Below are 576,716 nucleotides of genomic sequence, written 5' to 3'. Positions count from 1 at the left end.
GAATTGATCTCACTAGTGTTTCTTATTTGTACGTCGCTTTGGATAAAAGCGTCTGCTAAATGACTAAAAGTAAAAGTAAAGTAGTGTTCTTTGTAAATTTGACAGGTTTGTGTATCATCTGAGGCCAAAGTTTGAGTCTGACAAAAGAGAACATGTTTTTGACTAAACTATTTGATTTTGACCTGGAAGTTTGCACAAATTGGTGTGTAATTTTGAGGTTGTGTTTATAGTTGTGAGAAAATGGTGAATTGTTTCATGAATTGTGTGCTAGCAATCGAGAAAAACTGTAAATATGCAGTATGAGTTGTCAGTGGTAGGCAATTTTAAATAAATAAAAAAGAAAGAAAGAAAGAAAAAATTGTTTACAGTTATCATTGAAATGATCCCAGCATTTGGCAAGATAATTTGCATTTCTGTTTTCCAAATATTTCTTCAACCTATGATGGCATAATAGTAGTGGCACCATTATGAATGAAGAATAATGTAAAGTAGCTATATAGTGTGTGTGTGTGTGTGTGTGTGTGTATGTGCGGAGAAGGAGGGGTTACACAGAAATTACCTTCATATCCCTTACCAAAAAGTAATATAATTCAAGTATATTTTAAGTATACTTTATGTAGTAAGTATACAAATATCAGTGTACTAGTAGCATACTTGAAAATGTACTATTTCAATGCTCCTTGAGACTAAATTTGCCCACTTTCTAGTATATAAAAGTATACTTTTAAGTATACTTTAAGTATAACAGTAGTAAACTTTGAGTACACAACTAGTTTACATCAATGTTTTTAGCTTGTACTGCAGCTATACTAAAAGTGCACTTATAGGTATACTGACGGTTTACTAATTAAATACTTGTAGTAGCATTTTTAGTACACTTTGAAGTATAGTCTCAGTAAACTACTAGTTTAGTAGTTTTGTACTGCAAGTATACTCGTACATATTCTTTAAGTGAACCTTACATCATACTTTAAGTATACTAATATGCCCTTATTTAGGTAATAATTTGTATATATTTTGTTATATGAATATCTGAACATACAAAACATATGTATTGTTTTTAAATGTGTATGAACTAGTCTTTTTTGGACTTTTTATATAATGTTTTAAATTTTGTCAAATAAAAAAACAAACAAACAAACATCATAAGAAAGAACAGGCTATCTGCTTGTAAACAAAAACATTTTAGTCTAGTTTCTTGCATTCTTTTTTAAACACTTGAATGTGGGTCAGTTTCATAAAGAAATAAACAACATTTTGAACAAAAAGCTGAAAAAAGACTATGAATTGGATTCAGAATGATAATCAAAATGTAGATGGAGTTGATCAACACCCCAAAGCTTGACAGTCATTATTACCTCTTCATTGGTCGACATTTTATTCCATAACGTTACACAGTTTCGATGCTTTTTTATGTCAAATGACCGTGTTAGATTACATGTGGAAGTATCTGTTGTTTCTTTTTCTTCACTTGTGTTTTTTTGGAAATTCTGTACAGAAGATATGTTCTAGCGCCTCCTACCTCCTCCTATATAACAATGAAAGCACGGATTCTAGGAGCACAAGTATGGCTCAAATACATTTAGACTTTTTCCTAAGTATAAGTCAAGTATACTTAAATTTTATTTTAAGTATATTCCTGAGAAGTACATAAAGCCCATTTCTCAGAAGTACATAAAAAGTAAACTAAAAGCATACTTTAATTTTTTTTTTTGTTTAAAAGAAGTATACTAATAGCACACTTGAATACACTTCTTTTTCATAAGGGATTCTTTATAGACGCACACACACACAAACACACACTTTTTCTCTGGAATAAAGTACCTCTGTTGGCCATAAGCAATTCCTGAAATTTAGAGGTTATGGCATGTCACTCCTTCTTTACTTCATAATAGGAAAAGAAACAAACAACAACAACATTAGACTAAATTGTCCATCCAGAGAGAGAGGAAGAAAAAAAAAAAAAACACTGAATGAAACATAAGAGATTGAATGGCGAGGTGATGCATGGCTGAGCAATCACATACACTCCTGGCACCAGTGTGCAATTGGCTCTCTTGTGATTAATTTAAAAGCACTTGCAGCTGCTGTGCCATAACACCGACAAAAGGCATAATTGGCATGTGCAACAAAGCTATGCAGATGCCAGCCAAATACTCATCTGTGTTTATGTATGTGTTGCATACTGTGTTTTGCACATGGTGAAATTCACATCAACCATGCTTGAAAGCCAGTAACAAGTGGCTAAAACAACCTGATATTAAATAATAGAAGTGCATATTAAATATTAGACCCAAATACACTCAAAACACGTGATTTGATTCATTGGAAATTATTACTTTGTATGCATTAACATGGTATTCAATTGAACAGGATTAAGTGAACATGTGTTGCTTTGAGTCCAAAGCGAATTGTCACAAGCTCATTTTCTTACGCCTGAAAGAACTTGTGGGCAATGTTGCATGACATTTGTTTTGCTTCAACCCTAATCAAACACACCTGAACAAGCTAATCAAGGTCTGAAGGGTTACTAGAAAGCTACAGGCAGGAGAGTTTTAATTAGGGTTGGAGCTGCGGCTCTCCAGGACCGGAGTTTGCCACCCCTGGTCTATGTCAAGGGGCATCCCTGTAGCTGGAGAAACATGAAGTGTTTCCATGAAATCTGTGTTATGTTTAGAACAGCATGCCTCATACTTTTACTTCTTCCACAGTATGCACATTTCCTCTTTATCATCTTCATTTTGAAATTTGATCAGATTTCTTTTTCCTTTATTTTTTTAATATCTTTTTTCATTAAACCTGCAAAACCAGACATATGACATAATCATGGAAATTTGTTTATTAAAAAAATCATGTTAAAATGTGAGCATCAAATATGATGCAGATCAGGCTTTTTTATTATTTGTACATCTCACAATCATCATTGTAATGCAATTAAATACAATGATGATTGAGAGATGTACAATAATAAACATTCCTTAAAAGCCTGATAATCACATGTTAACATGATTTTTCTAATAAACAAATGAATGCATAAATAATAATAATATTAAAATAAACATTTTGCGTTAGTCCAGTAAATGTATATTTACATTATAACATTATAAATTATTCTTAGATTTGCTTTAATCAGTAAAAAAATTCACAGCAAAAAGGAAGGAGAACATTTTTAAATATAAAAAACATCTTACTTGTTAAAAAAGTGTGAACTGTCAAACAAAAGAATGGCATGCATGCAGAAGCAGTGCGTACAACAGGTTGTTCAGGTAAAGTTTTAATGATGTTAAAGATGTAATGATGTTTAAGGCCTAAACAAATTGCTATCAAACATGATACAGTAGGCTTTGTTTAAAATCTTTTAAATGTTTTTCTTTGTATTCATTCTTTTCACACACTTTTTTAATGGTAAAAAGCAAAGTATATACCATACAGCAGTGGTCGGCAGCAGATGGCCTGCAGGCCAAAAGTGACCCGCCAGCAATAATATCTGTCCCGCGTACGTAGCCAGATTATTTTGATAGCGACTGGTTCTGAAATAGACCTGTCATGATAGCAACAGTTACTCACAATCAGAGTATGTGAACGGAGTGGAACGGTGTGATTTTGGAGCTGATTTTTTAAAAGTCGGAGCGTGGTTTTCACTCGCTCCAAGAGCGCTCCATCACCGCTCCATCACAATTACAATTCATGCCAACGACCCGTAATATAACTGCATATTTAGCAAGCATTCACATGTTTACATATAAAACCTATTTAGCTAGCTAGATAGAAAAGGATCACTCAAATTGTGAGATAAAAAGTCGCAATAACCTTTTTTTTTTTTTTTATTCAGTGGCTGAAATGGGCACAGAACTGTGATATTTCAAACTTACTGAAATACTTCCCTAGTGAAAAAAAAGTATACTTTATTGTATTTGTAATATATTCCCTGCTTTAATAGTACATTGCAAATATAATAACAAAAAATTTATTATTTTTAAATATACAAAAAGTATATTAGCAGCATACTTTTGACTATTTTCAAAATACAACTTTTAACACACTTTAAAATAATTGTAATTTAGTATATTTTCTAAAAAAACATATTTTACAAAAAATATGCTTGAATTTAAATTTCTGTACATTTTTTATAAGTATATTATTTGCATTTTACTTAAATATATTTTATGAATGTGTGCTGAAAATGATCTTTGTAACAATGCATTGAAAGTGTACTTTCAAAGTACATTATTAAATAACCTGTAGTTGTAGTATGTACATTTTTGAGTAATTTTTAAGCTTACTTCTTCATGCTTGGAATTTACTTAATTACTTGGGCATACATTGCTTTCAGAAAGTAAAGAAAAAAATAAACAAATAAAGTGAATGCATTATAAAGTGTACAGTCAAGTAAACACTGTCTATATTGCAAGGCCAAAAAGTGAAGTTCACGCACTCTGCATTAATATTATATCACTGCATTATTATAACATCATTATAAATTGTATGGAGAAATAAAGCTGAAAAACAACAATTGGCATTGATATCTGTATAAAGCTGCAGAAGTAGTTCCCCAGGAGTTTTTTTGTCTCTTTCAATATTGTTTGGAAGTGGAATGACATACAGTTTGTCCTTAGACCTAATAATTACACATTTCCATTTGAGTGATTGTGGATGGACAGCAAATACATTATGAGACAAATGTTCAGGATATATTTAGCTGAACATCTCTAAAAAGAATCTCTTACACACACACTCTTTAGTGGAAGCAGAAGATGCCCATCCTCACACTTGAAAGCCATCAGGGTCATCATTTCCATCACTTATTAATTAATTTCCATTACTCATCTCTTTTTAAGAGTCATGTTATTACAAGAATGATAAAGAACACTGCTCACTGAAGAAAAGAAGAAAAAAAAATATTTTTGATGCTGTTCACTTTATTTAAACAATTCCTTTTTATTTATCATCATATCTCAGGTTTCCCGTTCAAACATGACTGCATTGAACAGACTTGAAACAACCTTTTTCTTTTACTTACTTATTAAATAATGTTTTTGGAGAAAATATGTTTATAGAGTATAGCGCTGTAGGTTATTATAACTAATTAAAAGCTAAACAAATAAATACATAAACAAGAGTAAATATATTTAATATTTACTCACTGGAGAGAAAAAAAAATATTCATTGAATTTGCTTCATTTGTTTAAAGAAAGTGGTTGCAATCCATCTATTTTAGCTACATTGAAATAAACAAATTTAGTTGACTAACTTTCCACATTTTTATTTAAATGTAGCTAAAATAAATGGATTGCAACCACTTATCTTAAAAAATATATATTTTTTCATTGTACATACATGTTTCATATTACGCCGACATTACGCCTTTTTAATGTAATAACTTTTACTTGGGCTATGGCAAAATATATATTTTTATTGTTTCCTAAAAAGATTCAAAACCCGCGGCCGTGACGTCACCCGTCCAATCACAGCTGAGCTTCATTCAAACTCAAAACTTTGAGTCAGGAAGAAAAGGTAAGCATTTCAAGCTTCTTTATTCATATTTAAAGCACTTTTGAACGTTTATGATTCATTTTCGTATCTTATTATTTTAACCAGCTCAGCAACGCTAATGCAGGGAGGAACTAACACGCCATTGCATCAAAGTTATCAACGGCAAGTGTTAAATGTGTTTTACACCACAGTTTGTTAGTGGGAAAATAAAATATATAACGTTAACGTTATTTGTTTGTGACTTTCTTTCTCAGTCGGACACAGACAAACAAGTCCGGTGATTTTTGTCTTTTAAACCAGGAGGACGGCTGAGAGATCTAACAACACATAAAAGGTAACGTCAAGACACACACATTCACTATATTACAGTAACGTTACTGTTAGTTTTAAACCTTGTGTTCATCGGTATTTATGATCCGCGTCGTCAGTTTCATCGAGCATAACCATAAACCATGTCATGCTAATTAAGTCTACTAATGCAGCTGAAGCCCCGGTAAACAAGCGGCTCGAGGAGCATTTATGATGGCTGATTTAATAACGTTATTTACTATTTCAGACTGATATTAGCTCCTTACGTTTTTTAATTTGAAACTCATACTTGCAAATGTTTTTTAAATCAATATTTTCAGAACAAAGGTGGTGTGGAGTGCTGGGATGTCAAAGTCAACAAGACGGCTGCAATACCACGGGCCTAAAGTGAAGTAAAGAGTTCACATTGATTTAATTGATGGTTTTAGTGTTTGCGAGATGTACTCCATCATTTTCTGAAAGGTGTTTTAAGTATATTGCTTCATTTTTGGATGAATTGCTATTTTTGCAAATGTAGCAGCACAAATGGTTCTTCTGAAGCAGTACAATATTTTAGACTGAGATTTAAATCATTGATCAGCTCATGCAGACACAGCCCAGACAAGCACTGCTTCTTCACATCACATGAAGGACATCATGATATCCAAGGATCAAGGATGTTTGATGTAATGTAGTGTGCCACTATTTCTGATTCAGACTGTATTGGCAGAATGAAAAATATTACATTTCAGTTTGCCTTTGATTCAGAGTCATTATGCTTCACAGGAATAGAGTTGGGTCTTGAAAGTTATAGTTATAGTAGGCTTTCTTAATATCTTAATATGAATTTATAAGGTCTTGTGTGTTATATTTCTACTTGCACTTATCTTAAAGTTGCTTTGGGTTTGTATAAAGGTGTGTTGATTTATTATTTATATTTATTTGGTTGTTTTATTAATGAAAACCCCAGTTCAATTCAAGCTCAAGAACATTCAGCTGATACACCCCTGAAAGTTTTTCCCAATTAAATCCAGTGGACCGACAGCTCTGGAAGACATGTTGTGAAAATTACTACAACTTTCTGAAAAGTACTACAAGGTTTTAAATGGGCACAGGCCCTACTGAATAAACACTACTCTGATCCTTCACACCTTTATTTTCAATTATGAACATTTAAATGTCTTTCCACACAAGTCTTAATTTTATGATTTGTTGTGACATATACTAACACTTTTTTTGATGCATTTAGAAAAAGGAGTCTGACCAGGTGCAGAAGACAGCAGTCCCCATCATTGCTGTTGAGGAGGAAGAGGAACTGTCACGAGGAACCCACTGGATGTTTTGATCGTCTTTGAAGACAAAGAGATGATGTCAACCAAGTCTAGTGTCAGTGCTCTGCTCCTGTTTTTGCACTTTATGCACTTTATAGCACACTAACTTCTCAAAGCAGCTTTACAGAACAGGCATGTGTCTACATTACAATTTAGCCTGATCTGTTCTATAAATACAATACTTTTCAACTTGAATAGTGTTGTATCTCCTGATTTATAGTGATGCTACATGGGTGCACTCACTTCTGTTGTATACTGTATGTTTGACTAATTCACTGGAAGTAATATTGACGAGACATACTGATACAATTCCTCACTGCTAATCATGATGTTCATTCTATTAAGTAGTATGTTTAATACAGGATATTTACAGTCTGATGTAGTAAAAAGAGAAAGTTGTATGAACATGCCCTCTGACCTTACCTCTTTTACTTTAACGAATGCTGTTTTTGTGGAGTATCAGTATATCTGATGTGTGAGCGGCCATCAGGTGCAAATGTAACAGAGCAATTCTTTATACAATTCCAAGATTTGTTTGGACATGTATTTAAAATTGTTTTTGCTTTGTTTTATTGTATTTTTTTACATGTTTGAAAGGTTTTGCTTGTTTTTTTTTATGTTGTTTTTAAAAAAAAACATGGTGCATTTTATGTTTTGCAATGCTAAAACCATTTGAGGTTTAAATAAACACTGTTTGAATTGTTAATAATCTGTCTCTGTCATTGAATTTATGTATTTATTGTTATGACCTTAAAAAGTGGATTCAGCATTGGGGGGAAAATTAATATATTTTTACTCAAAAATAATACACTTCTAGTATATTGCTTGTGTGTTTCAAAGACACTTAATTAATTTGTAATGTACTCGTAATACAAAAGAAATAAACTTTAATATCACTAATCAAGCATGAAAATAGACGTACTTAAAGTGTACTAAGAATACTTGAAATTGTCTCAATTTAGCATCAAAAAGTACACTAAATACACTTTACGTTATACCTTAGTATAATTTAATTACAACTAAAATAAACTTAGTACAAAAAAAAGTTTATCCAAAATAGCACACTTCAAGTTAACTAATCATTAACACACTTGAAGTATACTGACAATTAGTCTGGCTCAAAGTATACTTAGCATACTTTTTTTTCACTAGGGTTTAGACGCAGAGCGGTGTTTCTGATATCAGTAGCCGGGTTTCCATCCAAAGTTGCGAATATAACTTATGCGCAAAATTGGAATATCGCATAAAATATTTGCGAACGAGCACCGTTTCCATCCAACGAGTCAAAGAGAACAAAATCGTCTCTTCCTGGTAAACTGGCACTAAATAGCCTATAGAAAACTAGGATAAGCTACTGAATATAATCATTTTCATATATGAAAAATTAATTGCGCCTCATAGCGATCAGACGAAACACAATAAATGCTGTCATTGCTTTCGGAGGTGAATGCTGCTGTTTGGGAACACAGTCGTGTAAGACAATTATACAGAAATACTTTGATGACAGACTTTACTCAGGTATTTCAGAACGACCATAACAACATTTCAGATGCTGTGGAACGAGATCTGCTGCTAGTCAAGTTATCCCGTCTCATAGCACAAAGTCACATGACTTTTTTGATGCGCTTGGAGGAAGTTTTTCGCAAAATGCGTTTACTTTCCATCTCCCTTTATTCGCATTAATCCTTTTTCGCACAAGTCAAAAACCACCTCAAGTGAGCATAAAAACTTTTTTGCAAATTAAGGGATTTGTATTCGAAATTTGGCGTTTCCATCACGCGTTTCTCATGCAATACTTCAAAATGCGCATTAAAACAGGGTGATGGAAACCCAGCTAGTGAGCTCGGAGTGGAGCAGGAGCGGAGTGATTATTTTATTAAATGCTTGGAGCACGGAGGGGAAATTGTTGATGCTCCACTCCGCTCACATACTCTGTTCGGACACCGCCCGCCACACAAATGTGGCTTTTTGTTAATGACTGTCGCAGGATTTTACACAGAGTAACAGTTCACTACCAGTTACAAAATACACTGTAACAGTCAGTCACAGGCAATTCTGGTTGCATTTTTCATCATATCTTAAATTATCCTTTGACTATGTTCTGGCTCGCCATCTAGTGGTGAAAATCTTTTTTGGCCAAACTTACTTGCCGACCCCTGCCATACAGTATGCTAGTATTTCGTTTGGAATATTAAGTCATGGGTTTAGTTGATTTGATGGCCTTTCTTCCAATAAGAGAGGCAATGGGGGGATGAGATTACGCATATCATGAACCAGGTTCAAACTTTCTTACTGCTGTACCTAGTGTAACTTCACATGCCATATCAGTGCTCATTGACTACAATGTCTCCAGCTGTTTTAAGGCTTTAAGTTGCACTGGTGACATTGCTGGTTAAGCTGGATTGCCTCAACAGGAGACTGCATTATGAACAGTATCCGCTGAAGAGGGCACCCCTGAACTAGAACACAGCTGTGACTCTCTAACGGTCCTGGAGGGCCGGTGTCCTGCAGAGTTTAGCTCCAACTTGCCTCAACACACCTGCATGGAAGCTTCTAGTATGCCTAGTAAGAGCTTGATTAGCTGCTTCAGGTGTGTCTAATTGAGGTTGGAGCTAAACTCTGCAGGACACCAGCCCTCCAGGGCTGTATCCGAAATCGCCCCCTATACCCTCAAATAGTGCACTATTTGAGGGGACGGCCATTTTAAGTGGTGTTCGAAACCTTAGTGGATGTTCTCGAGTGCACTCATTCAATCCCACAATGCACCGCAAAAACGAGTGTACACGCGATGTACACTCAACGGCTAGAGAATCCCCAGAATGCACTGCGAGAGTCGCGCGCCGAGTGAATTCCCGCGTCTCACCAGAAGATGGCGCCCGCAGCTGAATCATCCATTCATTGATTTTAGAAGCGCTCGTCCACGGCGTAATACAGTGGAATACAACAAAGGTACAAAATTAATTGTAAATTGACTATTAGGGTTTATACATAATTTCCGTGACAGAGTTCAAGATAAATCCTTCAATCTTACTATTGGAGCTGCCCGTTTCAAATGATTATTTAACAGGAAGCAAACTATGCAAAAGCGGCAGTCCTTCCGGTGCACTTAGTGTCCGAATTCACTCACTCGTTTTCATTCACTCCTTCAAGTGAACTATATGAGTGGACTAATGTAGGGAATAGTGAATGAGGGTATAGGGGGCGATTTCGGATACAGCCCAGGACTGAGTTTGGACAGCCCTGCTCTAATGTGACAGTGTTGTACAAATGCTGATTAAGCTCTGAGCTGCCCACCTGGGATATCCAGCTAGATTCGGCTGAGGACAGACATTTGAAAATGAACCACTTGGGTACCACTGGGTACCACCAGTAGAAGTACATTCAGCATACATTTTGTGCACAATACTGTATTGTTTCTGAAATATTAATAAAAAAAACTGTTGAATAGCAGTTGCAGGAGGGGGTTGATGGATAACAAGAGCGCTTGACACATTGGACACATCTCTTTCCTCTGAAATGCCCTAAACTGGGGAGAAAACACATTTAGTTGCTTTTCTCCTACTTGCCTTTCTATGTGCATTGTCGAGCTCCGAAACAACATCATTACTATAGCGCTCTACTGCAAACATGATTAATGAAGTGTCAGTCAAGGAAAGTGTCAGTTCGCTAAAAGCATAAAAGCCTTATGTTCCCAAAGTCCCTGGTGGAAAAATCTGCCTTCTGCCTCCTCAGCATGTTAACAGTAACATAACCCTTTATTATATCAACAGTTGTCTAGATAATTGCTGCATCTGCTTTCAATCTTCAAGCATATAAATAGTGTCAGAGGTTTAAAAATCAACATGTTTGACACTTTTTTCTTAACATTTATGATGTGTGATAAATGCCTGCAAAACATTACTAATTAATGGGAAAAAAGTGTTAGAAATTCTGAAAAAATATCTAGCCACCATAAGAGTGTTGTGGGTGGTACACTGCTGTCATCGCTATGGTTTTCTGTTGGGTTTGAATTAGTTGCTGTGTGGTTACTAGGGTGTTTTGGGTGGCTGTCCAGAATTGAAAGGTGGTTGATAGGGTGTTCTGAGGAATTTTTTGATGAATTGTTACAATCTTAAAAATAAGGTGCTTAAAAGGTTCTTCACAGCAATGCCATAGTATAAGAACCACTTTTGGTTCCACAAAGAACCATTCAGTCAAAGGTTCTTTAAAGGGGTCATCAGATGCCCATTTTCCACAAGTTGATTTGATTCTTTAGGGTTCTTTAGGATTCTTTAGGTTTGATTCTTTTTTGAAACAGTGAAACAGTTTGGTTAAAATTTCTCTATGGTAGTGTAAAACAACACCGTTTTTACTCTGTCAAAAATAGCTCTGTCAACAGCAAGTTGTTTTATTGCATGCCGCTTTAAATGCTAATAAGCCCTGCTGACCCAGTGGGGTGATGCGCAGTTCTCTGAGAGATGGTAAACTTTAGCCGCATTGAAACTTGCTAACTTGCACGTTATTAGGAAAGGCAATTTGCAAAGATTCATTAAAAACCCCTTATACTCACTTCTTCTGGAGGTGAAGCTGGATCACGAATGATTTGCGGAAGATAAACGCAATTAGGTTGATCGGGGGCGCATTCCCTTCAAAAACAAACGTAATCCTCTGCGTCTTCAGTGGCTCAGATGTCGGGAGTAAATGATGACTGCTATGTTCATTATTACATCCAAGAACAAAACACCTCAATTTAGGGCTGAAATACTCGAGTCCGGTCTCGAGACGTTTTTCTATTGTCTTGGACTCATTGGTATTTGGACTCGCACTTGTCTTGGACTTGGTAATTGGACTCGCCAAATGTTCTAGTTCAGGGGTGCCCAACCCTGTTCCTGGTGATCGACTGTCCTGCAAAATTTAGCTCCAACTCTAATAAAATTTTGCAGGAGAGTCGATCACCAGGAACAGGGTTGGGCACCCCTGCTCTAATTGGTTCAGGGGGAGGAGACAGGTAGGTTTAGGTATATGTACATCCAACCACACCCCCTGGATCTTGTGTTCTGCATCTCAAACCATCGCTTGTTTGGAAAATGGGTAATGTAATTGATTTAACTCCATCTTAAATGGGTACTGCCATTGGTTGCCTGGTAAATGCACAGCTGCGTCATATGCCTGGCTCAGAGTGTGTGCACTGCACGGAGGCATAAATCATTTTTATTTTGGCCACAGATACAATGTCGGCGAGTTGCACAATACAGTTTGGATTTACAAAGTTCGTTGGAGTTTTCCCTCTCACTTTCCTTCGCTTTTAAATAGCTTATAAATGCCCGTGTGCATTTTACTTTCACTTTCATTTACGGTCAATTGCTTATCTATAACTTACAATAACAAATTTTCTGCAATATACATGGGACTTTTATTAACAAAACGAATAAAAATACACCATTACCATGCTATAAGCCTAATATAAAATAACAAACTTACAAAATGTTTAAATGTAAAAAACCTCTGAAAATCAGCCAACGCTGTGGAACCAAATGAATAAGAAACAGAACGAATAAGAGCAAAACGAATAAAGCCTGGAAGCACAGAATACACCTTGATGTAAAATAAAAAATAAATTGCACAGAAATTGAAATAAAGTAAAAAAATAAGCAAACACTGTGGCTATGGCTGGGCGATTTTTCAGATTTTATCGATTAATTAGAATTTAATGTTTTGCCACAATGAATTTTTTTATAAATCAAGGAATCGTGATTTTACATAGACATATTACCAAACGCTAGAATTAGACACTTTGGCAGTAACAGTAAAGAGAAAAGAACGATCCAAACGCATGGTGCACATGCTTAACCGCTCACGTGTGATGCTCTCTAGGTGCCATTCACACAGAATGTGCTTTTGTGTTGACAAAGATGCGACGCGGGCAGTGGAATAGGAAAAAAATCCAAGAAGACGGGAGTTAAACATCTTTTAACGCCGCGTTTTTAGAATGCCGTTTCATGCATGAGACGCTGCAAGAGACGCAAGCGCAACAGTCAAAGGCGTTCATGTTTACGTAGAAAAAACAATGGAAAAGCAGCGTAATCGAATAAAAAACCCATAAAGAACTACTACATGTCTTATATTTCATGTTTGCATCAGGATGACAGGCTGAAAACTGCTGTTCATTGTTTTAGAGCCTGTATAGTTAATAATAGCACTCTAGGTGTTATACCTTCAGTCATTTTGAATTTGAATTACTTGAAAAAAATGTTAAGCATTTTTCTTGTATTATTTCTGAACATATAATATGCATAAAAAAGTTTGTACAAGATGTAGTTGTAGTTCATGCATCTTTTCTGCAAAGATATTTAGTGATTTGTTTAACATTTACATGATGACAACTTCATGTGTGGTGCACTTAGAATATAATTTTCTTTAACTATACAGGTTTAATAAAGAAGAAGTTGCTTGAATCATGTTGTAGTTACATTTTCAAGTTGACTAGTTAAAATCGTACAAAATCGAGAATTGGTCAAATGTTCTGAGAAAACCAAGATTTTTTTTTTTTTTTTTTTTTTTTTTTTTGCCATATCGCCTAGCAATAGAAACAAATAAAAAAACCTTTCAATTTTTAATTTCTGTAATTTTTCAATCTTTAATTGTCTGTTCTCTAACTGAACTAAATGAACACCTGTAAGACTGTGTATGTCCCCCATGCACGGGGATGTATATATTATATAACACCTATATTATATGGCCTAAGGCAAACAGTAAACAAATGCATGCGTGGCCACACACAGACACGCAGACCCGAGGGTGTTTATGCTACACAGCCTTGCTTGGGAGGGTTATATTGTACTATGGTTTCTTTAGGACAGAGCTGTCAAAACTTGGTCCTGGAGGGCTGGTGTCCTGCAGAGTTCAGCTCCAACCCTTATCAAACACACCTGAAACAGCTAATCTAGCATATTAGAAACTTTCAGGCAGGTGTTTTGAGGCAAGTTGGAGCTAAACTCTGCAGGACTGAGTTTGGACACCCTGCATTAGAACAAGTAACAAGTTCAAGAATGGGAACATGTTGATTTTTTTTTTTTTACACTTATGTTGCTTGTTATTTGTAATATTTTCCATTGGCAGCCTAGAATGGGATTGTTACACTATAATAAAAATGCTGAAAATGTGAAGTTGCACTTCAAATTGCTAAATCTAAAGTAAATAAAATAGCCTAATTTGATCCTACAGTGTTGCTGCACATGCTTTTAGATCATTACAAATAATAATGCAAAATTATTATCTTAGAATAGAAGATATGCTTTCTCTCGTATCACATAAATGATCAATAGTTAAGTATGTGGTTTTGAAGAAGATTCTTTTTTTCTTTCTCTGTTTTGACTGTCTCATTTGGACCTCTTGGACTTGGACTTGACTTGGACTCGAACCTCTTTGGACTCGGTCTTGACTCGGACTCGATAGTCCTGGTCTTGGACTTGACTACAGCCCTACCTCAATCGCTTAGGAGCCATTCTTGCCTACATCTGCTATGGCGGTGAAACAATGGCAGACTGATGACAGGTCACTCAGGGTAGGTCTAACATAAAATTCTAGTGTCAGTCAAACAATTGTGGGAGGGCCTGGGTCTGTGTGACGTCACACAGACAGGCATTTGAGAAAGGGAAAATTATTAAACAAGATTAAAAAAAAAACACTGGGTGGATCTTTATCATTAGAGGGTGGTTGTGCACACACTGCCAACACACATTTCAGTTCAAACTATTTGTAAAAGTGCATGTTGCATCCGATAACCCATTTAAAGAACCATCTCTTGCTTACCTTTTTATAATCTGAAGAACCTTCTTTCGCCACAAACAGTGCTTGAAGTCAGCCGGTATGCACTGGTAGCAGTACCGGCACTATTGTATTTAGTGTACTGGCACTTTTTCGTGCGTACCAGCACTTCTGACATGTTGCCGGTACTCAAAGCGTCAGGTGAAATAGCAGTATATAAATCACACTACCAAGAGGGGTCACTTCTCATCTTGACAAATCGCGTGAATGAATGCAAGCGGAGTAGGTCTGGTTATCGCTTTTCCACTGTCGGACCAGCGCTACTCTAAAAACACAGCTCTCTGAAGCAAACGGCACACAATATCATTTCACCAGCGAGGGGAAAATTAATGAAAACTATTGCAAAATGAACTTGACGTTTCGTCCTTAAAAAGATTTAGCCTAAAAAGTCTGCAGCAATGATTTACGATTAAAGTTACAGTGACAGTAATTTATTAGCCTACTTTGTGCCAGAAGTGCGCATCAGTGATGCTAAATCCTATAATAAATATTAATTAATTAAAAATAATTACTCTTATTTTAGTGCAAGTAGGCTAAAATGCCATGTCCCCAAGTAAGCTTGCATTACTTCAGCCACAAATATAAGTAATAGAAATCAAAATTCCAATTTTTTCAATATTGTTGTATATTCTTATTTATAATATTCCTCAATACATTTTTAATGCTTAAAGTCTTTAAAAGATGTTGTGTCCCTGAATTGAATGTCCCATCTGTTACTCTGATGAAAAGTCCCTTTGAACATGGCCCTTGTTGGTGATTTTAATATCCATGTTGATAATGAAAAAGATTCGTTGGGATCAGCATTTAAAGACATTATAAACTCTCTTGGTGTTAAACAACACGTGTCTGGGCCTACTCATTTTCGAAATCATACTCTAGATTTAATACTGTCACATGGAATTGATGTCAGTGGCGTTGAAATTTTGCAGCAGACCGATGATATCCGAGATCATTATCTAGTTTCGTGTATATTCCATAAAGCTAAAGCTGTAAAGCCAACTCCTTGTTACAAATATGGTAGAACTATCACCTCGACCACAAAAGACTGCTTTATAAATAATAATTCCTGATTTATCTAAGTTCCTCAGCATATCCAATAGCTCAGAACAACTTGATGATGTAACAGAAACTATGGACTCTCTCTTTTCTAGCACTTCAGATACGGTTGCTCCTTTACGCTTAAGGAAGATTAAGGAAAAGAGTCCAACACCGTGGTATAATGAGCACACTCGGGCCCTAAAAAGAGCAGCCCGGAAAATGGAACGCAGCTGGAGATAAACAAAATTAGAGGCATTTCGTATTGCTTGACGTGAAAATACTCTCTCCTACAGGAAAACCTTAAAACTGCTAGATCTGCTTACTTTACGTCTCTTTCAGAAGAAAACAAACACAACCCCAAGTATTTATTCAATACAGTGGCTAAATTAACAAAACATATAACATCAGCAGGTGCAGACATTATCCAGCAGCACAGTAGTAATGACTTTATGAACTACTTTACTTCCAAGATCGAAACTGTAAGAGATAAAATTGTAACCATGCAGCTGTCAGCCACAGTATCGCATCAGATTGTATGCTATAGATCCCCTGAGGAACAATTCCACTCATTCTCTTCTATTGGAAATTAAGAATTGTATAAACTTGTTAAATCATCTAAACCAACAACCTGTATGTAGATCCTGTTCCATCTAAGCCCCTAAAAGAGGTGCTTCCAGAAGTAATAGATCCTTTTCTGAATATTATTAACTCATCATTGTCATTAGGATATGTCCCAAAAACCTTCAAACTGGCTGTTATTAAGCCTCTCATTAAAAAACACAACTTGACCCCAAAGAATTAATTAATTACAGACCGATCACGAATCTCCCTTTTCTGTCAAATATATTAGAAAAGGTAGTATCAACTATGCTCCTTCTTAGAGAAAAATGCTATATGTGAGGATTTCCAGTCAGGTTTTAGATCATATCATAGCGCCGCGTTTGACACTATCGACCACAACATTCTTTTAAATAGACTAGAAAATTATGTTGGCATTAGAGGAAGTGCACTGGCATGGTTCAAATCGTACTAATCTGACCACCATCAGTTTGTGGCAGTAAATGAAGAGGTATTATACCAATCACAAGTGCAGTATGGAGTACCTCAAGGCTCAGTACTAGGCCCCTTACTTTTCAGGCTTTACATGTTACCCTTGGGAGATATCATTAAGAAACACGGTGTTAGCTTCCACTGTTATGCTGATGATAGTCAGCTTTATACAGGTCCTTTTCAAAAAATTTGCATATTGTGATAAAGTTCATTATTTTCTGTAATGTACTGATAAACATTAGACTTTCATATATTTTAGATTCATTACAACACAACTGAAGTAGTTCAAGCCTTTTATTGTTTTAATATTGATGATTTTGGCATACAGCTCATGAAAACCCAAAATTCCTATCTCAAAAAATTAGCATATTTCATCCGACCAATAAAAGAAAAGTGTTTTTAATACAAAAAAAGTCAACCTTCAAATAATTATGTTCAGTTATGCACTCAATACTTGGTCGGGAATCCTTTTGCAGAAATGACTGCTTCAATGCGGCGTGGCATGGAGGCAATCAGCCTGTGGCACTGCTGAGGTGTTATGGAGACCCAGGATGCTTCGATAGCGGCCTTAAGCTCATCCAGAGTGTTGGGTCTTGCGTCTCTCAACTTTCTCTTCACAATATCCCACAGATTCTCTATGGGGTTCAGGTCAGGAGAGTTGGCAGGCCAATTGAGCACAGTAATACCATGGTCAGTAAACCATTTACCAGTGATTTTGGCACTGTGAGCAGGTGCCAGGTCGTGCTGAAAAATGAAATCATCTCCATAAAGCTTTTCAGCAGATGGAAGCATGAAGTGCTCCAAAATCTCCTGATAGCTAGCTGCATTGACCCTGCCCTTGATAAAACACAGTGGACCAACACCAGCAGCTGACATGGCACCCCAGACCATCACTGACTGTGGGTACTTGACACTGGACTTCAGGCATTTTGGCATTTCCCTCTCCCCAGTCTTCCTCCAGACTCTGGCACCTTGATTTCCGAATGACATGCAAAATTTGCTTTCATCCGAAAAAAGTACTTTGGACCACTGAGCAACAGTCCAGTGCTGCTTCCCTGTTCAAAAGTGGCTTGACCTGGGGAATGCGGCACCTGTAGCCCATTTCCTGCACACGCCTGTACACGGTGGCTCTGGATGTTTCTACTCCAGACTCAGTCCACTGCTTCCGCAGGTCCCCCAAGGTCTGGAATCGGTCCTTCTCCACAATCCTTTTCTCATTGTGCTGCGTTTTCTGCCACACTTTTTCCTTCCCACAGACTTCCCACTGAGGTGCCTTGATACAGCACTCTGGGAACAGCCTATTCGTTCAGAAATTTCTTTCTGTGTCTTACCCTCTTGCTTGAGGGTGTCAATGATGGCCTTCTGGACAGCAGTCAGGTCGGCAGTCTTACCCATGATTGCGGTTTTGAGTAATGAACCAGGCTGGGAGTTTTTAAAAGCCTCAGGAATCTTTTGCAGGTGTTTAGAGTTAATTAGTTGATTCAGATGATTAGGTTAATAGCTCGTTTAGAGAACCTTTTCATGATATGCTAATTGTTTGAGATAGGAATTTTGGGTTTTCATGAGCTGTATGCCAAAATCATCAATATTAAAACAATAAAAGGCTTGAACTACTTCAGTTGTGTTGTAATGAATCTAAAATATATAAAAGTCTAATGTTTATCAGTACATTACAGAAAATAATGAACTTTATCACAATATGCAAATTTTTTGAAAAGGACCTGTATTTCTTCGCGACCCAATGAAACATACCAATTTGCAAAACTAACGGAATGTATAGTTGATATCAAAAACTGGATGACTAGCAATTTCTAAATTCTGAAAAAACAGAGGCGTTAATTATTGGACCAAAAACGTTTGCATGTAATAACCTAGATCACTGTCTAATACTTGATGGCTGCTCTGTAAATTCTTCGTTATCAGTTAGGAACCTAAGTGTACTTATTGACAGCAATCTTTCCTTCGAAAAAGCATGTTTCTAACATTTGTAAAACTGCATTTTTCCATCTTAAAAATATATCTAAATTACAACCTATGCTCTCAATGTCAAATGCAGAAACATTAATTCATGCGTTCATGTACATCGAGGCTAGATTATTGTAATGCTTTATTGGGTGGTTGCTCTGTATGTTTAATAAACAAACTCCAGCTGGTTCAAAATGCAGCAGCTAGAGTTCTTACTAGAACCAGGAAGTATAACCACATTAGCCCGGTTCTGTCAACACTGCACTGGCTCCCTATTAAACATTGTATACATTTTAAGATCGTGCTAATGACCTATAAGGCCCTGAATGGTTTGGCACCTCAGTATTTGAGTGAGCTCTTATCGCATTAGAGTCCTTCACGTCCGCTGCGATCTCAAAACTCTGGCCATTTGATGATAACTAGAATATCAAAATCAACTGGGAGATCGTTTTCCTATTTAGCGTCCAAACTCTGGAACAACCTAACACTGTTCGGGAAGCAGACACACTCTGTCACTCTGTTAAATCTAGATTAAAGACCCATCTCTTTAACCTGGCTTCCCTTACCAAAAAGTAGTATAATTCAAGTTTATTTTATTAAGTATACTTAAGTAAAGTTCAAGTATATTTTCATCTTTGAGCCCAAGTACCAATCTTCCTTATGGTGTTTACTGTCCAGCCACAGAGATGTTATCTGTTTAGTTACACCAAGGCAGACACTGTGCTGGTACTCTGGAACGAAGCCTGTGATCATGTTAAAGCTTTCAAGTTCCATCAAAGGTGATGGTCCTTTTACACCCATTACTGGTTGAGCAGGTGTTGCCAGCATAGCATGCCGGAAATGATCTGTCTCTGTCCTTAAAGGTGGTTCAGGTGTTTCCCAAATATATGGGCCACCACCGTAGTGGAGGCAAAAGTCACACCCATATTTTCCATTGAACTGCTTCGTGTTTCTCAGGAGGGGCCGGGCAATTGAATCAGAAGAGCAGAGGAGTGAATGAACCTTGCTTGTATGCTCTACGTTTTCAGAGTCCCTCCATTTGATTCCAATCTGTTGTAGTTCCTTGAGCTGTGACACAAAAGCAGTTAAAAATGTTATCATATTTGGCTTGCTGTTACCAACCCATAAGCATGGTACGCATATGTTCCTTTCACGATCACTTGGTGAAAGCTCAATAATTTGACACTGGATTGGCCATATCTGAACATTATTACTTTTAAAAACAGGAATTCCATCACAATTCCACAAGATTGATATGTCATCAGGCCCCTTTTGTCCACTCTGCTTGATCTTTTGATATTCTTCCCCACACTGAATATCGGAAACAATGCCTGGAATTTATTCCCTTTTATTCAAACAAATCTCTGTTTTTTCCAAGATGTCGGTTATTTGGGCTGATAGACTAAGTACTATAAAGTAAGATCCAGCCCTTAGGTTTTTCTCTGTGTCAAATTTAGCTTTACAAGAAGAACAGTTTTGTGGTGCTGTCTCAGTAGCTCCCAAGTAGCTTTCACAGTTGATACAATAAAAATGTGGCACATACTGGCCAAATTGTCCATATGCTTTATGGAAAAGATATGAAGTTGCTGGCACCAAGCCAGGGAAATGTTCATTGAACATAGTAAGGAGATCCTGAAGAGCTACTTCTGTCAAACTGTGGCGCAGTACATATTACATGAGTAAGAGCAGACTCTGTCCCTTTGTGAGAGGAGCACCAGGGTATACAGGATCATCTTCATGTTGTTTCTGTGAAAAAAGACAAGTCTGATCAAATTAACAACAACAAGAAAATATAAAACACAAGCAGAAATATCACTAACAGTGTTGAACATTTAAGACAGGTGGCTTACACAGTCAACATAAATTAACACCATGTGTATAGATATCAACGCACCTTCCTTTGGTTTGAATGATCATTTCCTTGGCTCCTCTCTTTTCCTGATCTCTGTCCTTGTCTACTTCCATCATTTTCCTCTGTCTCCTCTTGTTCACTTCCATCTTGTTCACTTTCACCATCTATCTCTCTGTCCTCTTGCTCATTTCCCTCTTCTTCCTCATTTCTACTTCCATCACCTTCTGTGTTTACAACCTGATCTCATAGAAATGCGTGAAATGAACACGAACCCTTAACCCCGATATACGTGGTGCTCTTGTCCATCTCCATCTTCCTCACCTTCCTCATTTCCACTTCCATCATCTTCCTCTCTGTCCTCTTGTCCATCTCCATCATCTTCCTCATTTCCATTTCCATTATCTTCCTCTCGGTCCTCTTGTCCATTTTCATCATCTTCCTCTCCTTCCTCAATTGTATTTACATAATCTATCTGTCTCTCCTTTTGTTCCCTTTCTTTTGTGCTTTCAAGTTCGTTCTTCTCTTCAGTAGGATTTGAGAGAGGAATCTGAAACAAATGTACACAAAAGGTAAGTGCAACTTCACAAAACAAATAAAAAAAAAACAGCAGTATTTCAATACAGACTGAATGTAATTAAATCAAAATATCAATAAATAAACAGCCCACTGACACAGTCTGGGACACTGAAGTTGTGCGAGGCCCATCCAAACACAAACGTCTGGTTGAACGTTTTGTTTATCGTAATTTTTTAAAATTATACAAAGCATTGTTTTTCACAATTACGTACCTTTTTGTAAACTTTTCTTCTGTAATTAGTTGTTTGGGAAATTGGAGATGTATGAATAAATCTCTTGTATAACAATTTCGTCTGTTTCTGTGGATACAGTACAAACAAAATTAAATAACTTACAGTAACTGCTATCTAATAGTTCAGTACTTGTGATGTCTCCTGTTTAACATTTCTGAAGTACAGTGAGCTAGAGTAAACATTTTAAATCCATTCATCTTTTGTTTAGGCAAAAGTGTATTTTTGTACACAAGTTAAAAAAAATAAAAAAAATACTATCCTCCTGGGACCCAGGAACAGACTTGTGTCCACTGTAGTAGACATTATATTTTAGTGAATTTCTCTGACATAACACATGTAACAGTTTTACAGGACAAGTGGATGTCCTGTAAAGAGCACATTTGGGTACTTTCAAAGATAATAAATGTTTGAAGTTTTTACCATGACAAAAATTTCTCCTTGGTCTTTAAAAATGACTGAATTAATTTAAAGATTAAATGAAACCCTTTTGCAGAAATACAGGTCCTTCTCAAAAAATTAGCATATTGTGATAAAGTTAATTATTTTCTGTAATGTACTGATTTAATATTGATGATTTTGGCATACAGCTCATGAAAACCCAAAATTCCTATCTAAAAAAATTAGCATATTTCATCCGACCAATAAAAGAATGGCCATTATGCTGCTTCTCTGTAGCCCAGGTCAGGCGCTTCTGCCGCTGTTTCTGGTTCAAAAGTGGCTTGACCTGGGGAATGCGGCACCTGTAGCCCATTTCCTGCACACGCCTGTACACGGTGGCTCTGGATGTTTCTACTCCAGACTCAGTCCACTGCTTCCGCAGGTCCCCCAAGGTCTGGAATCGGTCCTTCTCCACAATCTTCCTCAGGGTCCGGTCACCTCTTCTCGTTGTGCTGCGTTTTCTGCCACACTTTTTCCTTCCCACAGACTTCCCACTGAGGTGCCTTGATACAGCACTCTGGGAACAGCCTATTCGTTCAGAAATTTCTTTCTGTGTCTTACCCTCTTGCTTGAGGGTGTCAATGATGGCCTTCTGGACAGCAGTCAGGTCGGCAGTCTTACCCATGATTGCGGTTTTGAGTAATGAACCAGGCTGGGAGTTTTTAAAAGCCTCAGGAATCTTTTGCAGGTGTTTAGAGTTAATTAGTTGATTCAGATGATTAGGTTAATAGCTCGTTTAGAGAACCTTTTCATGATATGCAAATTTTTTTAGATAGGAATTTTGGGTTTTCATGAGCTGTATGCCAAAATCATCAATATTAAAACAATAAAAGGCTTGAACTACTTCAGTTGTGTGTAATGAATCTAAAATATATGAAAGTCTAATGTATATCAGTACATTACAGAAAATAATGAACTTTATCACAATATGCTAATTTTTTGAGAAGGACCGGTATAACAAATATGACTTTCTGTTACAAAACAGGGCCACTGTAAAGGACATCAGGGGCCAGTTGCATAAACAAAGCCGTTATGTTAAGACAGTGTCTTAAGTGATAGTATGACCAATTAGCGGTTAATCAAAGGGCAATCAGTTTAACCTTATATCAAATTAGACAAATGTCTGGTTTTATGTTACTGACTTAAAATAGTTACTTTGAAAAAAATGTGATAACTAACTTGTAAAACTAGTCTTAGCAGTTTATGCAGGAAGTAAATCATGTTTACCAGACAGTTTGGGAGGACACAATAAGTGAATAGGGAAAGTAATTATATATCAATATACATATGAAATATTACATATTATGAAAACGTTGTAAACGAAGTTGTAAACGCTGTAAACAAAGTGTTTTTTTAATGCAATAAACAATGTAACTGTTACGGGGTCGATGAGACATGAGACGTGCGGATCCATTTGCAAGGCTTTATTAGAAAACATGGTCGTAATACAGGCAGGGTCAATAGGAGCAAACAGGTATGGCATAGGCGAGACACAAGAGCAATCCTAGAGCAAGCGTGGGTGTAGTGTGTGTGATTGGGTGATGGTGATTGTGAGATGGTTCTCAGGTGCAAGCGTGATCAGTGTGAACAGCTGTGTATTGTCAGTGCAATGTATAATGGGAAATGGAGTCCAATGTGCTGTGTAGTGTGAAAGTCCATGTGGTAAGCGGGTGACCTCTGGTGGTGAACAAATGGAAGTTGCACGGACCAGATTCGTGACAGTAACGTTAATGACATGGAAAAAAAAAAAAAAAAAACTGGGTCTCTGGACAATATGAGAATAATTAACAGTGATAATACTGCAAAAGAAAAAAAGTTTTTTGTTTACCTTTTTTTGTTGAAGTTTTCTGTATTTTGAGGATCTTGGTGTATCTGGTTGAGTCCCATCGGAATTCAAAATTGTCTTATACTGTCGTTTTGATACCATGATGATGTCAGTGTATTCTCTACTGGATTCAAAAACTTTGATTTTGAGAAAATCGGCGCCACGGTATTTGACAGTGTCTTAGTGTTGCTTTCAGCCAATACTCACTTCAATTGATGCTCCCGCGCTACGCGACGTTTTGCAGTAGGAGGAGACGTTAAGACACGATGCCGGTCCAGTTTGCAATTTATTACGTCTATGATAAGTCATTAAAAGTGGAGAGTACATCGATCCTTGTAGCTAATATAGACCAGCATAGTCAAGTTACGTCAAAACCAGACCTTGATGAAGACGACAATTTGCTAGAAATAAAGTGGCCTTCACGTAAAGAACCAGAGAAGACGGTGCCTGCAAAAGTCCTGCTGTTTGGAGGTCTGTTTTTTTATTTGATTTCTTGTATAAGTTACACTTTCAAGTGCTTTATAGCGCTATTGTGTCGTTTTTTTTGATAGCAGGTGTATGTTAGGCTAAAATGTTTTTGCGCTTGTTATATCAGATTCGTACGGAGCCCCTAAAGGGACATTGGCAAAAAAATAAAAAATTAAGACGTTCGCGTGCGCACGAGAAACTTTCGCGATTGTTTTCTCGTGAGCACGCGATAGTTTCTCGTGAGCACGCGAAAGTTTCTCGCGCGCACGAGAAAGTCTTCATTTTTTGCCAATGTCCCTTTAGGGGCTCAGTAGATTCGTTCAAAGACCTCGTCATGAAGAAAAACTTACTACTTTTGGGAAAGGACATACGGAACAAGGATGAAAGCAGGGGTGTTCGTGTCAAAAAGAAAATGTTGGACACCAGCAACGAGGTGGAGGCTAAAAATGCCAGGCTGGTGAGTGGATATGGATAAGTCTTTATGTAATATTGACAGTTTCTCTCTATTTGTACTCAAATTTAGGTATTGTACGCATTATGGAGCAATAAACACTATAGTTTCATTCGTAGTCGAAGCTATAGAGACCTCTCTCATGCAGAAAGTCCACAAGTAAGACTTATACAAGTAAAAAAAATCCCAAAACAACAGTATTTTTTCATTGGAAGACAATTTCATAAAAAGCCAAAGAATATGAAGTTATGAGTTTCATAAAAGACATGCAGCATTTTTATTCACACTGTTCTAATCACATAAAGCTTATAAATAAAGTGTGTCATTCTGCCATCTCCAGCAAAGCAGTAATCTCAGATATTACAGTAAATGATCAAATAAATCTTTGGCCAGACAAAGATTCATTGTGACAGCTGCCAAAATATTTTCTAATCAGGAAAACAATCTGCATCAAATTTCAGTATATCAGCATGAATATGACATTGTGAAGATTTTAACAATTTTATTTATTACCCCCTAAATTTTTTTCAGCCAAAGCAAACCAAGATCAAAGAGGCAGCCAGAGACAAGATGTTACAAAAACTGAAGAATTCCCTTTCTCAGAGCAGGGCCGTAGACACACAAGATCAAAACACCAGCTCTGAGGATGAAGTTCCACAATGTCTTCATAATGTATGCATACTGTCTTATTGAGTATTTGGCTACATTAAGGCAAGCTGACTTTCACCAAAGGTTTTTATACATCTTCTGTCACCTGATGGTGTTTGTGCTCCCTTGGTTTAGGTGGTCAGGGACAATTTACATTTAGCAGTATTGTTGATTTGACTGCTCTAACACTATTGGATGAGAAATACTTGAAAATAATTGTGCTGAATAATGGCACTACTGTCTTATTATAACTGAAGTGAACATTTTTCTTAATGAATTAATTTTACACAGTTACTGTTTTTTTGTGTTTTTAAGCCTTGCCAATTTAAACAGTCAAGTGCAAGAAGATGTAAAATAGAACTCAATTACGTAGTTGCATTGTGTGAGATGTTTTATTTGCGCACATATCTGAGGCATGTACATAAAGCCAGGTGTCAGCAAGCCCACAACTCCCAAATTGAGTTCGCTTTCACACATTTTCTTGTTCTTGAATGGACAAATACACACAAATTTATGCTGAAATGCTTGTCTTGGTGACTAGTACACACAATCAATTATGCCTTAAGTAAACAATGGGGCTATGTATTGGCAACAAAGTCACTATACACGATGACACAGGGGCGACACATATTTGGCAGTATGCAGTATGTCAGTATGCACCCCAAATACTGTATGTTGTCTTTTTTCTTTTTTTTTTTTTAAAGATTTATTTATGGCCATTTTATGCCTTTAATTGGACAGGACAGTTTAGAATAGACAGGCAAGCCTTGGGTGAAGAGAGAGGAGAGCGGGATCGGCAAAGAACGATGATCCGGGATGAGTGCAGTGGCTCTGTATGTCGGCGCAGTAACCGTGAGACTATTGGTGCCGACAACTATGTTTTTATTATTATTATTATTCTATGTCTCATACACATACGTTTGTAAATGTCAAAATAATAATAGCCTAACTGAAACTAGAAAATGCAGACTTCAGCAAGTGATTGTCTGTCACTTTAAGAATGCATGGATTCTGTTCACAGCTTAATGTGCTCTTTATTTTTTGTACATTACTTGAATGATTGTTGACTGTATCATGACTTTTAGTGAGCAGTGAAAAAAGACCATTTTAAAGCAAAGAAACGGAATGCAGCACTGTAATTGTTTAACTTAATTTGCAATTTTTCATGATTGCTTGAAGGAAAATTCAGAAGTAATTAAATTACTTGCACAACCCTATCTTTTATGTCATTGTATTTAATTTTAGAAACCTTGCACTTCTTAAGGTTTAGTTCACCAAAAATTCAAACTTCGCTAATTCCTTACCCTCATGTAAACATGCTGCGTAACTAGTGTGTGTTTTGCTGCATGTTTGACTTTCCAGAATATGCTGTTTATGTTCACTGAAAAAAAAAATCAAAGATCTTCATTTCTGTTCCAAACATGAACGAAGGTCTTAGGGGTTTGGGACGATATGAGGGTGAGTAATTAATGACACACGTTTCTATTACTTTTTATTTGTCATTACATTGATTTTGGGTGGGACCAGTGAGTTTTTGGCAGGCCAAGTAAGAATTTGAAGCATTGTTTTGATATATTACATTATGTTAGGCCTATATTATAAACCTAACAAATAATTGACCTTGTTTTTTAGTGGAGTCACTTATGCTCAACAAGGCTGTATTTATTTGATCAAAATACAGAAAGAAAAAAAAAACTGCAATATTGTGAACTCTTAGGCTAATGCAATTTCTAATATTGGTTTTCTAATTTAATATATTTTAAAATATAGTGTATTACTGTAAAGCAAAGCTGTATTTTCAGCATCATTACTCCAGTCTTCAGTGTCACATGATCTTCAGAAATCATTCTAATATGCTGATTTAAATGCACTGACCCCAAACATAGTTTGAATAGTAGTGTATATTGTAACACAACATTTCTATTTTGAATAAACACTGTTCTTTTTAACTTTTTATTTCTCAAATAATCCTGAAATAATGTTTTTCCAACATTAATTATAAATTAGCATATTAGAATGATTTCTGAAGGATCATGTGACACTGAAAATTCAGCTTTGCTTCACAGGAATAAATTATATTTTAAAGTATATTAAGATAGAAAACTTTTATTTTAAATTGCAAAAATATTTCACGATATTATTTTGTGAAATAATATTCAGTATTTATCAAATGTGACCCTGGACCACAAAACAAGTCTTAAGTCGCTGGAGTATATTTGTAGCAATGGCCAAAAAAACATTGTATGTGTCAAAATTATACATTTTTCTTTTATGCCAAAAATCATTAGGATATTAAGTAAAGATCATGTTCAATGAAGATATTTTGTAAATTTCCTACTGTAAATATATCAAAACTTAATTTTTGTTTAGTAATATGCATTGCTAAGAACTTCATTTGGACAACTTTAAAGGAGATTTTCTCAATATTTTTATTTGTTTGCACCCTCAGATTCCAGATGTTCAAATAGTTGTATCTCGGCCAAATATTGTCCTATCCTAACAAACCATACATCAATGGAAAGCTTATTTATTCAGATGATTTATAAATCTCAATTTTGAAAAATTGACACTTATGACTGGTTTTGTCGTCCAGGGTCACAAATAGATACAGCCTTGATAAGCCTAAGAAACTTCTTTAAAAACTTTACTGATCTCAAACTTTTGAACGGCAGTGTATTATACTGTAAAAATGTTTTCTCAGGTAACTTAAAATGTACATAATTTAGTTACATCAAGGGTCAAATCAAATATAAAGAGCACATTAAAGTTAAAAGTTACACACGTTTTTGTGTATGCACTGTACAGGTCTGGTATAAAGAATGCTCATGGCTGAAATGTCCGCCTAATAGAGAAATGCTTCAGACTGGTAGTTATCATGTCAGTCAGTATTTTGGTGCATCCAAAGACATCCATCTATAAATGTCATCCCCGTGCAGACAGCTTTTGTACTTCTTGCAGATGTATTTTCTTTTATTTCTTTGACTTTGGGGACTGTGTTTCCAACAGAATTTCTAACCTCTCTTTTTTTTGACTATTCATAAAATAAAATATTCAAATTATTTTGTAAAGTGTTTTTCACAATACATGCCATTTCAAAGCAGCCTTATAGAAAATGTACATGTCTCTATTACAATTTAGTCTGATCTATAATATAAATATACTTTTCAACTTGAATGACGTTGTATCATTTGATTTATATTGTGATGTTTCTTCTCTTGTATACTCTGTTTGATTAACACACTGGAAGCAATATTGACATGACATACTGATACATTTCCTCACTGCTATTCACGATGTACTTTTATTAAGTATTTTGGGTGTAATACATTATGTTTACTGTCTGATGTAATGGAAAGTAAAAGTTTTATGAACATGCCCTGTTCTTCCCTATTTTACTTTGTTAACAGATGCTGTTCTTGTGGAGTTTCCACACACAACTCCGTCGGAAGTGCGAGCGGCCATCAGGCTCAAGTGCAACAATGAGCAATTGTGAGCAACTCACTTTGAAAGCTGCACAAACACGGCTGTGCACAAGACAGAGCAAACACAGAAAAAGACCCCGGCCTTAAAGGGTTTTGAGCAGTGGTGGACGAAATACACAAATCAAGTACTTGAGTAAAAGCATAGATACCCTTTACTTGAGTCAGAGTAGGCTACATAAGTATTTACATAAGTACTTTTAATGTACTTAAGCATGAAAAGTGAAAAGTACTGATTGATGAATATATATTTTGTTGTTGTAACATACAAACCTTTATATTTAATATTATATATTCCATAATCTTACTGCTCAAAATACCTGGGGGAGGGGGGGGCTCCACAAATCAAAACATTAAATATCAATTTAGGTCACTGATACTTCATGTGTGAAAATAAATAGGGGGAAAACAGAAGCAGATTAATAGCATATAATAGCAATAATTACTATTGTAATGAACTCGTCAGACACAGCAGGTTAGTGAAATAACAAAAGTGTTTAATAGGGAGTCTTTGAATCAGAAGAACTGAGGGGTTCGTTTTCTTGAGGTGAGTAGAAGTCAATGGGATACAGGAGACCCGTGAGCAGGGATAAACTCAGTCTATGTTTTCTTGACAGGGATGTGGATAGCGGGAACCTCCAGCGTGCAGGGGAGTGCTCAGTGTACCGTGATACGTGTCTGGTGATCGGTAACCACAACAGTGTCCGTCGTCGGGCGTCAGGATCTGCGGATGAGGAAGACGAAGAGGAGCAGAACAAGAGGTAAGTTTCAACAGGTAAGTATCGTCAGGTAGTATACTCAGCTTTGAGTCTTGAGAGCGTCGGTCCTTGTAGTTTACAACAAGATCAGACACTGTTGTGATTGAGGAGAGTGCTTTTAACCTTCTTATAACCTTAGTTTCCTGTTCACACTCACTGCATTTGGGGTATATATGACCCCAAAATTTAAAGAATGATTGTGAAAAAAATGTACATTTTTAATAGTACATATAATATATTATTTTTTTTGTTTACTTCTCATCTGTACAGTAATGCTGTGTTTTTGGATATACAAAGTACTTTTGTACCTATTTACCACACAATTCCTCAACTATACCATTAGCTTGCATGTAAAATATTATTTTTTTATGAAAAAAATACTTAAACAATGATCTAAATTAAATATAAGTTGTTTCTGGATATTGATCTAGGTGTTAGCTGTACAATTCTGCCATCTGTTGGTCAAAGACAAACCTTTAGGAATTAAAATTTAAGAAAGAAATTGTATTGTCCATAGATACCCAGAAGAGGGCAATAGAGATCCATTCATTTTACTGGATGTAGCCAACTGCTCATATTATAACTTTTGTGATAGATTTTGTGAATTTATACATGTATAAACATTATTAAAGACATTAAAAATAAATATTCTTTCAAATAGTAGAATTTTGGTCGTTTTTGAAGCGATTTGAAATGTCTGTTTTTACAAAATACCACAGAAATTGCCACATAAGAAACACCTAAAGGACAAGACTTAGAATCAGATTGTAGTTGAATATTATTTATTTTAATGAACCAAATGTCTCAAATGGCTCAGAGTCATCGCCCTCAGTGTCTTCCAGGCATGATTCAGTTTCACTTGAATCAAGCAGGCAATCTAAAGTCTCCAGGAGAGTGTAACGCTTTGCCATACTGACACAGAATGAACTGTGTGACACCAAAGACCCTCTTTTATACCTTTGGTGTGGGAACTATTTCTTTGTTTTCAAAATAAAGTTGCAGCTCTTAGATCTCAGAGTAAACTTTCTCAAAGTTGAACAGGTCAGTTGCCTTTCATCTCTCCCTTGCTCTCTCTGTCTGTCTGTCTGTGTGTGTGTGTGTGTGTGTGTGTGTGTGTGTGTGTGCGCGTGCGCATGTGTGTCTGTGTGTGTGTGTGTGTGTGTGTGTGTGTGTGTGTGTGTGTGTGTGTGTGCGCGTGCGCATGTGTGTGTGCATTAGGTCTCACCCCTTTTATCTTTGTTCTGCATTTGTGGCTGATTTTATTTGGCTGTGGCAGTCATACCTGTCTGTGTGTGTGTGTGTGTGTGTGTGTGTGTGTGTGTGTGTGTGTTGAGTGAGCATGTCTTTTCTACATTGCATTTTTGCTCTAGTACCAGGCCTTCATTTCTGTGTGGAAATTTTCAGATTTATGCTGGAATTATTGATTTTATTTGTCAATTTCTAAAAAAAATGCTTTCAATTGGAGTCACACCTGTGTGTGTGTTTGTGTGCGTGAGCATGTGTGTGTGCAAGTGATCATGTTCGTTCCACATTACATTTGTGCTCTAGTACCAGGACTTCATTGTGGTATGGAAATTTTCAGGTTTATTCTGGATTTACAGATTTTTTTTGACAAATGAAAAATAAAAAACATTTTTTTTTTGATTTTCCCATTCATTTCAATGTGGGGTCATATTGACCCCAAAGGTCATGAGTGTGACTTTTTTTTTTACATACCTTTAGAACAACCAAATCAAGCCCAGTTTTTTTGTGTGTGTATGGATAGATAATTTAGAAAAAGTCACAAGATTTTATTCCACTGAGATAAAGGGAACCATTATTTTTAACTAAAGAAAAGTCGCTTGGGGTCATATTGACCCCAGAGGATAACTTAAGGTTAAGTGTGTGGTGATTGTTCGCTGATGAGGTGCAGGTGAGGGTGATTAGAACTCTGGTGACGTGGATCGTGGCAACTGGTTGGGAGGAGAGCCTGGCCGTTCTCTGACAACTATATAGTAGAACAGCATTTAAAACTGAGTAAAAACAATATGTGTTTTGAAAAATAGACTTTACAAGCATAATACTAATACTTATTAATTTGCGTTATGTTAATGTTATTACCTCGTTGAGACGGTTATATAAAAGTGGACATGTCCACATTTAAGCACAGCTCGCCTTTTTACAGCAGATTTAATTAACAAAAAAAAACTGACAGTCGTGACCTAAATATGATTTTCATTTACAGTTAACTTACTTTTTGCGCCATCAGTCGTGAGATAATTTGAATCAGCGAGTTGTCGACATGAGAACAGCTGCAATCCATTCAGTACAATTTACAAATGAATCGTTCAGTGCAATGTGCGAACAGATTTAATGAAAAGAATCAGCTCATTAAATAACGAGGAACAATATTTTTATAATAAATGTAGTAAAAAGTATGTTATGGTGTGAAATGTAGTGCAGTAAAAGTTTCTCAAAATAAAATACTCAGATAAAGATACTTGTAAAAAATACTTCATTACTGTCCAACACTGGTTTCGAGCAAGTTGCTGTGTGGTTGTTATTGTTCTGGGTGGATTTCCAGAGGTGTTAGTTAGCTGGCAGGGTGTATTGAGGGATTTTGAAGGTTGTTGTCTGGTTAGAGTGTTCTGGGTGGTTGCCAGGGCACTGCTATTGCTGAGTGTTCTAAGATGTTCTGACTCTCTGAGTGGTTGCTAAGGCATTGCTAGGCAGCTGGTTGCATGATCTGGGGGATGTTTTAATGTTAGGTTGCAAGGATGCTCTGGGTATTGCTCGCATCAATTTTATCTCTTAAAAAAGGAATATATTAATAATAAACAAGAGTGTGGTGTATGTTTCAGAGAGTAAAGTGTTGCTTTAGGTGATACGGTTGTGTGACTGCTGTTGTAGGTTAACAATCTAACACAGCTTCCTGTAATGGGGAAACCTTCACATGTGAAAGCAGATGGACAGGGATATTCCAAGATGAACTTGGACAGGGAACAAAGGCTGAATCAAGCAGTGCATTTCACAAATACCATCAGAAAAAAAAAAAATAGATAAACTGCACTTGTGTGGAAAGGATATTAGTCAGTCCTTTTCATTAGTTACAAAAAGACTAATTACAGCTCATTCAAATTTTAATACTTTTTTTATATTAGATGCAGAGCCAAATACTGGTTATTTTGAGCCACTTCACTACTATGAGCAAGTATCTTTTGTTCAAGGAGTCTAACAGTAGATTTATTTATCTTTTGAGCTCATGTGAAGTAGAATCATTGTCATTTCATAAGCGAAACAGCCTTTTTTATGGTGGATTTATGTGACTGCATGTTATTGTTTTTTAGTCTATTATTTGTCATGCTTTCTGGGAAAACAAACAAATAATTATTATAAAATTATACATTAATGAACATCTCTGTCTACATGGTATATAGGCCTTTGATTATAGAGAAAGGATTCCTTTTGAGATGGTTATGTCTGCCAAAGGCTGCATCAAAAGTCATTCTCTAGTAATTGTCGGACACATCTTGTTTACTTTGCATGTAAGTGATTTGTCTAAATTGCAGTGCTAAATGTAAAATGAATCAAATAAAGATTAGGGCCCAGTTCCAAAGTAACTATTTCCATCTGAAAGCCTTTCAAACCCATTTAAACATAATTAAACTTGTGTACTCTTGAGTATAACAAGCAGTGATTGTTAAATCGCTGTGGTATTGTGTCTGACGCACTCTGCACAAATATGAAAACTCAGAAGAGACTCTTGTGATGTGAGGTATATTTTTTTCCAGTTTAGAAAAGTATGTATGCGTTATTTTTTCATTATTCCACTACTGACAGACTGAAGCTGCTGTTTCGTGCTGTTCATGTCATTCCCTGCCATTTTGGTCCATGCTTCAGCCAGCTCCGCCGTGGGCGTCAAAACAACTTTTAATGTAAAAAAATAAATAAAGGGGTTCTGCCTTATATTTACAGAATAAGTTCAACACCTACAGAAATTCCATAGATCACCTCCTTGTATTGAAAATTTGATGGGCACCATATGTCAAGCTGAATCTGGTGTAAAAAAATCTCCCAGAACTGATACAATTTTTATTACGACCCCATACAAGCACAAGTACAAATATATTAATGTTATTTAATCTTTGTCAAAAATCTGGAATATTCCAAATAGAGTATTATGTGTCATAGACAACACAATATGAAACATGAGCATTTCAGTCTGTGAGGCATTGCATCAGTTGACGATGCAATGTTACTAACAAAACAGACCAGCTCAATGCAGAGCAAGTCACTTACAAATTAATTTTTCTTCCTCTAGTAGTTTATTTCACAAGAGTGACTTCAGGCCATGAAGCATTTCGCTCTGCTTGACTACTACATGTATGTTGTTACTGTAAGTAAACTAGCACACAATTGAGTAATAATATCCTGCAGTGAGGATTTAGAAAGTATTCATCACCACATTACGGAAGCAGGTTCACACAGTCAGTGGGCAGGATAAAGTCCTTAGAGAATTGAGGAGACACGTCTGGTTGGTCAAAGTTAAACCCAGGAGAATCAAACCTGACAAGCTGTCTCCATGCCGGCAGAGGTTTCTTGAAATCCTGAAGACATTTCGTGAGCAGTTCTTGATATGATGTTATTTCTGGCAATAAAAATATTAGGCCCAGGCTAACAATACATTGATGCATTCTCCAGATAGAACGATGCAGAATTGCTCAAATTTAGGACATCTTTCTTAAACTGAAATTAAGAGCATCTATATATTAAAAAATTATTATTTTCTAAATATGCTCAGTTACTGCAAACAAACCTTCAAATTAATAATTCATGCAAAAAATGGCTAAAAATGTACTCGCCCTCAGGCCATCCAAGATGTAGCTACAAGTTTGTTTCTACATCAGAACAGATTTTGAGAAATTTTGCATTACATCACTTGCGCAAAAATGTATCCTTTGCAGTAAATGGGTGCCGTCAGAATGAGAGACCAAACAGCTGATAAAAACATCACAAGTAATGTACATGACTCCAGTCCATCAATTAATGTTTTCAGAAGTGAAAGAGCAGCATGTTTGTAAGGAAAAAAAATCCACCAGGATATTTTAACTTCAAACATTGCTTGTGGCTTAAATAGTCCTTTTATCCATGAAAAAGTCATCTTGTCTGAATCAAGAGGGAAATACGCCCGTCAAGCACCGTTTACAAGCGGAAACCATTCTAAACATATATGTTGGTGGATTTTGATGTGAGAGGACAAAAGGGGATGGATTGTTTTTCACAGGAGGAAGCATTATTATGGATTATGGACATTTATTTTGGCCAGATGCAACAGTTTAAAGTAGTTTGAGTACATTCACTGCTGTATAACGAGCAAAAATCACAGTGAGTCTGATACACTCAATAAATATGAAAACATGATATATATTTTTTCCATATTAGGAAAGAGTTTATATATGTTTGTTTAACCAACTTACCTTTGGGCTTGTAATCAACTTTTAATGTAAGAAAACATGTCCCACTTGTACTGTATTGAAAATTTGATGGACACCAAATATCAAGCTGAATCTGGTGATCGATTTTTATTATTTCACCAACAAAAACATATGTTATTTAATATTTGTCAAAATCTGATATATTCCAAAAAGAGTATTATGTTGATGGATTAATGATTGATTTGTTTATTTCTTACATGCAGCGTTTAAATTCACAAACGTTAACTAATATGCTGTGGAGTTGTGTGATACCTGTAGATTATTGTGATGTTTTATCAGCTGTTTGAACTCATTCTGATGACACCCATTTACTGCAGAGGAAGCATTAATGAGCAAGTGACCAAATCCTCCAATTAATAGTTTTGGGTGAAAGCAAATATTTACATAAGTAGTTCTGTAAATGCTTTCTAACAATTATTTTGACTAAACTGTATTTAAAAAACTTGATCACTGCAGTACAGGTGCATCTAAAAAAAAATTAATATCGTGAAACAGTTTTTTGTAGCTTATTTCAAAAAGTCAAAATTTCAAATATTCTAGATTTATTACATGTAAAGTAAAACATTTCAAAAGTTTTTTTTGTTTGTTTGTTTGCTTTAATTTTGATGATTAGAGCTTACAGCTCATGAAAGTCAAAAATATTACTGTTAGAAAGACCACCCGGAACAGAAAATAAGCAACGGTTTCTGACGGACCGACATAGTAGTTGCTACTTCCAGCAGACTGATGCAAGAGCCAGCTCTAGACGTGTGCTCCCCGTTATTGTTCAGTGTTTTGCGTTCATGCGAACAAATGTGAGTAGAATGTTTGAGATGTGTAGCGGATAGACGCTAATCCGTTAGCCGCGTTAGTCTGATCACGTTGCACTAACATGTGCTATTAGTATTACATGCTGCATCATGCCATGTATTAGAGTTTACTTTATTATATAATCTTCACATAGTATGTAACAGTTGAGTATTCGTTTTGATGACTAATTTAATCAGTTATTGATACATTCTGTGGTAATTTGTAGTGAATTTGAACCGCTATATTGTATTCCTTTATTCTAAAAACCACAACAAAATTAATAACTTGTCAAATACTGCCACCTGATGTGTCATGACTCCCAATGATGTTCTTATGGATATCACTGCCTGACAGGTGCTATTAAAGAGAAGTTTGAAGAGGATTTACTTCTCCCTTGCCTGATTCTCTGACCGGAATCAATGGCCATATGTGTCTGCTAGTCAAATTTTAACAAGGTTGACAGAGTTTCAAATTTCAATATTTCCTAAAATCAATAATAATAATAATAAAAAAAAAAAAGGATTTGCAAAACAGAAAGTTCAAGTTCTTTGCACTCAATACTTGGTCAGGGCTCCTTTAGCACAAATGACAGCATCAGTGAGGAATGGCATGGAAGCGAAATCAGCATCTCCATAAAGCTTGTCAGCAGATGGAAGCATAAAGTGCTCCAAAATATCCTAGTAGACGGCTGCATTGACTTTGAACTTGATAAAAACACAATGGACCAACACCAGCAGACATCACGGCACCCCAAATCATCACTGACTTCGGAAACTTCACACTGGACTTCAAGCAGCTTGGATTTTGTGCCTCTCCAGTCGACCTCCAGACTCCAGACCTTAATTTCCAAATTAAATGCAATATTTACTTTTATCTGAAAAGAGGACTTTGGAGCACTGAGCAACAGTCCAGTTCTTTTTCTCCATAGCCCAGGTAGGATGCTTCTGACGTTGTTTCTGTTTCAGAAGTGGCTTGGTAGCCCTTTTCCTGAAGGCGTCTGAGCGTAGTGACTCTTGATGCACTGATTCCAGCTGAAGTCCATTCCTTGTGAAGCTCTCCCATGTCACGGTGCACACAACGGGGAGGAACAAGTAACACGAGACAAGGATAAACTTAAATTAACAGTCTTTAATGGCTCCAAATAAGGCAGGGCAAGACAAGGCAAGGTAGACATAGACAGGAACACTAGGGAGTAACGAGTAGACCTGACAAAATCTAACTGAACAGACAGGACTATAAATACATAGGATAATCATAGACAATTAGACAAACACAGCTGGACAAGAATTAACTGATAATCACACTTAACAAGGACAGGAAACAAACCAAATATGGACACAAGGCAGGAGCACAAGACACACACGACAGAGGACTGACATCCCAAGTGTTTGAATCAGCTTTGCTTGACAGTATTCTCAAGCTTGCTGTCATACCTGTTGCTTGTGCACCTTTACCTACCCAAATTTTGATTCTTCCTTCCAGTCAGCTTTGCATTTCATATGCTTTGATACAGCACTCTGTAAACAGCCACACCTTTCAGTAATGACCCTCTGTGACTTACTCTCTTTGTGGAGGGCGTCAATGTTCATCTTCTGGATTATTGCCAAGTCAGCAGTCTTCTCCATTATTGTGGTTTCAAAGAACAAGAGATACCCGGAATTTATACTGTAGGGATGGTCATTAATTGAAACTCAAATGTAAATATTCTAATACTTTGAGATACCGTGTCCATGTTTTCTTGATCTCAGTCTGGACCTGTGGATCAGAGTTAGATGCTAAAGAACACTGGATGTTGAAATGCACAGTAAGTTTTTATACAATCATTAAGGCAGATTTCAATACGCTGTCACTCATAAAACAATCTAAAAAACAATAACAACAAGTACCATAATACAATGTTTTGATTTGTAAAACAATGTACAGAAGCTATTGAATGTATTTTGAACCAAAGCAATTAGAATATTTTTTTTTGTTTTTGTTTGTTTATTCTCCACACACATCTCTACGAGTAGAAACTTATGGAATTTTAGAACTCTGACTCTCAGACTATGACACAAACATGCTTGGTCTCCATACATTTTGTCGTAACGTCATTATTTTTATTTTTTTCTGTTTGATGCTGTGGTAACATGGTGAATCATTTCCTTTAATAAGAGCATGCCTCTGCTGACAAGGCAATTACTTGGTGTGTTCACACCACTGTTTTTCTATAAACTATGACAAAATAAATTTAATAAAGGCTGAGGTCTATCACTGTTCAGCAAATCACTCTTTTTAGCCTCACATATTTGGCTTACATAATTATTTTAAATTGATTTATGCTTCACGCTTCCTGACTGCACTTTACTTAATAACCTTATAGGTCAAAGAAGAATTACTCACAATGTCTTCCTTGTGTGATGTTTGCTTGCACAAGAGGCTTGACATTTCAAAACTTATCCTACTCTTTTAGTTATCCACATAAACTATTGTACATTTGAGAGCTGTGTAGGTTAGTAATGGATTGTGGATAAATTGATATCCACTGTTGAAGAAACTGACGTTAGAAAGTACAACATTGACTTACTGAACAAAATATACAACATGCATTTTGACCTGAATTATTATTTTGGTTAAATTTAACAGGAAGTTTAAAAGGGAGCAAAACTAACATTTGTTCGTACCATTATTTCAAAAGTTGTACATCAATGCACAGCTTTTTATCTCTTTTAATTGTCTGAAAATCATGGAAGATAGTTCTTTGCTCATTTTGTTTCTTCAATTTTTGAAAGACAGTGGTAGTTCACACATGGATGACAAGAAACAGGATTACACACATATTACAAAATGGCACAAGTACAAAAATTGGGACACACAGATTTCAGTTCTTGATTCAGTTCCATTTTGATGTCAATTCAATACATGTCAATTTGTCATAAGGAAAAAAATAGGATCCCTCTCAACTAAGGGAATCCTGTCAGATGGTCCATTACTATATTATGAAAGGTTAAAGTAAATAACTATTTGTCCAAACCTATTAAATTAAACTGCTATTTATTTTTTTAGATGTAACAGTTAATACTTAAAACGGTGTATAAACATTTAAATTGCATAAGGCAGTTATTGTATGAACTTTTTAATGAATTATATAATTGTTTCAATTCTTTGTTAAAATATAAACATATATTCAGCGGCTTTCATAAAAAAAAAAAGTTTTCACGACAGATTTATTTAAACACATAACACATAACATCATTGACAACAGGTTAAGTGAAGATATAACAAATTTATAATATATTGCATATACTCAGCAACCCTTCTCTCTCTCTTTCTAGTTGACTAAAGAGCTATGGACACTGAATGACTTTCTGCGGTAAATGCACTGATCTACAGTATGATAGTGGGTAAATGTAATCTTACGTGACATATTGTTTAGCTACTAGCTGTTTTATTGACGTATTTCCACGGCTTAAACACAGACTGAGCGATTACACAATACATGATACATTTAAAAGTTGTACTGTTCTTTTGGCATACATTCTGATGTTCATTCATGTTAATTTTGTGTATATCTAGTAGGCTAGTAAAGAGGCACAACATTAAAGAGCGCCAAAATGACGTTTGTTGTTTAGGTTTTGGGACAAAATAGACAGAACTTGAAAGCTGAGACCTTGTTTCATATCAAAAGTAAGAAGTGACAAAGCCTATGGCGAGTAAGGCGCAGGTGCTACAAATGTTTAGTAATGCTTTTTTTGCGCATCAACAGAAAACAGCAAGACTGAAAGATCTATCACATTTCATCAAAATGAAGATTAAAATGAATAAATTTGAGTCAACATAGGGCTACATTTTATTGCTATTTTAAAAATTCCAAAATATAAGTTTATACCAATAATTTCTGTTGAAAATAAAGAAGCAAAGTCATGCAATTTACCGTTGCTTAAGTCTATCCTCGTCTCTTCATGCCAACAACTGATTGGTCTGTTGCTAGTGAACCTGAAATCAATGCAGCTTTGGAGTTTCCGGTCTCAATCTGCCATGATATTATGTCGGTGAAGTGGAAAGTAACCCATTCAAGAACTAAAACAACTCTGGCAGATTTTATATGCATTTGAAATAAATTTTATTAAATTATAATTTTTTACCCTCTGGAATGGAATACTACATGAAGGACGATGGAAACCTCAACATTCAGCAGTCCTTAATACATATCAGTTATCCAGAGCGTTGCTTCCATGGTCCACACAAATGTCTGGAGGTCATGCTTTTGACTAAAATCTTGATGACATCATGGTTCTAAGCAAATGAAACCAGCTTTCAAAAATAAATAGTTGGCATTGCAATTGAGAAAAAAAAAAAAAAAAAAAACTCCAGCATTCACATTGTCCAGCTCACAGTTTAAGAACTGCATGAAACAACCAGATATTTTATCCATCAGCATTTACAGGGATGAGTGGCGATATCTTGCCATGAACATATCAATGTGTCTGCACATGACATTGTGTCAAAAACCAAATATGTGTCACAGCTTGAACAGGAAGTGTCCGTTGTAGGGGTGCTGTTGCCACCCAAAGCAGTGTGCGCTCCAGGTGATGAACTGTCAGTTTTGCTCTTCAACAAATTCCCTGTGTGCTATTACACCCAATTTAGCTGACTATCACCACGCCATTATCTTCAGCAGGGTTCCCAACCCTGTTCCTGGAGATCTACCTTTCTGCAGAGTTCAGTTCCATCCCTGATCAAGCACACCTGTCTGTAATTCTCAAGCACTCCTTCAGATCCTAATTAGTTGGTTCAGGTGTGTTTGATCAGGGTTGGCGCTGAACTCTTCAGGAAGGTAGATCTCCAGGAACAGGGTTGGGCACCCTTGATCTACAGAGTTTCCTCATCGTCCTCCAGGCCGCTGCTGGACCTTGTGGGCAGGGACTCTTTTAGCAGGATGTCATCGACCTGCTTTGCACTGTCCTCTGGCTCCTCGGGTATGGATGGTGGCAAGCTGTCAACGTCCGAATTGAGCACATAGCCTGGCAGTGTGGCATGGGCACTGATAGTTGGCCCTCCGCTGCTGCGGTAGACTCGGCTAGAGAAGAGCGTGGTGGAGCGGGTTCCCGGGCCGCCGGTAGCCAGCTGGGACTGACTGCTGGTGCTGTTGTTAAGGCCGTAGCGGTAGCTCCCGCACACCACTGGGCCCTTCCAATCGAAAGCTAGATTCCACCGTGTCCATGTTTTCTTGATCTCAGTCTGGACCTGTTGATCAGAGTTAGATGCTAAAGAACACTGGATGTTGAAATGCACAGTAAGTTTTTATACAATCATTAAGGCAGATTTCAATACGCTGTCACTCATAAAACAATCTAAAAAACAATAACAACAAGTACCATAATACAATGTTTTGATTTGTAAAACAATGTACTGAAGCTATTGAATGTATTTTGAACCAAAGCACTGAAAAATGCTTTCCAATTCCTGGATTTCAGTTAAATTTGAATTGAGGAAGGCAACAATATGCAGAATTAAAATTCAAACATGTAGGAAGGAGATTTAAAATGAACTGAAAATTCATGCAACAAATTTTATTGAGCTAGAAAAGTAAACTTTACGTTTTGAAAAAAAGTTTTAAAAGAACTTCAAAAGTAACAATTTATATATTTATTTGTATGTTTGTTAAATATATTTACTGTTTAGTTCATATATTATCTTTAATATTAAATACATTTATTTTTGTGGACCAGGGTGAAATAATCTTCATTTCCCAGAATGCATTACCTGTGAATTTCTTTAAATTACTATTCAGTAAATTCTTCTTCCTCAATTCAATTAAACTCAATTCAAACTCACACTTTAAAAAGGAGCTCATTCATCAATTCTTAATTTTGCACAACCTTTATTTTGGCATTCAACAACTAGGCCGAACAAAACAGATTAAAGAAGTACAGTCTACCCCTACAGCTGGGCTGAAAAACACTTAAAACTTCACAGCTTGTTCTGATTGGTTTTGATTTAAAACTAACGTGTTGTAAAGCACTTATGTTTACAGTGTGTAGAAATTAATAATATTATTACATTTGCATAGCATTCAATGTGATTTAGTGGGTGGTGGGATCTCCATTAAGACCACCAGTCTATAGCATCTGCTTGGCTGAAGCAATGGCAGCTGCTGTGTGCCAAAACGCCCACTACACACTGGCTACTGGTGGAGTTGAGAACAATGCTGTAGCCAATTGGTTTAAATAAGCATGAGTAGGAGGCTATGATGGATGGAGACCAAAGAGCAAATTTGGCTAGCATGCCAGGGTTGTACTCCTACTCTTTTTGAGAAGCCCCCTGGGATCGCTAATGGCCTCAGAGAGTAAGGACCAGTTTAATATCTCATCGGAAAGATTGAGTCAGCTGCTGGGTGAGCACTTCCTGCTGGCCTCACTAACACCTGAAAGAAACCTAGCTTTCTCAAGGAGGCCTCCCATCCACATACTAACCAAACACAACCCTGCTTCGCTTCCGTTTTTAGTATGCAGACACCCCCCAGAACGTAGGCAACAGCAGTACCTGCCTTGCCAAACACTTGAAACCCACTGCAGCTGTGTCCCAATTAAGAGGCTACGTCCAAATACAAATGCAGCCTCGAAATGCTCCTTTCATTTCCCTGGCCATAAAGGATACAAGAAATGGATCCTTCACAGCCCAGACTATCCCAAGGCATGATGAGATGAGAAAAAAATGCCAGGTTACAATTTTAAATGTTTTTTGTTACAATTCTTTTTAAAAACCTTTTAAATGTTGACTTGTATCTCGCTAAGGTTTGATTTTATAGACAGTTTATCCTTTTTATTATGTACATAAATGTACCATACAGTGAACAGACAATATGCTTTGCATAACTTCAAAAAAAAAAAAAAAAAGCTAAAGAAACTTTTTCCACTATAAAGAACCTTTTGTGCAATGGAAAGGTTCTATGATCGTTAAAAGTTCTTAATGGAACCATAGAAGCCAATAAAGAACCTTTACATTTAAGAGAGTGGTCTGATTATTTGTTCACTAGTACAACAGAAAACAAGAAGCAAGAAGTCTTTACATATGTGACAGGGCAACAATTTTTAGTCTTGAAGTGTGCGCTTAGCCTGAAAACACTTGATGCTGCAAAAAAAAAAGGAAAAAAAAAGAGACAATGCAGTGGCCAAAGTGTCAAAAAACAATGAGAAAATAGTACAAAATGCTATAGCACATCCTGTGATAGCCCCATTATTATTGTAAAGCAGCTTTGCTGATGCTCACCTCTCCATTACAGTAGCAGTAGATGATAGATACAAAGAAGCCCTAGAGGAGAAACAAAAATAGCTGTTGGCGTGATGTCTCAACACAGTCCAACTGTCTCAAACTACTGACTCCGGTAATAATGACTTTTCATTTTCTTTTGTAAGTTTAGTTGTGAGTCAGTGATTAAGAAAAAATTATTCCTCTCTGGAAAAAGTTCATAATACGTACATTACAGCACAGTTAATTATGCACTGGTCCATATTTTTTTCTTGGTCACAAATTGTTTTCAGTGATTTGGAATCATTCATTTTAAATTAGGTATTTAATTAATTACAGTTGACACTGATCATCAGTTTAGTTTATATATTACATTTAACAGCCTAAAATTAATTAAATGATAATGTTATTAAATTATTTTATTGCATTACCCAGTTCTGTGAATGTGGCTGTGTTTCTGAAGAGACTGCAAGTGTAAAGGGAAGTGATGTATTCTTCTTGTGAAGGACAAGCACTGAATCGTGTCATCAAGCTCCAGATAAAAGACTCTTAACCTAACCAGCACCTGTCATTTAAGACAACCGAACATCTCAAATGGAAATCAATGGTGTGTCACAAGATGTCAAGCCTATTTGAAGTGCTGCGAATTGGATTGACCTGTCAATATATTCTTACACGTCTTACAACCTGAATTCCGGAAATGTTGGGACGCTTTTGAAATTTGAATAAAATGAAAACTAAAAGAATTTCAAATCACATAAGCCAATATGTTATTCACAATAGAACATATATAACATAAATGTTTAAACTGAGAAATTTTATGCACAAAATGAGCTCATTTCAAATTTGATGCCTGCTACAGGTCTCAAAATAGGGCATGTTTACCATGGTGTAGCATCTCCTCTTCTTTCATGGATGCTGAAGACACGCTAGAAGGTCTCCCTCCTCTTTAGCCCGGAGGACATTCAACAACTGTGATTTCCAACAAGAACATCAGATTTGGACTCGTCTGACCATAGAACACTTTTCCACTTTGAAACAGTCCATGTTAATAATTCGTTACATTCATATAGCGCTTTTCTGGGTACTCAAAGCGCTTTACATAGAAGGGGAGAATCTCCTCAACCACCACCAATGTGCAGTGTCCACCTGGATGATGCGACGGCAGCCATATTGTGCCAGAACGCCCACCACACACCAGCTTATTGGTGGAGAGGAGACAAGAGTGATGAAGCCAATCAGTGTATGGGGATGATTAGGAGGCCATGATGGTCAGAGGCCAATGGGGGAATTTGGCCAGGATGCCGGGGTAACAACCCTACTCTTTTTTTTTTTTTAATGACCACAGAGAGTCAGGACCTCAGTTTAACATCTCATCCGAAGGACGGTGCTTTTTACAGTATAGTGTCCCCAGTATTGGGCATCCAACAAAGGTCTTCGGCCTTCTCCCTTCCACACAGAGATTTCTCCAGTTTCTCTGAATCTTTTGATGATGTTATGCACTGTAGATGATGAGATTTGCAAAGCCTTTGCAATTTGACGTTGAGGAACGTTGTTTTTAAAGTATTCCACAATCTTTTTACGCACTCTTTCACAGATTGGAGAGCCTCTGCCCATCTTTACTTCTGAGAGACTCTGCCTCTCTAAGACATCCCTTTTATAGCTAATCATGTTACAGACCTGATGTCAATTCACTTAATTAGTTTCTAGATGTTCTCTCAACTGAATATTTTTAAAATTTCTAGCTTTTTCAGCCCTTTGTTGCCCCTGTGCCAACTTTTTTGAGACCTGCAGCAGGCATCACATTTGAAATGAGCTCATTTAGTGGATAAAAGTGTAACAGTTCTCCTTTTAAACATTTGTTCTCTATGTTCTATTGTGAATAAAATATTGGCTCATGTGATTTGAAAGCCTTTTAGTTTTCATTTTATTGAAATTTTAAAAAATGTCCCAACATTTCCGGAATTCGGGTTGTACATGCGATTTAAACATTTAATTTTTAGCAGTTGTGCAACAAGCATTTACATGTAAGCAAAATTCTCATCAACATCTGTGGGTCGATGTTACTTTTTAATTATATTTACTAGTTGTAAATTATTACCATGCATATTTTGTGCTAAATGCTAAATATCTGAGCTTTTCCCAAAGAAACCACATTTTCCTCTTTTGCTTTGCCACAAGGTTTCTAAGAGAACATTAACATTCATTTCTTTAGCAAAGAAAGTGACTATTTTTTATTTTATTTTTTTACTGAGGTGTTGAAATTATAAACACATTTTTTTATTTTCTTCTTAATTGGTCCTCTGCAATAGTTGAGTATTTTCATAGTACAATAAATAATAATAATAATAATAAAACATTCATTGATAGAGCAGTTTAAAAAAAATTGCAAGTCATCAGTGACTTGTAAATAAAGAGTGTTTTTACTTTTCTTTTTTATAAAATTTCTACCAAATCATTAATAAATCATGTAAAATACATGCACGGCATTTATATAAATGCTAAAATACAAATTTTAATTTATGATTTTTGGATTATCAAAAGAAAAACATATGCATCTTGACTTGCAGAGATCACTGATTGCATTAGCTATTCATGCAATAAAGGCATCGTTTCCAAGTACCTGGAAAGAATTGAAGAACAGCTCACAATACATCCGCACCTCCCAGCCAAGACCTTCGAATGTGTGCGGCATCCCAACAAACACAATGTAGTGCACTCCAAACACAAACACCAACACAAGCGTGGATTTGGCAAGCTTCCTGAACAGAGAGAAATTAAAACGTTCGATGAATTAAAGGGATAGTTCACTCAAAAAAAAAATCTATTTACTCACCCTCATGCCATTCCAAACCTGTATGAATTTGCAGTTACCTTTGTACAACAAATTTCAGAAACCGAAATGCTGTTATGTCATATGGAATCAGCATGATTGGAAATTGCACGGGGACACTTGGTGACTAATTTCCCCAAGCCGATTTCCCATCTGATTTAAGAGTTGAACTCTGAACAAGCAAATTTACTGCAAATTTACCAACATGATATAATATATACCAATATTATCAATTGCTGTTTACCAAGCTGTTTGGTTTGGAAGTGACCTGCTTCACGCATTGCTTTACTACTGACAAAGTGTCACTAATGCAATCACACCTTTAGGCAGAATCTTCAGGATGGTATTTTCAATAATGTAAACCGGAACGGATGTTGAGCTCCAACAAACGTATAACAGCATCATTAAAGATGTCTATATACCTTGTGTGCTATATGGTGCTATATGTCTAAGACTTCAGAAACTAAAGACGTCATTTGCTAAGAATCATCCTCTTCACTACAAAGTTATCACATGGATTCAGTCAACTAGGAATATAGGGCACAATAACCTTGTTTTTTTTTTGTTTTTTTTTAATTTTTTAAAATTGACAGCATTGGTCCCTATTCAATTCCACACAAAAAGAGTAAACATTCTGCCTAACATCTCCTTTTTTGTTCCACAGAAGAAAGAAAGTCATACAGATTTGGAATGACATGAAGATGAGTAAATGATGACATTTTATGAATTTTTATTATTTGTCAGCTTGTCAAAAAAGAAAAAAGGAATGCATTTTCACCCTGTTTATAATAACACAGAATCTTGCCACCTTTGAAATATCCCCAGTCAAGCAACAAGTAACACTTTTTGATATTTGTGTTGTGACGTAGTTGTGATTATTACAAATTCAAGTTTGTCTTTAATCTGTGTTTGATGTATGACATCCCACATGCCTCTGTGTGGCTTTAATCAGAATAAAGACAAGTGCAAGATATGTTTTAACTGCTACGCCTTGCCTGCCAGACAGGTTAAAATGTCGTGCAAATTAGTCATGAAAAGGATCATGCAAAATAATTGGAAAAAAGCAATGCTGGAAGATCATGAGGTACAAATCCTCTTTTAATTGAAGCCTCGGTAAGTTTGATCAACCAAAGTGTTCCAGTAAAAGGAGCGTTGTAGCAAGTGAGAGTCAAAATGATGTGACGTGCAAGCATTCGAGGTCATTTGCATTACAAATTAATTTCTATTGAATTTATGACAAAGTTATCTTTGGCTGAGTAAAATGCACTATTCACTGTGTTTGCAAATATGACTGTCTTTATGTCTCTTCTACCAGCTGTGCAAACTGACACCTGTGACTCTTCATGCTGCTAATTAGCGGGGAGGCAGCAATGATCAAATTGATTACTGTTATTAGTCGCACAAAATGACATATATTGGCATTGTGTTTGCACCAAACTAGATTATTTTAGGGAGCATCCAAAATAATATTTTGACATGCCAAACTCAAATGTGCATTTATAGGGTCTAAAAGCTTCTTTTTTTTCAAAGCCAGACAAAAATGGAGGCTAAAGTTTTTCTTTCAGCATGTAACAAGATCAAATCTATAATATCCAGTGCCATTAAAATACGACACTGATTTCAGTATATGAAGGAATGATGGACACCACAGTCTGAATCAAACTGCAGAATGAGTAGGCGTTGGGGAAGCTTATTATCGCATCTCTTAGCCACAGGCAATTCTGCCTTTAAGTTGTCAGATGAAAGATTTTGCCTAAATTACACAAGGAAATAAATAGTTGCTGTAGGGACAGCTTCCATTCTTTGCAGTCTAATAGCAGCGATGATGCTGCTGTAATGACACAGACAATTTGGGCTGGTATAACACTGAATTCACAATGTGGCACTTGAATGCATAAAAGCAGGCTCAGTGGAAGTGGATGCACAAACCTGTACTGTTTCCGTGTGTCATATCTGCCTGCGTTGGTCTCGCGGATCTTGGTGGCAAGAACCCTCACAATATTCACAAACAGGATGAAGTTCAGCTGAGAAAGAAAGAGCAAAGAGAAATAACTATGTAAAAGGTGAAACTTAATAAAATCCATTCTCCTGCCAAAATATAATTTGAGAAACTGAAAAACTGTAATAGGGACTAAGGATTTCATCCATTATGCATATCTGGACAATAAAGCCTGTCGCAGAAGGGTCACTGGCAGATGACCAGCTAAGTGATGTGTATGGCTGCTTTTTCACAAATGAGCGGGGATGTCATTTAAAAAATGTGCTTAATCATAATGAGTGGGATGTCTGTGCATGAGATTTTAAGCTCAGTCTGGAATCAATAAGACAAAAATGGGAGCAGAAAATATGGTTTTGGGTCATAAGGGTATACTTTAAGATATGGTGTTTGCGATTCAGCATTTCACATACAAAAAGGACTTAGATATAGATGCATTATTTGGTGTGTAACTTTATTCTGAGATTAATTTCTTTCGTTTTCTATTATGTATATTTACTAAAAAGTGTTTTGTAAGCAAATAACGCTATTTAGATTGCTTGCTGTGCATGAACAATTAATGAAGAAGCATACATAGCTCTCCTATAAACCCTGGTGTTGTTGAACAACATGAATTATGATACGAAGTAGTGCACACATGATAAATGAACACCTTAAAAGACTAAAGTATACAAAAATGTTTTAAAGCTATATTAAGATACACTTCCTATGTGTCCAAACATTCGTCCAGTAACCACAAAAGTCAGTCTTGCTAGTTAATGTTTTGTTTAAAAAAATCTTAATGATAACTGATGTTTGGTGCAGGGGTGGCAAAAGGCAAGACAAACACATGGCGCTTTGAAAATGACCTTTAGAAATTAACATAAATAGGTTGACTGAACAGCAATGCTTGCATACACACATTTCTATTCCCCAAAAAGAACAAGAGAACATAAAAATTTTGAAAAGACAAAAAAATGACTGGCATTATCTCTAAACAATAACCCACCACATTTCATCCATTAAGAACCTGCGGTGCTCTTTGCCATGCAACAGGAAATCTATGATGACATTCTCAATCATGGCAATCACACATTTAAATGACCCCTTCTACAGAATATTGCCCCCATATCCACCATCTGTTCAGTGGGAGTATGGGAAAAATGCAAATGTGCTTTTACAGTTTGCAACATATGAACCATCATTGGTCAGTTTTTACTCTCATTATACATCTTTCCTACTAATTGTTATCCGTCTATCCACAACAGCTACAATGTGTTTGAATAACAGCATTAGTATATATCACAGTATTGTACAGTATTTTTAAACTGTACATCAGCAATGAGGAGAAAAGGCACAACTGGAAATTTCTTTCACTGTCTTATAATTATATAGTACTTGTGAGGCAGAAGGAAAGGTTGGACATATTAATTCATTGCCTGCTCAATCGTTATCCCACATTTTACAACCATATACAGTAGTTACAAAACAAGTATCAAAGTATGTGAGACGGCTAAAAAATAAATCATTCAAAAAAATAATAATTCAATGCTTAATCTTTCAGTGTTTGCAAATGTGTGAACCTACAGTGTGAAATATCATCATTTCAGTGTCTGAGTAGATCAGCCTGAAATGGAACTAAGGAACATTCAGTGATTTTCAGTCTTTTTTTTTTTCAACCACACACACACCAATCACATCAACTTCAATAGCCTTGTGCATGTAACTCGTAAGGAGAAGTCCAGCTGTGCTGCCTGACACAAGTTAAACAAGGCTGTGGATAAAAGCAGTCATGCCGAGGCAGCTTCATCATCCCAACAGAATACTACATTTGCTTAATGTACACAAAAGATATTTGAACAGTTGGATGTACACAGTTTAATCTCTCACCAGTGAGGCTATTACTAAAACCTTCAACAAATGCAAGCGAGTCTATTTATTTATGCACACAAGATCCACACAAACACGTTCCTCAAATGCTTGATATGATGCCATGAAAACAGCATGTATAATCCCTATATAACAATTAATATAAAAGATCTATTTAATGAGTGTAAATTACACTTACAAATAATGAAAAGTTTCAAATAATATAGCAAAATGTAAAAAAAAAAGCAACAAAGCCAACCTGAGACCTACATCCACTGTAAATGAATAAAAATTGAAATTAATATAAAGCATTTCCAGTTTTTTTTGTGGGTCTTTAAATGGTTATTGTGATACACAGTTACCTGCCAGGTAGCCTGTCCTAGTGTTGCAATTACCACAAAGTAATTGCTGGTCCTGGTCCACTCATGCCTGTCAAAAATCCTCCAATTGGAAAGAAAAATCAAAAGTGAGATCTCTTTAACATCTCAAATATTTCTCTAAGACAGAAATGAGGTTACTTTAAGATCGAATGGCGATTTTTGCTTGAGTCCCATGCTTCTCAAAATTGTCTTGTGAGACAAAAACTCTAACAATGGTCTTCTTTAAAGCTTTAAAAGAGATCTCAACAACATCACACACTGTGCTCAGATATTTTTCTTAGTCTAAAGACTCAAAAGGTTTCATATTTGTCTCCTTTAAAGGGGTGTTTTTTTCTAGGCTTGATTGTGTTTATGGGGTGCATTTAAAAAAATGCATTATTTTTCACATAATTTACCTTTATTCCACACCACACTGTCCCTTCTCCTGTGACCGTGCTGATCATTTCCTGTTTTATGAAGCCCCTCCCTCAGAATACATGATGGGCTCAGATTGGTTAGCTGGTCCTTTGTGTTGTGATTGGCTAAACCCCATCTAGTGCGTGTCTAAACGTCCCGCCCCGCAGCTCAGCGGCATGTGCTCCGGTTGAATTGTAAACAATGTCTATTTGAGCCCGATTGAGACCCAGAGAATATTAGTGAAGAGGATCGCGCAGAACCTGTGCAATCGCACAGCTCTTAAAGGGGTCATATGATGCTATTTCAAGTTTTCCTTTCTCTTTGGGGTGTTATCCCTGAAGTTGCAAAGACTAAAGTCTCAAAACCAAAGAGATATTCTTTATCAAAGTTAAGACTCTGCCACGTCCCCCTAAAACGGCTCATTCAAACACGCCCCCGCATATCTACGTCACGATGTGGAAATATTTGCATAATGCCGCCCAAATGTTCATGCAAAGAAAGAAGGCGTGGTTTCAGTAACCGCTGTAATGTTGATGCAGCCATGTCAGGGAGAAGCTGTGTGTTTCTATTTGAAATCAAAAGCACTTTATTTGGCCTTCTGAAAGTAGATGCATTTAGGAATCATTAAGATTGCTTACAACAGAATAGCAATGCATTTTATGGACGACAGTTTCGTGAACCTAGGAGAGGAGCTAAATCTGACTTTGCTATGACACTCTGGCGCTTCTGAATCAGTGACTGTAAGTATGTTTTGTTATTAGTTTAAGTATTTGCTATTGACTGTTCAAATGCAGAGTTTGGCGCATTGTGTGTGTGTGTGTGAGAGAGAGAGAGAGAGACAGGGTCACATCACAGTGGAGTCAGCTTTCTTAACCGCGGCTTGTCACGCGACTGTTCCCCTTTAGGGCTTGAAATGATGATAAAACTCACACTAGGTTCTTGTTAAAAAGTCTTTATATTTACTTTGAAAGCTGAAGCTTGCGATTATGTAAAGGGGCGCTACATTTCCGATGAGTGCTTGCGGTGTTCGGCCAGTCATAATGCACTGTGCCAGTTGACCAATCAGAGCAGACTGTGCTTGTCGGAAGGAGGGGCTTTGTAGAAAACGACGTGTTTGAGAAAGGCGGGGCATAGAGGACCTACAATAATGTACAGTATTTGAAAAATAATGTGTTTTTTGAACATTAAGGGCGAACATTAAACATTGAACATTGAACATTAAGGGCATGCCAACATATTCTGTTACACCAAATATACAAAATAATGATCTTTAAAAAAGCATCATATGACCCCTTTAATGGTATGCTTTTTGTTTGTTGTTGTCGCATACTTTTAGATACGCTGTATTTTATTTCACGTCTTCTGGACTGTTGACAAAAAGCACCCAATTGAAAGGCTTGGAGGGGCCAGGACATAATTTTAATATAATGCTGATTGGATTCGTCTGAAAGAAGAAAGACATATACACCTAGGATGCTTTGAGGGTAAGTAAAACACAGGGTAATTTTCATTTTTGGGTGAACTAACCCTTTAAGAAAAAGCTGACATCTCAATGAGACATATAAGAGAATTACCCCTTAGTATCCTGAGTATATAATAACCTCTGTCAGAGCCATAGGCTTGTGGGTAGCACATTGACGTGAAGGCACAACTGCACCTCAGATTCAGGTTGAATCCCAGCTAAAGGTACTTTCCTGCTCCTGTTCAGTTCTCATCTGTCCATTCGTTTCCTGTCTCTACTCCTACTGTCCTGACCATTAAAGGTGAAAACCACCATTGCAATAAAAAAAGCAACCTCTGAACAGTAAAACATTTTTATAAGTCTTGCAAGAGATTACAGCAAGACCATAAAGAGATCTCCCATGTTTCTCACACGTTTTTCTCCCATTGTCATTTTGGATTCCTTTCTTTCAGAACTCATGTCTCAGTTGTGTCTACTTTTATTTCTCCTTTTTTTTTGAGACATTGTTCAGACTAAAATGAGAATTACATGAGAATCACAACTAAGTCTCCTGAGGTTAGAAAGAGCAACCACTGAGAAATAAAATATTCCTATACACTGTAAAAAAAAAAAGTTGAGCCAACTTAAAATTTTAAGGCATCCAGCTTCAGCAGATTTTTGAGTTTTCTCAACTTGTTGTTTTAAGTTTATACAACAAAACGTCTCCTACAAAAGAATCTCCTACAAAAATAAGTTGAGAGAACTCAAAAATCTGCTGAAGCTGGTTGCCTTAAAATTTTAAGTTGGCTCAACTTTTTTTTTTTTTTTACAGTGTAAAGAAGTCTTGATAGAGATTGCAGCAAGACAGCAAAGAGATATTCTATGTTTCTTCCACCACATTCTCAGTTTTGACTTTTTTTTCCCCCAAGAAAAAAAAAACTTTGATAGTCTGGTCATACAGAGAACCGTCAGAACACTTTCACTCCTGCTCACAGAGTGTCATGATGGCATCATCTAGGTGACTGGATGTGGCCAAAACATCACTGAAGGTTGCAGGCACCTCATGTTGACTCAAGGAAAGTGTCCAGTACTGTACAGGTACACATGGTAACAAGGGTGTAGGTTTGCTTTTGACATTGGTGGGGACACTGCACACTCTTATATCAGGGTTGTTTTTTATTTTGTGGATATTTCAGCTAATAGTTTGATTTGTACATTGTTGAAAATCATTCATTTAAAGTTAGACTGTCCGCAGTGACTCAGGACTCATGTTCCAAATCCTGCTGCACCACAGAGTGACACTTCCATATTTTACCAAAAAAAGAAAGAATTCACATTATATTTGTCCCGAATTATTGTTGATATTCATGACTTTATCCTAGGCTGAAAGATTGTGTATCTTTACGCACAACATTTGTCTTTCTGTCTGTATGCTTTATATAGGGAGCTAATTGTTTGCTCGGTTTTGTCAAACAAACACCATACTTCAAACTCATCGATACAACTTTGTTCATTCCTGAAATGGGCTTTTATATGAACTGTTTTGGACTGCTTTCTTGAATTGGGTGCAAAACCTGTGAGTTGCTCTAAATGCTGCTGCGCTTCTCGTCCGGTGTGTGACTACATTCTGCACATGGATTAAATGCACGTCCTTGAAAGCGTGCAGTTTTCTAACACATTTACTTTAACTTGTTAGGTAATATCAATGATATGACATTTCAGATGCATCTGAAATTACAAAAACCTATAAATATATTTCATTGTTTGATCAAAATTATTGCTAGGGACAGTTTGGTAGTGGCTGGGTATTGGTAGGGACACGTCCCTAGCGTCCCCCCCCCTAATTCTACGCCCCTGCATATGGCAATATGAAGGCTTTTTCTCTTTCATTGTAATATACTTTAGTAAGAGCTGGACTTAAAGGGATAATGCACTCAAGAATGAAAATGCATTCCCTCATGTCTAGGGTTGGGTATCGTTTGAATTTTATCGATTCCGATCTTTTCGATTCCCAGTTTCGATTCCAGTGTGATAAAATACTGATATCAAACATTTATCCTGTGTCTCTTTTTTGCAAACCATATTATTGGAGCTGAATACCATGGACAAAAATCAACAGGCTACATAAAAACTGGACTCTGTTTGTGTGCAAAATAGAACTGCATGATTCTGGATAAATTTAGTTTTTTTGTTTTTTTTTCCCCAATGGAAGTTGTGGTTCTCATGATTCTGCAGAAAAAAATATTAGACAACTAAACAAAATCACATGCAATTTAAGACTGACTCACTCAGGATGTACTTGTTTCATTAATGGATGAATCAGCTTCCTTGAATGAATCTCTTGTATGTTTCAAAGACAAATACATTTTAACAGACCCTTTTCGCCAACTACTGGTGTAACAATGCAATCGATAAATCTTCATTTGAAGTGTCAAATTACTTTCAAAAGGAGAGGCTACCGTACATATCAGAGTTTAGGCTATATCTGAACTATAAATTTTATAACGGTGCTTCTGTGATTTGAATGTTTGTAACACAGAAATAATGATACTGTGTGGTTGAAAAGACTGTGAAGCGATTTCATTCATATACATGACAGCTGCTCTCTTTAGGTCAGCAGCAGCACGAATGCAGATTTAAATGTTCAAATTCGCTGCATGGACGAACCAACTGTGATCACAACATTGTGATCGCAGGCGTCAAATGTTGAGGAATGAAACAGATGAATCATTGTAATTTAGGAATAGAATCACGTGTTTGAATGTTTGCAATCTTTAACGATCTATTAAATTAATGTCATGTTGGTGGTGACACCTCTCTTGCAACATGTTTAGCTATCACAGATATTATACTTAGCTTTTTTGGCTTCTGATCGCAAATGTAGCGAAACTTTGGAGCGTTTAGATTAGTGAGCAAGGTCCTGGCAGATCTCTAGGTCACCGGACCTCACAGATGAAGAAAAAAAAGCGCATAGGAATCGATAGGCGGAATCGACATTTTTATTTGACAACAAGTATCCAATTCCTAACCTTAAGTATCCGATTCTGGAATCGGAATCGAATTTCGATTCCCAGCCCTACCCATGTCATTCCAAACATCTTTGACTGACTCCTACTGACTGACTCATCCTCACTTTTGGCCTATTGGCCTTTATTGGCCTTTCTGTAAAATATTGCAGTATTCATTTGCTGAAAAGAAGAAAATATTTTGCTATTTATACATAAATACATCTATACTACAATAAAAAATAAACGCTTAAAATAAATAAATAAATAACTGCAATCACATTATTAATGCTACTATGTATAAAAAATCCCAATGGGGACATACATTACTGCAATTCCACTGTGGCATAACGTTGCCATATGGCAACATGCCTATTTTCCCATAGTGGTACAGCGTTGCCATATGAAAACATTGATATTTTCTCAATTTACAGTAAAACTACATTACATAAAGTTAATTTGTGAATTAATACATCTAATTTACTTCAAGATGCTGCAAAAAAAAAAAAAAAAAAAAAAAATTCCTTGAGAACAGAGTTTATGATGAGGAAATGGGGTTAATAGAGCTACTTCTGGAACACTTCAACAGCTGTCTTCCCTGTGAGAGTGACAGTGGGAAAAAGTGTTTTGGATGGACATTCAAATGTCAAATGTCAAATAAAAAAACTGTCAGGGAACAGGCTGGACTCAGATGCGGATACAACAGAGGCTTTATTGAACAGAAAATAATCAGAACAGGCGATGAGCGCTTCCGCAGACAGCTTATGTGGACTTGGAAACTCCTACCACACAGATGGGTGGATAGCAGCTGCTGGAACAAGCCACGGCAGCGGCAGTGGAGATGAAGCTGACAGGGCAACTCGTTAATTCGAGTGAGAGGCTGAGCAATCCACTAAGGAGTCCACAGAGACCCTGGGACGGCGGATGCCGAAGGGAGGCCACAGGAATCTGAACGCACAGAGAGGTGCAGGAAAATACACTTGCAGCTACAAGCACTGGAGCCTGGACGAGACAGGTAAGCGATACAAACTATGACAGTCAGAGCAATGGGAATTAACCACAACATTCTGACAAAAGACAGAGAAACACGGGGAGCTATAAAGGGGAAGCTAATGAGATAACAAGAACCTGGTGTGAAACAAGATGAGCTAACGAGCAGAGGAACAAGGAGGGTGGGGAAACAATCACGTTGACATTGTGCACGAGGCGAGCTGTCAAACAAAGCCACGCACACAACAATAACACAGCACCCAAACACAAAGACAGCAAAGAACAGGTGATCAGACCCGAGACCTGACAAAAAACAGCACATCATTGTCTACGTTAAGGCCTGCCCTTTTAATTACCATGCAATATATTGGATTTTTAAGAATAACAAGGAAATGAATAGAAATTAATTCTTGCCATATGGCCACTCTGTACCATAGAGGGAGAACCAAAGAGCACCATTACATTTAGTTAGACGCTTTGACTTGCATCACTCTGTGGAAACTACAGAGTTCTTTCTCACAATTCTCTCGCCTGGCCGGCCAGTTCAACCACTTTAGCATCTGTGAATCCATCACTCTCTGTTCATGACAGGGCACTCAGAAATACATCAGCAGTGACCCTCTCTGCCACCTGGATGTCAGTAGATTACCCAGAAAGCAGCCAGCAGCAGGCAATCAACAGCAGCTGTGAGCAAAAGGCTGTACAGAAACGATGCTATCATGTGAGCAAGCATCAAACTGCTGGACCACACATACTGGTGATAGCCATGTTTTGCTGAGGAAAAACTGAATCCGGGGTAATAAAGGATGAGTACATTCAATTTCATAGCTTGCTACAAGTGTAGCTTTTAGAATAGAAAAGAGGCATTAACTAAATTTCAAGGGCCTTGACTGAGAAGCAGCTGTCATTTTGAGAAGCAAAATAAATCGTGGTTGACTACATAATCTGCATAATATTGACTCACTATATACTGTATATCACTGTGTAATGTTGACTCTCTATATATATCACTGCATAATATTGACTCGTTATATATCACTGCATAATATTGACTCACTATATATATATATATATATATATATATATATATATATATATATATATATATATATATATATGTGGTAACACTTTATTTTAGGGTCTCTTAACTAGTTGCTTATTGGCATACATATTACTAGAATATTAGCCATTTATTAGTACTGATAAAGCTCATATTAATGCCTTATTCTACATGATCTTATTCTACATCCCTAATCCTACCCAATACCTAAACTTAACAACTACCTTACTAGGTTAAGATATTTTAATTCAGTGCGATGTAAAAACAATAGGCTAAGTATGTCTTGCATCCTTTAATGTTAGCAAACATTGCAAATAAATTGGTTGCAAAACGGTATCCACTCATTTTTAACTTTTTGTCTTCTTGTTACGGTCAGAATAAAAAAACTGACTCACATTACTAGATGATATAGCCTAGCCAATGATAACTAGATTTTATACAGATGTTACTATAATGATTCTGTAAATGGTGATGCACCCTATATAATGTGGAAGTTACTGCCTTCTGCCTTGGCGTGACATCTCACTTTTTGCAGACAGTGCAAAAACAGAGTACAATATCAATATAGCGGTAAAAATCAAGTTTGAGATCATTTTCATTAAAACATCTAATTGCCAGATTTCCAGTGTCCTACCTATAATTATTTTTTCTGTACAAATACAACTCTCCTTAGTTTCACACTCTAGCGCAGGGGTCTTCAACCTTATTTCATTTGGGAGCTACTTTTTAAAAATGAAAGCGGCAGCTACCAATGTTATACAGTATTAAATCTCTTAAATAATATATCAATCCAAACTGTTTATCACGGTGTTGTTAAAATGTGCTGGAAATATTAAAAAAGTACTGATAGACACTGAAATAATTTTACCAAGTTTTATGACAAAAGCCAACAAATAAAATTAGCAGCACTATGCACTGTTTATTTGCATAAACAGTGAAATAAAACTTTTTTAAAAATCATGGCCAGATTTTAAACCAAAAATATTCCTAACATGTTATCTACTGACATGTACTACATGTTCAAATAAAGTTTTGACCATTTTTTAAATATAATTGCAACATATCAGCCTTTATATTTTTTTAATAAAAGGATGAGTCAGAATGATAAATTAAATTTTATCTGCTCCATAAACAGTTCTACATAAGCTAATGTGCATTCTTAAAATCTCAATACTTCTGATAACAAGGTAGGCTATTTTCCATTGACCGGTTAAGATTTACAACACAAATTTGGTCTGATTTTCGCATTAGTCTGAACAAAAATACGGCAGATAGACTGAATGAATTTGTAAATCCACAGTTTGACAGCAGGTGGCGCTTATGAACTGCAGAACAGATTACACATTACATGGAGGGAAGATGGAAAGCAAATGCCATCGAAACGTTTCTGAAGACAAGTGACGTGTTGGAGACACGCTCTAGCGAGTTTCACACTCTGGAGCAGTGCGGCGAGATCGTCCTCACTGCAGAACAGTCTAGATCCAACTCCTCCCACCTTACATATACCTGAACCTACCTGACTCCACCCCCTGATCCCTAAACCCACCCATCCCCACCCCTAAACCTACCAATCTCCACTCCATAGATGTGGATCCAACCCCGCCCCCTGGATCTTTGTTCTGCAGTGAGGGGCTACTGCAGAGCGGCAATCCACCTGTCACTCAAGTGGCCACACCCTTAATTACGCAGAACTTTAAGGCTAAATATACTTTAAACTGATGAGTTTAAATAATAAAATTATAAAAAAATTATTTTTTCCCCTCTCACAGTTGTCACAAAGGGCAAAATTAGCTATATAGACCAAAACCACTTTTTGTACCAGGCTGTAAACATTTTTTTTTTCTGCTGTAAAGTTGGGCATTTTAACATGTGGAGTCTATGGAAATGACTCCCTTTTGGAGCCAGCCTCTAGCGGCCAGTCGATGAATAGCAGTTTTAGTCATCCGTGTTGGTTTCACGAGAGGGAACAGGAGATTGCCGTTTGGCATTCTGTGTTTGGAGTATCTGATGCCCATATGTACATAAACACCACTGATCCTCACAATCTTCTCCAAAACACACAAGCATCTGTAACAAGACACTCGCTGTATACAACTATGTGAATATACTGAACTGTTTTCAAGCAGAAATATGTTATAGTGATCTTATATGTACAGTGGTGTGAAAAAGTGTTGGCCCCCTTCCTTATTTTTTATTTTTTTGCATGTTTGTCACACTTTAATGTTTCAGATCATCAAACAAATTTAAATATTAATCAAAGATAACACAAGTCAACACAACATGCAGTTTTTGAATTACTTTTTTTATTATGAAAGGAAAACAAAATCCAAACCCATATGGCCCTGTGTGAAAAAGTGCTTGCCCCCTAAACCTAATAACTGGTTGGGCCACCCTTAGCAGCAACAACTGCAATCAAGCGTTTCCGATAACTTGCAATGAGTCTGTTACAGCGCTGTGGAGGAAACATTGGAGGGTTTTTTTTCAACAAAGGAGCATGAACCACCTTTTTAAGGTCATGCCACAGCATCTCAATAGGATTCAGTTCAGGACTTTGACTAGGCCACTCCAAAGTCTTCATTTTGTTTTTCTTCAGCCATTCAGAGGTGGATTTGTTGGTGTGTTTTGGATCATTGTCCTGCTGCAGAACCCAAGTTCGCTTCAGCTTGAGGTCATGAACAGATGGCCGGACATTGTCCTTCAGGATTTTTTGGTAGACAGCTGAATTCATGTTTCCATTTATCACAGCAAGTCTTCCAGGTCCTGAAGCAGCAAAACAGCCCCAGACCATCACACTACCACCACCATATTTTTCTGTTGGTATGATGTTCTTTTTCTGAACAGCTGTGTTACTTTTACGCCAGATGTAATGGGACACACGCCTTCCAAAAAGTTAAACTTTTGTCTCGTCAGTCCACAGAGTATTTTCCCAAAAGTCTTGGGGATCATCAAGATGTTTTCTGGCAAAACTGAGACGAGCCTTTATGTTCTCTGCCATGCAGGCCATTTTTGCCCAGTCTCTTTCTTATGGTGGAGTCATGAACACTGACCTTAACTGAGGCAAGTGAGGCCTGCAGTTCTTTAGATGTTGTTGTGGGGTCTTTTGTTGGATGAGTCGTCGCTGTGCTCTTGGGGTAATTTTGGTTGGCCGGCCACTCCTGGGAAGGTTCACCACTGTTCCATGTTTTCGCCATTTGTGGATAATGGCTCTCACTGTGGTTTGCTGGAGTCCCAAAACTTTAGAAATGGCTTTATAACCTTTTCCAGACTGATAGATCTCAATTACTTTCTTTTTCATTTGTTCCTGAATTTCTTTGGATCTCAACATGATGTGTAGCTTTTGAGGATCTTTTGGTCTACTTCACTTTGTCACGCAGGTCCTATTTAAGTGATTTCTTGATTGCGAAAAGGTGTGGCAGGAATCAGGCCTGGGTGTGGCTAGAGAAACTGAAGGTGTGATAAACCACAGTTATGTTTTAACGGGGTGGGGGGGCAAACAGGGCCATGTGGGTTTGGATTTTGTTTTCCCTTCATAAAAAAAACCCTTAATTTAAAAACTGCTTGTTGTGTTTACTTGTGTTATCTTTGATTAATATTTAAATTTGTTTGATGATCTGATACATTAAAGTGTGACAAAACATGCAAAAAAAAAAAAAAAAAATCAGGAAGGGGGCCAACACTTTTTCACACTACTGTATGTTAATATGTTATAGTGATATGCCGAGTGCGCACATACACTGTTAATTTGCGTCAATAATAACGGATACACGCGCACCTAATTTATGACTGTACGAACCCCGTTTTCAAAGTGCTTGTTCAAGAAGGGTTCTAGTAACATAAACAGATACACGAGCCAAAAAGGCAGATTAATCGTTTGATTAGGCAGATAACTTTTACTGCACAACACACAAGGCCGGCCCGTGGGGCGACATAGTCAGTTGCCTAGGGCACAAAATGACTGGGGGGCGCCAGCACAAAAGGCTTCTTTTTTTTTTTTTTGTGGTCGGAAGTGCACCCTCGTAACCATCGTGCGCTCCTACACCCAAAATAATTTCTGACAGTTAACATAATTTTAGTACTGAGCTATCATCGAACTGATTAAAATAATGTTCGAATAAAATAAAATTGACATCAATGAAAAATCACTAAATTTGACAACATGTCATGTTCGAAAAATGTAAACAATTTCTGTGTCATGACGTAATTATAATACATCATCATAACACATGAATTATGCATGGGCGCACCAGTTAAAATAGTTTTGCCATTTATGTGCTCTTAAAGGAGTAGTTCACTTCTAGAACATAAATTTACAGATAATGTACTCACCGCCTTGTCATTCAAGATGTTCATGTCTTTCTTTCTTCAGTCATAAAGAAATAGTTTTTTGAGGAAAACATTTCGGGATTTCTCTCCATATAATGGACTTCTATGGTGCACCCGAGTTTGAACTTCAAAAATGCAGTTTAAATGCAGCTTCAAAGGGCTCTAAATGATCCCAGCCGAGGAAGAAGGGTCTTATCTAGCATAACGATTGGTTATTTTCTAAAAACAATTACAATTTATATACTTTTTAACCTCAAATGCTCCTCTTGTCTAGCTCTGCGTGAACTCTGTTTTTTCCAGTTCATGACAGGGTATATTGAAAAACTCCCATCTCATTTTCTCCTCCAACTTCAAAATCGTCCTACATCGCTGCAGAAGTACTGATGTAGAATTAGTAATTAGACTATCTAGCTAGCTATCTGCTAACATCTACAAATAAATTACAAAATGTGGCCTTTATTTTGTTGCCTTTGTTGTCTGTTATATTATTTTAGGCATTTCATATTTCTCATGTTTTTCTTGCATTTCTCTGTTTGGGAGTAGGCTATTACTCATGTCTGGTCTCTTCAATGTTTTAACAGATACACTCATAAAATTCCTACAAGGCGCATTTATTTATTATCACAATTTATTTACTACTTATTTATGCTAATACTTATCAGTATTTATGTTATATTATATTATAGTAAAGTTTAGAAAAATCTGAATTTTCTTAATTTTTTAGTGGGGGGGCGGAAATCTAAAATCTCGCCTAGGGCACCAACAGAGTCTGGGCCGGCCCTGACAACACGTAATCATAGTCAACAACAAACAGCACACAATAAGAAACAAATAAACTCCTGTATGCCACTAATCATCTTTACCTTGATTACAATTGTCATCCATCAAAACTTTACTAACGTGACCCTGGCTTGATTTATTCAGCCGGGAGCTTTGCTTATTATGCTCATACAGCAGTTTTGAGCCGCCGTTCTGTATTTCACACATGATGAGAAACAGCTTGAGCTGCTCCGAAACACAGAATATCACAGAATAGGCGATGCTGTTATTTATTTATTTATATTTTTTTAATTATTTAACATATAAATCATAAAACTAGTGAATTTATTATATTTTAGTTTAAAGCATAAATGATATGTGATCTACCAGCACTACCTGTGCGATCGACCTATTGAGCACCCCTGCTTTAGAGGGTCTGTTAAAACTCAATGGGCTCAGGGGAGGCGAGAGAGATGTGGATTCCGTCTGTAACTTCACCTGCTGGTGTTGCTGTTGGACAACGTTTCTTTAGAAAAATGAGTGATTTATACACTTCTTAATGATATATTTTATATTATTGCCGTTGTTTTTATTTTTGTACTACAAATTTTATTCTCATCCAATATTTTAAGGAGGCACTGACTCTCTTGCCCCTGTTATAGATATATGTAGATATATATAAAGAGTCGGGTCATGCTCAAGAAAGCTGCATTTATTAGATCAAACATACAGGAAAAAAAAAAACAGTTATACTGCGAAATAATAAAGTTTAAAATCACTGTTTTTAATTTTAGATTTTTTTTATGGCAAAGCTGAATTTTCAGTAGGCATTACTCCAGTTTTCAATGTCACATGATCCTTCAGAAATCATTTTAATATTTTTATTTGGTGCTCAAGAAAGTTTTCTTATTATTGTCATTGTTGAAATTGTTGTCATTGTGTTGCTTAATATTTTTGTGGAAGTATTGATACTATTTTTATCTGGGATTTGTTTATGCTAATTTAAAAGAACAGCATTTATTTATTTGTAACAATATATAAATATAACAATATAAAAAAAACAATATTTTTTTGTAACAATATAAATGTCTAAGCAAAAGTATTATTCTCTAAAAAAAAACGTTTAAACAGTATAGTGTGTAATAAATGTATTGTTTAAAAACTAATTGTCAAACTGAGTACAGTATGTTCACAGTTAATGTGATGAACTATACGGTTACTCTGACAATTTGAGGAGAACTAAAAACAATTTTTCAGAGCAAAAACACCAAGAAAGCTATTTCTGAGAAAAGCTCTAGAGTCATATTTTATTTATTTTATTTTTATAAATCTAATGTGATGCCATTAATTTTCAAGTGTTTAAATATTTTTGGTGCCACTGTACTCAAGTTACTCAAGGCTCATCACTTACCTGAATGCATGGCTAATGTTACCTTGGCAGTCGAGTGTCTGAACAGTTCAAGCAGCAGTTGTAAACCATCACTTAAATTTGAAAGTGATAAATAAATCCCATTTTTAAATTCAATATTTCTAAATGAACATAATGAACTAGAAAGGCAAAATGAGGTTAAGATGCAGGCACCCCGGGGAGTCAGGTGATGTGCTCATAAACCTAGTCGCACTCGAGTAGAGCTCCATACGTTTGGCCTCTTTTAAGTTTTATTCGTTTTGTTTTATTATTTTTATTATGGTGCTTTACCTGATGGCATGCAGTCGTAAACAGCAGGAGTTGTCTCCATCGGCTTCTCCGATTAAGAAGAAATCCAAGTCACCGACCGCGAGCGATATGATGGACAAGATGGCGAACACTGTTACACACTTTGAGGACATTCTAAGAACCGAGTTGACAGCGATGCGGAATGAGCTACGCGCTCGAGCAACAGGTTGTGGACTTACAGGATCGCAATAGGTGCAGCAATCTGCGTCTGGTCAGATTGCCTGAAGATTCTGAAAAGGACAACCCTATGGGATTTTTGAAAAGATTGCTACCGACGTGGCTCCCGTCTCTGGCGGGCAAAGAGATTGAAGTGGAGCGAGCGCATCGCGTGTACACAAGGCTCTCCTCAGATCGCGCTAAACCACGGGTTTTCATCTTTAAACTGCTGCGGTACATGGACAGGATTCATTAAATCTCGCTCAGCTTCGGATAACTTACACAGGTTATATGTGACCTTGGACCACAAAACCAGTCTTAAGTGTAAATTTTTCGAAATTGAGATTTGGAAAGCTGAACAAATAAGCTTTCCTTTGATGTATGGTTTGTTAGGATTGGACAATATTTGGCCGAGAGACAACTATTTGAATATCTGGAATCTGAGGGTGCAAAAATATCAAAACATTGATAAAATTGCCTTTAAAGTTGTCCAAATGAAGTTCTTAGTAATGCATATTACTAATCAAAAATGAAGTGTTGATATATTTATGGTAAGAAATTTACAAAATATCTTCATGGAACATGATCTTTACTTAATATCCTAATGATTTTTGGCATAAAAGAAAAATCTATAATTTTGACCCATACAATGTTTTTTTGCCTATTGCTACAAATATACCTCAGCAACTTAAGACTGGTTTTGTGGTCCAGGGTCACATATCATATTATTAATTCAAAGAATAGTTTGTCCTCTCCTTGTGCAGTATTATCTCTAGATGCTTTGAAAGCTTTCGATCAGCTAGAATGGAGCTATTTGGGAGAGGTTCTACAGCATCTGGGTCTAGGATCGAGTTTCATAAATATGATAAAAGTTCTGTATGCCAATCCAGCAGCCACTGTTCTCACAGGTGCTGTTCACTCTAACCCATTCTTTATACATCGAGGTACTCGACAGGGTTGCCCGCTGTCTCCTCTGTTATTTGCCCTATCCTTGGAACCCTTAGCTCAAGCGGTCAGACAATCTGAAACTATTTCTCCCATAAATATACAGAATACTCATCATATTTCTTTGTTTGCTGATGATATCTTATTGTTTTTGGAGAAGCCGTCACATTCTATTCGTCATGTGCTGAATTTATTTGACCATTTTGGATCTCTCTCAGGGTTTAAAATGAATTGGAGTAAGTATTGTTTACTTCCCCTCAATTCTAAAATTGATTCCATGTCCCTTTCTATATCTATTCCATTGGTTCAAAACTTTAAGTACTTGGGGATAGATGTTTTTCCTTCCCTGCAGGAAATCGTCTCAAAAAACTATAATGGTATTCTAGCCAAAGTATCCTCAGATTTGGAAAATTGGTCTCGTCTTCCTACTTCTTTTCAGGCCTGTATATCGGTGAATAAAATGAATGGTCTCCCACGTATCAATTTCTTTTCTTCCATGATTCCTCTAGCTCCACTGGTTGGCTACTGGAACAAACTAGATGCATGTGTTTCACGGTATATGTGGGATGGGAAACGTCCTCGTATTAAACTGACTACCTTACAACGATGTAGATTACATGGAGTTCTTTCTTTCCCTAATTTTAGACTGTATGCTCGAGCCTTTTCCCTCCACCCTTTAGCAGTTTGGTTTGATCCTGACGCTTCTGTGTCTTGGAGAGCAATTGAGGAATCTATTGTTTATCCGTATAAATTGATGCATGTTGTTTTTTCAGGAGTTCCGTTTAGGCAGTGTAAATCTCGGTTTGGTCCCATTGTAACCCACCTCCTCTCCACATGGAGGGATGTTGAAAGACGTTCACAACTAGCTACAAAATGGCATAGGCATTCACCTATTTTCCACAATAATAACCTTTTGTCAGGCAGTACTCCATTTCATTGTCTGCAATGGACTCATAGTAAAGTAAACACTCTGGGAGATATCTATGATCAGGGCCGGCCCAAGCCTTTATGGGGCCCTAAGCAGAATTTTATTTGGGGGCCCCTTGGTGCTGCCAATATGACTGGTTATTGTCAAAGCTTGATTATTCACACACTATAAATCTAACACACCCATTATCAGTGTTTGTTGTAGCTGTGTTGCTTAGGGGGCAGTTGTGGCCTAATGGATAGAGAGTTGGCCTTATAACCTGAAGGTCGTGGGTTTGAGTCTCGGGTCCAGCAGGGATTGTAGGGGGTGAGAGTGAATACTCAACACTCTCTCCACCTTCAATACCACAACTGAGGTGAGACCCTTGAGCAAGGCACCGGACCCCCAACTGCTCCCCAGGCGCCGCAGCATTGGCTGCCCACTGCTCCAGGTGTATGTTCACTACTGTGTGTACACTAAATGCAAAGCACAAATTCCGAGTACTTGGCCACAGACCACTTCCCTTTCCTTTTACATCATACTGCATGTTTTTACCCTTCTGTGATTTATAATTGTAATAGTTGCAAACTTACAACAGTGGTCAAGTGTTAATTTTCACTTTAACATTCAGTCTTAGGTCAAAGTTTCACAGACAGACTAAACCAGGATTAAGCCAGGATTAAACCATAGTTCAATTAGGACATTTAAGTGAATTTTATAAACATGCCTTAGAAAAAAAAATCATTACTGGTGTTCATCATAAGACAAAACAAAAGCACTGACATGTTTTAAGATCAGTCAGTGCAAGTTTCTTTCAGTTGAAATAGCTCATATTTACATTTTAGTCTAGGACTAGGTTTAAGCCTTGTCTGTGAAACAAGAAACCGGGGGTTAAAGTATTAAGTGGCATACTTAATGTGCTGAAAAGTAGCTAAATAAACCAGCAGACAATGCATTTACAGAACAGAATGTTATTCTAACAACATAAATATTAATCAAAGTTGTACTTTTATTACAAGTCATACTTTTTATAATAAATATTAAACACAACAGAGAGCATCTGTAAATATAAAACAACAACTCTTAATTTATATCTAGCTAATTGAGGCATAATGATATTGGAATATAATAGCAAAGACGCAAAATGTAGGCTGAGGTAAATAATGTTAAGCTGTTATCAGTTTATGAAACAGAAGCTTATTGTTATTACAAAAATATATACCCAGGAAAGTTATGGCAATTTTTACTGATCTGACCAGGTGTGCATTTCCCAAAAGCAACTATGGTCGCAAGTTCTGTCGTTACAAATAGAGTTCAGTGGAAATAACGACCACAGTTAGCTAACAATGGTTTTGAGAAACGCACCTCTGATTTGTGCCACAAATTTGTGCCATGTTGAATCCCCCCCAAACGCGATCGCTTTGGCTGGCGCTGAGCCTGAGAAAGACGAGCTCAGAAAAAAAATAAAAAGAAAGACGCGCTCTGTGCTTTTCATATTTCATAAGTGTTCAGTGTTTTAAACCAAATACAGTTTATTTTAGGTTTCAGACATTTAAATACACTTCAGTTAAGTGAAAAAAAAAACCATTTAATTTGTTAAATAGGCTACGCGCTGATTTCTGTGGAAAGCGGCAATAATAATGCTTTCAATTAATGGACGACATGTTTTATTCCTATCAAATAGTCTACACATTGTGTAGGTTACCATAATGTTTACTCTGTTTTTCTCCCAGCTAACTGACCACTTACTTTCATGTATTTCGGGAGAAATAGGTGCATTTACGTGATGTTAATCCGACGGATCCACACGGCAGCGTCCGGCGCATAGGTTATTATCAACATGCTAATTATTGTGCCTGCATGACACATCGCTATGGAAATAATACAAATTATATGTATAGAATATGTAATTATTTAATATTTCACTTTTGTATAATTACCACTGTCCATTCACATATATCACGAATATAAGATAAAATAAAATAAACGGTCATTTCATCTAGACTACTCTTGGGGGCCCTCTAGTGCCCACGGGGCCCTAAGCAGCCGCTTAGTTCGCTTATGCCTTGGGCCGGCTCTGTCTATGATGATAGTGGTTTAAAATCCTTACAGAATCTTAAAACTCAATATAATCTGCCAGGCACCTCCTTTTTTATGCATTTGCGTAGTAGATCGGCCCTACGGGCATATGGGGTGCCTTGTAACTCTCAACTGCCTGTTCACCCTTTGCACAAACTAATCCTTCCTTCTGAGGAATCTCTCTCCTCTGCTTCAGTCATCTTTCTCTTTCTTCTTGAGCATTCATACAAACCTTTATCTATTACTAATGTTTGGGCTAAGGATCTTAATGAGGATGTGCATGTTTTATTTTCCGATCAGGTATGGGGTATGTTTAAATTGTCTTTTAAAAACCCTAATCACCAAATTATTAATTGGAAATTGCTGCATAGGCTTTACTTGACTCCAGTGAAATGTTTTTATATGAATCTTTCGTCTTCTCTTAAGTTTTAGGCACATTTTTGCATTTTGTTTTTGGGGAATGCCACTCTCTCTCACCTTTTTGGACTCAGCTCTCACTGGACCTATCATATTTATTGGGTACTGAGATATGTTTGACTCCAGGCCATTTTTTCATGAATGACTTTTGGGACTTCACCTTGTCCGTCCAACAGAGATCTTTACTGTTAGCTGCTCTCACAGCAGCAAAAAAATTGCTGGTCAACCGTTGGAATCCTCCTCACACCTGGACTGTGTATTTGTTGGACATTATCTCGATGGAACTCTCTACTTCTCGTATACATGGATCTAACGTGAAAACGTTTAAATGTATGCAACAAACATGCTCCTGTTAAAAGAATCAGGGTAAGAGGCAGAAATAATCCCTGGTTCAATGAGTTAATCTCTTCTTGTATTAAAGAGTGAGATGCTGCATGGGCCACAGCAAAGAAAACAAATAACTATCTGGATTGCACGTTATAGAACACTAAGAAATAATTGTACAAAATTAGTAAAGAACTCTAAATGTGATTATTATTTAAACACAATAAATGAAAATCTGAATGATCCAAATAAATTTTGGAAATTGACAAAATGTAAATGTTAATGCTTTCAATAGTCATTTTATTACTGCTGGTTTAACTTCTGATGTTAGTAATTTAGCAGAACATAATATAAAAGGGAGTGATGATTTATGCCATCCTACTCAGCTTTTTACTTTTACTCCTATTTTAGTCGCACAAGTTCACAAAGCTCTAATAAATTTAGATTGTAAAAAATCAGCAGGGCCGGATAATATAGAGCCATATATTTTTTAATTGTGGCAGATTGCATAGCAGAATCAATTTCTGTTATGTTTAATTTAAGTCTAACTTCAAATGAAATTCCACATGCATGGAAATCAGCTATGGTTCTCCCTTTGTTAAAAGGGGGTGACCCTTTTGAATTAGATAATCACAGACCTATTTCAAGGTTATCAGTTATTGCGAAAGTATTTGAATCTCTTGTAAATGACTAGGTAAAACAGTTTTTAAATGGAAAATAATATTTTAAATTAATTTCAATCAGGTTTCCGGTCAGGTCATAGTACAGGTGCATCTGAATAAATTAGAATGTCGTGGAAAAGTTCATTTATTTCAGTAATTCAACTTAAATTGTGAAACTCGTGTATTAAATTGAATGCACACAGACTGAAGTAGTTTAAGTATTTGGTTCTTTTAATGGTGATGATTTAGGCTCACATTTAACAAAAACCCACCAATCTCAACATCTCAACAAATTAGAATGCTTCATAAGACCAATAAAACATTTTTTTTAGTGAATTGGTGGCCTTCTGGAAAGTATGTTCATTTACTGTATATGTACTCAATACTTGGTACGGACTCCTTTTGCTTTAATTACTGCCTCAATTCGGCGTGGCATGGAGATGATCAGTTTGTGGCACTGCTGAGGTGATATGGAAGCCCAGGTTGCTTTGATAGCGGCCTTCAGGTCATCTGCATTGTTGGATCTGGTGTCTCTCATCTTCCTCTTGACAATACCACATAGATTCTCTATGGGGTTCAGGTCAGGCGAGTTTGCTGGCCAATCAAGCACAGTAACACCATGGTCATTGAACCAGCTTTTGGTGCCTTTAGCAGTGTGGACAGGTGCCAAGTCCTGCTGGAAAATGAAATCAGCATCTCCATAAATGTCAGCAGAAGGAAGCATGAAGTGCTCTAAAATTTTCTGGTAGATGGCTGCGTTGACTGTGGACTTCAGAAAACACAGTGGACCAACACCAGCAGATGACATGGCAGCCCAAATCATCACTGACTGTGGAAACTTCACACTGGACTTGAAGCAACATGGATTCTGTGCCTCTCCACTCTTCCTCTAGACTCTGGGACCTTGATTTCCAAATGAAATGCAAAATTTACTTTCATCTGAAAAGAGGACTTTGGACCACTAAGCAACAGTCCAGTTCTTTTTCTCCACAGCCCAGGTAAGATGCATCTGACGTTGTCTCTGGTTCAGAAGTGGCTTGGTAGCCCTTTTCCTGAAGACGTCTGAGCGTGGTGACTCTTGATGCACTGACTCCAGCTTCAGTCCACTCCTTGTGAAGCTCTCCCAAGTGTTTGAATCAGCTTTGCTTGACTATTCTCAAGATTGCAGTCATCCCTGTTGCTTGTGCACCTTTTCCTACCCAAATTCTTCCTTCCAGTCAACTTTGCATTTAATACGCTTTGATACAGCACTCTGTGAATAACCACTCCTTTCAGTAATGACCCTCTGTGACTTACCCTCTTTGTGGAGGGCGTCAATGTTCGTCTTCTGGATCATTGCCAAGTCAACACTCTTCTCCATTATTGTGGTTACAAAGAACAAGAGATACCTGGAATTTATACTGTAGGGATGGTCATTAATTGAAACTCAAATGTAAATATTGTAATATTTTGAGATACTGATTTTTGACTTTCATGAGCTGTAAGCTCTAATCATCAAAATTAAAACGAAAAACTTTTGAAATGTTTTACTTTACATGCAATGAATCTAAAATATATGAAAATTTCACTTTTTGAAATAACTTACAAGAAAAAATTAACTTTTTCACGACATTCTAATTTATTGAGATGCACCTGTACTATTTTGGCTGCTATGTTGACTAAAATGATATTATTACATGCCTAGATAATAGTACTGTGCTGCTCTATTTGTTGATCTCTCTAAAGCATTTGATTCTGTAGATCCCCAAAAAACATATTGCAGAGACTCAGTTGCTTGGAAAATGAGTAAAATTAGTCTAAATTGGTTCAATAATTATCTGACAGAAAGAATGCAGTGTGTCTCATTTGAAAATTTCACTTTTCACTTGATGAACGGTTGTGTTTTAATATTCATACTGAAAATCTTTTAAAAAAGCTCAGACCTAAATTAGGTTCCCTTCCAGGAACTCGAGCTGCGTCGACGACGCTATGGGAACGTCTTCAGCGTGATCGCGCTCTGAGTCGGCTCTGCGGTTTCTTCCCCCCAGGGACGCGGCTCGACGCTTCTCCTCTCTTCCTCCGAGGAGGTTGAGATGGAGAGCGTCGATGAGGTTTCGCACCCTTAGTCGCCCCAGTATGAGGAGCTAGTGGAGGTGATAACTCGTGCGGCAGCCAAATTAAATATCAGCTGGCCCGCCGAGATCTCGGTCGAACCGCAGAGAAGTAAATTAGATGAGAGATTTCTGCGTGTCAGGCCGTCACCTCCACTTCGGAGCCTGCCGTTTTTTCCCGATCTCCACACCGAGGTCGTGGTATAATCCACTCTCGGCACATCTCTTCATCCCCGCCTCTGGTAATTATGGTAATGTGGCGGGGTTGAGTGAGCACGACTATAGAGCGATGCCCCGAGTGGAACAGACGCTCGTGAGCCATCTGTCCCCTCGCGCGGCATCGTCTCTAAAGGCTCCGTCCTTGCCTACTAAGCCACTGCGTACAACTTCAGCGCTGGTGGGCAAGGGGTACGCGGCTGCGGGTCAGGCTGGTGCGTGTCTGCACACTATGGCGGTGCTACAGGCGTACAAAGCTGACCTGCTCAAAGAGCTAGATGAGGGAGAGGAGCTCAGGCCTGAAGATATCACTGAGCTCCGTAAAACCGCTGATCTGTCTCTCCGTGCCACCAAAGAGACCGCCCGTGCCATCGGCAGGTCTATGGCAGCACTGGTGGCGGCGGAGAGACATTTATGGTTGACTCTGTCCGACTTACAGGATAAGGACAGGGTCCTCCTTATGGACGCCCTGCTTGCGCCTTCTGGCCTGTTCAGCGACACTGTAAATTCTGTCGTCGAGAGCTACCAGGAGGCCCGTAAACAAGCGGCTGCGTTTCAGCGGTTTCTCCCTCGCCGGTCTCTAGCTCGGAGGGCTGCTGGGCGGGAGCAGCCCTCGTCGCGTGCCAGCTCCTCGTACATGGAGGCACTGAAACAGAGCGTGGCTACCCGCGCCCCACCGAGGCGGGGTCGGGGTGGCAAACGCTCTGGGTCGGGGACCTCTAAGGCTAAGCCGGATCTGCGGACCGTACTTAAGTCGAGGAGGTCCTCGGCCAAGAAGCCCTGACGAGTGTGGCTCCGGGCTTACGAGGGCAGACCCCACGGGGGCAGAGCGGGTGTCCATCTCCCCCCAGTGCCCAGGGTTTCAGGGCGCAGCTGGCTCCAGCGAGCAGTGTTCTCAGTTTCTTCCGCCCCGAAGTGTAGCGGAGCTGAGAAGCTCGCCTCCCCTGCGGGGGTCTCGAGAGCTCCTCATGTCAGCAGCTCTGAGTACATCAGAGGCCAGTCTCGAGAGACTGGTTCCCTTAGTAGACCATCTGGCAGTGTGGAAACTACTGCCAGATGTATCTCAGTGGGTCCTGCGCACTATAGAGAAAGGCTATCGTATTCAGTTCGGCACTCAAACGCCGCCTTTCAACGAGGTGGTTGCCACGTGCGTGGGCCCCGAGCAGGTCCCTCCTCATGAAAGAGAGTCCGGGTTTCTTCCAAAGAAGGATGCAGGGCTCCGTCCCATTTTAGATCTGCGTCAGTTGAACCGCTCAGTCAGGTGACTGAAGTTCAGGATGCTTACACTCAAACAGGTCGTGTCTCAGATCAAGTCCGAGGACTGGTTTGTCACGATAGATCTAAAAGACACATACTTCCACGTCTCCATCCTTCCCACTCACAGGAAGTTCCTGAGGTTTGCTTTTGGGGGCAAAGCTTACCAATATCGGGTCCTTCCTTTCGGCCTGGCACTCTCACCCCGCACTTTCACAAAGTGTGTGGATGCTGCTCTGGCTCCTTTGCGACTCCAGGGCATCTGCATACTCAATTATATAGACGATTGGCTGATCCTAGCTCAATCGGAGCAACTCGCGGTTCGGCAACGAGATAACGTTCTCGCGCACATGAAAGTGCTGGGGTTGAGGCTGAACGCCAAGAAAGGTGGGCTTTCTCCAGTTCAGAGAACCTCTTATCTAGGCGTGGTGTGGGATTCGACCACGATGCAGGCAGGTATGTCTCCTGCTCGGATCGAGTCGATCATCACCTCAGTCAAGAGAGTGAAAGAGGGCCAGTCACTCACTGTGAAACAGTTTCAGAGACTGCTGGGGCTCATGGCAGCTGCGTCCAACGTGATACCTTTTGGCCTGCTGTACATGAGACCCCTACAGTGGTGGCTCAAGACCAAGGGGTTCTCCCTGAGGGGAAACCCGCTTCACATGATCAAGGTCACACGGCGATGCCTACGTGCCTTAGACATGTGGAGCCAAGCTTGGTTCTTGTCTCAGGGCCCGGTGTTGGGAGCTCCTTGTCGCCGCATAATGCTAGCGACGGACGCATCCCTCACCGGTTGGGGATCGGTCATGAGTGGCCACCCTGCCCACGGTCTGTGGAGCGGTCGCCATCTAACGTGGCATATCAACTGTTTGGAAATGTTGGCCGTGTTTTGTGCACTCAAGCACTTTCTCCCAGACCTGAGAGATCACCATGTGTTGGTGCGCACCGACAGCACAGCGGTGGTCTCTTACATGAACCATCAGGGAGGTCTGCGTTCGCGCCCCTTATACAAGCTGGCGCACCAGATCCTTGTGTGGTCCCAGGGCAAATTTTGCTCGCTGACAGCCATCTATATCCCTGGGTATCTCAATGTGGGAGCAGACATCCTGTCGAGGGAGGGGCCGAGGCCCGGGGAATTGATGCTTCACCCCGAGGTGGTGAAGGAGATATGGAGAGTGTTTGGCCAGGCTCAGGTGGACCTTTTTGCGACTCAGGATACAGAGCAATATCCCCTCTGGTTCTCTCTAGTTCCTCCAGCTCCTCTGGGACTGGACGCTATGGTACAGGCTTGGCCGAGGCTTCGTCTGTACGCTTTTCCCCCGATTGCTCTGCTCCCGGGAGTTCTGGCGAGAGTGCACCCCTGCCCGGGGGGCACTATCTTTCACCCCCGCCCGGAGTTGGGGAAGCTGTGGGTGTGGCCTCTGAGGGGGCGCAGCTCATAGCTTCCGGTCTCTCAACCGAGGTTGCTGAGACCATCCTCCAGTCCAGAGCTCCCTCTACGAGGAAACTGTATGCCTCGAAGTGGAAATGTTTCACTTCCTGGTGCGGAGACCGCCACTTTGACCCAGTTAACTGCCCGATTGGTACAGTGCTGGAGTTCCTGCAGGCCCGTTTCTCCGCAGGGGTAACCCACTCCACCTTGAAGGTTTACGTGGCAGCTTTTTCGGCCTACCACGCCCCTCTCAGGGGGCAAGACAGTGGGTAAGCACCCCTTGGTTACACGTTTCCTCCACGGTGCGCTGAGGCTGAGGCCTCCAGTACGACCCCGTGTCCCTACCTGGGACCTGGCTGTGGTTTTAGAAGCTATCTGTAAGCCTCCATTTGAGCCCATTGAAGAGATCTCTGATCGCCTTCTCACCTTAAAGACTACCTTTCTCTTGGCGTTTTCTTCTCTTAAGAGAGTTGGGGATTTACAGGCCCTTTCAGTGGCCCCGTCATTTCTCGACTTTGCGCCCGGTCTGGCCAAAGTGTTCCTCTACCCTCGGGCGGGTTATGTCCCTAAAGTCCCTTCTTCTATACCACGGCCTGTTGTGCTACAGGCATTCAGTCCTCCTCCCTTCCGGGAGCCCGACCAGCGGAAGCGGAATTGTATGTGTCCAGTTCGAGTACTGGACGCTTACGTCCACAGTCCTGACCTGTGGAGAAAAACGGACCAATTGCTGGTATGCTTCGGTCCTCCTAAGCGGGGTCTGCCTGCTTCTAAGCAGACCCTTAGCAGGTGGATTGTGGATGCTAATTATCTTGCTTATGAGTCCTCCGGTCTCCCCTCGCCCATGGGGGTTAAGGCTCACTCCACCCGGGGTATGCGGGCCTCTAAGGCCTTTCTGGCAGGTATTCCTGTGCAGGACATCTGCAACGCTGCGGGGTGGTCCACGCCCCTTACTTTTGTCCGCTTCTATGGCCTTGATCTGCAGGCCACTCCAGGCTCTTCTGTTCTTTCGCCCTTTTAGTGCTCCTGAGGGATACACACAGGGCAGGGACTTGGAAGTCTGGTGAAATTAGTATATATTATGCTGCAATACGATTTGTGACAAATATATCCTCACGTTCCCATCAATCTACTTTGTACAAAATCGTTGGTTGGTCCTCGTACCAAAGGAGAAAAATGCACATGCTACTATTTACTGCCAAGGCATTACTAGGTAAACTGCCAACTTATATTTGTAATCTTTTATCATATTATACTTGTAATTATAGCACTAGAAATTCTTATAAATTACATTTGACTGTTCCTAGAGTATGTTCGGAGTTTGGCAAAACTGCCTTTTCTTCCTATGGTCCTAGGCTATGGAATGAAATGTTGAGTGTTATGATGTTATAAACAATTCCATCTTTAAATATTTTTTTGAAAACTTTTGGAGCTCTATCTGGAAGAAACGTGAATGTTTTATGTAATTTTTTTATTTCTTATGATGTTGGATGATATTTTTTATTCTTTACTATTTTTCTTGTTCTAATCTGTATGTGAAACTGTCTGTGCTGCCATTTTGGCCAGGACTCCCTGGTAGAAGAGTATGGTATTTCCTGGTAAAATAAAGGTAAAATAAATAATTAAAATAAAAACTTTTAAAAAAATAAAAATATATATTTTATTGTTATTTGTTTATCTATTCATATTAATTAATATATTTTAATTATTATGATTTAATTTTTAGTTTTTTAAGTCTACCAGGGGGTGAGATGGGTTGGGGTGGGTTCTAAATTTGTACAGCTGCTTTTTGTGTTGTACTACTGTTCCACAGAATAAAACAGTTAAAAACAGTTGTTAACAAAAAAAATTAATAAATTTAGGCACTCCCACTCACACGCTTCGGTCTCTCCTGACTGTGCCCATGTCTGAAAAATATTATTGTCTCCATCCAGTAATTGGCAGAACTGGCAGAAACACACACATGCACGTTGTAATTATGGTAATGTTCTTGCCAGTTCTTTTGACATTTACCTTCTTTGCCAAAGTGCTTTTCATCTTGTAGTGGTGAATAACAGAAAAGAGAAAAGTTTAGGTTTAAGTTAGACGATTTCTCCCTCCTCAGGGAAAATTGCCTCAGTCTTTGAACTGTTTCCCAGGCTGTCGCTTGGTTCTCACGCCGTGTTTATTAAGAGCCTGGCAGTTTTTCACGTCGCTTTTACTCACCCCAATGGCTGTCAGAATGGGGACCTGGTAGATCCATTTGATGTTCCCTGCACTCAGCTCCCAGCATCTGCACAGATAAAGACAGATCGAATGATAAATTAACCGGCACACATGGATTATGATTCTGGGGATATTTAAAAGGCACAGAGCGAGACAGTGGCAGAGAGGCAGATAAGTTTCCAGTCCCAGAGGCAGTTCTAACACAGTAATGATATACTGTACTTCACAGTGCATACGGTATAGATAAAAAGGACTTAGTTTAGTCTCTCTCTCTCTCCTTGAAGTCACTGACCCACTCCTTTGCTTTATAAAACAGTGCTTAATAAAAGTAATTTCCATTTGTTTACCATCAATTTGTTTCGCCATTCATAATCCCATTACAAATATTTACTATGATGTGCAGTTGAATGGATAATCTGCCGTGCAGATGATATAGTCCATAAATAGGATATACTGTACGTATTCAGAGAGAAGCTGAATGCATGCAGTCTGGAGAAAAACTAAAGAGTCATAATGAACATTCATTATTAATTACCTCAGAATCATGAATTAAATTTTATTTATCCTTTTTAAGAAACTTTAGTACCACAGATGATTAAGTGTACTGCAGGCAATTGGGCAGTGTATCATGTGATAGTCCACTCTACTTTCACATGAAGGAACAAAGGAAGGAGTGCTGTTGTTTCTTTCACATAAAATCTGACAAGGACACATTAAAATTAGACTAAGTCACTAGTTTTTACATAACAATAGTAAATAAAACAAGCTTCACAGCAGAAAGACATCAATAGGGACACAATGGAGAACCATATTTGTGTACAAAACACACAAATGAGCAGTGCCACCTAAAACCAAAAATAACGGGGAAAAATCTGAATATTCTGACCAGATGGGTATAAATCTGAAACAAAAACAACAACATATGAATATGCTGAGGCAATATGCCACAATAGATAGTATGTTACAGTGATTTACTGTGGATAGGTTGCACTTTGACACAATGTAAAACTTTGTGCTTTCATAAAATGTTAGAAAGATTTTTTATTTTTGTATTATTATATGAAGTATTTTAGTTAATATATCTCATAACATATATCTCATAACATGTTGCTGTTTACAGTTGCCAAGCAACATGGCTACATGCCACATTAATATGGAATTCAAACAGCAGCCAAAGTCAGATTGTAGATCAGTTTAGTGGCTTTGAATGTGACTCCTCCAATCAGATTTCTGATTTGATTCCAGGTCTTCGCAGAATATTAAATATTTGCAATTAGTTTTATCTTATTTGTTGACTATACTGCAAAGTTAACAAATACTGTGAACATCTCAATTTAACACATTTTTAATTGAATATTAAGTTTCCCAAAGATTGCATTAATAGACCTGCTTCACTTGCATCATGATTTTTTTAACAATAGAGTGCAAACACTGAGATGTTTAAAAAAAATCTAGACGTTTAATTCATTTCTGAGAATCAGTTCTTACTGTTTCAGTGCACTATTTTAAAACATACATTTTCTACAGTCTCTGTAGAGATCTTTTATTTTAAAATATGTATGGTAATATTTCAGAACAAATGCTGCACACACAGATTGAGATGAATGTGGAATATCAAACACCCAGACAACATTTATATTTACTCATTTGGCAGCCAGTGTGAGTTATGATGTATTCATAGGTTGTATCATTGTGTGTATTTCCTGGGAATCAATCTCATGACCTCAGCACTGATAGTGCTACCAGAATGCAAATCAGAACCGCTTGATACATTTAATCTTCTTCACATTTACTTTTCAGAGTGTTATATCTCATGGTCTTGCAGAAAGCCATTAACCCACCATCACTCACAACTCACAAATGTCAGGAGACTGACAGCTCACTTTTTGCCTTCTCTAAATGAACGTTTAATTTGCTTTTACTCAAGTGGAGTAAAAGATCAACTAAACAGAATCACACTAAACAGAAAATATAAAATATATAATAAATAGAATACAGCGTGTCAATTTACTCTAAGTGCAAACAACCTGCCTTGATGGCAGAGGCTATTTACACTAACTCCACCCACCAACATGAAGATCTAGTGGCTAGTGAACATTACAAAAAACGATTGCTAAACAACAGCTCCAGTGGTGTAGATGGTCAAGTGCATGCTGTAGTCTATTTGATGTGATCGATCCAAATTTGCATCCGCCTTTTGCCAAACTTTTTTTGACTTTTTAAATGCCAATATCAGGAAAGGCATTTATTTACAATAAAAAAAAATGAAGGAAATACTCAAAAAATTGAAAATAAAGTATTGGGTAGGGTTAGGATAGGTGTAGGAAGGGCTTTTTTGTCCCAATAAGGTGGCATCTATTTAATAATTTGAATTAAAATTATAATTGGCACTCAATACGTTATTTTTGCATACTGTTTTATAATTTACTACAATACTGAGGAGCAGATAATTGCAACTATTTGCAATAAGTAGTATAAATAGCAGACGATCCTATATATATTTTATAGGGCTGTCAACGTTAACGCGTTAATGCATGCGATTAATGAAAAATATTTAATGCGCTAATATTTTTTTTAGCGCAAATTAATCGTTTGATAAGATTTGACCCCGACCCCGTCATCGCAGCGCGGAAGGTTATCAGCAAGTGTTGCCAGGGTGTGGTTTTCTATTGTCTATTTTTAAAAATGCAGTCGCAGGAAAAATTACAGAGCCTTGGGTTGCGTTTTTTTAGGCTACTTTTATAATGTACCGCGGCCGGTCAAAGTGTATATAGACAAATAAAAAATGAAAATAGATCATTTTACTAATGCGTATTATACTTGGAATGTATACCTGGCAACTTAAAGGGGTCATATGACGTTGCTAAAAAGAACATTATTTTGAGTATTTTGTGTAATGCAATGTGTTTATGTGGTTTAAGGTTAAAAAAACACATTATTTTCCACATACTGTACATTATTGTTGCTCCTCTATGACCCGCCTCTCTCAAACACGTCGTTTTCTACAAAGCCCCTCCTTCTGACAAGCACAGTCTGCTCTGATTGGCCAGCTGACCCAGTGCATTGTGATTGGCCGAACACCACAAGCACGCATCGGAAATGTAACGCCCCTTACAATAAACGCGAGCTTCAGCTTTCAAAGTAAATATAAAGACAGTTAATAATTTCCTTAGTTTTTCCATCAGTTCAAGCTCGAAAGAAGACCTTTCTGAAACGCGTTAGTTTTTACAAAGCTCATCGTTCTGAGAAGTGGGGCGTGCTCTGATTGGCCAGCTATCCAGAGCGTTGTGATTGGCCGAATATCTCAAAAACAATAAAACCCATTATAAACGAGGCATTTGTTGCATCCAGTAGGGACATAATTACTGATTATAATGACTTATACTGTCTTTTTACACGTCATCGCGCCGTGTAAACATTACCATGTCTGCATTTTGATAACACAGTACACAACAAAAAGGTTAGATGTTACTCAAATAACAAGCCATGGGTTATCCCTGAGTTAAAGGCGTTATTTAACGAAAAAAAAGAGGGCCTTCTTAGTGGGTGATAGAGAGGAGCTGAAGCGGGTACAGAAATTATTAAAAGTTAAAATTAAGGAGGGGGTAGGAGTGTTATAAATTAAAAATGGAACAATGGAGGGCATATACATACACACACACACATACATACATTTAAAAAACGCTAAAAAATAGACATATTTCAGCTTTATCGCCAACATATGTATTTTTATCCATAATATATTTCACAAATGCTACAATACAAGCCCCTATATTCATTTCTACAAAGATGATTAGGACATGAGGTCAAGTCTGTGAGGATGAACACATGAAATCACCTTGCATCTGCCAGCGTTGCCCTGACAACTGCCCAAGCTGCAACAAACACAGCGGGAACACCTGTAATGAAACAAAGAAGGTAAAAGGTATATTTCAATGAACTGTATTTCACTGAACTGTAAGTGAAAATTATGGTAAAGCTAGTGGTAATTTTATCAATCTATTATCAACACAATCAATATCAAATATACATGTAAATAGACTAAACTGAATTTGTAAAGTAATTGGAGAAATAAAACTTCAATGACATCACATCCATTAATATTATGTGGATTATCCAAACAAGAATGCAATGCTATTTTAGTTTACTAATTTAGTATGCGTTCAGTAAACCACAATAAATGGCATGAATAAAAGCTAACATCATGTAAATGGATGTTAAAAGATCTGAGGAGATTTTAAGGAGGCACTGAAGCATGATTGAACCTTCAACGTCTCCCCAGGGGTTCAAGAGCACCTGTGGAGATTTGCACTCATAGATGGATATCCTGTGGAGTAATCTCAATAAAAATACTTTTTGTTTACTTATTGCCAATGGAGTGTTTTTCATTCCAAACACTGGACAGTAAGAGCATCTGTTCTGTCTGGTACATCGGAACTTGATTGAATATTTCAGTTCTGGCAGAATGTCAAAATTATTATTATTATTTTTATTATTACATTTTAATTTATGCATTTATTTTACCTTTAATAGTTGTCTTCAATTCACAATCAGCCTTTGAAATTGAAAGAGCTAAAAACTCATTTTTGATTCTGATCATGGTTTTCGTATGCCCTTCATTATACAGCCCAGTAAACAAAATCAAGTTCAAATCTTTTGCTGACAGGAATACTGTAGTCAGGAATTCAGGAATAATGTATCATGTATGTAATATATCGTTTTGAAAAACAAAATATTAATTAAAAAATAAATTAAAATATTAATTCAAAATAATATATAGCATAATAATAAAGAGTAAATAAATAAAAAAAATAGTATATAGAAATTTTATCTTAAATAGGTTAATTTTTTTCTGCACAATAACTAATCAATTCACTTAAAATTGATAGACTAAGACTAGACAGAATATCAGTTATTTATCTCAACATGACTGAATCATGATGTTCTAAACTAAAGTTAAGACCAAAAGAGTAACCTTATTACCATCGACATTGGGATGCTGAAATGCAAACCATAATAATACTAAAATTTGACTTTTAAGTACAACCCGAATACCGGAAATGTTGGGACGTTTTTTTAAAATTTGAATAAAATGAAAACTAAAAGACTTTCAAATCACATGAGCCAATATTTTATTTACAATAGAACATAGATAATATAACAAATGTTTAAACTGACGTATTTTTCGTTTAAAGGGGTCATATGATGCAATTTCAAGTTTTCCTTTCTCTTTGGAGTATTAAAAGCTGTTTGTGCATAGATAAGATCCCTAAAGTTGCAAAGACTGAAGTCTCAAAACCAAAGAGATATTCTTTATCAAAGTTAAGACTCTGCCACGCCCCCCTAAAACAGCTCATTCAAACACATCTACGTCACAATGTGGAAATATTTGTGCAATGCTGCCCAAATGTACAGTAACCGCTGTAGTGTTGATGCAGCCATGACAGTTAGACGCTGTGTGTTTCTATGCAAAAGCAAAAGCTTTATTTGGCCTTCCAAAAGTAGATGAATTTAGGAATCATTAAGATTACTTACAACAGAACAGCACAACCCAGATATTCGAATTTGTGTAACGCATTTTATGGACGACTAATTCTGACTGTATGACAATCTGGCACTTCTGAATCAGCGACTAAGTATGTTTTGTTATTAGTTTAAGTATTTGCTGTTGACCGTTCAAATGCGGAGTTTTGCGCGTCGCGTTTGTGTGTGTGCGCGTGCATGTGTATGTGAGAGAGAGAGAGAGACAGGGTCACATCACAGTGGAGTCAGCTTTCTTAATTGCGGCTTGTGTACTGCAAATATATACGAGCATCATCACTGGGTCTGACATGCGACTCTGTTCCTCTTTCGAGCTTGAACTGATGAAAAAACTAAGGAAATTATTAACTGTCTTTATATTTACTTTGAAAGCAGAAGCTCACGTTTATAGTAAGGGGCGTTACATTTCCGATGCGTGCTTGTGGTGTTCGGCCAATCACAATGCACTGGGTCAGCAGGCCAATCAGAGCAGACTGTGCTTGTCGGAAGGAGGGGCTTTGTAAAAAATTATGTGTTTGAGAGAGGCGGGTCATAGAGGAACTACAATAATGTACAGTATTTGAAAAATAATGTGTTTTTTGAACATTAAAGCATGTCACCATATTCTATTACACCAAATACACAAAATAATGATCTTTAAAATAGCATCATATGACCCCTTTAATGATGCGCCAAATGTTCTCTATAGGTGAAAGATCTGGACTGCAGGCAGGCCAATTCAGCACCCAGACTCTTCTACTACGAAGCCATGCTGTTGTAATAGCTCCAGTATGTGGTTTTGCTTTGTCCTGCTGAAATACACAAGGCCTTCCCTGAAATAGATGTCATCTGGAGGGGAGGGGGATGTTGCTCTAAAACCTTTATCTACCTTTCAGCATTCATAGTGCCTTCCAAAACATGCAAGCTGCCCATACCGTATGCACTTATGCACCCCCATACCATCAGAGATGCTGGCTTTTGAACCGAATGCTGATGACATGCTGGAAGGTCTCCCTCCTCTTTAGCCTGGCGGACACGGCGTCCGTGATTTCCAACAAGAATGTCAAATTTGGACTCGTCTGACCATTGAACACTTTGAAACAGTCCATTATAAATGAGCCTTGGCCCACAGATGTTCACATATGGCTTCCTTTTTGCATGATAGAGCTTTAGTTGGCATCTGCAGATGGCACGGCAGATTGTGTTTACCGACAGTGGTTTCTGGAAGTATTCCTGGGCCCATTTAGTAATGTCAATGACAAAATCATGCCAATGAGTGATGCAGTGTCATCTGAGGGCCCGAAGACCACAGGCATCCAACAAAGGTCTTTGGCCTTGTCCCTTCCACACAGAGATTTCTCCAGTTTCTCTGAACCTTTTGATGATGTTATGCACTGTAGATGATGAAATTTGTGAAGCCTTTGCAATTTGACGTTGAGGAACGTTGTTTTAAAGTATTCCACAATCTTTTTACGCACTCTTTCAGAGATTGGAGAGCCTCTGCCCATCTTTACTTCTGCGAGACTCTGCCTCTCGAAGACATCCCTTTTATAGCTAATCATGTTACAGACCTGATGTCAATTAACTTAATTAGTTGCTATATGTTCTCCCAGCTGAATCTTTTCAAAATTTCTTGCTTTTTCAGCCCATTGTTTCCCCCGTGCCAACTTTTTTGAGACCTGTTGCAGGCATCAAATTTAAAAAATGTCCCAACATTTCCGGAATTCGGGTTGTATTTCTCTGCTTTTGGACAACCCATTATGATGCTATTATTCAACAAATTTTAAATATTAATTCACTTTTAACATTATTAATTTAATCTTGAGTGGCTCAGCCACTAAATGAAAAATGCTGCTTCCTGTTGATGAGATGCATGGTATAACCTCAGAAAAACCAAGAACACATCATGCATATCAAGAAGCAAATCTGCCTGGATCTGAGGGTGAGTGTGTCAATCGAGGTGCCCTCCTCTCAGACAGCAGTTCCCATGGCAATGATGGGGTAACTGTGGGATGTAAATGTGTGCCCTGCCTCATACAACATTCTCTTCATGATACCACTGAAGGAATGAAGCGCATTTCATGTCCTTCAACAGGAACACATGCTGTTTTGGATCTGCTATCATGAAAATCTACTTGTCATTAAGACATTTTCCAGTAATTCGGGAAATAGGTGATAATCTGTCTGGAATTTGTACTTTCATCTATTGAATCAATTCTTAAATGTACAGTCCACTGAAAATGAAAATTTAATTATCTTTTTTTTTTTTACTCCTGTTATTTCAATGATTTTCTTTCCCCAGTGGAACACAAAATAAAATATTTTGAATAATATTTCTGCAGTTCTTCAAAAAAAAATAATAATAATAACAGAGGGTTATTCAGAGGGTCTCACGCTCTAAAAAGGCAAATAAAAGCAACATAAAAGTACTTCATACAACTTATACAATATACACCAAGTGTTCTGAAGACATGTTGATTTTACTGTTAGAATTGTAAAGATGCATCAATATTACATATATTCAGCAGCATACAATATATTTTTAATATGAATTTGATCAATAATAAAAATGTACATTTTTAAATCAAAATAAATGGACATTTCTTATTCCAAATTCAATCGTGATATTGCAGTTGTAAACATATTTTGTCTATTTTTGTCAGCATTCAACTATAGTGCAAAAAAAGCCATGCTAATAAATTTATGTTATTAGCATATTTTGGGAAAAAAGACAATAATCTAAATTGTTTAAATAAATAATCCAAATGAACTGAATCTGATCAAATTATAACCAAACTTCAAATTTAGGATGCATTGTACACCATTTATTTTTTTTGTAAATAAAATAAATATTATTAGAGTATATTTTAAAGGGAATAATTTCTCAGATTTTTCTTAGCTTTAAAAAAAAACGTTTAATTCAATGTGTTACTTGCCATTTCTTTGTAATTATTTTTTTAAATTTACAACTTCTGAGTGAAAGTTGTTTTACAACTTTTTTTCAGAGTATGTAAACCTCAGACTCAAATTCCTTTTACATTTACAATAAATAAATACATCATACAGGTTTGGAAACATAAGACAGAAATGTCCTCATTTTGCTGAACTCTTTAAATAATTCTGAGACCAAAATTTTCCTTTGCCACAATGATTACTGCATCACACAGCATGGCTTAGTTTCCTTCTCTTAGCAATAGCTCTATCAAATAAATATGAACCCTTTATGTAATGCACCCTCATTGTGCCCTTATTATAGGCACTGAAAAGTAATGTTAAGGAAATCAAATTCACAACATGAATCACTCATCCTCTGAACATGAATGATTTAGCCTCATTATAACTATATTAACCCAATCAACGTGACATTATTGTGTACTACTTACACAGACTTAACCCCTTGGTCATTAATAAGCCATGCCAAACACATTCACGAGAATGTAGTGAGCAGCCGCTCCTAGAACAGGGAATCTGTATATCAAAGGTGCTTATATCTCTGCCCTTCCAGTAGGAACACATCAAACAGGAATGACAAATAAATAAAGCACACTTAAGCTTGAAACCACTTGAAAAGGAAGCAACCTCTCAAAACAAACTGCAGTGAGCTTTCGTTGTGCTGTTTCTCCGTGTGGGAGCGGAGAGAAGGGTATGAATACCACTCTCTATAAATAATAGCTGATTGGTTTCCATGTAGACATTTCTCAAAGGACTACATAAGATATAGATTCAAAGGGCAGCCATCTCTGAGGTGGGACCTGTATGTTCAGCAAAAGAAATATAGCACTGCATCCCTAAATAAACAATCCCTTAACAGCTGCAGAATATACATGGGCTGGCCACCAATATCCCGCTGAATTAACTTAACTGCTGCTTTGACCAACATAATGAACTCCATGCAGAGAACGGTTCTGCTGCCAGCAGTTGAGACAGTTGTTCTGTCTTTGTAATAGGATTAGACACTGTTCCGACAAGAAAAGTGATGAGAAATGGAATGAGACCTTGTTAATATTTAGTTCACAAACATCCTTGTAAATATTGCATCACTGTCAAGGTTTTGCTGGCTGAAAAATTGGATATTCAATATTCAGAGCTCATTTAACCTCTGTCAATTTAGTCAATTGTGATTTTGGTGTGGTGTGTATTATTGTGTTTTACAAAGTGATTCCATTTGACAAGATGCTATTGATAAGAGTACACATGGAGGGAAATATATTTAATATAAATTCTGTTCTGTAAGAATATAAAGATTGGGATCAAAAAGATTTTTATAATGAAAAAGAAATGAACAGTAATTATATTGCATCAATGTCAATGTTTATCTGGCTAAAATATGGGATATTCCAGCCTGATCTCAAGGCAATTTTTACATATTTTACAAGGTGACTAATTCGTACGAATTCGAGCAAACCCACTCGTACAAATGCAGGCGATTTTTGCTAAATCGGATGTATTTTACGAGTTGCACAAGTCATATGAATTTGTACGAATGACCTACACCTAACCCCCGCCCCTAAACCTACCCGTCACTGAGGTGTAGACAAATTGTACAAAATCGTACGAATTGGCCACTTCGTAAAGTAAAAATTGGTCATGAGAAATTGGATATTCAGGGCTCATTAAACCTCTAATTAAAAAAAACTCTCAATTGATCATTTGCTTAATGTTTTATCTTTTTCATCAAAGGAATGTGTAATGAGCAACATAATTTATAACAATTAGCAGACTTACAGTAAATCTATCATCTAAATGTATAAGGATATTTGAGGCTAAACAATTCAATATAAATATTTTTAAAAAGATAAAAGTACGACAAATAATTGTAATAAAATCTAAAAAAAAGATGCTGGGACTAGTAAAATTTTTGCCCCTTTTAATCTACTTTTTGCATTCACTAGTTTATTAGGAATGCTCGTGCAGTATGACATGAATTTTCAATAGCACTCAAGGAAATACAAGATCATGAAAACTGCATGTGCAATAATTACAATACAATTTAATTTTTACTTTGAGCTTAGCATGTCACACTGCAGAACTTACAATTGTCACAAATCCGGTTCGTGGTCTTCCGTCCACTCGCCATCAAAGGTCGCTCTTCCATCATATTGACTCTCACACCACACAGACTGTTACATATTAACAGTTTTGAACGATCACCCCACACCCGCCCAGAACACCCCTCCACACAACCATTCACACCTCCAGCAACCCCTCTCTCCCCCAAACCTACAATTCAAATCAGCGAAGACGATGTGTGCCAGGTCTTCAGGAAGAACAAAAGAAGGAAAGCACCTGGTCCAGATGGTGTGTCACCAGCCTGCCTAAAAATCTGTGCTGAGCAGCTGGCCCCCATCTTCACACAGATCTTCAATAGATCACTGGAGCTGTGTGAAGTCCCCTCATGCTTCAAACGCTCCACCATCATCCCCGTCCCAAAGAAACACAAAATTACTGGACTTAATGACTACAGACCTGTGGCACTAACGTCTGTAGCCATGAAATCATTCGAAAGACTGGTTCTGGCTCATCTGAAGGACATCACTGGACCCCCTGCAGTTTGCCTACAGAGCAAACAGGTCTGTGGATGATGCAGTCAACATGGGACTGCACTTCATCCTGCAGCATCTGGACAGACCAGGGACTTATGTGAGGATCCTGTTTGTGGACTTCAGCTCTGCTTTTAACACCATTATCCCGGAAAACCCTTCAAAATAAACTAACTCAGCTCTCCGTCCCCACCTCCGTCTGCCAGTGGATCAACAGCTTCCTGACAGACAGACAGCAGTTAGTAAAGCTTGGCAAATTCACATCCAGCACTCGAACCATCAGCACTGGAGCTCCTCAGGGCTGCGTACTCTCCCCACTGCTCTTCTCCCTCTACACCAACGACTGCACATCTAAAGATCCCTCTGTCAAGCTCCTGAAGTTCGCAGACGACACCACACTGATCGGCCTCATCCAGGACGGTGACGAGTCTGCTTACAGACAGGAGGTTAAGGAGCTGGCTGTCTGGTGCAGTCTCAACAACCTGGAGCTTAACACGCTCAAAACGGTGGAGATGATCGTGGACTTCAGGAGAAACCCCCCTGCTCTCCCCCCACTCACCATCATGAACAGCACCGTGACTGCAGTGGAGTCATTCAGATTCCTGGGCACCACCATCTCTCAGGACCTGAAGTGGGATATTCACATTGACTCCATTGTCAGGAAGGCCCAGCAGCGGTTGTACTTTCTTCGCCAGCTGAGGAAGTTCAACCTGCCACAGGACTTACTGAAACAGTTCTACTCTGCCATCATTGAATCCATCCTCTGCACCTCAATAACTGTCTGGTTCAGCTCAGCTACCAAATCTGACCTCAGAAGACTACGGAGGGTAGTCCGGACTGCTGAACGAATCATTGGTACAACCCTCCCCACTCTCCAAGAACTGTACTTATCCAGAGTGAGCAAAAAGGCTGGTAAAATCACTCTGGACCCCTCACATCCAGCACACAACCTCTTTGAACTTTTACCATCTGGTCGACGCTACAGAGCTCTGAGCACCAGAACGACCAGACACAGGAACAGTTTCTTCCCTCAGTCAATACATCTCATGAACACTCAATAAATAAACGTAGAACACACAACTAATACATTATCCATTCACCACACTCACTTATTTTATTTTCTCATTTCTAATTTGCACATACATGCATATAATATAGGCGACTATGCACATACATTATATATTATATAATGTGTATTTTTTATTTTTTTTTGCTGCTTTGTACATTGGTCATTGGCTATTTCCTGTTATTTTGTTTCATTACCTGTGTCCTGTCCTGTTACTGTCCTTCTGTTGCACTGTGGAGCTTCTGTCACTACAACAAATTCCTTGTATGTGTAAACATACTTGGCCAATAAAGCTCATTCTGATTCTGATTCTGATATTACCCTGGACTGCATTTCCCATCATTCATTGCACTAAGTACACACAGCCATTTCACTAATCACCCGCTCACACCTGAGAACTATCACACAATCATACACACTTTATAAGCCTTAGGCTGCGTCCACACGAAGACGGGTTTCTCCGTATCCGATCTTTTTTTTTGCCTCAAATTCCGTAAACACGGAGTCGTCTCAGGAAATATCTGCGTCCACACGGAATCACTGAAACCGACTGAAAACGATGTAGTACACATGCCAGACCAATATGTGGCGCTGTAATTCTGCCACAGAGATACACACAAAAAGAGAGAAGAAGACTTGGACCATGTGCGTAAACCTTGCACGCTGAATATAAACTAACACACAAAGCAGAAGATTTTGCTTTAATAAAACTAATGAGCTCAGTAGGTTCTGCAGCACGAACACAGGCACGTAGTCTGACATTGTTGTTGTTGTTGTCGCTGTTATGTGACGTAGCGGTGTCTGATTAGGGGCGAGACGTGGGCTGATGACGTCATCGTTTCAGAAAATATACGGATTCACCGTCCACACGAAAACATGAAACCGGCGTTTTCAAATTTATCCACCCTGGGACCTGGTTTCAAAAATGATCGGTTTCACTCTTCGAAAACGCCGGTTTCGTGTGGACGAAATGCCTATACGGTAAAAAATTTATGCGAATACAGAGAAGCCCGTCTTCGTGTGGACGGGGCCTTAGACTTCCTCTTCCAGATCGCTGAGTATTGTATAGCACTTGTATAGCACTCCCCTAGTGTTAGCGGCCTTACCGAGCCATTCTGTGTTTAGTCTCATGTACTGTTCTGCGTTTATCACTCACCTAGTGATAGCTGCTTTACTGAGTCTAGTGTCCAGTTCTAGTTCGTTTTGTCATTCTGTGTTGTCTTGTTTCCTGTTTCCTTATTCCTGCCTGTGTATCTTGAATTAACCCTTGTCTCGCCGTTGTCACGGGACGCTGTGAAAAGCACCGTGGAAAGACGGAGTCAGGGTCCAAGTGCAGGGAAGGTGTTCTTTAATTAGAAAACAAAAGGCCAACACGGCACAAAAAAACAAAACAGTAACGGGATACACCAAAGGCAACTATAACAACACAATGCCTGTATCCCTTGAGTCGAATCCACACTAACACAATAACACTTATCAAATACCAAATGTCAAATAACAAATACATGAAATAACAATACGCAACCAGGCAGAGTGGTGGGAGAGGGGAGACTAAATAGTCTGTGGCAATGGGGAACAGCTGCGGGTGTCATGAGTGTAACAGGTGTGTGTAATGTGACAGGTGTACGTGATGTGGCAGGTGTACGTGATGTGGCAGGTGTACGTGATTGCGTGAGGTGAGTCCGGGTGGAAGGGAGATGGTGACCTCTGGTGGCGACAGGGAGAAGCGCAGGGCCCGGACTCGTGACAGCCGTTCGGACTCAATATAGTTTCCAACAGTAAAACTCCTTTATACTGCATTATCCACACAGATAACTTAAAGTAGAGCTTTAAGTTACTATTTTATTATTAACACATCTTTTTTATATTATGTGGAGGCATCAGAATGCAGAACAGACAGAACAGACTCTTTATGTTGCCAAACAGATCATTTATAAAGAAGTACTAAGTTTTTTGTCAGATAACACTTTTATAATTTATCACCAGCCAATACTCACATTAATACTACTAGTATTCGCTACACTGATTACAAATTTAGCTATTATAAACACACTGCTGAAAAACTGTAAAAGCTTGTTTATCAAAGTCCCAAAAAGGAAGATCGTTTGATCCTACATATTCATAAAGCCTCTCATTTCTTTTTAAGCTTCACATAATACAATGTTTTCTTAAGCCACAGGTTAAAGACAAGGGCAGTGTGAACATTGCATGGCACGCATTTGGCTCAATATCTCTGCAGGCTTCTTTTGCTTGGAGTTACTTTTTCCTAGCAGCAGGGAGGGAAGAACTCCACCACTTAATCCAGTAATTGAGGATATAGCAAAAGGAACACTATGTAATACAAAAAAACAACAACAACAAAAAAAACAAGGCAATACTGGACTGAACTGAACTCTCGGTCCAGTATTTGTCAAGTACAAATCATAATTCATATGGTCAATTATAGTGACTCTTGTTTTTGTAGCTATTCTATGTACTTCCTCCCTGCAGTTTCCTTCCTCTCTATTCATCACTTCTCAGTATACACCTCTCTTTGTTCCACCAGGGTCCTCATTGTTGGCTTGCTATGGGTTTTCACAGTCAATTCAATAAATTGTGTTTCTTGTGTGGTGTGTATTACAATGTGATTCCATTTGTCAACATGCTATAGATAAGATGTGGAGGGAAATACTGTATATTTAATATGAAAACTATTTTTATAATACGCCATAAATACAATTTATCATTCTAAAATTTAGGTTCAGAATTTTTTTATTCGAAAGAAATTAGCAAGGGCACACTGAACTCTATATATTTATATGAAAGATTTCATACAAATACATAGTTCAGTCATGAAACTCTAGATGACGCAGGCTGACGGGTTGTTAACGTAACTGATGATATTCAGAGAGTTAAATGACTTGGCACAATCTGATTCGTTCATGCTGCATTTGCAGCCAATGAGCTTACTGCCTTGTATTTATATGGCTGGCTAGCATTCACTTGAGATTCTTGTAGCACGTTTTCAGAGTTTCTCTGAAACCCTCTACCTTGCCCAGGCCCAACTGTGTAGATCTGCTACGGGTTATTTTATAAGCTATTTGTGCAGCAGCAGTTAATATTCACGGCACCATATCGCCATATGCATTGGCAGTAGCAAGCTCCTGTACTTGCTTGCAGCAGCAGCAATAATCTACAACTCAGCAATAACCAACAGCAGCAGCGTAGCAGAAGTATTCCACCAAGACCAAATACATTAACATTGTCATATCCATCACCATGCTAAAATCTCCAGAGAGTTGTCATGATTGAAATGCTGTTCTTGAAATTTGTATCCACAAAGGAATCCAGAAAAAAAGCATTCCAACTGTTTTCAACATGTGCTAGTGTATATTTATTACAGTACCTCTCTCAGTCACATGCACAGAATAGTCACTATAATTGCAGCCAGCTATAGGGAGTCAAATATGAAAATATGAATGGAAAAATTATTGGCCTTGTTCTTTGAGGAGAGTACAATTACATGTCATGCAGCTATCCATGAACAAAACCAGATACCTGGCAGAAAAAGAAGAAGAAGAAAAAAAACACTAGCAGCAGCATTTCATTTCTCAAGAAATGTTACAAACCCAACAGAAGCGGGAATATTCACAAATTGCCTCTTCCAGGAAAATCACTACCATGATATACTCACCCCACCCGATCAAAGTGAAGCCCCACAGGTACTTAGAGTCAGACAAGAAGGCCATGAAGATGAGACTGTGCAGGTACAAGCCCTCCACCAGGATCCAGTAGTAGTTTGTAGCCAGGAAATAGATGAACAGCAAGACGGTCACTTTACAACCCATCTAAAAATGAACAGTGGAGCAGAAAAAGTCAACACTCATATCACAACATGGCAGTTTTGATTAAACAGTTAAACACATAGTGGCTGGGAAGCAATGCTTTAGCTGTGACAAACATATTTCCTACTCTCAGTTGGAGCCTACCAAGATAAACAATCTTTTCTTGAGATGCTTCAGTTCAGACTGACATAAGACAGAATAGAAAAACAAACCAATATACTTTTGTTTGGTTTGCTTTGGTACAGTCAGTAAAATCACATAGAGTTCTTTAGATCTAACCAAAGACTCTCTAATGTACTCTTATTTGTTTAAACACACTGCATCAGTACATGATCACGCAGATTCAGAGACAAAAATGTTTTATTTAAATAAAGGGATATCTTACCCAAACAATGAAAATTCAGTTTACTCACCCTTTAAATTATTCTAAACCTGTATGACCTTCTGTGGAACATAAAAGAAGATATTATAAAGAATATTTCACCTTTTGAAATTCAAAATAGAATTGGACCCCACTGACTTTCACGGTATGGACCAAAAAAAATCTTCTTTTGTTATCCACATATGAAAGAAAAGGTGATCTGTCACGCACTGTCACTGCTCTGTTATATTCTACAAAATTGCCCACCTCATAAATACTTTTTTAGAATAATTAGCTCACTATCTTCTTTTAAAATGACAGTGTAAAATGACAGAAGCAGTCTTTAGGACAGTAGAAGTGTGACTAAATGACAACCTTTTACTACAGTCAGCTGAGTGGCTTAATGCTATAGTAGGAGAGCTGCACTTTAATGAAGCTATTAGCTCACTACCATGACAGATGTGTGTGGTTAATGGCCATAAAGCATTTCCAAACCAATGAACTGATTTAAAAGGGATTTCACATCCCACATCAAAACATTATCAAAGCTTACTTATGATGGCTATTTCTCTCTTTAATATCAGGCACATTTATCAGGTTGTTTTACGCGGATAATAGCTTGGAATCAAAGCACAAAGGGATGTATACAGTACATCCCCCACACACTCTTGGTATTCTCTCAGGCAAACTCATGTCATGAAGCCTGGGATCTTTTTCAAGGAGTATTGAAAGACTTCCTATGTATGCCGGGTATCTGAATTAGGTGGATGATGTGTTAATGATACATCTGGGGTGCTTTTTGATGAAAATCAAAAGAACACATTTGATTTCTTTGTATACATGTATATATCCTATATGAATTAACTGATCATATGAAGATTTGGCTAGATAATCAAATTGTTCTGAAAATTCAACGTCTTTCGATTTTGCTAAAGGATGTAATGTGTTTCTAAAGTGCCAAATGGAAACTCTTGGCATGTAATAAATAGTTTTTGTTTGTAAGTTAGGCATAAAGTGAAGTATTTAAATGTCTTATTTTGGCAAGAAAGTAATGTAAAAAAAAAAACTGACCACACTGAACTAAAAAAAGCAAATTTAGATTTTACTTTATAGAGAATTCAAATAGTTACCAAACATTTGTGGACTAAAGGTATTAAAAGAACAACAGCCAGCCATAACAGATCAAAGCTACACAAAATATTCTTGTTGCTATATTATCTTTAAAAAAAATACATTTTAGTATGGAAACTTTTGGCCTGAAATAAATTATTGTTGTTTGTGAGTTTGATATGAAGAATTTGAGTGTTCTGTTATACCAAAAAAAGTCATGTAAAAAAAACACTGCGCTAAACTAAAAAAGTACATTTTTATTCACTGTAAAAAAAAAAAGTTGAATTTTAAGGCAACCAGCTTCAGCAGATTTTTGAGTTCTCAACTTCTTGTTTTAAGTTTATACAAGAAAAAGTTAAGAAATTTCCTAAAAAATAAGTTGAGCAAACTCAAAACTGTGCTGAAGCTGTTAGGGGTGTCTGGTGTGTAAAAACAAAGAGCACAACGAAGGAATACAAAAGGAGTTATTTTAATTAATCACTGACTGAGAAGGGTACAACCAAACGTAAATCCAAAATAATAGCAGACAAAGGAACATGGGAGAACACAGGCTTTAAATACTAAACGTAATAATGGGGAAACAGAAACAGGTGAGGAGCTAATTAACTAATCAGGGCAACTAAGGAAAACTAGGTCAACAGAAGACATGGCAAAACACAACTAAAACAGAACAACATGTAACATATCGCCCCCTCCCGGAACAGTGCGTCCTCGCACCCACAAAGGTCCAACAGAGGAGGGAGGGTGGGGGTTCAGGAGGCGGGCGTGGAGCAGACGAAGGGCAGGCAACAGAAAAGGGGCAGAAAAAGTCCAAGAAATAGAGCAGGAGGAGCCAGGTGGAAATCCAGAGGCCAGCCAGGATGAGGCCCCAAGGCGGAGTCGAGGGAGGGAGGAGCCAGGGTGGAGAAGGCTTTGACAACACCCTGGGGATGACTGACGGAGACTGAGCCGATGGACGAGGAGCCCAGGATGGAGCCGAGCAGACGGAGACCCAGGGTGACATCGAGGGTCCGGAGGGCCTAGGCGGAGCCAGCGGCTCAGGCGACTGAGGTGGAGGCGGGTATCCGGAATGCCGCGGCGGAGCCGGAGTGATGGAGGACGAAGGTGGAGCTGAAGTGAAGGAGGAGCCTGACAGAGCCGGAGGGACAGAGTGACGAGGCGTAGCCAGAGGAGTGGAGTCCCAAGACGGCGGATGGTCGACGACTGACCAAGGCGGAGCCGGAGGGACGAGGGAGCCCGGTGGAAACGAGGGAGCTATGAGCCAAGGTGGAGCCGATGGTTCAGAGGACCAAGATGGAGTCCAGGGCTTGGAGGCTGGAGGTGGAGACAGGGGATCCTCACACCTTGGCAGAGCTGGAGGCTGGAAGTCCCGAGGCGATGGATCAAAGCACCCCTGTGACGTATGATGGCACTTACTAACCCACGCCCCTGCACAAGCTCACCATGTCCCCTCTGTCTCCGCTGGGCTGTGCCCACTTTTCCAGCATTTTTCAAATATTGCCAGTGGGTGGAGTTAGGGGGTTTAGTTACCCTTTAAGTTGGCTCAACTTTTTTTTTTTTTTTTTTACAGTGTTGTACCGTATTAAGAATTCAATCAATAGAATCAATATACGTCTAATGTGAGCATCACTGAAGATACAAAGTGGACCAGTCAGCAGTCCCAGACACAATCAGAGTAAAATACCACTGTTAATCAAATGAATAAATTCACAGTTAATAAATGTTGAACTGTTGCACTCACAGTTGAACAGACAGATAACAGTGAAGGGAGTGAAGAAGGGGAAAGTACAGTAGCTATAGCACAGGAAGCTGCTTGGAAAATGTTACTTGTGGCACAGTTCAATCTTCACCTGAACAAGATTAGGGATTGGAGTAGGATTCTTGGACACTTCAGAAGCCGACAGTAGAAGATCAGTCAAGTTAAAGACTAGGCCAGTTGGTTTGTCTAGTGTCGCATCTCTAAAACCACTTTAACCTCTGCGACGTGCCTGGATCTGCCAAAAAGTATGTGTCTGTGTCTGTAGGACTGTTTTGCCCCTATGAAAAAAAATCAGAATCTGCAGGGACAATGAACCAGGTTTAGTTTGAGTTGGCTTTATATACAATATCATTCAAAAGTTTGGGGTCAGTTAGTTTTTTTGTTTTTTTTAAGAAATAAATGCTTCTATTCAGTGAGGATGCATCAAATTGATGAAAAGTCACAGTATAGAAATTTCTAATGTTAAAAAGACTTCTATTTCAAATAAATACTATTCCTTTGAACTTTCTATTTATTAGAATCCTGAAAAAAATGTGGCCAACTACTGTCAGGCTTGGTCCTTTCCCACCCTCCACTGTTGTTAACCCCACCTGGCAAAACATATTCACTGGAAGTGGAGCCAAGGAGAAAACAAAAGTGTTTGATTCATCTTTAATTCTGTGCCAAATTATGTGTGTACTAAATCTTTTTGAGTGTGTTCATCTAATTTCAACTGTCTGTTAGATAACATTTCAGTTAGTCTGGTAACTAGAAATTGCATAATGTTAAATTGTGGGTTTGCAAAAAAAAAAAAAAACTATTGAAATTCTGAAAATGTGAAGGGCTGGGATCTATGCACACATATAGCTTTTCACAATATATGGATTAAAGACATGAGAACCACCAGGTGCTTTAGAAACCAATAGAACCCATTAAAGGGGTCACAAACTGCCTTTGTTTTATATTTTGTACTGTTCTCTGAGGTCTACTTATAATGTTATCAAGATTTTTACATTAAAACAAAACATAATTCAGAAGTAATAAGCTATTTACTGTCCAGATGGTAGATTGTAGACTCAGAAGTAAACACCCAATGCTATGACTGGCTAATAGTTGTGTAAGTTTGACAGTGTGCATTCATCGTAGATGGACGCTGCTGTGATTTAAGTCAAAAATGCAAAAATAAACTCAATACATATCAAACGATCTGTAAAAGAGACAAAGCAATAGTGAGCACGTAATGAAAACAGTTACTCACACTTGTGTTGTCGGCACAGCATCGTCTTTTAGTTTCAATCTTTTTGAAAATCCTGCATCGAATTGTGACTTGTTTGTAAACGAATCCGCAGTAAAATGAAATGAAAAAAGGTCCAAGTTCTTACTGGCACTGTCTGGATCTTCATTAAAAATAGTTCATTCATTCTTTCCTAATGTTGGGATCAGAAAGAACTCAATGCAAACACTGTTTTTCCACAACTTGGCACAGCACAGTGAATCTCATTTACGAAAAAAACGCACAACAGAAAAATGGGCGTACAGACGTTTCAACTCAAAACTTGGAATTCCCTTCCAGGAACTTCGAGCTGCGTCGAAACGCATATGGGAACGCCTTCAGCGTGACCAGGCTCTGAATATGATGTGTAATCAGTCAAACAAGGCGTCACGGGCGGGGTGACGTCACGACCAGGAAGCATATAAGCACGTGCGGCGGAGCCGGCTTCAGCTTTTTGTCATTCAGCGAAGCGCTCTGTGTGTGTCAGTCTTATTTACTGTTGTTTGTCCTAGTTTTAAGTGGAAAGCATTCAGTATCATGCCAAAGCCAAGGGCAAGCTCAGGGGTGAAGCTTTCAGACCACGTTTTGAGTCGTGTGTGCATCCTTGCCCTCGCTATATCACGAGCGAGGACACACGCGATTTGTGCGTGGTCTGCCTGGGTGCGGAGCACGCAGAATCGGTCTCCGCACCCGGAGGGCTCTCTTCGAGAAGGGAGCCTTCGCGAGCTCCCCACGCGGTGCCGGTCCGCTGCTGCCGAGGCAGAGCAGCGGCTGCACTCGTGGGGCTCGCAGGCTGATCTGGCTGGCGAGTGTGAGACGGGCATGTTCTTATCTCCTCCCGTATCCGCCAGATCTGGCGCCCCGTCTCTCGGTGTGGAAACTGTCTCTTCCCCCGAGACGAGGGCTCAATGCTTCGTCTCTCTTCCTCCGAGGAGGTTGATGTGACGAGCGTTGACGAGGTTTCGCCGCCTCTCTCGCCCCAGAGAGCTACTTCTACACAGGAGCCTTCCGTTTTCCCCCGATCTCCTCACCGAGGTGTCGAGATCGCGGGTGAAATCTTTTCGTCCCGGCCATTCGTTCCCGCGGGAACTGAATGAGCGTGGGTATGCGGCGATGCCGCGGGTTGAACAGACGCTTGCGAGCTATCTGTCTCCCTCTACGGCATCGCCTTTGAAGGCTCCTGCTCTGCTTACAACATCTTTGGTGGGCAGAGGGTATGCGCGCTCTCTAAACTCAGGTGGCTGCTGGGCGGGTGCAGCCTCCTCCGCATACCAGCTCCTCGCGCAAAAGGTCCTGACGGGCGAGCCCCAGGACCGCGGAGGGCGACCCCTACTGGGGTGGAGTGGCTTGCACCGCGGCACTCGGTGACCACTTCACCTCGGTGCCCTCCAGGGACTTGTCTGCTGACCCTGCCGCTGTTCCAGGACACAGCCGGTCCCAGCGAGTATATTTCTCAGGTTTGTCCGCCCAGCAGCGCGGAGCCGAGAAACTCGCCTCAGCCGCCAGATTACGCGTCTCATTCCGGTGCGCCGCATCAAGACAGCGGTCTGGCCGCTTCTCTGAACCCAGAGGTCAGTCTCGAGAGACTGATTCCCTTAGAAGATCATTGGGCAGCGAGCTGCCGAATGTGTCTCTTTGGGTCCTGCCTTGCAGGGTCTGGTTCGTTCAGAGGTCCTGACGGGTGAGCCCCAGGACTACGGAGGACGACCCCTACTGGGGTGGAGCGGCTTACACCGCGGCACACGGTGACCGTCTCCCCTCGGTGCCCTCCGGGGATTTGTCTGTCAACCCCGCAGTTCCAGGGCACAGCAGGTCCCAGCGAGTATTACTCTCAGGTTCTTCCGCCTGTGATTTCAGCGGGCCTGAGAAACTCGCCTCGGCCGCCAGATTACGCGTCTCCTGCCGGTGCGCCGCAGCGAGGCAGCGGTCTGGCCGCTTCTCTAACACTAGAGGTCAGTCTCGAGAGACTGATTCCCTTAGTAGATCGTTTGGCAGCCTGGCAGCGACTGCCAAATGTGTCTCTTTGGGTCCTGCGGACGGTAGAGGCTGGCTATTCCATCCAGTTCGATGGGCCACCTCCGCTGTTCAAAGGGGTCTGTGTGACTACGGTCCGCCCCGAGCAGGCTCTGGTCTTGGAACAGGAAGTCGATACTTTGCTGAGGAAGGAAGCCATCGAGTTGGTTCCTCCTCACGAAGTCCACGCCAGCTGCTACAGCCTGTACTTCATTGTTCCAAAGAAGGATGGGGGGCTGAGGCCCATACTGGATTTGAGTCTTCTGAACCGCTCAGCCAGAAAGCTGAAGTTCAAGATGCTCACTGTCAGGCAGATCGTGTCTCAAATCAGGTCCGAGGACTGATTTGTCACGACAGACCTCAAAGATGTCTGTTTCCATGTACCCATCCTTCCCTCTCACAGGGAGTTCCTGAGGTTCGCTTTCGGGGGCAAAGCGTATCAGTATCGGGTTCTTCCCCTCGGCCTAGCACTCTCACCCCGCACTTTCACCAAGTGTGTGGATGCGGCACTGGTCCCGTTACGACTGCAGGGCATCCGCATACTCAATTATATCGACGATTGGTCGATCCTCGCTCAATTAGAGCGGGTGGCGATTCGGCATCGAGGTGTCATTCTCGAGGGGTGAAGCAGATGTGGAAGGTTTTGGCCAGGCACAGGTGGACCTCTTCGCCACTCGAGAGTCAGCGCAATGTCCCCTCTGGTTCCTCCAGGGACTTGTCAGTCTGGCGGCGTTGGTATCTCGTTCCCATATGCGTTTCGACGCAGCTCGAAGTTCCTGGAAGGGAACGTCTCAGGTTACGTATGTAACCATGGTTCCCTGAAGGGAACGAGACGCTGCGTCGCGTTGCCACACTTCCGGCATCCCTGCCAGCGCTTGCTTCATGACTTGAAGCTGAAGCCGGCTCCGCCGCACGTGCTTATATGCTTCCTGGTCGTGACGTCACCCTGCCCGTGACGCCTCGCCCTTGTTTGACTGATTACACATCATATTCAGAGCCTGGTCACGCTGAAGGCGTTCCCATATGCGTTTCGACGCAGCGTCTCGTTCCCTTCAGGGAACCATGGTTACATACGTAACCTAAGACGTTTTTCAATGTGGACGTAAGTTTCTGAGTTACCTGAACTTGCACGCAGAATAGTAAATCTGGTGGAGAATTGTAGAATGTCAGCATTTTGTTCATTTAGGTTATTTTCCTGACCGTCAAACGAAGCTCATTAGTCGATCGTTAACCAGTAAGATTAGAATGTATTTTTTTATTTTTATACAGAGCTTTAGCTTTGTATGCATGAATAGCAGTGTAAACAACAGACCATAAGGATTCAATCATCGCATCATGCACCTGCAGCACTTCTGTGAATGGAAATGGAACAGAACGGAATGGAAATTAAACGCTTCTGTAAACAGAAATTAAGTCTATAAAAGGAATCAAATAAATAGGGCCACAGAAAATAAATAATATGCTATAATATAATTAACAGATTAACAAAAGGAAAAAAAAAACTACTTTGCAACAAGTATAGGCTACGCTCGTTTTTGTGACACTCTTAATACATTTAATTTATTTTCTTTATATCTTTATATGATTTAATCCATCTAATCGCACAGGCGCCTCACACACAAACAACTTTAGCTGTTGCATTGCCTAACATTTCAGCCATGCATCATCAAACTAAAATGCAGTCAACCAAACATAAAAGTTGCACTGTTTATTTTAAAAGGTCCACTGTAAAATCAGCATGCAGCGCCCAAACAAACGCACATGTGAAGGATTTTACACAGATATTAGAACATGAGTGAAGTATAAAGTCTTGTTTAAGCAACATAATGTATAATAGTTAAGCAACCAATTGTTACAAATATGGCAAAATTGGAAACATTTGGATTCTTGTGGTATGAGACAGGCTTGTGAGCCAAATGCCATTTCAGTTTTGCTTGACATTTGTATGCTGTTTATAATGAATGCCACTATAGCCTAATTTGTGTTTTATTTTATAGTTTAATAAAAACATTTTTTAATAATTTGGAGTAATATCAATTTCTCTTTCATGAGATTACTTTTTTTTTTGGCCGGGTTTCATTTCTCCGTATCGTAAACTCTAGGGGCAAGGCTTCTAAATCGTTTTTAGGGGCGTGATATTCAAGTGACGATTGTTTTCTGCCGCCACATTTATCAACATACGATCATTCGTACGATTAGATTGGCGGCATACAAATGTATCATGAATCACACGTGAACTCTGTCATAAATTAATCTGTGCGCGCAGATCTGCGCTCGATTCTACATTAGATTGATAAATGAGGCCCAGTGTCTTGCTGTCTTTAGAGCCATCTTAATTGTTTGGTTTCTGCGTAGACCTCCGCGGTCACCTCTCTCGTAAACACTACATGTGCAAATTGGTGGGCGGGGCTAAACCAGCAGTGATGGCGAAGCAGGCGTTTATCTTCTTCTGCAGAGGTGGTGCTTATCCACACTATTACATCATAAGAGTAGATAAACTGTCGTTTTGGCAGACTGGCTTCAGTATAAGTTGTTTTTAGACTAATGACAAAGATTTGAGTTCTGAAATTTACAGGATGTTTTCATAGTACAATGACCTCTTGTATGTCAAACGATCAAGGGAGTTTTGGTTTCTCAGTTCATGACTCCTTTATAATCAGCCATTCTGTCTACACTGGATGCTTCAACATCAATGAATGAGTCAATGAAAATAACTGCTGCCCTGTTCTATTATTGACACAAAGGACAAATGCATTTGCAACAGTCACTTCTGTTGCAACAATGGACGTGCCTGTTATAAACAAGTATTACTCTATAACAAGCAACCAATAGTTATAGTTCAACTATCATATTAACATTTATTAAAACCAAATTACATCAAAGTCTAATCAAGTAATATTACATGTATACATTGCTTCAAATATAATACAGCAACAAAAGTATTTCATGCAGCTCTCATCTATTACGACTGTTGTTCCACTATTAGTCCACAAATGTTTGGTAAACACAGAAGTGTCATGAAGGACACAGACAGAGAGGTGCAGCTTTAATTTAACAGAGCTGAGTGGTCACTCAAACCAACTCGCTCCCTGATAATCTGTTAATTTCGATTCGAACGTGACCGAAAGTGATGACGTACAAGTGGGTGAGTTGTTTACTTAGTAATTAGTCCATCCATTACCAAGCCTGACCCATTCAGGCTGATTTGTGGAACAGCCATAGACATGACAGGTGAGTGTTAGTGGGTAGACAGCGTAATCAGTCAATCACAGAAGCACTGCCTCCTCTCGTGACTTTTTGCCAATTTTGTGCTTAGAAATCTGCACAACACAAAATCACTCAAGCAATTGATCAATAAAATAACAGATCCAACCTTGGACATGGACATGAGTAAACTTCACTGGATTTCGAGTTTTTAACCTCCCTGCCTTCTCAACCACTATATCTCAAAATATCTGTCCATTCAAAAGTTATTGTATGTATGTATGTATGTATGATGGCTGTGTACTGGTCCAAAAGTGTCAAAAGAACACACCGCTATGACACTCCAATCCCTACATATGGATTGGTCCCTTCATTGTAAGTCTATGGGATTTCCAAACTTGTTTTGTCACCTAGCAGGTGATAATCGTAAGTCTGATCACATAGAAAGTTAATAGCACACCTCTCCTCAACAAGCTGCAGTATTCGAGGTATAAATTAGCACAATTTTTGCAGGATGAGTTACCCACTATAGTTTAATGCCTAGAATTAGGAGTTTCTTGAAATCCCTAATACCAAGTATGATCAATAATAGTGATGTCTGCTACAGCAACGACTGATCGAACCTTAAGACATGTCTTTTTAGCTCAGCTTTCACTCCACACTTTAACTGTGGATACAGGAATATAAATATGATTGTTGTATAAGAATGGCCAGTAAGTTGTACGGAAGTTGTAAGCTGTAAGAAATGAGTACAGAAAAAAGCTATTTTAAATTGAAATAGTTCCCAAAATTACTGTTTTACTGTATTTTTGACCAAATATATGCAGCATCGCAGTGCTTTATAAACCTTATAAACTCCAAACCTTTGAAAGGTAATGTATATCCAAATATGAAAGGCATATATTATATGAGAGGTAAAAGTAATAAGTAATAACATTTTATTGCTCAGATGTTTCTCTTTGATAGCTCCTATTTACATTCAGTTTCAGATGGTTCCCGTAATATTCCTAAGGAAAAATACAAATAGACAAATTCTGTTGACAAACAAGAGTATCAAACTATAAAATGATGTACACTAGCTCACATAACTTTGACTTTAATGGTATTTGCTTGAGTTAGGTTTAAATTTTGAGGAAAAGTATATATTGAAACTGCCAACTTTTCATAGCAGACTGATATCTTTCCTCAAAAACTCTAAAGGATATGTGTGATTACTGGAGTATTTTGTCAGGAGAAAAAGTCTCCATTTAATCTCATCGTTTCTCCTTTCTGATTTACACACTGTATAATACACTGTTTCCTGATTCTGTTCTTTTTCTTTTCCACACAACTGTATTCATAACACCAAAATGTTAGTCTGATTCTGTGTAGAAGGCCATCAATGGTTTTTAATGTCAGAGTTTCAATTTACCACAAATAACTAAGAATGTAGTGTGAATAACTATGAATGATGTAGCATCATTTCTTGACTCATCAGAATATTATCTGTCACAAGTGATTTGAATAAACTGTAATTAGTGCCTATAATATGCAAAAGCAACTATAATTACAGTGTCTTTGCCAACATGAGCTCCATATTCAGCCGAGAGGTAAACATTGCAGTTTATGAGTGAGAATGTGATGGTGGTGGTTTTGTTCTGTTACGTTTTTTTTGTTAGGAACATCTCTAGTCGTCTTTTATTCATTGTTCCAAACGTGTATGACTATCTTTCAAAGAACACAAAAGGATGTTTTTTCAGAATGTGATAACTTTGTATGAGGAACAAAACTTCGCTTTAATTCATACTGCATGTGATGTGGTAAGTTTAAATATGTTTATGCTTAAATAAGATTAGAGAGCTATGGTGGAAAGGAAGACTTACATTTCCATCAAAGCGTGTATGGCTTTGAAGACATGGAATGCAGTATGTGAGTCATATACTATTTTTATGTGTATTTACAACTTGACATCCCTTGTGTAAAAGAGCAGCATGAACGTCTTGCTAAACATCTCCTTTTATTTTCCACAGAAGCAAGGTTTGCAATGACATGAGGTTAATTAATGATCACAGACTTTTTTGTTCTAAAACACTTTCTGTTCTCTTCTGTTCTTACTTTTTCCCCAAAAGGAGTGCATTTGGGACTTAGTAGTGCAACAACCCTGTGAAAGGGCTGCTATTCTGAGCATGGACGATAACAGACGCATCAACTCCAGACACATGAAAGTGCCAGAAACTAGGGGTAACCGTGAGAGCTTCAGAGCTTCTGACAGATGATCAAAGAGGCACCGGAGAAAAGCAAGGTGCAGATTATGTTATCAATACACCTGGAGGATCTGGACGGCTCACCTGAACACCTAAAACTTTTCTGTCTGTCTTTTCCCTGCCTCTCTCCTGACAATGTACTCTAGGAGATCTGTGCCCTCTTTTCACAGTACTGATTGAAAACATAATGCCTACTGCAGACCACCACAGTGAAGCAGTAGGGAGGTTTCTATAGAAGTAAAAATGTTATAGAAATCAAATGAAATCATTGGTTAGCAAGGTACTTCTGGAAAAACTGGACCTAAAAGTCAACAAAAATAGTAACTGAAACAGCACTAGTTACTCAAACCTAATAAATAGAAAGATCCATTTAAATCATCATCTTTAAATAGCCAAAAACTGCACAATTTGAATGAATAGACAATTTCCTATTCTTGCTGCTCAATGCAGATCCCAGTTTTTATAAATAATGAAAAATACTGAATGCTACAAGTGGAAAAAAGGGCAGTCTTCCCTTCTATTCACACAATAACGAGGGAAGCATAATGGGTTGAAAATAATGTAATTTCTAGTATCATAATTTCTGTCATAGCAGCCTTGGTCATACAATGTTAATAATTTAAGACCAAAAATAACATTAAATTATAATGCAAACTCACTGAGTCATTCTAAATCCACCCACAATGTAGTATCACAATTTTATACCAAGCATAGACATTAGCTTACTGGGACAGTCTTTAGGAAACATGTTGTCCAAATGAAAAGCACACTATTCACAATATTGGTTACTTTAATTGTATTGGTTATTCTGTCATAATATAATACTAATATTGAACTTTTTTTTTCCTTCGATACTTAACCCAAAAAAACTCTTCTTTACTAAAAACCTCTTGTACACAAAATAACATGGACTATATCATGGGAATATAATGTATGAACTAATTTGTCAGTATTGTCAGTAGTAGTAGTAGTAATAATAATAATAACAATAATAAAAGTTATAATAAGTATATGCTGCTTGGCTTTAAAAAGAAGAAAAAAGAAATGACTGCCTGGTGTCTATACCGAAAAGTCTTTGCAAAGATTCCTTATTTGATGCAGAAAGCATATATAAAGCAAATATTTCCCACTAAGTTGGTTCTGCTGTCATATTGTTCCACTGAAGAAAATGAAAGGCTTGAAAATTTCCTTCATGTTTCTTGAAATGCGAAATTTGAGAGTAATAGCAACCCATTGATGTAAACATGTTGGCTGACATACCTATAGAACACGCAACACAGTTGCTTCTACTACAGATAAACAAATGGATCAAAGCACAGCAGTGCCTTTGATCTCTGAAGACACATTGTTTGCACCTAACATAGGCGTTGCAGCTATGGATGCTAAACAACTGGTTGCAAAATCCTCCCTCGCATGTTGGCTTCATAGCACTTATCTCCTGCAATGCAGCTGTTTGAAGAAAAAGCTGAGGGCACAGTCAATGAGTCTCAGCATTGCCCGGAATGGGCACGATACAGTTTGAGCCTATGCGTAGGTGGGAATGGATAATCATTTCCCACCTATAAAAAAAAGAGAAAATGGGACAATGAGCTTTTTTAACCTCTATGCATTGATTGTTGAGGCTGGCCATGTGGTAGGCGTGCAATATAATAAAACACTCAGATCTCAATTCAGTTAAGTTAATCTCAATTAAAAGAAATGATTTAATTAAAGGCAATATAATGAAACAATTTAGATTATTTAAAAAGGGTTCTATTTAAAAAAAAAAACTGAAAAGAAAAACAAAGTTCTAAATACTCATTGATTATACGTAATATATCATTTTAAACTATGCCACCCAGTCCTAATATAAATATTGATGTCATAATCTGAAATGTAGCCACATGAGATAATTATAAATAAATATTTGATGAAATACATCTAAGATGAGATAGTGCTTGACTCACATACTGTGAAGTGTCCACTGGTGCCACATCCACAGCATTAGTGAAGTTATTCATAAGCACAGCATCAAATTCCTGCAGCCCAGCACTAGTGTGCACAACGTGATCCTTCACAAAGATGCTGACGGCACGCAGCATAAAGGAAACAAACAGGTGCATGTGAATGTAGTTCCTGGTGCAGTGGAGACGCCTGAAGACACACAGAAATACATCAGGCTTGTTAGGCAGAGAATTAAAAAGATGGTAGACCTCAAAAATAATATGCATTTAAGGAAATGAGGAAAAGGAAGGTTTAAACTGAATAATGTGCTTACATTGTTTCTATATAATGTTAATATGCTGCTACACTGAAGACAAGATTTATCCATTGTAGCTTTCAATCAGTGATTAACTGTATGTCACTTAATGTTATGGTGTACTGTATTTATATTTAATGTACCCATTCAACTTAAATCTGGTCTCTATTGTGTATAATTTTCACAGGGGATGCAGAGAGAATTAATGCAATATTAATACACTCAGCGACCATCTGTTCACAAAAATCCCCAAAGTCTGACGCATGCTTTCTACATTTAGTACACTTTAAACATTACATTAGGAAATGAGGAATTCTAAGCGAGAATGCATGGACCATCACAATGTTGATATAATCTTATAATATAACATAATATAATATAATAAGGAGAAATAATCCATTTTTTAATTATATTAAGTAAGGAATAATGGACGACGGGCCATTGAATTCTTAGAAAATAATGGGCGTTACACCTAGGGTGTGCATTATTGTCTAAGAATTCAACGGACCGAAGTCAATTATTCCACTTAAACTACAGTTACCACACCTCAAGACATCGATCAGATGACATATTTCAAGGCATTTGTCCGGTTTTTGTACTTAAAACACTATTGTGAGCAGGATTAAAGGTATGTTCATGCCATTTCGTAATAACTGTAATTACGAGATACGAACTTGTAAAAAGCGTTCACGTCCTCGTAAAACTCGTAAATTACAACTTGTGAACTGGGAGTTTTCTGAGAGCTACGGCTTGTACCACGTGACAACAACACCTCACATGGAACCAACGAAAAATGGCGGCGCTTAACAAAGTTATTATTGCTCATTAATAATAACAAACAAACAAACAGTTTGTAATTATTTTTACCTGACACGGTTCTGCAATATTTAGCAGTAGAGCATACAAATGTAATGTTATGTGTTTTACAGCTGCCAGTAACATTCTTTCACGCGGTCGTGGGTTAATTTTATTGACTGTCACTATAGAAACGGATAATTCCCAGTTCGAGGACTTGAACAGTAACGAGTTGAACATCACGTGTTGTCATCTCGGAATTACGGTAATTACGACATGGCGTGAACGCAGCATAATTCCGCATCTCATCCAAACACCTCCGTCGCTTATTCCAAACTGTCATTTTAGACCTAGTAAAAGAGGTTTGAGCCTAATAATTTGCATATTAATTTGTTTTGGGGGGAACATGTAATGAAAAAAGAAGAGTAATAATGGGAGTAATAATTGACAAGATTTTCATAATAATATAGAATATATTTCCCTATTCATTTGTTATGTCTCCCAAAATGCGTAATTGTCACGAATCTGGTCCGTGCAATTCCATTCATTCACCACCAGAGGTCACCCGCTCACCACATGGACTTTCACACTACACAGCACATTGAACTCCATTTCCCATCATACATTGCACTTACGACACACAGCTGGCACCAATCTCTCATTACCCTGATTTCACTCACAGCTGTGAACTATCACCCATCACACACACACTTTATAAGCCTTGGACTTTCTCTGTTTCACCGCCGAGTATTGTCTAGCCTAGCTACATTACAAAGCGTTTCCCTGTTTTCCTAGTTAGTTTTCCTGTGTTTTGATTCCTGCCCGTGTTCCTGGATTATTCTCTCTGCCTTGCCCTGTCTGGATATTGTACGCCGATCGTCGACCCACGCTTGCTCTAGGATTGCTCTTGTGATTGACCCTGCCTGTCTTGACCATGATTTACAATAAAGCTTTGCACATGGATCCGCACGTCTCACGTCTCGTCAGCCCCGTAACAGAATACTCGGCCAGACAAGGATCCAGCAGCTTCTCAAATGGACATTGGCCAGGTATGGACACAACTAAAATATTATTTGCCCTTAAACAAGGTCCACGATCTCTGGAGAATCATATTCAAGAGTTTTTAGCCATTGCTCAGTATTCAGAGTTACCGGACATTGTTTTGATGGACATTTTCTGCGATGGCATAAACCCACCTCTCAAATCTAATCTTAGACGCGAGGGTCCGCGTTCATCCCTCTGTCACTTTATGGACTATGCTTTGTTGTGTGTTGGCTCACCATTCACTGTGGGTGTCGCAGAGGAGGAGCGTGACACCGCGTTTTTGACTGAAATGGTGACGGCACCTGACTGCGCTCACAAAATGGCAGCAACAGCAGAACCTGATCGCAAAATGGCGGACACAACAACACCCCGTCATGTCATTGCTGCCAGTCATGAGTCTCGCCACGCCTCCGTTGACCTTCCAGAGTCTGCTCACGTCACGCCGGTCGAGCCAGAGTCTGCTCACGTCACGCCGGTCGAGCCAGAGTCTGCTCACGCCTCAGTGCTCCAGCCAGAGTCACACCACGCCTCAGTGCTCCAGCCAGAGTCACACCACGCCTCAGTGCTCCAGCCAGAGTCTCTTCACACCTCCGCCGAACTGCCAGAGGCTGTTACCACAGATTCAAGGTCAGTCCTTCGAGTTCTGATATCCAGTGTGATGGACCCACCACTGATGTCGGTGCGAGTAGCTGGCATTCCCAGGGCCTCTACCCTGGCTGTTACAGAGACTGTTCCCCTGACCTCAGTGCTTCCCGTTATGGCGGTCGCCATTTTGAGTGTGTGGGCTGCACACTGTGCTCCTGAGGCCTCTCCTGTCCACGAGTCTGTTCCTGAGGTCTCTCCAGTCCACGAGTCTGCTCCTGAGGCCTCTTCTGTTCACGAGTCTGCTCCAGTGCCTCCAGAGGAAGCGGCTTCCACTGCAGAACCTCCCGAAGTGGTGGCGCCCATTCCTGAACTCACTGTCTGCCCTGTCACGGCCACAGAGGCCACTCCAGAACTTCCTGTAGCTCAAGTCACGGCCAGGAGTGCTGATCCCATATCCCGAGAATCCAGTTCTCAAGTCACGGCCAGGAGTGCCGATCCTGAACCCCGAGAATCCAGTTCTCAAGTCACGGCCAGGAGTGCCGATCCCGTATTACGAGAATCCAGTTCTCAAGTCACGGCCAGGAGTGCCGATCCCGAATCCCGAGAATCCAGTTCTGAAGTCACGGCCAGGAGTGCCGTTCCAGACCCTCAAGTGCCCGCTCCTCCAGTCCTCCTGTCACGGCTATGGACGCCGTCTGTGAAGCTTCGTCCTGTCCTGCCACGGCCATAGAGACCGTCCGTGAACTCTCGACCTGCCCGGTCACGGCCCCTGTGACCATGGGGACTCTCTCTGTGGTGTCTGTCTCTGTTCTCCCCAGATCCCTGATCCTGCCATGGCTTCCTGAACAGCCTGCTCCACCGTGGAGATCCGCCCTGGTGGGCCTCTGCTCTGTCGGTCCTGACCTGGCCTCTGGCTCCGCCCTGGTTTTCTGCTCTGCCGGTTCTGCCTCAGTCCCCGGTCTTCCCACTTCCTCACGGACCTAGCCCTCTGTTCCCTCCCCCTGTTCCGCCTCCGCTCCACCGCCCTCCTGGATTGTATTGGAGTGTCTGGAAGCCACTCCTTGGGGGGGGGGGGCTATGTCACGAATCTGGTCCGTGCAATTCCATTCATTCACCACCAGAGGTCACCTGCTCACCACATGGACTTTCACACTACACAGCACATTGAACTCCATTTCCCATCATACATTGCACTTACGACACACAGCTGGCACCAATCTCTCATTACCCTGATTTCACTCACAGCTGTGAACTATCACCCATCACACACACACTTTATAAGCCTTGGACTTTCTCTGTTTCACCGCTGAGTATTGTCTAGCCTAGCTACATTACAAAGCGTTTTCCTGTGTTTTGATTCCTGCCCGTGTTCCTGGATTATTCTCTCTGCCTTGCCCTGTCTGGATATTGTATGCCGATCGTCGACCCACGCTTGCTCTAGGATTGCTCTTGTGTCTTGCCCTTGCCATACCTGTCTGCTGTTGATTGACCCTGCCTGTCTTGACCATGATTTACAATAAAGCTTTGCACATGGATCCGCACGTCTCACGTCTCGTCAGCCCCGTAACAGTAATAAACATGCTTTATGTCCCGGTGTCCTGTGTGACATGTATGAAATCAACGTTCTGTTTCGTAACAGAAAGTCCCCATAAACCCATAACATTTTCCTGAGATGTTGATGTATGACAGACAATTAAAAAATTAGACAGATTTAAATGATAATTACAAAATATTATCATATTTCTATTAGAGTGTCACTAAATTAATTTCAGACATTTTTGAAGACCAAAAAGAGGGAATGGTCAAATTGAAACATCCAATTATTTGGTATCTTTGAAAAGCCCTGAATGTGCTCTGTACAAGACATCATGAGCCGTAGTTCACTGTCAAGCTACGCAATATCGTGTTCATACTTGAAGGCGATTCATCTGCGATTATGAACGCAATATTTTGTAGCTTGCCAGTGATATGGCTCTGTGTATTAAATGCCGCTCCATCTGAAAGCATGTGATGGATATTTACGACTAATCACGGAACCGGCTTTACTGACGAGATGCGCATGATCATCGTGTTCGATATATCGCACAGCCCTACCATATACCCACTTAAAAAAGTGCACGGATACGTAACAACATCGTTTTGTGACAGACCTTTCACACGTTCATTTATAAATGCACCCTGTCTGTGTTACAAAGCACCAACTTCTTGATAATCACGCCGTTTTCTGTTGACAACTGTTACTATTGTGCAACTAACTGAAATTAACTGATATGAATCACTAAAGGAGATTTGAAACGAACAACACCCTTTCAGTGTTTTTGTAAGCCTGCCCCTGAAGCTGCTGCTGTTATATTATGTAAATAATACTTATATAGTTCATAAAGATCATTTACACTGTTTTTTTCTATTGCACTCTATATATTTCTCACCCATTTTGTGTGTAGTTTGTGAATCATTTGCATTGCTTGTATTTTTGTTGCACAAAAAACTTTTTTTCACAACTTGCTGCACTGTTTGTGTTTGTTGTTCATACTATATACATAATAATATATATTTTTTCTGGAAAAAAAAGTCCGGTTTCCATATTCTTTACTCCCTAAATGTTTTTTTTGGATACATCTATATTGTTAGTAAAGTAAATAGACCTGTTTTTCACTTAAAAGCGCCTATAACAATATTGTACTAAATGGCTATAACTTGCTTGGGGAATGTTATATGTAGACAATTTTATTTGGAAGTGTAAAACACATAGATACAACTTTTTAAAGAAAAAAAATCCAAACTTCAGGAGGTTCTGTTTGAGTATACAGTAAAAAAAAAACACCCAATTATTGCTTGCATTTTTCTTAAAATTCTGGAAATTCGTTAATTCTTAGAGATAACAAAAGGAAAATAGGGACTTTAAATTAGCTAGACTGAAACTTCAAGTTCCCCTTCAGAAACTCGAGACGTGTCGAAACACTTTGGTAACGCCTTCAGCGTGACCACGCTCTGAATCACGTGTGTAATCAGACCAAAGGATGGGCGAGACGTCACGGGCGGGGTGACGTAGAGACCAGGAAGCATAAAAGCACATGCGGTGGAACCGGCATCAGCTTTCTGTCATTCAGCAAGCGCTCTGCGTGTGTCAGTCTTATTTCGTGTTGTCTGTTCATTATCACTCTTTATTTGACCAATACGAGTGAAGACAAACATAGGCGAGAGCAGGCAGCATCTCAGGCTGTGTGTTCTTCCCTGCCCGCGCCACATTACGGGTGGGGATACACACAGTTTGCTTGGGAGCAAAACACGCAGAGTCAGTTCTCGAGGGAGCTGACTGCCCGCATTACGAGTTGTCACTGCGTTGCTTTGCTCTCGGAGGGCTCTCTTTGAGGAGGGAGCCTTCACCAGCGTTCCTCGCGGTGCCAGCCCCGCTTTCGCCGAGGCGGAGCGGAGCGGCGACTGCGCTTGCGGGAATAGCAGACAGATTTGGTGGAGGGAATGGAAAAGGGCGATCCCCTATCTTCTTCCTTTCCCACCAGATCCAGCAGGATTTGTTTGCACAAAGCATATTATTATGAGCAGGGGGTGATTGCGAGGGGGTGTAAGGATTACAGAACCTCAGACACTTTGAACTCCTGAGATGGACAACACACACACAGTGCATTAACATACAGACATCTGTCTCCACATCCCACTGAGAGAAAATGCGGGAAAACGCCTCTCTGAAATATGCATAAACTCCTTTTCATTCCTTCCCATCACCCATCTCTCCCTTCACTCAGCTCACTCAGAATGGTCAATAGAAGAATGTAATATTCTACATTAATGCAAGTGTTATTTACAGTCATGTTTGGTATCATTTGAATTGTCTCAGGGCGACTGGTACAATGGTCTCATTCTTATAAGAAGTAAACTAAAAGGTAATACAAATCCTAAGAGTTCAGAGATATTTTGCATACTGTAGAGGGCGGATCAGCACCTAGTGGTTTTCATGCAAATTACCTTCTGTCCCAAAAGGTGCCAACTTGGCTTGATCAAAGCAAATTCAAATTGTTAGTCCCTGTCTCCAGTTTGGGGGATGTTTATTCTGGTCTGAAGTACTTAAGGAAATTTGGCAAAAGGATCAGGGCGATTCTGTAACCAGAAAGCCCGTAGTGTGGGTCTCAATGCTCACACTATGTATTTCTATAAAGTCAGGTATGCATCCTTTACTCGTAGAATTATCTTTGAGAATTCGATGTTTTGTATTGATATGATTTGATCTCTTTGAATTGCTGTGGAATTGACATAATACATACAATATTTACCTGACTGATAATAAATTGTTACATTTGACCTTATTCTGTTTTACTCTGTAATTATTGACTCTAGTAGATTACGTTGCATCCTTGTTAAAGACATGAGCAACCGAATGAACGAGTAAATATAAAGTCAAGAGTTAACTAGAATAATCAAATATCAGAATGATAAATTAGAAATGGCCAAGCAATCAATTTGTATTTCAAGTTAAATACGAGGTCAAGCTAAAATGGAGTCAGATTAAATGATAAAATGGAGTCAGATTAGAGATTTAATTTAAATTGAAGAACTTTGCACACTGGAAAGACCGAACACACAGGAAACCTTCATCCACCATTTGGATACCTTCCTTGGGCTGGATGGGTGGAGCCTTACAGGGGGGTGATTGCGCTTCTCCCCGCTGCAAATGCTCCGCTCCCGCCGGACACACTCCGAGGAGTGTGTCCGTGCCTGCATGCTCGCAGTTCCGATCCCGGAAAATGTTTATGGCTTAGGACTTCGGGGGGCAGGCCCCTCTGGGGAAGAGCGGTGTACACCTCATTATACGGTGCCCGTCTCTCCTCAGTGCCCTCAGGAGATCAGTCTGCCAACCCTGCCGGTGTTTCAGGGTGCAGCGGTCTCCCGCAAGCGCTTCTCTCAGTTACCGCCCGGAAACATAGCCTCCACGGTGCGCTGAGGCTGAGGCCTCCGGCCAGAGTATCTTATGCTAAGTGGTGGATTAGCCACTCCTGGCTCCCTGTTCTCTCACCCTAGCTGTGCTCTTCCACAGTAGACAGTGATTTGAAAGTCTGGTGGCGTGGGCATCTCGTTCCCAAAGCGTTTCGACGCAGCTTGAGTTCCTGAAGGGGAACATCTCAAGGTTACGTATGTAACCCTAGTTCCCCGAGGGAACGAGATGCTGTGTCTCGGGGTCACACTTCTGGCATCCATGCGAGCATTTGCTTCATTCCTAGAAGCTGACGCCGGTTCCACCGCACGTGCTTTTATGCTTCCTGGTCTCTACGTCACCCCGCCCGTGACGACTCCCCCATCCATTGGTCTGATTACACACGTGATTCAGAGCGTGGTCAAGCTGAAGGCGTTCCAAAAGCGTTTTGACGCAGCATCTCGTTCCCTCTGGGAACTAGGGTTACATAAGTAACCTTGAGACGTTCTCCTGTTTATAATGATACATGGCATTTGATGCTGACTGCTAGAATAGGTCTGAAAAAAAACCCAGAAAAGTACAGGCGTCAAGCGCCCCAAAAATGTTCTAGGTCTTTAAGGGTTAACGCTGGATTCAAGAATTAGCCTGCAATAGGCTATAATGGAATATTAATATTGTTAAATGCATTTTAAGGATTCAAAAATGTAATTTGTTTTTGTCCGTTATTTATTAATAAATAATTTATTTATTCCAATTGCCCTAACCCCAGCAAAACATTTATGGTGGACTGTGTGGGCCAGATGGGCTGAATTTTAGCACCAGTTCAGCCCTGATGATTGTCCTCTTCTATGGCCAGAAAGAAGACCTTCTAATAATAAAACTATTTAAAGTAAACTCCTTAAGAGGGCTGTATATGCTCAAAAGTTGTTGCTGCTTCTGGAAACCTGTTTGCTTTGACTTCATATACCTGGTGATAATGTATTTATTCTTTTAATGTGTTTAGCCTGTAAAATTTAGTGTGCATACTCATTGTATCTCTGTGTGTTGGAGATTTTATTAAAAAAAAATATATATATATATTCCTGTGGTAACCATGTAACCATGGTTCCCCGAGAGGGAATGAGACGCTGCACCCCCTAGGGGGCACTATGGGGAATGCAGCCTGCATGACCAGTGTCTGAAGCACGTGTGAAACAACGCCAGTCTATTGGCCCACATGGCCCATGACGTCATAGGTGGGGTGCCCGGAAGTATAAAAGGGCACCTGCTGAATACGTCATCCACTTAGCTGTCTGAAGGAGACGTAAACAGGCAGGCCAAAGGCATGGCAAGGGGGCACAGCGTCTCGTTCCCTCTAGGGGGCACTATGGGGAACGAAATCCAACCACGCCATGCCGAGGCGCATGCCTGTCCACCTGGTGGGAGAGCACCAAGGAAGCGACATACATACACCTAAGCCTACCATTAGAAAAGGGGCCATGCCACTGAGGCCACGGGCCGCTCACGCAGCTTGGCAGAAAGGGGGAACATCCCACTATGCTATGCTATGTGAGCAGAACTAGCCTGGATACACAACTGAAGACCACTGAAGTGGCTAACGAGAAAGCCTCTAGAGGAGCTCAAGAGGTAACGAGAGTAACTGCTGAGCTAGAACACAGCTATCCTCAGATAGCTATGTCCCTAAGGTCTTATGAAGGCTTGTGGATCAGAATAACATTGCTGATGTAGCCTTCCTATAGAGCTGCCCAGACCACAGAGAGTGGGCAATCTACTTACAACCCTAGCTGGGGAGATAGCATTGTCTAGGCAAAGGCTCAAGGAGACCGCTACTTAAAGACCCTTAGAAGGGGTCACTGAGCTAGCACAAAGATATCCTCAGATAGCTATGTACCTAGGAAGGGCTACCGGAAGGGGGACTGACTGAAACTACCCAGACCACAAAGAGTGGGCTGTCTACTTACGACCCAAGAGGTGAGACAGCACTATATAGGTAAGGGCTCAAGAGACCGCTACTTAAAACCCTATGCAGGGAAACGATCACTGAGCAAGCACATAGCTATCCTCAGATAGCTAGGCTCTAGGAAAGGGGACCACTCCATAAGAGGGCTCACCGCAACTGCAGTAGAAGACAGCTAGCCTCAGGTAGCTGTATTCAAGTAAGCCCGACCTGCCATAACAATGGCTGGAATATAACCACCCTCAAATGGTTATACTGAGGAGGTCCCCAATCCATGTCAGTCCCACTGTAGGCTAGCACTGTAGGCTAGCACGAAGCACCGTGTTATTGACCAGGAACTCACATGAGGGAGATCCGGACCCTCAGTATATGATTCGCTAAAGAGCGAACACATAAACATCATAGTCAGCGATCAAAGCCTGATGTAAGATGAGGTCATAACATTAGAGGGCTAGACACAGCTATCCTCAAATAGCAGTTCACTCAGATAAGGCTAAAGATAGCCCAGACCATGGAAGTGGGCCATCTACGTAAAACCCCGAAGGGGAGACAGCACAGTCCATGCAAGGGGCTCACAGAGACCTCTATTTGTAGCAGTCTTCACATTGAAAGTGTGCCTATGATGGCTTAATATGCTCTCTAGATAGGTAGCTCATCAGGTTTTCTAAAAACGCCATAGTGTACTGAAGGAGAGTGTGTCTTCATCTTCTGTGTGTATTTCTGATTAGCGTTAGAAAAAAGCACTACATGTTGAGAGCAGGCTTGACTCCTGTACTTCAACACCACTTCGGTTGCCACTTTCAAAAATTCGCCTCAGGAGCAAATGTGTTGACAGGTGTATTTCGTCAGCAATTGCTGCGGTCAATCCACTGCATCAGACACTTCAAAGTGCATAAGAACACTCACATATTCTACTGTATACAGCACCTTGGATGTGATTTCTTTGTCATAATTTATTTAGCTCAAATGTCTTTTGATTTGCTACATCTCTCATATCAAAAGTTTAAACAACATTCTTACCTCATCTACAGTTTTTACATAACATTTCACAGCAACATTTCATAGTTGCTGTTTTGAAAGTTACATCCAAAAAGATATTTATCTGATGACAATAAAGAAAAGCCTTTATTTAATTACTACTACTACTACTACTAATAATAATAATAAAAATAATTTCTAAAAAAAATTGTATTATAAAATCTTTAAGAAAATAAACAAATATTGGGGCAGAATGCATAAAATTATTTGTGACAATATCAATGAGTACAAATAAGTACAATAGGGCCAAAACAATTATTTCATGTTTTTGTTAAATTTAGACATTAAATATGCCATCTAATTGTGGCATTACCCCATACTGAGTGACAACTTTCTTATCTTATGGCCCAACCAATAACAGTAGAGGAGTTGAATATGTGTATTCAATACATATTTATATATTATAATATATATTTCAATATGTATAGCAATTGGGATAAATATACTGTACAGTATATACCGATGCAATTATGTGAAAGTTGCACATTGGGAGATTACAATCTCCCAATCATCATTACAATGCTGGCCTTAAATCTTGAACAATTTATTTTAAAATTGAATGAATGCACAGTTGATGGAAACAGATAAAGGATGTATAGTGGATTATAATGGATGTAATTGATAATAACATACAGTATGTATAAAAAACATGTCAGCATAAAGTGAAGTGACATACGGCCAAGTATGGTGACCCATACTCGGAATTCGTGCTCTGCATTTAACCCATCCAACGTGCACACACACAGCACTGAACACACACACTGTGAACACACACCCGGAGCAGTGGGCAGCCATTTATGCTGTGGCGCCCGGGTAGCAGTTGGGGGTTTGGTGCCTTGCTCAAGGGCACCTCAGTCGTGGTATTGAGGGTGGAGAGAGCATATTCACTCCCCCCACCTACAATCCCTGCCAGCCCGAGACTCCAACCCGCAACCTTTGGATTACAAGTCCGACTCTCTAACCATTAGCCACGACTTCCCCTTGAAAGGGAAAAAACTTTATTTGCAAGATTGCACTTGTCTTTCTTTTCAAATTGCTTTGAATGAAGCTGTAAGCAATAATTCTGAAATGTTAGGTTGCTCTCCGTTTGCCTGCGGTGCTATTATTATTGAAATTTTGTACTATTAGTTAAATGCACACATTTTGAAAACCGAGCCACTCTTTATTTATCTCAAGCCATGGGTATATTTTTGATCAATTTAATTCAGTTTTTTCAGTGGTCTATCTTCAACAGAAAATTAGAAAATGTGAGAAGGCACTGTGTGAATAGTATTGGCATGTGACATCTAATGGCACGTTCTCACTGAACTCAAGACACGTCCGATGCTAATGGAGCATGAAGTACAGAGACAGAAACAGACACAGCAGCGCTGATTCTCATTTGTAAAATTACAGTATGATAGAAATAGAAATAGAATATTAGACTTGAGGGTGTAAGAAAACTATTTAAAGGATCAAGAAAACTCTTTTTCTCGCAGTTTATGAGAAGAAGTACATCAAACACACGTTCAAATTTAGTCAGTTACTCACCTGAAGTATCCAATAATAAAGATAGCCACTAGAAGAGAGCTGAAGGAAACTGCATAGCCCACTGTGTACATGATGTGCAGCCTTTCAAAAAAGACCTGCTGTTGGGACAAAGACATAGCACATCAAATCACGAGCGATCTCTGTCCATTAAAGACAAATGACTGTAATGTAGCTTACTCTCTTTTTGTTGGGTTCTGGGGATTTGATGCATTCAGTGTAGTTGACCCAGGTCTTGTTTGAGCTTTCTGCAAGCACCCAAGAACCATTAGAGTCACACCTCCTGTAAGCATGTCCTGAAAGATTGATAAAAACTTTGCTGAACATGACCTTTGCCAGTTTGGAATTCTAGCATACTGCACAGTATGCTGCCTGTTAACTGTAAGAAATAGTATGCGAAACAACACACATTATCCAACAATAAAAGTTTGAAACTGTAGTACCGTATTGACCCCAAATATAAGACGACCCCGTTTTTCCAGATGTACCTTTTGGAAAAAATGCTTTTTGAAAACCAAATCTTGTTTTTTTGTTTTTTCTCTGTAAAAAAAAAACTTTTTCTTAAATTATTTTCATATTGCGTATTTTTCCTATTTTAATTTTTGTTTTGAAAGTATGGTAAATACTGGTAAAATGTACCAACTAGTGTTGTCACGATACTGGAATTTCTAACTTCGATACGATACCTTGAAAAATATCGATATTCGATACCATTTTCGATACCACGGAGAAAAAAACTGCCACAATATTAAGGGGGTAATTTTTTTAATTTAAAAATAAATGTAACAAGTCGAGGACATGCGGTATATTTTACATGAACAAAAAAATGTCTTGAGGTACTGCATTTATTTATTAATCATGTGGGAAGTCGTGGCCTAATGGTTAGAGAGTCGGACTCGTAATCGAAAGGTTGCGAGTTCGAGCCCCCGGCCGGCAGGAATTGTAGGTGGGGGGAGGGAATGTCCAGCGCTCTCTCCACCCTCAATACCACGACTGAGGTGCCCTTGAGCAAGGCACCGAACCCCCAATTGCTCCCCGGGCGCTGCAGCATGGCTGCCCACTGCTCCGGGTGTGTGTTCACGGTGTGTGTGTGTGTGTGTGTGTGTGTGTGTGCATTTGTTCACTACTCACTGCTGTGTGTGTGCACTTGGATGGGTTAAACGCAGAGCACCAATTTCGAGTATGGGTCACCATACTTGACAATACGTCACGACTTTACGACTTTTTTTACTTTAATCTTTTATTAATCTTAGTTAAATGTCAATTGAAACTAACGTTTACTAATACATGTACTAATTAAAATCCAAAGTTCTATTTGTTGATATTCTCATTTGCTTCATAACCAAAATATTTCCAGATATAGGGCCCTATGAAATCCGTTTTATTTTTCCCCAAATTCAGTTTTATTTTTTTCTACATTCAATTTTTTCCATTTTAATTTTTCTGGATTCCGTTTTTTTTTTTTCGTTTGAATTTTTCTGGACTTTTTTTTTTTAATGGTCAAATTAAATGCTATTAATCTAAAAGCATGTCTAATTCATTAAAATCATGAAAATTATACAATTTAACATTTAATTTATTAAAAGTGTAACAAAAATGACACGTTTAGGGCCGTATGAAATGTTTTATTTTTTTCTCACCTTATGTTTTATTGTTAACAAATTCTGTGTTTTAGCATGTCTATTATTTGAATGCATACAAACTATTTTTTATTTGTTCTTACAGTAGCCTTATGAAATGTGTTTTCCCCCTCAGAAATTCTGTGTTGTGTATTTAAATTTTACTGGATATCAGATGAAGGCATAAAACTATTTTAATTAATTTATATTTGAATTAATGAAAATTCAACATTTACATTTTTGGCAAATGAAGGGGATTTCCTATTAAAATTAAAATATTTTGTGATTATTTCTTTAAAAAAATTAACAGTAGTAGTATTATGTACATTCTAGGGGTGTGCTCAAAATATCGATTCTTAGATACATACAGATATAATAAAAAAAGATACAGTATCGATATTCTAGCCCTTAGTATCGATACTCCGCCCAGCCATTAGGGGGCGCAGCGGCGCCCGCGAGTTTCAAAAAACTCATGGAAAATGTTAAAGCAAGATGTAGCATTTAAGTGATTTCATAGTGAAATGTGTTATGGCAGTATATGGTGTCACAAAAAAGAATTATAAGAAGATTCAATAAGAAGTTAAGAATAATAAGAAGAAGATTTTGTGCTTGTGTGAGCTCAGACTGTACCCTTGGAAAGTTAAATGTTGACTTGTGGTAATTTCCAGATTAATACAATTTGTGTACAATTAATCAGATCACTTAAAGTTGCAAATATTTAAGCAAAATGCACTTTGTTATAATGCACTTTTGTCTTCAATAAATTGAAGAAAAATGCAGAGTTCTGTTTGTTGAGTAAATGTGTTCAGCATTAACTAATTGGCTCTGGCCCATGTATTTTTATTGAATCGTATCGAATCGTGTCACATTGTATCAAATCGTATCGAGACAGCTCTGTATCGAGGTACGTATCGAATCGTGACCTGTGTATCGAGGTATGTATCGTATCGCCAGGTTCTCCAAGGTATACAGCCCTAGTACATTCTACTAAATAATAGTAATATAGCCTATTTCTGGCACACGGTCTTTAATAGGCTAAGTTAAACCAAACTTTTATTTTGACGGGTTGCCGTGAATACTTTTAAAGTTCTGTGTGTGTATGATATGATGCTAGTTTTACTCAAATTAAATGGTAAAATGCTCGTAAAGTGCCTTTCAGATCAGTTCTGGAGATATTGTTGATGTATTTATGTCCTCATTGAGACGGCAGACGTTGAAATCACCGCGAGCGCCACATTAGTAAACACAACCGCAGGTGCAGCACATTCACACAGAGACGCGCAGAACATGCAGGATTCATATTTAAATCCACTTTTGCAGCTTAATATTTACAGATACTAGTCCATATCACGATTTGATTTAAGTGTAATGACCTACTTTTGATTAATTCATCCAAACTTTGACAAATTCTGTGACATTCCGCATTAAACTGTAAATTCCGTTTTTATGACTGGATTCCGTGGCGTTCTCTGCATCGCGGAGATCATAGATCCTTACAGATAGCGCTCCTGCTGTGTTCTTTAACAACCAGAGCAGTCATCTTTCTATTCACTTCACTTTTGCTATTTAACCAGAGCGAAGGAGACGAGTGCGGTCACGTGTGGTGCTTGTCCACGCGCCTTTGGAGAGAAGTGAAAGTGACAGCTCGGCTAGTATCGGTGTATCGATACTTCGGGAAATTAATATTGGTACCGTTCAGATATTTCAGTATCGATATTTATCGAAATATCGATATTTTTGACAACACTAGTACCAACAATGACATTTAAAAATATACATTTTTGATATACCATAAAAAATAATAGGAAGCCCATCTGAATTATATAACATTTAGGCTATCCATCTCATAGTAACCTACCAAAATTTTATTAACAATAGAAGTGAAATCTTATTGTAGTCTTCAAATCTGGTACTGTCTTCTGTTTTGAAATCACTTACAGAGTAATTTTCGTCCCATCAGGCTAACATGACAGTCACGACTCATGCCGCTGTAAGCTTTTGTTTTCACTCGCGATCTTTACAACACACATTACATTACATATTTCATGGCACACTTGTTTTATGCGTGTTTGGCGCCACCTATTGTAGTGGGTGTATTATTGACATGTCAAAGTCTAGACCCTGAATATAAGACGACCGCATTTTTTCAGATGTATTTCCAAGAAAAAAACACTGTCTTATATTTGGGTCAATACGGTAAATGTTAGTTCAATTTACATTTTTGATGTTTTTCCCCAAAAATAAAAGTAAAATCAATAAAGTTGCATTGTCGGTATTCCATGCATTCAGAAAATGTGCATATGTACATAAAGTAGTATACATACTACACGCTATGAGTTGTATGGGTAGTGTTGTAGTATGTGCTTTCAAACATAAGATTCACTAATAATATGCACTAATAATACATAATTTGTCAACCAGTAGAGATTTTGGACTATAGTCTCTATCGCAGTTACACGATCATGTGACATTGCTATGCTACATGGTCGCAGAAACTTATAATTTGCATGCATTTTTAAGCATTGTAGTTTAAGAGCAAGTGATTTTAAGCCATTGAAACACAATCAGCAGTGAATGAAAAATGTGCACATGAGGACGGTGCTCATAGAGTGCAGAGTATTGAAGTGAGTTATTTTTTAGTTATTTTTGAATGGTTAAATACACATTTGTATGTATCAAAATGCCCGTCTTTTCAAGTATCCACGTAAACAGTCATTTAGGTCTTAAATTAAAGCAAACAGCCGAGAAAGAAAACACATGTGTGACAGTATTTTGGATTGGATCAGTGCAGCTCTTAAAGTGACAGCAGTCTAATATTCCTGCTGTCTGTCATTCATGTTAATCAAACAACAAACTTTAAGGCGAGACACTACAGGTGAATAGGGTAAAATTTTTAACTAGCAGATATCACCATGAAACTTTCCCAGTTGATTACCTACATTAAGCTGAGAAAAAAATGTATTACAAAGTTTCTGTAATTTTATGTTTAAATATGCACATTAGGCATTATCTAATTAAATATGCGCTAATTTGCATATATTTTAAAAAACGAAATCTCAGAATTGGATAAAGCCAGGTTCAAAATTATTTTTTCATTGTGTTCACATATTAGATGGGAAAAAAATTACAGAGGGATTTATGGATATCTACTTTTGTTATCCTGTAAATCAGAATATACTGTCAATAGCCTTACAAAATGTATTTTCGCCATGTTTTTTGGAATAAAATGTTATATAAATCAGGTTAGGAATAATATATTTACAAATCCCTCTGTAATTGTCTTCATAATATAACTAGGTACAAGACTGGAACGTTTGGTGTATATAGGTGCTACTGAAGTGGAGATTTCGGACTTGGAGTATGAGAGAAAAGTCATTTTGAGAAAACGGCTTTAAAGATTTATATTGTAAAAATCCACACATTTTTATATGAAAACATTGCTAACAAGCAAAACAACTGGCCAAGTAATTGTTTATAACAATGTAGACCATGAACAATGACAACTGAATAAAACAACATTGCCAAATAAGACCTTCAACTAACCACAGAGAAGCACAAATACAGACACAAACTTATCATCAGAACTGCAACTCTAGTCATCTATGTCCATCGGAACACAAAGTTCACCCATGAGGGTTGAAAGCCTAGCTCTCCATGCCTGCACCATATGTAGGCCCCTCACCCCTCTCTTGCTGATGCCTTTTCAGCTTTTTAGCTGTGCTCAGAGTCTTTCTGCAACGTTTTACACTCTCAGACTGGATGGATTCGGCTTTTGTGATCCTCAGCATGTCGGTTTCCCTGATGGTGGTGACGGTAACGACAGTGCTTTCCAGCCAAAGCTTATCCATAATGGCAAGCATGGCAGAGGCCCCCTCATTAAAAGTGTGATGATCCCAATGCCATAGTGTGATGTGAACCCTCTTTTCTGCCAAGTGCCATCAAAAGACACTGATATTTATCACCGCATCTGCATCCTCTCTCAGCAACTCTGCCACATCTGCATCAATATCTGCATAGGCCTGCCTGACCTGCTCCCTGGTCCTGTGAAGTGACTCAAGACCTCTCTCAATTTATGCCACTAAAATGAAATGTGTATTGTATCAATAACTGTTCATTTGTTTTGTTTTTATAGATACAGCACACAGAAATCTGTACTGTAAAAGTAAAACTGACCACCGCAACACAACATAATGAATGAGATGGCACTTTATTCTATTCTTATAAATCTTATAAATAAATAAATATTTCATCCATACAAAACAAATATTGTTACAGTAATGTTATAATATGTTACAAGGTGGTAACAGCCACACGTATTGGGCTATTTCTGACATTAGAAATTCTAAACCTCCCATCGACAGCGTTCAGATGCGCTTCCCGAGGCGGGCATTTCACTGGGTAATCCATCACTAATTTTCCTTTTCCCCCTTGCAAGTGACAACTGCTGTACTCTTTTCGATGATTGACGCGAAGTCATTTTCATTCATTCACTCAAAAGATCCCGCGGAAAGCTTAACCAAACAAGGAAGCGTCAAAGCATACCATGTGATGATTCTGAACGAATCACGTTGTCAGAAATTGTCTTCAGCCAATGAGATTGCGCATTTAGAGTTAAATCCCCTCTTTTACTTTCACGATTGGTTGCTGATAAAAAGGAAATGACCATATTTGGATCCGACAGCATTGTACAGAAGAGAGAGAGCTTTCCAGCAGTATACGTGATGACTTGGTACAGGCAGAGATCGCGGAGCAGCATGTTGATTTAGAACGCCAACTTTTGTTGAATTTATGAGAAATCTACAGACGCAAACAGACAAAGTGCAGTAAAATAAAGACCTAAATGTGTATTTCGGACTTTTTTTCACCACAAGTCTAAAAGAAGACATGTTATTGAAGACAAATATCCAAAAATCTCAAAATTGACCAATAAAAAAAAAACGATGTTTTTGCCTGCCGTGTCTCGCCTTAATAAGAAGAAATATATGTTTAATTTACACAGTGAGGAATATGCAGTGTTTTTATACATTTGATTACTTTATACAACATATGTAGCATTTTCCTATTTAGGCCTATTTGTTCTACTGTATTTTTTTGTCTTATTGCTTCTAATTAGTTTCTTATTTAACCACTGACTTGTCTTCAGTAAGCTTGAGTTTTTTTTGTTTTGTTTTTTAATTTAGGCTAGTATTACTTTTTTTTGTGATATTGACGCTGGTGACAAGAATTATGAAATTTCAATGGTATCAAAAATGTTGATATCTTTAAGACCTTATTTACATTTACATTACCTTTACATTAAGTTATTTAGCAGACGCTTTTATGCAAAGCGACTTACAAATGAGGACAAAAAAAGCAATCAAAACCAACAAAAGAGCAACAACGTGCAAGTGCTATGACAAGTCTCGGTTAGCCTAACGCAGTACACGTAGCAAGGTTCAGCAAGGTTTTTTTGTTTGTTTTTGGTTTTATTTTTTTAAAGAAAATGACTAGACAGAATATAGAAAAAAGAAAGCTAGTGTTAGTTTTTCAAGAAAAGCTAGCAATTAGAGAATAAATATGCAATTGAAAGAGGATCAAGTGTGTGTGTTTGTTTGTTTGTTTATTTTAAATAAAAGAATACAGATAGATAAAATAGAATTAGAATAGAGTGTGCTACAGTTAGAGGGTCAAATAAAGATGGAAGAGATGTGTTTTTAGACGTTTCTTGAAGATGGCTAAGGATTCAGCTGCTCGGATTGAGTTGGGCAGGTCATTCCACCAGATGGGAACAGTTAATGAATAAGTCAGTGAAAGTGATTTTGTGTGTCTTTGGGATGGCACAATAATGTGTCGTTCACTTGCAGATGTCACGGTGGGGTATCCCGGGAAGGCAGGAAGACAATGGCGATCCAAAAGTCAATCGAGTTTAATAACATAAAGGAAATCAATCATACAGATATAAGATAACCCACATAAACACACTGTGAACGTAACTTTAAGATGAGGCAAAGACAATGGCTAAACTGAAGGCTTATAAAAGGAACTAGCAAAAAGGAGCTAACTAGATAATTGATTACACACAGGTGGAAAGACTAAACGATGATTAACTAATGACTGAGATAAGAACCGGAAATACCAAATGAGGGAAAACAAGAACTGAACAGAAACGGACACGTAACAGCTGAATGCAAGCTTCTAGAAGGCACATAGGTCTGAAGTACTGAATTTAGGTAAAGGGGTGCAGAGCCGGAGGTGGATTTGTAGGCAAACATTAATGCCTTGAATTTTATGCGAGCAGCTATTGGTAGCCAGTGCAAATTGATGAACAGAGGTATGACGTGCGTTCTTTTCGGCTCATTAAAGATTAATCTTGCAGCTGTATTTTGGATTAATTGTAGAGGTTTGATGGAATTGGCTGGAAGACCTGAGCAAAAATATTTAAAGCAAAAATAGCTCCATCATGATATATTACTGTAAAATAAAAGTGAAATGAAAATAAGGCTTTGAGGGATAGATTTACAGTCTTTGCATTGTATAAAGTCCTAGATCATGTAATATTCACAACTTTCAAAACTGTTTTATGGAGTTTTTGTATACTGAGGTTTTCTTTTTTTGGAAAGACGTTTCATCAGCTGAACATTTGCGATGCTGTTAAACAATAGTACAATCCATTACGTGCACTGTACTTATATCCCTCACAGCCTTGCTTACTTTCCCGTCAAAAATAAAATATTGTGCTACCCTGCCTAAGGCACGGAAGCCCTAAGAGGCCATATATTAGTGTTATTGTTCTTTCTGGTTTTCTCGTGATGCAAGACTTATTTTATGATGTCTGACCCATCTGACAGCAGCACTATAAAGTAACCAAAATACACAAATATCATTAAGTACTTCTGAATAAATAAAGCAGTAATGATGTCATCAAATCAAGAGTCTGTTTTGATCAAAAGCTGTCCTACATGTAATGATCAAATGGCCTATCGTATATGACTAATAAAAATCACAAGCAAATTATGTAGTTTGTTTTGCTTTGTAAATAAAGTGAAGGCATTCTGCCTGCACTTGCATTGTTGAATGCTCTGTTGTTAGACTGTCTCTGAAAAAAATCAATAATTTTTTAGACTATATGTATTTTTTTTTACATTATTATTAAGTGAATCATTCTTTTAGCTGAAATATCCACAACATAAACAACAAATAAGAGCACAGTTTATCTATCGATCAGATGTGCGGGAACTGTAGCAACAGCAGACTCTGGTGCATTTTGTTTCAGAATTAAACAATAATTGTAAAATAAAAGCAACTTTTGATTTGTTGGGATCACAAGAAAATTACATTGTGGTAACGAGAAAACATGGAAGAAAAATATCCATAATAATTCACATTCGCTTAGGGCTTAAGTACAAAAGTCTATTGAATGGATTTTCTTATTATTATTATTACCTACATCCTCAAAACCAGTTCAAACACCTAACCCATATTATAGACTTCTTATTTGTGTATGAGTGTTGTCAGTTGTTCCTACATTTAAAGCTCAAATTAAGAAATATTACAGCTAATAATCATGCATGTTAACAACTGGCAGAAAAAACTAAGGATGATGAGAAATGTTTCAAACCTGCATGGTTGAAGTCATAGATGTATCTGGGGCAGGGGGTCTTGGTCAGCGTTCCAGGGAAGCTTTGTGGCCAACATATCAGACCATCCCACTCTGGGACACACACACCAACTGAGAGCAGAACAGTTACAAAGCAGAGATGTCAATTCACCAAAGGGCAAGTTCAGATATGACAGGTAAAATCATAGAATCTTGCAATATAACGTGACACCTAGCACATTTTCATTCCTTCCTGCTCTTTAGAGTAGATTCTATAGCAAGATAAACATGAAATGAGCTATAGTAAAAGCCCAGTCTGAAACCGTCATACATCCTTTCCATCTCCAAATGAATCATGCTTTCCATTTGGATAAAAGCTGCTAAATTAAAAAAAATATTATTCGTAGTATCATCTGAAGTTACACCTATGGGGGATGTCGGGCATGGATATTAGATTATATCCAACTGGCATGGCCTAACACGAGCACCCGCTAGGTGGCCCATACTGTCACATCATGCAGAAGCAACAAGTGTGATTGTTTAATTATATTATGATTACTGAACCGGATCAATGCACTTATCATTTTGTGCTAAAACAATCAAAAATTTATAACTATAACAATGACTGTAATGATTTCTGTTGAAATAAAAAGATGCTGAAGAAAAATGATGCAATTAATATCAGATAGTTGAAGACATTGAATAAATCAGCAGAGGTTTCAACAGAGTCAGTCCAGCATCCGCAGATTTCTGCCAGCATCAGACAACATAAGCAATGAAGCGTTTGTTATCCATTCATGTAACATTTCCAAGTGAAACATGAAACAAGAAGACAATGTAAGATGGGACTTGAGTTCATCCATCAGGAAAAATGATGCAAAATCATGAAAACTCCTGAAACGCAGCTTGAGAACATCTTGACATGTCAGCATGCCAGGTTCAGTAATAACACAACCTCCTGGTCGAAGGAACATACAATGTAACTACAACCTTCTGTTATTTCAAATTTGTGCGTTTACAAACTTTTTGGGTCATTACAGTTTATAAGTGTGATCACATTATTGAGATTTCAGATACATTTTATGGGCAAAAAAGGTCCATTGTCTTTTGTCAATAGTGTAGCAATGTATGAAACACCGCTCACAGAAAAGTCACTTTCAAACCAAGCAGGTTTCTGTTGGCCAATGTGTTAAACTCACATGACCAGCCCGTAGCGAAATCTGAAATCGTTTGCCCTCACACAAGATGGCATGGATTCCTATAGAAATGACAACGGTAAATGTGACAGCACATTAAGCTAATATAATTTAAAAGCAGGTTAAAACATTATTATAAACTACACAAAGGATCTTAAAGGTCTTCATTTTATTAAATTAATTAATAAAAAAATCCTAGTTTAATGTTTAATTGAAAAATGATGTTTAGCACATCCACTAAAACATAAAAATATCAGATTGTTCTTTTGTTATCTCGTACCCTAGGTGATGTCACCCGCTGACCTCATACGATATGCTGATATGTATTAATAAAGTAGGGTAAATTTGAATTTACATTAACTTATGTTGAAAGAAGTAAGCTTAGAAACCTTGCACACTTGCACATTATACAATTTGTCATAATTATACTAAACATTTCTCCTAGTGCAAATTAGCTCTAATCAATCCAGACTTGATTGAAAACTAAATGTGTTTTGTACTGTAGATAGCAGTTATTGCACCCACGTCCTCTGCACATAATTTCCTTGTACAGAACATAATTATTTTTATCTCCTTGAATTACACATAACCCTATAACCCATGACGTTAAGATTAAAGGGAGATGGGAGTAAGCCAAATTAATATTTTTGAGTCGCCAGGTCACTACTGATAAAACGGCCAGGAAGGACATTTTATAATGAGTCTTCTCCAACAGAGCTTTTTTCCCTGTTCTGTCTTATGACTTGTGACAAGTTTATAATGAAGCTAAATGAATTAACAAACTGTGCAGTGCCTAACCAAGAGTTGCCCCTAAGAAAAGTCTTGAAGGAGTCTCATTAGCTGTGTGCCTTCATTTACGACTACAAACCTCATGTGACTGAGCTGACTCATTCAAGCTTTATGCAAAACATGTTTTGGCAGAGATGCTGATGGTCATACTTCTGGTGAATATGTTACTATTTCTAGATGAACTTTGGTGCACAACAACAGTAGCTGAAGCAGAGAATTGAAAAGGACACTTAATTAAAAACTGTATGAAAGAAACGTAGAGTGGAAACGGTATCTACCTGCAGGGTCGTCTGTGGAGACCTTCTGTAGACACTGCAGCTTTGCATCCAGCAGCATCTGCACCTGTTCTTCAGCTGTAATCTCATCTTCACCTGCCTGTCCAAAACAAAAGGCTAGTTTTTATTCCTTCATTGTGTACTGAATCTTCAAAAGCCATCAGATTGCTTCATCTGAGGATGTTATTTGCAAACGTCATTTTATTTTCCAATCTCGGCCTATCAAGGCATATTTGAGATCAATTAGGAAACTCCGTTGATTCACAAACCAGATTTAAAGTCTCTTTCTCACTCAAAATGATCATATTGCGCTTTTTGTCATTTCATTCTATGGAAAACAACAGATCTGAAATTCACTGCTAAAAAAAAAAAATTAATTTAAAAATTTAAAAATTTTGTTTCTTTGAAAAAAGAAAGTCATACACTTTGGACTGATCCAAGGGTGAGAAAATAATGACACATTTTTCAAAAACGGTCCATAACAAAATCGTCTCATTCCCTTCAGTTATCAAAAGAAGAGTGCATTATGTAAAACTTAGTGTGTGTTGGTGTGGTTATCAAAGGGTTAGTGGTGACTTTCTCTCTCCGTCTCATTTCGGGTTGCTTAAATGAGTCTGCAAGGCAGTGAGAAGAGTTGAACTTCTAAATACCCTGAGGAGATGAAAGAAATTAAAAGATTCACTCTTTGTAATGATGAAAGAAAGGTTTTCAATTAATGTAAAAGTGTATCAGAAGGGTATTGGAGCCCTCATTTCTGCATCAATTAAAGTCCTTTTTTCAGCCATGCAAAGCAAAGATACAGTTGTGAGCATTGTAAATTTAGCATTGTGCAGGAGGATAATGAAAGCTGCTGGATCAAAAAATATTTTTTTTTTATGAAATATAACATGAATTAAAGCTGAATGGAAATGCATCCATTAATCTAAGTAAGTAAGTAAAGTTTATTTATATAGCACATTTATCTCAGCAGAGCTGACCAAAGTGCTGAACAAAGTCAAAGATAAACATAAAATAAAACAGATGATACAGTAAAACAATACAACATAGATAAATCAAATTAAAATGCCTGGGAATAAAGATATGTTTTCAACTTCGTTTTAAAAGTTGTAATAGAAGGTGCAAGGCGAATGTCCAGTGGCAGTTGATTCCAAAGACGAGGGGCAGCAATCGAAAAAGCTCTATCACCCTTTGTTTTTAAACGTGAACGCGGGACAACTAAAAGAGCCCTGACAGAAGATCTTAGAGATCTGGAGGATGAATGTAGAGTAAGATGATCTGTGAGATAAGATGGGGCTTGACCATTAAGTGCTTTAAAAACAAACAATAAAATTTTAAACTGAATTCTAAAATGAACAGGAAGCCAGTGAAGAGAGGCTAAAATTGGTGTAACGTGATCAGTTTTCTTAGTTCTAGTCAACAGCCTTGCAGCAGCATTCTGTACCATCTGTAAACGTGCGATAGATGACTGAGGAAGACCCAAATATAATGAATTACAATAATCGAGATGGGAGGTAATAAAAGCATGAATGACTTTCTCCAGGTCATTAAAAGACAGAAATGATTTCAATCTTGAAATAATCCTTAACTGATAAAAACTGTTCTTGACAACTGTATTAATTTGCTTAGTTAAGCAAAGCTCAGAGTCCAGAATGACACCAAGATTCCTGACCTGGGAAGAGACTGAGGATAAATGCTTGCCAAGCTCCTGTATTAAACCACTTCTTAACTTAGGGGGGCCAAAGATGATTACTTCTGTTTTGTCTTCATTAAGTCGAAGAAAATTATTAGACAACCATTTCTTAATGTCCCCAAGACAGGCCAATAAAGGTTCAATAGTATCGCCAGCTTTCAGTGGTATGTACAACTGGGTATCATCAGCATATAAATGAAATGAAACATTATGTCTCCTAATAACATCTCCCAATGGTCGCATATATAAATTAAAAAGATGTGGCCCCAAAATGGATCCTTGAGGGACCCCACAGACAATAGGAGCAACAGATGAAGAGAACTTACCTAACTCAACAGAAAAAGACCTGTCTCTAATATACGAATTAAACCACTGCAAAGCAATACCCCCAATACCAAACAAACGCTCTAACCGGCAAAGGAGAATATTATGATCAACTGTATCGAAGGCAGCTGTAAGATCGAGAAGCAGCAGTACTGTATTTTTACCACTATCAACTGCAAGTAAGATGTCATTGAACACTTTAAGCACAGCTGAATCAGTACTATGCTGTGCAGAGAAACCAGATTGAAGAGGTTCTGTTAATTTAGCTTCATTCAAAAAGGAAATCAATTGTGAATATACAACTTTTTCTAAAAGTTTTGATAAAAATGAAAGCTTAGAGACAGGCCGATAATTGTCAAGGCAACCTTCCTCCAAGCCCTGTTTCTTAAGCAAAGGTTGAACTACAGCATGCTTAAAACATTTCGGGACTACCCCAGCAGTTAGAGATGAGTTAATCAATAACTGAATGGAATTACCGATTTCAGAAAAAGAGGCCTTAATAATCTCAGAAGGAATTACATCAAGTGAAGAAGCAGTTGTCCTCATCTTATTGACCAAAACACCAAGTTCCCCCAAAGAAACACTTTGAAAACAAGAAAAGGAAGCCGGACTAGCCAGCGAAAACAGCGACAGATCTGGTAACTGCTAGGTAAAAGAGGAGTGAATAGCTAACACTTTTTCAGAAAAAAACTTCAAAAAGTTTTCACAGAGCTCAGTTGAGGGTTCCACATGAAACTGACAACCTGGATTAATTAATGAATTTATTGTGGAAAACAAAATCCTAGGTCTATGAGAGTGTGTAGCAATCAAATCAGAAAAATACTTTAACCTAGCTGATTTCGCAGCATTCTGAAAGTTAATCAAACACTCTTTAAAACACTCAAAAGACACAGTTAAAGAATCATGTTTCCATTTCCTCTCAGCCCGACGACAAGCCTGCCTAAGAGAGCGAGCATGATCGTCCAGCCAATAATACGATTTCTGCCTGGGTAATTTCAATTTCAAAGGTGCAATAACATCTAAAATATTAGAGCAAGATGCATAGAAAAAAGATGTCAATTCATCAGGCCCAGTGGAAGACTCAGCAGCATTCAAAATGGATTCATCAACAGCATTAGTACGATAAATTTCACTAAACTGAGAAGGAGTAGAAGAATTTATGCAATGAGAGCGATGGCCCAGATACTTCACCACTACAGAGTTCTCGACATGGGCATTAAAAACAATTGGACTATGATCAGAGAAGGAGACGTCTTCTACGTTTACATTTTCAACAGTAACACCATTTGACAGAATAAGGTCCAGAGTGTGACCATGAATATGAGTTGCTCCATTTATATGTTGCGTAAAATCAAAAGATTCCAACATGTTACAAAATTCACTGACCAAGAGTCGACCTGGGCAGCACACATGTACATTGAAATCTCCCAATAATAACAGGTGATCATATGATGGCATAATGAGAGTTACAAATTCACAAAACTCTCGTATAAAAGCACTGTCAAAATTAGGTGGCCTATAAATAAGCGCACAGAACACTGCAGTGGAATCAGACTCTCTCAAGAATCTCTTACCTTTTGTATTTTTTACATTTAATAAAAGTGGAATGGACCTTGCCATATTTAAGATGCCATATTTTATTTGACATGCATGAAAGCCTGGCTGTGAGAGATGGAAGTGCAGCATGATCACTTAGGTTTAAAGTCATTAGCCCAAAGTAGGTCACATCAAATCTCACAATCCAAAATTTTTTGTCACTATATATACTGTATATAGTCAGAGGTGGGTAGAGTACCCAAAAACTGTACTCAAGTAAAAGTAAAAGTACTTGTAGAAATATTTACTCAAGTAAAAGTAAAAGTAATAGTCTGAATAGTTACTTGAGTAAGAGTAAAAAAGTATCGGATAAAAATTACTCGCTACTTTGGATCATATACTGAATATAGTCTATTTTTATTTAGATGTATAGATATTTAGATAAAATTTATATACACACACACACACAACTGCCATTCAAAATATGTTTTTTTTTTTAATGTAATTTATTTCAGTGATGCAAATGAATTTTTATCAGCCTTTAAGCCAGTCTTTAGTGTGACATAATCCTTCAGAAATCATTCCAATATCTTGATTTATTATCAATGCTGTTCTTTTCAGCTTTCTATTCATAAAAGAATTGTGAACAAAATGTCACAGGTTCCAAAAAAGCAGCAAAACCCTGTTGAAAAAACCAGCATATGCTGGTATAGGTATGTTTTGAAGCATGGGATGCTGGTTTGGGCTGGTTTAAGCTGGTCCTAAAATGGTCTGACCAGCTTAAGACCAGCACATGACCAGCATAAACCAGCATCCCAGCTTCAAAACATACCAAACTAGCATATGCTGTTTTTTTCAACAACACTGATAATAAATCAATATATTAGAATGATTGCTGAAGGATCATATGACTCTGAAAACTGAAGTAACAGCTGATTCAGATTTGCATCACTGAATTAAATTATATTTTAAAGTATATTAATTAATTATTAATTATGTATTTTGTATATAACCTCTGACATGGAGAAGAGAGAAATCTCCTCACAAGACCGCTACAGAACATCTGAACATAACGAAATAAATGCATATGATGGATCTTCTTCCGTCTGTTCCGCAAAATGTAAACAAATGTAGCTTTTATTTCTGCAAGCGTAAATATTGTGAAAATATCAACATTAATTGTGTCTAAGCAAAGGCATTCCTCCTGGAACTAACGCGGGTTTGGCGGGTGTTCATTTCATACTCTGTGACAGCTTATTTAATGAATAAATTCTGGATTGTATTTAATGTATAAGGTACATTTATAACTAACTGGTAATGTCATAGTGGTTCGTGTACTGTAAACGAATCTATACCTGTGGAACCGACAGCACACGTGGTGTTCATCTAATGAAGATCTTCATAGCTAGCAAACCATAGCCTTTGCAGATTTGCTTTCAACTGACTGTAGATCCAAAGCCACGTCTTCAACGCTCTTGATGTTCTTAAACTTTCTGTTATCTGAGTGAGAACCGCTTCAGTGTGCGGCAGGGAACTGAACGAATCACTCAAATTGATTCGTGAACCGATTCACTGGTTTGCCAACAGGTTTGATCGAGCCTTCGAACAGAATTGACTCAAAAGAATGAATCATTCGCGAACGGACATCGCTCGTTGACCAGAGAAAGGTAGACGGCGCGTTTGGAATAAACTGAAGAATTTTTAACTTTATTATTACGTATTGCATTAAGATAAAGTAACGAGAGGAGCGTCGCCCACAGTAACTAAGTAAAAGTTTTTTCACTAAAAATGTACTTGAGTAAAAGTACCCAATTTTAAATATACTCTAAAAGCATTAGTTACTCAAAAAATTTACTCAAGTAAATGTAACGAAGTAAATGTAACTCGTTACTACCCACCTCTGTATATAGTTAACATAAACTGCCAATGAAAAAATCTTCTAAACATTCATCTTAGGTAATTCCAATATTTAATACAAAAATAAAGTTGCAACTTTGTTATTTAATGAGCTAACATGAACTAAGAGTTGTATTTTCTAACAAAGATTAATAACTTCTGTAGCAAATTGCTCATTGTGAAGTTTTACTAATTAAATCTTATTGTAAAGTGATACCTATTGGTCTTTATAATTCTTTTGCACTTTAATCTATATAATTGTTTTTTTAGTTTATGCATGTTTTGTGTATTGCTTTATTGTAGGCTATTTAAATGTTCAGTTATTTTTGTTATAATTTATTAAACCTGTTATATTGAATTATGACAACACTTTTTTGCAACTAAATTTCAATATCGTAATAATATACCATGATGAAAGCAATAACAAATAATCGCAACATGAAAATTAAAAAAATATCCCTATTAGAGACCTACATATTCAACTTTTATGAAGCAGCTCTCTGCATACAGTAGACTTAGAAAATTGGAAAAATTAGTAGGGAATTGATGCAGCTTTGTTTCATAGAAACTGAGAAAACCTGAACTGTATTTACACACATTACAATTGTATGCCCTTTTTACCCCAAGTAGTAAACACAAACAATGCCAAACATAACAGAGTAGCTAGAGACATCAACAACATGGCACAAGCAATATGTAGGCCTTTTCTTCAGGAAAGCCCATAAGATTTCAGACGTCAAACTATTTAATAAGAATAATTGAAAAAAATCCATATTATCACACATAATAGAAAGCCATTTCTAAAGTATCTCGTCCTTCACTTCCTTTATATCATCCACTGCTGCACTGATAATATGAGTCAAATTAGCATAAAACTGCTGGGCTCATTGGGACTCATTGTGTGGGGAATTACTATACATCTATCATAAACTTTTCAGGTGGACTGTCTGGTGGCTATCCAGCAGTATACAATTGAATAATAGCCATGCAGCTTCCTTGACGTTCATCAAGCAACACTGTGAGACTGCTGACAGTGTTCCAATCAGATGGGCAAACCTGCTTGTGCATTTCAAATACCTAAAGTGATTCAAAACGTATCTAAACAATCAATAAGTGATTAAAGCTTAGAATGGAAACTATTCTGAGATTGATCGGTTACAATTATGTCCTCCAATTTGGCACAGGAACCCTGTCTGTATTGCACATACATGTGACAAAAATACACCATACAGCTATCATTCAAATGAAAATTTGAGAAATAAGCTTCCTACATCTTGTTGCTATGACATTACTTGTTTTTTTTTTATCTTAGTGCCATTTCAACTGAATGTTCATCTCAAAAGCAATGTATCATACATTTTCACTACAGCTGATATTTATATCAAAGCAGGAACTGAGAGAAAAGTATGGTTACTGTAAAAAGTGTAACACTTCTACCGAATTGACCCTTAAGATGGGTTTAGTGAAACCTGTTGAACTCAGGATGATTCAGTCAGTGATTTATGAGGCATTTCTATGATAAATAAATAGTAAATAAAAAATGGCTTGAATACACCCACTTAGAATCAGTGGTTCTCAACCAGGGATCCACACTTTCAGGAGGGCCACAGGATAACTTATTTAAATTATTATTTTAACGTGTTAAAAATCATTTAAATCAAACTCTAATCAAAGTTAAAATACAAAAAAAAAAAAAAAAATGCAATGTAAACAAGCAGATTCACAATGTAAACAGCAGAATTACCTGAAAATGTGTAATCTTTGCTGAGAATATAAAATTAGGGAATATCTTGTATGTTGCATTACTGTGAAAAGTTTAGCTTTATAAAGACAGTAAGTGGTCACTATACATTTTCTTTTAACTAGTGTTGATTTTAAATAGCAGGTATATATTTTGTTAGAATAGCTGTTCTATCATCATACTGTATCTTCTTCATGGGGGGAAAATAGGGCTGGGCAAATTTTGATGATAATAAACACCATGAAAAGACATGATCTGGATAGAAAAGATATAATTACAAAGCACAAACCAGCTGTTTACTGCAAAATCAACACTGGGGGTGGGTGGATGGATGGAGGGCCTTTGAGACAAAAGATTGTGAATCACTAATCAATAAGTAACACATTCAGATGTAGCTTTTTAATTTACTGTAGGTATGCAACATGTAGAACATTTTTTTAGATGATTCTCACAGGACGAACACATTTATGCATGCATTAATGACTTGCTAATTTATTACTGTAACTTGCTGGTAATGTAGTGGGAATAAGTTTCAGTTGTTAAAGGTAATAATTAACAGGCACAAGACATGCAATATAACCAAGCTGACCCTCGTGAAAAATAAATCTTATAAAGCATTTCTAGTTTAACTGTGCTGTGCTGATAACTGCACAGTTGTGAGATGAACAAGAATAATTTTTTGGTGTTGCAAAGAACATACAGTAGCATATATTCCGGCTGATTAAAAAGGGTGCAGTAAACAGAAATCATTCTGCAAAACAAAACAAAATTTATTTAGTTCATTAATACATGAACAAATGCACATGCCACTGAAGTGTGTTTTTATGTGTCATTTCACCCACTGCACAGTGTGATGTTCTCGTTTGAGTATTTGACAAGAAAACAGACGTGTGCATTCAGTATACTTTACTGTGATATCTTGACAGTTATTACACAGACAGCCGTCGTCCCTCGCGGGCTTAATGCTAGTGCTCTGTTGTTCTTACACAGTGTAATACGGCAGGCGTACCCCCGTGCGTCATAACGTCAAACGTCACTGTCGTAAACCTCATACTGCATATCCTAAACACTACATCACTCTTTTTTTTTTTTTTTTTAACCACTAGATCCACTACTTTGGACATATGTGACTTATTTACTTGTCGTCTGTAACAACAACATAACTTTTCATATGTAGCTCGGCAGTACAAATGTAAACATAAAATTCAGAACTTTGCTGGAACAAACACATTCAGGTAACTTATCAAGTGTGCTTAGAATGAACAGTATCAAAGTGCAACAGTACTTCATAGTCACTGAAGTACACTTATGCATTGTGCAAATGGTTTTGAAAAGAGAAAGAACAGTCATTCAGAAATCTTTAGACTAATCTATTGGTGGATTGGGTGTAAGTATTCTTCACTCAAGCTCGTAGTCTTTGAGGTATGATGGACGCTGGCGGTTACCTCGAAAGGGATACCTTGGTTTCACAGCAACAGTGTCTTCATTATCAACAATTCTCTCATTCTCCTCATCCAGAGCTGTGGGCTCATCTTTTGTCTTGGAGATTATTTTTTTTGAAGAAAGACGAATTCCTTGTTATGGAATGTCCATCTCTGGTTGCTGTGACCATGGAGCCATTAACCTCTGCCACAGCGTATGGTTTGGTGTTGTATGGGGTAGTGAGTTTGTTATGCTTGGGTTGTTGGTAGAGTACCTTGTCACCAGGGGTGAATGTGATTGGCTTAGCACGACGGCGCGCGTCTGAGTTGGATTTCATCTTTGCTTTTGCATTAGTGTCCCGCTCCCTGATGATGTGATCATTGTTATATTCGCAGGTGGTGGTGATTAACGGGATCTTGGTGTGCATTTTGCGCTTAAACAACAATTCAGCAGGTGACGCTTCTGTGGTGCTGTGTGGTGTGGCGCGATACTCACGGAGAAACGTGTTGAGTCTCTGTTTCCACGGGGTAATCTGTGTCTCTGCCACACGGATTGCTTTTCCAAGCGTGCGCATGAAACGTTCTGCTGTTGCATTTGCTTGAGGCCAGAGAGGTGTTATTTTCCGATGATGGAAGCCTAGATGGCCTGCAAACTTAGAAAACTGGTCACTGTTAAAAGGGGGCCCGTTGTCTTTTTTTAGAACTCTGGGAATTCCAAACATCGAGAACACTTTGTCGATGATTGGGATGACTGTGTTGGCTGAGACAGATCTTACAATTTCAACAACTGGGTAGCGAGAATATTCGTCTATGACAACTAGTAGATATTCTCCAGTTGGAAGTGGCCCGTAGAAATCTGCACTGATGTTAGACCAGGGGGCTTCTGGCAACTCAGACATTCTCAGTGGCTCGGACTGTGTTATAGGCGTGTTGGCTTGACATGCTAAACAGTTCTTGACCGTCAGTTCTGCTTTCTGGTCTATATTAGGAAACCAGACCTTTGACCTGAGCAGTGTCTTAGTCTTTACAATGCCCTGGTGTCCTTCATGGGCTAGCTGTAACACTCTGTGCTCGAGGGATGCAGGGATGACAATTCTCGTACCTCGCAGGATGATGTCGTCGGTGTGGGACACCGTGAGCTCCCCACTAATCTGTCTGTACTTTTTCAGTGTTCCAGCATGTTATGTGTCGCCTGTAATTTTGTGCCATGTGTTGTCTCTGATGTGGGCACTAAACTTTTGCAGGATTGGGTCTTTTAGTGTTTCATCTTTTATCTCCTGGAGAGTCATGGCTTTTGGTGTGGCATGCTCCGCTACAAAGTTGACATACTCCTCTGCCACTTTCACTGCTCTTGTGCTTTCGCTCGTCTGTATCGGGATGGGGTGACGGGAGATGTAATCAGCAGGGTTGTCTGCACCTTTTCTGTATTCTACCCTGAAGTTGTAGGGCTGTAGTCTCAGTCCCCATCTCTCGATCCTTGCAGGTGGTTTTGAACGAGGGTTGTTCCATATGACCTCTAGAGCTTTGTGGTCAGTGACAAGGATAAACGGGTTGCCATACAGGTACAAGTGAAAGTGTTCACAGCTCCACACAATGGCCAGTGCCTCCTTCTCCGTTTGTGAGTAACGTCTTTCTACGTCGCTGAGAGCACGGCTGGCGTATGCAATGGTATGCCTCTCTCCCTTTCCATCCTTTTGGTAGAGAACAGCGCCTAGACCAACTGGACTAGCATCTACCACAAGCTCTGTGTCTTTGGCTGGATCAAAGTATGACATTACCATGTTGCTGGTCAGGCTGTCTTTGATCGTCTGTAGTGCTCTGGCATGCTCAGGGGTCCAGTGCCATGGTGTGTCTTTTCTGGTCAGCTCACGGAGTGGTGCAGAGATGGAAGCAAAGTCTTTGATAAAACGAGCACTGTAGTTCGCCATTCCTAGCAGACTCCTGACTTCAGTCTGGTCTTGTGGATCACTCACCTGCTGAATGGCAGCAATTTTTTTTGGGTCTGCTGAGATTCCACCAGCTGAAAAAATGAATCCGAAGAATTCAAGTTTACTTTTGTTAAACTCGCATTTCTTTTTGTTGAGTGTGAGCCCTCTGTCTTTCAGTCTCTGGAACACAGCTCTGAGGCTGTCGTCATGGTCTTTCTGTGTTTTACCATACACAATGATGTCATCACTCAGATTCTTTACTCCTGTGATGCCCTGCAGCGTCTGGCAGATCGCATTCTGTAACACCTCTGCTGCTGAAGATATCCCAAAATTCAGGCGCTTGTATCGTCTCAACCCGAGATGTGTGGTAAAGGTCGTGATGTACCTGCTGTCGGGGTGGAGTTCTAGCTGATGGTAACCAGCAGTCAGGTCAAGCTTGGAGAAGACTGTAGCTCCATTCAACTCGTGAATTACGTCATCCATGGTGGGAGTGATGTGGCGTTCGCGTTGTATGGCGGTGTTGGCCTGTCTCATGTCGACACAGACTCTAACCTTGTCGGGATCCTTTGGCTTGGGTGGTGTCACGATGGGGGAGACCCATGGCGTAGGGCCTGTGACTGTCTCGATGACGTCGTCATCCTCAAGCCGTTTCAGCTCCTCTTCGACCTTCTGTCGGATGTGAAAAGGCACTCGCCTATGTGGCTGACAGGTTGGGTGAATGTCAGTGTTGATGTGAAGCTTTACCTGAAAGTCTTTCAGCATGCCAATGCCCTCGAACAGCTCTGGGTGTTTTTGTACCAACTCGTCAGCTACTGTTTGACCGGTTGTAGCAGACACAGTGTTGATGATCTTGATGAGGCCTAGCTCTTTAGCTGTGTTGTAGCCCAGCAGAGAGCAGCTATCACCCTTCATTACGTAAAACTCGGCTGTGGTTTTCTTATTATCTGTCTCTGTGCTACATGTGAATGCACCGGTTATGGGCAGTGGTTCAGTGTTGCCATATGGGAATATCTTTATATCAGCTGGGCTGAGCTGTGGGCATGGTCTCAGGGTACGGAGGACTGATTCACTAATAATGTTCACTGCAGCTCCGGAATCAATCATTGCTGCAATTTTTACACCATTAAGCCAAATGTGTGTGCGTGGTTGAGTGATATTCTTGTTGTCACTGGCAGCAAATACATAAGCTTCATCACTACTGGACGAGTCATGTGTGGTACTCTGTGTTGTGCTGGTGATGTTATACACTTTCTTGTGCGTTTTGTGTTGCTTACTGTTGTCCCTGTGTTTCATTTCAAAGTCTCTTCCAGGTGTTTTTTGTTTTGTCCTGCACTGCTTGGCGAAGTGATTTAGTTTCCCGCATGCTTTACAGTCTTTTCCTTTTGCTGGGCAGTTTCCGTCATGTGGATAATTTCCACCGCAATTCCTGCACTGGACGTTGGGCTTTGCTCTCCCGGCGCGTCGGCTGGCAGCTGTTCGCCTATCCTGCAGCACTGCATTCACTGATGCAGCTACACTCTGCTCCATGCCGGTTGCTTGTTGCTCGGACAGTTCTAAAGTTCTCCCGTATTCGAGAAGGTCATCCAGGCTGTTTTCGGGTTCTCTGAGCGCTCTTCTACGTAGCCTGGTTGAACTGCAGCTTTGGATCAGCTGTGCTTTTATTTCATGGCTTACGTCGACAAATTCACAATTCTTTGCTAGCATACGTAGTCTGGTACAGTATGTGTCTAGGTTCTCGTCCGGCTGCTGTACTGCCTTTCGGAATATATATACTTGATACTGGACGTTCTTTTTAGGCGTAAAATACGTGCTTAACTTCTGCTTAACATCAGCAAACTTATCTTCCTCTGCTGCTAACGTGTCGTAGATGTCATGCACGCGCTCTCCAGCCAAGTGTAGTAATAATGCCTTCTGCCTTGCATCTCCGGTAATGTTCACTGCTGTAATATAGTTTTCAAACCTTTGCATCCATTTTGTCCAGCGTGGTCCTACTGAGCTCGGATCCGTTTCGGTATCGAAGGCTTGCAGAGCGACGGTGTTTCCCAGTGACATCTTTTTTTTTTTTTTATCCTCGTCGCCAATGTGATGTTCTCGTTTGAGTATTTGACAAGAAAACAGACGTGTGCATTCAGTATACTTTACTGTGATATCTTGACAGTTATTACACAGACAGCCGTCGTCCCTCGCGGGCTTAATGCTAGTGCTCTGTTGTTCTTACACAGTGTAATACGGCAGGCGTACCCCCGTGCGTCATAACGTCAAACGTCACTGTCGTAAACCTCATACTGCATATCCTAAACACTACACACAGGTCTATATGTGCTCACTTAAGTGACTGCATGTACTGGTCTAGAATGACAGAACAAGTGAACAATGCTTCAACAACATATAATGGCAAGGTAAAAAAAAAAATGCATGCATATTATATAGATTCCAATTTTTTTATTATTGTTTAAATGTGCAGTTACCTTAAGGGTCTATTTCCACTCAATACGGACAGGTCGATTCAGTCATATTAACTAATATTATAGAACAAAATTCACATGAGGCAGATTTTAGGTCACCTGACAACACATTTTTTATAGTGCAGGCAGTAGCGACTCTCTATAAAGTATAATCAGGATTATTAGTTTAGGAGAGACGATAATGGCTGTAAAACACAGCAAGCTTTTATCAAAACCTCCACTGTTCCATTCCATTTCTCAGAGGCTGATATTAGGGATGAGGATTACAGCTTTCATGCTAAAAACATGGAGTTGGCTGTGCACTTATATCTGAATCATAGTCAATGTCTAGTTCATATGATCAATTGTTAAACATTTCACTAAATGTTTAGTTCATGATTCAGTCAATATCTGACTGCATTTTTTAAATGTTTTGTCTGCATGAAAAACATGCTTCATGTGGGAATATCTATACCGAATCAACTGGCATTATTCAGCAAAAGAGAGTTTAAGGATCAGTGCCTTTTTTCCCTTAAGTATGGCACTTAAGGCGTTATTTCCCCTTACCTAAGGGAATGAGTTAAGGGTGTTGCATATAATCCCTTGAAACATTCCCTTAGTTAAGAGAAACCGGTAAGTATTTCACGACAGTGACCCAGGTTTTGCCGTTAAAAAAATCTACTGTTCCCATGGACACGTTATTTGTTAATGCAGATAGCGGTGTAAGTTTTCACAGAAACATAACATTTGCAGGGACTAATGTGAATAAATCTATATTTAAATGCAAAGAGACAAGATAGTCATTTTATTCGTATCCAAAACGTGGCGATGTGAACATTATGAAGCGCTAAACACTCCTATGCAGTGTATGTTTCATTCATACTCGAACCCGGAGGGCGCTGTCGCGCTCAAAGTCCAATCCGGACTCTTAAGGCCAATTCACACCGCACAGACAAACGCCAACAAACTAGTCTGTTGGAGTTTGTTGGATCAGTGTGTTACCCCTTTTGGCGTTGGTTGGTGTTTGTTTTCACCCGACTGAACAAGCTTATGGATATCATCCATTTTCTCCCCAGTCAGTGAGAGTTGGTCGGTGTCTGTTGGTGCAGTGTGAACATGACAGTTATTTTTCATCAGATTCTAAATCCAACTTGTTTGTTGGAGTTTGTTGGCGTTTGTCTGTGCGGTGTGAATTGGCCTATAGAAGTATCTTATGATGGAATACAGCAGCGATCGTTGCAGCTAAGCTGAATAAAAAGCAGAAATGTAAACACAATAAACACACGTTTGCGAAAATATATTTTTTTATGTGTGTTTTTCAAGTCATTACCCAGGTAATATGTAGGAAATTACAGGAATAAAATATTATAGAATATAAATGTGTTCTCGTATGACGCACTCGCATTTGAGCTATTAGCTGTATGTAATTTGATTAATGTGAATAAATGCCTAACTTAAAATCTGTTATAAAGCAGCCGATTATGTCTTGTAGAAGACTTTAGGATTGAATATGCTCGCTGTGTAACACTTAAGGTGACATTTTTCATACCTTATGTTATACTTAGGAAAATGACAGTTAAGGGGCTTTATGCAACACTTAATGGGCTTTAAGGGATACTTAAGAGAAATTGTAAGGGTTTATGACGCTTCACCTAAAGAAACCCAAAACCAGTCTTAAGTGTAAATTTTTCGAAATTGAGATTTATACATCATCTGAAAGCTGAATAAATATTGATGTATGGTTTGTTAGGATAGGACAATATTTGGCCGAGATACAACTATTTGAAAATCTCTAATCTGAGGGTGCAAAAAAAATCAAAATACTGAGAAAATCACCTTTAAAGTTGTCCAAATGAATTTCTTAGCAATGCATATTATTAATCACAAATTAGGTTTTGATATATTTATAGTAAGAAATTTACGAAATATCTTTAAGGAACATGATCTTTACTTAATATGCTAATGATTTTTGGCATAAAAGAAAAATCGATAATTTTGACCCATGCAATGTATTACTACAAATAAACCCCAGCTACTTAAGACTGGTTTTGCGGTCCAGGGTCACATATTTTATGCAACGCCCTTAATTGTAAGGGAAATTTAAGGGCGATCTTAAGGGGAAATTACACTTAAAGCGCTTTATGCAACAGACACAGATTAAAGCCTCATTTGCACCTTATTGAGTTGTACCATGTAGTTTCAACAAAATATAGCAGAAGGACCATTCCCATTTAAACTTGGATTTTGAATGAAATGTAAAACATAAAAAAAGAAAGAAAAAAAAAAGCATAGGCTATAATAATAATGACAGATCTGGAATCAAAATGAATAGACTGATACCCATACATGATTACATACATACATATACATAATGTGCTTAAAGTGTTTAGATAAAGTGTATGGTAAAATGCTGAGGTTGAAATCAAACATTGACAGGTCTACAATTGTTCAGTCAAATCGAGTCCCACCATAAAAACTTCAAAATGAATTCGCATAAAATAACACAAAACACGTCTTAAACAAGTATATGCAGTATGCACTATTAAGCTGTTTCAGTGTTTAACATTTTTAACGGTTAAAGAAAAAAAAATGGCCATGACACACCTGTATAGACCAAGTGTCTTACCTGAGCATCAGCTAATGTCCAGAACAGAATCACTTTGGCGAAGTTCCACAGGAGGCAATACCTCATGTTTCTGAGGTGAAGCTTTAGTCGAGATAAAAAGCAGTCTTCTTCCCTTAAGACTTTGTGTATCTCCTCACACCCCCCAGCGACCATGATCTGCTCATGTCATCAGTGAAAAACATCGTTAATTCTCCCCGAAATCTTTTCTTCAGTTTCGAGTAAAAAGCACAGAATCACAAGACGTCGTAGTTCTGCGAAGTTCAAATACGTGCACATCTCCTTCACAGAAAAATAAAGGCGTAACTTAAAAGCAAAGCATTTGAAAGTTTGCAAGTGTACTCCACGAAGAAATCCCTTCGGTCAGTTCTGCAGACGGACTCGCTGAGAGGAAAGACGCTCCTCCAGTCACAAAGCGATCGTCTCACTAACGACAGGCGGATCCATCTCTAAATATCTAGCCTATTGAGTTTATCGCGATGATTGGTCCTTCTCACATCAATAATATCTACACTGAGTGTTTTAACTACTGCGTTCTTTCTTCCTTCATTTTTTTCTCGAAAATGAATGTGTATCAAGAGCGCAAAAGTGAAAACATGAGTCATATGATCAAACAGTTGTATAGGTCAGGAACTATTTGTCCTTCCGCTCATCTCTCAACAGAAATACGGACGCAGTAATAAGCAGCGCTTACTCATCATGTCTTCAAAGAGACAGAAATAACGTCTTTAACTTTCTGTAAGCTGTTAAAGGATTCTTCGTGTTCTGTAATTGATGTCAATGAAATACTAATGATGGCTTCCAAATCATATTGTTAATTACCTAGTTTATCCTGCAACAGGTAATTACAATGGAGAGTTTTGTCAAAAACGAAAAATCAGACATTCCAAACCTGTGATTGTCTTTCCTCTGTGGAACAAAAGCAAATGGTAGGCAGAAAGTTTGATATTCACTTTTGCATCCACACAATGAAAGTGAACGAGGCTCTTCTTTTCTAGGGAGCACAAAAGCTCAGCATGGTGATCAACAAGCTTGTGTTATGATTTACAATAAGTGAACATACTTCAGACATTTGAGTATATATTAGTCAATAAACTAAATTAATAGTAACCCTATCCATAACTAATTTATGCATAATTTATAAGGAAACCCCCTCATGAGGAAAAAGTACTCCCAGCATGCACGATGACAATATAAGGTTAGGTTGACGTTGGGCATGACATCAGACGGACGTTGTATTTTAGTTGAGAATGAAAATCGGGTTGATGTGACACTAATTTGACATTGACTTAACGTTGGATTTTGGTTACACAACCTAAAAACAACAAATATCTACATCAGCTGACGTCAGTATTGGACAATTAACATTGATATGAAACATTGAATTGACATTGAATTTTGGTCACCTGGCATCGCAACCAAAATTTAACCAAATATCAATGTCTTATGACATTGTGTGCCTGCTGGGCTGTAACTCAGTAATAGTACCAGATGGTAATGTGAAAAAGGTATGGTCCTGTAAGGTTCTTTCAAAAAAGCAGGGTCCATCTCTGCATCCACCTTAAGGCTCTTACAAAACTTCTTTGGAACTGCTGGCTTTATACATGAGATGTGTGGTATATTCTGCTTTGGTATCTGATTGTTCAAACCACAGGGAGGTTCAGCAAAATGAGTGATTCATAAGTAAAATCACCAAATTAGTGTTCAGGAAGCTGCAAATAAGGGTAAGTTGTGGACCTGTCCATGGTGCTGAAACACCAACTAGCAATCCAATTCTCAATTGACTGCTTATTTAGCCACATCTTTTATTCATTTCACTACAACAATTGTACATTTCAATAAAATATAGGTGAAATAGCCTATGATAAGATTAATTTAATAATGCAGTCTAGAAATCCTGTGGAGCCAACACATTTTCTCACACAGCACACTAGATACTCAGAGCAGCCCTGAGGATTCAGCATAACTCTTATCGGTTGGATTCAATCTCTTTGAAGAGGAAGCGACAGGCCACCGCTTAACCGTTTTAGAAACTGAGCTCACATTCGGTTTTCTCTTTTTGACTTGATCCAAAAGTGGCTGAAAATATTTAATGAAAGACAGTTTATTGTGAGATGTTATGTGAATAAAGCCACATTATGGATGATGACAGGGAACAAATCAGCTTCAGGTCACGTTTAAGAGGAAGTTCAATATAACAATCTCAGATCCAATTACTCAGGATCTCAGGTGGAGATTGTAACTTTTATATCAATCACAAAAGACACATTTGATACACCTGGTAGTTATTAATATGTCCATATTCATATTAATCACATCACCATTAATCATCACCACTGATATGTAAGCAAGAAATGCACAGAGTAGTCCACTACTATGAAAAATTAAGCATCTTTCTGACCAAGCTCTGTCCATTTTTATTGTATTTATTTTTTTGTAAATAAAAGCTGTTCAAAGAACAATATTTACATATTTATTGCTCTTTTGTTTACATGATGTATTTGCTTTTGCTGAATATATTCTTTTTTGCATTTATATACAAGTAATCTAAGAAGAATATATCAAGGCCTGAATTTTCTACCTTGAAAAATTCACACTCTGCTTTTCATTTTCTTTGTGCCACTGTTGTGATTTCACCTTCATTCATTTAGCCTAAACCTAAAGGATTTACATGCAAATTAGCACAGAGAAATATCTTCAATTCAAATTCCACAGCAATCTCATAACCATCTTCTGCTTCTAATTTCCAATCATTCAATCAATCATTTCCTTTCCATGCAAGTAATGAGCTTCAAAACAAGCACCGCCTAGAAAGGAGTTGTTAGAGTGCAGTGCATTGTTTGAAATTCATAAAAGGCAGCTCATCTGATGCAATTACTACAAGAGACTGATCATCCTATCAAAACCTTTCTACTGCAGACAGTGACTTTCAGATGGTATATTTGTCTTTTTTTGTTGGTGTCACTTGTACAAACATTTGAAAACAGTGGGCTAAAAGTCTAAGTCAATGCTGAAACTCTGGGATTTAAAATGTATAATAATGTTTTTAGATTTAAACTGAAGAAACCTTTTGATAAACTAGATTACTTTTAAATATATTCTAAACAAGCAAAATGTGTGAATTTCTAAATGATGCCAATTAAAATTCTCAAATGAGTATTCTCAATACTCAAATTGTTTTGATAAAAGATCATTTGTAAAGAAAAGAAATGATTAAATAGGAAAAAGGCCAACTGGAAACATTTTCAAAAGTGGACTCAGACTTTGGGCTCCCACTGTTTTAAGTGCAAATAGTTCTAATACAAGCCTGTACTGGCAGCATTGCAGCATTTAAATGGCACATTGCTACTTTTTATTCAAGAGTCTTAGAAGTTGAAGATTGTGTGTTTGGCTGGTAAAGGCAGCAGCATTGAGAGAGATTTGTGTCTAAAAAAAATCTTAAGAAGGAGATATATCATGTCTGTCTCTAGCCAACCAAATCAGCTTTTACCAAAATCCCCTAATTTATAGGTGGTCCACTTAGGCCAGATTCAAAATGGCTCAGAGTTATCTGAACTGCTTGACAATGTCACATATTGTGAAATGAGTTCAACATTAAGATCATTTCCTTCAATTGTTTTTCCTAATGCTGTAATGTTTTCCTATCACTTCCTAGTTGAAGCACACATGCACTGCACCAGGCTAGACCTCATTAGTGCATGTCTTCGCAGCAACCGTGCAGCTTATTTTCACAATCTTTTGACACTGTCTTTTTTATTGAAGATGTTCATATCCATATTTTTTAAAAGGAGAAATCTCCATATTTTAATCTGCATACACACACACACACACTGGAAACTGCTAAGTAAGGCCACTGTTAAGTTAAAAACAACAAGATATCTACTGGTAATGTTAAAAAAAAATATATAAAATAAAATAATAAAACTTGCATGTAGCATTCTAAGACCAAAACAAGGACAATCTGCCAATTTATGGTGTAAACAAGCAAAAACGAAATATTATAATTATTAATTAACATGACATATATTAAGAACCATAATTATTAAAATACAAACATTTATCATAAACAATTATAATAACAAGTTTGACTGTTTAGAGGCATTTTAAACATTGATTAGATGTTATATATACATATAAACATTCATACACGACTGATGCTTTTACTTCTCTTATTATGGAATGGTGATACAATACACTTTACCTGCAGCCCCATCAAATGCCCAGCTTTTATTGGCATCAATACACAATAGCAATGATGGAGCCAATGCCAGACAATGTCTCTGTTTTGAAAATAAATGTACCTCTCTTAAAGGTACAGTTCACCCTAGAATGAAAATTGTGTCATCATTTACTCACCCTTATGCCTTTCCAAACCTGCATGATTTTCTATCTACTGTGGAACACAAAAATAAAAGAAAAAATCAGGAATGTTAAGGAATTATTGTTGTAATGAAAGTCAACGGCAGAGCAACACTTGATCCTACTGAATTTCATTGTAAAGACCAAAAAATAATGAGATATTTTTCCGATATACATATTTTTTGTGTGTGTACCACAAAAGTAAAATGTAATGTAAAGGTTTTGAAAGACATGAGGTGAATAAATAACAGAACATTATTTTTTAGGGAACTATCCCTTTAATTTAATTTCAGTACAGTGCTGCTTGATGCTATATTTACATAAAAAGTGATTTGATTTAAAAGTCATATCCTCAAGCAAAACTCTAAAATTAAATGTAAACATAACAGTCATGCTCAAGTCGATGTTGAATGCTGATTGTTATGTGTGTTTCAATCTGTTAGAACTCAATTAAGAACTTGTATGATGTGAATATATAAAAATTCTGGAACTCACTTCTATTGAATCTCTGCATCAACTAAAATTTCTAATTGTGTGCAAAGCTGCTAGATACGTCCAAATCTGCAATCCCTGCTGCTAAACTGCAGGGGAGTGTTTCCATGTCATTCTCAATGTATCAGATTGATCAGATTTCATCGCCAGATGTGATTGCTGTTACTCTCAGCCATGGCAGAAACACGCTTGTAATTTACCCCTAACCTTCGATGATGAGGGCCAGTTTTCTGTCTTTGTTGGAATTGGTTCTCTTTTCCTCTGATCTCCTGTGGTTAAGAGAGAAATTACATTTCAACCCAAGGCTCCAGACAAACACCTATAAAAGTTTTATTTAATTAATGCAAACAAATGTCAGATTAAACTTTCTCTGTAAAACTATGTTTCAAGATCTGAATACAGAAAGAGTCATTGCATGCATTGTCATTTCCTTTTTAAACATTTACCTGTCTATGATTTATATTTATTTATTGTTCATATTTATTTTTTTGCCCCTTGAAGCAAACTATGAAAAGTTTCCAAACGATTCAGGAATTTTTATAAAAGCACACCAAGTTGTTTTTTGGTTTGCTGAAAATGCTGAAATCTAAAATAAGCTTAAATGAGAATAATAATAAAAAAAGAATAAAGAAATACAAGTGAACAAGATAATAAAGGATGCCTTAGGAATCACTCATCTAAATATGCATTGGACTTAAATGTGCAGCAAACTTTTTTCAGATAGTTAATTCAGTTTATTTTCCCCCACAGTTCTGTTCCACAGAATTGTGAAAAATAATGAACCCTGCTGATAACCATCTGGATTTGAGGCCAAATACACATGAATCCTGGTGAAACCTGAAATGACCAGAGTGCAGCGTGCTGCTGTGCTTCAGTAGAAACGTTTTTTGAGACATTTGCTTGATCTCATTTATTATTTACTTACGTAGAAACTCTCATGTGCTGCTTACTATTAGTTACACCCAAACAACAAGACTTTTGCTTCAAAAAAGCTTCAGTCCAGCTGTAGTAGTAGAACAGAAGTGCTGAAAATTCAACCTATGTTCACTCACAAGACGTCAAATACTGAAGCACAAGCATATTCAGCCTGACTATGAGTGATGCCTTGCTGTTCCTTTACCAGGAGGCAAATAGTCACTCTTCAAATCCTTCACCTTCTCTGTCTTCTTTGGTGGAATGAGCTGCCAACCTCCACCCAAAATGCTGAGTCCGTCACATCTTTCAAAACGCAACTGGAGACACACACTAAACCATTCTCCACTCTTGAATCCTCTTCTCTAGATTTCTTCTAATCTAGCTGTCTAATAAACCTGGCATTGTGTATTACGAATACTGAAAATTTGTTTTTTTCCCTCCTCTTTTGTAAGTTGCTTTGGATGAAAGCATCTCCTAAATGCATAAATGTAAATGTAATTAAGACGCAAAAGGCCTCAAGGTGTCACTATATAGACAAACTAGGGAAACCTTTGGTGTAAATTCACACGAAAAAGCATGGGACATTTATTGTCATAAAATTATATGGTGAGGTATAATTTTGTCATTTTGACATATGTTCAATTTAAACAGCCACAATAATTGTATTTACATTACATTATTTAGACACTTCTGAGCACCTAAACCTAACCTTAACTACAGTTATAATTAATTAAATTATTCTGAGACCGAACAATTGCTTTGTGTGAGGAACAAACTCAAAAGCAATCACTGTCTCTATTCACAGGAACACTCAAATCCTGCATACATTCAGAAATTGCTGCCTAAAGGATTGTTACATCAGTTTTGATTGTAAAATGCCCTTGACTCTTGTGTGTGTTTTGTGACTGATTTCGTCATGATATAGTTCAGATTCATCTTTTGAATAAGATGTTGCTGCATGAATGGAGCGGGGTCATTTTCAGCAATGGAGGATTTCACTCTTTTTCCTTACATAAAGATATCATATGTCTTCAGAAGACTTGGAATGCACCACAATTCATTTTTAATTGTATACTTTTACAAATGCAAGCGATATAGCGCCACCTTTAGCGTATTAATAGTGATATTAAAGTTGTTTAATCATGCTTCAGTTTTTGACTGAAGACTCCTTGGCAGTTAGAATGGGTTGGAAAATTTGTGGTGGCTTACAATTTGCTAAAACTAAGATGGGGAAAGGGAGTTGTTATTATTTAGTGTCATCATTCTTGGCCTAAACCAATTAAAATTCTTTCTGCAGCCTAGGGCACTGTATGATTTGTCTATGGTGAAAAACTAATATAGCTTCTGTGGTTACACACTGTCATGTTTGTGAATATGTTCTCATGACAGATGCTTAGATACTGTAAGATAACATCTGTTCCGTGATAGTTTTCCTGCTCTCTGCTTATTTGTTAAATGTTTTCAACAGTATATGATGTATTTGCATTTGATTTCTCATTCCAGAACAGATCAGAACAGTGTGTATAACCATTTTTGTGTCGTTTTTGCACCTTAGACATATAGACCATTTCAATTCTGTTCACATAATATAATTTTTCATGTTTTTCATAGCAAAACCATACTCAAAATTCAGATTCAAGTCCATGTTCTTGCACTTTTAACCAAGATTATTTTTTTCTATTTTAACACTCTGCAAAGTATTTTTTTAAGAGTTATTTTAATCATAAATAGCCTGTGCTCTTCATTATCCTGCACTACTTCTGCAACCTATGTAGGATTTGTTTTTTTTCACACAGTCTTTTAGAAGGCATTGTTGTTTACTTGTCCCATGAAACTCTTCTTTTTGCCGCCAGCTAAGAAAATTATTCTTGGATGAAAAAAATAATAACATAAAGAAGGCATAATTGGCTGAATTAAGCAAAGCAAATACGAGAAGAAAGTCTGCAAAGTTTCAAAAAGAAAGAAAACTAAGTTCCTAATCTTGCAGAGTAAAAAATCCAGCACTTCTCTTAGAGTTAGAACACTCAGCTCTTATTACGCTTATGGACTACAGACAGAGCAACACTAGATGTTGTGATGTTTAAGACTATATGTATAGAATGCAAGCAACAAATACAATTTTGAGGTCAGAAAGATTTTAATTAATACTTTTATTCAGCAGCACAGCAGGCGCCATCTCCCGGACTCATCTCCCGTAACCACATACACCTGTCACATTACTCAGACCTGTCACACTCATTACACCCGCAGCTGTTCCTCATTGCCACGGATTATATAGTCTCCCCTCTCCCACCACTCTGCCTGGTTGCATTATTTGTTATTTGTAATTGTAGTTGTGATTGTATTTCTAGTGTTTGCTCTGGTCTGGGATACATGCACTGTGTTGCCGTCTTGTATCCCAGTCCGTTACTGTTTTGTTTTTTGTGCCGTGTTGGCCTTTTTGTTTCTATTAAAAGAGCACCTTACCTGCATTTGGACCCAGACTCCGTCTTTTCACGGCATTTCCCTCGCCGTTCCGTGACAAAATTGATCAGAAGTAACAGTAAAGGGATTTGTATGTTACAAAAAATTACTGTTTCAAATAAATTATTTTCTTTTGTATGACGGTTTCCTCATATACTATGCAGCACAACTGTTTTCAACACTGATAATAATATAAATGTTTATTGTGCACTAAATCAGCCAATCAGAATTATTTTTGAATGTGACACTCATGTGACACTGAAGACAGTGAAATTCAGCTTTGCCATAAGAGGAATTAAATTTCTAAATATATTCAAACAAAACAGGTCATTTTAATAATTTTTATAATGATACATTTTTTATAAGTTCAATTCTTTATAAGGTGACATTTAGATATTTGTAACACTATTGTAAAACTGAATTATTAATTATATATGCCCTCTAAATATATATTACGCACTCAGATTGCTTCCTCCTTGATTTCTTAACAGTATTTTAGGAAAATTCCTGCTCAATAATTGGTGAGCCTCAAGTGCTGCTTCACTCAAATGTCAGTGCTGTTCTACTTTCTCCAAACAGCTTTGTGGCTTCTATTTAACCAAGCAGTTCTTGTAAACACTCAAGTTCCTATCGCATTAGACCCTATTGTATAATTTGTGCTGACATTTATGCTCAATTGTATTCAAAAGAAAAAGAATGCAACTTCAAAATAACTCAAAGCTTATCTGAGTGGAAGCATTAGCATTTGATTAAGACTTGTGTATGTAAAGGACAGGTTTATGTTTCTTCTGCTCTGATAGATAATACTGTCTGTCTTTTTATTTAACAACGCCACAACAATAATGGAGCAGGTACATGAGGAAGGTTGATGCAAATAGTAATTTTGAAAAAAATAAATAAAATAGACTTCAATAGACAATTTACTATATACTTTTAGTAGCAAGTTGATGTGATAATTGTAAGTTTATGCCAATCTATTATTGTGATGTCAACATTTGTCATTTACCTGTCAGTAAAATGCACATACAAACAAAATAACTTGACAGACAGAAACTTTCTGTCTAAAGTGATGTTCAGCAATTTGTAATGACAAAGCAACCAGAAGTCATTCAGTTTCAAGAAGAGTTGGCAAATTGGCAAATGAGCAACAATGACCAATGGGAAGAGCAGACTAGGAGAGAAACAGGACTTAGTGTTACTGTGAGCCATTTTATTGTTCTATATGATTTGGCTCGGCCCACAGACAAAGATATAATAAAAATGCTTGAAGAGCGTAAAAAATTGTAAGCATTCTGAGCGAGTTCATGATTCATGCATTGATAATCATTCATTTTACTATTATTTATTTATTTATTTATTGTGTATATGTTGTAATTAATATGGAATCAAATACACTGAACAAAATTATAAACACAACACTTTTGTTTTTGCCCCCATTTTTCATGAGCTGAACTCAAAGATCTAAGACTTTTTCTATGTACACAAAAGGCCTATTTCTCTCAAATATTGTTCACAAATCTGTCTAAATCTGTGTTAGTGAGCACTGCTCCTTTACAGAGATAATCCATCCACCTCACAGGTGTGGCATATCAAGATGCGGATTAGACAGCATGATTATTGCACAGGTGTGCCTTAGGCTGGCCACAATAAAAGGCCACTCTAAAATGTGCAATTTTACTGTATTGGGGGGTCCGGGGGGGGTCCGAAAACCAGTCAGTATCTGGTGTGACCACCATTTGCCTCACGCAGTGCAACACATCTCCTTCGCATAGAGTTGATCAGGTTGTTGATTGTGGCCTGTGGAATGTTGGTCCACTCCTCTTCAATGACTGTGCGAAGTTGCTGGATATTGGCAGGAACTGGAACAAGCCGATCCAGAGCATCCCAAACATGCTCAATGGGTGACATGTCCGGTGAGTATGCTGGCCATGCAAGAACTGGGATGTTTTCAGCTTCCAGGAATTGTGTACAGATCCTTGCAACATGGGGCCGTGCATCATCATGCTGCAACATGAGGTGATTGTCATGGATGAATGGCACAACAACGGGCCTCAGGATCTCGTCACGGTATCTCTGTGCATTCAAAATGCCATCAATAAAATGCACCTGTGTTCGTTGTCCATAACATACGCCTGCCCATACCATAACCCCACCGCCACCATGGGCCACTCGATCCACAACGTTGACATCAGCAAACCACTCACCCACATGACGCGGTACACGCTGTCTGCCATCTGCCCTGTACAGAGAAAACCAGGATTCATCCATGAAGAGAACACCTCTCCAAAGTGCCAGACGCCATCGAATGTGAGCATTTGCCCAAACAAGTCGGTTACGATGACGAACTGCAGTCAGGTCGAGACCCCAATGAGGACGACGAGCATGCAGATGAGCTTCCCTGAGACGGTTTCTGACAGTGCAGAAATTCTTTGGTTATGCAAACCGATTGTTGCAGCAGCTGTCCAGGTGGCTGGTCTCAGGCGATCTTGGAGGTGAAGATGCTGGATGTGGAGGTCCTGGGCTGGTGTGGTTACACGTGATCTGCGGTTGTGAGGCCGGTTGGATGTACTGCCAAATTCTCTGAAACGCCTTTGGAGACGGCTTATGGTAGAGAAATGAACATTCAATTCACGGGAAACAGCTCTGGTGGACATTCCTGCAGTCAGCATGCCAATTGCAACCTCCCTCAAAACCTGCGACATCTGTGGCAATGTGCTGTGTGATAAAACTGCACATTTTAGAGTGGCCTTTTATTGTGGCCAGCCTAAGGCACACCTGTGCAATAATCATGCAGTCTACCTCTTATGATCAGTGGGACCCCAGTGGAGAGGGTGAGCAGCTTCAAGTACCTCGGTGTAAACATCTCCGAGAACCTGACTTGGACTACACACATCCAAACTCAGGTAAAGAAAGCCAGGCAAAGACTGTACCATCTGCGACAGCTGAGGAAATTCAGGGTCTCACCAGCAATCCTGAAAACTTTCTATTCAGGGACCATAGAAAGTGTATTGACTCAGTGCATCTCAGTGTGGTATGGAAACAGCTCCAATCAGGACTGCAAAGCACTACAGAGAGTTGTGCGCTTAGCTGAGCGCATCTCAGGGTCTGCTCTCCCCTCTCTGCAGGACATCTACCTCAAACGCTGCAAAAATAGAGCTGTCAAAATAATCAAGGACTCAAATCACCCTGGTAACCAGCTATTCACTTTGCTTCCATCTGGTAAGCGCTTCCGTAGCCTGATGGCAAAAACTGAGAGACTTAGGAGGAGCTTCTTCCCCCAGGCCATCAGGCTCCTAAACTCTAACTCTGTGTCATAACATCACTTGACTCCATGTAAATATCACCATATCAATAAGCTACTCATAATTTTTCTCTACCTCATATTGCTGCTATTATATACCCTGTACAACTTTTTTGCACATTATTTTGCACATTCCTCTTAGTACTATTTAAGTCAACAACATACTGACCTGCACATTTATACTTTTTATCTATCTTTTTATTTTATTCTTTTTATTTTATTTTATTTTTTTCTACTTTTCTTCTCTTAATATTTGTATACTTTATAATTGCACTGTCCTTGGAGCGGACCTGACCTACATTTCACTGCTGGTTATACTCTGTATAATTGTGTATGTGACGAATAAAACTCTTGAATCTTGAATCTTGAATCTTGAATCTAATTAGCATCTTGATATGCTGCACCTGTGAGGTGGATGGATTATCTCTGTAAAGGAGCAGTGCTCACTAACACAGATTTAGACAGATTTGTGAACAATATTTGAGAGAAATAGGCCTTTTGTGTACATAGAAAAAGTCTTAGATCTTTGAGTTCAGCTCATGAAAAATGGGGGCAAAAACAAAAGTGTTACGTTTATAATTTTGTTCAGTGTATATGACAAATTTGATAAAGTTACAAACCTGAACCGGCCAATTTATAATCAGATTTCAAAAGCTATTGCCAATTAGGCAACCTACCAATAATTTAAGGACTTCTGTAAGGAGTTGGAATGCCTACTAGCAACTAACAGTGCAATGACCGGGTAATCTTCAATGATCAAATCACTGTCCATGTTGAGGTTTTAGGACAGAATCAGTTGAAATCTAGACCAGACTTAATTGGGTTATGCAAGACAACATCTGACCCAAACTTACACATACAATCAAATGTTACAATTCATCTGGATTGCAGTGGTCATTGATGGAGATGTTTATTATTTCTTGTTTATTGTTCCATGCTGTGCAAAAATAAAACTTTGCCTCTCTCATGCAGTCAGTGTTTTCACCAGTGAGAGTCTACTTTCAGATCAGCCAAGCAAGTAAGTGTCAATCAAAGCAGCTATGATGAAAGAAATCTTCCTTTTATCTGACTGAGCTCAACTTTTCAAAGACTTCAATATTCTTTTCCCATCCCCGACACACCTACTGAAAAAGAAGCCTGATCATAGCATACATCCATATTTTCGTAGCTAGCCAGGAAAGGACAAAAAGATGTGAAAAGCAGGAGAGGGGAACGAGGAAATTGTCCTGTAGATATGACTTTGGCAAAGGAAGCAAGCTATGAGGGTCTGACTTTTGAAGAGATCATAAACTGCCTACAGTACTTTCATCTGTGCTGTGATCAACTGTGAATGTCTCTCTCAGGGTACTTCAATACTTTTCGTGGTAACTCATGAAGATATATTGAACAAAAACAAATCTTGCTACGTTAAAACTAAAATATTTATCCCTATGGTTGGACATTGGACAGAAATGCATAAAAAACAAAACAATTTGCTTCATTGCACTCTACAAATGATGGTGGTTTGTTGCTCCAATAAAGTTGTTGTAGCTTTCCTTTAGTTATTCAACCATTTTAAATTATATGGGTCAAGCATGAGTTGCTTTATGCCAAGCAGGGTTGTGCACTATTCAGAAATTTCCAATTTAACTACTGAATTTGATTTGAGGTACCAACAACAAATGTAACTGTCAGACCTGTGTCCCTATGTCTTGTGTTTCCCTCCCTCTTGTGCCCATATTTGGTTAGTTCCTTTTCCTGTCCCCATTTAGGTTATGAGTTTATTGGTTCCAAGCCGTGTCATTTATTATCCTATTACTACTCTGTATTTAAGCCCTGTGTTTCCATGTCTCTAGCGTCGTCTGTAAACGCCATTCTGTGTCTGTATCCCTTCGGCAGGGGTGCCGCTACGGATTCTGGGCCCCCTGGACAGATTCACTCGGGGCTGCCCGAGAAGCTCAGGCCCTAGCCCGGCCCGTGTCCGAGAGCTTAACATAATTACCAGCCCAAGTCCGTCCCGATGCCATCTTTTTCACCTTCAGCTATTAAAATAGTTCAGTTTTGTATGTAATGGAAAAGTGATTATACTTTGTTTCGTTTATTTTATTAAGTTAATTTGGAAAAACGTTTGGAGCATTTTTTTGTTTGTTAAATACGTTTTTTTCTTTCTTAAAGTAACGACCAAGTGGCCAGCGGCAGACATCATAGCCATGTTTGATCAATTTAGCCTTCTCCAATCATCACGACTTGCCTAAAATAAAATCTATAGAAACATTTCAAGCATATAACAATGTTTAAACGTTAAATGCGTGCTGCATCAGTAGTTTGTGGGAGAGGAAGCTAAAGCGCAGGACATGGAGGCACCAGCGCAATCAATTGCATTTTTTTTTCAATTAAAACAATTTACGCCGCAATTTTTGCTCATAAAAGTAAGAGTAACACATCATTCGGAACTGTAAAGGGTCTACTTTTATTTGTGTGCACTCACAATATCAGCAAAACTTTTTATAAAATATATAAAATAATTTTATAAAATAAAGAAAACGATTCGCCGTCTCTTCTTGAACAGGAGCGCTCCACAAAAATGAAATGAAAGTCAGCGAATACATGCCTCACAGACATGATAAATATAGAAAGCTTTAAATTACTACTTAACGAAATAAATCAAAACGAAAACAAAAACTCTTTCATTATAATCCGTGAAGATGCAATTTTCTAAAAAGGCGCTTCTAATGAGGAGATGGCGAATCAGGGTCATCATCTTCATCTTTACGACACTGACACAGAAAACTCTAGTTTATTAGTAAATAAATCAAATATCTCCTTACTATCCCCCCCCCCCACACACACACACACACACACACACATGGTAATTACTTTTGCTGGGGCTTTGCAGCAAGCTTCAGCCTATTGCCTGTATTTGAACGCAGAACTCTTCAGCTGCGCTGACGGCACTCGCTGCTGCTGCTGGAAACTAAACACCATCGAGTCGCTCTTGACAGTCACGGCACGGTCTAGTGTTGTTTTCACCAGCGTGGCAATTTTTTTCATCACTAATTGATGGATGTCTAAAATATAAAAATAAGGAGACGCCTAAAACAGGCACGAGGCCCGCCCCGCATCTGAACTATGACGTGAAAATTGGCCCGAAGCCCGGCCCTAGAGGTGTAAAAAAGTCGGGCCCGGGCTGAAATGCAGGGCTCTAGTGTTCCCCTCGGTAGAAATCACGCTTCCCCCTCGGGTTACTGTAATAAAACCATGGTCAATTTTTTTTAACAGGCTGCCAGAATGCTGTACTCCTAAAGATGAAACTTTAGCATATTTTTTTTCTGACAGATGTATTAACAGCAATTACAGAACATAACAAAATCCATTTGAACTTTTAACAACAGTTTAAATTTACTTACACAAACTAGCCTATTTAAAGAAATATTATATGTACACAAAAGTTTGGGGTTAGTAAGATTTTGTAATATTTTTTAAATAAGTCTCATGCTCACCAAGGCTGCACTTATTTGAACAAAAATACAGTAAAAACAGCAATATTGTGAAATATAACCATTAAAATAACTATTTTCTATTTTAATGTAGGCCTATTTTAAAAATGTAATTTAAAATGCATCTGTGATTAAAGCTGAATTTTCAGCAACATTATTCCAATCTTCAGTGACACATAATCCTTCAGAAATAAATCTAATGTAATTTGCTGCTCAGGAAATGATTATTATTGCTGCTTCATATTTGTGTAGAAATCGAGATTCATTTTTTAGGATTAATTTTATATATACAGTTGGGCAAAAAATATTTAGTCAGCCACCAATTGTGCAAGTTCTCCCACTTAAAAAGATGAGAGAGGCCTGTAATTTTCATCATGCGTATACTTCAACTATGAGAGACAGAATGGGGGGAAAGAATCCAGGAAATCACATTGTAGGATTTTTAATGAATTAATTGGTAAATTCCTCAGTAAAATATTTGTTACCTACAAACAAGCAAGATTTCTGGCTCTCACAGACCTGTAACTTCTTCTTTAAGGCCCCATCCACACGAAGACGGGTTTCTCTGTATACGCATACATTTTTTACCGTATAGGCGTTTCGCCCACACGAAACCGGCGTTTTCGAAGAGTGAAACCGATCATTTTTGAAACCGGGTCCCAGGGTGGATAAATTTGAAAACGCCGTTTTCATGTTTTCGTGTGGACGGCGGATCCGTATATTTTCTGAAACGATGACGTCATCAGCCCACGTCTCGCCCCTAATCAGACATCGCTACGTCACATAACAAAGACAACAACAACAACAACAACGTCAGACTACGTGCCTGTGTTCGTGCTGCATAACCTACTGAGCTCATTAGTTTTATTAAAGCAAAATCTTCTGCTTTGTGTGTTAGTTTATATTCAGGGTGCAAGGTTTACGCACATGGTCCAAGTCTTCTTCTCTGTTTTTTTGTGTATCTCTGTGGAAGAATTACAGCGCCACATATTGGTCTGGCATGTGTACTACATCGTTTTCAGTCGGTTTCAGTGATTCCGTGTGGACGCATTTATTTCCTGAGACGACTCCATGTTTACGGAATTTGAGGCAAAAAAAAAGATTGGATACGGAGAAACCCGTCTTCGTGTGGACGTAGCCTAAGAGGCTTCTCTGTCCTCCACTCGTTACCTGTATTAATGGCACCTGTTTGAACTCGTTATCAGTATAAAAGACACCTGTCCACAACCTCAAACAGTCACACTCCAAACTCCACTATGGCCAAGACCAAAGAGCTGTCAAAGGACACCAGAAACAAAATTGTAGACCTGCACCAGGCTGGGAAGACTGAATCTGCATTAGGCAAGCAGCTTGGTGTGAAGAAATTAACTGTGGGAGCAATTGTTAGAAAATGGAAGACAAACAAGACCACTGATAATCTCCCTCGATCTGGGGCTCCACGCAAGATCTCACCCCGTGGGGTCAAAATAATCACAAGAACGGTGAGCAAAAATACCAGAACCACACGGGGGGACCTAGTGAATGACCTGCAGAGAGCTGGGACCAAAGTAACAAAGGCTACCATCAGTAACACACTACGCCGCCAGGGACTCAAATCCTGCAGTGCCAGACGTGTCCCCCTGCTTAAGCCAGTACATGCCCGGGCCCGTCTGATGTTTGCTAGAGAGCATTTGGATGATCCAGAAGAGGATTGGGAGAATGTCATATGGTCAGATGAAACCAAAATAGAACTTTTTGGTAAAAACTCAACTCGTCGTGTTTGGAGGAGAAAGAATGCTGAGTTGCATCCAAAGAACACCATACCTACTGTGAAGCATGGGGGTGGAAACATCATGCTTTGGGGCTGTTTTTCTGCAAAGGGACCAGTGTCACGGTACGCCTCGGGAAAGGCGTGAAAAGACGAAGTCAGGGTCCAAGTGCAGGTGAGGTGCTTTAATTTAAGAAAACAAAAAGCCAACACGGCAAAAAACTAAACAGAAAAGGTCTGGGATACCAGACGGCAGCACAGTGCATGTATCCCAGACCACAGCAGACACTAGAAATAATCTGTAACACATTTACACACGCCAAATACAATTACAGATAAACAACGAACCAGCCCAGGACTACAGACACCAGGAGAATAAATAGGGAGACAAACGAGGAGGACACAGGTGAAGTCACTGAAACAATAACGAGATAACAAGGAGGGCGGGGTCAGACAATAGACAGGAGAGCACATGGCACAAACCACAAACAACAAGCCATGTGCTCAAACAAACACACAGTGACATCTGGTGGCCAATCAGGGCACACCAGCAGGACGTGACAACCAGGGCGACTGATCCGTGTAAAGGAAAGAATGAATGGGGCCATGTATCGTGAGATTTTGAGTGAAAACCGCCTTCCATCAGCAAGGGCATTGAAGATGAAATGTGGCTGGGTCTTTCAGCATGACAATGATCCTAAACACACCGCCCGGGCAACGAAGGTGTGGCTTCGTAAGAAGCATTTCAAGGTCCTGGAGTGGCCTAGCCAGTTTCCAGATCTCAAACCCATAGAAAATCTTTGGAGGGAGTTGAAAGTCCGTGTTTCCCAGCGACAGCCCCAAAACATCACTGCTCTAGAGGAGATCTGCATGGAGGAATGGGTCAAAATACCAGCAACAGTGTGTGAAAACCTTGTGAAGACTAACAAAGGGTATATAACAAAGTATTGAGATGAACTTTTGTTATTGACCAAATACTTATTTTCCACCATAATTTGCAAATAAATTCTTTAAAAATCAGACAATGTGATTTCCCCCCATTCTGTCTCTCATAGTTGAAGTGTACCTATGATGAAAATTACATCTTTTTAAGTGGGAGAACTTGTACAATTGGTGGCTGACTAAATACTTTTTTGCCTAACTGTAGTAATAATGATATGTAATGTAATGTAATTATGTGGCTATGGTTTCTTATGCTTCTGATGCTTTTGGGAAACGCAGCTCTATTTGAACAAAGGTTTTGACTGAGCCATGCGTCAGCAGCGAACACTGTCTGTGATTCTGTCTTTCAGCATTTGCGTGTGAGTAAGTGAAGTGACATACTCGGAATTCGTGCTCTGCATTTAACCCATCCAACGTGCACACACACAGCAGTGAACACACACACACTGTGAACACCCACTCAGAGCAGTGGGCAGTGGGCAGCCACTGTGGCGCCCGGGAGCAGTTGGAGGTTCGGTGCCTTGCTCAAGGGCACCTCAGTCATTGTATTGAGGGTGGAGAGACTCAATCCCGCAACCTTTGGATTACAAGTCCGACTCTCTAACCATTAGGCATTAAATATAAATTGGTGTGTTCCAATGAGCAGGAGAAATAGCTCTATCCAACACAATTGTTCGCTTATGTAGTCTATTTCTCCATTTAGAAGCTTATTTTATGCACCGAGTTTCTTAATAAATAAAATTAGTGGTTAAAAAAAATGCACTTTAGAATCGATATTTTTATGTGAGGATCGATCCTTTCGATACAACATCAGTATCGAAAGTATCGATACTTTAGGATCAATCCACCCATCCCTAGCAAAAGCATGCAATCTGTGATTGCGTGCAGTTGCTGACACTAGCTAAAGTGTGCAATCGCTTTCTTATGTGCGCTGTTTTATCGGTACTTTCGCTTTCGAAATCGATCGCGTTCAGCGAGGAGGGGAGAGGATGGAAAGTGGGGGGGCACAGTAACTCGTTTGGGGGGACACGGCCCGCGAATGCCCCCCCTTGGCGCCAGCCCTGTACCCAAATAAGACATAATCTTTCTTTATGATATCAGTAGTTAAGGATAAAAGACTCAAGTTGTTTTTAAAATATTCACGGGTCTTTTATGTCGAGTCGAGTCAAGTCTGAAGTAATTTCAGGTCGAGTCTGAAGTCGTGTCTGAAGTCCATAAAAATGCGACTCGAGTCAAAGTCACTAACTCGGGTGCCCATCTCTGGTGCCTCATACACAACATTTTGCATAAAGGTCCACAAATGCACAAACAAATGCAAAAATATATATATATACATATATATACATATATATATATATATATATAGCCTATGGTCATTTATAAAATCTCCTTTTCTGCTGAAACTATGAACCTGAACTTGATTTTTTGATATTCAAGATCTGATTTGTGATCGTTAACAGCTTGAGTTTGAGGTTGATTACCAGAACTACAGTTAAACACAATTTGGTAACACTTTTTATGAAAGCCATATTTATAATACATTATTAGGGTATTCTTAAAGGGGTCATCGAATGCCCATTTTCCACAAATTGATATGATTCTTTAGGTTCTTAATGAAAAGTCTATAACATGCTTTGGTTCAAATTTCTCAAAGGTAGTGTAAAAAACATCCCTATCAAATTTCCCTATCAAAATCAGCTCTGTTTTCAGCAGGCCTTTTTTTAGTCCATGTTGCTTTAAATGCTCATGACTCTGCTGATCCCGCCCCTCTCTTCCATGGAGTGACAAGCAGTACTGTTTACTTTAGCCGCGAAACTGGCTAACTAGTACATTATTAGGAAAGGCGATTTGCAAAGATTCATAAAAAAACATTATACTCACTTCTTCTGTAGATGAAGCTGGATCACAAATGATTCACGCGAATATAGGCGCATTTAGGCAGATCGGGGATCGGCGCATTCACTTCAAAATGAAAGCTACGCTAATCCTCTGCGTCTTCAGTGGCTCAGATGTCGGGAGTAAATGACGACTGCTTTATTCATTATTACATCCAACAACAAAACGCCTCAATCGCTTAATCCGAGACATCTTGTCTTCCCCTGCACCGGAGGCGGATCAGCTCTCGGCTCACTCAGGGCAGGTCTAAGGTAAGACGGCCTAGTCAATCAACTATCGTGGGGGTACACACACTTCCAACACACATTTTTGTTCAAACAACTTGAAAAGTGAATTTTGCATCCGATGACCCCTTTAAGGCATTCTAATGAATGCATAATGCATTAAAAAAAAAACTTATAATATGTTGTATCATCTCATAAATAATCATAACAACATTAAAATACATACTTACGTATTTGTGGTTATAACTTATGAGTATGTTTATTTATAACACGCAATGAACACCCTATTAAATCTATTTAGTTTATGATGGACTATACTAAATCTTGACATTGTTTATTTAAGATCAGCACAGTATCTTACTACATCTTGTGAGTGGTTAGGTGCTGAGTGTTACATTTTATTTTGATGGTCCTCTTAGTTTATTAATCAACTTTGCAACTACATGTCAACTAATTAATAGACTACTCTAATGACTGCTAGTTGTCATGTAGTTGCAGAGTTACTTTTCAACAGCTGTCTAAAGGGTACCAAAGGGTATCAAAATAATGAAACTGATATTAAAATAAAATGTTCAAAGCAAATATGTCATATTACACATTCATCTGATCTAATATCTGATGGCTGTTTTAGAAAAAGAATAATACAATACATTAAAACTCAACATATTATACAACATATTATAAGTTTTTTTTGTTGTTGTTTTTATTTTTTGATAATGCATTCATTACCTTAAGAATACCATTATAATGTATTATAAATATGGGCTTCATAGAAAGTGTTACCTACAGTTTCAGAAATATACCACCTTGCTCTGTTAGTTAGTAATTGTACAATTAAAGTGAATTCTGTTGATTAAATATAATTTATTCTCAGCCAGTACCGTTGCATCATTGAGTCTTATTCAGGCTGTTGAGTTCAGTGAAAAGTGTCAATTTTATTTATTTTTATTTTTTGCTTGTTCCACTAGTTAAAATTCATTATAAACATAGTTTCATTAGTTTGAAGAATATCTAAACCTGAAGCTCAGTCTATATTTTTCAGATGGGTGCAACAATGAAATCAACACCATGGACCAATTAGAACTTTTACTATGTTTATAATGCAGAACTTGGCCTAACAAACATGTTGTGTTCTTGACAGCTAGTCTCTGAAATTATATGCTGTGCATTTAGACTGACAATGACAGTATAATAAGGAAAATAAGTTAAGGAACAGTTACATAAGCTCCTGTGTATGTGCATGTGTCCTGTTGAAAACGGTACCATGACCTGTACAAAATTGTATGTGGTTGGCTTATCATCCTATCTAATTAATATTATAATTGAGACACATTACCAGACTCTAAAGTTTTTACTCTTTCCTTAGTATTTTTCTTCCTATTGAATTTTATTTCGATGCATGATGTTAATTTGCTGAACTGAATAAGAGCACCTATTCCATTTTTCACAGCATAAAAGAAAGCACATTACATACATATTAAGATATTAGTTTTTTCAGCACATATATCATTTAGATACATTCACTGTAAAAAATGTTTTGACAGTTTACATAAAATCATACAGCAATGTATGCAATGCAATGATTTTTTTTTTTTCATAGAACACACTTTAAATTTAATATTTTCTATATTTGCTGATCTTAAACTTGTAAGATTTTAAATATTTATTCTGAAAATCAATGTACTAACAGAAAAATCTGTCAACTCTGTTATGGACAAATTGGGTCAAATATACAGTATACAGGTAACAAATGTACCACAATTTAAAACCCTGTCCTCCATAGGAGAAAATCTGTCTCTTAATCCATTAATTCAACTTTAAACCTAATAATATATACTTTTTGTTTTAGAGTAAAAATATCAACACGTTTAACTAAAAAGTTGCCAACATGGTGTGCATTTTCTCGAAACAGCTTTACAAATTAATGAAATTCTTTAAAATTTCATGTAGTAGTAGTACTATTTAGGCTAATTCGCTTCTGATCAATTTGTTAATAAAACACATATCATTATAATTTTTAAAGCAAAACTTTAAACAAACAGATTTGACATTGATGGTAACAGAGTTGACATCAGAAAACCATCAGTTGACCACCTTAAAAGACCAAAAACAGCGACATTTTCTGCCAGATTCTGAAACTGAAACCATTTTAAATGTAACAACTATTTAATTTAATCAAATACATGTGAATTTCAGATCTTTCATGTAATTGAAAATAAACTGCATGTGTCTCATGCATCACAGATCTGGAAAATAAAATGACATAACTGCTTCCTCACCCTGGGCATGCAAATCAGTTATTGGCAATTTCTGGCCATATGTCTTTATTTAGTATTTAAATGCGCACTATGCAAGTTTTTTATAGACATAATAAAAGACAGAGCTCTTGATTCAAGGAATAGCAGTTTACACGATTTACTTTGAAGCCATATGCTTAAATTAGTATTTATAAATATTAGAGCAAAACAAACTTGTATTTTGAGTAGTGGTGCTTTTTTCCTTTTGTGCCGTCTATCTCTGTCTATTTTCTGCCTTCCTTACAGGGTCAGCATGTCGCTGTGCCCTCTGTTGCTCTTGTCTTTCTGCTGCCGAGAGTTTAATTTACCTGTAATTCAATTTCTTTAGCCTGTAATGATATAAAACAATTGTATCATTTACAGTAAAATGACCAAGTCCAAAATAAACATAATAATAATGCAAAATTCTTAAAGGAGACATATTATGCCCCTTTTTACAATATGTAATATAAGTCTGTGGTGTCCCCAGAATGTGTCTGTGAAGATTCAGCTCAAAATACCACACAGATCATTTATTATATAATTTTTAAAATGCCTATTTTGAGTGGAAGCCTGATTCTTTAAATCCAAATGAGCTGCTGCTCCCACCCCTTTGCAGAATAGAGCTGCACCATTTCAGCTTGTGCCTGCTAAAAACATCTGTTTTGGTTCTGATTTTCATGTTTATAGCGCTGAAATCATGCATTTTAAACCACATTAGTTTAAACTTCTGATATACGTTTTTTTTTTTGAGTGCACACATCCAAAGCGCACGGACAGAAAGCGGCTGTCACAGCATATGAGTAAACTAAGTTCTCATACACACACAAGTTTACGTTAAAAACACACACAAGTTACAAAAACAGTCAGTTATGTCTGTGAAGGTAAACAGCTAGGAAATAAATCGCATGATTATTTTAGATCTGTGTGGCAGCAGCATACAGTAAATAAATCAATAAATCCACTGCTCTGTTGTCTCTAAATAGTGTTCTGTGCTCGTCTGTGCAGAAAAAGGCAGAACAGTTATCATGTTTTGCTCAAACTTTCACCATGGCATTAGAGCTGGTACACCGTTGTCGCTTGCAAAATCAAAATGACGGCGCAGCGAGTGGAAATTTACAGATTAAGGGGCGGTAATATTATAATGAGATCCCTTTGCCACGTCACCAAGGGAGCTAAATCAGATGCGTTTGTTTTTCAGAAGCTTGCAGAAAAATGCTTACTAAAATAAAGTTACTGGGTTAATCTTTTTCACATTTCCTTGGTTGGTAGATGCACTGGGGACCTGATTATAGCATTTAAAACCTGGAAAAGTCAGATTTTCATGATATGTCACCTTTAAATGTGATTGGGAACATTTGACTCTGTTACTCTGTCAACTCTGTTATCATTAAACTTTTTAAACCACTAACAGAGTTGACAATAACAGAGTTGACATTTTCCACCATTTTGTGCTTTAGCTCAAGATGCTAACCCTCAAACCAGATACCACATGGCATGTCTAAAACAGAATTTTATGGATTTCCATCATATTATTGTTTTTAAAAAGTAAATGGGTGATTCACTGCAAAATCACAGTAACAGATTTGACAAATAATTAATATACTATTGGTGTATCCTAAACATTTTGAACAAATTAATGAGAATAAAGAATAAGGACGCTTATTTGTTTTTGAAAAATAACAGAAGGTTTACCTAGGAGATGCAAAATGTACCCCCAATTCTAGAATTACCCATATGTGTAGGTATGTATATATATACACACACACACACACACACACACACACACACACACACACACATACACACACACGCATATATTTACACACACACACACACACACACACACACACACACACACACACATATATATATATATACACACACACATACATATATATATATATAAACTTTCTGTCCATTCACCCATATCAACTTTTTAACAGCTGACAGAGTTAGAAGAGACTAATAGTCACTTACTCTTTTATCCTATTTCGGTACCTTACCTTTTTTCCAAGCCACTGAACAGAGGCAAGCTTCTTCTTTTTTTCATGTTAAAAAATGCATTTGACAATTTATACCGTAGATCTGTATGACATGATAATCGCCTTTATAACAATTACCTCAGGGGAATGTTAAGCTCACACAGCAATTACTGTCAGTGTCACCAACGGACAGCTCATGCACTGTGCAGAAGCTTTGACTGTACTGTAATTTAACACGTATCAACTCCACGTGTTTATACATTGACTGAGGAAAAAAAAGCTGTAATATAATATTAATAGAACAGCACACTTCCAATATACTGACACGAGAGCAGAAGCCCTTAGAATGGTAAACATACTGAGAACAAAGAAACGGACAGAAGCGTCACAAAAGAACTTCCTACAGGCAATTTAAAACTTCTAAACCTCATTATGCATTAGCTTTCTAAGCAATAACACAAGTCCCGTCCTTTAAACACCTAGTTTGCTATGAACTTTCCTCCAGACTGCTAGCAACGCTCCGTTGCCTCAGTTGCTGTAGCAACACTCCATTAATCACATATGCAAGAAGTTGTTTGTTGGTGGAGGAGCTGCCATATCTCTCTCTCCTCTCTTTTGTGCTTGTTGTTTTGCATTGGTGTTGTATTTCTGCAATTAGCTTAGAGCCGTGATGATGATAATCATCTGTGGTCCTCAGATCTAGAACAAGGGTGTGGAGATGTTCTTTTATAGGCCCTGCATCCAGTCCTCATCATTATGCTCTTTAAGCTAATGGGGCCAAAAAAATGCTTTTCGCCCTTGAACCTTCCTGTCTTAATAAAAAGAATGAAAAATGTAGTCCAGTCACTGAGAGTTTTCATATGTGGCCGTTTAAACGCTCTATGTTGAGTAGCTACTAATGAAAATGTGTTTTTTCTGTTGGAAGGAAAGCTTTTAGGATGCCAAAAATTAAGGTCAGTACCATTCCGCCAAACACATTTACAACATATATGCTAACTTTTAAATCACTTACTTTGAATTTTCCCAAAGGAAATGCTATTTGACATGGCTCATTTATTTTATCTTAAAAGTGAGACTAAAAATTTAACTTATGAAACTTATAACACCCAAAAGGCTTTAAAGCACTAAAAAGCTCTTCGGTATCTGGAGCAAAGCTCAGGCCATTTTAAATGTCTTGAGGTAAGACATGTTCTAATCACATGAGAGATCTTTCAATTATCTATGGAATCGAGGAGCATAATAGGTTTATAGGTTTGAAGACCCTATGAAAATATAAGCACAAGAACACAAACATTTAACCATCCTTGCCAAGCACCTTGTTAGATGGACAGCCAGCTTTCTCCTAGCCTGACTATTTTAAAGTAGCCCAAAATCAGCCCTCAGACCACCATAGCCAGATTTAAGATTCATTTAAGACCAGTAAACCATCTTAGGCTGGTTTGAGATGTTTTTAAGCATTGTTGCAAGGGCATCAATTAAGTATGTATGGCGTCATAAAACATGAGGGGAAAAGACTCTGTGTTGACATCACAGCTCAGAACTGATTTGCGATGTTTCTTTCTAATATATAAATTTTTTTAGCCTATCCACCTTATTTTTCAACATGAAAGTAAGCCATGTTCTGTAAATATGTGAGACTGCCGGTTCATTAGCCACTGTAGGGAAAAAACAGCTGCGTCTGAAAGCTCTAAAATGCTGCCTTCGTTCGCAGGTAGCATTCCGAGGCAGGAAGGCATCAAGGCACGTCCGAATCCAAATTCTGCTTTACTTCCTGTCTCCGGCGGTATCTTCTTCCGATCGAATTTTGAAGGCAGCATATATCCTCTGTGTTCCATTCCGTGACGGTTGAGCTAAAAAATAAAGATGGCATCTGAAATTTGCATCTGGTGGTCAGTTTGTGTAAATGTATATTTCTGACAAACTTTTTGCACTTTTGGTGTTATTTCTAGTGAGAAATCAGTATTATAGTAATGAAATATTAATTTAATTATCACCAAAACTCGTTCTATTTTGTTGTAGATCATTAAACTGTTATGCTGCCTCAGAAGCCTGAGGTGCCTTTGTGCAAAAACGCTGCCTGCAAAGTCATTGCCTGATAAGGCAACAAACAAGACAGCAAGTCTGCATGCTAGGTTTTCGGATGGTGTAAGCATAGCCTATTCCATCATTCATCATTTAAATTAATTTTAAACCACAATTAAATTGTAGATTTAGGGGGCAGTGGTTCTGCTGTAACCTTACTGTGTAAAGAATGCAACTTTCGGTGCAAATCCATTTTTGACACATAGCCTAAAAAAACTGTACGTTCCTAAATGAGTGCGAATTTCTAGTATTTAATTTAATTTCTCAGGTAGCCTAATATCTGAGTTGATAGTGAATGAGTGCTTATTGTAACAGCCCGGTTGAAGAATAAAGGATTTAACTCATGCACTGATGTTGTACTGTCTTCCTTACTGTGTGTATTGTCTTTATAGACTTCACAACACCGTAAGAGCTAGAACAGATGAATAAACAATATTGGAAATTGTAATGAATTCACATTCATTAAATAAAACAAACAATCTTATAGCATCAAAATTACGAAATTAATACAAACATTCACTCTAAACAACATAAAATTACTTGTAAATAAAACAAACACATGAAACAGGTGTAGAGACATGATACACTATATATATATATATATATATACACGTGTATATATAGTGCGTAAATGTTCTTGACTACCTTGTTCTCCTTTCCAACCAGGTGCCAAACAACAAAGTAAAAAAAAAAATACTGCAAAATAAAACAACAAACAGTGACTAAATGCACTTGAAAGTGTCCTTAATCCTTAATCTAACTCCGTGATCCTTCCTTCTTCGACTTCCGCGTGCTCTATCTGTATTCGCGATTTCTCTGGCTGTGTCCAAATTCAGGGTCTGCATCCTCCTTAGGATCCTTCCTACCCGGTTGAAGGAGGAGGGATCCTCCGACGTCCGCAAAACCCGGAAGTCGGTGTTTGTGAATTTGGACAGCCTACCCTTCTTTCAGTTCCCTCCCTTACCCGTTGCTCATATCCTGTCGCCTAGCAACCGTGACAGCGCCAAGCAAGAAGCGGGAAAATGGACAAACAAAGAGTTATTCTCCTCATTTTAATTCTTTTGGAAGAAATAAAGCAATTAAATAAATTAAATACTTTCTTTGCTCGTTGTCGGAGTTTTTTTTATATCAGACTACAAGACAGTCACATCCAGGTAAGCCATTATAGCCTATTTTTATTTGTTTTTAAGTATTCTACTAATTTCTCCTACAAATTCATTGAGCCGAAGCATAAACTTTAGCTTGTTTTGTCAGAGAAACTCCTCTCCCACTCCGCTACCGCTCGCTTCGTCCGCCATTACGCTCTGCCGAAAAGAATTATGGGATAGGTAGGACGGGAAAGGATCCACCACACCCATCCTTCCAATTCGGGGAAAAGGAGGACGTATTTGTGGGCCGCATTTGAAGGATCCTACGAATTTGGACAGCCTTCGTCGCGGCGCTGTGACGTAACATCCTTCAAATGAGTACTCCGAAGGATGCAGACCCTGAATTTGGACACAGCCTCTGTGTAGTGAGCGGGCTCTGAGCACTTCCATCAAGCCGCCTTTCAAAATAAAGGTTTCTATAGGTTAAATAACTTAAAGAGTGCAAAGTAACATCCCAAAATATAATAAACACATAACTAATATTAAGAAAGGACATAAATACATAATGTAAGAATAGTATATAAATCCTGGAAACTAATTTAATAACTGAGGATTATTTACACTTATCTATAGTGTGTAGTGCGTCATTTGGGATGCAAATTTTTGCATTTGTCCTCAAGTCATATCAAGTAGCCTACTCCTAAAGCAATAAGCCCCAAGACGCTGTGGTTTAAAGAGAATTTATAACAGCTAAGGGGCGTTGTTAGGCACAACGTGGACCCCCTTAGCTGTTATAAATTCACTGTAAACCATGGCTTCAAATGGAGTATTGCTTTTATAACACGGATATTCCACATACGTAGCAAGGTTTCACAAAATAAAACAAAGCAAATAAAATATAATGATGTTAATAAAAACATTATTCTTCAGTCAAACAATGTAGTTCTTCAGAAACAGTTATGATTGCAACAACAAAGTGGTTGCCGAGCAACATGCAGAAACAACGAAGTGTACAGCATCATGATACACTCAATTAGCTGTGACTTTTAGACATTAAAGTTTTAGAAGAACAAAATCATTAAACTTTAAAACTATTGGCTTTACATCAAGTCAGCTGTCACTTTATTTTGGCACGAGGCCGTTAAGATGGTTCTGCCAAGAAATTAAGCTGCACAACATCTGAAATGTACCTGAATAATACACCTGTACAATATTTTCATCTGTTTTCCTCCAAGAGAAAGACTGTACATTTTAAATGCGTGCATCTGCTAAAATGAAAAATTGTTAATTACCAGCTAAATATGTCATAATTAATGGAAGATCATTCTGGTACTTCAACATTCGGGTATTCTAATATGTCTGTCCGTTACATTTTTGTAAAATTATTTATTTGCTTAACCATTTGTTGTGTCCAAATGGCCTTAAAATGCATGACCATGCCATTAGCAGTGCTGCAGGTTGGACAGTTCAGGTGATGCTGTGCTCTAAAACATTATCTCCGAGCCAGGCTCACGATAGGCTCTCAGATGCTAATGATGCACATGTGGGTTACTGGAAAATTTAATGTGAATAGCGTGAGCTTCCATGTACCATGTTCACAGGGATCACATAGGTGAAGAGAAGGTGCAAATGTTCAATGTAACACATATATTCCCAAAGTCCTACATCACAAATGCACATGCAGGAGAGAAATATGAAAAATTAATAGCAAACAAAAAATAAAATGCCTTGACATTCAGTTTTCATAAAAGTAAATGTCGAAGCAATAAACACCAGCTTAGTTTTTGCCAAGAGTTTACTCAGGATGTACTGTAATAACAAGCATAGCAAAAGCTTAAAAAATAACCACTGGGAATTTCAATATAAGGATAGATAAATTAAGCATAAACAATAAAAATTGTGATAATTTGTAGGTTGAAATCAACGTTGTTCAAAAGAAAAAGATAATAATTAGCTTCTACTTAGTGCATCCTTAATTTACATTCTAGTCTTGGTCAAGACCCAGTGTGTCTCAGTGCTCTGATACGAATCTCACATGAGCACCACACTTCACCTTTTTCAGATAATTTGCTCACGAATTGCAGTTTTCGCCTGGAGAGAGCGGACACAGAGTTGCTCAACAGAAAAACACACTAATCTGTCATCATGTCAACCACACAGAAACTCCTGCTAATGAAGTGTCTGTCCTTTCAGATAGACCGACACCAGTCCAGTCGATTTAGCCATCGAAAATGAAGTAAATCCTTCGCTATAAGATTTTCCTGCAAGATAGAAACCAGTCTTGTAATGCCACAGATCAAAGTGAATGATCTCTTTTCTTAGTGTGTTCTGTAATAAAACACCATTGGCTGAAATTAAATGGCTCTTTCTTTCATTTTATGGTGCATGACTTCTATAAGAAAGAAAAATCACAAATGGCATCCTTTTAATGTTTAAATTGATTCTCCAACAGCAATGAGATTAAACAAAGCACAAAGAGCAAACAAAGAAAACTTTTTCTAAAATGTCACATTTGTCTTCTGAGAAAATGACTCGTATGCGTCTTCTCCAGAGATTCACTCAATATTATCTCAAACTGCAACTGAATTGTCTGTGATCAAACGTCCGAAAGAAATTCAGAGTGCAGTCAGAGTTTTTGTCATGGGTTTGATTCCTAGGGAAGGCAAGACTGATAAAATGTGAACTTTAAATGCAATATAAGTCTAAAGTGACTTATCCAAGAGCACCCAAACACATAAATGTAAAAATTTAAATGTATTGTTTTAAAATGAAGGTAGTACAGTATTATATATATTCTAAAACCGTTGTGCTGCCAAATGAAGTGTGGAGACTGATGGCCAACAGTACTTATACACTGTTGAACACATCAACACTCAACACCCTCTAATCATTTCCTGTAATCAACCAGTGGAACATAATATTGCTCATTATTATATTTTATTAAGGGGAAATATATTTGCTGGTAACTATTTTAATTGTAACAGATATACAGTTGTTTTCCCCTTTGTTTTTGTTTTTTTACTGTTTTGCTTATAGTTTATTTATTACTATTTATTTACTTTACTATTTTCCTTATAGTTTGCGTATAGTTATAATAATGGATGCTCTGGCATTTTTTTTTTCTTCTTTTTAAAGTCAACTTTTTCTCCAGGTATTGGGAACAATTTGTCTAACTACTCAGATCAGGTAGTTCTAGATGATTGATCATGTGATGGGAATAACAGTTGTCTGGAAGTTGGGTTCAGTATGTTCTCAGTAATCAGATTTTAGATTGCTGGAGTTATTTCACTGGTTCTTTCAGAACTTATAAAATGACATTTGATGGGGAAACGGCAACCACAAGGATATATATGAATATTTTCCCCTCTTTATTTTATTGTGAGTATGGGGTTTTGAAAATACTGGTAGGGTATTTTTTAAAACTTAATATTGCTCGCCATCTAGTGGTAAAACATGATTAGTGACTGGTGCACAGCAAATATTACTGCAAATGTATTGTTTGTCGGTCTGTGGTTTTTGACCAATGCATGTTTAGTATTTTCATCTAATGGAAAGATCAACAGAACATGAGACCTTATTCAGGTTACATTGCTCGTACAGAAGTTTACCTTTACTTGGTATTAGAGTGATTTCTGAGGTTCATGTGAAACTCAAGACTGGAGTAGGCCTATAGCTGCTGAAAATTCAGCTTTTTGCTATCAGGAATTAATTACATTTTAAAATACATTCCAATAGAATATTTCACAATACTACTAATCTTACTGTATTTTTGACCATTTCACAATTTATTTTTGAAATGCAGCCTTAGTGAGCATTGAAGACTTCTTTAAAGGGTCATCGGATGACATACGTATAACTATGTCAGAATGACATAGTTCTGTACAGGCCCCTCCCATGATAGTTGATTTACAAGACTGCCTTACCTTAGACCCGCCCTGAGAGTGCTGAGGGCTGTCGCTTTAAAGGGAATGCGCCAATCCCTGATCTGCCTAAATGCGCCTATGTTCGTGTGAATCATGCGTGATCCAGCTTTATCTACAGAAGAAGTGAATATAAGGGTTTTTATGAATCTTTGCAAATCGCCTTTCCTAATGATGTGCTACTTAGCCAGTTTCGCGGCTGAAGTTTAGCATGATCCATAGATATATATATATACCTAGATGCTTCATTATGGACTGTTTTTATGGGCCGCGATACGTAAGCCATCCGCCATTTTTGGAACGGTCTGCGAATCTTTGAGCGCATTGACTGTGTGCGTCTACAACAGCAAGTTATGCGCTTTTATATCTTTGAATATTCATTGATTATTATGGTGAATGCGAGATGGCTGCCGCGTCAATGTATCTGGAGCGGTCGAATAGGGAATCTACACATATCTATGGTCTGCTCGTCACTCCACGGAAGAGAGAGGCTCACTAGGATTTAAAGCAACATGAACTAGAACAGCGTGCTAAAAACAGAGCTGATTTTGACAGGGGAAAAAAAGGTGTTTCTTACACTGCCATTGAGAAATTTTTACCAAAGTATGTTATAGACTTTTCATTAAGACCCTAAAGAATCATATATATATATATATATATATATATAAACATTTTCAAAAACTTACAAACTCCAGACTTTTAAACAATGGTGAATGACAATTTGCACTTATGCTGAGCACTCAAACAAAAGCACTAATTTTACAAGAGACTCTCCAGGAGAATCTTTGCCTGGATGAGCACACTGATTTCACACAATAAACAGTAAAGTTTAAGACATTCTGGCTATTTATTGACCTCCTATTTCCTCATTCCTTAGGGTGTGTTTAAGAACTTCCCGGTTTAATCTATGAAACATAAATAAATGGGTGCTTTAACAGTGCATGTGCTCATGTGTACCTGATTTTTTTATAAACAAACATACTGTTAGCTGCAGACTGAAACTGTAAGCTGCAGAGTCATCTCTGATCTGAACTGGTGACATTTGATTCAGATTTAATATTTTTTCCACACAAGCATTGCACATATTTGTCACAGGAAGTGACTTGCATGAAGGTGGGTCTACATGAAACAATTTTGAGAACTGCATCTTTATGATTGTCAAATGAATAAACACATAGGGCTTCCACTCCCAGTGTAAGCCTACTGTGTGTACTGTGTGGGCTATAAATATGTCTAATTTCTTGTTAAGTGTTTGAGGAAATGTGAGTGTATTAGGAAGTTACAGGAAATGTTAAATAGTAACTCAAGGCATAAAGCTCACTTCTGTGATGAAGAAGCTGACTCACTCCACATACATATGTTTCTAGGGAGTGAAGGCAGACAATACAAAAATACAGATGACACTTGATAAGACAACCACATGTCTCTGAATGTCTGGTGATGACTGTGTGGATCCACAATACTGCATCCATACAAACTTAAATACTGAAAACTATCCTGAGGGGAAAGTAAGCGATCAACAACAGGTGAGTTAAAATGAATGTAAAATATCTTATGTTGAAACCTATTGAAATGTGTATGTTAATAACAACATAGGCTATACCATTGATTTATTTGTACATGGTACCATAATATCATGGTTAAATATGGCTCTATATTTATTTGGGTGTTTACTATGGTATCATTGAAAAAAATCATGATTATTATTTTTGTTTTTTACAATACAGCCACAGTTTATTGATAGCACATCAGCTTGCCTTTCTGTTCTGCACTAATTTCTGCTAATAGCCTATTTCAACCAAGTAAATATTGTAAGAGACAGAATCGCTATCACTTATACAGTACTGCTTCAAATTTTTTATTAGTGTAATATTTTTCACTGACGTGAATTTTTGTGTGTGTGTGTGTGTGTGTATTTACGAAATTCATATTCCAATAAAGGCCACTTGTGGCCATTAAGCTGCATTTTTAGCCGGCACTCATTCACTTGTACTAATCATACTTTTAATTTATTATTTCATTTATAAGTTAGACTTTTTGAAGTGTGTGATTCATGTCTTCGTGAATTAAAATTGCACATTTTGAGCACTGAACAATATGTCATTCCTGTTGTTGGTTCAGTTCGTCATATCAATTGCGTAAATGATTTAATGACTCATTCATAACACACAAAAGGCACCTCATTGCCATTAACAGAGCCAATCCTCCCTATACCCAAAATATGCAAGCTGCGTAGGGCCCCCGAAACACCAGGGGGCCCCCTTGCACTCAAAGATGATTTAATTTTAGTTTAGTTTTTTAATTTGGCCAGCGGTTATGAAAACATGAATGATAATTTATTTTAATACGGTGCGCTGTCACCTTTTCTATGTAAAAATAAGTCAAATCATGTAACGTCAATGTCATACAGTCTTGCTCGAGACTAAAAAAAAAACTAGTTGAAAGCGTACCGAGCCGCAGAAGAGACACTGTTTCTCAAGTGCTTTCCGCGAGCGTGATTTGAGACGGAGTGAAACACACACAAATGCGTTTCATTCATTCGTTCATAACACTCATACCCCACTAAACACAGTTATGCATAGGGCCCCCAGAAGTCTAGGATCGGCACTGGCCATTAACATGCAGAAAGTGCCACTGAACAAATCAGTGAATGAATCTGAACAAATGTTGAACAAAAAAATATATATATTTTTTTTAAAGTGCTGTGTGAATAATAATTATCCGAAACTTTATATATCAAACTATATTACTATCGAATACCGTCAATGCATCAATGTACCATGATAACTGCACAGTGTGTTTTTAAGTTTATATTTTATGTTCTGTATTTTTTAATTATATACTTATATATGCTGTGATATAAGGCTACCTTTACTCATTAAATAAACAAGATAAATTTACATTTTCAGTGTAAAAAAATTGTCACTTCTCTGTATTAGTTCACAAGAAGCAAGAGAAAGCAATGGCAGGTCTGGAAACAAATTCAACCGACTGTCTTCCAATTGATGACTACATAAAGACTTATTACCTGCCAGTGATGTACAGCATCATTTCTGTAGTTGGACTTGTGGGAAACTTCCTGGTGATCATCATTTACCTGGCAAAACTCAGGCCTTGGAAGAGCAGCAGCATTATTATGGTGAACCTGGCAGTAGCTGATCTGCTGTATGCGTTGAGTTTACCTGTGCTGGTCCAGTTTTACGTTACCAGAAACTGGACCCTGGGAGAGTTCATGTGCCGTTTCATTCGTTTCTGCTTCTACTACAACCTCTACGGCAGTATCCTCTTCCTAACCTGCCTCAGCATCTTCCGTTACATCGCAGTGGTGCACCCGCTGAAGGCTGCTGAGATCCGGAGGAAACGATGGGCCATCTTGGCTTGTCTGGCAGTCTGGGCCATTTCCTTGGTGGAGATCGGCCCGATGCTGGGGATGATTACTGTACAGCAGAAGGACAACATGATAAAATGCCTTGACTTTGCCAGTAATGATCCACAGGTGGTGTGGTGGTACGGTTGGATACTCACTGTGTTTGGATATATGTTGCCATTGCTGGTGGTGTGCTGGAGCTACACTCACATTACAGGCTCTCTGGGCAGCAGCATATCCAGAAACAGGCCGAGTTGTTCCCGAGTCCGCATGCTGTCCATTCTGATTCTGGTCGTGTTTGTGCTGTGCTTCTTCCCATACCATATCATGCGTTTACTGAGGGTGGATAGCCTGCGCAGACCTGGCGTGTCATGCATGCAGAGGAGAGGCATCCATGCAGCATACATATTGTCACGACCCCTGGCTGGCCTCAACACTTTCTTCAACCTAGCACTGTATACACTGGCAGGAGACAAGTTTCAGCAGGCTTTCTGGAGCTTTGTGCACAGGAAGGAGCGCACAGGCAGCACTATATTTGTAATCCACTCTCCAAACAACATGTCAAAGAAAGACCTCATGAGAATCTGATATAAAGTGTGTATATATTGCATACAGTATGTACTGTTTATAGACACTATAAAGAAGTTTGGGGTTAGTAAGATTTTTTTGAATGGATTTTGAATGAAGCCTCTCATGCTCACCAAGGCTGCATTTATTTGATAAAAAATATAGGGGGGGGGGGGGGGGGTATTGTGCAATTTATTTTAATATATTTTAAAATGTAATTTATTCCCGTCATGGCAAAGCTGAATTCCAGTCATAGGATGTTTTAATAATACATTTAATATGCTGATTTGGAAACATTTATTCGAATTACCAGTGGTGAAGACACATGTTCTGCTTTGTATTTGTGTGAAAACAATGATAGATTTTTTTCAAGATTACATGATGAATAGAAAGTCCAAAAGAACAACATTTATTTTAAAACTAAATGTTATAACGATAATGATTTAATGATGTTTGCAACATTATAAATGTCTTTACTGTCACTTTTAATCAATTTAATGCATCCCTGCTGGGGGGAAAAAGGCTTAATTTTTTTTTTAAGAAAAATCTTACTGACCCCAAACTTTGAACAGTTGTGTATATATATGTATATTAATACTGGTATAATTTTACCGACTTGTACAACATGTAAAATAGTGGGTAATAGCATTTTAACTACTGTATTCTGTATTACTGCTGCTTTGTTCTGTACTGTGAACATTATAAAAAAAAAGGTTTATATGAATTAGTGTCAAACAATTATTAAGGTAATGAAACACTTAAATTGTAAATATTATTAATTATATCTAAATTATATAAAAAACCATATATATATAAATTATATATAAATTATATTAGACCATATATATATATATATATATATATATATACACACTCACATGCTGATTCAAGTCAGAGATCAAAAGAGATCACTTGCACTTCCATTTCATTGCATTCTTTGAAGAGATTCATATGGATGATAAATAGTAGCATACTGTTTACATTTATGACAAAAATAAAAATCTCAAACAGGAAGTTTGAAACTGTGATTTAAATGTAAGTTGCTAACAAGATAACAGTCAAGCACATACCCATTTCCTTGGTGTAGTTTGGATTTGGCAACTTGTTAGCAATAATGTACTTTTAAAGCACACAATAGTTTCAAAATTCCTATATGTTATGTTGTAAAATGAAATGTAGACTTTAACACTGACTTTAACCATAAAAACGCCATAGCAATATTCCTTAAGGCTTAAGCAATGGCAAACAACCTTGTTCCTGTGCTTTTGGTGATAGTTAAAGTAAATCTAACCTGCACAGAAGTAACAATGGCAAAGTTAATCTGTACTGCAGGTTAATTATTGACACTGTTGTTGGCATAACAAACAATAAAATCATTTTTATTTCCTGTTATCACACAGTAACCAAAAACAGATATGTGTGTGTGTGTGTGTAATCTATATATACAGTGGGTACGGAAAGTATTCAGACCCCCTTAAAGTTTTCACTCTTTGTTATATTGCAGCCATTTGCTAAAATCATTTGTTCATTTTTTTCCTCATTAATGTATACACAGCACCCCATATTGACAGAAAAACACAGAATTGTTGACATTTTTGCAAATTTATTAAAAAAGAAAAACTGAAATATCACATGGTCCTAAGTATTCAGACCCTTTGCTCAGTATTTAGTAAAAGCACCCTTTTGATCTAATACAGCCATGAGTCTTTTTGGGAAAGATGCAACAAGTTTTTCACACCTGGATTTGGGGATCCTCTGCCATTCCTCCTTGCAGATCCTCTCCAGTTCTGTCAAGTTGGATGGGAAACGTTGGTGGACAGCCATTTTTAGGTCTCTCCAGAGATGCTCGATTGGGTTTAAGTCAGGGCTCTGGCTGGGCCATTCAAGAACAGTCACGGAGTTGTTGTGAAGCCACTCCTTCGTTATTTTAGCTGTGTGCTTGGGGTCATTGTCTTGTTGGAAGGTAAACCTTCGGCCCAGTCTGAGGTCCTGAGCACAAGGTTTTCGTCCAGGATATCCCTGTACTTGGCCGCATTCACCTTTCCTTTGATTGCAACCAGTCGTCCTGTCCCTGCAGCTGAAAAACACCCCCACAGCATGATGCTGCCACCACCATGCTTCACTGTTGGGACTGTATTGGACAGGTGATGAGTATAGTGCCTGGTTTTCTCCACACATACCGCTTAGAATTAAGGCCAAAAAGTTCTGTCTTGGTCTCATCAGACCAGAGAATCTTATTTCTCACCATCTTGTGGTCCTTCAGGTGTTTTTTTTGTGTCTTGCACTGAGGAGAGGCTTCCGTCGGGCCACTCTGCCATAAAGCCCCGACTGGTGGAGGGCTGCAGTGATGGTTGACTTTCTACAACTTTCTCCCATCTCCCGACTGCATCTCTGGAGCTCAGCCACAGTGATCTTTGGGTTCTTCTTTACCTCTCTCACCAAGGCTCTTCTCCCCCGATAGCTCAGTTTGGCCGGACGGCCAGCTCTAAGAAGGGTTCTGGTCGTCCCAAACGTCTTCCATTTAAGGATTATGGATGCTACTGTGCTCTTAGGAATCTTAAGTACAGCAGAATTTTTTTTGTAACCTTGGCCAGATCTGTGCCTTGCCACAATTCTGTCTCTGAGCTCTTCAGGCAGTTCCTTTGACCTCATCATTCTCATTTGCTCTGACATGCACTGTGAGCTGTAAGGTCTTATATAGACAGGTGTGTGGCTTTCCTAATCAAGTCCAGTCAGTATAATCAAACACAGCTGGACTCAAATGAAGGTGTAGAACCATCTCAAGGATGATCAGAAGAAATGGACAGCACCTGAGTTAAATATATGAGTGTCACAGCAAAGGGTCTGAATACTTAGGACCATGTGATATTTCAGTTTTTCTTTTTTCATAAATCTTCAAAAATGTCAACAATTCTGTGTTTTTCTGTCAATATGGGGTGCTGTGTGTACATTAATGAGGAAAAAAATGAACTTAAAGGATTTTAGCAAATGGCTGCAATATAACAAAGTGAAAAATTTAAGGGGGTCTGAATACGTTCCGTACCCACTGTATATATATATATATATATATATATATATATATATATATATATATATATATATATATGCACCAAAATGATACTCTGGCACTAATGCAGGTGTTTTTTTACTCTACATTCTCTCTCTCTCTCTCTCTAAGACTTGAGTAACAAAGACATAACAATCTTTCAGTGAAAAAGCTATTTCAAGTGTTCTGAAAATTATATTTCTAACAACTGGACAATGTCTGTCACTAAGGACATAATCAAGATATGTCATTGCAGACCATGAGATGGAAAATGGGTTTCAGGTAACCGGTGGATGAATCAGTCATTGTCTTATAACATGACGTCTTTTCATTCTGCTAAATTATCAGAAATGCGTCATTGTGGAATGTAATTTTGTAGTGCAGGTTGATTCCTGATGACCTGTTTCTTATAAAGGTGTGCTAAATAATGGTTTTCAGTTATGAGTTTTTCAGTTACTAGCTCCATTTTAGACATACCCAAAAATCACATGTGTATCACACTCCATGATTAAGATATTCTACAACCAATAGTACTGTGGTAAAGTGAGCATTCAGCTGGTCAGTAGTGGGGACCACCATTGTATAGAATAAAACTACTTTTTTTAGGAGTCATCATCTGTAAGTGGACATTATTTAAAATAATGGGGAATGGGGGGGTGGATTTCTTAGTTGAATAACTTTTTAAAAAGGTAAATACTTCAATGGAATGTAAAATTATTTAAATAAAATTGGTCAATTAGTCAAAAATCTGAACCGTGCAGTTGTTTGTGTTAAGATCAAAACACATTTTATGAGCAATCAATGCAATTTCCAAGGGGTTCACACACTTACAGTATTTTTAACCCTGTATTAAGAATGGGAAACAGTAAAACATTGGTGGAGTTTCTCTGCCCTCTAGTGGTTGAATCACAAACAAATGAGAGTATGGAATCTGAGATTTTTTCCACATTTGGACACTCAAGCCACACTTTCTGTAAAAATACAATTACATTAGATCCAAAATATCACACCAACTGGCACCTGCAAACAAGTGATGCCAGACCTCTGAGCAGAACTAAAAATTCTTTGAAACGTGAAATATGCAGCATAAACAATGCTTAAAGCTTCAGCCTGTGGTCAGTATCATTTAGAATTTTACATATTTGAGCATCACTTTTTTCATTAATATGTCCTTGTGGTATTTGTTACTTTACTTTTTATGTAAGAATGAATAAAATTAACAATTATAAGGCTAAATTAAAAGTAAAATTTATCAAACAAGCCAAAACAGCAAAATGTACAGACTTAAGATTTGTATTTCCCATAAGGGGTTATTTTTAATATCATATTGCACTTAAGTGAACACAGCAATTAAAACACATTGCAACACTTATATTCATTTCGGAACACACACACACACAGAGAGAGATACACACAAACTTGAATTGGTATATAACCTCAGACCTTCTGGCCTTACACAAAAAAGGCTCAAGTTAAAAAAAACAAAACAAAAACATAGCAGCACAGATTCAAGTTAAAACATTTGAAACAACATATACAAAGAAAACAAAACCGTAAACTTCTATAGTCTTTTTGGTCTGCAATCATACATTTCTAGTACTGCATTCCAAAACTTTGATCTTTAAATGTAGCATTCCCATGTTCTCCATAACCACAAACAGTAATAAATAGTTTATTTGCTTTTAGGGATAGAAAAATCACCCATTATTTTCCGGATGTGATTTGCATCAGCAGGGTTCATATCTTTTATTCATTTGCACACAGCATCTGTGGATCTAGTTTTTTAAAAGGTGTCACAAAGCACGGACCAGAAAAAGGTTTTCTTTTAAATCGCCAATGATTCAAGGATGTAAATACCACAAGCGTTTCATTCCCTGTGACTTAGAAGTTCTGGCTTCAGAAAGTTTTAGTGTGGACAGACTACAGAAATGTGTGAAACAGCTCTGGGGAAGAAACAAAATACTCACCCATTCATTCAATCTTCCTGAAAAAAACACATACTTCTCTTGCTGCTTAATGCATTTTGTATTGGATTCATCCTGTGTACAAGTATTCCTAAAGTCTTTATACAGCTCCATTGCAGGTCAAATGTGAACTATAGACACAAGCAACTGAACTTTGAACAACTGTATGCAATCTTTTGTTTCTCAATTTCTCCCTTTTTTTTGTGTGTGAATTTTCTTTCACCTTTAGTGAGCGTACAAACATGAAGTGTTTCCACATTCCAACTGTGCTATTTTTTATTTTATTTTATTTTTTGCATTCATTATATACATAATCTCTCAAGTCATACGCATTGTGTTTTAACTTACTAAATGATGGCTTAGTGAGCTTTATGGGTTTTGTTTGTCTGTTTTGTTTAAACTTTTATTTTCATCGCATTTTATTTCATTTTTTAAGTGTTCATCTTGGGCAACTCATACTCCAATAAATAAAACTTGACAAAAACAATGAAGAAAATACATTTTAAATATCATATAGAGTTTACAGTAGCAACTGTAATATTTATCTGCTATTGTGTCACAGATGAGGCTCTTGTTGTGAAGTAATCTGCTAACCCTGAATTGTACAATGTATCATTGAGAAACTATACTAGAGACTAGAGATTCTCAGTACAAACTGTATCCATGCTGCAAGCTTGCTTCTTTAAAAAAAAATTAAAAAAAGAAAGAGAGATCTCAGAGAGCGTGTCTACTGACAATCTTTACTGGCAACAGCCCTGAGCATTAAATACTTGTCAGCATTTTACTCCATTCACTGCCTAGCTGATTTTGAATGCAGGAACACATCTTGAGTGTACACCCTTCACATTTCCAGGGCTGTAGCTTTATCGTGTAGGGTTTGTTGATCCTTCACAAAGAAGTTGGAGGTTGCTTGGCGAATGAGCACATCGCAGCCTTTATTTCATCACAAAGGAATCAGCAGAAATCTTGAATAAACCACACTGCAAAAATTATTTTCTTAATCAGTGTTTTTGCCATGTTTTACAGTAAAAATATTGAAAAACTAAATCTGAGTGCTAAATGAGTAATTGTAATGTAAAAATGTTAATTACTGAAAAGCTGGATCTGTACTTGCACTGTGCACAATGGCAAAGCTGAATCTAATCTAATAAATTTTGTGCAAAGCAAAATAATAACACTTCTCAGAGAATATTCACCACTGTTCAAATGTTTGGGGTCAGCAAGTTAAGAAATTAATACTTTTATTCAGCAATGACCCAATAAATGAAGCAAATGTGACAAGACATTTATAATGTTACAAAAATGTATATTTCAAATAAATGCTGTTATTTTGAACTTTATATAAATCAAAGAATTCTGAAAAAAAATCAAAGTTTACACAAAAATATTAAGCAGCACAATTGTTTTCAACATTGATAATAATAGGAAATATTTCTTAAGCACCAAATCAGCCTATTAGAATGGAGTAATGGCTGTTGAAATTCAGCTTTATTAAATAGAAAACAGTTATTTTAAATTGCAATGTTATTTCACAAAATTACCGCTTTTACTGTAGTTTGAAAAAATTGATTGATGACAGCCTTTAAAAAACTTTTTTTTTTTTCTAAAGTACCAACCCAAAACTTTGAACAGTCTATTTTTCTCACCTTCGAGTTTACATCTCAAGTTTAATTGTGTGTGTGTGTGTGTTGATTTAAGCAGCAAAACTATTTTTTAATGTTTAAAACTAAAAAATAAGGGTAAGAAAAATACATGTAATTCAAAATATAGTTTTGTAAAATAAGTCTAAATGAATTAAAAATTTGCTACTTATGTAATTTAATTTATGTTTTTCCTGGAAAATACGTTTTAAAAAAAAGCTGTTCAAGGCAATGATTTTTTTTTTTTTTGCAGTGCAACAGGCTTCATGACAAAAAAAAAAAAAACTCAAGAGTGCTAAACTGAAAGACAGAGCCCAAAATGTGACCTACTCTTCCTCAAGTGAGCCATTACGTTATCTGTGTCCCAGTACATGTTTCCAAAAGGTATCACCAATGGACCACTTGGCTGGCATAGTCCTCAGTTGTGGTAACCTGAGGTTGGTTTTCCACACTGGGCTGTTTGTTCTGGTTGACTCTGCGCTCCCTGAGCCAGCGTCTCTCTTCTCGCCTCTTCAATCTCTCCTCCTGCCGCTCACGCTGGCGGATGAACTGATATCTCTGCAGGAAAAGTTCCTTGGCGAACTCGTACAACTGCATATCCAGGAAATTCAGTTGTTCAATGCGTCTGCGCATGTCGTCACGCAACTCCACATTGGCAGCACGCGTGCTGTTGATCTGCATGAAGGCGGAAATGAACCGCAGACGGAAAGTGCGCTCGAACAGGTACTGCGTCTTGCGCTGGAACTCTGTCAGGCCGTAGAAGGCCATGTTCTTCAGGTTACTCTTGGCGCTGGCCAAGAGAATGGGGTTACGCTCGCTCTCGTTCATGGTGGAGAGGTTGTAGCAGCCCACCAGACTGAGATCAGCCAGCATGCGCACCTGCCGGTTGTTGGCCAGGTTTGAAGGGCAGTCCATGAACTCGTGCAGCGTGACCCCCGACCAGTCGTCTCCGTTATAGCAGGTGGGCAGCTCGTCCTGTGTGGGCGACCGGCCGTCACACATGTGAAGGGAAGTCTTCCAGGTGGCACCACGCTGCACATGCTTCCATTCGCTCAGGTAACGTGACACAGGGTCTCGCAGCATGGTGATGTAGTAGAAGTTCCTGAAATAAAAATCACAAAGTTACTTGAAAAAAATCAATTTTAGCAATTTAGTTTGTTTACGTCATGTTGTAAAACAAAACATGAAAGGTCTAAGCTTACTCATAAAACCATTTTATGAGTAAAGATTGTGAGCGAAAATCTGCCGAATATCTAAAGGTAAACATTGTAAACGCAGTAAAAACAAAATTAAATAAACACTTTCCTAATACATTGCTAAAGTACAATTTGTCAAGCATGTAAACTCACATCTTTGCAGTGTTTGAAGCCCTTAGCAACCTGTTATCATTTTAATTTTATTTAGTAATTTACATTATTGAACAAAATGTGAAAGCCTTTTTCGTAGAGTTGTATAGTTGACAAGATGGTGCCACTGATGGCAGCTATTGTGCATTGCTCTTCAGTGTTTGTACTCTTTTTGTTTGTTTTTTGGTTTTCTTTTTGCCATGGTGGCTATATGATGCTAACTGCAGAATGGATTTCAAGGACTGCGCGCACAGATCTATGGCCAATGTTGAATCCAACGTTTATATTTTTCTACGAATCTTTGAGATTCGTAGATTTGTATAGTTGACAAGATGGCGCCGCTGATGGCAGCTATTGTGCATTGCTCTCCAGTGTTTGTACTGTTTTTGTTTGTTTTTCCTGTTTTTTGTTTTTCAAATACGATCAGTTTTACTAGGGATGACCTGCTGAACATTCGGCAGAACACACCACAAAATCTTTTACCGGATTTTGATTTTTCGGACGTTTTGCTGGACATTGTAGTTGGCGGAGCAGTAGCTCTGGTCAAACGCTACAGGAGGCGTAGGCGGGGGAAGCGAGCCGGCACGCTTGTGATGCTTCGTCAGCGCGGATTTCAAACGGCGTTGCCTAGCATCCATCTGGCGAATCTCTGCTCTCTACCCAACAAAATGGATGAACTCCTTCTGCTCTCCCGGACAAATAAGGATTTTTCTAACTCTGCTGCTCTGTGTTTCACGGAAACCTGGCTAAATGGCGACATACCGGACAGCATACTACATCTGCCTAATTGCCAGCTGATCAGAGCAGATCGCGACGCGGAATCAACGGAGAAATGGCGCGGCGGCGGGACGTGCTTTTACATCAATGAAAGGTGGTGTACAGATGTAACAGTGTTAAAGAAGATGTGCTGTTCAGATCTAGAAACGCTCTTCATTAACTGCAAGCCATTCTATTCGCCGCGGGAGTTCTGCTCGTTCATTCTCGTGAGAGTCTACATTCGACCGCAAGCGCACGTGAGCACAGCTTTACAGAAACTCGCTGATCTGATCACAGAGAGTGAGCAACAACACCCGGACTCTGTTTTAATCATTCTCAGGGACTTTAATAAAGCAAATCTCTCCCGCGAACTGCCAAAATACAGACAGCACATCACATGTTCCATCAGAGACAGCAATATATTGGATCACTGTTACACAACAATAAAGGATGCATATCACTCGGTTCCACGAGCAGCTTTAGGACTCTCTGATCACTGTTTGGTTCATCTTATTCCATACTACAGGCAGAAACTGCAAAGCATGTATTAAGAACTGTTAAAAGATGGACTAATGAAACAGAGCGGGATCTACAAGCCTGTTTCTCTCTCACTGATTGGACTGTTTTTGAAGCCGCTGTCATCGATCTGGACGAGCTCACAGAGACTGTAACATCTTATATCAGTTTCTGTGAGGATATGTGCATTCCTAACAGGACTCATCTAATCTACAACAATGACAAACCAGCACTCTGGAGAATCAACACCTGGCAGACGACTTGAACGAGTTTTATTGTCGTTTTGAAAAATCACCCCACACCCGCCCTGAACACCTTTCCACACAACCATTAACACCTCCAGCAACCCTCCTCTCCCCCACACCTACAATTCAAATCAGCGAAGAAGATGTGTGCCAGGTCTTCAGGAAGAACAAAAGAAGGAAAGTACCAGGCCCAGACGGTGTGTCACCAGCCTGCCTAAAAATCTGTAATGTCCAGCTGGCCCCCATCTTCACACAGATCTTCAACAGTTCACTGGAGCTGTGCGAAGTCCCCTCATGCTTCAAATGCTCCACCATAATCCCCGTCCCAAAGAAACCCACAATTACTGGACTTAATGACTACAGATCTGTGGCCCTAACGTCTGTAGCCATGAAATAATTTGAAAGACTGGTTTTGGCTTATCTGAAGGACATCACCGGACCCTTACTGGACCCCCTGCAGTTTGCCTACAGAGCAAACAGGTCTGTGGATGATGCAGTCAACATGGGATCATTAGCTTTTAACACCATCATCACGGAAACCCTTCAGAATAAACTAACCCAGCTCTCCGTCCCCACCTCCGTTTGTCAGTGGATCACCAGCTTCCTGACAGACAGACAGCAGTTAGTAAAGCTTGGTAAATTCACATCCACCACCATCGTACCATCAGCACTGGAGCTCCTCAGGGCTGCGTACTCTCCCCACTGCTCTTCTCCAATGACTGCACCTCTAAAGACCCCTCTGTCAAGCTCCCGAAGTTTGCAGACGACACCACACTGATCGGCCTCATCCAGGACGGTGACGAGTCTGCTTACAGACAGGAGGTTAAGGAGCTGGCTGTCTGGTGCAGTCTTAACAACCTGGAGCTTAACATGCTCAAAACTGTGGAGATGATTGTCGACTTCAGGAGAAACCCCCCTGCACTCCCCTCACTCCCCATCATGAACAGCACTGTGACTGCAGTGGAGTCATTCAGATTCCTGGGCATCACCATCTCCCAGGAACTGAAGTGGGATATTCACATAGACTCCATTGTCAGAAAGGCCCAGCAGAGGTTGTACTTTCTTCGCCAGCTGAGGAAGTTCAACCTGCCACAGGAGCTGCTGAAACAATTCTACTCCGCCATCATTGAATCCATCCTCTGCACTTCAATAACTGTCTGGTCCAGCTCAGCTACCAAATCTGACCTCAGAAGACTACGGAGAGTAGTCCGGACTGCTGAGCGAATCATTGGTACAACCCTCCCCACTCTCCAAGAGCTGTACTTATCCAGAGTGAGCAAAAGGGCTGGTAAAATCACTCTGGACCCCTCACTTCCAGCACACTCCCTCTTTGAACTGCTGCCGTCTGGTCGACGCTACAGAGCACCAGGACGACCAGACACAGGAACAGTTTCTTCCCTCAGGCAATCCATCTCATGAACACTCAACAATAAACGTGGAACACACAACTATAATACATTATCCATACACCACACTCACTTATTTTATTTTTATTTCTCATTTCTAATTTGCACATACTTGACCTGTACATACATAGTTGTCTATATTATATATTGTGTTTTTGCTGCTTTGTACATTGCCTATTTGGATATTTGTATATTATTCTTTTATTATCTGTGTCCTGTCCTGTTGCTGTCTTTCTGTTGCACTGTGGAGCTTCTGTCACTACAGCAAATTCCTTGTATGTGTAAACATACCTGGCCAATAAAGCTCATTCTGATTCTGAGATAACGTACTAAATATGAGTGGAATGAATTTGCACCGCAGCGCCCCCACACCTTGATGCCTATGACAAGAATAGCATGTATAGTTATCTTTATTGAAGTGAATTAGGTTTAAATCGCCATCATGCATGAATGAATGATATTTTTGCAATTTTAAACATAATTATCCACAATGATCACATTACACAAAACTGAAGAATATTAAATTCCTAACCGATACCAAAACATATACAGAGCTTCCCCCTTGTATATTGACAGACTCTACTAAAATTACAGATAAAAAGCAAATGCTTAATAGTTCTAACAGTCACTTTATTGCATCAGGGTCTTTATTTCCAATAAGTAATTGTAATGGAACTGTCGGACACAAAAGTAAGTGATTCAAGTGAAAGGGTTTATTCACAGAGTTGAGGAACACACAGCAAAGGTGGACGACGTGGAAATAGGGGAGTAGTGATTCTTCGTGAATAGATAGTCAGGTTTCCAACAGTCTCTCTTTTCTTTGCAGATCCGTGGATAACTGGAGTCCCAGAGAACTTGGGGAAAGACGGTGTTCACCCAGGAGCTGGATTTTGTGAGCGAAGAGGATGACGAGGAACAGGGCAGAAGGTAAGTATAACAGGTAGGGAATTTCAGGTAGTATACTTAGCCAGTAGCTTCATACGATGTCGGTCCTTGTAGTCACAACAGCTTGCAGCATGTTACTTCAAGATTGGACCAAGAGTGACTGGAGGTGCGTGCATTTCTAGTGTGCGGGATGATGATGGTGACGATGATCAGGTGCGCATGATTAGATGAGGTGCAGGTGGAAGTGATCAGTGAAGGTGGAGACGTGCTATTCTGTGACATTACCTCCCCCTCCCGGAGACTCAGGAGGTCATGGCGGATCCGGAGACTCGGGAGGCCATGGCGGATCAGGAGACTCGGGAGGCCATGGCGGATCAGGAGACTCGGGAGGCCATGGCGGAGCAGGAGACTCGGGACGCCATGGCGGATCAGGAGCCTTGGGAGGCCATGGTGGATCAGGGAGCTTTGTGGCCTTGGCCTTTGGCCTGGCCACACAGACTGAGGCTATATGCCCCCCCCCCCCCCCCCCAAAATTTCTTTGGGAACGTTCCCCTTTGGCGGCCATACTGAAGGAGCAGGTTCATGGGAACGCTCAGGAGGAGAGGGCTCTTGGGGGCGCTCTGGAGGAGCGGGCACTTGAGGGCGCTCTTGCTGCGCGGATTCCCGGGGATCGGGAACGGCACTCCTGGCCGTGGTCAGCGAACTGGATTCTCGGGGATCGGGATCGGGATCGCCACTCCTGGCCGTGGTCTGAGAACTGGATTCTCGGGGTTCGGGATCGGCACTCCTGGCCGTGGTCAGAGAACTGGATTCTCGGGATTCGGGATCGGCACTCCTGGCCGTGGCTTGAGAACTGGATTCGGGATCGGCACTCCTGGCCGTGGCTTGAGAACTGGATTTGGGATCGGCTCTCCTGGCCGTGACTTGAGAACTGGATTCTCGGGGATCGGGATCGGCACTCCTGGCCGTGGTCTGAGAACTGGATTCTCGGGGTTCGGGATCGGCACTCCTGGCCGTTGCTTGAGAACTGGATTCTCGGGGGTGCTCTTGCAGCGCAGAGCTGGACGGAACCAGCGGAGACGAAGGAGAGCTGGGCGGAACCAGCGGAGACGAAGGAGAGCTGGGCGGAACCAGCGGGGACGAAGGAGAGCTGGGCGGAACCAGCGGGGACGAAGGAGGGTACTTGCGAGGAGCAGGCACAGGAGGGCACTTGCGAGGAGCAGGCACTGGAGGGCACGTGCGAGGAGCAGACATTTGAGGGAACTCAGGTGGGCTGGACGGGACCAGAGGGAACTCAGGTGGGCTGGACGGGACCAGCGGAGACGAAGGAGGGCTGGGCGGAACCAGCGGAGACGAAGGAGGGCTGGACGGGATCCTCTTGCGAGGTGCAGGAATTGGAGGGCACTGGCGAGGAGTAGGCACTGGGTGACACTGGTGAGGAGCAGGCACTGGAGGGAATGACATGCCCTCAAACTCAATTAAAATTCCCACCGGCACCTGTCTTTCCTTCCTCGGTGGTTCGGGGTGAACCAAAATTGACGGCGGAACCCTGTTCATCGCGGACGGCGCAACGTTCATCGCCCCTTGCGGTGGAATCCTCCTCGCCGCGGGCGGAACATTCGTCGCCGTGTACGGCGGGATCCTTTTCTTCGTGGCAGTAGGAAACCTAAGGCTCGCAGCGTGTGGAGGAAGCGAGCTGAGGATCTCCGGAGCTTCCCTCCGGGGAACCAAAACTAAATGCCTCCTCATCATGTAGTCTTCGGTGAGGGTCCAATCTTCTGTAATGGAACTGTCGGACACAAAGGTAAGTGATTCAAGTGAAAGGGTTTATTCACAGAGTTGAGGAACACACAGCAAAGGTGGACGACGTGGAAATAGGGGAGTAGTGATTCTTCGTGAATTTGGGAATAGATAGTCAGGTTTCCAACAGTCTCTCTTTTCTTTGCAGATCCGTGGATAACTGGAGTCCCAGAGAACTTGGGGAAAGATGGTGTTCACCCAGGAGCTGGATTCTGTGAGCGAAGAGAATGACGAGGAACAGGGCAGAAGGTAAGTATAACAGGTAGGGAATTTCAGGTAGTATACTCAGCCAGTAGCTTCGTACGATGTCGGTCCTTGTAGTCACAACAGCTTGCAGCATGTTACTTCAAGATTGGACCAAGAGTGACTGGAGGTGCGTGCGTGCACACTGCTTTAAAAGAATTAAACGTGAATAAATCGCCAGGTCCTGATCATATTGCCCCTCTGTTTTTAAAACTAGCGGCTGATTTTATTTCTCTTCCGTTGACATAATTTAATCTCTCATTAACTAATGCACTTCCTAAGATTTGGAAATCAGCATTTGTTGTTCCTCTGTCAAAAAGGGGTGATCTTTCTTCAGTGGATAATTACAGACCTATATCGAAGCTCTGTACTCTTTCAAAACTGTATTCTCTCAAAATCTATTTAGTAAGCAGTTGACACAGTATTTAAATGATTATAACATCTTGTCTAGTAATCAGTCTGGTTTCCGTAAAGGACACAGTACTACTACAGCCACCTTAAAAGTTTTAAATGAACATGTTATTTTATGGTTCACTGCTTACTTCAAGGGTAGAACCCAATGTGTCCAGGTGGAAGGTGTTCAGTCAGATCTTTTGGAGGTTGTCAAGGGAGTTCCACAAGGATCTGTGTTGGGACCATTATTATTCAGTATATATAGAAATTGCCTTGATTTTTAATATTGATAAAGCAAGGTTCCATTTCTACACAGATGATACTATTGTATACTGTTCAGCTCCCTCTAAGAACAACCTGTAAGCAACAATCAGTGACTGCATTACAGTCTGTTTTTGATATTATCCAAAACAGGTTTTGTGCTTTGAAGTTGGTTTTAAATGTTGAAAAAACTAAATGTATGCTATTTTCAAATTCTAGAACTTCTTTAGAGAATTCAGTTGTCCTTCAGACTTCTCAGGGGAGCCAAGTTACCTCAGTGTCAGAGTACAAATATCCGGGTATTATCATTGATAACAAATTACGTTATATTAAGTATCTGAGTAAAAAATTAAAGAAGTTAAGGTTTTACTTCAGAAATAAGTCATGTTTCCCATTTAAGGTGAGGAAAAAATTAGTGTCTGCTACATTTCTACCGATTCTCGATTATGGGGATGTGGTTTACCAGCATGCCCCCTCTTATCTTCTTTCTTCCTTGGATTCTTTCTAACATGGCGGCGCGCACAGACGCAGCGGCTTCTCTCTCTCCCGACAGAACGGTGTTTTCGTGTTTTTTGTCTTGTAAGTCGCAATGTTTTTGTACATCTTCGTCACGTCTACCTGTCTTTAAGCGCGCATACAGTCATGAGTTTCTGCTCAATGTCGGCAGAATCACATTTGTAGTGTTAAACTCAGCACACGCCGAAGAGCTGCGGGCAGGGCCTGAAGTTAACTTTTTTGACCACCAGCCACTGTGGCAGGTGGATTTAAAAATCCACCTGCCACAGTAACTTTTTACCAGCCAGTTTTTTTTGTTTGTTTTTTTTGCCTCATAAAGGTGAAAAATAGAAATCACACAAACATTATTCTTTAACTTGTAAGAATACACATTTAAGTGCTGTCAAGTTATTAACGAAATCATTATAAGTAATAATAACTCTTAGACTATATATTTTTTAATCTTTTTATTAATTGATTTGCTGTGTCACAGACATAGTCATATGTCATAGTCACACCGGGATAGAAAAACAGGTATACACACACACACACCGTGCTAACTCAACAGATATAAGTTAGACCTAAGTTAGCGCAGCTCGTATGTAAACACATCACACACGGACACGGCTGTGTTGATGGCTGATTTAGTCTAGACAGTTCCTGGCAACTGTTAATTACAGCCTTCAGGAACCGTTAAGCAGAACTAAATGAATATTACTGGTATAGTTACTGGGTACCGGACATTTTCTCACTGGTTCCCAACTCCCAACATACACACGCACACACATCTGTGACACACAAACGTAGTCAGAGAAGGGCATCATCTTCTTGCCGATCGCATGATCGTTCCGAAACAGAAGTCGCATCTTCTCAAACTGCGCTGCTTTCATGGACGTCAGTGCCTTGACCGCAGCGGTCTCCTCCGGAAGCGCAGTCTTTGATATTTTGCAACTTATTGTGTGTAGGTGGCTTTTTGATGACTCGTGGTCCTTAATTGCTTCTAATTTTAAGTTTTTAGTCCCGATTACAAAAGGATTTGACTTCGCTTTCTCTGAGCCATACATACGGCAGTCACTGCAGTACATTTAATCTGTACTGCGGTCATAAATCAGCCACTCACGAACCTTGCCGTTGTCACCACTTTGTATTAAAACGTCGTCTTTTACTTTTCTTTGACTCATCCTCATCTTTTTGTTGGTTGTTCGTTTCAGCCGTTCCTTTGTACCTTGAGCTAAAATCCAACGAAAAGGCAGACTTTAAAAAAAACAGACGCAAAAAAACAACAACTCAATTCTCATTGGCTACCCGCCAATGTGGCAGGTAGATTGACGGTTTTACCCGCCAATTGCAAAATTCACCCGCATTTGGCGCGTGGTCGGGTGTTAATTTCAGGCCCTGGCTGCGGGACCTCGGTCTGCTCCGAAAGCCTACTCCATCACCGACCCCCACTACTGCATCTCGCCCACAGCGGAGGCGCTACAAGCGGCGTGAGAGGAAGCAGAAGAGGGGTAAGCGTGGAGGTATCCGAACTAGGCTAGTGGCCAACTCACACAAGCCAGCTATCCCCACCATCGTACTGGCGAACGTACGCTCTTTGGACAATAAACTGGACTACATCTGACTACTTCACTCTACTCAGAGGACTGTAAGAGACTGTTGTGTTTTTGTGTTTACGGAAACATGGCTTAACAACAGCGTACCGGACTGCGCCATTCTGACAGAGCTCTCGTCGAGGGAGGTAAAATCCGCGGCGGTGGCCTTTGTGTTCTGTGATGCATGGTGCCGCGACGCTGTTGTGGTCTGCAAACACTGCTCACCCTTGGTGGCGTTTATGATTATTAAGTGCCGGCCGTTCTATCTACCGAGGGAATATACAACCATACTGCTCGTTGCTGTATACATCCCTCCCAGCTCCAACAACAACAACAGGAGTGAGGCACTAAATGATCTGTACCAGCACACCAGTGAGCAGCAGACAGCCCACCCAGATGCTTTTCTCATCTTGGCTGGGGATGTCAACCATGCAGACTTAAAGAGTGTGTTCCCAAAAATACATCAACACATAGAATTTCCAACAAGGGGAAAAATACTCTGGACTTTGTTTGCACCACCCAGAGAGGAGCTTACAAGGCCCTCCCCCACCTCGGAGCCTCAGACCACATCACTGTCATGCTAATGCCTGCATACAGACCGCTCATTAAAGTCATCAAACCAATACACAAACAGATACAAGTGTGGCCGGAAGGGTCGTCAGAGGCACTTCAAGACTGTTTTGACACCACTGATTGGAATATGTTTAAACAGGCTGCCACATACAACAACACTACAGACCTCCAAGAGTACTCAGAGACTGTCACTGCCTACATCACCAAGTGCATTGATGATGTAACGGTCACAAAGTCCTTCACTGTCAGGGCCAAACAGAAACCATGGATGACAGGGGAGGTCTACAGACTTCTGAAGGCTCGGAACGCTGCCTTTAGAGCTGGAGATGAGGAGGGCCTGAAGACAGCTAGGGCCAACCTTTCCCGCGGCATCAGAGAGGCCACGAGACAGTACTTCAGGAGAATAGCCCATTGTTTCAGCGACAGCAGAGACACTCGGAGCCTGTGGCAGAGGATACAGACCATTACGGACTACAAGCCCCCACCACAGACCTGTGACAGCACCATCCCCCTGCTGAATGAGCTGAATGCCTTCTTTGCTCGCTTTGAGGCACAAAACAGCACCACTGCACAGAAGACTACACCTCCTCCCGGCGACCAGGTGATGACGCTGTCCCTGGACAGTGTGAGGAGATCCCTCAGCAGGATCAATGCACGCAAAGCTCCAGGTCCTGACAATATTCCTCGGCGTGTACTGAGAGACTGTGCAGTGGAACTCACTGATGTCTTCACAGACATCTTCAACATCTCGTTAAATCAGGCCGTTGTCCCCACATGCTTCAAAGCTACCACCATCATTCCAGTCCCGAAGAAGTCATCTCCATCCTGCTTCAATGACTACTGTCCAATAGCACTCACTCCTATTCTCATGAAGTGCTTTGAACGGCTAGTCATGCACCACATCAAGTATGTCCTCCCCCCCTCCCTGGACCCCTTCCAGTTTGCATATAGGTCCAACCGCTCGATCGATGATGCCATCGCCACTGCCCTCCACCCAGCCCTAACACATCTGGAAAAAAAGACTCATATGTCAGGATGCTGTTCATAGAATTCAGTTCAGCATTCAACGCAATCATCCCTCAACAGCTCACTCACAAACTGGTTCAGCTGGGGCTCAACACCTCTCTGTGCAACTGGCTGTTGGACTTCCTGACCGGGAGACCTCAGGCAGTACGGATCGGCATTATCACATCCAGCACCATCACACTGAACACTGGGGCCCCCCAAGGATGTGTGCTGAGCCCCCTCCTCTTCACTCTACTGACCCACGACTGCACACCGTCACACAACTCCAGCCTTTTCATTAAGTTTGCGGATGACACGACTGTGGTGGGTCTCATTAGCAACAGAGATGAGACAAACTACAGGAGCGAGGTGAGCCGCCTGGCCGGGTGGTGCAGTGACAACAATCTCTATCTGAATGTGGAGAAGACGAAGAAGATTGTTGTTGATTTCAGGAGAGTACACACTCAGCATGCCCCTCTGACCATCAACGGTGCGACTGTGGAGAGAGTGAGCAGCACCAAGTTCCTGGGTGTGCACATCACAGAGGACCTCTCCTGGACTAACAACACTGTAGCACTGGCCAAGAAAGCACAGCAGCGTCTCTACTTCCTCCGCAAACTTAGAAGAGCCAGAGCCCCAGCCCCCATCATGTGCACCTTCTACAGAGGCACCATCGAGAGCATCCTGACTAGCTGCATCACTGTGTGGTATGGCGCTTGCAACGCATCCTGCCGCAAGTCACTTCAACGCATAGTGAGAGCAGCTGAGAAGATCGTTGGTGTCTCTCTCCCCTCCCTCCAGGACATCTACAGCACCCGTCTCACCCGCAAAGCCCTCCGCATTGCAGGTGATCCCACCCACCCGACACACAGCTTCTTCAGTCTGCTGCCATCAGGGAGGAGAGTGCGGAGTCTCCAGGTGAGGACCAGCAGACTGAAGGACAGCTTCATACATCAGGCTGTCAGGAAGCTGAACTCCCTGCCGTCCTTGCCCCCCCTCCCCTCTCTTACCCCATGCAACACTGAACACTGATACTACGACCCCCCCCCCCCCCCCCCCCCCCCCCAGCTCCCCGCATCCCCAGGATTATAATCTCTGTGTGCCCTTTGTCAGAACTGAGTTTGGTAAAACCTCTTTTAAATATGCTGCCGCCTCAGATTGAAACCTCCAAAAGGAGATGAAGTTACAACACTTGGTGTCTTATAATTATTTTAAGTCCTTACTATGTAATCTAGAGAGCAATTTAACGGTGTGTAATTGTTTTTAACTGGTTATATGTTGGTTTGTAATGTTTGTTGTAACTATGCTGTTTATTTGTATATGCAAACTGCCTATCTTGGCCAGGACACACCTGGAAAAGAGATTTTAATCTCAGTGAGTCTTTTCCTGGTTAAATAAAGGTATATATGGAGAATTAGCCTTTCTAGTGAGCGAATTAGCATAATGACTGAATAGCTCTATATTCTGCAGAGCTTTATGTGTTATTCTTTCTCAAAAAAAAATAAATAAATAAATAAATCTGTTATAACAGTGATGAATTTATCAACCTGTCATCTAGCTACAACATTTCAGTTATACAATGAAATACTGTACACCAGCACTTTCAGCACAGAGCGGCTGCAAAACAGAACATATTCTTTTACACACACCACTGCACCTCTTACAGAGAAAGACCATTTTCTCAATCCTTGTAAACTGGAGGACAGAGACAGAAGGGTGAAAAACTGATACATGTTTCCATTCATCCGTCCTCAGCAGCGCACCATGGAGGACATTTGTAGGTTAAATAGTGACATGCTGAATAAATGACTAAAAATTAAAGAACGAAAACCATGCGTTTGTGTCTTTTTAGTGTGTAACTTAAGCCAAAATTTTATGGAAGTTAAAGATTGTTCATTTTTGTTTTTCTAATAGACTTACATAGCATAGCACTTAATGGCTGACCAATCTTTTTATTTGCTAAAACAGAATTGATTGTGACCTACCCATTTTTACAGAGACTTGCACTTGACATGCGAGAATTTATTTGATACATTAATTTGTTCCCTTGTTTTAGGTAAATATTATCTATGTTGTTCCAAATAGTTTCTTTTTTTGAATTTATTTATATTACAGCCACAGTGTAACTAAAATAAGGGAACTATTTAGTACAACGTGGCCATTGTTTACATAAAACGAGGGAACAAATTGAAAAGGCCACAATTTAACTAAAACAAGGGAACAAATTAATACAATATGGACACAAATAAGAAGTCATGGAAACACATTTTTAACTTGTGGCCACAATATAATTTTTTCCCCGTTTGTCATGTGCAGGGCTTGACATATTCTAGTGTAACAGTGTATTTCAGGTGAAACAGAATAAAATACATTTTGGGAATCATGTTACAGTACACACCAGAAGGGAGCCAGTGAAAATCAAAATTTAAGAAAATGATGCTGAAATAGCTACAGTATTTGGCTATCAGTTGATATAATCCAATAGCCCATATGGATTCATATTAAAGTTTATAAAGATAAACAATTTCTTTGTTTGGAATGAATCACTGATTGACAGGAAAGTGCATTAAGAAAACAAAAGGGTCCATTTTGTTCACTTTGTCTAACTGTAACAGTATCTATTAACAGAAGTTACAGCTGTATGATGCTGTAAAGAACAGTCGAAGATACAGCCATATCTAAATTCGCAGTCAATTAGATTGTCAGTCATTGTACATTAATCACAACTGTTATCGTTTGCGCTTTCGTCTGAAAACACGTGAGGGAACAGATGCCACCACAGTCTTATTAGCAGCAGGCTGATGTGTTAATGAAGAGAGAGGAACCAGGCACAGTCATGGTCTGATGGAGAACGGGACTGAGGCAGGTGGTGACCGCCTCTGTGCTGAAAGAATAGTGAATGAGGCAGTTCTGATGTTTCCCCTGAGAGGACAAACACCCGGGATAGAGAATACAGCCTCTCTCTCACCTTCTCCGACTCCTGAAGCTTAAACTTTTACTGCAGAGGTAGCCTACAACATTTCTCTCCACCGTAGGCTATGTTTCAACATATATAGCATATATTGTGACACAATATATTGTTATAACCCTGCATTGTTTTGAATGTTGAACAATTGTATCAGTATATATGTTTATTCTATATCCTGCGATCCAACAGAAGATAAGAGGTACAGAGAATGGATCAGTTTTTATAGGGAAAGACTGCCTAGTTAAATGTTTAGCCATGTCACTCCTGATTTTTTAACTAATCAATCATGTTAACAACTTTACAGCACTTGTTGTGAATTTCACTGACACTGTAGTAGGGTCGCTTTGTGACAACATCTAAATGGTTAATTATAGAGATAGTAAGACAGAAACTCACCTGTTCCCTACTCATATTGGTCTGAAAAGGTAAAGAGGTGTTTCGGGTCTCGGGAGACTAGCGTAAATTGACCGACATCGCCATCTGCTGTTTTTGGGAAAGAAAGTTGCTCAATTGCATTTGTGAGAAAATCAAGCCAAGTTTCCTCATAAAAAGGCAAATGAGTCTCACAGTTGTAACACAATACATATATTTGTCCATACCTCTGCATTCTCAATGCAACTGGGGGTAAAAAAAAATGCTGTTTTATAAGTGAAGTCAGTGCAATTTTGTGATCGGTCGGATTCATTTACAGCACTTCTCATTCATTTCTACAATATCTGCAAACAGCGATTTGGCTGTCACACAACTCAATGACGTCAAGGCTGTAATGTGATTACTAGGGCACACGTGATCCAAGCTGGCTGTTATGCTTTTTCAAATGGTAGAGCTGCAGACCTTGCTATCTACTATACCAATATTAAGTCTATCTCTGATCTTTTTCTGTTTACGGATATGATATGATTTGACATGACCTACATTGGTAAATTAACAGTTTCTTGCAAAAATGCATGTCGACCACCCTAAAAGAGAAATAATTTAATACAGTTACCAGAGTGTATCTGGTTAGAGTAAAGATGTGGTTTGGAAGATGTACTGTTTTTGCTCTTTCTGTCAGCAGATAGACACGGGGCACAGAGGTAAGTGCAAAACAAACAACAGGTTTATTGAAAAGCAGCAGAGGGGAATGAGATGAGCAGTAAGGCCAGGTAAGCAGGCGGGGAATGGGAAAGTCTCTTGGGGCTTATCTGAGTGTAAATGTCCATGTATCCTAATCCAGGGGATCCAGAGGGAACAGCGGAACGTGGAGACAGTGGAGCACAGGAGTGGTAGGTAACTGGTAGGTAGACAAAAGGTAAGTAGGTCAGGTAGTCAACATAGAGTGTTTGAGACCAGGCATTGAGTGAACGGGAGGAGTGCAGGCATATAGTGCTGCTGATTAGTGCTGACAGGTGGCGGTGATCAGAAATCAGGGGATTGGGATCTGGTGAGTGTTGTTGGTGGAGACTGCGGTGACTATGGTGACTCTCTGACAGTCTCTCTTTAATAACATCTAGTTATTTATTAATTTTTAAAAATGTAGCTTTAATACCATACATAATTTGTATCGGAGTTATAGTTTGAAAGTTTAGCATTATTTTAGTATTCATTTTGTTATTTTATAGTATCTATTAATTGGTATTATTTTAATGAACTATTATTGCTATATTTTTAGTTTCCAGTTAAGACATTTCATTTTTATATTTATATTTTATTATATTTTATATATATAAAAATAAAAATAAATAAAAGCTTTTTAATAGTTTTAGTTAACAGTAACAACACTGATTTAGCCCATTTGAAGAGTAAGTCTGTGTGGTTGTGACCAACTTCATCAGGTTGTGAATGACCGGGGAAGCAAATATTCAGATTTTTACATAAAACACACACATATATATATATATATATATATATATATATATATATATTTATTTATTTATTTATTTATTTATTTATTTTTATTATTTATTTTTTTTGTAGATTAACTTGCACAGATTAAGTGTTCACCATGAGACAAGTAAGGTGCGCTACTGATGAAATCAATTTAAAAAAAATCTTACTATACAGTGCTGCTTGAAAGTTTGTGAACTCCTTGCAGAATCTGTGAAAATGTGAGTAATTTTAACAAAATCAGTGAGTCAAATCAGTACAAAATGCTTGTTATTTTTTATTTAGTACTGTCCTGAGTAAGATATTTTACATAAAAGATGTTTACATTTAGTCCACAAGACAAAAAAAATTGCTGAAATTAATAAAATAACCCCATTCAAAAGTTTGGGAACCCTTGGTTCTTAATACTGTGTGTGGTTACCTGGATGATCCACGGCAGTTTTTTTGTCGGGGGGTGAAAAATTTGAACAGGATGAAGATGTCCAATTTTTTCTTATTTCAGAATCAGAATCAGAATTAGCTTAATTGCTAGGTATGTTTGCACATACGAGGAATTTGTTTTAGTGACAGTAGCTCCACAGTGTGACAGAATGACAGCGACAGGACAGCACACAGATAGTAAAAAAAAAAAATAATAATTAAAAAAAAATAATAATGTACAAATATACAAAAATGGAAAATGTGCCAAATAGCACAACCACAATATGCAAAATAGACAATTCAGTATGTACAGGTATGTTACACACAGTATGTGTGTAAAATAAAAATAAAAAGTATAATAGTGTTGTGTGTTTCATAAGTGTTCATCAGATGGATTGCCTGAGGGAAGAAACTGTTCCTATGTCTACTACCCTCTGGTAGTTCTGGTGCTCAGAGCTCTGTAGCGTCGCCAGACGACAACAGTTCAAAGAGGGAGTGTGCTGGATGTGAAGGGTCCAGAGTGTTTTTACCAGCCCTTTTGCTCACTCTGGATAAGTGCAGTTCTTGGAGAGTGGGGAGGGTTGTACCAATGATTCGCTCAGCAGTCCGGACTACCCTCTGTAGTCTTCTGAGGTCAGATTTGGTAGCTGAGTTGAACCAGACAGTTATTGAAGTGCAGAGGATGGATTACGTCACCGTCCTGAATGAGGCCGATCAGTGTGGTGTCATCTGCAAACTTCAGGAGCTTGACAGAGGGGTCTTTAGATATGCAGTCGTTGGTGTAGAGGGAGAAGAGCAGTGGGGAGAGAACGCAGCCCTGAGGAGCTCCAGTCCTGATGGTACGGGTGATGGATGAGAATTTTCCCAGCCTCACTAGCTGCTGCCTGTCTGTCAGGAAGCTGTTGATCCACTGACAGACGGAGGTGGAGATGGAGAACTGAGTTAGTTTGGGCAGGAGGAGGTCTGGAATGATAGTGATGAGTCAAACAAAACCGTGCACACAGTCACATGGACTCGAGTGTTTCTCTGTCTCATTATAAATGTTGTTGTTGTTGTGTAAATGTTGCTTTAGTGTCCAATAGCACAGCACTGCACTATTCATTAATTCTCTCCATTCAAAGCATCTCTATTCACAGCAGAATAGAGAGAGGTTGTGATATTGGTCACTGATACGCATGCGCTGATTTGTGACTGCGTGTTTTGAGTTTGAGCTCCATCAAGTTGATTCTTTATCGTCTATTTTCTATCTTAAAAACAATTTTATACACTATCATTTTCGTTTCTATAACGTGTGAATATATCCCCTATAGCATTCTAAAACAAAACCAATCAGATCGCCTTGTTATCACTAGTTTTATTTTGATTTCTTCAGTCTGCTATTAGTTTATAGCCTGTTATCATCGCCAGCACGGCTGCTGCTAATCTCACATACATTGCTAATACTCTATTCACACACTTTACCATTGTTTCACCGTTACTTGCTTAAATGGTGGATTTGTGTCTACCTTTGAGTGCAGGTGAGGACACATTCGAGCTGCATTCGGTGCAGCTGGAGCTGGAGGCCGTGGAACCTGGTGGAGAAGCAGGCCCAGCTGAGAGAGCGGAGAGCCGTGCTGGAAACATCCCGGGCTGACGCTCACAAGTCCGGGGTAAGTATACAGCATGCTGCTAACACTCCCACCACCTCTACTCCGTGTGTTTCTCTGCACAGACCCTGTGCACCCAGGACGCAATCTTCCCAGATGTCCTTCACTCCGGCGCCGGGACACCACGGACCCTGGGTGCACCAGCAGCAGAAGACACGAGCCAGACCCCGGGCGACGACCTCTCCCCCTCCACTGCCTCTGGTCTTCGAGATCTCCACCCGGAACCGCTTCGCTCCCCTCCACGAGACGGAACGCGACGCAGTGATCATCGGAGACTCCATCGTCCGGCACGTCCGTGCTACGTTAGCTGAAGGTGTTTCACTGTGACTCACTGTTTCCCCGGTGCTCGTGTTCTCAATGTTTCTGCGCAGATACGTGCTGCACGCAGGGGTTAACGACACCAAGCTGCGGCAGATGGAGACACTGAAGAGGGACTTCAGGAGCCTGATCGAGACGGTATGCAGCACATCACTCGCGACGACGATCATCATGTCAGGACCACTTCCCACGTATCGACGAGGACACGAAAGGTTCAGTAGACTTTTTGCTTTAAACGAATGGTTATTGTCATGGTGTAAAGAACAGAAACTGCTCTTTGTTAATAATTGGAATCTTTTCTGGGTGCGTCCTAGGCTTTTCTGTGCTGATGGCCTGCACCCCAGCAGAGTCGGAGCGGAAGTCCTGTCGGACAACATCTCCAGGACGCTACGCTCCATCTGACTAGTAAGCCAATTCTCAAATAACTGCTATGATGACTTTTGTTCTGCCCACTTAAATGATAGATGTACTTGCGTTGTCCAATCTATACAGATAGTGTCTGTTCCCCGAATAGTGAGGTCAAAATATAAATTTAAAGCAGGATCTAGAAAAAAATCTGATCGTGATTAAACCAGAAAAACGCAAAATAAATGAACAAAAACTATTTTTAAAGCTTGGGCTCCTAAACATTAGATCCTAAACCTGGCTTAAACCAAATGAATATATTGGTCTAAATGAGTCTACTCCACCAAGCTACTGTTATAAACATGAGCCCCGTCAGACTGGTCGTGGTGGCGGTGTTGCAACAATATATAGTGACCGCCAGGGCCATATATAGATTTCCTAAAAGAATTAGCAGATTTCCTCTCAGATCTATTAGTTAATGTTGTTAAAGTGCTAATTGTCAGTGATTTTAACATTCACGTTGATAATACAAATGATGCGTTAGCGTTTACTGACCTAATAAACTCTTTTGGAGTCAAGCAAAACGTTACCAGGCCCACTCATCGTTTTAATCATACGCTAGATTTAATTATATCGCATGGAACTGATCTTACCGATATGTTACTGATCATGTTGCGTATTACTGATATTAATTATATGGCTCCGCGTAATCATCCAGGCAGAACTATTGTTCCAGCCACCAAAGAAAGATTCACAAATAACCTGCCTGATTTATCAGAACTGCTCTGTGTACCCATAAATACACATGAACTAGACGAAATGACATGAAGCAACATGGGCACTATCTTCTCTAATACATTAGAAGCCGTTGCCCCCCTCAAATTGAAAAAGGTTAGAGAAAAACGTACTGCGCCATAGTACAACAGTTATACCCATTCTCTCAAGAAAGAAACTAGTAATCTTGAGCGCAAATGGAGAAAAACTAACTTGGAAGTTTTTAGAATTGCGTGGAAAAACAGTATGTCCAGCTATAGACAGGCTCTAAAAGCTGCCAGGGCAGAGCATATCCGCAAACTCATAGATAATAACCAAAACAATCCAAGGTTTTTATTTAGCCCAGTGGCTAGATTAACAAATAAACAGACGCCACCCGATCTAAATATTCCCTCACAGTTTAATAGTAATGACTTTATGAATTGCTTCACTGATAAAATAGATAACATCAGAAATACAATAACAAATGTAGATTCTACTGCATCTAGTATTTCAGCTTCATTCATCGCACCCAAAGAAAAACTGCAGTGCTTTCCAACTATAGGACAGGAAGAGCTAAATAAACTTATCAGTGCATCTAAACCAAAAACATGTTTATTAGAACCGGTACCCACTAAACTACTGAAAGAGTTGTTACCTGTAGCAGAAGAACCGCTTCTCAATATTATTAACTCATCGTTATATTTAGGTCATGTCCCAAAACCATTCAAGTTGGCGGTTATTAAGCCTCTTATTAAGAAACCACAACTAGATTCTAATGAACTGGCAAATTACAGACCCATTTCAAATCTTCTGTTTATGTCTAAAATTTTAGAAAAAGTTGTGTCTGCTCAATTGTGCTCCTTCTTGCAAAAATATTAACAGGTTTCAGGCCTCACCATAGTACAGAAACTGCACTTGTTAAAATTACTAATGACTTGCTTCTTGCGTCAGACCAAGGCTGCATCTCATTGCTAGTATTACTTGATCTTAGTGCTGCGTTCGACACTATAGATACTCATAGATCGATTACAAAACTATAATGGTATTCAAGGGCAAGCTTTAAGATGGTTTAGATCGTACCTGTCCAATTGCTACCACTTTGTTCATTTAAATGGGGAGTCATCTCATTTATCAACAGTAAAGTATGGAGTACCACAAGGATCTGTCCTAGGTCCTCTGCTATTTTCAATATACATGTTGCCCCTTGGTAATATTATTAGAAAATACGGGATTAGTTTTCATTGTTATGCTGATGATACTCAACTATATATCTCAATAAGACCAGATGAAACTTCTAAACTATCTAAGCTAATAGATTGTGTAAAAAATGTAAAAGATTGGATGACCAATAATTTCCTCCTATTAAATTCAGATAAGACAGAGATATTACTTATTGGACCAAAAAACAGTACACAGAATATCTTGGATTACAATTTGCAACTAGACGGATGTACTGTTACATCCTCTAAAGTCAAAAATCTGGGTGTTATATTAGACAGCAACTTGTCCTTTGAAAATCATATTTCCCATGTTACAAAAACAGCATTCTTCCATCTTAGAAACATTGCCAAGCTTCGAAACATGCTACCTGTTTCTGATGCAGAAAAGCTAGTTCATACATTCATGCCCTCTAGACTGGACTATTGTAATACACTGCTAGGTGGTTGTCCTGCATCTTCAATAAACAAGCTATAGATAGTCCAAAATGCAGCGGCTAGAGTTCTTACCAGGTCAAGAAAATGTGATCATATTACCCCAATTTTACAGTCTCTGCACTGGCTACCTATTAAGTTCCGTATCATTTACAAAATATTATTACTTGCCTATAAGGCCCTAAATGGTTTAGCTCCAGCATACCTAACTTGTCTTCTACCACACTACAATCCAACCCACTCCCTAAGGTTGCAAAACACTGGACTTTTGGTAGTACCTAGGATAGCAAAGTCCACTAAAGGAGGTAGAGCTTTTTCACAGGCTCCCAAACTCTGGAATAGCCTTGCTGATAACGTTCGGGGTTCAGACACACTCGCTCTGTTTAAATCTAGATTAAAGACACATCTCTTTAGCCAAGCATTCACATAATGCATCTTATAATCTTGTACTGCAGTTATATCTGATCATATGTACATTATTATTCTTTAGCTTGGGTTGAACAAGTAATTTTTGCTTAGATGGAACAGCAGCTACGCTAATTATGTTTCTATTTGTTTCTCTGTTTTTGCCACGGGATTAACATCCCATGGTAACTAGGAATTACAGAAGCTTCAGTCTGTATCCAACCCTTAAATGATCTGAGATGACCGAACACCTGAGAAAAGATGACAACCCCTCAGAGAACCTCAGAGGATGCCAACGCTCAGCCAACATACAGAATTACCAAATTTTGCCATAAATTAAATATATTAAGTTTCTGCAATATATAAATATATTGTGGAAACTTAATTTCCTGTAGAGCTGCTTTGTACAACGATTTGTATCGTAAAAAGCACTATACAAATAAACTTGAACTTGATAGTGTTAAAGGCCGAGCTGAAGTCCACAAACAGGATCCTCACATACGTCCATGGTCTGTCTAGGTGTTGCAGTGTGTAATGCAGTCCCATGTTGTCTGCTTCATCCACAGACCTGTTTGCTCTGTAGGCAAACTGCAGGGGGTCCAGTAAGGGTCCAGTGTTGTCCTTCAGATAAGCAAAAACCAGTTTTTCAAATGACTTCATGACCACAGATGTTAGAACCACAGGTATGTAGTCGTTAAATCCTGTAATCTCAGGTTTCTTTGGGATGGGGATTATGGTGGAGCGTTTGAAGCATGACGGGACTTCACACAGCTCCAGTGATCTGTTGAAGATCTGTGTGAAGATGAGGACCAGCTGGTCAGCACAGGATTTCAGACAGGCTGGTGTCACACTGTCTGGGCCTGATGCCTTCCTTCTCTTGTTCTTTCTGAAGACCTGGCGCACGTCATCTTCTCTTATCTGCAGTTCAGGTGTGGGGGAGATGGGGGTTGCAGGAGATGTGAATGGTGTTTTTTCAAACCTGCAATAAAACTCATTAAGATCGTCTACCAGTTGTTGATTCTCCACAGTGCTGGGGGATGGTGTCTTGTAATTGGAGATGTCTTTCAGACCTTTCCACACTGAAGCTGTGTCACTGGAAGAGAATTGGATCCTTAACGTATCGGAATAATTCCTCTTTGCCACTCTGATCTCCTTTTCCAGTGTGTATTTGGCCTGTTTATACAAGACTATGTCCCCTTTCCTGTAAGCATCTTCTTTTGCCTGACGGAGCTGTCTGAGTTTTGCAGTGAACCACGGTTTGTCATTGTTATAAGTTAGATGAGTCCTGGTAGGAATGCACATATCCTCACAGAAACTGATAAATGATGTTACAGTCTCTGTGAGCTCGTCCAGATCATCAGCAGCTTCAAAAACAGTCCAATCAGTAAGGTCGAGACAGGCTTGTAAAACCCGCTCTGTCTCATTAGTCCATCTCTTTACAGTCCTTAATACAGGTTTAACAGATTTAAGTTTCTGCTTGTAGGTTGGAATAAGATGAACCAAACAGTGATCAGAGAGTCCTAAAGCTGCCTGTGGAACAGAGTGATATGCGTCCTTTATTTCTGTGTAACAGTGGTCCAATATATTATTATTAAAATAAAAAAAAAAACGTCCCAACATTTCCGGAATTCGGGTTGTAAACAGTGATCAGAGAGCCCCAAAGCTGCTCTTAGGATGGAGTGATATGCATTCTTTATTGTGGTGTAACAATGGTCCAATATATTACTGTCTCTGGTGGGACATGTAACATGCTGTCTGTATTTTGGCAGTTCACGGGAAAGATTTGCTTTATTAAAGTCCCCTAGAATGATTAAAACAGAGTCCGGGTGTTGTTGTTCTGTGTCTGTGATCTGATCAGCGAGTTTCTTTAAAGCTGAGCTCACGTGCGCTTGCAGTGGAATGTAGACACTCACGAGAATGAACGAGCAGAACTCCCGCGGCAAATAGAAAGGTTTACAGTTGATGAAAAGTGTTTCTAGATCTGAACAGCACATCTTCTTTAACACTGTTACATCTGTACACCACCTCTCATTGATGTAGAAGCGACTTCCCCGTTGATTCCGTGTCGCGATCTGCTCTGATCAGCGTGAAATAAGGCAGATGTAATAACGCGCTGTCTGGAATGGTGTCGTTCAGCCAGGTTTCCGTGAAACACAGAGCAGCAGAGTTTGAAAAGTCCTTGTTAAACCGGGAAAGCAGAAGGAGTTTGTCCGTTTTGTTGGGTAGAGAACGGAGATTAGCCAAATGGATGCTTGGCAACGGCATTCGAAATCCACGCTGTCTGAGCTTCGCCGGCTGGCTTCCCTCGTCTGTGCGTCTTGAAGCGTCTAAACAGCGCTGCAGCTCCGCCGACTACTATGTTCAGCAAAACATCCGAATAATCGAAAACCGGTTGGAGATTTTGTGGAGTGTTTTGCCGAATGTTCAGCAGTTCTTCTTTGGTGAAACTGATCATGTTAAACCAAAAAAAAAATAGGAAAAACTAACAAAAACACTAAAACAACTGGAGAGCCAAGCACAATGGCTGCCATGCGCGGCGCCATCTTAATTTTGTCGAAATATAATTTTTTTCCATTTAGTATTGCCCTTCGGAAGCAACAGAAGATACTTGCATGTTTCCCAGAAGACAAATTAAGTACAATTTACCTTGATCTTCAAATTCAAAAAGCATTGTGTTTCCTTCTGAAGTAACAGTGAATGTTTGAACCTTTTTTTAATAGTTGTTTTTGAGTCCCTCAATTGTCCTCAGTGTGAAAAGCTGGATCTCAAAATCATACAGTCACTGCTGGAAAGGGTTCAGTTATGCAAAATATGCTGGAAAACTGAAGAATCTGCAGGACATGGAGGATTTTTCTGAAGAACAGTGGTCAGTTTAACTGTTCAGAACAAAAAAGTGACTCATGAACAACCATCATAAAACAAAAGACTGTTGTGGATCATCCAGGTAACAACACACAGTATTAAGAACCAAGGGTTCCTAAACTTTTCAATGGGATATTTTAATTCAATTTTAATAATTTCAGCAATTGTTTTATTTTTTTTGTTGTGGACAAAATGTAAACATCTTTCATGTAAAATTTCTTATTCAGGATAATACTATATAAAAAAATAACATGCATTTTGTATGATCTCTCTTATTTAATTTTTTTTATCACTCACATTTTCACAGATTTTGCAAGGGGTTGTGGGATTACAAATTTAAGAATCTGTTTTAGATCTACTGATCCTATGTCCTTACATACAATCACCTGAAAAACTAAAGTGAAATACATAGTATTTAGCATTTATGGTAAAGATGATGACATCAGATGAACGATTCTGTTAAACAAAGTTTGTAGCAAGAGGTTCCTGCCAGTTCCTGTTCTCTTATTGTAAGTCAAATGAGCCAGATAACAGAGACTCTCGCCTTTTGTTTGTAATGGCTCTTGGTGCCCCTGCCCCAGTCTTTGGGGAGTTATGCTGATTGGATTAGGAGTAGTATATATATACACACACACACACATACACACACACATTACATTTAAATTGGGAATAAATGAAACTACAAAGACTCCGGTGAGGAAGTATAAATAGAAAAGAGACGCTCATATTTGTAAATCTGTCAGTGGAAAATCAGTAGCTAGCGTTACACAATGATGATGTTGTGTGGGAGGGGAGACGTGTCAGGGTTTAGCGCACACACACATAGAGAGGGGTGTCAGGTTTTAGGGTGTGATTAGAACCCTGCCGGCAGCAGCTGTATCCAGCTCGTCTTTCAGAGTGGGTGGAGTGCAGACACTCTCTCATTAGCCTGTCCCAGGGACACAAACACATGCAGGAAGTGGTGTCAGAACAAGCCGACTGCAAAAAGGTCATGGTGAGCACCATCAGTGTCACAGTATATTAGCCTCAAACGGCTCCAGCTTGGCCCTTTAGCTCAGCCAAGAACAACCCAGGTGCAATTGTGGTGAACTGTGCTCGTTTCTTTCTGCTCAATGATATGTATGTGAGTCATAGCCTACAACTGTTCCACGAAGCACCCATTTCTGCCCACAAAATGTTACTGAATAACTGGGAAATGCCTTCAAATATACTGCCTGTCTCTCTTGGCTTATAGTAACAGGAAGAAATTAATTCAGGGATTTTCAAACTTTTAGGAGTTCCAATTTTGACTGTCTTTCTAAATCAGAAAGAGAGATATTTAGAGTGCAGAAAAAGCAGAAAAGCTGCTTACACTTTGACTCTTATGTTGTCATTATATTAAAGTCAAATAATTTGATTATAGAAATATTGTATGAAATATCTTATTAATGTATACATTTTTGATGCATATGGACACTAAATCATTTACACTACTATTAAAAAGTTTGTGTTTGGAAAGGATTTGGAGTTTTAAAAAATGTCTCTTATGTTCACCAAGGCTGCATTTATTATTACCAAATTATCATATATTACTATTATATATTACTATATATTATTGCCAAAAAAAAAAAACATTATTTTATTTGTATTTTTTTTTTTATACTGCCAAGTATGGTGAACCATACTCGGAATTCGTGCTCTGCATTTAACCCATCAAACGTGCACACACACAGCGGTGAACACACACACAGCAGTGAACACACACACACCGTGAACACACACCCGGAGCAGTTTTTTATTACACACCCGGAGTTTTTTATTATTGCAATAAAAAAAATCAGCAACCATTACTCAAGTCCTCAGTGTCATGTGATCTTTCAGAAATTCTATTATAATATACTGATTTAGTGCTCAAATAAAATTTGTATCATTATCAGAGAAAAAGAAAATGGTTGGGCATTTTTGTTTGATAAACTTTTTTCAGGATTCTTTGATACATATAGGCTATACCTCCATAAACATACATCATTCTTACTTGTGTACCTATACAAAAACACATACAAACATCTCTACATATTATACACATAAGAGGGAAATAAAATCTTAAATTATTTCAATACCAATAAATACCCAATTATGGAAAAATAAAATGGTTACACACTGCTATATTTGATCAAATTAACCACACCACTTAAAGAAGAAGGTTCAATTCAGTTATCATTAGTCACATTCCAAGTATTCAAAGAAGGACTTCCAAATCTGTACAAAGAGGTTGTTCAGTTTTGACTGAACTATTTCTTTAAGGAAAGTTTGCTGCAAACAAGCAAAAATAGCCCAGCAATTCATCTAAAGTAGATCGAGGCAAATGTGTTTAGAGATTACTTGAGGTTTACCAAACGTCTGAAATCGGAAGCCCAGTAAAGCTCTTCAAACCCAGAGAGAGCGATCGTGGAGTGGAGCAATGTGTCTCAATAACACTCAGCTGTCAACGACTAGAGGCGATACGCCAAACACAGCTCAGCACGGCAGATTTCACAGAGTGCAGTAACTACAGGAAGCGTGAAAACAGGTGAGACCGAAGAAATGAAATGTCACAGCGCATTAATGAGTGATTCTTATACTCCTCTAAGGATCTGCTTATACTAAACACATTATGTTCAAACTGTAGTGGACCCTTGTGTAATGTGGAAAAATCTTTCATATATTTTCTCATACAGTATGGAGATTAAAGGAATAGTTTACCCAAAAATGGAAATTTGCTGAAACTTTACTCACCCTCAGGCCATCCGAGATTAGGAATATGGCGGTTTCAAATTTTCATGTTGCAATTAATTGCTAATGCTTTTATCACGATATAGCCTATGGTAGTATCATGATATTGAAATTTAGTTGGAAAAAAGTGTTGTCATAACACAGTATAGCTGTTACAGAGGAGGTTCCTGTACCGCCTCCCTCGCACCACCAGAGGGAGCAATCGCCTGAGTATTAGTTTTTCCATGAACTCCATTTCCCATAAGGCCTCATACCTGGGACTGATTGCACTTACACCTGCACCTCATTTACACACACGCTTATAAGCTGCTCACACACACAGACTCTTCGCAAAGTCTTGATTTGCCCCGGCTGTCATTTCTGAGCGTTATTTCCCGTGTTTGTTTTCTGTGAGTTTTGACCTTGGACTGTTTACCGTTATTGATTGTTTGCTGCCTGCCCTGACCTGGATTGTAATTCGGATTCTGATTCTTGCTGCCTGCCCCGATCTTCTGCCTGTATTCACAACTCTGTCTCTGCCTCGCCTACATTGCTCAGTTTGCTGTTGATTGACCCTGCTTGTTTGACTATCCCGAATAAAGAGCTGCAAATGGATCTAACTCCGTCTGGTCCCCCGCAACAGAAGACTTCGCCGGACAGTGATCCAGCGGCCCTTGTGCAACTCTCCAACGAATTATCTGCTCAAGCATCTCAGCTGGCTTCACAACAATACCAGCTGAATCGATTGACGACGACCCTGACAGAGGAGCTAGTTCAAGCATTGCAAAGCTTCCGTCCGTCGACAACCAGCACCATGGCAGCCCAGCCATCAGCACACAGCAACCCCACACCGTCACTACCTTCTCCGGTCAGCCCGCGCCTCGCCTTCCCGGAGCGGTTTGACGGTACACCGACTAAGTGTAAGGGCTTCCTGTTACAGTGCTCTCTGTTTGTCAATCAACAACCGCTATTATATCCCACTGAATCTAGCCGCATAGCTTTTGTTTGTTTGCTATTAACCGGGAGAGCGTTAGAGTGGGCAACAGCAGTTTGGCGAACGGATGGTTCCACTTCCCACATTCGAGGCTTTCCTTCAACAGTTTCGGGAGGTCTTCGAACATTTCACGGAGAGAGGAGATGCTGGTGAGCAATTGTTAACCTTAACTCAAGGAAGGAACTCGGCGGCTGAATACGCCCTCTCATTCCGCACACTCGCAGCTCAAACCACCTGGGTCGAAGACACACTGAAACTGCTATTCAGAAGAGGATTAAGGACCGAATTACAGTCTGAACTGGCCTGTCGTGACGTGGGTAAGAACTTGAACGAATTCATTGATCTCACCATACGAATAGATAATTTGCTCCGCTCACGACGCTCTACACGAGCCCCAGTCCGTGTCTCTCACGAGACGGTCATGGATCAGCAACCAATGCAGCTCGGAACTACCCACATCACGCCTGAGGAACGTGAACGCCGAATGCAGAATCACCTCTGTCTTTACTGTGGTCAACCGGGACATACGAGGAACTCTTGCCCCGTGCGCCCCTCATCAAGATCTCAACCGGTGAGTCAACCATCCAAAAACACCCACTCCTCATCTTGCTTTAATTTACCAGCTCAGTTAATCACTCAGAACAAAGTATTTAAGACATCTGCCCTCGTAGATTCTGGGGCAGCAGGAAATTTTATTTCGAGTGAGTTTGCTACTCAGTGCCAACTGAAACTAACCCCCTGTAACTCCCCCTTGGCAGTGGAGGCGCTAGACGGACGACCAATCGGCAAGGGGAGGATCCTTCAGATCACTGAGGAGGCTACACTTCTCATTGGAACTTTGCATACAGAAACCATCCGCTTCTATGTCATCAATTCATCCACACACTCCATCATCCTAGGACTACCCTGGCTGCGCACCCATAACCCTCACATCTCCTGGAGAGAGAATCAGATCATTCAGTGGGACCCCTCTTGTCAAGATCGCTGCTTATCCAAAGTCTCAAGAATCCAAAGTAAGATTTCTGACTCATCTGCTCCAGATATTGATAAACTAAACTTGCCAACCGAGTACTCTGATCTAACCGAGGCCTTTAGCAAAAGAAAAGCCTCTCAATTGCCCGAACACCGCTCTGTAGACTGTGCGATTGACCTTATGCCTGGTACCACACCCCCAAAGGGAAGAATTTTTCCCCTGTCACAACCCGAGTCTGAAGCAATGAAACGCTACATTGAGGAAGAATTAGCCAAGGGCTTCATCAGGCCTTCATCTTCACCAGCTTCAGCGGGATTCTTCTTCGTGAAAAAGAAGGATGGGGGATTGCGACCCTGTATTGACTATCGTGGCCTGAATGAGATCACTGTGAAATTCCGTTACCCGCTACCACTGGTACCAGCTGCATTAGAACAGCTCAACCGAGCCAAATTTTATACAAAGCTAGATCTCCGCAATGCCTATAATCTCATCCGCATTCGTGAGGGGGATGAATGGAAAACTGCCTTCTCGACCACTAGTGGGCACTATGAATACCTCGTTATGCCCTTCGGCCTAGCCAACAGTCCATCTGTCTTCCAGTCCTTCGTAAATGATGTTTTCCGGGACATGCTTAACAAGTGGGTGATAGTATACATCGATGATATTCTAATCTACTCAAACACCCTGGAAGAACATGTTCGTCATGTCCGGTCAGTGCTAAGTCGTCTGATCCAGTATCAACTATATGCCAAAGCTGAGAAATGTGAATTTCACCAGACCAGTACATCATTCCTGGGCTACGTGATCAGTCAGCAGGGAGTAGCCATGGAAGACAAAAAGGTTAGTGCTGTTCTGGATTGGCCTCTACCTCAAACTGTGAAAGAGCTCCAACGCTTCTTAGGATTCGCCAATTTCTACCGCCGATTCATCAGGAACTTCAGTACCATCGCCTCACCTTTAACCACCATGACAAAACGCCACACAACCCGTCTGAGTTGGACCACAGAATCACGTCAGGCCTTCGACGAACTTAAAGCCAGATTTACTTCAGCACCCATCTTGCGACACCCAGATCCTGAACGGCAGTTTATCGTCGAGGTCGACGCTTCTAGCACAGGGGTAGGGGCAGTCTTGTCGCAACGTCATGGAGAACCGGCCAAGATGTATCCGTGCGCCTTCTTCTCTCGAAAATTGTCTGAGGCCGAACGCAATTATGATGTGGGCAATCGTGAGCTCCTGGCAATGAAATTGGCTCTTGAAGAGTGGCGACATTGGTTAGAGGGATCCACACATCCCTTCATTGTACTCACCGATCACAAAAACCTAGAATACCTCCGTTCAGCCAAACGTTTGAACCCACGTCAGGCCAGATGGGCGCTGTTCTTCACTCGATTTAACTTCTCTGTAACCTACCGTCCAGGATCTAAGAACACGAAAGCCGACGCACTATCCCGCCAAACGGAAGAATCGATTCCTACCACCCTTACTGAGAACATCATCCCCGAGAGCCTGCTCGTAGCCCCCGTTCAATGGGACATCATGACAGAAATCAACCAGCTGAACAGTCAAGAGACGCCTCCAACCGAATGTCCAGCCAACCTCACCTATGTTCCCGAGACCCTCCGCAAACAACTCCTCACCCAGGTACACACAACACCCAGCTCAGGTCACCCCGGAATCACGGCCACAACACAACTCCTACGAAACCGCTTCTGGTGGCCCACCCAGTTAAAGGACACTGTCACATTCGTTCGCAACTGCACCAACTGCAACACATCCAAAACTCCCAGACAATTACCAGCCGGCCTTCTGACTCCATTACCCACACCACAACGACCTTGGTCACACATTGCTATCGACTTCATCACGGACCTGCCCAACTCACAAGGTAACACAACCATACTCACCATCATAGACCGTTTCTCCAAAGCCTGCCGCCTTATTGCCCTGCCCAAACTGCCCACATCCTTAGAGACCGCCGAACTTCTTTGCAATCAAGTATTCAGATTCTACGGCCTCCCTGAAGATATTGTGTCTGATCGAGGACCACAATTTACCTCCCGAGTCTGGACAGCCTTCTTCAAGCATCTCAACGTCAATGTCAGCCTCACATCCGGATATCACCCAGAATCCAACGGACAAACTGAACGACTTAATCAAGAAGTTATCCGATTTCTGAGATCATACTGTCAACAGAACCAAACTGATTGGAGCAGATATTTGTTCTGGGCGGAGTATGCCCAGAACTCCCTCACCAAACCTGCCACAGGAATGACTCCATTTAAATGCATCCTGGGTTACCAACCACCGCTATTCCCCTGGTCAGGGGAACCCACCGACCTGCCTTCAGTAACGGAGTGGCTACAGAATAGCGAGGCTGTCTGGGATCGGGCTCACACCCATCTGCTCCATGCAGTCAGACGACAAGAACATCAAGCCAACCGTCATCGACGCCCTGCTCCGGCATACACCCCTGGTCAGTGGGTCTGGCTATCCACCAGAGACCTCCGCCTCAGATTACACTGCAGGAAACTCAGTCCCAGGTATGTCGGTCCATTCAAAATTATTAGACAAATTACCCCAGTATCATTCCGTTTGGATCTGCCTGCTAATTATCGTGTTTCTCCTACTTTCCATGTTTCCCTGCTTAAACCCGCTGGTGGTCCGAGCGGAGCGCCGGAGGAAGGAACCGTATCCCAGACCCCCCCGCCTATCCTGATTGACGGCGAGGAGGCGTACCATTTGCACGAGTTGCTCAATTCCAGACGCCGGGGGGGTACACTACAGTACTTGGTCGACTGGGAGGGATTCGGCCCGGAGGAGCGTTCATGGGTCAATGCTGATGACATTCTCGACCCCACTCTCACTGAGGAGTTTCACCGCATGCACCCGGAGAAGCTGGCCCCCCGACCTCGAGGAAGACCCCGGCGTCGGCTGCCTCCTCGCTTCAGGAGCCGCTCGCAGGGCGAGGGCTCTGTTACAGAGGAGGTTCCTGTACCGCCTCCCTCGCACCACCAGAGGGAGCAATCGCCTGAGTATTAGTTTTTCCATGAACTCCATTTCCCATAAGGCCTCATACCTGGGACTGATTGCACTTACACCTGCACCTCATTTACACACACGCTTATAAGCTGCTCACACACACAGACTCTTCGCGAAGTCTTGATTTGCCCCGGCTGTCATTTCTGAGCGTTATTTCCCGTGTTTGTTTTCTGTGAGTTTTGACCTTGGACTGTTTACCGTTATTGATTGTTTGCTGCCTGCCCTGACCTGGATTGTAATTCGGATTCTGATTCTTGCTGCCTGCCCCGATCTTCTGCCTGTATTCACAACTCTGTCTCTGCCTCGCCTACATTGCTTAGTTTGCTGTTGATTGACCCTGCTTGTTTGACTATCCCGAATAAAGAGCTGCAAATGGATCTAACTCCGTCTGGTCCCCCGCAACAATAGCAGGTCTAATTACTTTTCTCTTATAACAAAAACAACTGAACAATACCATAAAGCAATAGGCCTACACAAAAACAAATGTGTAAAGTTAAAAACTTTACACATGCAGATTAAAGTGCAAAAGAATTATAAAGGCCGATAGATATCACTTTACAATAATATCTCATTAGTTAATGCATAAACATTAACAATGAGCAATAGCTACATTTGTTACAGATGTTATTAATCTTTGTTAAAAAACAAAACTCTTAGTTCATGTTAGCTCATTAAATAACACTGTTGCAACTTTTGATTTTAAAAACGTGTTATTAAATATTGGAATTACCTAAGATTAACGAATGTTTAGAAGAATTTTTCTTTGGCACTTTATGTTAACTAAAGAATTAACTAATGTTAACTAATGAAGCCCTAATGTAAAGTGTGACTGAAAAATAAAGAATCAAAACATATTCAAACAGTATCTAGGGCATGTTGTAGTCCAGATTAAAAATGCAAAGAAGTTTGAAAATAAATAGCCTATTAAGTCTAAATATTTATATATATATATATAATATTTGGAGCTGTGATGAGCAGCATCATGAATACACAATCTGAGAGTTCGGCAAGATGGCGGACCGGGCAAGCAGCACACTCTAAGCTCTCATTAATTTGACCCTAAATTTACTTGAAAATGTAATGTTTTAATTGATCATGATTACCCACAATAAAGTGAACATTTTAAGAAGGGACTGAAGTATTTTATAGTAGAAATCTAAAGTCTAATCAAGTGCGAACATGCCGAGTGGAAAGACCGAACCAAGAGCCGCTGCCTCAGGTAAAGCGACTACTCACAGATGGATACAACAAGTGGTGGGACGAAGAGAAAAAGTTCCCCTTTCACTCCAACGAAAAGTACAGTGCCACCTTCGAAGGTTAAAACCTCACAGGATTCCTCAGAAGTTTTAAATGCATCTCTTGTTGAAGCTATTGAAAAGCTAACCTCCAAAATTGACAGCTTCGGTGACCAGCTGAGAGAAAATTCAGTCATTGTGGCTAACATCACCAAACTAGTGGAGCTGAATGCCACTGAGTTTAAAGAGTGCAAAGTCAAGATACAAGCCATAGAAAAAGAAATGCCCCATCTAGTAAAAGAAAACAGTGAGCTGAAAGAAAAGGTCACGGACTTAGAGCGCTACAAGAGACACTGAAACCTTAAAATACATGGTTTGAAAGAAAAAGTAGACGAAAACACCCGAGATGTTGTGTATCCTGTCCAAATTAGCGCCGCAGTGGAACACTTCGATGGAGTCGGTAGTGGATAGCGCTCACCGCATTGGAAGGAAAGAAGAGGGGAGAGACCGCCAGATTATCATCCAATTCACTATGCGATTTCACCGGGACTCCATCTGGAAACTGTCCAAAAATTCTAAGATCTGTAAAGACTTGGGGATTCACTTCAAGCAAGATTTCTGCAAAGCTGACAGAGAGGCTCGCGCAGCTGCATGGCCGAAGATGGCGCAAGCCATGGCTGCAGGACAGAACGTGTACTACAGAGGACATGTCGGCTACATCAACGGTAACAGGGTTACTCTGGATTTGAAAGAATTTTGGACCAAAGCATGTCGTTACTCTTGGAGCACAGGTTTGAGTTGTATACCTCCACGACTTTATGTTAGATTCTTGTCTAACCGTAACAACCCTCTGACTTGTTTACGCTTGTGTAATTAAAAGGGAATGTTGTTAATTTAGTTGGTTCTCAGCAGATAATCATACTGGCAAAAAGGTGTTCTGGAATGTTCTGGAAATACTGTTACATTTATAAAAAGTGTAACTAAGTTACTAAAGTATGTTCAGTTTTGATTTTTAATTTAATGAAAAGTGTTCATTTTGCAGTTGGTATTTAATAATGTTTGATAGGGTCTTGCAGGAGTGTTTAATTCCAAAAAAACTAATTTACTCATTTTATTTCTTCATTTGCTTATTATTTATCTCTTTAGTGTATATATATTTTATAACCAGATGTTTTCTTTTGTTTCACTCAATACTAGGGGTCTTAGAGATTCTGTTAAAAGGAAATCTATTTTTCTTTTTTGTAAAAATGAAAAAGTGCAATGTTTTCTTCTCCAAGAAACTCTTTCTGTTGACTTGGATGAAAAATTCTGGTCAAACCAATGGGGAGATAAAATACTTTTTTCTCATGGTTCTAACAGGTTAGCAGGTGTTGCCGTACTTTTAAATAATTTTCCTGGAAACATTTTAAATACTGTTAGGGATACTTGTGGTCACTGGATCATTTGTGTTTTTGAAATAAGTGAAAATGTTTTGATTTTAGGAAATATATATGGGTATAATAATCATAACCAAAACAAAATTTTAATTACTGAGGTTACAACAGTTGTTAAGAATCTATGCCAAAGGTATCCTACTGAAGATTTTATTTTTGGAGTGGATTTTAATATGGTGAGAGACGAATGGCGTTATAGATCTCCTTCAAAATACCTGAGACACCATTACAATTCCATATTACTTGACTTTTGTAGTGTGTTTAAATTGATAGAGGTATGGTGCACTAAAAAACCTGGTATTCAGGTTTTCACGTGGTTTAAACCTGATGGTTCAGCTAAATCCAGGTTAGCTTTCTGGTTAGTCTCTGAATTGAAATCTGGTCTGGAGTCAGATTCTATAGTTTCTGCTGCACCATTAACTGACCATTGCATGGTTAAGCTTATTCTTAAACCTGCAAATGTCTATCAAAGGAGAAAAGGTTATTGGAAATTCAATTCAAACCTTCTACATAGTGAATCCTTTTGTCATGAAATTATTGCTGCAATTAATAATATAGATGGAGATTTGAATTGTAAAATTTATAGAGAGAAATGGGAATATTTAAAGTATAAAGTACGTCAGATCTCCATATCTTACGGTAAATTATTAAGCAGGAATAGTAAAAAAAAAAGAATTGGAAATTAAGAAATAAATGGTATTTGTATTAAATCCTTTTTAAGTGAAAATGACAAACAAAAACTACTTCTTCAATCCTCATTAGACAACATTTATGTGGAAAAAGCCAAAGGAGCATATATAAGATCGAGAGCAAAGTGGATAGAGGAGGGGGAAAGGAGTTCAGCATATTTTTGTAGACTGGAAAAAAAGAGACAAGAACGTAACGGTATTAAAGTTTTACTAATTAATGATAAAGAACATACAGATCCTATATTGTCCTAAATATTGTCACGCAACGGCGAAGGAAGCGCCGCGAATAGACGAGGTCAGGGTCCAAATGCAGGTAAGGTACTTTTAATGAGAAACAAAAAGGCCAACACGGCACAAAAAACAGAACAGAAAAGGACTGGGATACTAACAGCAACGCAGTGCATGTATCCCAGACCAGAGCAGACACTAGAAACCAAAACACATCAAATAACAAATAATGCAACCAGGCAGAGTGGTGGGAGAGGAGAGACTATATAGTCCGTGGCAATGGGGAACAGCTGCGGGTGTAATGGGTGTGACAGGTGTGTGAAATGTGCCAGGTGTATGTGGTTACAGGAGATGAGTCCGGGAGGAAGGGAGATGGTGACCTCTGGTGGTGACAGGGAGAAGTGCAGGGCCTGGACTCATGACATGACCCCTCCTTTAAGGAACGGCTTCCAGACATTCCACCAAAACCCCCAAAAGTCCAGAGGGAGGTGGAACAGGGGGAGGGATGGCGGGCCAGGCCCGTGTAGCGGAAGGGAACCTGGGGCCTGAGGCAGCGCCGGCGGGATGGAGACCCAGGGCAGAACCAGCGGCCACCACAGCGGTGTGTGTGGACTGTGGAGCTGCCACCCTGGAGCGGGCAATGGTGGGCTCCACCGCTTCAGGGGGCACATCAGCGGACACCGGCGCCTCGAGGGAACTGTGAGCGGAAGCAGCCGCTTTGGGAGGCTTGTGAGCGGGCACCGCCGCTTCGGGAAAGCCTGAAGCGAGTTCCGTTGCCCCGTAGGGATCGTGAGCGGGCACCGCCATCTCGGGAGCTTCGTGAGCGAACACCGCTCTCTCGGGAGGAACGTGGGCGGGCACCGCCGCCGCCTCGGAAGCCTTGTGAGCGGGCACCGCCGCCTCGGAAGCCTTGTGAGCGAACAAGGCTTTATCATTCTCTCTCGGGAGGAACGTGAGCGGTCACCATCGCCTCGGGAGGATCGTGAGCAGGCACCGCTGTTTTGGGAGCTCCGTGAGCGAACACCGCTCTCTCGGGAGGAATGTGAGCGGTCACCATCGCCTCGGGAGCTTCGTGAGCGGGCACCGCTGTCTCGGGAGGATCGTGAGCGGGCACCGCTGCTTCGGAAGCCTTGTGAGCGGGCACCGCCGCCTCGGAAGCCTTGTGAGCGGGCACCGCCGCCCTGGAAAAACCACAAGCAGATCACGCTGCTCGCACCGACATCAGTGGGGGATCCTGCACGCTGTGCATCAGCCCAGGATGCTCCAGAAGCGGGCGCAAGGCACTGGGCATCATCAAAGCTATCCCACAATCTATAATTCATATGTCTTGTAATTTATCTCAAAATAATGTAACACTTTGTCTTCCTCAGCTTTTGGTGAATGAAGTTTCTATTACTAACATAAATTTATCCAATACTGTAATTTGGAATGTTTTTGTTAATGAACTATATCCATTTTCTTTAAATAAAAATTTAGTATTCCAATATTTCTCTCAGGGTGAAGTTAAAATTTTAAGAACAAAATATTTGAAATTTCCAGTTGCACCAAAGGCAAAGGAAAAATTCTTAGAGAATTTTTGAGATGTCGATTTTACCTTGATGTTAACAACTGTTCCTTTTGTGATGATCAAATTGAAACTACGGAACATCATTTTTATGATTGTAAATTTGCCTGTGCTTTTTGGGAAGATTTGCATTACTGGTTATTTCCTAAATTTGAAGATTTACATGTTAAAGAATACACAAATCTGAATGGCTGTGTTTACAGGGTTTCCAGGGTAATGGCTGCATTTCTGCTGTTCAGCGCTATCTGCTGTCAGAGAGTGAATGTGTGCTTTCATCCAGAAGGACTCTCACACATTCCGCCATGCGCTTCTCATCCTTGCTTGTTTACATCAGATAAATGCATTGACGCAATATACAGCGGTGTTGTGCATTGTGACCAGTTGATGGGAAAAGTATTCTTAAAATGCATTCAAAATTCGGAATAATTTGGAATAAATAATTATTCTCAATATTTTGAAGTGCCCACGATAACATGTTCATTACCGTGATATAGGCTATATTGCATTATTGAATACCGGCACATGCCTATCTATCTGAGATGTAGAGGTTTTTTTTAGATTTTGAGAAATATGATACATGATACTTTGCACACCAATGCAGTGTCCAAACAGCTGATAAATACATAAGTTAAAAAAATATCTTGATGAATTAGTTTCTTACAAACACACAGCTTTTCACTTCACAAGATATTAATTGGTGGGCTGGAGTTGTGTGGAATACTTGAGGATTATTGTGATGTGATTCATTGCAGAGGATCCATTAGTGAGCAAGTGATGCAAACTTCAGATGGCTGGAAAATAAATACTTTTGTTTTTTGGAAAATTTTAATTTTAGGGTGAATTATTGCTTTCAACACAGAGCAAATTGAGCATTGAATTAGCATCTTCTGATTCTCAGATTGTTCATATATTGTAATTAAATAACAAAGAACTTGATTAAAACTCCTCAGTTATTAAAGAACAACCACGGAGCAACCCTAATTTGTCTATACTGCTGGTCAACTATGTGCAATCAACTGAATATGGCACAGCACCAAACAGGAACAAAAAGATACTTTCTAATAGCATTATGCTAACTGAAACAGTCCAGACAGAGCTCTATGTTCTCTAGCTTTGTCAATTTCAGACCTGTGGGATGTAATAGCCTGTAATTAGCCTCAATGGCACAATCCCGCTCTGCAATTGTCTATGCAATTACATTTTGCCAATGAGCCAAATATATGCAGCCAAACTATATGCTTGCTACTAACAGAATGTTTAACTTTCTCTTTTGACCTGGCAAATGCTTACTGATGAGAAAAGCTCTTGAAAAAGCCCAGAGTCTTTTGTTTGTTGCTTAAAGTGTTGTGACTGGTTAAGTGGCCTAAGGGATATCAGCTGAGAAAAAATATTTGCTTTTGACTATTTGCTTTAGTACTCCTTGTAAGAGGCATTATGTAGCTTCTTTTTCTAAGTGATACAGTGGTTTGATTCAACTGCCGAACATCTGTTTTTCTGCAGTAAACTCAGATGACTCACATCTTTTCATATCTGATCTCGCTGTATCAGATGCTGTAAAGTTCACATATGTCACACACTTATGAACACAAGCAGAACACAAAATACACACACACACACACAAATCCCTGTAGGGCCTATATACTAGGATGAGGCTTCAAAAAGCCAGACACCATAAAAATGGCCATTTTCAATTTTCTCACCATTGTCTTGTTCAAAATGAGTACACACACAAGGTGGTAATATGGTCTGTCCTAAATTATTCTTTATTTATGTTTTGACAATAACTGATATGTTGGCTGACATCGTAAATTTACTGTATGTGGTTTTGTCTCTCAGAGTTTTAGGTCACACTTTATTTTAATGTCCAATTCTCACTATTAAAAAACCATTAACTATGACCTTTTCCTCAATACACTCATAATTGGCTGCTTGTTAATAATTAGTAAGGTAGTTGATCAGAATCACAACCAGAATGAGCTTTATTCCCAGGTATGTTTACACATACAAGGAATTAGTTTTAGTGACAGAAGCTCCACAGTGCGACAGAATGACAGTGACAAGACAAGACACAGATAATAAAAAGAATAATATACAAATATACAAAATAGGCAATGTGCAAAATAGCAAAAATAAAATATACAAAATAGACAATTTAGTATGTACAGGTATGTTAGGTGCAAATTTGAAACGTAAATAAGTATGTGTGTTAAATAAATAAATGTATACTAGTGTTGTGTGTTCCACGTTTATTGTCAAGTGTTCATGAGATGGATTGCCTGAGGGAAGAAACTGTTCCTGTGCTTGGCTGTTCTGGTGCTCAGTGCTCTGTAGCGTCAACCAGACAGCAACAGTTCAAAGAGGGAGTGTGCTGTGTGTGAGGGGTCCAGAGTGATATTGCTAGCCCTTTTGCTCACTCTGGATAAGTACAGTTCTTGGAGAGTGGGGAGGGTTGTACCAATGATTCGCTCAGCAGTCCGGACTACCCGACGTAGTCTTCTGAGGTCAGATTTGGAAGCTGAGCTGAACCAGACAGTTATTCAAGTGCAAAGGACAGATTCAATGAGGGCAGAGTAGAACTGTTTCAGCAGCTCCTGTGGCAGGTTGAACTTTCTCAGTTGGCGAAGGAAATACAACCTCTGCTGGGCCTTTTTCATTATGGAGTCTATGTGAATGTTCCACTTCACGTCCTGAGAGATGGTGTTGCCCAGGAACCTGAATGACTCCACTGTTGTTACAGTGCTGTCCATGATGGTGAGTGGGGGAGAGCAGGGGGTTTCTCCTGAAGTCCATTATCATCTCCACTGTTTTGAGCGTGTTGAGCTCCAGGTTGTTAAGACTGCACCAGACAGCTTGCTCTTTAACCTCCTGTCTGTAAGCAGACTCGTCACCATCCTGAATGAGGGCGATAAGTGTGGTGTCGTCTGCAAACTTTAGGAGCTTGACAGAGGGGGTCTTTAGATATGCAGTCGTTCGTGTAGAGGGATAAGAGCAGTGGGGAGAGAATGCAGCCCTGAGGAGCCCACTCATCGACATGATTCTGTCATTTACATTACTAAATGGGCCCAGGAATACTTCCAGAAACCACTGATGGTAAGCACAATCTGCCGAGCCATCTGCAGATGCAAAAATGAAGCCATATGTGAACATGGTCCCGAAGCGTCGTCGTGTCCTGTGGGCCAAGGCTCATTTAAAATGGACTGTTTCAAAGTGGAAAAGTGTTCTATGGTCAGATGATGTTACATGTTGATCTGTTTTAGTTGTGTTTTGCCAAGTCTTCCGTTGACCTAGTTTTCCTTAGTTGCCCTGATTAGTTAATTAGCTCCTCACCTGTTTCTGTTTCCCCATTATTACATTCAGTACTTAAAGCCTGTGTTCTCACCAAGTCCTTTGTCTGCTATTAGTTTGATTCATGTGTTTGCTACCCCTCGCTCCTGGACTTTCTCTGTTTTGACTTTTCATTAAAAGACTTAATTTTTTATTATCTTTCGTTGTGTGTTTCTTTAGCAAGCACTAACGAAACCAACAAGTCCAAATTTGACATTCTTGTTGGAAATCACGGACACCTTGTCCACCGAGCTAAAGAGGAGGGAGACATTCCAGCGTGTTATCAGCGTTCAGTTCAAAAGCCAGCATCTCTGATGGTGTGGGGGTGCATAAGTGCATACAGTATGGGCAGCTTGCATGTTTTGGAAGGCACTATGAATGCTGAAAGGTATATAAAGGTTTTAGAGCAACATATGCTCCCCTCCAGACGTCGTCTATTTCAGGGAAGGCCTTGAGTATTTCAGCAGGACAATACAAAACCTACTGCAACAATTACAACAGCATGGCTTCGTAGTAGAAGAGCCCTGGTGCTGAATTGGCCTGCCTGCAGTCCAGATATTTCACCTATAGAGAACATTTGGCGCATCATTAAACAAAAAATACGTCAAAGACGAGCACAAACTCTTCATCAGCTGGAAACCTATATCAGGCAAGAATGGGACCAAATTCCAACACCAAAACTCCAGAAACTCATAAGCTTGATGCACAGACATCTTCAAACTCTTTTGAAAAGAAGAGGAGATGATACACCATGGTAAATATGCCCCCATCCCAACTATTTTGAGACCTGTAGCAGGCATCAAATTTGAAATGAGCTCATTTTGTGCATAAAATTTAAAAATTTCTAAGTTTAAACTTTTGTTATGTTATCTATGTTCTATTGTGACTAAAATAGTGGCTCATGTGATTTGAAATTCTTTTAGCTTTCATTTTATTAAAATAAAAAAAAAAACATCCCAACATTTCTGTTACATGTTGGGTTTTTTTGTGACTGTTCCATGTCGGGTTTTCTGTTTTCCCCTGTGTCCTAGTTCAGTTTAATTAGTCATTGTGTGCACCTGTCCATCCTCGTTATCTGTCCCTTTATAAGTTCCTGTGTTAGTATGTCTGATTGTCGGTTATTGTTTCTGTTATGATGTGTGTGCACTCCTGTGTCTGTATCTGCTCCTGGATCTCTGATTAAAAGAGAAGTTAATTGTTTATCCTCGTCGTGCGCTCCTTACTCCGCACAGCACCGTAACATAATAACCGACCAAAACAGCAAGTTCGCGGCGTTTTCCCCCCGTTTTATTTTCCCGGTTTTTGACAAGTTTTTTATTTTTTATTATGGATCCCGCTGCCCTCGTCATCCTGCTGGAGCAGGGGGACCGCTCTCTCGAGGACCACACCGAGGATTTTTTGTTCCTGGCCAATTTAACACACTTCCCGGACTACTGCCTCTGCTCGTTCTACAAAGCTGGACTGAACAACACCACACGTGGGCAGTTGTCCGGGGACGGTCCTCGAGAGAGCCTCGCCGCCTTTATCGAGTGGGTGCTGGTGTCTTGCAAATCGCAACTCACCGTGGACCTCGCAGAGAATGACACCAGCCCCACTCGGGACCCAGCGCCCAGTCCACTACCACCCCGCAGCGCGGAGCTGCCCGAGCCCACCGCAGACGGAGAGCCAGAGCCTGCCGCGGTCGTTGAGCCATCGCCATCAGGAGCGACAGAGCTGCCGATCGTCCCGGAGCCCGAGCCCCAAACGTCTGACCAGGTGCGAGAGCCGGCAGTGCATCCGACGGTGGAGAAAGTTGTGGAGATCGCGGGGGCTATGGAGCGCCCCGCCCACGGCGCCACCGCTGAGGGTGAGCATGAACTGGACCTGGGTAACCTCATTGACTTCCACTCTGACACGATCATCCTTAAGCCAGCTCCTGTATTGAACTTCTGGGAAATTATCCCACCCGACCTCCCTCTCCCACCGCCTCTCATTGATCTAGTTCCTACTCCAACACCCTCATCACTGGAGTTCGTCAGCCCCTCTGCTCACCCTCAGCACACCATCTGTGGCGTGGGCTCGCCGCGGGTCTGCCGACCTCCAGCTCTGTTGGCGTTGAGTCTGGAGGATCCCTCGTCTCCGCCCTCAGCCTCCGAGACCCAGACTCCGCCTCAGTCCGGCGACCCTGCGGCTCCACCATGCCTTCAAGCTCCCTCGGCTCCACCGGATCCCGTCTGTCCACCAGCTCCACCGGGCTCCCTCGTCCTTCCGGCTCCGCATTGGTCAGTCGTCCCCCTACCTGCACCTCAGGACTACTCTCCTTGGGCTGCGCCCCGTCCCTTCGTCCCTCCGGCTCCGTTGGGCTCCTCCTTCCCTCCTGCTCCACCTATGTCCTCTGTCGCTCCGGCTCCGCCGCGGCCTTCCGGATCTCCGCCTGCGCCGAGGTCGCCGAAGACATCTGCTCCGCCTTGGACCTCCGGATCTTCGGCGTCACCCTGGCTCTTCGGCTCTCCGTCTCCACCTCGGGCTCCACCTCCACCTGCTCCGCCGCCGTGGGTCGGTCCCATGGAGTCGGCGGTCACTCCTCCACCATGGCTCCTCCCTCCGTCGGCTCCCCCGTGGACCACCATCCTGACTGTGGCCTGGGTCGTCATCTGGCTCCTCCTGTTCCTGGCTCCCCCTTGGCTCCTCCCACCCTCCACTCCCCCATGGACTTATTGTTTGGACTCCATGTCTTGTCTCCGTCACCCTCCTGTTCCACATCCTCCTCCAGAACCCCCACCCGCCCTCCTCAGTTGTTACGGTACGTCGTGAGGCCACGCCTTGCGGGGAGGGGGCGATATGTTACATGTTGGGTTTTTTTGTGACTGTTCCATGTCGGGTTTTCTGTTTTCCCCTGTGTCCTAGTTCAGTTTAATTAGTCATTGTGTGCACCTGTCCATCCTCGTTATCTGTCCCTTTATAAGTTCCTGTGTTAGTATGTCTGATTGTCGGTTATTGTTTCTGTTATGATGTGTGTGCACTCCTGTGTCTGTATCTGCTCCTGGATCTCTGATTAAAAGAGAAGTTAATTGTTTATCCTCGTCGTGCGCTCCTTACTCCGCACAGCACCGTAACAATTTCCAGAAAAATTCACGTTACGTGATTTGGCTGATTTTTACGTAGAGAGCGTGACAGCGCACCGCATTAAAAGAAATGATCGTTCATGTTTTCATAACCGCTGGCCAAAATAAAAAAAACTAAACTAAAATTAAAACATCTTTGAGAGCAAGGGGGCCCTCTGGTGTTTAGTGGGCCCTACGCAGCTTGCGTATTCTGCGTATAGGGAGGATCGGCTCTGTTCCATTTCTACTTTAATACAAACATGTATTTTAAAATTTTATAGAAATATGACAACAATAACATATCTCACACAGAGATCGCACTGTCAAAGTGTTACATAATCGCATGAAATCAGATAAAAAAAATAAAACATTTTAGAAGAGAACACAGCATCACGATTGTCTCGGTTTTGCACAGATCTTGCTCATCTCAAACAAGCCTATTGTTTTTGGTGGTGTCCTCTGCCCTACATTTGACACTTTGGCGTTGTAGCGTTGCCAGCGGCACTGAGCACAGATTTGATGCTGTAGTGGAAATGCACCATAAGCTGCAAAAAAAAAAAAAAAAAGATGGCGTTTAGATGACGTTTAGGTAGATAAGTTTAGGTATTAATTGATATAGGATATGGTCATGAAGAATATGTGCTTTATACAGTAAGTTTTAATAAACAGTCAATATGTTAATAATAAGCATGCTAATTAGCAACTATTTAGTTAGTGAGAATTGGTTCCTATACTAAAGTGTTACTGAGTTTTACGTGCTACAATCAGACATTAATGTACAATAAATGGATAACTGTTTATTACCTTTGGAAACCTTTAGAAATTTTAAAATTGCCCTGATAATATACTGCAAAATAATAAAAAAATAAATAAATATAGAAAAAAACTAAAATTTTATGTATAACTGTGCAAAATATAGGGGGAAAAAATACATTTTAGTAGGAATTGGTGTCATTGTCAATTACACTTTACATCTACTAATTTGTCAGAAAGCAACTTCCCTGCTAATCACTCTTGACCTTTGTAAGGCTAAATTTATTGCATCAGAAGTGCATTTTGATTTTGTAAAATATTCTAAATAAAAAATATTTTTCAGCTTTGGAAATATGTATTTACAACAAATATTTATTTTTCACATTCACAAAATTCAGTCAAAACCAATAGGGTCCAAAGATGTTTCAGTCCATTTTCTGTGGACAAAGGCATCTGACGCATCCGTTGCAATTATTATTTCGGTAAAGATTCTTGGTTAGGGTGATGTGTCTCTTCGGTCACCCAGGGAAGCTGATGTATTTACAGTTCACAGTGACAGCATTATGATTGAGGCAGAGAATGCACTCAGCACCTCTATTGACTTCTGCCCTTTCCTCAATCTGTTTTCTTCCTGTGTCTCACAGCCATCAGTTCTCCCACGGGACCTCAGACCTTTCCTCTAAAGGTTGCTAGATTAATCACGAGTCTGATTCAGTTGTATTTCACACAAATCTGTAACCCCCATCCCCCCCCCCCCCCCCCCCCCCCTCTCGCCCTTCTATCTCTTTCCCTCCACTCGGCAGCCGTCTATCACATATTCCGTCACTGTCCCCGTCTCCTGTTCTTTCGTCTTAATTATTGGTATCAGCTATGACATTTTGTCTCATTACAGGGATATTTTATGTGAAACATAAAACATTGGACCAAAGTCACACTGGGAGATAAACCTGCGGATAAGGATGATCTTTCAGTGCTGTCTGAGGAGAAGAACAGAGGCTAATAACAAAAATTGAACTAAAAGTGATTTTGCAATTAAAGTGTTGCACATGAAGACACAGTAGCTAAAAAAGATGTTTTGTTGTTATGAGCCATAACATGTGTCTCTCCATTTTGTCACCCATTCAGTTTGAAAGGCCCTGATCTACTTTAAAAACCTGGAAAAGTCACACACTTTTTAAAAACTTTCCATAGTACTCATTCATTTTCTGTAGTATACAGTATTCATTGTGTTGTACTTGAATCAGAGACTGAACAATGTATTAATTTTGCAGGTCAGTATGGAAACTCAACCTGCAAAAAGAAAGGGACAGTTGACCCAAAAATGACCATTTACTCACTTTCATGTTATTCCAAACAGTTGCTGGTAGGCATTGACTTACATAGTATGGGGGAAAATAATACTATGGAAGTCTATGCCTTCTTCAAAACCTCTACTTTTGTGTATAACAGAATAAATAATTCAATTTATTTTTAGTGCTGTCAAGCGATTAATTATGATTAATCGAATCCAAAATAAAAGTTTTGTTTAAATAATATGTGTGTGTACAGTGTACATTTATTTTGTATATATATAATACACACACATATCATATCCACCTTATTCTTCAATGCGGAAATAAGCCGTTTTCTGTAAATGTGTGAGATTTCTGGTTCATTAGCTGCCGTAGGGAAATAACGAGAAGTATACCAAAGTGCAGTAAACGGTAAAACTGTTTGCACTACAAGCCAGTGTGTTCATAATAAGACAATACATTAAAATAATTAAACATTAAAATAATAGGACACACCAATTTGCAATATCAAGCAGCAAAATGGGCTGTTTTGCACAGCTAAAAATAGCTGGACGCAGATGAGACCGGAAGCCAGACACATAAAATTTACAAATGGCTGATTTACAAATGGTTAAAAATTTACATTCCGCTCTTACGGAAAAATAAAGGTGGATATATTTTGAAAATTTTTACATGTATTTTTATATTTATATTCGTATTTTTTAAATTATACATAAATTTATTTAATGTATAAACATTTTTTTTTAAATGCATACATGCATGTGTTTGCATTTATATATACTGTACAAAATAAATATACACAGTACACACACATATATTATGTAAACAAAAACGTTTATTTTGTATACGATTAATCGTTTGACCACTGATTATTTTATATTTGAATATGTTCTTTATTGGTTTGTTTTCAGCTTAAATTTACAGCTAGTAAATTTCATAAATAATTACAAAGAATCAGCAAGTAATACATTAAAATAACTTTGTTTTATTTACAACTTTGAAAAAATACCCTCAGAATTCACACTTTTTTCCCTATCAAATAAAAAAGGGAAAAAAACAGGCACACAAAAAAATTGTTTCCAGTTATCTTACCAATTTCATTACCGATAAAATAAGCCAAAAACATAAACTGAATAGGGAAATGGGAAAACTCGTTTCTCTGTAAATTATATTGCATATAAATCTCTTCAAAATGGTTTCATTTAAAAATCTAATTAAAGCCCTGGTATCTTCACACCAGCAAAGCTACAGACATCTGACTGAAGAATTTCCCAGAAAACCAAACAGATTTCACAACTCCGACATCCAGTCCAGTTTGTCTGTAACAAATCTTTGAGTTTTGTCTTGGTCAAATGGTTTAGGGCTGTCAGGATTTCATTGTTCTTCTAAATGTTGTGTTAAGCAGTCAAAAGGTTTTTATTCTGTAAATCTGAGTTTGCCTCAAGCAGATCCTCAGGCCAAATGGCAGCTGTAATCCCCATACAGTTTCCTAGCACTCCACCCCTCAGGCCAGAAACTGCATTACCAACTATACTCAATACTGAAGTTCAAATACTGAAGAAAACACAGCATGAGGCAAGTGAGAGCAGACAGTCGACATGATATGGCAATTTCAACCCATTTGAATTTCATAAAGTGACATATTTCCAAGTGAAACAAGATATACAATAACAACAAAAACTGCGTCATGAAAAGTTATGTAACAGATGATTAAAGGGGATTGATGACATCAGCCGAAAAGGAACATCTTTTAAAGGGCACCTATTATGCAAAAATCACTTTTATAAGCTGTTTGAACACAGTTGTATGGCTACAGTGTGTGAAAACAACCGGCCTATAATGTTAAAAATCCACCAACTAATTTTTTTTATAAAACCAATAAATCATGAACAGTCTCTCCAAAAGAGCCGTTTCAGATTCTCCCTCTGTTCATGTCACCGAGGGGAAAAAGTCCCGCCCATTTGTGACGCTCTCTGTCCTATTAGCGTAAACACAGCCCTGAGTGAGAAGCTGCGGTCCGCAATTACTGGAGATATACAATGTCAGCACCAAAGATGCTTTACAAGTGTTGTGTTTTGGGATGCACTAATGAACATAGGCATCGCCATAATCTCCCCTCATCTGAGCCGACACTGTGGTTAAATTTAATTTTCGAAGGAAATTTATATACTTCTGGTATATTTATTTATTTTTCTCTCAATACCTTGACAGTTGAATGTGAATATCCACCTTGTTTATATTAATCAAAGTGTAATAACTCTTTCATAATTGCTGTGGAATACCACCTGTAAATATCTCTCGTTCTACCACAGAGGTGTTTACCCCCACCTCATCCTATACCCTTCTTATCCCTTATTTGCACTACTATTTATTGTTATCCATAGTTATTTACTGAACTTACTTATTGTTTTTTGTACTGGAAATATATTTTTACATGTTTGCACTGAGTAGGGAGATGCTCTTAAAAAATCTCACCGTCCATGTATATAAATGCATATTGTATGTGTGTGCAGTGACAATAAAAGGCATTCATTCATTCAAATATCCCTGAAAAAAATCTGTAACGTTCCCTATATGTTTAGGAATCAATACCAACGCTTCGTGCGTGAATGTCAGCTCCAGACAAAGTAAGTATCATGCGTTTGTTTTCAAAATTGCTTTTTGAAAGAGCTTCTTGGCACTCAGTAAGGCTAATTGCTAAAGCTGCCATTGCCTTTGTCTGTTTTTACTGATACTGCCTTCAAAGCAGAATGATCGTGAATGTGGTAGTTAAAAGTTGCATATGAAAGCAATGTGAGTCAATAGCTTGAAGTTGTCGAGTTCATAATCAGAAGTGGGACTTAAAGTTTGTGATAGCATGAGATCAGCTATGTTGTTATTTTTATCCCACCGTGCTTCACGTCTGTGTAATTCATAAACGTGAATTTATTATGCACAGTACAATCAGATGACTGAATTTGAAACAGAGTATGTTTTCTGTAAAGATAACAGTCTTGTATTAATAGTGGAATGTTTATTTACAAAGGCTAGCACTGCTAATGTGGAGCTTGAGCTCTTGAAGCTCCGTCCTCTTCTCCGGGAGCAACAGCTCATTCGCATTTAAAGCAACATACTCAAAATCAGCGCATTTGGGCTTATACCCTAAAAGTGGCAATTTAACAAGCTATGAAAATTTATTTCTGAGCTAAAATTTCACATATACACTCTGGGGACAGAGACTTATTTTACATCTTGTAAAAAGGGCATAATAGGTCCCCTTTAAGAGACAGAGTAGGATATACTGTATTTTAATAAATATTTTTATGAAAGATAACAAAAGACATTTTTATTATAACTTGCACCACAATCATGTAAAATGTAGACTCAAAATTTATTTTTAGACTTTTAAGGATGATGGATACAAGGCAAAAGGCACAAGTCATGCATATTAAATAAGTCATTGCACTTAAGTTGTCCCATTCTGCACTGACATTATAATAGACATGCTGCCCTAACAGCAGAAATGACATTCACGATCCTCAATATCATTAGTGGTCTTTTTGAAACACAAATACAAAGGGAACCATATAAAAAAACAAAAAAACTGACAGCGTTTTTTTCCCCTACACATTAAAGTTTGTATATATTGTTATGTCACCTAAAAGCTCCAATTAACAGTTTCAGAAGACCGTTGATCAGAAATCTTGACAAAACAGTTCATTTTTAGTGCATTTGAATTAGCATACCGTTATGGTTAGCGCTGAGAGCATCTGTCAAGTTTGATCAATTTTTAGACCACAGTTTCTTTTTGAAAGAAAATAATGTTTTCATTTGGCAAAGAATGATCAAAAGTGACAGTAAAGATGTTATAAAATGTTATAAAACTTATCCTCTTTATAGCAGTTTAAAATGGCATACCGAATCAAATGAGCCATCTGGCAAATTACAAAAACCATGAGAAAATATGGAAACTGTGCCCATCTATGTGACCCTGGACAATAAAACCAGTCTTACGTTGCAAGAATTAAGCGTAGCGTTAGTTCTGGCCGGTCACGTGAGTCAAGCTTGCATCATCTGACTCTCAGCTGATCACATCTACCTATAGGGATACGACACCTATCGCGGCATTCCTATATAAGCACTATTCAGTATTATTCAGCAATTTGCTTGCTCGGGAGCAAATTACACATCGCTGGGCGTTAATCAACATTGCTTCAGAACATCCGAAATCAACATCTAAGATAAGTGAATGCTCTTTTAATCCATATCGCTGTGTATATTGCAAGAACAGCAATTTAATTAACTATGTTCAAGATTCAAGATTCAAGATTTTTATTTGTCACATACACAATTATACAGAGTATAACCAGCAGTGAAATGTAGGTAAACCATATAACCAGCAGTGAAATATTAGCAGTTGCATGGTTTGATGGAGCAAAATTTTCAGCATATTTGCAGTAGCTTTTACGCATCTGTGTTTATACAGCTGGAGCAAACGCAGTCTAGAGTATGTAATCGCTCTGAGGCACGCCGATAGTAACGGACAGGAGAACGGGTTAAATGAAATAAGCATTCTCGTGTATGCGTTCAACCGTGGTTCGCCGTATTCAGCGGCTTAATTTTGATGTTTGATGGTTGGATGTTTTCTTTATTTGTGAGTGTGCGGTTGTTCAGCTACATGCAGCGTCAGAAGCATGTGTTTATCGTTTTAATGGCTTCTATACATATAAGAATAATATTCATATCAATGACAGTCATTCGAAGTATTTCAGCAGGGCGCATGCTTCCCCTGCTGGATGGTCACTCAATACGTATTTCAAATTTATAATTTCTGAGCCGCTTGTATATGTGCTCACGCATGAGTATGTGCGAAAACACGTTGATGGGTGTAATATGGAGATTCAGGTCATTACGATCCGTGTTTTAAGGAGCGTTCCCTATCACTTTTTATTGACCACTGCTAATGGGGAAACTCCTGTTTACTCTCTTACTGAAGCCTGAATTGTTAACGTTTGTGTAGCTACACAAACCAATGGCGCTCAAGCCCAACAGAAGGGGAGGAGCCGACTGCTACAGGAGTCGGCCCAGTGTGCCATTTCATCAGAATCTTCTCCTTCAGCGATGAGACCATCTCTTCGCTGACTCTGCAATTAAGAAGCCGAAGCAGAAGTACAGCCTGCAGCTCGCGCCGTAGAAAAAGCCCCCGGCAGCGAAAGAAGCGAGAAGCCTTCCCCTGCGGCTATCCGGCTGGTAAGAGCAATTCCTGTTCAATTCTCTGCTGAGTTTTTGCAAATGTCACGAGTGTGGCTCGTGCAGGGAATTCTGCACGATGCAGAAGGGCAGTGAGTGCGTCACCTGTCTGGACAGCCCCCATGCTCTCACAGAGGGCATGAGTCTCGCTCTTCTCCGCTTGCGAATCACATAAAAAAAAACAAAAAAAAAAACAGCCCCTCTCTCCCGTTTCTCCTCTCTCAGCGAGCTTGGAGAAAGGAGCGGTGCAGTCACGGAGCTGAACAACCGGGTTTGAATGATCCCACGCCGGCAAGAGCCCGCGTGCTTATTCTCCCCCCAAACCTTTATCCGCCAGTGTGTGTTTTACAAGTGAGATTAGTGCCCCTCTTCGAGTGGCTCAATCTCTCTAGACGGATCAGAGTAATGGTGCGTTCACACCGGACGCGACTTGCGCGAATAAATCGCGCTATTCGCGCGTAGTTGGACGCGTTAACAATTTGGGTTTACTCGCTTCATTCGCGCGTGAAATTTGCTTCATTCGCGCGTTAAATTCACTGCACAACAGACGCGAATTCGCGTCATGGGCGGGGCTTCTGCCAGGGGGCACAATGACTGCCACAGAGAGCATATGTATAGAATTTGGCAAATAAAATCAGCCCTTTATGTGCTATGGAAACACTGGACGCGTGTATTTCAGCCGAGAATGTAGTTGTTTAAAACTATTATTTATAAAAACAGCTCCTATTTGAAAATGTGCTTCGCCGATTTCGGAGCCGTGAGCTCCAGGCGATCACCGGGCGCTCGTGCTCATGTATCCCGAAGAGAGGAGCATAACCTCGGCTAGTCCTTCTGACATTTGCCGCTGGCTCTGATGTCTCTGTAGTGGATAAACATAAGATATAATTTGTTTTGGGTAAATCTAACAGGTAATCTTTGGTCTATAGTACAGCTCCGGATACAGCTACGATGATTTAGTCCTCTATTGTTGTTTTGATTTCTGCCTCGCTCGTAATCACGTCACTACTAGAGCAAGCTCCTGATTGGTTAGCGCGGCGCGAATATCCGCCAAAGTTCAGATTTTTGAACTTGCGCGATTCGCGGGAATCGCGCGTTCCCTCAATTCGCGCGAAACGCGTCATTCACGCCGCCTCATTCGCGTGAATCGCGCCGCAGGATGTCTATTCGCGTCTTTGCATTGACTTAACATGTAAATCACTCGCGCTTAACGCTTCATTCGCGTCTGGTGTGAACGCACCATAAGAATGCTGTCACCAATATCCGATCGCTGACAGCTTCGCATTTGTGTGTGAGTCGTTGAGGCTGCGCTCACTGAGACAGGCCGCTTTCACAGAAAAAACGCAAGTTTGTCCCTGCATCACTCACGGATCTCCTTCTTCAATGAAGATGGCCCCGCAACTCTCGCGCGTCTCCTCTACCTCGGAGAAAAAAAATGGCAAACTTGTGAGTTTTTAGCAATCAGGCATGAGTGATTTATGTCGGCACAGTTCCCGCGAGTTTCACTCTTAACACAGCACTTTGATCTGCCAGTGTTTATACGTGAGGATCAGCGCCCCTGGCTTCATCGAGCAGCTCTGTCCTTCCAGGTGGATCGGAGTAAGGGCTGTCACTAGTGATTTCACATCGCTGACATCCTTGAATTTGAGTGCGCCACTCGCCTGGGTAACCCACACGCTGAGGCTGCACTCACTGAGACAGATTGTGAGAGTGTGCGTCTCGCGCCGGCACAGCTCCCGCGCGACCCACTCTCCCACTTTGATCCGCCAGTGTGTTTTACACGTGAGGATTAACCCCTTGTTGCATGAGTGGTTTTATCCTTATAGGCGGATGCACACAGCACTTTGATCTGCCGGTGTGTTTACACATGAGGATCATCAGCAGCCCTCATTTTGGAGCGGTTTGATCTTTTGGATTAAAAGAGAATACTGACGGCTTCAGATTAGACACATCTGGACCACGCCCACTCTGACGCTGCGCACACGGGGGCTGGCTGCTCACACTGAGAGAGTCTAGCGAAGCAAACTTTTGAGAGGAAAGGAAAGGATAAATTCTCGTTGAGGCCGGAACTAAATCGAAGTAAGTTCACACTCACTCTCCATCATTCCGTTCAACACTGAGTGGATGGAAATTCTATTCAAGCTGGGCAAGTCCTTCTCATTCAGCGCGCGCCCAAGCAAACTACCACTGTGATAGTGGACCCGCTAGAGCAATTCTCCTCTCCTCACACTGTGAATGCCACTTCCCTGCCCCGTGCTGTGAACTGCCATTAGTAGGAAAGTAACCGCTTGCCGCCTGGCTTTTGGCTTGTAAAGCCATCCCCGGCGTGTCAAGCTGGATTCTAAAAAATCCATGGAACGAGGTTACTCGCTCCAGTTCGCTCGCAGGTCACCTCGCTTCAGAGGTGTTATTCACACTTCGGTACCGGACAACGCATGTTCTTCAACGTATGTCCGGAGTACATACACTGCTTGCAAAGGTGCCGTGGAAACGGTCCCCTTAGTGAACAGTGAGTCGATACTTCCTTGTTCCCAAGAAAGACGACGGCAGACCAATTCTCGATCTCAGACATCTGAATCGGGCTCTCATGTGACGGCCATTCAGAATGTTAACTTTGAAACAGATCCTAGCGCAAATTCAGCCCGAGGACTGTTTTCTGTCTGTGGATCTGAAAGACGCTTACTTTCATATCCGAATAATGCCCCGTCACAGACCGTTTTTGAGATTCGCTTTCGAGGGAGTGCCCTATCAATACATGGTCCTTCCATTGGACTGTCTCTGGCCCACGCACTTTTACGAAGTGCGTAGACGCGGCTCTTTCCCCTCTGAGACAGATGGGAATCCGCATACTGAACTACCTCGACGACTGGCTAATGCTAGCCAACTCAGAACGGTAATTGATTGCTCACAGGTCGTTGTTGCTCAACCCCCTAATGCGTTTGGGGTTGAAATGCGAGCTTGGATAACACCGGAACGCTCCCTGACTATCCAACGAGCGGCGGCGTCTTTCAAGCTGGGGGCTTTGTGTCCCCTCAAAGCATTTCAGAGGATGCTTGGCCCCATGGTTGCCTCCAGCTCAGGCTGGGGCGCTCTGTACGAGGGCGACCTGGCGTATGGCTCCTGGCCGACCCACGAGCAATGCTTGCATATCAACTGCCTCGAAATCATGGCTGCAGCCTCCTCGGTTATTCCCCTGGGCCTGATACATAGACAGCCCCTTCAATATTGGCAAAAATCCCACGTTTCATCCCATGCATGATGCCTGGGTCGTGCTTATGTCAAGGTAATCCATCGCTGCCTTAAAGCTGTGGCCCCTTGGACAACTCCTCGCCTGTTTCAATCAGTTGGGGTCAACCTCCAGAAGGAAGGTGATCACGACAGATGCCTCCAGCTCAGGCTGGAGTGCTCTGTACGAGGGCAACCCGGCGTACAGCTCCTGGTCGACCCACAACCGACGCCTGCATATCAACTGCCTCGAAATGATGGCTGTTTTTTTCTGGCCCTAAAGACCTTCCTGACAGCAGGTCATGTCCCCTTCACAGGATGACTCGACGTCTCCTGCTTTGGGCACAGAAAGAACTCATCTCACTACGAGCGGTTCATGTGCCAGGCAGACTGAACCAAGGAGCGGATATGTTGTCAAAGAACAATGTAGCTCCATGGGAATGGAATCTACATCCCCAGATGGTTCGGATGATTTGGTCAGTTTTCGGCATGGCAGAGGTCAACCTCTTCGCTGTCACTGCCCATCTTATTTTTCAAAGCAGCGGGATGCTCTGGCCCACGATTGGTCCAATACCCCGCTGCATGCCTTCCCTTCGATCGCCCTGCCACCCCAGGTTATCAGGCGAATCAGGGAAACAAAAAGCTCTCTCCTCCTCGTGGCCCCCCTCTGGAGGAACCAAGCCTGGTTTCCAGAGATGTTCCAGCTGCTATCTGCAGCATCGTGATCAAGGCCACTGAAGAGAGATCTTCTGAACTGTGGAGCCTTCACGTCTGGCCGCTCGACGGGAGTCTAGTCAACTTCCAGCGAGAGTCGCTAACACCATTTAAGAGGCTAGAGCTCCATCTACACGACGCCTCTACGCCCTCAAGTGGTCAGTCTTCGGTGACTGGTGTTCAGCACGTAACCAGGATCCGGTTTCATGTGACGTGTCCCACGTGCTAACCCTTCTGCTAGAGTTAGTGGATAAGGAGCACACCCCTTCCACGCTCAAGGTCTATGTGGCAGCCATCGCGGCGAATCATTCCCTCGAGGCTCGCCGGACTATTGGCAGAATTGACTTGGTCATTAAGTTCCTTAGAGGCGCTCACGGTTGAATCCTCCTCGCCCTAAGGCTATGCCAACTTGGGACTTGTCCATAGTCCTGGGGGTCCTCAAGCGCCCTCCCTTTGAGCCGCTTCAACAGCCGGCTTAAGGGTCATGACTCTCAAAACCGCTCTGCTTTTGGCCCTAGCGTCCGTCAATTAAGTAGGTGACTTGCAAGCCCTGTCTATCAGTGCTTCCTGTCTTGAGTTTGGATCCAATGACTGTAAGTCGTTCTTTGGCCGTGCAGCGGCTATGTACTGAAGGTGCTCTCAACTCCGTTTAGAGCCCCGGTTATCTCCCTTCTAGCCCTCCCCGTTGCGGATGGTGAACAGGGACCTAACTTGTTGTGCCCAGTCCGGGCATTACGAGTGTACTTTGAGCGTTCTACGTCTTTTAGACAAACAGAGCAGATCCTTGTGTGCTTTGGAGGCCGCTCTAAATGGCTGCCGGTCACAAAGTAAGGGGTTATGGTATGGGCAGGCGTATGTGGACAACAAACACAGGTGCATTTTATTTATGGCATTTTGAATGCACAGATATACCGTGACGAGATCCTGAGGCCCATTGTTGTGCCATTCATCCACGACCATCACCTCATGTTGCAGCATGATAATGGACGGCCTCATGTTGCAAGGATCTGTACACAATTCCTGGAAGCTGAAAACATCCCAGTTCTTGCATGGCCAGCATACTCACTGGACATGTCACCCACTGAGCATGTTTGGGATGCTCTGGATCGGCATATAACAGCATGTTCCAGTTCCGGCCAATATCCAGCAACTTCGCACAGCCATTGAAGAGGAGTGGACCAACATTCCACAAGCCACAATCAACAACCTGATCAACTCTATGCGAAGGAGATGTGTTGCACTGCGTGAGGCAAATGGTAGTCACACCACGCAATCAAATACAGCTGACATACCTCCACTCATTCGATGGTCTATCAGCATTCGGTCTGCACCTTTTGCCATCACATCACAGACTCAACTTTTCCTGTCCAAACAAAGAGACCTATGCTGGGGATCTTTTCGGATCCTCAGGCCAATCTGCCGGCCCCAGGATCAGTCTTTCTCTCCGCCAGACACAGCCGCCGAGCTCCAGGCTTCGTAGCGGCCGCTGCTCTCTGCTCATCCAGCCACACGCTCTCCTCCACCGGCATCACTTTCATCCATCATTCGGATGCCCGTTCTTATCCGTGCAAACAATTTCTCTGATCGGGAAGTAGATCGTATTTAAAGGCAAACGCTGATTAATTCCGACGCACCGTCTTCGCGGAGGGTAAACAAAGCGGATTTGCACAATGCTTCGTCACCCCGCAAACCAGCCAACCTCACTCCTAAATCCATTCCAGCAGCTAATAGATCGAGAAAGCCCTTCAATGAGCCTGGGCCATGCCCCAGTTCTCAACGTAGCAAAGCCCCACTCGCTTCCCGCTTCTGCTCAGACTTCACCGCGGCTCTCCCGGCTGCAGCGTCGTATGCAGCCAGGCCTCTAGCTTCTGTTTCTAGATGCAAGCGTGAGGCGGCCTCCGCTAGCGGCGCAACCATCATTGTTGCCAAATAATTCTCAGGTAAAATCGCTAAAGGCAGGTAATTGTTGATAAGCTGTTAAAGGACGTTGCGACATCATCGGATGTTAATGCTACTATGTAATCACGACACAGTGCCTAGAATACACACTGGAATTACTTAAACTTTCCGTATTTTTCACCAGCATTTCTTAAATGGATAGATAAAATGAATAAGATTAAAAAAAAATTAAATAAAATAAAAAAAAATAAGAGCACGTCATTTGTTGCTAGTTGCTGAAGTTGCTATGCTAGTGTAAGAATGGCTAATCTAGCTACAAATGGCTAAATCGGCAACACTGTAGGCTACCTGGTCATTCCAGCATGCCCTGTTAAATGTCACAAACCATTTTTCCGTGGCCTACAGCTACAGCAGCAGGAGCAAGAACGAGACTGCCTCCGCTTGCAACTCAGGCCCACACATCTCAGTCTTTTTCCTTCCACTACGAATAACCCTCTTTTTCCTTTACAGTGGCCTCCAGCTCCCGTAGCAGACACTAGCATGAGGCTACCTCCGTTCGCAGAGAAGGCAATGATAGCTCTTCAGGACTCCCTTCCTGTGGCCTACAGCTACAACAGGCGAAACAAGAGCGACGCTGCCTCCGGTCACAACACAGACCAACACATCTTTCTTTTACTGCTTTTTCTCTTACGCTTCTATCAGTTTCCCACCTCAAGCCCCAGGGGCCATTGTTCATTGTGAGGCTGCCTCTGCTAGAAATTGCGGCCCCTTGTCCTCTCCCTCACTGCTCTCTACTTCCTTTAACGTCACAATATCCTCTTTTACAGCAAAATCACTGATCGTCCCACCAAATGCTGTTGCCTCGGTGCCACCACTAGTGGCTTACAACATCCGAGCACGGATCCTGGCAGGTGCAGACAGACCACTTACCCAAGGCCGTCAACGAACAATTGGGTAACAGATGCATTGAAGGCCACATAGGCCATAATAATCGTTTTGAATAAAGTATCAAAAGTAAGCAACACATGGTTCTGTTGAAACTTAACAATGTATTATACAATATCATGTACATACGCATTACATCAAAGCCTACAGAGGGCTCCAATGGCTCGACAATCGTCTGTAACAGTGGTTCTCGGGCCTGTCCCGGGGGCGCTTGGCCGCCACGCGTTTTGTATGTCTCTCTCATGGGCCGCACCTGTTTCAGGTCTTGCAGACTCTACCAATGAGCTGATGAGTTGGATCGGGTGTGTTAAATGGGGGAGGCATGTGGAGTGTGCTGTGGTTGGGGGTCCCCGGGATGGGTTTGGGAACTGCTGGTCTATATGCCGCCGTGCGATCTAATCCTTGTTTGGCTAAACATCTAATTCAAATGTCCACTTAATCTCTAACATTTGGCCATTTCTTTACGACAGAAACGCTGCAACAATCGTAAATTATTAAATAATGGACATCAAAAGTTGCCATTTTTCCAAATTCTTCATTACGTTCAACCATTCCACTGAAACATTCTGTTCAGCTTTCCCCTATAGGCGGCGCAAATTTAACGAGGGTTCATGATCAGATCTTTCGTTGACAACCGTCTCAGCATTAGTCCATTGGAGTGGCTGCTGGGAAATTCTGGGGTAAGAAACACCTTCTAATCGACTTGTCAGCTTCGCATAACTACCCATTTCAAGCATAAACACCTCGATTCCCCTCGACAAATTCTCTAATCCGCTATTGAGTTTGTCTTGCAATCACGCAAGCAATCCCCATAGCATCTACCCTATTAGACGACTATTATTCTGAGTATTGAACTCCCTGTCAGATGCTGCAAGAGCGATCCCGGTGGAGCAAATACGTTTCCCTGTCGACTACCGACGAGGCTCACCCATCTGACGCTGCGGGTAGTGAACTCACGTCGGATGCGTGAGAGCTTCCCGGTCAAGAAAACCTTGCGTTTCCGTCTGACTATTGGCAAAACTTACACGTCTGATGCCGCAAGTGCGGAACCCCCGTCAGATGCTGCACGAGCCTTCCCGGTTGAGTGAATATGTTTCCTTTCAACCACCGGCAAGGCTTACCCGTCTGATGCCGTGAGTATCGAACTCCCGTCAGACGCCGGGAGTTCCAGCCCAGCAATCTTACCTTTTTTGTCCTACGGTCTTCCCATCCCTTAACTTTTCCATCCTACGTTTGGTGAGGTTTGCCCGTCATTTTCAAACGCACCAGCCAGAGCCTCCCAGCCAGACAACTTACCTTTTCCACCCTGTGGCCGGAGAGTCTTACCCATCCAGGCTGCGATCTTCCATCTCCAGTCGGACGCCGGCGAGAGCCTCCCTGCCAGACAACCTTACATTTTCAAGCCACACGCTTGGCGATGCTTACCCATCCGACACAGTGAGTATTGTGCTCCCGTCGGGTGTCATCGAAAGCCTCCCAGCCAGACAACTCACCTTTTCCATCCCATGGCCGGCGAGACTTACCCATCCAGACTGCGAGTTTCATCTCCAGTCGGATGCTAGACAAGAGCCTCACGACCACACAATTTAATCTTTTCCGTCTTTACCTGTCCGTCACAGCGGACAGTTACTTTGCCAAGTTACTGTTTCGATCATCTCCGCTGGTACTTCTCAGGTAGTTTTTCCACGCGCTTTAAGCAAGAAAAGTTGCGCTCACACGATGATGAGGTGACAGGAAGTGTAACGGATATACAAAGAAGTCTGTACAAATCGATGAAGGCGTCCTTGTATGGCCTGAGTAAGGAAAGAAATTCCAGTGTGGTGGAACCACAGTATAAAGGGGCGCCGGGAAAATACGTCATTCACTTCTTCGCCTGAAGCTTGTGTCCGAAGCATGGCACCAAACCTAGAGGACGCAGTGTCTCGTTCCATACTCTCAGGGAACCATGGTTACATACCTAACCTGAGACGTTCCCTTTCGAGGGAACTTCGAACTGCATCCTCTAGGGGTCGCTATGGGGAACGGAATACCCACACCACCATGCTGAGGGGAGTGCAAGCCAAGCACAAAAGCCAAGCACTAAGTACCAACTCTACCCGGCTAAGGGAGTTGCCCCTGGGACGGTACGACGGCTGTCAGTGACATTATCCCCTTCGGCCAAAGGCCTGAGCTGCATACCCCAGAACTTACCTGTTAAGGGCCGGACCTCCTGGACCCAGGGTAGAGCTCAAAGGCTTGGAATCAGAAGAAGAGATTCCTTTAAGGGGATACGACCAAGCGCTTAGGATAGTAACTAAGTCTTGGCCTGTCACCGAGGGGCTACTGCTTGCTCTGCAAGAGCTCGCTGAAGGAACTGTCTCAACAGATCATTGATAGCAACACCCTGTTCAAGTAGTATCACTGGGGATACATAGGTAGAGTGGGGCCCATGGTGAAACCAGGACCTGGCCGACTCAAAGAATGGGCATGAAGCCGCAGCGTGTAACCCATACCGTACAGGATTTTAGAAAGACTGCAAAATACTTGGTGTGCGATCTTACCACAACGTGGCTTTCAGAAAGTGCACAGAGACATGCGTGCGCACTTACCATATCATGGATTTGAAATATTCTCGGGAGCGAGCAGCATGTTCATAGGTGACCTTTTATGGTGAGGGGAGAAAAGCTAGCTCTGCCAACAAGGAGAGCAACCTAACAGGGAGGCAAAGAGGGGCCTAACAAAATGAGGCCGCTAAATCACAGAGCTCCGGGGAGCGAAGAACCTAACTCTCAGTATGAGAGGGAACTCATACGCTCAGAAGGGAGTGGCATGCTCATAGGTAACCCTCTATGGTGAGGGGAGCAATGCTGGCTCGACCAAAAAACAGCCTACCAGGGAGGCAGAAGGTGGCCCAACAACCTGGCATGACTGCTAACCGGAGCTCTAGAGAGCGGAGGTTTAACTCTCAAAATAGGAGAGGGACTCAAACGCTCAGTTTTGGTGTGTGTGGCGTGGAGTGGCGTGCTCATAGGTGACCCTCTAGGGTGTGGAGAGCACTGCTGAGCTCAACCAACAAGGACAGCAACCTGACAGGGAGGCAGAGAGGAGCCTAACAACCTGAAGTTGCTGCTCAACGGAGCTCCAGGGGGAACAGGACCCAGTGAGAGGAGTCCTCAGACCTCAGACTAGGTGAGGAGAGCATTGCCAGGCCTGACCAACATGGTAACTCAACAGGGAGGCAGCAAGCGACCAACTTCTTGGTGTCACTGCCACAGAGCTCATAAAGAACCTCCAGCAGTGAGGTTTTGGAGCACTGCCATGTTCAGAGCGGCGCTCTCAGCCCGGTCCTTACGACACAAACTGGGAACAGGAGGTGCATAGCTAGCTCTCGCAATGAGGGGAGCACACCCTAGCTTGACCAGAAGGCAGTGCCAGAATAAAAGGACAGTCCAGCAGCACCCAAAGGGAGACTGTCATCTGTTACTAGGTGAACGTAGTCCTACGCTCTCCATCTTGATAGAGAGCATAGACCAACGGGTTAGCCAAAAACCATACATATCTGAAGATATCAGATATCTCATATTTGAGTGCTAAAGCACTGAGGAGTTTCCGCAGAAACACCTCTCACTCGTACCTCCGGGAAAGCAGTGTACTCAAGCCCACTCCATGGCGGGGCGATTCACTGGTTGACCGTAAGGACAGTGTGACTCAAATCTCAGGAAGCCTCTCGATGTGAGACACGAGTAGCACATCCTGGCTGGGGCAGCTACTTGAAAGAAACACCCAGCCAGGAGCTCAGGGAGCACATCACGAAGCAATAATCTCCGAAAACGGCTCAGCCTGAATGGAGGACCCGCAAGTCTTGGTCGCTATACTGGGACCTGAAGGCCAAGGAGGCTCCCGCAGAAGCCTAGCGACTTGGCTGCATGATCCAGCAATCTCTGATTGGAGTGGCCAATCAGAGGCATGAATTTTTAGCGGGAGAAACTTTCTTTGTCTCCATTTGCATTTTTATTGCCAGTCTGGAGATATACACGAGTTAGTGTCAATAAGGCCACTATTGATGGTCGTACCACACGGTTTGCTGCACCCAGCAGCTGCTAGATGTTCCTCCTGTGTGACGACAGATAGCAGTTCTTCCTCTCCATCCTGAACTTCAGACTGAGACTGTTGACTTGTGTTATTGTTCTCATCTGAGATATTCTGCAAAGTATGTGAAATTCGCAGTCTTTTACTTGATATTAAATAGCGCTCCATCGTGATAGCTGTTGATAATAAACTTAAAATGAACACTAATATGCACTAAGCGCGCCTAATTGACCCCTCCCCCACAATGTCAATTGTTTATTGGCTATATAGGAACTTTTTTTTTTTTTGGTTTTTAATGTTTATTTTTCAATGTCAATAAAAGTGACACTGGGAGTTAAAAAACAGGAAAATCATTGGGGGGGCTGTGCCGGGGCTAAGCAAGTTTCTGATGGGGCTATAGCCCAGTCAAGCCCCACCCAAGCGCCGCCACTGATTCTAAGCAAGTGCAAGCAGCACTTGGGAAGGTTTTACGTAACTGCAGTCATTTCCTCTGGTGATTTGTATTAAAGGTCATGTAGTTCCACAAGCTCTATTCTAAACTATGCAATATACAATATGCTTGTCGTCTTAAACTTTGCTTAAGAAGCTCAAAGCAACTGTTGGGCTTGCAAAATCACTAGCCCGACGTCCCGGGGCTATTGTGTTTTCCAGTCGGGCTACCAAATGTATCACCACTCTGCTCGACAGGCTATCAAGGTCCTTAAAAACTCTTTAATTTAGTTGTATCAAACTTAATGCCATAAAAAGTTTTAAATGCGTAAAACATATAAGAAATGTCTTAATTATCATTTAAAAATGTCTTACAGTTGGGGACGGAAGACAAGAATCGCAATACGGCTGGATTAAACTTCAAAAGGCAATGATGTCATTGAATAAATATGAGCGCTGCACATTCAAGTCAAAATGTGATGCGGATGACTTTATGTGAATGTATCTGAAGGGCTGTTCTCAGAAGCGTGTCATTGGCATTTTTATTTCATCTTACCTATAATGCTCATAAAACAGCGTTATGAGCGCGGACGTTGCTGCTTTGTGTTCAGTCGCTAAAGGGGAAACCAATATATTTAGCCGCTCCTAAAGCAGAGAAAGAATTTGCATTTCCAATAAGCCTTCTTGCGGTTTATGGTCAGATCAATGCAAATATCGACCCATATTTTTAAGCAGCAAACACATAAAGTTGTAAATAAGAAAGAAGTTAATGTGCTTTCTAAAAATCTAAACAATTAGACAGTAATATTTATTTGTTTTAATTTAATATAATAATTTATATGCTTGATTTATCCCTTTTTCATAAAAATGGTCTAAAGGCTGAACTGTAAATCATGTCATTTTATGGCTTATTACTGTTACCATACATTGTCCAACCCCGCTCAAACTGTTCATTTTAAAAAAATAAAAAATAAATAAATTCTGCAGATAACTTGTAAATGGTGAAATAAAATTCCTTCCTTCATATTGTATATTTGTGTATTGAAAATATTTTTGAATGACAATTAGACTCTTTTCTGGTTTTCTATAAAAATATTATTTGGGCTAGTTAAATTTATTTTCGGGCTACCAAATCTGAAGAGTACCTGCCCGAAGGGCAACCAGGGATTTTGAAATTTTGCAAGCCCTGTTACATGTTTGCTGCGCATCCTCGTTGCTCAGATAGGGTTGCCCCTTCCCCACCCAAAAACATGGTATATATACATATACTATTAACATGTTGTTTTAAACTTGCTGCTAGGGGTGTATGCTTCCCCCTTTACGATCAGATAATTTGCTATAAACAGCTTAAAGCAACACGCTTGCTGCGCATCTTCCTTAATCAGACCGAGGTGCGCTTCCCCAAAAAAATATGGTACATGTATACATATATATATGCTTCCCCCTTTACGATCACCTAATTTTCTTAAGCAGCTCAAAGCAACACGCTTGCTGCACGTCCTCGTTGCCCAGCTTGGGGCAAAGCTTTCTCCTTAATGCGATTAATAGCATGTTAGATACTTTATTTAAATAATATACAACATGCTATTGAATAAGACTGATACTGTTAGGGGGTGCATGCTTCCCCCTTTCATGACCACAGTTGCTAAGCAGCTCAAGCAACACGCTTGTTGCATGACCTCGCTGGCTGAGCTTGGGGTGATGCTTCCCCCATAAATATGATTATAGAGCAACATATCCTGTTCAGTACATGTGTTTGCTAGGCACGCTGTTTGCTTTAGTTTTATTGGTTGTATCTTGACATGCTGGTAATATTAACGTTAACCAGGTAATCTTACCACAGCTGAGGCTTGGTTTTAAATCGATTGTTTTAGGCTGTCTGACATGAAACGGGTTTGCTGCCTAAGGCTCATCTAGTATTGGGAACGCTGTTCATTAAACTTATCCATCTATTTTCCACAAGCTGTGTTTAAGTCAGCGATATGCTGTTGCTTAAGTTATAGTGCATTGGTAACGTGCTCGATACTCAACATGCAGTATGTAGATTTTGCTACTACATGTTGTTATATAAGCTAACGATTATCTGCATCTTTAATCTTTTTCAGGTACTGCATTAAAGGGGCTTGCTGCTCTTCTTAAGCTGCTTATAAAGAAGAGCATCCATTCGCCGCTACCCTTCTGGGCTGCTGCTCCAGTCTTTGTTATTCCAGAAGGACATGCTGCTTTCAGATTGCCATCAGTTGTGGTTTGGGGGGTCCTGGCATATCGTTTGTGTTGGGGGGTTATTATTATTGCTGCTCTCCCTGCTCATTCATGACAGGCTGCATGGATGGGCAAGTAGTTTTTGCCCAGAACAGAACCATACCGCCAAACCAAACTGTATGCTAAGTGTCTATCATTGACGATAGTGGTCCTGATAGAAGTATATTTGTAGCAGTAGCCAACAACACATTGTCACAACACACACTCTGGAGCAGGGAAACGCGGAGACGTAGGAACTTCTTTCTAACATCGACTTTTAATAACAAACTTAGGAATCGCTGGAGATGCAGATACACATAAAATGACGATCACAGACGATAAGACCGGACACAGACACAGGGAAACGCAGGGCTATTAAAGGGCAGACTAAACGAGATAATGAACAACACAGGGCTGGGAACTAATTAACTAATGAGAAACACAGGGAGCACATGGAAACACAAAACACAGGGAAACAAAGTCTGGTCAGGGGACTCGGGAGGCCATGGCGGATCCGGGAGTTTGGGCGGCCATGGCGGAGCAGGGAGCTTGGGCGGCCATGGCGGGTCCGCCTCTAAGACCGCTGCCCAGCCCCCACCTTGGCCTCTGATGGAGGTACCCTGGCGCCGGCTCTGGGTGGATCTACTCGATCTTTAAAGTTTCACTGTTTACATAAACAAGCACATTGTTTAATGTGATTATAAATTAATACCTTAAACACATCTGTCTCATTTAAGCTTACAAAATATTTCATCAGGGTATTTTTAAGTAGAATCCCACATCTATAGATTTCTGGATCTGCTTCGATCTTGACACAAGCCACATGAAACTAAGCTGACACATGCAGATCGACTGAATTGTGGGTACAAATGTACCCAACATAGGCTCATCGCTTTCTTTTCTGTGGTCTTACACTAAAACAGTAATGTGCTCGCCTCTGCTGCTCTGCAATCTGCAATCTTCTGCCATTGTCGCCCTTGACAGAATGGAGCGAGAGCCTGGAAACATGCATTATTTGTAACGGATATCATTCCCTAATGGTGCCTGTACTCCCTCTGGCAGACCATAATGGACCGTTTTCCAGACTCTCTGAATCTGCTTCTGTGTCTTTGATAGTGACGGAATGGGGACGGCATGTCACCTGGGAAGAAACAAGAAGAACGAGCGGCCCTTCATTTACTTGTCAGGAAGCTGGCATTAGGGGTAGTTGACATAGTGCGCATACTGAAAATGGCACATGCTGGCAGTTACAATGCAGCAAGAAAAGCCTACCCTTTCACCCAGGTGCACCACGACAACTGCATCACGGTTCAGAGCACAGAAAGTTGAATCGGGTGCTCTTTACCGGCTGAAAAAACACCAAAATCAATCTAAGCTTGCTATTCTTAGCTGGTCTGTTCTGGTTCAGCTGAACTTCAGACCAGGCTGGGAGCCCAGTTAGAGCTTCAGAGTGGTCTGGTTTAAGCTTTTTTGCATTCTTTTTTTCAGCAGGGCTGAATGTCTATGTTCTTTGACTCATTCAGCATTAAGTAATTCCTAAAGGAATAGTTCAACCAAAAACACAATTTTGTCAATGCTTACTCTCATGTCATCCTAAACATTTCTTCTGTGAAACACAAAAGTAGATATTATGAAATAATGTTTTTCTTGTCTATACCCCACTTATGTTCTTTGTATGGACAAAAACAGTTGAAACATTTTGATGGGATGACATGAGTATGGGTAAATAACAGAATTTTTATTTTGGGTGAACTGTCCCTTTAAATGCCTTTTAAAGCAGCTGCATGTTTGTCAATAGGTAAAGATAATAATAGTATATTCCAAATTTGAGGAGAACAGATGCATGTTATATACATACAGTATTGTGCTCCCTTTGAGAGAAAATGACAAGTCTGCTTTTGTGTGAAACACAGAAAATCACTCAGTACATGATGATGACATACTGTTGGTTCTGCAGGCTCTCAACTCCTGCACACCACCAATCTGTTTTTAGAGACTCAAATCATCTCAAAATTTTCAAAGGAACTGGAAATGAATCATTTTTATATTATAGGCCAACAAATCCAAACCCTTCTATCTGCCATGAATGTAAAACCTGGCATTTTTGACAATATGTTGTAAAAAAAAAAAAAAAATGTTAAACATATTTATCCAAAATGTCAGATTTCATGATACATTATTATTTCATGATTGTCCGCCAAATAATTGATATTCTTGATGCTGCTCTGCTACACTCCATTACGCTCTGCTGTCTGTGCTATTAGGATGACAGCAAGTTTAAAGTGTTACATTTTTAGGCTGGTCTGCCTCAGAGGTCTAACAGCGCTCATCAACGTCAAGATGATTGAGATGGCCAATCAAATCAAAGGAGGCGGGTTTTACTGTTCACAGAATCTGAACAGTGTGATGCGTTGGTTTTATTAATGAAACAGTGCAAGGTAATAAGTAGCTAAATATTTAATATCTGACAACCTTTTAATGATAGAAAAATTAAACAACAGTGATATCCATTTTGAATTGATTCATCTTCATCATTTTCCTAATTCATATGAGAAACATTAAAAGTGCCATTTTAGGCATTTTACACAATATTAATTGCAAATAGTTGAAATGCATTATTACGCATTCTTTACTATTTGACTTTTTCCTTCGTTCCATTATAATACTTTAATTCCTGAATCCCATCATCCCCAAATTAAAAATATTTTTGTCTTACCCAATGTTCAAGACATGTTTACTGGCTTAAATCTCAGCTAAAATTTTCACATTTTACCAGAAAAGAGGACATTTTAAATGTGTTTACCTAAAAAATAATAATTTACAATTTTACATTTACTAATTAGAGAGTAAACATTCATATAGACGGCCTCAAAGCTAACAGACATGGACTAACAGCCATGGAACTCCAATTTTAATTTCACTGGGTCTTTTAATGATGTCTCAAAGCCATAATTTGTTGTGCGGAAACGTGAATGTAATTACCTCACTGGTCATTTATGCCCATTGAGGTCAAGGCAGGAAAATGAATGTGGCACATTTCACAGAGCAGCGGGCACTTCCTCCGATTGAGTTTAGCTTCATGCAGCATCACCACAAAGCCAAGTATTTGCATGCACTGTATTAGAAGCACTCCGTCAGCACGAGAATCAATATCTTTGCTTACAGCCTATTTTGTGTTATCAAACCAGCACTCCAGACTGGTACACACAGAGAAAGAATAGAAGGATAAAAGAGGTTTAATCTGAGATCTGCGGCTCAGCCTCGTGTCTCTGTTTCCTGGCAAATCTGTGGAACAGCAGAGCATTTGGAAGAGGTTAATCTCCACCCCACCAATTGGAAGAGGTGTGTTTGTGTGTGCGGCTTTACTTATAGCTACAGTTTGGGATAACTCAGAAGTGGGAGAAATCTGACAAAACCTCTATCTGGGGACATCTTTAAATTGAAAAGAAAAAGTAAATGTATGTGAATGTGAATGCACATGTGTCCATGAAACATTTATTTAATTGGGAGAAAATATACAAACCAACCTCAACCTAAAATGTAAAAATGTTTCCAAATTGAGGACAAATTTGTACGATTTGATTCTTATGAAAATACAGTTCCCTTCCAGGAACGTCGAGCTGCGTCAGAAGACGCTATGGGAACGCCATCAGCGTAACCGACGCTCTGAATATCGTCTACACCTAGTCCGATAGAAGGGCGAGGCGTCACGGGCGGGGTGACGTCACGACCAGGAGGCATATAGGCACATGAGGCAGAGCCCGCGTCAGCTTTTTGTCATTCAGCAAGCGCTCTGTGTGTTGTCAGTCCATATCTGTTTTGTGAGTCTTATTTAGTGTTGTATGTCCTGAGAAAAGAAAGTAGACATCCCTAAAGCTAAGACCAAAACAGGGGGCGATCCTAGATCGCGTTTCAGATTATGTGTTAGTCCACTGCCTGCGTTACATTACGAGTGGGGACACACATGATCTGTGCGTGGTCTACCTGAGTGCGGAGCGCGAGGCAGTGGCTCTCGAGGGAGCTGACTGCCCGCATTGTGAGCGGCTCTCGCTGCGCACACTCCGCACTCAGAGGGCTCTCTTCGAGAAGGGAGCCTTTGTGAGCTCCCCGCGTGGTGCTGGCCCCGCTTTTGACTAGGCAGAGCGGCGGCTGCGCTCGTGGGACTCACAGGCTGATTTGGCGGACGAGAGTGAGACGGGAATGTCCCTATCTCCTCCCGTATCCGTCAGATCTGGCGCCCCGTCTCGCGGTTCGGAAGCGGTCTCTTCCCCCCCGAGACGAGGGCTCAACGCTTCATCTGTCTTCCTCCGAGGAGGTTGACGTGACGAGCGTTGATGAGGTTTCGCCACCTCTGTCGCCCCAATATATATAGAAGGAAAGCGAGCTCTCCACGCGCTGTCGGCCCCACTTTGTGCAAAAGAAAGATAGAGCGGCGGCTGCGCTCACACGGCTCGCAAATGGATCATCAAAACAGATCCAGCACCCGCTCTCTGTGCTCGGAAGCGGTTCTCTTCCCCCAGAGAGAGGGCTCGACGCCCCGCTTGTCTTCCTACCGAGGAGGTGGATGAGAAAGACAGTGATGAGCGTTGTAAACTCCAGTGTTACACAAGCACAGATAAAGCCAGCCCCACTCTGCCGAGGCAGAGCGGCGGCTGCGCTCGTTGGGCACGTAGAAAAAAAAAAGGCTGATCTGGCTGGCGGGCATATAGAAGAGAAGAGAAAAGAAACTATCTTCTCCCGTATCCACCAGATCTGGCGCCCCGTCTCGCGGTTCGGAAGCGGTACTCTTCCCCCCGAGACGAGGGCTTGACGCTGCGTCCTCCGAGGAGGTTGATGTGACGAGCGTTGACGAGGTTTCGCCGCCTCTCTCGCCCCAGTGTGAGGAGCCACAAGAGCCTTCAGTTTCCCCCGATCTCCACCGAGGTGTTGAGATCGCGGGTGGAATCTTTGAGGGCAGATGGTATGCGCGCTCTCGAAATTCAGGTGGCTGCTGGGCGGGCGCAGCCTCCTCCGCATACCAACTCCTCGCGCAGCAGGTCCTGATGGGCGAGCCCCAGGACCGCGGAGAGCGACCCCTACTGGGGTGGAGCGGCTTGCACCGCGGCACACGGTGACCGTCTCCCCTCGGTGCTCTCCGGGGATTTGTCTGTCAACCCTGCAGTTCCAGGGCACGGCAGGTCCCAGCGAGTGTTTTTTCTCAGAATTCGCCGCCGGTAGTGACTGCGGGCCTGAAAAACTCGCCTCAGTTGCCAGAGACCGCGACTCCCTCCGAAGCTCCGCAGCGAGACAGCGGTCTGGCCATTTCTCTGACACCAGAGGTCAGTTTCGAGAGCCTGATTCCCTTAGTAGATCATTGGGCAGTGAGCTGCCGAATGCGTCTCTTTGGGCCCTGTCTGGCAGGGTCTGGTTCGTTCAGAGGTCCTGACGGGCGAGCCCCAGGACTGCGGAGGACGACCCCTACTGGGGTGGAGCGGCTTACACCGCGGCACACGGTGACCGTCTCCCCTCGGTGTCCTCCGGGGATCTGTCTGTCAACCCTGCAGTTCCAGAACACAGTAGGTCCCAGCGAGTGCTGTTCTCAGAGTCCCCCGCCGGTTGTGACTGCGGGTCTGAGAAACTTGCCTCAAGTGCCAGAGACCGCGTCTTCCTCCGGAGAGCCGCAGCAAGACAGTGGTCTGGCCATATCTCTGACACCAGAGGTCAGTCTCGAGAGACTGATTCCCTTAGTAGATCATCTAGCGGCTTGGCAGCGGCTGCCAGATGTGTCTCTTTGGGTCCTGCGGACGGTAGAGCATGGTTATTCCATCCAGTTCGATGGGCCACCTCCGCCGTTCAACGGGGTTTGCGTGACTACGGTCCGCCCCGAGCAGGCTCTGGTTCTGGAACAAGAAGTCGAGAATTTAGTAAGGAAGGAAGCCATCGAGTTGGTTCCTCCTCACGAGACTCGCGCCGGCTTCTACAGCCGATACTTCATTGTTCCGAAGAAGGATGGGGGGCTGAGGCCCATATTGGATCGGCGAGCTCTGAACCGCTCAGTCAGAAAACTGAAGATCAAGATGCTTACAATCAGGCAGATTGTATCTCAGATCAGGTCCGAGGACTGGTTTGTCTCGATAGATCTCAATGATGCCTATTTCCATATATCCATCCTTCCCTCTCACAGGAAGTTCCTGAGGTTCGCTTTCGGGGGCAAAGCGTATTTCCTTTCTTCCTTTCGGCCTAGCACTCTCACCCCGCACTTTCACCAAGTGTGTGGATGCGGCACTGGTCCCGTTGCGACTACAGGGCATCCGCATACTCAATTACATCGTTGGCGGTTCGGCATCGAGATGTCGTTCTCGCCCACATGAGTGAGTTGGGGTTGAGACTCAACGCCAAGAAAAGTGTGCTTTCTCCAGTTCAGAGAACCACTTATCTAGGCGTGGTGTGGGATTTGACCACGATGCAGGCGTGTTTGACCCCTGCTCGGATCGAGTCGATTCTCACGGCAGTCAAGAGAGTGCGTCAAGGCTAGCCATTCACTGTCAAGCAGTTTCAGAGGCTGCTAGGGCTTATGGCAGCAGCGTCCAGTGTGATTCCTTCTGGCCTGCTGTACATGAGGACCCTACAGTGGTGGCTCAAGAACAGGGGGGTCTCCTTGAGGGGAGACTCGCTCCGCGCTGTCAAAGTGTCACGCCGTGGTTTCCGTGCCTTAGACATGTGGAGGGACCCTCAGTTCTTGGTTCAGGGCCCGGTGCTGGGAGCTCCGTGTCGCCGCGTCTCGCTAGCGACGGACGCATCCCTCACCGGTTGGGGTGCGGTCATGAGTGGCCACCCTGCCCGCGGTCTGTGGAGTCGACGCCACCAATCGTGGCATATCAACCAGCTAGAAATCCTTGCTGTGTTCCGTGCGCTCAAGCACTTCCTCCCGGACCTGAGAGATCACCACGTGCTGTTCCGCACCGACAGCAAGGCAGTGGTCTCTTACATCGACCACCAAGGAGGTCTGCGGTCGCGCCCCTTGTAGAAGCTGGTACACCAGACCCTTGTGTGGTCCCAGGGCCAGCTCCGATCACTGAGAGCTGTGCACATTCCTGGGCATCTCAATGTGGGAGCAGACGTTCTGTCGAGACAGGGGCTGAGGCCCGGGGAATGGACGCTTCACCCAGGTGTGGTGAAGCAGATTTGGAAGGTTTTTGGCCAGGCACAGGTGGACCTCTTCGCCACTCGAGAGTCAGCGCAATGTCCCCTCTGGTTTTCTCTAGCTCCTCCAGCTCCTCTGGGACTGGACGCTATGGTACAGACGTGGAGACCGCTCCGTCCGTACACCTTCCCCCCGATCGCTCTGCTCCCGGGAGTTCTGGCGAGAGTGCGCCGGGACGAGGTCAGTCTACCGTTGGTAGCGCCGTTCTGGCCGGGCCGAGTATGGTTCTCGGACCTGATTTCTCTCCTCGACGGCACCCCGTGGCAGGTACCGATCAGGAGAGATCTCCTCTCACAGGCCGGGGGCACTATCGTGCACCCCCGCCCGGAGCTATGGAAGCTGTGGGTATGGCCTCTGAAGGGGCGCAACTCATAGCTTCCGGTCTGTCAACCGAGGTTGTCGAGACCCTCCTTCAATCCAGAGCTCCCTCTACGAGGAAACTGTACGCCTTGAAGTGGAAACTCTTTCACTTCCTGATGCGGGGACCACCAGCTCGACCCAGTCAACTGCCCGATTCGCGCAGTTCTGGAGTTCCTGCAGGCCCGTTTCTCCGCAGGGTTAACCCACTCCACTGTTAAGGTCTACGTGGCAGCTATCTCTTCGTACCACGCCCTTATCGGTGGCCAGCCAGTGGGCAGACACCCCCTATTTACACGTTTCCTCCAGTGCGCTGAGGCTGAGGCCTCCTGTACGATCACGTCCCCACGTGGGACCTGGCTGCGGTTCTGAGGTTCGGTGCAGAGCACCTTGAGCCTATCGAGGAGATAACCGATGGACTCCTCACCATCAAGATCGTCTTCTTGATGGCCATCACTTCTCTGAGGAGGGTGTGTGGCCTTCAGGCCCTGTCTGCGGCCCCTTCGATGCTGATTGTGCGCCCGGTTTGGCGAAAGTCCTCTCTACCCCTGTGCGGGGTACGTTCCGGTCGTACTCCAGGCCTCTGTCCTCCTCCCTTCGGGGAGCCCGGCCAGGAGAGGCACAACTGTATGTGTCCAGTGTGAGCACTGGGCACGTACATCCACAGAGCTGCCCTGTGGTAGGTGGATGATGGATGCTGTCAATCTTGCCTACGAGGCCTCTGGGCTTGCCCATCCGTTGGGAGACAGAGAGCACTCAACCAGAGGTATGGCGGCCTTCAAGGCCTTTTTGGACAGATGTACCGATCAGGGCATCTGCAACGCTGCTGGGTAGTCCACGCCCCTGACTTCGCCAGGTTACGACCTCGACATCCGAGCCACTACAGGCTCTTCTGTACTCTTGGCCTGACATCAGGCAGGGACTTGTCAGTCTGGCAGCGTTGGTATAGCGTTCCCATAGCGTCTTCCGACGCAGCTCGACGTTCCTGGAAGGGAACGACCCAGGTTACGTATGTAACCCAGGTTCCCTGAAGGGAACGAGAGCTGCGTCTCGCAGCCATACTGCCGGCATCCCTGCCAGCGCTTGCTTCATGACATGAAGCTGACGCGGGCTCTGCCTCACGTGCTTATATGCCTCCTGGTCGTGACGTCACCCCGCCCGTGACGCCTCGCCCTTCTATCGGACTAGGTGTAGACGATATTCAGAGCGTCGGTTACGCTGATGGCGTTCCCATAGCGTCTTCCGACGCAGCTCTCGTTCCCTTCAGGGAACCTGGGTTACATACGTAACCTGGGTCGTTTTTAGGAAAAAAGCAAGAATGCAGGTCTACCGAGCCCCAACCTTAAACCTAACCGACAGTGGAGTATATGCAGACTGTAAGAAAACATACATAAAAGATTATTAAAAATTCATACAAATTCATCACCAATTCACCCAAAAAGAAAATATTTACAAATTGTCATGAGAATTTGTTGAAATATATGTAATACAGTATATTGTATTTATTGTATATCCGGGTAGTCTAAAAACATATTATAAAATAGTAAAATAGTCCTAATAATAAATATAGTCTTACAATAAATAAATCTTATTGAACAAAAAAATTAATTAAACAATCATACTGATGTAAAATCAAAAACAACATTTCATTTAATCAGCATTTCATAGATATTTATCAAATATGTGCAGCAATTATATGCTTTTTGTCCAATTTCCCTCAAAATAATCTATTTTACTTTCTGTATTTCGGGATGTCTTGCTTGAATGGTTTACCCCACATCATGCCACTGAGTTTCAATAAGACTGAGGGGTCAGGACTTTAACATGGCCATTCTTTTAGCCACCATGTTTTTGATTGATTCTGTTATTCTGGAACAATATCATGATCTACTTTTTACTAGAGTTTCAGGTCACAGAAAACCCACTCAGCCATTATTTTGGAATTACAAGCATGCTAGTAGCAAGCAAGCATGCTATCAAATTTTCCTAATGCTCTGCAGCAATCCACAACCAGCACAATTTGCTCTATGTATTTAGTGGTCTTGAGACATGATAAACACAGCAATATATTTTCATAGTGTTGCATGGTAACATCTAATGAACTCAATTCAGTGTTCTTATGTTGCCTGCAGAGATTTGGCTGTCACAATTGGGTTCCCTTCCAGGAACTCGAGCTGCGTCGAAGCGCTAGGGGAACGCCCACAGTGTGACCGCGCTCTGAACCAGAGTGTAACGTGTCCAATGGAAGGGCGAGACGTCATAGGCGGGTGACGTCACTGACCGGAAAGCATATAAGCACGTGCGGTGGAGCCGGCGTTTGCTTTTCGTCATTCAGCAACCGCTTCTCTGTCTGTGTGTATTGTCTTTGCATGTTGTGAGTCTTATTTAGTGTTGTTTGTCCTGCACAATCACTTGAATAGGCTCCAGCAATATGTGCAAGCACTGGGGCGATAGCAGATCGCATTCGGCTGTGTGTTCCTCCCTGCACACATTATATCACTGCTTGGGATACACGCAGTCTGTGTGTGGTCTGCTTGAGAGCAGAGCGCGCAGTTTCAGCTCTCGAGGGAGCTGACTGCTCGTTTGTGAGCTTTTTCTTTTCTTACGCCGCATTCGGCTGTGTGTTCCTCCCTGCACACATTATATCACTGCTTGGGATACACGCAGTCTGTGTGTGGTCTGCTTGAGAGCAGAGCGCGCAGTTTCAGCTCTCGAGGGAGCTGACTGCTCGTTTGTGAGCTTTTTCTTTTCTTACGCCTGCTCTCTGAAGGCTCTCTTTGAAAAAGAGAGGAGTGAGTTTCACTAGCCTTGAATGAAGACGGGCGAGCCCGTGTCTTCTTCCTCCTAGACCTGTCTTCCTCCGAGGAGGTGTACGCGTCAATGAAACAGTGTTTGCACAAGCATATTATGAATGAGAACGGCGCGCAGTCAGCTCAAAAAAAAGGAGAAAGGGGGCTGATTGTGTTTCTCTCCGCTGTACATCTCGCATTCCCGCCGCTGCTGAGGCACGGCGGAGAGTGTGAGTGCGGGGATCGCAGCGCGCGTTGCCGAGGCGACGCGTGCGTTACGTATTCTCATTCATATCAGAGCGATGCCCCGGGTGGAACAGACGCTCGCGAGCTATCTGTCCACTTGCGTGGCGTTGTCTCTGAAGGCTCGCGGCTGCAGGTCAGGCTGGTGCGTGTCTGCACACCGAAAAAAAAAAAAAAGAAAGAAAGAGAGTGTTGCAGGCGCACCAAGCTGACGTACCTGCTTAGAGAGCTGGATGAGGGATTGGGGCTCAACTTGATTGAAATATAAGTTGATCTCTGAGCTCCCTAGAAACGCTGTCTGTGGTCGACCCTATCTGACATGAAGGAGAAGATAGGGTTTTCCTCATGGACGCCCCGCTTGCGCCTTCTGGCCTGTTCGGCGACGCCGTCAATTACGTCGTCAACCGGTACCAGGAGGCTCGTAGACAAGCGGCGGCGTTTCAGCGGTTTCTCCCTCACCTGTCTCTAGCTCAGGGGGCTGCTGGGCGGGAGCAGCCCTCGCCGCGTGCCAGCCCCTCTTTAGAGAGGTGCAAAACAGAGCGTGGCTACTCGCACCCCACCGAGGTGGGGCCGTGGCGGCTAACGCTCTGGGTCGGGGACCTCTAAGGCTAAGCCGGATCTGCGGACCGTTCTTAAGTCTAAGGGGGTTCTTGGCCAAGAAGCCTACGGGCATGGGAGATCAGTCTGCCAACCCTGCCAGAGTTCCAGGGCGCAGCTGGCTCCAGTGAGCGATGTTCTCAGTTTCTTCCGCCCCGAAGTGTAGCGGAGCTGAGAAACTCGCCACCCCTGCGGGGGTCTCTAGAGCTTCTGGTTCGGCCGTCTCCTGCCGGTCCTCCGCTTCAGGGCACCGAGCCAGCAGCTCTAGGCACGCCAGAGGCCAGTCTCGAGAGACTGGTTCCCTTAGGAGACCATCGGGCAGCGTGGGAACTACTGCCGATGTGTCTCTTTGGGTCCTGCCTTGCAGGGTCTGGTTCTTCAGCTTGGTCTTCCTAGGAATGACGCGGGTCTGAGGACCGTCGTTCATTAGGAGGCTGAGGCTGAGGCAGTCCTGGTGCTGTGCCCAGGACTTACGAGGGCAGACCCCTCTGGGGTAGATCGGGTGTCCGTCTCCCCCAGCGCCCTCGGGAGAACAGTCTGCCAACCCTGCCAGAGTTCCAGGGCGCAGCTGGCTCCAGCGAGCAGTGTTCTCAGTTTCTTCCGCCCCGAAGTGTAGCGGAGCTGAGAAGCTCGCCACCCCTGCGGGGGTCCCTAGAGCTCCTGGTTCGGCCGTCTCCTGCCGGTCCTCCGCTTCAGGGCACCGTGCCAGCAGCTCTGGGTACATCAGAGGCCAGTCTCGAGAGACTGGTTCCCTTAGTAGACCATTTAGGCAGCGTGGAAACTACTGCCAAATGGATCTCATTGGGTCCTGCGTACTGTAGAGAAAGGCCTTTTGTATTCAGTTCGGCGCTCCGCCACCGCCTTTCAACGGGGTGATTCCCACGTGCGTGGGCCCCCAACAGGCTCTGATCATGGAACAGGAAGTAGACACTCTCTTGGGAAAGGAGGCCATCGAGGTGGTCCCTCCTCACGGAAGAGAGTCCGGGTTCTACAGCCGGTACTTCATTGTTCCAAGGAAGGATGGTAGATCTGCGTCAGTTGAACCGCTCAGTCATGTGACTGAAGTTCAGGGTGCTTACACTCATCAGTCGTGTCTCAGACCAAGTCCGAGGACTGGTTTGTCACGATGGATCTAAGGACGCAGATTTCACGTCTCCATCCTTCCCTCTCAAGGGAAGTCCCTCAGGTTTGCTTTTAGGGGCAAAGCTTACCAATATCGGGTTCTTCCCGTTGGCCCTGCACTCGTACCCCGCATTTTTACATTAACGATTGGTTGATTCTAGCTCGATCAGAGCAGGTGGCGACTCGGCATCGAGATGTCGTTCTCACGCACATGAAGGGGTTGAGACTGAACACCAAGAAAGTGTGATTTCTCCAGTATAGAGAACCACTTATCTAGGCGTGGTGACCACGATGCAGGCACGTATGTCTCCCGCTCGGAGCGAGTCGATCCTCACCTCAGTCAAGAGAGTGAAAGAGGGCCAGTCACTCACTGTCAGGCAGTTCCGGAAACTGCTGGGGCTCATGGCAGCTGCGTCCAACGTGATTACTTTTGGCCTCCTGTACATGAGACCCCTACAGTGGTGGCTCAAGACCAAGGGGTTCTCCCCGAGGGGAAACCCGCTTCGCATGATCAAGGTCACGCGGCGATGCCTACGTGCCTTAGACATGTGGAGCCAAGCTTGGTTCTTGTCTCAGGGCCCGGTGCTGGGAGCCTCTTGTCGCCGCGTAATGCTAGCGACGGACGCATCCCTCACCGGTTGGGGAGCGGTCATGAGTGGCCACCCTGCCCGCGGTCTGTGGAGTGGTCGCCATCTAACGTGGCATATCAATTGTTTGGAAATTTTGGCCGTGTTTCGTGCACTCAAGCACTTTCTCCCGGACCTAAGAGATCACCATGTGTTGGTGGTGAAGCAGATATGGAGGTTTTTGGCTGTGCAACTCGAGAGTCAGCGCTATGCCCCTCTAGTTCCTCCAGCTCCTTTGGACTGGACGCTTGGTACAGACCTGGCCGAGGCTTCGTCTGTATGGTTTTTCCCTGATCGCTCTGCTCCCGGGAGTTCTGGATGGCAACAGGGATCTGGTGAACAGGTTGGAGACGGGTTCGCCCTATCTCCTCCTGCATTCCCCAGATCTAGCACTCTCGCTCGTGGAAGCCCGCGTGTGCGGTTCTTCCCCCTCTGAGTGAGTGCTCGCTGTTGCAGCGCACGTTGCCGAGGCGACGCGCGCATTACGTGTGGAAGTTCTGGCCTCTGAGGGGGCGCAGCTCATAGCTTCCGGTCTCTCAACCGAGGTTGCTGAGACCATCTTCCAATCCAGAGCTCCCTCTACGAGGAAACTGTATGCCCTGAAGTGAAAATATTTCACTTCTTGGTGCGGAGACCGCCACCTTGACCCAGTTAACTGCCCGTTTGGTACAGTGCTGGAGGTCCTGCAGGCCCGTTTCTCCGCAGGGGTAACTCACTCCACCCTGAAGGTTTACGTGGCGGCTTTATCGGCCTACCACGCCCTTCTCGGTGGCCTTACAGTGGGTCGACACCCCCTGGTTACATGTTTCCTCCACGGTGCGCTGAGGCTGAGGCCTCCTGTACGACGTGTCCCTACGGGGACCTGGCTGTGGTCTCTTAAGAGAGTGGGGATTTGTAGGCCCTTCATGGCCCCTTCTTATCTCGTCTTTGCCCCTAGTCTGGCCAAAGCGTTTTTCTACCCTCGAGCGGGTTATTTCCTAGATCCCCTCTTCTATACCACGGCCTGTCGTGCTGCAGGCCCTCAGTCCTCCTCCCTTTCGGGAGCCTGACCAGCGAAAGCATAACTGTGTGTGTCCAGTGCGAGCACTGGATGCATACGTCCACAGAGCTGCCCTGTGGAGAAGGACGGACCAATTGCTGGTTTGCTTCGGTCCTCCTAAGCGGGGTCTGCCTGCTTCCAAGCAGACCCTTAGCAGGTGGATTGTGGATACTATTTCCTTGGCCTATGAATCTCCAGGCATCCCTTCGCCTCTGGGGCTTAAGGCCCATTCAACTAGGAGTATGGCGGCCTCCAAGGCCTTTCTGGCAGGGGTTTCGATGCAGGATATCTGCAATGCTGCGGGTTGGTCCACGCCCCTCACCTTTGTTCGGTTCTATCACCTTGATCTTACGGCCACTCCCGGCTCTCCTCTTTCTCGCCCTCGCTGTGCTCCCAGTGATACACACAGGGCAGGTATTTTGGAAGTCTGGAGGCGTGGGCATCTCGTTCCCCTAGCGCTTCGACGCAGCTCGAGTTCCTAGAAGGGAACGTCTCGGTTACGTATGTAACCCCGGTTCCCTGAAGGGAACGAGACGCTGCGTCTCGAAGCCATACTTCCTGTATCCCTGCGGGCGGTTGCTTCATTCCTGGAAGCAAACGCCGGCTCCACCGCACGTGCTTATATGCTTTCCGGTCAGTGACGTCACCCGCCTATGACGTCTCGCCCTTCCATTGGACACGTTACACTCTGGTTCAGAGCGCGGTCACGCTGTGGGCGTTCCCCTAGCGCTTCGACGCAGCGTCTCGTTCCCTTCAGGGAACCGGGGTTACATACGTAACCGAGACGTTTTTGGCACTTGCACAAGAATTATACGACATTTGTGCATGAGATAAATCACAGGGCTAGGATAGCGCTCTCTAAGGGTTCAGAAGGACCCAGCGTCACAAAAACAGTCACCCACCTTCAGAGTAAAGCCACTAAAAAACTTGAACAAATCTTTAAGCCTCTGATCCGATAGCATTTATTCTCAATGTTAAACATGGACTGCTTTTTAAATGAAACATAAAATAAAATATAATTTGGTGAATGATTCATTCATCGTTCATCCCGAGTTGTCCTCTCTCTCAGTACTAAAAGTTTATTTGGACTTCCTGATTTGAATCCCTGTCCTATGTTTTCAACATATTCATGTAAATTAAGATATTTTGTTGTATTTAGTATAAGTTTGCCTGTTTACGTTTTATTCTGTCACTTTGATTTACTTTACATTCTTAGACTTAACATTCTCAGTAAGTCAACTGATCAATGATTACTTTTATTAAGAATGTCCAGATATAAATCCACTCACTATTACATACAAATATTTACTGTTACATCATTCTAGTGAAATACATGTGGCTGTATTCTCATGAGCAAATAGATTGATTCCTGAATCTAGTTTCATTTTAATACACTTAATTTTTTTGCATACAGCCTTTAGTGCTAGTGGTGATACTATTGATTACTCTTTACATCTGAAATATGATAACCACATATTTATAATCCATAAGTGTCCCTTCTCTGACACGCAAACTTTCAGCAAACATCTCTAAGATGATAAGAAGCTCATATTCTCCAACAAACTCACTTATGTAGTCCAAAAAAGTTTAATTGTGAGCCCTTCCCAGAAGGAACCCTCAAGCAAAGGTGATTTATTCCAACTTTCTCCATTCATAATTTTAGACTATCATACTCTCTGACCCTTAGAATTAAACAGGCTGTTACTTGCATTACTAAAATGTGCTGCACAAACGGTTGAGCTCAGAGTGATGTGACCAGCAAAACTGAAGGTAATTATATTACAAAAACAAATGCACCTGACACAAAACATTAACATCAGCAGAGCCTCTCTCAATGGACACTAATTAGCAGAACATAACTTCAGGGCTATAAAAAGAGATGTTTACAAGTGGTTGTCCAAATTATGCTCTTGCAGACGACCTGAGAAAACTGATGTTCCAGTACACATTAGGGCTGCACAATATTCAAGATGAACGCTATAACTTAATAATATTTGATGTGCGATACGATAATCATAAATAAAATCAATTCAGCTATGTCAAACTGACCTAGTACAGATGCTCCAAGAAGGACTTTTACAGCCAAAACAAATTCAGATTCAGTAAATGTTTCATTATATCCATGTGAGGATACATCTGACAACAACAAGATAAATGGATTTGGAAATTTTTAAGAAAATATTTTGGTGATTCAACTACAAACAACTGAACTAATGTTTTGGATACGCCAAAAGATTAAACTTTTTGACAACAAAGCCTCCGTCCCTGCATGAGTAAATTGCAAAACACCTCAAACAACTGAAACGTTCTCTCACAGATAAAGAATCTAGACTGCGGCCCACAACACGAGTCATTGATAATGAGAGCACAGGCGGTGTTAAACACTGCTGTTATTGATGTTGCGCGGAGCTGTTGGGAATCAGGGATAAGCGATTTGTCCCTGCGAGCTTGTCGCCCTAACTGCACAGAATACAAAAAGCATGAGAGGGGCCAAGAATCTGATTGTGACAAATGAAGGCGGTTTCAAGGTGTTCGCTGACATTCCCTTTGGTGCACTCCGATGTGCCCGGCCTGGCCCTTGTTGTATGCTCTCTGAATGAAGATCTGCATCTTAATGGTTGAATTCAAATGAGGAAACAACTTTTTAAATGACTGAGCACTTCCATGGCCACCCTGCTGATCTGTTGTCACAACTTACAGCCAGTGTATAGCAATTATTTACTAAAATGTAATTTGTGTGGAAATATACAAGGTCTGTAAACGGCCATTAACAAAGGCCAAGTCAAGTCAATAGGACAATAGGATAAAAATGACAAATTATTTACACAAAGTTGTTTTCTGTACGGAAAGCACATACCCTGTTTCTCTCACTCTCTTTCCTATACAAACACACTCACACACGGAAACATACACACACACAAAAACATGTTGTCAGTGCTGCTTTCATGATTTTATTGGTAAAATAGCTCAATATCTTCAAAGTTTCATAATTTCGCACAAGTGCTTTGCATCATGGTCTCATCACCACCTCGGGTGTGCTTTATATTTTAATCATTTAATGGCCCATCGTCAGTTATTTCTTACTAATTTAACATTTAAAGTCAGATCATTTTGTTTTTGCTTCAAATTTAGAAATTATACGATCAAATTTACTTTTAAAATAAAGAAAGAGTATTGCAATAAAAACTAGTATTTTTACTTAACCTCTTAGGCCACGTTCACACAGCAGCAGAACACAACGTTTTCATTGACAATAATAATAAGGAATGTTTTTTAATCAAATAAATCTTAAATCTCACATAAACGTGTACAAAACATGTACAGTTCAGGCATAAGGAATTTTAAACATTTATTTAAAAAAAGATTAAGAATTAATGTTCTGTTATTTAAAAAAACATTGTGTAGAATGATTCCAGAATGATATCCTACATGTTTTAAGTGTTCACCACATGGGCTAGTCATTTCTACAATTACAGCTTTTGTCATTTTCAGTGATTTTTTTTTGTTGTTGCCCCCAGCCTCCCTTTCTAACTCTGTTGCAAAGCCAGGCACATGCCATCACAAAGCCCCTAAAATAAACACGTGTCTTATCGCTGTCCTCTCCTCAGTGAGCAGAACTTTTAGTGGCAGCATGCAGGAGGAAATGATGTCTGTGCTGCTCGACTGTGTCCTTGAGCTAGACTGGATCTGACTCCTCCGAGCCTAATTACCTCAGAGCATCCATGCTGCAGAGCACTTCTTTAACTGCCCTCTTCCTCCACCCCCTCTCTCCTCTGTCTTTCTCCTATACTGCACTCTGAGTGCTGTTTGCCTGTTTTGCTTTTGTATTAATTTCTTGTCTTGACTAAGCTATTGTAATCTGTTCCTATAGGAGAGCTAAACGTTGTTTGTTACCACTGCACAAATCCACTGTCTCACAAGAAGGTCACACTACCAAATGAGCAACACAAATTAATGTTTTGTGAAAGGAACTCAAAAGTTTTCTTATTAATTGCTTCCACTTTTACACAGGATCTTTTGTTTTTAGCCAGTGTGATTTTACCGCCTAATACCACACACTTTAATAAACTTCATAAATATCATCCCAACAGTTTTGGTTGCTAAAATATTTATAATTATATTATTTTATTTATACATTACAATGAATACTGTATGATACTATGCACTTAACTTGATAATTTCCAGTGTGAACAATAAACTGAAGTTAATATCTACCATTATCTTTTTTCAGGACTCATTAAAACATCTGAAAAATCTACAATAACCATTTTTTTTATTTCTGAGATGATAACTGGGGGCCACTCATAGAATTAAACTAAGCAAACACTATTCTAAGATTTCTCAAAAGTGCTTTTTTTATGTATAAAAAAAATTAATGAGAAAAACATTTCTGAGTGCACCTTTATTTAGGAAATTATTTTGTTAAATGTAGGCTCTGGAGACAAATCTTGGGATTCAGTAAACAAAATATCCTAGCAGGAACAATGTATATACCCAATTCAGCTGTTAACTATAATTAAAAACTTTATTAATAGAGGGATTACTGCAGAGCTTCAGCAGACCTAATTACAATTCTTGTAACCCCAAATGAGTTTATTGTTGCTGACACTATTTCAGTACACCGTCAACAGCTCATTCAGGGAGCCAGTCATTAAATCCCTAATGCAGAAACAAACTGTAAAATGTCTTCGCAGTGATGTAAAATCAACTGAACAGAGTTTAACTTTATACAAATTAGCAGAATTTTCTTTAAAATTCTTTTGCTCTCCTAAGCTGTATTTATTTGATCAAAAATATAGTAAAACATTAATATTGAGAAATGAAAGCGTGAGCGTATGTTTTTCAGGAAGACTCCAATGCCACGTCATTCATTCAAACTAACAAGCTGGAGTATATAAGCACTGAACTCTGCATTTCATTTTTCACAGTTGATGACGCTGAGGTTCCCCTCCATCCTCCCCACCACCACCACCACCAGGTTGGCCCTGTCTCAGGATTCGGATAAAGGATGGGGTCTACTGCAAAATTTGTATACAACTAAACATTAATTATTGTGACTCACTAATGACATGAAGACACAGCAGTCGTGGCCTAATGGTTAGAGAGTCTGGCTTGTAACCCAAAGGTGGCGGGTTCGAGTCTCAGGTCCGGCAGGAATTGTAGATGGGGGGAGTGAATGTACAGCGCCCTCTCCACCCTCAATACCACGACTGAGGTCCCCGGGCACCGCAACATAAATGGCTGCCCACTGCTCCGGGTTCACTGCTGTGTGTGTGCTTTGGATGGGATAAATGCAGAGCACAAATTCCGAGTATGGATTACCATACTTGGCCACATTTCACTTTAAACGCTTACACTTAGTCTTTCTGATAGAAATATAACTGTTTTCTATTTTAATACAATTTAAAGTATAATTTATTCCTGTGACTGTTACGCTGAATTTTCAGCAGTCAGTACTCCAGTATTCAGTGTCACGTGATTCTTCAGAAATCACTCTAATATGCCGGTTTTGTGCTCAAGAAACATTTCTTATTATCAGTATCAAAAACAGTTTTCCTGCTTAATATTTTTGTGATAGTTTTTTCAGGATTCTTTGAGAAATATACAGTTCAAAGAACAGTATTTATTTGAAATCAAAATCTTTCATAACACTGTAAATGTTACTTTTGATCACATTTAATTTATTACTAAATGAAAATAAATCAAATTACTAACCCAAACTTTTGAAAGTTATGTATTTTATACATAAAGCTCAAAGCAAAGTGATATGAAAACCTCAGGTAAACCCTACCTGAGCCACAGACACCAGCTTCAGCCCATGCTGCACTCTGCCACGTATTAAGAATTAATACGGCTCATCTGTCTATTGATTTGCTGGCCATGAATTACTGGTCCAGCTTTGATGTCATTCTAATGCCACTGTATGAAAGATTCCAGATAAAATTATGGAAGCTTTGGTGCATAAGCTTGTTATTTCAGAGGATTACCGGGACTGAAGCTGAACGATCGTTTTCATTCTCTGTCGCAAAAACTGGATTACTTCTCTACAATTCTCCCCCTTCCCCAGCAAAATCTAGAACTCATATTTGATTTCCTATTGCGGCCGTGAACTCGCTCCAGTCTGCAAAAAGAAATACCTAAAGTGTACATAAAAGAATAGGATTTTCCAACTAGCAAATAACACTTCCCAAAACATTTCCACTTCCTAATTAGGATCGTGTTAGAATATTCAGCATCATTTCACAGATATGTACATAATAAGTGACATTGTTTTCTTATGAATAAGGAAACACCTTCCTCATCTGGCCTTACTGATTTAGGAGCTGTGGATTTTACAAGTGTGTCATGAAATATTTTCTGTTATGGAAAAGATACTGACATGCCCTATTCCACACAAACTATTTCAGCTTCCAGATTTATTTAGGTTAAAATCAGTCCTCTGATTGTTGAACTACTGTAGAGATTTATAGTACATTTCTACAAATGCTAGAACTTCAGACACCATTTTCAGTCCTCTTCCTATTTCAAAGATCAGCTTTAATGGTTGTCAAAGTATGAATCCTTAACTCTAGCCACCTCACATTTTAATTACTCTGTTCCATTTAATGATGAATCTCACAAGGGAAATGTTGCTGTAGTGCCATTTAACCGCACACCCATCAAAATGAAACTCTTGTATTTGCATGTATTGGATAAAATGATTGAATGTAACATTTTAGCTAACACGTGTGATTAAAGGATTAGTTCACCCAAAAATGAAAATGTAAATGAGTTTGTTTCTTCATCTGAACAGATTTGGAGAAATTAAGCATAACATCACTTGCTCACAAATAGACCATCTGCAGTGAATGGGTACCATCTGAATGAGAGCTCAAACAGCTGATAAAAACATCACAATAATCCACAAGTAATCCACACAACTCCAGTCCATCAATTAACATTTTGTGAAGCAAAAAGCTGCGTGTTAGTACAAAACATCGATATGTTTTAGCTTTAAATGAGCCCTCTATAGCTATTGCTTTCTCCCGTGAAAAAAGTCATCTCATCTGAATCAGGAAAGAAATATGCACAGATCAAATGCCGTTAAAACTGAAAACAGTTTTTTTTTTGTCAGTTGATTTTGAACAGGGGATGGACTGCAGGAAGCGTTATTATGAATTATGGACTTGTACAGTATTTTGGCCAAGCAACATTGTAAAGGTCATACGCCTTGATGGATTTGTTTCTTACTAACACACAGTTTTTCATGTCACAAGATGTTAATTGATGGACTGGAGTGTGGATTATTGTGATGTTTTTATCAGCTATTTGGATTCTCATTCTGACGGCACCCATTCACTGCAGAGGATCCATTGGTGAGCAAGTGATAATGTGAAATTTATCCAATTCTGATGAAACAAACTTATCTTGAATGGCCTGAGAGTGAGTAAATTCTCAGCAAATTTTCATTTTTGGGTGCACTATTTGTTTAATTAAATTTCAAATATAATATTAAATGTAACAATGTTTATTTAATTCATTAATATAATAATTTCATGATTATATAAATGTATTAAAAATCATACTCCGTGTCAGATCATGCACATAAATTCTGATTCTCATCATCACTCATTTAGCTTCTTAGAACATTCACTCTTTAGTTTTTATTTAACAGATCAGTTTTGCCGCTCAACCGATCTGTTTAAATGCAAAAGTGTGAACGCAGTATGCATAAATATACATAATTTGCAGCTCATCTCTGTATTAGTGTACAATGATGACAGAGGATGGTGTGCTGTGTGCTAGTAAGGTTTGATGGCCTTGGGCAGTGCAGAGCGCTGTGACTCCGATCCCCTCTCCTGCGAGCAGGAGATAATCCTGATGCATGCTGGAGACCTGGATGATTCCACAGCCCTGCAGAGCTGGACCGCAGCCCAAACACAAACTCGCACACAAATACACCATCATCAAGAATGTCAAAAATACACAGATAAACTATGTATATGTGTATACTATAAAACGTGTTTCACGTGCACGCTCACACAAATCAAATCAAATATGAACACACAAACAAAAATTTCCACATGCACACAATTCTTCACAGATCACGACGTCAGGGTAAAATACTTGCCATCTGAATGGGAAAATAACACTGCTGTCTGTGCATCTGCTATTGCAGCCACATGAGGTGCCACAGCGTGATTGTCATGAGAGATTTGTGTGTGTGGGAAGCCGAGAGACAACAGTGATGGTTCCTCCTTACCTCATTACACAAAAAACATCTCAGCTAACAGTAAACAGGACAACAATACCACCGCTTATATAGTCTCCTATTTTCAGCTCTCTGGGTCCTTCATATATTTATTTATTTTCATTTTATAGCTTCAATGACATTTACTCTCCAGCTCATGCCTGGTATGATTGTGATTTGTGTATAATTACAGAAAATATGTGGCCCGAAATTGGTCTTTTCCACAAACATAACCTTAACCGGGCAATCTCTCTCTGATATTAATAGTTTAATCTGATTACTTCCCTCAAATGTTCCGGTAATTGATTTGAAACGTAATATCTCGCATGGAATTGATCCATGTTCAGTCCCTCTGATGATGCCCTCCAGAAATTGTGTGTCAGTGCTGCCCTCAAAAACCATAATCGATACCAGAGAGGAATTGAATCCAACGATCTATAAAACATCTTGAGCAGGACTGGAAACTATAGTCCTCCAGTTGCATTAGAGGTTATACCTGCTAAAATGAAAGCAGGCGAACATGGACCAGAACAATCAACTGCTTCAATCAGCCAGTTTGTTAATCAATCAATACACCTAATTACATTACCAAGGCGCATGAAATGAAATTGCAATAACTGCAACACTGGTCAAACGATTCGCCAGTGGTCCTGATCATGATTATGAAAAACCTTTATGTTCTCCTCAGGACAAACATGACTGGATGGATGCAATAAGAAACTGTAACCATAGAAACTGAAGAAATGCTCTGCAAAATGCTAATTACTAACTGGCACCTGCGGTTGGCTGATTTTTTATTTATTTAAATCAACATAGTTCAGAAGTCAAAAACCCTGAGGAAGTGTCTCACTAAGTATCTTGAACATCTTGAACAATGAACATCTTGGATCACATGGGAGTGAGTAAATTATCAGCAATTTTTTACTCTGGAAGTGAACTTATCCTTTAAATTCATCATTATATTCCAAGGAAGTCATGATAATTTCAGCCAAAGACAAATTATGATGACCGATTAATGATTAATTCACCACTCAACTGCATCTCAACTGTCCAGTTGTTTTTTTGCAGGAAGCAGTTCACCTCTCAAATCGCTACTCCAGTACAAAAAAAATTATTACAGTTGACCTCTCTAGTCCGGAAGGTTGTTTTGCTGAACACAAACTTACCTTCCAGACCTAAAATATTGTAGTCACAGTAAAATATCACAGCCACCCTTATAACACGTTTCCTAATCAACTAATCATTTAATTAGTTCACCCTCATTTCAATCACGAAAGAAAGGATTTTGTGCATGTGTGTTCACAAAAACAATGAATGAATCACTCTCTGACACAATCCGTCACTCCAAAGTGAGTCATATCAAAAAATTGTTCAAAATGAGCTAATTGTTTATGAGTGACCCATTACTATTACTACTCAATCAGGTAAGTGCAAACACACCCACAAATGTATTGGGAAGAGTTTTACGAATGAGGCGCATTCCATGATAAGCTTATGATACATATCATATGACAGTTACTTCATTTAAAAAAGACATATCATGAAAATCTGACTTTTTCCGTGTTTAAGTCCTATAATCGGATCCCCGGTGAGAAGGGTCTGGCTGCAGACTTGCACTTGCACTCTCAGTACTTGCACTCTCAGACACTTGCGCTTTGCAGTCTTTTTTATTTTTTATTTTGTTCTATTTATTGATTATTTTTTGTTTGAATCTCTCAACATTTTACAACAGTAGCCAGGTGGTGAAGACAAGAAAAAAGAAACTAAATTACAATGTCACTTGCAATCGGCGCTTTGCACTTTGCTACCTGCGACGTCATTTGCATTAGACACGAATCGTGTGCGTTGCCAAAGGAGACAAGACGCTGTGGTGGTTAAATTATTAAAACTAATTTAGTACAATAACAAACAGGGTCCTGCAAGTCATCTGTAGGAGAAAAAGACAAGACCTGCAAATCCATGGCTACAGAACAGCAGAATATGAACGCAATGCACAAAGTTTCTCGTTAAGTGTTTTCCTCCCGCAGAAAACCATAAACACTTAATATGGCTTAATGTATTAAGATAGTGCTATTAAAATATCAAATTCAATATACAGTTTATTAATATAATGAATATGTATATAGTATTTTCCTCCCATACCGCAAAACGTGGGATAATGTGCATTGTGGCATAATGGACTAAGATGATAAAGAGCAAACTCAATATGCTCTTCATCATTATTAAAATGTACAGGCAGGTGAGCCCAGAATAAACGCAACATGCAAAGTTTCACATTAAGCATTTTTCCAAATAGAATAAATGGTCTACAGCGCTCTTATATCATTGTCTTTGTCCATTAAGCTATATTACGTGTTTTATTTCAAATGATTTTCTGCAGGAGGAAAATGCTTAACGAGAAACTTTGCACATTGCATTCATATTCTGCTGTTCTGTAGCCACAGATTTGCAGGTCTTGTCTTTTTCTCCTACAGATGACTTGCAGGACCCTGTTCGTTATTGTACTAAATTAGTTTTAATTGCATCCTTTTAATATCACTTAATGCATTTTATAATGCACGTTCATATCTGCTGGTCTGTATCTTTGTGTCAACAAGCCTTACAGGCTAATGAATTGTCTTTATCATCTTAGTCAAAGACTACATAATATCCTTAAGTCCCTTATTATTATTATTATTATTATTATTATTATTATTATTATTATTATTATATTAAATTTAGTTGATTAGGCCACAATAAGCATTTTGCTGTATGGGAGGACAAGTTCAGAGGAAAGTGTAGAGGAAAGTACAAGCGGCAATTGCAAGGGATATTGTAATTTAATTTATTTTTTCTTGTCTTCACCACCTGGCTACTGTTGTAAACTGTTGAGAGATTCAAACAAAAAATGTATCAATAAATAGAACAAAATAAAAAATAAAAAAGGCTGCAAATTACATCACTCGCGGAAGCGCAAGTGTCTGAGAGTGCAAGTCTGAGAGTGCAAGTGCAAGTCTGCAGCCAGACCCTATTGGTGCACATACCAATCTAGAAAACGTGAAAAAGAACCCAGTAATTTTATTTTGGTAAGCACTTCCCTGCAATCATGTGAAAAACGAGCCGTTCAGATTTCGACAATCTTATTATAATATTACCACCCCCTAAAGGGTTACTCCACCCCAAAATTAAAATATTGTCATCCGTGCCACACGTCTGTTTATGCTTTGATTTGAATGAAAACAGCGTATCCGTGTGGCGCGGCTGACACGGAAGAGCGTACGCGGATATTCTCCAGCGGATATTCTCCAAAATGGCGCTACGCTGACTAAGAGGAGACGAATTGTTGAATAATGTAGTTTTTGGGTTTTTTGCATACAAAAAGTATTCTCGTAGCTTCATAACGTTATGGTTGAACCAGTGATGGCAGATGGACTATTCTGAGGATGATTTTTAAACTTTTCTGGGCCTTGACCGTGTTAATTGGGCAGTCGTGGCCTAATGGATAGAGAGTTGGACTTGTAACCTGAAGGTCATGGGTTCGAGTCTCAGGTCCGGCAGGGATTGTAGGTGGGGGAGTGAATAACCAACACTCTCTCCACCCTCAATACCACGACTGAGGTGAGACCCTTGAGCAAGGCACTGAACCCCCAACTGCTCCATGGGTGCCGCAGCATTGGCTGCCCACTGCTCCGGGTGTATGTTCACTACTGAGTGTACACTTGGATGGGTTAAATGCAGAGCACAAATTCCGAGTATGGGTCACCATACTTGGCCACACACCCCTTTCCTTAATTGTTTGGCAGTCAATGGGACAGTGACAAGCCTCCCGGTTTTCTTCCAAAATATCTTAAATTGTGTTCCGAAGACGAACAAAGATTTTACGGGTTTGGAACGACATGGGGGAAAGTGATTTTGGGGTGGAGTAACCCTTTAATCTGCACGTTTCCGAGTGTCAACGGTGCACCAGTTGTAACACCATGGCAAAAGTTTGAGCAAAGCATGCTAACTGTTCTGTCTTTGGCTGCACTGATGAGCACAGAAAACTATTTAGAGTCTCAGCCTCGAAGGAGACAAGAGATCAGTGGATTTATTGATTTATTAACTATAGCCTATATTATGCTGCTGCCACACAGATCTAATATAAACGTAATTTCTTACTCAGCTGTTTATCTTAACAGTAACTTGTATGTTTTAAACAAACTTGTGTGTATTTGAATGTTTAAGCACAATAAGACATGAACTTAGTGCTCACATGCCGTGTTATCAAGGTTATTATATTTTTGCATGTTTTATTTTAATATTGTTTTCAAATTTGCTATATAATTCAGTTTAGTTTTTATTAGTTTCATTAATAATTTTATTAGTTTTAGTTTAGTTTTTATTTTGATAACACATTTCTATTTAGTTTTTATATAGTTTAGATCTCAGTTTTAGCTTTAGTTTCTGTAATTAAAGTTCAGCAGAATGAACCGATCACTTCCGAAGTACAGACCAGAGAAAGACTTAATGTAACCTTGAATGGAAGATGTAGGCAAAGGTTTTGTATTGCTTACAGAAAGGATGTGTGTTCTCGTCTTTTTTTAATTACCATGTTGCACTGTGCACCTATTTTTCTTCAAAGTATCCTGCAGAGTGTCCCGAGGTACCAGCTGTAAAGGCACAGCCCTATTCTGGAAAATGGGAATTTTCAAAATGATAGAATAAATGATCTGTGGGGTGTTTTGGGCTGAAACTTTACAGACACATTCTGGGGACACTTGAGACTTATATTACATATTGTAAAAGGGGCATAATAGGGCTCGTTTAAAGGGGTCACTGGATGCAAAATTAACTTTACAAGTTGTTTGAACATAAATGAGTGTTGGAAGTGTGTGTACACATCCATCCTATAATGATAAAAATCCACCTAGTGGTTTTTTTTAAATCCCTATTTTAAAATCCCCTTTCTCAAATCTGGCTGTTCTGAGATTCCTGTCGGAATGACATAGTTCTGTACAGGCCGCTTCCATGATAGTTGATTGACAAGGCCGTCTTACCTTAGGCCCACCCTGAGAGAGCTGTCCGCCATTGTGTCGGCTCAGGTGCAGTGGAAGACAAGAATGTCTCTGATTAAGTGATTAAGGCGTTCTTTTGTTGGATATAATAATGAATAGTCATCATTTACTGCCGACATCTGAGCCGCTGAAGACGCAGTGGATTACATTTGTTTTTGAAGGGAATGATCTTGATCAGGGGAATGATCCCCTGATCTACCTAAATGCATCCATGTTCAACTTGTGGAAAATGGGCAACCAATGACCCCTTTAAATACGCCACAGCATGGTTACAACTGGACTGCAGTTGTTCAGTGAGCAAGTGTTTTTATGATAAAATATATGCACACAAATGTAGCCTTAAAATTTACAAAACAGTTTTAGCAACACATATTCGACCATTGTGATCAACAGATGGTAAGCATTTGGAACATAATCTGATTACTGTAAAAATACAACAAGTGCTCTATAAACCTAATATAGATACAAGCTAGTTAAGCTGTTAACTGCCGGTTCCACTTTTTGAGTATAGGCCTGAAAATGACATTTCAAACTTAAATTGTTGTACATTTTGAATGCTTTGGAGCAGAGACTTAAGGTTGGTCTCTTTTTAAAGAAGACACTTGGCAGATTATTGCAGAGGTGTTATAAAAGTTATAAAAAGTATATTACAAAAAAAGTTATGGAAGTTTAAGTTTATGAAAATAAAATGTAAAAATTTAAATATTTATATTTTTTTATAAAACATTTATTTTACAAAACATGTTTTACTCTAAAACTGCTAGAAAATCAAAAATCTGAAGAAGTTGTGTTCCAAATTTGAGGTTGATATCTCAAAAAATGAGCATTCAGTGAAATTTTGTTTGGGCGTAGTACCAAGCTTTTCCACTAGATGACCATCAAACCCCATTGGTAACCATATAAGGGCGGCTCCATTTCCATTTATGGTTTGAGTGATCTGAAACATGTTTTTCCTTACTTTTCTCAATATTTATGAGGTAGCCATCACATTCAGAAGTATTAAGGGTAGCATGGCAGTATTTGATTTCAGTTCAAATACTCCCGTGACAATTAACAGGTTAAATAAATAAAAATATAGTTTTGCATAAGGCAAGTTCTTGTGCCTCCACAAGTTGAGTTTTAGCTTTGTGTGTTCTTAATCATTAAATTTTTAATTTTTTTTCTGAGCCAAATTAACCTGCCAAGTGTAAACCATCACACCAGATGGACACAGACGGATCCTGCAGCGTTTGGTGCATCTGCTCAATTGAGCTTCAGACGAAACGTCACACTAAGGTCGTTCATTACTCACACTCGTCACTCATGTATCCAGAACCCAGATTTAGACCGCTTGTTTGGCCTGAGATGACAGATCTGACGTACATAGGCAGATGACGGGCCATAAAATTGGAGAAACTGGACAACCCTCCACATGCCTGTTCCTAAGACTTAACAACGGGCTTCGTGTTCTTTTTCTCAAGCTGTCAGAAGAGCAGACGGGAGCAACAGCACCTCTCTCACAGTAAAATGTAAAAGTGAACTTATCTACGAGTCCCTGCTTGTCTAGCTGTGCTACACCTATCAGATGTGAAAACTTAAGTATCCGAAGAGCAGAACAAACTGCTTAAGCAGAGCATCACGCCAGGCATCACTCTTGTAGAAACTGATGAGCAAGTGCTGGTTAATATCCTTTGCTGTAGCGTTTAATAATCAGGATATGATATCATACACTCAGGAGTTCATAAGGGGAGAGAATGAATCATCGCTCCTTATCTATTCCTCATCAAACCAGATTTCATATATTGTAGGTAAGACATGACAAAAGCTTTCTGTTCTATGCTAAGTTTTTTGGTCCTAACCATCCACCATACTGATGAGTGACACTACATTTTGTTAATATATATATATATATATATATATATATATATATCAAAATTTAGCATCACTCATCACGTACATAGAGCACCTGAGGAACTGTCCTTAAGATACTTACGGTTTACAGGCAGTAGGCAATTAAGGTTACAGTTATAATAACTTAGGACAGAGAGCTGACTGAAAAACACCAGAGGAAATATTCTGAATTCATGTTAATACAAATATTTACACATTTAATGTGAGAGGATGTTTCTTTTTGTGCTGGGTTATATGTTTAAACACACATAACTGCCTGCAATTAAGTATCAAAAGTGGTATATTATATATGGATATATACAGGCCCTTCCAGGCTTAATTGCAGGATAAATGCGCTCAGAGGAACTGTCATAATTATTATTCTCATTGATCACAAGTTGTGAAGAGAAGCTTCAGTATGACATTCTACAGATGAGTTAATTATATCTAATGCTTTAACATGGCCATATCATACTTTTTAAGACCCCTATAAAAACAAAAGATAAAAGTGTGTATAAATAGTTTCCACAAAAATATTAAGCAGAAAAACAATATTTTAACATTTACAATGAAAATTAGTTTCTTGAGCACCAAATCAGCATATTATAATGATTTCTCAAAGATCATGTGTGACACTGAAGACTGAAGTAATGACAATTCAGCTTTGCCATCACATAAATTACATTTTTAAATATATTTTAATACTTAAATACCTCTATAGTGTGTATAAAACTAAAATGATTCTAATCATTGCCCTGACATAATATCAGCTTTCATTCACCCTTTTTAGGTAACATGAACTAAGTCATGCAATAACTATTCCTTTTAAAGTTCAAGTGCATGATTTGGTTCAAAGAGGTGTCCCTGGAAATGTAAAGTTCATTACTGCTCTGAGGTCAAGTTGATCAAGTTCCTAACTAGAGTGGACTTAAATTTACCCAAATGAGAGTCCACTCCTAATATTCACTGCAATTTATCTTGTGGTGCTATTACCTCTGGCCCAATCAGACACTGCATATTTCTAGTGCATGTTAACAATTTAGTAAATGTGAGCTCTGTAAGTTTATAATTTTTCATATTAGCCAAGCAGGGCTGGGTGTTAATCAAATTTTAATTTTGAATATTTTCTTGATATATTACATTAAAGCAAACTTAACAAGTGCAGTTCTAAAAGCTGCTCTATGCACCTGAGAGAATTCTACAAACGTTTGAATGGAAACAAGCAGCAGAGGGATAAAAACTATTACCAACTAAGAAAGAAACCACTGAAGTTGGTTTTAAGTGCAAGCCAGATTTGTCTGATGGCCTGGTAGTCTGTTTTTGGCCAACAAATTTTTTTTTTAAAATGTCAAGAGAAAGCTCATCCAGCCATGAAATTGATTCTGTAATAACAAACAAGGGGGATCTGTTTCTCTCTACTGTTAATCAAATCATTTCAGAGAAGATGAAAGTAAAATCATTAGCTTCCAGCACTACATTACATTCGGTACCAACCTGTTGTCCCATTACCCCTGAAAACTGCTCAATAGCTAATTAAGGCAATTACTCTGAGCATGACACGACACTTAATCAAGAGTGACGGAATCATCCATATTGGTGGCTTCATTATCGGCGGCAGCTCTTGGTTGGAGCTGTAATACCAAGACTGTGATAAAACGAAGGAGTACAAATGAATCCTGCTTAGCTTTAGGCCAAACAAGCGGGAGATGAAATTTTGGAACGGATCTGAATATGCATCCAATAAGATGTAACCTAATTTTCTAGTTGCCAGTGTATAATCTGTACATAATTACTTTAAATTCCTCTACTGGTACATCAAGAGCTGTATTTGCAGAAAATGCATCTAAATCAAGTTCAAACATCCCTGTCTGTGGTCCTGAAGACTCTAGCGCTGTCTTTGTATCTTCTAGTGCTATCTCTGCCTGCTGTGGTCTGACACCTCTTGGTCAGCACTTCCTCTGAGAGCACAGTGTGACAGACACCACTCAGGGAGGCCCTGTTACAAACCATCCACACTGAAGAGTATTGATTTTTTTTTCCCTCTGTCTCATCAAGTCGCTCTCGCCAGGACTTGAACTCAGCGTTGCCCTTCATACAACAACTCAGTGCACAACAACTACAAATGTGTGCTGCAACAACAGTGCTGCAATTTTTCACATATCAGTCCTAACCAAAAGGTACCACTGTTTTTGGACAGAGAACCATTTTAGGGATGCGTACCATGGTAAATTTGATCAATTTGATCATGAAATTAAAACAATAAATGTAATTTTGGCTCTCTTCAGTGTGACATGTCAAGGCTCGCAAAATTTCTAAATCCCTGGTAGCCCTTCGGGCAGGTACTCTTCAGATGTTGGTAGCCCGAAAATTACTTTAACTAGCCCAAATAAAATAAAGATCATAAATGTCAATCAAAAACATTTTCAATACACAAATATCAACGAATAAAGGAAAGAGTTTTATTTTACTATTTACAAGGTATCTGCAGAATTCTTAAAAATCTATTTAAGGCAATTTGAAAAATTATTTCTTATACCATTTAACGTATTTAAAAACCTTAAAAACTCTTCAATTTATTTGTATCAAATTTAAGGACCCGTGGGAGCAATGTTCCCTCGAATTTTATTTCTTGCTGAGCAAAACTTTTCTCTTTTGGGCAGACATTTCAGTCACCTGAGCAAAAGCATTCTTTATACCAGACCTGTACAGCATGCACACAAAAAAGTGTGTAACTTTTAACTTTAATGTGCTATTTATATTTGATTTGACCCTTGATGTAACTAAATGATGTATATTTTAGGCTACCTGAGAAAACATTTTTACTGTACAATACACTGCAGTTCAAAAGTTTGGATCAATAAAGTTTTTTAAAGAGGTTTCTTATGCTCATCAAGACTGTATCTATTTGATAAAAAAATACTGAATATTATTTCACAAAATAATATTGTGAAATATTATTGCAATTTAAAATAAATGTTTTCTATTTTAATATACTTTAAAATTTAATTAATTCCTGTGAAGCAAAGCAGAATTTTCAGAGTCGCATGATCCTTTAGAAGTCATTCTAATATGTTGAATTTTAATCAATGTTGGAAACAGTTGTACTGCTTCTTTTTTTCTTTTTTTTTTCTTTTTTTTATATACAGTATTTTTTGGGACCTGTGATATCTTTAAAAAATAACTTCTATAATCTTTAAATAATAAAACATGGGACTGCATTACATACTGCAGCACCTGGATAGACCAGGGACTTATGTGAAGATCCTGTGTGTGGACTTCAGCTCGGCCTTTAACACTATCATTCCAGACCTCCTCCTGCCCAAACTAACTCAGCTCTCTGTCCCCACATCTGTCTGTCAGTGGATCAACAGCTTCCTGACAGACAGGCAGCAGCTAGTGAGGCTGGGAAAATACACATCCAGCACCCGTACGATCAGCACTGGAGCTCCTCAGGGCTGCGTTCTCTCCCCACTGCTCTTCTCTCTGTACACTAATGACTGCACATCTAAAGACCCCTCTGTCAAGCTCCTGAAGTTTGCAGACGACACCACACTGATTGGCCTCATTCAGGATGGTGACGAGTCTGCTTACAGACAGGAGGTTAAGGAGCTGGCTGTCTGGTGCAGTCTTAACAACCTGGAGCTCAACACGCTCAAAACTGTGGAGATGATTGTGGACTTCAGGAGAAACCCCCCTGCACTCCCCCCAAACACCATCATGAACAGCACCGTGACTGCAGTGGAGTCGTTCAGATTCCTGGGCAGCACAATTTCTCAGGACCTGAAGTGGGACATTCACACTGACTCTATTGTGAAAAAGGCCCAGCAGAGGCTGTACTTTCTTCGCCAGCTGAGGAAGTTCAACCTGCCACAGGAGCTGCTGAAGCAGTTCTACTCTGCCATCATTGAATCCATCCTCTACACTTCAATAACTGTCTGGTTCAGCTCAGCTACCAAATCTGACCTCAGAAGACTACAGAGGGTAGTCCGGACTGCTGAGCGAATCATTGGTACAACCCTCCCCACTCTCCAAGAACTGTACTTATCCAGAGTGAGCAAAAGGGCTGGTAAAATCACTCTGGACCCCTCACTTCCAGCACACTCCCTCTTTGAACGGTTACTGTCTGGTCGACGCTACAGAGCTCTGAGCACCAGGACGACAAGACACAGAAAACAGTTTCTTCCCTCAGGCAATCCATCTCATGAACACTTGAACTCTTAACAATAAACATGAAACACACAACACTATCATACTTTTTATTTTTATTTTACACACATACTTGTTACATTTCAAATTTGCACCTAACATACCTATACCAAATTATCTATTTTGTATATTGTGTTTGTGCTATTTGGCACATTGTCCATTTTTGTATATTTGTACATTATTTATTTTACTTTTATTTTTATTTATTTTTTATTATCTGTGTCCTGTCCTGTCGCTGTCATTCTGTCGCACTGTGGAGCTACTGTCACTAAAACAAATTCCTCGTATGTGCAAACATACCTGGCAATAAAGCTCATTCTGATTCTGATATCCAAATTAATCAAATCAAATCATGAAATATTTCTCAATACCCGGTGTCCTGACATTTTACCCTACCCATTTTATCCTAAATTTCATTTACCCGATTGTCCTACCAGGGCTTACTGCACATGTGCACCTCAATATTATGTAATTATTCTCAGGCTGAACAATGATAATTACTGTATTTGCATTACTGTAAGGCAGAGGTGGAAAGAGTACGAAAATAGTTTACTCAAGTAAAAGTACCATTACCTTAATGAAATTTTACTTAAGTACAAGTAAAAGTACCAGTCTAAAAATTTACTCAGAGTAAAAATTACTTTTTAACAGTGGGAGGGACGCAAAAATGGGATAGGCCAAGGGTGTCAAACTCAGTTCCTGAATACAGTATAGATATGATCCTAATTAAACACATCTGATCCAGCTAACCTAATCATTTAGGCTTATTTAAAAACTACATGGTATGTGTGTCGGAGCAGGGTTGGAGCTAAACTCTGCAGGGCTGCAGCTCTCCAGGAACTGAGTTTGATATATAAGACATAAAATGTTGAAAACTCATTTGAAATTATGTTTAAAAAAAAGAAAAGAAAAAAAATATATACACTTTAAATGCGAAATTAAAACCGCCAGTAGGTGTCACCAAGTCACTGTTAATAAGTGAGTCATTGCAATTGAACCGAATCATTTAAACAGTTGATTCATTGTGTTTTGTTTGGTTTTTGGCTAAATACTGATAATGTCAAATCGCACATCGTTAAAGCAACAATTACGATATTGTCGCAGACGATATCACACACCCTGCAACACTGTCTTTTTAGCTAATTTGTGCAAAACATTTAGCTAAACTGCCAAAGCTTCATTTTAACCACCAATGCAATGATGCAAGTATTTACCTTAACTCTACATGCTTGCGAAGGGTTATGTCGAGATTTTATAAGCTGCTAGTTTGGTCTCCTGAGGCAAACACAGCTTACATTGCATAATAGACCATAAATATGGCCAGGGGTTCACTTCATTTCCTTGGTTTTCAGCTGGGTCTGCACCACTAATGCCTGTCTGTACATCTGCATCTTTCTTGTGATTTTAGCGCCAGTTTGTTCTCCTGCCCATTATATACTGCAGTAGTTTACAGGGAGCGGTTTTTTGTTTTGTTTGTTTTTTACTCAGTAATTAATGTGTTTTAAAATGTAGCGAAGTACAATACTTCAAACAAAATATACTTAAGTAAAAGTACAGATTTGAAAAATTACTTTAAAAAGTAGAAATACACAAAAAAGCTACTCAATTACAGTAACGCGAGTAAATGTCATTCGTTACTTTCCACCTCTGCTGTAAGGGGTAGGTTTAGGGTTGGGGTAGGTGTAGAGGTAAACAAAACACAATCTAATAGGCAGAGAAATTAATTTATTGCTGGTTTTCAGCCATAGCTGTATCCCTTCTAGTCACAACCCTGAACAACACATAATTACTGTATTTTCATTACTGTAAAGATAGGTTTAGGGTTGGGGTAGGTGTAGACGTTAATATACCATAATTTGACAGGTAGCATTTTTCGTTGTCGAATTGTATTACCTATTGTTTTAATAGGAAGTAGCAAAATCTGACAGGGTACACTCTAAAACAAAATGGTGCTATATATATAGCACTAAAAGTGGTTCTTGGTTCGGAATTATAGGGGAACCACTTTTAATGCTATATAGTGTATAGCACCATATCCTGAAAGGTGCTATACAGCACCTTTGTCAAATGGTGCTTTGTAGAACCATAAGAGGTGCCATATTGCATTGTATTTCTTCAACAAAAATGGTGCTAAACAGCACCAACAGTGGTTCTTTCAGAGCCGGTGCCAGGTCAGCTCCATCGGGGGGGGGCATTTAAATTTCTAGGGGGGACACAAATCACGCAGTCACGATGTCTCTCCCCGGGGGGTGTCGGCACTATCTTATGTGCGCTGTTTTATCAGTACTTTCGCTTTCAAAATCGATCGCGTTCAACCAGGAGGAGGGAGGATGGAAAGTGGTGGGGCACAGTAACTCGTTTGGGGGGGGGGCACAGTAACTCGTTTGGGGGGGGACACAGTAACTTGTTTGGGGGGGCACAGCAACTCTTTTGGGGGAGCACTCGCGCTGTGCCCCCCCAAACGAGTTACTGTGCCCCACCACTTGGCGCCGGCCCTGGGTTCTTTGGCTCGTAAAGAACCTTTAAAGGGGCTTAACAGGTTCTTTGTATGGCAGTGGTGCTATATAGCACCTTAAATCACCCCAAAGAACCACTGAAGAACCATACAGGAGCTTAACAGCTTCTGTATATGGTAGTGGTGCTATCATGCCAAAGAACCGTTGAAGAACCGCTGAAGAACCACTGAAGCACCAAGATTTGGTGCTATACAGCACCAAAAGTGGTTCCCCTATGATTACGAGCCAAAGAACCACTTTTAGTGCTATATAGCACCATTTTTTTTTTAGAGTGTAGCACAAATAAACAGAACACCAGCCCTTCTATACTCTTAAAGGGATAGTCCACCCAAAAATGAAAATTCTGTCATTAATTATTCACCCTCATGTCGTTCCAAACCCATAAGACCTTCGTTCATCATCGGAACACAAATTAAGATATTTTTTGATGAATTCCGAGAGCTCTCTTTTGGGTGAACCTCCTAGTACCATAGACTACTATCTATATAATTCAGTGATGGTAATACTGTACCATAGTATTACCATCACAGTACATTTTATACCACATGATGAGCTGTTTACAGCCCTGCCATAGACCAACATTCAGGAATTAAATATAATTTTACCTTGATACACAAAAATTATGAACATGTGGGGAGCTGACATCATGTAACCACTAAAAATGATCTTGAGACAGATCTGTCATCATTTCATAAATAAAAATTACATTTAAAATATATAAAATTAGTATATTTGCATTTATCACCCAGCTTTAACCTGCTAAATGTGACTATAATACATAAAATATTATGAACATTAACACCATGGTTTTCTGTAAAGCTGCTTTGAAACAATGTGTATTCGTGAAAAGCGGTATACAAACAAATGACTTGACAATGAAAAATGTCCATCCGTTATTTGAGAAAGCCTCAGTACAGCTAAGGTGAGTGACAATGGACACACAATAAATATTTCTGAAGACTCCCAGATGAGTTGCATTAGCAGAGGAGTGAAAGCATTGCTGGACAGCTTTAACTTTGATCTGCCTTCATTAAACAGGAGCGCTGGACAGGTTTATTGCTGTGATTGCAAGTGCCGTACAGTAATTAAACACAGCAGTAGTGTTACCGTCCTCTGCATGTTGTTTGTCTTCTTTATGTGGAGCGAGAAACCATTTATCAAAGTCATGTATAAACAAGCATCTGTCTATGTTCATTTCGAATTTCAAAACCCACAGGAACCATGTTGCAATGCCAGTGTTGATGAAAACATTATGGTCAATGTAGGCAGAAGAACAGAAAACAGAACAAAAACAAATTCCTTTATTTTAAAGGTATTGTATGTTTAAAGTAAAATTCATAAAGAAACTGTCTGCCAGCAAGAATATCTTAAATTTGAATATCCATCTAACAATGTATGATTCACACACACGAAAAAAAACATGTAATAAGATGTCAAGCGTTTCTTTTAGACAACAATGAGATTAAGGGAGATTTTTCGCAATAATGACTCGGTGTTAAATGCAAGAAAATACTAAATAAAAGTCAAAGATAACAATACAAACTCAAACATTTCTCAGTAACTTCATTTAAGCTCAATTTATAGATCTACACTACAAGTTTACAAGTTTGTCATTAACTCAGAATATGATTTTTGTCAATTTTTTTTATTAAAATACAGTAAGTGTTGTGAAAAAAAATATATATATTATCATTTAAAATAGCTGTTTTATATCTTAATATATTTTAAAATGTCATTTCTACCTGTGATTCTAAGTTAAATTTTTAGCAGCCATTACTCCAGTCTTCAGCGTCACATGATTCTTCAGAAATCATTGTAATATGCCGATTTGCTGCTCAAGACACATTTCTTCTCATAATCTATGTTTTGAAGAAAAAAAAATTAGGCAGCTGTGCTGCCTAATATTTTTGAGAAAACATGATCTGATATATAGATTATTATGATTATGATAACTGTTTGCAGGGCTTATTTATCTTCATGTTACTTATAAATAAAGCAGCTTGGTTTTGAAACTCCTAGTCATCAATGTGGGAAACCTCAGGTGGCCATCTAGTGCGGTCTTTAATGAATACATGTAAAGACTAAGTACCTGTATTTGAGTCCGACAACAAATCCATGCACGTCTGCTGAGCTAAAGAATGAATTCATCACACAATTAAAAACTTAACACATTTTGCATGCCTGACCACGCTGCTGGCTGTTTCTTATTGGGCTTAAAGTCTGTACACCAGACTACACTTTCCTTTGTGTTTACTACATAAAAGTGCACAACACTGCACATTCCATAGTAATGCAGAAAGCTGAATTCCTCGTCTAAAATGTTAAATACAGTTATGGTACATACTTTTCTCTGCATATGATAGGTTTAATTTGTCATATACTCAAGTCATTACAGAAGTAACTACAATAAATGTGTATCATTTATATATATGTTCACTAGTGTCAACATATTTTAATACAGTTACCTGATGAACATCACCATGTCAGTTTACTGTTCATTAGTCAAGTCACATTTATTTCTATAGCACTTTATAAAACACAGATTATTTCGAAGCAGCTTCACAGTAACAAACAGAAAAATAATTAATCAACCATGAAACTGTAAGGCAGCTCTACTGAAGACAACAGTGTCATTATTCAGTTCAGTTTAGTTCAACGGTATCAATGTTGCAAAGAGACGTGTTGATCATATTCACACAGCTACTGGTATTTGCAAGCACATCTTTAATGTTACAGACATCTAATATATCACAAAAACAGTCGCACACGTAATGTTGAAAAACATTCCAGCTTTGTTTTTTCACATAATTTTCCACATACTCTATAAAACATCACTCTGAGAGTCAAATGTCAGTATCCCAGCCAGGTTTCAGTCTTTACCCCAGCAAATTAGACTGTGCCAACCAACGAAGGCATCGTCAACCAAGCAGAACACCCTAGCAACTGTAAATCAACATGCTAAAAACCACTTAGAGCACCTTAACAACCACCCACAGACCACTCACATTTTCTTCAGAAAAAAACTTATATCACTTGTGGGAGGCAGGTCTTACTCTATTGATGGTATACAGTCAGCAAAATCTCAAATACTGTAATTGTATCATTATTAAATATTATTAAAGTCTCATAGTGTAATCAAACTAAGCATTTCAAGCAAGCCTTTGAAGCTCCCAAATGAGGGCATACAGTATGTAGCCTTGATAAAAGGAGGGGAAAAAAAGAAACAGACTTAATTCCAAAAATAAAAATGATCAAAAAGCTAATTTTATTTTTAAAATAAAACATTCCCGCTAATTTATTATTATGCAGAGATAAAAGTAAACAGATCCCATGATACCATGAGCAGGAATTTAGCTACTGATAGTGCCAGGCTCTTATTTATTCTCTCTATTGTGGAGTGTGCCATGTGGAGCTATTAGCATTATGTTTCAACATCATCTTATCTCAACACTTCTCAGTCTCCTTCATTATTATGCAAACATTTTATTTTAACCACTGCCCAACCATTTTGAGCTTAATGTTGTAGTATGGATGCATTTCTGGACACACTATCCACCACCCTTTTTAGCATTATCCTTTGACCCAGATTCATACTATATCATAAGGAAGCATTTATATTCAGACACAAAGGCTGATTCTGAATATGCATATTTCTCTATGTACTTCAGTAGTTGAAAAACAGTATGTAAAAAAAAGTACTGTGTGCAAATTCACAAAATTGATAAAACAGACAAAAAGTCCCCAGGTAACCTACTACTTCTGGCAAGATTCTCAAGTGCACATCCAATGAACACTTGAGGCCATGGGAGAGGAGTTTTAAAGCTATGGTCTACGATTTCAAAGATTGTTCATTATTAATAACCTCGTTTAGATGCTGGTTATGGTTCTACAGTACAATCCTAATAATATGAAGAGAAAAAAGAATGAAAAAAATCCATTCACTCTATTGGGTGTACACCCGCAGAGAAATTGACCAATGTAAGCTGTCCGGCCGGACAGCTTACATTGGTTAACTGCTCTCATCCAATCCCCTGCTCCACTCGCGTCTCCACCCACCGCACCCCACCCCGCCCCCTCCTGCGACATGAAATTTTGCGCGAAAGTAGGCAGCATCAACTCAGCAATGGAGAAAAACCAACAAACAGACAGCAGCAAGCGGCCCCTGCTCGCCCCAACAGTCAAGGTTGGAAGAAAGAGAAAGTCAATTGAGGAAAGAGCAGAGATTAAAAAAAAATGTGAAGAACGCCGGACTCAAAGCCGAATCAATATAGGGTCCACCATTGCCCGTTGGAGGAAGCTTCAGAGAAACCTTGGACTTAAAACCGACGCTGACATGGCTGACTTTTTGTTGAGCAGGTAAGCATTTATTTATACTTTTATGGTGTGGTGTATTACATAAATAGCTTTTTATCAGTCTGACAACATGATCATGCTACCGGTCGGCATTGGAATGTTAGCCGTTCAGCATCGCCTATCACGGGTCAAAGTAATTATATTTCTTGAAATCCGACATCGCACATGGTACATCTCTGTTCCATGTTTACTCCTGCTTGACTGAGTGACGTTGTTCAGGTCGTTTCCCGGTGGGAGGGATCAGGTAGCACAGAGGGGAGGGGTGTGCGTGTGGAGGGGCGGGATGAGTTTTTTAAAAATTCAGGCTTTCTCGACTGATTTTCAACATCGTAGACAACAGCTTTAAATGGCAGCGACACTACTGGTAGGTCACATGACAATGATAACATGATGAACGTGTCCATATAATTTACAATACACACATTCATACTATATAGAACATATTTTTTGTAACAGTCGCAAAGTAAGTGTAACAAAGACTCTTAATGAAAAGGAATTAATGTTAAGAGCCACATGCGGATTTATTAGCAGAACAAAGTCAATCAGGTGTGTGTTGTTAACTAGAAAGCAATACAAACAACCAGGAGCAGACCAGAAATCACAGTGCACAGGTTCGAGGCAGGCAGCAAACAGTTAAGATCTAAGTCAGGGCAATACAGAGCAGGGATTTCTAGGCAGGCAGCAAGGAATCATAAACAAGGTATCAATCGGGAGGTCAAAATACATAGGCAAAGGTAACACAAAGAACACTCAGAAACGTCAGCCAATGGAAAACAAGATATCACACTGAGCCACGTATGCTCAGTACATAAGGGGATAGTTCACCCAAAAATGAAAATTCTGTCATTAATTACTCACCCTCATGTCGTTCCAAACCTGTAAGATTTTTGTTCATCTTTGGAACACAAATTTAGATATTTTTGAAGAAATCCAAGCGCTTTCTGACCCTCCATAGACAGCAATGTAACTACCACAGTCAAGAAAGATAGTAAAGACATTGTTAAAATAGTCCATGTTACATCAGTGGTTCAACCTTAATTTCATGAAGCTACAAGAATACTTTTTGTGTGCAAACAAAACAAAAAAATTCTAAAGTAATGACAATTTTTGGGTGAAATATCCCTTTAAATAGTCTAAGGAACTGATAGCAGGTGAGGATGTAATCAGTCCATGTATGGGGTTATTGGAAATGTAGTTCAGAGTGTAACCTCAGGCCTATGGTGGCGAGGCAGGAGAACTCTCAAAAGCAGCATTCATTACGGTTGCTACATATTCAAAAGAAGTACTCAGAGAGCATGCAATTTCAAATGCAGCCATAGTTTGTTTATATTCTGCTGGCTTAAATTCATCCCAGTCATTTTATACTTTATACTGACACCTACTGGCCTGGATGAATTCAGTTTGCCTATTAACTGCTTCAACTTCACTACAAGGCTGCTTGTTTATCTTTTGCTTTATCATATATGTTAAGTCTCTGCACGTAATAAAATGGATATCGCATTGACCGTCCTTTGTTTGTGCTGTGTATTTTTGTGTTTTGTCCTTGGTAATCGCAGACGCAGTTCATTTTATTACTCCAGCAGCGATTGCTTAACTGGACTTCTATTTTTCCGCTCAAACTCATTCTTTCGGGACCACTGGATAGCATACATGATCTATTCTATCAAAATCTGGAATTCATGGCTTCACAGGATCATGTTCTTTAGATCTACATTTATGTTTATGTTTTGATAAAAAGGCTTGCTGACTGGCTGAAGCCATATCTAAAGTGAATATTGAATTAATTATTATTAGTACTATTATTAATAACTTATAATAAAACCGGCCATGTGATGTCAACATCCATGAGGGGGGCAACCCACACAATGTATAAAACAGTTTTTTTTTAATACATCACATGATTGCAGATGTATCAAATGGTGCTGTTAACTTCTTTATATTTAAAATGTTTTAATTAGCAAAATTGCAACACAATACATAATCAAAATTACCTTTCCTAAAACGATCAGTTTCTCAAGTAAGGAAACTGCAGGTTGCACATGAAAGTTTGTGTATTTCTTTGATCACACTATCAAACAACTGACACAAACTCAAAGATACAAATCAGATACATTTTAAGAAGTGCTGTGTTTAGTTCAGGTAAACATATCAAATGGTCATGCAAATGTAAGCTGTGTCACATAGAGTCGCCTATTTATAAACATGCAAATTAAAGACGCAATCTGGACGGCAATCTGCTCACTGAGATCATACCCTGTTCTCAAGACATCATCTCTCAGCATTCAAAACCACTCAAGGCACATCATGAAAATATCCAAACACACCAAAGAAATTTTAGAACAACACTGATGGTCCCATATTTAAGTTCCAGAGTTGCCATATTTGATAAAGAGGAAGAAAGAGACCACATCTGAAATAAAAAAAGAGATCTCTTTATTTTTCATCTATTTCTCCTAGACACTTATGAGAATACAAGGAAATACAGATGGGGAGTTTCAACAAAGCTTTTGCTTCTCATATTTTTATATAAAAATGATCAAATGTTCCTACCATACAAATATCACAGAAATAGGTGGCTTGAGAAATCACGCCTGTGTCTGTGACAGGAAAACTAATGTTTAGCCAATCAGACAAGTTTGAGATACTTTCTTATTTTGGATGTTTGGCTTTTTTGACATATTTTACTAGTTCATATCTTTTGGGGCTGCAGTATTTTCTGCCTTAGCCTGTAAGGCACAGTAAAATTGTCTGAGGAGCTGAACAGTACAGATCGGTCAGATTTAGGTCTGCTGATCAGATTACAACTCTATTTTGGCCCCTTCCCTGTTGTCGACCGCCCCCTCTTCTCATCATTTAACTGTCAGCATGGCCACGCCAAATAAGGAAATATGAAATTGTACCATGTGGCGGTGATGAATCACGCTTGTAGTGATTTACTTTGTACAGATACCTTTGGTCAGGCCTGACTGATCACGGTTGAAAAATAACACGCAGAAAGCCTCTGAGCTGGCATTCTCCCTGTCACAGTTTGATCTGTCAATCTGTCAAATAAATAGGGCTTCAGGAAAGTAGTGAAAGGGGAGTAAATCCCTGTTTGCAGTAACACTGACATCTGCAACACTAAATTTGCACTGCACTGGCTTCATTCCAAACTAAAAGATGATAAAAATAAGACTCATTGGTATAGACTTGTGTGACGGGCTTGAATGAAAGATGTTTCCTCTAGCATATTATCATAATCATCACTGAACAAGTACTGGTTCTTTTCCATGTCAGCTCTATTACTAGAAAGATATCTCACGATCTTGTTTCAAATGCTTGGGCCTCTTGTAAGCAATTCTGGTAGATCCCAGGAATAGACTCGGAATCTAATAACTAGACAGCTCTGAGAAATCTTCTGGCTTCAAAATACGCTTTTTAACACAGGAAATAATTTGAACCCACAAGGATTCCTAAAAAGGGACTGTTTACACAGAGAAAAAAATCCAACCACAAGAATTATGCTGGTAACACAAAACCAGAAATTTTTCTGCCTAGAATAGCAGTCCCATCATCACTAAAAACATTAAACAACTTTATAGCTTACATATCAAGATTGTAGAGGAATTAATATTAGCGCTTTAAATAAAAATAAAAATGCAAGATGTACATTTCTTCTTTTGAACAATGCTAAATTTCTTGCCCCATAGATTTTCATTGTAAGTGCATAACTGTAAACACAGTTTACATAAAAAAACACGCACAAGGAACATGTCAAAAATAATTGTTAGTAGCAGAAACGGCAAAAGTTGTTTTGAATCTGGAAGATTTTTACCGAGCTGTATACGTATGACCGACCTGGGAAGTGCAGCTCAGTAATTACTTGAGGAGTACAGGAGGTCTTCTAACAAATAGCAGTAATTGCAGCTCACAGTATAGAGGCAGTCTGTTCTCCGCAGTACAAATATTCATATATAGACTATTCCAAAGGGTTCAGAAGTAAACAGTGTGATTCCCAGCAGGCCTCACCTCTATGTGTGACTCTGTTATCAAATTAATATCTATGTTTAACATCATTAAATTTCATCTGTAATGAAACTCCAACTTCTGCTATGGTAATTATGAGAACAGTTAAACATTTACTTTCATGAAGCCAATCATGGCTCAATCTAACAAATATGACCCAATCTAAGCTGTCAAACAAATAAATTATGGAACTTGCCACTTGTGCTACCACATTTACAGAGCCACTCATTTTAGTTTAGGATTTTTCCCTTTTGAAATGAAGATACAGGAAGAAAAGATGATACAGAATAAATTATCGCTGACCATAAAACTGCTTGAATTGGTTCACAATTCACTCTGAATCTATCAGAGAGTTTGGTTACGTTTCGTTTGTTCGGAGTGGTTTTTCAGTCAGGATATTTTATAACACACAGAACAAAAAGGGCACTAAGTGAAGTGGATATTTACCCTCAATCCATTAAAACTAAATCGCCTGTCACCCTCATGTTTGTCTTTGCCAGAAAGGAATAAGGCCTAGATGTGTTCAACACCTGCGTACTCTTGTAATGAAAACATTTGCAGATAAAGACTGCATTCACCTATGTCTCATAATTAAAGTACATTCATTTTACAACATATTCAGTAAACACCATTTAATATTTCTTTATTTTCTATATTCTCTTCAGACATATAAGATCAGGCCAAAGCTACAACTGCATCAAATAAGAGAACTGGTTTAGACTATTGAAGAGTCATATATGCTATAGCAGCATTTTTTGACAGCAGTGTCAAAAGAGCTGAGCGGCTGCTCTGGCAAGACCTGTCTCATTACACTGAGTAGCTTTCACAGGGTACGCCTTAACCTCTTAAGATTTATACAGATTTTCATCAACATGAGGAGATGCAGCTACTCTGTTGTCAGCTCTGACTTGAATGGTAGTAAAATGTTAGTTTGTTAACCAATTTTGGGGAAGAAATGAGGCTCTTTGTATAACAGAAAGCACTGAACAAATGAACCCGTTTGAGTCAATTAACTGAGGTATGAAATTACAGGTATGACTTACAGAATACTGTATAAGACAAGTATTCAGTACAGTGAAATGTAGTGCACTGCATGCTAGAGCTGCATGATATTGGAAAAAAAACTCACATTGTGATATTTTATTTTTCTGCCTTGAATAGCTTGAATAGCTCTATTGGGGGGGGGGGGGGGGGGGGTCAATGATTGGGGTGATTTTGTAGGTGATTTAATCAACATAGAAAATAAAATTACAAGCATAGATAGATATAATAGAACAAAGATACAAATGGAATAAACAGTGATTTATATTTTTCAGGTAAGTCTAAAGATCATTGCACACTGAGGCTACGTCCACACGAAGCCAGATCTCTCCCTATCCGATCTTTTTTTTTGCCTGAAATTCCGTAAACACGGAGTCGTCTCAGGAAATATCTGCGTCCACACGGAATCACTGAAACCGACTGAAAACGATGTAGTACACATGCTAGACCAATATGTGGCGCTGTAATTCTGCCACAGAGATACACAAAAAAACAGAGAAGAAGACTTGGACCATGTGCGTAAACCTTGCGCACTGAATACAAACCAACACACAAAGCAGAAGATTTTGCTTTAATAAAGCTAATGAGCTCAGTAGGTTCTGCAGCACGAACACAGGCACGTAGTCTGACATTGTTGTTGTTGTCGCTGTTATGTGACGTAGAGTCTGATTAGGGGCGAGGCGAGGGCTGATGACGTCATCGTTTCAGAAAATATACGGATTCGCCATCCACACGAAAACATGAAAACGGCGTTTTCAAATTTATCCACCCTGGGACCCGGTTTCAAAAATGATCGGTTTCACTCTTCGAAAACGCCGGATTCGTGTGGACGAAACGCCTATACGGTAAAAAATGTATGCGTATACAGCGAAACGCGTCTTCGTGTGGACGGGGCCTGAGTCAATTTTTTTTTTTTTTCGTATTCCCCATCCTTTCCTATCAAAATGCATGCTACGGATCCGAAAACGCAGAAAATCATACCTGATCCAAATTTGTTTTGACAGACGAAAGTATTTTTATTTTTTTTTTATTTCAGACGAGCATTTCTCGGACTCAGTGTGCAATGACCTTAACAGTATTCAGGTACAGAAATATAACATAGATATAGAATAATCAAATGTAAAATAACACTGCATAGTCTTCACTGTATAAATGTGTTACAGCTACAAAAGTGATTTTACTCTGTGTCTTGGTGTTTGATTAACATTCATGACACAGAAAGCAACAGGAACATCCATTTTCTTTCTCAATTGTTTACCTTCACCTAAGCCATAAACAACTGTGTTTACAAGGATACTTGCGGAGACAAGCATTTTGACATAGTTTCGCACATATGTGTTATTTCAGGAACAAATAGACACACGGTTGTGGCTAGAAGGGATACAGCTACGGCTGGAAAATAACAATAAAGTAAATTTGCTACCTATCACATTCTGTTTTATTAACGTCTACACCTTCACCTACCCCTTACAATAATCCAAACTGTACAGTAATTATTGTTGCTCAGCGTGACAAAAATGAGGCAATATTGAAGTGTGCATGCCCAGTAAGCCCTGGTGACCGTAGCTGTATCCCTTCTAGCCTAAACCTGTCTACACTGGACACGAGCGGTGAGGTGCGATGCGACAAAATACTACAGAACCCATTATAATCAGTGATGCTGTCTGACTACACTGGCTGAGGTGCGGTGCGGCATGACGCAACACGACAAATCCCCAAAAGTAAACTTTTGCCTCATTCTATTTATGATGCACTGACACAATGTTCAAATGATTTGCAGCAGTCGGTTTGTCACGTCCATTGAAGAAAGACTTTAGCTGTTGCTGTGCAGGGTGGTACCTATACTCAGAGAGTATGTGATTTCAGACGCAGCTAGATTCATTCAGTAAAGAATCAAGTGTCTCTTAATAAGCAAGTCATTTAATCAGTTTGTTCAAACAACAATTTATTCAACTGTGTGTTGTCTGGAGATTTGTTTTGCGCTTTGGTTTTGTTTGGTTATTTTTCACTGGCAGAACAAACTTGTGTCCAAAATGTGTACTCTATATTAACCTCTTTGTTATTGTACTTGAAAGCTGTATCACAATCCGAGTCATGCTGTTGGTCTGAATTTTAGCATGGATTTTTGACTTTGTTTAAATATGGCATAGTCTAATCTGTTTGTTCTCAAATGTAGAAAAAGCATTGTAACAAAATGCTTCAATCATCATTTTGTTTTTCAAAGGCCTTTTTTGCTCATATCATAGACTATAGCTCAAACAGAAGCAGTAGACTCAAAGGATGCACCAACTTTCCCTTTCCTGTTAGCACATAATTATCACAGCAACTGGATTACAGTTTTTGCTCCAGAGAATATGGTGACCTGGATTAATGACACGTGAAGCAATCTCCAGACCCCGCTGCGTCTAACCCACAAGGGCATGCTCAGCCCTGCACCTAATAAACATCCCATACCAATGAGGATGCACAGGTCTCGAGCAGGTCCCTCCAGGCTGTAAATCCAACAAATTTAGTTCCCGCTGCCCCATGCATGCTTACCTGCTAGGGCAGACAGATCTAGCAGAAAGGATCTGAACATGACAACAGCAGCCATCTAACAAGGGATGTGTGGAACATACAAGGAGGAACAGGAAGAAGAATTTAAAAGGTGACAAGAAAAAGCGCTTTGCTTCCTTGCGTAAGGTGGGTGATGCAGTCTCAGTATTGATTTGTGCCCATGCAGATGCTGACAGTAATTGTGTGTCTCTGTGTTGACTATAATGGATAAAATATCATGCAAAGAGTGTTATTGTGCCAAGAGGATGTCATCACTTTCTCTGTGTGAGTAATAATGGCCCATTAGTGCAGCTGCAGGTTACTCATTACTGTGATTGTCTGGGAAATGAGGAGCTTGTGAATCTATTTGTTCTCTAATTGTTGAGGGGGAACTGAGGACCTGGGCTGTTCGGAGCACTGAATGTTTGGCCTTCCATAAGAACAATGGGAGATTTTTCTAGGTCTCATTACATTAATGTGAAAACCCTAACCACAGAAGCCATGAAAACTTAACACACTATCAGGCACACGCGCGGATAGACTGTTTTAATATTGATGAGTTGATGTGTTAATACATAATGTGACTTTGTTCCACCATATGCAGAGGACAAATTTAGTAAAAACAAACAAAAAGTTTTTTTTTTCTAGATGCGTACAATTAAAGCACCAAACCCCATGTTTATACTTCAGTTTGTAACTCTTGCAACAGACAGGGGTAGAGTGCCTCTCAAAACCTGAATTGAGAATGCTATTTAAATTCCAGTTCAATTTCTAATTTTAAATTGAGGTGGCAACTGTGAGGCAAAATTGCAATTCAATTTGAACATAAAATATATTTACAATTATTTGAAATGTAAAGAAATTCATACAGTTCAACAAATTATACTAAAAAAAGATGTTTATAAAGATTTACAAACATTGAATGCCATAGAAATGTATTTTGTTTATTATGTTTCATCATATTTAATTAATTTAATGAAGACGTATTTCCAAAAAAGGAAAGCCAATTCAATTCAAACTCATTAATTCAAACAAATACATTTTTTCTCAATTCTGCTACAGACACTAATGACAGGCTATTATTTTTTGAATCAATCGAAATTATGGTTTTGTCTGCTGAGGGAGGGGCTCAAGTCATATCTAAGGTTCTTACATAAGGAATCATAAAATGCCAAAATGGACTCTCTCTCTCAATAATATGCGCTGAAACTTTATAAAATGCATTTTGACCTTTATTCCAGTAAGCAACAAAACTATGAAATCAGTGTTGGGCAGAAGAACAGAACATGGTTTTAATGCTTTTGTGTTCCTAATTATGGACTAGCTGTCTTAGTGTTTTTTGTTTTTAACTGCAAACTAAGAGACTGTTTCTGTAAACATGTGCAGATCGTTTGCTGTGCCTTTAATCTCAGAACCTGTGTGCAGTTGGCTTAGTTAATTGCATCTCATTTCAGCAGATTGCACATTCGTGACTGCCCAGAAACTCCATTTGGTTATAATGCCAGGGGACTTAGCAAATTTAATTAGTGCTAAAATAAAAAGAGGCAGAGAGAGGTCCTGAAGAGAGGCAGAGCTATGAAAGAATGAGAAAGGAAGGTGAAAAGAACGAGTCAGGGTTTTTTCCAAATCAGGGGGTTTTATCATCTGAACAACATAATTTAAATTGATGTGACGCCTATGGGTATAAAATACATGAGGACTGCATGCTTTACACAACCCATTTTACTTACGTAATAGGTCGTATTTCTGCGTGAAATAGAATATTTCATGTGGAGAAAATTGGATGGGACTTGATCAGACGAGGCCTTGGCACACATCCTCAGTGAAGACCTCGCTGACTGGACAAGCCCTTACTGAGCCTGGTTTCTTCCAAGGTTTCTGTCACCTGATGGAGTTCGGGTTTCTTGCCACTGTCACCTTTGACTTGCTTATTTGGGCTCTAAAAAAACACTTAATATGTATTATTATTATTGACTTGATGGCAAAAATAAAAGTGGTCAATGTTGTTTTAAACCTGCTCAGTTAGATTCTCTAACTGTTGCTTTGTTTTGACAGTTTTGACCTGCAAGAGAAATGCATGACCGTAGAAGAAGACAAACCACCCAGAATAAGAGACACAAGAAGAGAAGCCTCCCTGAAGAGATCACTTCAACTCTCTCTTTTCATCGACAGGCAGTGTCTGTTGATCTGCTCTGACATGCTCTGACGGCTCCTTTCCAGGTCCTAATGTGTCCGCACTCTTCGTGCCAGGCTAAAAAGGCCACACCATGCCTGAGAAACCTCGCTGCTACATTACCAGCCCACCATCGGCAAGAACTACTTCTGCATGCTCACAATAAGAAACAAAAAAACGCACAATTCTTTTGCGCTACTGCACTAATCTGGATTATTAGATTATGGAATAATGTGAGTGCTGTAAATTTTAAGTGGCCTTTAAACACAGGAAAAAATGAGGATCGTATGTCCGTGAAAAGCCTCCTCCACACACAGAGTGATCCATCTTAACCGAAATGAACAGAGTTGGGTATCAGAATGAAATTTTCATACAGTCACCACTTAGCACATGCGGTTCAGAGAGCAAAAGCGCCTGTTGTCAGAAGAGATTTATTTGCGTCTCCTGGTGTATCTTTAGAGAAGCAATGCGAAGCAGCATTTTGAAAGCACAGAGAGAGCAAGAGATGGAATTATGTTTCAGTTGGGCTTCGGTTCTCTGCCACATACAGAGAGATCGAACGAGTTGGCTGATTCTGCAGAGATTAATCATATAACTGGTCTTGCAGTTTTGGGGTACGAGTGTGAATTTCTCCTCACCCAATAAATGTCTCCTCTCTGAAACTTCCTTCAAGGCAACATTTTTTTAAAAAGGCATTTTTTACAGCTGTTCCTCAAAGTCAGTATTATTAAGTATTAATATTTTCTTTCATTACAATACATGTAGGCCGAGCAACTAATTAACTTGATATTTGCTTGGCAACTGTTAAAATGAGCGATTGCCAAAACTAAGTTTTTCATGATAACAGAGCAGAACAGATATGGACACAGCCAGTTGTGTAAAACAGAATTCATGGACTAGCATTAGATCAGCAAGTAGCTGAGGATGACGACAAAGTTATTTTATATACTATTTACGAGAACAGCATTTGCAGGCACTAAAAACACATATGTCTTTTATTCGCAGGCACTTATAAAAGTGAAAGTCTGCATATTTTCGCCATATTAAGCCATCATTATACTTAGTAAACAACTAAAATAACTTTTTAATAGCTTGCTTGTCCAGACTGGCACTGTCAGATTTATAGATGGAAATGCTCGACGGCTCGGCTCGGCTTTATGATACCTCATTTAAAGTTCATTACAGCGCAGGCTCTCAGTCATTTAAACGGGAATGCAGAATCTGAGTAAGAGAGCTATGGTCACAGAGACTGTAGAAAATAGCATTATAGGCTTGACATTTAGTCATTTTGACTGGCTATCTCTTTGTTGTGCATTTTAATGTGTTTGCCATAAACCATGTTGGGTGATAAGTTAATAATATCACTGCCACATTAATAATATCACTGAGTGACACAGAGAGGCCACAGGCAAAGAAAACCTCCAATTATACTGTCTTTTCTGACAGGGTAAATATAACTATTTAAAATCATGTGATTCATCAAGTAGATTCATCTTTACAGGTAGAGAAGACTAATGATGGACTAAAATGCCTTCTAAATAGTGAAAAAAGCATTACAGATAGGAGTAAGTGCATATACTGGATGACTCAGAGTCTGGAACATTTGGAACCTACATTTCACTGCTGGTTATACCCTGTATAATTGTGTATGTGACAAATAAAAATCTTGAACTTGAAAACATAAAGGGACAACTAAATTCATAATGCACATCTCTTTTGGAGAAACTGCATTCTACATCACAAAATGGAGTGATTGATTAGCTTCTGTGTTTAAAATCATTTCTCATTCAACTGGTCCAAACTTAGCAGGATCAGTTCAATTTGCCAGAGGAAATATATTACCTTTAAGTAATTAATTTCAGGGGTGCAAAAGTGGTTGGCACAGATTTTGGCTTAGTTTGCATGTGAACGCTTCAAATGAACTCAGACCCCATTAAATTAAACTGGATGGAGATCTCTGAAGAGGGTCTGAGTGCATTGTGAACACAAAACTTTATTATTTCACACTAATAGTCACTAACAATAATTTTAGAAGTAAAATAATACCTCTTAACAAAATGGACAAAAATAAGGCCTGATTCTACTTTTTAAGTACACTGTGAGTTTAAACAGAACTGGTTTCACTTTTTAGTTAAGGAGGTCTGAGTGCACTCAAAATATCCTCACTACATTGCTTAAGGGCTTAAAGTTGAGGTAAAAGTGAAGAAATTACAACTTGACTATGGTAGCCCCTACACTGTAAAAAAAAAAAAAAAGAGATTTTCTAAGTTGTAAATTAAGATTTTTTGGAGTACATTTTACAAAAAATTGAAGTCTTTCTTCAAAATGTCACGTTTAATTGAATGAAATGAAATTTTAATTTAAAATGTAATAGCAATTTCTAAGTAAAAATTTTTATAGCCTATACATCAAATTTTTCAGTGTATTTTTTTTAAATAATAATTATAGTTGTTGTAGTAGCAGGATTAGTATTCTTATTAATGAGATCTAAGACCACTTTTCTAAGAGTGTGAATGCAATTTTGGCCGACTCAAAGTGGTCTGAGTGGACTCGTGTGAAAACACCCTCAGCCTACATTTTACACTTCATCATTACCTTCATTAGAGGCAACAGAGCGGCAAATGAATTCTCCGAATTAGTTTATGAGAGAGAGGGAGGCGCCTTACCTCTTGCGCTTTGGAGACTGCCTTTTGTCCATTATCACAGGCACGCAGTTGGTCAGTTCCGTCCAGTCCGCGTGCAAACCGCAACTCCAGCCCGTGGAGAACCTCGAGAAGAGCCAGGACTCCTGCTTACCGGGTCGGTGGCAAGTGCATTTCTTCTGTCCCGCTTTGCAGTCGCACGGCTGCTCCAAGCGAATATTCCTGACCAGGTGCCTGCCAAAGGTGGTCCCGCCTGTCTTCTGAATGTGCAGAAACACAATCACATCATCTCCCTTGATGTTAAAATCGACGTCGCGTGTCAGATCGCGCTCCGTGAAGTTGAATTTGGACGCACATTTAGGTGGGCTGTCTTCCTCTGGGTCATCGGTGGTCGGGTCTGGAGTGGACGGGGGACCGATCCTAACGAGTTTGTCTCCTGTCCTAAAATGGCAAGCCTGACCGCCTGCCGGACAAATATACTGGTACCCAATCATGACAAAAAGAATGGCTAAAATTGGGATGAAAATCCATTTGTTGGGTTTATCATTCATTTTAACACAAGGAAATTCTTCATGCAGTTAGTGTGAATCATGATCTCCTCTCCAGGTCTTCTTCCAGGACGCTCGTGTGGGATCCAGCCCAAAAAACCCATGCCACATGTTGATATGGTAAAAAAAGAAGTGCAAAAGTGTGACATCCAAGTCTTCACATCAAACTTGTTCTCTCACAAAGTTGTAAAGAAAGTGTAAGTCACCAAACAAAATGCATAACCATATGCTGTGTAAGAACCGAACATCGTGGTAAAATAAAGTGTAAGTCTTCAAAATACAAACGTCTGCTAGTTGTGTTCAGATGAAACGGTTTGAAGTGCCTCGTTGGTCTGTTTTATTCTGCGGAATGTCTGCGCACTCGCGATGAGACTGTCCTCTCCATCCATCCCGCGACGCGCATCAGCCTGATGATGCGAATGATGTCAAAGAGACGCGAGCGCTGTCGCACCGGTATAGCACGAACTCTTTCGTAGCAGCACGCAAACAATTTCATCTGCACCTGGTCCCAGTCCAGTGCTCTGCTATATTCAGCAATAAAGTCTTGCCACTACTGAGAGAATTCACTGTGTGCATGTTATTATTTTCTTCACAGATCTTTGCACTGTGCAATCTTTGTGCAGTATCACTTTGTGGAAAATCTTATAAAGGAATGCTAAGGGAAGATTAACATGATTTGGAGCCAATTCTAATTGGTTGAGAAGCCTGATGGCTTATTGGAAATTCGTTTAGGGTTTTTTTGTTTGTTTGTTTGTTTTTTTATGCCGCTCATTTTATGTATGTTCTACCTCATATACTTATTCTTTGTTTTTATTATACCAGGCAATAAACTCTGCATGTGCATCTCAGCTGTCAAATTAGATATTAGTTCTATATCTTTGAAGACTAATGTCATAGTTCAGACTGAGACTAGTTTTATCAGAATCAGAATCAGAATGCGCTTTATTGGCCAGGTATGTTTGCACATACAAGGAATTTGTTGTAGTGACAGAAGCTCCACAGTGCAACAGAAAGACAGCAACACAGGACACAGATCATAAAAGAATAACAACAATTAACCAAAAGGCAATGTACAAAGCTGCAAAAACACAATATATAATATAGACAACTATGTATGTACAGGTCAAGTATGTGCAAATTAGAAATGAGAAAATAAAAATAAAATTAATGAGTGTGGTGAATGGATAGTGTATTATAATTGTGTGTTCCACGTTTATTGTTGAGTGTTCATGAGATGGATTGCCTGAGTGAAGAAACTGTTTCTGTGTCTGGTCGTTCTGGTGCACAGAGCTCTGTAGCGTCGACCAGACAGTAACCGTTCAAAGAGGGAGTGTGCTGGGTGTGAGGGGTCCAGGGTGATTTTGCCAGCCCTTTTGCTCACACTGGATAAGTACAGTTCTTGGAGAGTGGGGAGGGTTGTACCAATGATTCGCTCAGCAGTCCGGACTACCTTCTGTAGTCTTCTGAGGTCAGATTTGGTAGCTGAGCTGAACCAGACAGTTATAGAAGTGCAGAGGATGGATTCAATGATGGCAGAGTAGAACTGTTTCAGTAAGTCCTGTGGCAGATTGAACTTCCTCAGCTAGCGAAGAAAGTACAACCTCTGCTGGGCCTTCCTGACAATGGAGTCTATGTGAATATCCCACTTCAGGTCCTGAGAGATGGTGCTGCCCAGGAATCTGAACGACTCCACTGCAGTCACGGTGCTGTTCATGATGGTGAGTGGGGGGAGAGCAGGGGGGTTTCTCCTGAAGTCCACTATCATCTCCAAAATTTTGAGCGTGTTGAGCTCCAGGTTGTTAAGACTGCACCAGACAGCCAGCTCCTTAACCTCCTGTCTGTAAGCAGACTCGTCACCGTCCTGGATGAGGCCGATCAGTGTGGTGTCGTCTGCGAACTTCAGGAGCTTGACAGAGGGGTCTTTAGATGTGCAGTCATTAGTGTACAGAGAGAAGAGCAGTGGGGAGAGAACGCAGCCCTGAGGAGCTCCAGTGCTGATGATGCAGGTGCTGGATGTGAATTTACCAAGCTTTACTAGCTGCTGTAAATTCACTTAATATTGAATATTATACTTATTATCACTTTTATCACTTATTAATATTATCACTTAATAAGAATATTATACTTAATATTCTTGCTTTTTGTTTTTAACTTTTTGTAATGCCAATAATCAGCCGAGCTAGCCTATTAACTGGACATTGATTCTTTATACATCATCCTAGAAATGTCTCTCTTTTTTCAGTTATAGACCTAAATCAAAATCTAATTATTTTTCTTTCACGCAGCATGTAAATAAACTGTCAATTTTATTTAACCTGGCTACATACAAAAACAAACATATGCATTTTCTCAAATTCACTATGCGGTGCTTTGTAGTCGAAAAACATCTCTTTTTACTTGTAAATGATTAATGCAATAGGCGGTTTGTATTTTTACATACGGGTTTAACCATTTGCTTCAGCTTTTGACAGATATGTATTTGTCATACTCTGTCAATATTCACTTTTCTCTTATGCAGTAAATTCTCTGGATATTTTAACCTATTTCTATGAAGTAATTATTTTCCAGGAATGTATCATATCTTAAATAAGTAACCTATTATTAATATAAATTTCTAATGCATATCCAATGGAGTAAATCATTTAACATAAAGTCACGATTTCTGAAGAGCATAGCAACATAAAATATAGTTATATTTATTATGTTAATCTAAAATATCAGTCACAATCTCTTTAATATATGAATGTTAACAATATTAAATAAACTCTTTAATTCAATTAGGCCTATGTACACAATAGCCTACATGTAAATATGTCTATTTCACCTTTAGGTCAGCAATCCCAAATTGTATAGGCCTATAGTAAAAAACAAGCAAAATTAATTAAAAAAATTACAAATTTTGCCCTCTAAAAATAACTTGATTCCCCCTCTCCATAATTATAGGCTACAAAACAACTCATATATCTGAAAATAGTAGCCAAATGTGTGATTTGTTTAAACAGAAATGAATGGGAAGTAATTTGTAGCTACAATATTTTGATTTCGTATCAATATTTTAGATTTTATAGATGAATCAAACTGGGAAACCCCGCCGTGTGTTCATGCAGGAGCCCTACTGCATCAATTACATTAGTTGTCCATGAAAATGCCTGAACAACGTCCTCCTGCGTACAACTCACAAAATATGTTAATGCTGAAAGATATTTCGCTGCCATTACTAAGCTGAACTTTATCTAAAATACTCGGCTTACAAGCCACTAAAATGCTGACGCTTTTTGCTAAAGTGGAAACAATGTATCGCTTTCCCATGTGTGGAACAGGGAATTAAGGATGCAGGACCCTTCAATGGCGGCGTCCTGTGAAACCGGGTAACACAGAGGCTCAGCGTCCGATGATTTAGGTGTTTTTAAAACATATTCATAGTCTATATCACAGAGTCAGGTCACGGTTTATTGCTGTTGAATATTATATATTATTGTTGTTGCTCCGGAAAGAAATGCTGATAGCGGTTGAACAGTTTGTGCTGGATGTCTTTTATCCCTTTTCCCATCTTATTGCTTCTTCATTCATAAGAATGACCAATCACAATCATAGTCTGTTTCATATGATTTGCATAAAGTTTATGTAGCGTGACAGAAATTGATACAAAAAAAATTAGCAATTATGTAGCAGCTAATCGACACATAACGTTACATTGTAGCTACGTGGCGTTTTACTGGACAGTTTTGTCTTACCTTTCCTTGTTTCACCGATACAGTAACTTTATTGAAAAAATTATTCACATTTCCAAGTTTTTGCTCGGGAGAATATGGAAGTTATTTTCTGTTGAGTCATTTTATTGTCACGTTATTGTCCTAGAATAAGATACATTTCATTTAACAATCATTGAGCCTATAGTGTATCGTCTCAATGGAATAAGTCGTTTCAGTGGGAACCTGCTGTTTATTGACAATGATTTGAAAATAATATTTTGTGTGATATAGAAAATACTATGACAAGAAAAAAGGCCTATCTGTATGTAAAATTTGGGCTATACTTTTAATATGATTGCAATTCTGAAGCACAAAACAATTAATAGGAGCTTTTTAATGACATGTCCATGTGTTATCTGATGTATGAAAACATCAATTAAAAACAAATATATATATTTTCTTTTTTTTTTGGCAATTTTTAGCCATTTTATAAATGCATGCATTGCAAATGAGCAGCAACATTTCTTAATTATTACAATTACAATAGTGTTATCTTGTATGTTCTTTTAGCAGTGTCGGATCATGAGGGTGGTCTTTGTTGTGCTGGTCTTGCTGAGGGTCCAGTATGTGCACACAGCATCTAAAGGAGTCGTTGCCAGTCTTCAGGCTAAATGGTCCATGACCCCTCTCCTGCTGGAAACAAGGTGGGCTGGAGTATTTATTATTCTCCTGTAGTTCATTATTTCAATTGGCTACCCTTCATATTTAAATAACCGACTTGCGTGCATAAAAATGATTGTTTATTTGTACATATTAAACTTTTTTAAATATCAAGTATTTAGGTTAAAATGTATATAATGCATATTGAATGTTTTAGCTGCTTCAACTAGTTACCATTTCTTTAGTTGTTCACAATTTAGACAGAGTTTCATGCTGTCCTACAGTGTGATACAGTGCAGATATCTCATGTGGACTCCAATGTGAAATTATAGAAAATGTAGACGTTATTATAATTATTCAAAAATTAATTTGATTTCAAAAAAGTTGAAATATTGCCTTTCATATGTCTTCTGGCAGCAGATTTAAATTTGCTGCCTTAATAGCCTTGAATTTGTTAACACATAAACTTTTCTTTTACCGTGATCTCTTTAGAGCGAAACTTTGAGTTATTTTTATTTATTTTTTTTACTGTTTGTATGCAGTACTGAGTTTCATGTTTGTCTTATGTATCTGTTGTTTTGTAAACCTATTTTTTCTGCAGTGAGTTCATCAGCGAGGATGGTGAAGAGAAGTTTTGGCAGTTTGTCGATACTGTGAAGGAGTTAACTGTTTACAAAAACGGAGGTAATTACTGACATTTCATCGTTTCTGCTTTGATTCCTAATTCATTAAGTGGTATGTAAGATTGTGTTTGGTGAAACTACACATTAATTGGAAAATATACAGAGACCGATATTTACTTCCCTGTCTTTAGAGTCTGTCAGGTCATATTATAACCTGGTCGTCAAGAAGGCTGGACAGTTTTTGACAGATCTTCAGGTCAACCTGCTGAAGCTGTCTCTGTCTCTCAGGGCTTACTCACCGGCTGTCCATGCTTTCCAACAAGTGATTCCTTTTCTGTTTATCATGATAATGATTCCATACAAAACCAAAAGCTTGACACTTCTGGTTTAGTAAAGTATACTATCAATAACATATGTACATAAGTCTTTTTTATATAAATGTGAAGCTTTTTAAAATATTTGTCTATTTGAAATGACTGCTACAATGTGGTTTACCCCATAGATGTATTGTTAACCGTTTCTTCTCAATCTATAGATAGCAAGTGATGAACCTCCTCCTGATGGCTGCGCTGCTTTCGTGGTTGTTCACGGTCAAAATGCCTGCAGCACCAAGGATATGAAGAAGCTCTTGAAGACTGCAGCAGGCAGGTAATACTAACCAACAATATACTGTATTCCAAAATATTTGGGGAAAATTTTTGTCTATACATGGTTTTATGTCAAAATCAAGTGGTTTCTCATAAGCTTTCTAATATGTGTCCTATGCAGGCCAAGACCTTACCTATACAAGTCTGATCACCAGTACCCCGGAGTCAATGGGACAGACCTGCCTGTAGCTGTTCTTTATGCTGAAATCGGCACAAAGGAGTTCAATACTTTTCATAAGGTTCTGTCAGAGCGGGCACAGGAGGGCAAACTCGTCTATGTGCTACGACACTTTGTGTCTGTGAGTATTAGAAGTGTAAGGTAATATGTAATGTAAAGGGAAACAGGTCAATTTAGCTCCAAGGGAATCATTTATGATTTTATAGGGAATTTGAACAGAATCACTGTTTTACGGCTGATCACTGAGTCGGCCAGCGATTCACTGAACGAGCCGTATAACATCAACTCTGCACTGGATATTAAAGTCCAAAATATAGTGAAAACACTATTAACTAGCACAGTAACAAGATCAGCGGTTTAAGACATTAACTTGTAAGCACAAAACACAAGATACTTCTCTTTTCAATATAAATAAGACTTTATTGATATAAACCTAAGACATAAACTAATCTAACACGTGAACACACGCATTCACACATTCACACATTGTAGAAAGAGAGAGAGTGAGGAAAGGATGAGTCCCAAGAAATCCCAAGTTTATAGCAATTTGTGCAATTGCATAGACCTGAACAACCATCAATCACTTATTTAACCCTCGCATTGAGTTTTTCAATGACGCTAAAATTTATATTAAATGCACCAGCTTAGTTAGAATCTGGAGGTTACTTGCGTTGCCTTTTTGTTAAGGGATTCCCTTTTGGGTTGTCTTTGCAGAAAAGGGGTTTCCCAAGGTTGCTGATTGGTTGGAAGTTCAGTAGTTGTTGAAGTGATGTCTTGGGAAGCCAATGGTTGGACGTTGGCTGAAGATGTGGTGTTGGTCTGGTTGAAGTTTGAGGCGGGTGCAGTCGGAGCTGGGCTTCGCGGCAAAATTAACTTAACAAAACTCTCAACGGAAAGAAAATAAACTAAAGTAAAAGAATAAAATGATGTAACGAGACTAGGTGGTTTTTCTTTTCATCGTTTTCTTTTCATCATGGATCTTTTCAATTAGATCCTATCCTGGCTCAGGGTGTTGCTTTGTTTCTCCACCCAACCAATAAATCAACATGTCGTGGTCAGTCACATTGTCCGAATTTTACACGCTCTTGTAGAATATAATTTTGGACATGATTTCTATAACCAGAATATGATACATTTGACAGAATTGATTGGAAGAAACGTTTAAAGCATGATTTTTCAAACTCATACATACCAAACACGAATATAAATTTTTAATGTCATTCAGTAGTTATTAATAAGACATACATAATATGTGATTAAAACATGATAGTCTAATGTCTGGGTTACATGCATAATATGGAGTTATGCATAGAAATCATTAGTTGCTCATAAGTCCTTTTAGGATGATTTTTGGTGCATATGGAAAAAAACTGTCTCTGTGAAGTTCTGTGTAAGATAGGGACATGTTCTGTGAACAAAGGAATTTCAGTCTGGTCTGTATCTTCTATGTGGGGGAAAAGTCAATCTAAGGAAGCTCATGATTTCTATCGTGGAACACATGTGATGGCCTTCTCTTTGACCATCAGTCTTGATTACTTGCCCCAAATTTGACAGGCTCCTCCTTGAGTTGGAATTATCAATAAGTGTTCCTTTTGTTTTAATCCGATTTATGACGTCCTGTTGCCCTGGGGCCTCTCTGTGGAATTTGCTCTTTTGGTGGTTCTAAAACCAATCTGATCGATTCTTCGATTCTTAAATGGTCTGATTCGCTCTGATATCCTACAGAAGTGTAATTTCATCATGATTTAATGTTTTATATAGTTTATGAAATGATTAGAGTCTATGTTATATAGTAAATACCTGTTGCCCCACATACTGATTTCTCACCACAGGAGCCAAAAAATGAAAAGATGCTGCTGTCTGGATATGGTGTTGAACTGGCAATTAAAAGCACTGAGTACAAAGCTGTTGACGACACACAAGTTAAAGGTATCATACAATGTCAATTTGCCGTTTGTGTAACAAAAGAGTTAAAGTAATAAATGACAGAACTCGATAACAGTTTTATTATAATAATCAGTTTTAGCTTGACAAACTGCACTACTCTTCAAATGTTTGAGGTCAGTAAGACGTTTTGGAAGAAATTAATATACTTTTATTCAGCAAGGCACATTAAATTAATCAGAAGTGACAGTAAAGTATTTTGCATTGTTACAAAATATTTGTATTTCATATACAGTAAAAGCTATTCTTTTGAACTTTCTATTCATCAAAGAATCCTGAAAAATCTATCACAGTTTCCACAAAAGTTTAAGCAGCGCAATTGTTAAGTGATAATTCACAAAATGTTTGAGTACCAGATATTAGTATATTAGAATAATTTCTGATTTGATGAAATAACTAGAACCTTGATGAATATAAAAGACATCTTTTAAAAAAGTAAAAAAAAAAAAAAAAAAAGTAAAATTATACCAACCCCAAATTTTGAACTGTAGTGTAGTTTCAAAGTAGATAAACTACAGTCCAAAATTAGTAGTAGAGAAACTACTTATTGGTTCCATATAAACAGAAGTAGGTAATGATATTGAAACAAATCATTTGAAAAAGACATGACCTGAATTTGTTTACAGAATCCAAATCAGTCACCACTGAAAATGAGGATGAAAATGATGAAGTCCAAGGATTTCTTTTTGGCAAATTAAAGTGAGCTCTCTGAATTTTTTCTCTTTCTTATACAGTTTATATCTATGCATAGAGTAGATAAAAATGAATGTCTTCTGCACATTACAGTATGTGAAACAGTGTCTCAATATGTCCTTTTCACCTCAAGAAAGTCTCACCCAGAGCTTCAGGAGGAACTTAGAGAGCTGAGGAAACATCTACTGGAGAGCACCAATGACATGACTCCTCTCAAAGTGTGGGAGCTCCAAGGTGGGCAGGCTGCTGTTATTGATGGTCCTCTCTTACGGTGTTCTGGTCTCGGTGCTGCGTCACCCACATGGTTCCTGGAGAGAACTGTCCACTTGATGAATTGGGAAGCAGTGGAAAGGTTGCAGTTTGTACCATTTGCTTGCTGCAGCGATCTGTCCTATTCCTGTTCAGACTTCTGAACAGATGCTCATGTTCACAACCAAGTTCAATTTTTCACTGTGAGACCTGGAGCAAAGTGGCTAAATAGTCAGTCATTGTTTTCCAAACCATAATGTATCCTATTATAATTATTATAATAATGAATCTATTATAATAGATATATTATAATAACAAATCAAGAATTGCTGTATTTAAGATGAATGCATTAAGGAGTGCTAGGGCATATGTCCACATTTGCTCTATATATTTACTTAAATTTCTTATATACTTATGTATACTAAAATATATGACTTAAATTTCAAAATGTTCATCACAAAAACTGTTTTATGAAATACTTTTATGATATTTTTTATGATACCCTTTCATCATGAAACTAGAAAGCTCTTGTCCCTGTTCAGTGTAATTGCATAGACGTGAATAGATTCTTCAAAATGATCTTGTTTGTGTACAAGTAAATCATGACAAAGTTGAATCCAACTGTTCGTTTAATTACAAAATTTTAGATTTATATTTTAAGTATGTATAGTTTTAACTAACTCTTGCATTGCAGGCATTCTTCAAGGAATATTGGCTCTTTTAAAAAAGATTTTGAAATGCCTTTTTCTGTCTTTCCAATAGACCTCAGTTTCCAGGCGGCATCTTGGATCATGACTGTGCCAAAGTTTGATTCTCTCAAATTGATGCAAGACCTCAGCCAAAACTTCCCAAGCAGAGCCAGGTAAAAAGTCTGAAATTCAGTCTTGGTTTCTCTAATCCTAGACAGAAATAATTACCTTTGTTACAACTCTCTTCAGAACTCAAAAAGAAAAAAGGAAAGATTTAAACAAATGTTGCCTTTTAAAAGGTTCATCCTAATAAAATCCTTATTAAGTCCAATAATCAAAATAAAATCATTTAAATTTTAAAAATGTTGAGAACAGGAATATTTGTAACAGTTATTGTTGTAGAATATTCCACTATGCATTTTTGCATGTATTAACGGCACAGAATGCATGCATATGCATTATGTGTAGGTCATTTTTAATATGTGACTGTGACTTTTCTCCACTGCTGCTCAAGACAGCTTTATGTGCAGTGTTCAGAATTTGCTGAGTCAGAGTTGCTGTGGTTTACAGTTTGTCAGCATAGCCGATATGGCGTCTAAGAGGGAACAGGTTTTCTGAGATTAAAATGAGTTTTTATGACTGTTCTGGGATGTTGGCAAGAGCTGGTACTGACTGTACATGTTTTACTGTCCCCACAGATCACTGACAAGAGTGGCCGTAAACCAAGACATGAGGAAAGAAATAGAAGACAATCAAAAGGTAAGGTTTTATAAACAACTTTTCTGATGAGCACTGTAATAAAAAAAAAGTTTCAAGTGCAGCCATGTGGGCCAGGATTTTTCTGATTCTTTATTTTTAGAAAATTAAACACGTCCTCTCTAAATTTGATGAGTATTCTGGAGTGTCTTGAGAGTCTCAGATGATGAACCCAATACAAAACGATCATGTTTCAGCAAATCATGTCCATACTGAATGATGTGAAGTCCATAAAGTGATGGTGTACTGTAGCTGACGGTTCCTTAAATTTCAGAGGTTGAGTGAGTCGATTGGGATCCAACCTGGAGATGCCAGTCTGTTTATTAATGGAATACACATTGACCTGGACATTCATAACCCTTTCAGGTATAATCCCAGCACAAGATCCTCTTACCAGCTGGTAATTGGCACCACTAACGTTCCTCAACATGTTTTAGGTACGGTATGTTAAACTCATTCTGTACATTTGCTCATTCTCAACTGCTCTGTAGCATCCTGGACATTCTCAGAACCGAGGCTAAGATTCTCGAAGGTCTTCATAACCTTGGCATAAGAGGAAGCAGCTTTAGTAAGTTCCTACATTTACCATCATCAACCACTGTAGAGGACAGCTACGCTCTGGACATCCGCCACTCATCCATTATGGTAAGACGCTAATTATTTGAGTGTGGTTATAGAGCTCAAAAATTTACTTCTGGAAGTAAAATACCATATTTTAAGTCTACATAGAGAAATTAGTTTTGAGTACTAACTGATTGTATAAAATAACCCTTTAAGACTGACCTGCCATGAGCGTCTTGGATGCTAAGTATAAGAAAACAAAAGTTTTCTTAATGCATGGCTTTTCCTTCTGGAGCATCAGTGAGCGTTTGAACCTTCTGTAATAGTTGCATATGAGTCCCTCAGTTGTCCTCAGAGTGGAAAGATGAATCTCAAAATCATACAGTCATTGTTGGAAAGGGTTCAAATACACAAAAATGCTGGAAAACCAAAAGAATTTGTGGGACCTGAAGGATTTTTCTGAAGAACAGCAGGCACTTTAACTGTTCAGGACAAACAAGGGACTCATGAACAACTATCACTAAACAAAAAAAACACAGCTTTGGATCGTTCAGGTAACAACACAGTATTAAGAATCAAGTGTATGTAAACTTTTGAACGGGGTCATTTTTATAAATTCAACTATTTTCTCTTGTGGGCTATATGTAAACATCTTTTATGTGAAATATCTTATTCAGGTTAGTACTAAATAAACAATAACATGCATTTTGTATGATCCCTCTAATTTTGATAAAATAATGAACATTTTGCAGATTCTGAAAGGTGTATGTAAATTTGACTTCAACTGTATCAACTTTGAATCAAATGTCATGATTTTTTTTTTTTTTTGCTAATGCTAAAGTTAAATGGATAAAATACTTATGGAACCCAAGCTGCAGATAAAATGGGTGTTCACTGCTTACATAAAGGCTTTCACAATGTAACAAATGTGTCGTTTTCTAGTGGGCAAATGATATTGAGAAGGACTCCATGTATCGTCACTGGCCCTCAAGTGTCCAGGAGCTTCTCCGAGCAACATTTCCTGGAGTTATTCGACAAATACGCCGTAACTTCTATAACCTGGTGAGTCAACTTACCTGTTAGTTGATTATAGTCTAAGCTGAAATCTAGCTGTGTGCGCAGGTTCATGCAGGGATGTTTATTCCTTGATGCCCCCCTTTTTTAGCACTGCTGAAGACCCAATGTGTGTGAATTTGTTCATTCAAATTCTAATTTGTGAAAGAATGAAAAATGGTTGTATTTGTTGTTTGCAGGTTCTGTTTCTTGACCCAATACAAGAAGAGAGCATTGAGCTGGTGAAATTAGCAGAACTATTTTACAAACATAACATTCCTCTCAGGTATGTGCACTCCACAGTAGCATTTAATACAGTTTACTTGAGCCGTAACATTTTTTCAGTTATATGACTTGTACTGAAATATGTGATTCTGATTGTTAACTTTTGAATAATGACTGCTAAACTGTATAATGGACCATTGTCACAGAAAATTCCTTACATAGTTCTGCTGTTTTCATATCACTTAATGGTTTCTTATGTATAATTTCAACTCAAATCAATATTTCTTGTCCATTTTTATGTTTTATAATGTAATAAGCAGCTGACATTATGCCTTACTTAACATTCAATAAACAAACCTCATTTTACTATCATCCCTTCGTTACTGTTCAGTTTTATTTGTTGATAATTTTATTGTTGGTGAGATTTTATGCCAGATTTGATATGCGTTATGTTTCCATGTCTCTTAGGATTGGGTTTGTGCTGGTTGTCAGTGCAGATGATGAAGCGGATGGTTATTTGGATGCAGGTGTTGCTCTCTTTAGGCTGTTAAACTACATCTCGGAGGAGTATGACGAAGCACAGGCTTTTACGTCCATGGTGTCAGTAAGTATCTTTGTGGTTGCTCTGACTCCCTTTTAAATCAGAATGAGTTTAATGTTACTTTAGGCTTCGCCTTCACATTAAGTGTGATATTTGAAGACCTGGTTTATACTATGTGTTATAGCAGATATTTTCAGTTATAATGTACACATTGTTTTGTTCAAGCCATTCATTTTATGGACAAGGAAGGAGGGATATCCAAAGACGACTTCTGTGAACGTAAATGTACTAATTTGAACATTAAATTCTAGTGGGTTTTTTTTTTTTTTTGTGACACACAGATATATAACAGGGTGGAAGTTGGAGAGATTCTCTCTGTGGATACAATAACTGCATATTTGAAAAAGAAATTTCCAAAAGCAAATGCTGCCAGAATTCTTGGAGTGGACTCAAGCTATGATGACAACAGAAAGGTAATGCTATTACACAGTTGTTATGTGCTCTATGTACGTTTCCTGTTAAAATTCCCAAGTGTAATGTGCAGAGAATTGCATACAAAATATTTTCAGGGCACTTCGCATTTTTATAATTGAAATACAACCTAAAAAATGGCAAGATTTTCATAGCATTGGTAAATATAAACCACTGTTTGTTGAACATTTTTTGAAAAGATTTAATTTGGAAATAGATGTCAGTGCCTTTATGAATGTTTAGTATTTGTTTTGGGGGTATTTTTCAGGCTGGAGGAGGGTTTTACAGAAAGAGTGGTTTAGGTGCTTTACCAGTGGGTCTGTTCAATGGTATTCCACTCAGTAGTGAGGAGATGGACCCAGAAGAACTAGAGACGGGTCTTCTGCAGAAAATCATGGAAACTACCAACTTCTTCCAGAGAGCTGTCTTTATGGTAGGGTACCTTTTTTTGGCTTTATATCTCTTACTGTGTTTCTTCAAATTCATTGGTTTGACCATTTATTTTTGTCAAGCATACATCTATGTGATGTGATTTGTTGACTGTAATCTTTTAAATGTGGTTGGTTAGCAAGTTCTAAGGCATTTGCTGTCATATCCAGGGTCAGATCACTGAGAGTGTTGATGTGGTTGACTTCCTAATGGAGCAGGCCAATGTAGTTCCCCGTATCAACCCTCTCATTCTGAGCTCTGAGAGGCGATATCTGGATTACACTTCCTCACCAGGTAGCCCTTTAATGATCACCTGACTCAAACCAATGCCAATATTGATCTGTCATCTCACCATATCATTGTCACTGTCACGGTCACACTCTGCAATCTCCTTCACAATAATTTTGTCACATCACAATCATCAACATATCATTACCCATACCTTTACAGTGTTATTAACTGCCTTAATAATGTCTGTTATAATTGTACAAATAGTTGCTGATGACTGGGATGACACAACTATGTTCTCACACTTGGACTCCAAAGACAAAACAGCAGTTGTCTCTAAGAGAATGAAGTATTTCATCAGAGATGGTGAGTCGTGACTTTTTAATTTATATTTTGTGAAGGGTTTTATATTTTAGAATGTTTTTAGTAGCTGCCGTCAATTAAGTGTTTGACAGTGCACTGCCAATACTGCTAGTATAACATCATAACTAACATTACATTGTTGGTTTAATGTTACTTTCAATATTTTAACACACAATACATGTAGACTTTTTAGCTAAAAACCTAACTAAACTGTGTTTTTCTAAAAAGCATTATTCTTGAGTAACATTTTTTACTACTGTAGAAGAGGAGGTGTTATACGGAGTGACCATGTGGATTGTAGCAGATATTGAACAGCCCTCTGGGAGGCAGCTGCTCCGGAACGCCTTGAAACATATGGTAAACTACTGCAGTTTTTATTTCCAATTAGTTGTAACCACAGGCATCTTCAGAGAGCAGAGGCACATGTGCATTTTAGTAATTAATCTGAGAGCAATTCATCTTTGAAAGCATTCTTCTGGTGTTGGTTAATGAAAAAAATCCAGAGTTAATTATCCAATTGATGATAGATAGATAGATAGATAGATAGATAGATAGATAGATAGATAGATAGATAGATAGATAGATAGATAGATAGATAGATAGATAGATAGATAGATAGATAGATAGATAGATAGATAAAAGATTAAAGAACAAAAGGTATGAGTATAATGTTTCTAACATAACACTAAGCCAAACACCAAAAAAAACAACAACAGCTATATATATGCGTATGTACAACCAGACACATACATACATACATACATATATATATATCATTTCCATTTAGTTTGTTGAAGTATTAAAATAACTCAAATTAAATAAAACTAAAACTTAATAAAAGACCTAAACAGACATAATAAATTCAGACATTATTTAACTAAAATTAAAATAGATAACAAATACAAATCATGACAGTATAGTTTATCAGTAATCCTAAGAAATAACACTGCCAAACACACATGCTAAAAACAACAACTTACTTACACATAGTAAGAAATGGTTATAAAAACTGAAACAGAAGTGAAACAAGTAGTAGAAAAGAGGAGAAATCAAAAGCGATACTTATATCCTTTGCTGGTGTCTGAGCACGGTGGGGTCACACGGTGGAGTCGATGGTCTTTACACTCTTTGGTCTTCACACGAGGAGGCCTTCACACGACAACTGCCGCATACAACTGTACATATACATATACATATACATATACATACAAACACACAAAGTACAATGCAGAGTAATCCACGTTTTGAATATCGCTGTATTGTTGTAAAAAAAAAAGAAAGAAAAAAATATATTTATCCAGTTAGTTCCCAAATGTGTCATTGAATCAAATCTCATCGGGGGTTTTTTTACATGTAACTTTACTGATATCACGATTCTTCCTCCCAAAATCTTTCATTTTGTTGAGTAAACTTACCCAAATTATTTAAGACATTCATAATTGTATAGTTCATGTTACTGGTTTGCTGTGGTCTCCTTTTTGAGAGAGTCTTTAATCCACAGTGCTTGTTTGCAGAAATCCAGCAGCTCTAACTGTCGTGTCGGGGTGATCAATAACCCCAATGGAAAGCCCACAGAGGACAACAGTGCTCTGTACATAGCCATCTGGGCTTCTCTCCTCACCCAAAGCAGCAAGAACACGCTCGACTTCACCCTAAAACTCCTCAAAGAAGAAAATGTGGAGCTCCTCAAACAAGGCACCAAGATTAAGCACTTACTTAAACAGGTCAGTGGAGTATGAAATACTGTCTCTAGGTAATGTGGAATTATGTGTAGAGCATTTTGACTTGGATTTATTTTAACACACCTGTTCTTTTCTAGCCTGTCTGTCTTTTTTTTTGTCTTTTTCCATTTTAATTTGTCACTTGAGTTAAGTTGCTGGAAATGTGCTGTCGTTGTCATTCTCCTGTCTGATTTGAAAGACCAGAAAGTATATTACAGAAATACAGATTGTTAATTCCATGTTGGCTGTTTATAGCTGCAAGATAATTATGGAATTATAATGATGCAAATGAATGACCTCAAGATACAACCAGATTTTGGAGCAACATTTTATACAACTATAAAGACCCTCAACTTTTAGGTGTGCACCGATATTACATTTGTGGTCAAAGTGAATTTAGACATCACAACCTTATGTACAGTATGAAAGATGGATATTAATTTTTAAAAGATTACGTTTAACAGTGTTATCAAATTATTAGTGTTTTTAAACTGTAACTTTGTCCATATGGACTGTGTGTCTGTGTGTGTTTGTATACACATACATGCAATATCCATTCTATTATATACTGATAAAAGTAAAACATTTAATCTTAAATATTGTGCAGTAACCAATATAATAAAGATACATGGTGCACCATTAACTGTAATATAAATTGACGTTTTACACAGTTTCAACACTTTAATTATATTAAAATCATTGTAATGCACTGCAATAATGATGTATTGCTTTAATTTAATGTGTTTTCTTAAAACATAGTAGCTTTTGTGCTCCCACTTGCAGTCTAGAAGGTTTGTCTTCCAAAGCACACAACTTTTATAGTTTCCTCCTGTCATCACTATGAAATGACACAAGCAGGGCCTCTCTTCTTTCCATGGTGTGCCTTCACCCCATCACCACATCCAATGAAAACCACTCAACCACATGTAATTTTCTCAGACTTACACACAAATTACATTTCTGGGAATGGCTGCCCTGTACCTCCTACAACCGCAATTGGAATCTAGGGTCTTATTGACAGAGTATGGCTACTCTCAGGAAATCTGATTGGTCTGTAAGATACATGTAGAGCTTTCTTTTGGTTCTTTCTGTCCTCTTGTTATTTTGTCGTCCTGCTCCTTCTATTTATTTCTGTTGTAACACATATGATAAGAGAAAGTGTTCCATCCGACCTGGCATTCCTGAGTTTTATTAGTTGAAAATGGTTGGAGAGAGATTCTTGTTCCCTGAGAGCTCGCATCTGGGACCTGTAATGGCTCTATTATTGGATGGCAGGGAGAGGTGTTGTGCTGATATTAGCATTTTGTTCCTTTTCATAAGGGCCAAATGCTGGAATCACTAATAATCTGACTCTGCACAGCTCATACACACGAGATTTGTTATCGACACAAGCCGTTTTTTCATTAAAGTCTGATAAATGAAAATGTTTAATGATTGATTAGCGCTACACGGTCTCCAATGGCAACACATTTTTCATAGGTCTAGACAATTTAATACTCCTCTCAAAATACTCTAATGACTGCACTTGCACAAATGTGCCCCCTTTAGTTGTCAATAACTCATTGATTGACTGTTTCCTCATTGCAGTGTAATCAAAAAACAAACTAATGAGCTGATCGATTTGTTCTTTCCACATTTTTACTACACTTACGGCTCGTTTCCACCGAGCGGTACGGTTCAGTACAGTACGGTACGCAATTATGTCCATTTCCATTGTCAAAGGTTGTGAATGGTACCAAAATAGCGAACTGTACCACTTTTTTGGTACCCTTCCATTGGGGTACCCAGCACAGCTCGTTCCGCTCTGCTGTCCATGAGTGTTGGGCTTATTTACATCATCAGAGTGTGTAAACACAAAAAAAATAACAGTGTATTTTATAATTTTATACATTCACACAGATAATAGCCGTCTCCCAATATGCGTTCTTGTGGACTTGTGAAACATCATTGCCCAAAAACCCTCATAATTTTCAAACTTTTACTGTTATTGTGTCATGAAATATAGTTTTAAGAGTTTTTCAGGCGAGAATGTAGTTGTTTAAAACTAAAAAAAATGTGTTTGATCTCCTTTAGGGTATGGACCATGATGCCTTTGAGAAGAAGTTCAACACGATGGAGGTGGCCTTCCTGCACAGCCAGCAGAAGTACTGTAAGGAAGTTCTGAAGCTGAAAGCCGGACAGAGAGCTGTAGTCAGCAACGGCAGGGTGAGAGTCACAAACAACCCTTCATCCGGGCAATTAAAGAGAATTTCCATGGGAGTTATGAAATAATTTATAACCTAATGACCTATGGTACGGACCACTGATCTGGATGATAAATAGTCTGAACTCTAAGGTCTCACCAGTTGGTCCCTCAGATGGGACCGCTCATTTTGTTGACTCAGTTTTAAGCGGGTTGCTTGGCCTGTCCTAACCTGTGAGGAGAGAGATGACGCCTGGCATTAATTCACCAGCGTCCACTCAACATCCTCTGCTGCAGGGTTCACGGGTCACATGGAACTGCCATACTGTCATAACGCTGTGCTTTTTCAGCAGAGTCTGTTGATAGACAAGCACAAAATGGCTGCAGCCTGAAACATCAGTGACATTCCATCATTCTCAAACACACCAAAGTGATTCCCAGAATTTTTCTTCATCCCAAAAAAAGCTATGGTTTCATAACTTATGCTGTTTTCTTTGGGTTAATTAGATAATTAAAGGTGCACTAAGTGATTTTTTTTCCAAACGATGTTGATATTTGAAAGCACCAAAACAAACACACCCATACCCAAACAGGACCTCGCCCCTATTTTGAAATCTCCACCCCACACGTACGTACACAACCATGGCAACGATGATCACGGAAACAAGTGAAGATGACACACAAGTATATTCAAACAAATGCCAACACGGATAAGTTGTGTGAAACGAAGCAAAATCAACGTTACTCGCCTATCAAGAAGAAACAACGCAACCTCAGGGTCCGATTCGAGCCCTTCCCGCTCCTTGAGTTCTCGCGGGTCCTACCGCTTGCCTGATCGTAACTCTTTTTTTTTTTTTTTCTCTGATATTTTCCTCTTTTTTTATTTTAACATTTTTCCTCTCTGTCTTCAGTCGATCTGCTAATATCTGTGCACTCAAATTGAGCTCTCTCTTCTTTCTATCATTGCAAGACACGCCCCCTTATTTCTGATTGGCTACAGGTGTGTTTTGGGACTCGGTCCGACTCTGTGGTCAAAAGTATTTTTCAAAAATCACTTAGTGCACCTTTAATGTAAAATAGGGCTAAAATATATATATTTAAGTATTTTTATAACATTTTATTGTTATATTGTTATTTATTATTTATTGATTAATAAATACTGAAATGTGAGCAAAATAATATATTTTTTTAATACAGGCACAATGATATAAATATTAATATTAAATAATTCTTTAAATATTAAAATATGAGCTAGATTATAGACATTTCTATTACAGGCACAATGGTTTTGTAATGCCCATATTTTATTTATTTATATATATTTTGAGGCATGAGAGGTATTTGTCATTCATTTCTTTCAGCTGCAGTTTAATTGGCTCTAAACAATTAAAGGGTTTTGCTCTGCAGATGACATGGTCCACTAGCCAAATGTAAACGAAAAGATGCAAAACAAAATTAGTAAAATGAATAACTAGTTAACATTCATATTCTGTTAAGCTCGAGAGTACATTCAGGGTGAAAAAAACCAAAACATGTTGATATTAAAAGCCAGAGCGACAGTCTAGCAGTCGGCCTTGCTTTTATTAGCATTAAAAAAGTTCTACCATGGACATGCTTATAAATGACTGTTTCTCTCATTTGGATATGGGAGGTTTTGAAGGGTTCTGGGTGTAGAAGTTTGAACCGTACAATGGTAAGCATAGTAGCACACATGCTCTGACACTTTAGACCCGTGGTGCTGATAGTTGATGCAGACTGAAATTCAGCCTGCGACTTCCCTCGAACTTCACTTATGACTAACAATGAGGTCAATGTCTTCACTAGATCCTGAGCCTACTGGATGAAGAAGAAGAGTTCAGTGCGGAAGATTTCCATCTGCTAGAGAAGATCACTCTTCGCACTTCAGCAGAAAAGATTAAATCTAAGATCAAGCAAATGAACTTGAATGCCCAAAAGTATGCCTTGTTTTTGCTTGTCACCCCAAGCCGATATGACTGTAGATGTAATATTATTTGTTTGTGTGAGGAAAACCGAAACCTGTTATTGCTCTTCACAGGGCCAGTGATCTAATCATGAAAGTAGACGCTCTCCTCACTGCATCACCTAAAGGAGAGGCGAGAAAAAATGTCAAATTTCTGAAGGACAAACACAGGTACAGTACTAAGAGTGTCTGTATTTTAAAAAGAAAATCAATACTTTCACCAGACCCTTTTGCTGCTTTTGTGATTGCAGACCATTGAAAATAACATGGTTGCATAAGTGTCTCAGTGAGGATGTCTGCTTTGTAAATGTATTCTTTGAATCGGTTCTTTTCAATTAATCACTCTAACCAGGTCACAAATGGGTCTGGAACTAAATCACAAATTGGTCAGACTACTCACTCAATGAAAGTGTGAGTCAGCTGCATATTCAAACATAAACCCCTGCCACCCAACTGGGTTTCCATGGCTATGATCAGCTCCTCTTATTATTTATGCATATTCACAGCTACTTGTGACACTGAAGTAGTCCATTTGATTTATCAGTATGTTAAAAGCCTCTACTTCAGTTTTTCTCATTAACGCAACACTGCCAATGAATCAAGCTGACCAGATGTGTCTCTTAACAGCGTTCTTCAGCTGGCACAGCGGGAAGATGAGGTGTTCTATGATGTGGTTGCCATCGTGGATCCTCTCACCAGAGATGCACAGAAGTTGGCTCCTTTATTAGTTGTACGTACAACTTTGGTCACGTCTAAGTGCTTATTGTTCCTCTGGCCTTGTTTGTGCTGTGATTCAGCTGAAAGACAATGAGCTTCCTATTCGTTTAATTATTTTTTATGGTTTGGAGCCTTAAAGAACTTTTTTATATAGATGTAGAATGTGAAATGAGAGCAGTTGGCTCATCTGTATGCGGTCCTGTGGAGCGTGACCTGCAGCCTTCCCGCCTGAATCCTGTTGTTTGTGAGTGTGTGAGTGGTTAATAACCAGGCCTTCTCCTCTGTGTGTGCTGCAGGTGCTTGGTCAAGTGGTCAATATGAAAGTGCAGGTGTTCATGAACTGTCGAGCCAAGCTGTCAGAGATGCCCCTGAAGAGGTGAGAGCAAAAGCTTAATTAAACTTCAGCTCTGAGAGGGTCGGGAGACACGCATGTGCGCACACACACACACTTATATAGCAGCTAGTGCTGTTCTGCAGGTATTATCCTGCTTTTTGTTGTTTTAACAGATTTCAGTGGTTAAAATGTTTAATGTGAAGTGGGGGGGGGGGGTCATGTGTTCAATACAAGGCCCCTTTTTTAATAATCTACATAATCTAATGCACCAGTTTAGAAGCTCCTTTTTGAGTTTGATAGCCCCTGATCTGTGAATTTTGTATTTTCTGTGAACTGTCCAAAAAACTGTTGAAACATTTTAGCAGCTGCACTGATTTGAGACACCTGCATTTCATAGAAATTGATACGAAACTCAGAGAAATTGTCATGATCTATGGAAGCCGTTTCTGCCACTGAATAAAAAATAAAAAAGGTTATTGCGACTTTCTATCTCACAATTCTGACTTTTTTTCTCAGAATTGCGTGATATAAACTCGCAATCGCGAGTTAAAAAGTCATAATTGTGAGAGATTAAGTCAGAACTGCGAGATATAAACTCAATTCGGGACTTTTTTTCTCAGAATTACGAGTTTATATCGCGCAATTCAGACTTTTTTTCTCAAATCTTTCAGAATTGCGAGATATAAACTCGTAATTGCGAGAAAAAAAGTCAGAATTGCAAGTTTTTATCTCGCAATTGTGACTTTATAAATCGTAATTCTGACTTTATAACTCGCAACTGTGAGTTTATATTATGCAATTCTGACTTTAGAACTCGCAATTGCGAGTTTATATCTCACAATTCTGTGGAAAAAAAAGTCAGAATTGTGAGATAAAAAGACGCAAAGTTTTATTTATTTTTTTATTCAGTGGCGGAAATGGGCTTCCATAGTGATTTCATGCTGCAGGAAAGAAAAAATATATTTAAAAAAATTATAATATTGGAAGAAATGGGTGGTGTATTGTAATGCAAGCCATAATCAGTGACTGAATTTGTAAACCTATACTTACCTCAAAATCAGATTGTATATCCCTTGTCCTGTTGTTTTATTTATTTTATTTTTCTTTAATATTATATAAATAATTTTCCTGAAAAATCAGTAATAAATAAAAAATAAAGGTAAAAAATTGTTAATAACTAACCATACTTGGTTTATTCCCCCAAAAAGTTGTGAAGTCCGATTTAGAAGTTAGAAGTATACTGAAAATATGTAGTCGTGGAATTTCTAGCTATTCCCAAATAACAACAGACCACCAGTTTAGTTCATAAGATTGATGTCTAATACTTTTCCTTTGTCTCTCTGGCAGCTTTTATCGATATGTTTTGGAACCGGATGTTTCATTCTTTGGCAACAACTCCCTTTCCCCTGGCCCTATGGCCCGCTTTACTGAAATCCCAGAATCCCCTCTGCTCACTCTTAATATGATCACACCAGAGAGCTGGATGGTAGAGGCGGTCAGAAGCCCATATGATTTAGATAACATCCATCTTCAGGAGGTATGATTTCTAACTCTAAATGCAGTATTTATACATTTACCAATGCTGAGTAGTACACGTAATTAGTTTTATGTTTTTCAGACTGCACAGTTGCTTTGCAATTAGTGCTGTGAAATGTTCACGTTTTTATGATACATAGTTCATGACCTGGTTCATGGTTCACTAACAAACTTTGTTACGTGTAACTGATTGCATTGTCTTGATCAGCCAGAATCTCCCAGAAAAAGATGCTTCGTATGATGGATTTGGATGGATAAATGAGTCTTCTCCTACTGTATTGTCAGGTCAGCGGTGTAGTCAATGCAGAGTATGATCTTGAGTATCTGCTGTTGGAGGGTCACTGTTTTGACCTGTCCACTGGTCAGCCTCCCAGAGGACTTCAGTTTACACTGGGCATGAGACAGGAACCTCTCATGCATGACACCATTGTCATGGCCAACCTGGTGAGTGTATTCTTTCTTCTTTGCTTTTTACTGAATATATGTTGTATTTATAGTACTTGGAGTTTTCCAAAATGAGATTTCTCTCATCACCTTAATGTCCTTCCAAACCTGTATGACTGATGTTCTTCTGTGGAACACAAAAACAAAAGCTAACCCACTGCATTTCACAGGGCTATTTCCAGTTGAAGGCCAAACCCGGTGCTTGGATCCTGAGGCTGCGTGAGGGCCGCTCAGAAGACATCTATCAGATACAAGCGTGAGGTTTTTTTTTTTTCTCTTCGCAGATTTACATTTATATACTAATGTTCAGAAGTTTAGTGGTCAGTAAGATTTTTTTTATATAATCTCATGTTTAACAAACATGCATTTATTTGAACAAAAACACAGTAAAAAATAGCTCATTTAAATTGTAATAAATAATAATTTATTTCTGTCGTGGTAAAGATAAGTTTTCAGTCTTCAGTGTCACATGATCCTTCAGAAATTATTCTAAAAGCTGTAATTAATTTACTTTTGCATCGATTTTCATTCTGGATGATAATTTTCTGATTAATATAAAGTTCATAAGAACAGCATTTACTGTATATGCGTAGACATTTGTTACTTTATATAAATGTATTTTGCTGTCACTTTTTAAGTTGATGCATCCTTACTGGATAAATTAATTTCTTTCAGAAAAAAAAAAATCTTATTGACCCCAAATGTTTGAAAGTTAGGTTACATTTGGCATATCTTGTTTCCAAAATGATTTAAAATCCTTTCAAGTTATGGATTTTATCAGCGCATGCATTCTCAGGGAGTCAAACCTGTCATCTTGGGTCTGCTGGCAAGAGGCTGTACGAGGAATACTGATACCATCCAAAATAAAGGGCAAAAAGAAATAGCCACACTCAAACTAATAGTCCACATCAAAACTTTCTAAAATGCTTGTAATCAATTTTCATTCCTCCTTCTGATTGTGCACATTTTAGCAGTTCTTTAAGGAAACACAGTTTTGGTTTCTTTGAGAATTATGGAAGACGGTAAAATTGATACCCCATTCATGCAGGTTAAAGTTAGAGCGCAGTGTCATTTTTCACACTGCAAGTGTGATTATTCATACAGTCTGAGGTCTAGCACAAAACAAAACCAACCGAGAGAGAGTGTGAGAGAGAGAAAGAGAGTATCTCTCAGACACACGCACTGCTGACTGCTGAATGAATGGAAAGGCAGTGTTTTGTCAGTGTGCAATTCACTGATATCCTGTTCTGAGGAAGTGCGGCCTAAAAAAAGGATCCAGGGTTTCATTTATGATGCCGGAACTAATGGCACCCTGTGTCCTGTATCACTGGACATGTATTATGCTCTCATGTCATCACAACTTCTTTCTGAGACATAAACAACTTGACAAAAGGAACGCTCAAAATAAATCCAGTATTGAATTGTGAGTCATTGGTGAGGAATCGGAGTAATTACAGTGATTGCAAGGCAGCACTATTGATATTCCTCAAATTATTTACTAGCTGTTCTTCATCTTCTTCATCGTTTTTCATCCTTGTTGTTCTTATCGTTCTTCTCCATGCCCCTCTTGTTCTTGCCATTTTTTTGTTGTTTTTCTTAATCATATTCATTCTTTTGTCCTTGTTCTTTGTTGTCATTTTTGTTTTCTTCATTGTTTTCTTCTCCTCTGTTGTTCTTGTTGTTCTTCTGTATATCTTGTAATCATTATTGTTTTGTTTATCTTCTCCTGGTTGATGATGTTTTTCTGTTCATCTTTTTCTTGTTGTTCTTGTTTATTTTGTCCTTATTGTTCTTTTCTGTTTATTTCATAATTGTTATTGTTCGTTTTCTTGTTCTTCTGTTTATATTGTTCTTGTAGTTATTCTGTTTATTGTTTGTCCTTGTTGTTCTGCTGTTTGTCTTGTACTTGTTCTAGTTCTTTTATTTTTTGTTGTTTTTCTATTTTTGTTGTTCTTTCCCTTCTTCTGAATTGTTTTTGTTCATCATCTTAAGTTTAATGCAGTTTAATTCATCTCTAATTCAACAGTAAAACCTATAGACCCCATTCAAACTTTTGTAGATAAAGTAAGCCTTGTGTATTTAGAGTTCCAGGTCTGTAACTTTTAGCATGCTTTGATTGCTGAATTGAAAGCACTGATATTTCCTTCAGAGAGTGCAGATATAGTATGTTTGTGCTCATATAGTGTTGTGGATGTATGTTTTAGGCATGATGGCACGGACTCTCCTGTTGATGCTGGTGATGTCATTGTGGTGCTCAACAGCTTCCACAGCAAGATCATCAAAGTTAGAGTAAGTTTGTAATGTTATTATAGTATTCGCAATCTATTATGCTAACAAGCATTTACAGACTTTGCCTCCATATAAAACACCAGCTGATGGGACCAATGAAAATGTAACATTTGTTCAAATATTAGGTCCAGAAAAAGCCTGACAAACTCAATGAGGATATTCTAAGTGAAGGAACAGAATCCAAAGGCTTGTGGGATTCCATAACCAGGTGAGTCTGATTTTTGAAGCACTTATCACATCTTAGATCACTTCTTAAAAGCTAGAGGGGAACAATGCTTTAAATTTCTAAATAATCACAAAAAAATCAGAGTCACAGAAAAACAGACTGCAAGATCTTTGCTATGGCTATCTGCTTAGAATCTACATATTTCTACAGAATGTGAAAGTCCAAGGTTCTACAATGACCTTTTTTTAAATCATTTTTTGGCTAGTTTGATAACAGACTCATTCATCAAGTTCTGCACAAATCTCTCTCTAGAACTAGAGTGAAAAAAATATCTGGGTAGGCCTGTCTATGACTGTTTGTCTCAATGTAAATACACACACTACCATTCAAAAGTTTGGTGGTTGTAAAATTTGTACATGTTTTTGAAAGAAACCTCTTGTGTTCATCTAAGCTGCATTTATTTGATCAAAACACAGTAAAAACTGTACTGTAAAAGATTATTTCAGTGTAAGTGTTTTCTGTTTTAATACATATGTAATTTATCATAGCCAAGATCAATTTCATAGCAAAAGCCATTACTCCAGGCTTCAATGTCACATGATACTTCAGGATTCTTTGACGAATAGAAAGTTCAAAAGAACAGCATTTATTTGAAAAAAAAAATTTCTAACAGTATAAATGTCACTTTTGGTCAATTTAATGCATCCTTTCTGTATAAAAGTATTAATTTCTTTATAAAAACTTACTGACCCCAGACTTTTGAACAGTAGTGTATATTTTGCATATTAAAATGCAGAGGGTTTGCATTTTAATCAACAGCTCTGTTTACTACGTTTTGTGATCTGTCTCCTTTGTTCATTGCTGTCTTTGAGAAGTGTGTGGAGTTCTTTGGAGACAAGGTAGGAAACTTGAGCTGTACTTTTTTTCTCTTACTTTTTCTTGCATCAGTAAGTGACACAGCAGAATTTCAGTTAGTAATCTGTGATCTGAGTTTTCCCTCAGCTTGATTTTTACACATCATTCTCCACATTTAGAAATAGTTTGCCAGGTTGTCTCAAAATTCCACCTTGTCTCAGCAGTGTTAAATCACCTCCATTGCACATTATTAAACAAACCTCATCTCGCCTTTTTTCTAAGTATTGTAGCTTGGAAACAGGAGACCGACATGTTCCAAAGGTGTGATGCTTGCTATTAAAAAAAAATGCTCTAATTTGAATATCTGTGCAGAGGCAGCAGTAGGTGAGATCTTGGCTAGGGTGGTTGTGGAAAGCTACAGATGGCACTTGGTTTTGTTTTGTGGTAATGATGGAGGTTGAGATCTTCAGAAATCTTTGAACTACCTCAGAACATACATACAGCATTCTGTCAACACAAAATAAAATGAAACAAAATCACTTGTGCTGTCTCAAAACCTATTAGGCTGAACCAACAATTTGGCAAGTTATTGCCAAGAAATGGTCTAGCATCATTTACTTGAAGATTCCACTTGATTTATATGTTGGTACCTAATTTAATTTAAAAAAATCTATTTAAAAAAATGCTGTTCTTTTGAACTATTTAAAAGAATCCTGAATTAAGTGTATCACAGTTACCACAAAAATATTAAGCGGCACAACTGTTTTTCAAGTTTGCAAATAATAAAATGTTTCTTGAGCAGCAAATCAGCACATTAGAATGATTTCAAAATTATCATTTGACAGTGAAGACTGGAGTAATGACTGCTGAAAATTCAGCTTTCATAATTGACAAATAGTCCACACAATCCTGTTATGACAGATTATTAGCAGAGCTGCATCCCTGTTGCTGTGCTGAGTTTTTTTTCAGATAAGTTTGTGTTTTTGGGTGTCTTGCAGCTTTGCCGGTGGCCCCAGTGTGGACGAGGCTGACAAAAAGAAAGACGTTCTCAACATTTTCTCAGTGGCCTCTGGACATTTATATGAGCGCTTCCTGAGGTAGGACCACCACTTGTATGAACTCGCCCATGTCAGTGTCATCTTCAACTCCTCATGTATTTCTACTTCCCATTTTTCCCCTTATAGAATAATGATGATCTCTGTCCTTCAACACACCAAAACCCCGGTCAAGTTCTGGTTCCTCAAAAACTACCTCTCCCCCTCATTTAAGGTAAGATAGCTGTCCTTCCTAGCATGCTCTAGGCACTCACCTGGCCATTCACTGAATATCTGATGCATTTTGTGCACAAACATAGCAAGGACTGGCTGAAATGACTGTTTCCAATTTGCCTGGCTGAGGTTATTTTTAAGAGTCAGGATGCACAGGTTATTAGTTTATTTTTAATGTTGGTTTTGACTGACTTTACAAAGTTTATGGCATCAGATTTGTTTTATCAAATTTTTAACTTTTTATATATATATTTTTTTTTTTTATGAGATATGTAAGTTTTGTTTTGTGATGCTTTGAGTCTGAGTTTTAATTGTGCACCTTTTAATATAAGGGCTAAACAAGTGGTGTAAAAAATCTAATTGCTATGTTCTGATAAATTACAATTGTTTGTCTTGTTTTGTTTATGCTTATTTGCATGGCAACACAATTTGGCCTAACATTGTGTGATTTATATGTCAATGTGATTTATAAAATAATAGTAATAATATTACAAAAATAAACAAAAGAAATATTACTACTGCAATATTCACTGTAGAATTAAAAAATCAAATATTTAAGAAAAATAATCTAAAAATAAAACCTGTAAAATTGCAATACTAATACATTTATGCCTGCCTTAAATTAATTTTCAAACATTAAACCATGAGCAGAACAGAAGTCATGCTTTGCAATGGATGCTCCAACATTAAAGCTTAAAGTAATGCTTTTTCATAATCTTAGCAATGAAAATGGGGGGTGGGGGGTTATCCATGAATGTGTTAATAGATGTACTGTGCCAAATATAGTGTGTCATCCTCTGTAGTTTATCCCTTTCTGCTTGTGTGTGTACAGGACACCATCTCTCACATGGCGAAGGCTTATGGTTTCCAGTATGAGCTGGTCCAGTATAAGTGGCCCCGCTGGCTTCACCAGCAGACAGAAAAGCAACGTATCATCTGGGGTTATAAGATCCTTTTCCTGGATGTGCTTTTCCCCCTGGCTGTGGACAAGATCATCTTTGTAGATGCTGATCAGGTGACCTTGCACATGAGAAAAACAGTGGTTCTGAATTAAATACTAGCATGTTTGTGCATTTAGCAACAAACATGATCTCAATACAGGTTAAATTCAGCGAGTGGCATCTCAGAAGTAATTACAGCTTTTTTGCTTTTTTTTTCATGTTAAATGCTTAGTTCTACCAAAAAAAGGAAATTCTGTAATTATTTACTCATCCTCATGTTGTTCCAAACACATAAGACTTTGATTCCTTTTCATAACAGTCAGGTTTGGTTTTGCGTGTCAAGCCATTACATTTGAGCATCTTTTTACCATATTTGATGTGTGTTAATGTTGATCCATGTTTATATGCGAATGAAAGCCTAAATTGAATTTGTTCATATACAAGACAGGATTGTGTCCCTTCGAAACCATTCACAAATGGATTGCTTTTACAGTGTATTTATGAACTTTTTGAAGTTTCGGGGGAATGGACTTTACAGCTTCAATTGCGTTTTTAAGATGAACGGAAGTCTTAAGGGTTTCAAGCAGCATGAGGGAGAGTAAATACTACCACTTATTTATTTTTGTTTTATTTTTTTTGAGTGAATCTCAATTCTTGGAGGTCTGAACACAAAATGAGTCAAGAAAAAGATAATAAAAATCATGGCTGATATTACTTCCAGTTTATCCAAACTACATGAAGGGCACGCAGAGCTTGTTGCATTGTGGGATACAGTACTCTGTGCAGTGTTCTTTGTTGTATGCTGCACATTTTAGCAGATTTAGTCGTACATAAAAAAATTGTGTTTATTTTTTTGCATGTTGATATGCATTTTTTTCCAACCTGTGAATCTGATTTAACAATACATGTCCTACAGTTTGCCATTTTTTAGTTAATAGCAGCCAGGCACTTCTCCAACAATTCATCCTGTTAGCACATTTGCAAATAGTGATACCTTCTTATTGCAAAACATAACCCAGCATACTTTATATTTAGATTGTCAGGGCAGATTTGAAGGAGCTGAGAGATCTGGATCTAGAGGGCGCCCCCTATGGGTACACACCATTCTGCGACAGCCGAAAAGAGATGGAAGGCTACCGTTTTTGGAAGACTGGCTACTGGGCTTCTCATCTTGGACACAGGAAATACCACATCAGGTTAGACCTCAGCGAATCACAATAACGTATGTTGAAAACACAGATTGTCAATTTCATCTTTATAGGGTGGTGGGTGGCGCAGTGGATAAGACACATGCCTTTGGTGTGAGAGACCCGGGTTCGAATCCACTGTGAGACACCAATGTGTCCCTGAGCAAGACACTTAACCCCTAGATGCTCCAGAGGCGTGCGACCTCTGACATATATAGCAATTGTAAGTCGCTTTGGATAAAAGCGTCAGCTAAATGAATAAATAAATAGATTATAGGTTTGCTGTAACATTTTTAAATGTTTTGAGAGGATTCTGTTGTTATATGGCATTGTGATATGTGTAATATTTAATAAATGTTGCCCTTTTTCTCCAGTGCATTATATGTGGTGGATTTAAAAAAATTCCGGAAGATCGCAGCTGGAGACCGCCTCAGAGGGCAGTACCAAGCCTTAAGCCAAGATCCCAACAGTCTGTCTAACCTGGACCAGGTATGTGCTTGACATCACACGTCAACCATTAGAGAAGACTTTAATGTAATTTTAATGTTCTTTATGGGGTTTGATGCTAACAGGACCTTCCCAACAACATGATCCATCAAGTAGCCATCAAGTCCTTACCTCAGGAGTGGCTGTGGTGTGAGACCTGGTGTGATGACAATTCCAAAACTACAGCCAAGACCGTAGATCTGGTTAGTATGCATTCACACCACACTATCTTTCAACTACCAAAACACAACAGCTTAGCAGGAATGGGAGACCCATTGAGAAGATGCCAGTTAATGGCATTAACAAACCTGAACTATTTTATATATATATATATATATATATATTACAGCATTTATTAGTCTTTGTTGATATATGTTAATACAAATATTAATATTGTTAATTATTTGTTATATAACTTTTTATCTAAAAAATGTAATAGTAAATATTGAAATTAACATAACTGACATATACTAAGATTATTAAATGCTGTAGAAGTATTATAGCTGATAATTCATGTTAACTGATACAGTTAATATAGTTAACTAATGTTACCAAACATAAGACTTTATTGTACAGTGTTACAGATAAACATTAGAGTTTAGATATTTTATATCCCCTAGCATAACCCCACATATTGTATTTGGCACTGATTATAATTTCAGCAATAACGATTCATTTGCTTTGTTTCATTTGAAAAAAGTGCACCTTGAAGACGATATTTGAAGTGATATCAGGTTGAAATGCCTGCAGTCTGATCATACCCAGATTTCTTCATTCCCACTATGACTAACGCACATACACAAAGCGACAAAAATAGTAGTCTCATTTACACCCTCTTCCTCCCTGCCGGCTGCTCCTGGGAAGTGGAGAGGCAAACGTCTCATTAGAGATGGCAGTGAGGGAAATGGGTGTGAGGGCTGCTGCTCACAGCACAGGACTCAGGTCTGACGCAGGTTTAGAAGAGTGCTGACCTCCGCATTCCATCCAGCACTCTCACCTCATTAATGTATACCAAGTTTAGTTGTGAAAGTCTTACTCTGTGTGGGGTTATTTTGACTCAAACACACTATAGGGTAGCAATTTTCATTTTTTTTTTTCTTTTATTTTCGTGGCAACTTGTGCTTGCAGTCACCCCATAATATCATTGCTTTACCATTTCATAATAATTAATAGTTTTCTCCTTTACATTTATATTTACATTTAGTCATTTAGCAGACGCTTTTATCCAAAGCGACTAAAAAATGCAATCAAAACCAACAAAAGAGCAACAACATGCAAGTGCTACTATAAGTCTTGGTTAGCCTAACGCAGTAAAAGTAGAAAGGGTTTTTTGTTTTTATAAGAAACAAGTAGATAGAATAGAAAAAAGAAAGCTAGTGTTAGTTTTACAAGAAAAGCTAGCCGTTAGAGAATAAATATGCAATTGATAGAGGGTCAAATGTGTGTTTTTTTTTTTTATAAATAATAAGACCGATAAAATAAAATTAGAATAGAGAGTGCTGGAGTTAGAGGGTCAAATAAAGATGGAAGAGATGTGTTTTTAGCCGTTTCTTGAAGATGGCTAAGGATTCAGCTGCTCGGATTGAGTTGGGCAGGTCATTCCACCAGATGGGAACAGTTAATGAAAAAGTCAGTGAAAGTGATTTTGTGTCTCTTTAGGATGGTACAATAATAAGTGAGTGAGTGAAGTGACATACTGCCAAGTATGGTGACCCATACTCGGAATTTGTGCTCTACATTTAACCCATCCAACGTGCACAGACACAGCAGTGAACACACACACACACCGTGAACACACACCCGGAGCAGTAGTGTGTCGTTCACTTGCAGAACGCAGGCTTCTAGAAGGCACATAGGTCTGAAGTAATGAATTTAGGTAAAGGTGTGCAGAGCCAGTTTATATTAGTACTGTCAAAATTAGCATGTTAACGCAGGCGATTATTTTTTTCAGTTTAACGTGTTAAAATTATTTAACGCAGGGGCAGAGCCTAGGGTTGGCTACCCCACTCATAACTGCTGTTTCTGTCTGGGGTTTTTTTCTAGACAAGAAGTGCATTTATTCAGTTGCAGAACGTCTTAACGATCACATCAATCCGGAGACGTTTTAGACATGCGCTCCAGCTTCACTTCAGCTGCAGGTGCGAGTCAAACGATTGCGGAAACCTGTGCGCGCGTAGCCTGTATCAATTCATATCAAAGCGCGAAATAAACTACTTGCATGCAATGTCGTGGTCAGATATGCCATGAAGGTACCAAAAAGGCAATTAAAGCTGCCTTAAAACTGAGCGTGCATGTAATATACGAGTTAAATTAAGAACATGTCTCTGAAAAGGTTTTCAAAACTGTCCTGGCGCACACTGTCTCCCTCATCTAACACACTCGATGCAACTCGTCAGCTCATTAGAAGAGACTGAAATGGGTCCGACCTGAAATCGGTCAGAAAAGGTGATGAGTTGAGAGAAAGTACGATGCGTGTCAGATCCGCTTCACGTTAGCAGCAGCTCTTAAAGAAATATCAGCCAAAATAACCTAATAACCCAGAGGCTGTGATGTCTGTTCATCAAGAATAAAAGAGGAAATCAATAACTTTTATATAGCTGTAAGTGTATATCTGTATTTAGTTTAGAATTTAGTGTTTGATAACTTTATTCAATTTCTGTATATTTCTGCTGAGGGGCACAGGTAGCTAAATATAACATTTATTATAATGGGTTTATGTGAAGATTGTTTTAGGTTCACTTAAATTGGAAGTTATTTTTAAAGTCTAATAAATGTTCAAATCGATAGCTCTTAAGTTAATAGTTTAACGGCTGTAGTCAATGGTTAAATATTAGGGGAATGTTTTTATAGGGAAATCAGTATTACTTGGTATCACTGATACTGGCCTTCAGTCATAAAAAGGATGCCATTAAACAAATATAAAAAATATGTTGTTTTTTACATTAATTTGAAAATTGAATGTGAAGATTGAAGATTGAAATTATTGCAATATACAAGTATATTTTAAACTGTAATGTTAGGTGGGATTAATCGCGATTAATTTCAGAAAAAAATTGCGATTTAATGTTTTTAATCGATTGACAGCACTATTATTTATATATATATATATATATATATATATATATATATATATATATGCACGCACACATGCATACAGCATGCATACATACAGTGGGGCAAATAAGTATTTGATACACTGCCGATTTTTCAAGTTTTCCCACTTACAAAGAATGGAGAGATCTGTATTTTTCATCGTAGGTACACCTCAACTGTGAGACAGAATATTTTTAAAAATCCAGAACATCACATTGTATGATTTTTGAATAATTAATTTCCATGTTATTGCATGAAATAAGTATTTGATACAATAGAAAAATAGAACTTAATATTTGGTACAGAAACCTTTGTTTACAATTACAGAGATCAGATGTTTCCTGTAGTTCTTGACCAGGTTTGCACATACTGCAGCAGGGATTTTGGCCCACTCCTCCATACAGGTCTTCTCCAGATCTTTCAGGTTTTGGGGCTGTCGCTGGGCAACACGGAGTTTCAGCTCCCTCCATAGATTTTCTATTAGGTTTAGGTCTGGAGACTGGCTAGGCCACTCCAGGACCTTGAAATGCTTCTTACGGAGCTACTCCTTAGTTGCTCTTGCTGTGTGTTTGGGGTCATTGTCATGCTGGAAGACCCAGCCACGACCCATCTTCAATGCGCTTACTGAGGGAAGGAGGTTGTTGCCCAAAATCTCACGATACATGGCCCCATCCATCCTCCCCTCAATACGGTGCAGTCGTCCTGTCCCCTTTGCAGAAAAGCACCCCAAAGCATGATGTTTCTACCCCCATGCTTCATGGTTGAGATGGTGTTCTTGGGATTGTACTCATCCTTCTTCCTCCAAACACGGCGAGTGGAGTTTATACCAAAAAGTTCTATTTTGGTCTCATCTGACCACATGACCTTCTCACATGCCTCCTCTGGATCATCCAGATGGTCTTTGGCAAACTTCAGATGGGCCTGGACATGTGCTGGCTTGTGCAGGGGGACCTTGCGCGCACTGCAGGATTTTAATCCATGACGGTGTAGTGTGCTAGTAATGGTAACCGTTGAGACTGTGGTCCCAGCTCTCTTCAGGTCATTGACCAGGTCCTCCCATGTAGTTCTAGGCTGATCCCTCACCTTTCTCAGGATCATTGATACTCCACGAGGCGAGATCTTGCATGGAGCCCCAGTCCGAGGGAGATTGACAGTCATCTTGAATTTCTTCCATTTTCTAATAATTGTGTCAACAGTTGTTGCCTTCTCACCAAGCTGTTTGCCTATTGTCCTGTAGCCCATCCCAGCCTTATGCAGGTCTACAATTTTGTCCTTAGACAGCTCTTCGGTCTTGCCCATAGTGGAGCGGTTGGAGTCTGATTGATTGAGTGTGTGAACAGGTGTCTTTTATACAGGTAACAAGTTCAAACAGGTGCAATTAATACAGGTAATGAGTGGAGGATAGGAGGGCTTCTTAAAGACAAACTAACATGTCTGTGTGAGCCAGAATTCTTGCTGGTTGGTAGGTGATCAAATACTTATTTTGTGCAATAAAATGGAAATTAATTGTTCAAAAATCATACAATGTGATTTTCTGGATTTTTTTTATATTCGGTCTCTCACAGTTGAGGTGTACCTACGATGAAAATTACAGATCTCTCCATTCTTTGTAAGTGGGAAAACTTGAAAAATCGGCAGTGTATCAAATACTTATTTGTCCCACTGTACGTTTGTACACACACACACACACACACACGTTGGTTTTTGTGGTTTATGGGGACTCTCCATAGGTCCCTACACCAACCCTACACCTAAATTTAGCCCTCACAGGAGACTTTGTGCATTTTTAGATTTTCAAAAAAACACCATTTAGTATGTTTTTTTTTAAGCCTTTTGAATTACGGGGACATAGGCAGTGTCCTCATAAACCACCTTCATATTGTAATACCTCTATCATACCCATGTCATTATACAAATTTGTGTCCTCATAAACCACATAAACATGCACACACACACACACACACAATATAATAATATTAATCTGGTGACTACAAAAGCCTTTATGGAAACTTTAATGCCATAATGTTCATTGCATAAAGATTCAGTTCCTAAATTCAGTCATACAGTTGATCTAGTGTATCTAGTCGATCTATTGTTTGTCATTAGCACAGTTGCTGCTACTTTTCTGTTCACCATGAACACATTTTTATATAAAACTGATGATTCTACAGAAACGCTATTGGGTCTTGAACTTTAAGCCTCATGCTTCTTACTATATGATGTTGTGTGATTGTTAATTTATTCTTAATCTACACTGCCTTTCAAAATTTGAGATTGGTAAATTTGGTTGGTAGTTTTTATTTGTATGTTAAATGCAGTAAAAACAGTAATATTGAAATATTACCATTTTAAAAAAACTCTTTTCTATTTTAATTGTTCTAATGTTTATTTTGATGCTTAAGAACCATTACTTGTTATCAGTGTTAAAAACAGTGAAATTGCTGGTTCTCAACTGGTGTGTCCAAACTAGTAACCAGTTTGATCTCAGTTGTGGTATGCTTTTTGTTTTGCGGTCTATTCTCAGATATGATGTAACTTTTCTGAACTTTCTGTGCCAGTGGCACAATCAAAGTGCCGTTATGTTGTAAAAATGTGTTTTGTGACTCAGAAGTCGTGAAAGTGTTGATATCAAGCTCTGTTTTAGATGAACGGCATTGGCAGTTTTCACTTTAAGTGCTCAAGAAATTAAATGAGGCCACTCTATGCACTGATGGAAAAGGTTAAAGGAAGTGTTTTGTCACCACAATTGACTGTTATTTGTGTTGATTTTTTGCAGTGCAATAACCCAAAGACCAAAGAGGCCAAGTTAAGTGCAGCAGTGAGGATTGTTCCAGAATGGTCCAAGTACGACAATGAGATAAAGCAGTTTCTCAAACGGGTGAAGGAGCAGAAGGAGAAAATTACTGAGGGTAGATCATCACCACAGCACGCAGGTAAGACTTAGTCATCACTAAAATGATTTTTTTTCTAGTAAGCCTTGTGTATAAATCAGTTCATAAACACCATCTGTATTTTAACAGGCACTCGACGTGATGAACTTTAGCACTTGAGTGCTCATGTATGCACCTATCTCCCTGTGAATCTTGAACTCAACCATACAGAGATGTTTTCCACAACAGGAACACTGAGGAAATACAAGGAAACATTTTAAAGGACTTCATAACATTGAATGAAGGTTTAGTTTGAATGCTCTCTGACTTCAAGATGTAAACTGTATAATTTTTTATAAATAATTGACAAAACGATTTTAAACAATTGCAGTGTTATCTGATATTTTTGGCCATCTTATGAAACATCAGTGGCACTGGTGTATATTTATGAGGGACAAACAAGTCAATATTGTGTACATTCCTTCAGATAAGATTATAGATGTTTATACTGTTTCATAGTTTCACTAAATATTCTGTCATCACGTTTTAACTGTCAGTGTTTTCAAATGAAAGGTATCTGTGATTGCAAATTGTTGATTTAAAACAAAGGTCTCAGTAATAAATTCACTTTTAAATTGGCGTTGAAAGTCTGAACACTACCAAGTAGAACTCTCTAAGATATACAGTATATTTCCAGAATAAACCATACAATTGTAAACTATTTTGGGGGGGAAATCAGATTCCCATATTCATTGCTGTCAAAGTATATTGCATCATTGACTCTGTACACATTTGTTTCTATGCCTTGATATTCAAAGATGTGGATTTTCTCAGGAATAAAGTGATATTTTTATTCTGAAAGGGGAAAAGTCTTTTATGATACACTGGGTGATTTAAATTCATTCATTTTAATGTTAAATGTTGATTGCACAAATGTTTAAATCTAAACGCCGCTATGATCTTCAGTCATAGTAAAAACAGACCAAAAAGTAATGTTAATTTAAATAAGCATTCATATCTCTTTATTTCCTTATTTACAGCATAGTTTGATTCATAGAAAAATAGCATTGTTTTCTATGTACATATTATTCTTGGGAATGAAAAGGTCAGCGCTCACAGACGTTGCTTGTCTATTAATCTTGCGCTCTGGATTGTAAGATCCCTGAAAGTATAGGAGCGGCTTCGAAGAATGACCGTTAGCAAACGGGATCACTTGATAGCGTAAGATCGGTGTTTGAAGGTGCTTGTCTTGTCAGAGCCGTGCCTTGTGGGCGGGTTCAGAAGGTGCCAGTTCCTCTAGGCTTACTCCAGCAGGACCAGCACATATCCAGGCCCTAGGTCCTTAGTTGTAATTGAATTTGAAATTAAAAGGTCCAGAACCGAAAGGATTAAATCCTTGGAAGTTTTCCCAGCCACCATGGAAGTGGTGGTGGTGATGCCCCCCACCCTGCTGACTCTCTGGATCCATGGGGTCCTCACCCTGGTCAAACTTACTCCTCATCTCTGCAGAGAAACAGAAGAATTGGATTGTTACCACAGAACATTAACCGAGAAGCAACAAATGTGGCACTAAAATATACCTGGATCGGTGAGGACTTCTTTGGCTTGAGCGATGTCTATAAACTTCTTCTCTGCCTTTTTCTTTTCTTCTGCATCCTGGAAATTGTCTGGATGCCACTGCTGCGCCAGCTTTCTGTATGCTTTCAGGATCTCTTTCTTTTGGGCGGTTCTGCAACCACAGCAGTTGGATGACAATGTTTACTTACTTTAAAATGAGTATAAGGCCTCCGCAGAGTTGTTGTATGTATTATCTAACCTCTTTACACCCAGGATCTTGTAGTAATCTCTCTTCTGGGATTGTTTGAGGAGCCGCTGTGCTCTTTCCAGACCCTCCTTGATCTGCCGGTCGTTCTCACTGTGTTCTTTAGCACTCTCAAAGTCCTTAATGGCTGCAAAAAGAACACAATTCTGTCACTTCACCTAATCAAGTAATCTTGAGGAAAAAATATTAAAAGTAGCCAATTTGCCAAGAATACTTAACTATTTTTTTAAATCATATTTTAATTGTAAATCCTATGTATAAAACAACACCCAGTTATTTATAAAAACTGTTGCAATGGCTCAATTTTTATTTTTAATTTTTTTTTAAGCATCCGAATATCCGTATCTACCTTCTTCGTATTGGTCATCCTGGAGGTAGGCCTCTGCTCTATCTTTTAAAGCATTCACATTCTGAGGGTCTGCTTTCAGAACTTCACTGCACACGGAGATGGCTTTAGCAGTTTGTTGGTCCTGAGGAATAAGATCAAAATAGTCACTCACATCAGTTACACTCAGATGCAGTGTATGCTTTGGTATATAACGACACCTTGTGGTCAAGGAGCTCAGTCTCACCTTTGACAAACAGTGGCACATGCGTTCTTTGGCGTTAAGTATGAATTGAGGAACATTTGGTTCAGTCTTCATAACAGACTCATATTTATTAACTGCGTCGCTGTACCTGGGGATTTAGTAAAACAATCATGCATTAGCTTCTTTAGATTATCAATGTACATTCACTTTGATGTGTTTCAATTAAATTTATCATAAGCGCCAGTAAATAATTTAATTAAAATAAAAACTGTTCTTTTAAACTGCCTTTTCTGTTTATTGAAGAATCCTGGAAAAGAATCCTTGAGTGCACATTCTGAAGGAAATGTTGAAGACTGAAATGGCTGCTGTAAATTCATCTTTGCCATCACAGGAATAAATTACACATTAAAATATATTCAAATAGAATATTGTTATTTTAAAGTGTAAAAATATTTAATATCACTATTTTGACTGTATTTTTAATTAAATACATGCAGCCTTTGGAAACTTTTGAATGATAGTACGTAATATTTTTAGTTAATTATATTCAAATTAATGAATAAATTAATTAAAATGTGTTATGTTATGTTATATTTAGGTATAATGTGTGACCCTGCATAGGACAAGTTTGAAAAATGGATGGCTGTATTATATTATGTAAAAATAAAAACAATAAAAAAATAACATGGGTAAAAATCTGAAAAATAATCTAGATCACAATATCATTATTAGGATTATTGTTGATGTTATATTCTTAAAAACAATTGTTTACCATGTCATACATTATTATTTATTTATTTTTAAATATAGCAATATTGGGACATACATTTGCTGCTGGATCAGTTCCTCAGCAGTTTGTATCTGTTTGTTGAGCTTCTTAACTTGCTTGTAGTGGCTGAAGCACTGCTTATGATCCGGGTCTAGTTTCAGACACTCCCTCACCTCACTGCAAAAAAACACTATTAAGCATGGGTCCAGCTGCTAAAGGTTTATTACAAAATCAAAATAACCAAACTGAAAACTGGAATCCGCTCACTTTGGACATGCAGCATATGTGGCACTTGTACATTTATCTTTGCATATATTGCATTTCATTTCACATACTATTATTAAAACATAGAAGACAGTACAGAGTTAAGGTCTATATTGTGCAATACGCTAGTAGACTTAGAATGCTTTTGTAGCATACATGAACTCCAAACTCCCAGACCTAAAGCATTAATAACTACATGTTGTCTTACTTGAGGGACATCTCATGGTCTCCAAGGTTGTAATAGATGGTGCTGAGCTTGTAGAAAGCCTGAGTGTTGTCACTTTTTAGTTTTGAAGCAGCCTTGAGGTCACTGATGGCTTTGCCCATTTCACCCAACTGAATGAAACACTCTGCCCGCATCTCTCTGGAGTTCGCATCCCAAACACATGTCTGAAAATATGACAGGCAAATAAAAAGGATTTGACAAATCTTGTTTTTTTAATAAGAATACCTTGCTATTGGCAGTTAACTTGATATTTGTTCTGTTTACAGTTCCTACAAAGCAAACATGATGACATTCCTGAACAAAGAGTGCCCTTATTGAGCATAAGTAATCCCTTCGTGGACCAGGACAAAACCCCCACCTGGTTCACCTACAGTAAACTGGAACCTCTAAGGTCAATTCAAACATTTGAGTTAGTAAAGAGAGGGACATAAAATCAAGGGCAATGTTATTTTAGTATCATTGCTATACTAAAATAGATTCCTTAACATTTTTAATTAGGTTCTATTTCAAAATTGTCTTTTTTTATTATTGTTATTTACGAAATATAACAGTTTTGGGACCACTGATCTATAATAGAGAACATCATATATAGATCAGTGTTGTTTGGGACATACTTCTTTGGATCAGTTTTCTGGTGAGCTTTCTAAGTTTGTTACTTTAAAGGGATAGTTCACCCAAAAATGAAAATTGTGTCCATTTACTCACCCTCAAGTAGTTCCAAACCTGTATGAATTTCTTTGTTCTGCCGAACACAAAGGAAGATATTTTGAAGAAAGTTTGTAACCAGGCTGTTATGGGCAGTGGTGGAAAGAGTACTGAAAAAATATACTCAAGTAAAAGTAAAGTACCATTACCTTCCAAAAAATGTAGTGCGAGTAGAGTAAAAGTACTTGTCCAAAAAACTACTCGAGTAAGAGTAAAAAAGTAGCCTATTTTAAAGTACTCATGAGTATTGAATAGTGAGTACTGAGCTGTGGATTCTACCCCATCATAATAAACGCTTTACACTGCAATTTATACATTATCTTGTTTGTCATAAAGAATGAAGAATATCTATCATCCAGCTGTTTTAATTTTGCCTGCCAACTCTTATAATACATCAAAAAACAGCACGGAAACAGTATTCAGTTGAAGAAAAGTGGAATGGGAGTCCGTGGTGCCCCAGAACTGCTCGGTTTCCCACATTCTTCAGAATATCTTCCTTTGTGTTCAGCAGAACAAAGACATTCATACAGGTCTGGAACTACTTGAGGGTGAGTAAATGATGACACATTTTTAATTCATAGTCATCAATGTACTATTATAGCTTCTGTTAATATTTCAAATAAGATTTAATTTTTATATTTTCTGGTTTCACTTTCATTTTAATTGAATTTACAGTAATGTTTTTTTTTAGCTTTTGATGTTTTTGAAATATGCATATATAGTTTTTCGTACTTTTCATTTATCAGTTTTAGTTATTTAGTTTTAAGTTTTTATGTTTAGGTTTTTTGTTTTATATCAGTGTTTTTAAAAAAAATAAAAAATACGTTGTTTTGTCGGCTATAGTTCTAGGTTTAGTTAATGATGATAACCCTGATCCAGGTTAACTCACATCAATGATAATGTCGAGGTGCGATACAGCAGAGCCGTAGTCTCTGTGATTGAAATCGCTCTGTGCCTGGCCCACCAGTCTCTGAATTTCATCAGATTTCTTCAGCTGGCTCTGTGCCTCCTGCTCTTCCCTGCTGCTTGGGTTTGATTTGAGCTAAAAGACAAAAAGAAAAGTGTCACAATTAAGACAACGAACAGAAAGCAAGTGTCAAAACAGCAGAACAGTTCAATTGTGCAGGTTAAACAAAGCCTTTGGAGTAATGACCCCACTGACTCACCCAACTAAGAATACTCTGGAGAAGGATGAGGGCACTTCGGGAGACTTAATTAAATATTGTTTCCTCATAGGTGTTACATATTAATGTGATATAGAATGTACTGACATTTTCTTTTTATGATTTATGTGGGCATGATAACTAGGTGTGCACTGATCAGAAAACTTGAGGCCAATAGAAACAGCCTGTATTTTTGCATTATGTTCAACCAATACTAACCTTATCTGCTATATATTTTTTTCTGCAGTTTTAATATTGAGCTATATGCTACAAAAAAATGGATTACACATTAAAATTGCAGAAATCAATTCACATTCGGGTGTTATTATACAAGTTTAAGATGGCAGGTAATGAATAACCGGTGTCCAATTAGTGCATCTCTAATGCTAACCAAATATTACACACCACTTTTTTGAAATCACTTTCTGCGTCATCAAGTTTGCCGTGTTTCAACAGTAAATTTCCTCTCTGAAGCCTCGCCTGTTAATTAAGAAGAAACACTGGTTACACAGGTTTTGGTAAATCATATGAAAATGTTGTACATATTTACAGTGTGAAATGATTCTGAACCCACAGATGTGAAGTCTGGTTTAAGTTCGATGACTTTGCTCAAGTCTGGTAATGCAGATTTTGACTTTCCCATGGCAAGGTACACAGTTGCTCTCCTATAGTATGCCATGTAATTTTTGGGGTCACCATCTGATAATAAAAAAGAAAAAAGTGTGTGTGGTGTGTGTGTATATATTTTATATGCATATTATTTATTTTATATGATAAAATCTAGACACGTTGCTTACATAGAAACTGCACTGTGTGGAAAAGAATGCATTACACACAAGATTTCATTTAAGTTCTCATGTAAAAAGATCCAGTACTTACCAACAGCAGCGTGGAAGTGAGAGAGAGCATCTGCCAGCTGTCCAGCGGCCAGAAGCTTCTTCCCCATCTCCAGATGATTCTCAACACCACCATCCTTCCCACCATTAACTCCTGCAATACATATGAAAGGCAAATACGTTTTAAGTAGATGAACCACATAGCACAATAAGGAATACATGCAATACCTGAACCATGTATTCAGCAGAAGTAATGCACACTAGAGTAGTGCACATTAGTGTACAGTAACCTAGTATGGCAATAGTATGCCTCGAACCATGTCCACTAGAGTCGAGTAGAGTACAATAGAGTCAGGAAGACCAGATTAGTTGGAATCACAGTATTTCTTTAGAGCATTACAATATAAAAAACAATGCCATAGACAAAATAACATCACAAAAACTATATAAAGAAACCATTATTAAGGTTTAAAGCATGCTTGACAGATAACTGGATCCTCAGCAGTGTGTTTCTGTTCTCCATGTAGTTCACGGGTAACGTGTACATATCTAAACAGCTGGGATTTTTCATGTCTCATTGACTTTATTCAACAATGTCAATTTCTCTAAATAACTGCAATGAAGATGAAAATATACAAAACTGGTTAAAAATCATTTCTTAAACAATAGAACTGACCACTTACCGTCGTATCGAAGATCGATCAAAACTAGTAAAAAAGGAACGTAGTTTAGTAGTTTGTGCGCCACTAGGTTTATGGCAACCATGTTTACTTTTTCTTTCCTCCGTCAAATCACTGAATTAACGTGTAAAGTTCCTAAAAACACGCTGGACATTCGTATAGCTGTCAGGCCAGCGGACATCATGCCCACTGGTCGTGGGGCACTCTGATTGGCTGATATCTCTCTAAACCCCGCCCATCGCGCCCTGTTAAACTGAGGCTAGCCACGGCATCATTATTTTGGTTCTGTTTGCGCTTGCGCAGCAGTGAGCGAGCGTGCACATTGGTGGAGGGGCTGATATAAGACGTGTGTCTACAATATAACATTGACATTTATTATGTAGAACTGTATTTTTCGACTTTGTCAGAGGATTGTTTTTTTTTTGCCGTCTGTAAATGGCTACATGTAAATGTCTTCCCAGCATGATTCTTGAGATAAACTGTGGCAGAAAAGGGCATCATTATAGGCTAGTGTGATATATTAACTTGTTATTTCGAATTACTTTCTCTTCTACATATTTTCTACCGTTCAGCCAGCTGTAGGCTACCAGTGCTTCCAAGCCTGAGGAACTCGTCATGTAAACATGTGTTTTGTTTTGGTTCTGTAGTTTCAAAATAATGAGACACTTGAAGACATATCAAATCAAAGAAAAAAAAATCATATCAATGAAAAAAAAACTTTTTTAGAGAAAATCAGGAAGAATCTTTGTTGTTGATGTAGTTTTCTCAAAGATAAATCAAATAGCATACAAAGAGGCAGGCACAGACAGCATTGCTGAAGTGACAACTGGTGAAATGCATCATTTATTTATATTTGAAACCGAAATGTAATGGAAGCGTTTTATCAGTCTTGTCATGCCATTACTTGACTGAAAAAACGCTTTCCCTTTTAAGTGACGTGATAACCATGAACTTAGAAATCAGTGGCATTGTTTGTGGTCCTTTTTCAGAGCTTATAAAAACATATTGCTTAAATATTATGACCATCTTTATGGAGCTTACCAAAAAAGCATTTCCAGTTTAATTATTTAGAGTCTTGTAACTGAAATAAACTACTCTCTAAAGTGACGTTTTGCTAGTTTATTTAGACGTATAGCAGCATCTTCAGTGGTTTAAGTGGATCTACAGTCTGATTCCAGGTAAGATCATGTCCAGCTCATACACTGTAAAAAATAATTAAGAGGCTTTGTAAATATTACAAAAATAAAAACTTGTATTAACTTAATAAAATCTCTGAATATCATTTAAGATGACTTGGATTTACCAAAATTAATGAGTAAAAATCCCACAGTTTATTTTATCTCAAATGTACTTGTTCTACTTAATCAGAATCAGAATCACAATGAGCTTTATTGGCCAGGTATGTTTGCACATACAAGGAATTTGTTGTAGTGACAGAAGCTCCACAGTGCAACAGAAAGACAGCAACAGGACAGGACACAGATAATAAAAGAATAACAACAATTAACCAAAAGGCAATGTACAAAACAGCAAAAACACAATATATAATATAGACAACTATGTATGTACAGGTCAAGTATGTGCAAATTAGAAATGAGAAAATAAAAATAAAATTAGTGAGTGTGGTGAATGGATAGTGTATTATAATTGTGTGTTCCACGTTTATTGTTGAGTGTTCATGAGATGGATTGCCTGAGGGAAGAAACTGTTCCTGTGTCTGGTCGTTCTGGTGCTCAGAGCTCTGTAGCGTCGACCAGACGGTAACAGTTCAAAGAGGGAGTGTGTTGGGTGTGAGGGGTCCAGGGTGATTTTACCAGCCCTTTTGCTCACTCTGGATAAGTACAGTTCTTGGAGAGTGGGGAGGGTTGTACCAATGATTCGCTCAGCAGTCCGGACTACCTTCTGTAGTCTTCTGAGGTCAGATTTGGTATCTGAGCTGAACCAGACAGTTATTGAAGTGCAGAGGATAGATTCAATGATGGCAGAGTAGAACTGCTTCAGCACCTCCTGTGGCAGATTGAACTTCCTCAGCTGGCGAAGGAAGTACAACCTCTGCTGGGCCTTTTTCACAATAGAGTCAGTGTGAATGTCCCACTTCAGGTCCCGAGAGATGGTGCTGCCCAGGAATCTGAATGACTCCACTGCAGTCACAGTGCTGTTCATGATGGTGAGTGGGGGGAGTGCAGGGGGGTTTCTCCTGAAGTCCACGATCATCTCCACAGTTTTGAGCGTGTTGAGCTCCAGGTTGTTAAGACTGCACCAGCTCCTTAACCTCATGTCTGTAGGCAGACTCGTCACCATCCTGAATGAGGCCGATCAGTGTGGTGTCGACTGCAAACTTCAGGAGCTTGACAGAGGGGTGTTTAGATGTGCAGTCATTAGTGTACAGAGAGGAGCTCCAGTGCTGATCGTACGGGTGCTGGATGTGTATTTTCCCAGCCTCACTAGCTGCTGCCTGTCTGTCAGGAAGCTGTTGATCCACTGACAGACAGATGTGGGGACGGAGAGCTGAGTTAGTTTGGGCAGGAGGAGGTCTGGAATGATAGTGTTAAAGGCCGAGCTGAAGTCCACAAACAGGATCCTCACATAAGTCCCTGGTCTATCCAGGTGTTGCAGTATGTAATGCAGTCCAATGTTGACTGCATCATCCACAGACCTGTTTGCTCTGTAGGCAAACTGCAGGGGGTCTAGTAAGGGTCCAGTGATGTCCTTCAGATAAGCCAAAACCAGTTTTTCAAATGATTTCATGGCTACAGACCTTAGAGCCGCAGGTCTAAGAATGTTGCAATAAAACTTGTTAGTTGTAAGAACAGAAATTACTGCTTTTATTCTATCAATTTTTTTTTATTTTATTTTTTGTATTTTGCATCGACTTAAAAAACTGAGTAAGTTTCGCGGTTATTGTTTGTGATCACGTGACCACAACGACCGCGCTCAATTACAGGAATCTGCTTGCTGGTCACAAGAAAGAAAACTGGAAGAAGAAGAAGAAGAAGAAGAAGAAAGAAAACTGAGGCTAAAACCACCTTAAGACTTCTTTAAAATACTGGTAAGTTGTCCGTTATCAAAAGTTAAAGAAATATTGGCTGTTTTCGGGTACACAAAATGTTCGGTGTAAATTTTTTAATGCGGTTGCAGCCTGACTGTTCTATAGTAACGCTAACTATTAACTACTTTTTGGAAGGGGCAATTCTAGAATCACTGTGACTTTGTAGTTTGTTTGTTTGTTTTCAAACCACCAAATATTCCAAGAGGTCCTCGCTGCATCCTGTAGCACGATGACGTACTGGATCAGATCCAATACGTAGTGGATGGTTTATGTGCATGCTATACAGCATAGGTCCAAATAAATTCATATTTTTATTTACATTTAATCATTTTGCAGATGCTTTTATCCAAAGCAACTTAGTCGAAGTGAAGTCTCAAGCAGTACATGTAGCAATTAAGGGTTTTTGATCTACATTACAATACGCGATGACCTACATTGCATTACAATGTAAAAACTTTAATGTCTAAATTCATCCACGATGTTTTTGTCTTTACTGGCGACTTCAAAGTTTTTTTTTGTTTTTTTTTTTTTCATTTCATATGTTATCGCCTGGATGCCCACATCAGTGCTGTATCCATTATTATAAGGATACAATAAGCACTGTGATATGAAGAGTTTATTTTTACATTTTCAAAAATCATGTTTTTTATTATGTTATTATGTTTTTATTGTGTTTTGTTAATTAGCTGGGGGGGGGGGGGGGGGGGGGGGGTTAACCTAGTCAAAATAACCCAACTGCAGTTTGAATGAGATAATTTGAATGCATAATGAAGAAACATGATTTCTGAGAATTGTTAAAAACATAGTTATCTGTTTTTCAGTGGTGGACGAAGTACACAAATCAAGTACTTGAGTAAAAGTACAGATACGTATTATAAAATATTACTCCAGTAAAAGTAAAAGTACTGCTTTTTCAATTTTACTCGAGTGAAAGTACAAAAGTACTCATTTTTTTATGTACTTAAGTAAAAAAGTACTGATAGATAGATTTGTTTTGCAATTTTATATAGGTTACTTAATTAAATTTTATATTAGCACATATTTTTATAATTCTACTGCTCAAAATGGAAAGGAAAATATAATTATATTTATGTATATATATGTGTATATATATATATATATATATTTGTATATGTATATTTTTTTTTCTTCTCAAACATTGTCTGTGGTGTAAAAACACCCCTGGCCAAATGCCCCCAGAGGCCATCACTTCCCACTTTTATAATTACTGTAGTTACCATGCTCTGGAGATCACATCCTTTCTTTTTTCCCTCAGATGTAATCTATCTAGGTGGTTGAATAAAAATATTTGGACTTTATATCTAAAGATTTCCTCCTTTGCTCGCTTTGAGGCACAAAACAGCACCACTGCACAGAAGACTCCACCTCCTCCCGGCGACCAGGTGATGACGCTGTCCCCGGACAGTGTGAGGAGATCCCTCAGCAGGATCAATGCACGCAAAGCTCCGGGTCCTGACAACATTCCTGGGCGTGTACTGAGAGACTGTGCAGTGGAACTCACTGAGGTCTTCACAGACATCTTCAACATCTCACTAAACCAGGCTGTTGTCCCCACATGCTTCAAAGCTACCACCATCATTCCAGTCCCTAAGAAGTCATCTCCATCCTGCTTCAATGACTACCGTCCAATAGCACTCACTCCCATCCTCATGAAGTGCTTTGAACGGCTAGTCTTGCACCACATCAAGTCTGTCCTCCCCCCCTCCCTGGACCCCTTCCAGTTTGCATATAGGTCCAACCGCTCGACCGATGATGCCATCACCACTGCCCTCCACCCAGCCCTCACACATCTGGAGAAAAAAGACTCATATGTCAGGATGCTGTTCATAGACTTCAGTTCAGCATTCAACACAATCATCCCTCAACAGCTCACTCACAAACTGGCCCAGCTGGGGCTCAACACCTCTCTGTGCAACTGGCTGTTGGACTTCCTGACCGGGAGACCTCAAGCAGTACGGGTCGGCAGTAACACATCCAGCACCATCACACTGAACACTGGGGCCCCCCAAGGATGTGTGCTGAGCCCCCTCCTCTTCACTCTGCTGACCCACGACTGCACACCATCACACAACTCCAACATCTTCATTAAGTTTGCGGATGACACGACTGTGGTGGGTCTCATCAGCAACAGAGATGAGACAAACTACAGGAGCGAGGTGAGCCGCCTGGCCGGGTGGTGCAGTGACAACAATCTTTCTCTGAATGTGAAGAAGACGAAGGAGATTGTTGTTGACTTCAGGAGAGTACACACTCAGCATGCCCCTCTGACCATCAACGGTGCGACTGTGGAGAGAGTGAGCAGCACCAAGTTCCTGGGTGTGCACATCACAGAGGACCTCTCCTGGACTAACAACACTGTAGCACTGGCCAAGAAAGCACAGCAGCGTCTCTACTTCCTCCGCAAACTCAAAAGAGCCAGAGCACCGACCCCCATCATGTGCACCTTCTACAGAGGCACCATCGAGAGCATCCTAACCAGCTGCATCACTGTGTGGTATGGCGCTTGCAACGCATCCTGCCGCAAGTCACTTCAACGAATAGTGAGAGCAGCTGAGAAGATCATTGGTGTCTCTCTCCCCTCCCTCCAGGACATCTACAGCACCCGTCTCACCCGCAAAGCCCTCCGCATTGCAGGCGATCCCACCCACCCGACACACAGCTTCTTCAGTCTGCTGCCATCAGGGAGGAGACTGCGGAGTCTCCAGGCGAGGACCAGCAGACTGAAGGACAGCTTCATACATCAGGCTGTCAGGAAGCTGAACTCCCTCCCGTCCTTGCCCCCCCTCCCCTCTTTCACCCCCATTTAACACAGCAACACACTGGGAACTCTGACTCTGTGACACCCCCCCCCCCCCCGCCCCCACCCCCCCCCCCCCCCCCCCCCCCCGCCCCCACCCCCCCCCCCCCCCCCCCACCAACGACCAACAAACTGTGACCGGCACCTGTCACTTGTGCAGCATTGGCTGATCACTACCCATCCAACATTGACTGCAAATTACCTCTTCGGATAGTCTGACAAAAAGCTATCCGAACTAGTCACTTTAACAGACTGATAAGCTCTTCTTGCACTACACTCATAACAAAACAAAACAAATCTGCACAGTTTTGTTGTACATTCAACTGATTTGCACTCCATCTATTCTGCCATGTGCCTTATGCACTTTATCTATCGATCTCTCTTTTTTTTATTATTTTCTACAATGTCCTCAGACTGATAAGCTCTTTTGCACTACAAATATATCTACACAGTGTTGTTTCTATTTAACTGGTTTTGCACTCTATCTGCCATGCGCCTTATGCCACTTATCGATCTAATTCTTATTTTTTTTTTTTTTTTCTACAATATCCTCATTTGTATATTTGTATAGTTGTACACTGTATAAACTGTATTATCTGTATCTGAACGTGTTAAATGTTAACTGTATGCACCAAGGGTCTGAGAGTAATGCAATTTCAATTCTCTGTATGTATGTACTGTACATGTGGAAGAATTGACAATAAAGCTGACTTGAACTTGAACTCAACTTAGCACCAGCAAGCTCGTTAGCTAGACAGTTAGCATCAGCTAACAATATTTACTTATCTTCAGTGTGGTTATGAATAAACATTCATATCTGTCTACTCAGCTAGTTGATCTAAACAATATCACATCAATATCAAACTAACAGAGGTCACATAGGGCTAAATGCGTAGCATTTTAATAAAACTGCTAACGGTACAGCTGTGGGAAATATGAATGTGCATGAGTTATTTTATTTAATCTGTGTTAATGTAATGTTTCTTTATTTGACCTAAAACATAGAGACATTGACATTGATCTGTCTGCATTCTGTCATGAGTCCGGGCCCTGCGCTTCTCCCTGTCGCCACGAGAGGTCACCATCTCCCTTCCTCCTGGACTCATCTCATGTAAATACATACACCTGTCACATCACACACACCTGTCCCACTCATTACACCCACAGCTGTTCCCAATTGCCACGGACTATTTATGCACCACACTCCCGCTACTCTGCCTGGCTAAATTAAGTGTTATTGTGTTAGTGTGGATTCAACTCAAGGGATACAGGCATTGTGTTGTTAGTTGCCTTTGGTGTATCCCGTTCCTGTTTTTGTTTTGTTTTTTGCAGTGTTGGCATTTTTTTGTTTCAATTAAAGAGCACCTTCCCTGCACTTGGACCCCGACCTCGTCTTTTCACGGCGTACCGTGACACATTCAAGCATTTCAGTGGGCTTAAATAGATCACCCTTTACAGCAGATTTAGTTCACAAACAACTAAATTTAACACTATTTTGACCTAAATATGATTTTCAGTTACAATAATTAATCCTAAACTTCGACATTAGTACATGACATTTTACTTTTCACAGCATCAGTTGCGTGCTCACACAAGATCTCCCAGTTCTTACTTGTGAGTTGAGTTCACTGGAGACTCGCTCTAAGCGGATCATTTGAATCAGTGAGTTGCCGACTCGAGAACAGCTGCAATCGGATCACTCCAATTCGTGAATGAATCGTGTTGCGATTTGCGAATCGGTTTAACAGGACCATTAGCGTCAAAGATAATTGACAATTAGCATATAGTTTGGATTGGCGGTATGGTTCTGTTCTGGGCAAGAACTCCCTGTGCATCCATGCAGCCTAGCATGGATGAGAGCAGGGAGAGCATCGATAACCCCCCAATGTAAAAAGAACAGAACCAACAAAGTAGTGCAGATATTGTTAAAGTTCAGTAATTTTATGTACACATTTTAGAATTTGTCTGATTCAAAAGAGCATCAGAAGGCTGGATCCTGACTAACAGAGGAGGAGTTGGGGATGGAGGAGGGTAATTAGCTTTTGAGCAATGCAAAAACTGCTGATAATACTGACGGGCTTATATATGGATGCTTAGATAGGTGTCGTATTCCTATAGGCAGATGGGGATCAGCTGAGAGTCAGCTGATGCGAGCTTCACTAACGTTACCTGCCAGAACTAAAGCTACGCTTAATTTTGTTCATGAATCAGACACCGCTTCTGCATCTCGGAGCAGGTGATGTATTTTAAGGAGTAACGATATGCTTTATGAAATGTAGTGAAGTAAAAAGTACGCTCTTATGCTTTGGAATGTGGTGAAGTAAAAGTAAAAGTTACTCAAAATAAAACTACTCCAGTACAGATACTTGAAAAATGTACTTAAGTAGAGTAACGAAGTAAAGCTACTTTGTTACTGACCACCACTGCTGTTTTTGCAAATGAACTCTTCATATGCAGATGTTGCACTGTAAATAGCTAATTATAAAGATATTTTTTGATTGCATCCGTCATGTTTATTTAAATTTCATAGGGGATATTAAATTAATGCCGATCCATTTTGTTTATATAGCTATTACAAACATTTTCAGTAGGCTAATAATAATTTTTAAAAAAACATTAAATTTGTAATAAGACTTTGCCTCGCTAATAATGTCTCAGTCAGGTAACATCATTGTCTGATGATACAACACAAAACACTCGGAGAGAGAGAGAGAGAGAGAGAGAGAGAGAGCTCTCATAACAGAAATGATGGTATGTCTTTAGCCATTAGATCTATCTCCAGGGATTTAACTTGCATATGAATAACACATAAAAATAGAAATTGTCATCTTTGTTACCTTGTCCCCGACCCTGTGTGTATTTATTTGTAGGACATAGGATTGACTGTAAAAACCCGGTATAACCCGGGATTGTTTTTCTTCTTTTTATTTTTATATGATATTAAAAAGATGTCCGCATATTTTAGTAGGCCTATAACTTTTATATTCTGTCACATAGACCTATCGCACAGAGAGTGAGAAAGAAAAATAATATTTGATTCATGAACTAATTATTGACAGAACTATACGACTATTATGGGAAGAAGAAAAAACAAGACAATACAACCCATTTTTTCATAAAGAACAAACAAAATTGTAATTAGTAGATTCAAGAGTTTTCAAGAGTCAAGATTTTTATTTGTCACATACACAATTATACAGGGTATAACCAGCAGTGAAATGTAGGTCAGGTCCGCTCCAAGGACAGTGCAATTATATAGAATACAAATATTAAGAAGGAGAAGTACAAAACATAAAATAAAATAAGATAAAAAATATAAATATAAATGTGCAGGTCAGTATGTTGTTGACTTAAATAATAATAAGAGGAATGTGCAAAAAGTTGTACAGGGTATTTGAATAGCAGCAATATGAGGTAGAGAAAAATTATGAATAGCTTATTGATATGGTGATATTACATGGAGTCAAGTGATATTATGACACAGAGTTAGAGTTTAGGAGCCTGATTGCCTGGGGGAAGAAGTGGGGCTGTCAGATTTGTATTTGTAGATTTGTATTTCCAAAACGAATCAAACTAATAAAAAATAAACTCCTTCATTTAAAACTACGCCATCTTGGCTTAAAAAAAGTTTGAATAGCCTGCACTACTGGTTTAAAATCACAGTATACTATAATTTGTGTAAGCCTGTGAAACACCTATATATATCGTAATTACAGTTTAATTTACATTTAATATTAGCTTTAATGACAGCCCCACTTTGCGCATTAAACATCCATTGTGCTACAGGCTGCAGCGAGGACAGACTCAAATATTGAGCTAAAATACAGAGGATGCAGCTCAATGTCAGAGAATCACAGTCACCTGCACCCACGTTACCCAGATCACAGTCACCTGAGTTCTGATTCCTCGCACCTGCCACCTGCTAATTACCAGCACTATATCCACTCACCGCCAGCACTCCATCCTCGTCCGGTCTACCGTTCACTACCCGAACCTAGCCAGACGACTTAACCTTGTGTTGCTTCCCCACAGAACTCCTGCTCTCCACCGCTCCTGGAACCTCCAAGCACCAATCCTCCCCGCGGCTGTGCACACCGCTGATCTCACCTCCTGGATCCTGCCCCCGCTTCACCTCTCAGTATTCTCACTTGCACCTGTTCCAATAAACCCTTGTACTGACTATACTACTCCGTGTCTCCTAGCCTGTGTGTGACACTCGGCAACTTGAAATGTATGAGCCAATTTTTCCTGTTTTAATGCAGCACAGCGTGCCGTGTATGAGGGAGAGGGGCCGAGCCGGTTTCTTCATTGCTATCTGTGATGAGCATATGTGTGTAGTTACCATGTTTTTGGCAGATTGATTACCATTTGTATAGGACAGTTTTATCACAAATACCATGGTAAATATATGGTTAATGTATTAATGTTTGATACTATGGTTAACTTGTGTTTACCATGGTTTAACTACAGTAAACGTTGTGTTGTTGTGACACTGGCTAATTTTTGTAAGGGCAGTCAGCCACTACCTTATTGTTATTAATTTGAAGTGTAAAGTTATAAATCTCATGGCAAAACTGTTGAACATTTGTTTTACAGCATTGACGTCCTCATCCAAAAACTTCAAGGCAGGAGGTAAGTGCAGTTTCCTATAATCTTTCAGTATAATTATATTTATAAATGTAGAAACACGGGTCACAAGACATGACATGACTGACACCGTTTATGTAATAACATTTATGAAATGTTTAAATAAAACTTTAATAAGGCTTCATAAAATGGTAAACCTCACATTTCAGCCTTTAAATAAAGAAAAGGATTAGGTCAAAATAATTGATTAATAAATTATGTATTTTATCTGCTCCATAAATAATTCTAGATACCTTATCTGAATTGTTTAAATGTGTAGAATCCACATAAGCTTGTTTTTCATCAACCAGTCATAATTTATAGCAGGGCATGCAAATTCCAATTTTTTTTGGGGGGGGGCAGACTATGTATGTATGTACCCTATTTGTTTTTATCTACTCTCAAAGAGACAAGAACTGAAGATACGTCACCTACATATTGGATGTCACCTACTTCTTTAAAAACAACAAAGCTTTGATCATAATTATTTCAAATTATAGATAATATTTGGCAGTCTTGTAAGTTCCTCCACAGTTGGTGTCATTCAAAATCTTTGCAAGTGATACTCTGATTAAAAGTGTCTTTTCAGAATCATGGCTAATATAGTTTCCAACAGTAAATTCCACTGTTCAATAAGAATATTGTTGCAATGTCTCCCACGTGACCATTCTGATGGGGCTTGTGTTTATAACAAGCTTAACTTGATGTTTGAGATTGGACTTTTTAGTCATGATTTGTAGCACCTTGAAGATATGACCTTCTCCAGGTGATATGAACCATATTATCTGTGTCCTTGTCTTATAATATACAGGCTGAATATTAGCCCTAACCTGTTATTCTTTATATTTGTGTCTTCAAGATGTTGCTGATCCACCTATTTGTGCTCAAGAGGAATTAGCTGGCTTTAACAAACTTGGTGATCTTAGCAGAGCCTGCTGCTATCTTGTTGGATTGCCATATGCCTTGGACCTGCAATACCCCAAGAACTTTAAAGGGTTAGTTCACCCAAAAATGAAAATTAGCCCATTATTTACTCACTATCAAGGCATCCTAGGTGTATATGACTTTCTTCTTTCAGACGAAAGAAGTTTCCCAAAAAGCATCGTAAGCCTAAGAAGTTATTAAAACAATCGTACGACTGATCTAAATATTACGGTCTGTTTCCAAAACGCATCGTAACTTAAGTAGCACTTGAAAATAATCGTAGATTTACGAGTACTCTGGAGTAATCGTAAAGCACTTGTGCACCTTAAGAAGACAGAGTAATGAGGTCACCTGCAGGACAATCGGCAGATTACGTGCAATGTGATTGTAATATAAGGTTTTGATTGTACTTTATTGTACACTTTATTACTCTTTATATGTATGTATATAAGTGAAATAAAAAGGGCAGAACATTTTTTAAATAAAATCTTTCTAAATTAAATGACAAAAAAAACTAAGGATTTTCGTAGTCAAATTGGAATTTTCGAGTCTTGCCGATAATCGACTGATAGTCGAATCATATGTTTGGGGGCGGGGCAAAATACGTTACCAAGAGTAAAGTCAGACATTGGACAGTCATAATTACTGACGTTAACACACAGAGAAAATGGATTTATTTACGCACGTTAAAATATTTATTAAAAGCTTCTTTCTTTTCAGATTCTTTTTTGCAGCATTATCTTACTAGGCTATATATTAACTTATTGGGAGAAAACCGGTAGTTATTTGTGAAATCAGACATTTGAGCACCCCCATATATCCAAAATGGCATGATCATAACACTCCACTAATATTCGACTGTGAGATTGGGAGTCGAATCAGGTTCCTCCTATCGAAGCATCGAATCGTCGACTATTCGGGGTCACCACTAAAATAAGTAATGTAGGTGAAAATGGTTCAAAGACTGGGAAAAATAGGGATAAACCCAAATAAATATGTCAATGACTTGCTGACGTGCACAAAACCAGCCATGTATTGGACCTGGAAATAACGTCTCTACAGAAATTATATATAAAATAATATATGTTATTGTATACTTATATTATACTTCTAACTATTATATCGTATTATATTATATATCTGTCTGGAACTCCGCATTAGATTAACGGTCTGATCCGATTCAATGATCTATGCTAAACTAAGCTAAAAGTGCTACCGCCAGACCCGGAGATCGGCTGAATGGATTCAAAAACCATAAAACTCAACTGTTTAACTCTAGGGGATGTAAAATGAGCCTATTTTAAAAAAAAGTGGAGTGTTCCTTTAATGTTAGGTTTTAATTGTACTCAGCCTCAGGCCGTTTAATTTTTGTAAGGCCAAGTAATTTTTGATGAAATTTGTTTCTTTGTAAGTCTGCACATCCACAGTTCAGTGGCTAAAATGTCAATTTATTTAACATGTTGTCATTTGCAAAGTATACCAGGTTGTACTAGAGTTAAAGAGTTCACCCAAAAATTAAAATTCTGTCATTAATTTAATTACTCGCCCTCGTGTCGTTTCAAACTTGTAAGACCTTCATTCATCTTCGAAACACATAAAGATATTTTTCATGAAATCCGAGATCTCTCTGACCCTCCATAGACAGCAAGGGAAATTAAAAGTTCAAGGCCCAGAAACGCAGTAAGGACATCGATAAAATGGTCCATGTGACAACAGTGTTTCAACTGTATTTGTTGAATAAAGTTATTTTAGTTTTCTTTGCATACAAAAATTATTCTCGTAGCTTCATAAAATTACGGTTGAACCACTGATGTCACATGAACCATTTTAACGATACCCTTGCGACATTTCTGAGCTTTGATCATGTTAGGACCCTTGCTGTCTTTGAAGGATCAGAAAGATCTCATATTTCATCAAAAATATCTTAATTTCTGTTCCGAAGATGAACGGAGGTCTTAGGGGTTTGGTTCGACATGAGAGTGAGGAATTATTGACAGAATTCTAATTTTTGGGTCAACTAACCCTTTAATGACATGCTTTTTTCATTGGTCTAATTTGGCAAGTAAAAGTTAATGTCTACAATTTTAAATATTATTTTTGATGGATTTTGTATATTTGTAAGTATCCACAGTTCAGTGGCTAAAATGTATTCAACAAGTTGTCAGATGCAAAGTATGGTTGAATTGGAGTTATGGTCAAATTTGACAAATAAATGTTTAATTAAAATAATGTGTTTTGTTTATCATTTTGTTATATTTATTGCAAAGTACTAACAGAGTAAATGGTAAATACAGTTAAAAATATAAAAGTAAATATAGGACATTGTATATACAGCATATAAATTAAATCTACTCAAATTTTTTTGTTTCGGATTTACTATTGAATTACTATTGCATTGCGTAAGAATTTTAATTATATTTACTAAATGATTTCACACCTTTAACATTTACTCAATATTTTTTAGTGTAAAAATGTTTCACCAAAAAAATTGAGTAAATCGTAGTAAAAGTTTTTACAGTGTATGTGAATTTTCACTGGAATTAACAAGGCTTGTATGATATTATCTGACACCATCAGTCAGAAATCATGAATCAGTAGGATTTTGTTTCTTTTCATAGTAAAATGTATTATTATTTCAGTGCCGACTGACGAGACTTTGTGTGACCATGACGCAATTCAACATCACCGGCTCTGTGTACTCTAGAGTGGAGCATGCAGAATCAGTGTTTATCTGGATTTTATGTATCATTGAGATTCCAGTCGTCCTCTTGACCCTGTTTGCATTGTGTTTTCTCATCAAGTCTAATCGTGCTGCTTCAGTTTATGTGATGCATTTGATTCTTTCAGATCTGTTACAGATCGTTCTTGTGTTGATATCAACAACCCAATGGGAGTCTAGGGAATCAAAGAGTTCATATAAGTATTGTTTGATTGTGGGTCTGTATTTCATGGCATGCATTGCTATTGAAAGATACCTTTTGGTTTCTTATCCTATCTGGTACAGAACTCACCATTCAGTCAAATTCTCCTGTTTTATTTGTTTCATCATCTGGTTAGTGCCTCTGATCTTTGCAGGGATAAAAAATCTTTCTCTAAAATTTCATGGCCTGTCCCAATGTCTAGCGTATTTTATCTCGTACCCAATAATCCTCCTGTGTTTTGTTGGTACTTGGAGGGGCCTCTCTCACTCAACATCGCTCACTTCTCATAAACGTAAATTAGTTTTGGGCAGTCTTTCTCTTGTGGTGCTGAATTACACCTTTCTCATTCTCCCCAATGCAAGGGTTTTATAAAATTTTGGGGATTTTCTGTAAGCCAAAGAATTTCCAACTTGTTTTACTGTCTATGGTATCTAAACCCATTGACTGTTCATTGTACTTGTTCATGAGAAGTGATGTTATTGATATACTGGCATTTCTATACAGCTGTAGTGGCTCTGACAGACATCAGAATACAGCACAACGTGCAACCAGTACCAGCACTCATCATCATAATGTGCAGTAACTAACAAGTCAAGCCAATTAATTTATTTATATAGCGCTATATTAGCAGCTTCAGTATTAACAGTACCAAAGCACTAAAAATACAAAAGTGTCATTATTCAGCTCAGTTCACTGTTAATTCGCATGTTCAATGTCAACGTTGCAAAGTTTGTCAGCTATGAAACTTCAACTAAAGCATCTCTGCAGAAGACAATAGTACCATTTATTCACCTCAAGTCCGTTCAGTAAAAGTTCAAAGTTCATCAGTTATGAAACAAACAGGTGTGCAAAGTGTTTTCTGATAAGCTTACAGCATCTAAATGTTTCCTTTAAGACTTTTAAATAATCGTCTTTCTGAAAATTGCATGAAAATGTGGAGAGAAGTATGCTTTCAAGGATGTCCTGCATAATTAAAGAGCTCAATTAATTAAATAAAATGCAATAGGAACCATTGTCTCAAGCATTATTCTGGACAAATAAATAGGGCATCTCTAATTTCACATATAAATGCGGATAATGGCCCAAAGATGTTGACACTGTTCATTTAATCCATCTGTCTTATCAGGGGAAATAGTTTAATTTAAGGTTGTTTGAATAGCTCAAATCATGTGCTAATAAGGTGAAACAGATGCAAAGAAAAAGTGAAATATCATAAAGGGGTACAGTAGACCCTTTCATAGACCTTTGTATGTGACCTTCTGACCATTTTATCACCACAACTTGATTATGTGCTGTTATTGTATGTCTGTTGCACACACTTTTTTTTTTCTTTAATGCTCAGCATTATAATGTGATGTTATGTGTGCAATGTAAGCACTTTATTTGATGTGATTGTAGAATTTTCAAAATATTGATGTAAAAATCTTTCTGAATTATCTATATCTGAAATCCACACCTTATAAAAACATTGTTTACGTTTTCTCATTGTTAGCCAATACATTTCTGGTGGAAACAGATTTATACTTTTATTGTAATATTTCTGCAATTGGTCAGTTTATATTTATATACCAGACATCCTCAAATCTGGCCCACTCCTGTAGAGTTTAGCTCTAACCCTAATCAAACACACCTGAGCATGCTAATCAGAGTCTTCAAGATCATTAGAAAATCCCAGGTAGGTGAGTTTGATCAGGGAGCTAAACTCTGCAGCAGATTGGCCCTCCAGGGAAAGATTTGAGGAACCCTGTTATATACTGTAGGGTGAATTCAGGTAAAGATGTTACTGTGCTCAGCTGGTTTAAACTTTTAGAGCATGACAATAATCTTTAATTAAAGGGACACTTTAATTAAAAAAGTGTGCCCTCTGGTGGCTATACATGGGCACACCAACTACACACTGACTACACACTATGACAGTACTGTTTGCACTTGGTTGATGTAGTTTATGGCATGCATTGCATTAGAAAGATGCATTTTAGTTTCAGGCTATTATCTACCATAATTACTGTGCATTTAATGACACTGCTTCTTTGTTCATTTAGATGTGTGAGAAGCTCCAGACTCTGGGACTAAACAGATCTCTGTGCAGCTGGATCCTGGACTTCCTGACAGGCAGATGTCAGGTGGTCAGAATGGGCAACAACACTTCATCCCCGCTGACCCTCAACACTGGTGCTCCTCAGGGCCGCGTCCTCAGCCCACTCCTGTACTCCCTGTACACACATGACTGTACAGCAACACACAGCTCCAACGTCATCGTCAAATTTGCTGACGACACAACGGTGATAGGCCTGATCACTGACAACGATGAGACGGCCTACAGAGAGGAGGTGAGAACCCTGACAAAATGGTGTCAAGAGAACCACCTCTCACTCAACATCGACAAGACCAAGGAGCTGGTGGTGGATTTCAGGAGACAGAGCAGAGAACACACACCCATCGACATGACACCTGTGGAGCGAGTAAACAGCTTCAAATTCCTCGGTGTTCACATCACTGAGGATCTCACATGGTCCGCTCACACAGATGCAGTGCTGAAGAAGACACACCAACGCCTCTTCTTCCTGAGACGGCTGAGGAAGTTTGGAATGAGCCCCAGCATCCTCAGATCATTCTACACCTGCACTGTGGAGAGCATCCTGACAGGCTGCATCACCGCCTGGTTTGGAAACAGCACTGCTGGCAACCGCAAAGCTCTGCAAAGGGTCGTGCGAACTGCCCGTCACATTGTTGGAGGTGAGCTGCCCTCCCTCCAGGACATCTACACCAGGCGGTGTATAAAGAAAGCCCGGAGGATCATCAATGACTCCAGCCACCCGTCCCACAGACTGCTCTCTCTGCTGCCCTCAGGAAGACGTCTCCGCAGCATCCGATCCCGCACTAGCCGACTGAGGGATAGCTTTTTTCCTCAGGCTATCAGGCTAATGAACAGTCAAAACTAATACACCCTACAGCACACTCCCACTTTACAATATACCACGCACTGCACTTTAATTCCATACAGTTCAAACTGGACTACCAGTACACTACTGCACAAATACAACAATCTTTTTGCCAGCACTGGATACATCCAATGCACATCCATGACATTTGCACATCCGGTTTATATATAATCTGCTGCATCTTCGCATATTACTGTGTGTATATAACGTAGAATGTGTATTACATACTGTGTATAATGTGTATCGGTAACTGTATGTCTGTCTAATAGTACACTGTGTGTACTGAGTATATGTATGTGTATATTACACATTGTCATCTGTATAAGTCTGTACGTATGTATGGTAATGTCTATATGTAAATTGTTTCTGCACTGTCTGGAGCACGCTCTCAAGAATTTCACTCACGAAGGCACATGTGATGTGACAAAAGTGATTTGATTTGTTTATACAGTATGATAACCATGAACAGCATATAAATATCATCATCAACTAATAAGTTGATATAGTACAATAGTAACAAACATCTTTAATGCTATAAGTGAATCTACAGTCTGATTCCAAATAATAATACCATATGAAGTGTCACTGAACTGTCTTGTTCATTTTGTTAGCTGTCTGTATTATTATAGTCTATTGTGTGATTAAATGTCACAAAAATTATACCATAAATAATCTGTATTAAATAGATCTGCACAACAATGGATTGAGGGAAGTTTTAATCAGGTTATCTAAATTTGCTTCATTTGTGAATAGGTAAAGTAAAAAGCTGATGATTAACCGGAATGCAGTTATTCTGATAATAATAATATTTTTTTAAAAAATTATGTTTGATTGCCTGCATGATATTTAAGAAATTGCTCACAGTCACAGCTAGACAGACTGTAGGCTAGTTAGACAGCTATATAAAAATCTGGGCAAAGTTGTGCAGTGTATTGCAGCCTTTACTATATCTTTGCTCTGCCAAAAAATAAAAATAGTGTAGAATTTTTAGCTATATGCGTCTCTGAGCAACTCACCGGAGTGGCAATCCTGAATGAGTCAGTGCTGGTTTGGTTCGAGTCAATTAGATTGGAAGAATCATTCAATTCCTCTTATAGACAGTTGCTTTGCTGTGTCTGAAATCGAGTACTTCCATACTGACAAGAATATATCCGAATACATAATATTCCAAACAGCTTTAAAATGACAGAAGGCAAGGTAACAGTAAATCAAGGAAAGACTCACTTCAAATGACAGTAAAATTTACTTTAATTTGAAATGTAAAACTTTTATATCTTCACTCTAATGGGTGGAGTTTACTATCATTAACTTTATGTCAAGTTCTGCCTGCTGGGGGTCAGGGGGGACTGATAGCTAACTAGCCAGATTAGCCAACTGTTAATGCTAACAATTCTGCATGGTACTGATATTCTCATAAAAAATTAATCTTATGTTTATTATGGTCCATTACATATATTTACACAATTATAGTCCGAAATGATTGTGTGTGTGTGATTTTGTTTCAGAAATCTTTAAACGGTAATCTAATCTCAGGTTTGTTGTTATTTCAGTGCTAACTTCGAAGACTTTGAGAGACCATGACACAATTCAGCATCAAAAGCGCAGATGGGTTTAATGAGCCACATATAATTAGCAATTCTGATAAAGTAGAGGCTGTGGAAGCCATGTTTATCTGGATTGTGAGCCTCCTTGAGATTCCAGTCGTCTGCTTGTTTTCTCCTCAAGTCTCATCGTGCTGCTTCGGTTTATGTGATGCATTTGATTCTTTCAGATCTGTTACAGATTGGTTTTATAATCGTATTAACAACCAAATTAGCAAGTGCTGCGATGTGTATGAATATTGTTTATTTGTAAGCTTATTTGTCATGGCATTTATTGCTATTGAAAGATACATTTGAGTTTCTCATCCTTACTGGTACAGATCTCACCATTCAGTAAAAATGATAATAATAATAATAATAATTAATTAATTAATAAAAAAATAAAATTATTTTTTCTATATGTTCTCTTCATTAGCTGATGAATGTTTGGTAGAAACAAATTTACAGTTTTAGTGTAATATTTTTGCATTTTGGTAATCAAGTTTACATGTATATTGGGTGAATTCAGGTAAAGATTGTACTGATTGTATTGTGCTCAGTGGCTTTACTCTTGCAGAGCATAACAATGGTCTTTAATTAAAAGGACATTATTTAATGCACTTTACCTTAATTCCCTCTATTTATACTGTGTGTATATATCAAATCATGACGTTGATTACAAAACAAAGTCCATGGTGCGAGAGGTCCCGGGATCCTGAAAGAGTTACTTCCCTTTTTGGCAAGAATTCGTACACCGTTTCTGACGTCCTCATAGGTGGTATTGAGATGAAGTGTAATCATGTTCACATCCATCAGGTGTATATAAAGTCTGACTTTGTGATTGGGATGGTTAACCTTGGAGTGTGTTCCAAGTAACCATTTCAAGGGGTAGGTCTTGTGTTGGGGAATGACCTAGCAGGTGGCCAGGTTTACCCCAGACCTATTGTGGTGAGCAAAAGTGCTACACCAGCAGGTGGAAAAGTGGAGAGAGTGTGGACCTTACTGACTCACCCTGGCAAGCCCCTCTGAGTCTCCCAGATGTGAGCAGACTAAACCTGAAATTAGTGCGGGAACTGATGTGAGTGAAAACACTCAAACTTTACGTTGATAAAGGTCAGTTAAGCGGTGTGCAGAAAATGGACCCTTTTCTTGTTCAGTGTTCTGATGTAGTGTCAACTTTTGGGCAAGTGCCTGAGTGCTAAATTGCTTGCTTCTGTGATAATGGTGCGCTAGCACAGAAGTGGAAGCCCATTTGTAATTTATTTGATTGTGACAACCAACAAGTAGTACAGACTGCCATGTACCATCCTCCAATATGGCGGCTTGCATGTGAAAATGTGCCAAGACCTTACTTGGATTGTAGAGGTTGTTTCACGAAACATTAACCTCTGACTTCACTTGCCCTGTGCCCAAACCCTGCCATTCATACAATGTTTTGTACATGTGGGTTAACTTGCAGTTTTGTGAGATGTCAAGAAAAATCTTTTTGGTGGGGGTGTTAAGTCCGTAGGTACGAATGTTTAATATTATTTTTAATATTATTATTATTTTTTGTTAATTTTGTTAATTTGTTTTGCTATTGTTTACAAAGGTGTGGGTGTGGTTGAATGCTCCGTGTCTGTTTTTGCTCTCTCTCTCCTTTTTCTTCTCAGGGCAAATCACCATCACCTGTAGCTCGTTCGTGAGAGCGTGCCTGAGACCAAGAGGATATAGGGGCAGTTCAAAGTTTGCTAGGAGATACACTTCTCTCCTGTTCCAGACTGAACTTTGAGCTTGTTTTTCCATGTAGAGACAATAGTTGTGTATGAGCAGTGGCTAACTGAGTTTCAGCATGAGCTGTTGATGGATATTGTTCCAGGTTGAGATTGAGCCAAAGGTATTGTGGCTCTTTTGTTCAATGTGGTTTTAAATGCTAGCCTGTGTTAAGAGGGACGCTGAAGGGGGAGAGTGCTTTTTTCTTTTTATACTGCTTTTTACCTCTGTTTTTGTACAGCAAGGGAGGTGAGGGAAGTCGGCTGTATTTTTCTTTTTATTTTAAGGTTAGTTAGAGCTCATTAAATTAGTTGGTGAACTATTTTGTTTGTTATTTTAGGCCTTGAGTCTTTGCTTCCATTTACATTTGTATTCTTTCCTTTCTTGTAAATAAAACTTTCTGTATATATATCAGCTGGTGTCATTTACACTCATACTTGTTGCTTCCCCTTCTGACCCCTAGACACTTAGGGGAACGTAACAACTTGTTATGCATCAACCTATCATTTATTGCATTATATTTCAAATAAAATCAAAGGATGATAGGGCTTTCTCAGTGGCTGCTTTACAATTATGGAACCCTTTTCCAATGCATCTGAAGTCTTCTCCATCTGTGGATGCTTTTAAATCTAGATTGAAATTGTATCTTTTTAGTATATCTTTTAGAATTGACTGATCAGGATTAAATTTTTAATGTTTAATTGTTTGTGTGACTGTATAGAATGAATGACGCATTTATATAGCGCTTTGAGTATAGCTGTACACTCAAAGCACTTTTCAATCATATGGGGGGGGGGGGTCTCCTCAACCACCACCAGTGTGCAGCATCCACTTGTAATGAAATTAATTTAATGAAGCTGGAAAGCACTTTGGTCAATGGCAATTGTTTTAAATGTGAGGGAGAAATAAAATTGGCATCGTATTTTAAACTAAACATTTGGATCAAATCTCCCAAGTGCTGATTTATGTTAAAAATATAGGAAAATAAAGAAATTATGCCGAAGCCAAAAGACATGATTTATGGGATTGGTTTATATAACCAGTGAAATTGAATAAGGTTTATCTCCTCACATTTATTCCCCTATGCTTTCCTGTCAACCACAAAGGAATAATGATACTATTTGCTCTATTGAGACTGAAACATCAGATGCCTAGAAATTGCAAGCTATGCAGCAGTGGAGCGGGGGGGCTTGTTAATGTCTGTGGATCACATGCTTGAAAAAGCTTCCTGAAGATTGTCAGGAATATTGCTTCTTGAATGGGTTTTAGACAGTGGTACACTAATCGGGGTGGGTTTCAAAAACCCAATAATGGGTTCTCTCACTTCACTCTCCCACTTCTCAACTCTCAACTTCTTCCATGAGGCTGGGGACCGCATGGAGTCCTCCACAAACTTCCAAGGAGGCCACTGATGACTTAAAATGTTCTTTTCTTTTCTATTTTTAGATCATATGGTATCTTTATGTGAGAAAGAATCTGACATTTAAACAATTATTCCAAGAAAACAATTATTTACACGGTTATTTAACCACAAACTAAACAATATAGAAATACTATTCATAAAAATATCCATTGATAATGTGTCTAATGAACATGGACTAATGAGATCGGAAATGTGCAGCCACAATGTAATAAATTCATTGCATGCTTTTAAGATTTTAAACAAGCTTTTAGTCTGTTAATGGGGGAAATGGATTATAATTGCAGAGACCAAAACAATTTATACACCAGGGGAGTTGAGTAAAACCAGTATGTGGTTTTTGCTCAACACCCCAGGGAAAATATTGGAGCTTCTCGGGATGTGATTTAAACTTACTGTATATGTAAAATTCATCAGAACATCATCATCAGCTGATGAGCAACATCTTTAGCGCTGTGTGGATCTACAGTTGGATTCTAGGTAAGAGAAAGTCTTATATGTTTGTAAATGCCCTGTCTATATTGATGAGTTACAACTTCTACAAACACTGCCTTTTTTGTGGATGTGGAAAAGAAAAACCTGTTTTCAATGCGATTTCTCATTAAGTCTTTGGTTTCAAGTTACTATCTGGTCTAATTACTGTGCATTTGATTCTTTGTTCATAGATGTGTTTATGAAGTATGAACACCATGCACCATCATTAACTAATGAGTAACGAACATCTACAGTCTGATTCCAGGTAAGATCCATATGAAGTGTCTTGTTAGCTTTGTATTACTGGCTCTGTATTACAGTATTATCGTCTTTTAGGAGTAAATGTCAATACATAAATCATGCTATAAATAATCTTTATTAAAATACATCTGTACAAAAATGGATTGAGGGTTTTTAATTTCACATTACCTTGCTGATATTCAGACCAGATTACAAGTGTGATCTTGATTTTATATAACAGTTAAGTTAATAAAAGTTTATATTGGATAACTTCATGCACAGCAATTAAAATTTAAGGCTATGCACGTCCAGAATGCTAATTAGACAAAAACGTGTCATGTAGTGTATTGCAGCCTTTACTTCGTGTATAAATCTTAGCTATGCATCTCCAAACAAGACACAGTATTAGCAATTCTGAATCAGTATTCGGTTCGATTTAATTGATTAGAGTGAAAGAATCATTCAATTACTCACTGTGAAAGACAGTTCCATCTGAAACTGAATACTTCCCTACTATATAAATGTGAAAGAATGTACAGAGTGTCTATTTACACTAAGTGCAAATAGCCCATCTTGTTGGCAAAGCCTATTTACACTAACTCCGCCCATTAACGTGTGATTGAGTTAGTCAACAATAAAAAAAGAAGCTAGCATAACATCAGTTTCAGTGGCGTAGATGGTAAGGCACATGCTTTTAGACGCGATCGACCCGAGTTCGAGCCCACCTTTTGCCAAACATTTTTTTCTCCCTTTTCAAATCTCATATCGCATCAGAAAGGCATTTATTTTCAATAAAAATGAAGGAAATAATCAAAAAGTTGAAAATAAAGTATCGGGTAGGTGTAGGGAGGGCTTTATTGTCCCAACAAGGTGGCATCCATTTAATAAATTTGAATTAAAATTATAATTTACACTCAGTATGTTATTGCGTACTGTTTTATAATGTAGGCTACTAAAATACTGAGGTGCAGATAATTGCCACTATTTGCAATAAGCAGTATAAATAGCAGAAAATATTGCTATTTTAACAGTGTAAATAGAATCTATGGCTATTTGCACTTAGTGTAAATAGCATATCGTTAAAAAATACTGCTATTTACACTTAGTGCAAATAGCCGCTGCCAAGAATGTATGCCAAAAGAGTAGTAAGTAAAAAAGCAATATGTGGATGACCTACTACATCTGGTGAGATTCTGAAGTTGTCAAATGAGACTATGGAAGAGGATTTGAGAATGGCAGTGAGGTGTCGCAACTAACGATGCAGGTCACATGAACAGATTTTATTCATTTTACCCATATTTATATCCATAGTCACAAGTTTTTATTTTATTTTAGCAATTCCTAACTTGACAATAAACATATATAAAGTGTTTCTGAGGAAATAAACTCTTCAGATCTGCCTATTCAGTTCAAGTTGGAATTTGAGATGGAATTTAAATGAAAGACGGCCATTTTCTTCCTATTAGAATTTTTCCAGCAAAAGCTTTCAGAAGGCAAGGTAACAGTAAATCAATAAAAGACTAATTAAATAATAACTTCCCTCTAAATGGGTGGGGTTTGTTATTATGACTTCTGTGGGGAAAAAACAAAGCTGATAAACTAGTTAGTCAGTTTAGCCAACTGTTAATGCTAAAAGTTTTGCATGATACTGACAAAAATGAACTGTAAGTTTATTACGATCTGTTATATATTTACACAGTTATAGTCAGAAATGATTGTGTAATTTATTTTTCAGATATCTTTAAACAGTAAATTGATCTCAGGTTTGTTGTTATTTCAGTGCTAATTTCCAAGACTTTCTGAGACCATGACGCAACTCAGCAACGGCTCTGATGGGTTCAACGAGTCACATATAATGAACAATAGCAGTAAAATAGAGAATGTGGAAGCCATGTTTATCTGGATTGTGAGTCTCTTTGAGAGTCCAGTCGTCTGCTTAACCCTGTTTGCATTGTGTTTTCTCATCAAGTCTCATCGTGCTGCTTCGGTTTATGTGATACATTTGATTCTTTCAGATCTGTTACAGATTGGTTTTATAAATGTATTAACAACCGAATTAGCAAGTGCTGCAATGTGGAGTGCGTATAAGTATTGTTTGATTGTTGGCTTGTTTTTCATGGCATTTATTGCTATTGAAAGATACATTTTAGTTTCCCATCCTCACTGGTACAGATCTCACCATTCAGTAAAAATGTCCTGTTTTATTTCTGTTATCATCTGGTTAATGCCTTTGACCTTTATAAAAATTAGAGATCAAGAGATTTTTACCATGTTTTCCCAATGTCTGGCATGTTTTATCCCTTACTCCGTAATCCTCCTGTGTTTTGTTGGTACTTGGAGGGGTCTCTCTCATGCAATATCACTTACTTCTCATAAGCGGAAATTAATTTTGGGCAGTCTGTGTCTTGTGCTGCTGAATTACACATTACTTATCCTTCCCCTCTCAATTACAAGTTTGTGTTTGATGTTTTTGGAACCCACACCTCCTATTGCTATGAAAATTTATATTTTTTGTCACTTTCTCTTGTATCTCAACCCACTTGCTGACTGTTTATTGTACTTGTTCATGAGGAGAGATGCTGACAACATAATGAGGTCTCTTTTCTGCTGTTGGAGTTCACCTCAATCCATAATAGACGGTACTATCTCTCATACAATAACATCATAATGTTCAGTATCTTAAAAGTGGTTAGGAAATTTTCATTAAAAAAATTTCAAAAACTTTAAAAAAATATTTTTATTTTCATAAAAGAAATGTATAAATTCTGACTAGAACCAGAAAATCTGATCATATCACACCAGTCCTCAGGTCCTTACACTGGCTTCCAGTTACATTTAGGATTGATTTTAAAGTACTTTTACTTGTTTATAAGTCACTCAATGGCCCAGGACCTAAATATATTGTTGATATGCTCACTGAATATAAACCGAACAGACCACTCAGATCATTAGGATCGAGTCAGTTAGAAATACCAAGGGTTCACACAAAACAAGGGGAGTCTGCGTTTAGCTATTATGCGGCCCGCAGTTGGAACCAGCTTCCAGAAGAGATCAGATGTGCTAAAACATTAGCCACATTTAAATCAAGACTCAAAACTCATCTGTTTAACTGTGCATTTGAATGAGCACTGTGCTATATGTCCGAACTGACTGCAATACATTTTATGTATAATCATTTTCTTTAAATTCATTTTAAATCAATTTCTATATCTTAAATTTCCTTGTTTTTATTATTTTTATTTCCATGTTTTTATTGATTTTTAATGTCTATTTCACTTTCTTTTATGTAAAGCACTTTGAATTACCACTGTGTATGAAATGTGCTATATAAATAAACTTGCCTTGCCTTGCCTTTGAACAAATTACGTGTTTTCCAGTAACCTTTTATAATCAGTTAAATAGCTGACCAAATGTAGGCTACATTTGGTGTCAATGTATGCTTTTTATGGAAATTCACAGTGACTGTAAAATTCTAAATTTGTTTTTATATGTGTATATATTTATATGTGTGTATATATATATATATATATATATATATATATATATATATATATATAATGTGACGAGTCGGCTGCCTCCCCCCTGTCCATCATCACCACCCCGTCCCTTATTCGCCGCCCTTCACCAGGCTCCCGACGGGAGTGGGTGTGTGAGAGAGAGGAGGGGCGCTGAAACAGCCAGGGCTGGCGGCGTGTGATGAGGCGCACCTGACGTGAATGGAGCCTCATCACCGCCGCCGTTTAAACTCCGAGCGCGCCTCTCCTCGGGAGACCGGTCTCTTCCCCGTGCATGCACGCTGGTGTCCTCGTGGGTCCAGGAAAGGGAGCGTAGAGGGAACTACCTGCCGCCGCCAGAGACGCGAGCGGCCGGACCCGCAGTCCGGCCGACACTGCACCCGCGATACGGCCGTCGGGCAAGGACGCCGGGCCGTGGAATCCCGTCGAGCACCCGGGGATGAAGGAGTTGGACGAAGCCGCCACAGAAGCCGCCGTCACCCGCGCCCCGGGACCTCCAGACGGGAGCGCGTGCGGCCGCCGGACTCCGCCCCTTACCTGGACCCTTCCCTCCTGAACACTGCCCTCCTTCACGAGCCCCGCAGCACAACGAGGACACCAGATCCCTGTTTATTTTGGACACTTTTCCCCCTTTGGACACTTTATTTTAAATATTGTTTAATAAAAACCTCTCCGAGGCTTGACGCCACGCCCACTGTGTCTGTCGTTGGCTCCTCCCGCCACAATATATATTAAAGTTTTTTTAAGGACATGTAAGGTTAATAATACATAATTACTTTTAATTAAAGGAAAATGCTATTTTTTTCAGTAACACACATAATCAGTTAAAATCAGGTAAAATGTACATTTGGTGTCAATGTATCCATTTTTATGGAATTTCCCAGTTCCTATCAAAATGTGATATTACTGTTAAATTCTACTGGGTTTTTTTTTCTGTAAAAATACATTTATTTTTTATAGTGTAGGGCAGTGGTGCCCACAACCTTGTTCCTGGAGATCTACCTTCCTGCAGAGTTCAGCTCCAACTCTGATCCAAATATTTTTGTGATTTACAATTAAAATATCTGTTCAGTCAAAAAAATTATCCATAATGCATATTTTTGAGTATATTGCACATTTCAATCTCGATGATACTAAAATAACACCGCTTTGTAAACTGTTATAGTGCATTAGTCTATGATTGGATTACCTCATCGGATTGCTTCATGAGTACATTGCTTATTGCTGGATGTCAGATGAGAAATCTGAGTGGGATGCATGGGAAAGCCTCAATCTCAAAAAGTTAATCTCATGAAAAATGCATTTAGAATGATAAATACACATTCAATATGCAATTAACGAGGAAACATATCTTAATTTCTAATTCATTACTTTGACAGTGAAGGGAATTAATTGCTATGAAACATGCAGAACAAACAGCTTTAGAGAATTTCTTGTCATTCAGAAGATAATAGAACACTGGTTATGAGACAGTTAAATGAATTAAACATACTCATTCATATGCCCCTTTGAATAAAACTGCACACACATCTGTGGTGTCTGAACTAAGTCACTTCATTTAATGTACATTGAGTAGATAATATTTAATAGCAGAAATATCTCTAAAATTATATTTCAAACATGTTAGAATGTTTAGAGAGCTTTCCGTATCGTGTTCTTTTTGGTATCCAGCTGTGATATTTCTAAAAAAATAACGGTGATCTTTTTGTCAGTCACAGCTCTTCATGTTTCCAACTTAGCACCTAAAGTAATGAAGACAATTACAAGCAACCAGTCAACAAGGCCAATGACAACACTGGTGTGGTTAAAGTTGTGTGGCTTTCTGGAGTTGTTCTCTGTTATTTGTTGTTGTCCAGTTATGTTAGCATTTTAATTCTGTGAAAACACGTCAAACAAAACATCAGTGATATACAGACTGGCTTTTAAATAATTAAAAAAATATTTATTCAAATGTAGACTTAATACTCTAGATTAGCCTACTTAATTATTGATCATTGGGTGATTTTACCATTGTGTAGAGCAATTTTCATATGGTTGGGTTAGTAAATGATTTTTGTGGGCAGTGAAAGCTTCTTTAATTTATTACATTTAGTCATTTAGCAGACGCTTTTATCCAAAGTGATTTTCAAATGAGGACAACAGAAGCAACCAAACCAACAAAAGAGTTATGCAAGTTATGTAAGTGCTGTGAGAAGTCCTGGTAGTCTAACGCAGTACATGTAACAAGGTTTTTTAATTATAAAGTTAGAGGGTCCATTTGTTTTAAAAAGAAAACAACGAATTCTGTATGAGTTGTGAGCTTGTTTCCTCACGGGGGCCTCAATTTAGTCCCCATGAGTCGGTGTGTATTCAGGTGTCCCTGAAAAATACACACACACATTGGCCAAAACTTTTATTGTTTTGCATTTCATAATTATTTTACTGTGAAAGATGACTAGTCAAGTCAAATGTATTTGTATTGCTATTTTCACAATACGCATTGTTTCAAAGCTTAAAAGACTTACTGTTATGACAATTACGAGATTTAAAGATTTTTAAATGTTGGTCATTGTTCAATTAAGATATTTAAATATTGGTCTGTTTTGTTCTTTACTGAGAAATAATGTCATATTTGCAAATACAGATCAAAGTAATTGTATTAATAAGCAGGCTCCCACTGTTAGTAACATGTACTGTCGCAGTCTCATATAAAGAAAATATGCAAGCACAGAGAGAGACTGGTATAACTGTATGTAATGTAAAACAAAATATGAAAAAAAAAAACACAATAATCCCAAATCGCTGTTAAAACCCGCAGGACGAATTATTTCCGGGTTGGCCTACAAATTGACGTCACGACTGAACAGCGGTATTTCCGCCAGCTATAAAGAGTCGAAAGTTTAACTCCAATACACATGCAACGGTGGTAGTTAGTTCTTTAGCAGTCTATCAACAAAACATCACAATGTCTGCATGTGCATTGAGAGTGTTTCTCCAGCGAGCGGCTGTGATGCGTAAAGCGGCGCTGCAGACATTCAGTCAAACCAGAGCGTTTCCTCAGTGCGTGACACACAGCAGAGGAATAAACACAGCTCATTCACTAAGGTAAGAAACTCTCTTTTTAATAGTATTGAGTCGTTAACACTTATCCATATCAGCAATTTTGTCAGCAGTGATGTGGTGATGATGTAATGTCCCCAAAAGTGTGGCTTACATAAAATACGTAACGTCAATAGGTTACCATAGTTAGATAACAAAATGACAAAACGAATAGATTTTTTTTTGTTGTTTTAAGCGCTTCTGTCAAAACATGGTTTCCTTCACATGATAAAACAATAGACATAATGTTGAAAATGCAATGGTTGTCAAATGTTAGCGGGTCATGTTCATAATTTATGTGATGAACTACAATTGTGGTAGTCTTTAAGGACATATTTGTGAACGTGAGGAGAACTGATTTCATACATTGAGATCTGTTGGGTCAAAGTCATTAAAATCACGGTTCAGATAAATTCTAAATGATCGAATCTGCTAGCATAATCTAGCATTGACACATGGTTTGATATTTTGTGTGCCTTAAGTGTACAACTGTTTTTTGGGCTTACTGTACTTTCAGTTGTGCTATAGGTTGAATATGTTGGTTAGCTGTGTTGTTGTAGGTTTCTTTTTGTGGGTCAAGGCTATTGGGTTACAAATATATTTTGTGTGTGTGTGTGTGTGTGTGTGTGTGTGTGTGTATTGTGTAATAATGTGTTCCTCATTATTTTATGTTATCTGTCTTCATCTAATTTTTTATCTTTGGATCTATGCCTGGTGACTAAGAATGTGACTATTGTTATGGTTGATACATTGATAACTGAAGCTTCCTCAAGGTTATTTTATACGCACACACACCAAACCTCTGCAGTACTTGATCTGAATGGCTAAATTTGACATTGAGTTGTCAAATATTTCCCAATCTTGACCGTTGTTCAGGGCATTGCTATACACAGTCATGGCCAAAAATATCGACATCCTTGGTAAAGAAGGCTGTGAAAATTAATCTGCATTGTTAATCCTTTTGCTCTTTTATTTAAAAAATTCACATCTAACCTTTCATTGGATAATAAGAATTTAAAATGGGGGGGAAATGTCATTATGAAATAAATGATTTTCTCAAATACATGTTGGACACAATTATTGGCACCCCTAGAAATGATTATGAGTAAAATATCTCCGAAGTATATTCCCATTCATATTCACAATTTTGAGCACTCCAGGGTGATTATGAAAATGAAATTATCCAGCCATGGCTTCCTGTTTCACAGAAATATAAATAGGAGGGAAAACAAAGCCCAAATTACCTTAATTATCCATCACAATGAGAAAACCCAAAGAATATATTTCTGATGTGCAGCAAAAGATAATTTAGCTTCACAAATTAGTGAAGTGACTTTAAGAAAAGACATAGAGCAGTGAAAATTCCCATTTCCACCATCATGGCAATAATTAAGAATTTCCAATCAACAGAAAATGTTGCGAAACTGCCTGGAAGAGGACGTTTGTCTGTGTCGTCCTAATGCACGGTGAGAAGGAGAGTTTGAGTGGCTAAAGACTCTCCAAGGACCACAGCTGGAGAATTGCGGAAAATAGTCTCGGGGTCAGAAACCTTAAAAAATTAAATTAAAAAAATTAAAATTGTCAAACAAAAGCAAGCTTCTGCTATGGCCATTCCTGTCCTCTGACCTGAACCCTGTAGAAAATAAGTGGGGCGAACTGAAGAGAAGCAGCACCAATATGGAGCTGGCAATCTGAAGGATCTGGAGTGATTCTGGATGAAGGAATGGTCTCTGATCTCTTGTCAGGTGTTCTCTAACCTCATCAGGTATTAAAGGAGAAAATTTAGAGCTGTTAAACTGGAAAATGGAGTTTTCAAAAAGTATTGAATAAAAGGCTGCCGTTAATTGTGGCCAATGTGAATTAGAGTGTATTTGTGTATTCATAATGATATTTTCCCCCATTTTAAATTCTTATTATCCAATGAAAGGTTCGATTTGTTAACTTTTAAAATAAAAGATGAAAAGGATTAACAGTGCAGATTAATTTTCACAGCCTCCTTTGATCATATTTACCAAGAGTGCCAATATTTTTGGCCATGACTGTACCTGACTGCTGACATACTATTACTAACATACCTACACTATTGTTCAAAAGTTAGGGATTAGAAAGCAACTGTATTCAAAGTTGATAATGGAATATAATAATGTAAAATAGTAATTTTAAGTTAAGTTGTAATATATCAAGTATTACTGTTGAGTATAGTTTCACTTCTTTCAGAAAATCTGACCAGTACTTGCATGTCTAGTGGGTCTCTCTCTCATTGCATGCAAATGCAATTTAGTTTTTTTGTTTTTGTTGCGTTTTTTTATCTCAAATGTTTGCTGATTGTATTAAAATGACCTCAAAGGACTTCTGTATTACTCCAAAATGTAGTACTGTATATGGGCAAAATAAGCAAACCTTTTTCAAAATATCATCTTTTGCCTACTGGAGACCACTGCACCTAAAGCTCCTCCATGCTCTCTCCATGTTTAAGCTTCCATGAATAAATCGTCTTTTCTCAGGAGGGTTTTACTAGAGCTTAGGTGAATTCATGCTCAGGATATCGTTGTAGTTGTGTATTGAACTGTAGATTACTACTCATTATTCCATTCAGCACAGAAGCTAGCTGTTGTTTAAAATTTCCTGAAAATAAAAAACCGAGTTATGTCAGGGAAAGTCTGAATGAAATGGGATAAAACTATGAAACTATCGTTTTTCAGGGATCTACATTTCAAGGGAAATCCCTTGGCTTGTTAAAATCAATGGCCTGATTAACAACAACAAGAGGTTTAGCCAAAGTTTTCAGCAAAAGGTGCTTAAGGATACAACAAATCATTGTTCTAGGTTTTTCATATAGCGATGATGTTGATGCAAGCTTTGTAATTTAAGTCTTTAAAATGTCTCTGTGCAGTGCCGAGGAGAAGGTGACGGTTCACTTTTTGAATCGAGATGGAAAAAGGATTACGGTGAAAGATTTAACTGGAGAATCACTACTCGATGTTGTTGTTAACCATGATCTAGATATTGATGGATTTGGTAAGTTATTTAAAAATATTGTACATGGTGTAAAAATGCAAGTTTTATTTGTTCAGACAACTATACATTTTTTTTCCTTTACACACTATAAAAAGTAAAAACATGCAGTATATGTAATCCAAAGGTAAAACGAGGTGAACAGCTAGAGAAATATTTGAATGCTTGTCATGGCATTACTAGCTTGCAGGCTAATATTTTTGTGCATCTGTTTTGGGTTGTTGAACTAGGTGCATGTGAGGGAACTTTGGCCTGCTCTACGTGCCACCTTATTTTCGAGGAGGCCGTTTATAAGAAGCTTGGAGCTGTTTCTGACGAGGAAATGGACATGCTGGACCTGGCTTATGGGCTTACAGACACGTGAGTGAACCAAATCACTCAACAATAGGAGATCATTTTAAAATTGTCTTCAGAAGCCATGCAATAGCTGTTGATGTTTTTTTGTTTAAACATGAAGAAAGTGTCTTTTTTGATGTTTAAATACACATTTCTGTTCTATGTATGCAGAGACAACAATTGACCGTTCGCAAAACCCGTCCAACCTTAGTTACTGTTGCCATGACCGAAAAATAATGCCGCTCTCACACTACAAACACGTTCTCACACAGTGAAACATACATCACAGAGCAAAGAGAAAACTGACAAAACACCGACAGAGAAGACCGAGCAGGTTACTATGAAACAAGGTCCCAGGAACCTCCACTTTTAAATTGTAATTTTTAAAGAAATTCAAACAATAAATATCGTTTTGTGGCTCTCCAATGTGTCGTGACAGATCGCTGTATTGTCTCAGTTCAAACACATGAACTGATCATCTTTTCATATTTACTTAAAGCACGAAATAAATAGGGCTGTGTATTGGCAAGAATCTGGCGATACGATGCGTATCACGATACAGGGGTTGTGATACGATATATTGCGATACTGTAAGCAAGGCGATATATTGGGATATTTCTTATTTTAGGAATAGGATATATATTTTTTTAGGAAAGCTGTCATTAAGAACACACCACCATATGCAAACCTTAGCAAAAAATAAATGAATAAAAATAGTTTAACCAGAACACACTGCAGAACACACTGGGATCTGCGTTTGCGATAATCAGTCCCTATAACATTCAACATTGAACCACTTTTTGTGCAGCACGAGTAAAGGGGGAAATATTCAAGTGCTTGCATGATTACTTAGTTAAATGTATAAAATGTATTTTATAAAAATGTATATTTATAGACTCTAATTTAAAGGTTCACAGTTTAAGTTTACAATTGTGACATGCAATGTCATAACATTTGATCTGAACAAAAAATGACATCTGCTTAATATCAGTGAAAAATGAAGTGCTTGCAGGATTCCTAAAGAAAACAAAACCATTGTAAAACAATCAAATAAATACAGATGTTAAACATTCTCAGAACTTTTTAACTTGGATTTCACAGGTTTTTCAGTTTGTATTTATGTTCCGCGTGGAATCATCCCAACTGCAAAAAACGCCCCGAATTACGAGAAAAAGCTGCAGCTGCACGGCGACTATACCGCCCGCCGCGCAAAGACTCTTCAACACGGGACGCGGCAAGCGGCAGAACCGAGGTTACGCTCGCGTCACGGTCCCGGGGCAGACATTACCACTAAACCCCAAATGGTGCCACACTTCAGCTTTGTACATCGAAACGAGAACTGGAACAATTCTTTCATCCTCCATTACTGGCAGCGAACTATATTAACACTAACGTTAGTGGAGTGCCCTGATGCTAGTATTTCCTGTCACTGTTTAAGTTCAGAGATGAAGACTAGTGGTCGGGATATGAACTCAAAATTGAACAACTGCCATGAATCTTGTATGATTTTTATTTATTTTTTTTAATATCGATATTCCGTTTTGGAGAATCGATACTGTATCGCCAAACAAAATATCGCGATACGTGTATCGATATTTTCTTATACCCCTAGAAATAAACATCAGAAACCGTTTTATTTCAACAGCGGAACAAGTTTACGTTACGAGTTTAAGTTTACGTCCACCGAAGTTAAGCTACTCTCCTGTCTTATTTGCTGCGGCTACTGGGCATGCGCATTTACATGTTTTCCGAGCTGACAATATAACGTGAAACCTATGAAAATGGTTTTAAAAAAGCACATAGCGCCATAGTTTCATCACTTTAGAGTATCGCAGTGACCGTCTTTTTGCAGTAAAGGACCGGTCATAGTTTAATGAGTGGGAAGATGGCATGAAGCGATGCAAGGGTTAGCTGCATTGAAAACAGATGAGCGCATATGTGCATACAGCTCCCGATCGGGGTGAAATTCACAGCATTTTGTCCACAGAATGATAAGGGAACACGTTTTAACATATTTTATTATTTAACACCTTCGCTAATTATTTAACACATTTACCTTAGCTTATTACTGTTGCCGTGGCAACCAGCAACAGCACAGCTTAACCCTCTGCACATATTTATATTGAGAGTTTCAATTCAGTCGATCTTTTTTGACCCCGTTTTAACATGTATTTCTATTGGAGACCTGTCCAAAGACTATAGAATACCTTCGACGGCACATAATCTCTGCGTTCTGATTTGTCAGATCGCCTGTCAATCAAGCTCTTTGCGAACGGTCAATTAGTAAGCCATTCATAGTTTGATTCCCCGGTAAATGTAAACCCTGTAGCTCACTAGCATCCTGACCAGCCCATAACTGTAACATTGGCCGAGGCAGAATTATCTGTTTGTGTTTGAAACCCACTTCCATATGGATTCAACACTTGCCATAGAATTACTGACTTCACCTTAAAGGGATAGTTCATCCAAAAATGAAAATTCTGTCATTAATTACTCGCCCTCAAGTAGTTCCAATCCCCCAAGTCTTTCATTCATCCTCGGAACACGGCTGATGATATTTAAATTAAAATCTGAGAGGTTTCTGTCCCTCCATTGACTTTAACTTTGAAGGCCCAGAAAGGTAGCGAAAGCATCATAGAAGTAGTCCATGTTACTCCAGTGGTTCAACTGTAATAAACAAAAGTCTTAGGGGTTTGGAACAACTTGAGGGTAAATAACTAATGACAGAATTTTCATTTTTGGGTGAACTATCCCTTTAAAAGGCGCATGTACATTACAACGTGCACGTCTTTTTCATTTTCTGTTTTAGCAGTTCATGATTTGGCTTGATATGAATATTCATGGAAAATCTTCTCATTTCTGTTTTGCATGTACATCTTTCAGATCTCGTCTGGGCTGTCAGGTGTGTTTGAGGAAGGATCTGGATGGGATGATTCTGCGTGTGCCAGAGGTGATATCTGATGCTCGAGTTGACAGTGAAAAAGAGTCCTCCACAGCCCCACCCAAAGTATAATCTATAAAATAAAGCCCAGCTGTAAAACTCTGCATTATAGAGATATCTTTAACCGGTATTTTAATATGCACTATTTTAATAGAACATTTAAATGATAACATTTATCGTTTAATATTATTTACATGCTGCCGTAAGTAGTTTTTATAATTTTGGTGATTGTATTTTTTTAATTGTGCAGATTCTACAATTCTTTGTTACAATGAGAGGTGGGAGCATCTTGTTATACATTTTGAATGCAGAAATAACTGTAACTGATTTATTGCAATAAATATGATGTTCAACTTTTTAAGTTGCTTCATTTGTTTATTTTTTGTATTTGAAAGCTGGAACATCATCCTCAAGCATGTACATATGATTTATTAAAGTTATATTGATGTGTTAAAAATGTTGACATGAGCACAGTGGGAATGTGATTTATTCAGCCAAAATATGTTTTCAAGAATGAACACGTGATAAAATAAACTAGGGCACACACAAGTGGGATTACTAGTTTTAATAAGATTTCTGGTTCAAAACATGATGAAAATTCAAATTAAATACTGTAGAAGTGTATTAAAATGCATTTTTTAAAGTGCAATAAAACATAAATTTTTTTCTGTCAAACAGTTTTGTATATATTTACAAAAAGGTTTGGCTTCATTTAAAAAAAAAAAAGAAAAAAGGCATTTACAATGCACACAAATCATCTTAAAATGAAATCTGCTTGGACTTCAAAATGGTGGCATTTAACTTACAGAATCAAAATATGAATTAAGTTTTAGGATCAACAAACAAAAATGGGTAATATATCCCTACTGTATGTAATCATGAAAAGGAGATTTGGGGAATGTGAGAGTATGTGAAGTGTGTGTGCTGTTTTTAAATGCTTCAGTTTGACTTGCATAAGCAGAAACGCATTGAAAACTGAATTGTAAATACAATAAAATTTCATGCATATTTTTGTAATACTCATGCATATTTACAAAAAGGCATTACCAAGCTCAAACTGCAAGTATTAATAAAATAACTATTCCTAAAAAAATGTATCATACTGTAATATGGAGCATGTAATTGTTAATTATAAGAAACTGCAGATTACTGTCATAAATGAAGTCCCAGTGTTTATGTGCAGTTTTTGAAATGACTTCCCATTGCCTTCACACAATCCACTGGCTGCTACTGCAACAGCTGAGCCTTTGGCCTCTGCCAATAGTCTGCTTCTCTCTGAGAGGAGAAGCATCCATAAAGTAGTCCCTGACTATTTTTCCAGAAGAGGGGTGCAAATCAAGTGCTTTAAACCTCAACTGCTGCCCTGAGAGTTTGACAGACTTCAAACCTGCATTCTGTCCCCTGACTTTGTGTTCCGTCAACTTGCAGCTCTGTCCATAAAACACACTCTGTGATAGCTTGACCTCTTTTTCAGTCCTGAGTCTGATGGTCTGAGGGTCAGGGGAAACCTTGAGGTCCCCTAAAGAGCTGTGTGTGGGGCTCCCAGGCCCCTTGTAGAAAAAGCCTTTTCCTTTATGTAAAGGCGTTTGAGTGGGAGTCCGTGAGAATTGTTTTCTGTTGAGCCTTTGTAAGGTCTGCTGATCAGGAGGATGATTTTTGGGCACTTTAGGCTGTAAACCCCCTTCAATATCAGTGACGTTCCTCTGATGATTTGGTGGAGAGGATTTCTCAATGGGCAAGCTGTTTGAGTGTTGGTAATCTGTGCCATTTTGAGCAAGCAAATCAGATTGTCCCTTGGCTGGAGAGTCCTGAGGAGAATGAAGGGTCTTACAGTTGGACAGAGAAAATGGACTGTTTGTTGAACTCACAGATGAGCGTGTTGGTGAAGTTACTGGCGATGATACTTTGGAGGTTGGTAGAGTTTGTTTTTCTCTCATAAAATTCAGTTGTTGAAAACTTTGTTCCAAAAACACATTATCATTGACCTCATCAGGTCTCTTAAACTCGTCATATTTTCCACTTTCTAGGGTTACTTCCTGCTCATGAGAAGTCAAAGCAATGGTGGACATAGAGTGCCTGTGTAATTTAAATGATCGGAGCTGACGCACCGCGGGTGTACAATTTCTGATTTGTGCCAATGTGCTGGAAGACGGCAGGTCGTTTTCTGGACAATCGAGGTCACAATCACTCAGTGACATGAGTGAGTCCATACTACGACTGTCTTTAACAGGACAAGCCATAGAAATGTCCTCGGTGTCAGTATTCACCTCATTCTTTAGACTTTCATAACCTGAATCTGACATCTGCTGCAGGGACCCAACTAGAGGCAGGAAGAAAAAAGAAATATATAGACTGTAAATCATTGAAAACATAGTGAAAGAAATTGTGTGAAAATGTGCCATTGTTACTTTATGAAGTTACATACTGTTAAACTAATCTGAGGTCTTCAGGTCCTTTTAGGAAAAGACAGTGTTGTTATTGTATAAAATAGTATTAAAATAATTTTTGTAAATTGAAAAATTAATATTCTAAATTTTGCCTTGGCAGCTAACTGAAATGAAAAAAAGTGTAAACTGAAGTACTAAAATTACTAAAAGTAGAATAACAATAAATTAATAAATGAATAACATTTACAAGGGTGATTTTTTTTCCAAGTTGATTGTCATATTTATTTATAGTCGAGCGGTTTAATTAGATAAAGCACATTGTTCAGTCTGACAAAATATTATACAGTGTTGTTTTGTATTGGTGTTTACAATATGTGGTAGTGAATTATGTTTGTATTTATAGTAACCTGATCTGCAGTTGCTTCTATTGTCTTCAGTCAAATCCTTTAAGAGGGTTATAATTTCATCCCCAAACAACGCACAGCAGTTGTCAATCAAGACACGCACAAGGACACACACCTGTGTACAGATTACATTGAAAATTGTCATTTAAATTTCCTTTCCTGTCTATTATATTTCCATACCTACTGGCATTTTCATGTTTTTTAGAGAGCAATAACTATAATTACTTCATCTGATACTCATGCACTCAGCATAATAATCTGGTAATAATAAATTGTGCATGTGCACTTACCTTTTTGGCGTCTTTTTCATGAGATTGTAGTTTGCAATTCCACAGACAGCTAGGTGCTATACACACAGCCAGGTTATAAGAGGTCATCTGATTGTGTTCAGCATTGAGCTGTATGTGGTGCAGCATCGCTATCATGTGTCTCAGCAGCAGGAGATTTTCTTTAGGTAAAAGCTGAACAAGCCTGTGAATGTGGGCAGAATCAACTCATCCAAGTCATAACTGTCATCATGATTATATAACTCATAAAGCTAAAGGAAATTGGCTACTAAAGCTAAATCTGCTTAAGGTGTGCAGTAATATCACTGCCTTGATCCATCATTATCAAGGTTTTATCCTTCTTTACTAGCATTACAAAACCTGATAATCTAATCAGAGTGTTACTGGGATTTTACCTCTGAACTTCCTGTAGCAGTTTTCTCTCCGTCATTTGTCCATTTCTTTCACCATCCTGCTCCACTGCTTGGAGCCATTGCTCATAGAGATCCTCACATAATAGGCTGCCCGGTATATTGCGTAAGAATTCCTATCAATCAAAAACACAGATATGAGAACAGAGAGTCGTCATGATACAATCAATTTGTTTATTCTTGACTTACACTACCGTTCAATAGTTTAGGATCAAAGTTTTTATTTGTTGTTTTTTTATTCAGCAAGGATGCATTAAATTAAAAGTGTGACAGTAAAGACATTTATAATTTTACAAAAACAGAATGATTTATGAAGGGTTATAATGTGACAATGAAGACTGAAGTAATGGCTGCTGAAAATTCAGCTTTGGAATAAATTACATTTTAAAATATATTAAAATATAAAAGTGTTATTTCTCAATATTACTGTATTTTTAATCAAATAAATCAAGCTTTTTAAACATTACTGTGAAAATAATATCCATAAGTATCTACCTTGAACACTGAAGCGGTAACAAGTACAGGTTCTCCACTCAGTGGCTCTTCATAGTGACCAGAATCCAGTTTTTCCTTAAATTCTCGGCAGGCCTTCACTCCAGCAGAGCGCCGGAATATTCCTCGCGTCATGGCCCCCTCACTGCACAAACACTTCAGCATGTCCTTTAAAAAGCAAAAAACAGGTGGTTTTATTGTAATACTATTATTGTACATGGATGTTATCATATTTTTTTTTAAACATATTAGGTTTATTAAATCTTTTTCATAAAGGAATACAAATATTTGAGTGTTTTTCGACATTTAATAATGCTGAATATTATGCAAAAAAGTTATACAGCGTTTCAGTTTCCGTCAGTCTTTCTCATTGTGATAAAGTTTGATAAGTAATACCGTAGGGATTATCTTTATAATTGCCTAAAAATTGCCTTCAGTACATACCACAATGGGTGATGGCAGGGTATTGTCTTTTATCACATCACTGAGTGGCCGACCAAACAGAAGACCAGAAGCTGCTGTAATGGTTTGGCCAGGAGATTTGGATTGGACGGTCTGTTCAGTGCTGAAGCCTCGTTTAAAAGCCCAGCTAATAAGAGACATCCTCCTCCTCTTGCTTTTCTGTTCTGCTAGGAGAAATGTGTGTAAACGAGGCAAACAAGATTAAAAAGAGGCAACTTGTGTATGTGTGTTAGTTGTTGGGGTGGAGGGATTGGTGAAATTTGAGTGCCAGAAAAAATGGGTTGGGAAACAGGTTGTTCTCAAACCATATCGTTTCTATAAAGTATGTATTTGTAGAATATATGGCTTAATATTCAGACTTATTCCAAAAATAGGCATGTCTCACCTGTGAAGGTGCTGCTTATTTGACTGGGCCTCAGGAAGAACTGACAGTGAGCGTCAATTGGCAAAAGCATCATCTGGCTGTAGGACGATGTCACTGCCTCTTGCTGCAGCAGGCGAATGTGGCTCATCTTGATGCTGTAAGGAAACTCGTGACCTGTTGGAGCAAAAGTCCCTTTAAAAAAGCTACTGTGCAGGGAAAGTATCAAATACTAATACCACAGTACTTTGATAATGTGAGAATTACTGATAAGCTCTTACCAATTAAAGGGTATGGAGTTTCATCTTGTTTTGAACACACCCACAACTGGTAATCTTTTATTCCACCCTGTGAACAAAGACAAAAGCAATCAATCAGTTAAAAAAAAAAAAAGTAATAATATTCATTCATTCATTTATTATAGTTAGTTAGTTAGTGGTTGTGCAGTTTTAACATACCGAAAGACCAAACTGTTGCAGTGCTGTGCTAATGACGTCAGAGGTGCAGTCTGTGTTGCTGATAAAAAGAGTCTTTGCCTATAGAGATATAAGAAAATTCACATTCATCTACACATCAAAGCTACAGTACATCATTTTATAATCACAAAACTATCAGTTCTCACATAGGCACAGTTCCCAACATCCTTAGCAAATATCTTGAGTGGAATCATCTTTGGATCATCACTCTTTTTTTCATCTTGTATACAACTAATTGAAAAGAGGGAGAACAGAAATTTAGGTAAGAGGATTTATTTCTTTACTGTGTTTACTGTGACAGTAGAAGAACTAACCTTTCAATGAGAGACAGCCACCTGTCTTTCTCTTCTGAAGTGCTGTGCACACACACACACACAAAAATAAATAAATAAAAATAGAAGAAAATCAATGGGTCCGCTTAGATTGGCTATATATTGTAACTGTGTATGTGTGTGTACCTAAAAGTAGCCACACAGTTGTAAGTTGGCCAGCCCATGACGAAGCTCCTCTCTGAAGCAGTACTGGCCTCACACACCTCATCCACACAGTTGGCCGTCCACATCTCACTAACACGCACACACTTCTTCTGCTTCACCTGCATTACTGACCTGAAGAAAAAAAACATCTCAAATTATTCCAAGACCAAATGAATAGAACTATACCATCTTAGCACTTTAACTTTGCAGCTCTATACGCATTTGGCATCGTTATATTGGATACTTTTATTCAGCAAGGGCACATTAAATTAATTAAAAGTGACAACAAAGACATTTACGACATAATATTTATATTTCACATAAATGTTGAACATTTGAACTCTCTATGCATAGAAATATCCTGCAAAAACTCAGTTTGCACAAAAATATTAAGCAGCACAACTGTTGTCAGCACTGATAATAAGAAAGGTTTTTGAGCACCACACTAACACATTAGAAGGATTTCAAAGGATCATGTGACACTGAAGATTGCACTAATTGACTGCTGAAAATTCATCTTTGCCATCACAGGAATAAATTACTTTTTAAATATATTAAAATAGGAAACAGTTAGTTTGAAATGTAGTACTATTTCAACTGTATTAGTTTACTGATCCAATAAATGCAGCCTTGTTGAGCATATCAGACTTTTTTTCAAAAACATTAAAACATCTCTCCGACCCCAAATTTCTGAATGTTTGTGCATTTTATCATTTGGATGACTTTTATGTATTTTAATTCTCCTCAGTGCATACTTGGCCTTGGTGATGATGAGAAGATCATTGAAGAGGATGAGGACTCTCTCCTGGGTCTGCAGGCCTGTCTGCAGCACCACACTGCCTTGGCAAATGAGCATCCTGGTTGGGCTGAGCAGAGACTGGATCAGGGCAAAAATGTCCTGGCTAATCTGAGATGGCAAATCCCTGACACACACATGAGAGAAAAAGAGACAGTACTTGAGAGGACAACATTAGAAAACATATACAAAATACACAATTTCCCCTAGGCATCTTCCCTTAAATGTTTGCAACTTTGCATATGAAAACACGTCCAATCAGTCAGTCTGTAATTAATCAAAGCTTCTGACTTGAGCACTCTTTCACGTGCTCCATTGATAAATTAGCTCCAGTGTTACAGCTGAACATCAGGCAAAAGGTAGATTTCAGAAAGTACACATACTCTTCAGTCAGCCTGTCTGACAGCAGACAACTTTGTTTCTCTGTGTCACTCTTTCACGTGCTCAAACATGTGCAGATGCTGGTTGTGAGACCACACACAGGCTGGTTCTGCAGCATCTCTTCATTCTCTCCTTTCAGTGAAATGCAAATATATTCAAAAGCCTCTTGCATGCACTGGCTGTGACATTGTGCCAGAAGTGAGAAACAAAGTCTCCTTGAGACTGTAAAATAATCGAATGGCCACGCAGTCTGATATACAGTATATTTTTTTACAGAATGCATCATTATACACACAGTTTTAGTTTTCAAAAATCATACCTGGTGACAGGTTTTGACTTTGTAAGGGCTTTGCTGAGAATAACAGAAGGTGCCGACTGTCTGCGTTGAGAGAAAGACTTCTAGAGTAAAAATAACAGAGAATAATGTAAAATAATAAATGAGAATAAGAGATAATCAGCATCACATAAAAAAACACATATGATCACAGCAATGCTGATATTTGGTTTGACAGCACAATTATCATCTGTTGCCATTTGTTTATTTGTTCAGTTTTATATTGGAAGAAGTTCATTAAGCTTAATCAATTAATGTGTAGCACAATGTATATTTACACGTGTTGATGATATTGCGTTTGTTTTAAAACCTTTACTCTCCTCCTTATATATATATATATATATATATATATATATATATATATAAGTTATTTTCTAAATTGATTTATTTACTTTTACTGTTTTTCATTTTTATTATACATTTAAGATTATATATACAGTATGGTTATGGTTGATGATATTGCATTTGTTGTAAAACCTTTACTCTCCTCCTTTAAATAGGTTTTCAGGTTTTTTCTAGATTAACTAATTTACTTTTTATTGTTATTAATACTTCTATAAAAGTTATGGTTATTATTATTGTTATTCTTTTTAAAGTTGTATTTTTTATTTTTTTCATTTTGCCTTTATTTTGATAGCATCAGGAGAGACAGGAAGCACTGAGAGAGGAGAGCAGAGGAGAGCAGGACAGGTAAGGACTCAAACTTGGGTCACCAGAGGTACTGTTGCACAGTATATTGGACCGCTACCCACAAGGCTATGGCTTTGGTATTAAAAATATTTTAAATTATTATTGATATTATTATTTTATTCTATTATGATGATGATGATGATTTTGTTGCCAACTTAATTTATGAAGTTCAAAGTGTTGGCAGCATCAACACAGCAAAATCACAGTACCGCTGTGTTTATAAATGATTCAGTATTCTCTTATATTGATGCAGAGTTGTGCTGTCCTAATCTGAGCTATTTTTATGTGCCTTTTTCAACATTGCACTCATTTTATTACTCATTTTATTATTTTACACTTTCTACTCTAGATTATTTTATTTCACTAATCTCCTTTTGCTTTTATTTGAAATCTACTTTTTAATTATTTTACGGAATTTGTTTTATTAATCTTCATAATGGAGCTTTGAATGATGAAGCTATGGAAAATCATAGCTGTGCACCAGGCATGCTGTTTTTCTGTTGAATCTGGTCAAATTATGTGATGTTAACAAAACAAAACAGTGCCATTATGCTTAATGGAAGAAAAAGCATGGCATGTTATTGCTATGAAAATGGAATACTTAACATTGGCTACTTTTATTGGTATAGATTCTTATGTTTGTATTCTGTTACTTACGTTGGAGTAAAGGTATTCCCCACAACTTTTGGTTCGGCTTCTCTTCTGCCATCCTGCCTCATATAGTGGTCCCATGGTTAAAACCCAGGTAAAAAGACTGTGTAGGTGATTTAGAGGACTGATCAGATCAATGCTTCCATATCATCATCTGCCTCTGGGTAATCCTCATTTCGCTGCTCTGCTTCTTTTTTGTTTCAGTGTGGTAGAAATACAAAATCCAGGGGTGTGTTCAGTTATCCTGTCCTCCTTGCAAGCTCCACACTTTGATTGTCCACACTTTGAACAATGTGTTTGTCTTTCCTCTCTGAAAGATGTAAGATTATGTCTGTGTCTCTGAGCAGCAGGGGGAGGATTTAGGAGGCGGGGTCTCAGTACATAATGGGATATTGTCTGTGTGTATTCAACATATGGCTAGTTTTGACAGAGGAGAGAATGTTTATACCTTCTGAAACAACTTTCTTTGATTATATCTGTTTGTCTTTGGAAATAAGACATTTTGACAAATATTTCGAGAAGAATCTATTTAGTATTTAGCTATAATAATTCCTTAGGCCAGTTTATCCCCAGTTTGCCCCCTCCTTACTGGGATGAGTAAATGGTCAGACAAGCTTAAGCCTATTTTCTCACCAGATAGCCAGTTTGATTGACGGTTGCTCAAACTATAATCATACTTTCCTCACTGTACTCTATCAGATTGTCCATTTTGTATACTGATTTTGTCCAGCCACAGTTCATATAGCTGCATTTAGCAAGTCTGTCTGCACAAAAAGAAAAATAAACGTAAAATGTCAAAATTTTTAAAAGGACACAGATCTAATCTACAAAATTAGATTAATGAGCAGCATTAACATTAATGGGTTAAAGTCCTATTCTCTAGTATCATTGTTTTGAAAAGTTCCCTTCCTGTTGGTGCCAGTCATTCACATTTATCATCAAAACATTCTTTTGATATCAGCAGACATTCACATGTAACATATTTCAATAATTCCTAGAATGCATAAAGTAAATATGGAATCAGGCAGAAAGAACAAAGAAAAAGAGGGAGTTGTCAGGAATGAAAGATAAAGAAGAGATGGGAATGTAGAGAATTTCATATGCCTGTTATTAATTTCATATATCTGTTAGTATAATAAAAGGGTAGGTCTAGGTTAAAAGGTATTCCTACTTGTATGTGTCAGGTTGTACTGTGACTGTTTTGTTGCAATTTACCGCTATAACATTTCCTAACGTGCCGTATCAGTTTGAATGTGACTAAGCTGTCACAAATGTAAGTCAAGTACACAAAGAATGCAACATATTGTTATCTTCCAAAACTGGAGAGCACGTATCCAGTAACAGCTAATATAATATTGATGCAATATATATGTGCATATAATATTTATTGTGCTTGTTTACACACACATACATGTAAACAAGATGGGTTTGCATGCACTGTACTTATAAAATGTATAGCTTGAATGAGGTCAGAGGTTTTGTTTTTTGTTTTTTTGTGCTCTTTTACAGCCAGACATGATTGCCATAGGGCCTCTGCTCATTGACCTTTTTGTTGTGCAGAAAATATCACACGATGAACTCAACCTGGATCTTGAAACAGCCTAGTGGTGATGGGGGATGGAGCTGGGATCTTTTTTCTCAATCCCTAAAATACGTCTGTACATTCATGAAACACACACACACACACACACACACGTTTACTTAGCTATCTAAATGGGGACATCCCATAGGCGTAATGGTTTTTATACTGTACAAACTGTGTGTGCTATTGCCCTACACCTACCCTACACCTAAACTTAGCCCTCACAGGAGACTTTCTGCATTTTTACAATTTCAAAAAAACTTTGTTTAGTTTATTTTTAAACCCGTTTTACAAATGAGGACGTCCCCAAAGGGAGGTTTTTGGAGATTTTGTCAGGTTTACCTCACTTTTGGGTACAAAGTCGTAGGTACACACACACACACATGTTGGTTTTTGTGGTTTATGGGGACTCTCCATAGGCGCAATGGTTTTTATACTGAACAAACTGTGTGTGCTATTGCCCTACACCAACCCTACACCTAAACTTAGCCCTCACAGGAGACTTTGTACATGTTTAGATTTTCAAAAAAACACCATTTAGTATGTTTTTTAAGCCTTTTGAATTACGGGGACATAGGCAGTGTCCTCATAAACCACCTTCATATTGTAATACCTCTGTCATACCCATGTCATTATACAAATTTGTGTCCTCATAAACATGCACACACACACACACACACACACACACACACTTAACCATTTCCAATAGCTGATTGTGGGTTTTATCACTGATATGCAGGCTGTTATTGTGAATTTATACTATTTTACTTAATCTATGTTGAATTTTACAGCGTTGTAAAATAGAAGTTGAAAACTCCTAATAAATAGCAATTGTTAGAGGACAGATACACCAGTAATTTAGACAAAAGCACAAAAACCTTTTATCTTTCTTAATTTATAATAAAGTTTGAATTGTAATTTGTCAGTAATTTCGAGGTGATATGGCTCAATCTAAAATTAAAGTAAAAAAATCTACGAGTCTAACAATAACACAAATAGCGATAACAAAAATATTATTTTGACACGAAAAGGCGAACATCTCAGAAATCGCCTCTCAATTAAAAAAGGGAACTTCTGATTGGACTGTAATTAAATGAATATGTGGGCATCAAAACGTGTAAACTCAGAGTGAGGGTTTGAGCTTTTATTTTGAAATCGCACATTGCGTTCCCAGATGAATGTTATAATAAACCCAAACTCACAACAACATGCAGAGATGGAGTTTGAGACGCTCCACACATGTAAATGATAACACTGATTTCTGTAACAGAAATACTGTGAATGGAGTCACTGTGTGTCGCACTTAAGTTACTTAACCTACACGCATGTAAATAATTAAAGCGCATGCTGTATTATAATTGCATCACATAATTAGTTAATTAAATCATAGCGTTATTGAATTCTCAATTATGCTTAGTTATGATTTTTAAATTGGTTTAATATATCATGTAGCCTGGGAAAATAATGTCTAATAATGTGTTTTATGGATTGTCGTCCCTGAAATGCACCACTTCCGGTATTTTGCCGGTTAGTCGACGCGAGCAAAATTAAGTCGATGATTTTTAAAAATCGACTAGTCGACTAAAATCGCCAAGCACGACAGCCCTAGTTTGCAGTCCTATTAGTCTTTATTAACCTCTCCTGTGAAATGGGATTATTCAGATCGCTGTTGATGAAGATGATGATGGAGTCTTTTGTTTGTTTTAATATAGATGGACACCAGAATTGAGGAAGGAGTTGATGGTTTGGAGGTGGACAGCAGAATCATTGGCCTCATCTATACAGCACGGATGAACACAAAGAAAGGGTATTCAGCAACATACAGTTTGTCTTAAAAAGCAGTATATTTTTAAACATAAGACTCTAGAACGTTTTTTTTAATGAAACATTGTTCAATAAGTTAAAATTGAAATTGGAAAATAAAGGTTACTGTCAGCAGGCAATCTGGAGACAGGTGTAAATCTCAAAGGTTTAAGAGCCCACCGTCATCCGCAGCCGTCCACACAGGAGAATGCTGAAGGGGTACAGACACTTTCCACTTGTTTGACTCTGAACTGGTATGTAGTCTCATCTTTTCTTTAAGATCTGATTCCCTTAATATTCTCAGAACAAGATAAGAGCTCAGTAATGAAAGTGTATGTTTGTTTGTTTATGTAGTATGCATGTTAATGATGGTCTCTTATTTGACTGAAATTTCATCACTCATCAATATTAATTTATTTAGTTATTGACTAAAACTAACAATTGGAAGTTTGGGGTCAGTAAGACTTTTTTTTATTATTATTGTTAATGTCTCCTATGCACATCATAGAAAATGAATGAGCATAAGTAAACTTACAGACAATGATTTCTAAAGAAGATCAAAAGATAAACTTTGAGATGTGGCTATCTGATTGTTTGTATCTCTGTGCACAGGCTCTATGCTCTTTATCTATTGGAAGGAGGATATGTGGTGTAGGGTAACAGTGACTGAGCTCTTTCAGAAAGAGTGTTTCCAGAGTGTCAACCAACTGCCTTGCATCAGAAGTCTCCCGTCTGTGTGTCTACTTCCAGGACTTTGGCTTCTCCAAGGGCATTTCAATTCCAAGGTGAGAAATAAATATTGTATACATATGTAAACACTTAAAAGACCGAGATGCTCTCTTTATTTCTTAGTTGTGTGCATAATATTTTGCGTGCTCATGTATCTTAAGTAAATCTGCTCATTGCATCTGACTGCAAATTCCCTCATTCACTGTATGCATGTTTTCTCTTTGTGCATCTTCAGTGATGGAGGTTTAAGCATGTTGAATGAGTGTCTGCGGAGACCTGATGCTGCTACTCTGGCTGAAATGAATGGCTGGGCTCCTCTGGCTATCAAATGCACCCTTAAAGATATTATTCCTGCAGACTTGGTATAAGTTGTGGAGATGATTTACTCTGTATTTACTGTATTATTTTTGCAGCTGAGTGCACCAAAATAGATGTTCAAACTTCTGTATTTATTCATGAGAAATATTCAGGCATTTAGCTGCCATCTAGTGGTGCATAAAGAATTTGTTTCTGATCTAGTTTTGTATTTATAGATGTTATTAGAGAATATGAAGAATTTTAGCATCACTTGTTACTAGGCACAATCAATAACTGGCAAGACCTGTTTGTTTTTATCAGGTGAGAGGGTGGAGTTTAGAGGCAGCTGACGAGATGAGGAGCCTGCTGGGATCTGAGGCTGTGGACATGCAGGTGTTCGGTGAGGACGGAGACTCGCTGTTAGTGGATCTGAAGAAAACGCCAATGGTGTCTCTGCGGGAGCACCTGGTGTTCATGGAGCTGGCCAGGTATGTAATTGTCACATCTGGGGCTCCCAGTTCCATCCTTGCAGCATTTTTATTTATTTTTTTAAATCTTCATCTGTTTGGTTCTATCTGGGTTTCTTCTGTTTTTTTTCAGTACATTCAACAATTAAACCTATAACTTGAGAGCATTTTGAGATTAAATGGTAGAACATGATTTATAAAATAAGTAATAATAAAAATAAATGCCACAAATGGCCTAAAGTATGCTGGATAAAAAGTTTTGAGTAAACTAAGGGTGCTTTCAGACCTGTAGATCGTTTGCTTTTTTTCCGAAACAGGGATTAATTTGTTACATTGTTGCATTTTCTTCTTGGTTCGGTTCGCTTTCACACGGCAGCATTGCAAAGCGTACCAAAATGTGTTTATGCAAGTCACATGTGAGTAAAGCTGTCCTCTTATTGGTCAGAGTTCACTTGTTTACGTTCCTCTGCGTCATTCATCAAGATGGATTGACAAGTTTGCTCCGCGGGCTTATGCTTTATAGCTGTCCTGGCAAACAAAACGAATGTAGCTGTCATTCCTCTCTAATATATCTATCTATATATAATTATACTTTCACACACACACACACACACACACATACATATATATATATATATATATATATATAAATAAAATGCAGTTACAGCCAGCTGGAATCGAGGCTTCGTCAGGACAGCATTCTTGTAAGAGTAATTAATTACACAACATTTTAATATGAAGAGGTGCTCTTTGGTTTTCAACTGCAAAAACAAATACGCTCACTAACAAAATTAAAGTTTCTCACAAATTCTCACTTGCATTCACAATAATTTGTTACATTTATAGCGCTTTTCTGACTGCTAGACACAAAAGACACTGACTGCTGCTTTTTATGTAACATATTTTCCGTTATGAATTATGATACCGCTTGGTTCGTTGGTCCATTGGGTCGGATTGCTTTCTCACCACAAACGAACCGCTCCAGGGTTCGTTTGAAAGCGTCTCGGTACGCTTGTTTGGTCTGCTTCTGGTGCGCACCCAAGTGCGATTGCTGCTTTCTCACCTGCCCAAACGAACCGCACCAAGAGGGAAAACGAACTCTAGTGCGATTCAACCGAACTAAATGAGGCAGGTGTGAAAGCACCCTAAAACTGCCAGTATAGGACTTTAAAGTGCTTCTATTATATGGGTTATGAAAGGTTCATATTTTAGTTTTGGGAGTCCCCAACAACAGGTTGACATGCATGCAATGTAAAAAAAAACTTTCATTTTCTTATTATATGCATTTAATTTTACCTTATTTGCTCAACGACTCCCAAAGGATTCGCTCACAGATTAATTTTTCCAAAACCCTCCTTTGTGTGACACTAATTTGCTGTGATTGGTCGATTTCATTTTCATTTCTGCCTGATAAAGCAGAGTTTGTGAGCACAGTGCTGCTTTGTATAGCATTACCAGGGAAACCGCTATTTTTACCGCTCCAAAAGCAGCACCTAGTGGTAAATAGGGTTGTAACGGTATGAGATTTTCACTGTATGATAATCGTCTCAGAAAATATCACCGTTTCACGGTATATATTATACAATAATTCTTATCAGTAACAATAGACAATTTAATTTGTTTTAACAATTTAACTCTTAAAAGAATAAAAACAAGTTATTTGAGTGAACAAATCCTTTATTGCAACAAACTTGAAATTATTTTAATGAAAGTAAGCTTCCCTTCTGAGGAAAAAAACAAAAACCCATAAGCCTTATGTATATCTATATCACACTTTAACATTTAAATTAATGTTTTAAAATATCAAATGAAAATTTAACAACTTTTATTTTTGGCAAAGTGCTGCACAACAGAGGTATTCTAAGTTAAAACATGGAAACATGATATTCCTTAAAAATAATGTTTAAATTAATTATAAAGAATATTATTATTGTTGTCATAACTTTTAAGTGCTTTGTACAATGCTAATTTATTTCTGTCAGGACTTAGAGTTAAATTGAACTTTTATTTTGACGGGTTGTAGCAGACCTTTGAGTTTAGTGTATTTGACAATGGTTTTTCTCAAATAAAACCCATGTTCACGACTGCACCGGGATTCCCTCTGCATCACGGAAATTATACAGCCTTATAACTTGTTATAAATGCGACATACCTTTATCTGTACGGAGGGATGATGTCCGCGAATATGAGCGAACATGTTGGATGTATTGGCTGCTTTTGCAGCCACTTTGCGTCCACATTTTTAGCAAATTGGATTCGTCCTCAAGGACAACTCCACGTTCGTGTTTTTTTTTTTTTTTTTATATCCAAAGTATTCCCATACTGCAAATGTAAACTTTTCCGGCGGGGGATGGAGTAGAGCCCTGCATTTTTACGCCTTTAGGGCCGGGCTTCTGGACAATTTTCACGTCATAGTTCAGACGCGAGCCGGGCCTCGGGCCTGTTTTGGGTTTCTCCTTATTTTTATATTGTAGACATCCATCGATTTAGTGATGAAAAAAAATTGCCGCGCTGGTGGAAACAACTCATCACCAAACACCAATGACTTGTACATAAGGGTACTGTCATTTTAGACACATCCAAAACTGTTGCAACAGAGATGGAAATACATGAATTATGTTTCCATCTTTGTTGCCACAGTTTTGGAAGTGCCTTGTTCTGTTCTAAAGAAGGGGGTGTCCCAACACTTTTGTCCTTATAGTGCATGTAGTAATTGGTGTTTGGTGATGAGTTTTTGGCTCAAGGTCTGCATTTAAAGTCACACCAGAGGTGTTCAGCTGGGATCAGGACTTGGCTTTCTGCAGACCAGTCAAGTTCTATCCACAGCCATATCACCCTGCAGCCCAAGACTGGTTGCCCACTGAAGCTAAGCAGGGTTGAGCCTGGTCAGTACGGGGAGATGGGAGACCTCTTGGGAAAACTAGGTTGCTGTTGGAAGAGGTGTTAGTGAGGCCAGCAGGGGGTGCTCACCCTGTGGTCTGTGTGGGTCCTAACACCCCAGTATAGTGACGGGGACACTATACTGTAAAAAGCACCGTCTTTCGGATGAGATGTTAAACCGAGGTCCTGACTCTGTGGTCACTAAAAATCCCATGGCACTTCTCGTAAAGAGTAGGGGTGTAACTGGCCAAATTCCCTCCACTGGCCCTTATCAATCATGGCCTCCTAGTAATCCCCATACACTTGATTGGCTCTATCACTCTCTCCTCTCCACCTGTAGCTGGTGTGTGGTGAGCGCACTGGCGCCGTTGTACTGTGGCTGCCGTCACATCATCCAAGTGGATGCTGCACACTGGTGGTGGTTGAGGAGAGACCCCCACATGATTGTAAAGCGCTTTGGGTGTACGACAATACACAATAAATGCGCTATATAAATGCATCATTCATTCATTCATTCTTCCACACTGACTGAATCAATCATTTCTTTTTGAACCTTGCCTTATATATTCACAGATATTCTATTCGTGTTAGAATAGAAAAGAGTCCTGTCCAAACTGTTGCTATAAAATTAGAAGCACACAATTCCCTAGAATATCATTATATACTTGAACATTAAGATTTGTACTCATAGAAATGACTAAAGTAGTCAAACGTGTTCATTAGAAGGGGGTGACCCAATACTTTTGGCAATATAGTGCATGTCCATATTCTCTGAGGAATTATGAGTGATGGGAATCCACCATACCGTATAGTTAATCAAATGGCACCAAGCCTATTTTATCTTTCTAAAAGTATCATTTAAAACTATAATTACCTTTTCATGTAACTCTGTTAAACAACATACAAAGATTTATTTTTACAGAAATTACACTCCAAATAAATACTTGACACATTTACACAATGCAGATATTCTTTCACTAAATTTAATTCAAGTCCATTTGTTTTCCTTTCATTTAAAATAAAACAATATTTTGGGTCTTTCATGCCTTAGTGTCCATAATGACAAGACCCTGTGCGTCTTTTAACCGCACACGTCCTGTTGGGTATTGTGTCTCTTGCCGTCCATCTGAGTAAACTGTTTTAACCGTACCATCTGGATACTCCCGTCTTTTGAAATCTGCAGTGTGGATCTCTTGCTGACCTGTGTTAAACTGGATCACCTTACTGCCATCCCTGAAAGCAGAATAAAAATGGTGTGACTTTAAGGTGACTCTTTATTATAACACTTTGGAGTTGAGGGCTATGAGTTGCTCACGGATTCAGCTGTATTATTGTTCCATCTGTGAGAACACTTTCCTCTCTTCCATCAGGATAAAGTGTCTTGACCGTCTGATCGGGGAAAGTGATTTCCTTACGTCCATCAGGGAAATGTTTCTCTGAGATAAGACAGAGTGGAAGATTAAGACTTAAAATTTTGACTACTAAAATTTCATTTTGAAAGAAATTCAGGCCCACCTGTTTGATTATTAGGAAACTGAAGCACTTCCATCCCATCCGGATAGGTAATGTGTGTGGTCTGAGCTTCTGCATAGTAATAAATCTTTAAAAAAAAAAAAAAAAGAGACAAATTATAATGACTTCCTGATTTTAAAGCTGCAGTCCGTAACTTTTTTTGGTTAAAAATGATCCGAAATCAATATTTGAGCAAGTACATAACCAGCCAGTGTTCAAAACTATCTCCTTCCTTTAGCCCGATTGACAATGGTTATCTTATATAATGTTTTCTAGTTTGAGTGGTACTGATAGGTTTTCGCGGGAAATTTGAGCATGGCACTGCATCGTTACGTCACGTCTGTAAATAAAGAAGTTTTCCCAGCTAGTAGGTTATCGCATGCGAGGATCCTGCAGGTGGCAGATAGTTTATAGCCTTTTCTCACAGCAGCTAGAACAATTAAATGTATCATTTTGATAGCAAATTGTGATCGAGAAAGGATTATGCATTTATGAAACAAGAAAACCAGTTCGAAGGGAGCATAGTTTGCTTTTGGGGTTAAAAGAATTTCTTAATATGAAATTCGAATGGTATGACAATTAGAGTTTAGACTACAGAAATTGAAATCTACACGCTAATACACACTATACCCATAGTCACGCAATGCTGATGTTGTTAACATTAATAATTTGAGAATAAAGTATAACAATAATACAAATTTGCATGGTTTGATGTGATATGAGCTAACCGAACGTTAGATTTAATCACTATTTTCAATTAGGCGACAGAAGCAACTTGCGGACTGCAGCTTTAAATTCACTTATTTTCAATTGCTAGTTCAAAGTCAAAATCTCTTTATACTAAAAACCTTTGCACAACTTAAAACATTTAGTGCCAACATTTAAAAGTGGAATATTTTGTTTGGGTTTTTTTACATATAAATAACATCCATTACACTGGTGCTAACGTCGTCATAAGAATACTTTCATAATTTCAGAGTTTATTCCTCACCACTCTTTGATCAGGCATTGTGTGTTTCACATCCCCATTGAAAAACATGACTTTGACTGTCTGTCCATCTGCAGAAAGCTCTTTCCTCGTGCCATTTGGAAAAACAACAAGTCGGCCTCCATCAGGAAACACCTTCTCAATCTGAAATGTATGAATGATTTTACATTTACATTTATTCATTTAGCTGACGCTTTTATCCAAAGCGACTTACAATTGCTATATATGTCAGAGGTCGCACGCCTCTGGAGCAACTAGGGGTTAAGTGTCTTGCTCAGGGACACATTGGTGTCTCACAGTGGATTCGAACCCGGGTCTCTCACACCAAAGGCATGTGTCTTATCCACTGCGCCATCACCACCCCATTTTAGACCCTGAATTCCATTTGAAAGTGGACCTATTGATAATTTATGTAAAGGAACCATAATTTCTACAATTTCTTAATTGATGCGGGTTTCTGTGGCTCAGTTTTGTTTGAAATGGCATTCCCTTCAATCTGGAATTTGTTGAAACTTTGAGTAGGAGCTAAAGAGTACCTTGTCTGACTGTGTGATCTCTTCCTGTTCCTTCTCTGATTGTTCAATGGCAGAGAGCGAGTTAATTAGTGGAGCATCATGGTTCATCTCAGTCGTAACTAGTCCATCCGAACACTGGGTTTCCACTGTACTTGGCTCATGTTTGAAGCTGATACTCTCTTTCATTTGTTCAAGGAAAAAAGCTGTGGTGAATTAATTGAGAATTATGCTACATGGCAATCACAATGTAAGAACAAATATATCTAAAAAATATTTTTTTATGGTTAGAGCCACAAAAAGAATGCATTAGTGATCTTGATGAATAATACTTAAGTATGATAATACCAGAGTTTGTGAGAGGGATCTGTGTCTCTGGACTTCCCTTTCTGTTGCTGTTGTTTGAACTATGAGAGGGACTCTAAACGCATAAAAACATACCAAGACATAATAGTGAAATATTATACATGAAATATTACACACATTTATAGGCATGTTTCTAAGTTATTTAAATAAAAAATACAACTAACCTAAATTGGTTAAGTGTTTATATACTGCCGTTCAAAAGTTTGGGATCAGTAAGAGTTTTAATGGAGTCTCTTACGCTCATTAAGGCAGTATTGATTTGACAAAAATACAGAAAAAAAGTGATATTGTGAAATATTATTGCAATTTCTAATACTGGTTTCCCATTTTAATATACTTTAAAATAACTTATTTCTGTGATGCAGCACTGAATTTATTAATCCAGTGGATGAATTAATTATTAGCAATTAATCCAGTTTTCAGTGTCACATGATCCTTCAGAAATGTTAATATGCTGATTTATTATCAGTGCTGAAACTGTTGTGCTGCTCAATATTTTTTTGGAAACTAATTATTTTCTTTGAAAAAAAAAAAAAAAAAAAAAGTTAAAAAGAACAGTTAATTCAAAATAGAAATCTTTTCTAATAATAATAATAATAATATAAGCTTATTAATATAATCTAACTATCACTTTTATCCGTTGAATGCATTCTTGCTGAATAAAAGTAATGATTATTTTTATTTTTTTAAAGGGGAGGAGGGGGGGAATTACTGACCCAAAACTTTTGAATAGTATTGTTTGCTGTAGCACTGTTAATAATAAGCACTGTTCTTTTTAGCTTTTTACTTATCAAAGAATCCTGAAAACATATCACTGGTCCCAAAATATATTAACATTGATTATAAATCAGCATATTAGAATCATTTCTGAAAATTCAGCTTTGCTTCACATTAATAAATTACACTTAAGTATTTTAAAATAGAAAACTTTTTTTAAATTGTATTTGTAATTGTATTATTTTACAAGATTAGTTTTTTTCTGTATTTTTGATCAAATAGATAGTTGCATGCGAAAGTTTGGGAACCCCTTGCAGAATTTGTGAAAATGTGAATTTTAACAAAATAAGAGATCATACAAAATGCATGTTTTTTTTTTATTTAGTACTGTCCTGAGTAAGATATTTTCCATAAAAGATGTTTACATATAGTCCACAAGACAAAAAGAAAGCTGAAATTATTAAAATAACCCCATTGAAAAGTTTAGGAACCCTTGGTTCTTAATACTGTGTGTGGTTACCTGGATTTTGTGTTTTGTGATGGTTGTTCATCAGTCTCTGGTTTGTTCTGAACAGTTAAACTGAGCACTGTTCTTCAGAAAAATCCTCCAGGTCCTGCAGAATCTTCAGTTTTCCAGCATCTTTTGCATATTTGAACCCTTTCCGTTAATGACTGTATGATTTTGAGATCCACCTTTCCACACTGAGGATGATTGAGGGACTCAAACACAAAAATTAAAAAAGGTTCAAACATTCACTGATGCTCCAGAAGGAAACACGATGCATCCACTGGGATTTTTCTGAAGAACAGTGCTCAGTTTAACTCTTTAGAACAAACAAGGGACTCATGAACAACCATCACACACACACAAAAAAAAAAAAGTCGTAGATCATCCAGGTACCCCCACACAGTATTAAGAACCAAGGGTTCCCAAACTTTTGAATGGGGTTATTTTTATAATTTCAGCTATTTTTTTTGTCTTGTGGACTAAATGTAGACATCTTTTATGTGAAATATCTTATTCAGGACAGTACTAAATAAAAAAAATAACATGCATTTTGTATGATCTCTCTTATTTTGTTCAAATTATTCACATTTTCACAGATTCTGCAAGGGGTTCCCAAACTTTCGCATGCAACTGTACAGCCCTGATGAGCACAAGAAACCTAAATTAAAAATCTTACTGATCCCAAACTTTTGAACGGCAGTATATGTATAAACAGATGGGTTCTGAAAATCTTTCAGACTTGCCACTTCTACTCTTACCCTGGAATCTGTACGTTTGGATCCAGTACTAGTTTTATTGCTAGATGCAGAGAACCTTCCTTTTTCCTTCTCTTTCTCAGCACTCTTCCACACACTGAGGCGCAGTTTCTCCAGTGTCCGCACTTGGTCTCTGAGGGACGCGTTCTCTGCACTCAGAGCGTCTACCTGCTGTCGGAGACGGCTCTGTGTGTTGCCCCAACGAGACTCTCGTTTGCGCAAATCCTCCTGCAGCACATTTAACTGCTGCTTTAGAGCCTGATAGACATAAACAGTCACATTTAAAACACATAAACAACTAATTATAAGCAAAATCGATAGTGTCCATATGATACTTTCCCAAAAGACAATAATAAATCCAGACCTGGATCTCATCTCGTTCTTGTTTATCAGGTCTTGCTCTCACAGTTGCTGCATGCTTTTCAAAAAGCTTCCTTTCACGCTGCAATTTCTTGTGTTCCTCCCTTTTAAACTCCTCCCATTTTGCAATTTCCTCCACCCTCTTCTTTTCAAATTCAGCCTTTTCTTTTCTGTATGGGAAAAATGTTTTTTAAATAGTTTTCAGATCATATGTTTTCGGCATGACAAATAACTGTACATTCATATTCCTAAGGCATTTGCAATTTACCTGTGAACAGTAGAGAAATATATAAAAAATATACAGCGTATTTGAACAAGAAAGATAAGGGACTATACTTGAGATTATCTCTTGTGTCCTGGTTTTCCTGCTTTAGTTTGGCCAGTGCTGCGTTCTCAGATTTGAACCTTTCAATCTCAGTTTCCAGCTCCACCAAACGCTCACGAAGAAGTCTTGATTGAGCTGAAAATAATTATGTTTCAGGAATTACTACGTACTTTTTCAACATTAATAATAAGAAAATATTTCTTCAGAGCCAATTCATCATATTAGAATGATTTCTGAAGGATCATGTGATAGAGAATGGAGAATGGCTGCTGAAAACTAACTATGCAGTCACAGGAAAAGTTAACTAATGGCAAAGCTTACCTAATGTATTAAAATAGAAAACATATTTAAAATTGTAATATTAGTGTTTTTACTGAATTTTTGATCATAAAAAAACCCAGCCTAGGTGAGCATTAGAGACTCAAATGTTTAAAAAAAATTCTGACCACAAGCTTTTAAATGATACTGTATATCAACATTTTAATTTGTACTAAAAGCTTTCATAAACTATAGTCAAGTCATCTATATTTCTATAGCACTTTATACAATACAGATTGTCTCAAAGCAGCTTCACTGAGATAAACAGGAAAATAGAAGATTCAATGCAGAGAATCACACTTGCTGATACTGATAAGCAGAAAATTATATTTAGATTTACAACCAATAACTGATAAATGGTTTATATTAAATTCTATACTGTTTTAACTAGATAAAATAAAACACTAAAACAATTTTTCAAATGAATTGCAGTAAACAATATTGTACCAATATATCGTGCATTCCTAGCAAAAAAAAGTGTTTTCTTTCAAATAAGCCCATTTGATAGCTGTATGTTACCTGCTCCTTCTTCAATGGGCACGCTCTGTGGTTCCTGAACCACTATTACCGGAGGAGAAGGTTTAGGCTTGAACGCTGGAAACAGCTTTGATACCAACTGGCATGTCGGTGGGGCTTCGTTCCGATTTCCAACTGCATGTGGACTGCCACCTGCTGGTTTTACCCCCTTAGAGAAAGCAACCTTCCTTTTCAGAGCCCTTTCTGATGGGGATTCCTCTGCAGGACAACAGGACTCCTCCTCAGGTTCATTCCAGGTATCATCATCATCAAACTCTAACTGGGCCCTTGATTCTATGAGAGTAGAGTCTCCATTGGTACTCCTCTCATCCTCCTCTGGACTGCTGGCACCATCCCTGTCTTGATAGGTGCGTTTATCATAAGGCAGAGTGGTAGGCACTTGAAAGCAGTGAGTTATGGGTGGATTGGGAAGGGGTTGCAACCCTAAATTACTACTCAATGAGTTGTCATCCAACTTTTCATCAGTTTCCTCTTCGGAGAACCCTCTCTGTTCTTTCAGTCCTATGCTAATGATGTCTCTCTTGTTTGTAGGAGGAACTGGTGCACTAGGACCCAACATGGGTTCAGGAGTTACTGCAGGACCTTGACCACGGCTAGGTAGTGCAGATTGACTGGTCGCTTTGATAGGCGTGGAGGAGAGACGCCTGCGGTCTCTCTGAAGGAGAGTGCTGATGAAGGATGAGTTGCTGGAGAAGGATATTTCATCCGCTACTCGTTCTAGCAACTCAAACTCTCCAAGTTCGACACACTCACGCTGGTGATCTTGTTCCCAGCACTGTCTCCGCTCTGTGAACCACACCTCAAATGAGTTTTCTGCAACACGTGCATTATCCTCCACACCACTACATTGTCCTTCCTTATTGCTGTCTGCTGTGGTGACACTGTTGATTTTCTGCTTGGACGAGGGATCGGGTTTATGTTGGAACTGAGCTGAGATGGGGCTCATATTCTCACTCTGGTGTCCAACAAGAACACGAGGTTGAACGGTCATCTTGGTGACTGGCGCTGTGGTTTTATTTTGAGGAATATTCTCTTTGTTGAGCACAGCAGTCTTACGTTGGATCACAGGATGTGTTGATTTTAAGCCTTCGGTTTTGTTTTTGACAGAGTTCTTGTTGGACCTCATGTTCAGGTGTTGGGAAACTTTTGGATTTGGACATGAGGGCTTGGGTTTAGGTGGACTTTTTCTGTATGGTGGCACAGCGGCTTTTCCCCTGGTAAACCTGGCCAGACCTTCTCCTCGTTTAAGAAAGGGTCTTTTCACCTTCACGCTTTCAGCCGGAGCATTCTACATAAGTGAATATGAAAAAAGACAAGAAGAAGATGAAGCCAATCCAAGAAAAAAAAAGCTACAAAAATGCAATTAATATTACACTTATAATTTGTTTGGTCAAATGTCTGGATCTCAAAATGTGCTTATAAAATATAGCAAAACCTCATAAATCGAGTTTTTTTTGTACCTCAGAATCAACACTTGACAAGTTTTGATGGTGTTTATTACTGATTTCATAATAGAGCAAGCGAGGCAAGGCAAACGCACACCTTATGAGGTGCAAGTTGAAGGAAACAATATGAATCTATTAGAGAAGAACAACTGCACACTCACTTAATATTTATTAACCAAAGTTTCGGCTAGTAGCCGAAATATTACTGATTCCAAACATCATTGACATTTTCTCTTCAGTCTTCAGCTAGACACATCATTCTCAACATGAACATTAATTCATGCTAAGGTTTGTACAGTAAGTAACCTTGTGTTCTGTAACAGACCTTGCCTATCAGTTTCTGGTCTTCCATCTTGAGCTGCTCTTCCAGTATTTCTTCAAATGTTCTCCCACCAAACCCCGATTTGATAGGTCTAAAATGGACACACACTTAACACTTTAACCAGGCTGACACACTGCAGTTGTCCATTGCATTGTATTCAATCTTACAGTTTTGAAGTTTACCTGTCTTGTGGCTCTGAGTCACACACTTTTCTGTACATAGTTTGCTCTTCAATAGTGGACTGAAGTGATTCTTCATAAATATGATCACTGTCGTCATGTCCACTGTTCATCTCCACCACACTTTGTTCCTGGTTCCATCCAGTGATCTCTAGAGTGGCATATGAAGAGAGCCAATCAAATCTCAACCTGTCTTACTGGTTATCAACCATATGAAGTGAAGTTTAGCCCTCCCAATCTTATGTATATTTATAGTGTAATAAAATGCTTTTGGGTAGAGATGAATGACACGTGTAGCATAAATCACTCACCTGCAGTATTCTGTGGTGTTCCCAGAAGTCTTTGTGGTTCATGTTGTAGTCTAAGCAGCTGTTCCTGCTGGTGAGCTTTTAGCTGCTCTTGCATGCGATGTTGCATTTGCTTCAGCTGGACAAATAAATAAGCTGTTAGATTACTATCAAAACTAAACATTAAACATTTGAATAACTGGTGCTTAAAATGCAACAATAAAGAAATGCATTCTTAATAAGAAATCAAAATGTACATAATTGTGATAAAGAGTAAAATACCATAATACATCCAAGAAATTAACCATGATTAAAATACCCAAGAAGAAAATAACAAGCAGAAAAATTTTAATAAAGCAAGATCATTGCAAAAGTAATAACTGAGGTCCGCAACCCACCTGTTCAAGCTTAGCTATTAAAGGCAGATCCAGTGTGTTTCTTAACACATCTTGAATACTCTGCATCTCACTGTTTAAAGATGCATCAAAGAGCTCAGTTTCCCTGAGTGTCTTGCCACCTCCACCCGGACTGCACACATCCATGCTGGCACAGCTGCTTCTCCGGGAGAGGGGCAGCGGGGCAAACTGACAGCTGAAAGAGTCGTCTGGATCCTGAACCACCAGACTGCCGCTGCTCCGGAGGGACCCTGAACCGGCTTCTCCAGGGGACCTGTTTAATATCACCCCAGCGCGGGAGCTGTCCGGCATCCACTGGGAAAGGAAGTGAAACTGCCCTTGCTGGAGTCCAGCTGGAGACGACATCATGATGATGCTGACCTGGCTCAAACCCTAAAAAGGAGGGTTCACAAATACACGTTAAAACTGTTGGTCATGTTAACTCCATTGTGTGGAGTTATTCAGACAGAGAGGGGATAGATAAGAGATTAGAGTACTATATTACTTTATGTAGAGGGGAGTGAGGTAAACTGTGCAACCTTTTACAGTAATATTTCCTGCATTTAAATGCAAAGCTCATTATCATTAGATGAGCCATATAGTTTTAGAATATTTAAGATACATTTTACCCCAGGGTTTAGGAAATTTACTTTCCTCATGTGCATCTCGCTGTATATCATGTGGCCCCAAAAGAAAGGGCCCATAACAATGTGCAGTTTGCGAGATTAAATGATTCTTACGCCATAAAAGTTTAACTTTCAACATTGACTACAACAAATATGTTATCATTAGGTACACTGTAAAGGGAAAGTTTTATGCATTTATAAATAAACAGCTACAGTCTTGTCCCAAGAGCATTGAGTTGATTAGAGGTCATTTAACTTTGCCAGACAATTATTAGAGATGGACTATAACTGCATTAAAATTAAAATACCAAGCATCTTATGTTTATCCTATTCCGTAATTTAAAAAAAACGCTCTGTTTCAGGTAGACAACACACTCAAGTAAACAATATCTGTCTGTTAGTAACGTTAAGTTACTTCTGAAGCAGCTGCAGTTGACGTTAATGGAAACCACTGAATATAAATAAACTGAAATGACAGACTAGCCGTGTCTTCAAGTCTAGTATACTGTCAGTGAAGAACAAAATCCTGTCTGGGTAACGTTAAGTTAGGCAGCACAGTTTTAACACCGTGAATGTGTCCGTCAATTATTTAACAGTAACGTTAACGTGATTTTAGGAAACAGCAAGATTGTCAGCTTTTTCAATTATAAAGCCAGATTTCGATGCAACTTATTTTTTTAAAATCGGAGTTATTTTTGATGAAGTGAATATGCCATACCTTGGTTTGGGTTGCCGACTCGGGGATTTAAATATTTCAGCAGTTGACGTCTGAAGTTTGGTAGGTTTCGAACGATACCGCCATAACAAAGCGTAGCGCGCGAGACTGACGAATGAACCCGCAAGCACCGGTGCATGATGGGAGTTGTAGTCAGAAACCCTGTACTATGCTCCTCCCTTCCGTCGTGGTTGCCAGGGACTCACAGCTGTGGTGAAGGCTTTAATATTATTATTAATGAGCTTTGAAAAATAACAAAGGAAAGACAGGATTGATTAATAGCCTATTCATAAATAATATTCATGAGACAAACGGAAGAAGATTAATATTTATGAGCTATGTCATTTCAATATGTAAGGTTAAACATTAAATTCCGCATTTACTCAATTATGTCGGCCTACCACCGAATCAAAACTCAAAGTATTAGTAAATGATTTGTGAAAAACAAAGTAATTGTGTAGTCAATACATCCCTAGATAGAGTCGAGGGATGCGTTCAAGTCTCAACAATTAGAAAAAATGACCTCGGTATTTGAAAAATCCTGGCTATGGCCCTGACCAGCAGCATAGGTGAGAACCAGCAGCATTTCTCTCAGAAAATATAAAAAATATACAGATTACGTTCATGGCGAATGTTCACTTATAAAACCCACAGCAGATTGTATACTGACCACTGCAAATCAGTTTCAAACATGAGCCTAAGTTTGTCTGAGTAATCTTCACCTCTATTTATATCTGTTGTAATACTAAAAGGGTGTCATCGTTGACTTCTAAATGTTCTGCTCAACGTTTTGTTCTGTGTAGCAAGAAAATCAATTACAGTCAGTAACATCCTTTTCTTTTTCAATCTCGCCCTCTTGCCTCCAGGTACATTGTGGTGTGCTGTAATATCAGAAACAGTCCTGGTGATGGCGCCAAAGTCCTCACTGGAGCAGCATGTCAGGCCATTCTGTGCACATGCGTGTGAGGGCCTCTGACTGTCTGACTCTGTATGTCAGACTGAGCCCCTCCCCCGTCTCTCTCTGTGATGCTGATGCTGAATTGCCCATCACTGAAGGGCAGAGGGTGATATTCCTCCCATAACGTCCACTCTATCCGTCCTCCTTCCCTCTGTAGTGAAGGATGGCGATGATCTGGATGCAGACAGAGAAGGCGGTCGTGCAAGAGCTACAGCGCAGATTGAGCAATGTCGCTCACAGCATTGGTAAGAACTGTGAATGAGTATCTTGTTTGTCACTCATCACGCAATTATTAAAGAGATGCTTGGTTCTGTTTACATGCAATTCAATGTTGAATGCTTTTCAGTGGTGAGGATTATTCACCTTTTGAATGAGAACAGCATAATCTTATATGTAGATTTTTGAAATTTTGGTCACTTTATGGTCAAAGTATCGGCCAAATGATAGCCAAGCTGATATTTAGAACAATAGTATTTTGCTTGTGTGATACTGTTTAATTTAAATATTATCACTGTAAAGCCTGACACATGAAATAATAGTCAAAAAAAAAAAAATTTTCTTTTTATATTAGTTTGTAATGTGAGATTTTTATAAGAGCATAACTTTGAATGCATATAAATGTTAAATATATGCATAATGTATATTATGCAAGACAATGATGAGTGATGTACAAAAAAGCCAATTACTGTATATTTGATACACACATTTTTTACATACAGATTTTTCTAAAAAAAAAAAATGTTGAATCGCTTTAGTCCAGTAAATGTTCTCTTAACATAATGAGAAATGTTCTCATAAAAATATTAATAGCAATTTTACTTTCTAAAAAATAATTAATGATTTTACTGCAAAAATACATGTGTACCACAATCTGAATGTGGAAATTTTTACAATTATACTGAAAAACCTTTTTCTTGTTAACTATGAACCAAAGTATGAACTGTCAATCAGACGACAGAAGGCATGTAGCAGATTGTGTTCAACAGATTTTTCAGCAGTTTTGATCATGGTGATCACCTAGAAGCCTTTAAAATGTATCAAATATACAGCAGGAATTCCAAAACTGATTTCTCATCGTTTAACAGTGGGATATTACTGTAAAAGAACACATGAAAGATATTTCTCAGTGACGTACAAAACTGCCCTGACTATACTGTAAGTCTGTGTCAAATGTACTTTTCTACTTGCCCTCATTTTCAAAAGCATAGGCTGAAAGAGATTTCCCAAAAATGCTCCTGTGAGATTCATGCTGGGGGTGACTTGACTAAAATGTGTGTGTTTGGCAGAGTTACCGCTGAGTACAAAAACAGATACCATAAAACACAGTTTTCCACAGCAGCAGCAGCTTGCTGCAGTAGTTAGTACACTGGCTTTAGGTAAGCATGTATGTTGTTTAACTACTTGCTGTTCTGAATTGGAGTTTAGTGGTTAATGCTTTAACAATAGCAGTAAATTATTTGAGTGTAGTACCATGTAGTATCGTAAAGCGTAAGTAAAGGAACAGTGTGAGATCAGGAATCAGACGACAATAAAGGGGAAAGTTATGCTGAGGAAATCCAGAAAACGGCTTCCAAAACAAGACAATGAGCATGGACAGCTTCCTCTGGTCCCGCTGGTACAAGAACAGAGTGAGTGAAATCATGTTAACACATATGTTCAAAATGGTTGTCCTGTACAATATTTTTTTAAATATTTTTGAATAAAGTCTCTTATGCTCTCCAAAGTTGAATTTATTACAAAAATACAGGAAAAACAGTAATATTATGACATATTATTACAGTTTAAAATAACTGTCTATTTTAATATATTTTAAAATGTAATTTGTTCCTGTGATGGTAAAGCTGAATTTTCAGCATCATTACTCCAGTCTTCAGTGTCACATGATCCTTCAGAAATCATTCTAGTATGCTGATTTGGTGCACAACGAACATTTCTTATTATTATCAATGTTAAAAACAGTTGTTCTGCTTAACATTTTAGTGGAAACTGTAATTTATTTGTATTTTTTTCAGGATTCTTTGATGAATATAAAGATCAAAACAAAAGGACTGATTTGAAATCTTTTGTAACTTCATAAATGTCTAAATTTAATGTGTCCTTGCTAAGTAAATAGTAAAGTCTGACCGACCCCAGACTTTTGAAAAGTATGTGCAGTGTAGTTTAGAAAAGTAATGAAAAATCTCTATTTTGTACTTTTGTAATTATGTTGTGGTTGTTTTGTTGTTGTTTTTATTACAAATGATATCATTTGGCAAAATTCCACAAGTTTGTGTAAAACCTTATGATCGTGTTCTCCAATGTGATTTGAGAATGACCCAAAGAGCATCTTAAGCTTCATCTGACAATCTGTACAAAGGAGATTTTTTCTGCACTTTTTTCATTAAGATAATGCTCTTTCTTTAGAGCCATTTATTGTGACATGGATTATATGTGCTTGATGTTTTATTTTTTGTCTGAAGTTTAGTTTGACTATTTTTGCCCACAGAGACTCCAAAGGAAAGGGCGTATTTACATTTCCATGTGTCTGAAAGAGATGGAGGGAACTAGAGAGATTTACCAGACTAAAAAGACTTTTTCTTCTTTTAAATGTTATCTATTGGTTTGAATGGCTTCTGAGTGGCTTGGTCTGAATTCAGCTCTTATCTTTCTCTCCGATCGCACTCAGATTCCTCTTGTACCAGAGAGAAACCAACCAAACAGGGTTTCATTCATCCACCAATGTGATGGGGGAAGGGGCTCCTGGGGGGCGGCAGACTCTTTTTGGGGTGATTGTGCTGACACATACAGACATAGAGAGTGGAAACAAAGGAAGTACATTTCTTTACAGTCAGTGATCAGTCTGTTATCAGTTATAGAAATGTAGCAGGTGAAGGGAACCTGTGTATGTGCGTCAGGAGACCAATCCATTCCAGGAAGTCAGTGTGAAGGTTGGAAATGAGGAGAGAGAGAGAAAGACAGAGAGAGAAACAGGAAGTCATTAACTAGTGCACCTGTCTCAGGTAGCTCATTCTCAGGCCGCTGCTTATGGTTACAAGACGACCAGGGAGTTAGTTAGATATTAGACAACAAGTGTAAGAGGTAGCAGAAAACAGAGGGATGGATGTACGGAACGAAGGGAAAACGGTTTGCATTCCTCTAGCAGAGGCTGAGAAATATTACCGCTTTTCCAGACGTTGTCACTGGCTCCAAAGTAAGTGAGAACTTTATTTTATTTAAAATATATATTTTATTAATTAATAAATAATATTTAATAATAATAGTAACCTCTATTTATTATTTAATAAAAAAAATACAATTATTAAAAAAAAAAAAATTAATGGTACTTACTACATTTGTTATTTTACTTTATTATACTAAACTAAATACAACTGATTAGAATTGAGAGCAGGCGAGAGAGACAGTAGGTGCATTACTTAATTGTAACAGCAAAAAACTAATATTAAAATGTCAATGTATAAAAGGTGGGCAGCATTAGGCGGTGGGAGAGCAATGCAACACAGAACAGGTGAGCACTACTATAACATTCAGCTGAAATGTGACAGATGACCAATGTGTGTGAACATCCTAAGGATGTGAATCTGACTCCAGTGGAACAACACACTCTTATTTTAGAAGAACAAAAGAAGGAAATAGATATATTCTCCCTCTTTTCAGACCTCTTTCGTCATTCACTTTGAAGTGCCGCTTATAATATCTAATTGGTGTGAGGGTTAAAAAAATACAATTCTTAATCTTGCAGAATAAAAAGCTTTGGAGGCTATAAAATGTATAATGGAAGGAAATCGATAGGAAATCACCTACTCTTTTCTTTCTAAAAATGCGTGTTGCTATTGACCAGAGCATGGGAATGGCTTTGGGCAAGGTTTACCTCCCTCAAATGGTAACATACACCAGCAAAAGACACAATGCAGTCAAGACAGTAATATATTAGTGTGTGTAGGGTCTTCTTACCTGTGGTTAGCTTCTTCACCTGTGGTTTATTTTATCTTATAAGTAACAATAATAAGTGCTGTTTTTTTTCTCTTTTCGTTTTATTTGCTGTTGAGCAAGAAAGGAACTGCAAAAGAGTGTTAAGTTAATGGGTGATACAGTGGGATGATTGTATTAAACAGGTTACACTGAAAACTTGAACACTCATGTTATGTCATTCTATAATGTATAATGTTATATTATGAATGTAGATGTGATGTTAGTGTGCCTCGTGTGTGTTTGTTTCAGATGAGATCATGCAAAGGGAGTCTAGTCCTCTCTACGCTGCTGACATCATCACTGAGCTCAAGAGACAGTTTGTGTTCCTGTCTGGTAAATATTATTTACATTATATATGCATTTCTTTATTTATCCTTAAAACCGAAATATTATATTATCCATTATTGCTTCAAAGGGAGTTTTCACACTTGGTCCACTTAAAGGGATATGAGTTAGATTTTCTTTAAAGAGGACTCTAGTACGAACACCCTGTGTTCTTTTCTAGTAAGAAAAGACCCTTAATTATATCTCAATTTTGTCTAATAGATTCTCATGTCTTCTTAATTCTTGGATCTATTTCCTCAAAAAGACCCCAGTAGACACTCATTCATGTTCCCTTTAAAGATTTGGATCAGATCTCAACAAGGTCTCAAACTGTGCTTTCAATATTCAATTCTTCAGAGACTAAATTATAACAGGAGCTATGCCATAAGGAATTTAACTCATACAGCACATTTATAGTATATTACACTAAAACACTTGTCTTTCCTTTATCTCAATGAGGGTAATCAAAAATGTGTAATGTAAAATATATTGCACTATAAAAAACGTTTTTGTAGCATGTAACAGGTTATAAACACTAGTGTGCGTGAACACGAAAGAGTGTACTTGTGTGTGTGTGTGTGCGTGTGTGTGTGTGTGTGTGTGTGCGTGTGTTTGTGATTTGTTAGTCAAAAATCACCTTCCATAATTTCCTGCTTCTGTCTGAAATAGATGGCTGGATAATTCCTCTGAACTGAAAATGAAAATGAAAATGAAAATGTAAAAAGCAAGGGAAAGGAAAAATGTAAAAAGCAAGGGAAAGGAAAAAGATGTTCTGGGGTTTAGAAACTTTGTTGTGATGTGGGCATGTACATACACTGTAGCTTTAAAGTATTCATCTGAATTATGTTGTTTTTGATGACAAGTTGTTACTGTTAAACTGAACAGAGTAAAGGATGCTTGCACAATTTCTGTCCTGTTGTCATGGAGACAGGGAGAAGAAGGCATGACTTGCCAAATTTATATTTTTGTCACATGGGGATCTTCACCCAGTGGCTTTCTCTTTCTCTCTCCATTCCATCATTACCACCTTAACACTGAAACATCACCTTGTATCTTCATCCAGATTTAAAGGAGTGAACAGATAGGAAGATTGGAGTGACATTTTTGGATCTCGCTTTGTACATTGGTATAATCATAGTTTCTGTCCTGAGGGAGTACTGACAACACTAATATGTCGTACTCTCTGCAGTGCCTTCATTTTGGCTGCAGAGTTTATGGTTATATTTATTAGACTTTTTGAGGAGAGGCGCTCTCACTATATTAGAATAATTATTTTTTAACCACGTTTCTAAGCTATAAAATAGTCAAAACAAACCCACTTACATGGGAAGGATCCAAACCTAGAAACCAGGATATCATAGAGACTTGGTCTCTTTTTACAATATTACTATTTACTGTATTTATGACCAAATAAATGCAACCTTGTTGATCATTTGAAACATCTTTCAAAAACATTCAAAAATCTTACAGACCCAAAACATTTCATCAGTAGTGTAGCTGTCACAGTACTCTCAAACAGTAGACACAGCATACAGGTGGCGTGAGCAGGTTTTCATAGGCTAGCCTGTGTGCTAATTTAAGATCTCCGATGCATGCCAACACAGAAGACAGCATGGTTTCTGGTATTTATTGCCCCCTGCTGTTTGCCTGTTGAACACATCAGAGGACCAGGTTTTTCCTCTTTGATTCTTCATATTTCTGTCTGTTTTAGGGGGAAGAGGACAGGATGGAAGCCCTATCATTATCTTTCCAGAGTTCCCTTCTTTTTGTGAAATTGGAGACCAAGAGTTTCGTAATGTTCTTACCTACCTGACAAGTATTCCCAGGTAAATACACACATTAGCAAGCATGTTTGAATATCATACAGGCTGACAGCCGTAACGTGTGTTTCTTCACCAGTCTGAGTGCAGCGGGTGTGGGCTACATTGTAGTCATTGACAGGCGTAGAGATCGATGGACGTGTTTAAAGGGGACATTACTGCGTATCTCAGTGAGTCTTGACTCTAATATGAATGCACACAAAACTGTTTTTGAAGGCATAGTTTACACAAAAATAAGAATTTGCTGAAAATGCCCTCAGCCATCATACAAACAGATTTGGAGAAATTTTGCATTACATCAACTGCTCACCAATGGATCCTCTGCAGTGAATGGATGCTGTCAGAATGAGAGTCCAAACAGCTGATAAAAATATCATAGTAATCCACAAGTAATCAGCAAGCCACCAGTCCATCAATTAACATCTAGTGAAGCGAAAAGCTGCGTGTTTGTAATGATCAAATCTGTTATTAAGATGTTTTTATCTTTAAATCACTGTTTCCAAGTTAAAAAAGAGAGAAATGTGCACAGATCAAGCACTATTTACAAGCATCTAAAACAGATTGTAAATTTTTTTTGGGGGGGGTAAACTATTCCTTCAATAGCCTTTTTTTTTTTTGCAGATATTTTACACACATCTGGATAGCTTTTGTCTAAAATGTATTAAAATATGTCTTTAATATATTTAATAGCAATTTGAGTGCTTTTTTATGTTTGTGTGTAGGGCTGGTTTCCTGGTAATCTTCGGCTTGTTCTGGTGCTGAGACCCAGTGCTATCCTGCAGCGAACTTTGTCTGATGTGTTCTTCAAACTCCACAAAGATGACTTTAAAGTACCGGTGAGTAATCTGATTGTTGTGTTATATTAGTGTCATGTCATTGTAAATAATGCGGCCTGTGTGTGTATTAAAGGTTATCATGCTAAGCTCACTAGCTGATCTGCACTCTTATATTGAGCGGAGTCAGCTGACACAAGAACTGGGTGGCTCTCAATACTACTGCCACAAGACCTGGATCTCTCATCGCACAGTAAGAACAATACACACCTTAAAGGTGCACTCACTAATTATTTAGGTTATGTTGCATTATTGCAGTTGTCCAGGGATGAATTTCTCAAAAGCATCGTAAGCTTAAGTACATTGTACATTGAAACCAATGGATCTACGATCACCTAAAGCTTACGATGCTTTTGGGAAACGCAACCCTGGACTTATACTGATGCCTAGTGGTTTGGATGGATCATCACACAAAAGCTAATTGTTTTGCATTACCAATTCATAAGTAGAAATGCAGAATTCGCAGTTAGCTGTGAATAATCAGAGGGATAAAGTGAAATAATATTCATGATACATTACATTAGTAATATTCACCTTTTCATAGTGGCCACCATAAGACAACCTGCTTCATATAGAGTAAAACATCTTTTGCCAGGCTACTGATAAGTCTTTATGTCATTTCAGTGTACATTAAGTTTATTTTAAAAGTAATTGTACCACATTTAAAACCTCACAGCATATACGAAACAAAACAAGTTAAACCAGTAATATACATCATATGTGAAATTATCATTTCTTTGTGCCGTTAGGATCTTGAAAGCTTTGCTGCTTTAGTGAAGAGGATGGCTGAGAGACTGCAAGTGTTTGGCAGGGAGCTGGCAGACACAGAGCTCCCTAACAACCTCCTAACAGCCAGCAATCTGCTCAATGCACAAACCAGCAGAAAAGACAGTTTCAAAGTATGTAAAAAGCTGTTCTTAAAACATTCAATATGTGCCACCTCACAAATTCATTTTTAGCTAACAAAACTATTCTTTGTTTCACTGTTTTCTCTTTAGGAAGAGATGGCAGGAGCTCTAAGCCAAGGACGCAAACTCTTGGAGAACATCAGGGAACCGGTCCGCAGAGATCCGGACATCAGTCTAAACCCTGATCAACTAGAGAATCTTGCTATAGTGCACAGGTACGTCTGTGAGTCTTTCATAGTTGAAATCCTCTCAGTTCCCACTAGTTTTTTTTTTTTTTACAGTGTACCTTCATCTTGGAATGATCTGCAGAATGATTGCAAGCATAATAGTCAGGTATTATTACATTGGCCGAGTGGTTAGCCAATCATGTGGGGGTGTTGCCTCCTCTCACATCTTCACGCTTACTGTATATCTCACCATTATCTCATACTCTAAGCAATTTGAAGAGCACAACTAGGTGCATTTACACTTCAAGGCTGCATTTATTGTAGTATTATTCCTATACTATTATAGTAAATATTAATACTTTGAATTAGTATTAATATGAATTAGTATGAATTTTATATTTATATTTTCTTATTTCATTTTTTACATTTTAGTTCAAATGTTTATATACACCTATTTCTATATATTTCTATATAACCATAATTTTTATTTCAGTTTTAGTATTAGTTATTTTTGTACTTCAACCTAAACTTATTTCAGTTAGTTGTCAAAGCTACATTACTAATTTTCATTGAATATTTTTAATAGATTTAGTTTCAGCTAACAATAACAGTTCTTGTAGTATTCACACTATTTCATCTCATTTGATAATATTTGTTTTGTATAATGTATGCACTGTCAGTTATTTCCTGTTTATTTATTTTTCTCTCTTCTATTCCCTGTTAACTTACAGGCTGTTATCCCAGTTAAATGAGAGCTCTACAGCGTTTGATGAGTTCTGGATTCAGCATCAAAATAAACTGGATCTATGCTTGAAACTCTGCCAATTTGAGCACAACTTTCAACAGGTCTTGCATTTTTAAAAACATTCTTACTTATATAGCTTATTCTTATTACTGCTAAACATAAGATTCATTAGTAACATTTGCTCTGTTTTTATTTGCTACGGTCTTGTAGTTGCGGACAGAGCTGGAGCAGACAACAGACACGCTGAATGCTTTCTCAGACGTTGGAATAAGCTCTGCACAAACAGAACACCTCCTTCAAGAGCTGACCAATCAAGAGAAGAAAGCCTGTGTGAGTCTCCGCCCATTGAATAATCTTAGTGTGTTATGCTTACAGTCACAAACGTGCATCCACACACCTATATGCGTGAATGTGTCAGTCTAATTTATATGAAAGCTTCCAATAACCCTTGTACCTCCTCTCTTGCTAACACACTTCCTTTCTCTGCAGGAAGTGCTGGACAGAGTAAGGTCTGTGGTTGCCGAGGGCCAATGTTTGATTGACAGCTCTCAGAATGTTGACAACACTGTTGCAGTGAAATGTAGTGAGCTACAGAGAATGAGAGAGAATCTCACCCAAGAGCTCAAAGACAAGAGGACCATGCTGACACAGGCTATAGAGCTACATAGAAGATTGGAAATGGTGACTAGAAATACATGCACATTTATGTTTATGTATAATATATTAATTCCACTAACCTACACCACCCATAAACCATTATAGTGACGGTGCTTAAACTCATCACCTTCACATAGTTGCACAGTTATATGCAAATTTTCAGCAAACACAGACAGACACACATAGCACACTTCATACTACTGTGTATGCAAATGTCTTTCCAGCACGTTCCGTTCTGTTCCTTTTCGCTTTTAGGTGTGTAAATGGTGTGATGATGGGATTTACATGCTAGCGGCACAGCCTCTTGACAAGTGCCAGTCACAGGAGGGGGCGGAGTCAGCACTGTCTGAGCTGGAGTGTTACCTGGAGACAGCCAATGAGAAACAGCAGTGGGAGATCAGCACAGTTTGGCTAGAATATGAGAACATATTGAACAATGAGCTCAGGGTATGGCAATATGAAATCATAACAATGCCTGCAATTCATTTATGATTCAGATTTGATTCAGTTTATTTTTTAGCAAAAAGAAATGGGAAAAAGATAGTTTGCCAATTATTTTTATTTATTAATAAAAAAAACTGTAATTAAGACATTTTTACATCTTTAACAAATAAAAAATGCAGAAAATGTGATTGTGATTCTGTATTTGTGGTTTTAAAAAAGTGTAATGATGTATAATGTATTATATTGTGTTATATTGTATACTGTAATGTGTAATGGGACAGGAGCAAGTAAAGCGTGCATTTGAGAAGAAAGCCTCACTACAGGAGATGTTTGAGAGGAGGAGGGTCAGTCTGAAGAAACTAGCAGCCAAACAAACACGACCTGTCCAACCTGTGGCCCCACGACCAGAGTCTCTCTCATCTCCTGGTATCTATCTATCTATTTGTCTTTTTTACGTGTAAAATGGAGGTGATTGGTTTATTTCTCTCTTTCAGCTCACAGGGAGCATGAGAACATCTGTATTAGTGAGGACTCAGACAGCAGGGTGTCCTGTAAACAAGTATGTCTAATTCATCTACAATGCCTTTAGTGTGTCCTATCTTTTTAATGATTTAAAATCACTTTCTCTGTATAAGCAATTGATATATACCTCTCTTTATTACAGTGAACACTGCAAGTGACTTGACTGTTACTCAGTAATGAATCTCTTTGTGTAGGTAAACTCTGATCAAGTTGACAGGAGCAGTCGCAATCCTTCTATATCTGAGGAGGAGGAAACCCTGGCTGTTCTGCGCAGGTCAGTCCAGGGTTAAGGGTCGAAGAGGAAAGAGGGGAACACATATGTCTTGCTAGACCCCCTGTAGTGTAGTCATTAGCTGAGCTTCATTGTGTGTGTGTGTGTGTGTGTGTGTGTGTGTTTATTCACAGGCATGTAATGAACGAGTTACTAGAAACAGAAAGAGCATATGTGGAAGAGCTTATGTGTGTTCTGCAGGTGAGTGAAAAACGGTAAATTCTTTCATAAATGAAAATGAGCTTCCATCAAGAAAATAGTGCTTTTTATTATGTAACTGGACATATTCTGAAATATGTAGGCCATTTGGCCTATAAAGACCACTTGGATTTGGGAGGTGGATGTGTGTTGTGAATGTTAGAGCAAGTCTACATCGAACTCTTGATTTTAAAAGAGCCATGAAAATCCTGTTTGCCATGATATGCCCTCATTACATGTGTTATAGGGATATGCTGCAGAAATGGACAACCCCTCCATGGCCCCTCTCATCCCTGCAGCCCTGCAGAACAAGAAGGATGTGTTATTTGGGAACATGCAGGAAATTTATCATTTTCACAAACGGTAAGCGCTTCTGGGGGGCATGCCAGATCTTCCTTTCTGAAATTATTTGGAGAGTAAAAAAATAAATCAATAATAAACAATTCAAGATTCATTTGAACCCATGTTTCTTCTATCTTGTTCTGTCTCAGAATATTCCTCAAAGAGCTGGAAACTTACACTGACTGCCCTGAGCTTGTGGGCCGCTGCTTTCTAGACTGGGTGAGTTTTATATAACTGGCAAGAAAACAAAACTAGAATTAAACTATTATGAAGAACTTTTTTGGGAGTTTATTTTTCTCAGTGATTCTCAGATCTTTGGTAATTGTGGTTGTTTAGATGGGGGAGCTGCAGATTTATGAGAAATACTGTCACAACAAGCCTCGTTCTGAGAGCCTCTGGAGGCACTGCTCAGACTGCGTCTTCTTCCAGGTACACACATACATATCTAACATTATACTACCATAAAACTAATACTCGCTTAGCACTATGCAGTGCATTTACAGTGCACATTAACAAAGTTCTGTACACATGTAATATTTGAATAACCATCTACATTTGCCCCAAAGTTCACTGTGTAAAATACTGTATACTACAAACTAATGTCCAGAAGTCATTTGATTTCTAGCATCTTCTTCTTCACTTATTATTTGATTGCCCTACCATAAGAGTTTTTTACAAGATTGTATTAACAATGCAAAAAAAATATTGGTGAATACTATCGTGTTTTCCATGCTTTAGTTTTAAATAATAGGTAACAAGCAGCACTAAATACTGTGCAGAATGCAGTACTCTTGTTTTTCAGTCGAAACACATGCACACTCACACACAGAAGCACATATACACTAACCGCAATTTGTTGATGACATCAGGCCCTCTCTCTGCAGTTTAAACATCTTTATCAAATTGTGTTTGTGCCATCAGGAGTGTCAGAAGAAACTAGAGCACAAACTAGGACTGGATTCATACTTACTGAAGCCTGTGCAAAGGATCACTAAATACCAACTCCTGCTGAAGGTACTGCATTATGTGTGTATGGAGATGTCATAACTGAAGTGTTTGTTTTAGGCATCTGAATATGGGATAAATGTTGAAATGCATCTTAAATTCAGCATGAAATGAAAATGTACTCTATTTTCTAAATACATGTTGTTCATCTTATTCGTTCATGTATAAATTCCCATTATTTTTTTTTTTTTAATTCAATTCAATTTTAAATATTCTGATGAAAACAAAGACTTCTCTCTGGTGACATATCTCCAAACATTTACTCTGCTTAAACCTCTCCCTCTTTCGTACAATCGACTGCAAACTCACATTCATATCTGTCTTCATCCAATCATAAATCATTGGATCCCTGCCCTAAGTTTTTCTATTTGAATAAGTTTCACTCGGATATACGTCATAATACAGAAGAATAGATCTGTCATTACCTCCATTTCATCATGACTTTAAAGGAGTCATATAATCGATAACAAGATTTTTTCAATGTATGTGTTTGTGTGTGTGTTTAGGAGATGATTAAGTACAGTAAAGGCTGTGAGGGCTCAGTGGAGCTGCAGGCAGCTCTTTCCTCCATACTGGGTATCCTGAAGGCTGTAAATGACTCAATGCACCTCATCGCCATCACAGGATATGAGGTAAAACACATATGCACACACAACTCTCATCTTACCCATTACTGTTCATTAATGTTTTTGTCACTCCTTATTCCACGATATTCCAAGCAATGATCATTGATTCCATCCAGGGTAACCTTGGAGACCTGGGTCGCCTGCTGATGCAGGGGTCGTTCAGCGTGTGGGCGGAGCATAAGAGAGGCCATGTGAAGGTGATGGAGCTTGCCAGGTTTAAGCCCATGCAGAGACACCTGTTCCTGCATGAGAAAGCCCTGCTCTTCTGCAAGAGACGAGAGGAGAGCGGAGAGGGATATGAGAAAGCACCCTCATATAGCTTCAAGCAGGAGCTCAGCGTAAGTGTGTCTTTAGTGTAATAATACTTAGCAAAAGATTTCACAAAATTATGTTGAGTTCATATTGATAAATCACCTCTTTTATGTTAAGTTCTGTCAAGCATGGCATTTCTCCCAAACTGAGGATAATTTTGTAAAATGACATTAAAAATTGAAATCTTTTATTAATCCTAAAATCAAGAAGCATATTTTATAACATGCACAAACTTAAATATTTAAATCAGATATTTCAGAAACATTTTCTGTGGAGTCTATAATTCAAATTTGTGCATGTTTAAGTTGCATATTTAATTATTTAAATGAGTAAGGTCACAAAAAGGGTATTTTCATACTGCATATGTTTATTTTGAAAGGAAAAAATAGCCTGTTTACCTGATGGTCTCTGTTCTGTCTTTGTTAGATGGCTGCTATTGGAATAACAGAGCATGCTAAAGGGGACAGCAAGAAGTTTGAGATCTGGTCCAGTTCAAGAGATGAGGGCTACACAGTACAGGTGAGCACAAGAGAGTGTATGTCTTGAGGTCAGATTTTCTAAGACCGTTACATGTGTTCAGTCTGGACAGATCAGATAACTTGGGTTTATATGTTATTCTGTAGGCCGTGTCTGAGGAGGTTAAGACCATCTGGGTAACAGAAATCCGGAAACTTCTAACAGGACAGCTGGAGGCCTGCAAAGGTATGGACCTGGTTTTAGGTTGGTTTGTAAATATGTAGTTGAGGAGGGTTTTAAATATGTGATTCATTCAGATAACTTGCAAAATGCATCAAATGAATGTTGTGTTATGTAGAGTCAAGTCAACAGAGGGCACCTGAGCAGTTCTCCTCAGATACCAGCTCAAATAACAGGTACGATTACACGTCATCACATTTACACATACATATGTGAGCTAATTTCATAAGTGAAACTCATCTTCAGACTGGTGAGAACTGAACGTAGTAACCTCAGGAGTGGAGGAGTGGAGAAACCAAAGGCAAACGAGGAAAGAGGCAAAGAACTTGAGAACATTCTAGAGCCCAGAATGACAGGGAGAGAAAAAGGTGAGTGAAAAACTCATGTCATTAGAGAATTTTCATTTGGATTGAACTTCCCCTTTAACTTCTTTCTGTTTCTTTAATGGTTACAGGGTCTTCATTCAGTTTTGAGACAAAACCAAAACGACAGGACATCCGGAGTGACCCTACACCTCTAGGTGACCTATTTCAAATATAGAGTCTCATTTTCAAGAGATTTAAATAAAAACGAAAAAAACGAAAATAGGTGATGTTAATAATAACTAATTCATTATCACCAAGGCACCAAGCTGTCTAAAGGGTAAAGCCATGAGCTGATCCTTAAAGGAATAGCTCACACAAAAACTCGTATCAGGTGTGCCAGTCTAAGAAATAACTAAGAAGATGCAGAGATGCAGTCTGATTGGTTATTTTCCTCCCAGAAACAGGGCCACACCCTAACATGGGCGGAGTCAGGTGGTTCAGTACATCAAGCCTGTTTCAAAATCGTAGGAGAGGTACACATACTGAGTACACATGTATGTGCACACTTATGCATAATCCACTGAGATGTAATAGGATAGCATGTGTTTGTAGGTTATATGTGTGTCTTATTTGATGCTTTCTGAGAGGTGCTACGTCTTTGTCTTTACAAAATTGTTTCGGGTTAAGCTCTATCAACAGCATCTGTTACACAAAAAATAAGATTGACTTGTCCCTCAGTTTGAGAGAGAAATTTCTTTACAATGGAAGATAATGAAGCAGGACATTACAGAGGATTTCAAATCAGAAATGTGCAGCAGAAAAGCTCTTTTATTAATTATTCTGTACAAAAATGTTGTATTTGTTGGCAAATTGTCCTTTTATCCATGCTGTTGATAGACATAAACTTGTACTGAACCTGGAACATTTCACTGACACACATCCACGCATGCTCTTTCTGTGCTCTGGGAAATGGTCACTAGTCTGTCTTCTGTCTATCACGGTGAGGTTTCAGTGGTACTGACCTCATTTACATGTTTACCTACAATACAACCCCTATTTGCCATCCTTTTGTCTTTAAACTATTTTCTTCTCTTTCTCAGGTTGGACTAAAGGATCTCTCTCGTTGGATGCCTCTGTGGAGCATGATGGATACTTTAGTGCAGAGGAGCAGGTGACCTCTGACCCAGAAGAGGAGAAGGAAGATAAAATGGTACGAGACCAAGTCTGTTTTTTACTGTCAGACTTAAAAGCAAAAGGGTGTCATGTTTTAGGCATTTCTTTATCTTTATTTCAGTGTGCAGTTGAGCTGCAGTCTGTGAGGATAGAGGAAGAGATCCAGTGTTCTGAAGAGACTGAGGATCCTGAGAAGTGAGAGTTGAGTGTGAATGTGTGTGTATTGCCATTAGTGTACAGCAAATACGCTAAGTTTCATGCATAACTCTTGAAAATAGGGAAATGAGACATAGAAACCATTAACTTTGAAGTTTTGCATACTCTTAAAAATAAAGGTTTCTGGTAGAACCAAAGAGTTTTAATGAATAGCCTACAATCACTTTCATCTCAATGGCAGTGTGACAAAATGCTTTTTTGTCAGAATATGCAGATAATTTTTAAATGGCTGTCAATGGAGAAAAATGACTTTTAGAACCAAACATCTACCAGCAGGGGTCATACTAACCAGCCACAAACAAAAAGTTACTGCCAAAAAGGGTTTTACAGGACCTTTTTATTCTTTAAATCTATAAGAAACCTTCTTGACCAACTGACAAACCTGTAATGTAATATCAAGAACTTTTTGACTCTCCAAAGAGCTGTATACAATGGAAAATGATTGTTGTTAAAACAGTTCTTTGCAAGAAGCTTTATTTTTAAGAGTGTAGTCTTAGAATGCACCAATATAATGTGTTTTACAGAGACACCCGAGCCAGCTCTTTACACACTGTCTCATGCTGTGATACATGTTTCATATCCCTTCAAACTTAGTAGTAATTTCTGTCACAGTAATGATGTCCATATTGGGATATGGCATGTCTATTGTCAATTCCTGTGATCTCTAATGTGAAAGCATGTGACATATCATTGTGTACTGTACAATGCAGGAAACTAGGACTTATGTGTAAAACAAGCATATCATATATGCAGATGTTGTTTCTCAAAGTGACTGTGATCACCCTGTGCCATTTGTATGTAAAATATGTTTACAAATCAATATTGTTTTATATATATGCATATAAAAATAAAACCATAGTTGACTAATGACTTTTGCCTATTTTAATGTATAAAATTTAACAGATCAAATATACACAATGACATTTCCGACTACTTTAATATACATCATATAATGATTTAAGTACGATCATTATATATGCATATAATGTTTCTCTGGCTGCTATAACTGTGTTTCTGAAGCACATTTGTTATAGCAAAAGTTGTGAGAAGACAAACCGATCAGATGTTGATGTTGAGCATAAATGGCTGCCCACTGCTCCGGGTGTGTGTGTGTGTGTGTGTGTGTGTCCACTGCTGTGTCTGTGCACTTTGGATGGGTTAAATGCAGAGCACGAATTGGCTGTATGTCACGTCACTTTCACTTTCATTATTTTTAACCAGTAGGCCTAAATAAACTATTCTGCCTTATTATGTAATAAAAAAGTGTTTGTAGTATATAAACAAATCATTATTGGTTATTGTCCAGCAGTGTATCTGATTTCTAAGCCAATTATAAGCTAGACATAAGAGAAAAATTTAAGTTGCCTACACACTACCAGTTTTTGAACAGTAAGATTGTTCATGTTTTTTAAAGAATTATCTTCTATTCACCAAGCTTGCATTTATTTGATCCAAAGTGCAGCAAAACAGTAAAAAAATTAAATATTCTTATTATTTGAAATAGTTTTCTATTTGAATATATTTTAAAATGTAATTTATTGTGATTTAAAAGCTAAATATTTTAGCATCATTACTCCAGTCACACAATCCTTCAGAAATCACACTGATATTCTGATTTGCTGCTCAAAAAAACATTTATCATTATGATGATGTTGAAAACAGCTGAGCAGAATTCTTTTCAGGTTTCTTTGATGAAGGGTCAGAAGAACAGCATTTATCTTTTGTAACATTATAAATGTCTCTATCATTACTTTTGATCAATTTAAAGCATCCTTGCTAAATAAAAGTACTATCATTTATTTTACAAAAATTAATTATTAAAAATTATTATAAAAATAATACTGCTTTTGAATGGGATAGTGTATAATGTTACAAAAGCTTTTTATTTCAGATAAATGCTGATCTTTGCATCCTTCTGTTCATCAAAGAATCCTGAAAAAATATTTTTATATATTAACAATAATAATAGTTTTAAAAGTTTCTTGAGCAGCAAATCAGAATTATTTCTGAAGGATCATGTGACACTGAAGACTGGAGTAATGATGCTGAATTACATTTTTAAATGTGTTCAAATAGAAAGCAGCTGTTTTTAGTAAAAATATTTCACAATATTACTGCATTTGCTGTATTTTGGATCAAATAAACGCAGGCTCGGTGAACAGATGAGACTTCTTTAAAAAACATAAAAAAATCTTACAGTTCAAAAACGTTTTACTGATAGGTTATATATATTACAGAATATAATATATATAACATTTCTGTCCCCCTCACTTCTGAAATGATGGCTACGCCCCTGCTCACACTCATGTCTTTCCAAACTTAAAAGACTTTCTTTTTACTGTCGAAAAAACTAAATATTTTGAGAAATGTCATACAATGGAAGTCAGTATTAATGCAGTCATTGGGTTCCAATTTTTTTTTGGTTCCCAGTGTTTTCAAAATGTCTTCTTTCATGTTCTGCAAAAGAACTAAAGTCATACAAGTTTGTAACAGTATGAGGGTGAGCAAATGATGCCAGATGTTTTATTTTTGGGTGGACTGTCCCTTTAAGTTTAAAAAAGGTTAAAAGAACATTTAAGCAAATTGTTGCTTATGTTGAAGGGAACATGTCACAAAGCAATAATTTAAATTTAATTTGCTGTATTTTCAACAATAAGTTTCAAAGTTTTAAAAAAGGACTGAGAAAAATTTATTTGTCATGATATATTACTTATATATTGGAGAGACGAAATGTCATGAAATTAATTTTTGCCATTCATATGATGAACGTCTCGGTTATGCATGTAACCCTCGTTCCCTGAAGGAGGGAACGGAGACGTCATGTCGGTGACCGACGAATTGGGATCTCGCCAGAGAGACCAATCCACTTAGAGTCTAACTAAACAAGCCAATGAACATTGGCATCTGGCTGCCACACCCAGCAGTGTGCAGGATATAAGGTAGGGTATAAGAGCAGGGTATAAGAGGCAGCGGGTGCACCGCATTAATTCATGTTTTCGCTGAGGAGCCGAGCCGGTGACCCGGCAGCTCATCTATGGTACAGCGACTGTGGCGACGGGATGTGAAGTCTCCGTTCCGTCCTTCAAGGAACGAGGGTTACATACGTAACCGAGATGTTCCCTTTCAGTCGTTCACTCCGAGTCCTTCCTATAAGGCAGACGATAGGACCAGGCTCTACACAGAGAAGGTCAACTACTGCAGTTCCTTGAGCAACCCAACAGTAGGACTTGGATAATACTGGGAAAGCATGCCCTTCCACTTGGAAGAGGCACACTGCGGAGTCACCTCCTACCAGAGGGGGTTAAGTGAAATTACTCATGCGAAGTAACCCCGTAGGGCCCTATTGCACATGGAAGTCTCTGAGATGGCTCAGGCTGGATCATTTAGAGATGGCAGAATGCGGTCTGCCAGGGAAAACATGGCCCTAGTAAGTGTATACTCGTACACGTGGAATACACGCACTCATATGGGCACTAGCCTCACACCAGATTTCAAGAATTCATTGGCTGAAAGGCCTGGCATCGGACGCCCTGCTACGTCTGGCCGCTGGAGTGCTGGAGGACTCAACAGGGTTAGCCCGGTATGGAACTCCCTGGAGAATTTAGGCGTTAAAGATGCTGCAAGCCGACTCTGAACCGGGCCTCTCAGCGCCACTCCCCTTTTGAGGTGAGAACACAGGAGGAAACTGATTTGACACGCAGGCTAGAGAGCCCAGCGAACGTGTTAGGAGTCGCCCAGCCTGCAGCTCTACAAATGTCTGCTAGCGAGGCACCACGAGCCAGCGCCCAGGATGATGCGACACCCCTAGTGAAGGGGGCAGTTTGAAGGGCTCTTAGCACCAATGCCAAATCCCAAGAGGGTAGGGAGGGAGGCCTAGGATTTAATCTCCTTGCCCCCCTAAGGAACCTGACGACCAAATCATGCTTCCCCACCAACCTCCCCTCTACGGGGTCGTGGTGGGCGGAAATAGCAACAACGTAAACTTTAAGGGTGGAAGGGGACAGCCTTCGCTCCAACCCTTGGTCCAGGAAGGAAAGCACGGCTCTGATTGAACATCTCCGGGGATCCTCCTGGTGAGAGGAACACCATTTGATGAACAGGTTCCACTTCAGAGCATAGGCCCGTCTAGTGGACGGTGCTCGAGCTGAAGCGAAAGTGAGCGCTACCTCCTGGGGTAGGTCATCTAGAACCTCCGCGTCCCATCCAGGGACCACAAGTGGAGTTTCCACAGGTCCGGACGCGGGTGCCAGAGGGTGCCCCATCTCTGAGAAAGCAGATCCTTCCTCAGAGGAATTGGCCAGGGAGGGGCTGTCGCTAGGAGCATGAGTTCTGGGAACCAGGTCCTGTTGGGCCAATATGGAGCCACTAACAGGACCTGTTCCTTGTCCTCCCTGATCTAGCACAGTGTCTGTGCTAGTAGGCTCACTGGGGTAAACGCATATTTGCGCAGGCCTTGGGGCTAGCTGTGTGCCAGTGCATCCGTGCCGAGTGTTGCCTTGGCTAGGGAGTAGTACCACTGGCAGTGGGTGGTTTCAAACAGATGCAAACAGGTCTACCTGAGCAACTCCGAATAGCCTCCAAATCAGCTGAACCACCAGGGGATGGAGTCTCCACTCCCCTGGAAGTGCTGCTCGAGACAGCTCATCGGCTGCCCAATTGAACACTCCTGGGATGTGGATGGCACGAAGGGACCTCCAATGCTTCTGACTCCAGAGGAGGAGGTGGAAGGCGAGTTGCGACATGTGACGGGAGCGTAAACCGCCTTGCCGGTTGATATATGCAATGGTCGCAGTGTTGTCCGTGTGGACCAGAACATCCCTGCCCCGAAGGCGCCCTCTGAGGCGGCTCAGGGCAAGGTGTACTGCCAGCAACTCAAGGCAATTTATATGCCAACGCAGTTGGGGACCTGTCCATACCCCCAACACTGCATGCCCGTTGTCATGGATTAAAGCAAAAAAAAATATTCTGACTGAAATTTTTTCCTCGGCCAAGAGCTGTGTTTTTCTTCTTGTAATTAGGAGTGCTAATTTAAGAAATTTAGGAGCACCTTCTAATCAATAATAAAACAATTCTGATAAAAAAAAAATTTGCCGCCTTAATACAAGGTGACATTTTACTCAAAGTGATTTACAGGGACATTTTCTTTTTACCTTTGTAAATGCATTTTTCAAATTTTATTAAATGTATGCAATGTTTCCTCTAGGATATTTTCCAGTTGTGGTGGCAGGACTATTTCTCATGGACCATGCCCCCTCCCTACCCCAGATTCACGCTCACTTACAATTTAATTTATTTTAACTAAAAAAGACAAGTAAATAGTAAATAATAAAATAAGAACAAATAAATTAATTACAATCAATAACACAAACAAAAACAATAACAAGATAAAAATTTAATTATTAGTACTTAAATATTTGCAATTAGGTCTAACTATAATCTATTCAACTGTAAATAACACTGGATAGTTCTCATTGTATAATGAAAGACAACATGGTGTACCAACATGGTCTAAGGGAAGGAGACCCTGACAGAAAACCCCTGGTCCTCCTAGTAAGGGGGTTGGGCGTGGGGGTAGCTTCCCCACCCTGCAAAAAAGGAAATAGCTACAGAAACGCCGACGAATAGACCAACAGCAATTCCTTTCCTGGACGAGGAAGGTTCTTCTACTAGAAGATTTATGACGTTGTGTGGTGAAAGCCAAAAAGAAGATAGAAATGAGGAAGCAGAAGAAAGCAGTTGTCAACAACAGTCGCACGAGAGCAGCCAAAGCAAGGGCACAGGAGTAATACTCGGAAGCCAACCGCAAGGTGAAGAGGAGTTTCAGGGCAGATAAGAGGGCCTACAGCAGAGCCTGGCAGCAGAGGCAGAAAAGGCAGCAGGCAGTAGCAACATGAAACTGCTCTACGACATTACCAGAAGACTGACAGGCAAGTATGGCCATACAGAAAGACCAGTAAAAGACAAAGGCAAGCCTATTGCGGATAGAGCAGGCCAGCTCAACAGATGGGCCAAGCATTTTGAAGAGTTACTGAACAGACCTACCCCACCCGACATCCCAGACATCCAGCCAGCAGAGACTGACCTACCCATCAGCTGTGACAGACCCAGCCAGGAAGAGATCAGAAGAGCAGTGGCATTTTTGAAGAACGGCAAAGCAGCAGGGCCAGATGGCATCCCAGCGGAGGCTCTGAAAGCACACCTAGAGACAACAGTAGAGCTGCTGTACCCACTGTTTGGAAAGATCTGGGAGGAGGAGGTGATGCCGGCTGACTGGAAGGAGGGGTACCTGATCAAGCTTCCCAAGAAAGGCGACCTCAGTAAGTGTTCCAACTGGGAATCACCTTGCTGTCAGTACCAAGAAAGGTCTTCAACAGGATCATTCTGGAGAGAATGAGGAACTCCGTTGACCCCCAGCTGAGAGACCAGCAAGCGGGATTCAGGAAAAACCGATCATGTACAGACCAGATCGCCACTCTCCGCATCATCATGGAACAGTCTCTGGAGTGGAGCTCCCCGCTGTACATCAACTTTGTGGACTACGAGAAAGCATTTGACAGCGTTGATCGAGAGACTTTGTGGAAACTCCTAAGACACTACGGTGTATCCACAAGGGACTCCGCCATGTTTGACATAACGGAGACTTTTATGCAAGATGCTCATGTCCCCAACAAGAAGAACATGAACCATCCACGAAAGCTTCCTCAGTGCGCTGAATGCCCAGACACGTGAGGCAGCGATCGTGACTGTCCTGAGGCACCAAGAAACGACCACACCCAGAAACGCATGGGTGATAAGACATCTTTAAAAAGACGCAATCACCCGTGTTGCTCTTTTAGAGAAATTGCTCTTTTAGTGCTGAAGCATGCAGGGGAGCTGGCCACTGCACACTCCTAGAGTTGATGTCTGCAGGAAGACAATCTTTTTCCCCTGTGCGACTGCGACCACCGCTGCTGCGCCATAACACCCGCACTTGTTCAGCAATCACTCGAGGAACAGTAGAGCGGTAGTGATACACCACTGCTCGGATCCGAAGCGAAAGGATGAATTAATGCAGTGTACCTGCTGCCTCTTATACCCGTGCTGCGGGGTGTGGCAGCCAGATGCAAAATACCGCATGCCAATGTCCATTAGCTTGTTTAGTTACACTCGAAGTGGATTGGTCTCTCTGGCGAGATCCCAATTTGTCGGTCACCGATGTTACCCAGAGTGACCGACTGAAAGGGAACTAATACTGATGTTTGTAATCTCCCCTCTCATTCTCTCAGTGGACGACAGTGCCATCATAGACTGCCAGTTCAGTGATTTCTACCATACTCCACCCGAAGGCGTTGAAAAGGTTCTGTTTGAACAGCATATCTTTTGAATTGTCATCTGCAGACACATACATAGTGTGGAGTTGAACTGTGTGTGGCAGCACGTGGTTACAATCTCTTTCAATATTGCTTCTGCCTTTGCTGTTACTACTGCTGCTCTTGTCCATTTGGAAGACAAACCAGGCTTTAGTTGTGTGTGTGTGTGTGTGTGTGTGTGTGTGTGTGTGTGTTTGGACACAAATGAGAGAGAAAATCTACAACCTAGAAAACACTTTACATAAGCACTGAAGACACTTACTGATATCTATTTTCTGTAGTGGGTGATATTGATAAAGTGAGCTTATCATTTTATTTAATAACAGTGTACAATGGTCAGCATCTGATCAGCTTTGCGTTTTCGATTTATGTAGAAATTATTGATATACAAGCTTTCTTGAATGAACCAATTGTATTTGCAATATTTACATGTGATTGAGAATCAAACCAAACCTCTCTTATTCTGTTGATTTTTGATGAGTCTGTTACTGTCGTTTGCCTTTCATCTGAACTAGGTATATTTATAAATTGCTATCTATAGCAGTTTATAGTATTTTCCACAGTGTATTTTAACATTTTACTTCTGTGATCTCTATTGCACATAATATTAAACAAGTGGCTTTGGCTGAACACATTTCAGAGTCAAATAGACACTGAAATGACATGCATGAATCTGTTTAACGTGATCATTTTTGCTGCCCTGGCTTATATCTTACCAAACTCCTTCAAATGTTAGACTGAAGGTAAACATTTCTTTTTGCTTCAGGTGTGTTTTGCTCCACTGATGTCCTGGACCTGAAATAATTCACATCTGCATAGTAAACTTTAATTAACTATGAACCTTATGTTATTGGTTACTGCAGAAATGTTATGTGCTCTTAACACCAAAACCACTCATGCATTAATTTTATTCACACAGTTGAATACACAACCAATTCTTAAGTTTTATTGTTAACAGCATGGCCATGCAGCTACCTAAAGCCAATGTGCTTTTCAGAAAAAGTCCTCTGAAAAGGTTTTGTCCTGTAAGATTTGTCAAATCTGATTTTCAGTCCCCAAAAAGCTTGAATTCTCTCTGTACACTGTGTCTTATGGTACATTCCACAAGTGCTGTATTTAATAAACAAGTATTCTGTCTCTATGTCAAAGACCTGTGTAATGTGAAACCAAATAAAATATAGACAATCAAGCACCTCTACAAAAATAAATTGTTATATTTAGTTAAAATTGTAAATGTGTCCCTAGATCTTTGGTTGTTAATTGGAGGAATAATGTGGGTTAGAAATAGTACTAATTCCAGATATAGCCTATGCTTATTGTATAGAGAGAGAGAGAGACGTAGATAGATTTATTAGAAATAAAACTGTTGAATTTTGATGTGTTCTACTCATACTTTATTGCCAAAGCGCAGCTGAAAGGACAATGACAACATACAGGTCTGAAAGATGACGGAAATGTTTTGGTTAGTCTCTTGAAGCTGTTAATGTGTCTGCTGCCACCTAGTGTCCATATTGGGAATATACTTTTCTTTCTTTCTTATAAAGTAGTAAAAGCTTTGACTAGCCCCTTCAGGCACGTTTGTGGTTGACCTGAAGCCTCTTTAGAGGCTGCTTTGTCAGTTTGTTGCTGTGTGCTGATTGGCTGTTCAGTCTCCTGCTCTGAACTATTTACAGATGAGCAAATGCAGGTGATGTGAGTCTCACTTTCCCCAGTCAAAAAAAAATTTACACAGCAATTCTGTGTAAAACAGACACATACTGCACACTCAAACTTCCCTTTAAAAGTGTCAAAAGCTATGTTTTAAAATATCTAAAATATCAATCCAAGATAATAAGAACGGCATTCTGTAAAGAATGTTTCTTAGTTGCTACTGTTTCATTTAGAAACTGAGAACAGAATAACGATCATATCAAAATGGCATATGCAGACATATTTCATGATATTTCTGTCACTTACATACTGTAAAACCCCCATTTAAAAAAAAAAAAAGACATATGCAAACTGCAAAAATGTTCTGGACTTAAAAAATAACCATTGAACAAATTCCTTGCTAAAAATCATAAAACATCTTAATTCTGTTAGATTGTTTATATTAAACATCTAGTACAGCTTTGACATCCCTCAGTGCTGCTTTTTTCCTCTGCAAATCCTGTTCCTGTTTCTCCAGGTCTGGAAACACAAAGAACAAAGTCATTCTCATGAAACACTGCCATTTAAGTACCCATAAAAATTCTACTTTCTAATGTGATTCATTACAAGACACAAAAATGTACAAATTTATCCATTCAAATGATAAGTATATACATTCAAAACTTACTGTTAAAGGGTTGAAATAACGTAACGCTTTAGATGTAGGTGGTTACAATCAACTACTGTACCTTGTTCCAGCTGAGTAATAATGCAAGGCAGCCGTCCAGATGCCCCCAATACTCTGAGAGCAACATCATAGTCTGTGGAATATTTCATAGACTTTCAGTTGTATAAACAAAAACCCAGCATTTTATTGAGGGTTAAAGAACATACAGGGGTATTTCAGGTTCAATACGAGTTAAGATCAGCTGATAGTGTTTGTGACAATATAACAGTATAATGACTACAGATCAGTGAAATATCACAGTTAGAATGAGAAACAGTATTTTAACGTTTGTGGATTGGCCTCTGTCACTTCCATCTTAAGTTATTCACTGCAACTCAGATTGATTTTAAAGAAGGGACAAGTCAAAATGAATGTTTTTGATAGCAAGATTATGCCACAATTGCTGTCGACTGAGCTTAAAGGTGAAGTTTATAATATTTTTGGTTAAAATATCTTCTCTCAACCCATTTTATTGTTCATTGACTATTATAAGTATTCCATTCATGGGTTTATCTCCCAAAAAAGGTCGACAGTGAGCCTCCCAGGCACCAAAAAAACATTTAGTGTGGTCCACTCAAATTCGTCAGTGTCTTTCCAGGTCAGCCTAGCAAGAGTTTGGACTGTAGCTGAACGGGACTAATAGATCGGTAGGGGTATTGATTCTAATCCACCACGGGACTCGTGTAAAAAGTGCGACAGGAGACAGGGCACTCTTCAACTGTTTATCTGTATTTAACCCGCTCACAGCGGATGGTACAACATTGCTGCAACTGGATCGGATATTGTACAACTTATGTTCACAAAGTGTTAAATGTGGTCTCTCTGAAATAAACAGAATAAAGTAAACATCAGTTTGCATCTGCTGAATGTAAATTACAAACATGTGAATAACAACCTGCTACTAATACATTATACATGAATCAACATGACGAGGAGAGGATTAACAGTAGCGAGCATACGCATTTGAATCACCATTTATCTTAAATATAACAACAACAGAAACGATATAATGTTCGATTACACAAGATTAATATTTCAACACAACAATGAAATAAACATCATTGGCTTATAATCAGGAATGATTAAGTAAACTTACATTCAATCGCACAATAACACCTAAAGAAATAACGGAGCAAACGGCTGGGAAAGTGAAAGTAAAGCGGATTAGCGGAAACCAACGTCAACTAGCAGCATGCATTCATAATAAAAGTCCTTAATAAAGGTCCTTCCCTATAAAGATACATAGGGAATTTAGAACAGCCGCCCCCAGATTAGCATAGCTAATATGTCTAAAAGGAAATTCCCTAGTCGTTGGGGTCAGTGTCACCTCCATCCGGAAGTGCTGGAAGTCTGACAAGTTTGGCCACAGGTCGTAAGTATAGGCGATCATTGATCTGTACTTGAGCTGACCTAATGTGTCCGTCAGCGCTGGGGACCAGTTTGACAACTCGACCAACTGGCCATTGGGCTCTGGGAAGCTGCGGGTCGATTATCATGACCACTGTGTTTTCAGTTAGATCTGCCGTTACCCGCTGCCACTTCTGGCGAGTCTGAAGATCTGGGAGGTAGTGTCTTGTGAAGTAAGACCAGAAGTGATCGACGATAGTCTGGGAATGACGCCAACGACGCCTGGACAAGGGCTCAGGGGTGTATATCACCTGGGGAAGTGAGGCGTCTCGCCGCCCCATGAGAAGCATATTGGGGGTAACCGGATCTAAGTCCGCCACGTCGGATGAAACGTATCCTAAGGGCTTGCTGTTCAGGATACCTTCTACTTCGATCAGTACAGTCTGCAGAACATCCTCAGGCACAGACTGGCTCCCGATTACTACTCGCAGTGCAGACTTTACTGATCGGATCTCCCTTTCCCATGCGCCTCCGAAGTGGGGTGCGGCGGGAGGATTCATCTTAAAGGTGATCTGGTAGCTAGCCAGCTGCTCCTGCAGTCTGGGCTCCATCTCCTTGAAAGCTTCTCTCAGTTCGGTCTCGGCTTCCCGAAAGTTAGTCCCCTGATCTGAAAAGATCTCAGACGGGGTTCCTCTACGTGCTATGAAGCGTCTTAATGCCTGTAAGAATGCATCAGTGTCGATGCTGTTGAGCAAGTCGAGGTGAACGCATCTGGTCGTCAGGCACTTGAAGATGACACCCCATCGTTTCTCCTGGCCACGGCCAATCTTGACCATGAAGGGCCCGAAGCAATCAACTCCGGTGGAGAAGAAGGGGGGTTTATATATTCGCAGACGAGCTGAGGGTAAGTCAGCCATAATAGGTAGAGTCGGCTTAGCTCTCCAATTTTGGCACTCTACGCACTCTCTCTGGTGTCGTTTGATGGCCTGTCTGCCCTTTAGAACCCAGAAATGGCGACGTAGCTCTGCGAAGACCCTATCAGGTCCTGGATGGAGTAGACGCTCGTCAAAGTGCTTTATAATGAGTCTGGTCACCTGATGGTGGGAATCTAGAACCACTGGATGTATCTCGGCTTCGCTGAAGCTATCCAATTGCCGTAGCCTACCTCCCACACGAATCAGGCTAAACTCGGGGTCGAACTCAGGCGCAAGCGTGTTTAGACGGCTGGCTGTGGGCATCTGGTTCCCTGACTTTAAAGCCTTGAACTCCTCTGGGAAGGAATCCTTTTGACATTGGCTCAAGATGAGCGCTTCCGCATGCTTGTAATCTAAGGATTCTTTATTCAGATCTTGGGCGGCCACCCCATAGAGAGACTGGTGGGTCGCGTCGACCAAGGCACTCCAAGAAGCGTACTGAGCTGAATCAAGCATGTCTAGATTGCGATGATCTGCAACTAATCCACAGAAGACAGCTTTCCTTGTCTCTGAGGTATCCTCTTGGGCCTCTCCAAGGGGCTTGGCTGGCCATCGGTCTGGTGGTTCGCGGAGGAATCCTGGGCCTCGAATCCACATGTCAGAGTTCGCCAGCTCCATGAGCGTCCTCCCTCTGGTAATGTCGTCCGCCGGGTTATTCGAAGAATCAACATACCGCCAAGAGTGCAGCTCGGTCAACTCTTGTATTTCCGCCACCCTCGTCCCGACGAACACCTTGTACCTACAGGACTCGGACTGGATCCAGGTGAGTACTGTAGTCGAGTCGGTCCATAACGTCACTGTCTCTATGGCAATGGTCAATTCCTGTTTGAGGAACTGTGCAAGCTGGGCGCTGGTCAGTGCTGCACACAGCTCGAGGCGTGGCATCGACAGCTGCCGCTTGGGGGCCACCCTAGAGCGAGCCATAACGAAGGCAGTGTGGATCTTACCCTGCTTCTCGGCACGGAGGTAAGCCACTGATCCATAAGCAACCTCCGAAGCATCACCGAAAACATGTAGGCTGAATCTTGATTCCTCCACATCAAAGTCGACAGGAAGACAGCACCTAGGAAGTCGGAGCTCAGGTAACTCCTTCTCCCACGTATTCCATTTCTCCAGCAGGTCTGCAGGAAGATTCGGATCGTCCCAATCCCTCGGTCTGGTCCAGAGCCTCTGGACAAGAACCTTGGCTCGGGTGGTGAAGGGAATGGAGAATCCTAAGGGATCATATTGCGTTGCTAAGACCTTATAGATATACCTCATGGTCGGGTGTTGCTCTGCTAATGCACGATGCCTGTAGCCCAGGCTGTCTTCTAGGCAGTGCCACATTAAGCCAAGAGCCGGCTCCAGTGGGTCCGAATGGTTTTGCTGTAACCACAGTTCGATATTCTCTGAACGGGCCTTAATTGGTAGGTGCTGGACAACGGAGGGGACATTTGTGGCCCACTGCCTGATCTCGAAGCCCCCAGAGGCTAAAAGATGCCTTATATTGTCGATTAGTTGCTTGGCCTCCTCAACAGTGGGTAGGCTCTGTAGGCAGTTGTCCACGTAGAAGCTTCGCTCTATGGACTGCAACACATCCTCATTCCCGACCTGCTGGCAGCGAAAGTGCATCTGCAGCGCAAAGGTAGCGCAGCAGGGGCTGCAGGTCGTGCCGAAAGGCAAGACTTGCCATTCGTAGATGTCCGGTGGGTCCTGGCGGCGCATGCTCCTCCAAATGAACCTCAGAAGGGGTCTGTCCTCGGGTAGGAGTCTCACTTGGTGGAAAATACCACGGATATCCCCACTAATGGCGACTGCGTACTGCCGGAACCGGAGGAGGACTCCTAGCAGTGAGGCACCGAGGGTAGGACCTGGTAGCAACTGCTGGTTAAGGGAGACACCTTGGTATGCGAAGGAACAATTGAAAACAAGCCTGTATTTGCCGTTATGCTGCACGAGATGGTGTGGTATGAACCACGACTCCTCGTCTACGTGCTGGCCTTCTGGTAGTACCTTGACAACATACCCTGAATCAAGGAGCTTCTGTATTTCAGCGTCGTACACCTTAGCCCTCTCAGGGTCTCTGCTCAGGCGCTTCTCAGTATTCCTGAGGCTGGACAGAACGGATTCCATCGTCCCCTTCAGCGGTGGAGCGTCTGGAGCACGAAGGAGTGGAGTAGCATAGCGCCAGACTCCGTCAACGTCTACTCGTCGCGTCCTGGTCTCCAACATGTCTGCAGCCATCTGATCCTGTTTAGACCGAATTATCACTTTCTCGCTGCGAAATGGAAGGACATCAAGCTGCCAGAGTCGTTCGACATGTTGATAAATGGGGTCTCGTAGTGGTGTAAGAGAAGTGAACAAACACTGTGGGGAGGATACCTGATGTGGGTGACTGCCCCTTCAGCTCTGTGATGTCATGTCGGATGGTGCGAAGGGCCATAATCTCCTCCCTTCCCTGAATTCCTAGCTGCTGGACTGCTGCAGGAAGGATGATACTCCGCTGAGCTCCATCGTCCAGGATAGCATAGGTCGAAACCGACCTCTTGCCTCTCCATAGCAGCACTGGAACTACTTTCAGGTACACACGTCCCGTCAAACTAGGAGAAGTAAAATATGCTCGTTCATGAGATGTTGTCAGCAGCACACTGTTAGGACCATCCTGGGCAATGGAATGCAGGACTCCGAGATGTATGTTACCACAGTCCTTGCAGGGCTTCCTCAACGTACATTCCTCCCATTTATGACTTGTGCGCCCACATTTCCAGCATCTTTTGCCATCCTTTACCCACTTTAGAATCTGATCAGATGAGCACTCAGTGATTTTGTTACACTGTGACAGGTAATGCTCCTGACTCTTACAGAACAGACACAAACGTTTCAGTCTCCCAGCTGATGACTGAGCATGAGTTGCACTGATACAGACAGACTGCCCTGTGCTAGCTTCTGTGGGCTGATCACTGCCATGATAGACGGCAGTGGATCGAATCTGCGGCTTAGGAACAGGTTGGCAATCCTTCCGTGAGATCTGTACTCTCTCAGTCTGATAGCGCTGCACCATCTTGGTCGATAAACGCTGCGCTTCCGCCTTAAACTTCAACCAGTCAGCAAGATCATGCAGGTTATATGGGTTAAGGCTGTCAGTGTGCAATCGGCCTCGCAACTGTAAGTGCTCTATAAAGCTGTCTCGGTAGTGTTTGGGCAATTTACTGAGTAATCTGTCAACATGCCCCGTACAGGAGAGCTCTCACCCCTGTGGACCCTCGAGTGACATCAGCATACCGACTAGCAAGTCAACATTGAGTGCAAAACTCTGAAAGGCCTTCGCATCCCCAACTCTGATATCAGGTGAATTCAGCAGGGCTGCGATCTCGCTTTGTGCCAGTTGATGCGGCTGGCCATACTGACGTTGCAACGCTATCATCGCTGTCATATAGGGCGCAGGATGATGCCGGCAGGCTTGAGCAATCAATCTAGCTTCCTCCAGAACCAACTGCTCCATCAGTACTCTGTACTTATAGTGCTCAGTGAGCTCTGTGTGAGGATTGAGAAGATTATCCAAGGCCATCTTCAGGTCTGTAAACTCCCTCTCGCTGTCGTTCACGAGCTTAGGCAAGGCTGGCATAGGAACTGGTTGTAGTGGGGGTGTAGCAGGCCTAGGCTGGTAAACTGGAAGAGGAGGGGGTGGCTGGTGAACCACTAAAGGGTGATACCAAGGCTGCACAGGAGTGTGAACGGGAGGCCGAACCGGATAATGCCCATCAGTCAATAGTGGAGGGCGATACGGGTCAGACGCAGCAAACGACTGCCGTGTAGATTGGCTTGGTGCGTGAGCCTGTAACTGATATACAGGGGGCACTAGGGGCCTGTATGTCGTAGTGGTCAAAGGCAGCTGCACTGATGTAACAGTATGTGGCAGTGATGAGGTCACCTGACATGCAGGATCTGCTGTGCTAAACAGAACTGCCTGTTGTCGCGTTACCTGTGGAACAGATACCAAGGTATGGCGAAATAGAACAATGTGCAGCAGGGGTGGTAGCTCGTGTCCCGTGCCACAAAGCTGACTGCTGAGAAACATCAATGTGGGTCGTCTGAGCGAGAAATGACTGGCCTAAAGGCGGAAGCGCTACAGATGAAACTGCAGTAGCCTTCGGTCTGACCACAGGTGGTGAAATAACTCTGGCTAGTACATCTACCTGGAAAGTGGGCGATGCAGCACCACTGCTGAATGAATCACACTCTGATGGGCTGTGATACCCTGGAGGAGCTACTGAAAATCTAGGAAGACTGGCTTATAATCAGGAATGATTAAGTAAACTTACATTCAATCACGCACAATATCACCTAAAGAAATAACGGAGCAAACGACTGGGAAAGTGAAAGTAAAGCGGATTAGCGGAAACCAACGTCAACTAGCGGCATGCATTCATAATAAAAGTCCTTAATAAAGGTCCTTCCCTATAAAGATACATAGGGAATTTAGAACAGTAGCTACTTTAGCAGACAAAGCAAGAGGCTTTATTGTATTTATTATACAGTGTGTGGGACCATCGCTGACACGTTACATGGGAAAAGAAATTTAGATTGGTTTGTTACCAGCAAGCCAAAATTTAAATAGACTTGCCTAAATACACAGAGACAGACAACCAGGTAAGAGGAGGGTAAACATTGGTAATGCTTTTACAAGATGGAGGAATTTGATTCAGTGTTTGGGTTTCAATTGAGATGCTGAATTTGCTGAAGTTTCTAAACTCCAGTTCCCTGATGACATTAGGGGATTCACTTGGGAGCCCCAATTATCTCTGACTTTAAGAGAAAACGCCAACGAATATTGGCTAGTGGATTTTGCATACCTGAGCCACTCCCCGTGCATACGGGTATAAATAGGCAACAGGTGCATCCACTCATCAGATTTTTTGCTTCGGAGCCGAGTGGATGAACCGATAGAGGATCAGATGTCGATAGCAGCATCGGGGGATGGGCAATCGTCCTCTGAGGATGAAGATTCGGCGCGGCTGCCGCCGAATCAGACCCAGAGTTGACGGCCGTGCTTTCTCGGGCCACCGCAAGCATCGGACTGAAGGCGTCCACACCTCCCAGTCCCGAGCCTTTTGTGGCGAGATGACTGGTTCCTCGGCACGGGCCGTGGCTTCCCGGAGGTGCATGAGGAGCTGATGAGCTTGTGGACGACCCCTTTTCCTCACTACTATCGATGGCGGGGCGGCTAGGGGGTACGTTGACATTCCCCAGGTGGAGAGTGCGGTTACGGTGCACCTGTGCTGCCACTGGGAGGAATCGTCCTCGTCTCCCGTCCAAAGCCTATAAGCTGACGGCCGCTCTCTCAGCCAAAGCTTGCAGTGCTGTGGGCCAAGCCACCTCTGCCCTGCATGCCATGGCTATCCTGTGAGCACACCAAGCCAAGGCACTAAAATGCACGAGGGTAGTACCAACCCGAGGTTGATGCAGGAGCTGCGCTTGGTGACTGACCTCGCCCTACGGGTGATGAAATTCACAGCGTGGTCCCTCGGGAAGACGATGCCCAAGAGCGCCATCTATGGCTCAGCCTGGCTGAGATGAGCGATGTCGACAAAGTGCGCTTTCTCAACGCTCCCGTCTCCCAGGTGGTACAGAAGCAGACTGAGGCCATCCAATACATCTTGATGCAACGTCTGCCACCGCTCCATCACGGGCCAGCCCCCAGTCTGCTCATCGCCGTGGGCACCCTCCTGCATCCACAAGAGCGGCTCTGCCCCGCGTCAAGCCTCTTGCAGGAGTGCGACGCCCCCCCGTGTCCCAGCCGGCCCCAAAATCGTCCAGGGAGGTGATAAAGCGGCCCTGACATGGGCAACCCAGAGATGGGGGAAGCTGCTCTTTCTCAGGAGACGGCGAGGACAGCTTCCTCCTTCCCCCGTGCCGTCCACATCCTGGGGGAGCTCAATCGTGCAGCCGATGGGCTCTCACAAAAGGTCACGTTCCCCGGAGAATGGCGACTCCATCCCGAGATGATCCAGCTCTTCTGGAGTCGATTTGGGGAAGCTCCATGTGTGGTTCCTGGATGAGATGTGGCAGACTTGAGTGTTTTGTCCACCGGCGGTGGAAGACACTTTCACTCAGGCCAGAGCCCTCTCTACGAGGTGAGCTCTTGCCTTAGTTGAGTCTGTTCGCGATCTGGTGTTTTTCTCGCCGAGAAGACCCCTGAAGATGCACAACTGGAGTAGTGCTTTCTCTCCTGCAGGAAAGGTTGGAGCGTAGGCTGTCACCCTCCACCTTGAGAGCATATGTGGCTGCTATCGCAGCACATCACGTTGCAGTGGACGGCCGGTCCCTGGGAAAGCGCAATCTCATTGTCAGCTTCCTGAGGCATGCCAGAAGGCTAAATCCTCCTAGGCCACCCTTGGTGCCCCCCTGGGATCTCTCTATCATCCTGACTGGACTTCAGAGGGGTCCCTTTGAGCTGCTGGATTCAGTCGAGCTGAAATAGGAAAGACTTGAAGCAATCTTTTGTTGAAGGTCGAAATCCCTTCTAAATTCTGTGGTGAAAGGAACAGCGGCTTGGCTTTCTCCAGCAGCGATGTACTCACCTGAGGTCCCTGCGGGTACCAAGGTCAGCGAATTTGCACTAGGGCGATGGGAAGGTTACGACCTTTGCATGGCATTTGTCTGTCACGCGCTTGCTTGTCAACATTTGCAATGCCATAAGGTTGTGACAGGGTTCAGGTTGTGGCGCTTTCCATCGACCCCTAATGTCATCACGACATAACTCGTAGTGATCGACAGATAGGAAACGTCTCGGTTACGTATGTAACCCTCGTTCCCTGATGGAGGGAACGGAGACGTTATGTCCCCATGCCACAATCTTGAACCATCGCTGGGTGCTGGAACAAGTTCTTGGCTCCTCAGCGGAAAACCTGATGAGTGGATGCACCTGTCGCCTATTTATACCTGTATGCACGGGGAGTAGCTCAGGTATGCAAAATCCACAAGTCAATATTCATTGTGGTTTTCAGAGATGATTGGGGCTCCCAAGTGAATCCCCAAATATCGTCACAACATAAAGTCTCCATTCCCTCCATCAGGGAACGAGGGTTACATACGTAACCGAGACGTTTTTGCCACTTTACTGTCAAGTCCCAGATAAAATAAGTTCAGTCATGACAACTCTCTGAGAGTTTAGCATGGTAATTTAGTAATCTGCTAAATGACTAAAAGTAAAAGTAAAGTAAGTAAGTAATGTACATGACAATGTATTTGCTACAGTAGATACATCCACAGACATAGCAGATCTATACAGGTGGAGCTGGGGAAGGTGGAGAGTTTCTGAAACGCACTGCAACTGCAACAGCAAACACTAGCCATGTATTTGAATGTTGAGCAGCGAGCTCATTGGCTGCTGATACAAAAAGATAATGATGTCATTATGCGTCATCTAGAGTTTCATGACAGAACTTTGGATATGTTGCTATGATATGACTAATTGTAAGCCTTTGAAGTTGTTTAAAAACATGCCGTATTTATGTAATTCCACTATGTGACAATAGTTGCGCAGAATCTGCTTCGCCTTCAACTTGTATTGAACCCAGAATATTTCACAAAACCGCACTGAATCAAGGCTGTTCTCACCTTGGTGGCTGGCTTTCTGTGACTGCATTCTTTCTCCTAGACTGCTCAGCTGAGACACAAGCTCTGAGAAGATTTCTTTAGTCCACCCGGCCTCATTACATCTGGTCCAAAATATGATGGCACTGGGCTCAGATTTCACTGTGGTACCCACATCAGAAGCATCTGCTGCAGCGGGACGACCTGGTGATGAAGAAACTCCTGTCGTCGGAGGAACTACTGGTAGCTGCTCAGATTTGAAGCGAGATGCTAAGAGTGTGTGTACTGAGGATATTAACACTGCTGGAACGTCTACAGTGGGGCTTGAATGCTGAGGTGACCCAGCCTGACCTGAGGGATCACAGGTGAAATAGTCCAGGGTAGGCATAGAGTAAATGGTACCTGGTGAGACAGGCTCAGTGGTTGGAGCTTTGGGCGGTGGAGAAGTTTCGTTTGTGGATGGTGTTTCCTTATGTTCAGGGGCAGTGACAGACCCAGGTGAGATAGACACAGCCGCTGGTGCTGCACCAACGGGTGAAGAAGGTTCTAGACTGTGCTCTGAAACATAGAGATACTGTTTAAAAAAAAAAAAAAAACTATTTCCACAGGTTTACGCCTTATTGAAATGACAGCATCAGGACAATAGAAGACAGATGAACACACCTGATTCTGCTGAGGGTCCAGAGTCCAAAATAACACTACAGGGAATAGTGATACGGTACGTTTTTGATAGTAACAAACTCTGAGACTCTTCCTGAGACAGAGAGAGAGAACAATGTAAGCAAGTACACTGCTAGCTGCAGGCAAGTTATAAGAGCGACTGAGTATAGTGGTGAGTATAATACACCATTTAAAAGTTGGGGTCAGAAAGCAGGTACGTCTCAATCAGCTCCCTAGCTTCCGAGCTCGTGAATCAGTTGATTGTGTACACGAACTCGGTCACTGGTAAGTTCTCTGACTCACTGCACGTTGGAACAGTGATCACTCGAATTCCAGTGACATGATTACGTACAAAGTCAACGGACAACATAGTAGAACGTCACCACATAAATGAATAAACAACAGACAGGACCAATCTATTTTTGATCTTATTTTTTATTATCTTTAAACACATCGTTCAGTTACATGTTCTTACAACTTTTCAGCCGAATTTTAACTATAAATGTTAAATGAATGTGTCCATTACCTGTCTAGGGATGTGTGTTTATGTTGAAATAGACTAATTATGTTGAAAAAAATTGCACGACATTTTATTTATGAGTTGGCTTGTGTGTGGTTTATGTTTCACGCTTCAGAAATGTGACGTTATTTCCAGTAAGGGAGCATAGTGAGCGCCGATGCTCCCTAGTTTTTGTGGTGCATTGTGGGATTGTTTTTTGCGGTGCATTGTGGGAGCGAACGTTCCAGTGCACTGGAAGGATTTTGCGATTGAGACAGCCCTTAAAATGGCCGACTCCCTGATCAGTGACCTGACTACTGAACAAAGGAGCTGACCCAGGTTTTTTTTTTTTAAAGACATTAATTATTTTATTCAGCAAGGATGCAACTTTGCCCTCAAAAGAATAAATTACATTATAAGATTTATTACAATAGCAAACAGTTATCTTAAATTTTTTATAATATTTCACAATTTTACTGCATTTTTGATACCATAAATGTAGCCTTGGTGAGCATAACAGACTTCTTTTAGAAACATTGAAAATTCTGTTGAACAGTAGTGTAACTGTACTGGATGGTGATGAGCCTTATTGTAATAAATAGTTTATTTAAAAAGTGTTTTATAAAAAATATAAAAAATAAAAAACATTATGGTGCAAGATATTAAAAAATGTAATTATTGTCCCTTTTGGTGTCGATTTTGCCCAAGAGGCCTGGTTAATTTGTTCCTCTGCATTTAATGTTACTGGCTTGACAGTTTGTTACAATTCCTAGCTATGGAAAAGTTTTCCAAAAAGGTATGGGGGAGCTTTGTTTCATTTATAGATCATCCTCAAGCCTTGGATCTTTCTAGCCATGTATCAGACTTATATGTATGTAGCAAACAATACCTTTGTTCTGAAGTGCCATTGGGCCTTGTGTTGTGTTTTTGTTGTCATTTTTGACATGAAAATATCTGTAAATACATCTGCTTGTTTACGGTGTGACATGAGTGTGATGTGTTGTGCACAGAGAGACTCACTGAATCAATGTCGGTGTCATCGTCAGTTTCTGAAAATAATGATATTGTTTCTGTACAGTAAAGAATGATAAATGATACTTCTCGCAATTTTTTTTTTTTTTTTTTAAATACAAACACATTTGTACCTGTTGGTGATGGATTTAGTTTTTTACACGGCCTGCAGACAAAGGAAAACACAAAAAGTTTCTTTACATAACTTTCCTATTGTAAGTTTTTGCCAAAATACCATGGTACATTATGGTATTTTTGTATTTGTATTGCTTTCAAAATGGTTCTAAATCCTAAACATACCTTATTTTTTTAGGCACAGGAGTGGACCGCTATTAAAAGTGAACAAAGAAACACTTCATTGCAATTTTACTACCAAATGTTTTTAAGATTAAAATCTTTAAGGGTTAATTCACACAAAATGCTTTTTTTTTTGCATTCTATCACCCTCATAAACCTGACTTTCTTCAGTGGAACTAAATAAAACAATTCAGAAAAAAATGTCTCCGATATTTTGTCTTTATTAAAAGTCAGTGGGGTCAAGTCTTGCTTTGAAAGCCAATATAGGCACACAAGACTGGAACAACATGAGGAAATAATGACAGACTTTTCATTTTTGAGTGAGCTGTCTCTTCTAATTTGGACTGAGTAGTTTCAATGAAGTTTAATATGATATTTTGGGTCATATGGACATATCAAAACAGTAACACATATCAAACAGTCCAATTTAATGATAAGAGACTCACAGTGGGCTGTTTTTGAAGCAAAGAGTCCTCTGGATCTGACACCTCTGAAGCTACTACACGGTCAGTGCTCATTGGGCTTTCATCATCTAAAACAGAGAGACACTTTATTCAAATTGTTTTGATTTTAATGACTTTTTATGCAGCCCAAGAAATATCTAAAATTCATATTCCCATTTTAACAGAGATATAAAACTAAATATATAATAAACACCTGAGTCTAGAATGCTTTTATTTTTTTCCCTTCTGGGCGTCCCCACTTTCAGCGATCTAAAAAAACAAAACAAAATGCAGAATCAATATAATAACACTGTGATTACTAACAAGACAATATTCTGTAATTAAAAGTTTTCTACAGACAACTCACCGAAACGTAAATTTTCTGAACATATATGAGTCATATTTACTCTGTTATTAAATAAGATAAAAAAGACAAAATTAGAATAAACTGTACTTTTAACGAGTATTATTTCTTAAGTAGGTTTGTCTATTTGTCTTCTAAACAAATTCTGACAAGATCATATCTGTTTATTGATACAGTATAATTTGTTCCTTAACATAATACAAGTAAAATGATCATCTGTGAATACAATTCTGTATCCAGTCATCTCTGAGATGAGGCCCAATAAAAACGACACATTCATTTTTATTTTTTTAATTATGTTACATTAATTAGCTATTCAAAAGTTAAACCAAGTTAAATTGATGTTATGTTAAGTGATATTTAGTGATAATAGAAGGTGATTTATGAGGACATTGCCCCATGTCCCCATTTTACAATACGCTTATAAATCATACAGAGTGAGTTTTTTTTTTAGAAAGTTTCCTGTAAGGTTTAGGTGTAGGGTTGGTGTAGAGCAGTAGCACAGTATAAAAACCATTACGCCTATGGGATGTCCCCACTTTTCACAAAAACAAACGTGTGTGTGTGTGTGTGTGTGTGTTCTGACCCTGCCATGCAATTGTCCTGGATTGTCTGCTGATCCACAAGCCTTCTGAGCAGACGTTAAGTTTAATGAACCTAAATAAACACAAATGCATTTCATACTAGAAACTCCTCTGTACGGATGGACTCAATAAGCTATTAGTATAATCAGATTAGCTTTTGAAAATCAAGCGACTTTGTTTCTTTACAGTAAGAAATTAAAAATGACCCTTTACTTTCACGCAGTGTTCATTTGTACCTGTGGTTGATGGACTGGCCTCTGCACAGGGCCTGGAAATAGACAGAGAAACTCGTTTAAGGAACTTGGACAAGAATTTTTGTCAGTACAATGAACAACAACAGTCTTAATCACATCTCATCCTAGAACATGTTTCAGGCTGGATACTTCCTGTGGATTAATAACGTTCAGCATACCTTTTACTTTCAGGATCAGGAGTTGACAGCTATTGAAATTAAAAAGAGAAAAATTACAACAATATTACTAACAAGTTTAAAAATAGCCATGTCTTTGCTGAAAGAGTTGTGAATTTGCAGTTTGAATGAAATGTTAACAAGATGACGTGTAATTGGAGACATTCACATGATGCATCAAGACAGATTATATCATGAAAACTCACATTGTTCTGATTTGGAGGTTTACAGTCCTCTATATCTGACAGTACTGCATCAATTTCACCATCTATGATAAAATTATAATAGTCCAGTGTTATTAATGTTGTACACTTACATTACAATATCTGTCATCAACATGCCAAAAACAAGCTATTATTCTCATGTTGACAAATAAACACAAAGATCTTTGAATAAACACTCTTTTTGTAACTGAACTGGGTTATTGAGTATTACTGCAGTACTGTCTCATATAAAGCTAATAATACACTGTTATATAAGCTAATAATACACTGTAATAACAATTACCAGAATCTAACGAAATAAATGACACGGTCTTCTTCTTTTTGGGCAAACTCACTTCTGATGACCTAAAAAAAGTGCAAACACAAGATCATCTGAAATAATCACACTGTAATTAATAAAGTGGCAATGTTCTGTGATTAATCCAGTTCTGAAGAGGATGCACACACACTGCACACTTACCCTGTAGATGAATCAGAATCTCTCTATTAATAAATGAAGAAAAAGGAAAAACAGGAAATTACATCTAAATTAACATCATATTTATATGTCTTTATTTCAGAATTGTGCAGTGATGTTTTAAGATGAACAGTAATGTGGTTAGGTAAAAGTGTGTGTTCATGAAGAGGCTGTAAGTGTGTGTGTGTGTGTGTGGGCATGCTGACCCTGTCAGGCCTTGTCATGTTAGGCCTCCGACCGTCTGACGAACCTTGTAAACAAGAACACCAACTCAAGAAAATTTGACAATAATTCTCACATTGACATTTCACATTTTCACACAAGTTGCTTACAAATTTGCATCACTAAAACAAATACAATTGCAAAAAAAACAAAAAAACAAATCATGATAGAATATCTGGATTTAAAATTGAAACACTTACCTTTTTTTTTAGATTCTGGATCATGTAATTCACAGAACAGTCTAAAATGAAACATTAATTAGTTTAATTTTACTACATCTAAAACACGAATTGATGTATTCTTTCATCTTACATAAAACGGTCTTCAAGGGCTCTGGCACGATCCTCTATGGAGCAGGGATAATGGTATGAGCGTTTACAACGTTTTACATCACATCCCGCTGTAGCACCATTTTTTTTACAGTGGTGGCAAAGCTAGAAATAAACACACAGCAGTTATGCATTCACAGAAAAACAAAACTAGAATATGATGACCGTTTGATTACAGTTTACATTTAATGTGCTGAAATATTCCTGTTAAAGTATAATGTTGTACTATGCTGAACAATACAAATTAACATTGCAATCAAAATAATTCAAGCCTCTGGAGACTGTAATAATTTACAAAAGTAATACAAATTAAAAGTGATAATGTCAATATATAATGTAATATTGTTGTAGTATAGCTGTCATAATTATTCAAACCCTATATAACTGTGCTATTTTTATCTCATATTTGTATGGTATGGTACAAAATTGTGTTAAAACACAATTAAACTTTGGAAACTTTATAACAAACTGAATTAGCATACATAAATACACATACATAAATTTAGTCCATGCATGTATTAAAGTTAAGTAGTAAAGATGGCCAAGTCAATTGAGCTCTCATAAAAGCTACAGAGAAGAAATTATTCTTTTACACTGGAAAGTCTATGGCTACAAGAAGATTTTCAAAAAACTAGAGACAAGTTCTCAGAGACACAGCTTATTCAAAGTTTAAAATGTGTTGTACCAGAAAACCTTTGAAGATGTTGAAGAAAAAGCACAATCATTAAGGGGAATAAAAGGTTTGATTAGAGCAACTGAGAAAAACCCTCAATTTACTACCAAAGACTTGACTTGACGAAAGGAGGAAACATGTAGAGTATAAGACAAACACTAGACAAGCATGACCTTCATGTTGAGACATCTTGCCAAATGCCACTCTTGAGCAAGAAGAACATAAAAGGCCCACTTGAATAGGCTAAGATTCATTTGGATAAACCTGTGGACTTCTGGAAGAATGTCTTATGGAGTGATGAAACCAAACTCATGGATCAGCAGAACATCTGGTGCAAATCAGGTAAAGCTTATGACCAGAAGAACACCATCACCACAGTCAAACATTGTGGTGGACCAGTCTTGTTAATTATGGGGGTACTTTGCTATTGCAGAAATTGCTAACATTGACTGTATGAAGGGCATCACATTTTATTTGAAGTACTGGTCATTTTGGCAAAGACTGTGATGACTTTGTGGCAGAGACTGAAGTTTGATGATCAATAGACTGTCCTGCAGGACAGTCATGCCAAATTATACATCCAAATCTACTTAAAGCTTGGTCATAGAATGGTCATAGAATGTTTGATTAGACTGTTCAATCTTCAGATTTAAATCTCATTGAAAATATTTGGTTTAATTTGACAAAAGCAGTGGCAGTATAAAAACCAAAGATCATCAGTGATCTGGAAGCTTTTTCAAGTAAAGAATGGGCCAAAATTCCAATAGAGTTGTGATAGAAGCTTCTATGCAATTACAGGCAGCATTTATTGGTGGTTATAAAGAATAAAAGATACTGCACAAAACTTGGGGATTGCATAATTTTGTCCATGAATGTTTAGAGCCAATTTGAATTTTTTCATTTTCCATCAACTCTGCATTCTCACAATCATTTTTAAATGTGACGTCTTAAGTTGCTGGTGTATATTTATAGCAATAGCCAAAAATACACTGTATGGGTCAAAATTATTGATTTTTCTTTTATGCCAAAAATGTTTAGGCCATTAAGTAAAGATCATGTTCCATGAAGATATTTTGTAAATTTCCTACAGTAAATATATCAAAACTGAATTTTTGATTAGTAATATGCATTGCTAAGGACTTCATTTGGACAACTTTAAAGGTAATTTTCTCAGTATTTAGATTTTTGCACCCTCAGATTAGTTTTTCAAATAGTTGTATCTCGGCCAAATATTGATATGATTCGATTCGATTCAATATCGTGATGCATCATTATGCATCACGATTATATCTAATTCATTTTGTGCATTTTTTAAATTATATAAGCAGGTTTTTTTAAATAATTACAAATTAATAATAAATCAAAATTGTTGTTAAGAATTTAACCAAGTAAATATAGCTTCAAAAACATGCAAGCAAATATAAAATAATAAAGGGGGGAAAAGACAATTACAAGTGATAAACAAAAAGTACTTTCAGTATCTGAGAATGCTTTAAGTAGGCTATCAGAAAGTTTTAAAGACAATCATAGTTGGGTTTTTCTCTTTTCCTCAGTATTATTGCCATTTGATTATCAATCACAAATTTAAAAATAGTGGGTGCATTTTTAACACTCGCGTGACAAGCGCGTCTGCGAATGACGATTAATAAGATTTATTGCATCTATGCAGAATCGTCTATGCAACTATTAGTTTCAACACCCCTACTATTGTAGTTTATCATTCAAGTATTGTGAATGGACACTGTGTTATGTATTACACAAGATATTTTGAGAAAAATATTAACCAGCTAAAATTAATTATAACGTTTTAGAGGCAGTGAATGTGTGTTGTGCATATGCTTTTGCAGATGATATTTACTAGTCTTTTTCCTCTCTTCAGCTCCTTCTTTACATCTTCTACATCAAATCCAAACAGGTCGTCATAGGTGGGCGAATTCTTGCAGTAGATCCCTGATGCAAACAACTGAGGACACAATAAAATAAGATAAGCATTAAAAGTTATATATAAATTCTTAATTGACTTGCCTAGACTAGGTGAAACACATTAACCTAACCCAAACAAAACTATAAGTAACAGTCAGCGACAGCACATTTTAGTAACGGCTGCAATATGAAAACATTACCAAACAGTTTTGATGTGCGGAGATGTTGCCTTTGGAGGAGAGAGCCCCAGTGATTTCAGTTTCGTCTGATTTCTCGCAAAGTGCACAAATAATTTTACTCTGAAATTGTTCCGATCCCATGTTGAGCTCTGCTTGATGACATTCAACGACGAACCACGTTTTCATTGCAACGTTTCTTTCAGTTTCGTTTTCATTTTATTGCGTAGAAAGGCGGGTCATTTTGATCTTTGTCATCTTGCATGCATAAAAACACTCTTGTTAACTACTCGAGCTCCAGACAGTAATCTCGATTATCTCGGGCAGTACATTCAATCAAACAGATCTTCAAACTCAATCAAACTAAATCCATTTATATAAAAGCCAAAGCTTTTTTTTAATTTCCTGTAGTCACAAACGACTGTGATTGGCCCATCATGACCCGTGCTGGGAAAAGTAACAGGTACCACGTAAAAGCAATTATTTTGATTTATCGTAATTCAATCGCAACTTTAAAAGCATTACGGTAGAGACAGAGCACATTTAGGCCACGCCCACAATTGAATTTATATTGTAGGAAGCTGCCTCATAGTCCTTTCTGATTTATAACAAAAAACAGGACAATGCATAAAAGCTGCTGTGTGACAAGGTGCAGTAAACATGCTAAAAAAACAGAACTACGTTTTTATAAGCTGTCGACCTGCTGCACAGTGTTGGGCAAGTTAATCAAAGAATGTAATATATTACTCATTACTAGTTACTCCTTTCAAAAGTAATATTGTTACTTTACTTATTACTTTCTGGCAACCATAATAAGTTACACTACTAGTTTACTTCTTCTTCACCGAAGTTGTAACTGTATCTTCCACATAAAATTCTTCTAGAATGTTACTAATCATTTGACCAAAATCCACTTTGGATCGCAGTGAGAAGTTATTACAAACACTCAATAGTGATTGATAGTGACATTCAAGTAGAAGTGTTGTATTAATCTCAATAATTGTTATGTGTAGCTTGAAGCTAATTGTAATGTCTCCGTTACCCATATACGATTACATTTCAATATGTATTTTATCAGATCACATAAGTTTGTAAGAAACTTTTTAATTTTCCAAAAAAAATTGTAATTATGGTAATATAATGTAGCACATGCTGATCAGAGGGATGTAATGCCACAACTTACACAACAGTGTTCAGATCATCTTTTTTCCTGACAAAATCAATATAATTCAATATTTCTATCTGCTGAATGTAAGCTTTTCCATATTCCAAGCTTGCCTGCTGCACTGGGGACATCACATGCATATGTGAGTCATGAAAATTATGAAAATAAATCTAGGAATAATTTGATTGTTAGATTTTAAATCAGCGGGGTTGAGGCATCAAAAGTAACTAAGCTGTTTTATGGATGGTAACTGTAATATTATTACTGAAATGTTATTAGTAATTAGTTACACTACTAGTTACTACTAGTAAAAAGTAATATTATTACAGTAACTAAGTTACTAGTAACTAAACCATCTTGCCTACCAATATTAAAGAAAATGCCACCAGATTCATTGGGAAGTGCTTCATATTGCATCAGGACAATGACCCAAAACACCCTGCCAGTTCAGTCAAGGAATTTGTAAGGGCAAAGAAATGGAAAGTCTTAGATTGCCCAAGTCAATCTCCAGATTTAAAATCGATTGAACATGAATTTCACCAGCTGAAGAGGAGAGGAAAGGCGGAAAACTCCCTAAAACAAGCAACAATTGGAATTGGCTGCATTAAAGGCTCAGAAAAGTATTTCAAAGGATGAGACCAAGAGTCTGGTGATGTCTATGGGTCACAGACTCACTGCTGTGATTGTGTGCAAGGGATCTGCAACTAAATAATAGCTTTTAATCTTTTATATCTGCCTTATGTTCAACTGTCCCAATACTTATGCTCACATCAATGAGTGGGATGAACTCTAAAAGTGCAGTACTTTTTATTTGGTAAAACATGTACGTGTTGAAGCGGCTAATAATAAAATGTGACATTCTGTAGTTTTGTCTGATATTCATCTTTTAATCATATTTGCAAATGTCTTGACTCCACAGCCAACAGAGCAATTTTGTCTTTACTGTTCCAATACTTATGGAGGGGACTGTATATATATATATATATATATATATATGTATGTATGTGTGTGTGTGTGTTTGTGTATATATATATATATATATATATATATATATGCGTGTGTGTGTGTGTGTGTGTGTGTGTATTTTAATTTATTTTACGAACCATTAAAATGCCATAATATATATATTATAGCATTTTAGTGGTTTGTAAAATAAATTTAAATAATCTAAGATTATGTGATTAAAGTTATAATAAATTGCTATATGATAAAAGTTGTAATATTTTGGGAGTAAACTCAAAATTATGAGAATAAAGTAGTAATGTCTTTATTCTCAAAATATTACTAATTTAATGTCATATTGCTTTGACTTTATTCTCAAAATATTATGACTTTAATCTCGTAATCAATTTTTTTTTTTTTTTTTTTTAGTGCCAATTTAGTGCTGATCCGTGGCATGCCAATCCTCAAGGAAATATGAATGAAGCGCTATTCAGCCTGAAGTACCAGGGGGGCTATTTCATAAAAGACGCTAAGAAAAGCGGGGATTAACAGTGTTGGGGGTAATGCATTACAAGTAATATGAGTTACATAATAATATTACTTTTTTCAAGTAACTAGTAAAGTAACGCATTACTTTTTAATTTACAAGAAAATATCTGAGTTACTTTTTTCCCATTTATTGACTGACAGTGCACTGTGTTCAAACAGTTCATGCTGTTACTGTAGTTCTAGACTAAATGTGAATGTGCATTAATTCATCCTACTCGCAAAAAACAGATTTAGTATCAAAATGAATTAAAACCGTGAAATGCAAACTCAGAATATGACGCAAACCTGCAATAATTAAATATGTTAAATAACACAAATGTATCTAATCCCATTTTATTAACCAATGTTTTTGCTGCTGACCTTTGATGATCCAGTTCAACCATACTAATAAGCACAAATGACTTAAGATAAACTAACAATTGTGCTTCATTGTTTTTTATTGCTGAAGAGTGTTGAACTTTCTTCTCCTGCGTTCTACTGTACAGTCGTGAATACCTGAGGTTTATTCATTACACTTTTTGGTGTGAAAGGGCTTTTACATTTGCTATGATTAGAACTTCTTGTATTAAAAACAATTAAGCCCTGCTCATATTTAAAAAGTAACACAAAAGTAACGTAACACATTACTTTCCATAAAAAGTAGCTAAGTAACGTAATTAGTTACTTTTTTAGGGAACAACGCAATATTGTAATGCATTACTTTTAAAGGTAACTTTAAAGGATTAAAGTCCAAAACCTGACTTGAAATATCCTAACAAATCAATCGAGAATAAAGCGGTTTCATAAAGGACAATTCAAGTTCACGCGATCTGACTAATTCGATCCAGGTTCAATCATGAGTCAGGATAATGTGAGGTGCACGCTTATTCTTAAGCAGCCCTTAATGTCGATCATGGATCAAATCGATCCACCATGGCAAACAGCAAATATTTGTGCTGTTTAATGCATTTTAGACATTGTGTATTCCTCAGTGCATAACTGACACGTCACAGGTATATTTTTCATCTGTAAATGTTAGAAAGTCATGCAAATATATCCATTTTGCTGTCAGGAGTGGACGAGGCACGCGAGGGAACGAGCGCTGCTGTGCGCATGCGCGCTACACAGACGGAACAGAATTGAATAATAGAGCAAGAAGTCAGAATAAAATATACCTTCTGCCAAAATATTTGTTGATGGACATTAAATGTGACATGTAGAATTTTAATCCTACATATACGTGTATTTTTATGATAGCAGTAACTGTAAATCAAATGTAAACTGGCTATAGCCATACTAGCTCAAATGAGTTAAATGTGTATTCCTCTTGTCAGTTAATGTAGTCTGATTTCTATTATTTATTTTCATTTTTAATTCAGTAATTTTAACATTTAATTTAGTGTTTTTAATGCTTTAAAGAGCAATTTTAGATCGTAATGTTTTAATGTTCTAATAACCATAAAAGCTGTCATAAAACCAGAGAGAAAGGCTGCATGGCTAGAAACTGTTGATTAACTGAATGCACAAGTAACAACTATGTTCAAATGTTTTCATATATCTTAAAAAAAGGTCATTACATCTTTGGCACAATACATTAAATACAGTTGGTTGTAGCCTATTTTGTTTTTACTTATTTGATTATTTAAGGTGTATTTTCAGTATACTTTTATTTTTGGACTAATAATAAAGTCAACTAATTGTATGTGAGAGAGAGTCAGTGGTAATATGGATGCGTTCCTATTGGTCAGTGTTAGATGAGCTCAGCTTAGCCTGACAGTTAGCCTGCTCCTGACCAGGGGGCTGTTCCATAAAAGACGCTAAGAAAAGCGGGTATTAAAGTCCAAAACCTGACTTGAAATAACCTAACAAATCAATCGGGACTAAAGCGGTTCCATAAACGACAATTCAAGTTCACGCAATCTGACAAATGCTATCCAGATTCAGTGAGTCAGGATAATGTGAAGTACACGCTTATTCTGAAGCAGCCCTTAATGTCGATCATGGATCAAATCGATCCACCGTAGCAAACAGCGAATATTTGTGCTGTTTAACGCATTTGAAACATTGTGTTTTCCTCAGTGCATAACTGATACGTCACAGGTATATTTTTTACATCTGTAAATGTCAGAAAGCCATGCAAATATATCCATTTAGCTGTCAGGAGTGGGCGAGGCTTATGCGAGAGAACGAGCGCTGCGGCTACACAGACAGAGCAGAATAGAATACTAGCGCAAGAATTCTGAATAAAATATACATTCTGCTAAAATATTTGTTGTTGGACATTAAATGTGATGCGTAGAATTTTACTACATATAAGTGTATTTTTATGATAGCAGCAACTGTTAATCACTAGCTCAAATGAGTTAAATGTGTGTTCCTCTTATCAGTTAAAATGTACTCTGATTTCTATTATAAATTTACATTTTTAATTCAGTGATTTTAACTTTTGATTGTGTTTTTATGCTTTAAAGAGACATTTTAGATTGTAATGTTTTAATGTTCTAATAACCATAAAAGGTACAGCTGTCATAAATTCAGAGAGAAAGGCTGCATGGCTAGAAACTTCTGATCAACTTCTGATTTAACTATGTTAAAATGTCATTCGCCTACATTTTGGGCACAATACATTAAATACAGTTGGTTGTAGCCTATTTTTTTTTTTTTTTTTTTGATTATTTAAGGTGTATTTTCTGTATACTTTTATTTTTGGACCGATAATAAATTAAACTGACTGTATGTGAGAGAGTCAGTGGTAATATCGATGCGTTCCTATTGGTCAGTGTTAGAGGAGCTCAGCTTAGCCTGACAGTTAGCCTGCTCCAGACCAGGTTAGTTTGCCAGCATAAGTTGCCGGGGTAACTGAGTTTGAACTTTTTTAAATTTGATTTATGAAACCAAATCTACCAAAAATAAGCCTGACTAACCGAAATAAGTCTGGTTTATACTCTAATCTTGGTTTATGGAACAGCCCCCAGGTTAGTTTCTCAGCATAAATTGCCACAGTGACTGAGCTTGAGCTATGTTCATTTTGCTTTCAGAAACCAAATCAAGTGAAAATAAATCAGAATTACTGAAATAAGCCTGTCTTATTTGGTAAACTAGTTTATGAAACAGGCCCCAGGGGGCTGTTCCATAAAAGACGCTAAGAAAAGCGGGAATTAAAGTCCAAAACCTGACTTGAAATAACCTAACAAATCAATCGGGACTAAAGCGGTTCCATAAACGACAATTCAAGTTCACGCAATCTGACTAATGCTATCCAGGTTCAGTGAGTCAGGATAATGTGAAGTACACGCTTATTCTGAAGCAGCCCTTAATGTCGATCATGGATCAAATCGATCCACCATAGCAAAACAGCGAATATTTGAGCTGTTTACTGCATTTGAAACATTGTGTTTTCCTCAGTGCATAACTGATACGTCACAGGTATATTATTACATCTGTAAATGTCAGAGAGTCATGCAAATATATCCATTTAGCTGTCAGGAGTGGGCGAGGCTTATGCGAGAGAACGAGCGCTGCGGCGCTACACAGACAGAGCAGAATAGAATACTAGCGCAAGAATTCTGAATAAAATATACATTCCGCTAAAATATTTGTTGTTGGACATTAAATGTGACACATAGAATTTTAATTTCCTACATATAAGTGTATTTTTATGATAGCAGCAACTGTTAATCACTAGCTCAAATGAGTTAAATGTGTGTTCCTCTTATCAGTTAAAATGTACTCTGATTTCTATTATAAATTTACATTTTTAATTCAGTGATTTTAACTTTTGATTGTGTTTTTATGCTTTAATGCTTTAAAGAGCCATTTTAGATTGTAATGTTTTAATGTTCTAATAACCATAAAAGGTACAGCTGTCATAAATTCAGATAGAAAGGCTGCATGGCTAGAAACTTCTGATCAACTGAATGCACAAGTAGCCACAATGTTAAAATGTCATTCGCCTACATTTTGGGCACAATACATTAAATACAGTTGGTTGTAGCCTATTTTTTATTTATTTGATTATTTAAGGTGTATTTTCTGTATACTTTTATTTTTGAACCGATAGTAAATTAAACTGACTGTATGTGAGAGAGTCAGTGGTAATATGGATGCGTTCCTATTGGTCAGTGTTAGAGGAGCTCAGCTTAGCCTGACAGTTAGCCTGCTCCGGACCTGGGGGCTGTTCCATAAACCAAGATTAGAGTATAAGACAGGCTTATTTCGGTTAGTCAGGCTTATTTTTGGTAGATTCGGTTTCATAAATCAAACTTTAAAAAGTTCAAGCTCAGTTACCCCGGCAACTTATGCTGGCAAACTAACCTGGTCCGGAGCAGGCTAACTGTCAGGCTAAGCTGAGCATAAGTTGCCGGGGTAACTGAGTTTGAACTTTTTTAAGTTTGATTTATGAAACCGAATCTACCAAAAATAAGCCTGACTAACCGAAATAAGCCTGGTTTATACTCTAATCTTGGTTTATGGAACAGCCCCCAGGAGGTGCTGTCATCAAGAGTTTATTTGTAAACAATGACTTCATCTGACTAAAATTACCATGGTTACTAAACAGATAATAATTAATATAGGCCTATGATTCTAGAGTTAGCACATAATGTTTCTGTAATATGGCCAAATCAATTACAAAATCGTTCACAAAGGAATGTGCATGCTGGGGTCTACACCAATAAGATTTGCCGTGTTATAAACCAATGGAATTGGGGGTGAGTGGAGCGACACCCAAATCATCCAGATTGCACTCTGGAGTAGCCTACTTGTCCTGCTGCCGAGCACCGCCTTGATGTAATGATTGACAGGTAGGGGGCGTGCTCGGATCGGAATGCATTTTCAAATCCACAATATTTAATGAAAATGCAATTGTATATATGTAAGTGTAAATGCATTTACGAAAAATGAAAAGACATTTAAATCACCATTTTGCTACCCTTTTGCTGCACCTTTGGCTCAGAATGCATTTTGAAATTCTCACTGCATTTTGCTACAATTATCCCATGGTATCACGATGAAAATGCAATCCCAAGTGTCCTACCCCTAAGTCTAAATGCATTTAGGAAAAACAGCATTTAAATGATAATATTGCTACAGTTTTTGCTTGGACATGTTAAACATATCTAATCAATTTGGGTAATACATTTTAATTTTAATGTTGCAATTTATAAAGCTTTAAAATAAGTTTTAATTTGCATATTAAAACTAGTGAAGAAAATGGCAAATTTAAATTATCTAATTGAATTTTCATTTTGCAATAAATGTTGTACATATGGTATGGGAAAATGTATGTTTAAATACAGAAATACATTGCCATTTTACATATTGCATTGCCATTTTGCATATTACATTTCAAATTGAATTTAGCTACACGTATACTTCCATAAAAATGACCCTAGTGATGCAATGTCCGATTAATTTCCGCGAACCGGTTCTTTTCGGACAGATCGGCTCATTGAACCGGTTCAAAAAGCCGATTCATCGGTTCCTGACGTCATAGAGCAAGACATAACAGTTTGTGGCCCTAATCATTTTCAGAAATGGAGCCATCGCAAAAAACATCTTGTGGTTGCCATGGCGACCATTTTACTTCCCTCCATAGCCAAATTATGGATTTTGTTTCATATCTCCTGAACCAAACATGGTAACACAGAAAAGGTGATGTCTACCCCTATGCTTTGGTCATCAATGAATATAATGATACCATATACAAAAACATAAACTGTTCAGGTGAAGAGTTAATGGTGAAATTAGCAATGTGAGAAGAAAATCACAGTATCTGAGCATCACAGTATCACAGCATTTACAGAAGTCCATATTATGGCTATCATTTTTTTTTTCTTTCTTTGATAATTAACTAATATTTTATTCAATAATACATAAAAAAAATAGTTTTCAAGAATACTATCATATATTTCAGAGATATTAAAAAAATCATCTCAGGTAAGTGTATTTTTACTTACCTCTCAGAGTCAGGCGGTAGTGTGTTTCCAAAACAATATACAATACAATGCTCTAACATCACACACAGACAGCAACACAATCAGGTGAACAGTTAATGGTTAATTCAGTGACTTTATGAGAAGGATTACAATGAAATTTCAGAAGACACAGAATGAAATTTCAAACATATTTCATGTAAACTTAATTTACAATCAGGGGCCAGAGTTTTCTATTATGTTGTCCACAAGGGGGAAGCCAGAGTCCTGAACACTGGCAGGTACACATACATTTTATGCATAGGGTGCGGTGCGAGTGCGGGCCAGATGGTGACAAGCACGGACGGGTTGCGGGTCCAGTAACCAAGACTATTTCGACTCGGTCGACTCGGTCCAGTACAAGATGAGCAATATAGCCAATCGCGCTGCCACTGATTGGCTATATTGCCAACCTTCTTTGCTTGCTTTCTGTATTTAATCTATTCACAATTTGAATAAACTATTGGATTGTCTGGTTGAAATGAATGATAGGGCTGTTTGTCATAAGTGAAGTGAAAGTGAAGTGAAGTGACATTCAGCCAAGTATGGTGACCCATACTCGGAATTCGTGCTCTGCATTTAACCCATCCAACGTGCACACACACAGCAGTGAACACACACACACCGTGAACACACACCCGGAGCAGTGGGCAGCCATTTATGCTGCGGCGCCCGGGGAGCAGTTTGGGGTTCGGTGCCTTGCTCAAGGGCACCTCAGTCGTGGTATTGAGGGTGGACAGAGCGCTGGACATTCACTCCCCCCACCTACAATCCCTGCCGGCCCGAGACTCGAACCCGCAACCTTTGGATTACGAGTCCGACTCTCTAACCATTAGGCCACGACTTCCCCACAAATAAGCATAGCAATGGTAGGAGAAATATGTGCCTGTATGATGAGTCCCAGTGATGTAGTGTATATGGAGAAGATGGGGGGTCCAAGAACTGATCCCTGAGGAAACCCTGTGGCCAGTTGATGTTCTTTGGATATCTCTCCTCCCCAGGAAGCTCTGAAAGACCTACCTGTGAGATAAGATTCAAACCAGTGGAGTGCAGATCCGGTGATGGTAGACAGGATAATCTGATGATTCACAGTGTCAAAAGGGGCAGATAGATCCAGCAGAATAAGAACTGATGATTTGGAATCAGCTTTCGCTAACTGCAGGGCTACAGTGACCGACAGCAAAGCAGTCTCAGTTTAATGGCCGCCGCTGAAACCTGATTGGTTAAAGTTCAGTTGGTCATTCTGTGAAAGAAATACTGTAACTGTGTCTATAAAGGTGTGAACCAAATGGTCCATTCCATTAGAATAACAAATCTTGTAGATTGCAGAATCTCCCGTGGGAATGCCAACAGTATTGTTTCTAGCCCTTTTGTCCTCAGGTATAAAATTATAACCCACAGACAGAACTTAAGGAAAAGCTAGGATTCATACAAGGGTTAAGACTGTTTGAAGGAAGACATGCTAACATCGTCAACATTTGGTCAAGCCTACTTAATTTTTAGTATTAGAAAAATCTAGTACATAGCCACCCAAAAGACTGCTCAGCAAAAATACAGTAAACATGGGGCATGGGGCAACTTTTTAGGTTAAAAGGAGTAGTATGCACTGGCCAGACAGATATTGTCTTGACAGGAAGTAAAAGTGGATCATAAGGTGTCAGTTCCTGTATTTACATTCAGAGATGAGAAATGGGTGGGTGAGGGGATGACACAACAGAGGAAAGATGGAAGGGTGAAAGGGAGTGCAGGTTTTGCCTAAAAGTAACTGGTAAAGGAATTGGTGGCACACAGGTAGTAATATGTAGGTTAAATGTAATAAAGAAATTAGCAGAGAAGTCTAGAGGTTTTACCAAATGTTGTCTGTGATAAAATTACATGTGTAAATTAAGTCAAGCTGGTTGCCTGATTTGTTAGTGCTTGTGGGTGATAAGCCTTTTTATTTGTTTGAACTTTATATTAGTTAGGCTAGTGGTTTTTGCTGTTGTATTAAAATTGAAATCGAGATTTGTAAAATTGTATTGGTATAAAATATTGGTGTCATAAGTTTATTTATTAGAATACAAGGTAACATAGATAAAATAGAATTGATAACAGCAACTATTTTCTTTAATTATTTATTTGTGGCAAGGCTAGTGAAAATATAAACGGGGCAAGTAATAATTTGAAGCACTGAAAAAATCCTTAGCGTTGAGCCCTGAGCTATTTTTTCAGCGCCATTTTATTCCCTTCCCGCTCGTCAACTGCTATCACTTAAGTCAAATGCAGTCACCTGTACCGGTTAACTAAGGCAAATATGCTAGAAAATGTACATTTTTAGCAGCTTTGGCTACAAAATGTCCACTTCAAAGACTGAAAAGTATAAAAACATATCAGTGCATTTAATGGGGAAAAGCAAAAAAAAGTGCTCAGCACAACAGCGGCCTGTTTTTCCGTTCATTATAGGTCATGGAAATTCAGCTTTTTAGTCAGTGAAAGTCAGGGAATTTGACACTTTGATTAGAGTGGGAACCCTGCTCTTTGCTCCTGGATTAAACTTTGTCAATTTATCAACCATTCAGAATACAGTAGATCCACGCCTGACCGATGGAAATCCTACTGGAAATTGTATTGGCTGTAAGTGAAATGCACCAGAAAATCTTTCGACAATAAAAGATGGAACTTTAATTTCTTTACAATGTAAGTTTATGCTAGACATGTTTTGGAATGGGGTATTTGTCTGATTTGTACATATAAATATCCTAGTCTGTCTAACTGCATCACTACATTGTACAGACATTACAGGTCAAAGCCATCTGATGTTCCATTTATCTAAATAAAACATGGCTCTTCAGTAAAATTCAGTAAAATTCTGCATATTTTGAATACCTCAACTGAATTGAGGTCAATTTTATCATTTTATTACTGACTGTGTCCTGATTGCCTTTTTTGTGAATTCAGTTTGGAATCCAATTTGAAAACAAGTTTCCTTGTGCTGTAAGCTTTTACAACAAAGTTACCCTATTTTAAAGACACAAATACACAGAATGAGCAAATGTTTAAGATTGAGATTTTTGTAATGGTATTTGATCAAAAATACTATTACTGCTAAATGACAAAAGTAAAGTAATATTTATATGTAAGTAAATAAAAGCCTATTTTAAATTTGTTCATCATATAAAGCGAATCTGTCTTTTTAAAAGACTTGGATTAAACCACCCAAAGCTTGAAATAATTATTGCCTTGAAAAAATTTGAGATATTAAAATATCTATATGGTATCTATACTATTATCTATAATATCTATACAGTATGTGGTAGTTTTGCCAATGGTATTGAAAATGATTAGTCGTCATGAAATCAAAAATTATCATACTTACTTTTTTAGTGCACATTAATAGTCTTGTGGTGAACAATTGAACCATGCAAGTCAATACACCAGAAAAAAAAATTGTCTGCCGTCGTAATCAAAAACTGAAAATTCGCTTCCGTTCTGGAATGGCGTTTTCGCTCTGATGACATCAGTTTGAAGGCTTGGGGAGAATCCTCTTGTTAAGTCATGACGTAATGACTGCTGTTTCCAGGTCCAAGCCTCTACTCATTTCACCTGAGAATCCTATCTCAACAGCCATTTATGAGCACTATTTAATTAATATTACATATTTAAGCTAAGCATTTAAAAAATTTGCAGTGCACACTACAGTCTCCGTGCTCACAGTGTCTCAGACACTAATATTTTAGCTAAATCACTGTCTGGCCATCTGGGATTTCAGTAGAGATAAAGGTTAGGGTTATAATTTTTCAGTATTACATGACATTGTGGGTGTATATTAGCACAGTTTGGTGTTTTCTTGGGGTGTCTGGCAGAGCGTTAGGACCCAGAAGCAGTGAAGCGTGATGTCAGGCTTAACAAGCAGATATTCTTAACCACTCCTATCCAACCGTGAACCTGCTATGAGCAAGAGGTGGAGTGGAGGTGCTCCACAATAAAAACCCCGCCCTTTATTCAATATTCCATTTCACTTGGTAACACATCACAACACTGAAGTCAGTTGCAACTTCTGGTTCATGGGTACTTTAATATTGATATTTTTCAAGGTATTGAATTTAGAATTCCTGTATCATGACCACTAATTTACATACTTCATCAATAAGATAAAAGTTGTTCAAAGTAGCTATTATCATATAGATCTTTGATACAGTATGAATGAATATTTTTTTGGTAATTCATTAAATATCGGCAGCTAAAAAGTAACTAGTACTCTGAGTAGTTTTTGAGAGGAGTACTTTGTACTTTTACTTAAGTACTGTTCTGACACCAGTACTTTTACTTGTAATTGAGTATTATTTCAGCAACAGTCACAGTACTTGTACTTAAGTACAAATTTTCAGTACTCTTTCCAGCACTGGATACGACTGACTGACCAATATTGACAGCCTACAACTTGGATAAGATTCCTAAAAGTTTCCTACAGCACACATAACAGACATTGATGCACAAACGCAGATATGTTATACATGTCTACAGTAAAAATAATAGTAAACCAGTCTTATTAACTCCTTGATTTCGCTTAAGCAACTTTAAATATAATATGCATGCACAATAAACTATAGTAAAAAATATTTACATCACTCGACAGAAAGGTTTTTGCAGGTGGTTTTGATAAAATGTAAATTAATAACAATGTCAGGCTTAACAAGCAGATATTCTTAGTCACTCCTATCCAACCGTGAACCTATGAGCAAGAGGTGGAGTGGAGTGAACATGTAAAGTTGCAATCATAATAGCATATTTCCAGTACGCGCCTCAGGCTTGCACAGTTTCGTCAACTCACTCACCAGAATCTTCGGTAATCCTCGGTATTTAAATGTTGTTTACACCTTTCTTCATGTCATAATAATAATAATTCCTTACATTTATATAGCGCTTTTCTAGGTACTCAAAGCACTTTACATCTTCAGCTTTACGTTCTACGGTCATCTTCAAAGCCTTTGTTAGTAAATTAAGGGTTTTTCTCAGTTGCTCTGATCAAACCTTTTATTCCCCTTGATGATATTGTGCTTTTTCTTCAACGTCTTCAAAGGTTTTCCGGTACAACACATTTTAAACTTACGAATAAGCTGTGTCTCTGAGAACTTGTCTCTAGTTTTTGAAGATCCTCTTGTAGCCATAGACTTTCTTATGTAATGTAATTTCTTCTCTGTAGCTTTTGTGAGAGCTCTTTTGATCTGGCAATCTATTGCTACTCAACATCAATACATGCATGGATTAAATATATGTGTAACAGCTCAAGGTTATTCAGCTTTGTTAAAAAGTTTCCAAAGCTTAATTGTTTTTTAACACAATTTTGTACCATACCATACAAGTATGAGTTAAAAACAGAATATTTATGACAGCTATACTCCAAAAAATCCTTTAACTCAAAAACATTACATTGTACTGTATACTGACATTATCACTTTTACCACATTATCAAAATTTGAATAATTTTCATTGCAATGGTAATTTGTATTGTTCAGTATATACAGCATTATACTTCATATTTAACATGAATACTTCAGTACATTAAATGTAAACTGTAATCAAACAGTCATAATATTATATTGTTGATTCTCTCTCAATACATAACTGCTGTGTTTATTTCTAGCTTTGTAAAAAAAATGGTGCAACGGCAGGATGTGATGTAAAACGTTGTAAGAGATCGTACCATTATCCCTGCTCCATATCGTGCCAGAGCCTTGAAGACAGTACTACAGGCAGTTATACGTAAGATGAAATAATGTTTTATATAATGTTTTAGATGTAGTGAAATTAACCAAATTAATTTCTTTTTAGAGTGTTCTGTAAATTGCATGATCCAGAATCCCAAAAAATAAGTGTTTCGATTTTAAATTCAGAAATCCTATGGTACAATTTTTTTTTTTTTTTTGTCAATGCAAATTTGTAAGCAACTTATGTGAAATATCAATGTGAGAATTATTGTCAAATTTTCTGAGTAGGTGTTTTGTTTACAAGGCTCGCCAGATGGTCGGAGGCCTAACATGAAAAGGCTTGACCGGGTCAGCATGCCCACACACACACACACACACACACACACACTTACAGCCTCTTCATGAACACACACTTTTACCTAACCACATTACTGTTCATCTTAAAACATCACTGCACAATTCTGAAATAAAGACATATAAATATGACATTAATTTAGATTACAATGTGAAATTTTGTATGTAATTTCCTGTTTTTCCTTTTTCTTCATTTATTAATAGAGAGATTCTGATTCATCTACAGGGTAAGTGTGCAGTGTGTGTGCATCCTCTTCAGAACTGGATTAATCACAGAACATTGTCACTTTATTAATTAGAGTGTGATTATTTCAGATGATCTTGTGTTTGCACTTTTTTTAGGTCATCAGAAGTGAGTTTGCCCAAAAAGAAGAAGACCGTGTCATTTATTTCATTAGATTCTGGTAATTGTTATTACAGTGTATTATTAGCTTATATAACAGTGTATTATTAGCTTTATATGAGACAGTACTGCAGTAATACTCAATAACCCAGTTCAGTTACAAAAAGAGTGTTTATTCAAAGATCTATGTGTTTATTTGTCAACATGAGAATAATAGCTTGTTTTTGGCATGTTGATGACAGATATTGTAATGTAAGTGTACAACATTAATAACACTGGACTATTATAATTTTAGATGGTGAAATTGAATCTACGCATGATGCAGTACTGTCAGATATAGAGGACTGTAAACCTCCAAATCAGAACAATGTGAGTTTTCATGATATAATCTGTCTTGATGCATCATGTGAATGTCTCCAATTACACGTCATCTTGTTAACATTTCATTCAGACTGCAAATTCACAACTCTTTCAGCAAAGACATGGCTATTTTTAAACTTGTTAGTAATATTGTTGTAATTTTTCTCTTTTTAATTTCAATAGCTGTCAACTGATCCTGAAAGTAAAAGGTATGCTGAACGTTATTAATCCACAGGAAGTATCCAGCCTGAAACATGTTCTAGGATGAGATGTGATTAAGACTGTTGTTGTTCATTGTACTGACAAAAATTCTTGTCCAAGTTCCTTAAACGAGTTTCTCTGTCTATTTCCAGGCCCTGTGCAGAGGCCAGTCCATCAACCACAGGTACAAATGAACACTGCGTGAAAGTAAAGGGTCATTTTTAATTTCTTACTGTAAAGAAACAAAGTCGCTTGATTTTCAAAAGCTAATCTGATTATACTAATAGCTTATTGAGTCCATCTGTACAGAGGAGTTTCTAGTATGAAATGCATTTGTGTTTATTTAGGTTCATTAAACTTAACGTCTGCTCAGAAGGCTTGTGGATCAGCAGACAATCCAGGACAATTGCATGGCAGGGTCAGAACACACACACACACACACACACACACACACTTGAATGAATGAATGAATGAATGAATGAATGAATGAATGAATGAATGAATGAATGAATGAATGAATGAATGAATGAATGATGCATTTATATAGCGCTTTATTGTGTCTTGCTGTACACCCAAAGCGCTTTACAATCATGTGGGGGGGTCTCTCCTCAACCACCACCAGTGTGCAGCATCCACTTGGATGATGCGACGGCAGCCACACTACAACAGCGCCAGTGTCACCACACACCAGCTACAGGTGGAGAGGAGAGAGAGTCATTGAGGCAAGGCAAGGCAAGGCAAGTTTATTTATATAGCACATTTCATACACAGTGGTAATTCAAAGTGCTTTACATAAAAGAAAGTGAAATAGACATTAAAAATCAATAAAAACATGGAAATAAAAATAATAAAAACAAGGAATTTTAAAATTATATAGAGATTGATTTATAATAAATTTAAAGAAAATGATTATACATAAAATGTATTGCAGTCAGTTCGGACATATAGCACAGTGCTCATTCAACAAATGCACAGTTAAACAGATGGGTTTTGAGTCTTGATTTAAATGTGGCTAATGTTTTAGCACATCTGATCTCTTCTGGAAGCTGGTTCCAACTGCGGGCCGCATAATAGCTAAACGCAGACTCCCCTTGTTTTGTGTGAACCCTTGGTATTTCTAACTGACTCGATCCTAATGATCTGAGTGGTCTGTTCGGTTTATATTCAGTGAGCATATCAGCAATATATTTAGGTCCTGGGCCATTGAGTGACTTATAAACAAGTAAAAGTACTTTAAAATCAATCCTAAATGTAACTGGAAGCCAGTGTAAGGACCTGAGGACCGGTGTGATATGCTCAGATTGTCTGGTTCTAGTCAGAATCCTGGCAGCAGCGTTCTGGATGAGCTGCAGTTGTCTAATGGTCTTCTTGGGAAGGCCGGTGAGGAGACCATTACAGTAATCCACCCTGCTGGTGATAAAGGCATGAACAAGTTTCTCCAAGTCTTGACTGGAAACAAAACATCTAATTCTTGCAATGTTTTTGAGATGATATGATGCTGATTTAGTTACTGCTTTGACATGACTACTGAAACTAAGGTCTGTCTCCAGAATCACCCCAAGATTTATTTTGATTGAGCCAATCAAGTGTATGGGGATTATTAGGAGGCCATGATAGACAAGGGCCAGTAGAGGGAATTTGGCCAGGACACCGGGGTTACACCCCTACTCTTTACGAGAAGTGCCATGGGATTTTTAATGACCACATGTGAGGACCTCGGTTTAACGTCTCATCCGAAAGACGAATGAGACGTTCAGCTTCAGCTTTCCTCTTCATGAAGACACTTGATGTTTTCCTCAGTACAGTCATCATCACCATATAGAAAATAATTAATATTATTCTGTACTATTATCACTAAATATCACTACATAACATAAATTTAAACTTGGCATAACTTTTGAATAGCTAATTAATGTAACATAATTAAAAAAAAATGAATGTGTCGTTTTTATTGGGCCTCATCTCAGAGAGTGGCTACAGAATTGTATTCACAGATGATCATTTAACTTGTATTATGTTAAGGAACAGATTATTTTATTTTGTATTGTGTTGTATTGTTTTGTTTTTACTATATTTATTTACATGTTTGAAATAAAAGTTTCAATCAATCAATCAATACTGTATCGACAAACATATATGATCTTGTTAGAATTCAAAGCAAGTCTTGACCCTATTGACCTTTAATTGAGACAAAATATCTGAGACATTTTTTTAAATTGTTTTATTTAGTTCCACTGAAGAAAGTCAGGTTTATGAGGGTGAGAGAATGCAAAAAACTAAATTTTTGTGTGAATTAACCCTTAAAGATTTTAAATTAATCTTAAAAACATTTGGTAGTAAAATTGCAATGAAGTGTTTCTCTCTTCACTTTTAATAGCGGTCCACTCCTGTGCCTAAAAAAAACAAGGTATATTTAGGATTTAGAACCATTTTGAAAGACATTATAAATGTCTTTCCTGTTTTTGTTTTTTTTTTTGTTTTGTTCAGTTTGATGCATCCTTGCTGAATAAAATAATTAATTTATTTTTTTTAAAAACCCTAAAAAACCTTTCTGACCCAAACTTTTAAATGGTGTATTATACTCACCACTATATACTCAGTCGCTCTTCTAACTTGTCTGCAGCTAGCAGTGTACTTGCTTACATTGTTCTCTCTCTCTGTCTCAGGAAGAGTCTCAGAGTTTGTTACTATCAAAACCGTACCGTATCACTATTCTCTGTAGCGTTATTTTGGACTCTGGTCCCTCAGCAGAATCAGGTGGAACTATGATGTCACTTTGTAGACGAAAACCCGGAAGCGAGTTAGCATTTTAGCACTTCCGGTTCCATCATCCCAGAGTTTTTTTAATGTGATTTTGGTTAAATCCCTTAAATAAGGTCCGTGGTTCACACAGGCTCAAGATACTTTCACGTTTTATTCTACGACATAAAACACACCAGTTACACCCCACTCGTGATTTTTAAAACAGTTATGTTTCATAAAAAAGACGGTTGCTAACAAGTTGCTAAATGGGACTACAGGCGCTGTCATTTAACGTCATCACGCCTAACAGTATATTAATTTACAGTATTTTCCAGTTGTAGTATAATTTGTAATTCAATTAATTGTAGAATAACCAATAACCCGCATTTTATATTATTGTTCGACAATGTTTTGTTGTTGTTTGCCCCGAAATGCGACACGTGTCTTCTAGGGATGTGCGGTATACCGGTACTGGAAACATATCGGTATATATTATATTTCAAACGGTACGATATCATAATTTTGCTCAGTTCGGTATTTGATACGCTGCTGTTGCGAAGTGCACCTGTAGGTGGCACCGTGGCAGTGCTTCCCAAATGACTGTGCACCAGAACAACGCGATGGATCAGACTCTATTAACACGCCTGAAATTAATAAGAGAACAGTAGAAGTGAAATATGGCATTACTCTGCATACAAAGGTGAACGAACTGACTTTACTGCACCTATATGCAAGCGTTGCTATAAATCGTGTTGCCACAAGAGGCAACACATCAAACCTTTTTAAGCATTAGTCTCTTGCTCATCCTGATCTTTTCAGAGAATTAAGAGATCGACAGGTGAGTGCATCATTCATAAATTCAGATTTAATTTGAACTTTTATTTACAACTGATGAACGCACATACAGATGTGATACAGTAAGCTCAAATGTGCATGTGAGACACGCTGAAATCTGAGAGAGAGACAAATAATTACGTGATTTTGAATATTAATTAGTTAGAATAACACTTCACAATAAAGCAACATTTGTTGCATTAATTGCGTTACTTCAGTTGTATATTTGTTTTCAAACTCAGTCAAAATGTAACCTATGTTCCTGGTATGTTTTTTTCTGACATTTTGTTTGCACTGAAAAGATAAGAAGATTGTATTATATAGGCTTTTTTTTTTCCTTCAACATCAAAATGTAACCTATGTTCCCTGTAGGTTTTTTGTTACAGTTTGATACTAAGGTATTAAGATAAGAATCAGTTTTTATTATTATATTATTTTTTTTAATAAAATCAATTCACTTATCTTTTGAGGCTGGTTATTTGTCACCTATGGTGTCGATTTAGTAAGTTCTGGTATGGAGCCATCCCTAGTGTCTTCGGAGGGAACATGCTCGAGTTTATCGCTTACTGATGCGGAGACTCTGGTTTGCATCGTAAGGTAAACTCATATTAAGATTATTACATGTAAACACCACATTTGCCGGCTTTACGTGGTGAAAGTGAAACTTTAAGGATGCATAGTGTTTAAAGCCACGTTAAAATCAAATGTTTACGGCCACATGAAGCTGTTAGAAAGCATATAGATTGAGGATTTCCTAGAAGCAAGGATAAAATTAGCTACATTTTGTATAACTACATAACAAAATGAGAGCTGAAATGTGGTACTTTGTTCACTAAAATAAGTTTAATCTATCACATAACTCGCTCACTCTGCTGTTATTTAATAGATTAAATGCACTAGAATTTTATTGAATAGTACGTAGAGACACGTTTTCAATTAAAATATTCATATTCATTTATTGACTTTTAACGCACCTTATTTTAAAATAAACAGAAATACGTTTCTTATGTCCTTTAGTTAAGATTTTCATTTATTCACTATACTATTTATTACTAATGTTTCATTTGAGTTTTAGTTTGGCTCTATGTTTGTATTTATTACAATTTATATGAAACGGTTCATGTAGCATGGATTAAAATTCAGATAGCCTACGTCACGTTAAAAATAAGTTTGAGAAAGTTGTCGGGAGCGCGCTGGTGGTGACGTTCGTTTATAAGTTTAGCTTTTTAGTTCTGGCGCTTTTATTTCAAAATTCGTCAAAGTTATATTATTTTGTGAAGATTATCTTGAGGCGTAAAAATTTGTAATTAAATCTATTAAAACACACACACTTTATCTCTGCGTTTCAGAGGACAGTCTAAAATATTATTCTACCTCGCCTGGGTCTGTGACAGCCCCTGAACATAAGGAAACACCATCCACAAAAGAAACTTCTCCACCTCCCAGAGCTCCAACCACTGAGCCTCTCTCACCAGGTACCATTTACTCTATGTCTGACTGACCCCCATAAAGAAGGCTTGATGTAAGGGAGGGGGATCACTTAGAAATAGGCTAGCCTACGCATAATATGGAGAATTTCTTGTAAATATTAATATGCATTTCTATAGTCCTGACTGATTTTAAAATGTAATTTTGCCAGCCCCTGAAATGGGTTGTATTAATATTACCTGAGCGGTTGAAGAATACACTACAGCGCTCTTTATCAATTTTTTGTATGTTGAATTAAAATATTTATTTCTAAAGCTACTTATATTTTTTTGTAAAGCTACTTTTTTGTAATGTCTATTCAGTGTTTTTTTCTAAATGAACAATGATAACTATTTTCTTTAATAATAACTACCTTTAATCGGCACATGATGTGCATGTTAATTAGTTAAGCTCACTAATTAGAGATTAATTTGATTAATTAATCAGCACATTATGTAATTAATTCGATTTTTAAAAATTAATCTCTTGATAGCCCGATTTAAAATATAAAAAAATACTCCATATGGTCACTGTATAATTCGCTCCCTGTCTATGCCTACCCTGGACTATTTCACCTGTGATCCCTCAGGTCAGGCCGGGTCACCTCAGCATTCAAGCCCCACTGTAGACGTTCCAGCAGTGTTAATATCCTCAGTACACACACTCTTAGCATCTCGCTTCAAATCTGAGCAGCTACCAGTAGCTCCTCCTCCGACAGGAGTTTCTTCATCACCAGGTCGTCCCGCTGCAGCAGATGCTTCTGATGTGGGTACCACAGTGAAATCTGAGCCCAGTGCCATCATATTTTGGACCAGATGTAATGAGGCCGGGTGGACTAAAGAAATCTTCTCAGAGCTTGTGTCTCAGCTGAGCAGTCTAGGAGAAAGAATGCAGTCACAGAAAGCCAGCCACCAAGGTGAGAACAGCCTTGATTCAGTACGGTTTTGTGAAATATTCTGGGTTCAATACAAGTTGAAGGCGAAGTTGCTTCTGCGCTACTATTGTCACATAGTGGAATTATAAAAATAAGTTTTTAAACAACCTCAAACCCTTACAATTATTCATATCATAGCAACATATCCAAAGTTCTGTCATGAAACTCTAGATGACGCATAATGACATCATTATCTTTTTGCATCAGCAGCCAATGAGCTCGCTGCTCAACATTCAAATACTTGGCTAGTGTTTGCTGTAGCAGTTGCAGTGCGTTTCAGCAACCCTCCACCTTCCCCAACTCCACCTGTATAGATCTGCTATGTCTGTGGATGTATCTCCTGTAGCAAATACATTGTCATGTACATTACCATGCTGAGAGACTGGTCCTGGCCTACCTGAAGGACATCACTTCAGGTAGGCCCTTGCTGGATCCTCTTCAGTTTGCCTATAGAGCAAACAGGTCTGTGGATGACGCTGTCAATATGGGACTGCATTACATCCTGCAACACCTCGACAAACCTGGGAATTATGCAAGGATCTTATTTGTGGACTTCAGCTCGGCCTTCAATACCATCATACCTGACCTTCTCTCAGACAAACTGAGACAGCTCTCTGTGCCCTCCTCCATCTGTCAGTGGATCACCAGCTTCCTGACAGACAGGCAGCAGCTAGTGAGGCTGGGCAAACTCACATCCAGGACTCTCACCATCAGCACTGGCGCCCCTCAGGGTTGCGTTCTCTCCCCACTGCTCTTCTCCCTCTACACGAATGACTGCACATCAAAGGACCCCTCTGTCAAGCTCCTGAAGTTTGCGGACGACACTACAGTCATAGGCCTCATCAAGGATGGTGACGAGTCTGCTTACAGACAGGAAGTTGAGCAGCTGGCTGTCTGGTGCAGTCTTAACAACCTGGAGCTGAACACGCTCAAAACTGTGGAGATGATAGTGGACTTCAGGAGAAACCCCCCTGCTCTCCCCCCACTCACCATCATGAACAGCACTGTGACTTCAGTAGAGTCATTCAGATTCCTGGGCACCACCATCTCCCAGGACCTGAAGTGGGACAATCACATTGACTCTATTGCGAAAAAGGCCCAGCAGAGGCTGTATTTCCTCCGCCAGCTAAGGAAGTTCAACCTGCCTCAGGAGCTGCTGAAACAGTTCTACTCTGCAATCATCGAGTCTGTCCTATGTTCTTCTATAACTGTTTGGTTTGGTTCAGCTACCAAAACAGACATCAGAAGACTACAACGGACAGTTAGGACTGCTGAGAGAATTATCGGTGCCCCTCTGCCCAGCCTCCAAGAACTTTACACCTCCAGAGTGAGGAAAAGGGCTAAGAAAGTCACTCTGGACCCCTCACACCCAGCTCACTCTCTCTTTGTACTGTTGCCCTCTGGCCGGCGCTACAGATCACTGAGCACCAGAACAGCCAGACACAAGAACAGTTTTTTCCCCCAGGCCGTATCCCACCTGAACAACACATAACACACCCCGGTACTGTACATCTGTAAATAACCCATCAAACCTTCATCTGCACATAGGACACATGCACATTCACAGTTCTGTCTATGGTCATGTCTCTTTTCTGTATATTTTTATTTTTATTACTATTGTTATTCTTAATTATTGTATATTCTCTTCATTAGTGTTCTTTATCACCTTAATTATATGTTGTCTGCACTATGTTTGTACTTTCTGTACTGGAAGCTTATAACACCAAGACAAATTCCTTGTGTGTGCAAACACACTTGGCAATAAAGCTCTTTCTGATTCTGATTCTGATTCTGATTCTAAACTCTCAGAGAGTTGTCATGACTGAACTTATTTTATCTGGGACTTGACTTCAGGAAGTTCAGCGCCTCGATTGAAACCCAAACACTGAATCAAATTCCTCCATCTTGTAAAAGCATTACCAATGTTTACCCTCCTCTTACCACGGGCCTGTACCATGAATCCGGATTAGCTGGCTAGCCTGGCAAGGCATGTGATTGGTTGTTGCCGCTGATGTCACACATTCATGTGCACACGCTCCACAAACTGAGTTGACAAATAAAGTTGATGATGAGCATCATGGTACCAGCAAACCCAGATTGGAGTGGTTTGGTTTTGTCAATTCAAAACTAATCCTGTAACCCTGAGTTTGTTCAGCCACCATCATGGTACAGGCCCCTGGTTGTCTATTTATTTGTATTTAGGATAGTCTTTTTAAATTTTGGCTTGCTGGTAACAAACCAATCTATATTTATTTTCCCATGTAACGTGTCAGCGATGGTCCCACACACTGGCAATAAAGCCTCTTGCTTTGTCTGCTAAAGTAGCTACAGTCCAAACTCTTGCTAGGCTGACCTGGAAAGACACTGACGAATTTGAGTGGACCACACTAAATGTTTTTTGGTGCCTGGGAGGCTCACTGTCGACTTTTTTTGGGAGATAAACCCATGAATGGAATACTAGTAATAGTCAATGAACAATAAAATGGGTTGAGAGAAGATATTTTAACCAAAAATATGATAAACTTCACCTTTAAGCTCAGTCGACAGCAATTGTGGCATAATCTTGCTATCAAAAACATTCATTTTGACTTGTCCCTTCTTTAAAAACAATCTGAGTTGCAGTGAATAACTTAAGATGGAAGTGACAGAGGCCAATCCACAAACGTTAAAATACTGTTTCTCATAACTGTGATATTTCACTGATCTGTAGTCATTATACTGTTATATTGTCACAAACACTATCAGCTGATCTTAACTCGTATTGAACCTGAAATATCCCTGTATGTTCTTTAACCCTCAATAAAATGCTGGGTTTTTGTTTATACAACTGAAAGGCTATGAAATATTCCACAGACTATGATGTTGCTCTCAGAGTATTGGGGGCATCTGGACGGCTGCCTTGCATTATTACTCAGCTGGAACAAGGTACAGTAGTTGATTGTAACCACCTACATCTAAAGCGTTACGTTATTTCAACCCTTTAACAGTAAGTTTTGAATTTATATACTTATCATTTGAATGGATAAATTTGTACATTTTTGTGTCTTGTAATGAATCACATTAGAAAGTAGAATTTTTATGGGTACTTAAATGGCAGTGTTTCATGAGAATGACTTTGTTCTTTGTGTTTCCAGACCTGGAGAAACAGGAACAGGATTTGCAGAGGAAAAAAGCAGCACTGAGGGATGTCAAAGCTGTACTAGATGTTTAATATAAACAATCTAACAGAATTAAGATGTTTTATGATTTTTAGCAAGGAATTTGTTCAATGTTTAGTTTTTAAGTCCAGAACATTTCTGCAGTTTGCATATGTCTTTTTTTTTAAATGGGGTTTTTACATTATGTAAGTGACAGAAATATCATCAGAAAGAAATTATTCTCCTTGGTGATTTGAACTGGAATTGGTTGACAGATGTGTCAAAGGATTTTAAAGATTATTGTAATTCTGTAAATTTAACTCAAGTAATAAATGCTCCCACCCATCCAAACGTAAAGGACTCAAAAAAGTCCACATTAATAGATTTGATCTTAACTAATTACCCAGATAAATGCACACAAATAGGTATTTTTTTCAAATGATATAAGTGACCATTGTGCTGTTGGTATGATTAGAAATTGCAAATTTTAAAAGGCAGTGCCACGAATTGTGGAGAAAAGGTATTTTAAATCATTCGATCAGCAAGCTTTTATCCATGATATTTTTCAGTTTGATTGGAAAAAGGTCTGTTTAATTCCTGATGTTGAATTGGTGTGGTCATATTTTAAGGATTCATTCATGGGTATTTTAAATAAACATGCACCTTTGAGAAAGTTCAAAGTAAAGGGGAGGAATAATCCCTGGTTTTCTGATGCATTATCCACTCTCTTGCATGAACGGGATTTGGCCTGGGCAAAGGCAAGGAAATCTGGGCAAGAAAATGATTGGGTTAATTTCAGATATTTAAGAAATAAATGTACCACACAAATACGTAAAGCTAAGTCACAGTTCTACCTTGATGAGACAACGAGAAATTTAAAAACCCAGCTAAATTTTGGAAAATTATTAATTCCATTTAAATAGTACAAAACTCTTCATTTTCAGCTCTTTCTAAACTTGTAAATGTTAATGATGTGCAAATTACTGATAAAAAAGATATAGTTGATTTCTTTAATAATCACTTTGCTTCTGCCGGACTCCTTTTTAAGTCATAGCTAGAACATCTTTCATCTCCAGGGTTATTTCACCACAATGCTTGGGGCTCGAACCTCTTTACTTTTGAGCCAATCTCAAGGGAGAAGGTCTTATTCGCGTTGCGAAACATAAATTGTAAAAAGTCAGCTGGGCCTGATGGGCTTGACCCTTCCCTTTTGAAACTTGTGGCTAACATTATTGTTGAACCAATAACTTATATTTTTAATTTATCTTTGGAACAAAATATTATACCTAGATCTTGGAAGACAGCGCATGTAACACCACATTTAAAAATGGGGACCCAACTATTATGGACAATTATCGTCCTATTTCAAAACTCAGTATTAGCTAAACATTTTGAGACATTGGTTAGTGATCAGTTAAAGGACTTTTTAACAGTAAATAATATTCTTATTCCTTCTCAATCAGGTTTCAGGAAAGGGTATAGCACCATCACAGCAACCACTAAGGTTATTCTTGATATTGTTAGTGCTATTGACTGTAAAGAATCTTGTGCAGCAATATTTGTTGGTCTTTCAAAATCCTTAGATAGAGTTGATCACACCATTTTGTTAAAATGTTTGTCTAAAATTGGAATGTCTGTTAATGCTATTGAATGGTTTAAAAATGATGTGTCTAGTAGATATCAGTATGTCACTTGTGTATGTCAGGGGAGACAGACCTAATAGTTGGAGTCCCTCAAGGTTCCATATTAGGGCCTTTGTTGTTAACAATTTACATAAATTATATTTTTACAAATGTAGATGCAGCTGTACAACTCTATGCGGATGATACTATCATATACAGTACTGCTAGAGCTCCATATGAGGCATTAAAGAAATTGCAGGATGCTTTCACAACTTTACAAAAAAATATACTTAATTTTAAATTGGTACTAATTTCTAAAAAGACAAAATTTATGTTATTCACTCACTTTAGTTATGTACAGGATTTGCCTCAAATTGTCACTCTATATGACCAGGAAATTAAGAGAGTGTCATGTTATAATTATTTGGGTGTTTTAAAAGCTCTCATTTAAACCCCATATAGACAACTTGGTAAAAAAGATGAGAGTTAAATTAAGTTTTTATTATAGAAATAAGGCTTGTTTTAATTTAAAAGTAAGAAAGGAACTTATTGCTGCTACCTTTTTGTCTGTTGTAGACTATGGAGGTATTCTTTATATGCATGCAGCAAAGTCTGTTTTACGCTCACTGGATTCGGTTTACCATTCTGCCTTACGCTTTGTTATTAAGGCTGAGTATTCTACACATCACTGTAGTTTATACAGTTTATCAGGTTGGCCTCCACTTTCAGTTCATAGACAGCATCACTGGCTTATTTTTATTCATAAGGCAGTGATAGGGTTATTGCCCTCTTATTTATCAGTCTTCTCTTTTGTAGAAAATAATAGGTACAATCTTAGGTCTAAAAATAGCATTCTTTTTACTATACCTGGTGTAAAATCTGAATTTGGTCAAATTGCCTTCCGTTATAATGCCCCTTCAACCTGGAATGCTCTGCAGAAACAGTTGAAGCTAAGCACTTTTATCACACTTAATGATTTTAAATGATATGTCATAGAAACCTTCAGATATAAGTGTGATTGTATATAGGTTACTGTTTTGTTTTTGTATTCTGCCTGTGGCTTCTTATATTGCTTGTTGTATGATGTCTTAGTTATTATGATATATTTTGTTTGTTATTGTATTTATTTTTTGTTCTTGTTGGGTGTTGTGGTATGGTTTTTGTGGTGCTGTTATGTTATTGTATAATGTGGTATGCTCTGTTTGTTGTAGATGAGGTTTCTCTTTCTCTATTTCTATTTTTAAGTGTTGCCTTTCTTGGCCAGGGACCATTTGAAAAAGAGACTATAGTCTCAATATGACTTCCCCTGGTTAAATAAAGGAATAAATAAAAAAAATCATGAAATATGTCTGCATATGCCATTTTGATATGATCATTCTTCTGTTTCTTTACAGAATGCCGTTCTTAGTATCTTGGATTGATATTTGAGATATTTTAAAACATAGCTTTTGACACTTTTAAAGGGAAGTTTGAGTGTGCAGTATGTGTCTGTTTTACACAGAATTGCAGTGTATATTTTTCTGTTGACTGGGGAAAGTGAGACTCACATCACCTGCATTTGCTCATCTGTAAATAGTTCAGAGCAGGAGACTGAACAGCCAATCAAAGGGCTAGTCAAAGCTTTTGCTCGTGTGCCTTTATAAGAGAGAGAGAAAAAAAGTATATTCCCAATATGGACACATTAACAGCTTCTAGAGTCTCACCAAAACAGTTCCGTCATCTTTCAGACCTCTAAGGTGGCATTGTCCTTTCAACTGCGCTTTGGCAATTAAGTCCAAACTTTGTCTAAACAGTTTTCAGTGAAATGACTTATAGGCCTATATTATATATTATAGTAGTACTTTTAAATATTTTAAAACATAACATGCTTTGATAAAACCCACTCAGGTAGCCTAGATCAGTTCATGTACATTCAGATATAAAGTGAACATAATGTATAAAATAGTTTTATGACTTTTTTATTTGAATGTATTTTACCTATCTCTGTTAAATAATAAATATAATGGAATGATACTTATAACCATTATTATAAAAGGTTGCCTTTACCTTTATTGAGTGTTTTTGTCTCTCTCTCATAACCACCAAAGCGGTGAAGACTTAAAAATAGTAGGATGTAAGCTCTTAGGAGCCTTTTTTTAAAAGGCTTTTTAAAAATGTTCGCTGAACCGGACACTACCAATGTCTCGACCTGCTGAGAAATCAAGACAATAGGAACAATAAGAGTGCCTGCATTGGGGGGTTACAAAGAGTTACTCACCCATCCATGTTTCAAATAATATTACTGGCTGATGCTGAATGGTTCTGTCAAAATTAAAATTCAACAGATTTATTACTAATAAATCTGACTATCTACCCCTCTTTCTCTCTCTCTACACAATAAGCATAGGCTATATCTGGAATTAGTATTATTGCAAACCCACATTATTCCTCCAATTAACAACCAAAGATCTAGGGACACATTTAGCATTTTAACTAAATATAACTACAGGTCCTTCTCAAAAAATTTGCATATTGTGATAAAGTTCATTATTTTCTGTAATGTACTGATAAACATTAAACTTTCATATATTTTAGATTCATTACACACAACTGAAGTAGTTCAAGCCATTTATTGTTTTAATATTGATGATTTTGGCATACAGCTCATGAAAACCCAAAATTCCTATCTCAAAAAATTAGCATATCATGAAAAGGTTCTCTAAACGAGCTATTAACCTAATCATCTGAATCAACTAATTAACTCTAAACACCTGCAAAAGATTCCTGAAGCTTTTAAAAACTCCCAGCCTGGTTCATTACTCAAAACCGCAATCATGGGTAAGACTGCCGACCTGACTGCTGTCCAGAAGGCCATCATTGACACCCTCAAGCAAGAGGGTAAGACACAGAAAGAAATTTCTGAACGAATAGGCTGTTCCCAGAGTGCTGTATCAAGGCACCTCAGTGGGAAGTCTGTGGGAAGGAAAAAGTGTGGCAGAAAACGCAGCACAACGAGGAGAGGTGACCGGACCCTGAGGAAGATTGTGGAGAAGGACCGATTCCAGACCTTGGGGGACCTGCGGAAGCAGTGGACTGAGTCTGGAGTAGAAACATCCAGAGCCACCGTGTACAGGCGTGTGCAGGAAATGGGCTACAGGTGCCGCATTCCCCAGGTCAAGCCACTTTTGAACCAGAAACAGCAGCAGAAGCGCCTGACCTGGGCTACAGAGAAGCAGCACTGGACTGTTGCTCAGTGGTCCAAAGTACTTTTTTCGGATGAAAGCAAATTTTGCATGTCATTCGGAAATCAAGGTGCCAGAGTCTGGAGGAAGACTGGGGAGAGGGAAATGCCTGAAGTCCAGTGTCAAGTACCCACAGTCAGTGATGCTGGTGTTGGTCCACTGTGTTTTATCAAGGGCAGGGTCAATGCAGCTAGCTATCAGGAGATTTTGGAGCACTTCATGCTTCCATCTGCTGAAAAGCTTTATGGAGATGAAGATTTCATTTTTCAGCACGACCTGGCACCTGCTCACAGTGCCAAAACCACTGGTAAATGGTTTACTGACCATGGTATTACTGTGCTCAATTGGCCTGCCAACTCTCCTGACCTGAACCCCATAGAGAATCTGTGGGATATTGTGAAGAGAAAGTTGAGCGACGCAAGACCCAACACTCTGGATGAGCTTAAGGCCGCTTTCGAAGCATCCTGGGCCTCCATAACACCTCAGCAGTGCCACAGGCTGATTGCCTCCATGCCACGCCGCATTGAAGCAGTCATTTCTGCAAAAGGATTCCCGACCAAGTATTGAGTGCATAACTGAACATAATTATTTGAAGGTTGACTTTTTTTGTATTAAAAACACTTTTCTTTTATTGGTCGGATGAAATATGCTAATTTTTTGAGATCGGAATTTTGGGTTTTCATGAGCTGTATGCCAAAATCATCAATATTAAAACAATAAAAAGCTTGAACTACTTCAGTTGTGTTGTAATGAATCTAAAGTATATGAAAGTCTAATGTTTATCAGTACATTACAGAAAATAATGAACTTTATCACAATATGCTAATTTTTTGAGAAGGACCTGTATTTTTGTAGAGGAGCTTGGTTGTCTATATTTTATTTGGTTTCACATTACACAGGTCTTTGACATAGAGACAGAATACTTGTTTATTAAATACAGCACTTGTGGAATGTACCATAAGACACAGTGTACAGAGAGAATTCAAGCTTTTTGGGGCCTGAAAATCAGATTTGACAAATCTTACAGGACAAAACCTTTTCAGAGGACTTTTTCTGAAAAGCACATTGGCTTTAGGTAGCTGCATGGCCATGCTGTTAACAATAAAACTTAAGAATTGGTTGTGTATTCAACTGTGTGAATAAAATTAATGCATGAGTGGTTTTGGTGTTAAGAGCACATAACATTTCTGCAGTAACCAATAACATAAGGTTCATAGTTAATTAAAGTTTACTATGCAGATGTGAATTATTTCAGGTCCAGGACATCAGTGGAGCAAAACACACCTGAAGCAAAAAGAAATGTTTACCTTCAGTCTAACATTTGAAGGAGATTGGTAAGATATAAGCCAGGGCAGCAAAAATGATCACGTTAAACAGATTCATGCATGTCATTTCAGTGTCTATTTGACTCTGAAATGTGTTCAGCCAAAGCCACTTGTTTAATATTATGTGCAATAGAGATCACAGAAGTAAAATGTTAAAATACACTGCGGAAAATACTATAAACTGCTATAGATAGCAATTTATAAATATACCTAGTTCAGATGAAAGGCAAACGACAGTAACAGACTCATCAAAAATCAACAGAATAAGAGAGGTTTGATTCTCAATCACATGTAAATATTGCAAATACAATTGGTTCATTCAAGAAAGCTTCTACATTACTACATAAATCAAAAACACAAAGCTGATCAGCTGCTGATCATTGTACACTGTTATTAAATAAAAAGAAAAGCTCAGTTTATCAATATCAGTAAGTGTCTTCAGTGCTTATGTAAAGTGTTTTCTAGGTTGTAGATTCTCTCTCATTTGTGTCCAAACACACACACACACACACACACACACACACACACAACTAAAGCCTGGTTTGTCTTCCAAATGGACAAGAGCAGCAGTAGTAACAGCAAAGGCAGAAGCAATATTGAAAGAGATCGTAACCACGTGCTGCCACACACAGTTCAACACACTATGTATGTGTCTGCAGATGACAATTCAAAAGATCTGCTGTTCAAACATAATCTTTTCAAAGCCTTCGGGTGGAGTATGGTAGAAATCACTGAACTGGCCGTCTATGATGGCACTGTCGTCCACTGAGAGAATGAGAGGGGAGATTACAAACATCAGTATATTAGTTCATAATATGAATGGCAAAAACTCAATTCGTCACATTTAATCACAGCAATATACAGTGGGTACAGAAAGTATTCAGACCCCCTTAAATTTTTCGCTCTTTGTTATATTGCAGCCATTTGCTAAAATCATTTAAGTTCATTTTTTTTCTCATTAACGTACACACAGCACCCCATATTGTCAGAAAAACACAGAATTGTTGACATTTTTGCAGATTTATTAAAAAAGAAAAACTGAAATATCACATGGTCCTAAGTATTCAGACCCTTTGCTCAGTATTTAGTAGAAGCACCCTTTTGATCTAATACAGCCATGAGTCTTTTTGGGAAAGATGCAACAAGTTTTTCACACCTGGATTTGGGGATCCTCTGCCATTCCTCCTTGCAGATCCTCTCCAGTTCTGTCAGGTTGGATGGTAAACGTTGGTGGACAGCCATTTTTAGGTCTCTCCAGAGATGCTCGATTGGGTTTAAGTCAGGGTTCTGGCTGGGCCATTCAAGAACAGTCACGGAGTTGTTGTGAAGCCACTCCATTATTTTAGCTGTGTGCTTGGGGTCATTGTCTTGTTGGAAGGTAAACCTTCGGCCCAGTCTGAGGTCCTGAGCACTCTGGAGAAGGTTTTCGTCCAGGATATCCCTGTACTTGGCCGCATTCATCTTTCCCTCGACTGCAACAGTTGTCCTGTCCCTGCAGCTGAAAAACACCCCCACAGCATGATGCTGCCACCACCATGCTTCACTGTTGGGACTGTATTGGACAGGTGATGAGCAGTGCCTGGTTTTCTCCACACATACCGCTTAGAATTAAGGCCAAAAAGTTCTATCTTGGTCTCATCAAACCAGAGAATCTTCAGGTGTTTTTTTAGCAAACTCCATGCGGGCTTTCATGTGTCGTGCACTAAGGAGAGGCTTCCGTCGGGCCACTCTGCCATTATAAAGCCCTGACTGGTGGAGGGCTGCAGTGATGGTTGACTTTCTACAACTTTCTCCCATCTCCCGACTGCATCTCTGGAGCTCAGCCACAGTGATCTTTGGGTTCTTCTTTACCTCTCTCACCAAGGCTCTTCTCCCCCGATAGCTCAGTTTGGCCGGACGGCCAGCTCTAAGAAGGGTTCTGGTCGTCCCAAACGTCTTCCATTTAAGGATTATGGAGGCCACTGTGCTCTTAGGAACATTAAGTGCAGCAGAAATTTTTTGTAACCTTGGCCAGATCTGTGCCTTGCCACAATTCTGTCTCTGAGCTCTTCAGGCAGTTCCTTTGACCTCATGATTCTCATTTGCTCTGAGATGCACTGTGAGCTGTAAGGTCTTATATAGACAGGTGTGTGGCTTTCCTAATCAAATCCAGTCAGTATAATCAAACACAGCTGGACTCAAATGAAGGTGTAGAACCATCTCAAGGATGATCCGAAGAAATGTACATCACCTGAGTTAAATATATGAGTGTCTGTGATATTTCAGTTTTTCTTTTTTAATAAATCTGCAAAAATGTCAACAATTCTGTGTTTTTCTGTCAATATGGGGTGCTGTGTGTACATTAATGAGGAAAAAAAATGAACAAATGATTTTAGCAAATGGCTGCAATATAACAAAGAGTGAAAAATTTAAGGGGGTCTGAATACTTTCCGTACCCACTGTATAGGTAATACATCATGACAAATCTATTTTTCTCTGTCCTTTTTTAAAACTTGTGTTTTAACTTTTTGTTAAATGTACTGCAAATTAAATTAAAGCTTTATATGTTCCCTTCTGCAACTTGTTCATTCTTAAATGTTATTTAAACCTTTTTTTTTTTTTACTTGATGGAATAGTCCACCCAAAAAGTCTGTCATTATTTGCTTGCTCTCATACTGTTACAAACCTGTATGACTTTATTTCTTCAGCAGAACATGAAAGATGATATGCTGAAAACGTTGGGAACCAAACAACATTTGAGCCCAATGACTGCATTAACACTGACTTCCATTGTATGACATTTCTCAAAATATTGATTTGTTTTTGACAGTAAAAAGAAAGTCATTTAGGTTTGGAAAGACATGAGTAAACGATGATAACTTGATAATTAAAAAAGGCCTGTGACACTTAAATGGTGGCTGCAAAAAACAAAAGTCCCAATTTTTAATTAAAAGAGCTAATTCATTTTTTGGAAGAGATTTTTGGAAAAGAGTTTCTTTAAAATGTGCTGTGCATTAGCTGGACTAGCCTAAAACAGCCTAAACAGTTTTAGCATGACTGAAGCAAAAAAAAAAAACATGTAAATATACGATATCAATATTGTCATTTTATGTGTATGTATATAATTGTTTTTTGATTCAGTATTATATATTATGACAATATATAATATTACTGAAATACAACTCACCGTAAACTATGGGGAACACAGTCCCTCGAATACCTGAGGCTGGACAGTGCATGTTCTTTCCATTTAAGTAAAGGTTCAGTTCCACATGATCATAGGTCACCCCCTTAAAACAGAAACACACTTTTACGAACAAAAGCAATCTTATACAGTATATACTTGCTGTGTATTCCACAATTTGATTTCCAAAAGTAAAAACGTACCATTATATCACCCTCTTGAGGCAGGCTGTTGGCAGGTAATCGGTTCTTCTCCTCGTTGTTGTGGTATATGGAGCCATCATGTCGAAGCACCAAACTGTGACTGTCACGACCCAGCGGAACCTGGTTCAAATTCACCTTCTGAGTGGCCACACCGATCCCCCAAACACCTGCACCACAAACACAAACAGCAGCACACCTTCATGAGACAGCTGAAGAACATTACCGAGATTCAGGAGGTAAAATGTGATTATAGTAAAAATGTCACAATACAAAAAAATTCTAATTCTAAGGGTCCCAATAATAAGTTAGTTTACTTATATTATATACACATTTAATAAAAAAAACAAAAAAAATTATATATATATATAACAGTGATATGCATAAGTTTAGGCACCCATGCTAAAGTTGACTAAAAAGAGGAATAAAAAAATCATCTTTTGGAAATTGAACTTAATGCCTTAATTAAAAAAATTGGGAAAAATCCTACCTTTAAGGACACCAATTTTCTTTGTGAATGAATAATGTATCGTAAATAAATAAATGTGCTTCCTTAAAATACAGGGTGCATAAGTTTGGGCAACCCTATGTTAAATTCCCATAGAGGCAGGCAGATTTGTATTTTTAAAGGCCAGTTACTTCATGGATCCAGGATACTATGCATCCTGATAAAGTTCCCTTGGCTTTTGGAATTAAAATAGCCCCACATCATCACATAGCCTTCGCCATACCTAGAGATTGGCATGGAGTACTTTCCATAAGATCACCTCTCAATGCAAATCAAACCAGCTATTAGGCTAACTGAAATAAAACCATGCCAATCTCTAGGTATGGTGAAGGCTATGTGATGATGTGGGGCTATTTTAATTCCAAAAGCCAAGGGAACTTTATCAGGATGCATAGTATCCTGGATCCATGAAGTAACTGGCCTTTAAAAATACAAATCTGCCTGCCTCTATGGGAATTTAACATAGGGGTGCCCAAACATATGCACCCTGTATTTTAAGGAAGAACATTTATTTATTTACGATACATGGGGGGGAAGTCGTGGCCTAATGGTTAGAGAATTGGACTCGTAATCGAAAGGTTGCAGGTTCGAGTCTCAGGCCGGCAGGGATTGTAGGTGGGGGGAGTGAATGTACAGCGCTCTCTCCACCCTCAATACCACGACTGAGGTGCCCTTGAGCAAGGCACCGAACCCCCAACTGCTCCCCGGGCGCCGCAGCATAAATGGCTGCCCACTGCTCCGGGTGTGTGTTCACGGTGTGTGTGTGTGTGTGTGTGTGCATTTGTTCACTACTCACTGCTGTGTGTGTGCACTTGGATGTTAAACGCAGAGCACCAATTTCGAGTATGGGTCACCATACCTGACAATACGTCACGACTTTACTTTTTACTTTACTTTTTTACATTATTCATTCACAAAGAAAATTGGTGTCCTTAAAGGTAGGATTTTTCCCATTTTTTTTAATTAAGGCATTAAGTTCAATTTCCAAAAGATGATTTTTTTATTCCTCTTTTTAGTCAACTTTAGCATGGGTGCCTAAACTTATGCATATCACTGTATATATATATATATAAGGAACAAGATGGGAAACAAAATCACTACGAATGACGTGATTGGGACGGGACAGGAAAAAATGTCAGCAGGAGTGGGCGGGACCGGGAATAGCAATGATACCCAAATTTATACACAATACACTTTTTATATAAATAAACTATAAACCATGTTAATTCTGAACTCAATTCTAGTTGCCCTGTCTCTTTATGCTCGCCTCCTGTTTGCTTTGGTGTGGCTGATTAAGTGAATGACGCAGTCTGTAACGGACAGATTGTTAACGGCTGGTCTGTGGTAATACACCCGGGCAGGACATCACCTATCATTCATCAACCTCAAATATGGCCTCTTATCTGAAAGATGTAGTAGCAACTTTACATGGCCGCTCAATATGATGTTAACCTAGAGAAATGTGCGCTATTGAAGTGTTTGTGTGGAGAGTGGAAGCTGAATAGCGCGCTCACTGCAGGACAGGCGCCGGTGCGCTCACTTGCTCTTAAAATCTCAGTCATTTTTGGTCAAACAGATAAAAAAGTAGCCTAATACATCTTTCGAATCTGTAAAGACTCTACGTTTATTTGTGTACACTCAGAATAACAGCTAAACGCTTCTGTAAAGTAATTAAAGCTAACAGGATGCGCTTCTGCCGTCTAGGTCTGTGTGAACTTGAGCGAGAAACTCTATAAATATATCTACAGTCAGGTCCATAAATATTGGGATATCGACACAATTCTAACATTTTTGGCTCTATACACCACCACAATGGATTTCAAATGAAACGAACAAGATGTACTTTAACTGCAGACTGTCAGTTTAATTTGAGGGTATTTACATCCAAATCAGGTGAACGGTGTAGGAATTACAACAGTTTGCATATGTGCCTCCCACTTGTTAAGGGACCAAAAGTAATGGGACAGAATAATAATCATAAATCAAACTTTCACTTTTTAATACTTGGTTGCAAATCCTTTGCAGTCAATTACAGCCTGATTTACTTGTGTAATTTAAATTTACTTTAAATTACACTAAAACATAAATCTGTATTTAGATTAGTCTTTATGTAAAATATAATTTTGTCATTTGAATTTGTTGAGAAACATGAAATATCATGAGTTATTAATTTACTGTCACAAATTCACTTTTTTATTAAGGGACAATATTACCATATGAAAATACCGAGCATGGCATCCCTTTATGTCTAATGCTTTATTTCTGGTTATTGCAATTGATTCTGTTGCTTAACTGGAGTCGTGTTCTCAAAGCTCATTTTATTGATTTATTTGTTTATGTCAGAATCTATTTTACATCAGTTACACCAGGGCTGTCCAAACTCGGTTCTGGAGGGCCGGTGTCCTGCAGAGTTTAGCTCCAACTTGCCTCAACACACCTGAATGGAAGTTTCTAGTATGCCTAGTAAGATCTTGAGATTAGCTGCTTCAGGTGTGTTTAATAAGGGTTGGAGCTAAACTCTGCAGGACACCGGCCCTCCAGGACTGAGTTTGGACAGCCCTGAGCGACACACTCAACAATATTCCCATTTGAGACAACAAAAGCATCTATCCGACAGCTACACAGTGCTACAGGCATTAGAAAAATATTAAAAACTGCCAAAGCGAAACCGAAAAAGCCTCAAATATAACACGATGAAAAGTCTGACGCTGCTGATAGTAACAACTTATCATGGAGGTACTCACCCGTGGACTGGATCTTGAACTCAAAATAGCTCTTGTTCTGGTGTAGAGGGGCGTTGGCAAGACAGGCTCCAGTTCCACAGATCCGCCTCCCACTTTTCACTATGACCACATCCGTCCCTGGGAAAAAAAGGCCAAGCAAGCTCTCATGACCACACTGCTACAGCACTGAAATACAGGTATGCATTTCATAATGTTTTCAGAGATAATTGCAAAAAAACGAGGCTGAAATGACACCCACTACCGGAGTCACTCAATCACAAGAGAGATTAAACAGACACTGGGTCTGTCAGCTGTATACTAGCAACTAGCATGTGATCCAGATAGTAAGGTCTACTTGTCCTGATTAATTACACTATTAGGAACGAATGCTCAATTTATTTAAAAACAGTGATGGCGAACCTATTGATTAGTTAACTTGTGTTCAAGCATTTTTTAGGGAATTAGCATCATCTGCTAGCTTGACACATCTCTTCGCTTTAATTGTAAATGGGTGACTTCTTGTGAGCTCGCTGAACTGTGGAAGTGACTCTTACCCATGTGGTGCGTGTCTAGATGTACGGTGGGCATTTCTTTGAGGGGAGCATGGCCCGCTCCGCCGTCCCCGCAGCAGCCCAAACAACACGTAAACACTGCAGCCATTCTAGCGTCGAGATCACCGGAAGTGCAGTTACACGCGTCAAACTTCAGCGCGCACGACGCTTCCAGGATAGAATGGATCCCTTGGAAAAATCATTGTTGATTACTGGTGCTGTTTTGACACAGACAGATGTCCACCTCAAGGGGGCGCTTACCGGCTCAGAAAGTTTTTTTTTTTTTTTTATTCAATGCTTTGAACAACAACACAGAAAGGCTTTTATAACTGGGAGATTTACATATCACGACTGAGATTACACTCAATTTACATTCACACTCTGTACACCATATCACAAAATAAATTCATGATAAAATAAAAAAAAGATTGGGGGGAGAAAAATAATATATATATATATATAAAGACAAAATAGGGGAGTAGGAGGCTCTCACATTATGAAACCAAAATCCTCTAATAAAGTATACAAATATCTAAAGCTTCATCCCTCTTAACGTCTCCAAATATATTACAAATTCCTTTTTAAGAACCACTAATCATGGGGGAGTTATGAAAAATTTACATTCATGAATGGAAAATTTCAGCAAAAGCAACAACTTATTTCATATCTTTTTATCCTTAAATAACAAACCAAACTTAATTTCCCACGAGAGGATCAGTGTTACAGCTATTCTTTGTTGTATCCAGCTAAATGCATCATTCCAGTATGTTTGTACCAAATTACACTGAAAAAAACAAGCGCTCAACTGTTTCTATCTCCAATTTCCATAACTTTCTATCTTCCGTACCATAACATATTTAAGTCCCCAATATTAAATACTCTTCAAAAAAATGTATTAAAAAATTAAAAACTTACTCTTAAAAAGTCTTTTGCAGGGTGAATGTGATTCATAATTTTAAAGTGCACCTCTTTACATTTAGGGTTGACAGGAAATGTAAGAAAATTGGTTCTAATTTCAGTCAATTTCAGGTCATTTTTTATTTTCTCTTTTTTTTTTTACAGTTTTTTACTGATTTACTGTTTACTGCATAAAATCATCCTTCATAAGATAATGAATATTCTGTGAAAACGCACTAAATGTAACACTAAATTTCTATCCCATTTCTGACAAACCGGTTCGCTGAGCCCTCTCGTGGCCAATTACATCACTGCATGCGCTTTCATCCCTGACTCGGCCAATGAGCGCGCGGCGCCTCGGAAGCCCTTCTCTTCCTGATGGCATGGAAACAGGGGAAGAAAAATCGAGGTCAAAATATTTTGACACGTGACTCGGTAGTGATTGGTTATCGATGCGTCAAGACCCTGACACATGGCACGGGCATATGCGACCAAAGTGGCGTGATGGAGGATCATCTTTATGGCAGAAAACCCCGTCGTGCTTTTTGATTGTCTGTGTCTGTAACCCAAACGAAAATCACTTCGTTATTGTAGCTCAGTGAATAGGTGAACTAGGCGTTTGTGGGTAGATGATGGGTAACGCCAGTATTGACGTAATCTGTAGAGAAACGCTGATCTAGGAGAGAGTGAGTGCTCTCCCGCAACAACCCCATCCAAGAATCAAGGGATCCTCTGCATTTCTTACTCACTGCGCAAAACGTGTATTTAAGCGCTCGAGTCTGCAAATACACTTCGCTACGCGGATATTACGCTGAATGTGGCGTTGAAATGTTTGTCTTTAGATGCACTATTCATTAGTTGTTTGTGCGCACTCTTTTTAACTGCCTGTCCATACTGACTTGACCTGAACTAGTTAAAATTTCCCAATTGGAAAGGGTGAAGTCTGCACAGCAACAAGAGCCACGATTGCGTTGCACACTGCCTAAGCATCTAGTGCGCTTCTGGTCCAATTGCTGATGCTTTCCGCCTGCAAAATCTGCCACAATCGTAGTAATACCTTGACAACCGGACCCGTGCGAACCGAGAAACATTTTTGACAACTCGACGGCGGAGAATCTTTATTTCTAAATCAGTTGAAGTTTGTTGGACAGGTCCTCGGATATTCCTGCACGAAAGTTCTCACGCGGCAATTAAAAATGAAGTACTGGTGCACTCAGGAGTCTTCATCATCAGGCAATCTGACCTACTATATTTGGTTAACCTGTCGTGCCTCTTCCACAGAATCGCTTGCTATGCATTGATACAGATAATGTTGATTCTTTAAAAAAAAAAAAAAAACTGCACGCTAAGCTTCACATGGATGCAGTTTTCTCATTCTCAGCCAATTTGGTTCTTATTATGTATTCACTGTAGACCCGTAACGCATTCTCGCAAAAGCAAACAAATATTTGTTTTATTGCGCGTAATGTAGATGATGTACAAAATGACACTGGACAGCAACGAGTGCTCTAGACTTCACAATCGGTGTGGGATGCACGAGAAAGATGCTTGCCAAGATGATGAAAGTTGCATTGATGTGTCATGCCCCCGACAAGCTTTTATATTGATGTCTTTTTCCACTTAGGATACGATGGAGCTCTTGGAGGAGGACCTCACATGCCCAATATGCTGCTGTCTTTTCGAGGACCCGCGCGTTCTGCCATGCTCTCATAGCTTCTGCAAGAAGTGTCTGGAGGGCATCCTGGACGGTAACCGGAGCCCTGCTTGGAGACCGCCGTTCAAATGTCCGACCTGTCGAAAGGAGACCGTGCACAACGGCATCGCGAGTTTGCAAGTCAATTACTCCCTGCGTGGCATCGTGGAGAAGTACAACAGGATTCGAGTGATGCCGAGGATGTCTCTCTGCCGAGTTCACAGCGGACAGCCGCTCAACATCTTCTGCGCCACGGACCTGAAGCTCATCTGTGGCTTTTGCGCCACGACAGGCGATCATAAAGGACACAAGTTTTGCGCGCTGGAGGAGGCGTACGAACGCGAGAAACTCGCATTTGAGGAGTTGTTTCATGTCGTGGAGGGCTGGAGGGGCGCGGAGGTGCTTTCGTGCCTGGAATCGTTAGAAGGAGCGAAGAGGAAAGCGCTGGAGAGGGTCTCGCTGGACGCGGATCGAGTCTCAGAGTACTTTGACAAACTTTTGCGCACGCTGGAGCACAGACGGAGCGAGATCCTCTCGGACTTGGAGACTCTGAAGCTCGCAGTCATGCAGACCTTTGACCCCGAGATCAACCAGCTCCGCTCTGCGCTCGAGGAGCAGCAGCGCGCGCTCGGCATCGCCGAATCCTTCCGTTCGCTCTCGGACCCGCTTACTTTCCTCCAGCAGATGCAGGACTTCAGGGAAAAGCTGCGCGTCATTCGGGGAACGCCGCTGCCGTCGCGGACTGACGTGGACGTGGGGTTGCTTGGCCTGCAGAGCTTCGATGTGAAGGAATGGGACCGGGTGCGTCTTGGAGAGGTGGACAAGCTGTGCGCCCCCTACGAAAGCAGCACCTACCTGGCTTCGCTGCCCCCTGCTGCCGCTCCGCGCTACTCCCGCGTGCTGTGGAGAGTTCTTCTGGTTGTATGTGCGTGTCTCCCAGCGCTAAACTTTCTCCCGTCGGACTGTCTCGCTCTGAGTTTCCAGGATAAGGTGGTCGCACTCAGTAGCTTTTCTCTGCCCGGTCCTGGAGAGATTGTGAGCTGGCTTGGGTTCTGCTGGAAAGAAGCGGAAGCGATCTGCACGCTACTAACCGAGCTGTGTCGGAACTGTATTTTGGACCTGATAAACACAACATCAGATTTCCTCAGCTGATTTTATAACGCCATTCATTAGGTACTTTATGTCTTACAATGTGCCAACCTAGAAAATCCTGTAGATTTGTAGCATTGGGAAAATGTAGTTTGTGTCTGTTTTTGAAAGTGTAACAAGCATGACTGATTCATACATAGGCCACAGTCAGCATTTGTGTGCTAGTGAACTGCACAGATCTTGTCTGTTGGTTATAAATGGAAAATCAAGTGTGGATGGATCGTTGTTTACTAATGGGATAACATTCCCAAATCTTATATTTAATAAAATGCCTTGTTCACTTAAGTTTAGAGCTGTAGCCTATACTTAATCTTCAAACGTTCCTCTCGAATACAAGTTTTCACTTTTTAATATATTATGCTTTATTGCAGTTTTGGAAACACCAGTATTGGAAATGAACTGAAAAAGCTAAAGCAGATGAACACATTCAGATTGTGCATTGATATCGTTTATCTGCTCTGTGCAAGTTATCAGGAGACTCAAGGTTAAACGTTACGTAACTGAATGTCAGTCTCTACCAGGACAGTAAGTTCAGTTCTTAAGTATTTTTATTATTATTTTTCACTCAGAATGAATATGCATACTGCTATATGTTTGCTTTGTTGTTGATTGTTGATTTAATACATATTGCGATAATATAGCTTACATGTTGCAATAGCATTTGACATTAAGAGAAAGTTTTGAAATTATTAGTGCCGTAACAACACTTCATCTGAACATTATTGGCTAATGTAATAGATTCGTGTTTTGAGGGGAAATTATTTAATATTTTTATACCAAAAAAAAATAAAAAATCAGACCAGATCAATGTCTTGGTAATGTTTTCAATTTCACCCAGGAGAGGCATGAGATGTGCACCATTAAACACAAAGTCAGGACTTTTTAGAGAAAAGGAAAAGAAAAGAGAGAGAGAAGGTATCCCTGTTTTTGCCAGGATTCAAGCAGGAATCTGCTCTGACATGACGTCACCACCAGAACATATATTTAGCCGACTGTTGCCAGGCGAATTGGGGGATGAAAAGTGAAATTACCTACTTTAACCTACTTTACAAAATAAAAACCTTACATAACTTCGAGTAAATTGAATAACAAATGTATTAATAAATATATATTTTTCTGAAGCCTGCAGAACACATTGATGATTAATAGGAAGCTCACTCTGAAATGGCAGCATGGCAAGTCAAGTCAGTATTATCTGTATAGCGCTTTTAACGATGCAAATTGTGTCAAACCAGCTGTGCATCAGCTTGATATAAAGCTGGGTGGATTTACAGTATTTAGACGAGGAAATAATATGTCGAAATAGTGTAATTCTCCTCTGGCCAGACGAAATATGTGTTATGTAATTCCAATTCTTCGATTTTCTCTTTGTAAACAAATGTAACATTGTGTCTTTAAAATAACGACACTATCTTCACTCCACTTATCTATCTTACACCAGTATATCCTACCTTTTTAAGAAAAAAAGGCAGTCATGTCAACACACGTGTAGGCTATTTGTTTTTGCTTTAAATGTTTTGTCTTTGTGTTTAATGTTTCTAATAACTAATGATTTAATTGTTTAAATTGGTTTTGTCAATACTCGTTTCTTGAAGTGGATACACAGAAAATGGGCACTTTGCATGTTGCCTTTTTCTCCTGTTTTTATTTTTACAGTTGACATTTGCTTTAGGGATGAGACTCCAAATACATTCCCCTTCGGCCTATGCTATATATTAAAGTTCTAGCATTATGCTTAATCCTTTTTCAATTTGTCAAATGAAATACTTGCATACATCGACAATGACTTGTGGAGCAAAAAAAAAAAAAAACTTTAGCGTCGGTGTCCAGTAATTGCAAAATGTGAAATGCATTAGTTTTGTTACTTCTTTTGCAGACACTAAAGCAAACAAGCATTTGCCCATTATATATCCGGATAGCCTAAAACACCAGACACACGAAATATCACCGTTTAAATTTCAATTACAAGCCGCATAAATTAAAGTGTATCATGCAGCGCATCATGAAATAGCAACACCTTGCATGCAGCAAAAACAAACATCAGCAATTAGGTTATAGGCCTAGTTGCAAATGTTTCAAAACTCCCGGACAAAATGTTATGGGTGTCGAGATAACTAAATAAATGAATAAAATACACATTGTATTTTTTTTTTATTAAAATTACATTTGTTAACCTTTTACACAGACTGTCCTGCATACAACAGTCACTCAGTAAAGAGCCGCAAGGATTCGAGACTTCAATCTCATTACTTTGTCTATTGAATTAAAAGAGCAGCGTGGAAATCAGCAGCTGTATGCAGAGAAAATTTCGAGAGCTGTAATATATGAAGGTGAATCTATTTGGACATACCCAAGTTTCCCCGACATAAACACACTCACACACTTAAAAAAAATAAAAAAAAATAGACGGACTTTTCCCCCCTGGATGACCAGTAACTGCAATCAGTTATAAAATTCAGTCCATTCACAATTAAATTAAGCAAAAACATGTCTTTTATTTAAATGTCTGCCTAAAAGCATGCATCTAAATTAAATAGCCTATATATTTTTCACAGCCATGTAAAATTACATTTTAAGAGGACTTCTCAATGCATCACACACACAGCAAAATAAGTGTGCGCGGAAAACAAACTTAGGTTCTGATAAAACGTATTTAATAATTAAAAGAGACGATTAAAAATCCGTCCTAATATCAATTTATCTATTTGCTAAAAAAAAAAAAAAAATCTCAAGACAATTCTATGTCCTAGGAGCGTACTGGACAATTCATCTTTTTCATTAAATTATTAAAATGTGTAGCCTATGTTTTGCCATAACCAAATAATAGATTAAAATCAGCTCTATGAAACTGTACCGTGTTGCTACATTATCTTTAGATCATGATCAAACATCATATGATTAAATCGACCTGTTTCAGAAGTGAGCTACAGGCAACAACGGGTTTAAGTGCTAGTCAAATTAAACAAACAACAAAACGTCTTTTCTTTATTGTCAAAGATACAAAATGTGATAAAATCAGGCAAACACAGCATTCGGACAATAATAATAAAAATAAAAAACAAATACACACATTTCTGCGTCTAAATGGGCCCCTTATAAAACCCCTCAACGTTACCCTAAATCAGATAAATCATACAAAAACAAATAAATAAAATTATAATTTCTCAGAATACAAAGACATGGCAAGAACAAGCCCAAATCGTGGTTATGTGCTAAGATTATTTAGCCTGCTCACAAATGTGTCTTTCTGATTTGTTTTCATAAAATTATTTAAATGGTAGGCTATTTAAGCCTTTCACTGCGTCATATTTCTCATTCTTTTTTGTTTTTATAGGCCGACAGAACCTTGTGTGAAATTTCACAAAAATTGTGTATTTAATATAAGCACTGTCACGTAAGGTTACATTATAAGTGACTCGTACTGTTAACATGAAATAACATGTCATTTACAATAACTTGCAGAAAGTCGCTGGTGAAAAGCCTTTTAATGCTAGTTATATAAGAACAACAGACCTATGGCACGCATGCGCCGTCCAGTAAGAACATGGAGACACTTGCCTCTAATATTAATATGCCGTCCAGCGGAATAATCTCCACATAAATATCTAAAAACCTTGCTTATTTGTTATTATCGGAAAAAGTCTGTTTGAAGTCAGTTTTGTGTTCTCAGTGTACTCACCGGAAATGAGGGAAAGCGTGGAAGAAAAATAAAATAAAATAAAATTAACTAAACTAAATTAAATAAAAAAAAAACATTAACGCACTTCACGTTATACTGGTTCATCAACAGAAAAATAAAACGTTTCTACAACAGTATTCAAAATACAGTAGAAACGAAAAGCGACCACAAAGATGAGATCTCCAAAATAAAAGTTGCGTTCCCAGTGGAAAGTGCTGAACAGATACATCGAGGTTCAAATGAGTTTGCCACAGGTCAAACGAGATTTTCAGTTTTATTATTTAATTGAATTTAACACAAAAATGCAACAGCACGTTTAGGAAAACAGTGATTTCATTTGTAATATTTCATTAAAAAACAAAACAGATTGAAACAAACAAAAAAAAAAAAACATACAAGGATAGAATTATATTTTTACACAAGAAAACAAACAGTAAAAAAGTTCTCCTATAAACAAGAATTTAACAAAAGCTACTTAACTTCACAAACAAAACGAAACACTGCACCTATCTTTACCTTTGACCATTCAGTTCGTTCCGGTGAGGTCGAGGGTCCTTCAGGCTTCTCTATGTTGGTTTGATGATTCAGTCCATGAAGGTATTTCAGTACCAGTGAGTCAGCCACTACCTGGGCCCTGGTAGCTGAGATAAAAAGATGACGTGCATGTGCTGCTTGGTGACTTCTTGCTTCAGCAGCACGAGCAATATTGGAAGCATTGGCCATGGAGTAACTCCAATATTTACATGCTGCTAAAGCAAGACAACACACACACACACACACACACAATATTTCTCTTCTCTCTCTCTCGACTGCGTAGGTCCCAGGAATTGATGCTGCAGCACATCACGGCCTGCATCTCTGTATCACCACAAACCATTCTGTGCTGCTACACCATCACCTAGAGAGGGTCCCTCTCTCTCAATCACACACTCACACCCTCGGCAACATGACCAAGTACTGCCAGAATCACAGAGCGAGCGACTCCTCTCCTCCCTCTCTCTCTTTCTCTCAGCAGGGCTCGAGGCATTCCAGGACTCCATCTGAAACACAGAAGAGAGGACGCCGCTTGAGTGAGACACACAGCAGCTGGACGTGATGCTGTCAGTTTGCTGTAAAATAATTCAGTGTCTACTGCTGTGTTTGCCTGCAAATCCATTTGCATCCAATAAGAAAAAAAAAACAAAAGAGTGTAATTTCTACATTTGTGTGCAGGACCTGCTAATGTACAATTAAGTGTTCAGGATATACATATTGAGTTGATCATTTTTATTTATTTTTGTATGTTTAATATGGACATTTCTAATTTATTTTATTGATGTCTGGTTAAAAATCAAAACTTTAAAATGTTAGCATACATAAGTAAAATGTATATTATTACTATTTCTTATTGCATACTGAATCACATATTTTACACTTCAGTAAAAAGGCACCTACAAGTCAAAACTAATGTTATACGACGATTTAAGATCCATCATTCCCAGTGGGTCCTGTACTCTTTTGGCATATTTACTTTTTATTATATTTTAAAACAGGACACAAGAGACGACAAAAATGTGACATTACAAGGGTTTTAAATAGTAATCAAATTTTTATTTTTACATCATCGTCCCCAGTGGTACATTACCCTCCGTTCTTATTTCCCACAGGCTGGATTTTCTGCAGGCACACCTCTCAGCAACTTTCAAGCATTATACCGAAACCTGTCTTCTGGCAACTCCATCAGAAATAATGATATTAAAGAAAACAAGAAACGAGCACTATTGTCTTCTAGACCAGACTGGATTTAACCTTCAAGATGGTGATTCAGCACTGACAACATCCAGCCTCGTAGTCATCTTCAACAGCAGGAACAGACCTGCCACCAGCTTCCCAAAGTGCTGCCCAACAACTGAAGACATCCCCCTTATGCCCACACTATGCTAAATAAGATATCTGTTCTTTCTGAATCAATCCCTGTGCTCTGTGCTTTATGTACAGTTACGATAAAAAAAAAGCTCATGTTAATATTTACCAAGTCAGAGTTGATACGAGACATCATTAACATAAAAGACCTAAAAAAAAAAAAACAACAACTGAAGTACTGATAGTAATATTATATATTTATACACCCGACAATAGATTGGCTAACACGGAATCTCAATAAAAGTATTTTCTTTGACATATCAGCTTCCTAAAGATTTAGAATTTAGTTAGATCTTAAAATGTAATTTAACTGTGTTGAACTATATTTGTATCAACTATATAATATTTTGGAGAATTGTAGCATTAAACAATATTTCAAGTACACTTCCATGCCTGTTTTTTAGTATAATAATATGAAACAGCAGAAAGGTGAAATCTGCAGTGAGTGTACTAAATAAGAGCATGTTACAGCCAACAACACCACTTGTGATGAACCGATTAAATCATTTTCTTGAAATGTAACAGTTTGTATCTTTATACTAAAATATATTATAATAAAATATTAATTAATGACAAGTTTCAAGCATCTGTTTATTATGATCAATAAGGTGTAACTGACTCCAAGGTTACGACCTGACTAACATAACTATTCATTTGGGTCAGTGATGCAGCATGTACTCACGGCCAAGAAACTGGCCATTGTGGCAATGCTACAGGATTTGTATATTGTTTAGCTCCTGATATAGGCACTGAAAGTAAATATTTTTTCTCTGATAAGAAAAAAAAAAAAAAACTAGCGTAGGAGATTTTGGCAGCAAACAAGAGTAGATGAATTTTCCAAAGTCAGCCATTTAGTTCTGTCACCCCCAACCCTAATGCCTAGTTCTGATCTATGAGATTGACAGGAAGACAACTAGAACCTCTCACACACAATATAGTCAATGCTAGAGTAGTTTTAAGAGGCAGTGGCCTGCACTTGAGAATGACAACAAACTCGTAATTGCTTCTAAACAAGAGTTGGCATCTGAAATATTTGTTTTTCTTCCAGCATTTACTTGTGCTAACACACCTCAAAGGCAAGAAATACAAATAAAACCACTACAGACATTTCAGTGAATTTGCACTTTCACAGAAGCTAAGGCCAAGCAACCACTGTCTGAAAAAAGTTATTCAAAATCATGATAGGCAGACGTAAGTACATTTAAATGTTTAAAAAAAAATTGTTTTACACTACACTTGTACAAACAATAACTTTGTCGATCTAAAGCTGACATCTCATTGCTTAAAGGGGATTTTAAAGCCTTAATACCATGATGGCTTGCCAGATGCCAAATGCTGAAAGTGTCATTTACTGGGTATATAGCACCTGAACCGCCTAGTTGCTGTAAAAATGTGTTTTAGCTCCTCTCTTAAAACAATTAACACAACATACAAAATAAATCGCACAGAGATGTTATTACCTTGAATTGTTTTCTAGTTTCTTATGTCACAACCATGCAGGCAAATTATGGAAAAAAGAAGAAAGGTCATCAAAATACATAATTAGATTTACAGCTGCAGTTTTAAGAATCTGGTGTAACAGACAGCAGCACATATATAGTTTGTAAAAAAATAATAATTAAATACACCTTTACTTTGGAAAAAACAAATAAAAAGGATGCACTTATAGTTGGTGCTACAGTGTGTGTGTGTGTGTGTGTGTGTGTATGAGAGAAAGTTGCTGTGGACTATGTGAGTGGATGTGTTCTCATATCACTGTAGTGTGTGAGGTGTAAAATATTACTATAATATGTAGATTATAAAATATACATCAATCTTAAATACACCCATAAAAATACATTCCCTTCAAAGATACAAATAAAGAAGAAGAATGATCTAAACTATTATTGGCCTATACGAGGACATGGATAAGACAGAAACCATTTCTGAAATTTACATCTAATACCTCATGTAAGTTTGTCTCAAAAAGCTCCTTCAAATCCACTAGATATTTTTTAGAAGCATTAAAAACAAATTATGCATTTCTTTCAGATGTGAACCAGAGATGCACGTGTAGCACAAAAACAGAGACTGACGAGAAAACGTTTTTCCCCCTCCTTTCACCAACTCCCCACGTCTCTTTTCCCTCTCTCTCTCTCTCTCTCACACACACACACACACACACACACACACAGAGCAAGCCTTATGCTAAAATATTATAAATGAGTATCTTCACAGGAAGCATCTGACCACATGAAGTTTTATCATGGAGAAAAAAAAAGACTCAGTCACACCAAAGTTATCAGACAACTATTAGAGCTGAAAAGGAGACATAGGAAAAACAAATATTTAGAACGACTTTGAGTAACAGAACAGATCAAACAAAATAGAAGCCTGGTTAGGCAACTCAAACTCCATAAATCAAACCATTTCAAAAATATGTGGGGTTGTTTTTATGCTTAAAAATATTTTTTAAAAAGTGTTACCATCAAAGGGATATTAGAAGTTCTTTCAACTCTATAATGTGTGTAGTTGGCCAAGCCTCCATTTTAGTGTTTAATCTTGTGCACTAGCAGCATCGTAATCCCACAAGATAAGTGAACATTAAGTGCACCATATTACGCTATAATTTTAAATCATGCTGTAATTATATAATTTGATTATATACAAAGCAGTACATGAGCACACAACTCTTTGATAACCTAGAAAGTGGTCATGTGCATATGTGTGTGTGCGAGGAGGATCGTCAGAGCCCCTAAACGAGTCTGTGTGAGTGAGAGGGGGTGTAAATGAATGTATAACATTTAACCTCTCTCTGCTTGTATTTTACTGAGCTCACATGACCTCAGGGTCAAAGGGTATCACCTTCCACTCCTCCATCAACATGTGACATGCTCGCACACTCTGAGACTCTGTCTTATGCAGGAAACCCACCCATGTAATTATTTTGTCAGTTTATTTTGTCAGTTAAATGGTCAAAAGAAAGTTTTGCTAAATGAAACGTTTAATTTCACACATTTAATTTTAGAGCACTGAAGTAGGAAGCAACTAACTTTGCAGAAAAAACTAAATGGTAAAAATAAATAAAACCATGAATACTTAATTATGTTGTGTGCATATAATATACATGCAGCATTCATTATCAAACCCTGTAATATAACTACACTTCTGCATTTGTAGTTATGAAAGCTCTGTCTGTGTGTGTGTGTGTGTGTGTGTGTGTCTCAAACACATTTTCTGCAATCTAAAAAAAACAAAAACAAAAAAAACTCAAGACTGTATAAATATTTAGTCAAAGAAAGAATGACAGCAGGCAAGCCTGCACACCTGTACGGCTCTGCTGCACCTGAGTACAGCTGAAACTACACACAGCAATACACACCTGTGCCCTGACTGCAACCTCTCACTGTTACACACATGCATTGATCAAAGAAAGTTCTGCAACACTGCAAACAGCCTATATCCACAACAAATCGCATCCAACCCAAACTTAAACTCTATCATTAGTTCGAGAGATGCTCTAAGCAGTCAATATCAGAGCTGTAAGTCTCAGAATTAGGACTGGCCTGCTTTATAATTTTTTTTTTTAAATGCAGCCCTCATATACACACACACTACTTTCCCTGTAATCATTAAAAGAGTGTGGGTGATGTCACAGAGACATTCTGTGTGCCTGTGACCGCACATTTGCTCCTGCACATCACAATAGGCTAAAACAGGAACAACACTGGAGTTTCTACTTGAGTAATATTTTTTTTTTTTTGTCATGTCACCACTATTGCACAGTTAATGGCAAACTCAGAAAATGCTGGCACAGTGTATGATAAAATTAACATGGTGTATCTCATAAAATTACCCGCACAATTAACTGATAAATAAGCCCCATATTAAAACAGAGTGTGTATTACAGCCTCTGGTCAGATCTTAAGTGTAAGACTTCCTTTCCTGCAAGTACACTCTCTCACACTCGTAAGCACACAAAGCATGACTGACTTGATGTATTCTTGTTTTTTTCTAACTAGTTGTTTAATTCTGTACACACAATTTAACTTCTCTAGTCTGGTGACTTTTACTTTTAAAAACTCAGTAGAGCTGGCAGCATAAAAACTCAGCTTCTCGCAAAATTCAGCCCTGGACACAACAGCAAAATGTCACAATGTCTTAACATGCAACATATTTTAAGTTCAACTGCCCACACTAAAATCGTGTCATCTGTATCATTATATTATCGACACTAAAAAAAATACGTAAATGCATTTAAAAATTCTCTCAAAACAATTGTATTCTTCCCTCTAAGCGTGCAAACAAAGTGAATAAGTGAATAGGGACATACGTTTTAAAAAAAAAAGCCTGTGGGTGGAAAATTGCCATTTTGTTCCATCAATGAGCAAAAATAGGTGTACAAAATAGACACCACTAAATAATACTGGTATAGATAATAGATGTATCAACTTCAAGTATAAAGAGTAATCTGCCTAAAATAACCTGTAAGTTAACCGATTGCATATTTTGATGGCAATAGATCATAGGTACTCTCCCAGTCCTATGGAGTGCATTCATTTTAACTTTGTGTGGGATTAAGTTGTTAAAGTGTTTCCAACAGCGAACTTCTTTGAAAATACAGATAATACAAAGTAAAACTGTTATACTACTAATTAGTATAAAATGCCAACTGCAGGCGATATTCTTGAAATATGATTAAAATAGCCTAGTTATGACTAAAATGTGTCTGTGCACTTTAAAAACTGGTCAAAAATAAAAGATTATATATATATATATATATATATATATATATATATATATATATATATATATATTGTATTATCAGCACTGTTACCGGGGCATTTGAGTCAGTGTATGACATGACTGTTGATTAAACTGCAATGTTGCGAACATCATAAAGAGATCGTTGTGGTTTAGTTGTGGGGGTTTCCCTACGGTCCCAGGCAGGATCAACTCATGGGAAGAAAAACTGCCAGGAAATAAAAATAAATAAATAAATAAAAAAAAACACTTAGGAACTAATGTAAAAAGACACTCAGACAAATAATATTTGGTATTGGGCTGTACTGAGCTAACTACATTAATACAAAAACATGGCAGGCTGAGAATCATTTTGACTTACACTGACCACTGTGCTGATTTTTTTTTTTTGAGGCCAAGTGAATGTGCAATTCTAATATGCAGTATAATAAATTATGATTGCACCTCAAAATGTAAATTCTCTGTAACAGTATCATTTAGACTGACATTTTGTGCCTAGTCATTCAATGCTCCAGTGGGTCTTTTGTCATAATGTAAGGTTTCTGTCATAGGGCTAATGCTGGAATATGGTGTAACTTGTCACTTTTTTTCTCGTGAATGTCCATTAAACAACTAACTCCAAAATAACTCAAACTATGTTATTTAGGCAAAACTAGAGAGCATTTAGATTTGTGGGACATGGGACTAAAATATTAACCACATTTTTAACATTCTATATTAGGCCACATTTATATACAAGTGTACAAAGTATCATTTTAACAAGCTAAATTCCATAAATATTGTGAAACATTACAAAAATAAAACAAAAGTGACAAACTAACGTTAGGTTGATAACTTCTATTAAAAAGATTCAAAAACTGAATTCTCTGTACTCCCTTGCACTGTTTGGGTTTAAAGTGACCCCGGGTCTCTGCTGGGTTAACCTACATGACATGGACAGGCCTTTACATCAATCAACACAATTAGGAGGTCAAAGCATCATGGTAATGACTTCATGACCTTTCTGCATGCGACCTCTACATTAGGGAGAACAAAAGTACCCGAAGTGCTACTTAAGGCATAGAGGATTTGTTATGGAGTCGAGTTCAATACAAGGAAAACATCATCAAAATTACTTTAAGAACAGGCTGAAATAATACGGCGTTAATCTAAGAACTGAGGTGCACACGCTGACAAAAAAGGCCGGCAAAATCTGCGACTGCCGACCTAAGATCACTCTGAAAGATGGTGAGCTCTCGCTCTCGTTGCAATATATAAAAGTAAATTTTCCACTAACACCTAAAACAATCCATATGACGAATGATACAACCTAGGCCTTAAATTATCCGACAATGAAACATGGTTATGTAATTTCAATTTACAGGCCCGCTCGTATTAAAGTATGAATACGTGTCCATAACACTTAGTGTGATTTACAAGGGGTTCAGCTTGCAAGAGGGAAATGTAACTGAGTGAAGTACAGTAGATCAACACATTGTGACGTGTTTGTGCGATCTCGTTCTATAAACGAACCAAACTCTCTTTCATCTCATCTCCTTCGTCTCCATCTATTTACTTTTGTCAAACAGTTCGTGCTTTTTACACTTTAGATGGAAAATGTTTATTTCAATACATTTACCATTCCCACACACACAACATAAATCTTTATTTTCAGTGTTACTAAACAAAAACACATTTTATGTAAAATATTACACTTACCTAAAACACCTGAATATATCTGTAAATCCACAAAAAACGTAAAAAATCCTGACGGCGCACTCATTACAAACAGTTCGTGCAAAAAAACGGAAAAAATAAAAGGCACTCTGGTAATCGTTGTTTTCTCGCTGAAAGAGGAAGGAAAACCGTAGTAAAGAATAGGACAGTGTTCTGTGTGGCATCCCGGTGCATCGCTCGCTGATAGGCTGTCGGGCTCGCCGGCCGTCTCGCTCACATCACCAATCCCGCTCAAACTTAACGTTTAAAAAATGCACAAAACCACCTCGCTCCACCAAACCACCCACACCAGTCTATTCGTCATCGCCTGCGAGAATTTTCCGAATTTTTTATAGAATTTTCAAGTCATCCGCGTATTTGTTAGATTTTTTCGAAAAATAATACAAAAATATATCGTTTCCACAGCGCGGCTCCAATAGGACGCCCCTTCTCGGCTGGAGATGCTAGCCAGATTAGCCTCCTAGCTCACTTCAGTCTTCACTTCGCTATTTTTTGTCACTACACATCGTCTTTTGTGTCCGCCGCATTCATCCACCGGGAAACAGTCGTCTCAAATTTGTGGTCGAATTCAGAAAAAAAAATCTCTCTTTGTTTTCTGGAAACAAAAAGAAAAAGTGTCCCCTCACTCAAATTACCGGACTACAGTGCGGAGCCTCTCTAGGCAGCTGTTGTTGCTGTAGCTGCTCACTCGAAAATGGCGCCGAAAGCTCCAGTCTTCATTCAAATTGGCCGGAGCCTCCCCCTGCCCGCATTGGGCATGCCGGGACCTAGAGCACCGCGCAGGATTGGTCGAGACGAAATGCACCCTCAAACCGGCTAGCAACCCAGAACCCACGCACAATATCCTTACACGGCCAACAGGGCACGGTTTAACTGTAGCTCTGCCAGTCAGTGTTTGAAACAACGATTGTTACCATTGCAATCGCCCTCACAATATTGATCGTCTCGAGCGAATGTATGTGCTTGCATACAATATTTAGTTTAATGCTTCAGTTGCTTAAAAAACAGATACCTATCAACGCTAAAACTGCAGTTCATTTAACGCTAAAATGAACATGTATCGTCTGCTGGAGTATCTGCTTTTCTGGTGCGTGTATCACAAAGCGAGCGAGCTTTATTTTGCATCATTCGTGAATTTAAGAGGGAAATAAAACAGGGTATTAGCGGTCATGCTTTCTTTCTCCATGACCGATTTTGAAAGTGCGCGTGCAGTCGCTCGACAAGGATGAATACATGAAAGGAACTGAACGTTAGTCTATGCCTGAGTCCCAATGTGCATACTATCCATCCTAAATTCTATGTGATATTAGTAATTTGCAATACTATTTAGGGCAGATAGAGTGGATAGTATGCAAGTAGCTTGACAACAGAGCCTGCGCTTTACTACAGGATCAGACAGTCAGCGCGAGCAACTGCGAGCTGCGTCACTCGCACCACCAGCAGCGTGAAGGTTGATTGGGAGAAGAAAGAAACTGCGCTCCATCTGTCAAATCCGCCCCTTTCTGATTACTGCCGACTGCATCATTCAGATAATGACTTTCAAAATTTGGCACCGATTTGTGATTATTTGACCAGCAACCCCTGATGATGCATTTAGGAGTATCTGGTGGCTATGTGACTAAATTCGAAACCTCAGTCCTAATTTGTAAGCATTAACTGCAACTGTACAAACCAACACAAAGGCTATCTAGTGTTTTTGCTAAAGATAACATGATGACTTTATTCTACAGTCATAAACTACCCACCTTTTAGCTAAAATAATAATTGGGTGGCATCATTGCATCATGCATATTTCTTATTTTTAGACACATCCACATAAACTCCCACGACACTGCTAACATAAATAAACATGAAATATCTTGAGAGTGAGTGTAGTCAACACTACAAAACGTGTCTTTGTGTTTAAGTGTATGGTGGTATAAGTGGATGTGCACAATGGGAAAAGGAACTGACTCATTTTACAGAACAGGAAGTGTGTCTACAGTAAAAGAAAAAACATAAAGTGTTCTCTACTTATCAACCATGGATGACTAGACAGAATGCTACAACTCTGCACTGAATGTGTGTACACATAATGAACTTCTTTTAAAGTGAAATCCTTTATGGAACATTTTTGTGCCTACTCTTTACATGTCACTTGTAAGTATAACTTTATCTGAACATTTCTGGATCTTGACTTTAATGCTGGATATACTAAACTTGAATGGTTATTATTATTGTTCTAATCTATTTTGTTAGGCTATATTTGTCATATAGCCTAACAAATCCCTTGTTTTAGTTCAGTCTATTGAAAATGTATTCATACGCAAATTTAGGCCTTCCATATTACTTCCACTTAAGGCCACTTCGAACTGCAGTGTATAAGTTATAGCATGTCATAAGCTTCTATAAACTTGATTCTTTTCCTCCCACCATCACAATAGGTGACTAAACAACTGAACAGTATCACCACTCACAACAATCAAATTCACATCAAAGTCAAGACTCAGTTTTCTCCTTTCTTTTCGTGCATCCACCTCTACACTTATTAATTAAATCAATTAGTATTGTATTTATTAAAATCATGTCGCCTTTTCTCCCTCCCCTCAATTGTTAAAGTGACCAACTTTACATTTAGGCTAATAACCACGGCAGACAATTCATTAACATTTAATCGTAAAGAAATAGTCTATTATTTTCTCTATGCTTGTAAAATGCCGAAAGAACATGATTCGTCTTTTGATCCGTGACAGTTTTTTATATTTTATCAGCGAGCAAAGTAATAACAAAGCGCACTGCAGGCAAGTCCAGACAAGAGCGTCAATCCTCACGGATGTCCCGCCCCTCAAAGGCAGTCCTCCGATGATGTAACTCTTTCCAAATATAGCGTGTTGCCGAAGCAACCGTGGCCCGCCATTGGCGCAGCGCTCTGTCAGTCTGGCCACATCATGAAGCTGGTGTTATTATTGTAAACAGGGTGCTTACTTTCCACGGGCTCTCGGGTCCCGAGCCTTTGCTACGCGCTTCTTTGTTCACTGCATGAGAAGATCAACACGATAAAAGACTACTCACGAAAACTCTTTGTACACGTTATGGACATCCTGCAATCGTTCATGGACAACACAAATAAAAACTGAATAGTTTAATACGGTTCTAAATCAAACCTGTTAGACACTTTACAATAACACGACGTATCTCGAAGACAGCCGGTAACTTATGCATAGCGATTGTTGCTGAAGATTTGACAAGCAGCGCTTTTTTTAGTTTTAATACAGTGTTGTTCAATTTACAGTAACTTCCTTGATTCACGGAACGCTGGAATGTAACAACTTTTTAGAACGTTAACAGCATGATGTCAAGACAGCGATTCGCTTAAGAGTCAGAAACTTTTCGACATAAACTAGTTCGACGCCGATAGTCCGCTGTCGACTGTTGGCACTCCTGCATTGTTTCAACAAAACACATTTTCAATTTCCTCATTTATTCTTGCTCTGCCACTGGAATTCTAATACCTCACAAAATGCTCAAACATTACAACAGTTATGCTCGTTTACTGTGCGAAGAGACTGATCAGCAGCTACCTCGAAGTCAATATGAATGGCACTTACCAAAAGCGCTGAGGGGAAAATTGAGGATGTGTATGAAGACATCATTTGAGTCAAGGGGGGTGTTCTAAAAAGTAACTTCTCCAGCACGTTTACAGGTTCATTTCAGTTCGCATAACAGTTTCAGCTTATTTACTGCCGTCAAGGTATCGAGGAAGTTCTTCTTTTGTTCCAGTATTTATGCACAGCGTCAAAGTTGCGCGTTGAGGAGGCGGAGCGGTAGCGCTGCGCGAGAGGAAGAAAAAAGACCAAGCACCAGAGCTCGACCTTAGATACTCAAGACTCAAACCCTACGACCCACACTGGATCAGATTAGGTCACGTGCTACAGAGCAGCGACTGAGTCGGGTGTCATAACTGCACACAACTCTCTGATCTCGACGACATAAGACCGGTGTTTCCACAGCATGGCGCGAGCAGGCTTTACCTTTAGCTGCACCAGAGATGCCAAGTGCTTTTCTATGATCCGCTCAAGTGCACGTTCACAGATGACTGTGATTGTGTATTGTTAAGTCTCCTTTCAATGTGAGATATTTTGTTGAAGTTATGATAGAGGTAAGAAACTTTCATCGTGAACAGATTTGAGATTTTCTTCAAAATTATCCGTGATAACAAAAAACATTTTCTCGGTGCATGTAATGGAAAGAAAAAAGAAAAAAAAAATTCAAAGTTTGAAGTTGATCTGAATGTCTTTTTTTTTCTTTGCCGTACACCTGCATAAGCATATTTGTGTTTTATGAAAAAAGTAGGCTATAAAGAAAGAACTCACTGTGATTTGAAACAGCTGACTTCTGCCATTGGCTGGTGTTTGGTGTTCAACTGCATTAGAGCAACTAAAGCCTGTCAAATATCATCATATGCTAAACCTCACTTTGGTTAGGATGCGTGGCACGAACGTTCAACAGTAAGCAAAACTGCTTAAGCACACGTGTTTTCTGTTTCAACAATTTCGTCTTTAAACCTATAATGGTATAAAAGTTTAACATAGTTCATATTAAGGTTTACACGTTTTTTTGCACTCAGTTCCCTAAGGCAAATAAGCACTTTTCACCTTTGAGTTTTTTATTTTCTAATTTTCGTATATCAAAAAGCACTTATAAAACAACCTTTATGGGTATGCAAAACAGTGACTTCGAAAGTTAAGGGTATCCAGCTGCTAGTTAATTAACAAGGGATTCGTATAACCGATTTATGCTAAATGTTGCCTACAGTATGAATATTTTATTTGAATAGTTTTATTTTGGATGGCACGTGGCGTTTAGGAAGTTAATTTGAAAGTGGGGCTATATATAACAGGCAAAAACACACGGCCTGTTGACACAGCTGAGGTGAGGTTTAAGCATTTTCCAACCTTCCTCTACTCACTCTCAGACGAACGATTATCACTACGTGGCTGTGGGTGATTTCAGGATTAAATAAATATATAAATAGGAATCCAGCAAAATAGCCTATAATCTAATCAAATTAAAATCTAAGCAATTTAGGGTAATAGTTCATATTTATGCCGTTTCACTAGTGAAACAGTCAGGTATTTGCCTGTTTTCGTTAAGATTATAATTCTCTTAGTGATAAATCAAATCATCTTGACTAATTCCAAACACAATCAATCAATCTGCTGGTATTTTACAACGATTTGATACGTTAGTAAATAGGAATAGAAAAGTTTATAGCAATAATATAGTCGTTACATAAAAATGCATAACCCTCGGATTTCAAGCTGCTGCAGAACAAATGAAAATGTAGAGTAACGAATTCACTCTTTCAGCTAATGAATTTATAAACTAAACACGTTGCCTGCTCGAATGACTAACGAATAAGTTTGTATCCTTTCACTTCCTGTTGTTTCCAAATATGAAAATTAACAATTTGCACAAACAGTTTCCGTGCATGAAAATACATAAATTCATTATCACATCCATACAGCAAAGCTGCTTGTTTAAAAACGCAGCAGACTACTTTTGTAAAATGGCAAACGTTTGTGTATAAAAGTTTTGAAACAATCAGATTGCTATCTATAACACAAGATTATGGCAAGACAACGCAAAATAAATGGACGCCTCCAACTGTTTCAACAAGATTCCGATATTACCTTCACGTTTGAGCTTCTTATCCTGTTGAAAGTAAAAGCCTAGCTCGTATTATAATAGCGACATTGTTTTAACTTACATTTTTCATTTTTACTACCAATTAGTCAAAACAAATTTCCTGTCGCTACGAGTCATATGATAGATCCAATAGATCACGCTCAGTTGGACCTGTAATGTCAAAACAAGACATTCCCAACCTATTCGACGAAAACCGACGAACTGTGGTCATTTGATGTTGTCTGATAGTATAAGTTAGCGCGTGACTTCAATCAGATGAGTGATAGTAAGATTACACGGTGTCAACTTTGTGGACCAATGTGCAAGAGTTGGAAAACATTGTGTGGGCTGCTACTTCGCTTCAGGGAATGCTGTGTGTGTGCAAAAGTAAAACTAAAAACCCCTGTAAAATGGCACTATTTTCTTTACAGCAATGTTATGGGAGCATGTTAATGTGCAAGGTGTGTTTGCCTAATTTTGCATGTGTGTGGGAGGAGGTAAGGCTCAGATGCAAAATAAGAATCGTTATTCTGATCTGTTCCATCAACCAGTTTATAAAACAGAGCAACAAGTCAGATGTGTATATAACAAGCTTTAGTTGAAAATGTCACTGTGTGCCTTGTAGCTGTGCCTCTTTTTTTTCCAACCAGATTTCATTCTGTCTGACTCTTACGACACTAATGGAGTTACTCAATATTGGTGTCTGTGTCATATCTCTGTGGAAGTGAGAAAAAGAACAGAGAGGGTGCAATGAACCTCGTTACTAATAGGTTTTTTTATAAACAGATTGGTACATGAGTGATGGTAAAGACATGTTAATCAGAATAATATTTAAAAATGTTTAGAATTCATGTGATATTAAATAAGATTTCAAATAGATTGAAAATGTAAACTGTGATGGACTTTTTGTTTAGAAAATTATGGCATCTGACAATTGAATATGCAGTATGTATATAACTTCTCTTTGATGTATAATTTCTTGTACAGCTGGGATGTCCTGGAGCCCCTCCTCCCCCTCCACCATGTCCTTGCTCAGCAGACCTTGGCTGACCTGAATACTTCAGACTTATAGTAGAGCAGGGTTCCCTGATTCTTAATCAGCAACACATGAATGCACACACATTGGTTAGCTGTTTTAATGAGTGACACAAGTGCAAAAAGACACATTTTCCCTCTCACACAATATGAGAGATAAAGTGAGTGATAAAGACAGAGGGAATCGTCAGACATTTTAAGCTGAGACACAGTTTGTCGAAGTAGCCTACAGACTCAGCGACAACAGTGTATTTGTTGTAAGATCCTGAAAACCAAAAGAGAAAAAGAGCAACTGTAACGCATTCTACATGACATACTGCTCAGCATATAGACTACTGCTTTGATTTATAAGCCATATCTCTGTTCATGCCATTTAGTTTTTATAAAGCATTTGTTATTTTTATTGTACTTTGTCTTATTTTTACCAATTTTTTAAGGCTTTTTCCCCTGTGATATGTTTGCAGGCTATAATGGTTGAATGCTTTGATTATTGTTAATCTGTTGTGCCAAAAAAGCTTCTTTCTGATTGATATAGCTAATATAAGATCATTATGACGGCTTAGAGCATGTCAAGAACTTTCATGCCGGTAATAAACTAACAATAATAAGTCAATTTTGTCGAAGGGCATTACTTTATGCATTTTCAAGACACTGGCGCCATCTTGAGGTTACTCTGAGAAACATAAATTTTGTTTGGAGGATGCATGCTACATGTTTGATATTTTTGTGCTGAAAATCTTTTTGCTGATTAATGCCGCTGCAAGATTAATCTTTAATGAGCCGAAAATAATGCACGTCACGCCTCTGTTCATCAATTTGCACTGGCTACCAATAGCTGCTCGCATTAAATTCAAGGCATTAATGTTTGCCTACAGAACCACCTCCGGCTCTGCACCCCTTTACCTAAATTCATTACTTCAGACTTATGTGCCCTCTAGAAGCTTGCGTTCTTCAAGTGAACGACGCATTATTGTACCATCCCAAAGACACACAAAAACACTTTCACTGACTTTTTCATGAACTGTTCCCATCTGGAGGAATGACCTGCAAAACTCAATCCGAGCAGCTGCATCCTTAGCCATCTTCAAGAAACGGCTAAAAACACATCTGTTCCATCTTTACTTGACCCTCTAACTCTAGCACTCTCTATTCTAATTTTATTTTATCTATATGTATTTTTATTTAAAAAAAATAAATAAAATAATAATAATAATAATAATGATCTGTACTGCGTTAGGCTAACCGAGACCTGTCATAGCACTTGCACGTTGTTGCTCTTTTGTTGGTTTTGATTGCTTCTTATGTCCTCATTTGTAAGTCGCTTTGGATAAAAGCGTCTGCTAAATGACTAAATAAATAAATAAAATCGTTCATTATATTAAACGTATTGTCTTTGGCCACAAATCGTCGAGACATGGTATAAAACATGTCCCATAACTTAACTTGCGTTTAAATAATGTACATAAAATATTTTCACTTAATTTCCACATTTAAATTTTTCTTGTCAGAAATGTAGCATACCATTTGATTTGATTTGGTCAATTATATTATCACTCACCTTTTAGCCATTATTTCATTTTTCTCAGTATTTATTATGCTACATAACTATAGCATTTTACAGAAAACCACTATTCTGTGAAGACAAAGCTGATTTGTTTATCTTTGGGTTCTGCCTCTCATTTTTTTTTTAAAGGTAAACAGATTAATCCAGAATTACAATTTTTTTGATTCACAAAATATTCTTGTTTTTTGTTTTGTACCAGTGTTTTCGGCAAACGTATTTAAAGCATATTACTGTCATTTAAATAGGCGACCAACAGATTACATACATTGTAAATAAGGTAAATATGCACAGCCAGATGTGTTGACTACAACTATCATGTCACGCAAAATAATTACGAAACAATGCGAAGAATATTGAGAAAGATCTTCCAACTTCACTGGTGCCAAAAATAAATGTGCTACTATGTCTTTAAGAAATGCTGGGCGACTGTACCATTTTGAGAGAGGGGTGGTTGTTGACGCAGTTTCAAATTGGGCGCTGTTTTCTTTTCACATTAACTAAAGATTTTGGATAAGATATATTTATTTAATACCAATATTGAAAAAAATGTATTATACATGCTTAGCCAGACGCAAAGTTGTATCAGAATAAAACGTCACTTCGCGTTGAACACCTGTCTACACTGTACACATATTTTTGCCGCCATTTTTCTGGAGGCAGAACCTCAACTAACAGAGGTTGCGTTGTTACTTTATTTTCATCAGACAACCAGTTGACACAGTTTAATGGTTTAAGTCAGTCCTGGAAATGACTACTAAAAAGAAACGTTCTGCGCACACCGACAACGACAGCTGGGTTGCCATTGCTTCAGGTAACTTACCTTACATTTTCAAGTTTATTGTGTTGCATGTTACACACGTGTTCTTGCAGAAACATTGCATACACAGTCTTTACTGCACAACTTATTTTACTGAGGCTTTGTAATAATGACAAATGTTGCAAACTATAGGGTCAGTATACTTTTAAGCCCACCTAAATCTCCATGCTATTCTGTTTTCTTTTAATAAATCTAATTTAAATATTGTTTTCACCCTTCACTTTCAGATTCAGCACTGGACACAAGCAGGTCTGAAGAGGGAGACCCGTCCTTCATCAAACTAAAGAATCCTGCTACAGGTATTACTATATCAATTACATTAACAGCAGTTTAGTAGTATGTAGTGGTGATGTCTATCAGAGGTTTATCTAAATAAACTGCAACTGACTGACAGTTCTGCCTTTATTTGTGAGTGCAGGCAGTTCTTCACTGTACCTGTTTGGCTGTGGCTATGTCAGTGTTAATGAAGTAAAAGCCTTTTCTGAAGACTTTCGGTCTTGGTTCATTGGACAGAAAGTGCAAAGAGGTAAGCTTTCCTTACAGAACATAAGCTATCCATTTGAAATGTGATTATCATTTACATGCTCAACGTTTAGTAATCTGCTGATGACATCTAAATTAACTAATTGTTCACTTTTGTATCTGTGTCCTCAGATGGTAGACTGCTGTATTTGACTCCCATTGATCCTTTATTTCTGCTGTTACCATACATTAGCAGTACTGCCACCGAGGTTAACGATTCATTAAAATGCAATTATTACAATAAGGCCCGGTTTCACAAACGGGGCTTAACTTAAGCCAGGACTAGGCATTAGTTAAATTAAGATATTTAAGCAACTTTTTACAAAAATGCCTTGGAAGAAAACATTAAGGTGTGCATCTTGACACAGAACGATGACATATTTTAATGATATTTTAAGATATGTCAGAGCAAAACATTTTCAATTGAGAGAGCTCAAACGTGCATTTTATTCTGGGACTAGCTTAAACCTTGTCTGTGAAATCAGGGGTAAAAGTCATTAATGAGCTTCATCTGTAATGACCGCACTCTTCTTATAGGGAAAGTTCCAGCCGGTGAAGCAGATGATTATGGATGAGGATTATCCTGAATGCACAAGACTTCTGCATTGCAAACAGGGACTGGATTCCCTTCATCATGTGGCTGATGAGAAAGGTGTGTGTTTGAATCTATAGGCACATATAGGCCGAATTAGTTACAGTGATACAGTGTGCTGTCCAAAGTTTGTGTTGTGGAAAAAAATGGAATCCTCTTTTTTCAGAGGTAGGCGGTTTAAAGTTTCACAGATATAACCAGGAGAAGACCTTGGAGTGGCTCAAGAAAAAGGTTTATAAAATGTTTAACTTGTATAAGAATCATACATTTTATCAACAATGAGTATTTAAGTTGCATTTTTTTTTTTTAAATGTCTCAGGTCCAACGCACAGTAATAATACTCAAGAAGAGCAACATATCTGTGGGTGGAGGAGTGAAATCCAGCATGTTCGTTAGAGTGAAACATGAAGAGGCTACTGAAGGTAAAAGGATAAATAAATATGGTTAGATTGTTTGTATGGATTATTTACTAATGTTAGTGTATTTGTTATTCTTTTAGAGGACTACTTGCGTTATGCACATGGTCTCATATCAGAGTACATCAGTGAAGACCTGAGCAAAGCTCTCCTCAAGCATCTGCAGTATGTACACCTACACTGATCGTTCACATCACCTCACAAATAGTGGCTGACTGATGTATATTGCCAAGGCCAATATATTGGCTGATATTTGGAATTTTTTTAAATTATTGGCATCAGCCAGTAATTTGTTTCTGTTTGGTGATATACCAGATGTGCAACTTTTAATTTGACTAGCTCCTAAATGTACAACGCTCCTTTGTTAGTTTACTATCTCCGTTTAACAGTTCTGGGCCCGTATTCACAAAACCTTTTATCTTACCACTTAGAGTTCTCCTAAATAGCAGTAAAAGTTTTTCAATCAATCAAACTTTATTTATAAAGCACTTTAAAAACACCTAAGTGGACCAAAGTGCTGAACAGTGCTGAAAATAAAACTCATACAAACATAAAATACAATTAAAACAACGTTAAGAGGCAACATTAAAAAAAATTAAATCAACATCAGGTGTCAAAGGCCAAGGAAAAAAGATATGTTTTAAGAGATGTTTTAAATAAAGACAATGAAGAGGCCTGCCTAATGGGCAGAGGCAAATCATTCCATAATTTAGGAGCTGCCACAGCAAAGGCACGGTCCCCTCTAAGCTTACGCTTTGTTTTTGGCACATTCAGGAACAGCTGATCAGCTGACCTAAGAGAACGGGTAGGCATGTAAGGGTGTAGCAGCTCAGAAATGTAAGGTGGGGCATGCCCATTTAGGGATTTAAAAACAAATAGAAGAATTTTAAATTGAATCCTAAAATGTACGGGCAGCCAGTGAAGCGAAGCTAAAATGGGGGAAATATGCTCATTTACGTGTTCCAGTTAAAAGACGCGCTGCAGCGTTTTGGACCATCTGCAAACGAGCAACAGAGGACCCAATGCATTACAGTAATCCAGCCGAGTGGTTACAAAGGCATGGATCACTTGCCTTGGAAGATACGGCTTTATCTTGACCAGCTGCCTCAGTTGGAAAAAACTTGATTTAACTACTGCCCTGATCTGACTGCCGAACTTAAGATCTGAGTCAATTTTCACTCCTAAGTTAGTGATGGTTGGCATGATGTACTGAGCCAAGGCACCTAAATCAGCCACAGGGGTCCCAGTGGTCCCACCAAAAACCATCACTTCTGTCTTGTTTTCATTGAAACTTAAAAAATGAAGAGCCATCCATGCCTTTATATCGTCAAGACAAGCAAGTAACGATCTAATAGTGTCATTCTTTCTAAGTGGAACATAAATCTGGCTATCATCCGCATAACAATGGAATGGCAAGCCATGCTTCCTGATTATTGAACCAAGGGGGAGCAAATAAAGAGAGAAAAAAACTCTTTTTAGCTAAGGGTTTTCTCTTGAAACCTATTCACTGCTGAGACAAACATTTACTAAGGAATAGAGAGAAGTCTTAAGCTAAGAGTAAGGGCGGGGTTGACCTTATTGCTATGGATGACATCAGCATACTAACTATGCACACAGTGATTGGCTGATAGGGGTCTCTGACAGAGATTTATTCATAGAAATATTGTCGAGCACGATATTAAGTTGCCATATCAAAATAAAGGTTTTAAAAATAATGTTAATTGCCACATTCAAATAAAGATTTTAACATTCAGGCTAAGTGTCACTAATTAAACAAATATATGTTCAGCTAATTTGCAGGGGCGGTTCTAGGATTTCATCTTTAGGGGGGCTTAGCCCTCAGAGATACAAATTACCTAAATAAACAGTATTTTACTACGCTTATGAAAACAATTACCTATTAAAATGACAGAAGTTACTTAGTGAGTGATTCGTGTTTTTCTTTTGTTGTTTGATTAACATTATTAGGCTAATATAAGAAGTGCATACTGACAAACATCCAATATTTTCTTAACGGTTTATGTTTAAGATGTAGCCGACTGCGTTTACTTTTACTTGTGACATAATATTTAGTGTATTTGCTTATTTGCTCGAGAGGATGCGAAAGTGAATGACAGTCTCATGCAAGTTCGTTTCAATGGCACAATTTTCTGTTTCTGTTTGGTGTGCTATTTATATGCAAAAACTGACTTTGGCATGCATATGAGACACAATGATTAGGTATAGGGGTGTGGGCAAGGTGTGTATCATAAGCACACCAAATAGAAACAGAAATTTGTGCCATTGAAACGCACTTTCATGAGACCATGCTGGTGTGCTGTCTGTGAAGTGCCTCTCAGTGCATGCGCTCTTCATTCAAATGTGTGAGCGCACATTAACGATCTATCACAGTGCGTGATTACCACATTGAGATCGATAAATGAGCGAGAATGATAAACTTTCTTGAGGAAGCAGCACTGGCCTGATCATTCAGATAGCTGATTATAGTTTTAGGGGGGCTGAGATGACAAACAGGGGGGCTGAAGCCCACTTAAAAAGGGTCTAGAACCGCCCTTGGCTAATTGTCAGTCTCTTACATGTATGCTTCTCGTAGTGGATGCATATAAACCGCCTTTTAATTAACAGAGTAGAATAATCGTGGCTGATAGTAAGACATGCAAACGTAAAAGAAAACCAAACTGGACGCAAGAACAGCTGTAACTTCTTGCCCAACTGGTTAAAGGATTAGTTCACTTTTAAAAAAACTTTTGCTGATAATTTACTCACCCCCATATCATCCAAGATGTCCATGTCTTTCTTTCTTCAGTCGAAAAGAAATTAAGGTTTTTGATGAAAACATTTCTCCATATAATGGACATCAATGGGACCCAAACGGTTCAAGGTCCAAATGACAGTTTCAGTGCAGCTTCAAAGGGCTTTAAACGATACCAGACGATGAATAAGGGTGTTATCTAGCGAAACGATCGGTCATTTAAAAAATAAATAAAAAAGTTTGTTTTATAAGCACAAATGCTCGCCTTGCTCTGTTCTGTGATGCGCATTCGTGACGTCATGTAATACGCAATTACGTGGAAAAGGTCAAAATTACGCATCTGTCAAAGCCCCTGACAGGGCAAGCAATTAGCTTATAATAAAGAATTCTCATGTTTTGGGCAGCTTGGGTCACTTAAATTCTTTTTCCTGCACTATTGCACTATTTTTTTTAGATACATTTTGTCCATAGAAATGCGCTGTAAGTTGACGCGACTGAAGTTGGACTTGCACTTTGGGCAGACCCAACTAATCGATAATGAGAATCGTTGTCGATTTTCATTATCGATAATAATCGATTTTATTGATTAGTTGTTGCAGCCCTACAAATATAGTGTAATGACATTCCATTACTCCTTTAATACATTTAATACAATAAATTTGATATAAATACCCCACATTTCTGCCACAACACCATGGTGCATTTAGTGTTACTACAGTAAATCCATGGTAAACGATGGCGACTTGTAGATTGAAAAGCCTTCTTACTGTATCGTTGCACACAGTGTTTTTCTGCTGTTTGTCAGCGCTGGTGTATCTGTATTTAAACTAGTTTATATCAGTTGACTGATATGGACTGATACTGGTTTATATCAGTCATTTGTGTTCTTCTCACTGGCTCTCACAGCGCTGTTTAGTGGTTGTGTGATCGGTGAGTAAACACATCTGCTCTAGTCAGCTCGCTCTGCACTGCGTGCCTCTGTTTGAACCGAGTGGATATGGTCCGTGTGGCGCGGTTCAAATGAGTAGCGCTGTTTTGTTCAGCTTTTCCCGCATAAACATCGAATTTGTTTTATCAAGGACAATTATATTGCTATAATTATAGTTATCGTTTTATCGCCCAGCCCTACCTCAAAGTATATCTGCTCCCGCAACCCCGCTGTGAACTCTGGCACCCCCCAGGTTGAAAAACATTGGTTTAAATGATTCGGTTGCAATGACTCCCTTAAGTGACTTGCTGCCACCTACTGGCAGTTTTAATTTCACATTTAAGGTACCTTTTTAATTTTTTAAATAATTTCAAACATAATTTTTCAATGTTTTATGTTTAAAATAGCAAAACATTATTTATGCATTTGTAACTGCAGGTTAAAGTATTCATGTCCCTCAGAGCTGCATTAAACTGTGTAAATGCATCTAAATGTCACTTCTAATGTAGCTTCTGTGTTTCCTCTGCATTGCAAAGATCTATTTTTTATACTGATTTCATTTGCTTGGTAACAACCCAAATGTAAGAATTTGACTCAAAAGAGGGTGCACACTTTTAGAAAAACATGGCTTTAAGGAAAAAATGCCCATGACTTGTTGGAAATGATTAATTTATATCACTGCTGTGAACTGACCACACAGACTGAAGAATATCAAAAAATTCAGTCAGCTGTCAGCACAATAACACACTCAGCAAAATACTGTCTAATTATCATTATCGAGATATCATTTTTTGTCAACATTGCACACCCCTAATTTGTTAACTGATATAATAATTTATTGATTATATTTGTTTAAATTAATGTAATAATACTTTTGACGTGTCCATTTTCTTAAAAATGATTTAAAGGCTGAAATCGAGCGTAGCGTTAGTTCTGGCAGGTCATGTTAGTGAAGCTCGCATCAGCTGACTCTCAGCTGATCCCCATCTCCCTATAGGAATACGACTCCTATCTAAGCATCCATATATAAGGTCGTCAGTATTATCAGCAGTTTTTGCATTGTTCAATAGCTAATTGCCCTCCTCCATCCCCAACTCCTCCTCTGTTAGTCAGGATCCAGCCTTCTGATTCTCTTTTGAATCAGACAAATTCAAAAATGTGTACATAAAATTACTGAACTTTTTAACAAATCTGCAATACTTTTGTTGGTTCTGTTCTGTTTACCCTGGGGGGGTTATCGATGCTCTCCCTGCTCTCATCCATGCTAGGCTGCATGGATGCACAGAGAGTTCTTGCCCAGAACAGAACCATACCGCCAATCCAAACTGTATGCTAATTGTCAATCATCTTTGACGATTGTGGTCCTGACAGAAATGTAAAGTTTATCATTTTATAAAACTTAGTTTTTTTCTGAAAACTTGTATCTGAACTGTAAATTATGCTTTTTACAGTAATTTTACAGTTTAATATCTATAGACATTGCCCTACCCCGCTCATAGGGTATTAATTATATTTGTGCAGGTCTTAGAAAGGTCTTAAATCTGAACTTAAAAATCCTGCAGAAACCCTGCCGCAAGATCTCCGTTCATCTTCGGAACACAAATTAAGATATTTTTTATGGAATCTGAGAGCTTTCAGACCCTCCCATAGACAGCAAGGGTTCTTACACGATCAAGGTCCAGAAACGTAGCAAGGAGATCGGTGAAATAGTCCATGTGATATCAGGGGTTCAACCGTAGTTTTACGAGAATACTTTTTGTTTTTGTTAACAACTGTTTGAGTTTTATTTTGTGGAACAGTAGTACAAAACAAAAAGCTGTACAAATTTAAAACCCACCCCAACCCATCCCACCCCTTGGTAGACTTTAAAAAAATAATAACATAAATAATAATAATAAACACATTAATTAATATTAATAGACAAATAACAATACAATTATTTTTACAAAGATTTTAGAAAAGATACAACATTAAATCCATTAGATTCATGTATACGAGAAGTAGAGAGTTCCATCGAGATGATGTCCAACAAAAACACAGTCCAGGTTCGTCTGTCCATTGTGTGAGGAGGATTCCAACGGTTGACCAGCATTTTTTTTGCTGCTGTGAGAGCAGCTAACAGTAAAGATCTCTGTTGGACGGACAAGGTGAAGTCCCAAAAGTCATTCATGAAAAAATGTCCCGGAGTCAAACATATCTCAGTACCCAATAAATATGATAGGTCCTGTGAGAGCCGAGTCTAAAAAGGTGAGAGCCTAGGGCAAATGCAAAAACGTGCCTAAAACTCCTTGGGAACAGAGATTACACTTAGAAGACGACAGATTCATATAAAAACGTTTCATTGGAGTCAGGTAAACCCTATGCAGCAATTTCCAATGAATAATTTGGTGATTAGGGTTTTTAGAAGACAATTTAAACCTACCCCATACCTGATCGGAAAATAAAACATGCACATCCTCATTTAGATCCTTAGCCCAAACAGTTGTAATAGATAAAGGTTTGTATGAACGCTCAAGAAGAAAGATGACTGAAGCAGAGGAGGGAGATTCCTCAGAAGGAAGGATTAGTTTGCGCAAAGGGTGAACAGGCAGTTGAGAGTTCCAAGGCACCCGCATGCATAGAAAACAAAAATAATGACTTTATTCAACAGTTTGTCTTCTCTATGTCAGCGTAGCGCCCTTTTGGAGAATATCTGCTGGACGGAAACTGCGTACACTCTTCTGAGTCAGCCGCACCACGCGGATACGTCTTCTACGAATATTTACGCTTTGATTTGAACGAAAACGGCGCATCCGGTATGCGGCTAACACAGAAGAGCGTATGCAGTTTCCGTCCAGCGGATATTCTCAAATGGCGCTAGGATGACACGGAGGAGATAAAATTGAATAAAGTTTTTTTTTTTTTTTTTTTTCCTTTTGCACACAAAGTATTCTGGTAGCTTTGTAAAATTACGGTTGAACCTCTGATGTCACATGGACTATTTTACCGATCTCCTTGCTACGTTTCTGGACTTTGATCGTGTAAGGACCCTTGCTATCTATGGAGGGTCTGAGAGCTCTGATTCCATCAAAAATATCTTAATTTGTGTTCTGAAGATGAACGGGGATGTCTTACGGTTTGGAACAACATGAGGGTGAGTAATTAATGACAGCATTTTCATTTTTGGGTGAACTATCCCTTTAAGGTACACAAAAAAAGTATTACATTGTTGCTTTATTATTTGTAATAGAAAAGCCTAATAGTTTCTCATCTACCATCAGCATTCAGCAAATACGCATTTCAATTAATCAAGTCTTTTTGTATCTATATTATATTTATATCTATTTTTATTAGTGCTGTCAGACAAATAATCGCATACAAAATAAGTTTTTGTTTGCATAATGTTTGTATTCTGTGTATATTTATTATGTATATATAAATACACATACAGAATATATTTTGAAAATATTTACATGTCTATTTTTATATTCATATAATTTATATTATAAATTTAATATAAACATAACATTTTTCTGAAATATATACTTGCATGTGTATGTATTTATATATACATAATAAATATACACAGTACACATATATTATGTAAACACAAACTTATTTTGGATGAGATTAATCGTTTGACATCACACATTTTTATATTTATATCTTTCATTTCACTAAAATTACAAATTTTGTCAAATTCAGAGATCCTCTAAAAATGTGCATTTGTAGGCTGCATAAACACACGTTAATTGTCGGTCCATGCATTTATTGCAATTATATTTTTAATTATGGAATATAATTATGCAATTATTATTATTATTTATTTCAAATGATACAGTGGTGGCCAAAACGATTAGAACGCTAGTATTTTCACCAGCTAAAAAATGGTTTTAAGTTAGGGGTGGAACGGTTCAACTTTTTCATGGTTCGGTTTGTGTCACTGTTTCGGTACGGTTCGGCATGTTTAGGGAAAAACTATACTGTCAAATAAATTTTTTTTTTTCCCCCCAATCGCTGTTGTTGTAATGTACTGGGAAGTCAGAATGTGCATCCATCAACAGAAGCATACATTAGCCGAACCCTGTTTTTTTTTTTTTTTTTTTTTTAACGTGTTATTTATAACAAACCATATTGCAGATGTGTTGTCAGATTTAAGTTGAACCGTGGTCCTAGCGCATGCCGAACTGTGTGTGGAGAACCATACAGTTAGATTTTTTTTTTTTCCGTGAACTGTTCCACCCTTAGTTTTAAGTCAGTTATTTCTATCTTTTGCTGTAGTGTGTCAGTAGGAAATAACAGTTTACATTTTCAAACATGCATTTTTTCATTAATTGTAATAATCCAGTGAGATTTTTGTATGCACAAGGAATGGCATGTAGAAACAGAACAAACTGAGACCGATTAAATCCAGAAGAACTGTGGCAACGTCTCCAAGTTGCTTCAAGAAACCTACCTGCAAAGCTCAAAAACTGTGCAAGTGCACCCAGGGCAAAAGCTGCTTTAAACACAAAGGATGGTCACACCAAATGTTTATTTATTTTAGTTAATAGAAGTCGATTGATAAAGGAAATCTATATATGACATTTTTTACAACATCCTCATTTTACAGCAATTTCACACAAGTGCCTAAAACTTTTAACAGTACTGTTGCTTTGCAGGTAGGTTTCTTAAAGTATCTTGGAGACGTTGCCACAGTTCCTCTGGATTTAGTCGGTCTCAGTTTGTTCTGTTTCTTCTTGTCATTCCAGATGGTGATCAGATCAGACTCCTTGTGCTAACAAAAATGTCATTGGATTATAACAATTGCTGGCAAAATGAATGTTTAGAAATGTAAACTGATATTTCCTACTGACACTACAGCAAAAGATAGAAATAACTGACTTAAAACCACTTTTTATCTGGCGAAAATACTAGCGTTCTAATAATTTTGGCCTCCACTGTATAATTTGTAAATGTTATGTAAAATAAATATAAATTTAATTTCAACAATTATGCATGTCTTTAAATGAAACAGTGTGATATCATATATAGCAGCTAGTGGCCTTGGCCACCCTGCTCTCTTTTGCATCGGCCATAAAAAAAAAAAGGTCCATATCCTTGTGGTCCTAGTTGACCACTACTCTGAAACATGCAGGACATTCATACAGTTATGCTTATGTAGTTATAACATTTTTGTCTCTGATGTTACAAGGTTGCCAGAGATATTCAGCCCTAAAGAGACCGAGCCGCCTTCTAAGGTACATCTTTCTGCTTGAAATGCCAGTGTTTTATAACTATTTGCATGTTACTGCCATGCTCGAGTGTTAATAGCTGAATTATGTCTGGTCTTGCTTTACTTGAATATATGCCTTGTTAATCATTTGCTTTCTGATTCCTATTTCTTAAACTCGATCACCTTGTCATTGTTTCATGCAGCATCATAAATACTTTGTTTCTGAATGTAGTTAGAGGAATGGTGTAGCAGTTCAGTTAGATTCAAAAGATCATTTGGTGTACTTGGTTTCTCTGACTGCTGTCTTGCATTCGATAGAAACGGAAACTGTCAGATAAACCAGTAGAGGCTGGGGAAGACTACACCAAGTTCAACAATGCTGATTTTGCACGAAAAGTGAGTTAGAATCGCAAACACAGTGGTGATGGGATTGATGATACAAGCATTGAAAGAAATGGCAGAACTGTCTTTTTCTCTCTGTCTATGCCTAAAAAATCATTCAGCAGTTCATGCTTCAAATACTGTTGGTCGTAAATGCATTTTTCCTGCTTTATTTTAGATACTTTGCTCCAGTTTTGATAAATCTAATATTTAAAATGTTCTATGTTATCTCAGCCACTGAAGAAGATGACTGCAGCTCAGAAGAGTCTTGCCAAAGTAGACAAAACTGGCATGAAGAGCTTGTCAGCATTCTTCAGCCCCAAAGTCAAACAAGAGAAGAACTGAGTGAGTGTTTGTCAAAACATTTTGCTAATAAAGTTATTAGAAAATAATTTCTGCTCCATTGTTTGATTTATTTGCCATTCATTATGTGCTGTGCTTAATGCAAATTGCACAAATTTTTGTATTTATTTCACTTTTGTTCACTTATTCCTTATGGAATAAACATATTAATTTCTTAAAAAACTAAACAAAACAAGTCACTGACCCCAAAATTTAAACGCTACTGTATATAACACATTCTTCATTGGTCCATGATTTAAGATGGCTTCAGTATGTAGTAGTAGTTCATTTCCTTCAACTTTACTTTTATTTGCTGATAAAGACTCATAGCACCTGTTGTTATTGTGATCTTAGTTTTTATAGTACAAAAGGGTAATACCCAATTCCTGCTTCCTTTTTTCAAAAAAAAAAAAAACAGACATTTTTAGCTCTGGATTCAAACACATGCATCTAGTTCCTCTTTATAGGCTTTAATGCTTTAAAAAAACAGTCTCACTAGTAGAAATACATCACTTGAACAGTAGCTGAAGTAGTTAACACACAATTGAGCACTCATTTGCTGCTTAGCTTACTTAACCACAAATCCTCATAGACATTATAAACATAAAAAAAGATTGTACAAACCTACACACTAAGGCACCAAGTACCCGTTTGATGGATTTATATAACGAAATGCTATAGTAAGGATTCCCAAAGTTTTACTATATTAGATTAGACTTGATTTAAAAACAAAGTAGAAGTGTTAGTTTTGCATTTGGTTAATTTAAAGGGATACTCCACCCAAAAATGAAAATTTTGTCATTAATCACTTACCCCCATGTCATTCCAAACTCGTAAAAGCTTTGTTCGTCTTCGGAACACAATTTAAGATATTTTGGATGAAAACCGGGAGGCTTGTGACTGTCCCATTGACTGCATAGTAATCAACACTGTCGAGGTCCATAAAAGTATGAAAAGCATCGTCAGAATAGTCCATCTGCCATTAGTGGTTCAATCTGAAATTAATGAAGCGACGAGAACACTTTTTCTGAGCAAAGAAAACAAAAAAAAAAAACGATTCAACAATGTCGCGTAGGGCCGTTTTGGAGAATATCCACTGGACGCAAGCAGTGTGTCAGCCGCGCCACACGGATGCGATGTTTTCATTCAATTCAAAGCGTAAACAAATGTAGAAGATGTATCCTTGTGGGTGTGGCTGACACAGAATAGCGTACGCTGCTGGCGTCCAGTGGATATTCTCCAAAATGGCACTTTGCTGACACAGAGGAGACGAATTGTTGACGAAAATCATACTTTTATGGACCTCGACAGTGTTGATTACTATGCAGTCAATGGGACAGTCACAAGCCTCCCGGTTTTCATCCAAAATATCTTAAATTGTGTTCCAAAGACAAACAAAGCTTTTACGGGTTTGGAACGGCATGGGGGTAAGTGATTAATGACAAAATTTTCATTTTGGGTTGGAGTATCCCTTTAAGACTCACCTATCATAACTAGGCAGTTAAGCCCTTGGCCTTGATGTGTTTTGCATCACTCATATGTCTGATCCCTGTCTAATTATCTGACTGGTTCATCAGATAGGTGATCCTCAGATCTGTGTTATTGTGATAAGGAAATTCCAGTTGCTCTGTCTGGAATCAGTGCGCAGGGTGATTGTTCAGTGGTTACGCTCTGTTAATGGCCTTAAGTGTTTGCTATCGCGAGCTACTGAAAAAGAGATTCTGATCTGCTGTGGATAATTTATGAAACTCTGGCAGTGAGTAAGCACTGACATTACGTCACAGAGCTCACATCTTCTGTGGTGAGTCAGATTATTCCTTATTCTTTCTTCCAGGTCCAACTTCCTGATCACACAGCTGTGAAGTTTTAGCTGTCGTCTGGGCACAAACAGTAGAACAGCTTAAGCAGCTAGTCTTTCTTTTTGAGCTTGGGTTTGAATCGCAGAGTCTGAAAGGCACTCTCCACCACTTTTGGCAGGTGGATTGGGTTTCGTTGCAGACGTCTCCTGCTGCCTGTGCTTCCCATGTCACCCTTCTGCTGGGCTGCCTGTCCGTGACTGATTTCTGAATTCTTGGGCTGTGACTCGGTCATGGAGATTCGACGAGGATCCCGAAGCACCCAGTTAGAGTGAAGGTCATGCTCACTGGTACTGGTTGCCACTATAGAAACATTAAAATGGGAGTATGGAGAGAAACAGACATAAACAATAAAAAAACTGAGGACTGAACCATGAAGGGGAAAAAAATAAATTCTTCTAGTTGACCAATTTTTCTATTAAGATGTACACATGTGCAACATTTCACAATTGCATCTTCCATGCTTCCTTTAGGGTACACTAGAGATTAAGTAATAAGCTCCACACTCACCTATGAAGTCTACGTCAGCATGCCCATTGTCCACATGTGGTTTTCGACTGTGCTCTGGATCACAGCTTGCAATGACTGCATCAAAGAACTGGAGTGTGTCTTCCTCATTTGGGATTGGTGGAGCAGAAGGTGCAGGCCTTGAAGTCTTTGAAATAAGATGACATATATTGTATGTGTGTAGTTGCATTGCACATTTAAACTAATTTCATTAGCACAGGTTCCTTCTAGGGTTTTTTGTGGCGTTTTTGACTTTGTTGATACATTTTAGAGTATAGAGACTGTTTAGAGTTGACAGGAAACGAAGTGGGAGAGAGAGGGGCGGGTCCAGCACTGTATGTCGGCTGTGTGTTAGAACTGATAAAGCACAAAACTAAAACTGTTGTACCTCTTAAAAAATGAATAAACTGGTCTAGCAATCATTATCCAAGTTTTAGAAAGTACAACAGCCAAAACTAAAACTAAAGAACGTAAAACAGTCAGACGCCTGCATTGGAATATTCTTACTTAACTCACGACTAGATTATCCTAAAGAAACTAAATTATATGTTCCATAAGACTGAACACTTTTATGTGAGACATATGTTTATGTTTTTTTTTAAAACGCAGAATTGTCAGATATAGGCTAATACAGATTTAGGTTGATAGCAGACAAATTGGCATAACTTGTTTTACTTTGCCCTAACAATGTTAAAAAATATATATTTTATGATTAAACATGTAAACCTTGTCCTGTTTGCTCTCACCTGTGCAGCTCTGTTTTGCGGTGGCCGGGGTGCGGGCTTCTTCTTGCGGGACGCGGTCTCTTTGCGCTCGCTGTTCTTGAGGTCGTTGATGCTTTTGGTGTACTGCCGCCTGAGCGCGACCAGTTCCTGTAAGTACTCTAAGCAGTTCTGGTTCTGGGAGTAGAGCCATACTCGGTCCTCTCGGCTCTGGTAGTAGTACAGGGCCGTGCTGGCCTCAACACTCACGGCGCTCACGCTCCGCTTCAGGGTGGAGTCCTGCGGCGCGCGACTACTCTCCCCCACCACGAGCATCGACGTGCTCCGGACCAGTTTGACAGTGCATGCGCTATGGTAGTCCTCATTGGGCCTGAATCGGTCCCGTGAGCGAGGTCCAAGGTGGTTCTGATGGAAAACTGCGTTGATTTTCTTAAACATCACAATCGGTGTCTGGGTGCTGCAGTTTAGTGGTTAAATATCTGGGCTGATATGAGAAAGGATGTTGGTTCAAACCCCATGAGGGATCAATCACCATTGTGCCCTTGAACAAAACACTATATACCATAAATCACTTGAAAAGCGTAAAACACGTCAAAAATGCACTTAGCTTGCTTGTTTAGTAACCTTTAAATCTATAAAATGACTTTTATTGGTGATAGTCAGCCTGTTCTGCTTCTCCATATCCCTCTCCGCGCGAAAACTTTATATCTTGAAATTCAGAAACAAGATGGAGATTTGTTGGTCGATCTTGTCCATGGTGCTGAAGTGCTGTTTTTGATCCAAACGCTTTAAGGACATATTGCAAGCGATAACTATTTCTTACTGTATGAAAGAAGTTATGGTAGGTTTCGAGCGCAGCCATGGAGACTGCGCGCGTGTAACTCTACACTAACATATGAATAATTAACCAGCGTTAGACATATTAGGCTACACACACATGTGCTGGCTATCACTGTTAGCCCTACGATGCATATGTTACATAACATGCATTTTCGAATGCATAAACATTATTTAATCAGAATGTAGATGTGTGTGCACAACTTCAGGATGCTTCAGGTAAACCATAAATCACCCTGGATAAAGGATATCCTTAATAATAGTTATTATAATCTATTTACTTTTCTAAATATAGCTTATAATTCAGAAAAAAAATATTAAACATTTATATATATATGCATAGATAAAAGATGGAAAATTAAAACTAAATTTTCCTAATCCTTTAGTTCAGACAAATATTTTTTTTTTTTGCTATAAAGTATGGACTCTTTCATGTTTTTGAACTGCATTTAAATATTCTGAATAAAAAACTTTCTTTATATCTTTAGGAAACTAAATAAGCTTATAATTCAGAACGTTATTTAACATTTACCATATGTAACTGAATATGTAGATACAAGATGGAAAAGGCTAACTATATTTGTGTTTAACCCACATACATTAACAACTTAATACAAATTTATTTTTTAAATATAAAAATAGCAAGCTAAATGTGAAAATATGACAATTAGACAATAATAGTTGTTACTAATTTAAAACCATCCTAAATGAATGCATTTAAATATATTGAAATGAACTAATGTTCTGTGATGCTTTTAGGTTTGACTTGATGGTATGTTGGAAACATTACAAAAGAACTTTGTTTTTCCTGTTACTGTAAATAAATAAATAAATAAAAACGTTAATGATGTTAAAATGACAATATATATATATTTTTTTTTTTGCTAAATTATCTGTGGATACATCTGAGACAGATGTGTCTCGTATATATTATTAGAACACATTTAATTCACATTTTAAATAATGAATTGCTGGGAAGATAAATGCAAAGATGAGTACAGATCCATGCATATTAAACAAATGCTTCAGACACTTGAGCTAGAGCCACTACGGCAGGACGGCTAAAGTTTCTGATGGGGTATTGGGTGGACTCTGGGAGATGTGTGGTCACCATTAAGGGAGCTTATTCCTTGTGTGTTTTGAAGGATCTATGGATCCTTAAATTAGACAACTTTGCTGACTAGCTGTTCTGTTACCAGACAAAACAGATATTTTCTGACAGAGTCTGGCATTAAATGCTTTTTTGTGTGTGGGAAATAGATTAAAGCACAATAATAACAAAAATAATAAAAATGGCATGACACTCTCCGCAGGTTGTTGTACGCCTTAAAACATATGAACATTTTATTGATTTTGTGATCTGAATTTTTGTCCGTCTAAACAAGTACTAATTGTTTTCAGAATAATGTCTGTTAAAATAGTGTTCTGCTTGTGCATATCTAGTGCATACTGGGAGAACATTGCGAGAAAGCCTATAATGTGCTTGCTCACTTGTTTGTTGGTTCATCAGGTAATCTTTCTTTTTATATAAGATAGATCATCACATGAATAATGAATGTAGGTGATACAGCATTTTGTCACCGACCCTTTAGCCAATTAACCACCACTACGTGGACGAGTGTTAAATCTACATGTCTAGTTTGAATTATATTGGTATTGGGGAAATGGGGAAATGAATACTCACTGTTACATAAGAATCCAAAAAGCTGCAGGTGCAAATGTTGGTTTTAGGGGAAATATGTGGTCTATAGAGACATTTTTTCATTCTAACGAAACTGCAAAATATAACAGCTGCATGAAGTATAGTAAGAGAGTTTAAGAGAAAAATAATTACAATTACAATGTGCCAATAAATACCCAGAATAGGACCATGGTCCATCACCTATTAGCACAGACAGTCCTTTAATTCACTACAGTAGCTTTTATGTTTTATATACTTAAAGTTAAAATACTATCAATTATGGAAATTACCAATGACTCCCTCTTACAAAGACAGGAAGTCTAGGGGGAAACACAGCAAAAGGAGTGGAGTGCGCTTGTCTGAGGTGTGTGGAAATACTCTTAAACTGTTGATGGCTATAGCATATTACACAAATTGCACAGCTCATTGAAGTCTATTGTAATGAATATAACAAGCATGCATCATGAGAACAGGCATGCATTAATGCACATAAATGTGATTCCAAATTTACATAGAAGACAGAATCTCAACATACTTTCACTTCCTCCCTCAGTGGAGCATAAAACTGAACAACTATAGCATAACTTTCACTTGCAGTGAAATAAAAACCATTACAGCAGTGCATACAAACGGCAGAGACTCAGAGAAAGAGACAGAACCACCGCAGCTCAACAATCAAAAATTCTTCAGAAGAAACAAGGTAAGCTTAGGAAACTTTATTTATATATATATATATATATATATATATATATATATACTGTGTGTGTGTGTGTGTGTATATATATATATATATATATATATATATATATACATATGGCCCATTGTGTGTAGTCTATCTTTATATACAGTTTATATATATATATATATACTTTATGTGTGTGTGTGTGTATATATATATATATACTATGTGTGTGTGTGTGTGTGTGTGTGTGTGTATATACTGTATGTATTTGTGTGTGTGTTTGTGTATATATATATATACTGTGTGTGTATATATATATACATATGGCCCATTGTGTGTAGTCTATCTTTATATACAGTTTATATATATATATATATACTGTGTGTGTGTGTATATACTGTATGTATGTGTGTGTATATATATATACACAGGTCCTTTTCAAAAAAATAGCATATTGTGATAAAGTTAATTATTTTCTGTAATGTACTGATAAACATTAGACTTTCATATATTTTAGATTCATTACAACACAACTGAAGTAGTTCAAGCCTTTTATTGTTTTAATATTGATGATTTTGGCATACAGCTCATGAAAACCCAAAATTCCTATCTCAAAAAATTAGCATATTTCATCCGACCAATAAAAGAAAAGGGTTTTTAATACAAAAAAAAAAAAAAAAAGTCAACCTTCAAATAATTATGTTCAGTTATGCACTCAATACTTGGTCGGGAATCCTTTTGCAGAAATGACTGCTTCAATGCGGCGTGGCATGGAGGCAATCAGCCTGTGGCACTGCTGAGGTGTTATGGAGGCCCAGGATGCTTCGAAAGCGGCCTTAAGCTCATCCAGAGTGTTGGGTCTTGCGTCTCTCAACTTTCTCTTCACAATATCCCACAGATTCTCTATGGGGTTCAGGTCAGGAGAGTTGGCAGGCCAATTGAGCACAGTAATACCATGGTCCGTAAACCATTTACCAGTGGTTTTGGCACTGTGAGCAGGTGCCAGGTCGTGCTGAAAAATGAAATCAACTCCATAAAGCTTTTCAGCAGATGGAAGCATGAAGTGCTCCAAAATCTCCTGATAGCTAGCTGCATTGACCCTGCCCTTGATAAAACACAGTGGACCAACACCAGCATCACTGACTGTGGGTACTTGACACTGGACTTCAGGCATTTTGGCATTTCCCTCTCCCCAGTCTTCCTCCAGACTCTGGCACCTTGATTTCCGAATGACATGCAAAATTTGCTTTCATCCGAAAAAAGTACTTTGGACCACTGAGCAACAGTCCAGTGCTGCTTCTCTGTAGCCCAGGTCAGGCGCTTCTGCCGCTGTTTCTGGTTCAAAAGTGGCTTGACCTGGGGAATGCGGCGCCTGTAGCCCATTTCCTGCACACGCCTGTACACGGTGGCTCTGGATGTTTCTACTCCAGACTCAGTCCACTGCTTCCGCAGGTCCCCCAAGGTCTGGAATCGGTCCTTCTCCACAATCTTCCTCAGGGTCCGGTCACCTCTTCTCGTTGTGCTGCGTTTTCTGCCACACTTTTTCCTTCCCACAGACTTCCCACTGAGGTGCCTTGATACAGCACTCTGGGAACAGCCTATTCGTTCAGAAATTTCTTTCTGTGTCTTACCCTCTTGCTTGAGGGTGTCAATGATGGCCTTCTGGACAGCAGTCAGGTCGGCAGTCTTACCCATGATTGCGGTTTTGAGTAATGAACCAGGCTGGGAGTTTTTAAAAGCCTCAGGAATCTTTTGCAGGTGTTTAGAGTTAATTAGTTGATTCAGATGATTAGGTTAATAGCTCGTTTAGAGAACCTTTTCATGATATGCAAATTTTTTGAGATAGGAATTTTGGGTTTTCATGAGCTGTATGCCAAAATCATCAATATTAAAACAATAAAAGGCTTGAACTACTTCAGTTGTGTTGTAATGAATCTAAAATATATGAAAGTCTAATGTTTATCAGTACATTACAGAAAATAATGAACTTTATCACAATATGCTAATTTTTTGAAAAGGACCTGTATATATATATATATATACTGCATGTGTGTGTGTGTGTGTGTGTGTATATATATGTATACTGCATGTATGTGTGTGTGTGTGTGTGTATATATATATATATATATATACTGTGTGTGTGTGTATATATATATATATAATATATACTGTATGTATGTGTGTGTGTGTGTATATATATATAGAATACAAAGCTAAATTATCAACATGCATACATCACTCCAGTCTTAAGTGCCATATCATCATTCAGAAATCTTTTTAAAATGCTGATTTTCTGCTGAAGAAACATTTCTTACTGCTTATTTTGTCATGTGGAAAACGTGATGCATTTTTTTCAGGATCCTAAAGAACAGCATTTATTTGAAATATCTGTGATTGAAACTTCTGTGATGTTTCTGTACTGTCACTTTTGATGAAAATAATGCACCCTTGCTCAAAGTATTTCCTTCTTTCTTTCTTTATAAAAAAACAAACTTGTAAACGCTTAAAACGCTGAAATAAACTTTTGCATGCTAGGGTCTTTTTTAAACCGCTCAGCATGAACCGATTTAATTTCTGTCTTTGTGTACTGCAGATGTTGTGTGAAGGTAAGCTGTGGAGTTTGGTGTTTGAAGCTGATCCAGAGTGTGTAAATCCTCCTACGTGCTGCACAGTCACAGCACCATCATCGTCTCCGTCGAGTTACCTACACTCAGCACAAAGCCCTGTCCACTCATCCCTAGAGAATACAACCCGGACCAAGAACCAGCAGAGTGATGCCCATACTTCCCCCACAGACCCTGCGCCAGGACGGCAACTCGCCATAGGTGTGAATATCCCCAGGCATGCGGACGCCCCAGAAACAGAGGCCTTTTTGGTGCCCTCAAGCTGCCACAGCATCTGCCAGCATTACAGCGATTTACACATTGCTGGTGGCCAGGTGCTGCCGCTCAGCCCCAGCGCAGGGGATGTACAGGGCAATCTCATTCAGGACTCCCAGACTGGGCCCTTCCTCCTGTCTGGGGATGTTCCCTCCCCCTCCCTCCTGCCTCCTCTGGTCCACGAGTACAGGAATTCGAGGCGCTGGAGGGAAGAAAGCGGGCGCGATCGTCACTCTCTTCTGCAGTTCAGCCAGCCTCTCTCTAACTCACAGCTCAACGGCTACCTGGAACAGAAGCTTTTGGAGCTGTACAAGCAGTACCTGACCGAGGGACCTGCGGTGACTAGGCCCGTCATGGCCTCTGAGCTTCTGCAGACCAGCCTGGACCAGATGACTCTCCAGCTGAGCCGTGAGCAGAACATGGAGACGGCTCGGGCCAAAGACATGCTGCTCAGCTGCCTGCTGAGAGTCACCAGCAGTTACCAGTCCAGCGAGATCAGCACTCCTCTACTGCAGATCTCCACTGAGACAAAGTGAGTTTTGTGGGAAGAGATGAAAGGAATGAGGAGAAAAAAAACTTGAAACTTACATGTTAAATCACTGAATTTTGGAAATGGTAAAGTAATAGTAATTCTGAAAATGCAAATTAAATACAATTTTTAATTCAAATGGTGTTGATTATTTGGGTTCCCACAATCATTGAAAGTCTGGATGAATAAATGAACAAAAAATAATTTGCTAAGTTTTAAAAGGTTTCATTATTTTACCTTAAAAACACTATGTAAATCAGTGTTATTTTATTATTTATGTATAATTATAGTATTTATTCATCTTTTGCATGTTCAGTTTTCATTTTAATTTTAGTAATTTTTTGTTCTTGTGTTATAATTATTAGTTTTTTAACATTTTTATATAGCCTTATTTTTATTTATTTAAAAAATTTAAGTACATATTTAGGGCCCAAGCCAGTAAGGCGCAGGGCCCTATTGTTCTTCTAAGGATTATTATTAGGGCCCAAGCCAGTAAGGCGCAGGGCCCTATTGTTCTTCTAAGGATTATTAGGGCCCAAGCCAGTAAGGCGCAGGGCCCTATTGTTCCCCTAAGGATTATTAGGGCCCAAGCCAGTAAGGCGCAGGGCCCTATTGTTCTTCTAAGGATTATTATTTTTTTTATTATTTTTTATTTCGACTATCCGGGTACTTTTGGGGGCCTTAACGTGCCCGAAAACTCTTGAAAATTGGCACGCACATTGGAACCTGCGGCCATTAGGACGCCACAGACGCTGGGACCCGGGCGTGGCACAGGGGCTCTACGGCGCCCACTGGAAGATTGTCAGAAAGCTTGATGTATAGCTCACACATACTTGCACGTATTCATATGAAACTCGGTACACATATAGAACTCATTGAGCCGAACAACTTTCACGCTGCATGTCTTAGGCTCCGCCCAACAGGAAGTCGGCTATTCAGGGCTGTTTAAAAAGCGCATGCTCTGGAATTTGATATACTCCTCTGAGGATTTCCATACGATTGCCACCAAACTCGGTGAACATGATCTCAAGACATTGGGGACGCTAAATTGCGAAGATATTTTTGATATGTCGAACGGTTTGCCCGTGGCGAGGCGATGAAGTTATGGCGAAAAATGAGACCCAGGAAATGCCTAATAACGTCCACATACATTGTATGATGTAGATCAAACTTCAATGGTTTGTTCGTTGTATGATGCCGATCGGATAGATGTGACTATTATGACTGAAAGTTATAGCGCCACCAACTGGCTGCAGGAAGTGTGTCATTTTCAAAATGCTTTGAATTCAGCATCTTATTTTTACTCGATTTGCTTCAAACTTCACCAGAATAATGTCAAAACACGCCGATGTAAAACTGTGAAGGGAATATTGATATCTAAAATTATGTTGCCATGGCAACGTGTCAAAGTTGAAAATTCGTTTCTGGTGATTTTGAGGCAGATAACATGTTTAGAATGTCATGAAACTCAACACACATATCAGTATTAATGATAGTTAGACACTGGAAAAAGCTCATAAACGGGCGTGGAAGAGGCACTCTATAGCGCCACCTTTTGTCAAAAATGGGGGGGTTAGTTTTAGCTACAGACACCAAACTCGGTACATAAATTGTTCTTATTAATCCGGACAACTTTCTAATTTACAGTCATTAGCTACGACCAACAGGAAGTCGGCTATATTTATTTTAAAGTGGGTTTTCTTTTAAAACAGGCTGTAAACAAATTCATACTCCTCCAAACAGAAACACGTAAATCACACCAAACATTTTTTCTCATGATGCCAAAATACTGAAGATGCTAAATTGCGGACGGATTTAGGATATCTTGAACGATGATTTAATGGCAATTTATTAAAGTTACTGTAAAAAATAGATTTTTTTTTTTTTTTATCTTTTAAGAGCAGCTTCCAAACACTTCATAAAAAATTACATGCACATAACAATACAGTCTGAGGATATGTGATTAATTTCATGAATTTACAATACACTATGGAGAGCAGAAAATTAAAAAACTATCAGAGAGTTATTAAACTGCTGAGTGAGAGCTCCTGCCAGTCTGCCTCTGATTGAGGGGTGGGGGTGGGGTGGGCTGTCAGTGACTGTGTGGATTGAGGCAGTGGGTGAGAGAGAGAAAGAGAGAGAGAGGGTCTGTTTTTTAAAATCTTAAAAAAATGCTTATAAATCATTAAAGATTTTTATAACACTTTATAATAAGGTCTCATTTCTTAACATTAGGAAATGCATTAATTAACTGAACTAACAATGAAAAATATATTTTTACAGCATGTTAATTCTTCCATGATAGTATGAACTAACAAAGAACAATTTTTTTTAAAGCATTTATTAATCTTTTTAATGTTAGAAAAATAGTCATGTTCAAAAGATAAACTTTAAAATTTAATAATATATTAACACATTTTGGAATTAATATTGATCAATATTAAATGGTATATAATTATTAATGATTTTATATATATATATATATATAATGATAGCTACAGACACCAAACTCGGTACATAAATTGTTCTTATTAATCCGGACAACTTTCTAATTTACAGTCATTAGCTACGACCAACAGGAAGTCGGCTATATTTATTTTAATGTGGGTTTTTTTTTTTTTAAACGCGCTGTAAACAAATTCATACTCCTCCAATCAGAAACACGGAAATCACACCAAATATTTTTTCTCACGATGCCAAAATACTGAAGATGCTAATTGCAGACAGATTTAGGATATCTTGAACTGCGTTTTAATGGCAATTTATTAAAGTTACAGTAAAAAAGAGAAAACTTTTTTTTTTTTTTTCTTTTAAGAGCAGCTTCCAAACACTTCATAAAAAATTACATACACAGAACAAGACAGTCTGAGGATATGTGATTAATTCATGAATTTACAATACACTATGCGGAGGAGAACATTTTAAAACTATCAGAGTTCTCCTGTCTCTGTGCTTCTAATGTTTGCGGTAGGTGACTGGGTGAGTGACTGACTGTGTGAGTTCAGTGAGTGTGGAGGGGGAGAGAGAGAGAGAGGGGGTCTGTTTAAACATCTCAATAAAATCCTTAAAAAATGCTTATAAAGCATTAAAGGTTTTGATAACACTTTATAATTAAGTCTCATTTGTTAACAGTAGGGAAGGCATTAATTAACATGAACTAACAATGAAAAATATATTTTTTACAGCATGTTAATTCTTCATTGATAGTATGAACTTACAATGAACTAACAATGAACAAAATATTTGTAATATTAGAAAAATAGTCATGTTCAAAAGATAAAACATTAAAATGTAATAATATATTAACACATTTTGGAATTGATTTTGATCATCATTAAATGGTATATATTTATTAATGATGTAAATTAACAACAGTTAAATAATGTTGTTTTTTAACATTGGTTAATTCACAAATAACATTAAATATTAACAATATATTTTTTACTTTATTCATTTGTGTTAGAAAAAATTATTAATGTTAGTTAATGGAAAAATAAATCATTAAAAAATGCTTATAAATCATTAAAACCTTTGGTAACTATAATAATTTCTCATTTGTTAGCATTTGTAAATGCATTAACTAACATGAACTACCAATGAAAAATATATTTTCACAGAATTTAAAGTTTTATATGTTGTTCTGTGTGTGTGTGTTTCACAGAGTTGATGGTTTGGATTAACCCTTTAATTGCCGTATCCCTTAAAACCAAACTGCCAGAGGGTTACTGTGATGCGTGTGCTCGCTGGGCACCGTTTTATCGATGCCACCGGGGTGGCGTATGCTGACGGCTTGGGCCCGTCATCGCTGCTTGCAGCTATATTTAGGGCCCAAGCCAGTAAGGCGCAGGGCCCTATTGTTCTTCTAAGGATTATTAGGGCCCAAGCCAGTAAGGCGCAGGGCCCTATTGTTCTTCTAAGGATTATTATTTTTTTTTTTTTTATTTTTTTTTTTATTTTTTATTTCAATCATCCGGGCACTTTTGGGGGCCTTAACGTGCCCGAAAACTCTCGAAAATTGGCACGCACATTGGAACCTGCGGCCATTAGGACGCCGCTGAGGCTGGGACCCGGGCGTGGCACAGGGGCTCTACGGCGCCCCCTGGAAAATTGTCAGAAAGCTTGATGTATAGCTCACACATACTTGCACGTATTCATATGAAACTTGGTACACATATAGAACTCATTGAGCTGAACAACTTCCGCGCAGCATGTCATAGGCTCCGCCCAACAGGAAGTCGGCTATTCAGGGCTGTTTAAAAAGCGCATGCTCTGGAATTTGATATACTCCTCTGAGGATTTCCATACGATTGCCACCAAACTCGGTGAACATGATCTCAAGACATTGGGGACGCTAAATTGCGAAGATATTTTTGATATGTCGAACGGTTTGCCCGTGGCGAGGCGATGAAGTTATGGCGAAAAATGAGACCCAGGAAATGCCTAATAACGTCCACATACATTGTATGATGTAGATCAAACTCCAGTGGTTTGTTCGTTGTATGATGCCGATCGGATAGATGTGACTATTATGACTGAAAGTTATAGCGCCACCAACTGGCTGCAGGAAGTGTGTCGTTTTCAAAATGATTTGAATTCAGCATCTTATTTTTACTCGATTTGCTTCAAACTTCACCAGAATAATGTCAAAACACGGCCGATGTAAAACTGTGAAGGGAATATTGATATCTAAAATTATGTTGCCATGGCAACGTGTCAAAGTTGAAAATTCGTTTCTGGTGATTTTGAGGCAGATAACATGTTTAGAATGTCATGAAACTCAACACACATATCCATTTTAATGATAGTTAGACACTGGAAAAAGCTCATAAACGGGCGTGGAAGAGGCACTCTATAGCGCCACCTTTTGTCAAAAATGGGGGGGTTAGTTTTAGCTACAGACACCAAACTCGGTACATAAATTGTTCTTATTAATCCGGACAACTTTCTAATTTACAGTCATTAGCTACGACCAACAGGACGTCGGCTATATTTATTTTAATGTGGGTTTTTTTTTAAAACGGGCTGTAAACAAATTCATACTCCTCAAAGCAGAAACACGTAAATCACACCAAACATTTTTTCTCATGATGCCAAAATACTGAAGATGCTAAATTGCGGACGGATTTAGGATATCTTGAACGATGATTTAATGGCAATTTATTAAAGTTACAGTAAAAAATAGATTTTTTTTTTTTTTTATCTTTTAAGAGCAGCTTCCAAACACTTCATAAAAAATTACATACACAGAACAATACAGTCTGACGATATGTGATTAATTTCATGAATTTACAATACACTATGCAGAGGAGAAAATTTAAAAACTATCAGGCAGTTGTTACAATGCTTCTATGAGTGAGAGTTCACTGTCAGCCTGCAGCTGAGTGAGGGGGTGGGGGTGGGGTGGGGTGGGGTGTGAGTGACTGTGTGGATTGAGGAGCTGGGTGAGAGAGAGAAAGAGAGAGAGGGTCTGTTTTTTTTAAATCTTTAAAAAATGCTTATAAAGCATTAAAGGTTTTCATAACACTTTATAATTAAGTCTCATTTGTTAACAGTAGGGAATGCATTAATTAACATGAACTAACAATGAAAAATATAATTTTTTACAGCATGTTAATTCTTCATTGATAGTATGAACTTACAATGAACTAACAATGAACAAAATATTTTTAATGTTAGAAAAATAGTCATGTTCAAAAGAGAAACTTTAAAATTTAATAATATATTAACACATTTTGGAATTAATATTGATCAACATTAAATGGAATATAATTATTAATGATTATATATATATAATGATAGCTACAGACACCAAACTTGGTACATAAATTGTTCAACAACTTTCGGACAACTTTCTAATTTACAGACATTAGCTACGACCAACAGGAAGCCGGCTTTTTTTTTTTATGTGTTTTTTTTTTTCAAAACGGGCTGTAAACAAATTCATACACCTCCAAGCAGAAACCACAAATTCACACAAAACACAGAACAAGACAGTCTGAGGATATGTGATTAATTCCATGAATTTACAGTACACTATGGCGAGAAGAAAATTTTAAAACTTATCAGAGATATCCTGTCACTGTGCTTCTAATGTGTGCGGTGGGTGACTGGGTGAGTGACTGACTGTGTGAGTTCAGTGAGTGTGGAGGGGGAGAGAGAGAGAGAGAGAGAGAGAGAGAGTCTGTTTAAACTTCTCAATAAAATCCTTAAAAAATGCTTATAAAGCATTAAAGGTTTTGATAACACTTTATAATTGAGTCTCATTTGTTAACAGTAGGGAATGCATTAATTAACATGAACTAACAATGAAAAATATATTTTTTAAAGCATGTTAATTCTTCATTGATAGTATGAACTTACAATGAACTAACAATGAACAAAATATTTTTAATATTAGAAAAATAGTCATGTTCAAAAGATAAAACTTTAAAATTTAATATATTAACACATTTTGGAATTGATTTTAAACATTAAAACATTGATTTCAACATTAAATGGTATATATTTATTAATGATGTAAATTAACAACAGTTAAATAATGTTGTTTTTTAACATTGGTTAATTCACAAATAACATTAAATATTAACAATATATTTTTTACTTTATTCATTTGTGTTAGAAAAAATTATTCATTTTAGTTAATGGAAAAATAAATCATTAAAAAATGCTTATAAATCATTAAAACCTTTGGTAACTATAATAATTTCTCATTTGTTAGCATTAGTAAATGCATTAACTAACATCAACTACCAATGAAAAATATATTTTCACAGAATTTAAAGTTTTATATGTTGTTCTGTGTGTGTGTGTTTCACAGAGTTGATGGTTTGGATTAACCCTTTAATTGCCGTATCCCTTAAAACCAAACTGCCAGAGGGTTACTGTGATGCTTGTGCTCGCTGGGCACCGTTTTATCGATGCCACCGGGGTGGCGTATGCTGACGGCTTGGGCCCGTCATCGCTGCTCGCAGCTATATTTATTTTTTTTTTTTTTTTTTTTTTTTTTTTTTTTTTTTTATTTCAATCATCCGGGCACTTTTGGGGGCCTTAACGTGCCCGAAAACTCTCGAAAATTGGCACGCACATTGGAACCTGCGGCCATTAGGACGCCGCTGAGGCTGGGACCCGGGCGTGGCACAGGGGCTCTACGGCGCCCCCTGGAAAATTGTCAGAAAACTTGATGTATAGCTCACACATACTTGCACGTATTCATATGAAACTCGGTACACATATAGAACTCATTGAGCTGAACAACTTTCACGCAGCATGTCTTAGGCTCCGCCCAACAGGAAGTCGGCTATTCAGGGCTGTTTAAAAAGCGCATGCTCTGGAATTTGATATACTCCTCTGAGGATTTCCATACGATTGCCACCAAACTCGGTGAACATGATCTCAGGACATTGGGGACGCTAAATTGCGAAGATATTTTTGATATGTCGAACGGTTTGCCCGTGGCGAGGCGATGAAGTTATGGCGAAAAATGAGACCCAGGAAATGCCTAATAACGTCCACATACATTGTATGATGTAGATCAAACTTCAGTGATTTGTTCTTTGTATGATGCCGATCGGATAGATGTGACTATTATGACTGAAAGTTATAGCGCCACCAACTGGCTGCAGGAAGTGTGTCGTTTTCAAAATGCTTTGAATTCAGCATCTTATTTTTACTCGATTTGCTTCAAACTTCACCAGAATAATGTCAAAACACGGCCGATGTAAAACTGTGAAGGGAAGATTGATATCTAAAATTATGTTGCCATGGCAATGTGTCAAAGTTGAAAATTCGTTTCTGGTGATTTTGAGGCAGATAACATGTTTAGAATGTCATGAAACTCAACACACATATGAGTATTAATGATAGTTAGACACTGGAAAAAGCTCATATACGGGCGTGGAAGAGGCACTCTATAGCGCCACCTTTTGTCAAAAATGAGGGGGTTAGTTTTAGCTACAGACCCCAAACTCGGTACATAAATTGTTCTAATTAATCCGGACAACTTTCTAATTTACAGTCATTAGCTACGACCAACAGGAAGTCGGCTATATTTATTTTAATGTGGGTTTTTTTTAAAAACGGGCTGTAAACAAATTAATACTCCTCCAAGCAGAAACACGGAAATCACACCAAACATTTTTTATCATGATGCCAAAATACTGAAGATGCTAAATTGCGGACGGATTTAGGATATCTTGAACGATGATTTAATGGCAATTTATTAAAGTTACAGTAAAAAAGATCATTTCTTTTTTTTTTTTATCTTTTAAGAGCAGCTTCCAAACACTTCATAAAAAATTACATACACAGAACAATACAGTCTGAGGATATGTGATTAATTTTATGAATTTACAATACACTATGCAGAGGAGAAAATTTGAAAACTATCAGAGAGTTAGACTTAGACTGCTTCTGAGTGAGAGATCCCTGTCAGCCTGCAGCTGAGTGAGGGGTGGGGGTGGGGTGGGGTGTGAGTGACTGTGTGAGTGACTGTGTGGATTGAGCCAGTGGGTGAGAGAGAGAAAGAGAGAGAGAGGGTCTGTTTTTTTAAATCTTTAAAAAATGCTTATAAATCATTAAAGATTTTGATAACACTTTATAATAAGGTCTCAATTCTTAACATTAGGAAATGCATTAATTAACGTGAACTAACAATGAAAAATATATTTTTACAGCATGTTAATTCTTCCATGATAGTATGAACTAACAAAGAACAATTTTTTTAAAGCATTTATTAATCTTTTTAATGTTAGAAAATTAGTCATGTTCAAAAGATAAACTTTAAAATGTAATAATATATTAACACATTTTGGAATTAATATTGATCAACATTAAATGGTATATAATTATTAATGATTATATATATATATATATATATATATATATAATGATAGCTACAGACACCAAACTCGGTACATAAATTGTTCTTATTAATCCGGACAACTTTCTAATTTACAGTCATTAGCTACGACCAACAGGAAATCGGCAATTTTTTTTTTTTATGTGTTTTTTTTTTTTTTAAACGGGCTGTAAACAAATTCATACTCCTTCAAGCAGAAACCAAAAATTCACACCAAACATTTTTTCACATGCTTCCAAGATACTGAAGATGCTACATTGCGGACTGATTTAGGATATCTTGAACGGTGATTTAATGGCAATTTATTAAAGTTACAGTAAAAAAGAACACTTTTTTTTTTTATCTTTAAAGAGCAGCTTCCAAACACTTCATAAAAAATTACATACACAGAACAAGACAGTCTGAGATATGTGATTAATTTCATGAATTTACAATACACTATGGAGAGCAGAAAATTAAAACTATCAGAGTTCTCCTGTCTCTGTGCTTCTAATGTGTGCGGTGGGTGACTGGGTGGGTGACTGACTGTGTGAGTTCAGTGAGTGTGGAGGGGGAGAGAGAGAGAGAGAGAGAGAGTCTGTTTAAACTTCTCAATAAAATCCTTAAAAAATGCTTATAAAGCATTAAAGGTTTTGATAACACTTTATAATTAAGTCTCTTTTGTTAACAGTAGGGAATGCATTAATTAACATGAACTAACAATGAAAAATATATTTTTTACAGCATGTTAATTCTTCATTGATAGTATGAACTTACAATGAACTTACAATGAACAAAATATTTTTAATATTAGAAAAATAGTCATGTTCAAAAGATAAAACTTTAAAATGTAATAATATATTAACACATTTTGGAATTGATTTTGATAAACATTAAATGGTATATATTTATTAATGATGTAAATTAACAACAGTTAAATAATGTTGTTTTTAACATTGGTTAATTCACAAATAACATTAAATATTAACAATATATGTTTTACTTTATTCATTTGTGTTAGAATAAATTATTCATGTTAGTTAATGGAAAAATAAATCATTAAAAAATGCTTATAAATCATTAAAACCTTTGGTAACTATAATAATTTCTCATTTGTTAGCATTAGTAAATGCATTAACTAACATCAACTACCAATGAAAAATATATTTTCACAGAATTTAAAGTTTTATATGTTGTTCTGTGTGTGTGTGTTTCACAGAGTTGATGGTTTGGAATAACCCTTTAATTGCCGTATCCCTTAAAACCAAACTGCCAGAGGGTTACTGTGATGCTTGTGCTCGCTGGGCACCGTTTTATCGATGCCACCGGGGTGGCGTATGCTGACGGCTTGGGCCCGTCATCGCTGCTCGCAGCTATATTTAGGGCCCAAGCCAGTAAGGCGCAGGGCCCTATTGTTCCCCTAAGGATTATTATTATTTTTTTTTTTTTTTTTTTTTTTTTTTTTATTATTTTTTATTTCGACTATCCGGGTACTTTTGGGGGCCTTAACGTGCCCGAAAACTCTTGAAAATTGGCACACACATTGGAACCTGCGGCCATTAGGACGCCGCTGAGGCTGGGACCCGGGCGTGGCACAGGGGCTCTACGGCGCCCCCTGCAAAATTGTCAGAAAGCTTGATGTATAGCTCACACATACTTGCACGTATTCATATGAAACTCGGTACACATATAGAACTCATTGAGCTGAACAACTTTCACGCTGCATGTTTTAGGCTCCGCCCAACAGGAAGTCGGCTATTCAGGGCTGTTTAAAAAGCGCATGCTCTGGAATTTGATATACTCCTCTGAGGATTTCCATACGATTGCCACCAAACTAGGTGAACATGATCTCAAGACATTGGGGACGCTAAATTGCGAAGATATTTTTGATATGTCGAACGGTTTGCCCGTGGCGAGGCGATGAAGTTATGGCGAAAAATGAGACACAGGAAATGCCTAATAACGTCCACATACATTGTATGATGTAGATCAAACTTCATTGATTTGTTCGTTGTGTGATGCCGATCGGATAGATGTGACTATTATGACTGAAAGTTATAGCGCCACCAACTGGCTGCAGGAAGTGTGTCGTTTTCAAAATGCTTTGAATTCAGCATCTTATTTTTACTCGATTTGCTTCAAACTTCACCGGAATAATGTCAAAACACGGCCGATGTAAAACTGTGAAGGGAATATTGATATCTAAAATTATGTTACCATGGCAACGTGTCAAAGTTGAAAATTCGTTTCTGGTGATTTTGAGGCAGATAACATGTTTAGAATGTCATGAAACTCAACACACATATCAGTATTAATGATAGTTAGACACTGGAAAAAGCTCATAAACGGGCGTGGAAGAGGCACTCTATAGCGCCACCTTTTGTCAAAAATGGGGGGGTTAGTTTTAGCTACAGACACCAAACTCGGTACATAAATTGTTCTTATTAATCCGGACAACTTTCTAATTTACAGTCATTAGCTACGACCAACAGGAAGTCGGCTATATTTATTTTAATGTGGGTTTTTTTTAAAAACGGGCTGTAAACAAATTAATACTCCTCCAAGCAAAAACACGGAAATCACACCAAACATTTTTTATCATGATGCCAAAATACTGAAGATGCTAAATTGCGGACGGATTTAGGATATCTTGAACGATGATTTAATGGCAATTTATTAAAGTTACAGTAAAAAAGAGATTTTTTTTTTTTTTTTTTCTTTTAAGAGCAGCTTCCAAACACTTCATAAAAAATTACATACACAGAACAATACAGTCTGAGGATATGTGATTAATTTCATGAATTTACAATACACTATGCTTAGGAGAAAATTTTAAAACTATCAGAGAGTTGATATACTGCATCTGAGTGAGAGCTCCCTGTCACTGCAGCTGAGTGAGGGGTGGGGGTGGGCTGTGAGTGACTGTGTGAGTGACTGTGTGGATTGAGCCAGTGGGTGAGAGAGAGAAAGAGAGAGAGAGGGTCTGTTTTTTAAAATCTTTAAAAAATGCTTATAAATCATTAAAGATTTTGATAACACTTTATAATAAGGTCTCAATTCTTAACAGTAGGAAATGCATTAATTAACGTGAACTAACAATGAAAAATATATTTTTACAGCATGTTAATTCTTCCATGATAGTATGAACTAACAAAGAACAATTTTTTTTAAAGCATTTATTAATCTTTTTAATGTTAGAAAAATAGTCATGTTCAAAAGATAAACTTTAAAATGTAATAATATATAAACACATTTTGGAATTAATATTGATCAACATTAAATGGTATATAATTATTAATGATTATATATATAATGATAGCTACAGACACCAAACTCGGTACATAAATTGTTCTTATTAAGCCGGACAACTTTCTAATTTACAGTCATTAGCTACGACCAACAGGAAGTCGGCTATATTTATTTTAATGTGGGTTTTTTTTTTTAAACAGGCTGTAAACAAATTAATACTCCTTCAAGCAGAAACACAGAAATCACACCAAACATTTTTTCTCATGATGCCAAAATACTGAAGATGCTAAATTGCGGACGGATTTAGGATATCTTGAACGGTGTTTTAATGGCAACTTATTAAAGTTACAGTAAAAAAGAGAAAACTTTTTTTTTTTTATCTTTTAAGAGCAGCTTCCAAACACTTAATAAAAAATTACATACACAGAACAAGACAGTCTGAGATATGTGATTAATTTCATGAATTTACAATACACTATGGAGAGGAGAAAATTTAAAAACTATCAGAGATCTCCTGTCACTGCTTCTAATGTGTGCGGTGGGTGACTGGGTGAGTGACTGACTGTGTGAGTTCAGTGAGTGTGGAGGGGGAGAGAGAGAGAGAGAGAGAGATAGAGAGTGGGTCTGTTTAAACTTCTCAATAAAATCCTTAAAAAATGCTTATAAAGCATTAAAGGTTTTGATAACACTTTATAATTAAGTCTCATTTGTTAACAGTAGGGAATGCATTAATTAACATGAACTAACAATGAAAAATATATTTTTTACAGCATGTTAATTCTTCATTGATAGTATGAACTTACAATGAACTAACAATGAACAAAATATTTGTAATATTAGAAAAATAGTCATGTTCAAAAGATAAAACATTAAAATTTAATAATATATTAACACATTTTGGAATTGATTTTGATAAACATTAAATGGTATATATTTATTAATGATGTAAATTAACAACAGTTAAATAATGTTGTTTTTTAACATTGGTTAATTCACAAATAACATTAAATATTAACAATATATTTTTTACTTTATTCATTTGTGTTAGAAAAAATTATTAATGTTAGTTAATGGAAAAATAAATCATTAAAAAATGCTTATAAATCATTAAAACCTTTGGTAACTATAATAATTTCTCATTTGCTAGCATTAGTAAATGCATTAACTAACATCAACTACCAATGAAAAATATATTTTCACAGAATTTAAAGTTTTATATGTTGTTCTGTGTGTGTGTGTTTCACAGAGTTGATGGTTTGGATTAACCCTTTAATTGCCGTATCCCTTAAAACCAAACTGCCAGAGGGTTACTGTATTGTGTGTGCTCGCTGGGCACCGTTTTAGCGATGCCACCGGGGTGGCGTATGCTGACGGCTTGGGCCCGTCATCGCTGCTTGCAGCTATATTGAATCATTGTTCCCCTAAGAATTTTTTTTTAATTTCAACTATCCGGGGGGTTTTGGGGGCCTTAACGTGCCCGAAAACTCTTGAAAATTGGCACGCACGTTGGAACCTGCGGCCATTAGGACGCCGCTGAGGCTGGGACCCGGGCGGGGCACAGGGGCTCTACGGCGCCCCCTGGAAAATTGTCAGAAAGCTTGATGTATAGCTCACACATACTTGCACGTATTCATATGAAACTTGGTACACATATAGAACTCATTGAGCTGAACAACTTCCGCGCAGCATGTCTTAGGCTCCGCCCAACAGGAAGTCGGCTATTCAGGGCTGTTTAAAAAGCGCATGCTCTGGAATTTGATATACTCCTCTGAGGATTTCCATACGATTGCCACCAAACTTGGTGAACATGATCTCAAGACATTGGGGACGCTAAATTGCGAAGATATATTTGATATGTCGAACGGTTTGCCCGTGGCGAGGCGATGAAGTTATGGCGAAAAATGAGACCCAGGAAATGCCTAATAACGTCCACATACATTGTTTGATGTTGATCAAACTTCAGTGATTTGTTCGTTGTATGATGCCGATCGGATAGAAGTGACTATTATGACTGAAAGTTATAGCGCCACCAACTGGCTGCAGGAAGTGTGTCGTTTTCAAAATGCTTTAAATTCAGCATCTTATTTTTACTCGATTTGCTTCAAACTTCACCAGAATAATGTCAAAACACGGCCGATGTGAAACTGTGAAGGGAATATTGATATCTAAAATACTGTTGCCATGGCAATGTGTCAAAGTTGAAAATTCGTTTCTGGTGATTTTGAGGCAGATAACATGTTTAGAATGTCATGAAACTCAACACACATATCAGTATTAATGATAGTTAGACACTGGAAAAAGATCATAAACGGGCATGGAAGAGGCACTCTATAGCGCCACCTTTTGTCAAAAATGGGGGGGTTAGTTTTAGCTACAGACACCAAACTCGGTACATAAATTGTTCTTATTAATCCGGACAACTTTCTAATTTACAGTCATTAGCTACGACCAACAGGACGTCGGCTATATTTATTTTAATGTGGTTTTTTTTTAAAAAACGGGCTGTAAACAAATTCATACTCCTCCAAGCAGAAACACGGAAATCACACCAAACATTTTTTCTCATGATACCAAAATACTGAAGATGCTAAATTGCGGACGGATTTAGGATATCTTGAACGGCGATTTAATGGCAATTTATTAAAGTTACAGTAAAAAAGAGAAAACTTTTTTTTTTTTTTAAGAACAGCTTCCAAACACTTCATAAAAAATTACATACACAGAACAATACAGTCTGAGAATATGTGATTAATTTCATGAATTTACAATACACTATGCAGAGGAGAAAATTGAAAAACTATCAGAGCTGCTTCTGAGTGAGAGCTCCCTGTCACTGCAGCTGAGTGAGGGGTGGGGGTGGGGTGGGCTGTCAGTGACTGTGTGAGTGACTGTGTGGATTGAGCCAGTGGGTGAGAGAGAGAAAGAGAGAGAGGGGGTCTGTTTTTTAAAATCTTTAAAAAATGCTTATAAATCATTAAAGATTTTGATAACACTTTATAATGAGGTCTCATTTCTTAACATTAGGAAATGCATTAATTAACGTGAACTAACAATGAAAAATATATTTTTACAGCATGTTAATTCTTCCATGATAGTATGAACTAACAAAGAACAATTTTTTTTAAAGCATTTATTAATCTTTTTAATGTTAGAAAAATAGTCATGTTCAAAAGATAAACTTTAAAATGTAATAATATATTAACACATTTTGGAATTAATATTGATCAACATTAAATGGTATATAATTATTAATGTTTTTATATATATAATGATAGCTACAGACACCAAACTCGGTACATAAATTGTTCTTATTAATCCGGACAACTTTCTAATTTACAGTCATTAGCTACGACCAACAGGAAGTCGGCTATATTTATTTTAACGTGGGTTTTTATTTAAAACGAGCTGTAAACAAATTCTTACTCCTTCAAGCAGAAACACAGAAATCACACCAAACATTTTTTATCATGATGCCAAAATACTGAAGATGCTTCATTGCGGACGGATTTAGGATATCTTGAACGGTGTTTTAATGGCAATTTATTAAAGTTACAGAAAAAAGAGAAAACTTTTTTTTTTTATCTTTTAAGAGCAGCTTCCAAACACTTCATAAAAAATTACATACACAGAACAATACAGTCTGAGGATATGTGATTAATTTCATGAGAGCTCCCTGTCACTGCAGCTGAGTGAGGGGTGGGGGTGGGGTGGGCTGTCAGTGACTGTGTGAGTGACTGTGTGGATTGAGGCAGTGGGTGAGAGAGAGAAAGAGAGAGAGAGGGTCTGTTTTTTAAAATCTTAAAAAAATGCTTATAAATCATTAAAGATTTTGATAACACTTTATAATAAGGTCTCATTTCTTAACATTAGGAAATGCATTATTTAACATGAACTAACAATGAAAAATATATTTTTACAGCATGTTAATTCTTCCATGATAGTATGAACTAACAAAGAACATTTTTTTTAAAAGCATTTATTAATCTTTTTAATGTTAGAAAAATAGTCATGTTCAAAAGATAAACTTTAAAATTTAATAATATATTAACACATTTTGGAATTAATATTGATCAACATTAAATGGTATATAATTATTAATGATTATATATATATATATATATATATATATATATATATATATATAATGATAGCTACAGACACCAAACTCGGTATATAAATTGTTCTTATTAATCCGGACAACTTTCTAATTTACAGTCATTAGCTACGACCAACAGGAAGTCGGCTATATTTATTTTAATGTGGTTTTTTTTTAAAAACGAGCTGTAAACAAATTCATACTCCTCCAAACAGAAACACGGAAATCACACCAAACATTTTTTCTCATGATGCCAAAATACTGAAGATGCTAAATTGCGGACGGATTTAGGATATCTTGAACGGTGTTTTAATGGCAATTTATTAAAGTTACAGAAAAAAGAGAAAACTTTTTTTTTTTATCTTTTAAGAGCAGCTTCCAAACACTTCATAAAAAATTACATACACAGAACAATACAGTGTAAGGATATGTGCTTAATTTCATGAATTTACAATACACTATGCTTAGGAGAAAAATTTAAAACTTAGAGATCTCCTGTCACTGTACTTCTAATGTGTGCGGTAGGTGACTGGGTGAGTGACTGACTGTGTGAGTTCAGTGAGTGTGGAGGGGGGGAGAGAGAGAGAGAGAGAGAGAGAGAGAGAGAGAGAGAGAGAGAAAGAGAGAGAGAGAGAGAGAGTGAGTCTGTTTAAACTTCTCAATAAAATCCTTAAAAAATGCTTATAAAGCATTACAGGTTTTGATAACACTTTATAATGAAGTCTCATTTGTTAACAGTAGGGAATGCATTAATTAACATGAACTAACAATGAAAAATATATTTTTTACAGCATGTTAATTCTTCATTGATAGTATGACCTTACAATGAACTAACAATGAACAAAATATTTTTAATATTAGAAAAATAGTCATGCTCAAAAGATAAAACTTTACATTTTTTTAATATTGATCACCATTAAATGGTATATAATTATTAATGATGTAAATTAACAACAGTTAAATAATGTTGTTTTTTAACATTGGTAAATTCACAAATAACATTAAATATTAACAATATATTTTTTACTTTATTTATTTGTGTTAGTAAAAATTATTCATGTTTGTTAATGGAAAAATAAATCATTAAAAAATGCTTATAAATCATTAAAAGCTTTGATAACTAATAATTAGGGCCCAAGCCAGTAAGGCGCAGGGCCCTATTGTTCCCCTAAGGATTATTATTTTTTTTTTTTTTTTTTTTTTTTTTTTTATTATTATTTTTTATTTCGACTATCCGGGTACTTTTGGGGGCCTTAACGTGCCCGAAAACTCTTGAAAATTGGCACACACATTGGAACCTGCGGCCATTAGGACGCCGCTGAGGCTGGGACCCGGGCGTGGCACAGAGGCTCTACGGCGCCCCCTGCAAAATTGTCAGAAAGCTTGATGTATAGCTCACACATACTTGCACGTATTCATATGAAACTCGGTACACATATAGAACTCATTGAGCTGAACAACTGTCACGCTGCATGTTTTAGGCTCCGCCCAACAGGAAGTCGGCTATTCAGGGCTGTTTAAAAAGCGCATGCTCTGGAATTTGATATACTTCTCTGAGGATTTCCATACGATTGCCACCAAACTCGGTGAACATGATCTCAAGACATTGGGGACGCTAAATTGCGAAGATATTTTTGATATGTCGAACGGTTTGCCCGTGGCGAGGCGATGAAGTTATGGCGAAAAATGAGACACAGGAAATGCCTAATAACGTCCACATACATTGTATGATGTAGATCAAACTTCATTGATTTGTTCGTTGTGTGATGCCGATCGGATAGATGTGACTATTATGACTGAAAGTTATAGCACCACCAACTGGCTGCAGGAAGTGTGTCGTTTTCAAAATGCTTTGAATTCAGCATCTTATTTTTACTCGATTTGCTTCAAACTTCACCAGAATAATGTCAAAACACGGCCGATGTAAAACTGTGAAGGGAATATTGATATCTAAAATTATGTTACCATGGCAACGTGTCAAAGTTGAAAATTCGTTTCTGGTGATTTTGAGGCAGATAACATGTTTAGAATGTCATGAAACTCAACACACATATCAGTATTAATGATAGTTAGACACTGGAAAAAGCTCATAAACGGGCGTGGAAGAGGCACTCTATAGCGCCACCTTTTGTCAAAAATGGGGGGGTTAGTTTTAGCTACAGACACCAAACTCGGTACATAAATTGTTCTTATTAATCCGGACAACTTTCTAATTTACAGTCATTAGCTCCGACCAACAGGAAGTCGGCTATATTTATTTTAATGTGGGTTTTTTTTAAAAACGGGCTGTAAACAAATTCATACTCCTCCAAGCAAAAACACGGAAATCACACCAAACATTTTTTCTCATGATGCCAAAATACTGAAGATGCTAAATTGCGGACGGATTTAGGATATCTTGAACGATGATTTAATGGCAATTTATTAAAGTTACAGTAAAAAAGAGATTTTTTTTTTTTTTTTTTTTCTTTTAAGAGCAGCTTCCAAACACTTCATAAAAAATTACATACACAGAACAATACAGTCTGAGGATATGTGATTAATTTCATGAATTTACAATACACTATGCGGAGCAGAAAATTAAAAAACTATCAGAGCTGCTTCTGAGTGAGAGCTCCCTGTCACTGCTACTGAGTGAGGGGTGGGGGTGGGGTGGGCTGTCAGTGACTGTGTGAGTGACTGTGTGGATTGAGGCAGTGGGTGAGAGAGAGAAAGAGAGAGAGAGGGTCTGTTTTTTAAAATCTTTAAAAAATGCTTATAAATCATTAAAGATTTTGATAACACTTTATAATAAGGTCTCAATTCTTAACATTAGGAAATGCATTAACATGAACTAACAATGAAAAATATATTTTTACAGCATGTTAATTCTACCATGATAGTATGAACTAACAAAGAAATTTTTTTTTAAAGCATTTATTAATCTTTTTAATGTTAGAAAAATAGTCATGTTCAAAAGATAAACTTTAAAATTTAATAATATATTAACACATTTTGGAATTAATATTGATCAACATTAAATGGTATATAATTATTGATGTTTATATATATATAATGATAGCTACAGACACCAAACTCGGTACATAAATTGTTCTTATTAATCCGGACAACTTTCTCATTTACAGTCATTAGCTACGACCAACAGGAAGTCGGCTATATTTATTTTAATGTGGGTTTTTTTTTAAAACGAGCTGTAAACAAATTCATACTCCTCCAAACAGAAACACAGAAATCACACCAAACATTTTTTCTCATGATGCCAAAATACTGATGATGCTAAATTGCGGACGGATTTAGGATATCTTGAACGATGATTTAATGGCAATTTATTAAAGTTACAGAAAAAAGAGAAAACTTTTTTTTTTTTATCTTTTAAGAGCAGCTTCCAAACACTTCATAAAAAATTACATACACAGAACAATACAGTCTGAGGATATGTGATTAATTTCATGAATTTACAATACACTATGCAGAGGAGAACATTTTTAAACTTATCAGAGTTCTCCTGTCTCTGTGCTTCTAATGTGTGCGGTGGGTGACTGGGTGAGTGACTGACTGTGTGAGTTCAGTGAGTGTGGAGGGGGAGAGAGAGAGAGAGAGAGAGAGAGAGAGAGAGTCTGTTTAAACTTCTCAATAAAATCCTTAAAAAATGCTTATAAAGCATTAAAGGTTTTGATAACACTTTATAATTAAGTCTCATTTGTTAACAGTAGGGAATGCATTAATTAACATGAACTAACAATGAAAAATATATTTTTTACAGCATGTTAATTCTTCATTGATAGTATGAACTTACAATGAACTAACAATGAACAAAATATTTTTAATATTAGAAAAATAGTCATGTTCAAAAGATAAAACTTTAAAATGTAATAATATATTAACACATTTTGGAATTGATTTTGATAAACATTAAATGGTATATATTTATTAATGATGTAAATTAACAACAGTTAAATAATGTTGTTCTTAACATTGGTTAATTCACAAATAACATTAAATATTAACAATATATTTTTTACTTTATTCATTTGTGTTAGAAAAAATTATTCACGTTAGTTAATGGAAAAATAAATCATTAAAAAATGCTTATAAATCATTAAAACCTTTGGTAACTATAATAATTTCTCATTTTTTAGCATTAGTAAATGCATTAACTAACATGAACTACCAATGAAAAATATATTTTCACAGAATTTAAAGTTTTATATGTTGTTCTGTGTGTGTGTGTTTCACAGAGTTGATGGTTTGGATTAACCCTTTAATTGCCGTATCCCTTAAAACCAAACTGCCAGAGGGTTACTGTGATGCTTGTGCTCGCTGGGCACCGTTTTATCGATGCCACCGGGGTGGCGTATGCTGACGGCTTGGGCCCGTCATCGCTGCTCGCAGCTATATTTAGGGCCCAAGCCAGTAAGGCGCAGGGCCCTATTGTTCTTCTAAGGATTATTATTTTTTTTATTATTTTTTATTTCGACTATCCGGGTACTTTTGGGGGCCTTAACGTGCCCGAAAACTCTTGAAAATTGGCACGCACATTGGAACCTGCGGCCATTAGGACGCCACAGACGCTGGGACCCGGGCGTGGCACAGGGGCTCTACGGCGCCCCCTGGAAGATTGTCAGAAAGCTTGATGTATAGCTCACACATACTTGCACGTATTCATATGAAACTCGGTACACATATAGAACTCATTGAGCCGAACAACTTTCACGCTGCATGTCTTAGGCTCCGCCCAACAGGAAGTCGGCTATTCAGGGCTGTTTAAAAAGCGCATGCTCTGGAATTTGATATACTCCTCTGAGGATTTCCATACGATTGCCACCAAACTCGGTGAACATGATCTCAAGACATTGGGGACGCTAAATTGCGAAGATATTTTTGATATGTCGAACGGTTTGCCCGTGGCGAGGCGATGAAGTTATGGCGAAAAATGAGACCCAGGAAATGCCTAATAACGTCCACATACATTGTATGATGTAGATCAAACTCCAGTGGTTTGTTCGTTGTATGATGCCGATCGGATAGATGTGACTATTATGACTGAAAGTTATAGCGCCACCAACTGGCTGCAGGAAGTGTGTCATTTTCAAAATGCTTTGAATTCAGCATCTTATTTTTACTCGATTTGCTTCAAACTTCACCAGAATAATGTCAAAACACGGCCGATGTAAAACTGTGAAGGGAATATTGATATCTAAAATTATGTTGCCATGGCAACGCGTCAAAGTTGAAAATTCGTTTCTGGTGATTTTGAGGCAGATAACATGTTTAGAATGTCATGAAACTCAACACACATATCAGTATTAATGATAGTTAGACACTGGAAAAAGCTCATAAACGGGCGTGGAAGAGGCACTCTATAGCGCCACCTTTTGTCAAAAATGGGGGGGTTAGTTTTAGCTACAGACACCAAACTCGGTACATAAATTGTTCTTATTAATCCGGACAACTTTCTAATTTACAGTCATTAGCTACGACCAACAGGAAGTCGGCTATATTTATTTTAAAGTGGGTTTTTTTTTAAAACAGGCTGTAAACAAATTCATACTCCTCCAAACAGAAACACGTAAATCACACCAAACATTTTTTCTCATGATGCCAAAATACTGAAGATGCTAAATTGCGGACGGATTTAGGATATCTTGAACGATGATTTAATGGCAATTTATTAAAGTTACTGTAAAAAATAGGTTTTTTTTTTTTTTTTTTATCTTTTAAGAGCAGCTTCCAAACACTTCATAAAAAATTACATGCACATAACAATACAGTCTGAGGATATGTGATTAATTTCATGAATTTACAATACACTATGGAGAGCAGAAAATTAAAAAACTATCAGAGAGTTATTAAACTGCTGAGTGAGAGCTCCTGCCAGTCTGCCTCTGATTGAGGGGTGGGGGTGGGGTGGGCTGTCAGTGACTGTGTGGATTGAGGCAGTGGGTGAGAGAGAGAAAGAGAGAGAGAGGGTCTGTTTTTTAAAATCTTAAAAAAATGCTTATAAATCATTAAAGATTTTTATAACACTTTATAATAAGGTCTCATTTCTTAACATTAGGAAATGCATTAATTAACTGAACTAACAATGAAAAATATATTTTTACAGCATGTTAATTCTTCCATGATAGTATGAACTAACAAAGAACAATTTTTTTTAAAGCATTTATTAATCTTTTTAATGTTAGAAAAATAGTCATGTTCAAAAGATAAACTTTAAAATTTAATAATATATTAACACATTTTGGAATTAATATTGATCAATATTAAATGGTATATAATTATTAATGATTTTATATATATATATATATATAATGATAGCTACAGACACCAAACTCGGTACATAAATTGTTCTTATTAATCCGGACAACTTTCTAATTTACAGTCATTAGCTACGACCAACAGGAAGTCGGCTATATTTATTTTAATGTGGGTTTTTTTTTTTTAAACGCGCTGTAAACAAATTCATACTCCTCCAATCAGAAACACGGAAATCACACCAAATATTTTTTCTCACGATGCCAAAATACTGAAGATGCTAATTGCAGACAGATTTAGGATATCTTGAACTGCGTTTTAATGGCAATTTATTAAAGTTACAGTAAAAAAGAGAAAACTTTTTTTTTTTTTTTCTTTTAAGAGCAGCTTCCAAACACTTCATAAAAAATTACATACACAGAACAAGACAGTCTGAGGATATGTGATTAATTCATGAATTTACAATACACTATGCGGAGGAGAACATTTTAAAACTATCAGAGATCTCCTGTCTCTGTGCTTCTAATGTGTGCGGTAGGTGACTGGGTGAGTGACTGACTGTGTGAGTTCAGTGAGTGTGGAGGGGGAGAGAGAGAGAGAGAGAGGGGGTCTGTTTAAACATCTCAATAAAATCCTTAAAAAATGCTTATAAAGCATTAAAGGTTTTGATAACACTTTATAATTAAGTCTCATTTGTTAACAGTAGGGAAGGCATTAATTAACATGAACTAACAATGAAAAATATATTTTTTACAGCATGTTAATTCTTCATTGATAGTATGAACTTACAATGAACTAACAATGAACAAAATATTTGTAATATTAGAAAAATAGTCATGTTCAAAAGATAAAACATTAAAATGTAATAATATATTAACACATTTTGGAATTGATTTTGATCAACATTAAATGGTATATATTTATTAATGATGTAAATTAACAACAGTTAAATAATGTTGTTTTTTAACATTGGTTAATTCACAAATAACATTAAATATTAACAATATATTTTTTACTTTATTCATTTGTGTTAGAAAAAATTATTAATGTTAGTTAATGGAAAAATAAATCATTAAAAAATGCTTATAAATCATTAAAACCTTTGGTAACTATAATAATTTCTCATTTGTTAGCATTAGTAAATGCATTAACTAACATGAACTACCAATGAAAAATATATTTTCACAGAATTTAAAGTTTTATATGTTGTTCTGTGTGTGTGTGTGTTTCACAGAGTTGATGGTTTGGATTAACCCTTTAATTGCCGTATCCCTTAAAACCAAACTGCCAGAGGGTTACTGTGATGCGTGTGCTCGCTGGGCACCGTTTTATCGATGCCACCGGGGTGGCGTATGCTGACGGCTTGGGCCCGTCATCGCTGCTTGCAGCTATATTTAGGGCCCAAGCCAGTAAGGCGCAGGGCCCTATTGTTCTTCTAAGGATTATTATTTTTTTTTTTTTTATTTTTTTTTTTATTTTTTATTTCAATCATCCGGGCACTTTTGGGGGCCTTAACGTGCCCGAAAACTCTCGAAAATTGGCACGCACATTGGAACCTGCGGCCATTAGGACGCCGCTGAGGCTGGGACCCGGGCGTGGCACAGGGGCTCTACGGCGCCCCCTGGAAAATTGTCAGAAAACACGATGTATAGCTCACACATACTTGCACGTATTCATATGAAACTCGGTACACATATAGAACTCATTGAGCCGAACAACTTCCGCACAGCATGTCTTAGGCTCCGCCCAACAGGAAGTCGGCTATTCAGGGCTGTTTAAAAAGCGCATGCTCTGGAATTTGATATACTCCTCTGAGGATTTCCATACGATTGCCACCAAACTCGGTGAACATGATCTCAAGACATTGGGGACGCTAAATTGCGAAGATATTTTTGATATGTCGAACGGTTTGCCCGTGGCGAGGCGATGAAGTTATGGCGAAAAATGAGACCCAGGAAATGCCTAATAACGTCCACATACATTGTATGATGTAGATCAAACTTCAGTGATTTGTTCGTTGTATGATGCCGATCGGATAGATGTGACTATTATGACTGAAAGTTATAGCGCCACCAACTGGCTGCAGGAAGTGTGTCGTTTTCAAAATGCTTTGAATTCAGCATCTTCTTTTTACTCGATTTGCTTCAAACTTCACCAGAATAATGTCAAAACACGGCCGATGTAAAACTGTGAAGGGAATATTGATATCTAAAATTATGTTGCCATGGCAACGTGTCAAAGTTGAAAATTCGTTTCTGGTGATTTTGAGGCAGATAACATGTTTAGAATGTCATGAAACTCAACACACATATCCATTTTAATGATAGTTAGACACTGGAAAAAGCTCATAAACGGGCGTGGAAGAGGCACTCTATAGCGCCACCTTTTGTCAAAAATTGGGGGGTTAGTTTTAGCTACAGACCCCAAACTCGGTACATAAATTGTTCTAATTAATCCGGACAACTTTCTAATTTACAGTCATTAGCTACGACCAACAGGAAGTCGGCTATATTTATTTTAATGTGGGTTTTTTTTAAAAACGGGCTGTAAACAAATTAATACTCCTCCAAGCAGAAACACGGAAATCACACCAAACATTTTTTATCATGATGCCAAAATACTGAAGATGCTAAATTGCGGACGTATTTAGGATATCTTGAACGATGATTTAATGGCAATTTATTAAAGTTACAGTAAAAAAGATATATATATTTTTTTTGTATCTTTTAAGAGAAGCTTCCAAACACTTCATAAAAAATTACATACACAGAACAATACAGTCTGAGAATATGTGATTAATTTCATGAATTTACAATACACTATGCTTAGGAGAAAATTTAAAAACTATCAGAGCTGCTTTTGAGTGAGAGCTCCCTGCCAGCCTGCCTCTGAGTGAGAGCTCCTGTCACTGCAGCTGAGTGAGGGGTGGGGGTGGGGTGGGGTGTGAGTGACTGTGTGGATTGAGGAGCTGGGTGAGAGAGAGAAAGAGAGAGAGAGGGTCTGTTTTTTAAAATCTTTAAAAAATGCTTATAAATCATTAAATAAGGTCTCAATTCTTAACATTAGGAAATGCATTAATTAACGTGAACTAACAATGACAAATATATTTTTACAGCATGTTAATTCTTCCATGATAGTATGAACTAACAAAGAACAATTTTTTTAAAGCATTTATTAATCTTTTTAATGTTAGAAAAATAGTCATGTTCAAAAGATAAACTTTAAAATGTAATAATATATTAACACATTTTGGAATTAATATTGATCAACATTAAATGGTATATAATTATTAATGTTTATATATATATATATATATATAATGATAGCTACAGACACCAAACTCGGTACATAAATTGTTCTTATTAATCCGGACAACTTTCTAATTTACAGTCATTAGCTACGACCAACAGGAAGTCGGCTATATTTATTTTAATGTGGGTTTTGTTTTTAAACGGGCTGTAAACAAATTCATGCTCCTCCAAACAGAAACACGTAAATCACACCAAACATTTTTTCTTATGATGCCAAAATACTGAAGATGCTAAATTGCGGACGGATTTAGGATATCTTGAACGATGATTTAATGGCAATTTATTAAAGTTACAGTAAAAAAGAGAAAACTTTTCTTTTTTTTTTTCTTTTAAGAGCAGCTTCCAAACACTTCATAAAAAATTACATACACAGAACAATACAGTCTGAGGATATGTGATTAATTTCATGAATTTACAATACACTATGCGGAGGAGAAAATTTAAAAACTATCAGAGATGTCCTGTCTCTGTGCTTCTAATGTTTGCGGTGGGTGACTGACTGTGTGAGTTCAGTGAGTGTGGAGGGGGAGAGAGAGAGGGAGAGAGAGAGAGGGTCTGTTTAAACATCTCAATAAAATCCTTAAAAAATGCTTATAAAGCATTAAAGGTTTTGATAACACTTTATAATTAAGTCTCATTTGTTAACAGTAGGGAATGCATTAATTAACATGAACTAACAATGAAAAATATATTTTTTACAGCATGTTAATTCTTCATTGATAGTATGAACTTACAATGAACTAACAATGAACAAAATATTTGTAATATTAGAAAAATAGTCATGTTCAAAAGATAAAACATTAAAATGTAATAATATATTAACACATTTTGGAATTGATTTTGATCAACATTAAATGGTATATATTTATTAATGATGTAAATTAACAACAGTTAAATAATGTTGTTTTTTAACATTGGTTAATTCACAAATAACATTAAATATTAACAATATATTTTTTACTTTATTCATTTGTGTTAGAAAAAATTATTCATGTTAGTTAATGGAAAAATAAATCATTAAAAAATGCTTATAAATCATTAAAACCTTTGGTAACTATAATAATTTCTCATTTGTTAGCATTAGTAAATGCATTAACTAACATCAACTACCAATGAAAAATATATTTTCACAGAATTTAAAGTTTTATATGTTGTTCTGTGTGTGTGTGTTTCACAGAGTTGATGGTTTGGAATAACCCTTTAATTGCCGTATCCCTTAAAATCAAACTGCCAGAGGGTTACTGTAATGCTTGTGCTCGCTGGGCACCGTTTTATCGATGCCACCGGGGTGGCGTATGCTGACGGCTTGGGCCCGTCATCGCTGCTCGCAGCTATATTTATTTTTTTTTTTTTTTTTATTTTTTTTTATTTTTTTTTTTTTTATTTCAATCATCCGGGCACTTTTGGGGGCCTTAACGTGCCCGAAAACTCTCGAAAATTGGCACGCACATTGGAACCTGCGGCCATTAGGACGCCGCTGAGGCTGGGACCCGGGCGTGGCACAGGGGCTCTACGGCGCCCCCTGGAAAATTGTCAGAAAACTTGATGTATAGCTCACACATACTTGCACGTATTCATATGAAACTCGGTACACATATAGAACTCATTGAGCTGAACAACTTCCGCACAGCATGTCTTAGGCTCCGCCCAACAGGAAGTCGGCTATTCAGGGCTGTTTAAAAAGCGCATGCTCTGGAATTTGATATACTCCTCTGAGGATTTCCATACGATTGCCACCAAACTAGGTGAACATGATCTCAAGACATTGGGGACACTAAATTGCGAAGATATTTTTGATATGTCGAACGGTTTGCCCGTGGCGAGGCGATGAAGTTATGGCGAAAAATGAGACCCAGGAAATGCCTAATAACGTCCACATACATTGTATGATGTAGATCAAACTTCAGTGATTTGTTCGTTGTATGATGCCGATCGGATAGATGTGACTATTATGACTGAAAGTTATAGCGCCACCAACTGGCTGCAGGAAGTGTGTCGTTTTCAAAATGCTTTGAATTCAGCATCTTCTTTTACCTCGATTTGCTTCAAACTTCACCAGAATAATGTCAAAACACGGCCGATGTAAAACTGTGAAGGGAATATTGATATCTAAAATTATGTTGCCATGGCAACGTGTCAAAGTTGAAAATTCGTTTCTGGTGATTTTGAGGCAGATAACATGTTTAGAATGTCATGAAACTCAACACACATATCAGTATTAATGATAGTTAGACACTGGAAAAAGCTCATAAACGGGCGTGGAAGAGACACTCTATAGCGCCACCTTTTGTCAAAAATGAGGGGGTTAGTTTTAGCTACAGACACCAAACTCGGTACATAAATTGTTCTAATTAATCCGGACAACTTTCTAATTTACAGTCATTAGCTACGACCAACAGGAAGTCGGCTATATTTATTTTAATGTGGGTTTTTTTTAAAAACGGGCTGTAAACAAATTAATACTCCTCCAAGCAGAAACACGGAAATCACACCAAACATTTTTTATCATGATGCCAAAATACTGAAGATGCTAAATTGCGGACGGATTTAGGATATCTTGAACGATGATTTAATGGCAATTTATTAAAGTTACAGTAAAAAATATATATATATTTTTTTTTTATCTTTTAAGAGCAGCTTCCAAACACTTCATAAAAAATTACATACACAGAACAATACAGTCTGAGGATATGTGATTAATTTCATGAATTTACAATACACTATGCTTAGGAGAAAATTTAAAAACTATCAGAGAGCTCTTAGACTGCTGAGTGAGAGCTCCCTGCCAGCCTGCATCTGAGTGAGGGGTGGGGGTGGGGTGGGGTGTGAGTGACTGTGTGAGTGACTGTGTGGATTGAGGAGCTGGGTGAGAGAGAGAAAGAGAGAGAGGGTCTGTTTTTTAAAATCTTTAAAAAATGCTTATAAATCATTAAATAAGGTCTCAATTCTTAACATTAGGAAATGCATTAATTAACGTGAACTAACAATGAAAAATATATTTTTACAGCATGTTAATTCTTCCATGATAGTATGAACTAACAAAGAACAATTTTTTTAAAGCATTTATTAATCTTTTTAATGTTAGAAAAATAGTCATGTTCAAAAGATAAACTTTAAAATGTAATAATATATTAACACATTTTGGAATTAATATTGATCAACATTAAATGGTATATAATTATTAATGTTTATATATATATAATGATAGCTACAGACACCAAACTCGGTACATAAATTGTTCTTATTAATTCGGACAACTTTCTAATTTACAGTCATTAGCTACGACCAACAGGAAGTCGGCTATATTTATTTTAATGTGGGTTTTGTTTTTAAACAGGCTGTAAACAAATTCATACTCCTCCAAACAGAAACACGTAAATCACACCAACCATTTTTTCTTATGATGCCAAAATACTGAAGATGCTAAATTGCGGACGGATTTAGGATATCTTGAACGATGATTTAATGGCAATTTATTAAAGTTACAGTAAAAAAGAGAAAACTTTTCTTTTCTTTTTTTCTTTTAAGAGCAGCTTCCAAACACTTCATAAAAAATTACATACACAGAACAATACAGTCTGAGGATATGTGATTAATTTCATGAATTTACAATACACTATGCGGAGGAGAAAATTTAAAAACTATCAGAGTTCTCCTGTCTCTGTGCTTCTAATGTTTGCGGTAGGTGACTGGGTGGGTGACTGACTGTGTGAGTTCAGTGAGTGTGGAGGGGGAGAGAGAGAGGGAGAGAGAGAGAGAGAGGGTCTGTTTAAACATCTCAATAAAATCCTTAAAAAATGCTTATAAAGCATTAAAGGTTTTGATAACACTTTATAATTAAGTCTCATTTGTTAACAGTAGGGAATGCATTAATTAACATGAACTAACAATGAAATATATTTTTTACAGCATGTTAATTCTTCATTGTAAGTATGAACTTACAATGAACTAACAATGAACAAAATATTTTTTATATTAGAAAAATAGTCATGTTCAAAAGATAAAACTTTAAAATTTAATAATATATTAACACATTTTGGAATTGATTTTGATCAACATTAAATGGTATATATTTATTAATGATGTAAATTAACAACAGTTAAATAATGTTGTTTTTTAACATTGGTTAATTCACAAATAACATTAAATATTAACAATATATTTTTTACTTTATTAATTTGTGTTAGAAAAAATTATTCATGTTAGTTAATGGAAAAATAAATCATTAAAAAATGCTTATAAATCATTAAAAGCTTTGGTAACTATAATAATTTCTCATTTGTTAGCATTAGTAAATGCATTAACTAACATCAACTACCAATGAAAAATAAATTTTCACAGAATTTAAAGTTTTATATGTTCTGTGTGTGTGTGTGTTTCACAGAGTTGATGGTTTGGATTAACCCTTTAATTGCCGTATCCCTTAAAACCAAACTGCCAGAAGGTTACTGTAATGTGTGTGCTCGCTGGGCACCGTTTTATCGATGCCACCGGGGTGGCGTATGCTGACGGCTTGGGCCCGTCATCGCTGCTCGCAGCTATATTTATTTATTTATTTTTTTTTTTTTTTTTTTTTTTTTTTTTTTTTTTTTTATTTCAATCATCCGGGCACTTTTGGGGGCCTTAACGTGCCCGAAAACTCTCGAAAATCGGCACGCACATTGGAACCTGCGGCCATTAGGACGCCGCTGAGGCTGGGACCCGGGCGTGGCACAGGGGCTCTACGGCGCCCCCTGGAAAATTGTCAGAAAGCTTGATGTATAGCTCACACATACTTGCACGTATTCATATGAAACTCGGTACACATATAGAACTCATTGAGCCGAACAACTTCCGCGCAGCATGTCATAGGCTCCGCCCAACAGGAAGTCGGCTATTCAGGGCTGTTTAAAAAGCGCATGCTCTGGAATTTGATATACTCCTCTGAGGATTTCCATACGATTGCCACCAAACTCGGTGAACATGATCTCAAGACATTGGGGACGCTAAATTGCGAAGATATTTTTGATATGTCGAACGGTTTGCCCGTGGCGAGGCGATGAAGTTATGGCGAAAAATGAGACCCAGGAAATGCCTAATAACGTCCACATACATTGTATGATGTTGATCAAACTCCAGTGGTTTGTTCGTTGTATGATGCCGATCGGATAGATGTGACTATTATGACTGAAAGTTATAGCGCCACCAACTGGCTGCAGGAAGTGTGTCGTTTTCAAAATTATTTGAATTCAGCATCTTATTTTTACTCGATTTGCTTCAAACTTCACCAGAATAATGTCAAAACACGGCCGATGTAAAACTGTGAAGGGAATATTGATATCTAAAATTATGTTGCCATGGCAACGTGTCAAAGTTGAAAATTCGTTTCTGGTGATTTTGAGGCAGATAACATGTTTAGAATGTCATGAAACTCAACACACATATCCATTTTAATGATAGTTAGACACTGGAAAAACCTCATAAACGGGCGTGGAAGAGGCACTCTATAGCGCCACCTTTTGTCAAAAATGGGGGGGTTAGTTTTAGCTACAGACACCAAACTCGGTACATAAATTGTTCTTATTAATCCGGACAACTTTCTAATTTACAGTCATTAGCTACGACCAACAGGACGTCGGCTATATTTATTTTAATGTGGGTTTTTTTTTAAAACGGGCTGTAAACAAATTCATACTCCTCAAAGCAGAAACACGTAAATCACACCAAACATTTTTTCTCATGATGCCAAAATACTGAAGATGCTAAATTGCGGACGGATTTAGGATATCTTGAACGATGATTTAATGGCAATTTATTAAAGTTACAGTAAAAAAGAGATTTTTTTTTTTTTTTTTTCTTTTAAGAGCAGCTTCCAAACACTTCATAAAAAATTACATACACAGAACAATACAGTCTGAGGATATGTGATTAATTTCATGAATTTACAATACACTATGCAGAGGAGAAAATTTAAAAACTATCAGACAGTTGTTACAATGCTTCTATGAGTGAGAGGTCCCTGTCAGCCTGCAGCTGAGTGAGGGGGTGGGGGTGGGGTGTGAGTGACTGTGTGGATTGAGGAGCTGGGTGAGAGAGAGAAAGAGAGAGAGGGTCTGTTTTTTTTAAATCTTTAAAAAATGCTTATAAAGCATTAAAGGTTTTCATAACACTTTATAATTAAGTCTCAATTGTTAACAGTAGGGAATGCATTAATTAACATGAACTAACAATGAAAAATATAATTTTTTACAGCATGTTAATTCTTCATTGATAGTATGAACTTACAATGAACTAACAATGAACAAAATATTTTTAATGTTAGAAAAATAGTCATGTTCAAAAGAGAAACTTTAAAATTTAATAATATATTAACACATTTTGGAATTAATATTGATCAACATTAAATGGAATATAATTATTAATGATTATATATATATAATGATAGCTACAGACACCAAACTTGGTACATAAATTGTTCACATTAAGCCGGACAACTTTCTAATTTACAGACATTAGCTACGACCAACAGGAAGTCGGCTTTTTTTTTTTTATGTGTTTTTTTTTTTCAAAACGGGCTGTAAACAAATTCATACACCTCCAAGCAGAAACCACAAATTCACACCAAACACAGAACAAGACAGTCTGAGGATATGTGATTAATTCCATGAATTTACAGTACACTATGGCGAGAAGAAAATTTTAAAACTTATCAGAGATATCCTGTCACTGTGCTTCTAATGTGTGCGGTAGGTGACTGGGTGAGTGACTGACTGTGTGAGTTCAGTGAGTGTGGAGGGGGAGAGAGAGAGAGAGAGAGAGAGAGAGAGAGAGAGAGAGAGAGAGAGAGAGAGAGAGAGAGAGAGTCTGTTTAAACTTCTCAATAAAATCCTTAAAAAATGCTTAAAGCATTAAAGGTTTTGATAACACTTTATAATTGAGTCTCATTTGTTAACAGTAGGGAATGCATTAATTAACATGAACTAACAATGAAAAATATATTTTTTAAAGCATGTTAATTCTTCATTGATAGTATGAACTTACAATGAGCTAACAATGAACATAATATTTTTAATATTAGAAAAATAGTCATGTTCAAAAGATAAAACTTTAAAATTTAATATATTAACACATTTTGGAATTGATTTTAAACATTAAAACATTGATTTCAACATTAAATGGTATATATTTATTAATGATGTAAATTAACAACAGTTAAATAATGTTGTTTTTTAACATTGGTTAATTCACAAATAACATTAAATATTAACAATATATTTTTTACTTTATTCATTTGTGTTAGAAAAAATTATTCATTTTAGTTAATGGAAAAATAAATCATTAAAAAATGCTTATAAATCATTAAAACCTTTGGTAACTATAATAATTTCTCATTTGTTAGCATTAGTAAATGCATTAACTAACATCAACTACCAATGAAAAATATATTTTCACAGAATTTAAAGTTTTATATGTTGTTCTGTGTGTGTGTGTTTCACAGAGTTGATGGTTTGGATTAACCCTTTAATTGCCGTATCCCTTAAAACCAAACTGCCAGAGGGTTACTGTGATGCTTGTGCTCGCTGGGCACCGTTTTATCGATGCCACCGGGGTGGCGTATGCTGACGGCTTGGGCCCGTCATCGCTGCTCGCAGCTATATTTATTTATTATTTTTATTTTTTTTTTTTTTATTTCAATCATCCGGGCACTTTTGGGGGCCTTAACGTGCCCGAAAACTCTCGAAAATTGGCACGCACATTGGAACCTGCGGCCATTAGGACGCCGCTGAGGCTGGGACCCGGGCGTGGCACAGGGGCTCTACGGCGCCCCCTGGAAAATTGTCAGAAAGCTTGATGTATAGCTCACACATACTTGCACGTATTCATATGAAACTCGGTACACATATAGAACTCATTGAGCTGAACAACTTTCACGCTGCATGTCTTAGGGTCTGCCCAACAGGAAGTTGGCTATTCAGGGCTGTTTAAAAAGCGCATGCTCTGGAATTTGATATACTCCTCTGAGGATTTCCATACGATTGCCACCAAACTCGGTGAACATGATCTCAAGACATTGGGGACGCTAAATTGCGAAGATATTTTTGATATGTCGAACGGTTTGCCCGTGGCGAGGCGATGAAGTTATGGCGAAAAATGAGACCCAGGAAATGCCTAATAACGTCCACATACATTGTATGATGTAGATCAAACTCCAGTGGTTTGTTCGTTGTATGATGCCGATCGGCTAGATGTGACTATTATGACTGAAAGTTATAGCGCCACCAACTGGCTGCAGGAAGTGTGTCGTTTTCAAAATTATTTGAATTCAGCATCTTATTTTTACTCGATTTGCTTCAAACTTCACCAGAATAATGTCAAAACACGGCCGATGTAAAACTGTGAAGGGAATATTGATATCTAAAATTATGTTGCCATGGCAACGTGTCAAAGTTGAAAATTCGTTTCTGGTGATTTTGAGGCAGATAACATGTTTAGAATGTCATGAAACTCAACACACATATCCATTTTAATGATAGTTAGACACTGGAAAAACCTCATAAACGGGCGTGGAAGAGGCACTCTATAGCGCCACCTTTTGTCAAAAATGGGGGGGTTAGTTTTAGCTACAGACACCAAACTCGGTACATAAATTGTTCTTATTAATCCGGACAACTTTCTAATTTACAGTCATTAGCTACGACCAACAGGACGTCGGCTATATTTATTTTAATGTGGGTTTTTTTTTAAAACGGGCTGTAAACAAATTCATACTCCTCAAAGCAGAAACACGTAAATCACACCAAACATTTTTTCTCATGATGCCAAAATACTGAAGATGCTAAATTGCGGACGGATTTAGGATATCTTGAACGATGATTTAATGGCAATTTATTAAAGTTACAGTAAAAAAGAGATTTTTTTTTTTTTTTTTATCTTTTAAGAGCAGCTTCCAAACACTTCATAAAAAATTACATACACAGAACAATACAGTCTGAGGATATGTGATTAATTTCATGAATTTACAATACACTATGCAGAGGAGAAAATTTAAAAACTATCAGACAGTTGTTACAATGCTTCTATGAGTGAGAGTTCCCTGTCAGCCTGCAGCTGAGTGAGGGGGTGGGGGTGGGGTGGGGTGTGAGTGACTGTGTGGATTGAGGAGCTGGGTGAGAGAGAGAAAGAGAGAGAGGGTCTGTTTTTTTTAAATCTTTAAAAAATGCTTATAAATCATTAAAGGTTTTCATAACACTTTATAATTAAGTCTCAATTGTTAACAGTAGGGAATGCATTAATTAACATGAACTAACAATGAAAAATATAATTTTTTACAGCATGTTAATTCTTCATTGATAGTATGAACTTACAATGAACTAACAATGAACAAAATATTTTTAATGTTAGAAAAATAGTCATGTTCAAAAGAGAAACTTTAAAATTTAATAATATATTAACACATTTTGGAATTAATATTGATCAACATTAAATGGAATATAATTATTAATGATTATATATATATAATGATAGCTACAGACACCAAACTTGGTACATAAATTGTTCACATTAAGCTGGACAACTTTCTAATTTACAGACATTAGCTACGACCAACAGGAAGTCGGCTTTTTTTTTTTTATGTGTTTTTTTTTTTCAAAACGGGCTGTAAACAAATTCATACACCTCCAAGCAGAAACCACAAATTCACACCAAACACAGAACAAGACAGTCTGAGGATATGTGATTAATTCCATGAATTTACAGTACACTATGGCGAGAAGAAAATTTTAAAACTTATCAGAGATATCCTGTCACTGTGCTTCTAATGTGTGCGGTGGGTTACTGGGTGGGCGACTGACTGTGAGTTCAGTGAGTGTGGAGGGGGAGGGGGGGAGGGGGTGGAGAGAGAGAGAGAGAGAGAGAGAGAGTCTGTTTAAACTTCTCAATAAAATCCTTAAAAAATGCTTAAAGCATTAAAGGTTTTGATAACACTTTATAATTGAGTCTCATTTGTTAACAGTAGGGAATGCATTAATTAACATGAACTAACAATGAAAAATATATTTTTTAAAGCATGTTAATTCTTCATTGATAGTATGAACTTACAATGAGCTAACAATGAACATAATATTTTTAATATTAGAAAAATAGTCATGTTCAAAAGATAAAACTTTAAAATTTAATATATTAACACATTTTGGAATTGATTTTAAACATTAAAACATTGATTTCAACATTAAATGGTATATATTTATTAATGATGTAAATTAACAACAGTTAAATAATGTTGTTTTTTAACATTGGTTAATTCACAAATAACATTAAATATTAACAATATATTTTTTACTTTATTCATTTGTGTTAGAAAAAATTATTCATTTTAGTTAATGGAAAAATAAATCATTAAAAAATGCTTATAAATCATTAAAACCTTTGGTAACTATAATAATTTCTCATTTGTTAGCATTAGTAAATGCATTAACTAACATCAACTACCAATGAAAAATATATTTTCATAGAATTTAAAGTTTTATATGTTGTTCTGTGTGTGTGTGTTTCACAGAGTTGATGGTTTGGATTAACCCTTTAATTGCCGTATCCCTTAAAACCAAACTGCCAGAGGGTTACTGTGATGCTTGTGCTCGCTGGGCACCGTTTTATCGATGCCACCGGGGTGGCGTATGCTGACGGCTTGGGCCCGTCATCGCTGCTCGCAGCTATATTTTTTTTTTATTTTTTTATTTTTTATTTCAATCATCCGGGCACTTTTGGGGGCCTTAACGTGCCCGAAAACTCTCGAAAATTGGCACGCACATTGGAACCTGCGGCCATTAGGACGCCGCTGAGGCTGGGACCCGGGCGTGGCACAGGGGCTCTACGGCGCCCCCTGGAAAATTGTCAGAAAACTTGATGTATAGCTCACACATACTTGCACGTATTCATATGAAACTCGGTACACATATAGAACTCATTGAGCTGAACAACTTCCGCACAGCATGTCTTAGGCTCCGCCCAACAGGAAGTCGGCTATTCAGGGCTGTTTAAAAAGCGCATGCTCTGGAATTTGATATACTCCTCTGAGGATTTCCATACGATTGCCACCAAACTAGGTGAACATGATCTCAAGACATTGGGGACGCTAAATTGCGAAGATATTTTTGATATGTCGAACGGTTTGCCCGTGGCGAGGCGATGAAGTTATGGCGAAAAATGAGACCCAGGAAATGCCTAATAACGTCCACATACATTGTATGATGTAGATCAAACTTCAGTGATTTGTTCGTTGTATGATGCCGATCGGATAGATGTGACTATTATGACTGAAAGTTATAGCGCCACCAACTGGCTGCAGGAAGTGTGTCGTTTTCAAAATGCTTTGAATTCAGCATCTTCTTTTACCTCGATTTGCTTCAAACTTCACCAGAATAATGTCAAAACACGGCCGATGTAAAACTGTGAAGGGAATATTGATATCTAAAATTATGTTGCCATGGCAACGTGTCAAAGTTGAAAATTCGTTTCTGGTGATTTTGAGGCAGATAACATGTTTAGAATGTCATGAAACTCAACACACATATCAGTATTAATGATAGTTAGACACTGGAAAAAGCTCATAAACGGGCGTGGAAGAGACACTCTATAGCGCCACCTTTTCTCAAA

At 38.6% G+C, this 576,716-nt stretch overlaps 15 protein-coding genes and 1 long non-coding RNA gene across 21 annotated transcripts; 8 read left to right on the top strand and 8 right to left on the bottom strand.

Moving 5' to 3' along the window:
* Window positions 1–40,813: 40,813 nt before the first annotated feature.
* LOC306876937 (parathyroid hormone 2 receptor-like) lies at window positions 40,814–145,842 on the bottom strand (the record flags this gene model as incomplete). Its single annotated transcript, XM_079428389.1, has 13 exons — window positions 40,814–41,188; window positions 43,214–43,255; window positions 45,816–45,954; window positions 47,955–48,049; window positions 76,625–76,691; window positions 80,463–80,523; window positions 92,424–92,577; window positions 106,463–106,649; window positions 118,632–118,729; window positions 118,809–118,924; window positions 127,845–127,955; window positions 130,087–130,183; window positions 145,690–145,842. The coding sequence occupies 13 exons, from the start codon at window positions 145,840–145,842 to the stop codon at window positions 40,814–40,816; spliced, it is 1,695 nt and encodes a 564-aa protein (XP_079284515.1).
* Window positions 145,843–179,814: 33,972 nt separating this feature from the next.
* LOC306877120 (2-oxoglutarate receptor 1-like) lies at window positions 179,815–180,807 on the top strand (the record flags this gene model as incomplete). Its single annotated transcript, XM_079428651.1, has 1 exon — window positions 179,815–180,807. The coding sequence occupies one exon, from the start codon at window positions 179,815–179,817 to the stop codon at window positions 180,805–180,807; it is 993 nt and encodes a 330-aa protein (XP_079284777.1).
* A 7,016-nt stretch (window positions 180,808–187,823) lies between these two features.
* On the bottom strand, window positions 187,824–305,387 carry LOC306877189 (heparan-sulfate 6-O-sulfotransferase 3-B-like; the record flags this gene model as incomplete). The annotated part of the gene is made up of 2 exons (XM_079428774.1): window positions 187,824–188,538; window positions 304,861–305,387. 2 exons carry the CDS (start codon window positions 305,385–305,387, stop codon window positions 187,824–187,826), a joined length of 1,242 nt encoding a protein of 413 aa, XP_079284900.1.
* Window positions 305,388–308,720: 3,333 nt separating this feature from the next.
* LOC306877186 (UDP-glucose:glycoprotein glucosyltransferase 2-like) lies at window positions 308,721–342,319 on the top strand. Its single transcript, XM_079428771.1, has 40 exons — window positions 308,721–308,784; window positions 309,650–309,780; window positions 310,338–310,420; window positions 310,551–310,681; window positions 310,895–311,007; window positions 311,128–311,305; window positions 313,017–313,113; window positions 313,755–313,827; window positions 313,955–314,055; window positions 314,833–314,932; window positions 315,458–315,518; window positions 315,790–315,881; window positions 316,007–316,160; window positions 317,019–317,138; window positions 317,330–317,415; window positions 317,823–317,958; window positions 318,237–318,368; window positions 318,635–318,799; window positions 318,966–319,089; window positions 319,291–319,389; window positions 319,649–319,743; window positions 320,901–321,110; window positions 323,181–323,312; window positions 325,114–325,244; window positions 325,346–325,441; window positions 325,898–326,000; window positions 326,284–326,363; window positions 327,669–327,858; window positions 328,143–328,301; window positions 328,472–328,557; window positions 330,506–330,590; window positions 330,716–330,798; window positions 332,610–332,708; window positions 332,796–332,880; window positions 333,712–333,894; window positions 334,856–335,016; window positions 335,382–335,496; window positions 335,580–335,696; window positions 341,363–341,519; window positions 341,607–342,319. Exons 2-40 carry the CDS (start codon window positions 309,659–309,661, stop codon window positions 341,627–341,629), a joined length of 4,557 nt encoding a protein of 1,518 aa, XP_079284897.1. The 5' UTR covers window positions 308,721–308,784; window positions 309,650–309,658; the 3' UTR covers window positions 341,630–342,319.
* On the bottom strand, window positions 342,288–348,674 carry LOC306877188 (dnaJ homolog subfamily C member 3-like). Its single transcript, XM_079428773.1, has 12 exons — window positions 348,455–348,674; window positions 347,815–347,925; window positions 347,510–347,634; window positions 347,341–347,415; window positions 346,662–346,814; window positions 345,050–345,231; window positions 344,635–344,754; window positions 343,851–343,956; window positions 343,628–343,748; window positions 343,273–343,405; window positions 343,037–343,185; window positions 342,288–342,959 (listed from the first exon to the last, which is right to left on the bottom strand). The coding sequence occupies exons 1-12, from the start codon at window positions 348,534–348,536 to the stop codon at window positions 342,799–342,801; spliced, it is 1,518 nt and encodes a 505-aa protein (XP_079284899.1). The 5' UTR covers window positions 348,537–348,674; the 3' UTR covers window positions 342,288–342,798.
* A 28,849-nt stretch (window positions 348,675–377,523) lies between these two features.
* Window positions 377,524–384,548, top strand: LOC306876801 (adrenodoxin-like). Of its 2 annotated transcripts, XR_013784854.1 has the most exons (5): window positions 377,524–377,796; window positions 380,684–380,808; window positions 381,036–381,165; window positions 384,025–384,209; window positions 384,333–384,441. XR_013784854.1 is itself a non-coding variant. In XM_079428211.1 (4 exons), exons 1-4 carry the CDS (start codon window positions 377,657–377,659, stop codon window positions 384,152–384,154), a joined length of 525 nt encoding a protein of 174 aa, XP_079284337.1. In that variant the 5' UTR covers window positions 377,529–377,656; the 3' UTR covers window positions 384,155–384,548. The 2 variants fall into 2 exon arrangements, 1 of the variants encoding a protein (XP_079284337.1); XM_079428211.1 differs by having other exon boundaries at window positions 377,529–377,796; window positions 384,025–384,548.
* LOC306876800 (rho GTPase-activating protein 20-like) lies at window positions 384,442–393,022 on the bottom strand. The gene is made up of 15 exons (XM_079428210.1): window positions 392,696–393,022; window positions 391,334–391,413; window positions 390,593–390,760; window positions 389,820–389,969; window positions 389,676–389,717; window positions 389,508–389,592; window positions 389,344–389,421; window positions 389,167–389,233; window positions 388,910–389,062; window positions 388,507–388,688; window positions 388,066–388,230; window positions 387,556–387,686; window positions 387,164–387,344; window positions 386,877–386,988; window positions 384,442–386,402 (listed from the first exon to the last, which is right to left on the bottom strand). Exons 1-15 carry the CDS (start codon window positions 392,768–392,770, stop codon window positions 385,291–385,293), a joined length of 2,781 nt encoding a protein of 926 aa, XP_079284336.1. The 5' UTR covers window positions 392,771–393,022; the 3' UTR covers window positions 384,442–385,290.
* An 8,233-nt stretch (window positions 393,023–401,255) lies between these two features.
* Window positions 401,256–411,437, bottom strand: LOC306876572 (centrosomal P4.1-associated protein-like). 2 transcript variants are annotated; one of them, XM_079427862.1, is made up of 15 exons: window positions 411,318–411,437; window positions 409,977–410,366; window positions 409,603–409,717; window positions 409,295–409,442; window positions 409,116–409,203; window positions 407,328–408,633; window positions 406,502–406,625; window positions 406,170–406,335; window positions 405,809–406,063; window positions 403,808–403,880; window positions 403,484–403,665; window positions 402,951–403,091; window positions 401,963–402,047; window positions 401,763–401,883; window positions 401,256–401,680 (listed from the first exon to the last, which is right to left on the bottom strand). In XM_079427862.1, exons 2-15 carry the CDS (start codon window positions 410,340–410,342, stop codon window positions 401,488–401,490), a joined length of 3,363 nt encoding a protein of 1,120 aa, XP_079283988.1. In that variant the 5' UTR covers window positions 410,343–410,366; window positions 411,318–411,437; the 3' UTR covers window positions 401,256–401,487. The 2 variants fall into 2 exon arrangements, with proteins under 2 accessions (XP_079283988.1, XP_079283989.1); XM_079427863.1 differs by having other exon boundaries at window positions 401,327–401,680; window positions 403,484–403,641; window positions 411,318–411,436.
* A 905-nt stretch (window positions 411,438–412,342) lies between these two features.
* LOC306876571 (guanine nucleotide exchange factor DBS-like) lies at window positions 412,343–428,670 on the top strand. Its single transcript, XM_079427861.1, has 29 exons — window positions 412,343–412,517; window positions 416,491–416,574; window positions 418,277–418,391; window positions 418,465–418,555; window positions 419,108–419,221; window positions 419,295–419,411; window positions 419,968–420,117; window positions 420,217–420,341; window positions 421,025–421,139; window positions 421,249–421,368; window positions 421,528–421,719; window positions 421,951–422,142; window positions 422,421–422,565; window positions 422,634–422,698; window positions 422,856–422,935; window positions 423,067–423,133; window positions 423,378–423,493; window positions 423,622–423,691; window positions 423,809–423,901; window positions 424,394–424,486; window positions 424,984–425,109; window positions 425,220–425,441; window positions 425,842–425,934; window positions 426,039–426,117; window positions 426,230–426,287; window positions 426,358–426,479; window positions 426,566–426,631; window positions 427,517–427,626; window positions 427,711–428,670. Exons 1-29 carry the CDS (start codon window positions 412,436–412,438, stop codon window positions 427,786–427,788), a joined length of 3,180 nt encoding a protein of 1,059 aa, XP_079283987.1. The 5' UTR covers window positions 412,343–412,435; the 3' UTR covers window positions 427,789–428,670.
* A 7,373-nt stretch (window positions 428,671–436,043) lies between these two features.
* LOC306877308 (uncharacterized protein) lies at window positions 436,044–455,903 on the bottom strand. 2 transcript variants are annotated; one of them, XM_079429008.1, is made up of 22 exons: window positions 455,702–455,903; window positions 455,437–455,541; window positions 452,889–453,010; window positions 452,777–452,817; window positions 452,561–452,604; window positions 452,358–452,380; window positions 452,181–452,242; window positions 451,880–451,941; window positions 451,677–451,705; window positions 451,501–451,532; window positions 451,267–451,337; window positions 450,684–450,724; window positions 450,531–450,586; window positions 450,320–450,405; window positions 449,877–449,905; window positions 449,711–449,742; window positions 449,586–449,614; window positions 448,070–448,160; window positions 447,809–447,964; window positions 447,431–447,610; window positions 437,533–437,604; window positions 436,045–437,323 (listed from the first exon to the last, which is right to left on the bottom strand). In XM_079429008.1, exons 1-22 carry the CDS (start codon window positions 455,864–455,866, stop codon window positions 437,247–437,249), a joined length of 1,605 nt encoding a protein of 534 aa, XP_079285134.1. In that variant the 5' UTR covers window positions 455,867–455,903; the 3' UTR covers window positions 436,045–437,246. The 2 variants fall into 2 exon arrangements, with proteins under 2 accessions (XP_079285133.1, XP_079285134.1); XM_079429007.1 differs by having other exon boundaries at window positions 436,044–437,323; window positions 447,431–447,964.
* Window positions 455,904–477,033: 21,130 nt separating this feature from the next.
* On the top strand, window positions 477,034–480,394 carry LOC306877077. Its single transcript, XR_013784868.1, has 3 exons — window positions 477,034–477,188; window positions 480,060–480,131; window positions 480,341–480,394. It is a non-coding gene; the product is annotated as an uncharacterized lncRNA (long non-coding RNA).
* Window positions 480,395–484,559: 4,165 nt separating this feature from the next.
* LOC306877304 (SPRY domain-containing protein 7-like) lies at window positions 484,560–493,901 on the bottom strand. The gene is made up of 5 exons (XM_079429002.1): window positions 493,660–493,901; window positions 493,127–493,243; window positions 489,878–490,044; window positions 489,678–489,780; window positions 484,560–487,276 (listed from the first exon to the last, which is right to left on the bottom strand). The coding sequence occupies exons 1-5, from the start codon at window positions 493,763–493,765 to the stop codon at window positions 487,179–487,181; spliced, it is 591 nt and encodes a 196-aa protein (XP_079285128.1). The 5' UTR covers window positions 493,766–493,901; the 3' UTR covers window positions 484,560–487,178.
* LOC306877303 (tripartite motif-containing 13) lies at window positions 493,236–503,058 on the top strand. Of its 2 annotated transcripts, XR_013784882.1 has the most exons (5): window positions 493,236–493,302; window positions 496,178–497,419; window positions 497,767–497,920; window positions 501,892–502,174; window positions 502,721–503,058. XR_013784882.1 is itself a non-coding variant. In XM_079429001.1 (3 exons), the coding sequence occupies exon 2, from the start codon at window positions 496,184–496,186 to the stop codon at window positions 497,396–497,398; it is 1,215 nt and encodes a 404-aa protein (XP_079285127.1). In that variant the 5' UTR covers window positions 493,246–493,302; window positions 496,178–496,183; the 3' UTR covers window positions 497,399–497,419; window positions 497,767–498,173. The 2 variants fall into 2 exon arrangements, 1 of the variants encoding a protein (XP_079285127.1); XM_079429001.1 differs by lacking the exons at window positions 501,892–502,174; window positions 502,721–503,058 and having other exon boundaries at window positions 493,246–493,302; window positions 497,767–498,173.
* Window positions 503,059–518,344: 15,286 nt separating this feature from the next.
* LOC306876988 (ribonuclease H2 subunit B-like) lies at window positions 518,345–531,906 on the top strand. Of its 2 annotated transcripts, none has more exons than XM_079428489.1 (12): window positions 518,345–518,512; window positions 518,746–518,817; window positions 518,937–519,044; window positions 519,173–519,249; window positions 519,578–519,692; window positions 519,799–519,863; window positions 519,952–520,054; window positions 520,132–520,213; window positions 528,902–528,947; window positions 529,241–529,318; window positions 529,538–529,648; window positions 531,623–531,906. In XM_079428489.1, the coding sequence occupies exons 1-11, from the start codon at window positions 518,449–518,451 to the stop codon at window positions 529,646–529,648; spliced, it is 921 nt and encodes a 306-aa protein (XP_079284615.1). In that variant the 5' UTR covers window positions 518,345–518,448; the 3' UTR covers window positions 531,623–531,906. The 2 variants fall into 2 exon arrangements, with proteins under 2 accessions (XP_079284615.1, XP_079284616.1); XM_079428490.1 differs by lacking the exon at window positions 531,623–531,906 and adding an exon at window positions 531,480–531,589 and having other exon boundaries at window positions 518,346–518,512.
* Window positions 531,554–533,168, bottom strand: LOC306876990 (uncharacterized protein C13orf42-like; the record flags this gene model as incomplete). The annotated part of the gene is made up of 3 exons (XM_079428492.1): window positions 531,554–531,804; window positions 532,012–532,156; window positions 532,755–533,168. 3 exons carry the CDS (start codon window positions 533,166–533,168, stop codon window positions 531,554–531,556), a joined length of 810 nt encoding a protein of 269 aa, XP_079284618.1.
* Window positions 533,169–535,582: 2,414 nt separating this feature from the next.
* LOC306876997 (TLR adapter interacting with SLC15A4 on the lysosome-like) lies at window positions 535,583–539,530 on the top strand. Its single transcript, XM_079428500.1, has 2 exons — window positions 535,583–535,948; window positions 538,524–539,530. The coding sequence occupies exon 2, from the start codon at window positions 538,524–538,526 to the stop codon at window positions 539,343–539,345; it is 822 nt and encodes a 273-aa protein (XP_079284626.1). The 5' UTR covers window positions 535,583–535,948; the 3' UTR covers window positions 539,346–539,530.
* Window positions 539,531–576,716: the final 37,186 nt, after the last annotated feature.

The sequence above is a fragment of the Barbus barbus genome (assembly GCF_936440315.1).
Source record: "Barbus barbus genome assembly, chromosome: 11".
Classification (NCBI taxonomy): domain Eukaryota; kingdom Metazoa; phylum Chordata; class Actinopteri; order Cypriniformes; family Cyprinidae; genus Barbus; species Barbus barbus.
The sequence above is the reverse complement of the archived record's forward strand: the minus strand, read 5'-3'. Positions and strand labels throughout refer to the sequence as shown.

What these genes read in the sequence shown, in the direction of transcription:
- LOC306876800 (XM_079428210.1), bottom strand. Translation starts at nt 392,770, where the DNA reads ATGGGACCACTATATGAGGCAGGATGGCAGAAGAGAAGCCGAACCAAA. An exon ending in TGGCTGTCTCTCATTGAAAG is followed by an intron (nt 389,593 to 389,675) that starts GTTAGTTCTTCT and finishes CTTTTCAATTAG; the next exon opens with TTGTATACAAGATGAAAAAA. An exon ending in TTACCGCTTCAGTGTTCAAG is followed by an intron (nt 387,687 to 388,065) that starts GTAGATACTTAT and finishes TTTGATTGATAG; the next exon opens with GAATTCTTACGCAATATACC.
- LOC306876988 (XM_079428489.1), top strand. Translation starts at nt 518,449, where the DNA reads ATGACTACTAAAAAGAAACGTTCTGCGCACACCGACAACGACAGCTGG. An exon ending in GCTCTCCTCAAGCATCTGCA is followed by an intron (nt 520,214 to 528,901) that starts GTATGTACACCT and finishes TGATGTTACAAG; the next exon opens with GTTGCCAGAGATATTCAGCC. An exon ending in ATGCTGATTTTGCACGAAAA is followed by an intron (nt 529,319 to 529,537) that starts GTGAGTTAGAAT and finishes ATGTTATCTCAG; the next exon opens with CCACTGAAGAAGATGACTGC.
- LOC306876572 (XM_079427862.1), bottom strand. Translation starts at nt 410,342, where the DNA reads ATGATGTCGTCTCCAGCTGGACTCCAGCAAGGGCAGTTTCACTTCCTT. An exon ending in GATCCCTCTCACAAACTCTG is followed by an intron (nt 403,666 to 403,807) that starts GTATTATCATAC and finishes AATTCACCACAG; the next exon opens with CTTTTTTCCTTGAACAAATG. An exon ending in GTTTCCTAATAATCAAACAG is followed by an intron (nt 401,884 to 401,962) that starts GTGGGCCTGAAT and finishes GTCTTATCTCAG; the next exon opens with AGAAACATTTCCCTGATGGA.
- LOC306876571 (XM_079427861.1), top strand. Translation starts at nt 412,436, where the DNA reads ATGGCGATGATCTGGATGCAGACAGAGAAGGCGGTCGTGCAAGAGCTA. An exon ending in TACCTGACAAGTATTCCCAG is followed by an intron (nt 418,392 to 418,464) that starts GTAAATACACAC and finishes TTTCTTCACCAG; the next exon opens with TCTGAGTGCAGCGGGTGTGG. An exon ending in ACCCTGGCTGTTCTGCGCAG is followed by an intron (nt 422,936 to 423,066) that starts GTCAGTCCAGGG and finishes GTTTATTCACAG; the next exon opens with GCATGTAATGAACGAGTTAC.
- LOC306877304 (XM_079429002.1), bottom strand. Translation starts at nt 493,765, where the DNA reads ATGGCTGCAGTGTTTACGTGTTGTTTGGGCTGCTGCGGGGACGGCGGA. An exon ending in GTTCAAGATCCAGTCCACGG is followed by an intron (nt 490,045 to 493,126) that starts GTGAGTACCTCC and finishes TTTGTGGTGCAG; the next exon opens with GTGTTTGGGGGATCGGTGTG. An exon ending in TGTGTTCCCCATAGTTTACG is followed by an intron (nt 487,277 to 489,677) that starts GTGAGTTGTATT and finishes TCATTCTCTCAG; the next exon opens with TGGACGACAGTGCCATCATA.
- LOC306876801 (XM_079428211.1), top strand. Translation starts at nt 377,657, where the DNA reads ATGTCTGCATGTGCATTGAGAGTGTTTCTCCAGCGAGCGGCTGTGATG. An exon ending in AACACAGCTCATTCACTAAG is followed by an intron (nt 377,797 to 380,683) that starts GTAAGAAACTCT and finishes GTCTCTGTGCAG; the next exon opens with TGCCGAGGAGAAGGTGACGG. An exon ending in GCTTATGGGCTTACAGACAC is followed by an intron (nt 381,166 to 384,024) that starts GTGAGTGAACCA and finishes TACATCTTTCAG; the next exon opens with ATCTCGTCTGGGCTGTCAGG.
- LOC306877308 (XM_079429007.1), bottom strand. Translation starts at nt 455,866, where the DNA reads ATGAAAACGTGGTTCGTCGTTGAATGTCATCAAGCAGAGCTCAACATG. An exon ending in CAGGACAATTGCATGGCAGG is followed by an intron (nt 450,725 to 451,266) that starts GTCAGAACACAC and finishes ATTTAATAACAG; the next exon opens with AGTAAATATGACTCATATAT. An exon ending in TTCAGAAAATTTACGTTTCG is followed by an intron (nt 450,587 to 450,683) that starts GTGAGTTGTCTG and finishes TTGTTTTTTTAG; the next exon opens with ATCGCTGAAAGTGGGGACGC.
- LOC306876997 (XM_079428500.1), top strand. Translation starts at nt 538,524, where the DNA reads ATGTTGTGTGAAGGTAAGCTGTGGAGTTTGGTGTTTGAAGCTGATCCA.
- LOC306877303 (XM_079429001.1), top strand. Translation starts at nt 496,184, where the DNA reads ATGGAGCTCTTGGAGGAGGACCTCACATGCCCAATATGCTGCTGTCTT.
- LOC306877188 (XM_079428773.1), bottom strand. Translation starts at nt 348,536, where the DNA reads ATGGTTGCCATAAACCTAGTGGCGCACAAACTACTAAACTACGTTCCT. An exon ending in AAAGTGATTTCAAAAAAGTG is followed by an intron (nt 346,815 to 347,340) that starts GTGTGTAATATT and finishes TTTGTCTTTTAG; the next exon opens with CTCAAATCAAACCCAAGCAG. An exon ending in GACCATGAGATGTCCCTCAA is followed by an intron (nt 344,755 to 345,049) that starts GTAAGACAACAT and finishes GTTTTTTTGCAG; the next exon opens with TGAGGTGAGGGAGTGTCTGA.
- LOC306877186 (XM_079428771.1), top strand. Translation starts at nt 309,659, where the DNA reads ATGAGGGTGGTCTTTGTTGTGCTGGTCTTGCTGAGGGTCCAGTATGTG. An exon ending in GGATTACACTTCCTCACCAG is followed by an intron (nt 319,090 to 319,290) that starts GTAGCCCTTTAA and finishes TTGTACAAATAG; the next exon opens with TTGCTGATGACTGGGATGAC. An exon ending in CACAGGAAATACCACATCAG is followed by an intron (nt 335,017 to 335,381) that starts GTTAGACCTCAG and finishes CTTTTTCTCCAG; the next exon opens with TGCATTATATGTGGTGGATT.